The sequence below is a fragment of the Lepidochelys kempii genome, chromosome 6 (assembly GCF_965140265.1).
Source record: "Lepidochelys kempii isolate rLepKem1 chromosome 6, rLepKem1.hap2, whole genome shotgun sequence".
Classification (NCBI taxonomy): domain Eukaryota; kingdom Metazoa; phylum Chordata; order Testudines; family Cheloniidae; genus Lepidochelys; species Lepidochelys kempii.
Genome location: NC_133261.1, coordinates 110,392,773 through 110,969,488, shown reverse-complemented (window position 1 = coordinate 110,969,488; position 576,716 = coordinate 110,392,773). Strand labels below are relative to the sequence as shown.

Here is a 576,716-nt window from a genome sequence, read left to right as displayed (position 1 = left end):
AACATCAATCATCCCTGCAGCAACTAATCATCACTAAAGGTGGATTGACTTCAGCTGAGGAATATGCAATGAGAACAGATCAACTTTAAGTAAAAAATCTCCTGCTACCTCGCAACTGTCCCTAGTCATAAAGAACAGGGGAAGGAAATAGAGAAAATATGGTACATAAGCAGTATTATTTTGAATCAGAAAGATTTTCATAAGAAAGAAAGATTTTCCATGAGATGTTAGCAGGTGTTTAATGTGTGCTGCTCTCCTGTACAATGCTTTGAACATCTCTTTGAAATAATTTTAGCACATACACAATGACTCCATTGTAGTTATTGGTAAGAATAGATCAGCTTCCATAAAAAGAGTCGAGAAGATTAGCAAATTAAAAATTCACCTACTACTATGGATTCTTTGTAGACTTCTAAATTTCAACTCTAATTTATTTTAGTCTAGATTGTGACTTTAGGTGTGTTAACTGTAGCACCCCAAGAAGCCTTGTGACTCAGAGGCACCCCTGGATGCACAATTACTACCCTGCTTTCCCTTGCTTCCAGGCAGATTTGTTTGCTGGTAGCCCGTATCAGTAACAAATAAGGTCACCTTGGGCGCTTTCTTCAGCATGCTGACCTGGTAGAAGGGGAGGGGAAAGAAGTATTAAAGTTTACTTCCATCATTACATAAGGCCTTAAATCTACCCATTCCCTGCCTATCTGTTCCAAGAAGACTAAACGGGCATGAAGCTCCCTTTTATTCCTTTGTGGCTGGACCGAAGTTGGAGACAGCCCATGGAGGCGCCTAAAGGGAGAATTCTTACTCCTTCGCATGGGTGCATCTGTCCAAGACGCAATCCAGTCTTTTGTTTATATTGACATCACCAGTTGTTGAGATACCTTAGTAGCTGACATTAATGAAACAGTTAATGACTCTCTAACAGAGCCACCACCCTGCAAAACTCAATAGAGCAAAAACTATCTTAGCCATGTTTTTGGTCTCTGAGCTTCAGTGGGATTCTGCAGTTTCCCTGCCTGAAACTAAGCCCTAAGTGAACAGTTAAGAAGCTCTCCGTGCTTTGCTTTTTGAGTTTAGAGAAAGTTATATTTTGGATTTGCTGATGGTTTCATCAAGTCATGACAGATAGTTCACTGCTGCTCTCCCCCTCCTTCTCTTCCTGCACTCTCTCGGGACCCATTAAGCCAGCTCTTTAGGGCAGGCACTGCCTGTACTTATTGTGCCTAGTGAAATAAGATCTCAGTCATGACTGGAGCCTCTGGGCACTACGGTAAGGCAAGTTATGAGCACCACCCATTGCCCTCTGCCTGAACTATCTGAGCACCCCTACAGTATCCAAATTCCAATTTCCCCACACCTTCCCGCAGTTTCAGAGGTGCTAACCCTAGCTCTCCTTCTATGACTGAACTTTCCTGTCAGCCAACTGAAATTCCAGTGAACACTGAAGAGAATATACCACTGGGACTCTGTGGGGGGAGAATAAGAGTAAGCTGAACAGCAACCACGCAGGAGCTGAGGGAGGCTTGGCCATCTCCACCACATGCCTAATTACAGTGACTTCACCCTTGAATTGCCACTGTGTTGAAGGCATGTTAGTACAAAGAAGAGTTAAATCCGTTAGAGCCCATCATTACACATATGAGTATGCCGCTTCTTATTGTGGAGTTAGCTGGGCATGCAGTACCGTCCATCACAGCATCTTATAGGCGAGCAGAAAATAATATCCGTGCAACTCTTTGCATCGCATAAGATTTAATCTGCTGCATAAACTAGTATCCCAGAAACACACCCAGCTTGGATGAGACATTTCTTGCAATCCATGCCTTTCTAATTACATCCATAAACTTAACCCCTGAACTGATGGCTTGAGCAAAAATACATTATTTTCACACTGGCACAGACTAGAAGCTGGATTTTCCACCTGATAATCTGAAAGATACATTTTCCTTGAGCAGAACCATACTCATAATACTGATGTCTGGGAATGGGCTGGCTACAGACCCTATCCTGGTTCTGATAGCTTTGTTGTCTACCCAGCCACCCATGGCTACAACAGAAGTGTTGGCTTATAAAATATTCCACAGTTCACTGTCAGTTTCCATTTCTACTGCCATGTGTTACGCCCTGCAGGTGCCACAATCATCGCTAGAGCATACCGCTGTAGAACAGAACCAGTAACACATACCCAAATCAAAACCTACATAGGCTGCCAGCTGACAGGACACAGCACTTCCGCTGGGAAGATTCCCCTGGTCCCATGCCCTAGAAGGGTTTTTCTGAGGGCACACGGCCTTTGAAAAACAACATCCTGCTTTCCAAAAGTATTTTCATTACGCATAAATTGTGTTCGCTTCTCTGAGTCCAGTTCTCATAGCGTGAACTTAGCATGTTTGGGGGTGTGAGAGTGCAAAAAGCCTTCTCCTGTCCCTGTGCTGAAGGAGCATGGAGGCCACCGCCTCAGAACTCCCTAAGGGTCCAACCCTGCCTCCACACCAGCCATGGAGTGGGCCCAGCAGATTAGACGTATTAACTAAGTCTTTCGGATTTTAGCCATGAACGCACAACATAAGGAAGTGCAGGGTGCAGGCTGTGCATAAGCAGGATTGGTCTCTGTCCAACTGCCCTTTGCAGTTTAGCTCAGTCAGTCAGAACCCTGCTGAGGGTCAACAAAAATCTAGGGGTGTGCACCAGTCCTACAGAGTGTCCCTAAATTAAGCCATCAGCTCAAGACAGAGCATGTTTTCTCTCTCCCCATCACACCCACACATTCAGAGAGAGGAAACCAATAAACATCACAGAGAAATTGTTCATGCAGATCTCTTTGCCGCTGAACAAACTGCTCCAGTTACATACGGACTCTTCTATACAGTATCATGGCAGTACAACACAATACCTCCTGCTAGTCTAGCTGGCATAGAAATGCTGGGGGTTAATGAAATATTGATAAGCTAATGTTTTATTTAATGAAATATTGAAGAGCTAGTGTTTTATTGAAAGAGCCACCACATTTGAATGCCTGGATTTGGAATTTGATTACAAATTCCTAGAAGATTGGGAAGAATAAATGTTTCATGTCCTGCAGCACATGACACTGGAAAGGGGTAGAATGCTCATTACTCCCTGGACACAACTTTTCACCTTCAGAAAAAACACTTGAGAAACATCAGAAACTTACTTCCCTGCTTAGAATTTGCTCCCACTATGTTGTCCAGCAGATTTAATCAGTTCTTCCTACATTATATTTTAAATGGAGCACTATTTGATCATTTATTCATTGTGCAGAGAAAGATAGTATTCCCACAGAACTTGATGATCATAGGTGAAGAGGCAGCCATGGATAGGGTAGGACTCCTGAACCTTTACTCAAACTTTCCCAGTGTTTTACAGCCCTTGAACTGCTCGTCACCATGCTTTCTGTAACAGCCACCTGATGGGTGGCACGCTTTAAACGTAGATGGCAGTGAATTCGTTCTCTCACCTTGCCGGATGCATTTATCTCAGTAGTACCACTCTTTCCTATTCCTTTCTCTGCGAACATGATTATTTGCCATGCTTAGAGAAACAACCATAAAAATACTGCACTTTCCATTTAGAGGGCAATGTTTTAGCTGCCACATAACAGAGCCCCAAAAGGGTTAAATTACATACTACAAAGGCAGTATGAGTGAGTACCTGTGTTATATCCCAAACCATGCATGCTCCTCACGCAATCAGTTCATACTGAGAGAAATAATCACCCTTTTGGGAGCTGTGTGTACAGACTATGGCTCAGTCCACACTCTTAGACCATGATCCATAAAGATGCTCCACAGTTCCTAGTGGCAGATGCCCATCAGAGCAACTTTTCCAAGGGGCCATAATTTAAGAGCCGCTAAATTCCCTGCCCCATGCAGCCACCCCTGACTTCCTGTGTTCTGAGCTGCACAATACCCACATGGGCAAGAATTCATAACCTTTCAGTAAATCATTTAAGACTTCATTCAAAAGCACACACACACGCAAAAGTGTAAGAAACATATTTGCCCTGAAGTTCTGCAGCATTCAATACAGAGCTTTCAAGAGGGGCAGTGTTGATATACATTGTTGATTGTGGCACACCTCATGGTATATTGCAGAAATTATGTAAATACACAGTCATGGTTAGTCTCAACAATGCTAACCCCTATTTTTCACCTATATTTGTAAATACCCCCTGCCTAGCACCACAGTAACTTAGATTACCTTGCAGCTTAAATAAGAAGCTAATTGCATTCTTAAAATTAAGGCATTGAATACATTCTTGGTATATATCCCATTGTATCAGGGATGATATTGGTACACTACGGGTAAAACCTTATATTAAATCAATGGAGCCATGGTTCTGTCACATAAAATGTAAGTGCATTTCTTACTAATCAACTACTATGACAAAGGCTAGGCAGGGGCAACTGGAGCATGCTAATTATTACACCAAGACATGCTTGTTTTACCATTGCTCCATCTTCACTCTCTCTCCACCTACTTTTCTGTTTCATCCACCTTGCGTGTCTTGTCATAAACCTTGTAAACTCTCTGGGTAAGGGCTGTGGGTGAAATCTTGGCCCCATTGACTTACGTGAGGCCATGATTTCAGCCTTTAAAAATACTAAACAAAACAAAACTCTATGTTTGCACAGAGCCATACAATGGGACTCTGATCCTTGATTGGGGGGTCCCTAGGGGGTCCCTCTATTATAAAGATTACTAATACTCACGGTTTTATTTTTGCATTGTTTTACTGCTGTTACTCTGAATTTAGTAATTTTTCAGAAAGCAGTCACATCTCAACACAGCACTTTGCCAATGGTGTCAGTTTACACTGGCGGAAAGTGTTGTCTGAGTGGAGCTATAGACAATGCACCCTGCCTTCCCACAGCCTTAGAAGTTGGCTGGGGTCTTTGTCTGGGCCAGCAGGGGAAAGAAAATCCTTGGCCCCTTTTCAAGGAGAACATCCCATGCTCCACTGCATGGGTGCATGCAGTCCCTTCATGGTCTTGAGGAGAGAAATGCTCTGTGCTAATTGGTAGGACACAAGGACACAACAAAAACCCGTTGGCTCCCATGCACTTAATGGGAGGAATGATAAAACATTCTCTCTGCTCTAGTAGGGTCATTCTATGCAGAAAGGAAAGTTCTCCTCCTCCTTCCTTTGGGATTAGAGTAGGATTGGATCTTTTGGGCTTTGCTCAGGCATCCCACTAGTCATGTTTTGGGGGCTGGGAAGGAATTTTTCTTTGTTGCAAGATTAACCTAGGTAGTTGAGAGGTTTTCCTTCCTTTCAGCAATCCAGGGACCCGAAGGGTAGGTTAAGTTGCAAAATTCAATTTTGTGGCAACTTGGCAGGTACCCAGTGCAGATAATTGTTCAATAAGGCTTCTAGTTCCCTGATAAACCAGAGCTGGAAGCTGATTGAGAGAAGGCATCTCCTAAAGGAGGTGGGAAATGGCATTGGAGTTCCTAACATCTGGTACAGCAAGGAGACAACCCCCTCAACCCTCAGATGAAGGAGAGCGGAGGGGGTCTCAGCAATGCTTCTTGGACCAGATTAACAGGCTGGGTGGCTGTTGGCAGCCCTCCAGCAGGTGGAATGGATTACACAGGAAGGGTGACCTGAACTGTATGAGGTATTACCAGACAGTTCCCAAGTGTGCTACTTAATAAAGTTGATGCCTAGTTAAACCACATTCCTGGTGCCTTGTCTTTCTTCCTGCAGCATCTAGGACAATATACAGCTGTTAGATGATTCTGCAAATGAAGTCCTCCTTCACTGATGTGTTCCCCTCCCTCCCTGTCCCCTGCCCTTTTGCAGTTCTAAGTGCCAAATTCTGACATGGAGTTTTGCACAAAATACCAGCAGAATTAAGTTGCAGCTCTCTGTGTGGAACCATGGCAGGTGTATTTAGCCCAAATGGTTAAACAGTGTATAAGGTACACTAACCAGGAGAAAATATATTCCATGATAATCTATTCAGTATAAATCCTTATACCAGGCTCATCAGCACAGCATCTATACATCCAACACACATTTATAAATAAGGGTAATAGAGTCAAATATCATTCTAGCCATGTCACACCTAAGTTCAATCATACATTTCTCTTCTTTATCCACTTTAAATTTAAATGTTGACGAAAGGGGCTGGACTGGTGACCTTGGAATCTAAAGATCAGAGCTGACAACAGTCCTGGTTTGGATGAGACAGTCCCAGGCAGTGTCACCCTGTCCCAGGATACTGCTGGCGGTTGGCAGCCCTGGATGTGGCTGAAATGATGCTGTTCTCTAAGTCCATCATCACCTCCCCTGCCTACCCGATGGCAGCTTCTCTCAGCTTCGGGCAGTCAGCTCCCATTGCCCTGGGCACTGAAGCAATTATGACACTCAGTTGAAACTGTGAATATTACAGTCAGGTGTCGATTCAAAATTCTCATTCAGTGAACATTCATTGCACTTTTTGTGAGGATTCCAGATAGAAAAGCTCATGATTTCAAACACAGGTGGAAAGCAATCACATAGATGTTGTCATGAATGCAGCTGAACCAATGTTTATCTTTGAATTAAAATGACTATTCATAGCAATTATCCCTCCATTGTTTTTAAGGAGATTCTGCAAAGCCGCCTTTTCCATAAAATCCTTTTCCATCATAACAAGGATGACATTCACAACGATAGCTTCATCTGCCCAAACAGCTACCCCCAAAAATTAATGAGACCCTGTATAAACATAAAAACCAAAACAGCCCCAGCAGAGTTTTCACCCCAAAAAGAGAGAACTAGAGACTCCATGCACTACTATGGAGTTTTCATGTAAGGAGCTCAGATGCTATGGTCACGGGCAGAAGCTAGCTCATTCTTTATTTAATGCCTCAAATGTTTTTAAGAGTAATTTAGAGAACCCTGTCAGTTTCATACCTATCAAAACAGATGTGACTTTTCAAGAAAGCTATTTCTTACTCAAATTTGCTAACGGTAATACAAACATGGTAGTGATTCCAGTTCAGGAATATTCCATGCCTTACACAGCAATATGGATGTGTTATCCACCCAGTGAGATAACTCTGCCCAGAACAGAGGACAAGGCAGTTAAATTGCTGACAACCATCAGCAGCCCGTCTACATCAACACTCCCACTATTGCTATAAGTGGTACCGCTGCAGCATGGTAATGCTTTGGTGGGAAATTTGAAGGAAAATGCTAGCATAGATGAGGTCTAAGAGACCTGGGATCATATGAATTTGCTATGCTTTGATCTTTGTCCACTGTATGGCTTGACCCATCAAGTGTTTAATATGAAGAATAGCTCAGTAGAGGTGGAAGGGATAGCTCAGTGGTTTGAGCATTAGCCTGCTAAACCCAGGGTTGTGAGTTCACCCCTTGAGGGGGCCATTTAGGGATCTGGGGCAAAAATTGGGGATTGGTCCTGCTTTGAGCAGGGGGTCGGACTAGATGACCTCCTGAGGTCCCTTCCAACCCTCATATTCTATTCTATGAACATTTGCACAGTTTCTCTGTTACCTCTTCCTTGTGTAACCCTTCTGCCCGTCAGAGTTGGCAGCAACAAGGGCCGGGTTCAATATCTAGGGGTTCCATTCCAATAACACAATGCAAACCAGCTCGAGCCCCCACCCAGTGACCTGGGACAAATATATACCACCCCCGCTGGGCGCCTCCAAGAGGCAATACTTCCCCTCTCGCAAGCACATAGTCTGAGTGTAGCAAAAGTCTTTTAATAACAGAGAGAAACAATGTGGCATTATGTGGGGAAACACCACCAACAGGATTCATAACACAACCCATGAGCAAAAACAACCCCACCCCAGGCAAACTGGGGCATGCCCTTTTCCCTTTGGTTCTTGAGTCCAGCAACCCCAAATCACCCAAAGTCCAATGCCCCAAAAGTCTCTGTCCCTGGTCAGGGCAGCCCCAGAGTTCGAAAGTTTATCGGCGGAGCTTTACCTCCCAACCTGGGTGGAAATGGGACGGGGTAAGAGGCACCTTACGTGATCTGAAGCTGACCGCCCCATAGCTCCATAGCGGCGCTCCGCTCCGCCAGCCGCCCCACAAAACTCCTTCGCTCAGCTGCACTCCGCTCCACCAGCCGCCCCACGAACTCCTTCGCTCAGCTGCGCTCCGCTCCACCAGCCACCCCACGAACTCCTTCGCTCAGCTGCGCTCCGCTCCACCAGCCGCCCCACGAACTCCTTCACTCAGCTCCATGGCCCACAAGCAGCTCCTGCCATCCACACACTGCTCCGCGTCGAACTGCTTCACCAGCCGTCCCGCAAACTGCTCCACAATATATCTTCAGGCTCCCCCACTACTTACCACAACACTCAGTGATTTCAGCTCTTAGGTGAATTCAGCTTATAGTAGGGGAGCCCCAGTGCTGGTGCACTGTCAGCCCAAAGTGAGCTCAGCAGCCTATAACTAGACTTCTAATGAAATCAAAATTAGCTCTGATATTCCACAGTGGAGAGAGGAGGAAGTGCAATTAGCATGTAAGGCCCTCACCAAGGGGCCCATGCCACCAAGTATTAATACTTGTCCCCAGCCTCTCTCCATTCACACAGTTTTGGAACCCATGACCCTTGCCTAGCGAGTGCTACTTAGTTGATGGTGAATCCCTCCATCATAACAAAAGGCCACGTACAGTTCCAAGCACAGTTCCCATAATCAGGGTAATAACAATTTATTCTTCCTGCCCCAATAACAGAGACACTGGGGATCCCATAGCAGCCAAAGTGACCATTTGGGCAGCTATGGTCTCATTCTAGGCGTGGTGGGTGTGCCTATGCAAATGAGATCAGCCCCTGAAGTTCTTTTCCACAACTTGCCACACCTCACCACCAGATGTCAGGGTGGAGCTCATCCTGACACTGCTTACACTTGTTTATAATGTTGTTGCCATAGACAAGTGTATATGCCTGTGGCAGGTTGCTCATTTCTCATGGTGAGTTCTCAACTTAAGCTTTGAGTTCATCCTCCTGAATAAATCTGTGGATGAACTTATCCCCCTGTTTCTATTGTTTGCTGCAGGCTTCTCTTCTAATGCAATGTGTCTGTGTATAGTGCTCTCTTTGCTAAATGGATTTGCACAAACAAGGAACCAATGAGTGTGTGTAAAAGCATCAGGAAATGCAGCCACAAGCTTCCAACTAGTCATCTGTTCCAAGACTGTGCACTTATGGACAGAGCCATCCCTTGGGTAGGGCAAATCCAGGCGACAACCCCAGGCCTCACACTGTGAGGGGCCCTGCGCTTTGATAAAATTGGGACTGTCCTGATATTTAGCCCTTTGTCCCACGTCCTGACCGATGTATGATCGGGGCACCATTTGTCCCAATATTCAGGTGAGGAGGCGGGCGGGGAGGTGAGACGGGAGGGCAAGCGGGGTGAGAGGCAAAAGGGGAGGGGAGTGGCAGGCAGAAGTGGGGTGGGGAGGCTGGCAAGGAGGAGAGTGGCAGTCGGGGGGGCATGCTGGATAGATGGCGAGGAGATTAGAGGGGAGGCTGATTTGACCCGGGCGCCGCACACCCCTAGGGATGGCCCTGCTTATGGGGAAAGGTAAATGCACTCATTAGTCTCATTCTGCTTTGTAGTATCTCTGACAACATACATGGGGCCTGATTTTCCTCTTGCTGACTCTGGTGTAAACAAACAGAAACTCTTTTGAGGTCAGTGGAGTTACAACAACAGAAAACTTTCTAAAGTGAAAAGAGAATAAGGTCCATTGCCTTCAAGGGCGGCACTCCTGATTTACCTCAGTTTGTCCCGTAAAAACCAGACCCTCAAAACTGAACGAAGCCCTCTCACAAAATTAAAAACAACCAGTTCTTTTTTTAATACTAGAAAAATAAAACCAGCAGGCATTCAACCTGGCTAGGCATTTTGAATCATTATCAGATACTCACCAAGTACTGGTCTCTGGAGGAATTGAACAGAGAGCTATAGGGAACATACATGACAGTCATCTTTGCAGTATGAAGCAAGTAGCTACCAACCACCTAAGAAGGGAAAAAGAAAAGGAGTACTAGTGGCACCTTAGAGACTAACCAATTTATTTGAGCATAAGCTTTCGTGAGCTACAGCTCACTTCATCGGATGCATTCAGTGGAAAATACAGTGAGGAGATTTATATGCACACAGAACATGAAAAAATGGGTGTTATCATACACACTATAAGAAGAGTGATCACTTAAGATGAGCTATTACCAGCAAGAGAGTGGGGGGGTAGAAAACCTTTTGTAGTGATAATCAAGGTGGGCCATTTCCAGCAGTTAACAGGAACGTCCGAGGAGCAGTGGGGGATGGGAGGGGGGAAATAAACAAGGGGAAATAGATTTACTTTATGTAATGACACATCCACTCCCAGTCTCTATTCAAGCCTAAGTTAATTGTATCCAGTTTGCAAATTAATTCCAATTCAGCAGTCTCTCATTGGAGTCTGTTTTTGAAGTCTTTTTGTTGTAATATTGCAAGGTCTAGTAAGATATAGTGATTAACATGAGGCCTGGCAAGGCCTGGCAAGTAGCATAATTATTTGATGTAGGGTTGCAAGGTTTATAGGAGCTTTAGCAATACATATGTTGTGATAAACACATGACCACAAAAGAACAGTTTGAGTTTAAACTAATGGATTTCTAGGGGTTTTTTGGTACATGTAACCATGGAGAAACCACATGTACATATAAGAAACTACTGGGAAATGAAGTGACACAAATAGCTGTTTACATGATTGGAACTATTGACTGGGTAAAACAGGCATGGGGGGCAACCTTGTTTTAGAGTTATTGTTAACCACAGGATCTTGAATGCATAGGGATTAATATGCTAAATAAGAAACTCCAGAAGGCATCTGTTACAGACCAGTAAATCAAACCAGACAACACAACGAGTTACTCCTTAAGCACCTATCTGTAATGTGTGAGAAGAAAGATTGTGTTATTGGGGCCTTCAATTTGGGAGACATATGCTGGTGGTCCTGTGCATCCAAGTAGTAAAATATATTTATAATTTTTAGAAACTCGAGAGGGTAATCTTCTAACACAAACAGTATCGTACCAACATGAGGTAATTATTTTGGACCTCATTGTGACAGATAAAGATGAAGTAATCACTGAACTGGAAGTTGGTGGTTGTCCTGGGATCATGACCTGATTACATTCAATAGTGCAAACACAGGTCATTCCCAAACAGTGCTTCCAAAGGGCTAATTGCCAAAACGGAGGAGAATTATGCACAATTGATTAGGAGGAGTTCAATCTGTTTAGGTTATCAAAAAGAGGATTGAGAGGTGGCTTCTTTACAGTGCATAAGAAACGTCACAAGGAGAAAATTCTGGGTACTAAAGGGCTCTTTAATCCAGAAGAGAAAGACAAGAACAAATGGCTGGAAGCTGAAGCGAGACAAATTAAAACTGGAAATAAGACACAATTTTTAACAGTAAGGGAGATTAACCACTGCAAGACTCTATCAGGGAAGTGGTGAATTTTCCATCTGTTGATGTCTTTGAACTAAGATGGAATGCCTTTGCCAAACACTGTCACTGGACTCAATGCCAGTTTAACTGGGTAAATGTAATAGTCTGTTATACAAGAGATCAGATTACACATCTAACGGTCCCTTCTGGCTGTAGCAATTTATGAACCTATGAAAAATTGCTTACTTTTTTCCAGTGTTCCCAACTATTGAATAATCTAATCCACAGAGGCAGATTTACTCCTACCATTGCCTCTGAGGTCAGAAAACACTTGGAATAAAATAACATCTTTTTTCAATCATCTTGGAGTGAATTCAAGGACTTGGTATATGTTTCTTTCAGGTAGAATGTAGTTTCCAGTGAGAATGCCACCTGAAACTCAATGAAATAATAGGAAATGCAAGTTTAATTAAACTCCGTTTGGCCTTATTGATTATCAGTCATGGTGGGTAATACAGATTCATACAAACTACTGAAAAAACTAAACAAAGAAGAATGAGGCTGAAAGTAGCACCACTGGTCACAGGGAAATATAATTAATCAGAATAGAACACAATTCTCTCTGTTTCACATCGCCATGCTTTAACAACTTCATTTTCTTTGGATCCAAGGCTAGGAAACACTTATAGGTGCCCCTCACATAATTATCTGCCAGGGGGTGGAGGGGCACCATTTTTCTTCATTTTTTAAAAAAACTTGATTTATTCCATATCTGAAGCCATTAGGTCACAGGTGGCATGTTTGGAATGCCTACTGCACAAGCATTAATATAATAAAAGAATATAAGAATGGCCATACTGGGTCAGAACAATGGTCCATTCAACCCAGCATCCTGTCCTCTGACAGTGGCCAGTGGCAGGTGCTTCAGAGGGAATGAACAGGACTAGACAAGTATTGAGTGATCTATCCTGTTGTGCAGTTCCAGCTTCTGGTCGTTGGAGATTTAGGGACACCCAACACATGGGGTTGTGTCCCTGCCCATCTTGCTAATAGTCCTTGATGGATCTATCCTCCATGAACTTATCTAGTTCTTTCCTGAATCCAGTTACACTGTTCGCCTTCATAACAAACCCTGAAAACGAGTTCCACACATAGACTGTGCGTTGTGTGAAGAAGTACTTCTTTATGTTGGTTTTAAGCCAAAGTTCTGATTTTCAAAGATGGTAGTAATCAGCTGTGCACCCCTAATTTGAGTGTACAAGCACCATGATTGTATGTATGAATCAGGCATTTTCAAATACAAAAGGCCAGTTAGACACAACTGCATGCACATGTCAAAATATCATTTTTGCTTTTTAGTTAATTTTACACTTGTGCAGGTGGTTGCAAATATTCCTCTGTTGACAAGGCCTAACAAAATATCCTACTTCAGGCACTGAATTCAGGTATCTACTATCTTTCTAACTCCTGAATGTCTTATTGCTTGTGTAGCCCCTAGCACTGGAATGGTCTGAGAACCTCTATTTATATCAGTCTAAAACTTGTGAGTTGCCTGCTTGAAATAAGAGAGACTGAATGGGTCTGAGCGTGCCACAGGGTGCTGTAATCACGCTCTCTGCCAGCTTTCACAGACACCAGAAAATTGCTTTCTTATGTGAGATGAGTAAATATGTTTGGATAAAATAAGTGTCAGCCCAAGCTATTACCTGACACATGAACCAAACTGAATTCAAATCTTTTAGTACCTGAAAAATGGTTACCTTTTGCTTTAAATTAGAATTCTAACATACTTGCGGTTCTTGGTTTGAGGCTGTACAGGAAGCAGAAATACTGTAGTGTTGAAAGAAGTGTTGTTCTTTTCATTTTTAAAAAAACACCCCAAATCAGAAAGTACGAACAAGTTGCATCCCCAGCCCGACAAATTCAGATAAGTTAAGAAAAGCTTCTGGAAAACATCTAGATTTAATCTGGATGATTCTACAAACCAGACCCAAATACTTTGGTATTCACCTCTTATTCCATATGACTCATGGTAATGATTTGCATCTGTATGAAATTTCATCCCAAAGGCTCCCAAAGTGTTTGTAAACCAAGGCAAAATGTTGCAAAATGCCCTCTTTATGAATCCTTCGCCAAATGATGGAATGCTGCCACCATGAAGGTGAAACAGAGCAGCTGTTTAAAAGCAACCTGCAACAAAAACACTATATGAGTACAATACAGGAAGTAAATCATATCCTGAAATTAATGTTTCAATAAGGAGTTCAGGACCAAGCCTCATGCAGCTGCATAGTGATAAAAATAACTGCCAGGTGCAAGACCTGGAGATGCATTGTGTTGGGGCCAGATTTACAAAGGTATTTAGGAACCGAAAGATGTAGGTTGGAGCCTATTGGGATTTACAAAAATGCCCAAGTCAGTTAAGCACCTAATTTGCTTAGATGGTTTTGTAAATCCTATTAGGCACCAACTTTCATCTTTAGGCACTTAATACCTTTGTAAATATGGCCCTTCGTTCTCCAAAAGGCCTTATGTATGCACAGCCTGGGACTAAAGTTTTCAGAAGCAGCTAAGGGTATGAATGTCTTCACTCTTGGGTGATCAGCACCTACGTCTGAGCAATGACAATGCAATCGGACCCGGAATTAGTTTGGCCCTCTTTCTCTAAACACTTCATCGACAGTTCTAGCTTTAATTAAGTCTTTTCCGTTATCATTTTGCCTCATGGCTATTTCACCTCTTTAAAACATCACTTCTCTGTTTATTCTTTGTTATAGATTGAGACAGCTTCCCAGTCATTATTATGCTTTAACATACAAGTCACAACCTGGAAGAATCAGTGAGTTGAATATTGGCCTTTTCAAGAGTTCCGACAACCACTGCTGTCAAACATGTAGAATTCTGTCTCACATTCTGCTCTTCTGTCCTTGTCATGCACTAGTTCCAATCCACTGACCTTTCCTGCACAGTAAAAGTCTGCCAACATATGGAAGACATTGTATAACTACATAGTGTCAAATATTATTCGAAGTGTCCATGGTCTGTTGAAAGACAAATTATTGCTTTCTCAAGTACATTTTTTAGATCCACATAGAAATAAAAACACTGCTAGGGATTATATTGACTGGTAGCTTAATTCAGCCAAACTTTAGGAATATATTTAAAGAGGGTATGACTTCTTCTAAAGGAAGTACAATATATTTAAAGTGGATCGCTGACCTTTAGTCTCTGACCTGATCTTGGAAGGTCCATATGTGAAAATAAATGTCAATCTATATGTTATAAATTAAACTGCTTAAGAAATGCTATAATATAAGCAGGGAAACAGAAATATAATAAGTAAATAAAATAGGTTTGCCATAAGCTTAATTAAGGTCTAGTAAGATATAATGATTAGCATGAGGCCTAGCAAGGCCTGGCAAGTAGCATAATTATTTGATGTAGGGTTGCAAGGTTTATAGAAGCTTTAGCAATACATACGTTGTGATAAACACATGACCACAAAAGAACAGTCTGAGTTTAAACTAATGGATTTCTAGGGGTTTTTTGGTACATGTAACCATGGAGAAACCACATGTACATATAGAAACTACTGGGAAATGAAGTGACACAAATAGCTGTATGCTAGCAAGCTGGAAACCTAAATATGGTTCCCCGGAATACCATACATGTGACCTAAATCAAATATGGTCCTGGACGTGTGTAGGGATGTAAGGGAAAAAAGTTATAGAAGATTGTCAGACCAACCCTTAGCTGGGACATGAGGGGTGACAGAAAACAGGAAGCCTCATTACCATCAAATGCACTTATTTCAGAGTGGCAGCCGTGTTAGTCTGTATCAGTCAAAAAGAACAAGGAGGACTTGTGGCACCTTAGAGACTAACATATTTATTTGGGCATAAGCTTTCGTGGGCTAAAACCCACTTTATCAGATGCATGCAGTGGAAAATACAGTAGGAAGATATACATACACAGAGAACATGAAAAATGGGTATTCCCATACCAACTCTAATGAGACCAATCAATTAAGGTGGGCTATTATCAGCAGGAGAAAGAAAAAAAACACGTTTGTAATGATAATCAGGATGGCCCATTTCCAATAGTTGACAAGAAGGTGTGAGTAACAGTAGGGGAAAAAATTAGCATGGGGAAATAGTTTTTATTTTATATAATGACCCATCCACTCCCAGTCTTTATTCAAGCCTAATTTAATGGTGTCCCGTTTTCAAATTAATTCCAATTCTGCAGTTTCTAACTGGAGTCTGTTTCTGAAGGTTTTTTTTGTTGTAGAATTGCGACTTTTAGATCTGAAATTGAGTGACCAGTGTTCTCCAACTGGTTTTTGACTGTTATAATTCTTGATATCTGATTTGTGTCCATTTATTCTTTTGCGTAGAGATTGTCCGGTTTGGCCAATGTACATGGCAGAAGGGCATTGTTGGCACTTATGCTGCTCTCAAATTATTCTTCTCTTCATCTTTATTTCTAATGGTCTACATAAGGTTGTATATCAGCCCTGGGGGGTGTTTTGTTATATGTATCTGTTTTTGTATTTTTAAACTTATGCCTGGATTTATGTGAATTTTAAGTAAAGTCTTCATGTTTCTATTTGTGTGATACACCAATCTTACTGAATAATAATCTTACATAGCCACCTCAGTTAAAAAAAAAGTTATTAGTAACTTGTGCAACCTAAACTTACCAAAAGCTACAGGGCACTTACATTACAGCTCATACGAGCATCACATTCACTTCAGAATTTTAAGTCTGAGATTTTCTAAAAGCAATCAAGGCAGTTAGCCATCCAACTTCCATTGACTTTTAATAGCAGTTGTGCACCTCTCTCTTTGGGAATCCCAGCCTTTAATGAGTCCTCAGAAGAAAGCACTGGAAGTTTTCTAATGTGAAGGTATGGTTTATTTTTTTCTTATGACATGACTGACTCGAAAGACATCTAGAAAAAAAAACAATGACACCCTCTTGTGCAGTCACATGCAATTTAGCAAAATTACCTAGATGGTTTCCATTTCCAAAAAAACTAAAAGATTAGTCAGTTTACAACTTCATTGTTCATGAACTCTTGCACTGGAAACGTGATCTCAAGTGTATTACTGGGTAGTGTTGTGATAGGATTGTTACAAGAGTGGAGGCAGAGTTAAACAAGCAATTAGTGTCCACTGTTGTACTCATACACTGAATATTCTGAGTGGAGCTGCATATTTTGCCATCAGTATGTTCTGAATTAATTAGGGTGACAGAACGTGTGAAAAAATACTTGGACGGTTTCATTGCAAACCGTTAATGAAAAGTCTACAAATACTGCCAGGTTTTTCAGGTGTCCTCTTGGGCTATAGACTGTCAAAGGTTTGATGAGCACATTCCAGGTTCTGAATGATGACAGGCCACCTACAGTTGATGCCATAAATCTAAAGTGAATTCTCTCTCTCTCTCTGACAATAGCTAGCAAACATATTGTGTGAAGCTAAGATTGTGACCAAAGAGCTTAATACAGAAATTCCAAATACTAGATCAAATCAATACAGTTATTAGCAGTATCAAACACCAACACTGGAAATATAAAAAATATGTCTAAGCTGTAAGGACCCAACACAAACAGTGATGAGAAATTCTGCTCTCAGTTACCCAGGTGTAAATTTGGAGTAACTCAACTGACTTCAGTGAAGATACTTTGGGTTCAATCAGTGTAACTAATAACAGAATTTTTCCTGATATATCCATAGTTACCACTCTAGACTAAAAACAAATGTACGTGTAGTCCTTGACAGTTTCAGAGAACACCTACCTGCTGTCAGAATGACATTTACAACAAACATTTCCTTTTTTTTATTAGTAAGCAGAGGCTGGAAGTCAGTAATCACATTAATTCCACAGAAGAACATTATTTGATGAGTATCTAACATACATATAATTCATACTGAAACATGGACAGTTTACCACAGAGACATTAAGCAACATGAAAAATCTCACATGTGCTGTCTCTGCTCTATGCTGAAGGTCCACGTGCAAGACAAAATCTCAAACGTTAACAACCTTGAAAGACCAAAACCAACTAGCATCAAGGCAATGATCATCAAAGCTTAGCTTAGCTGAACAGGTCATGTTATCAGAATGGGTGATAATAGACTCCTGAAAAAAAGGTTTCTATGACAAACTAGAACTCAGAAAGTGCAGGAGGAGCAGAAAACAAAATGCTTGACATCCTTAAGCAGAATTTCACCTCATGCTGCAATATCGATAACTTTGAACACAGACAGATCTGAATAGAAAGCAGCTATCAATAAAGATTATAAACACTTTAAGGAAGACAGCCATGAAAACTCGATCTAAAAAAGGGCCAAGCCTTATGCCAAAGTCTTTAGTGGCAGCCTGCATGTTCCTGTGTGATATCTGTAGTGGAATGTTAAATTGTATTATACTGCTCAGACACTAGGTGGCACTGTATGTAAAATACCTTATTTAAACTAACCTCAGCCATAGCTGGCAGAGCATGAAACTTATTAAAAGATCTTTTGATGAACGCCTCTGGTGTGTATAAGCAAGCTGTGACCAGTCCATATCGGGTATAGAAAGAACATGACATGGTGGCATCAGTGGGATTAAGAACAGAGACAGAAGAAAAGTACTGTAGCAACAAAGGCTGCAAACAGAAGGAACAAAGCAACAAAGATTACAGGATCTCATCAACATACTACTCTTCAATGACTTACAAAACTTCAGCTTTGACAAACATTCAGACTGGACAGACTAGAAGCAAGATTTTGCAATATTTTGCATTGCTACCAAGTTCCATAAGGAAACTGATGATATACAGGTATATTTTTTAATTTATGCCATAGGGAAGCAAGCAGAGCATGTTTTTTAATCCTTTTACTTTTACTGAAGACAGTCACAAAGATGATTCTGAAAGGCTTCAGACTATGTTTGATGCATACTTTATACCTCAGAGAAATGGGGTTTATAAAAGAGCATGTTTTCACAAGAGAATTCAAGTACCAGGAGAAAATGTTGAATGTTTTATGAAAGCTCTGTACACTTTGGATGAAAACTGTGATTCTGGGAATGCAAAACATAAAAATATCAGAGGCAGGTTGGCTATTGGGTTAACAGATAAAAACCTTTCACAGCAGCTACAATTGAAGAGAGATTGAACCCTATTCCAGCTATTCCCAAGCTGTGGTTTGCGATCCCAAGTGGGGTCACATCATCAGCAGATGGGGTTTTAGAGATCCATAGTATGCAGAAGATGCCATTTTGATCTGCAGAGTGTGACGTTGTGGCATTCTGTGCCTGATAGCAGCATCCTAGAACCCCCATTTTCACCACTGTCATATAATTATGATATGTTTTGTACAAAGTATGCCTTGTGAGGTATCATTTTAAAAATCTTGATCCATTGAATATTAATATCCTGTTGGATTGTATGTGCTATCATTTTATGGGAAGTTACGAAGTTTTGCTATGTGCGTGTTACTGAAATATGTTGTGAGGCTGGGAACACTCACAACCAGCCTTTCAGGTGCAACAATGGAGAAGCCAGAAAGTGCAGATGGTCCATTAAGGGGAATCCATACTACCAAGGACTGTCACATGATCTGTGTCCAATGAAGGCTTCTCAGGGGGAGCATGTAGACAATGGACACTGTTTGATTCATGTGATAGCGAAAGTTCTTTTCAGCAAGCTGGAGGAACCTATAAATAAGGGCAAGTGACATCATCATTTGGCTTCACTTCCCCTCACAACTCAACACCTGGAGACATGTCTGGAGAACAAAGACTGAGGTGGTCCCAGGCTGAAGGGAATTTCCACCTGTGTATAGAAAATCTGTGACCCGCTTGTATTGTCTATCAGGGTAAGACACTGCTTGATTCAAATCCTTTCTAGTTCTTAGAACTCAGATTGCAGTTTTACTTTTTATTTCTTGGGTAACCAACTTTGATCTGTACGCTTACTACTTAAAATCACTTACAATCTATCTTTCTGTAGTTAATAAATCTGTTTTATATTTTACCTAAAACAGTGTGTTTTGCTTGAAGTGCTTCAGGAATTTGCTCAGTGTACAAAAACTGGTACACGTCCACTTTCCTTTATAGAAGTGGTGGATTGGGTAATAAATTTACACTGCGCAGGCTTCTGATCAGGGCAGGATGGTACAGGCCTGGGGACCTAGGCTGGGGAGCTGGGGAACTGGCTGAAGCCTCTCTATTTTTGGTTCATGAGGGGCTAGGAGAAGCATTCATGTAATTCAGCTGGGTGTGTCCCTGACTGTGGATGTCTGTCTAAGTGCAGAACCTGGAGGGGTTTGCAACTTGCCACAACATCTCAGTGTGAGAGGGAGCCAAAGTTAATAAGACAGAGGGCTCAGCGGTACCTCAGTTTCACGTTGCACGCCAGGGAACCCGTCTCAGACATATGATGCATGCTAGGTCATGCTGTGTGGAGGACACTATTTTTCTCTTCAAAATGTCATCCTCCATGCTGTCTGGGTTCTCAGGGGGAAATAACTTGACAAACTTGAAAAATCTGAAACTATCTTAGAAACTGTAAATAGACACTTGAGTGTTAAAAGTGATCATGAAACCCCTGAGACAAGGAGATAGAACTCCCAGGCTAAGCGAGACAAATTTCAGCCTACATGACAAGGTGTGGAAAAAGTCATACCCCAAGAGCTGGTGCATGTCCAGCCAGAAGCACACAGTGTGACAACTGCAAAAAATATGGGCATTTTGCAGCTGTTTGTCACATCAAAATGATCAGGGAGTTGACTCATATTGCAGACAATCAAGAGCCATTGTTTCTGGGATTTATCACTTGTGATGATATAGAATCTGCCTGGAAAGTGAAACTGAGTATTTATGGCAAGACTCTTACCTTTAAAATTGACTCAGGATCTGACATCACAGTCATCTCAGAAGGGACTTGTAATCACCTTCAGCCCCTCCCAAACTTGACACAGCTCTGACCACCTTTGGAGGTCTTCTGAACTTCATGGGCCAATTCACTACAGAAACAACTTACAAAGATAAAAACTCTGCATTCAGAGAACCACAGGCCAACAACCTTTTCAGCTTCAGTTTAGCGGCCATGATGGGCCTAGAGAGAAAGGTGGAAGAACTCATAGGAAGATTTGGTGACACTGGACTTTTGAAAGGAGATCCAGTACAAATCAGTTTAAGAGACAATGCTGAACCATACAGTGTACAAACACCTCTACCACAAAGACCTTGGAAGAGACTAGCTGCAGATGTATGCATATTCAGATGACATCATTTCCTGGTCATTGAGGACTATTTTTTTCAGGTATAAAGAAGTAACATACTTGGAAGACATAACGTTTCAATGTTATCAAGAAATTAAAGTGCGTTCATGCTCAATCCAGTGTCCCAGACAGACAACAGACCTCAGTTCACTACAGCAGAATTTAAGTAATTCCAAACAAAATATTATTTTGATCATATTACTAGCAGCCCACAATACCCACAAGCAATGGAGAGGTAGAGAGAGCTGTACAGACAGCCAAGAAAATTCTATAGCAGGAAACCCCTTTCCTTACTCTTCTGATTTACAGATCAACACCAATAGCAGCTACTGGATATAGTCCTGCACAGCTCCTGATGGGAAGGCAACTCAGAACTGAAACTTTGGAAAAGAATCTACTCTAAAGTGGCCAGACATGATGAGAATTGCCGAATTGGATAAAAAAACAAAAAGAGCGGTTGTAAAAGTGTTCATAAAATGACACTCAGAGAACTATCAGGACTAGAACCAGGTGACCATGTTCATGTCAAATTGGATGGAGTAAAAGAATGAATAACTCTAACTGTCATAAAGAAAAGAACTCAGCGATGTGATCCTGAAGACTGACAGTGGAGAGTTCAATAGAAATTGTCCAACATCTACAGTTTGTTCCTCAGAAAGAACAATCAACACAGCAAACTCTACAGATGCCAGATGCAGAACAAGATGACAGACAAGAATTACAAACCAACCACAGCCAGTCGCTGCAACTGATGGACAGCCAGATGACCAAGCTGTTAAACGTTTGGGTCGTATAATTAGAAAACCAGTATGTTTCAAAGACACTTAGACTGATACATACTGAATTTCAAAAACAGGGTGATAGTGTAAATATTGTAAATGGTAGGAATGTAGAACTTAAAGGGGGAGTTTTAACAGAATGCTAACCTGTATTATACCATATTTCAATCCTCCTACCAGATTTATGCTGAGTTAAAAGAGGGTGGGTACAACACTGCACAGGCAGCTCAGAGACATTATATTTCCCTTCTGCAGTGACACCTCCAGAAGCATTAATGGGCTCTGGAAGGTGAGGTAGTCGCAGAGCTAGTTAGGATTTTTTTACCAAAATGTTTTTTTTTTTTCCCAAAAAATACATTTTTCATTTAAATCTAAATCTTTCAGAAGATGTGTGGATTTCAATTAAATTTTAGTTTAAAAAAAAAAGCATTTTGACTGTGTCAAAATTTTGATATTTTCAGAACATTTGATTTTTATTTCAAAATTAATTTTTGAAAGACATTCATTTTGAAAAAGTTTAAGAAGGTTGAAATAGAATGAAAAGTTTTGATTGGCTCCAAATGAATGTATTTATTAATTATTTTCATTTTGGTGGAAATTCCAAAATGTTTTGAATTTGTTGCATTTCAGAATGGAACAAGTTTCAAAATAGTGGATTTTCCTGCCTAATGGAAAATCCAGTTCTTGCCCAGATGTAGTAGCCAGCCCATTTCTGCAGGAGGAAGAATTACTGTGAGGAAGTTCTTTGAGGATGAGGGATAGAACTGACTTACTAATATTCCAGAAGAGTTTAATTTACAAAAGGTTTGTCATTTATGCAACTACAGATGCTCCATAGGTGGTCAAATAATTTAAATCAAAGAAATAACCTTCCAAGGAAATTATTAGGAATTTTCTGTCAGCTGGTAAATGATTTGTCAACAGTACTTTTGTCATTTGACCAGCTCTACTGAGGAGAAATGAAGATATACGGGATTCTGGGTATCACACCATTAACTCAGCACTCCTTGGTGTACTTGACTGAACATGAAATGTTTCAGAGTTTGGCGTTCTATCCTCCTGAGGGGTTCACACACCACTAAGCAAGCATAAAAACTGACTTTAGTGGGGCTGGAGGCAAATCTTTAGCTGTGGAATTCACAGGGTCCAGTATGCAACATGCAAAACTGGCTCCCAAAAAGCTTTTGGCTACAGCACATCTTACATTAAAGTTCATTCTATATTAGTGCTTTCAATTTACTTGTTCAAAAACCTTTATAGAAAAAAAAATCACAAATGAAACCCATTTTCAATGCCTATTCAGGGACTGAAAAAACTAGGCCTTTTAGTAAAGGTGGAGCAGGATCGCACGCAATACGATGGGGCTATATTGGGGAAGACTCAATGCATGTTACCACCTTAGATTTGTGCTCCCTTCTAAGAATGTATTTTTTTCATTCAAAATTTAGTTAAAGTGTGTTCTCCATTTATTGTATCACTTTATGGGTCTCGCAATGCTAACTGTGAGGTACAGGAAAGCAGTATCACATGGCTTTACAGTTGTTATCATTATCGTTTATTTCATATATTGAATGCAGACAGTGTAGTTGCTGCTGTAAAAAGCAACCAGTAACACAGTTCCTCCTTTCCTGAGTGGGAGACATTGAATCCCGCTACACTAGGGCAATTCTCCTGGGACCAGCCAACCTGACTTTAGGGCAACCCCAACACAAAAATGTGCTTAAAATAGCATAACTGGGCACCCAAGGCCAGACTTTTTAATGTATTTAGGTGCCTAGTGTGAGTTTAAAAAACACCTCGGTTTCTAACTCGATGATTACCAGGGGTGAAATTTTGGCCCCATTGAAGTATGTGACAAAATTCCTATTGATTGCAATAGGGTCTGAATTACACCCCTGAAGAGAAGTGAATTCTTGATCTGTAATAGTCAAGGCAGAATTACCCAAAGGTTGAGTTCTATAATTGCACTGCTGAGCATTTTCAGCATCTAATTCAGAATCAGGATGTAGATGAACCCCTGCAGCCAAAATGAACCATTCAATTTCTCATTAATAAGAAGGGTTATATAGCAGCAAACCTTTACGTCTTATTCTTTCTGCTGTTTCTAGTGATTCCTTTACCATCTTTTCAGGCTATGGCAAAAGGAGTTCTAAAACTCTTGGAAAAAAGAAAAGGAGTACTTGTGGCACCTTAGAGACTAACCAATCTCACGAAAGCTTATGCTCAAATAAATTGGTTAGTCTCTAAGGTGCCACAAGTACCCCTTTTCTTTTTGCGAATACAGACTAACATGGCTGTTACTCTGAAACCTAAAATTCTTGAGTTGGCCAGGAGTTCCCGAGGATAATAAAGCACTGTACAAAATCTACAAATAAGTGCCCTACGCAGTCTTCTTTCCTATTCATCAAATTTCACAATTCAGTCCTAACAAAGTTATACCTTATGTTAGAGGGAATCATAATTGCATGACTTCTCACTGTAGAAATTCCATACTTTAATTCTGACTGCATATTTTAATGAAATATTATTTTCTTATGTGTTGTACAATAATAAAGAGATAAAGAAAACCAAGCCAGGAATACACCCAATGGGTTATTCGTGCAGTTACATTTAATGACAGCATTTGTCCACAGTTGTTATAGTTACGTGTATCATGTTTATTAATTCAAAATTTTACAATTTTAGCCTGTTTTTATTTTTGCTCTAATTTTAGATCTGAATCAACACATTGAGCTATGAAAGATTATGTATCAAATAAATTGATTTTAGCTGTAAATCTTAATCATAATATTCACTGGAAGTACAGTAGGCAGTTTAAGTTAGAATGATACCAGTCTACTGAAAAAGCCTTGGAGACAAAAATAGAAGAAAAAGAAATCTTCTATAATTTCATCCTTGTGAACACTGTGGGTTTTGTGTTATTAAAATTCAAATTAATTTTATATTTTACAGGGAAAGATGCAAGTTTGTAACAATGTATGTTAGACATGTCTCTGCCAACTGGACCATGTTTAATAATGCAAATACACGCCCTATCCCAGCAATGAACTCCTTGCACCCTCACAGAGCCCCATTGAAGTCATTGGAATCCATGGAAGGACCTTAATTATAGGTGCATCTGGTAACAAACCTGTTTTTAGATTGCCTCACTCTTTCCATAACAAGAAGATTCTTGGGAGCTTTTTTCTGACATGCCTTCACACCTCCATTGTTTGCAGCAGGCCTCTGATATTCTGCATAGGGAATCCCCCTTTGACCCATGAAATGCCATTCAGCTTTAGCCAAGGTATAAAGTATTTCCCATCTCTCACTTGAGTTCCTGAGGAAAATGTTAGCAGCCTGTTGAAAATCACTGTATGTTCCAAGGCAATGCAATGCAAACCCAAACCAGCAGCATCATTACTACGTACTGCATTGGGAACACCAGGTTGCTGCTGGAGTAGAGGGAGCTAGTGTCCACACTCCTGTATCATACAGATTCAGGATAAGACTGTGTACACTTGGAGTTAGGGGTGTGACTCCCAGTTTGAGCAGATATACTTGTATTAGCTCTCATTCAGTCAGTGGTGCTGGAACGGGGAGGGGAGGCTGGGCTTCCCTCCTTTTGAAAGTGGACGGGCCTGGCCTGTCCACTTTTCGCCATGGCGGACCCGGCCCCCTTCCTCTCCTCTTCCCCCCGAGGCCTCACCCCTCAGCCAAGCCAGCAGCTAGTGGAACCTGGCCAGCGAGCCTGTGCGTTTGTGGGAGTTGCACAGACCCCCCCATGCCCGGAGTGGCAGGGGGCTGAAAGCAGCCCCCTGCCTGTGTCCCCAGCCCCCGGGCTGCCTGCCCACCCAGCCCAGCCCAGGGCAGGCGGAGGTGCAGGGTCCATGCCAGCTTCCCACAGCTGCCTCCGTGACTCTTACTCCAATCCGACCTGGCTCCAGCTGAGGCATGGAGTCTCGGAGCCACAGCCTAGCCATGCATGAGGGGGGTGTCTAATTTTTGTGAAAATTTTCAGGAACTCTCTGTTTTGACCTAAAGCAGAACTGGGTTGGTTTTTTTCCCTCTTTTTTTTCCCCTCTTTTTTTTTTTTTAAAGTCTTTAAAAATTTGGCAGGATGGGAAAACCATTTCCCATCCTGCTCTCAAGGCAAGTCCCACTATCCTCATTTTATAGCTGGGGAAATGGAGGCATAGAGAAGCGAAGTGACTTGCCTAAGGAGACACAGAAGGCTAGCAGCAGAAGTGAGAATAGAACCCAGGCCTTGTACATCCCAGCTCAGTGGATCACACACACTCTCAATTAACTTAAAATATAGACAAAGAACTATTCAATCATTTTGAACAATGAATACATTTGAAAAATGCTATCCATGGACATCGTCAAAATTCATTGACTAAACGGTCTGGATAACTTGTAGCAATCAGCTATGCTTACGTACCTGAATTCAATGAGAGCCACAGCGGCACAGGAGCAAGCAGACAGAGCTGTAAGCAGGGGAGTTTGAGTAGGAGTGTGACAGGGGAGTTTGTATTGCGGTGCTCGTTTGGGGTTTGTTTTTGCTGTGGGTGGTGGTGTTTTGGTGTGGCTTCTGTTTCCCAGATTAACAGGATTTAGGTGGGAAGGCTATGACAGATACAGAGGCAACAGTGATAGTGGAAGACACAGTGAAGATGACTGGATGTGGAAGCTGCAGTATGTACATGATCCTTGAGGGGGTACCTGGAAAGAGTTTCATCTGCATGAAGTGCCGCCTGATAGAGCTGATGGAAGAAAAGATCCGAGGATTGGAGATGCAGGTGGAAAGTCTGGTTGAGTTTAGAAGGGGGTTCGAGCAGATTATGGAGCAAAGACATGAGGCGGCTGAAGGGAAAAGCTCAGACTTGCAGATGGAAGCAGGACCGAAGAACTCTGAGGGGAGACTGCTGGGTGAAGAAAATGGACAGTGGAAACATGTGACTAAGAGAACCAGGCAGAGGAAAAGACAGGCTAGTGAAGGAGAAATAGAGCTCAAGAATAGGTTTTCAGAGTTGGAAAATGAAGAAGGGGCTCAGCAGGTGGTCACTGAAGGTGGAAGGGCAAGGAAGAAGAGAAGAGCAGCTAGTCCTAAAGGAAAAGGGGAAGTCAATGGAGACTACACCAAATATGAGCCCCAGGAGGATACAGAATAGCGTTGAAGAGGATTAAAAGGGAGAATAGGAATGGAAAGAACTTGCAGCCAGAGGGAACAGGGGATAGACCAGAGAATCACACTGTCACCAGGAAAAGGCAGGTCTATGTGATCGGGGACTCCTTACTGAGAAGAATAGACAGGCCTGTAACCAGAGCTGATCCAGAAAATAGAAGGGTGTGCTGTCTACCAGGTGCTAAGATATGGGATGTGGACCTGAGGTTGAAGAGGATCCTAAAGGGAGTGGGAAAGAATGCACTGATCGTCCTTCATGTGGGAACAAATGATACAGGTAGATTCTCACTGGAACGTATCAGGGGAGACTATGCCAGGCTGGGGAAGACACTTAGGGAAATCGAGGCTCAGGTGATCTTCAGTGGGATTCTGCCTGTTCCTAGAGAAGGGCAAAATTATGACTATCAACAGATGGCTCAGGCAGTGGTGCTATAAGGGAGGCTTTGAGATGTATGGCCACTGGGAGGACAGTTCTCTCAGGATGGACTTCATCTGAGTAGGGAAGGAAATAGACTTCTAGGATGGAGGATGGCACAACTGATTAAGAGAACTTTAAACTAGGAATCTGGGGGAGATGGTTGGGAGATGTCCAGGTAATCTCCACGCTGGATTTTAACATTGAGAGGGAAGAAAACAAAGTAAGAAAGGATACAGCCGTGGGTAGGAGAATGCACATAAGGAGGAAGGGCAGTGTGGATACCAGTCTAATAGGTCATACTGGCTGTAGAATGTCCATGCCTAATCGGGTACAGAATGTGACCGAGGCCAAACAGCAAAAATTAAGATGTTTGTACTCCAATGCGAGGAGTCTAGGTAACAAAATGGAGGAACTAGAGCTACTGGTGCAGGAAGTGAAACCAGATATTGTAGGGAGAACAGAGACCTGGTGGAATAGTCGTCATGACTGGAGTACAGGTATTGAGGGGTCTGTGCTGTTTAGGAAAGACAGAAATAAAGGTAAAGGTGGTGGAGTAGCGTTGTATATCAATGATGAGGTAGAATGTAAAGAAATAAGAAGCGATGGAATGGATAAGACAGAGTCCGTCTGGGCAAAAATCACATTGGGGAAGAAAACTACAAGAGCCTCCCCTGGGATAGTGCTTGGGGTGTGCTATAGACCGCCAGGATCTAATTTGGATATGGATAGAGCCCTCTTTAATGTTTTTAATGAAGTAAATACTAATGGAAACTGCGTCATCATGGGAGACTTTATCTTCCCAGATATAGACTGGAGGACAAATGCTAGTAATAATAATAGGGCTCAGATTTTCCTAGATGCGATAGCTGATGGATTCCTTCATCAAGTAGTTGCTGAACTGACAAGAGGGGATGCCATTTTAGATTTGGTTTTGGTGAGTAGTGAGGACCTCATAGAAGAAATGGTTGTAGGGGACAACCTTGGTTCAAGTGATCATGAGCTAATTCAGTTCAAACTGAACGGAAGGATAAACAAAAATAAATCTGCGACTAGGGTTTTTGATCTCAAAAGGGCTGACTTTCAAAAATTAAGGAAATTAGTTAGGGAAGTGGATTGGACTGAAGAACTTATGGATCTGAAGTTGGAGGAGGCCTGGAATTACTTCAAGTCAAAGCTGCAGAAGCTATCAGAAGCCTGCATCCCAAGAAAGGGGGAAAAATTCATAGGCAAGAGTTGTAGACCAAGCTGGATGAGCAAGCATCTCAGAAAGGTGATTAAGAAAAAGCAGAAAGCATACAGGGAGTGGAAGATGGGAGGGATCAGCAAGGAAAGCTACCTTATTGAGATCAGAACATGTAGGGATAAAGTGAGAAAGGCTAAAAGTTAAGCAGAGTTGGACCTTGCAAAGAGAATTAAAACCAATAGTAAAAGGTTCTATAGCCATATAAATAAGAAGAAAACAGAGAAAGAAGAAGTGGGACCGCTAAACACTGAGGATGGAGTGGAGGTTAAAAATAATCTAGGCATGGCCCAATATCTAAATAAATACTTTGCCTCAGTCTTTAATGAGACTAATGAGGATCTTAGGGATAATGGTAGAATGACAAATGGGAATGAGGATATGGAGGTAGATATTACCATATCTGAGGTAGAAGCAAAACTCGAACAGCTTAATGGGACTAAATCGGGGGGCCCAGACAATCTTCATCCAAGAATATTAAAGGAATTGGCACATGAAATTGCAAGCCTATTGGCAAGAATTTTTAATGAATCTGTAAACTCAGGGGTTATACTGTATGACTGGAGAATTGCTAACATAGTTCCTATTTTTAAGAAAGGAAAAAAAGGTGATCCGGGTAACTACAGGCCTGTTAGTTTGACATCTGTAGTATGCAAGGTCTTGGAAAAAAATTTGAAGGAGGAAGTAGTTAAGGACATTGAGGTCAATGGTAAATGGGACAAAATACAACATGGTTTTATAAAAGGTACATTGTGCCAAACCAACCTGATCTCCTTCTTTGAGAAAGTAACAGATTTTTTAGACACAGGAAATGCAGTGGATCTAATTTACCTAGATTTCAGTAAGGCATTTGATACTGGTGCCACATGGGGAATTATTAGGTGATACAGTGCCACATGGGAAAATTGAAAGGTGGATAAGGAATTGGTTAAGGGGAGACTACAGCGGGACATACTGAAAGGTGAACTGTCAGGCTGGAGGGAGGTTACCAGTGGAGTTCCTCAGGGATTGGTTTTGGGACCAATCTTATTTAATCTTTTTATTACTAACCTCGGCACAAAAAGTGGGAGTGTGCTAATAAAGTTTGCAGATGATACAAAGCTGGGAGGTATTGCCAATTCAGAGAAGGACAGGGATATCCTACAGGAGGATCTGGATGACCTTGTAAACTGGAGTAATAGTAATAGGATGAAATTTAATAGTGAGAAGTGTAAAGTCATGGATTAATAACAAGAATTTTAGTTATAAGCTGTGGACGCATCAATTAGAAGTAACGGAGGAGGAGAAGGACCTTGGAGTATTGGTTGATCATAGGATGACTATGAGCCGCCAATGTGATATGGCCATGAAAAAAGCTAATGCGGTCTTGGGATGCATCAGGCGAGGTATTTCCAGTAGAGATAAGGAGGTATTAGTACCGTTATACAAGGCACTGGTGAGACCTAATCTGGAATACTGTGTGCAGTTCTGGTCTCCCATGTTTAAGAAAGATGAATTCAAACTGGAACAGGTACAGAGAAGGGCTACTAGGATGATCCGAGGAATGGAAAACCTGTCTTATGAAAGGAGACTCAAGGAGCTTGGCTTGTTTAGCCTAACCAAAAGAAGGCTGAGGGGAGATATGATTGCTCTCTATAATTATATCAGAGGGATAAATACCAGAGAGGGAGAGGAATTATTTAAACTCAGTACCAACGTGGACACAAGAACAAATGGATATAAACTGGCCACCAGGAAGTTTAGATTTGAAATTAGACGAAGGTTTCTAACCATCAGAGGAGTGAAGTTCTGGAACCTTCCAAGGGAAGCAGTGGGGACAAAAGACCTATCTGGCTTCAAGATTAAACTCGATAAGTTTATGGAGGAGATGGTATGATGGGATAACATGATTTTGGCAATTAATTTATCTTTATCTATTCATGGTAAATAGGCTGTCAAGGTTCCTTCCCCATTCTGAACTCTAGGGTACAGATGTGGGGACCTGCATGAAAAATCCCCTAAGCTTATTTTTACCAGCTTAGGTTAAAACTTCCCCAAGGTACAAACTATTTTTCCTTTTGTCCCTGGACTTCATTGCTGCCACCATCAAGCATCTAGCAAATATAACAGGGAAAGAGCCCCACTTGGAGACATCTTCCCCCAAAATATCCCCCCAAGTCCTACACCCCCTTTCCTGGGGAAGGCTTGATAATAATCCTCGCCAATTGGTATAGGTGAACACAAACCCAAACCCTTGAATCTTAAGGACAATGAAAAAGCAATCAGGTTCTTAAAAGAAGAATTTTAATTGAAGTAAAAGAATCACCTCTGTAAAATCAGGATGGTAAATACCTTACAGGGTAATCAGATTCAAAACACAGAGAATCCCTCTACGCAAAACCTTAAGTTACAAAAAGACACAAAAACAGGAATATACATTCCATTCAGCACAACATATTTTATCAGCCTTTTAAACAAAACAGAATCTAATGCATATCTAACTAGATTGCTTACTAACTCTTTACAGGAGTTCTGACCTGAATTCCTGCTCTGGTCCCGGCAAAAACCAACACACACACAGACAGAGAACCCTTTGTTTCCCCCCCCACCTTCCAGCTTTGAAAGTATCTTGTGTCCTCATTGGTCATTTTGGTCAGGTGCCAGCGAGGTTGTCTTAGCTTCTTAATTCTTTACAGGTGAAAGGGTTTTTCCTCTGGTCAGGAGGGATTTAAAGGTGTTTACCCTTCCCTTTATATTTATGACATAGGCCCAATGTCCCATGATGGGATGTTAGATGGGGTGGGATCTGAGTTACTACAGAGAATTCTTTCCTGGGTATCTGGCTGGTGAATCTTGCCCACATGCTCAGGGGTCAGCTGATCACCATATTTGGGGTCGGGAAAGATTGGAAGAGGCCATGGGGGTTTTTCGCCTTCCTCTGCAGCATGGGGCAGGGGTCACTTGCTGGAGGATTCTCTGCACCTTGAAGTCTTTAAACCATGATTTGAGGACATAGGTGAGAGGTTTATTGCAGGAGTGGGTGGGTGAGATTCTGTGGCCTGAATTGTGCAGGAGGTCAGACTAGATGATCATAATGGTCCCTTCTGACCTAAATGTCTATGAGTACAAGGTACAAGATGAGCCCATTTTGGCATTCTGAACTGGGATTTTAATAGTGAACTAGCAATAGCTGTTTAGCACAGATGTTTCTTTAATTGTGATGCAGCACATTAACAAATTCCACAATCACCATCGGAACACAGTGAATTTCCCATATGTATCACAATTATAGAAACACCTGTGCTATAGAATGGCTAAAATTCTAATCAGAGGACTAGAAAAGAAACTGCAAACCCATATGTTTAGGTGACGTTTCCATGGATACTACTGTCTTCCATCTGCAGTTTGCACACTGAGTTTCAGCAAGTGGCAAAATAAATTCTATCTATCTAGGGTTTTGAATAGCAGGATGGAGACCTTAGATTGGACTTTGTATTCATTCAAGATGGGGCCAAAGGCAGAGGGTGGAGCAGCAGGGTTATATGCCCTGTGTTGCTAAGCAGATGAGTTGCTGCATTTTGTGTCAGGTGGAGCTTTTTTCAGGGTGTATAACTTCATTCACAGAAATAATAAGTTGCAGCAATGAAAACTGGAGATCATGAATGTGTGGGTCCCTATGACCTGGTCTGAGTACAAAATAATGGGACACAATCTTCTAGCCAGGCACCGATGGAAGTAGGAATGTTTTGCTGCTATGGTTACCTGAGCATCCAATAACATGGGGTCCGCTCATCATCCAGCTATTGATTTTGGCAAAGCATTGAGAAAGCCGGGGCATGGTGCAGTTTACATTTGATGTAAAAGAGATTCAGAGATGCACATCATCTGTACACTGTTTGCACCTCACCCCATGTTGTCTTCCACTTCAGCCAACAACCTCATATATATGTTGAATGATATGGAGGTGAAGACTGAGCCCGAGGAACTCTTCAGGGAAGGGCCCTAGAGGTGAAGGAACATCTACCACAATGGTACGGTGTATTCAGCAAAAGAAAAGACCCGACCCATTCCTGAATGTTTCCATTCAGGGCTCATGTTTCTTGGAGGTGGGAGAGGAGTATTTGGCAATCAGTGGCATCAGCTGCTACAATGAGGCTCAGCAAGATGAATATAAAGAAAAGGAGTACTTGTGGCACCTTAGAGACTAACCAATTTATTTGAGCATAAGCTTTCGTGAGCTACAGCTCACTTCATTGGATGCATACTGTGGAAAGTACAGAAGATCTTTTTATACACACAAACCATGAAAAAATGGGTGTTTACCACTACAAAAGGTTTTCTCTCCCCCCACCCCACTCTCCTGCTGGTAATAGCTTATCTAAAGTGATCACTCTCCTTACAATGTGTATGATAATCAAGTCGGGCCATTTCCAGCACAAATCCAGGTTTTCTCCCCCCGCCCCCAAACCCACTCTCCTATTGGTAATAGCTTATCTAAAGAGATCACTCTCCTTATAATGTGTATGATAATCAAGGTGGGCCATTTCCAGCACAAATCCAGGGTTTAACAAGAACGTCTGAGGAAGGGGGAGGGGGGGCGGGTTGGAAAACAAGGGTTGCCTTGCATAGGTTACCTTGCATAATGACTTAGCCACTCCCAGTCTCTATTGAAGCCTAAGTTAATTGTATCCAATTTGCAAATTAATTCCAATTCAACAGTTTCTCGCTGGAGTCTGGATTTGAAGTTTTTCTGTTGTAATATCGCAACTTTCATGTCTGTAATCGCGTGACCAGAGAGATTGAAGTGTTCTCTGACTGGTTTATGAATGTTATAATTCTTGACATCTGATTTGTGTCCATTTATTCTTTTACATAGAGACTGTCCAGTTTGACCAATGTACATGGCAGAGGGGCATTGCTGGCACATGATGGCATATATCACATTGGTGGATGTGCAGGTGAACGAGCCTCTGATAGTGTGGCTGATGTTATTAGGCCCTGTGATGGTGTCCCCGAATAGATATGTGGACACAGTTGGCAACGGGCTTTGTGGCAAGGATAGGTTCCTGGGTTAGTGGTTCTGTTGTGTGGTATGCGGTTGCTGGTGAGTATTCGCTTCAGATTGGGGGGCTGTCTGTAGGCAAGGACTGGCCTGTCTCCCAAGATTTGTGAGAGTGTTGGGTCATCCTTCAGGATAGGTTGTAGATCCTTGATAATGCGTTGGAGGGGTTTTAGTTGGGGGCTGAAGGTGACGGCTAGTGGCGTTCTGTTATTTTCTTTGTTAGGCCTGTCCTGTAGTAGGTGACTTCTGGGAACTCTTCTGGCTCTATCAATTTGTTTCTTCACTTCCGCAGGTGGGTATTGTAGTTGTAAGAATGCTTGATAGAGATCTTGTAGGTGTTTCTCTCTGTCTGAGGGGTTGGAGCAAATGCGGTTGTATCACAGAGCTTGGCTGTAGACAATGGATCATGTGGTGTGGTCAGGGGGAAAGCTGGAGAGATGTAGGTAGGAATAGTGGTCAGTAGGTTTCCGATATAGGGTGGTGTTTATGTGACCATTGTTTATTAGCACTGTGGTGTCCAGGAAGTGGATTTCTTGTGTGGACTGGACAAGGCTGAGGTTGATGGTGGGATGGAAATTGTTGAAATCATGGTGGAATTCCTCAAGGGCTTCTTTTCCATGGGTCCAGATGATGAAGATGTCATCAATATAGCGCAAGTAGAGTAGGGGCGTTAGGGGATGAGAGCTGAGGAAGCGTTGTTCTAAGTCAGCCATAAAAATGTTGGCATACTGTGGGGCCATGCGGGTACCCATAGCAGTGCCGCTGATTTGAAGGTATACATTGTCCCCAAATGTAAAATAGTTATGGGTAAGGACAAAGTCACAAAGTTCAGCCACCAGGTTAGCCGTGACATTATCGGGGACAGTGTTCTTGACGGCTTGTAGTCCATCTTTGTGTGGAATGTTGGTGTAGAGGGCTTCTACATCCATAGTGGCCAGGATGGTGTTATCAGGAAGATCACTGATGGATTGTAGTTTCCTCAGGAAGTCAGTGGTGTCTCAAAGATAGCTGGGAGTGCTGGTAGCGTAGGGCCTGAGGAGGGAGTCTACATAGCCAGACAATCTTGCTGTCAGGTGCCAATGCCTGAGATGATGGGGTGCCCAGGATTTCCAGGTTTATGGATCTTGGGTAGTAGATAGAATATCCCAGGTCGGGGTTCCAGGGGTGTGTCTGTGCGGATTTGATCTTGTGCTTTTTCAGGGAGTTTCTTGAGCAAATGCTATAGTTTCTTTCGGTAACTCTCAGTGAGAGCAGAGTGTAATGGCTTGTAGAAAGTGGTGTTGGAGAGCTGCCGAGCAGCCTCTTGTTCATATTCCGACCTATTCATGATGACAACAGCACCTCCTTTGTCAGCCTTTTTGATTATGTCAGAGTTGTTTCTGAGTAACAGCCGTGTTAGTCTGTATTCGCAAAAAGAAAAGGAGTACTTGTGGCACCTTAGAGACTAACCAATTTATGGATGGCATTGTGTTCTGCACGGCTGAGGTTGTGGGGCAAGTGAGATGGTTGTGTTTTCCTTGTCTATAGATAGGAAGAGGTTCTCCATCAGAGCAACAAGTATCTGTGCCATACCCAGCTCTGAAACCTGACTGAGGCAGTGACTATACTGGGGGTGGGTGGGGAGGAATGGTGTTCTTAGTTCAAATTAGATATCTTGAAGACAAGATAGTTTGCAGTTTCACACAAGTTAGTAGGTTGTTAGTGGGTAGTTACTTTGATCTGCTGACTCACATGAAACCTGCAGACTTCCTTGTCCTCACTGTGTTTGCAGTGAAGTTACCTAGTGTTACCTAATGTTAGTTAGTAAAGAACAAACCTTTTCTCCTTTCCCACTAGTGAAGACAAGGCCTGAAAGGGGCCCGGAAGACAGAATCAGGTGGCACTGGAGACTAGTTTCTGCTAGTGTATGTTTTAGGCTGGGGATTAGATTTCTCTCTAAAGAGGTGCTGAAAATCTCTTTATTGATAATCTCAGTGCTATTATCACTCTAACAGATGTTTAACTAAACAATTAAACAAACAGTGAAATTTGGGCCCAATGAAATGTATTTTGAAGCCAATAGGAGTTTTGCCTGGATAAGGACAGTAGGACTGTAGGACTCTTTATAGTCACACAATGAAAAACTGCTTTTCTTTGTCCTAGGCGAGTGAGAATTGAGAGGTTTCAGAGTAACAGCCGTGTTAGTCTGTATTCGCAAAAAGAAAAGGAGTACTTGTGGCACCTTAGAGACTAACCAATTTATTTGAGCATGAGCTTTCGTGAGCTACAGCTCACTTCATGCATCCGATGGATTGCATTTCTTTTTGAGAATTGAGACACACACAGACACACACACAAAATCAGGAGAGAAAGTTAGCCAAATAAAAGAGGTAGAACTGAGACAACTAATAAGTGGTTATCCTAGAAGTGAAAATTCTGTTAGTAGCAAGTATAATTTCTAACTTTAGTTTCATTTAAAAATTTCATACCAGCCTTATAGTTCTGATTTAAAACAATGGGGTCAATTTCATCACTGGTTTAACGCCACAGAAATCAGTGGAGTTGTATCTTTTTACACCAGGGATGAATTTGGCCCAGAAATTTTGTTTATAGAAAATAAAACTCATCATAGTACAGATGTATGGACCTTAAATTTTATATGTTGCACTGGTCATTACCCAGGCCCTCTGCATAGGCTTTAATTCCACTCGCTGACTCTAACTTTTTCGTTACATCTGTAATTCAGGCAGGTTGATACCTAAATCTGATCATCTGCAACCACACAGAAGCTCAGCTGAGATTCGTTTAAAAATAATTGGACTTTTAAGGGTCGATTTTCAAACAAAAGATGGGCCTGAACTTAAGCACCAGAGCCAAGTAACCCTCTGCCTCAAAACACTGGGGACATTTGGATTTCAATCCTATTCCAGATCCAAATTTTGTGATTTAGGCCCAACAAGCATTGTATCTACAGACTATTTGACAATCTATGTTAATATAGATAGATAGGAGAATGTTGCCTGATTTCAAGACATTCATATTATTGTTATATAATATGGGTTATAGGCTCACCAATTAATCTGATCAGAAGAGAGTAAAGGTTCTTTTCCCAGAATCAGGCTACATAGAGTTTTGCAAGGACCCTTGGGATGTATGATGAGGACATTCACACCGATGACAAAATACGGTCTTAAAAACTTTTATAGAGAAATGGAATAATAATCAAATGGAAAAATAATTAATAAGAATTACAAAGGAAATAGTATTGTTCTAGAAGTACATGTCACACCCTTCCTTGATAACCTGGTGGTAAGAGACAAAGGACCAGCCTGTCCTCTGGCATGCCAAAAGAGTCTGATGATCCAGGTTCCTCAATTCTCGAGTGGGAGGTGCAGAATTTAGGAGAAGCTAGAGAGCTAAAAGCTATAGAAAGATGATAAAGGCTAACTTAAAGCCTGACTAAAACTAACTAACATGGTGGGTTGCCGCTCTTATAGAGCCTGAGCTCTATGTGCCCACCTTCCTTGTCCAAACAATTTCCTCACCCACAAAATATCAGGGCATGCTTACTCTATAGGCTGGCATGTTCAGACGTATCAATGACCATTGGTTCAGTCTCACATCTGTCATTTCTGGCCTAACCAGCTTTTTCCATGTTCTTTGTTGTGTGCCTATTAAGTTTAAAGAAGGCATGAACTTAGGTAGCCATCTATCTATGCCAAAGGCCTAATTTGCTTTAACTCATCATCACTTATCTAGGGTAAAGGTTCAGAACATATGTGCTCTAACTTGTTTTAGCTCAACATACAGGATGTGGCCTATAGGTTCCTTGCATTATTGCCAATCTGTAAATCTATCATAATAAAACAAACAATCAAACCCATAAGAAAAGGTATATTACCAAGCACACAGGCTAGCCCTATGGGCTACACATTAGAGATCAGCCCTATATTAACAGTGGGAAACCAATGGGGAAAGGGGTCACGTAACACTTTGATAACTTGTCATAAAAGCACAAGGGAGGCAGATCCTCAACTGGGGTAAGTTGTAAATTTGCACCAGATGAAGGGATGCACCTAGATGGCGTCATAATTTCCTAGGCTCAAAGTGCCCAAAAATGCATGTGTGAGTGCATATGCAGCCATCAAGTTAGAACAGTGACACAAATTCTGGTCAATATCATAGAATATCAGGGTTGGAAGGGACCTCAGGAGGTCATCTAGTCTAATCCCCTGCTCAAAGCAGGACCAATCCCCAACTAAATCATCCCAGGCAGGACTTTGTCAAGACTGACCTTAAAAACCTCAAAGCAAGGAGATTCCACCACCTCCCTAGGTAACGCATTCCAGTGCTTCACCACCCTCCTAGTGAAAAAGCTTTTCCTAATATCCAACCTAAACCTCCGCACTGTAACTTGAGACCATTACTCCTCGTTCTGTCATCTGCTACCACTGAGAACAGTCTAGATCCATCCTCTTTGGAACCCCCTTTCAGGTAGTTGAAAGCAGCTATCAAATCCCCCCTCATTCTTCTCTTCTGCAGGCTAAACAATCCCAGCTCCCTCAGCCTCTCCTCATAAGTCATGTGTTCTAGACCCCTAATCATTTTTGTTGCCCTTCGCTGGACTCTCTCCAATTTATCCACATCCTTCTTGTAGTGTGGGGCCCAAAACTGGACACAGTACTCCAGATGTGGCCTCATCAATGTCGAATAGAGGGGAACGATCACGTCCCTCGATCTGCTGGCAATGCCCCTACTTATACAGCCCAAAATGCCAGTGGCCTTCTTGGCAACAAGGGCACACTGTTGACTCATATCCAGCTTCTCATCCACTGTAACCCCTAGGTCCTTTTCTGCAGAACTGCTGCCGAGCCATTCAGTCTGTAGCAGTGCATGGGATTCTTCCGTCCTAAGTGCAGGACTCTGCACTTGTCTTTGTTGAACCTCATCAGATTTCTTTTGGCCCAATCCTCTAATTTGTCTAGGTCCCTCTGTATCCTATCCCTACCATCCAGCATATCTACCACTCCTCCCAGTTTAGTGTCATCTGCAAACTTGCTGAGGGTGCAGTCCACGCCATCCTCAAGATCATTAATGAAGATACTGAACAAAACCAGCCCCAGGATGGACCCTTGGGACACTCTGCTTCATACCGGCTGCCAACTAGACATAGACCCATTGATCACTACCCGTTGAGCCCAATGATCTAGCCAGCTTTCTATCCACCTTACAGTCCATTCATCCAGCCCATACTTCTTTAACTTGCTGGCAAGAATACTGTGGGAAACCGTAACAAAAGCTTTGCTAAAGTCAAGGAATAACATGTCCACTGCTTTCCCCTCATCCACAGAACCAGCTATCTTGTCACAGAAGGCAATTAGATTAGTCAGGTATGACTTGCCTTTGGTGAATCCATTCTGACTGTTCCTGATCAGTTTCCTCTCCTCTTAGCACTTCAGAATTGATTCCTTGAGGACCTGCTCCATGATTTTTCCAGGGACTGAGGTGAGGCTGACTGGCCTGTAGTTCCCTGGATCCTCCTTCTTCCCTTTTTTAAAGATGAGTACTACATTGGCCTTTTTCCAGTCTTCCAGGACCTCCCCCAATCGCCATGAGTTTTCAAAGATAATGGCCAATGGCTCTGCAATCACATCCGCCAACTCTTTTAGCACTCTCGGATGCAGCTCATCTGGTGCTCGTCCAGCTTTTCTAAATAGTCCCGAACCACTTCTTTCTTCACAGAGGGCTGGTCGCCTCCTCCCTATGCAGTGCTGCCCAGTGCAGCAGTCTGGGAGCTGACCTTGTTCGTGAAGGCAATGGCAAAAAAAGCATTGAGTACATTAGCTTTTCCCACATCCTCTGTCACTAGGTTGCCTCCCTCATTCAGTAAGGGGCCCACACTTTCCTTGACTTTCCTATTATTGCGAACATGCCTGAAGAAACCCTTCTTGTTACTCTTAACATCACTTGCTAGCTGCTACTCCAAGTGTGATTTGGCCTTCCTGATTTCATTCCTGCATGCCTGAGCAATATTTTTATACTCTTCCCTGGTTATTTGTCCAATCTTCCACGTCTTGTAAGCTTCTTTTTTGTGTTCAAGATCAGCAAGGATTTCACTGTTAAGCCAAGCTGGTCACCTGCCATATTTACTATTCTTTCTACACATCGGGATGGTTTGTTCCTGTAACCTCAATAAGGATTCTTTAAAATACAACCAGCTCTCCTGGACTCATTCTTCTGTTGAAAGAAAGTCTCTTCACTCAAATGATTTTCTCCATACTTGTTTGTAAAAAGCATATCTGAACCAGTTTACAGTCTGTAGGACTGACCTCCAATGCTGACAATGTCATAAATTAGGTTTGCAAGCACCATAAGGATCAGAAATACTAAGGGGACATAAAAAATTAATTTTTAAATATACTTTGCAGTTCATGCACAATTAGGTGCAACTTATTTTTTAAATTCCCTTTTCTATTCAGGATTCATTTTACTTGACATAAAACTTTTTGTTTTATGCTTGTGGGAGTTGAGTCTTATAAATAATAGAATTTCACTTGTTTTGGCTTTCAGGAAAGGTGAGGATTGCAGTTTTATAAACTCCACTATGTATTCAGTTTTAAGTAAGATATACTTGGCCAAATTTGGCTCTGGTATAAACAGGTGTAGCGACACTGAATTCAGTAGGGTTGCACCTTTTGACACCTGGGCTGAATTTGGCCTACTTTGCTTAAATTCATATCAGTATCTCTGTATTAGCAGTCTAGGATTAAGATTTCTCAAGAAAGTACAATGGAACACTACAGCATGGTTCTTTGTTCTGAATTCTGTTTCTTCTCAGCTGCTGCTGGAACATTGGCAGAGTGATAACACTTATCCTTTATTTTAAATTCCTTGCAGACATAATGATCCTTCAACAAGTCTAGTGTGAAATCTGTGAACACAGAAAAAGTGAATGGAAAAGGAATTCAGAAGTTATTACATACAATGTTCATTTATTAACCTTGGGCCTGATCCCCAGTCAGTATAAATCAAGCCTAGTCCATTGAATCAATGGACAACAATATGAATGTATTATACAGACATTGCTTTGTGCCCATTGACAGACCACTGACAGATTGAGAACATTAAGATGGTCTCACTTGCTCTTGTCTGTCCTTAGCAGCTTCAGTATGGAAGCAAACTCCTTATTAGGACCCACTACTATGCCAACTGTATTTGTTCTGGAATCAATGGAGTGAGTCAAATTCAAGGGGCGATATCCACAACTGGTGTAAATAGACAAAAGGAACCAAGTTAGCTCTAAAACATACCCTAGATCTGAACACATGGGTTTGGAGAAAGTTTGTATTTTAATCTGCATCTGAACTTTAATGTTGGCTCATTGTCTAATTGGAAAATCAAAGGGCTCTCTTTGGGTCTGGTCAGTAGACACACAAGGTCACTGTTTTGTGCTGAATAAGTCTTCCATTTGGAAGACTTCCAAAATAGCCAAGAAAGGGCTAGAGAAAGGAAGCATTTGCCTAGAAGCATGAGAGGATACTGGAGTTTTTCCAGTGAATGACATATAGAGTTCATTGACATGAGAAGTAAAATGCTGTGAGTAAATGTTAGTCTTTTTTTAAAAAATAGAATGCAAGCGGCAGAGAGTAGAAAACTCAGTCATCTGTAGATTTGTTTTGGCCAGTTCTATGAATCTGCTAAGGCTCCCAGGTTGGAGGTCCAGGAGGGCAAGCCGATATCTAAAATCGGGCCATTCCCCAGTGGGGCACAATAACTTTTGAAACAAACAAGTTAAGATATTGTGCAGCACCAGCTAAAGCAAATATCTAAGTCTCTCCTAACAAAGTGATTTTAACCTAGGAGTAATCCAAAGCAGCAGACTTCCAAAGTATTAGCAGGGAGACAATTTGCATATTAATGATAGGGACCCTCTAAAAGGAGACCATCTCCAAACAGAGGCCTACATTTTCATAAATTACTGATGATTTGGGATGCCTGGGTTTTGGGGTTCCCTGACTGAGACAATTTAAAGTATCGATCTGATTTCCAAAAAGTGGTGAGCATCCCCTCTCCCCCGCCCCCGCACAAAAACCCTTTTGAGACATCTCAAGTTGGACACAAAAACTTGGGCGCTCCTGAAAATTTAGGCTTTAACGGGGTCAGGGTAGCATCTGGAAAATACATGTATAATGTTCTTGTTTAAAGTACACTTTAAAAGTCTTTCTATAGTCCTCCTGGAATGCATTTGATATTCTTGGAAATTCACTGTTCTTCTTCATTCCTCTGAGAAGCAGAAAGGGCAAATGACTGAAGGGGGAAAGCAACTCTCATTTTATCAAGGCATATTTTCATGAAAAGAATGCCGCGCTGAGGAGAATATTAGAACAAGGGAAATAACATGTATTGTTGTCATTGCTTGACCTGTTCTGGCACCTCCTGTGCATACAAACAGAAGTACTCCTCTGCCAAGAGGTCTGTGGTGGCAATTGTGGAGCAGTGCTGGTACAGAGGGATGGCTTGTCCTAGAAAATATGTCAGTTTCAAAGAAAAGTAGACCTCATTGGTTAGCCTCAAAAACATCTAGTCTTACGTCAGTAGGTATCATGCTTTGTACACTGTGGGCCTGAACGTAGGGAGGACAGAACAAACTGATCCTGAAATCACCTCAGGGAGATCTACTGTCCTTGGTATTGACATGACTCCCAGCTGTCCTCTCACGGGTTCTGTAGCAGTTTCTCTGTGCCAAGTGACCTTTAGAACCAAACAAACAAAAATGTTTTTATGGTCCCATTGGGATCATTCCCTACCCGCAGCCCTGGTGAGTCAGGTGGAGAACTGTGCTACTGTAGGGAAAGTCATAATGAAAACAAGGAAAATCCTTAACTGTCTAATCTAGTAATTGAGCTAAATACTGGGGTTTACATGGAAATATTCAAGCATGCCTGGCAATTTTAAAGAACAACTAAAAGGAGCATTATAGAAGGGAAAAATGGCAATGGAGCAGCTTCTCTAACATATGCATCGAGCATCTCTGCTTCAAATTAAAGACAAATTAACTCAATCATTTAACCCAAAAGTTAGATACATGCCTTGGTATTTAATTCATGCAAATCCCATATTCTTGACCACACCAGAAGGGCACAGAAGTCAAGTCCCTTTTCAGAATTACTGGTTTGGAAAATATTGTTGACGTTACTTTGATAGACTCAGGCTTTCAAGAGGATTGAAAACTGCTTTAGATTATACTGCTTTGCTTAGATTCTGCTGCAGTGCGTGCTACAGGAACAATGTATCTAACCAAATACCTGAGGAGGGGAGGCCCTGTCCATCTATGTACATGCACACATATACTTTACTTCTTGGCCTGTACTATTAAGGTCTTGATGGCATGTGAGGTTCCAGAATGCTAAGAATATGGTAGGAAACCCAGGGCATAACTGAGGGGCACAGTAATCTAATTTTTTTTTTTTTTTTTTTTTTTGCTGGGAATTTCAAAGAAGCCTAAAGGAGTTAGTTGCCCAAATCCCATTAAGATTCAGTAGGAGCTGGGCACTTGCTGACTCCTTTGAATATTCCTGCTTTAATCATTTAATTAAATAAAGGCACTTTAACTGATAGTAGGTGTGTCCCTTGAGCTCTGGCCCCAGAGCTCTGAGAAGTTGGGAAAGTTATTTTTGGTGTACTGACTTTTCTGGGCTTTGGTTAGTCATTTGCTGGCTGTAAATTTGCCAGTCCAGAAGTGCTGCTGGATTGAGAAATCTCAAAGAAATTAACTAAAGGCAATTAAATGCCCTGTGTGTGTGTTCTGGGCTTACAAATTTTCTGTTCATTCTCCCTCAGGGAGGCGATGTTAATCAGTCTCTGATAAATAAGACTAATAATACAGATTTCATTTTCCTTCCGCCCTACTTAATAAAAATAGAGCCTCCCCCGATGCCTAACAGCAAATACATGAATATCTGGTAATAACATTGTATAGCCCCAGGCAGAGTTTTCCACCCCAAGCCTGGAGGCCAGGCAGAGTGTGTTGCCCCCCAGCAAGCCTCGAGAGCCTAAAACACTGGCAAGAAGGACCCTGTAGCTCCCTTGATGCATCATTAAGTTGATGGGCTGAATCCAATCACACTGACAGATTCCATCTTCACCCTCAGGACAATAAACAATCTTTGTGATGATCCAAAATTCACACTCTGAGATCGAACTAGTCTGATTCTGATTATCAAAACCATTCAAGCTTCATATCACAATCTTACCACATTTGGGGAGGAGGGGAGGAATCTCTCTCTCTCACACACACACACAGTTTTATTTTTGACCCATTTTGCTGGTTTGTGCCTATTAGCTATTCTGGTTTGTGTATCAAATACAGATTCTTCACAAACTGATTAATAAAAAGTACCTTTTCTTCCTTACCCCCATCTAAGCCCACCCACACTTTCTTGTACAAAAAGCAGACAGAGATCTTGTTTCTTCACTCTGTGAGATTTTTTGCAGCCTATCTGCTGTCAGCACCCATCTGCCTCTTCCCCATGTTGATTCCAACATTTTTATAGCTATGAGCCAAAGAAATATTGCTTGGGAAACATCATCTGGCTTGGCAAAACTTAATTTATTTATTAAAGGTCTAATCCAGATTCAATTTAGCTAATTTTTAACAAAAAATGGAAGGTGAAACACCTGAAATAAAAAGTGCCCCGATATAATTTGGGGGTGGGAGTTGAACAAAATATTTTGTTTGACCAGAAACAAAAATTGGCGGGTGGGAGGGGGGTCATTTTGTTAAGGATTAAAACCAAAACAAACAAAAAATCTTTTTCAGTTGATACCAAACTGTTTTTTTTTTCCCAGATTGTTGGGTTCGGCCCCCTGAACCCAAGTTGCTCGTTTGCTCGGCTCTGATTTCAAGTTCTTTCTATGGCTGTAGTCTTACAGCATGCATTTGCCTTCCACTTGGCTATCCACTGGCTTTTTCAGTTCTCCTGAAATGAGATAAAGAACATCTGGTGGGTCATCATTTCTCTGATTTCCAGTGCAACCAGGAGATCCAAGTAGTATAGTTCATTGACATACTCAAATACATAGGGTTGGGAGCAGGGGTGCTGGAACAATTTATACAATGCGGGTACTGGGAGCCATTGAACCAAACTGTAAACTTTGTATATAATGGAAACCACTTCAAGCCAGAGGGTGTGGTAGCATCTCCCACACCCCTAGTTCCAGCCCCTACGGTTGGGAGGGTCTGGATTAAGGAACAGGCATCTAAGACTACAGTCCCAGCTCCAACGGTCACATGATGAGACCATAATCTTGGCTTTCATTTAAAAAAATACTTATGTTTCTAGTCCCCATAGTTGCAAAGAAAAAGTTGAAAGTGAGGCATGAGTTGAACCAATGCAACAGGGTCTGGCCAAATCTGCAGAGAACCTGCAAAAATAGCTCAGAGAGGTGAGCTGCCCCATGCATCTTACTGGGCCGTTATCTCTAAAACCCACCTCACCACCCAGCAAAGGGCTGCAGGTGTAGGTATGGGGTTGGGGCTCACTGCTGCCACTCCATCATAGATTTGCAGGATGGGCACACACGCACACAGTCCTGTGCTCAGCTGGGTGAGGGCTAAATTCTCTCTTCCAGAGCAGAGGATAGACTGCGTGAAGACAGAGAATGGTGGCCCTGGCCTGCCCAAGATAGGCAACAGCAGGTCTTAAACTAGCCCATCAGACAGCATAAGCAGTCCTTTCCGCTGCCACCCCAATGAAGGGCTGGCCATGGTGTGCAGATGAGGATATTAGGCTCCAGGTGCAGCTCATATTACCTTAATCCAATTACTGGGCTCTAGAAGCCTTCTCCCGTTCACACCCTGCACATGGCCTCAGGGCACATATGCCCTTGCAGGCACTCGCCACCCCACACGTGCTTGAGAGAAAGCAGCTTCCCAAGAGCTGATGGAGCTGGCCAGGTGCTCAGCAGAGCACCTCTGTTAGTGGAGTAGCAATGGATAGTGAGTGGTTGCCCTCTTTGCAGAGGCGCTCTGGAAGGGACTGTACCCACTGGAGGCATGACTTCTCTTTTGCTTCCACTGGGTCAGTGCAGCTCAGCATTGCCCCTCATTCAGGGCTGCCCTTAGCAGGAACAACTGTGCAGTTAATTATTACATATCGACAGTGCCCCTGGCTGCGCTCAAAGGACTGTTACCATAAATCAGGTGTAAAATATATTTTGTTAGTCAAATAGGTATACGCACATTCCCTGAAACAATACCAGTTAATTCTTTTTTACCATTGCTGTCAGCTTCTGCACTACACAGCCAGGGATCTGAAACAGTATATCTTTCTGATTACCCATGGCTCTCATGTCATTTATCATTATTTTAAAATTACTTGCATAACATGTAAGTTTTCATGGCACCCTCCAAATCGAAATCAGTGGATTTGCAGGGGCATTTCCTTCATACCTGCTGCACATGGTCACTAGACTGCACAATCTGGGCTGAATTCTGAGGTTTCATTGACTTCATGGAGTGCTTTCCTGCGTAAGTATAAGGCACAAATTATGTAAGGATCTCAGGATATTACCTGGTTTATGAGTGTCATGTTTTAAAGATAGAATGTAGGAAATAGATTGATAATAAACATCATTCTCCCTTCTAATTCTCCCTTTTCCAGCTGTGTCCCAGTGCCCATCAGGGCTTTCATCCTGAAGACCTACGAGTGGTGCCCAAATGCAGCATTCCATGTGAAACCTATGGTGTGCATCTTAATTTGATCTAATGAACCACTGTCTCAGTGGGGATTATATACTTGCTCTCTGTCTGAATGCTGACTTGGACTAGAATCTATTTATGTCCTTAATTCACACAAAAATGTCATTATTAAAAAAAAACAACACACACACACACACACTTTTCTCCGCAGGCTTCTTCCAAGCTGATTTTGGCTTCTTTGTAACGATTTTAATTGACTGCTTTAGAATAGGACCAGAATAGAATGATCAGTGACGGTGGTGATTACACACTCACTGATTGCATGTAGGAACAGTCTTGTATTTGCTCATTTAATAAGGAAGCAATATATCTATACCAAAATGGGGGGGACCCAATAACAAGTGTGATATGCAAAAATGGAAGTCACAATGAGCCACCTGGAAAAGGCTCTTTACCCACTTCGTAGTGGAGGTTTCTAGCCTCATTTTCCTGTGATTTAAAGATCCAGAATTTGCTTTGCTATGTCAGTTTTCAAACCAATAACTCCTTTTACTGGCAAGAGATGCAGGAAGATCTATTTTGGTAAAATATGGTATTGTTATTCGTTTTCACCTGAGCTGCTAGCCAAAAATTCATGGTCTAGTAGAGGTTTTTTCCCCAGTTAGAAGAAAGTGGTGAGTCTGTTTTTTTGAGGGGGGTGGGGTGGGGGGTTGTTAAATGCAGTTTTGTTTATTTACAAAGAATTTATGAAGTCCTATGCCTCCAAACACAGAAGGAATCAAATAGCAGAAAACAGGTCATTTGTTCACAGCCCCCAGAACACAATTTTCAGTCTGCACCCCAACCCAAAAAACCTCTCCTCAGGTTTCTTCATAGAATCATAGAATATCAGGGTTGGAAGGGACCTCAGGAGGTCAACTAGTCCAACCCCCTGCTCAAAGCAGGACCAATCCCCAGCTAAATCATCCCAGCCAGGGCTTTGTCAAGCCGACCTTAAAAACCTCAAAGCAAGGAGATTCCACCACCTCCCTAGGTAATGCATTCCAGTGTTTCACCACCCTCCTAGTGAAAAAGTTTTTCCTAATATCCAACCTAAACCTCCCCCACCGCAACTTGAGACCATTACTCCTTGTTCTGTCATCAGCTACCACTGAGAACAGTCTAGATCCATCCTCTTTGGAACCCCCTTTCAGGTAGTTGAAAACAGCTATCAAATCCCCCCTCATTCTTCTCTTCCGCAGATTAAACATCCCCAGTTCCCTCAGCCTCTCCTCATAAGTCATGTGTTCCAGTCCCCTAATCATTTTTGTTGCCCTCTGCTGGACTCTTTCCAATTTTTCCACATCCTTCCTGTAGTGTAGGGCCCAAAACTGAACACAGTACTCCAGATGAGGCCTCACCAATGTCGAACAGAGGGGAATGATCACGTCCCTCGATATGCTGGCAATGCCCCTACTTATACAGCCCAAAATGCCAGTGGCCTTCTTGACAACAAGGGCACACTGTTGACTCATATCCAGCTTCTCGCCCACTGTAACCCCTAGGTGCTTCTCTGCAGAACTGCTGCCGAGCCATTCGGTCCCTAGTCTGTAGTGATGCATGGGATTCTTCCATCCTAAGTGCAGGACTCTGCACTTGTCCTTGTTGAACCTCATCAGATTTCTTTTGGCCCAATCCTTTAATTTGTCTAGGTCCCTCTGTATCCCATCCCTACCCTCCAACGTATCTACCTCTCCTACCAGTTTAGTGTCATCTGCAAACTTGCTGAGGGTGCAATCCATGCCATCCTCCAGATCATTTATGAAAATATTGAACAAAACTGGCCCGAGGACCAACCCTTGGGACACTCCACTTGATACTGGCTGCCAACTAGACATGGAGCCATTGATCACTACCCGTTGAGCCCGACAATCTAGCTAACTTTCTATGCACCTTATAGTCTATTCATTCAGCCCATACTTCTTTAACTTGCTGGCAAGAATATTGTGGGAGACCGTGTCAAAAGCTTTACTAAAGTCAAGGAACAACACGTCCACCGCTTTCCCCTCATCCACAGAGCCAGTTATCTCGTCGTAGAAGGCAATTAGATTAGTCAGGCACGACTTGCCCTTGGTGTATCCATGCTGACTGTTCCTGATCAGTTTCCTCTCCTCTAAGCGCTTCAGAATTGATTCCTTGGGGACCTGCTCCATGATTTTTCCAGGGACTGAGGTGAGGATGACTGGCCTGTAGTTCCCCGGATCCTTCTTCTTCCCTTTTTAAAGATGGGCACTACATTAGCCTTTTTCCAGTCGTCCAGAACTTCCCCAGATCGCCATGAGTTTTCAAAGATAATGGCCTATGGCTCTGCAATCACATCCGCCAACTCTTTTAGCACTCTCGGATACAGCGCATCCGGCCCCATGGACTTGTGCTCGTCCAGCTTTTCTAAATAGTCCTGAACCACTTCTTTCTCCACAGAGGGCTGGTCACCTCCTCCCCATGCTGTGCTCTCCAGTGCAGTAGTCTGGGAGCTGACCTTCTTCATGAAGACAGAGGCAAAAAAAGCACTGAGTACATTAGCTTTTCCCACATCCTCTGTCACTAGGTTGCCTCCCTCATTCAGTAAGGGGCCCACACTTTCCTTGACTTTCTTCTTGTTGCTAACATACCTGAAGAAACCCTTCTTGTTACTCTTAACATCTCTTGCTAGCTGCAACTCCAGGTGTGATTTGGCCTTCCTGATTTCACTCCTGCATCCCTGAGCAATATTTTTATACTCTTCCGTGGTCATTTGTCCAATCTTCCACTTCTTGTAAGCTTTTTTTTTATGTTCGAGATCAGCAAGGATTTCACTGTTAAGCCAAGCTGGTCACCTGCCATATTTACTATTCTTTCTACACATGGGGATGGTTTGTCCTTGTAACCTCAATAAGGATTCTTTAAAAATACAGCCAGCTTTCCTGGACTCCTTTCCCCCTCATGTTATTCTCCCAGGGGATCCTGCCCATCAGTTCGCTGAGCGAGTCAAAGTCTGCTTTTCTGAAGTTCAGGGTCCGTATTCTGCTGCTCTCCTGTCTTCCCTGTGTCAGGATCCTGAACTCGACCATCTCATGGTCACCGCCTCCCAGGTTCCCATCCACTTTTGCTTCCCCTACTAATTCTTCCCGGTTTGTGAGCAGCAGGTTAAGAAGAGCTCTGCCCCTAGTTGGTTCCTCCAGCACTTGCACCAGGAAATTGTCCCCTATGCTTTCCAAAAACTTCCTGGATTGTCTGTGCACCGCTGTATTGCTCTCCCAACAGATATCAGGGTGACTGAAGTCTCCCATGAGAACCAGGGCCTGTGATCTAGTAACTTCTGTTAGTTGCCGGAAGAAAGCCTCGTCCACCTCATCCCCCTGGTCCGGTGGTCTATAGCAGACTCCCACCACGACATCACCCTTGTTGCTCACACTTCTAAACTTAATCCAGAGACACTCAGGTTTTTCTGCAGTTTCATACCGGAGCTCTGAGCAGTCATACTGCTCCCTTACATACAGTGTAACCCCCCCACCTTTTCTGCCCTGCCTGTCCTTCCTGAACAGTTTATATCCATCCATGACAGTACTCCAGTCATGTGAGTTATCCCACTGAGTCTCTGTTACTCCAATCACATCATAATTCCTTGACTGTGCCAGGACTTCAAGTTCTCCCTGCTTGTTTCCCAGGCTTCTTGCATTTGTGTATAGGCACTTGAGATAACTCGCTGATCATCCCTCTTTCTCAGTATGATGCAGGAGCCCTGCCCTCTCGTGTGCTCGTGCTTCCTCCCGGTATCCTACTTCCCCACTTACCTCAGGGCTTTGGTCTCCTTCCCCCGGTGAACCTAGTTCTTGCAGGGTCATACATCATGCTTTCAGTTTGCTGCTCCTTCAAGCTACCTGTGTCTCTTAGTTTCTCTCTATTCTGCCTTTCCTCACCTGCACACTAGCCAGGTCTACACTACAGACCTATATTTGTATATCAATGTCACTCAAGTGTGTGAAAATTCCACATCCCTAAGCAACATAATTATACCGACCTAGGCTTCCCTCCCCATGTAGACACTATGCATGTAGACACCATGTAGACACTAGGCTTCCCTCCCCATGTAGACATTAACTATGCCAATGGGAGAAGCTATCCTGGCGGTGTAGGGAGAGTCTTCACTGAAATGCTGCAACTGCGCTGATGCAGCCTTTTAAGTGTAAACCAGACAATACACAACAAAGCCCATCCACGCACTCATTCCAAAACTCCCGGGCGAGGCTATCCTCACGGCTATTTAATTGACGGGTGTGTTCACACTGATCAATCTCTACACAGTTTCAACTCATCACATATGATTTAACCAGCTTATAACAATATTGTTTAGAGTTAGATTTTCAAAAGAACTCAGCATGCTCTTTTGAGAACGTAGGCCACGAATGTCATAATGATTGCTGCTGGGTACTTTTGAAAATCTAGCCCCAGCTGCGAATGAAAACAAAAACAAAAGAAAACAGATCTTGAGCTCTTTTAGAAATCTTGGCTTTTCACCTACATTCATCTAGAGCCTTGGTCTGAAACAGCCTCAAATCAGAAGACCTTCAGGACATGCAAGGCTCATTCCCCCCACCCCCAGACATTTGAACATGGAGAATTATAACGTTAATTGTAAGGATGTGGAATTGTTTGAGCAGGTAGGTGGGGAATTTGTGATAGGTCAGCTCGGAATGCGGGGTTTAGTGTGCACTTTTAAGCTATGTTACATTAAGGACACCTACAGCACATGAATAGGCACCCTTTTAAGCCTGTTGATAATTTTAAATAAAATAAGTAGACTATACAGATAGGAACATTTTAAAAATACAGTTAAAATAAGTGGTTCACACTGAGTATTGAAACTAAATGTTCTCATACAGCACTTCAGTCATGGAGTTTTAAACAGGGGGTTTAGAGAAAAAAATCAGCAAGAGAAATGGATGGCAGGTCATATTACTGATGCTTTTCAAAGACCTACGAGCTACACTCATATATAAACCTATTTTTGAGTAACAAAAATGGGCAAAATGCAAGAATGTATTTCCAGTTGGCTTCAGAAGTAGTCTAATTTCAGAATTGCTCAAATTTTGGTATGCCACAGAACCCATCCAGAGTTCTTTTTTAAGATCATGATCTAAAGATTAAAAATACCCCTTAAGATATTGTAAAAGTCATGGCAAATATAGGGAGGGTGAACTGACCTCCAGTTTTGTGGACCCAGCTTTGCCCCTTACTAAACTGGACTTGCACCCATTTTGTAGACATATAATGCTATTTGTACACAGAAATGGACTAATCCTGCACAGAACTGAACAAACGCACCTCCCACGGAAGCCAACGCACCAATGTCTCTTTTACCAATTGAAGCCAATGGCCAAACTCCAGTTGCCCGGAATTGGGCCCTTTCCCAGTTTTCAGTGCTCAGCTGCTGCTCTGCACCTTTCAGGATAAGGCCAAAAATGAGCAGCTGGGCTTGACTGACGGCAGAAATGACTCTCTGCATCAGCAAAATGCAGGCAAATGCAAGAGCATCGAATTGGAGGTTGGGGCTGACCATTTGGCCTGGAAGATTTTAATATTCTTTACTGTCTGCAGAAGCAACACATGACTCTTGGTAGTGGGGGAGGGGCACCATTTAAAGGTTCGGGGGGGTGGGCATGTACCCCACGAATCACCTCTGGTCCCTTTCCCATTCCCCCCACACTTCCCAGACCTGCTCCAAGCCAGCACCATCTTGCCCCCACTCCTCTCACAGCTCCTTTCCCACTTCTCCCATCACCTCCCCACTGTGGGAGTGGCGCAGGCCAGAGCAGGTTCCAGCCACCTACTGCGGCTGCAAGCAAGGAAGGCACAGGATTCAGTGGGCTACCCTGTTTCCACTCTGGTGAAGCTGCGCTGCCAGCCCAGGCTCTCTTCCCTGCTCCGTGCGCCTCCTAGTGGTGCTCAGCGGGAGCACTAGGTGCTGGTGCCTTTCCTAGGCACATCCCCCTCAGCCACACTCAGCCTGACTCCCACCCTGATAAAAATCATGGGGGGCATGGGCCCCCATATGCCCCCCCACACAGGTATCACCTCTGATTGGCTGTAAAAAAAAATTGCCAAACTGTAGCTGAACAGACTGAGAAATGGTGACCCCAGTGCTAATTCTGGGATACCTGTTCCAAAGATACTTTAAAACAAGTATTGTTTGCCGTGTTTCTTGCCAATTCTGAGATGCATATTCTTCTAGCTTCACGCAAAATAAGTTCAGTTCATGTTACTAACCAGGGGAAAAAAACAAACGGGGAAAGAATGACTAACGAGGTAAGATGCTCATCCTGCTAATTTGATCTGTAAAAGAGCATGGAGAGAGCTAGGGCAATTTCACTCCTTTTATCTTATTTTTAGCAACAGGTCAAAGGACAAATGGGCCCCCACGTCTGTGGCAGTGGAGTTGGAGTCCCTATTCTCAAGTGGCTCCCCACATTGCAACTGCCTCTTTACAGATGCTTTGGTCTTCTTAATAAGCATGTGGGGGAGGAATAAAGGAGAGCACCATGGAGAAGATGCCAAACAAATCATCATCCCCATGTTTAGATTAAGTATTTCAATTGCAGCAGCATGCAACAATAGTGTGAGTCCATCAAGGTGTGCCACTACACGGATGGCAACACTACAAGCACCGAAAGCCGATGGACGTAGACTGACTATCCAGCCCAACCATCTTAAGGATTGACCTGAACCGTTGCAGGGGGCGTGCTTGACTCGCAAAGAAGCTATGTCTCTTTGGGATGTGCCATGATGATTACAAGCACCAGCTGAAGATGGTCCCTGCCCTGAATAGCACCCATCACATAATGCTTGCATAGATTTATCCAGCTACTTACACTGCAATCTTCAGAGCTGGTTTAGCTCACAAGGATACCTTTCCATGGGCCACTGCTATAACATCTTCACATTTCCACCATTCACCTCCCAACACTGTTTCTTGCCCTATTGATGAGAAATTATGGCCTGCTTGTCCATCCTGGCTTACAGACATGCTGCTAGAGCTGCTTAATTAGCATATTCAAAGCACTGTTTTTGACCTCATTCCCATACAAGCCACCCGTTTACCATTTCTGTTTCTATAGATCCCCACCTACCTCTTAAAAAGAAAACACCCCCCCAGCCCACCCCAAACGTAGGTTTGGTTCATTGCCAAATGTTTTCATGCAACATAAAAAGCATCTTTCAGCCTCCACCTCAGCGTTCTTCCATACCTCCGCCACCCCAAATATTACATCTGCTGCTATAAAAATCATTCTTTCTACATTTCTAAGCTAGTCCTCAGAATTGCTTCACCTCTTTGTGCCCACCCATCAATTAAGTTTTACATCACAAATAAAGCATCCATTGGCTCCAAGCAACTTTATTTCAATGCCTGACAGTCATGAGCCTCCTGCTGACTCAGGGGGGACACAGCTTCAAACATGCCCTGTGCCCCTAAGTATCTGATCCCCCCACCACCACACACACACACACACAAGCCCTCACTCAATCCTCATTCAGGCAAAGTTCCAACTGCCGTCTGTCCATTTGTCTCTCTCAGCAGGAGTCAATGTAAAGACAATCTCTCTAAGGCCTACTATTATGAATCCTTAGTACATTTCTATTTGACAGTATTTGGTATACGGGGACCTCAGTCTCAAAGCTGCTTAATCTGATTGCAACTGTGGTAGCATGGCATGTGGAAGAGATCAACAGAAGCTCTTGAACTGTATCCCTCTCATGATAAAAATGAAGGGGCTGCTGGCAGAGTGCTGTCTGTACAGGCCCCTTCCTTTGGAATGCTCTGCATCTCCAAGGGCTGAATTAACCCAAATTTGCTGACCTTCTGGGGCATACTGTAAAGCCAATCTGTTTGAATGGGCATTGGCAACATGGGATACATAAGAATGGCTATACTGGGTCAGACCAAAGGTCCATCAAGCCCAGTATCCTGTCCTCTGACAGTGGCCAATGGCAGGTGCCCCAAAGGGAATGAACAGACAGGTGTAGCATGGGTGTAATCAGAGCCAGATGTTGATTTATAACTTCTGGGCAAGATTCTCTCCCGTGCCTAAGCTCCACTCTCAGCAGGAGGTGGAGGTGAGAGGAAGCTGGTTATAGCTATTTGATTCTCAGTCCAGCTCCAACCTTGGTTCCACTTAGAGAAACCCTCAGGCTGATCTAAATTTTGCCTGTAGGCTTAGGCTTGGCACAGTGGAACTCTGGTCTGCCACATGACCCCCAGCCCACCCACAGAGCCTCTATACTGGGCTGTAAGTGAAGATACACAGGGCCCAGCTGCAGCCCGCTTGCCGAGCAGCATTTGTTTCGGTCACAGGAGAGCTTCCTGCTTGTTTATTTGCCAGCTGAGCAGCACAAATAGGCTGTAAAGCAGAGATTCTGCCCTTATGATTCTTTCTTAGGGCTTGATTGTGCCTATTAACCCAGACCCTGAGTAGGGGGCAGTGTCGAGCTACAATAGCCCAGGAGCAGCACCAGAAAGAGTATACCTCAGCTAGCTACAGTCTCTCCAGTGCTGCTCCTGGGTAATGGTGGTGGTGTGGGTGAGAATGGACACACTTGGGTCCAAGACACTCAGGTTATTAATTCAAACCTTTATTTTAACCAAAAGCATTCCTTTCCAATACAATTACTATGAAATAAGAACAACAGACATGCAGAAAACAGTAAGGAGAAGGAGCATAGGAGGGTCATGATGGATTTCTCCTATAAAACTCGGACTACCCTTTACACTCTACCATATTTTATTACACGTCCAAATTATATATTCATTAGTTCTCTTCCAATCACCATTCAGTATCATGAATATTAAGTATCTTATGTAACTCATAATATCTACATGTGAAATGTAATTGGCATAATCTTTGCTGTCCAAGCTATTTTTATGTCATTATTCCTCTTTTCTGATTGGTTTATTACCACTGATTATGCACTAATTGTGCACATCTGGCCAGGTCACTTTGACATGTTTCTCTGCACAGGGACTTTTTGCCTGTTTTTCTCTAATTGGCTCTTGGCAGCACATCTGGAGATCTTCAATTTAAAGACATCCTCTGTCTTATGCAGCTGTTACAAGCAAGTTTACTCGATAACAAGATCATTTAAGATAACATTTTGCTCATGTCAAGCAATCTGCAAATTAGGCCAAACATTGTCTCGGTGTGTCCAAACATATGCATGACCATTATAACAATTCTCACCAGGCTAATCAGTCCATTCCATCCATTAGAATGGAACTGATTGCTTCCCACTGCCACCAGCATACCACTCCTTCTCCACAGGCCAATTCAAGAAGGCCTTGATTCCCCTTCCCACTGATCCCGCATTTTTACCAGCTTGCTTCCTTCAGTGAGGGCAGGGACTTGTATAATAAAATGTCAATGTCCTGCTGAAAGTAAGGAAGAGGGGTAATGGGGCTTCTGACTCACAACTGTGTGGATGGGCCAGGGCATCTCACGGTCTATCCTTCTGCAAACCAACCTGCAAGCCCATAGCAGTCTGCAAAGATATCAAAATTTGGATGTCATTTTGCACTAGATATTGGAGTTAATTTTCCTATTCAGTGACTCTGTCATTTTGTAAAATGTGTACAATATGCAACCTCATTTATTATAAAAAAACAGAGTAGGCAGATTAAAAAGGGGGGGGGAGGCAGAGTCATGTCAGCATTTCATGGCAAAACAAAACCTTCAAGTGTTTATGAATCATTCCTTAGCTAATCATACTCTGCTAGATATCGTAAAGAAAACAATTTAGCTGTTTGTTCTTTGGATCATCATGAATATTAATGGCAGAACAATATAATTTGTCCATTATTGGAACTGAACAGCTCTTTCCCATTAAAAAGTTTGCATAAAGCCAAAATATTGCTTTCAGAGGATTCAAGATACTATACAAATCTGAGCCAGATATGGACATGAGCGGTGCATTAACCTCCCGGCCCTGCCCCTTCCGTCCGAGGCCTTGCTTCACCCCTTCTGCCCCCATTTCTCCCGCACCATGGCCAGAGAAGCCCCAGTCAAAATGCCCTGTGCCCCGGGCTGCCAGCCAGCCCCGAGCACTGGCCCAACCCCTAAGCCACTCCTGGCTTCCCCTGGGCTGCTGGTCGGCTTACGCCACCCCCAGGCCCAAGCCCGCCAATGGCCTGAGCCGTGAGCTCCAGTCCGCTGGCTCAAGCTGAGCCCTCACCGACTTCTGGGGAGAGGGAGCGTAAAGGCGGGGCCTCAGGGCAGAGTGTGTACGGGATCAGGCCTGGGTTAGGGGAGGCTTAGCCTCCCCTGGCTTATGATACCCACTGCCCATGGACATAGCTATAGAGAGAGACCATAACATTGGTTAACACTTAGGAGACCAAATTCAGTTTTAAAAATAAAACTTCAGGGTTCGCTTCTGAGGTCAGTGGACACTGACCAAGTCATTTAATAGGGGTAATTACATTTGGCACCCTGTCCCAGGCTATGAGAATGTAGCCAGGAAATAAAGTTTGGGTCCAAGATTTTCAAAAAATGGCTAATGATTTTGAATGCCCCAACCTGTGACACATTTAAAGGTGCCTGATTTTCAGATAGGTGAGAACAGAGAATATCGCAAAGTATGTGATAGATGAGATGGGGAAAAGGGGAGTATCTTTCATCATATGTCGCCTAGAAATAGAAATTAACCAGTCCTGTGTCTTAATCACAAATAGACTGCATCTTCATGGAGGGATCAGAACAGCCCTGGGTTTTTTTTACCAGTCAGATTTATCGCTTAGGTATGCTCCAAGTATTAATTTCTATCTCCGCCACTGACTCACATGTGACCTAGACAAAGTCACTTAGTCTCTCTGTGCTGTGGTTTGCTAACATAAGCAGTGGGTATAATAATATACTTGTCTGCATCACAGAGGTGTTATGAGACGAAGCTCATTAAATGTTGTCAAGCACTTGAGACCAGCAGATATGAAGATGCTACTGTATACCATCTTTATCATTGCTGAAGATAACCAAACTTAAACCAAAGAAATGAAAAGAAAAGTTTCCAGACATCATTAATTATCTATATATAAACATCATATAACAGAAGATAATTTTCAGAAAGCCATGGGAAAGTGTAGAAAAGAAATAGTTGAAGAATACTGACAGAAGTTACAGCAACATATAGATCCAAGCAAATAATAGGGTTGGAAGAGCTTCAGGATTAAAACAAGTGAATAATAGACTGACCTCAGTCCTACAGGTAACAGAGGAAACATTTAGGTCTTAATACTCTCAAAGTTTCAAATAAGAACAGAGAGCAGCTAAAAAATAAACCAAGCCAGCCAGGTTCCCTTACAAACATCACTGATGTATTGTGAAAAGAAAAGGAGTACTTGTGGCACCTTAGAGACTAACCAATTTATTTGAGCATGAGCTTTCGTGAGCTACAGCTCACTTCATCGGATGCATACCGTGGAAACTGCAGCAGACTTTATATATACACAGAGAATATGAAACAATACCTCCTCCCACCCCACTGTCCTGCTGGTAATAGCTTATCTAAAGTGATCATCAGGTTGGGCCATTTCCAGCACAAATCCAGGTTTTCTCACCCTCCACCCCACCCCCCACAAATTCACTCTCCTGCTGGTGATAGCCCATCCAAAGTGACAACTCTTTACACAATGTGCATGATAATCAAGTTGGGCTATTTCCTGCACAAATCCAGGTTTTCTCACATCCCCCCACCCCCATACACACACAAACTCACTCTCCTGCTGGTAATAGCTCATCCAAACTGACCACTCTCCAAGTTTAAATCCAAGTTAAACCAGACCATCTGGGGGGGGGGGAGGAAAAAACAAGAGGAAATAGGCTACCTTGCATAATGACTTAGCCACTCCCAGTCTCTATTTAAGCCTAAATTAATAGTATCCAATTTGCAAATGAATTCCAATTCAGCAGTTTCTCGCTGGAGTCTGGATTTGAAGTTTTTTTGTTTTAAGATAGCGACCTTCATGTCTGTGATTGCGTGACCAGAGAGATTGAAGTGTTCTCCGACTGGTTTATGAATGTTATAATTCTTGACATCTGATTTGTGTCCATTTATTCTTTTACGTAGAGACTGTCCAGTTTGACCAATGTACATGGCAGAGGGGCATTGCTGGCACATGATGGCATATATCACATTGGTGGATGTGCAGGTGAACGAGCCTCTGATAGTGTGGCTGATGTTATTAGGCCCTGTGATGATGTCCCCTGAATAGATATGTGGACACAGTTGGCAACAGGCTTTGTTGCAAGGATAGGTTCCTGGGTTAGTGGTTCTGTTGTGTGGTATGTGGTTGTTGGTGAGTATTTGCTTCAGGTTGCGGGGCTGTCTGTAGGCAAGGACTGGCCTGTCTCCCAAGATTTGTGAGAGTGTTGGGTCATCCTTTAGAATAGGTTGTAGATCCTTAATAATGCATTGGAGGGGTTTTAGTTGGGGGCTGAAGGTGACGGCTAGTGGCGTTCTGTTATTTTCTTTGTTAGGCCTGTCCTGTAGTAGGTAACTTCTGGGAACTCTGCTGGCTCTATCAATCTGTTTCTTTACTTCTGCAGGTGGGTATTGTAGTTGTAAGAAACCTTGACAGAGATCTTGTAGGTGTTTGTCTCTGTCTGAGGGGTTGGAGCAAATGCGGTTGTATCGCAGAGCTTGGCTGTAGACGATGGATCGTGTGGTGTGGTCAGGGTGAAAGCTGGAGGCATGCAGGTAGGAATAGCGGTCAGTAGGTTTCCGGTATAGGGTGGTGTTTATGTGACCATTGTTTATTAGCACTGTAGTGTCCAGGAAGTGGATCTCTTGTGTGGACTGGACCAGGCTGAGGTTGGTGGTGGGATGGAAATTGTTGAAATCATGGTGGAATTCCTCAACGGCTTCTTTTCCATGGGTCCAGATGATGAAGATGTCATCAATATAGCGCAAGTAGAGTAGGGGCTTTAGGGGATGAGAGCTGAGGAAGCGTTGTTCTAAATCAGCCATAAAAATGTTGGCATACTGTGGGGCCATGCGGGTACCCATAGCAGTGCCGCTGATCTGAAGGTATACATTGTCCCCAAATGTGAAATAGTTATGGGTAAGGACAAAGTCACAAAGTTCAGCCACCAGGTTAGCCGTGACATTATAGGGGATAGTGTTCTTGACGGCTTGTAGTCCATCTTTGTGTGGAATGTTGGTGTAGAGGGCTTCTACATCCATAGTGGCCAGGAAGGTGTTATCAGGAAGATCACCGATGGATTGAAGTTTCCTCAGGAAGTCAGTGGTGTCTCGAAGGTAGCTGGGAGTGCTGGTAGCGTAGGGCCTGAGGAGGGAGTCTACATAGCCAGACAATCCTGCTGTCAGGGTGCCAATGCCTGAGATGATGGGGCGCCCAGGATTTCCAGGTTTATGGATCTTGGGTAGTAGATAGAATATCCCAGGTCGGAGTTCCAGGGGTGTGTCTGTGCGGATTTGATCTTGTGCTTTTTCAGGAAGTTTCTTGAGCAAATGCTGTAGTTGCTTTTGGTAACTCTCAGTGGGATCATAGGGTAATGGCTTGTAGAAAGTGGTGTTGGAGAGCTGCCGAGCAGCCTCTTGTTCATATTCCGACCTATTCATGATGACAACAGCACCTCCTTTGTCAGCCTTTTTGATTATGATGTCAGAGTTGTTTCTGAGGCTGTGGATGGCATTGCGTTCCGCATGGCTGAGGTTATGGGGCAAGTGATGCTGCTTTTCCACAATGTCAGCCCGTGCACGTCGGCGGAAGCACTCTATGTAGAAGTCCAGTCTGCTGTTTCGACCTTCAGGAGGAGTCCACCTAGAATCCCAGTGGGGTGGGAGGAGGTATTGTTTCATATTCTCTGTGTATATATAAAGTCTGCTGCAGTTTCCACGGTATGCATCCGATGAAGTGAGCTGTAGCTCACGAAAGCTCATGCTCAAATAAATTGGTTAGTCTCTAAGGTGCCACAAGTACTCCTTTTCTTTTTGCGAATACAGACTAACACGGCTGTTACTCTGAAACCTGATGTATTGTGGTGATGGGAACCAGTATTATCAGAGCAGCATCCATGCATACACATAGGGACCATCATTTGAAGAACCCAATATTTACCTCTCCAGATGCCTGAAGTAATTATACTTAAGATATACCATGGTAGTGCAGTTCCCATGGAGTGGTAATTGCATATGGCCAGATCCTCAGCTGGTATAACCTAGCCAAGCTCCACTGGACTTCAGTGAAACTGTACTAGTTTATCCCAGTTGAGGAACTGGTACTCAGAGTGCTATAATTAAAGTGGCCTGTGCAACCTTAATTCATCCTCCGTGTGTGTATGCAGTACAATATAGTCTTTAATTGCATAATCACATAGTATTATTCCCCACAGAATCCTGCCTCATTCAGTGCACTGGCCTCTTTGGTCCCCCGCGCCAGGCAAATCCCCTGCAAAGGGAAGCAGTGCACAGGAACCAGGGTTATGTAGTAAAGGAGGCTGTTGTTTGTAGGACCCCTGCAGCATTTGTTGCAGGAGTTGGATGATGTATAGTGAATGAGGGCAGAGGATTGCAAGAAGGATGGCCTCAGATTTAAAGCAGATGAATGCTTCCCTGAACAACTGTCTTCTATTCCTGCCTCTGACAGAGAGTTGCAATGTGAGCCTGGATAAGTCACTTAAACCAAACTTTTCACAGGTGTTCCTCATTTTCCAAGTGCCCAACATGATACACTGGGGTCTGATTTGCAGAAGTGCTAAGTACTCCTAGCTGCAAATGAAGTCAATGGGAGCTGTGCCTGGACCACATAAAGTGCTATAAAACACTAAGTACTCTGAAAAATCAAGTCCTAAGCATCTCAAGTTGGGCACTCAAAATGAGTGAATACTTCTAGCCTCAGTCTCTCTGTGTCTCAGTTCCCATTTTACACATACCATAGTGATGAGCGCAATAGAAAAGCCTCTGATGAAATTAATTCAGTCTTCAGAGCAGGGTTTGAATAAGGCCTGGGACCATGCATTCAACAATGGGGATAAAACAAAATATTGAATAGCTGTTCATTAAGTGAGCACCATCCATCTTGTGCACTGAATGAGGCTGAGTTTCTGTGGAAAAACATGGTATGTGATCATGTAATTAAAGACCATATCATAATGCATACACATAAGGGGGCCAAATTAATTCTGGCATTTCCTAACTTTTGAGTCTTTGACTCAGCAACCTTAATGTTCTTTTAGACAGAGTATTAAACAAAAAAACAAGAACAACAAAAACCAGGAAGTTACACATAAACTGAAGACAAAAACAAAAACAGAAATTCCACCATGTGGCACATATTGACAACCACATGGTTCATCAGCAGTGTTGGAACCTTGAGATCCACCACACAGATCTGAGCCATTTAAGCAAATGGAGTAACTGATAGTAATAATAGGTTGTCATCTTCTTTGTGACCTGCACTAGAAGGTGATGGGATATTTTGCCAGTGAGTTTCACAGATCTTTGCTCACAGCAGAAGAATGGTGAGGTAGAACTCTTTCTATGGCTCCTGGTGGAGAAAGGGGTTGACTTCTTGATGCAGGATTTCCAGAGATTCTGAAAAGGAACCAGGAAGAGGTTTCTTGGTAGGGGTTGACAGAATGACGATAGTGAATAATTTTCAGCACCCATCTGTCTGTTGTTAAAGCACTTCAGTTGTGGGCAAATTGGGTATGGTGACCTCCAAAAAAACTGAGGAGCAGGATGATGTGGCATCAGTAAAGGGATACAGGTCTTGACAGTCCCATCAAAAGAAATTCTTGGCTGTGGGTTAGAGTGAGGCGTGGCAGTGGATGGCATAAGAGCTGTATACCTAGGCCTTTGTACCCTCTGTTTGTGTGGTAGTTCTTGGGAGTTTTGGCTGTAAAATGGTTGACGAGATGGTCTTGCTCTTTATACCCCTTCCCCTAAGAGGAATCATCACAAGCTGGGATAGATACCAAGAGAACAAAGCATTATCCTTGAGTCCTTGAGAAAGGGGAGAGATTCATCCAGTCATTTCATTGAACAGGTTAACTGAATCAAAGAGCAGGTCTTGAATGGTACTCTGCACCTCTCTAGGGAAACCTCAGGATTGTAACCAAAAATTTCTCCTCATGACAATGGCTATAGCCATCCCGCTGGATTCAGAGTCTGCAGCATCTACTGTAGCCCAGAGAAAGGAATAAAAACTCTGACCCCTTAGATGGAACAAAAGAGCACTTCTGAGCCCTCTTTGGGGTAGGAGTACAAAAAGGATGAGTATGCCACACATTTCTAGCTGGAACCAGATGACCTTGTTGGTTGGAAGTGCCACTTGACTAGGACCCAAGAGTTGCAAGATGTGCAGCAATCTATTTTGGGACTCCTGAACCTCTTCCAACTGAATCTGGATCTCAGACACCACTCCTGATAGTGACTGTAGTCATCAGGTAGAGCTAGTGAAGATGGGATTACTGCCTCATCCGGGAAAGTTGAAGAAATTGCTCCCCAAACTGTCAGATCTAGCTCAACTTTGGTTTCCACATACTCTAATGAAGCTGGTTGGTGTTTACCAGGAGATGGTAAGTAAGGGTCATGTACTGATCCTGGTAGAGATTCGAAGGGCCCCAATAACTCCAGTATGAGAGATCAACAGGCTGACTAGGACCTCATGGAATTGGATACCACCTGCCTCTTGAAAAGTCATATCTGGTAAGAGGACAAAACCCCAATCTCTTAGGGCTTCTGTCCAGACCCATTTCTGTACAATAGTGCAGGGACTCCTCTGGAATCTCTGACTCATTGGATGCGAAAGCTGAAACCCAAACTAATAGCAGAACTGATGGTACCAATGGTTGGGTACCCAGACTCACAGGTGAGAGAGGAGAGCAGCTCCGTGTCCTCTGAATAGCTTCCTCCTCCGGAGTAACTAAGTCTCAGAATAAAGACAGACCTAAGGCGAGTGAGAACAGGGGAGAGCAAAAATGTCCTCCAGAGAGACATAGGTTTTGGACTGCCCCAGGGTACTGGATGAGTCAGTTGGTGGAACTGTTGGATCCAGAAACTCCCTGGTCACAGTGGAAGTCTGATCCCTCTAGTGCTGTGACAATGTTGGCAGAAGGTGTGTTCTGGATGTCAAAGGGAGAGGAGGTGGATGTCTATCTTTCAGTTTGTTTATCAGAACCAACTGATCCATGCTCCTTTGTGCAACTTACAGAGGAGGCTTACTCAGGCCTAGTTCTTTAGGACTCATGCGTGAGGACTGTCCCAACTTGGTAGGAGTCACGGTGGGATCTGTTTTATTCAGGGCAGCTTTGGAAGAAGATGATTTGTCTCTATGCTTGTGAGTGTGCTCCTTACACTCATGAGAAGTCTTCCCCTTAGACTTGCCTCCTGATCGGAGGATCCTATCTGTTGATTGATGCTGATGTACAGGTGGTCTCCCCAACCCAGATTTGATCAGGGCCTCATGACCTTCTCCATTAGATGTTTTTTAAGTCTCAGCTCTTGACCCTCAAGTGCTCTGAGAGGGAAGGGGGGGCAAATGCTTCACTTGGCCAAGATGTGAGCCTCACCTAGGCAGTAAAGGCAGCACTGGGATTTGTCACTCACTGAAAAGGAGCAGGGGCAGGAAAAGCTATTCTTGAACCCCAGGATTCTGGGCACAATCCTACCTTCCTGGGAAGATTTCACCAGGGCAGGGGGAAAAAAACAACAACTAACTGACTAACTACACTAGCACTTAAGACTAGGAGAGTAAATATAAAGACTGTGTACAATAGATTTACAGATTGAATCAGCTGAAGGACAAAGTTGTGGATACAGAAGATTCCAACTCAGACCATGCAGTGGTAAAAAGGAAGTGGAGAGGCTCTGGTCTACACTGCCCATTATAACCTCAGTTCAGAGCATGAGCAGAACAACCGAGTATACTGCTTACTAAAAATCTCCAGACGCAGGGGCATGCATACCCACATGGGGACCATCACCCAAAGAAGAACATATTTCCCCTAGTTTTGTGCTCAGAACCATTTTAGATTACATTTTCTAAAAAAGTTCAACATGACACAGACACCTAAAGTGTGGCAGAGCTATAAGCAATTGAAACCAGAGTCTTCTATTGGGAAATGTCGATCAACCTTAATACTAAATCGGTGGTACTACCGGCTCTGCCTGTAGCACTCTATATTTGAGAACCAAGGAATTATTGTTGCTAAAGCAGAGATTACCTAGGCTACTGTATGTCAACTTAAATACAAAGCTTTAGGTGAGAATTCTATTTTTGCTGCTGATAATTAGAGGTAATACTGGGAATTGCAGTTTTTCTACCTTAAATATTATATATAAAGTAACAACAAAATGTTTCTTCAAACCAACTGCCTGAAAACAAATATATGCCTCCTTTTCTACATAATGCCATCACCACATAGCAATTACCATCAAGTTAATTCAGCTCTAAGAATCCAAGTGTTAGGATCGAGGAATGTATAGAGTCCAATTTCTTTTTCCAATGATATTGTGAAAGGGCCAACATATATCACTCTCTGCCAGTGTCCCAAAAAAAAAAAAAAAAAAAAAGACAGTCATAAATGAATAATGAAACCCAGGATCTCCAATTGGACACTAGAGTATTGAGCTTTTAATGACAGCTCATGTTACAGAGCCAATGAGGAAAAACTGGGACCTTTAAGTAGCTGCTCAGGACAATGTTTGCATACCAATGAAACGTAATGTAGTAGTTCAAGAGATGCTATAATGACAGCATCAGAATTCAGGCTCCAGGGAATCCTGTATTTTGCTACTATGTAAATAATACATCACACCTACATGTTCTATAATAGATTACAGAAAAAAATATAATTTCATATTTTCCAGATGTTTTCACCCTCTAAGGTTTCTTGTGGTCGTAGCACAAGCTTTCTCTGCCAACTCTGGGTTGAGGTGGAGCAGTCAGCCAAGCAAAACTAGTGCCATTTGGCCCTGCCAGCATGGTGAATACCAGCAACAAATGGCAAAAACATCATAGAACCATGGGTTAGCAGGGACTGCAAGGGTCATCTAGTCTAATTAATCCTGCCAAGATGCAGGATTTGTTGTGTCTAAGCCATCCAGGACAGATGGCTCTCCAGCCTCCTTTTGAAAACCTCCAATGAAGGAGCTTCCAAGACCTCCCAAGGCAATCTGTTTGTCCTAATCCCATCACTTTTCAGTACTACCAGCATCTCCCAGCCAACCTAGAAGGGGAGCTAACAGTACTCTTCTTCAAACATCCCACAATAAGAGTTTTACATGCAATAATCCTCCGCCATAACACCTAGCCCACTTTTCTTGTATGTACTAAGTCAAACTGAGGCCTGAGGTACACTGTAGCACAGGCCCCTCCTGCTGCAGCTCCACCCTGAACTTTTGAGTGATGGTGACTCAGGGGCCCTCTCACCCAGAGAAGCAGAATAAGTGGCATGAGCTTTCTTTTCCCTCCCAGGAGTAGCAGCAGGGCCCTTCTCCCCTTGAGGGAATCGGGACAGGTAATGTTAGTCAGCAGCATGGGTGAGAGGTCCCAGCACTCACCCAATAAGCCAGGATGTACCTGCTTGGGTGGGTGGGTGGATGGATGGATAGATGGATGGACCAGCCTACTGCTCTCTTCTCCTCTCATGGGGGGAGAGAGGGGAGCTGCCCTGAACAATGCAATCTAGAGTTAACATCCCATTGAGATGAATGAGAGTTTATATAAGAGGTGTCGTTTGAGGCTGTCCACAGACTCAGGCAGACATCACTGCATCACTTACATTAAAGTCATGTCACTGAGCTTTTCAACCCCAAGAAAGTCAGGGTGTTGATAACTCCACTTTCATGTAGCACTTTTCCAGTCCTGTAAATAGCTCATGTGTTTCAGTGTCATTGTAGGACTGTCAAGAATCAGAAGAATTAGTGTCCAGCTATGCATCTTGTATTGTATAAATAAAGTATGATCATTTGTAAATGCAAGCTGAGAGCATGTACAGACACTTTTGGTAAAGTTTACAGCAAGAATACCAAACATAATCCCCTCCTAAGTGTCCTAGGATAAAATTCTCCCCCTCCTGTTAGTTTTCAAACACTAGGGTTGCGAACTTCATAATCTATAAAAACCGGACACTTCAGCAGGAATGCCGGAACCTCTCCTGCCCTGCCCCGCCCCCTGTCCCACCTTGTTCCCCCTGAGACCCCACCGTCCCTCTCGGTCCTCTTTCCCTCTCCACCCATCGCTTGCTGCTCTTCCCCTCTCGCCCACTCCCTGTGTGGGTCGGGAGGGACTTGCCTGCACAGCCAGAGCTGGAGCCACCCCATGCAGGTAGGGGGCGGCCCTAGCTGAGTAGGGACTGGCACAGGTGATGACTCAGTGCCTCCCTACCTCCCGCACCTGCAGTAACCAGATTTTGGGTGTCCGGTCAGTAGATATGACCAGACACCATCAGGTCCTTTTTTCGACTGGACTTTCTGGTCGAAAACTGGACACCTGGACACCCTACCCAAGAAATCAAACATGCATTTTCAGTCTAGGTTACACGGATCTTTAAATTAAATTAAACAGAGCACAAATGTACAAAACCCTTCATTTTGAACTGAGTCATAGAACTGTCTCTGAGCTGGCAAGCAGGGAGACAAAGTTTGTAAGTGCAGCACACAGAAATTCAGTTATAATATCTTCCCCTACATTTGCAAAGCTCTGTCTAGCCACTTTCTTCTTTCTAGCCATAATGGGAAGCATTTCCTCAACCCAAAAAGAAAGTTTTAAAGTAATAGCTTAAAATAAAGCTAGATAACCATTTTTACTCTATAGTAGTATCATTGTTGCCTGGCCTATTGGTTGTCTTCTTCAAATCAAAGAAGGTGGAGTTTTAAGTGCTACTTTTGTTCCAAAGAATTCATGTTCAGAAGACTGAATTTCACCATATTGCAGCCCCTCATCATGAGCTGTCATTACCAAGCCATCATCACGATGTCGGATTTTCTGTCAGCATTTGTATCATCAACTGCACCTTCTGGATAAAAATTATCCGTATTTGAAGCTAAGTCTGTCAAATCATCTATTTTTTCAACGTACAGCCAGCCTTTTTCATCAGTGAGTAACTGCTTTCCCAGCTGCACTGAAAATGCATCCTGAATAAACATTGGAAGGAAGACAGCTTGGATACCTGACATTGATTTTAATCATGGCAGGTCCCTTTTTCCTCTTCCAAAGCCAGGGTGTAAGGAGACCTTCCCATACTGCTGGTATTTTATTGTCATGTAAAAAGCCTGCTGACCCTTTGTTCTGTGCTGGAGGACATGACAGAATCATGCTATAAAGGAGGATGCTAGAGTTTGTCCTCTTGCACTTGCTTGCTTGGGAATCAGACACTAAAAACAATGCACATTTATATGGCAAATCTGATCCATAGATCTCAAAGCACTTTGCAGAGGTGAGTAAGAGCCCTCATCTCCATTTTACAGATGGGATAACTCATTAGCCCTGGGTCACACAGCTAGTCAGTGACAGAGTCAGGAAAAGGACCAGGGTTCTTTGCCAATATTTATAATATAATTTGGTATGAATGAGAAGCCCAGACCCAAACACTCCCAAACTTTGTGGGGAGGGGGGAACTATATAGGATACAGATCCGGGCCAGAATTCCAGTCTGTGGAAGCAGTATCAGATCAAAAGCAAACTACACATCTACTTGGGACCCTGTCTTGATCTCATCGAAATTAATGGAAGCAGAATTGGGCCAAAGATTCAAAGATTCTGAACATCCCCAGCTCCCATTGACCTTAGTGGGAGTTAAGAATATTCAGCTCATTTTAGAATCCAGAGCTTTAACTTATTCCTGGGAGATGGATTTGGATACCCTAACTCATGTTTCACAGTACTGCCTTACTCCACCAATAGCCCCAGTCATGTGTGACTACATGTATTATGCAGGGATCGGCAACCTTTGGAACGCGGCCCGTCAGGGAAATCCGCTGGCGGGCCGGGACAGTTTGTTTACCTGCAGCAACCGCAGATTCGGCCGATCACAGCTCCCATTGGCTGTGGTTCCAGGCCAATGGGGGCTGCGGGAAGCAGCGGCCAGCACATCCCTCAGCCCACGCCGCTTCCTGCAGCCCCCATTGGCCTGGAGCGGCGAATCGCGGCCAGTGGGAGCTGCGATCGGCCAAACCTGCGGAAGCTGCAGGTAAACAAATCGTCCCAGCCTGCCAGGGGATTTCCCTGACAGGCCACGTGCCAAAGGTTGCTGATCCCTGGAATATAGTATCAGAATCTTACCGAGAATGAAATGAATGGTAATGAAATTGTTAAAATACTCCGACAACATTTGGGAAATGTGGCCTTTAGTGGAAATCACCACTGATTGATGGAGTGACTTTTGGGAGTGAGACCTGAGTGAGTTTTGACACTTATGTGGTGGTTTTGTCCATTCCAAATGGGCTGTGCATACACTCATCCTGGATCCAGGATGTTTTATTGGGTTGGATACAGTGCTGTAGAGATACAGGATTGTGTGGGCAGCCAAGTGTTCACAGTATTTCCAATCAGGGGTACATTTTTAAAATGTTGTGCAGTGTTTTTACCAACATGAATTCTATTAAAGTCAATGAGTGCCTACCAGCTAAAATCCCACACTGCTCTGAAAATTAACGACATACACTGATTTTATCTCAGATTTTCCCTTTTAAAATGTTAACATTATCTATATTTAGGCACGTAGTTACAACTGGTTGGCACACTAGAAATATACATGGACAATATGCAGACAGCATACATACTTGCTCATTAGGTTTCTTCCCTCTTACAATGAATAATAAATCAAGAGAACCTATAATAAAATAATCATAAATAATAATCCTCTGCTTCTTCCTACATCTCTAATCTCAGTCTACCGCACACTCTTCCATTCCATGCTTTATACTCCACTATATTTATCGATCCTAGGTAGTTACATGATGCCCATCACCATGGTATCAGAGCCTCACAATCTCTAATGTATTTATCCTCATCACTCCTCTGTGAGGTAGGGAAGTGCAGTTACCCCCAGATGGGGAATGGAGGCACAGAGAGGCTAAGGCCCAGGTTTTTAAAAGGTATTTAGGTGTTGCTGTGCTCATCATTGCAATGCATAATAGATTTAAGAGCCTAAATCGTTCTTAACTGCCTAAATCCCTTTTGAAAATGAGATTTTGGCTCCTAAATCAGTTAGGCATTGCAATGCAGAGTGCAGCAACACCCAGATACTTAAAAATCTATGCCTAAGTGACTTGCCTTAGGGTCACAAAGGAAGTCTGTGGCAGTCTCAAGTCCTAGGCTAATGGCAGCTTAACCAATAGACCACCCTTCATCTCCATTGCTAACTGCTTCCTTCACTTCTCTTGATCTCACCTTCTCTTCCTCCTTCATGCTCCCTGGAAGCTTGAAAGGGCTTATTACTTCCCCTGTCTCACATTATCTTTTTCCAAATCTCTCCAATGTCAATTTTCTTGCCAGAGCTGAGAAATTGGGTTTGGTTATGTTACTGACCTTAGCTTTTCCCCCTGAACCATTGAAGACTTTTTGCAAGTAATATAGTGGAATAAAGTAAGTAACCACAAAGAGAAAAAGTATTTTGAGAAGCCTCTTTGGTACTGGCTGTAAAACGAGAGCTCTTGATCAGTTATGATGCTTTTATTCACAGATCAGTCTGTCTTCCTGTCAGCAGTAATGGGCGTCATTTTATTCTGTACACTTCTAGTAAAAGCTTTATGGCATTGTATTATTTGTCATTTCCAGATGGTGCTCACAATCATCAGTTATAAATCAAGGCAGGACAGGGAGATGGTTTGACTGAAGGGAAAATATTTCCCTTGCAATAAGAGACCTTTCTGAAAAGTTCAGGAGCTACAGTGAGAAGCCATTCATTTTTGCATTTTATCAAATGACAAATAAGCACCTTTAACTTTGGCTGATCAATAACAACCCCATTCCTCCTTGGAGAAATATGTAACTATGAGGCACAAATTGCTGTACTAAACACAGTGCAACACATGCAATAAGTATATTAATTAGCAAGATGGGTCCAAATTAATTACTAGAGATGGACCCAAATCAAAACTTTGGACTCAGATACCCCCAAGCCTTCAGGATGTTCAGATCTGGATATGAACTTGATGGTCATTTTCTACTAAGCCAAACACTAAGTGACGGGAAGGTGGGCTAGGATAAAACTTCTCCTATTGGCACATTATTCCATACTCATCCATTATCAAGCTTCCTGCACCTTTCTCTGAAACTCCAGGTGTATTGGTTACTGTCAAATCAGGCTACTTGTCTCGGACCATTGTTTTGATTCATTATGGCAATTCCTATGTTCCTATTTCTATAGAAGGTGGATCCAAAACTTTGGATCCTAACGCCCTAAGCTGTGTAACTTTTTCTGCCTCATCTCCAAAGGGAGACAATGTGTATTCCTGCCTTTCCCTGCCCCAGCCATTCCCTGTCCCCTTCCCCCATATGGATATCTAATTCCTTGGAAGGGATTCCAGAGGGTCAACAGGAGGGGCATGGGGGAGATGCCACTGAGATATCTGAGTCACCTTCTCATGAAAGAAAAGGAGTACTTGTGGCACCTTAGAGACTAACCAATTTATTTGAGCATAAGCTTTCGTGAGCTACAGCTCACTTCATCGGATGCATACTGTGGAAACTGCAGAAGACATTATATACACAGAGACCATGAAACAATACCTCCTCCCACCCCACTCTCCTGCTGGTAATAGCTTATCTAAAGTGATCACTCTCCTTACAATGTGTATGATAATCAAGTTGGGCCATTTCCAGCACAAATCCAGATAGATTTCCACTCCATACGGCTAAATGCAGCGTCTTGCATAATGACAGGTTTCAGAGTAACAGCAGTTTCCACAGTATGCATCCGATGAAGTGAGCTGTAGCTCACGAAAGCTTATGCTCAAATAAATTGGTTAGTCTCTAAGGTGCCACAAGTCCTCCTTTTCTTTTTGCGAATACAGACTAACATGGCTGTTACTCTGAAACTTCTCATGAAAGAAGGGGGTAGATCCACATACATAATAGGCATGATACCTCTCCCTCTCCCCCTCCCCCACATCTTCCCTCTTTTAAAAAAAAAGGGGGGGAGTTAAATTTCCCATGACTATTCACGTTAGCATGCACTGAACTGAAGTTCCTTCCTCATGGGAGGAAAATGGAATTGGGTAAGGGTGTGTTTACACTTTTGCCATTGCTATTATGTAGCTGGAAATATTTTTCTACAAGTCTGGGTTAACAGGACATTAGGCAAACACTATCTTGGCAACCAAAAAAAGGAGAAACTTAATGATTAGTAAAAGAAAACATCAAATTTGCATAATAAAGAACGCAGCAGAGGTTGTGGAGAGACCCTGCATTCCTGGGATCCACAGATTTTTCTCCCCCACCTACAATTTTCTCTCCGCCTACAATTTTATCTTGTTCTTGATTTTTTGGAAGATTGTGCTGTGTGTAGCTCAGATCACAGACATGCTTTTTGTACCAATTTAGCTATTTTGGTTGGGGCATGAATTTTTACTAATATAGTTCAAACAGCACAATCCCCAGTTACACCAGTATACATAGCACTTTTATACTGGTAAAATTGTGTCCACACCAGGGGCATTGTACTGTTTCAACATCAGCGGTTTCAAAACCAGTTAAAGTTGCACAAAAACTGCATGTAGACAAACCCTGCTTCAAACAGACATTTAAAATCTCTTTACATCAGAGCTGTGTGGGAACAGGATTTGCCAGCCCACAAAAAAATTGGGCTTTTAGAAAAAAAAATTCCAAATTGGAACAGAAAAAAAAATGGTTTGTTTCCAATTTTCATAATCTTGATTGTTGTTAATTGGGGGGATGAGGAGACAGGAAGGAAAGGCGAGAAAAATTTCATTTGGCGAGGATCTAAATGGAGTATTTTGGCTCCATGACAGACCACCTGACAAGCAAGAGGGCTGCCCGGTTGTGGCACCCCCTGGTTGCCTACCAGACAAGTAGCCTGTGGAGGCTGAGAGTCGAAGTAGACCTTCAGGTGTGCTGCCAAAAATTCAGACTGCTGAGGAGTTGGGGCCTCCTGGGGAGATGGGTGGCCAAACTGGCATGAAACCAAGCAGGCTACCAGTCAGCCAGCATCTAACAGGATCAACATGTTCCTGAAGAATATTTAGACTGTTCAATCAAAATTTTCTGACAAAACAGTTTTCAGTCAGAAAATGCTGAACTGATTCTGCTAATAATCTTGGCTGGTACTCATTGGCCAGGTTGAAACACATTTTTAAATTGCTTTCCTTATTAATCAGTGCTACCAACTTTCACTGTTTTATGGAAAGCTTTGCAAACTCTGGTATTTTCTTAAAGCTCTGTCCTCACGAGTCTTGTGATTTTGTGAAAAACTCAGCTTTCATCTGAAAATGAAAAGTAAGTGTTTAGCCCAAAGGGTTGCAGAGGAAAGCTTGGAAATGTGAAGGCTAAAGGCTCAAAAACCAGAAGGCAACTAAGAACAGCCTAAAGTTGGAAAATCTCATGGTTATTAAGGCAATCTCGTGATTTTTCAGTGCTTAGGGATGGTAATATTGTATTATCTACTAATATTTTACAACCTTGCCCATGGATATAATCCAAAATGAGCACCATTTACAAACCAAGGCACCAGTCCTGTACCTGGGCTCCATGCAGCTGGACCCCTGTTCCCACAAAGCATGACTGAAATCAATTAATCAGCTCCATAGTCAGCTGATGGATCAGGGGCAGAGTTTCAAAAGTTCTGACACCGTTGAGTTACCTGTGTGAAATTACTGTAGGTGCGGCAGTATTTTTCCCTGTAGAAAAGATTATTTCCCATTTTATATAACTTTAAACTAGGCTAATGGCTAATCATCAAATTTCAGCCCCAAGGGAGAATTTTTCATATAGTTATGAGTGACTGAAAACAGGATTATATTTGAAACTGTTTTTGTAACCTGAACTACAAAGCTCTCTGTCATACACATGCTGTAACAGAAACAGATTTCCAGCTGAAACTGGTTCAGACTAGTATAATGGAGAGAGGAGTAAAAAAAGATGCCGACAACTTTCACTTTTCAGTGACCTCATCAACCTCTAGCAAATGTAAGCAGAGCCGCTCCTGTAGGCACCAGTCCTGCAAACATCTCCGCGATCACTTGCATGCTTAACATTAAGCAATGACACAAGTATTTGCAAAATAAAGGCAATGAACTTCAGTTTAGCCTACATGCATACATCCTAGAATTCATTCACCCTTAAATTGCAGTGAGAATATAACTTTTCTGGCTGAGAATGGAAGCAAGAACCCTGAACACTTCATAAGGAGGCCAGTAGTCTTGAGAGGTCCAGCCTATTTTTTCAGTCCCATGAGATTCATATCAACATCCAAACTGTAGAGTGATTTGTCAAGCTCCACTTATCACTGCTGTTGCATACTACTCTATGTCTCTAGGCATGGTTTATGCTACCTAGAAAGCCAAAATATTCAATCCATATTCCTAATCCATACGAAGGATCTTAAATAAAAGAGGTCTGATTTTAAATATAAGGCAAAATGAAAAACAGAACAGAACACAAAATGGGGGGGAGGAGATTAAATTATTCCTTCAAAAGCATTTAAGATATTTGAGGTAATGGTATTTACTGGGCGGGGGGGGGGGGTAATATTACATGCTAGGATAGGTCCATTCATGGAGGATAGGTCCATCAATGGCTATTAGCTAGGATGGGCAGGGATGGTGTCCCAAGCCTGTTTGCCAGAAGCTGGGAATGAGCAACAGGGGATGGATCACTTGATGATTACCTGTTCTGTTCATTCCCTCTGGGGCACCTGGCATTGGCCACTGTCGAAGACAGGATACTGGGCTAGATGGCCCTTTGGTCTGACCCAGTATGGCTGTTCTTATGAGCTCTAAAAGGCCACTCAGGGAAGAAATACTCAGATAATCTTTTTCCTTCTTGGAGCTCAGGAAAACAACACTCATAGGGGCCTAATTTGTTGGAGCATGGGATTGTATCTAAGCTAAATTAGGTCAGCAAAGAAGAGAAAAATGAAAAACGGCTTTTGATTCTGTACAAAAGCCTATTGATTATCCAAGACTCAAGAATAATGAAAACAGGTTGCAATGGGATGTTTACTGGGGAAAAAAAACAACATTTAATGATAACTACAAAGCTGTTACTCCAGTCAGGTTTTGATAGCTGTACTGCCTCAGAGAGGAGACTGAAATGTGACTGAGTAGGACTCCTGTGGCTTTTGGTATACATCAAGATGTAGTCATAACAAATGACCTTCTAAGAAGGTTTATCTGTCTTGCTTTGCTCATTACTTCAATGAAAGTAGGATCTGGACCTGTGTGTGTCTGAGACTTGGGGATGGTCTTGTGGAGCATGATATAAAACAGATTTGTGAAGGAGCCATTTTCTGTGATTGTATGTCAAGGGTTTACCTAGATGGGGTTGAGTAATGTGCCATAACTGCATCATTAAAAGAAGCCTGAATCAGGATTTCAGTGAAGTAGGTTTTTGAGAGGGATCCTGATTTCCTAGGAATTTTAATAACTCAAGGCTATGGAATATATATGTATATATATATATAGGTTAGATAGATTCCTCCATATGGTATAACATTTCAAGAGCTGCAAACACCCAGAAAAGGGAAGGCCATGTTTTGTAATAAACTTACTTACAGTAGCTTAATCAAGTGGCAGCTAGTTAATATAACAACAATTCATCCTTTGCTTTGATCTGACCTGTCTTGATCTTGTGCATAGGCTGAGGGGAAGAAGGAATTTGTTTGGGACACCATCGACAGGATTGCTGAAGTGTATCCATGCCAGGCAAGAAGAAGCTGTAAACAGAGACCATGTAGAGGAGCTCCAAACACCCAGAACCGTGACAGCAGAGCCCATTTCACAAAATATGATAAATAAAGATATGCAGGAGAGTGCAACATTAATTATTGGCCAAAGACTGTTCCCTGTAGGGAGACAGGGTGTGCTGCCAAATGATAATGGAGGCCAGAGATGGACTGGTGAAAGAACAGTAAAAGGTGTGGTTAGAGCCACTTATTAGCTCAAGACAGTAACAACAGCATCTTGCTTTTATATTAATGGCTTTCATTCCTTTGGAACAAAATGTATGTTTATATTGTGTTGAGCCAGTGATGGCACTCAATTAATAAGGATCCCAAGCCAGTTTATACACTAAAATACACCTTTTTTTAATATAGAGATCATTTCATCCATCACTTCAATGCAGGCACCTGGGAGATAGAATGCAGCAACTGTTAAACAGCACAGCACTATCCAAGCAATTCCTTATTAAACTGAAATTAGAAAGGAAAAGTTTTACACAGGCAAAATGAACTGACCCTCATTGGAATTTGATCATGACATCAGGATTAACCTAAATGATTCCTGGTGAGACTGCTTGATGAACCAGTCTTCTTGCAATCATATTCTTCATGTTCTGAATGTAGTATGTGGCTCCAATAATTAGTACTCTTGTTTTTCTGTCTCTCATGCTATGACTGAGGGCTTTTTCTCCTGCTGGTAAGTGCACACATGGAATAGTCTGCGTTCCGGAAAAACTCAGGCTCTTCCCTCCTTCCCCACCTCCCTACCCCTCACATTGTACTTACTTGGCACCCATTACAAACAGAACCATTACCAGAATTTTTCTAGCACAGCAGAATGTTATGTAATAGTCAACAGAATAATTCATATCTGGATTTATAAAAATCATAAGATTAGGTGCTGACCTGGTACAGCCTTATGTAACCCTTCGCCATAAATTAAAAACAGGCTCTGGTGTATAAGACAGACTTCATGGGCTCAGACAGACTAGAGAAACATATTGCTTGAGGGACTATATCCTCTTCCTCACTCTGAAGTATGCTCAGTAAGCATGGTGAGAGGGCTCACAATTCCAAACCAAGAGAGATGCAATCCTTCCTCCTCTTCCCAGGTTGTGGAATGGTGATGGAGTGACTCCATGACCAGCATCATCCTCAGTGGTGCAGTAGTCTCCATGGCTGTTATGCCTCTCTCCTATACACGCAGTGGTCTTTCACCAGTGGATGCAGAGAGTCACAGGGTGTGTCTGCACAGCAAAAGCAATGCATGGGCTAGCCTACCCATGCAGTGCACTGTACAGGTTAGATGACCTGAGCTAGCTAGAATCCAGCCAGTGTGGGGTAACAGTAGCAGTGAAGACAGTGCAACACTGGCTGAGTGGGCTAGCAAGCCATGTACATACCCAAGGCCCATTCCGGGCTTTACTACCTGCTCTGAAAAGCCCATGCTACACGGTCTTCACGGTTGTGGTTACCCACCCTAGCTAGATTCAAGCTATCTCATGTAAGCTGACCCACACCCAGCTTTTGCTGTGAATATACATCCATATGGAATGTCTTCACAGATTGTTAATCCAGTCTCTTACTTGGATGTTACCACTAACCCTCCTCCAATCCACTCACAAGACAGTCTCACCCGATTTTGGTGGTGCTTTCCATCTGGGCTAACTGACTTGTCTGGAGCCATAGGCTAATACCAAGGTGCTGTTTTCATTCAGGCTGGTAACCTGCCCACTTTGCAATGAAGATGCTGATAGTCCTCCAATGCCATCCCACAATGCCCTCCCATGTGCCCAAAAGGACAGACTGGTTCTCCCACAAGTCATTGGGAAAGGAGCAGAACCAACCAGCTTATTTCAGCACAAAGAACTGTGGAATATGCCTCCAGACATCACAGCGACAAACAGAGGGGAGTGCAGCACCAGTGAGGACATAGTAACTCAGGTATGACTTTGCAGTGTGGCTGCTCATACCCGAGCTAGGCCAACCTAGACCTGACTGCCAGTCACCCAGGTTAACTCTGCAACTAAGATATACCATAGTATAGTTCCATTGTTCTGCCCCTCAGCCTTTTACTACTTCTGCTGGAATTCTGCACCACTGTGCAATGCAGAATTTGCACAGAATTAATTTTCTCCACCGATTCCCCCCCCCCACAGAATTTGTGATTTCTGCATGAAAAAATAATGACAGCCCAGCCTGCTGGCAGCCTGCAGGCAGCCTGCTGGCAGCCTCAGGCAGGAGCCCCAGCCACCACGTGGCTGACGTGATTACGTTGTGTTATTTTGACAAAAAATATGCAGAATTTTAAAATATTGTTTACAACCTTTTTAATTTTTTGGCACAGAAGTATCTCAGGAGTATTCTATGCATGAACAAATGACACACATAGAATCATAGAATATCAGGGTTGGAAGGGACCTCAGGAGGTCATCTAGTCCAACCCGGCTCAAAGCAGGACCGATCCCCAATTAAATCATCCCAGCCAGGGCTTTGTCAAGCCTGACCTTAAAAACTTCTAAGGAAGGAGATTCCACCACCTCCCTAGGTAACGCATTCCAGTGTTTCTCACCACCCCCCTAATGAAAAAGTTTTTCCTAATATCCAACCTAAATCTCCCCCACTGCAACTTGAGACCATTACTCCTTGTTCTGTCATCTGCTACCACTGAGAACAGTCTAGAGCCATCCTCTTTGGAACCCCCTTTCAGGTAGTTGAAAGCAGCTATCAAATCCCCCCTCATTCTTCTCTTCCGCAGACTAAACATCCCCAGTTCCCTCAGCCTCTCCTCATAACTCATGTGTTCCAGTCCCCTAATCATTTTTGTTGCCCTCCGCTGGACTCTTTCCAATTTTTCCACATCCTTCTTGTAATGTGGGGCCCAAAACTGGACACAGTACTCCAGATGAGGCCTCACCAGTGTCGAATAGAGGGGAATGATCACATCCCTCGATCTGCTGGCAATGCCCCTACTTATACAGCCCAAAATGCCATTGGCCTTCTTGGCAACAAGGGCACACTGTTGACACAGAGACAAACAGTATTCAGGGAGTACAGACCTCTTCTGGAGGATCTACATATCCTATCCACCCACATAATGCAGCGGAATTATACTGGTTCCACTGCATTTGGGACCTTCCATGACCTTTACTTTGGCTATGAGAATTTGGCATAGTTGAGCACAAAGCTTAGAAAAAGAACATTATAAGCTTTGAAATGCAGATCTTTGCCAGTTTTAAAGGATTTGCCAATAGCTCACATGTCCAGTGGGGATCATTCTGGAATACTCTGTGGCATTTTCTGATTTTAGAAAAAGATAAAAATCAAAAATTCCTAAGAGTAGAGCTGGTCAAAATGTTTTTCAATGAAAAGCTTTATCTGTGAATAGACAGCTTATTGGAACAGTACAGAAGTTTTCACAATTGATTTCCATATTGTTCAAAAATTTCTCATTTCAATTTGGATCAAAATGGACATTGAATTATTATTAAAAAAAACAACAAATATTGAAAAGTTTTCATTTCAATACATTTCGGTGTATGGAAATTTTTTAAAAATACAATTTTCTCTTCATTTTCTTCAACATTTTAATGGAAAATACTCAGCATTTTCCAACCAGCCCTACACATAGGAAAATAAGTGAATGGTGCCTCTATCTAGAGAAAAAAGAACAGGAATACTTATGGCACCTAAGAGACTAACAAATTTATTTGAGCATAAGCTTTCATGGGCTACAGCCTACTTCATCGGATGCATGCAGTGAAAAATACAGTAGGACAATTTTATAGACACAGAGAACATGAAACAATGGGTGTTACTATGCACACTATAAGGAGAGTGTCAGTTAAGGTGAGCTATTACCAGCAGGAGAGAAAAAAAACCTTTTGTAGTGATAATCAAGGTGGGCCATTTCCAGCAGTTGACAAGAACGTGTGAGGAACAGTAGGAGGAAGAATAAACATGGGGAAATTAGTTTTACTTTGTTGTCATTACACAAAGTAAAACTATTTCCCCATGTTTATTCTTCCCTGAGACTCTCTTATGCAAAGGCTTCTCAGGGAGTCCTTAGAAAAGAGCCTGTGTCTGTCTACCTCCGTTCCTGCTCTGAGAGAATTCTCCCTGCTGTAAAGTGGCCAGAGCAGGGCTCAGAACCTCACCCATAGTGTATCTGAGTACAGCAATGTGACATGGCATAATTGGTAACAAAAGAGTTATTAATATCAATTCTTTTATCCCTTCTTTGGCAGGTTTTTTAAAAATAAATTCTGACCCAGACTTACTGGACACAGTTAACCCCGCATGGTCCCATGGGAGTATATTCTTATCTATATTATCTCTATGGACCCTTCAATGTACCATCAAGCACCTCATAATCTTGAATACATTTATCTACCTCAAAGGGGGTGTTGTGAGGGATAAGTTCTGTTATCCCCAATTTACAGATGAGGCACTGAGAGACTAAATGATTTGCCCAGAGTCACACAGAGCAAGAATTGAAAGGGAGTTTCCCAAGGCCCCTAACCCCTACACTGGATCATCCTTCCTCCAAAAGGAGTTTTTTACCCTCTGTACAAAATGGGACAGCTGCCCCAATATGGACATTTGCCTCTCCTCAAGGGCAAGTAGTACTCTCACCACTGACCTTCATATCTGTTCCTCCAGGGGAGTGGCAGCTTTAATCTGTGAAGCCAGGATGCCATGGGAATGTGCCAATCAGAACAGTTTTGGTGTAAATCTGGCATATAAGGCTTAGGGGGTCAGAAACTATGTTTTTTAGACTTCGAAGTATCAAATCACACACTCCAGCTTATTTAAATTGCCACTGGTAGTCTATAGGCTTATTATTGTTATTAACTCTGCAAACCACCTTATGCTAGGTTAATCAAAACATCACGAGATTTCAGAGCAGACAGTTAGAGTAGATGCGTGTGCAGAGCTCTACTTGCCTGAAGCATGAGGATTTGGTCTTTTTAACATTGACATTATTTCTGCACACAATGGTAACATATTGTGTAGTTTTTCTAAAAATATAACACTAAGCTTTTTGGGCTACCAGTCTGTAAATATGAAAGTGCAGGTTAATATTCTGATAGCTAATTTATCACTGTATAATATTCGGTTTGTGTACTGAGCAGAAATAATACAGTTGTGCCGAGCTGAATTTAATAGCCTCACGTTCAGTAGAGTTTAGTGAGCTCTTTCTGCATTACCAACACATTCAAAATAACAGTGAACTAGCATTTTTCTGGATTACATTTAAAGACATTGCCCTCTAGTGTGACAGATTAAAAACCCTTGATTTAGTTTAGGGCTGTCAAATTATTACAAAAATTAATCATGAGATTAAAAAAAGTTGCGACTAATCACAGTTTTAATCACACTGTTAAACAATAATAGAATACAATTTATTTAAATATTTGTGGATGTTAGGTAGGAAGTGTGTGAGAGTATGTTGGGGGAGTGTGTGCGAGAGAGAGAGAGAGACAGACAGACAGAGTGCGCATATGTGTGAGAGAGATAGAGTGTGTGTGTGTTGGGGGAGTGTGTGAGAGTGACCAGAGGCTCCTGGTCCTGAGCAGCTTGGCCAGGGACCCCACCATGGGCGGCGGGTATAATTGGACCTGGGCTGCGGTGGCCCCAGCCCTTCCCTGAGACCCCTACTGCCTCCTCCACTCCACCCCCAGGTCCCCACTGCTTGCTGCGTCCCTCCTTCTCGGGACAGGGGAGTGAGGAGGGACGCAGAGGGCCAGCAGCTGGTGGACTGAGGAGGCTCAGCCGGGTGCTGGGGCTGGTAGCTCGGCAGGGGAGATGGGGCATTCAGGGACGGGAGGAGCTTGCGCTGGGGGAGGCCGGCAGCTCGGCCAGGTGCTCAGGGCCGGCCCAATGCTGGCGAGGGGAGGAGGTGGTTGCGTTAGGGGTGGGAAGGGCGGCTGCTTGGCCTGGCGCTTGGGCAGGGCCGGCTCCAGGCGCCAGCTTTCCAAGCAGGTGCTTGGGGCAGCATTTAGAATGGGGCAGCAGCCCATGTCCCACGGCAGCAATTTGGCGGCAGCTCCGCTGCTCTTCCCGCCACGGCAGCTTTTGGGCGGCAGCTCCGCCCAAGCAATTCAGTGGCGACTGCTTGGGGTGGCAAAATTGGTAGAGCCACGCCTGCACTTGGGAAGGAGACCATCAGGAGTGGGGGGCCAGCGGGTTGGCCTGGCGCTTGGTGGGGAGGGGATCAGGGGGGCCAGCCGTGGTGGCTCAGCCCGATGTGGCTGGGGTGGGCGGGCCAGGGCTCCGCCAGTCGCAGGGCTCCTCAGAGTCAGGGCTTCTCCTTTTACAGGGTGAGAGGGGGCTTTCGGGGCTCCAGAGTGTGGGGGGCAGGACCTTGGGTGGAAGGGGTGTGGCTCAGCAAAGACCGGCTACATGGGTGGTGGAAGGGGTTCACCCCAATATCAGCCCTCCCTAGCCCCGCCTCCGCTCTGTGCAGCAGACAGGAGGCTCCCAGTCCAAAGCAGCTTGGCCAGGGGCTGCTCCATGGGTGGAGGCAGGAGCAGCAATGGAATCCCTGTCTTGGAGCCATGCAGTGGTGCCCCCCAAGTACAGCACACTCGTGTGCGATTAATGCTAATTAAAAAAGCATTAATTTGTTTTGCATTAATTGCAGGTGTTAACTGCAATTAATTGACAGCCCTAATTTAGTTACAAAATGCAGATTGACATCAGTTTATATCATAAAATGTAGGGTCCCAATTGTAGGATTTTCAGTAGGCCTGTATTGGCCTAACTCTGTGCCGGCTGGTCAACAGGACAGTCATTTTGTTCTGTATTTGTACAGCACCTAGCACAACGGGGACTTGGTCTATGACTGGGACTCCTGGGCATTACCACAAGAATATTAAATTCTCATTGGGCTTCAGTGGGAGCAGAGTTAAGCCAGTACTGAGCACACCTGAAAAATCACCATGTGATATTTTCATATAGCTGTACAAGACACTTTAAAACTTACTTTCATATCCTAGCAATAGATCTCATGCAAAAAATTTAAGAAATTCAAAAAAACCACATAAGTACATTAGATTTGACCAACATTTATGCATCATGTCATTCATTGGCTCCACAAATCAACTGTCCTTGGCCTTTGTTGTCTTTAAACACAAAATTACAACCCACCTATATTAATCCTTGTGCAGTTCCAATTTGCCTCCAGCTTTCTCACCCTTCCTTTTAACCATCTATTTCTTAAATTTATCTTTAACAGATACTAGGGAGAAAGAGAGAAAATGGTAACTGCTAACTACATCCTTTATGGAGTAACTGAAATAATTGATTTTTGAATGAGTAGTTTACTTTATTAGCATTCTGAGTGTTCATTCCCCACTCTCCCAAAATCCATATACAGTACATGCCTCTTTAATAGAGCTGCAAATTATGTAACCCAATACATAACAGTAATAATAATACCATCAACCAATATAGGAAATGTACAGTACTGTGCATAGGTTGTGTCTTGTCATAATTAAACATGTTTTTATAACAGTATATTACCGGGGGAAATAGAATTAAATCAAAACCAGAGACACTGTGTGAACGTGACAATGCCTCTGGCTGGGTCATTTGAAAGGACTGTAATAGTGAACTCTGGATTTAAATACCTATGTCTCCACTGCTTGAGCTAAATAGATAAATCGGCTTAGAGGCAGAAGCTGACTCAATACGTGGCCAAGCCACTAGTCGGGGACAAAAAACCCACACTGACTAGAGATAGGTTGCAGTAAGTTCTCCTCTCTTCTCATTACGTCATGACTTTGGCTCATTGGGTGATTTAAAGCAAATGGAATTTTGAAGACAGTTAATCTGAAATATATAGACTTGTCAATATATTTCTTATTCTGTTCTCTAGGTGCCTGTCACCATAGCAGCTACATGATCTGGTAAGTCTTGTCCTCTCATATAAAATGCTTAATGTTCCCTGCATGAGTTGAAAGGACTACTTTTAAGATCATGGTCACACCATCCCTAAGCTTGCTCGCTCCCTCCCTCTCTCTCTTTTAAATAGATATAGCATTGTGTACTGAAGAATCAAAGCGCCCACTGGGATTTTCTAACAAAATGTATTTAAAACATAGAAAGGATATTCTACTGTAGGAGAGATCAAAATATCTCCTGTATCCTGTCTTCAGTTCATTGCTGGGTAGATCTTTGTCTGCTCTCAGAAAAAAAAACAGATTAATATAATTAAACACAGGTCCTAGACAGAAAATTATTTGCAACTATTTACTGCTTGGTCTGTGTTCCGGCACCTTTACTCAATCAAGATAGAAGTAGGTGTTTTAATTATCACACTAGCAATGAATTCAGAGATCATTAACCCTTTCTAGAGCATTATATTAGCGCATAGATCTAAATGTCTGCTATGAATATAAGATCTCTTTTCTCTCTGAAGTTTTCTGATAGCCTCATGATTTGGATGAGCAGGCAGTATAAATGGGGAGTACTCACCAGGGCTGAGTGGAGTGGACAATTACCTCCCTTGTTTTACACACAACACTTCTGTTAATACACCCAGAATGACATTAGCCTTTTTTGCAACGGCATCACATTGTTAATTCATATTCAATTTGTGATTCACTAGAACCCCCGGATCCTGTTCAGCAATACCACCGTCTAGCCAGTTATTCACATTTTATAGTTGTGCATTTGACTTTTGCTTCCTAAGTGAAGTACTTTGCACTTGTCTTTACTGAATTTCATCTTGTTGAATTCAGACCAAGTCTCCAATTTATCAAGGTCATTTTGAATTCTAATCCTGTCCTCCAAAGTGCTTGCAACATCTCCCATTGGTGTCATCTGTAAATTTTATGAGCATACTCTCCACTCCATTATCCACTAATGACAATATTGAATGGTACCAGACCCAGAACTAATCCCTGCAGGACCCCACTAGACACACCCTTCCAGTTTGACAGCAAACCATTGATAACGAGTCTGAGTGCTGTCTTTCAATCAGATGTACACCCAACTTTACAGTGATTTATTCTACTAGGCCACATTTCTCCAGTTTGTTCATAAGAATGTCATGTAGGACTATATCAAAAGCCTTACTAAAATCACGATATAATCACATCTACTGCATCTCCCATATCCACTAGCTGAGTAACCCTGACAAAGAAGGAAATTATGTTGGTTTAGCATAATTTGTTTTTGACAAATCCATGCTGGTTGTTCCTTAAACCGTATTATGCTGTAGGTGCTTACAAACTGATTGAGAATTTGTTCCAGTATCATCCAGATATCAAAGTTAGGCTGACTTGTCTATAATTTTCCAATCCTCTTTGTTATTGCACAGTAAAGCTTAATTTTAAAAAGGCTAACAACTCACTACATAGAATGTGAATTTTTAAAGCTGCTTTTAAAAAAGTAGCAAAACAAATAAAAGCATTATTTGACCTGTCATTTACCACAAAATCATCATCATTCACCTAGTTATATTTCCTGTTGGCTTTTCATATGCTTCCAGTTCCCTACCTTTGTAGGACTCCTCGTTTGCTATTGTTAAATGAGCAGTAACAAAATGACCTCTCTGAAGGTGGTATTGTTCTAAACTGGAGAACTTTAGTAAAGCACCTCAACATATAAAGCACCTCAACAGCCATACCATATTTGTGTAGCATGAATAACTTTCATGGCATGGTCATGGCTGGACCAATAGAGCAGTAACTACTCATCTACCCTTCCTACTTCACCAACATCAACATATGCCCTTGCTTTTGCCACCCTGATTCTGAATTTCTGTTCTGCATCTTTTAGTGCAGTTAGCCGCATTATAATCCCCTTGACAATAGAGAATTAGGTGGTTTTATTAGCCTACAGAAAAAAATATTTATTCCTTAAGAAAAAATCTTCTCCAAATAATAGATTTCTAAAGGGAAATTCAGCTAGGATGAGAGAAGCAATACTCCGTCTCCAGTAGCTAAGATCTGAAAAATATAGCTGTGGAAATATACTGTGAAGTGCAGCTTTACTAAGACCCATATGGAAGTCTGAAATGGCAGCCTGTGTGGAGGAAGAGATTGCTGTAATATTCTAAAATGTCTTGAGAAAAATAGAATGTTCAAGTCGTATTGACGGGATATTTGACAATAAATCCAAGGTACAGACTAAGGATGGAATGCCCCCAAATATAAACACCCTCCAACATTGGGGAAGGTTCAAATCCAAATCTGATCATCACAGCCTGCCTTTACTGCCAAGGTTCAGATCTGGATCCAAACTTTGGGTGGGGATTTTCAGGACACCTTATTGCCTTAGGCCGCTTTGAAAATTCCAGTTTGTTTTGCTCAGGCCCATGTCCATTATGGATGACACAGAACTTATGCTTTGGAGGATTATTTGAATGACTTATTGCCACAGATCCAATCTTTTTTCCTTCAATAGAACTAGTTAATAACTAGATCAAATCATCACTAAGGTTGATTGGAAGCCGCCCTGATTAGCCGCTTCCAAAGGACCAGGTCTATATTTGGAGTCAGACCGTATTGTGTCTTGCTAAATTGCAGCCAATTTCTTTACTTGATGTCCCAGACGAGGTTAGGACTGTGACTTGGACATGGTGCCCCTTACAACTAGTGATACCAGTACTGTTATGAGTCAGGCCCCACAAAATCCCGAGGCTTTAAAATACATTTTGGATTTTTTTTTATTTGCCATCTATATTTTGAGTCTTTAGAGCGGGAGGGAGGAGGGCTTTAAGAAAAACGTGTACATTATTAAACATTTATAGTGTGGTAGCATTTATAGGCCACAGATTGGGCCCCATTGTGCTAGGCTTTATACGTATATATGATAAACAATTCCTAGCCCAAAGAGGAATTACCAGTATCGATCGACTCATGATTTTATCATGAAAATTGGCAACAGCGTATCAAAGGATGATGACTGTGTCCACTGCTGACAGAGATAATTTAACACTTCCTAAAGGAAAGCAGGATGCCAGTTTTCTTCAAATAAATAGCCCATTGACTCAGCTTTTCCACACACCAGAACCATCCTGCATCTCGCCTCTCATCTAGCCAGGATCTAGCAGACAACCCTTCCTACACAGTAATATGTTTGAGGCAGGGTGACCCTCTGACAAAAGTTTGTGCTCCCCTGAAGGTTGCAACCCACAGGTAAAGAACCCCTGAAACAGCATTTCAACCCATATTTTTGAAGCTGATGACTGTGCTTATGTTGCCCTGTTTCCAAGATAAAGTTACTGAGGAGGTGGTAGCAAGGCAAGCACCAGGTTTCTTTAGATTTCCTTAATCTTTGTCAAGCATGTTTGCATCCTGAAGGGTGTAGATACACATGCAGTGCTATTGCTGGATAATAAAGAGACTTCCTCCTATGGACGGACAAAGGAGATCATCCTGCCAATTCCTTTCCAGAAGATCCAAGTTCAATATTTTAGATCTGTCAGCAGACAGATACCACTGAGGTGGTGTGAAATGACTGTGGACCCTAAACATGATAAAGAGTATTGCATATGATTACCCTCAACAAGAAGAGAATCAATGTTGGATGTCAGCCAATTCACCTTGGAAGATCCACTCATCCTGGATTCTACTAAAAATGACTTAGTTGCCTTTTCTAGACAAAAGATGAAAATATAGACCCTACATCTGTTAGCAGAGGAGCCTCAGAACCAGTGTCAGCATCTGGAAGCAGAGTTTCTCAGTGCACCCAACCTCCTACCACAGCAAAAGCCATAACATTCCCTCCCTTGCCCCCAACCACCACCAGCAGCAGAATAGCCTCAGGACCACAGAACAAGAGATTGCAAGAGCTTTCATCATTTATGTCTGAGGTTGTTTTGCTTTTGTCCTATTCTCTCTGTGGAACCTCAGTTGCAATAGCATCAAATTAAGAGGGGCACCTAACATAGAATGCAGGACTTCACAGCCCAAATTCAACCTCAAATCCTGTGTGTTTAAAAAAGGATTTTTAATCACATCTGGTGATAATCAGAAATAATTATCAAGCAAAGTATGTACTTGGACTGATACCAACTTCCAAGATTGGTGAAATCTGGTTGGCAGCTCAAGAAAAAGATTCAGAAACAGTCCAAAGCTAGTGATGCAGTGCAGCTCACAGGAGCGTTCGCAGAAGAGAATGACCCAGTTGGTACATCAGTCACTGTGCATATTGTCCTAGAGGATGACTTTAACAATGTAAAGTCACCTTCATGCATAGGTCCTCCAGCCTTAAGAGCACTCAGGAAAGCCTCTAATGAGCTCAATCAAGACTTTAAACTAGTGGACTCTCTGACATTTAAAAGGATTACCAATAACTAGAGCTATCAAGCGCGCGATTAATCTTTTTAAGCTTTTAATCGAGCTGTTAAACAAAAATAGAATACCATTTCTTTAAATATTTTTGGATGTTTTCTACATTTTCAAATATATTGATTGCAATTACAACACAGAATACAAAGTCTACAGTGCTCACATTATTTTTATTTCATATATTTGCTTTGTAAAAAAACCAAAATAAATAGTATTTTTCAATTCCCCCATTACAAGTACTGTAGTGCAATCTCTATCACGAAAGTTGAACTTACAAATGTAGACTTATGTACCAAAAATAACCGCATTCAAAAATAAAACAATGTAAAACTGTAGAGCCTACAAGTCCACTCAGTCCTACTTTAGCCAATCTCTCAGACAAAACAAGTTTGGTTGCAATTTGCAGCAGATAATGCTGCCCCCTTCTTGTTTACAAAGTCACCTGAAAGTGAGAACAGGGTGTTCGCATGGCACTGTTGTAGCCAGCGTCACAAGAAATTTACGTGCCAGATGCACTAAAGATTCATATGCCCCTTCATGCTTCAATCACCATTCCAGAGGACATGCGTCTGTGCTGATGATGGGTTCTGCGGATACTGATCCAAAGCATGTTCATTTTCGTCATCTGCATCAGATGCCACCAGAAGAAGGCTGATTTTCTTTTTTGCTGGCTAGGGTTCTGTAGTTTCTGCCTTGGAGTGTTGCTCTTTTGTTGCTCCTCATCCCTCTCAGATTTTGGAGGGCACTTCAGATTCGTAAACCTTGGGTTGAGTGCTGTAGCTATTTTTAGAAATCTCACATTGGTACCTTCTTTGCGTTTTGTCAAATCTGCTGTGAAAGTGTTCTTAAAATGAACATTTGCTAGGTCATCATCTGAGCTTGCTATAACACGAAATTTATGACAGAATGCGGGTAAAACAGAGAAGGGGACATACAATTCTCTCCCAAGGATCCCAAGGACATACAATTCTCTCTCACAAATTTAATTAATTCATTATTTTTCTAATGAGTATTATTTGCATAGAGGCACGTCCTCTGGAATTGTGGCCGAAGCATGAAGGGGCATACAATGTTTAGCATATCTGGCATGTAAATACCTTACCAAGCCAGCCACAAAAGTGCCATGCAAACGCCTGTTCTCACTTTCTCACATTATAAATAAGAAGCAGGCAGCAGTATCTCCTGTAAATGTAAACAAACTTGTTTCTCTTAGTGACTGGCTGAATAAGAAGTAGGACCGAGTGGACTTGTAGTATCTAAAGTTTTACATTGTTTTGTTTTTGAGTGTAGTTATGTAACAAAAAAAAATAAAAAAAATCTACATTTGTAAGTTACACTTTCACAATAAACAGATTGTACTACAGTACTTGTATGAGGTGAATTGAAAAATACTATTTCTTTTATTATTTTTATAGTGCAAATATTTGTAATAAAAATAATCTAAAGTGAGCACTGTATACTTTGTATTCTGTGTTGTAATAGAAATCAGTGTACTTGAAAATGTAGAAAAACATCCAAAAATGTTTAATAATTTCAATTGGTAATCTATTAATTAATCGTGTGATTAATCATGATTAATTTTTTTTAATTGTGATTACTTTTTTTGAGTTGATTGCATGAGTTAACTGCAATTAATCGGCAGTCCTACCAATAACCTTTTTGTCCACCACCCCTATTCCCTTGTCATTCTTTTTAGTTAATATACTATATTTTTATGTCAAGGGCTTTAGTTCACCAAGTGGTTGATGTGCATAATGGGCAATTCAGACCAGGCTGCACTTTCAGTTACTTTATCTAAAATAAAAACTCAGGGGGAACAACCCATTCTGGAGGGAAAATTGAAGCTTTTCATTCCAAAGCTTATTTAGAAAAAGAAACAACAGTACAAAGTGCTTGCAGGGACAAACCCTGTTAGTGACAGCAACCTCCTCTATCTGGAAGACAAGATATTTCATAAAGGATCTATAATTTTGCATCCCTCTCCAAAACATGAACTAAACAAGAGTCTTTTAGAACTTGATAAAAAGAACTTGGCTCAATTTACACATCAAAGACAATCTAGATGCCACCAGGCTGAGATTTAATGCTCTGATTGACAGAGGGAGCTCCAAATAGATTAGTTCCAGCTAGACACAGATTTTATTCCAAGAAGGTAATACTCCAGGGAGATTGTTAGCAAAGTAGGCTCAGGGCTGTACTGCACCTACATTAATCCCTGCAGATAGCACAAAAGATCGGAGATCTAAAAATAATATTTAAAAACCAACAATGCTTCCTTTGGATCTTTATAAAAAAATCTGTTCAGCGCAGATCTTTCAAACTTCTATCCCAGTGAATGGATTTGTGAACTGTATCTGCATTCTGATCCTGGACTGGAGGGAAGAGATGAACAAGGTTGGGGTTTTCAAAGGTTTAGGGAGTTAACACTCCTAGTGGAAGCAGTTTGCTCTTCATATTCCATTCTAGGCACTGAAAGACATGAGGTTGCTCAAAAGATGTCTTTAAAATGCTAGTGTGATGCTAGTTTTTAATCTTCTCCTGAAACTTCCATCTCAAATTTAATTTTCTCAAAATCAACCAAACTGATCAACTTTCAGGTTTCAAAATTAGCTTGGATACCTAAGCATTAGCTGGCCAATCTCCTGGGATCCCCTGACCCAGTGAGTCATTTTCTTCTTCTCATGATTCTAGGGAGTTGTTCTACTATCTTTGGGTCTACAGCCCAAGTTAACATTCTGGTCTTCACACTATTACAAATTTTACTGTTTAAGAAAATCAAAGAGGGCCTCTTCAGGTGGTTCTTCCTTCTCTCTCTGAGTAGGATTAATGTAATTAGAATGGCAATAGTCCATGAAATACCATATTTACTGCATATGTTTCCTCCCGTTATAACCAAAATACACATGTACGGCTTGGACATCTTGTTCTCTCGCTTCATCTGACATGGTGCATACCCACACATGCACCTATCCAATCTCAAGATGGCTAGAAAAAGGGAGAGCTTGCTTTTCCTTGAGTCAAGCTTTTATAACATCATGTCAACTTGGCTTCGGAAGAGACTGGGTAGGTAGAAGCAGGAAGGCATACCCCTTTGTGAAAATAGAGTTGGCATTGGTAGAGTCAATTATTCAGTTGCTCTTCTTACCAAATACCAGCTAACATTCTGGGGAAGTAGTCTTAGACATGCCTAGCCTACTCAAGAATTTGAAGCTTTTTATACTGGGGTGTAAAATTAAAAGAGATACTGTTACATTTCTGGAGAAAGCGCCAGAAAAGCTCACAACATATTGAGTAGAGAGTTTGTTACAGATGGTGGAAGGAGTACAATCTGGTTGAATAGCCATAAAGTCTTAAAACAACAAATAAAAGACTGTATAAGATAAATAGTTCATAGATTATATAATCATACCAGTTTCCTTAACAGGTTTATTTCCAGCGTTAACCTACTCTATTTAAAATGCAAGGTGGAGATAAGTAAGAGGACACATGGCTGGCAGAACTGAACACAAGTCAAGTCCTTTTGGGTCCAAGTTTTTCCAAATCAATTGCTTTAGTGTGGTTTTTTCCATATCTCCCATTTTTCACAAGTTTCTGTAGATTTGGTTGGACACCAGTGAGCTCACTTTGTATTGCTTTTAATAAAATATGTATATCTTCAAAGCTGGAGGTGGTGGTGGCGGTGGCAACAGCAGCAAAACAACCCAGGTAATTAACCAATATATATCAAAAGCCAGGCCCTAAACTTCTGGGGTAAAGAATGATACTACCCCAAAAAACCAAAGGCCTCCTAACAACTGCTTTCATTAATAACTTGTTTCTTGTGTACTCTGTAATGTTCACAGAGTTGTTTAGATTCTGGTACATATGTGAAATGAATGAAAACTGTGGGAAGTTGTGTGTAGGTGTACAACAGCCAAGCTGCTAAAAGTTGAGTGTGACTGATGTGGAGATAGCAGGCTATGTGTGGAGAATGATAAATACAGGGGAGGAAAGGATTAGTCCACATGTGAATGGTAGCTTGTTATACATTGTCTGCAGTATGCCGTAACTACCACACCCAGGAACTTGATTGGCATGCCGGGCTGTCCCCTGCAAAGCCCCTTGGGGGGAGGAGGAGGTAGAGGATAGCTCTCCTCAGCAGAAAGAGAGGCAGCCATTTTGGGACTTTCCTGGTAAAAGGGCCTGAAACTGACCCAAGCCCATTGGTCCTAAGGTGGCGGGGAGGGTTCAGAGAGTCCCTGAGGAGGCAAGAACAAGACACTCTGCCACCTTGGATGGGGGTTACACAGGTGAATCCTTAGAAATTAAGTTTTCAGGTTTGGACAAAACCTACAGCTGAATGCTTCATAAAAAGGTCAGTGAATTTCATGCAGCTCTTGTGTTTATGTGATGCCAAGTGTCACACAGTGGAACCCATTCATTCCGCTGATGTCAAAAAGTGATTTTTAATGGATTTTTGTGATATAAAGGTAACATAAAACTAAGTGTAAAACAGCTGAGAACCAATGGGGAAAAAAAACGCTGCTTGCAGTATAGCTCTCCAAACACTGAGGGTTTTTTCAAGTTTCTCCTCAGAAAAATCTACAATTTCTGAAGGTGCTCCAGTGCCTCCCACCCCTATTTCCCTACTTTACTGCCGCCTTATTTAAGTCTTGCATAAACATGTTTAGCAATAGAAAACCCTTCCAGACCCACCGGTTGAGTCATCTTCCTCCTCCACACTCCCAGCTTCTGCCATCCCATGTGGAGAGAATAAGTGAAACCATGTGCAGAATTCAAATCTTAGTCTCCTGGATGAAACTCACCCAGTGCACACATCTAGCACAAGGCTCTAAGCCTCGCATTAAGGGCATGAGCAGTGCTTCAGTGTGCAGACGGCCTCATGCACTGAAGTGAGTTTCACCTTAAGATTTGGCGACTAGTCCTAAAGTTGGGAGTTGGGGGTTAAATATAAATAACCCCTCGTTTTCATTTAAAACATGCTTCACATGGCATAGGAATAAATGGCAAGAAAACTCAAGTGTACTAACCTGAGCTAACTGCTGCCTTGAAGACAAGCCCTGACACAATAGTCAGCAGTGACTGGAGATGGTCATGGTGACTTTGGTTTTAAAAAGGTGCCTAATCCCCTTGATGTCTAAGCACTGAATCTTCTCCCTATTTTCATGAATAGGGCTTGGTAAGGAACATTTCTGCAGTTGAGCTAGCTTCTTGAGTGAGAGCAGCTACGCAGGGAACCACCACTCAAGCTACCAAGTGATTTGCTCAGAAGCACAGAGCGATTGGATTTGCAATTAACATGTTGCAACTCAAGCTGCCGCATCCCCACTGCACTGCGAGCTCCATCAGTGCCAGCAGCACTTGAGCTTCAGCTTCCCATCCCAATGGGCCAGCTAGCTTGAGTTTAAAGCACCACCTAACTGAAGCTAGCAATTTGTGCGTGTGGACGGGAATCAGGTTGGGAGTAACAATCATAGGTGCTACTGCACCCCCTGGCTTGAAGTGGTTTCCATCATATACAGGGTTTACAGGTTGGTTCAATGGCTCTCAGCACCCCCACTATATAAATTGTTCCAGCACCCCTGGCAACAGTTAAGCAACATCTCAAGCTAACACTGCAGTGAAAACAAGCACCTAGTCTCAAAAGTAAGCACAGGTCAGAGGCAGGGGAGTTTTTCACTCCAGTTACATGCAGTATAAACGAAGGCAGTTCTGCAGACAAGCTAATAATTTTATGTCAGTTGTCAGAAGCCATCATGGGGATGGTCAGGGCTAGTGGTTGGAGCCATGGCAGTCAGGCCTAGTGGTTGGAGCCATGGGGTCAGAGCCAGAATCAGGAGTCCATAGAGGGATTGGAGCAAGGCAGGAACAAGAGCAAGGCTTGAGGAGTTTGCAACCACTGTCAGGCAGGAGAGAGGGTAAGCCCTGGAGTGTAACTGAGCAAACTGAGCTGCTGTTCCTCTCATGGGGCTTATATACCTGCCCTGCGTGTCACCAAACCAGTTCCTGGCTTGTGAATTGGTGGGAGCCTTGCACAGGAGCTACTCATCACTTCACAACAGTGTTTCTTAAAACTAATTAATAGATTTCCAAGACCAGATGGCACCATTATGATCACATAGTCTGATGTTCAGCGCAACACAACCTAGTACTTCCTGCACAAGGCCCAGTAATCTTGTGGCTGAACTAGATGATATTTTTTAGAAAAATATCCAGTCTTAACTTGAAGACTCCAGGTGATGGAGAATTTACCGCATCCTTTAGTCAATTCTTCCATGGTTAATCCATTTACTGTTAAAAAGTTGGAGCTCATGTGGAGTTGAATGTTTTCCTAACCTTAGCTTCTAGCCATTGGATCTTTATATGTCTACATTTGGGTTTGAAGCCAGTGTTACTATAGTACAGACTTCCAATACCAAACACCAAAGCAAACTCTATTAATAAATATTAAAGATTCCAAAACTTCTACTATTTTTCTAAACAGTATGACTCGCAGATTTAACAGGAGCATCACAAGACTCAACCAGTCACCAGTAATAAGTGATGTGCTCACTTCTTCACAAGGAATTGAACTAAGATCTCTAACTAATTTCCTGCTCACAGTCTTTAAATTATAACTTTTGTTTATTAGCAACAGCATGCTGAACTTCAGCACATGATCCAACGTTCATTCCTTCTCCCATTGGGGTCAGGAAACATCATATTGCAATACCCTTATTCACATTTGGTAGTAAATTACTCCACTAATCATCCTATTAACTTCAGAACTTCACAACTACTCAATGTGAATAAGAATATCAGTCTGGGCTTAAGGTTTTGCTATTGACCTCAGTGAGAGCAGGCTGGGGTCATTACAGATTAAATGCTCCATGCGATCAGTCCCCTGAATCATCCAGTCCCACCAACCTCCCTTTAAAGGGGACATTTTAACTCACACACTAAATTCTAATTTTTTTGAGTGGACAAGAGTTATGATTCTAGTTGCATTATTATTGAAAATAAAGAGTGGAGCTCACCTACATTTTCACTTCCTACTGCTACTTGGGACTATTGTTAGTGATTATTTGATTGAGAGAAGAGGAACATGTGGAGAGGGAAATGAGAAGCAATGAATGGTTAGACGGCTGTGCTCTGCAAGATATATTTAGAATCAATCATATTGCAGTTTGTTCAGCCAGGCTAGTGATCGTAAATTGTAAAGCTTTCCCCAGCTCACTGGCTGTGCAAACTATTCACTTTACACCCTTTGAATTGCTTCATGTTTCCTGCACAGGCATTTACAGTGGAATGAATGTGTGCAGGGAAAGGCACAAAGTGAAAGAATCCTTGTCTGGGTCCGAGCTGAAAAGCCTTGGCTCCCTGCAAATGGGAAAACAAGGTGAGAAGAGAAGGTGGAAGTATAAAAGCGGCAGAGGGAGGAGTTGTTTATTGTTGGTTAATTGCAGTGCTTTTGATTTGTTAGTCCCAGAGAAGTTATTTGTTTTGCTTCACTTCATTACATGTTAACAGAATTGTTCACTAAGAACCCAGAGTCTGGCTGCCCCCTGCGCAGGAGCACAAGGAAGGAAGAGTACGTGTACAGGGGACTGGCTACAGTTTCAGTCCATATTCCCCCTGAATTTGAGTATGGCTCCTGGCTAGAGCAAGAGCTCCAAAATGGCCCATGTTCACACTTCTTCCCCCATCAGCTGACTGGAGAGGGGAGCATGCACTCAAGACCCTTAAGAAGTGTAGCTGTGTCACCTCACACATTCATAGAAGATCTGGAAACCAGAATTGTATGGGAATGATCTGAGTTTTGTCATGACATATCTTTCACAGAACGTGTGGTAGCAGTGAGGTGGGAGCGAAGACATACCTGAGGTGGTCTGTCCAATGTAGCAAAAGAGCATCACCCATGGACCCCTGGCCTAGAGCTGCTCTGGAGCACTACATGGGAAATTTCTTGTGTGGGAAGTGAACAGGTCCCAGGATAGTGTTCCCCACTGGGTGAATATCTTGTTCAGAGCTGAATTGTGCGTCTTGCATTCGTGATCTGTGGAGAAGGGCCTGCTGAGATTGTCCACCAGAGAGTTCCGCACACCCGGTAGGTACGTCACCAAGAGTGTTACGTTGTTCCTGATGCACCAGCTCTATAAGCGGATTGTTTTCTGCCCAAATGGGATGGAGCAAAATACCTTCCTTTCTGTGTAAAGGCAGTCCTGTTGTCTGACATTATCTGGATATGGCAGGACCGAATGAGTGGGAGGAATGCACTGCAGGCTAGACAGACGGCTCTGAGTCCTAGTAGGCTAATGTGAATCCTGGTCTCTCAAAGAGTTCAAGTGCCCTGTGCAGTGTGACCGTCCCGGTGGGCTCCCCATCCTGTGAGGGACGTGTCCATGCTACTGGTCATGTCGGGCATGGATGTAAAAGGGACTCCCACATGCACTTGTTCCCGGTTCATCTGCCAAACAAAAGAAGCCATGACTCCGGTGAGAATTGTTACCAGACAGACAAGAAGAATACCAGGGTAAGCAAACAGGCCAGAGCTAGGCCTGTAGGCAATAGAGATGAAGCTTGTCAAATGGTGTTATGTGAGTACATGTAGCCCAATAGGGAAAGACAGATCTTGACTGTGCTCTGAGGATAACCTGTCTTATCAAGTTCATGGTTTGGAATCTTTCCCTAGGAATGCAGGTCATGCTGCAGTCGAGACTAGGGTCACTCCTATATGATCTCTGGGGAGTCAAAGTGGATTTTTCTTTGTTGACACAGATTCACAAGGAAGTTAGCAGACACAGCAGGAACAGGGTCACTGACAGGCAGAACCAGCAAGGAGATCCAATCTGGAGCCAGTGCTCCAGATACAGAAAGACAGTATAGCCACCCTCCTGCAGAAAGTGGATTGATGCCAATTTTTGAATAAAGACATTCAGTGGGCATAGATTGAAAATTGGCTTCCATCCTCCATTTTTCCTAGGACTAAGAAATATGGGAAGTAAAAGCCTTTCCCCTTTGTTGCTGAGGTAGCACTTGCTCTATAGCCCCTTGCTCAAAGAAAGAGTCTACCTCCTGACAGAGGTTGTCCTCATGAGAGTAGTCCCTGAAGAGGGGCAGAAAGAAGGTTTGTAATGTGGAGGTGAGAAAAACGTGACTGTGTAGAGTGAATGATCTCTAGCACCCTCTTGTCCATTGTTACTGCCCTCCAGTTGTGAGTGAAGTGGGTGAGGTGGCCACCAAAATGTGGGGGGAGTGTAGGATGACATCAATATAGGAACATGGTTCTCAAACATCCTCATCAGTAGTAGCCCCCAGGTGGTGGGTGGAGCTGAGCAGTGACAGTAGAGGTGGAGGAGGCCAAGTACCTGAGTCTTTTTACCCTCTGCAATTTGTACGGCAGTTCATAACAGCACTTGTGATACAATGGTTATGGGGACGGTCTTGACCACTACACTTGTTTGTGGTGTTTCCTCTATGGAGCAAGGGTAAAAATAACCAGGGAACAGGGGGGTTGTTCTGGTGTCTTTGACTGAGTAAAGGGATGCAACAGTTTTTCCACTGAATAATTTAGCCTCGTCTAAAGGTGCGGCCTCAATGGTATTTTGTACCTCCCTGGGGAACCCCAAGGACCAGAACCAGCACCTCCTTACAATTGCTATAGCTGTCCCTCTCAAGGCAGTATCAGCAACATCCACTACAGCTTGAAGAGATGTTTTATCTACCAGTCTTCACTCATCAATCAGAACTTGGAATTGGGCCCAGTCCTTCCGAGGGACTTTGTTCTTAGAGTCTAAGAATTTGGAGTAGTTGGTGAAACTGTACTTTGTTAACAGGGCCTGGTAGTTATCGATTCAAAACTGAAAGCTGGTGGAAGAAAATACCTTTCTCCCTAAGAGGTCAAGGCTTTTAGCACTGTCATCCATGGGTGTTAACTTGGCATGTTGTAGCTAGACCTCTCCGTGACTGCTTGGACCACCAGGAAGTTGGGTGATGGGTGTATAAACAGGAGCTCCATTCCCTTGGCTTGTACAAAATAACATCTCTAAGACCTTTCTGGGGGTGTGGATGCAGGAGTATGCTAAACTACCCTGGCTGGTTGCATAACGGCCTTGTTCACTGGAAGGACCACTCTTCTAGTACCAGAAGGTTGTAGAATATCCAGTAGTCGATGCTGAGTATCCAGGACCTCCTTAAGTTGGATCTGAAACTCAGTCTTCAGCCTCTGCAGGAGCTCTTGGTACTGTCTGTGGTCATCAGATGGGGATAGCAAAGATGGGCAATTGCCTCATCTAGCAAGGAGAAGGATACCCCTTTTGGAACTGTCAGTCTCAGTCAATGAATGATCCGGCAGGATGGGACAGGGGAACATTCCCGTCTCCTCAAGTTGGTTTCTTCTTCTGGTGTCGCAATGTCCCCAAGCAAGGTTGGACCCAAAAGAAAAGGAGATTGTGGGTAAGGTAGGGCAAAGAGTCTCCAGAGGTGTAGGTTTCAGTGCATCCAGGTAGTTTGGACCAACATATCTGATGCATCCCTGGTTATCATGGATGGTGAATCGTTGTGGGGGCAGACTGGTCCAGAGCAGAGTCTAGCCTGGAACTCTAGATGGTATCAGCAGGTGCCGATCCTTGGGCTTATGAGTTGGAACTGAATTCAGTACTGACAGATCCTTACTTAGTTGCATCATACCTTCATGTTCAGGAGGTTTGAGAGCACCTAAGCCCTTAGGGACAACACATGAGGACTCATCTGACTTGGGTGGAATCAGGGAGGGATCTTTTAATCTCTGAGCAGTTTAGAAGATCTGTCCTTGAGTTTGAGACAGTGGCCTTTACTCTCATCAGATGCCCTCAGAAACAAATTCTTTGTTCTGGCCTCAGCTCCTGAGTTTGTGCATGGAGAGGCACTGCCCACTGACTGAGGCCATTTTACAGGAGGGGTCTCCCCAGCCCAGGTCCAACTGAGGTCTACATGAGATGCTTCTTTAATCAGAGCTACTGTGGAATTAAATGGAAATTAAAAGGAACAGTCACACAAGTGAATGCCTGCAAGCTGCGTGGAAACAAGTTAAAACACCATAATAGAGTCTGAAACTAAATGTGTACTCCAAATGTGAAGGGGGGAGGGGAAGTGCTACCATGGCTAAACAGAGTAAAAGAGGTGTAAGAGGCACAAAGGCACTCTTTAAATATCGGAAGTCAAATCCTAGTGAGGAAACTAGAAAGAATAAAGTCTAGCAAGTCAAGTATGAAAGTATAATTAGGCAGGCCAAAAAGCAGCTAGCAAAACACACAAAACCTAATAGCAATTTTTAAAGTACATCAGAAGCAGGAAGCCTGGCAAACAAATCAGTGGGGTCAAGACGCTAAAAGACCACTCAAGGAAGACAAGACCATTGCAGAGAAGTTAAATGAATTCTTTGCATCGATCTTCACTCCAGCAGATATTGGAGATCCCCACACCTGATCAGTTTTTAAGGTGACAGGTCTGAGGAACTGTCCCTGATTGAGGTGTCAGTAGAGGTGGTTTTGGAACAAATTGATAAATTAAACAGTAATAAGTCACCAGGTACAGATGGTATTCACCCAAGTGTTCTGAAGGAACTCACGTAGGAAATTGCAGAGCTACTAACTGTGGTATGTAACCTATCACTTAAATCAGTTTCTGGACCAGACGACTGGAGGGTAGCTAATGTACACACCAATTTTTTTAAAAAGTCTCAAGGGGCAATCCTGGCAAATACAGGTTGGTAAGCCTAAGTTCAGTACCAGGTAAATTGATTGAAACTATAGTAAAGAACAGAATGACCAGACACATAGAGAACATAATATGTTGGGGAAGAATCAACACAGCATTTGTAAAGGGAAATCATGCCTCAGCGATCTACTAGAATTCTTTGGGGGGGTCAGCAGACATGTGGACCAGGGTGATCCAGTGGATATAGTGTATTTGTACTTTCAGAAAGCCTTTGATAAGGTCCCACACCAAAGGTTCTTAAGCAACATAAGCAATCGTGAGAAAGAGTGAAGGTCCTTTTATGGATCACTGACTGGTTAAAAGATAGAAAACAAAGGGTAGGAATAAATGGTCAGTTCTCACAATGGAGAGGGGTAAATAGCAGAGTCGCCCAAGGATCTGTATTGGGACCTGTGCTGTTCAACATGTTCATAAATGATGTAGAAAAAGGGATGAACAGTGAGTTAGCAAAGTTTGCAGATGATACAAAATTACTCAAGATAGTTAAGTCCAAAGCTGACTGTGAAGAGTTTCAAAGGGATCTCACTAAACTGGTGACTGGGCAAGAAAATGGCAGAAGAAATTCAGTTGTTGATAAGTTCAAAGTAATGCGCATTGTAAAATATACAAAATGATGGGGCCTAAATTAGCTGTTACCACTCAAGGAAGAGATCTTGGAGACGTGGATAGTTCTCTGAAAACACCTGCTAAATGTGCAGCACCAATCAACAAAAGCTAACAGAATGTTAGGAACTGTTAGAAAAGGGATAGCTAATCAGACAGAAAACATGATATAAATCTACTATATCATACTATATAAATCTACAGTATGCCCACACCTTGAGTACTGCTTGTTTCAGAAAAGATCTACTAGAATTGGAAAAGTTACAGAGAAGGACAACCAAATGATTAGGGGCATGGAACAACTTCCATATAAGGAGACATTTAAAAAAACAGGACTATTCGGATTAGAAAAGAGATGACTGAGTGGGGATATGATAGAAGTCTATAAAATCATGAATGGTGTAGAGAAGTGTTATTTAGCCCGTAACATAAGAATCATGGGTCACCCAATGAAATTAATAGGCAGAGGGTTTAAAACAAACATAAGGAAGTAATCCTTTACATATCACAGAGTCAACCTATGGAACTCGTTGTCAAGGGATGATGTGAAGGCCAAAATTATAACTGGGTTCAAAACAAACAAAAGAATTAGATAGGTTCATGGAGGATAGGTCCATCAATGGCTATTAGCCAAGATGGTCGGGGACACAACCCCATGCTCTAGGTGTCCCTAAACCTCTGACTGCTAGAAGCTGGAACTGGATGACAGGGGATGAATCACTCAATAAATCTGTTGTTCTTTCGCTCCCTCTGAAGCCCAAGTCACTGGAGTGTGATGTCCGTTTTTGTGTACTTATGTGTGGTTAACAAATTACACAGGCAAATGTTATGTTGTGGACACAATTAAAGCACAGTTGGGTTTGCATATGAACTGCAAAGTCGTGTGTACAAATGATTTATGCATGTACAACAGAGGCTGGACTGAGGCCATTGAAAAATTTCACCCCTGAAGATGGAAGATGCAGCAGGATGCTGTGTCTCTTAATTGTGTTCCACATGCGGTATACAGTAATATAATCTTGATAGGGCAGTTCCTGTATTGTTTGCTCAAGGTCTGATCTGGATAAGTATCCAAGTGCCCAGCCAGAACCACTTCCACTAAGAACCAAGATCTCAACACTTAGTCAATGGGTATTTTGACTATGTAAGGACTGAAAGATTAAACTTTATACAATTATCCAATTAAAGTCATATATGGCATTGACTCAGTGTCAGTCTCGCTTGTATGTGATTAACTAGTGATTTCTTTCATTGGTGGTATGCTGTGACCCTGCTTGATGCCATTAAAGTTTGTGACAACATAGGAAAGCCCCAACCAGCAAATTGGGAATGACTTAAGTGCTTTGGAGATTGCTGATTTGGCTCTGCAGCACTCACAGGAATTCATTTTCAGCTGGTTTCCTTAAAACAAAGTGATCCTGTCTTTCAGTTTAAGAAAAAAGCTGCAACTGTTGAAGCAGCATGCACTTAATAAGCTACTTCTAAATCTGGCTTCATCATTTCAGTCTGTGGACTAGCAGACCAGAAGCTGCAGAATCCTTCTCAAGTAAGTCTTTTCCTTTAATGTACAGCATGCCTATTTCTTCATTTAAAATGTATAACAGGCAGCCAAACTCTTCAGCACAAGACCCATCATGCTGCAATCTGATATCTGAATTTCCTGTTTTAATGTGATTTAATGTATCCTGTTGTTTAATTTGGCAGACATTACTGCCTTTAAAAAAGGAAACATTTAATATATTATGGGGCAAGATGGCAAATTACATGGGTGCAGCTGCCCAGAGCTGCAATGCTAGAAAGCTAATTGAATGATTTATACTTGACTGTCATAATAGGTTTTTTGGGGAAAAAAAGAATTCACCTTTCATTTGCATAATGCACATCATGGAACAAGCCTATTTGCTCTTATGATAAATGGAATGTGCATCAAGAATATGCTGCTGGCCATCAAGTATGAAATTAGGAAAGTGATTTTTTTATCTGCAAAAGGGAAAAAGGTCATTCTGGCATTCTACCCAAATAATACTAAAGCTGATGCATACATATTAAGCAATACTTAGTGATTTGTACTAAATATTGGAGGAGAATGTTTATAGTGGATGATTGTTGAATTATACAAGATATTAGTCAATTGTTGCTAAATCTTAACATTAGCTTTCATGTATCAAAGAACTTATTTGTATGTGAGACAGCATAAATCCTATTCCACTTGCCAAAACAAATGGCACGTATGGTAGCCTGCCTTTCTCAAGAGTATTTGTACAGTTCACCAGACATGTTCATCAGGACCTGAGGAAGTGAGCGGGGTCAGGAAAGATAAAGGGAAAAGGAGCAGTTTTTACTGTTTAAGTCACAACCGTTGTAGGGGGAAGTTAAGAAAGGAGGTCCTTGCAGCGGATAGCCCAAGGGTCTCTACATACGATTGCTGTAACATACACAAACTTCTTCACTTAGTAGCTGCTTTACAAGCTGCTTAGGTTCCATTAACATAGCACGTGATCCACCAACAGTGAATGAGCAATATGTGTAGTGTAGAAATTCACTGTAACTACATAAGCATACAACATGCTGCGTCTCTGCTAGTAATGTCCAATTACACTTTTAACACAACATTTTCTTCCACCATCCTTCAGCAACACAACATTTTATGTATGGGAAAATATATTACCTGTATAAGTCAACTATTCAAATAACTCGTTTGTCATAGGGAAAATATCCAAATACTTTCTTCTGATTCCAGCCAGCCCCCTAACCTACTGCAAGACCAATAGGAAAGAGGTACATGTATTTCTCTGGGTTATTTTCAGATTGTTCATAACAAAACCTTTTTAAGAGACACACAACATCAGGCCAACTCATTTATATGCAGACATGCTTTTGAGCACCTTTTTTCAGAATATGCTGAAGAATGGAACTAGAGCAGCCATTTCCTTATTTATTGTATAATAGAGATGGAAAATCTTTGGAGGATTATGCACAGAGAGATAATGAATACATGTGAAGAGGAGGAACAAAACCACCGGCATAGGACTTTGGTGAACAATACCTATTTCCTCTGGAAACAAGAACAAGCATCCTGGGATTAGAAAATTAGGGTCTGTAGTGAATTCTTGGGATAAGAGAAATTTTGACAGAGTTTGAGTTAACCCTATGATAGCACACAAATGGGCAGAACTCTGACAGCTGTGCCACAGGGGTTCTCTCAGCTGCTGATAGTTCAACATAAATTAGACTCAGGACATGCAATTTCAGTGTGATAAGACAGCCAAGAGAAGGTATTACAATCTCAGGTGGCATATAGGCATTGCATTTCTGTTATTCGTATTGCCATTCCTTTTCAGTCAGAAGAAACTGCCTTTCTACACCTGGGAGTCTTGTAGGCAAATAACATGGTATCACCAACCCAGGTTGGTCAAAAATGATCATTCTTCCAAAACATTGTGAGACTTTTAAAAATAAGAAAAACACTGGCATTTTTATTTGCCTCATGATTTCTGTGTCTTTCAGATACATGTAGGACACATTTCCATGCTTTTCTCTGCGATTAAGAGGGCTAGAAACTTTCATTTAAAAAAGTAGAAAGTAGAGATTCTCACATAGTCAGCATGACTGCAGGAGCTGGAGCTTAAAGGAAAGCATGAATTATCATGAGGTTTTACTTGGGAACACAGAGTTTTGCTTCAGAAGAACACCCAGCCTTCTGACCTCAGATGGGCTTGAGAATTGTGTGTTGTTGTTAATTAGGGCTCAAGATTTTGAAAAAACCTTTGGTAGAGCCTTGAGATGGGTGTCAGCCTTTCTAGCTATTTATTGTTTTATGAGAGATGTTAGCTGAGTGGTTTCACTGTAAGGTAACTGCATTGCATGGTGCCAGAAGACACATTCTATTTGTATTCATTATTAAAATTTATCCACAGTGCCAATTATAATATATTTTAATCTCCTCGCTGTAGGAGACAGGCTCAAGTGTGTTGCAGTTTCCATCCCCAGCTTGGAACTGTTGTTATTCCTTTTGTTGGCATAAAATTAATTCTGGGGTATTAGCAGTTATTGTACATAGCCTTCTGTCCTACCCTCCATTTTCTTCAGGACAGGTAAATTAGAAGTGACATACCAGCTCTCTCTCACACACACACACAAACCCCACTTCTGAACATGCTCAACTGCTGCTTGGCTCATCACATGCTCCCTGGAGACAAGGACTTATGAAAATTCTGGGTGGGATCAATGGGTCCAGGAAGCAATGGAAACTTGTGGCATGTTCCCCACTACACCCAAATAGATATACAAACAGGAATTAAATACATTTAAAGCAGCATGCCCCCCTCCATGGTCTTCTCCATGGCCTTTGCCATTTAGCCACAGGGGAAAGCACCACATGGTAGCTTGGCCTCTGAAGTAACTGCTAAATGGTTGGGGTAATTTTTTGAGGGGGAGGGGCATTTGAGAACAAGGTTGCTGGGGTGGAAGGACTCCCTCCACCCCAATGCGCCTGGAGGCTCCAGGATCAAGGGGTGGGGAGAAGAGTTCCCTGTATTTTAAGGCCCAAGCTTTCTGCTTCCTTTTCAGCCCCCAAAAGCCATCTCCTCTGATGGAAACAAGTAAATTAAACTCTACGAGCTTTGTCTTACAGAATTTTCTGTCCCCACCCTATAGGCTAGATTACAGTGAGGCCCCCCAGGTCAATTGTATTTTTTAGAGTTAACGGTTAAAGTCCCACAGTGACTTGATATGGCACAAATGGTTTTGAGTCGTTACACGACATTCATGGATGACTATGGATAACAGGCTTTAGAACACATGCTTGTATTAATTTGAATGGACTCAGTCAAAATAAGAGTATTGTAGTGACATCTTATTCTTTTGTGGCTTCTGCCTTTGACAGATATCCCTGTCCTGAAATATTTAATTGTTGGACTTACTGATTTTTGCAGTTGTAAAGAAGTACGGAAACATTAAAAAATAAAGAGGATATACTGAATGTCTATAATAGTTTCCAAAAGTCACTGGACTAGATCCAGGTCATGTTAATTTCATTGTTAAGACAGATTCACATAATAAAATAGGTTCCTTTTGCAGGTCTGTACATTAAGTGGTCTGTAGTGCTGATTCTGCAGGTCATCTAGACTGGACAGTTGTAGAGTTACCATGGGAGAACCTCAGCACAGGAAAAAAGTGGGTGTGGATAGGAAAGAAGGAGTATCCATGGTAATATGTAGAGCTCAAACAGTGGACAACTGTTACAAAGATTTAACACCCCACAGGCATTGGAGAAAATGATTTATGCAAAAATGTACACAAAAATCCATCAAGAAGTTTTGATTTCAAATTTTCATTTTTGAATAGTTGTTTCCTTTTAAGTGTTTTTTATCCCTCTCACCCACCCATCCATCCTCCTCCTTTTTTCCCTCCCAGCCCCTCAGCCAGCCACTTCCCTCCTCTTTTTTCCCCCTCATTTCATTAATGAAAATAAGTGTTGGGCAGTAGGGGGAAAACAAGAGAAGATGGAGACAAAGGTGTTGGAAAGATAAGAAAAAATGAATGATATACCAAATTTAAAAAATATATATATTATGTCAGGGTTCCCTCCCCACTCTGAACTCTAGAGAACAGATGTGGGGACCCACATGAAAGAAAGACCCCCTCAGCTTATCTCTACCAGCTTAGGTTAAAAACTTCCCCAAGGCACAAATTCTTCCTCGTCCTTGGAACCGTATCGCTGCCACCACCAAGTGAGTTAGACAAAGATTTAGGAAAAGGACCACTTGGAGTTCCTGTTTCCCCAAAATATCCCCCCACCAAGCCCCTTCACCCCCTTTCCTGGGGAGGCTTCAGAGTAAACAAGGTGAGCACAGACCAGGCCCTTGGACACTAAAAACCAATCAGGTTCTTAAAAGCAGAACTTTATAATAAAGAAAAAGTAAAAGAAGAACCTCTGTAAAATCAGGATGGAAGGTAATTTGACAGGGTAATCAGATTCAAAACACAGAGGATTCCTCTCTTAGCAAAACTTTAAAGTTAAAAAAAAAACAGGAATAAACCTCCCTCTTAGCCTAGGGAAAATTCACAAGCTAAAACAAAAGATACTCGAACGCATTTCCTTCCTATTACTTACAATTTGTAATCTTAGATGCTTCGTTTAGGTATGGCTTTAGTAGATGTATTTTCCCTGCTCTGGTTCCTCACTGTCCCAGAGAGAACACAAAGAAACACAAAACAAAACAAACATTTGAAAAGTATCTTCTCCCCTTATTGGTTCTTTTGGTCAGGTTCAAATCAGATTATCTGAGTTTCTTAACCCTTTACAGGTAAAGGAGGGATTTTATGCTACCCTTAGCTGTATGTTTATGACTATAATATATATACATACAATTTAAACAAAAAAAAGGAAAATTTTCAAACATTTTTTCATTCAACTTTTTTGACCAACTCTAAAGCCAAGCCCTGCAACAAACAAGTGGCTTTCAATAGGTTTCCACGTAATTCAGATGCAGCCCTGCTGCAGCTCTAATATTTGCCAGAAAGCAGCCATCACACCATCCCAGCCTGGCTTCTGGGAATGAGCATACCGCATGTGTTTAAGTATTGTGCAAAGATATAGATAATAAATGAAATGAGGGAGATGGTTTTGCTTGCGCACACAAGATGACACTGGATTTGGTCTCCATGGAGTTGTGGTGAGGCACAGAAATATTTGCCTGTGTGTTCTGTACCCTTGTGAACGGAGGGAAGCTAGGAAGGGCCAGCAGCAGCTACAGAAAGTAGTACTTGATTGACTGCGAAGTCTGTGCCAAGGAGTGGAGGCTGCAGCAGAAGGTGCATCTGGGGAGTAGATAGGCCTGTCCCCTGCACAGAGAAACTGGCTTCTTTGCTCCAGTATAATCTGCACAATGCAGAATCCCTGTAGCACAGGGAAAATCTTTATACTGCCTTTAAGGAGCCACTGTCCCCATGGCCGGCTCTACCAAAGACAGTATAACGTACAGTGGGCCTGATTCTATGCAGAACGTGAAGGTTGGGTTTTAGGGCAGAGCAAAGAGAATGTTAATTGTGCAGATTCCTAACTGTGAAGCAAACATTTCTAAAATTACTCTGCTCAGCTATGTAGTACCGCAACTTTTTTAGGCCCCTACCTCATTCCTCTGTAACATTTTCATTATTGTGGTTGGGAAGTGGGCTACACCTTTACCAAAGGCATTTAAGTTCAGAAGATACTGAAGCTAGTTTTAGTGTTCAGTACTAAAAATACTCAAAGTACATTCAGGAAGCAGACAAAAGAGTAACTCATCCCTGAAATTTTCTTTCTAAGCAAAATTATAATATACTTCAAACAACATAACTGGCTATCAATTTATACAGATACTGACTGGGGTAGTCATATGAAATGGACCATGACTTGCACATCAGTGTCTGCTTGAGACTGAGTGAACAGGCAAGTAGGTCAGGCCCCCTTCTTCAAGACCTGCAATTTGTTCCATCATTACTATAATTAAAGCAGTGTGGAAAAGTCAGACTTAGATTGCTTTCCCCTGCTATGATTTGTTTGTTTGAGTGGCGTGCTATTCGTGCACCAATGAACACGTTGAAAAGTTGGGGCTGTGAGAAGCCTTTTCATAATTGAATTGCAAGTTTGTCATTTATCTAGGATTGTACAGAATTTTATATAATGTGCGCCTCACAACACTGATGGTATTCTGTGCTTTCAGAGACCATGGCAGGTACATTTAGCCAGTTTAACCTCTGTCAGATTCAGAATGACTAATATGAATGGAGAAAAATAGCTAAATGGATCAATTATTGACCAAACAATTAAGATTCTACATTCTTAGGATGGATGGCTGTTGAAAGCCCGCACACCCAGTCCATTTTCATCTACTAGGATGTAAGCAGACTTGGCAGAATTTAATTTTCATTTTTTTTCCTAATTTTGATTTCGATTTTTATTTAAGAATTTTTTTATTTTTATCTTTTATGATTTTTACAGTTTCTGGAAATTAAGGATGAGGGGATAGGATTGGCATTTGGACAGCATGGACACTGGAGCTGCAGAGGGTCTCCTAGCACTGACAGTGGGGCCCTAAGACACCAGGGCACAAGGAGCAAGGGAGGCTGTGGTCCCGGCCCCATGGAGCAGAGATCCCCTACCAGGAATGCAAGGAGGAGGATGAGCCCCTGACAACAGGGTGCTGCTGAACAGTTCTTGCCCAGGCACGGTTCCCACATCCCTAGCTGGTGAATGAGGAAGCAGGGCTATGACAGCACAGCTGCAGAGGGCTCCCCGAGTGGCTGTAGAGCTGATGACCTGAGCCTTGCAGATGCAAGGTGCAGGGAAGACTGAAGTCCTGGTGGGGCAGTGCAGAAACCCCAGCCAGGGCTAAGACCTGAGCTGCTGCAGAGCCAGTAACACTCAGTCCCCACACTGGCAAGACAGGGGCAGAGAGGGGGGAAAGCTGCACTCCTGCCAGCTGTTACCAACATGTATCGATTTAAATTGAATCCTGCCAGGCCTCGATGCAAGTATGGAAGAAGTATATTACAACCCATGGTTGAGTGTCTTCTATATATGGAGTCATTTAATTTGCATATCAGTAATTTTCAGAATCCAGGATGGTTTCATTCATTATCAGTGACAATTTTCTATTTTTTCATTCTAGCAAATACTAACTATCAACAATTCATGTCCCTAAAGGAAATTCCAGTTTAACATGTTAACTGGTTCTATTTGGCAGCCCAGCTTTGGAAGAGATCAACAAGTCTACCATTATATTGGTTCAGAGGTCTACGGGACCCTGTAAAATAATGAGAAAGTGACCAAGGTGTATTGGAGTTTTCATTAGGGATTAAAGACTTTCAGTAAGAGGGTAGTGAATTATGATGCTTTTTGGTAGATGACCACAGCTGAAGTTCATTGCATATCCTGTCCATTATGAATACCTGCTCTATAAAAGATGGTTAGATTTTAGTGGTGTGGAATTTATGCCATGTAATATCTAGCCTGCCTAGAAACAGGAGTTGTCTCTCATTAACAAGCAAATGGGAATACTTTCCAAAAAGATGTTAAAAGGAAACCAGGCTGATGAGTTTTTATGCCAACCCGGCATAGTTTAAGAAATTAATACAAAGCTTTCTTGTCTAAATGCACATCAGTATTTTGGAAGCCATTAGAGCAAGAAACCATCCCCAAACCCAGGGCAATAGAAGAGGAACATCTGTATTACTTGGAGGGGCATGCTTAATTGTGCGATGGGAAGAACTGCATAGTTCTACTGACAGTTGCCTCAAAGAATGGTGCATTTAGGATCTGATCCAGAGCCCTGAAGTCTAAGGAATTTCAGGGGATCAGCCTTCAAGCAGCCTTAGTGGGGTGTAGTGTGCAGTAGAGTAAATATGAAGATATTTGTTCACTGTAACCTTCAGTTCATTACATTGAATGTAGCAGGTTGGAAGAGTAGACCGGGAAAAGAGGGGGGAAAGCATGCGTGAGCAGGAGATAAGGACAAGGATGCAGAAGGATAGGAATAGAAAGATGTACAGATCATAAGAGCAGAGATGGAGAGAAAAGGAAAACAGACAGACAATTGAAGGACAGTAAAGGGTAGTTGGTGGCACTGGAGAAAGAGCGGAGAGTTTGGTGAGAGGCAAGAAATATTGTGCTGATGCCTCAGATGAAATAAAAAAGGAGAAAAGTGATGCTGATGGCACTGGACATACTAAAATTCTGAAGGCTACAGGCTCAGGTTGCAGTAACAGGAAGGAACTCCTAGTAGTTTTATTTAAGTCCCTGTCCTTTTTCCCTGGATCCTATTAGCGGGGACGAGTACTCTACAGAGAGGAAATCACCAGCATATGGTATAGTGCATTGAGTTACTTTATTTGGAATGAAAAAAAATCAGTTATTGTTTATAACCTGTTTAAAAAACTTAATCACATGAATCAATGCAGTATTTCTTAGCAACTTGTTACCAGTGAAACTTTTAGATTTGTTTACACACAAAAAAATGTTGTCTGATAGAGAATATTTTTAATCAGGCACTAAAAATGCATAGTTTCAAGCATGCACAACCTTTGTGGTGCTAAAGATCAAATAAGAATCCCACAAGAGTTAATGGAAACAACATTTAACAGCTGAGACCCCAAAATGAAAACATTTTTCTGACCGCTACTCTGAGAAACTTCCAGTTGTCATAACAACCTGCTGCAGTTCTTTTAGTACTGCTACAAAGGAGAACTTCCATTGGCTTTTGATACCATTAGCAGGAAAATAAAGCCTCCCGAAGGTTAAAAAACCATTACTTTTGTTTAAATATATATATATATACACACACACACACACACGTAGAAAAAAATTCTCAAATAAAAATGAGATTTCCATTTCCAGCTCTTTGAACTGTGGTCTTTAGAGATTTACTCTGAATCAATTAATCTTTGAGATAGCTACTCTGTCCTGCTCTACCTTCATCCAAAACCTGCAGGTGTGCAAAGTGTCTGGGTAAAATGGCATTCACCACATAAATAAGCGTAAATTAACCTTTATCGTTAAGACAAACAATGGGTGGCAGGAGAAAGAGGTGAAGTGACATGGCCAAGGTCACACAGCAGATCAGTGGCAGAACTGGGAGTAGAAAACATGTCTTTTTATTCCCAGTGCATTCCTGTTCCACTTAGCCCACATGGCTTCCAACTTACGCAGTGATTCATAGAATCATAGAATATCAGGGTTGGAAGGGACCTCAGGAGGTCATCTAGTCCAACTCCCTGCTCAAAGCAGGACCAATCTCTAACTAAATCATCCCAGCCAACTGATGTCAACAGGGCTACACTAACATACAGCAACTGAGAATTTAGCTCCAGCATCTGAAAGTGTATTAAGAGTGATACCTTCAGTTCTCACTTAAAATATTGTCTGCACTTACTGAGATCTCTATACGAGCTATTCTAAAGCTATTAGAAACCAGGCAATCATCCCTCTAGCAAAGGAATATTGGAACAAGAAATAGTACAACATTTAAACTGTTAATAGAGCTCTCTGATGTTATTTCTTTTGAAAATATTGCCTGGATTGCTACAACAACACATTACTATTCACAGATGTATCCACTTGCACAGGAGAAAGAAATCCTCTTTATGAGCAAAGTCTTCAAAGGCATTCAAATGCTTATGAAGATTTAACTCTATATGGCATTAAGAGCAGAACGCTTTAGAGAAAAGATCATGTACCGTATGGAAATTAAGTAACTGAAGTTATTCCATTATGATAGTGTGAAACAGGATAAGGGTTCAATCCTGCAGGCACTTATGCACATGCTAATTTAATATTGGGCTTCTCTATGTGGAGTGTCACTGGTTGCAATTGTTTTTGTGATGCAGATACTTGCTCAGGAGGGACTTGACTGAGAAACTGATTTCACGTGGAAAGTCATTGTATGGTGTCACCTTTGGGTAAAAGCTGACTTAGCCAGAATTTTAGGCGGGTGGATGTGAAAAGATCTGTCTTATGAATTCCCAAGCCATTCCAGTGCCACTCAAGTAAAAGTCGTCTGTCATTTCAAAGGACCTCTGTCCTGGTATGAAATGCTAAAGACCCATTCAACCCAATGCAGATCAGGCCAAATTGTCAGAAGCAAAGTAGCAAACATTTTATTCTTTGTATTTGTCCCTTTTCCCTGTCTAGGGCTGTCCATCGATCAAGCATGAATATGTTATTTGTAATTGCAAAATACTACTAACAACATATTTGAATCTGTTGGATTTTAATGAACAGCTTGTAGCTAGTAGTCTACAGAATATTCAAAACTGAACATTTGTTCTGTGCAGCTGGCCACCAGGTCACATGATGTGGGGACTCTTTTCTGATTGGACAAGGTAACTTTTATCAAAGAAGCAGTGCCTGAAGAAGTCATTGGGATGTTGAATTTCTCAGAGACAAGATGGGGAGCAGTTTAGGGAAATAAGTCAGGTGATAAGCAGGACTACAAACCTTTAGGAACCCCAACATCTTTTCCTGCTCTCTTTTGCACACACAAAGAACATTATATCTGACTTCAGACATGGCCACAGATTGCAAAGCAAATGGGCTCCTTTGTGACTGAGGAAGGGAGAAAGATCACTTAAGTTTGTTGGTTGTTAACAGCTTTTTCCACATTCACACTATGGATAGTTGAATTAGTGCTTCTCATGCAGATCACTGTCATGCATGAGCAAGGGTCTCAATCCCACATGAATAACAGCTCCTCTCCAAACACACGTGAGCTGCTGTTAAAGAGTCCATCATGAGTGAGAGTTTTGCTCCATTTTTGGAACTAATAGGTAAATAAATGTTTTAAATTGCAGCAGACCAGAACTTCCATTTTGTCAGACACTAATGGAACCTGAGACTCAGAAGTGCTGGGATGCATTAGGCCAGACCTCTGAAGCTTTGGACGCTCCCACTTCCTCTAGTGGACCACAATAAATATGCAGAGATCTGTGTTAGTAGATAATTTAGGTTGCATATTGAGTTATCTCATCTCTAATAGGAAATGCTGCTGAAAGTGTCATGAAAATGATTGTACTACTGTCAACAGTAAGAAGTTCTCTAGCCTTTCCACCAAACCAGCACATTTCATCTTGAAATGGTAGGGAGAAGAAGTGCTTCTGAACTGACATACTTAGGGCAGATTATAAGGTTAGAACATAGCCCTTAACCTCCGTTTGCACATATGTAAAAATCAGCATCACGCTTCCCTTCTTCCCGGGGCTATTCAGACTTCCATAAATTGTGAACATCTGTAAAAGAACTTAGAGCCTCAAGTGAAACGTGCTCTAAAAGTGCCAATTCTTCTATTACCTCCTCTCCTGTTCACAATATGGAACCTTGCCTTTAATGTTTTTATTTAAAAATAAAGGGCCATTAAATTTTAATCTAGAGGGAAAGCAGGCAGAAAATTAAGAATACCTTTCTCTCTTTGCCGTTAGGGACCCTTACAGATCTGCGACTGGCTTTCTAATGGAACAGAGCACTTTAATAGTATTAGGACGGGGGAACTATACCATGACCTTCTGTTATCTGATTTTAAAAAGCCCTCCAACAGAATCACTCCAGATCTTACTTGATAAGAATTGATTTACATCATTGTAGATTGGTTCACAGTTCAACAAACAGGAATATATCATGTGCTACTCTGGATCAATGAGAGCCCATGCACTCAATACCCTTGAAAATTTATATGTGCTATAGATTTAGTTGATCAGCAGGACTAATTAAAACAATGCAAATGTGCTATTGATCCAGTTCTGAAGTATGTGTGATAAACTGTGGAGGCTGGATGGCTGTGTGGGTCACAGAGAGGCTTCTGTTTTGTGTGGCTAGGCAAGGATGTAGGGGACTGTCCCTTTACTGGTGACAGCTTACACACCAATGCATAAAGAGAAACGGAGGCATTGTCAAAGGGTTCAGAAAGCTTTGCGCATGGCAGACCCACTAAGCAGGAGGGGCCTGGAGCGATGGCCGAAGAAAGAGCATGCTGTGCCTCTGCCTTTGCACATGCACCTGGAGCAGGAAGCGACCCTGAGGGGAGATGCTCGGGAGTTTTAATGGACAGTTACGCTAAACCCCGCAGCTCCAGCGAGGAAAGCTTTGAGTTACAGAGCAGCACCAGGTCAGAAACTGAAAACTTTGTTAACAGCAAAAATAAGGCTGAAGGCTATCGATCCCATCGATTAAAGCACTGTCAGAAGGGGGGTGAAAAAAACCCTGGTTGGGAGCACTCTTCTCTATATCCAGTGGGAAACACCAGCCAAAAGTGCCATAGGCGGAGGAAGGTGCAAACCAAAAGCAGCTCATCTGCATCTGACTTGAGTGTTGTGAGTCAAGGATCATTGAGCTCTGTCTCTATCGTGGAAGAAAAAATTGAAGCGAAGCTCAAGTTCTCTCAGTTTCTTAATGAAGTTACTCTCAGAGTGCTCGATCCCATGAGCATGAGGGCGTTTAGAGCTGCTAAGCTGAAAAACACCTGTGTGGCCGGTGGGAGAAGCCTGGAAGACTTACGTATTAAGAAGTCTCCTGAAAGCTGGAAAGAGAACACATTAGTCAGGAAAGGCCTTCAGAAGACAGACCTAGAAAGCTTAAGAAGTGATGACGCTGTGGGTGGGGCACGAATACTCAAGTTAGAGAAGTCTTTGTCTCTGGATACAGGACCGTTTGGCAATGGTGTCTCATGTAGAAGTCCTGTCCTGCCTGCAGAAACCAGGATTTCTCAAATCAGTGAGATGGCGGCCGGAAAGTCTGCTTCTCTACCTCGAAGTACAAGCACGGTGAGCCTCTCTCAAACCAATTCTTTTGGCTATGTAGATTTAGCAGTACTGAATATTGATATGACTATGGTAATTGTCTCCCTTGGGTGGGCCCTAATTGTATACAGAACCTTATCACCCAAGTAGAGCAAGACATAGGGTATGTCTACACTGCAGCAGGGAGCAAACCTCAGCGGTGTGGATGTTGCAACTCGGGCTAGCCACTTCAGCACTGACCCAGGGATGCTTGCACAAGTCCGTCTACCCAGGACGGGAGGGTCACTTCCTGCTGCATTGGAGACATACCAATAGAGGTTTCTTTTTCAGAAGCTGAAGGCACTATCTACAAGAAATACGGGGTGGGGGTAGGGGGAAAGACAGTGAAGACACTATGCATCCTACCAACCCTTTCCTCAGCCACTCTCTGAAAGCAGGACTGGGTGATACAAAATTCAGTATGTTTATACCTTTGTGGCAGATCCTATCATCTGAAAACCTCCCTAGGGTTAAGTGTCTGGCATTAACAGGTCTAGCAGAAGAGATTCCTATCTGGCTATTTTTAAAAGCTAGATTAAGAACAGGGAGGGAAATTGCTCTGGGCTGAGGCTCTTGACACTCACTGGCAACAAATTAAATTTATGTAATGTCTAATTTTTAAATTTTGGTTGCAGTTGCTTTTTAATTATTATTATTGTCATTGCATAAAGTTGTCAGGCATCTTATGTTGCAGAACTCTGAACCGATCCATAAAATAGTTATGCTCCAGGATTATTAATTGTGGGCCTGCTAAAAACATTAGCCCAGAGACTGTACTTTTTAAACACACAGATCTCCAAGCTGTGACTTTACGTAAAGACAGCTATTAAAGCAATGTGCTCTCAAAAGATCACTTTCAGATCAAGTGTTGTTCACAAGAGGCTCGCATTTGACGAATACAGTAGGTCTGCTTATTCCATGCAGCGGACAACACCCCCCTGTGCTTCCCTATGCGCTCGTTCTAACTCTGGTCATTTAACGTAAGTATCAGCAACCCAGGCTAAGGATTTTATAGGGTGCCCTTGGATGTTATCTATCTACTGTCTATCAAAGAGGGCCTGAGGAGTGGGAGATAATGAAACAAAGAGAAGCTGCATGTTCCGTCGCAGGTCACAACCCCTACACAGAAAACGCAAGCACCTTCTCATGAATAGAGGTAACCTCACTGGGCCTCAGATCCGGTTCTATTGCAGGAATCATGTTTTCTTTGCGGGTTCAATTAGCCACTTGTCACATCATCTTTTCCACTGCACAAAACCACGCTCTGTACAGACCTGAGAGGCTAGGAACGTTCAGCCAACCGAGAGGTATGACTGACTAAATGTTCGTTGAGTGCTTTATAATTCCAATCAGTTAATGTAAGCATCAGCCTACTTTACATTTTAATTATTCAATTTAAGCATCAGCCTGTTCTAAATCTAGTCATTTAAAGTTTAACGTGCATCTTATAGCAGCAAGCCATGCTCCAGCCTGAAAAGATCCATATGTGAAAAGAAAGGAATGGTGGGGGAGGAAAAACCTTACATACAACCCCATTCACTGGACTGGGGCTTTCATGTGAGATAAAGTTACTGTATAACTATGGTGGGTTATTAGAATTTCCTAACTGAATATATTGCTGTAATTTAATATGGGGCTATTAGACAAACTTGCAGGAAAGCAACACAATAAGTAAACCTTGCGAGACAATAGTATACTTCCAAGGCTGAAGTGACGTAGCTGTTTTGCCAGGCTAGGAAACAACGGATCAGAGGGCTACAAACAATTAAAAAGCACTTCTCTGGACAGAAGTGGAGGGGGGGGGGAGGAGAAGGAGGTGCACAATTGTCAGGGGCATAGGTTGCATGCAGTGTTGTAGCCACATTGGTCCCAGGATATTAGAGTGACAAGGTGGGTGAGAAGAAAAGGAGTACTTGTGGCACCTTAGAGACTAACCAATTTATTTGAGCATAAGCTTTCGTGAGCTACAGCTCACTTCATCGGATGCATAAAAGTGGGAAATGCAGTGAGGATGTTTTTATACACACAGATCATGAAAAAATGGATGTTTATCACTTCAAAAGATTTTCTCTCCCCCCACCCCACTCTCCTGTAGTATCTTTTATTGGACCAACTTTTGTTGGAGCGAGACAAACTTTCAAGCTTAAATAGAGCTCTTCTTCAGGTCTGGGAAACTAACTCAGAATGTAAGAGGGGCATGGTAGACACAGAGAGAGGGCCTGAGGAGGAGTCTGAAAGAGTTGGATCCTTTCCCAGATTCAGGAAATGGTAAGACTTAGGGAGAGGCAGACAGGCAGACAGACTGATTTGTTGTTTTTTGTGATCTGTGTTCTCTGAAGTGCTTTTGTTTTAAATAAATACTTTGCTTTAAGAAGGCTGTTTGGTAACATGGTTACCACTATCACTGCTCTCAGGTGGATCAGAACTGCAGGAACTAACTACCTCAGCAGTTTGCAATCACAGGGGACTGAAGCCCAAGACCTGGTCTGAGAGTTGGAAGATAGAATGATTCCAGCCTGAGACAGGTGACAGCTAGAGGGCTGAGAGGGGATGCACATGAAGAAACCAGAAAGGGTAAGAGATGCAGTTCACCCAGTGACTGTGATATCTAGGTACAGTGTTAACATCCCATCTCTTGCAGAAAGTGTCATGGGATGTTTAATTCCCACACACACACACACACTTGTATATTTTATTTTAAAACACATTTGTGGTACCACTGCATCCTAAACACCAAGGTGGGGCAACAGTTTGGTACCAACTCAGTAGGTGACATTCTTCCCCCTGGAACAACTTGGGTTTTCCTTAGAGGTCCTCCCATCCATGCATTGAGCCAGCATAATCTTGTTTAGTTTGTAAGATCTGATAATGTCACAGCTGCAGGGGATATGGCAGAATTCCACAGGATGTAGCTGCAAGCAATAATATAATGATGAAGCCAATAATAAAGGAAAGTGATATTGAAACCAACTATCTTGGAATTGGAAAAGGTTCAGAAAAGGGCAAGAAAATGATTAGGGGTATGGAACAGCTGCCATATGAGGAGAGATTAATAAAGTCAGGGACTTTTCAGCTTGGAAAAGAGACGACTAAGGGGGGATATGATAGAGGTCTATGAAATCATGACTGGTGTGGAGAAAGTAAATAAGGAAGTGTTATTTACTCCTTCTCATATCTCAAGAACTAGGGCTCACCAAATGAAATTAATAGGCAGCAGGTTTAAAACAAAGAAAAGGAAGTATTTTTTCCACACAACACACAGTCAACCTGCGGAACTCCTTGCCAGAGGACATTGTGAAGGGCAAGACTATAACAGGGTTCAAAAAAGAACTAGATATGTTCATGGAGGATAGGTCCCTCAATGGCTATTAGCCAGGATAGACAGGGATGGTGTCCCTAGCCTCTGTTTGCCAGAAGCTGGGAATGGACAATGATTACCTCTTCTGTTCATTCCCTCTGGGACACATGGCATTGGCCACTATTGGAAGACAGGATACTGGGCAAGATGGCCCTTTGGTCTCACCCAGTATGGCTGTTCTTATGTTCTTAACTCCATCCCAGAAATCACAGCCATTGGCAGCATGTTTCTACTGCAGGGAAAGGAACAGTTCTCAGAAGGAAGAAGCAGGCGTGCTGCTCTCCACAAATGGGAAAGAGAGCTCCACAACATTCTGTGGTGGATTTCGAAAATGCACGTTGTGCATGCCACAATAGGAGCATGCCTACTTTTGTACACAGGAATAGTTGTGGTTACAAGTGCGAATGCATGAAAGTGGGGTCTGAGATGAAAAGTCTATCCCTATAAAATTGAAATATTGCATGGGTATAGACAAGGTTGGTTCAAAACACATCTTGGGCTCTTGCCAATCCATTCTGTTGAGTGCCTTCTCCTATGAAGAGCACTAAAACTCCCTCAATTCATGTTTATAGTAAGATTTTGAAAGGGTGTGCAGCTGCAAAAATGAAAATGACTGGAAGTTGGGGAAAGAAGAAAGGACCCAGAAATAGGGGCACAACCAACCAAACTGAAGTTCAGCAAGTGGTGGGGCGTAGGGCTTTGTGTGACATAGTGACACGGAATCTGGAGAGAGAAGAGCTTAGTGCCAGCTTTGTAGAGTGACATCTCCAAAAAATGCCTTGTCTTCCTCCTCAGTCTGTACTGTACAGTGATCACCTCCTCAGTCATGAAAGAGAAGGGAATTCAGCTTGGTGAGAAAACCAATTAGTTAGAAAGCACACACTTTGTAGGAAGAGCAGTGCATGTTTAAATACATTCTTGACCAAGACTTCAATTAGTGTGTACAATAGAACATTCCTTTTCTGTTGTGATAGGTGAAGAAGCAGTATCTGCAACTTTAAAAATAAATAAATAAATAAGCAAAGGGGGTACACCTTAGTGAAGTATGAATTAGACTATCGTGCCCCTTCCAATCCCCCTGAAAAAGATTAAAATGTTTTAACAGCTGAAAGAATTATAACCAATAAGAGATATTTACATGGACAACATTTAAATTCTATAGTTGTGTTTAGAAATTCATACGATTCTAAGGCCAGAAGGAACCATTGTGATCATCTAGTCTGACCTCCAGGAGAACACAGGCCACAGCACTTCTCCAAAACAAATTCCTAGAGCAGAATCTTTTAGAAAAAAAAAATCCAATCTTGATTTTAAAATTGTCAGTGACAGAGAATCCACCATGTGCCTTGGTGAATTGTACCAATGGTTAATTACCCTCACTGTTAAAAATTTGAGCCTTCTTTCCAGTCTGAATTGATTTAGCTTGAATTTCAAGCCAGTGGATCGTGTTTACACCTTTCTCTGGTAGACCAAAGAGCCCATTATCAAAAATATTTGTTCCCCAAGTAGATACTTATAGACTGTAATCAAGTCTGGCATGCCATCATCCAGACAAATTAAAAAAAAATCACAAGGCACCAGGCCCAGATGGCATCCCAGCTGAGGTTTCTAAAGCTGGTGGAACAATGCTCCAGCACAAACTTTACCAACTCCTTGACAAAATCTGGAGCTGCTTGACTTTCTTCCATCTGACTTTAAGAACACCAACACTTTTACAATATTCAAGGAAGGGGACAAGTCTTTGTGCGGGAACTACAGAGGTATTGCCCTCCTCTTCATCACACTGAAGATCCTTGCCCAGATCCTACTAAACCGCCTTCTCCCCCTTGTCAAGGAACTCCTCCTCGAATCAGTGTGGCTTCAGGCCATCCCGAGGCACAACTGACATGATCTTTGTGGCATGAGAGATTCAGAAGACGTGCAGAGAGCGACACCAGGAACTGTTCATGGCATTCATTGATCTAACCAAGGCCTTTGACTCTATCAATCGTGATGCCCTATGGAAGGTGCTATGTAGGTTTGGCAGTCCACAGAAATTCATTTCCATCATCAGACTAGTCCGTGATGGGATTACTGCCACCATTCTGTGCAACGGCACAGAGACTGAACCATTCATCATTCACACTGGTGTCAAGCAGGGTTGCATCACTGCTCCAACACTCTTCTCCCTTTACCTTGCCGTGATCCTGATTCTCATCCGTGTCTGTCTTCCTGATGGAATCAGGATTGAGTATCTGAGAAGTGGACCATCCATACACCTGTTACGAATTATACCCGACAGGTCAGGCACAAGAACTGCTGCGAATTATACCCGACAGGTCAGGCACAAGAACTGCTGCGAATTATACCCGACAGGTCAAGCACAGTTCGAGTCTAGACTGAGGCACACGAACAAAGTCCACAACTGCAGAGTTCCCAAAGATACTAAGTTTATTACGCTCGAGCGTGGTGCCCCCCTGCTAAACAGGAGGGGATCCCAAATGCAGGTTATACAGAGATTATATACCTTTTAGCAAAGCATGTTGCCCTAGTGCATCGGAAACCTTAGCCAATAGACAAACCCTTCCCTTATCTACCACCTATCCCTGCTAAGTGCATCCCCCGTGCTAAACCATTACTTCAACTACACAACATGGTCCTAAAGCAATGCACCAGTAGCCTTTCTCATCAGTATGGGAGGCTCACATCAAGGCCAGGAGGCAGGGAGTTAGGAACAGACAAAGAACAGAAACCGGGAGTCGAGACAGGCTGGAAAACAAGGGGTGGGGGGGAGGATTTCACAGGAATGCAGTATCTAAGGAACACTCCTCCTGGTGCATGATGTGTTTAATTTCAGACAATGGTGGGCCACAAACCAAAATGGAGTCACATATGCACATATGCTAACTTTTCCTTAACACACCTCCGATGTCTCCAAACAAAATCTAAGATCACGAGAATTGGCATCACTGACCTTCAGTATGCAGATGACTGTGTAATTCTCACACACACACACAGGCCAACTTGCACACCACCCTAAATCTTTTTGCAGCTCCCTATCATAGCCTGGGTCTCTCTCTCAACATTGGGAAAACCAAGATACTCTACCAGTCCTCACCTACACAAACTACTCTTCATACTCCACAAATCACCATCAGCGGAGAACCCCTAGAAAATGTGGACCATTTTCCTTATCTTGGTGGCCACCTCTCCCAAACAGCCAGCATTGACACAGAAATTGAATACAGAATCCACTGTGCTGGCACATCCTTTGGAAGACTACTCAAATGAGTCTTCAATTAAAGGGATCTGCAAATAGGCACCAAGATCTTGGTTTATAAGGCAGCTGTCATCCTTACCCTTCTCTCTGTGTGTTAGTAACCTATAGATGATACCTCAAGTGGCTGGAGTGGTTCCAACAGCATTGCCTCAGGAGGATTCTCAGGATCAACCGGGAAGACCGACGCACTAACATCAGGTTACAGAGTGGTAGCCATATTAGCACTAGTCATGAAACACCAACTCAGCTGGGCTGGGCACTGTGTACATATGCCAGACACTCGCCTCCTAAGGCAAGTGCTCTTCTCTCAGTTAAGTGAGGGAAGAGAGGCTTGCAGGGGGCTGTGGAAGCGCTTCAAAGACATACTGGAAGTACACCTTAAAAAGGGAGGCATCAACCCAACAAACTGGGAGGACTCAACGCGGAATAGAACACAGCGGCACAATATCATACACCAAGCCACAGCTCGCTTTGAGGAGAACAGACGTGCTCATGAGACAGAGAAGTGACAAAGGAGGAAAGAAAGGGCACAACAGTCCAGACAACAACTATGTCTCCTCCAAGATTACACCTGTCACTTCTGTGGGAAAATCTGCAGAGCACGAATTGGGCTCCTCAGCCACTTAAAAACCCACCAATGAACCCAATTGGCAGACATCATCCTCGCATCGAGGGATAGCCAAAGAATCAAGTCACCCCTTAACCATCACTTTGTTAAGCTAAATAGATTGAGCTCCTCAAGTCTGTCACATAAAATTTCTAATTCTTAATCATGTAAGCGGTGATAGGTAGTTACATGGCATTATCCTTGTCAAGGTTCCTCCCCCACTCTGAACTCTAGGGTACAGATGTGGGGACCTGCATGAAAAACCTCCTAAGCTTATCTTTACCAGCTTAGGTCAAAACTTCCCCAAGGTACAGAATATTCCACCCTTCTTCCTTGGATTGGCCGCTACCACCACCAAACTAATACTGGTTACTGGGGAAGAGCTGTTTGGACGCGTCTTTCCCCCCAAAATACTTCCCAAAACCTTGCACCCCACTTCCTGGACAAGGTTTGGTAAAAAGCCTCACCAATTTGCATAGGTGACTACAGACCTAGACCCTTGGATCTTAAGAACAATCCTCCCAACACTTGCACCCCCTCTTTCCTGGGAAATGTTGGATAAAAAGCCTCACCAATTTGCATAGGTGACCACAGACCCAAACCCTTGGATCTGAGAACAATGAAAAAGCATTCAGTTTTCTTACAAGAAGACTTTTAATAAAAATAGAAGTAAATAGAAATAAAGAAATCCCCCCTGTAAAATCAGGATGGTAGATACCTTACAGGGTAATTAGATTCAAAACATAGAGAACCCCTCTAGGCAAAATCTTAAGTTACAAAAAAGATACACAGACAGAAATAGTTATTCTATTCAGCACAGTTCTTTTCTCAGCCATTTAAAGAAATCATAATCTAACACGTACCTAGCTAGATTACTTACTAAAAGTTCTAAGACTCCATTCCTGGTCTATCCCCGACAAAGACAGAATATAGACAGACACACAGACCCTTTGTTTCTCTCCCTCCTCCCAGCTTTTGAAAGTATCTTGTCTCCTCATTGGTCATTTTGGTCAGGTGCCAGCGAGGTTACCTTTAGCTTCTTAACCCTTTACAGGTGAGAGGAGCTTTCCCCTGGCCAGGAGGGATTTCAAAGGGGTTTACTCTTCCCTTTATATTTATGACAATCCTCTCTCTCTCTCTCTCTAACATCCCGGCCTCTTTCCTATCATATTATTTTGGTGGTAAATTGCAGAGAGTTTTGCTCCCCTCTGCTTCATCTCTCAGAGGTGACCACAGGGCTCTTGGTAATTTCTAGCTTTGTCAAAACACAGATCAGTGAATGCAGGATTGTGGCTTCTTCCTTCTGTCAAATACTACAGTGTAAAAAGGAAATGGCTGATGCCCTTCACAATATAGGAATTGACACCACCTTTCCAATTTTGTCAAAATTGGCATCTTTGTTGTCCTCTTAAGACAATGAATTTGATGCACAATGCCTCAGCCTTTGATATGGTATTATAGTCACTTCATCTGCCTATCCATGCATACTGTACAATATTATCTTACATGGTCCTGTAATATCACACAAGAGCCATATGTCAAAATCATCAAATTTGGGTGCTTAAAGTTATGCATCTGAACTTATGGCCTGATCCCACTGACCTAACAATCTTCAGCATTGTAAGTAAGTGCAGAATCAGAAAATTTTGAACTGTTTTCTCTAATCAGTGTTTTCCCTACAGTGCTCCCTGTGAAACTGCCAGTATGGTATGGCTAATACCCAATGAAGCACTAATGAATAGTTTTCCACATATCTTATGCATTCACAATATAGTCTCTTGTGACCTCAGGTATATACAGGTTAACTTTATACACAAGGCCTTATGGTAGGAGGGCCTAGAGCACAATACCATGAGTTATAGGAACTTATGACCAAAAGTAGGGATTCCTGCTCTGTAACCTCTCAGTGACTCACTTGCTAGCTATGAAACCAAACCCGTGACTGATTGTTTTCTGTTCCTATTTAACTGAACAGGTAGTTGTTAAACTCCCGCCACCCTTGCACTTCTAAGCATGACTCAAATACGGAGCACTAGATCATCTCCTATTGCTTTGTCTGTGACAATGGTGACGTAAGTGCTGGCGCTGCCATGCAGCCTATGTGCAATTCCATCTTTTGAGGAATAGAGTTAAACCAATTCCTCTTGTCATGATAAAGCCAGAATCAGCTCCTTTGCCCGTTGTCAAGAAGAGTGCAACCATCATGCATTGCAGGAGATACCAATGTAAAGTTTTTAGAGCAGCAGATGTGGCCCAGTTTTACAAAGACACAAGATAAACAGATTGTGTTTTGAGAGTTCTCCTTGGCTGCTCTAAAACCTCTCTGTTGTTTACTAACGGAACTGTGCCTACCTGACTACAATGCAAAAAGCTGAGGGATTCACAATAAGATGTATGTGGTCAATTATAGTTTATCTGGCTGTCAGATAAAGACTAGATCAGCAGCTATTCTAAAATGCGTGGATTGCTATAAGCCAGTACACAGCATAGTGGGCAATTTCCTGATGCTGGCCAAGAAGTTCTCTGTCTAAGATGCTTGGCAATCAAAAATTGGAGTTTTGACTTAACTAAATTGGGGGGAGGGGGGAGAGAAAACAAACCATTTTCCTACTAGGTCTAATGTTTAGCTCCAGAGGGGCACTTAGTAAAGGGAAAATCTTGCACTAGATTGAGTGATACCAAGCCCTTACAATTCACATTGATTTCAGTATCTCTAAACATCTAGATCTCAGGAAAGCAATGTAATGAGAACCTACGTTTGGTGGGAGTCTACTGCTATTTTGTTAATGATATTTAGCCCACCTCTTACTGACAAGCATTTCCCAATTGTGTAGTTTGCCTTTGGCTGAGATGGTGCATATACTTTTGAGATGGTGCTGTACTTTTATAGCAAAATAAGCGCTACTGGCCTGTGTAGCTGACTGTTGCCAGACATGACTGCAAACTGAAGATATGCAGTGTTGGTGTAACCATGTACCCACCTGGTCTCTCTGCAAACTGAAGAGACAGCTAACCAAAGGAAGATAGGAAGGAGGGATGGGACAGCAAATATGATGAATCGTTGATTTTTGATACTGATCAGATACAGAAGGAATACTGATCAGTATTCTCCAGCTCAGATTTTCCTCTTTTGTGTAAAAACTTTCCTGTATAACTTACGAGAGAGAACAGTTTTTGAAGATGTCACTACCCACTTTCAGCGCATATTCAGTGTTAGGGGGCTTATTCCTTCACCCACTTACTTCCCTGGTCCTTCTCGCATGACCAGAGAGCAACAATACCCGAAGTCCAAAGGTGCAAACAATTCGATGTTTATTGGGGTGAACTTCCAGCAAGAATGATTCCAGTTTCCTTCCTTAGTATCTTCCTTCCCAGCTCTGACACCACAGAGCCTTACACCTGTGTCCCTGTTCCCATTCCTACCCTTAGCCAAACATGATTCCAACTTCCTTACTCCCATTCCCTGTTCCCATTTCCCTCTTTAGCAAAACATGATTCCAATTTTCTTACCCCTGTTCCCATCTCACACACCCACATGCCCACCCCCACCCACACCCACACCCAGTCACTTCCTCATTGACTACAGATTATATAGTAAAACTTGAGTTCTGCTTAGCTATACCTTAACCAATCATTTTCCTGAAATTTAACTAACCAATCTTAACATATTGTAACATGATTATGTAACCAATTATATCCCACCACCTCAATTAGTTTACACCCAGCAAAATTAATTATACAGCAGACAGGAACAATCACAGAACCAGACAGAGATTATGCAGACAAACAACAGCAAAGTGGGAACTATAATGACAAAACAATACAGAAGTGAGGATTTCACATCCCAGCTATTGATAAGTGAGTTCTTGCCAGACAGGATGCTATCAAACTAAGTTTCCTTTTACATTTTCTAGGCACTTCCCTTTCTCTGGAGGTGATAGGAATACAATCCTGTCCTGATAGTGCCTAACAGCCCAATAGCACCTTATTTCAATGTGACTAGTTTGGAATGTGAGGATGTGACCGTTCGCTTCCCAGCTTATGGCTGCCTCTGCTGCTTAGCCAAAGGCCTGAGCCTAAGCACAGGGCCACAAACTGTCACAGTAAGAGAAGGCCCTTACACTGGCAGACAGTGGTTTTGATTCTTTCTTTTATACCTCTATCACTAGCCAAGTGATAAGAATACACCTAAATTCTTAGAGTATAGGCCTTTACAGACAGGCCTGAATATCTATATCCTAACATTCAGTGACTGAGTTAACATCTTATCCTACTATGGTATGGCCATTTGGTACACACAAGCAGATGGATTGCAGCGTGTGATGAATCTGTTAGGACCAGAGGGAATCATTATCACAATAACTTACCCTGGCCTGCATAGCGAAAACCTCCGAGTGGTGCAGAGGTGGCACTCTTCTTGTTCAGAGTGCAAGGGAAATCCCCAGAGGGAAAGCTCACTCCGTTGTGCCGTTCATATGAGGTATTGACTTTTTTGTCCAACTCATTCTCTGGCTATTAGAATTTTAAGAATTCCAATCAGTGTCTTACTGAATGCAATTAACAGAAATATAGAAGTAACTTCTTACCATTCCTCCATGAGCAAAATAAAGGTTTACTTCCAAACCTGAATCCATCACAAAAGGTATTTGTGGAGAATCAGGGGGAGAGAGAGAGATCGATACTCCTGTACTTTCAGCAACAGTTGGATTTTAAGTAATCCATCTTCTCTGTAGTCTGACACATCAAGGCCTCAGTGCTGTGTATCTTTCAGAATTGTATAGGAAACCTTAGTCTTAAAACTCTAATGCTCAATGAAGCATTGACAGTTCAAGAGCAGAAGCCGTGAGGAGTTAGGCTAGAGACTGGAGTGATTATATAAAGTGTGGATAATTCTGACACCAACCATGCTCCCTACCTTCCCTCCTGCACTCCCCAACACCTTGTTGCATTATTATTACAGCATAGGAATCATGGGGATGTAGTCTTTGGATGGCTTGGTATGGGAGGAGGGAGCAGGAGAGAGACCATTTGGTATTTTAAAAGGATGCTTTTTATATTCAGTTCTATCAGAAGGGGATGGAATAGCCACAGCCAAGCTCAGGCATTTGTTTCAGCAAGCATCCCTTTGCTTAGGAGCTCTGAATTGACACCATCTCGATTCTAAAGGACCTTGCTTAAGACTTAGCATTCACAGATAAAAACAAAAAGAAAAGGAGTACTTGTGGCACCTTAGAGACTAACCAATTTATTTGAGCATGAGCTTTCACATCCGATGAAGTGAGCTGTAGCTCACGAAAGCTCATGCTCAAATAAATTGGTTAGTCTCTAAGGTGCCACAAGTACTCCTTTTCTTTTTGCGAATACAGACTAACACGGCTGTTACTCTGAAACAGATAAAAACCTGACAATACTGAGGTCAACAGGAGTTTTGCAGGGCTAGGATTACATTGCAGGTTTATAGGCCTGTAACAAAGCAAAGACTCACTGGCACGGCTGTCGTCGTGGGAATTAGCACTTTTCCAGCCTCGGAGCGCCCTCTGCTGGCCAGTGTCTCACCTCCCTCAGGCCCCCCCATGTCCCTCCCGGACCCCGGTGCCCTTTGCCTTGGGGTTCTGCTGCAGCAGTATCCCACTCTGGGTCTCCCCTCTCAGGGGAATCCCCTCCTCCTATGCCCACCTTGCCTCAAGTGGCTACTGCCAGTTGTCATCTAGCCCTGGGGCAAACTGCACTGGGCTAGATGTCATCTAGTTGTCATCTAGCCCTGGGGCAAACTGGGGCACTGGGGCAAACTGCAGTCTGTGATGGCCACTCATCATTGGCAAGGGGTAGGACCAGCTGCCTCTGCCTATTCCCAGGCTACACCTCTTTAGCCCCAGTACCTGCCTTGGGCCTTTAACAAGGCCGACAGCCTGGGAAGTTGCCAGGCTAGAGTTCCCCTTGCCTTTCCCCAGCCCTGCTCCGCTTCAGGTACCCTATTCCCAGGCAGCTAAGTCCTTCTCCCTCCAAGGCTGGAGAGAGACTGACCCAGTGCCTCCCTGAGCCCTTATAACGGGGCCAGGTGTGGCCTGATTGGGGCGTGGCCCAGCTGTGGCTGCTTCCCCAATCAGCCTAGCCTTTTTCCACCCGAGTGGGGTAACTGCCCCGCTACAGGGCCCCTGGCTGTGCTTGCATATGTTTTCAGCCAATTAACCCCTTTCATTTTTCCGTTCTTATTTTCTCGGGTTTCATCGGTCAAGCAAAAAAACCTCCATAACCTGTCTGGTTATTGTCTCTGTGGACAGCTGGTAATGGTGTCTCCACAAGAGCAGAAATCAGAAGTAAAGGAGGAAAGATGCACAAGCCTAAATTTTCCATTTCCTTTTTGTCTTGATGGGTAACTACAATACTATATTTTTATCACTTTGCAATGCTATGAAGAGCTACATTCCCTCTCCCCACACACACACGCAATTCCCAAAGAGTATCTCCCAGCAATAAGCAGGTACTGCTGGCCTCTCCTGTGCTTCTAGATCCAGAGGGGAGTTTGCCTCCAGTGTCAGAGGTCTCTCTACTGTAGCCAGCAGAAAAGTGGAAGAGACCAGCTCTTCTGCAACTGCTGCCCAGAACCACATATCAAAGAAACAAAACCCATTCATTATTTTGATTGGAAGGAAATTGTTTAACCTTCTCAAAACAAGGAAAGGAAACCTCCTGGAGCTTGTGGGGAGCGAGTGAATGCACAAGGTGAAGATGGACGCACAGCAGCTTATAATTTAGGGCTAGAGTCATAAGGAGGACTTAGGGTAATAGTGAACATTGCAACATCTAACCCTGACACCCACAGCCCCGAGTTAGGAATCCAGGCTCCCTATACAACGCATGGGGAGTCTCAGATGCCTAAAAGAGGGATTCACTGAAGCCAGCGCACTGAGTGGGAAGCTGTCTATGGTAACCAATAGACGATGCCAAGGAGAAGGGAGTGGCCTAAGCCCTGTCACTCAGATGTACTTAGCATTCATCTCCAGTGGTGCTGGAACTAGGAGTATGGGGGTGCTAGCTGGAAGTAGTAATAAAAACCAAATACATGGTTTCCATCATCAGCACTCCTGCTATAAAAATTGTTCCAGCACCCACGTTTGTCTCCCATTTGGAGAAATGTCTGCAAATCTTCTTGTGGATTTAGGGGTCTAAGCCAGGTCAGTCATTTTTCATGAAAAACAATTATAAGATTGTGGAGCACCCCCTTATCCTCAATAGTTCAGTGGTTAGGGCATTCACCTGGGAGATGGGAAACCTGGGGGTCATGTCTCTGTGAATCAGGTAAGATGGGGATTTGAACAGAGGTCTCCCACATCCTGGGTGACTGCTCTAATCTCTGGGATATTCAGTAAAATGGGGGGGTGCACCCCCACTACCACCTATTCCTCCTGGCAGTCTTTCAAGTGAGTTGGGTGTGCTCTGAGCATGCCTATGGGATCAGGCCCCACAGGTGAAATAGGTAGGGGAACTTTTAGCTGTGAGCTAGGTGCCTAGCAGCTTGGCACTGCCAGGAATTAGGTGGCTTTGCGCTTGCCCACTGGCAGAAATTTAGGTGCCTAAGTAGCAGATGTGTGGGAGCTCTGTGAATAGCAGTGCCACCTAGATGTTGAATTTATGCACCTCATTCCTCCTTATGCATCTAGCCTTCAGTCTAAATAATATAAAGGAGGTGTGATTTAGGAAACAGTCACAGAAGGGGAGTCTAGGAAAGCCATAAGGAAGAACTTTCTATGGTAATAAGCTGTGTTTAAGAACCAGTAAGTACAGGGTTACCTGCAGCCTGAATAAAAATAGGAAAAGAAAAAAGTTATTGTAGTATTATAACCAAGTCTTTGCTGTTCTCTACCACAAAGAGCATTTCAGAACTTGTTGGAATTTAAAGTGACAAAGCCTCAGATAAATAGTGTCTAACAGAGTTTAATTAGTCTTCACCAATAAGCTAGCTAACAAATTTCTGTTTGCAAGTATTTTGCAAATGGTTCTTGATTTCTGAGACTGCATTAGTTATTTGCAAGCGTTTGCTAAACAGATTATTTAAACAAATGTCAGCCTATGCAGTGTTCATGAACTGTGTGTTTTTTGATGTTCAACACTGGAGGTGTGAGATTAGTCCCTTAAGTCTCATGGTAGGCTCTCCCTGACTGGCTACCTGCAGCTTTTTAAATGAGAATACTGAACAAATAAATAAGAGTCTTGTTCCAACACACATACTCTTTTATTCCCCCTGAGAATAAAGACGCTCACCCCCAAAATAGCTATTCCTGATATTTGTACTCACAAAAACCGATAGTGTGAACATGATCCAACTGAATAGCCTTTCAGAATTCATACTAGTGCCTACAAACCTTTACTTTTGCAGAAGTCAACCAACTTTCTTTGCAGCAGAAACTCACACAGTGTACTAGACACAGCCTATTTCTGGAGATCCAAAGCTGAACCATAGTCAGGCAACAAGAAACTGGTGGGATGACTGAGCAGAAACAAAACATAGCAACTAGCAGCAAGACATGCTCAGCATTAGAGAATCTTTATCAATACAAATCAAAAACGAGGGATCATAAGCAAGCAGTCTGGATAAAGGCCCTTTCTTCCCCAGGTAATCATCTCTTTCTACCACTCTAGCAGCAAAATTCTTATAGTCCTCTCCCTAGACAACTAGGCCAGGAAATGTACTTGGAAGTGTGTTTTGTTTTTTTTTAAAGAGGAATTTGAGAATCATTATGCTACAAAAAAATGAAAAGCCTCAAAAAGTCCCTGCTCATTAGGGATTTACATGAAAGGGTGAGATAACAGAGACTGTACTGAAACTCCCCGCAAGTGTCTGTATTTAGCTGTGGAGCTCTAATGGGGATTAGACTCTTCAGTTGTATTGCATACACAACTCTTATTCACATTTTGTTATGTTGAGGTCTGATCTCTTTCACTGTCTTTTAGTGGCAAATGGAAAATGGACAGTAAGCCAATGCAGAGTAGAAGCAGAATCAGATGATGATGATGATATCAGCAAAAAAGCAAAGCTGTGGAAGGAAATAAAGCAAAATGTTATAATTGTACGCTCTCTAGCCAAAGAAATAAGATTAAGTGATGTTAACCCTGTGAAAGTAGCTGCCTGGATTGAAAAAAAGCATGGGGGTTAGTGTAAGAGCTGGGAGGCTGCAAGATGGTGATCTTTTAGTTCAGCAGTTCTCAAACTGTGGGTCGGGACCTCAATTTAATGGGGTCACCAGGGTTGGCTTAGACTTGCTGATGCCTGAGCCCCATCACACGGGGCTGAAGCCAAAGCCCGAGGGCTTCAGGGGTCAGGTTACAGTTCCCCTGCCTGGGGCTGAAGTCCTTGGGCTTTGCTTCCCCACCCACCCAGGGTAGTGGGGCTTAGGCTTTGGCTTTGGTCCCCACACTTGGGGCAATGAGGCTCAAGTGGGCTCAGGCTTTGGTCCCCCTCCTGGGGTCATGTAGTAATTTTTGTTGTCAGAAGGGGCTCGCGGTGCAATGAAGTTTGAGAACCCCTGTTTTAGTTGAATGTAAAAACGAAGAGCAAGCTGATAAACTGATAAAAAGTAAAATGCTATGGAAAGTTAAAATAAGTTGCCAGCTAACAAACTGCTTGACTGAACTATAGGGGGTAATATATAGAGTGCCATTAGAGCTCACCAATGATGAGAGCACTAAAAAGCACAGGTGAAGATGAAGTTTTAGTAGTAAGAGACTAATTAATAAAAGAAGAAGAGAAAGCAAGCCATCAGCTGCTGTACTGAGGTCATTTAAGGGAGGGACTGTACCCGAGAAAGTACCACTAGAGTTTCACATACTCAGAACCAAGCCATATATCCCCCTCTCCCTTAAGATGTTATAAGTGCCAACAGTATGGGCATGTAGCAGCTGTTTGTAAAGGGAAAACAAGATGTGGCAAATGTGGGGGAGAGCATTCCTATGAAAATTGTATAGAAGGGACAGAAGTCAAATGTAGAACTGCAGTTGTAACCACAATCGGGTATATAGAGGGTGTATTGTGGCAAAGCAAGCTAAAGAGATACAAAAGAAAAAAATTGTTAACAACATGACTTATGCAGAAGCTATAAAGCAACTCTCAAAGCATCAATTGGAGAAGGAGATACAATCAGCAAAGGAAAAGGGGAACGGCAGGCGTAGCCTCATTCTATAAAGAATATGAGTAACACTGCAGAAAGAATAGGTGATCTACCAGTCACAAAAAAGAAAGATTTATTGCATTTTTGATAGAAGTGTTAAATTGTACATTATAAACTGGGCAAAAAGCAAAAAAAATTGAAATTAAAACAAATGCAGCAGAAAATTACTTGTATATTAGCAGTTTGCCAATGGACCGTATTCAAGCAATTTTGAATGACGTTAATGGTGAAATACGACTGGTATGGGGATCTCAGTCTGGAGTTGGAATGCACACAGTCTGATAGCACGTGGTCAAAAACTAAAAGAAAATATCCTGGCAATGAAAACTAAACCAGATGTACATACATCCTGGAAATAAGGTTGGTTGAAAAGCTCACTTTTAAAATTCCAGGGCATATTCCCTTGAGGCAAGACTAAAAAACAGGATGAAGAGGCAGCATAAGGGAAAGATTAAACTACATAGCCGTAGAGCAGGGGTCTCAAAGTCCCGGCCCGCGGGCCATCTGCGACCCAGGAACCTCCCCACTCTGGCCCACAGAGGAGAGACGCATGCAGATACGCTGCCCACTGTTGGCTGCAGATACCACCCCCCGCAGCTCCCATTGGCTGGGGGAGAGGGACAGAGGTACCATCACTAGTCACTGGGCAGAGTCAGCCATGGAGGCAGCATTATTAGTTGCCAGGCAGAGTCAGCCATGGAGGCGTCATTGTGGAAAAAAGTGATGCCTATAAACAAGTGAAAATACCGAACACAACTATCTGATGCACACCTGGCTGCAATCCTGAAGGTTTCAACTGCTTAGTCCCTGCAGCCAAACATCAACAAACTGACGGAACTGAAGCGTTGCCAGGTGTCCGGCGAACACTAAAATCTCTCTGGCAGGCGAAGAATGGTATAAACTTGTACAACAGTTTTATTATTTCTAAGAAATTCGAAATAAAAAATACAATATAAACGTTTTCTTTTCTGAACACCATCTTCAGTGACATTATTGGCCCGCTGGGAGGATTTGAGGACTGGCACTGGCCCTAAGGTAAACTGAGTTTGAGCCCCTGCCGTAGAGAATGAAGAAGGACACCTAGAATATAATGCTGTTTAGAGCCCAATGCAGAAGAGTAATATTTCTTTAGGGATTTACAATATCTATAACCCACATGGGAATTCAGGAAGTTCAGAGCTACAAGAAATAGTGAAAAATGCTAAAAGACCATATATTATATGCAGCGACCTAAACAGTCATAATAAATTGTGCGGAAGACAGATAACTGATTAAAATGGTGCATGCTTAGAGAAGTTCATTGATGAAAACAATCTACTCATTTTAAATGATAGCACCACAGCTAGATTTAATGCAGCAGATGGTAGCTTTTTGTGCTTAGTCCTGGGAATTATAACAAGTAAATGAAACTGGGAAATATATAAGGAATATACATTACTTTTTAAGGGCAAGGTAAGATTGAAGGTAAGGGAAAATTACCCTCCTGGAATTTTAAGAAAGCTAACTGGGAGCTATTTACAAGTAAATGTACTGAATTAGTGAACAACCATTGTGTGAGTGATCACATAGAGAATTCCAATGACAATGCAACAAAGGGATTAATAGCAGCAGCTACTGTAGCTAGATACTGAAGTACCCCAAAACTAAAAATTCACTTCCATGTGTAATGAGGAGTGGGAAATGGCTGTTAAGGAATGGAACAAAGTCTATAAAAAAGTGAAAAGTACAATGAATTGTAAAGACCTAATGAAGTATAACCAAAATAAGGGAATAGCACAAAGAATTATAAAAGAAAAAAAAAGAAAAAAGCAAAGAAAGTGAGTAGGAGGAAGTACTGTGAGTGCATAAACAGAGACACCAAGACATCCGAAATATAAAGGCCAATTGGAAGAATGAACGGAATTCAGACTAAGAATAACCACATCCCGGGTCCTATTGGGATTGACAACATAGTGGGAACTTCTGATAACGTGAAAGCAGAAGTTTGACAAAACCTTTCCGAGGAACATGTAATGATGAAAACCAAAGTGAAGTTTTCCACTAAATTAAAAGACAATTCATTGAAGAGAATCATGATCTATTACGTAGCTTGGGTAAACATGAAGATACTACACTGAATTAATGGTTTTGTATGCAAGAACTTGAGAAAGCTATTGATATTAGCAAGAATACATCCCCACGTAAAGATAATATGTGTAACATAATGTTTAAATCTCTCTCTGACAGCAGTTTGAGGGTTATCGTGGAAATATTTAACACTATATGGGGGAAAAGGAGTGATACCAGTAGGGTGGAACCATGCAGTAGTAATTTCATTACAAAAGCCAGGCAAACTAGCCACAAAAATGGATGCCTATAGACCAATTGCCCTTATGTCCTGCTTGTGTAAAATTGTGGAGAGAATGGTGAATGAAAGATGTCTGCCTATTTGGAAAACAATGGTATTATAAATAAGGTGCAGAGTGGTTTTAGGAGAGGAAGACACATCATTGATCACATTGCTAAATTAGAAACTGAAATACAAAGACGTATGAGGCACGAGGGTTTCATGACAGCTGTCTTTCTAGATATTGAACAGGCATATGACATGCTATGGAGGGAAGGCTTATTGTACAATGTAGGTGCACAGGGGCTAAGGGGAAGAATGTCTGGAAGGAATACAGAATTTTTGAGTGAAAGGACCATGCAGGTTGGAAAAGTTATGTCTTTATATATATTTAAAATGGTACACCACAGGGAAGTATCAACTCAACCTTATTTAAAATTATAATAAATGATCTCCTAAATCAAATAAGTGCTGGGATAAGTGTCACACGATTGTGCTCTGTGGGTTAGGAGTAGGAATATTGAGGTGGCAGAAAAGAGAATCAACAAAGCATTACAAAAGACCCCTGACTGTGGAAATGCATGGGGAAATCCATTACTAAAAATCAAAGGACTGATCTTTACAAGAAAGAAAGCTACAAAGGAATGTAAACTGTATCTGTATGGAGAATAATAGATATAGTTTAAAAGGGTCAAATTCTTAGGGGTTATATTTGATACTGAATTACTTTGGAAAGATCATATAAACTATGTTAAAGATAAATGTACAGGAAGGATTAACCTGCTTAAAAGTCTTGGTGGGACTTGAGGACAAATAAGAAAACACTGCTGATGGTACACCCAGCTTTAATCAGACCAGTTATTAACTATGGCTGCCAAGCTTTTGGGTCAGCATCAAAATCAGAAATAAAAAAGTATGTTTAATACAAGCCCAGGCACTACAAATTGCGTGTGGTGCAATTGTTACAACACTTATAGGTGCACTACTGGTCGCTTCTAGTGAAATGCCAGTTACACTATGAAAAACTACTGAACCTAACTTTCCAGGCAAAAGTTAATAGGAATTACAATGCTGAAAGTATCAAACAAATTCATGAGGATTGTTGGGAATTTTATAGGTGAACTGTAGCACACAACATTAGAACTCCACATGCCATTCAAGTTAAAGTGGATGCAGGAGTTGAAAGATAAGGCAAAGCTGAATGAAGTCAAAACATTTCTAATCATGGGAAAACCAGTTATGGATGGGAAGTTGGATGTCTAAACGTGGATTTAGACTTCTTTTATAAACTTTGGGGTAAAAAAGAGACAGTAGGTATTAAAAATGAAGTGTACCATATATAGCTAAAAAGTTGAGCCAGTTTTGTCAAATATATACAGACGGGTCTAAAAAAGAAAAAACCAGGAAGAGCAGGGAAGACATACTGTATACCAAAATTGGGAATTAGTATATCTGAAAGAATATCTGATTAGCTAGCTGACATGGCAGCCGAACTAGTAGCAATAATGCTAGCATTAAATTGGATCTGGGATGTACGCCCAGCAGCAGCAGTTATTTTTTCTGATTCAATCTCAGGGTTTACGGTGATCAAAAAGGGTGTCTCAGTATGTAGAAGTGATTTAATCAGAGAAGTTAAATTTCTAATAACAGACTTAGTGCAGATGTGGATACATGTAGCATTAGCTTGGATCCCAGCGCATATTGGGAGAACAGGGAACAAAATGGCACACAAAGCAGCTAAAAGTGCTGTAAGAAATGCAAGGATTGACATAGACATGCCCTTGAGTCAACAGGAATTCAAAAGCCTAGTACAGAAAAATGTAAAAGAGGAATAACAAAAAAAAAATAGATTTATGCAAAAAAGATCTTTTTGCCCTAGAGTTGAGGATTACGACATACTTCAGGGACCGGATAACACGAATGAGGTGCTTTTGTTTGGTGTACTAACTGGCCACTGTGGCTTAAACAAAAATATTTTTCCAGTAAAAAGACACAAAAACAGACTATTTGCACTCTGTAAGGTGGAAGAAATAATTGACCACCTTTTATGGGTGTGCAAGAGCTTTGATAAAGAAAGGGGAAAGATTTCTGAGAAATTCAAATGTCAAGGCAAAAAAATTACATTATGTGATTTAGTAAAACCATTGGGGAAAATGGAGACTTATTAAAAGATGCTGTTACTTTACCTGAACAACACAGGCCAGAAGGAGAGGACCTAAACTTCTAAGTACTGAGGAATTATAGTTGGTGGAGGCTATAGACTATTGAGTCAAGTCTGCTTTGCCATAAAAAAAGAAAAGGAAATGTTACAGACAACTGGTGTGATGCTGGGAAGAAAGTTTTATTTCTCACTTTGCAAAACAGCTAATGTTCCTCTCCCATGAAAGGGAATCAAACAAAAAAAAACACCTATAGCTGAGTCATTATTTAATAACATAATAATTAATTAGACATCATGACAATTAGATAATAGGTATTTTCCACTCTAATTGGACTTCTAGTAGCAGAAGGAAAGCTATTGGTCACCTCTACTGGTGACTTGGCTATTTAAGTACAATAGATCAGCGCTTTGCTCTATGCATTTCTCAAAACTATGAATCCATTATAGTGGTAATAAATGTTACTGTGTGTCCTTTTAGCTGTAATGGAATTTTACAAAGGTATACGTGTGTTGCTTTAATGTGACAAGAAGACAGAGCTAGCAAGCAGTCAGCTTTTAAATCCTTTCTTTCTGTTGAGAAGCAATTGTTAGCTGCTTCACTGCTGATTATTCTTTTAATCTTGCTTTATGGGAAAGCTTTGTTGTCAAATGTAGCTCAGACTGGTTGTAGAAATATACAATTTTCCATTTCATATCAGACATCAGTCCATGAATTCTGGTATCCTACAGTGGAGAGCATATGAGGAAGCATCAGAGGAAGGCAAATCCTTCCCATAATCAGATGGTCTACGTTAGGGAACAGGACATCAGACTGGGTTTTATTCTCTGCTCCCTCCACCTATTTGCCATGTGACTTTGATTTCAACTGGAATTAGATTCAACTGGATTAAATTTAAAAATCTGGGCTCTAATCTCTCTGCCTCAGTTTCTCCATTTATAAAATAGGGATAAAAATTTTTGTAAAGTGCTTGGAGATCTTCACATAAAAAGTGCAATGTGAGTGCCTATTGTATAACATACCCAATAAATCTGCAATTCCTGACCCATGTGGGGATCAGCCTATTCCCTAAATCACAGTTTCATTACCTTATTTTATCACACAAAGTAATTTGTTATTGAATCCATTGTGGATGCCTTATTGAAAAGCAAACCAAAATATCTGGCTTTATTGTTTCCTAGGAGTATTCTGATTCTGACTTTCATACTAAATGGTTCTATCTTATTTGGGGTCTGTTCAAAACATTTGTGATATAGCCTGAAATTGTCAATACTGTACCTTTGTTTTTAACTGTATAGTAGAAAAGGAAGTTGTGGTGGATGTGGAGATGCAATGTAATTATTTAAGAACACTGAGATGTAATAATTTTATGAACGTTGTACGTGACCTGGTCAGTGAGATGAAGTTATTGTATATGGGGTTATAAGACTTTCCTATGTGACTGTATTGTTCTAGCTTAATAAGGGGCTACAGGAATAACAGCCAGAGAAGCAATGCAATAATGAGTGATAAGCAACCTATAAGCAACCTCAGCAAATATTGGGAAGGCAATTACAGGGCAATGGCATGCTTCCAGGCCCCAGGCTGAAATGACTTAGCTGTTTTGCTAATGCTGGGAATGAAGGGATCAAAAGAACACTGAACAGTTAAAAAACAACTTTTGAAGGAGGTGGTGGTCACTTGTCAGAAACTGCCTAGGGCAGTGGTTTTCAATCTTTTTTTCATTTGCAGTCCCCTAAAAAATTTCCAATTGAGGTATAGACCCCTTTGGAAATCTAAGACAGCGGGTTTCAAACTTTAGCAACCCGAGGACCCCCATTTTGATTTTAAAATTTCCACAGACCCTCAAGTGCCCTGTTCAGCCCCAGGCCCTGCCCCCACTCCACCCCCATTCCACCTCTTCCCACCCCTTCCCCCCTCTTCTCCTCCTCTTTCCGCCCCATCCCTACTGCTCCCCCTCCCTCCCAGCATCTCCTGCATGCCGCTGAACAGCTGTTCCCTGGCCTGCAGGAGGCACGGGGAGGGAAGAGGAGGAGTTGATCAGCAGGGCTGGTGACCCTGGACAGGATTCCGCCCCCTCCCTCAAGCGCACTCCATCCCCGTTCCTCCTCCCCGCTCCTTCCCAGTGCCTCCTGCATGCCACTGAACAGCTGTTCCCTGGTGAGCAGGAAGCGCTGGGAGGGAGGGAGAGAGAGGAGTTGATCAGTGGGGTCCATGGACCCCCTGGAGTACCCTTGTAGACCCCAGGGGTCCACAGACCCCAGATTGAGAAATGCTGATCTAAAACATAGTCTGTTGACCACCGGTGGTCTGCAGACTACAGGCTGAAAACCACTGGTGTAGGAAGACAGGATGACACGGAGGGAGTCTAAAGAAGTTGGGCCTTCCTAAATCCAGGGAGTGGTAAGCCTTAGGGAAAGGCTGGCATATGTATAGACTGGCTTATTGTTTTTAAGATATTTTCTCTTACATGCTTTTGTTCTAAATAAACAATACTTGGCTTTAAGAAATCTCTCTGGTGTCTAGATATCACTGTCATTGCTCCCACGGGGAACAGAACTGCAGGCTCTGCGCCTAAGACAAACCTGCTAAGAAAATTACAAGTAGTACCACAGTACTGCAGCCCCAGGCACTGTCTGAGAGAGAGAGAGAGAGAGAGAACTGGAGAGACAGGGTGTGTGCGGGGGTCAGATCAGAGGTGTAGTTATCCTGGTAACTGTGAAAGAAGTACACAGAAATATTGTATAGGGAAGTTTAGAACATTTAAAAAAATTTCAGCAGTATTCATTGGGGTAACTGGTTATTTGGGTGTGATGGAGCGAATAATGCCCCAGTAGACAGTGACACTGAGATGCTGTGCATTATCTTTAAGAGGCTTATGCAGTGCAAGGTACAGAACCCCTTCTGCCACCAAGGGACTCCAAGAAGGGCAGGAGCTGAAGGTGTTCTCCGGATAGACAGTCAGCACAGAGCAGAGATAATCGGCCTCATTGCAGCTAATTCTGATTAGCACCACAGAAACAGAACATAGGGATCCCTGCACATATTGTGTGCTGTGACTTCTGCCAGTCCTGGACTCCCAGCAGTACATGCATAATTAATTAAGGAGGCTGTAACTCAGACTTCATTGATTCTGTTGTGGAAGAGGATTTTAAGTGGCAATGAAGAGGGGCTCCAATCAAGTGAGTGTTTAAAGAACTGTTAAGCAGCTGGCCAACTTCATTCTTAATGTAACTCATCATTGTCGTTGTCTTCTTGCTACACTAATTTATTTCCTCTCTTAATGCTCCACACTAACTACAAAACAGAGTTACCAACACTTGCAATATTTAGATGTTTTTCTTAAAGCCTCAGCTGCTGGATCAAGAGAGTACATAAGAATCTTAGCTTTCATTAGAAAGAAGTATATTTCTAGCCATCATTATTGTGGAGAAAAGCTTGAAAACATTAAGTGAATGCCCCCAAAAGGCTCAGAAAGCAGAAGGCAAACATAATCTGAAATGTACTTTTTTTTAAAATCTCATGATTATTAAGACAATCTCATTATTTTGGGGAGCGGGGGGTTTTGAATGCATGCTGTTAGCAAAAATGTACAACTGAGGTAACCACTGAGTTTTAAGTTTAATGGGTCTGAATAAACAGCTACTTCCTCACTTTTGGAAGAAACACAGTTTGAAGATGATGATGGTTTCCATGAACAGGGATTAGACTGGAGATTCTTTTGCTGTTGTTGTCACTAAGGTAAAATACAATATTATGTGCACTTTGGAGCTGCTCTTTACGGAGAACCTGAAGTCAAGGTCAGAGTAGTGGGTCTTAGAATGTAATCCTGGAAACACTTACTCTGTTGCACAGTGCTTATTATTGTGAGTAGCCAAACTGAAAGTAACAAACATGTAGGAACAGTGTGCACTAGCAAATAGTTGCATATGCCATATTGGCATATGCCTATTGTGGATTCTTTTTGCACACATGTGGAATGTACACAGGAAACACAGAATTTACCCATCCACATTTTGTGGTACCAATTTTTGATGATTTGGCCCTTTATTTTCTTAACAGGAAATTATTTAGCTTCCCTATTTTGAAGCTTTGGGAAAAATCATAGCTTGATGACAACTTACATGGACAAAATATACTGCATTAATTTTTACCAAGAACTAGACTGCTACATTTCTGATAACGAAGAATGCCAACAATTGTCTTTAGTTATAAATAATTTGTTTCTGTGGCTGTCTGGTTTATTAATAGTTTGCCCAGGCCTGATTTTAAATATAGTTTGATAAATTTTCAAAACTTCAAAGCCTCACACATGATAATTTATTTAACTCAACTACTTAGTATACAGGTAGCAATTTCTTCAAAGCAACAGCTTGTTTAAAATTCCATCTGCATAAGTTATTAATTTGACCTGATTTGTAATATCTTTCTATAAAAGGATTTTTTTAACATTTCAAAGAACCATGCTTAATCACTTTGTTTTTTAACAAGCAGTCATGTTACCATTTTCTTTTCTATAGTCACATGAAAATGCCTCTTTCCTTTATGCACTTTTGCTTTTATGGGATCTCTATTTGCTATAATTTCAAGTAAGTTGTTTCCTCAAGAATTCTGAATGGAAGCTGTGCAGCAGTTTCTCCTTTAGAGGATTTTATCTTCAGGCTGTTGATCAAATGGAGCAACATTTTCTGCCCTCTTTTCCTTCTGACTTGGCTTCATGTTTAATTGGGTAGTTTTTAAATTATTTATTTATTGTTACATTGTGCCTTGATGTACATTGCCTACAGGTTGCAATTACTCATTCCCAATGGGAATCCCTTTGAATCGCTGTAAGGAGTGGGAGGTAGGGACAAATTATTGAAAAGCAAATGTCTGTTTTCACTATTGTATCAAAGCTCAGCAACTTTTATGTGAAATGTTCTGCTTTTCCCCATTCCCATTCAGGCCAAATTTTTCAAAAGGGATGAATGATTTTAGATATCCCAATATTTGAGCACCCATCTTCAGACACACTAAAGGGACCTGATTTTCAGAGGATAGATGTATGCTCAGCAATTTGTGAAAATAAGACCCCTTTAATGTGTCTGTTCTGGGCCAAGGTGTTCGAAGCACCACAGGCCGGCAGAGGCACTCTGAAAAACAAGACCCACACGCAGCTAAGCAGCGAGTTATTGGCTTTATTGAAGGTTAGTGACACACCCGCAACGGGGACTCCAAGCGTTGCTGTAACGGAGGCGGAGAACCCAGCACACTGGAGCTTTGCCTGGGATGGAGTCCAACGAAGGGGCGATCAGCGAGCCATAATAAGCAGTGCACAGAAACAGCTCATAAATATATAATTAGGTACTTTCCTAAGGGGGCTTTCCGCTACCTGGCAATGGGCCATGTAAGGCAGACAAAACCGCCTAAAACCGGTTTGAGTTGGTTCTCCAAGTCCTCCAGTGACCGGGCGGCCTCGAGAAAGCGGAAGTTCCCTAGCTAGGCTGTAACAAAGTCTTCCGCAGTACCTTACAGTGTCTCAAGTTGAGTACCCAAAAATTGAAGCAACCACAATCACTGGATACTTTTTTTAAATCTTGGCCTTATTAGTTTATGGGGGTTTGCCCATTTGGCATGAGTAGTGTTCCTGGAAAACATATTGCAGTGTTTATAATTGCAACAAACTTCAACTTTTTAACAATCCAATCAATAGCTGTTTTAGTTGTTCCTGTTCTTAATGTGTTTTTAGCAGGATTTATTCTAGTTGGCCAAAAAATAAGAAGAGAAGTTGATAAGAGAGTATTGATTTAACATTAGGTGTAATGGCCTATTGATTTAACCTTATTCTGCCCCACTGGAAATGCCATGGCTGTCTACTCTACGATTCCTCTCTATTGTCACAAATAATATTTAGTAGTGTAATCTTTCTCAATGGCTGTGAAATAGCCATCCCTTAGCCTTTCTGCCTTACCTATCTCTATTAGATTAAAACAACCTGCCATCCTTAGAATAACTTTCCACTCTGAACTCAAATATTTTGTTTCTTATTTAACTGAAGATGCCTCCTGGCCTGTTCAAATGCATATTGTTATTACAGGTATCCCACAGTATAAAAGTCACATGGTTACAAAAAACTGAGGGAAGTAGATGCTGTAACTGATACTGATCCTTGTGTTAAAAAGCAAACATGCTGTTGCCTATCAGTAGTTCTGACTAAATAAGTTTCTTGTATTCCATGCTGGCTGAGGGAGTTCAGTGCAGACAAGAACAATGAACTCTAAACAACTCATATATATTGATGATGTCTGAATAAGTGCCTTAAGGAAGCTGAAGGCTCCTCCCATTCTGAGAAGATGACTCTCCAAGAGATGGGGCTACAGTTGTTAGATGTAGACAAGCTGTGGTGACAGGTGATATGAACATCAGAAATTCTAATAGCTGGGCATATAACGTTCATGAGAACCTATTCAGTAGCTTGCCTATGAGGTGTAAACTGGTAGCGCTCACGAGACTTCCAGAGTGTGCTGTGGATGAAGCAGTGGCCATGGTGAATATACAGAAGAGAGGTCCTGGAAGCAGAGTTTCGATTACTAGAGCAAAGATGTCTTTTTAGGGCACCTGTGGTAGCTTTCTTTGAAATATCTCCAGTACCATGCATACGGCCAGCTAGACAAGGGAAACTCTGTGGTATCAATGTGTAGGTGAGAAGATTGGGCATAGAGAAGGGCTTCAAATGATGATGTGGAAAAATGGGGTAAAGAAAGAAGTACCAATATTTGAAGAAGGCACAAAGCTGTTTGGGTTAGACTAGAGAAGACCATGAGAAGCTTCAAAGGGAACTAACAAAGCTAGGTGAAAGGGTAGCAGAATGGCAGATGAAACTCACTGTTTACAAATGCAAAGTAACATGTTGGAAAGAATAATTTCAGCTGTGCTCTAAATTAACTGGAAAAAAAATGCAGGGAATAGACCAGAATATCTTTGTGGACAGCTCAATGGAAACCATGCCACTCAACATGGTGGGGTAGTCAGAAAAGTAGAGAACATGTTACTTACTACATATAAAGTTTAGGATGGAAAATATACTGACAATATTCTATAAATCAGTGGTTCACCCTCACCTAGAATATCTGGTGTAAGGGCCCCCAGGTTCCCAGGCAGCCATCACACCCTGGCCACCACTGGGCAACTCATCCAGAACTACTGGAAGTGATGAGCTAGCAGAAATCTGACCCCCCCCCCCCCCCAGAGGTATCGCCCATGATGATCCTGATTGGGATGATGACCAGCTCTACTGATTGGCCTAACCATATTATTTAAGCTAAAAGGAGGCACGGGAAGTTGTCTGAATGCCTGAGACACTTCCTGACTGGCAGCTGCACTGGACCTGAGTCTTGCTTGATTCTTGCTTCCTGACTCTGGCTCTGACCATCCCTGATCTCACCATTAGGTCAAATTGCCCACCTCCCAGTCTTGACACTGGGTATGTTTTGGTCACCTTATTTCAAAAATGGCAGTGCAGAAATAGATTTCAGATATGAGCAATGAAACCTAGTAAAAGTTTAGAAAGACTTCTGTTTGGGGAGAGACTGATGGGGTTGAGACTGTTTAATTTAGAGGAAATATCAGAGTGGGATAGAAAACAATGAATGGTTTAGAGCTGGTAAATAAGGTGCTCCACTTTAGACTCTTATAATACAAGCATAATGAAACCTTCAGTAAAACTGAAAGGCACTAAATTTAAAACTGCTAAAAGGAACCATTTTATTCAATGTATAACTTCCCCGTGGAACTCTCTGCCACAATATAATATGGAGACCAATGAGATTAGTAGGATATAGAACACAATTGGGCATTTATTTGGAGGATGAAAAAATCCACATTTATGGTAGATAGACTAAAATGTTTGTTTAGAAGGAATACATACCCTCAAACCATAAGCCAGCTGTGGACTGACAAGTTAAGAAGAAACATTCCTCATGGAAAAGGTCTTCCACACATTCACTACAGCATTTCTTGTACTTTCCTGACACATCTAGTATAGACCATTCTGGGAGACGGGTTTAGATGGTGTGATTCAGCGTGGCATGGATCTTAACCTGGTGGTTGTTCTATAACTTGCTTATAAATTGGTTGTTTAACTATAGGCACATAAAGCACTGAAGGCTGCAGAACCAGGGTTACCAAGTTGGTCACCAACAGATCACCCTGTATGCTGTTAATTGATTTGTATACTTCTATGGCATCCTTTCTTGTCTCCTCTAAACCATCTTCTCACAAGGCAGTCACGAGGAATTAAAAAGATATTCAACTGTACTAAAAAAGGGGGAAGTATAATATGAAAGACACCATGAGCCAGCTTTTGGTATCCTTATTTATGTTGCATAGTCTCTTACTCTGCAAGTTGTCTTGTTGATTTCAGTGGGACCTCTCATGAAGTAAGAAAGTCACTATCTGGTCTTATGTAACTCTATAAATTAATGGTATGTTCCAGACAAAGGTCCTACATAAGTCTAAGTATGCTACATCAACACTATTGCCTTTATCAACAAACTTGTAATCTCATCCAAAAAAAAAGATAAAGTTACTTTGACAGGATCAGTTTTTCATAAACCCATGTTGATTTGCATTAATTACAATATTCTCCTTTAATTTTTATTAATCAGGTCCTGTATCAGCAGCTCCACCATCTTGCCTAGGATCGATGTCAGGCTGACAGGCCTTTAATTACCTGACTAATCTCATTTACCCTTCTTAAAAAATTGGCACAACGTTAGCTTTCTTCCAGTCTTCTGGAACTTCCCCACCACACCAAGACTTACTGAAAAAAGATCAACGTTAATGGTCCAGCAAGCTCCTCAACCAGCTCTTTTAAAACCTTGGATGCAAGTGATCCGGACCTGCTGATTTTAAAATGTCTAACTTTAGTAGCTTCTGTTTAACATGCTCCAGCCATACTAATGGAACAGAAAGAGTTTTATCACCATATGATATATAGAACAGAAATATTTATTGAACAGGTTTGCCTTTTCTATATTGTTATTGCTAATTCTATAATTTCCATCTAGTAATGGACCAATACCATTGTCAGGATTCTTTTGTTCCCAATATATTTTTTAAAACTTTTTACTTATAGTCTTTAAGTCTGCTGGGCCTAGATTTCTCCTCATGTCCCTTTACTTCCTTTAGCAATTTTCTGCAATTCCTAACTTCTGATTTGTATTCATTACTATCAGATGTAACATTTTACAAATGTAACAAATGGAAGAAATCCCCTTTCTTCCATTTGTTACATTTGTAAAAAAAAAAAAAAAAAAATTTACAGCGGTCTTCACTTCCCCTTCAAACCAGATTGTTTTTTTAACCAGTACAGTTTTCTTCTGTTGTGGGACTGTGGCATCTAATAAAGTGTTCTTAAATGATTCCCAGTCATCATTCACATTTTTCTGGCTAAATTCTCCCTCCCAGCTGATTTGGCTCAATTGTTTTCAACGTGGTGAAATTGGCCCTATTAAAGTACCAAGTATGTACATTATTATTACATTTTACTTTATACTAATAGCAAGTGAGATGTTAGGAGCCAGCAGTACTCCTCCCTACCTCAGTTGTATAGGAGTATGTTTGTTTGAATGTGAGACTGCATAGGGATGGCTAAATCATGTCCATCCCTCCAGGAAGTGGCCTGGAAGGAGGAAGTTCCTATGTACTGGTGGTGAAGTCCAGCTCTACAGCAGTCAATGGTAAAACTCATATTGACAACTGGGGAGGGCCCTAAATTTGTAGGGTGAAATCCTGGCCCCACAGAGGTCAAAGAATCAGGATATGTTCCAGCCCTACATATATATATATGTATGTATAATCAGCACTGACTGCCATAAGTCTTTTTTCTGGCTTACTCATGGAAAATCTGCGTGTCTTTTTTTCTTTGACTATTTGAGTTCTCTTGTTTCCATTTGTTTCTCTCCCTTACTTTTAACCTTCACCTGAAACTTTGTGTCTTGCTGGATTCATTATCTTGTCATGTTGGTGACAACTCTGATCTCCCTGGTGCTGTGCTTCAGTGCCTCACACACCTATTGTTAAAATGAACAACAGATTTCACAGCTGAACTATATGACTAAATTCCATCTTGGGCTTCCGCTCTCTGTTCCTGGGTTTGGACACCAGCAAAAGAATTTAATGTAAATATAATCATGTATTACATGGTTGCGTATCTGTTTTACTTATTTATTGTCTGCAGCCTGCATTTCCTGCTTTAGAAGGCTGATTCATTTGTCAGTGAGTTTTTCAGCATTGAACTTCAGTTTGATCCTTTGTAGCTTTGATACAAATTGTTCAGCAAATTAATGCACTTTGTTTATTTTAGTGCAGGAGCAAACTAATTATATTTCACTGTTTGAGATTCAGGGCTTGATTCTTATTTACACTAAGGATCCTTACATGCCTCTGGTATTGTAAAGGGGCCTTCAATGTACTTTACACCCAAATTAAGGTCCCTTTACCATGCTGGAGTAGTGTAAAAGGAGGCTTAGTGAATCTATCTGAAATATTTATATGACATTCCTGTCTCACAATCTTTAAAAGTATTTATCCTCATTACTCCCCTGGAAGGTAGGTAAGTACTGTTATCCCCATTTTACAAATGGGGAACTGAGACAGAAAGACTTGATGACTTTCCCAAGGTTACATAGGAAATCTGTGGCAGAGCAGGAAATTGAAACCAGGTGGAGCAGGGATATGAACTACTGGACCATCATTCCTCTTGGAATCTGACCTCAAATTATTATTACAGTAGTTTAACTGAAGGTATGTCTACACTGCATACCACTGGTGGGTACATATAGCTACATGCCACAGTGAAAAGTAATCTGTGCAACACTATGGTCTGTAGCCAGATGCATCAGTGAAAAACTCTAGCAGTTGGGAGGCAGTGGGGAAAGGCTCTGGCAGCAGGGAGCTGACACTACACGGTGCAGACAGGGGAGGCACTGTTTGGGTGTGTGGAGAGCCATGTAGGGTATGTCCTCCACAGTGTTCAGGTGTATCTTTACTTGCCCAAGCACTGCCTCACGGCCTATGCTGCTGCTTATAACCATGCCAGGGGAGCATGCAGTGTATGTAATCTACACACTGCTCTAAGGAGTGAGATTGGGGCACCGTTGTGCAAGATGCTTTATAAGCCTATAGTAAGAGACTGCAAACTATTTGGGGCAGGTAAATATAAAAGAAAGGGCAGGAGAGAGGGAGTATCCCATCTTACAGATGGGGAACTGCGGTACAGAGTAAGGCCTCGACCAGCAAACACTTAACTTCAGTGAGACCTCTCATGTGAGTAAAGTTAAGCATATACATAAGTGTTGGCAGGATTGGGGTGCTAGAGATCACATAGGAGATCTGGGGAAGATCCAAGAACTGAACTCAGATTCTTGAGCCTCTGTGCTGCCTTAGCCATAGGACCATCCTCTGATTCTTCCTCCAATTTTGGTTCTCAAATGAGAAACTTTTGTTTTAAACATTCCTTGTTTTCACCTTTAATTGAAAGTGAGTGGCAACAAAAAATAAACAGTGTTTCTTAAATATTTATTAGCTTACTAGCTTCCCAGTCAAACATTGCCTATTCCCCAAACCTGTGCATTGTGCTGGGATCTTGGGAACGAGTTATTCCTGTTCTTCTGTGCGCACCTATTGTTTTGATGCCCAGAGCCAGTCTCGTGGTGATGCTGAATACAGTACAGTTCTAAAGATATTCACCACCCCTCCAAATGAAAGCAGCTGTGTTGTCCAAGCCAAGTGTCTGACCCTGCACCACTGAAGTCAATGGCACTAGGTCAGGGCCTGTTCTGAAAATATCCAGGTATTTTTCACATTAATGTCCTTAAATTTCTAGAGGTACAATATCATTGTGGAAAGGCCCTATGGAATTTAATAGGAAACAATAATCATTCTAATAGGTCTCTTTTAGAAGTATCCTACAGAATGTACGAGAGATTGCCATGTTGTCAGATTATACAGGATGGTCCAAAAAGCCATGAGCCCATCCTCTACTAAATTCAATAGTAATTGAGAGTAGTTTCTATGAAGATATTGAATTGCTATCCAACAATATTTAATAGAGAGAAAACCATTTTCTCAGATCTAACCTAATTTAATGTCTCTCCTCCATCAAATCTGCCTGTGGGAAACCTGGTTCAATTCTCAGTTCTGCCACAGACTTCCTGTGTGACCTTGGGCCAGTCACTTAGCCTTTCTGTGCCTCCGTTCCCCATCTGTAAAATAGGCACTGCAGATGTGAATGCCTGCACAGATCCTGATCAGGTGCTCAGAAGTGTGCAGACACCCATCCTCATCTCCTCTGTGACTCCATCCTACCAGCTGCTATATTGCACTTAGGGCCCCAGCCCATGCTGACACGAGAGGAAGTGACTCTATAATGTGTTGGCAGAGGGGACAGGTTCCTTCCTATTGGAGTAGCAACTGAGGAGATCATATGGGCCACATTGAAGCCATCACCCAGAGAGCAACCCCCTGCTGACAACTCCAATAAGAGAGCTCACAGGATTGAACCAAACCGGAGCCCATCCTCAATAAGCAGCAAGGAGCAGCTCGCTGTGGGAGAAAAACAATTCCAGTGACACCACGCCCTCTCCCCTCCTTACAAATAAACAACTTCAGGGAGTGCACTCCAGTCCCTCTCACTCACCACAAAAGGAGCGATAATGGGATTATGGCAGAACCTTCTGCAATTTCAGGAGGAGGGAAAGAGGGTTAGGATATAAAGGCCCGTTTGGGGGTTGGGGGCCATCGACTTCATGCAGAGCAACTCCCAGAATCCTTCCCTTCCAATGGTTTTGCAGCTCCTATCCCTGCAGCAAGTGCAGATCCTCTCACGCCACATTCCATGCCAAAGCTGGCACACATCAGAATCCATTAGCCCAACAAGGTGCTGGGAGATGCGTCACTAAGGGGCTAACGTAACACTAACACACACAGTTCACAAGCACAACAGAACGTTAGTTTCTGGTATAGGATGTCATCGTATGAAATTTCCCATTCTTCTCTCCATAGCCTCCTTATGGCCTCTACTTAAGTTTCAGCCTTCTGTTCCAGTTCTCTCTATTGCAGCCCTGTGAGATGTGAATGGAAGAACGATCTCTTGCACCTGCATCGATTCACATATGGTCTGTGGCTCAGATGTCACTCAAAGTCTAGGTAAGGCAGAGACCCAAAGGAGAGTGTGTGCATAGTGTCTGGCATGTGACTAACGATGTGGCTAAAGAAATCACACTGCTTCCATGATGCAGAAACAAATCTTACTTTTGAATCAAATAATGGTATAGGCATTAAAGGAGGGAAGAATCTCTGAATGGGGAAGAAAAGAACTTGCTCAAAGTCATGGAATTCCATCATTTTAGCTATTTTAGCAGTAGGATACAGAGTCAGGAACATTTTAGGCCTGTTTATGGTCTTGTTTTAATACCTACAAATCCAATTTGTAAGTAGCTTTCCTCTTACACTATTACAGTAATCGGTTGGCAGGCTGAGTCTATTGACAGCATACTCAAAAGAGCTGATGAAAGGAAAATTTACTTTCCCTTACAATTTTATTGTAACAGGATATTGAATGGCAAAATGCCCTGCCAGCACATGATCAGACATAGGTACTCTACTTCTTTACGGTGGTAAGGATCTGGCACGTCTACACTGTGAGAAAAAAAAAACCCAACAACCCACACACGGCAGTGGGTCTCAGAGCACGTGTCCACTGACTCAGACTCATGCTATGGGGCTAAGCATTGGAAACGTTCCAGCTTGGGCTGGAGCTTAGGCTCTGAAAACTGCCGGGAGGGGGCAGGTCTCAGAGCTCAAGCAGGAATATCTACACTGCTATTTTTGCCCCTTAGCACCTGCCCGAATCAATTGACCTGGTCTCAGACTTGCTGCTGTGATTTGTTTAGGGTTGGTGGTGGGTTTTTTTGGCAGTGTAGATGTGCTTGTGATCTTTCTAGGACCTACCTATAGCAGAACAATAATGACATACCTCTATTAGACATTTTATTGGACTTTGTTTGCTTGGATAATACCAGTCCATTTTACTTGTACCACACTTACTAATTATGTACATTGCAGTGTGTATAACTCAGTTCAGACTCTTTTCTATATACTGCACCTTTAAATACCTGCTGCTGAGGCAGCTGTCATTTTGTGGTCAGACGCAGCCCACTCTGGGGCAAACAAATTGTGCTCTCTCATGGAGACTTTACATTTGCTCTGTCTTTTCTGACCAAAAACGTATGGTTACTCTTTCTGTGTAAGAAAAACAACAGATCCATCTTCTTTGCAGGACAGCTCCTCACAGAAAAAAAAAGTCCTACAGAATTTAATAAGGATGAACCTTACGGGTCTCTGCAGATACTTAATGGGGTTCTGTAAAAATTACTCTAAAACCTATAGAATCTATCTTAGGTATTTAGATGCAGCAGTGGTCAAAAAAGCTAACAGAATATTAGGGACCATTAGGAAAGGAATAGATAAGACAGAAAATATCATAATGCTGCTATATGAATCCACACCTTGAGTACTGCATGCAGTTCTGGTCGACCCATCTCAAAAAAAAGATAATTAGAATTGGAAAAAGTATAGACAAGGGCAACAAAAATGACTAGGGGTATGAAACAGCTTCCACACAGGAGAAATTAAAAAGATGGGGACTGTTGAACTTAGAAAAGAGATGACCGAGGGGAAATATGAGAGAGGGCTATAAAATCATGAGTGGTGCGGAGAAAGTGAACAAGGAAGTGCTATTTAATCCTTCCTAGAACACACAAACCAGGGGTCACCCTGTGAAATTAATATGGAGCAGGTTTAAAATAAACAAAGTACTTCTTTACACAACACACAGTCAACATGTGGAGCTCATTGCCAGGGGATGTTGTGAAAGCCAAAAGTATAACTCGATTCAAAAACGAATTAGAGAAGTTCCTGGAGGATAGGTCTATCAATGGCTATTAGTCAAGATGGTCAGGGATGCAACTCCATGTTCTGGGTGTCCCTAAACCTCTGATTACTAGCAGGTGAGACTGAATGATAGGTGATGGATCACATGATAAATTGCCCAGTTCTGTTCATTCCCTCTCAAGCATCTGGCAGCAGCCACTGTCGGAAGACAGGGCTTGATGGACCATTAGTCTGTCATTGTATGGCCATTCTTATGTTCTTAATTATCCTTCCAACACCCCTGTGAGGTAGGGAAGTCCTATTATCCCCCATTTTACAGATGGGAAACTGAGGCACAGATAGATTAAGTGACTTACCCAAAGTTACCTAGAAAGTCTGTGATGGAGCAGGGACTTGAACATGAATCTCCTAGATCCTAGGCTATTCATAGACTCATAGATATTAAGGTGAGAAGGGACCATTGTGATCATCTAGTCTGACGACCTGCACAACGCAGGCCACAGAATCTCACCCACCCACTCCTGCGATAAACCTCTCACCTATGTCTGAGCTATTGAAGTCTTCAAATCATGGTTTAAAGACTTCAAGGAGCAGAGAATCCTCCAGCAAGTGACCCGTGCCCCATGCTATGGAGGAAGACACAAAACCTTCAGGGCCTCTTCCAATCTGCCCTGGAGGAAAATTCCTTCCCGACCCCAAATATGGCAATCAGCTATTGCCTAGACCTGGACCATCCTTCCTCTCTGTGGTACCTTTTGAATAATTTTTGGAAACCTCCTATACAATTCTATAGCAGATATTTTATTTTAAGTTCTGTAGCCCTTTTCCACAGGAATAATCAATTTTTCTAAAATCTACACTTATGAAAACCTTATTTTCTTTTGTTTCTTCCTTTCAGTACTTCCTTGTCTGGGCTCCTCAGTTAGAAATAGATGGTCAAAATACAGAAGAAAAATCTTTGCTGAAGTTTTCATGAAGAAAACTTCCCCTCTCCTTTCTCCCCCCTCACCCACTTTTTTTTTTGGGAGGGGTGTCAATCTTTGATTTCAAAACATTTTGACCAGTACTCTCTCGAGTCATGGGCCTTCTTGCTTCACCCTATTAAAAACAGTAATTCATCATGCTCTTTTGATCCTACCCTAAATGCAGAGTCCTGCATTCTGTGCTGGCTTACATCTGTGCACCCCTTTTGAAATCTACTGGCAAGCTACTATAGCTGCTCCTTGTATAGACTGACTTAGTTTGCAGATTTTTTTTTTCAGTTAACATGTCTGTTCCTTCTTTTCTGCACTCCTGATCTCATAGCTGCATTTTGAGTGATATACTGCACTTCATAGGGTTGAGGCACTCCTGTGAATTCCAGGGGAGAGCATTATATCAGTCAAAATTTCCCATGAGGATCTGAGCACAGAATTTTGCCATTAGGATTTAAATTCTTTGACTCCCTGTTCTCAGGTTGTCAAAAAAGGATTTCCTATTAAGAGAGGCGGGGTGGGGGGGAGGTTTAGAATGCATACAAGCCAACGTGCAGACATTAAGACCCTAATTCTCCAAACACTTAAACACATGAGTAGTCTTGCCAAGTTCAATGGGGCTCCTCATGTGTGTACTTAGGTGCCTGAAAGTGTTTGCAGTATTGGGACCCAGTAATGAGTAACTAAGCAAATTGCTGGCAACATAAACTACATGGAGGTATCTTAGTAACCATGTTGTAGTTCCAGCCCAATGCATTGTTATTCTGAACTGAAGATGTAAATCAAAATTCTTCATTTCATTAGTTATGGAACTCAACATTTCATTTTGTAATATCTAGTGCCATTAACATATATTTTAATGGTTATCAAAGAAGAGAGTCAGAGGACATGTTGTTGCTAGGAGACTGTTACTTCAATCCTGTAAATCTTCCAGGTTGCATATAATACCCTGGCAAAAAAAATTAGACTCAAGTCTGGCAGAACTAGAAGAGTAACTTTAACAAACAGGCATTCTACAAATGCCAGATTAGTTTAATTTCACCAAGTGCATATTTGTTTACATTCTTTAAATGGTCCATACTTGACTATTATTCGTTTCTTCACTGATACTTGATTTAGCGAGGCGGAGCAAGCTTTGTTTAAGCATATTGAGCTGGATTCTGCAGTACTCATGGAGACAGAGTCCCACTGAAGTCAGCTAGGAGCAACTGGCTTCAATGAGAGTTTCACCTGCATCAGAATTGCAATATCAAATCCCATGTTACATACCATGGCCCTGATCCTGCAGGGGGTTCACCCACACAGAGCTCATTGCAAGATTCAATGTGCCTCGCTAGTTATTACCACCAAGGCAGTAAATGCATTTCTTTCCATGCAGATACAGGTCCTAGCATATGCAGACTAATGCCACTGAAATGTTTTCAGTTGCCATTATGGAGCTCTGTGCTCTAACTGACCACGTTTCCTATTTTTTAGCTTCGCTGAAGTAGTGGAGTCAAATGCCTTCTAAATCAGAGCTTTCTATTACCTGGTTCCCTTAATCACAAAGATTTTTTTTTCCCCTCAGAATTCATGTTTAAGATTTGATGCTAGGTTTCTGATGATGATGTGTTCTTTGTGACTCTGACAAATTGTGCTAAACATGAGAACTCATTAACTTCAGTGGCACAACTCATGTGCTCAAAAGTTATGCATGTGCCTATGTGCTGTACTGTGACTTTAGGACTACTTTGGAGGCCTATATGTTAATGATGTAGATAATGCGTTCTTTATCTAATAAGGGACATAGAGCTTTTATTTCTCTAGGAGTCTGGAAAGATCCAGATAATATTTCAGTGGAGGTTCTTAAAGCAAACTTAAGTAGACATTTGATAGGTCTCTTACAAAAGATATGGGAAGAAGGAAAAGCATCATAGTGAAGCTGCCAAAGAAAGACGACCTTTGTCAGTGTAAAAACTGGAGGGGCATTCAATTGCTGTCTATCCCAAGTAACATATTTATACATATTATTCTAGACAAAAAGAAAGTGATAGATTCAAGGTTATGACAAGAACAGGCAGGGTTCAGACATGAGAAATCATGCATAGATCAAATACTAACCCTACGTATCATCACAGGACTGTCAAACCAATAGCTTTATATGAATTTTATATATTTCCAAAAAGCCTCTGATACAGGGGATAGAACAGTTTTATGGAAGTTGCTACACTGCATGAAATCACTCCTACATTTGTGAACATCATTCAGTGCTTCTATGAAAATATAAACATGCCAAGTAATACATAACAGTGAACTGACTAAGCCATTTGATGCTACTACAGTGTCAGACAACATCTTATGTCACCCATGATCTGTTTACTGGTAATAGATTGGATAATGAGAGAGTACAGAACAACCAAAGGGCATACAATGGCCTTCCACAGAGAAGTCTGAGGATCTTGACTTTGCAGATGACGTCATCATGCTATCCCATACCCAGAGAGACATCCAAGCTAAAACAAATGATCTCCAGGATGGAAAAAATCAACACCAAGAAAACTAAAACAGTGAGAATCAACACACCGACAAGACCCACCAAGAACACTATCTGGGTCTGGCATGAAAGAGGTCTGATAGTTCACTTATCTTGGCAGCATTGTAAGTACAACAGAGGGAACGGATGAAGATATTAAAGCCAGAATAGTGAAAGCCAGACATGCCTTCGCAACTCTAAAGCCAATCTGGAGAAACAGAAATCTTGCCCTCCAAACAAAGTTTTGAATATTTAACTCCATTGTAAAGTCGGTCTTACTATATGGCACTGAAACTTGGAGACTTATTAAGACGTTACTATCTAAACTCTATGTTCTCATAAACAGCTGCCTTAGACAAATCCTCAATATCAGATGTCCAGAAAAAAAATCACAAATGAAGAATTTTGGAGGAGGACAAAACAGAAACTGATAGGACAGAGAATTACAGAACGAAAATGGGGATGGCTTGGACATGTATGGAGGAAAGATCTGAACAACATAGTAAGACAATGATTAGACTGGAACCCTGAGGGCAAGAGGCAATAAGACCAAGAATGACATGGAAATGCACAATAAAAGCATATTTGAAAACTATCAAAATGACCCAGGAAGAAGCTAGGACTGCAGCAGGAGACCACCAAAGAAGGAAGGCAGTGGTGAAGGTTCTTTGTTCCACATGGACCAGAAAGGCATAAAAGAGCTTTTATTACTCTAGGAGTTAGACTTTTTGATTTCTCAACATAATCTCCTTCCTTAGAAGTTTTTAAGGTCAGGCTTGACAAAGCCCTGGCTGGGATGATTTAGTTGGGGATTGGTCCTGCTTTGAGCAGGGGGTTGGACTAGATGACCTCCTGAGGTCCCTTCCAACCCTGATATTCTATGATTTCACACCATCCAAAACCCAATGAGGTCAGTCTTTCCATTGACTTCCTATCTTTAGGCTTTGGATTGGGCCCTGGATACTGTGCTTATCTTAAGTTACTGTGCTTATTTTAAGTTACTCACGTAGTTTTATGCTTGTTAGATGCAAAAAACTCTGAAGCTGAATGAAAAATGTGATATGAGATAAAATCCTGACCCCATTGACGTCAATGGGAATTTTGTCACTGACTGCAAAGGAGGCAAGATTTTCCTCACAGTATTCAGAGAAACTCACTTGACAATGCCTCTCAAACAGTTAATGATCCTGGCTGGTTTATAATTATATTGGATATATATTTAGTTCTCAAATCCCATAGTACAATACAACTATTATACTACAGCTGTGTCCCTCATTCTGAATGTGCAATCTGTCCCGCACTGTGGGGACTGTGAATAGCATTAGTGACAACAAGCATGGCTGAATCATTGACAAATTCAACCTTAATCATCTTCTTTTTCTTGCCTTGAAAACTAGACTATTTAAATCTAACTGGATCAAAACTATCCAAAAATAGCGGTGCATAAGGAAAGACAGGCAAGTGAAACTGCTAGATAATACTGGCTAAATGTTCCTGAGAAACATGACATGTGTGAGAAACCAGATGTAATTTTAACAATACAGCTTCCTTTTTGACAAAGGAATCTCCAGAGTCTGATTTCATGTATCCACAATAAAACTTAACAACTCGAGTGTAAGAGTAAGAACAGACTCCTTTAAACTTACAGGAAAAAAGCACCACTGAAGAACATTGATGCAGAACATACTGAATATGAAGAGAAAAGACCTCTTATGACCTTGTAGTAATTAAGATACCATCTAAGTCCAGCACAGAGCTCACCTTACTCAAACATTTCACAAAGACACTACAGGACTCAATGACTAGCCTTGCAGTTTTGCAAAAGACCAAAAATCCTTGGTAATTAATGTGTGCGACTTTCAGACTTTTGTGCATTCTAAACAGATAGCACATTATTTACTAGAACATTAGGGCTAGATTGTGGCTGACCCTTGAGAGAGAGTGCATGGGGAAGAGGGCAGGAAGACCATCTCTCACTTGCACAGCCTACCTAAAGTGAGATGAAGAGAAAGGATGGTCCAGTGATCAAGACACTAGTTTAAGATTTGGGAGACCTAGCTTCATGTCCCTTCTCTGCTACAGGCTTCCTGTATGACCCTGGGAAAGTCACTTAGCCTCTCTGTGCCACAGCTCCCCATCTGTAAAATGGGAATAAGAGCACTTCCCTACCTCGCAGGAGTGTAGTGAGGAACAATACTGTAAAGATTGTGAGGTGCTCAGACTCTACAGCAATGGAGTCCTATAAGTAGCTATATGTTCCCTAGGCATCCAGACACCTTCAAGTGGGTAGGGAAAGACACTTTACAAACTTTAGTTAATCGGTCTTATGAGCATCAACGACCCACTGAGGTGGGTATTATTAAAACCTATTTTACAACTGAGTATACCAAGGCACAGAAGCCCACATACTTGCAGAACTAAGCACATGCTTAAGTCCCATTGATTTGAATAGGTTTAAAGTTTTTCTAAATAGGGGTGGTATGCTGAATTGGGCCCAGTGTGGTTACACACATTCAAATTGTTAGTCAGTGGCAGAGTCCAAAATAGAACCAGGCAGACCTAGTCTTGCTATAAAGCCTCCAAATGAGTTTTGAAGTTTCAAGTTTTAACACTGGATGTTACTCACATAGTTTTAAGACTACAAATATCATATTAACCATCTTAATGAACAACCAGCCTGTTCTCTCCTTTTTGCACACATCTACTCTCTTTAATGTTAATGGGGATTACATGTACAAAACAGAGGGACACAGGACTGGAAGGGACTTCTGGGTTATTGAGTCCAGTCCCCGGCTTCCGCAGGCAACCATATACATAAGAGAATTGACTTCTACAAGTGAAAACAGTGCTGGCATCAATTGACAGCACTTCTAGAAATTCGATCCTCTGTTTTTTACCTCATGCTACCGACACATTTGCCAGAGAGGTAATTTGAACCATTTCCCTTAATTAAGGTAACCTAGCACTTCTGCCTCCCAGTTAATTGCAGAATTGGAGAGGTTTTTTGTTTTAAATCTCTTCCATAATGTCTGGACAATAATGCTGTTCCCTTTGTAGATTCCAGGGCCAGAAGGGCCCATTATGATTGTCTAGTCTAATTTCCCATACAAACGCAGGCTATAGTACTTCCCCAAAATGATTCCTTTTGAACTAGAGCATATCTAAACAAACAAACAAAAAAACCAAACAAAACACACCACCACCAGCAGAGACTGATTGGACGAAGAAGATCAAAGATCTCCTTAATATTAAATCTCTGATCTCATTCTTTCATCTGTTAGGTAAGGTTTTTTCTTAAAAAATTGCAGGAACAAACCAAATGGTGTATCACAGGCCAATGGCTTTTTAATTAAATAGAGCACCCACTGCTCCAGAAATAAGCATAGCATCATTGGCGTGGCTTTGAAGTATGATAAATGTTGGTTGGGACTGGGATAAAGAGAATGTGAATCAAATGCATATTGTTACCCCTCTGCTGTGCGACAGCAGGTGTTGCGTCCTTGCACGTCAGATTCCTTTTAGAGGAGACATCAGTGACATAGCATCCAGATATATTATTAGTGCAAGTTGTTTATATTGCACTATAAACACTAGTCCTTGAACAGGTGTATCACAAATAGCCCACAGGCAATCCCCCTCTTCCAGGAATCTCAGCTAAAACACCGCTGCACAGTTCCCTGGAAGCTACTTTGCCTTGAGAACGGATTCTGATTAGGAATTTAAGTCAAAAAACAAATTCTCTTGCTGCTTGCCACAGCTTCCCCCCAAAACGAACATTACAAAACAATACTATTATTTCTTCAAAGACTGAACAGTGTTCATGTGCTAAGAAAAATAACTTTTTAGACTATGTTCAACAGCAGCACGTAGTGACTCATGCCATAACAATACTATGATGTGAGTACACTTATAGATAAATAAGAAAATGTACACTTCGTATTAGCCAAGAATTTAAGAATATAGGGTTCCGAATTTTTGTAGTGCTATCTACAAATAGGGAAAATAAGTTATTCCATTATATTCATCTCCAGTATGTAATCATATATATGTACATGTACATAAATGAGTTTATTTCAGCGATCTTAGGACTCATATGTTGCTATGCTTCACTCAGACTTTGCTCACAGAGGATATTATAATGGCCATCCATAAAGTCAATATCTGCCAAGAGTTACTGCACAGTGGTACTTGCAATGCCATAGTTACTTCCTAGTCACTTCTCAGACACCTCTTTGTACACCTTCTGACAAATGCAAACTTTTAAAATGTTTTAAACTGCTGTGCTGAAATACCTTGATGTAATTATAGACTTCACTTCTGGGTTAACAATGTATATATTATATACAACCACACAACTATATTAGCAATGTAGGTAAATAATGTCAAGTACTAGCTTAAGAGATAAGTACTTCAAGTGGTCTATTTGATTTCATTTCCTTCTTGCTCCTTGGCATCTACTCACAATATTTTCAGATGCATTGTACCTTGTGGGGTCAATCTGAAACCAAGCTTGCTGCAAATGCACTGTAGAATGGTGACTGGGATATGTAATGCTGTTACACCTTTTGGTTTTAGCCTTTTGTAGTCCTGGAGCATAGGAGGACACTGAATGACAATAAACAAACCAAATGCAAGCTCTGTTGTTGTATCCCAGCATGGTAAAGAAAGTGAAAACAGTGTAAGTGTACATCTGTTTGTGGTTACATTTTAGATTACAAGCTCTTCAGGGAAGGAAATACCTCTTACTCGATGTTTGTACACCTCCTAGCACAGTGGGGCACCAGTCTCAACCGGGCCCTCTTGGTGCTAGTGTAATCCAAATAATAAATGATTAACAAGCCAGAGGAGGCAAATACAGCACAGATGAAGTCTGAGTTTGGGAAGAGAGTGTACAGCATGTATAAAAGCTGATTAACTGAGATGGTCTGCTTATAAGGTGAAGCATAATTGTACTCAAAACCTTTGGGGCCCCTAAAGTGGCCTCCTAAGAGGGCACTATTTGCTGATTGTCTAATATGGGTTGCCTCTTGTGCAGGTTTCCCTGGATTGTTTGCTAAGTAAAACCAGAAACACAGGGGCAGATCCTCAGCTAGCATAAATTGGCATATAGTTTAACTGAAGTCAATGGAGCACAATTTACACCAGCTGAGGATCTGCTCGGTAATAACCCAGATTGAAAACAATGAGGAAAAGTGAGAGTACAGTGTAACAAGGGAATGAGTTGAACTCACTGAGTGAGTCACCACTGAGCAGACCCTCAGCTGGCATAGATCAGCAAAGCTCAACTTCACAGGAGCTATATTGATATATACCTGCTGATGATCTGGCCCTGAGACTTAAAGCCCTGGTCTACACTTGGGGGGGTGGAGGGGGAAGAGGGAAATTGATCTAAGTTACGTAACTTCAGCTACGTGAATAACGTAGCTGAAGTGGATGTACCTAGATCGACTTACCGTGGTGTCTTCACCGCGGTGAGTCGGCTGCTGCCACTCCCCAGTCGACTCCGCCTGCGCTTCTCGTAGGCAGTGGAGTTCAGGAGTCGACAGGAGAGTGCTCGGGGGTCAATTTATCCCGTCCAGATGATGTTCCATTAAGAAAGCAAGACAAAAATCCTGAGAACATTATGCGCTAAAACAACCTGAAAATGTTACAGTTTTTCTAGGTATTCGGGGGGAGAACCGTAGGTTACATTTGAAAAATATTGATGATCTCCCTTCGGATTTCTTTGACACTCATATAGATTTGAGGTACTTGGTTTGGAAGACAGAAAGGTTTATAAAGTGAGAATTATACTGGAAATTCATTTTTACCTTATGATGCTGTGGGAATTCCTAGACCTTCCCAAGTTTCAAGAGGAAAGCTTCAGATATCCTCGGTTTTCTCTTAGGAGAGGAATTCGATCCTTAAATTATTCAGTCATAACAGAAATAAACTTTTGGTGGCAAAGAATTCTTATACAATGTGATATCTCCTAGCTCACAAAGAGATGAAGAAATCAATTCTTGTTGGATGTGCCCAAAATATCACATTTAAAAGCTGAATTTTCTTAATATTTTCCCTTGAAAATCTCATGGGAATACTTTTTCTGTGGTACAGATTCATCCATTGCATTCAGTATGGTGAGACCAACCAAATGCAACTGTATACTTCATCTGGTTCTATTAAAATTAACATGGATTAAAGTTCAGTCTAGTCCTGAGGACATTTTGAATGGTACTTTGTAGTCTGAATAGATAATTCTCTGGAAATTGATATATACACAATACACAGACTGTCTATAATCAGATAGGGTTAAACCTTGTGACACTAATGCCCCATAGAAACAAAACTAAAAAAAAAGGCTACACTGGCTTCTCTAAATCTTTATTCCAACTATGAGCACAATGGAAATGCTGAAATTAAATTGATAGTCGCCCACAGGTTTAACATCCTAACAGATGATGTGCCAGGAAGGTCTGTCAGTGGCACCTTGTTTACTACTCTCACCATCACAGAAATAAAATCCAGTGTCCTCCTCAACAAACAACAACAACAAAAAGGAAAAAAACCATCAGACAAATACTGGCCCATTTAAGGGAGTTTCTCTCCCTCTTCCCCCCAGCGTTGTGCTCTTGTCACTCAGGCAGCAACTCAGACTATATCCGTGATCTTATGTCCCTTAAATTGGAAAGGGAGTTTTTCCCCCATGGACTTCAGTTATGCCCTATATTATCCCTCTCTCCCACCCAAAAGAGAATATCTCCTCCTCCCCACTTCTCCTCCTCTCCCAGTCCTACAGTGAGATGCCACATTCAGATGAAAAGGTGGCCCAAAATGGCCCTCTGCCTGAGGAGGGAATTGAATGTAGGCCTCACAGGAAGTGATCTAGCCATGAAGTAATAAGGTGGGCACCTCCTCCTACATTCAAAATCTGGCAGGGACCCTGCTAGGCAGCTTCTGAGCAACATGGGTGAGATAGGTTTCAGAGTAACAGCCGTGTTAGTCTGTCTTCGCAAAAAGAAAAGGAGTACTTGTGGCACCTTAGAGACTAACCAATTTATTTGAGCATGAGCTTTCGTGAGCTACAGCTCACTTCATCGGATACATAGCGTGGAAACTGGGTGAGATAGGCATTCGCCTACCTAGATCGCTCTGGAGCTTAGGCAGGAGATAAGGTGTCCAGATGCCTAGAATGAGGCTGCAGCGTGCATGCCCAGAGGCAGAAATTTAGGCATCTAGGGAACTTTGACAGTGAAAATGTAGGTGCCAAGTGAGTTTAGGCACCTACAGGGTTAGGCGGCAGCCCAGCAGTATTGTTGTAGATTGCAGTGGCACCAATGCGGAACGTACACACCTACATACACCCTAAGCTGCCTGACTACAATAGAGGGGTTCCCAGCTCTGGATTTACAAGCAGAGACAGACACCCAACTCTGTGAGGGGCTGGGGTTTAGCACCCAGCTGTGTGGTCCACATCGCCCATTGGCTAGTTGGGCAGTTTCCACACCGAGTGTGCTGCCTTTTGTGGATCTCCCATTCTTAGTCGCCATTTATTGTAGGAGTTTAGGCACCTAAATCAGGCTTTTTGTATCGCGATTTTATTCCTGTGATTTCCTAGGTGCCTAGAAGTTAGGCATTGCAATGCTGAGGACTCAGGCCTTCTAACTGAAAACCAACATCTTAAAACCTACCTCACAGGCACTCACAGGTAACCAGTGCAGGTCCTTAAACATAGGTGTTGTGTGTTCTCTATCAGGCTCCTTTGGGGGCAACCATATTCTGCATCAGTTCTAACTTGCCAATCAATTTAATGTTTAGCTCCATGCAGAGGACATTGCAATAGTCTAACCTAAACGTCATCTTTGTTATTGACCTTCTAATACAAACCTCCTTGCTAACATGGAAGGTCTGCAGCAACCCGCCCTAATTTCCATGCATAAAAGCTTTTCAACCATTTGGATTTAAATGATGACTACTATTCTCACCAGTAGTAATGTGGTAGCAACCACAGCTCCAGAAGTCAGTATCAGGGCCAGTTGTGGTTGACATTATACAAATACATGAGGGGACATGAATTCACAAAGTTTACTATGTAATTTGAAATCCATCGTAATAAATAAATACATACATACATACATACATACTTGGTGCTTTTTCTGTTCCCTTCCGTCTGAGCATCTCAAAACTGGCTCACAGAAGTATCAGATTAAGCCTTAGGGGATAGTAAGTAAGCTGTCACAGGAGAAAAGGTCCTCTCATGGATTGGTAACTGGTTAAAAGATAGGAAACAAAGGGTCGGAATAAATGGTCAGTTTTCAGAAAGCAGAGAGGTAAACACTAGTGTTCCCCCATGGGTCTGTACTGTGCCCAGCCCTATTCAACATATTCATAAATGATCTGGAAAAGGGGGGTAAATAGTGAGGTGGCAACAAAATGGCAGATGAAATTCAACGTTGATAAATGCAAAGCAATGCACAGAGGAAAACAATCTCAACTATATGTATAAAATGATGGGGGCTAAATTAGCAGTTACCATTCAAGAAAGAGATCTTGGAGTCATTGTGGATAGTTCTCTGACACATCCACTCAGTGTGCAGCGGCAGTCAAAAAAGCAAACAGAATGTTGGGAATCATTAAGAAAGGGATAGATAAAAAGACAGAAATATATAAATCCATGGTACGCCCACATCTTGAATACTGTGTGCAGATGTGGTTGCTTCATCTCAAAAAAGGTACATTGGAATTGGAAAAGGTTCAGAAAAGGGCAACAAAAACTATAAGGCGTATGGAACAACCTCCATATAAGGAGAGATTAATAAGACTGGGACTTTTCAGCTTGGAAAAGAGACGACTAAGAGGGGATATGATTGAAGTCTATAAAATCATGACGACTGGTGTGGAGAAAGTAAATAAGGAAGTATTATTTAGTCCTTCTCATAACACAAGAACTAGGGGTCACCAAATAAAGTTAATAGGCAGAAGGTTTAAAAAACAAAAGGAAGTATTTTTCCCACACAACGCAGTCAGTCTGTGGAACTCTTTGCCAGGATGTTGTGAAGACCAAGACTATAACAGGGTTCAAAAAAGAACTAAAGATCATGGAGGATAGGTCCATCAGCTATTAGCCAGGATGGGCAGGGATGTGTCCCTAGCCTCTGTTAGCCAGAAGCTGGGAATGGACGACAGGGGATGAATCACTTGATCATTACCTGTTTTGTTCATTCCCTCTGGGGCACCTGGCATTGGCCAGTCGGAAGACAGGATACTGGGCTAGATGGACCTTTGTGACCCAGTATGGATGCTCTTATGTTCTAAATGTAATGTAATTATTCCCACTTTACAGATAAGGGAAACTGGGACACAACAAAGTAAGTAAGTCTCTCACCTAAATTCACACATTAGCTCAGTAGCACAGCCAGAAAGAGAGCCCAGAACTCTTTATTTTCAGTCCTTCATTTTAAACTACACAAACCATCCCCCCAGCCTCTTGAATAAAACTAGAAAACAAAGTACCAGACAAGTGTCTGAAGGTCAGTCATTTTCCTCTGATGCCGGCAAAAACTAGAAGCATAATGGAAGCAATGAACTCAGCCCCTGGTGGCATGCAGTGACCCTTCCAGCTCACACTCACAGCAGCACTGAATAGCCCTGAAAGGAGCTGCGTCCAGTCTCCCTTGTCTGCAGGGTCTTCTTTTGAGGTAGTGGTGTGGGAAATCAAGTGATACCCCATATGACACCACCCCATACACCAGCATTCCACACCCAAAGAAAAACTCCAGAGGTTAATCTTTAAACCAGTGCCACTTAAACTACCCAGTTCTTGCAAACTGAAAAATCATAGGGCTATTAATAAGATATGATTACAAAAAAGCAATTCTGGACCCCAAGGTAATTTTTTAATCTCACAATCTGGGATTTACCACTGACTGTCCCAGGCTTCCAGGAAACATGCTGTGATTGCATTATGTGCATTACATCCATGAGAATTTAGCTAGAAAGGGCTTTTCCTGCAGCTGGCATCTTGTACACCAGGATATAGTCAAGAATGAATCATTGGATTCGCTATGATTCTTCATACATTTCATCAGAGATTATTATGTATCCATGGACATGACTAATGGCTTCATGTAATGGGCAAATCAAAAGTATATGAGCGGGGGGGGGAGTAACACAGAGTAACCAACAGTTTGCCACTTTGAATGTTTTCCTGGCTATTTGACAAGTAAATCCATTTAACCGTTACATTTGCATTTACCCATTTTATATTTAATACAACGGTTACTCAGTAATGTTTAAAGAACTCATGATTAATAGGTAATGCTTTCAGTGTGAAATTTTAGGATACTGAAATTTAAGTAAAATTAATCTCAGAACCTTAGGATTGCAGAACTGCTCTGAGTTTTCATTCCCTAGCTACAATAAACATGAGCCCAAAGGGTTAATGAGGTTCAGTGCTATTGGTATGGCAAGTAGGATTCAAAGCAGTTATTGAGGGTCTAATACTAGATAATGATGACTAGAAAACCAGAGGGTTAATGACATTCTATGCTATAGACAATAAAAGAAATCAGAGGTTAATGAGATTCTATGCTATGAATAAACAGGAGTCAAAGGGTTAACAATGTCCTAGAGCATATATATTGTAAACAGAAATCAAAAGGGTTAATGAAATTATAGGCTACTGATGTAGTAAGCATGAATCACATTTTTATATGGTTCAAGGCTACAGATATGGTAAGCAGGAATCAAAGGGTTAACAAACAGGTTATATGCTACAGCTATGGTACAGAGAAATCAAAGGGTTAATAGAATTCTGTGCTAGAAATATGGTAAATGGGAATCAAAGGCGTTATCAGCAGGTATGAAAGGGTTAATGTCCAAGATACATGTACGGAGCTGCTAATTGTAAAGACAGAATATTACTTGGAAAAACTAATTTGATTACCCAAAACTCCTGCTAAGGATGCTATGCTTGTGGCCATTCCATCTGGCAAGATATCTGTGAAACAGATTAATTGAACTCAAATTAGCGTAAGATTAAATCACTTGATTTCAACAGCCAGCAGAATCCTTCCATAGTGCTTACCATGCACAGACTAGCTCTGCATTTCAACTTTTTCCTATGAAATCCAATAGGCACAGTAACCTGTTACTTGCTTTTTCATTTTCTGCCTCAGCGCTACAACTGAGTCATTCTGTTGCCTATGGCTCCTGGGTATACAGTGTTTCTGCAGCGTGCTGCATTATATCTGAGTTAATCCGTCCACGTTATTTTCTGCTAATGCAGTTGCGGGGTTCGCTTTCTGATGCTTTGTAGACACTTGTCAAAAGCCATTTGGAAAGCCTAAACTATGCATAAATCTGCACAGTGAATGTTTTCCTTTATTCATTTGCTCCTATTATTTGATTTCTTGTAGGCCTCTGCGACAGAAATGGAGAAAATAAGGTAAGTCAGACAGTTTATGTACATCTCATTATAGTCAAGAAATATTCTATTGCACAGTAGGTGATATAGGGTCTTGAAAAAATATTTTGCTTAATATGATGGGTGTGAAATATTGGATTGCATGATAATGTGGCAGAGGAGAGCCGTGGTTTAGAGACAATAGGAAGTGAATGTGGTTTGGCTAGTAAATTTGTTTTGCAGACATGTTAATTCAGAAGGGGTATTCTACACACAAACATGTTTTCATTATCAAATGCAGAGTATATTTGATTATATAAATGTTGTAGTCACTTGTCCATTTACTGCAAAAGTATGCCATTCTGTTTTCATGAGAAAGGTGGATCAATAATTTATGAAAAATCTAAAGAAAACATAGGCTTGAATTCAAAGCATCTAATTACTGTGGTTTGTTTCTGTGTAATGCTGTAATAGTGGTGTTCATTTCATTTCTTGACTACCCAGATAAATCTGGTGTCTTCTGTGTTTCAAATGTTGCTATACTGTACAGTTTCTGAGCACAGCTCTCTGCTTTAAGCAAAGGGAGATGGCTTTTATAAATACATAAGTAGCCCCATCTCATGTCTGAGTGTAAGCCTGCTTGGGGGGGGATATTGCTTTTGTACATGTTGCAAAGAAAAAAGAGCATGAATTGTAGCCATTTTTAATCAAATACAGTCTGCTAAATACAATCCACAAACCATATCAACCGATATATGGAAATGCTTAACTATTGATTATCCTTAAAGTATTTTTATAAGGCTTATTTTCATGTCCAGTTATATCTACTAGACTCTCAATTTATTTTCAGTTAGCAAGCCCAAATTCCTTCTCAGGACCTACTGAGGCAGTTTGAACAGCAGGGCTAACTGATAAAGCACAAATCTTAGATTTATTAACTTTAAAAAGGCTACTAAGTTTGTTAAGCAAATGAAGGGAAGTTGCAGTACTCTGGGAACAGCTAGGGAAAGGCAGTAGTGCTCAGTTGTAAGAGAACCCAGAGGTTTGAAGTTAGCATTTGGAGACTTCTGGGCAGGAACCACAAACAAGTCCCTTGCTGGAGTTTAGTTGGAAAAGAGTGGGAAGGATTAACTCTTACAGTACACTTGATCAAGATGCACGTTTTGGAAGTTCCTGGTATAATTTATTAATTAAGTTAGTGCTGATTTTACATTTCTATGCAGTGTTGTCTCATGAGAATCAAAGTGGTATAATTTATCAGCTTGATAAGACACTTGTGATATAGTGGGGTTATTTGTATACAAAAGAATATAAATAAACGGCACAAATCCTCAAGTCAATGCGAGTTTGGCCTGAGTAAAGACTGAGTAAGAACCTTGGGATTTGGCCCAGTATTAAACAAAACTTTGACTATATTGAAACAAACATCTGTGACTATGCACACCCATATTTTCATGCACAACTTGGTTCACAGTGCAAGCAAATAATTGTTTATGTACTTGTGTGCACAGATATGGGAACCTCTACAAATATCCCCCCCCAGTGGTCTTGGTGTCTGCTTTTAACAAACACAGCTCTGGCTGTATTTGCAATAATAGGCTGTGGAGCCTAGGAGAAGAATGAATTCAGAAATATATGCAACAAGGGCAAAATTTTGCTTTGACAAGAGATACTTAGCAGCTGACTAGAAAATATTAACATAAGGATATAAACATTTGGGGAACGGATGTTGCAGCTGCTATCCACATAGACTCCACTGAAGTTAGTTACTCTGTGCATGGATCTGCTACAAAGTCAAACCGTAGCAGCCCAATGTCACCCCACTGAAGTAAATGGGTGTTTTACTATTGACTTCAGTGGGAACAGGGTCAGCCTGTATGCTAGCATCTTGATATTTATAGCTTGTTGTTTACACTTGCTGTATACAGTATTTTACAAAGCAGACATTTGTTCCCATTCCATATCTCATCATAAGCACTCTCTGCCCAAGAGGGGCTCAGGAGTAGAACAGTAGGCCAAGATAGGTGGTCATTGGCAGAGCTACTTGGGGGTAAGCTGCACTACTGCAACCTGAACATTGCTTGGCTCATGCCAATCATAGTTGTCTCACACCTGAACACAAACTAAATCCACCTTCAGCATTTTGAAAAATGAAACATTAAAATACTACAGTACCATCACTTTAAAGGTTTGGTGAACTCACAAGCCCTGTAAGATCTTGCCTTCAGGAGCTGTAAAAGTCTCTCTCACAGAGAGTGTGGAGTGTGCTCAACACCTTAAGGCCAGTGCCCTTGGTTTCCTCAGGACTACAAGGCAGTACTGCTTGTAGCTGGGAGGGTTTCTGATGGCTGGCATGTGGGGAAAAGTACAGTATCATGGTGGGAGCCATTCCTATCCTGTCTGGCTTGTGCACACACTGAACTCTCGATGTGCTCTGTCTCTTCTGCTACCAGCTCCTGCCACATCCACTGGGTGGTAAGCTGCAGAGGGAGGTGTCATACACATCAGCAGCTGGGAAGGGCTGGTGGCCATGTGAACAGCAGCTGAGATAAGGCAAGTGAAGAGAATAAGAGCCTCAGGCCACTTGCACTTTTTTGGAACTAGGGTGACTGAGACAGAGCTAAGACTTGAGAAAGCAGGAGGAAGGGGCTTACACCAGGACACAGAGAGAGAATCACATTCATCTGGATCTCATCTGTCTGAGCTTCCACAGGGTGAGAGCTAAAGGTTAAAAAAGGTTCTTGCATTCTGTTCTCCATTTAAAAAATGAGCCTTTTAAGTATCAAAAATAAGCACAGGGACTCCACATTTCATATGGCCCACTCAAACAGCAGCGCTTGGGACGCCACAGGGCCAAATATCTGAAGATTTTAAAACCTGTTCTTATAGAAGTCCTACTGTATTTGAGCAAACCCGATGCATCTGAAGTGGCCTTGAGGAATGGTGCAGTAGGTTCCATAAGACAGACAACTGCTGACCCAGGGATCTACCACACTTTGGAATTATTGCGGTGTTCTGTTGGCCCAGAGCACTTGACTAGCAGTGGTGTTCCAGAGTCCTTTTGCACAGGGGGAGGAGGAGGGGAGAGTGGGAGATTTTCAGAATTTATTCTGGCATGTGGAGAACTTCCTACAGAAATAGAAGCATGCTATTTTTCTGTAAAATTTCAGCTAGAAAAATAATTGCTAAATGAAATCTTCATGCTGTGACTAATTCTTAGCAGTATAGAGTAGTGTTTACAATAGCTAGAGGTACCAATATATTAGGCAGGAATTAAGGCTAACTACTAATCACAAACCTCTTGGGGATCAGCATTTATCTAGGTTGGGTGTGCATGTTTATCCAGACACTTTAAAACATTAATTACTACTGAATACAACCTTTTAAAGCACAGTTTTTGGATTCATTGCTCAAATGTGTCTACCAAGAAGGGATGAAAATTTCAGACCTATGGTATGTAACAAAGTAGAGTTTTGAAATGTACATTATGTTCTGTTCTATTTAGGTTACTGATATGGGAGCTGAGTGCCAGATTTTTCGGGTGATCTAGAAAATTTAGCATAAATTAAATACAATGTTATTTAGCATTACTTAGTTGGTTTTTTCATGCTTCCAGCCTTGCACATCCATGTTTTTTGATGCACCAAAATGTGGCCACTCTGAAGATTGTGCACGCAGATCCAGAGGTCAAAACTGATAGACAGTATGACCAGGACAGGGAGCCAGGACTTGGGGGTTCTACTGCCTAGTAAGCTACAGATTCATCCCCCTTCAAATTATAGGGTAATAATATTTTCCTACTTTGCAAGGAAATGGTTGTGAAGTTGAGTCTAAAAAGTCCTTTCAGATCCTTGGATAGAAGATGACCACCTCAGAATACAAAGTTATTTTATCTGTTTTCAACCCTAACTCAGTTTTTGATACTATCCCGTGTGGGAAAAGCTATTTTTCTCTCCAGGTAATCCTAGTGAGGTCAATAGGACTATTTGTTCAGTCGGGTTCTGTTCAACTGAGTAAAAATATCAAAGTATATCCCTAAATTTAAAATGGCAATCCAGACATACCAGGAATCAGTTCTAGACCCACACAATGCAGAAACAGGATTTATTGTATCTCCCTATATGGAAGTTTAAATAGATGACTCCCCCTGCTAATTCCTTTTTTGCATCTCCTATTCACATCAGTGGTATAGCAAGATCATGACAAGTAATTAGTTTAATCATAGTGCATGGAGCAGTGGTTGGTTCCCTATTGAGGTGTTTACATTCTCTTTAGTGTTAGTTGTAATAATTATAAAAGTAATAGGACTTCTGTGACAATTCATCAGAGGAACTCAAGTAAGTCATTTCTGTAAACTGCCAAAAGTCTTGACAACCCTGTGATGGGAGCAGGTCTGATCCTCATGTTAAAGATGACAAAAATGAGATGAACGGATTTGCCCAAAGTTCACACTTGGTGATAGAACCTCTCTCTTGAATTCTCATACTGTGCTTCGTAGCTGGATATTTGAGCTGATCTGGGATAACTGATGGGTCTGCTTATTGATTAGTGCAATTTTAAAAGATAGGCAAAGACACCCAGAGCACTGGAGGAACGCTGTTATTGTAGTTGAGTAAAAAAACTGAGCACACATGCATGTCCACTGCATTCCCAGCACTTGTTACAGCTCTCTTCACATGGTAATGCATACGCCTGCCTGCCACTAAGTTCCTTCCAGTCTGCCTTGACTCCTCTATGGTTTGCTCTTTCTCCCACCTCCCCCCCTCATTTTTTTAAAAACAATAAGAATTTTCCCATCGGGCAGCACCAGCAGCAATAGCGACAGTAAGAGACCTAGTGTAGACAAGCTTCTGAAGCCACTGGTGTTCCTAATGCTGTCATTTAATCCTGCTCACCGGAGTTCTGAACTACTCCATTCTCTCAGTCTCATCCCTGACACAACTATCCCCCTTATAACCAAATCCTCAAGGAGACATGACAGACATTAAACAGGCTGAGAGCTCGGGGAAAGCCTCACAGGGATGAAGGAACAGAATGTATTAAGCTGTTACACGGTCACTGCTGCAGATAGTTTTTCTTCCCATAGACTCCAAGGCCAGAAGGGATGATTTTGATCATCTAAGCCCAAGGTCCTGTAGAACACGGGCCATAGAGCTTCCCCCAAATGATTCCTAGAGCACAGCTTTTAGAAAAAAAACACCCAATCTGGATTTAAAAATCACCGAGGATCGTGGATTCTCCAGGACTGACAAATTTTTCAAATGGTTAGTTACCCTCTCTGCTGAGATAGCAGTTGCAGTTTGTTGCTCTATGGCTGGGAAAAATCCTATTGCCCGGAAACATGGAACAAGCAGAAGTGATGAAAGGGAATTAAAAGCGTCCAGCAGGAGAACAGGACAGGATGGGGCCTGGTTGAATGATACCAGGTAGAACAGGGGAGGGTGGCCACAGGAAATGACTAGGAGTAGAACAAAGAACTGAACTGATTCAGGGGTGAGCTTTGTACTGCTAATCTCCTATCAAGTGGAGCACTACAGTGAGTCACAGAGGAAAGGGGTGTGCCTCCTTGATACAGCCTTACAGGTAATGCCTGGGGATAGAGGAGTGGGAAGGTACATTATTCCACAACTGAACATTATTAAGGAAAAAATTGCAAACTCTGGCCCACAGTCAGTTCAAAGGCAGTAACAGTCCAGTTTGCTAACCAAGACAAAGTAGGCTGTTATACTATTAACGATGATGTAATTACTTGTTGCTGCTACAAAACAATTTGATTAGAAGAGGGAGAGGCTCTACTACTTTGTTACAGCCATCGACATTTGCAACTTTAAAAGCACCTCTATGCTACCCCACAGTTTGCTCTATGGGCATGTGAATAGCAGCACTCACCAGAGTATTGTGCTGTAAGTCCCGTGAGCAGATGCTGCCAGCACAAACTAAAAAGGTTCCTAGTTCGCATTAACGGAATCCTCTTCAAACCAGACTCCATTAATGTGAGCTAGGAAACTTTTCATTTGCACTCACAGTGTCCACACGAGGGAGTTACAATGCAGCACTTTGCTGCGCATTGCTGTTCACACTCCCAAAATCTGAACTGTGGAGGAGCAGTGTAGACATGGTTCTAGTTGTCACTGGCAAGGGTTAGGCAATTCAATTTGCAAATTGATCTGTGATTTACAGACCAACTATTCAAATACAGTTGAATATGTCCACTTGGACTGACTTTTTTTTTTTTTTTTTTTAGTCCAGAATACAGCAACCTGCCACCCACCCCCATTTTTTGGGGTGGGGGAGGGTTAAAATAAAATCCAAACAGGACTGAAATTATTTAAGGTTATAATGAAGGCTCAAGGCCAAATAAGGGTATAGTACACAGCACAGGAGAATATTCTAAGGAATCAGGTATAGACACACTTTCCAGAATTTATGTCTGAAAGATGAAATAGTGTGTGTAAAACTGAACAAAGCATGAAATGTTTTTTTCACTAAGGGCAGCACTCTTGTAAGTGGCTATAGGACCTTTAAAGTTGATTCCCTGCAAGTATGTGACCATTCTGCTGCTCAGGTGGTGTGTGTCACTTTGGCCAGACAAAGCTCTTGTTACTACATTACTCTAAAAATAAGGATACCAAAAGGTTTTTCCAACTTGTTTAACACCACTCATGATTTTAGTTCTACAGTCTTACTGCTAACCAGCTAAAAATGGCCTTCATCTCAGATCACTGTATACTAACTCATGGTGTGAAATTCTTTATAAAAGCATTTTCAAAGGTTCTTAGGTTTCTTACTGCACTTGCTGATGGATCCACTGACAGCTCTATAGCTGACCAAGAATCAGCTTACATCAGATTTGTGCAAAATGGGACTTGTACTCTGTTGCTATATACTTGGAATCGGGGGTGGCTAGTATACAAAAGACAGGAAACCACTTAGGAGTGCTGGTGATCTAGGGAGAAAAGCTCAAATAAAAACTGATTGATCTGAATTTAGCTGAAGAGCCCTTCTTGACTGCCACGTGAAGTGGCATAAAGGTCAAGTTTGAACAAGACACTCCACAAGTGGAATTTGTGAAGTTCATCAACTATAAGTTGGGCTTGCTATTCTGATCTCAAAAGACTATACCTTTAAAAGTTGGAATTTATTTTGAACCATTTAAATTTTACCATTTAAGTCCCAAAATACTATGCTATCTTCAAGCTTTTGCTGATAGCTCTGAAAATACATGCCTCAAAGGTATCTACCATGTATCAAAAATGATCATTTGGCAGTCCTCCATTTGGAACCACCATATTGCAGTAACTGAGTCAGGAAGTAGCTTAATTTAGGGGCATTCTTCGGAGATTCAAACAGGCAAATTGGTGAGCATGTTTTACTTCATGATGGAGTTTATCACCATTTTGACAGATGTCTCTATCTTAAGAAGATTATCTCTTCTTAGAGATGTTGTAAAAGCTAGAAGGTGCCATGCAGTACTGAATGGCAATCCTGGTCCTTTCTTCCTTCTCAAAAATTAGCTTTAGGTATGGGAAATTTGAAGGGCTAAACATTATTTATGGGGTTTTAGCGACAAATCTGCAGGAACCCCCCCCCCCCAACTTTATGCTTAATGTAGCATTTAACATGTAGATGCTAGATTTTCTAGGCTATAGCCAACATTAACCTGGCTTCCAAGCTTAGATTCCAGAGTGGCCTACAAGATAGAGAACATTGAGCAGTTACAGTAAAGTACACAGACAATTTGCTAGGCCACTTAACATAGATAATAAGTAAGGAGGAAGATGAGAAAGTGCTACATCAGTGGTAGCTTTTAAATACAACTTCAGAGGCACTCAGATGCACTAGAAAGGACATTACACATGTATCTTTAAACAGAATTTCTAACCACCAGGACACCTGCCCATCAGGATGCATTACTCATGGTATAAATATGGTTCTCATTCTGTAGCAATGAAGTTGTAGAACATGGGTTTTTCCACAATGAATTTAATAAAAAACAAGCGCATACACATACACACAAAGCATATTCCAAGATTTCATACAGATGTATGTGGACAACCCAAGTATAAATGCTTTACAACCCCACTGGATTATTCTCTAGTGACCAGAAGTGGGAGTAGTAAAAAAAAAAAAAAATTATTCATGAACCCAGGCACAGTGAGTACCCAATAGCAAGCAACAGTAGTGGAGGACTTAGGCAAGGACTGTTTTGCATGATCAGAGCTAGATTTCAAAGTGGATGGATATAAAACTTAAATGGAATGCATAAACTGGTTGAAAGACTATATCGTTGTAGTTATCAACAGTTGGCTGTCAAACTGGGAGGATGTATCTAATGGGGTCCGGCAGGAGTCTGTCCTTGGTATAGTACTATTTAATATATTCATTAATGACTTGGATAATGGAGGGAGTAGTATGCTAATAAAATGTGTGGGTGACACTAAGATTGGTAGGGTTGATAGCATGCTGAAGGACAAGATTAGAATGCAGAGCGAGCTTGACAAATTTGAGAATTGGTCTGAAATCAAGATGAAATTAAATAAGGTTCAAAGTTAAGGGGAAAAATAAAATGCACAACTACAAAATGGGGAATAACTGGCTAGGTGGTAGTGCAGCTGAAAGGGATCTGGGGATTATAGTGGATCACAAATTGAGTATGAGTCAGCAATGTGATGCAGTTGTTAAAAAGGCTAATATTCTGGGGTATATTAACAGAAATGTTGTATGTAAGACACAGTGAGTAATTGTATTTCTGTATTCAGTACTGGTGAGGCCTCAGCTGGAATACTGTGTCCAGTTCTAGGCACCACACTTTAGGAAAGATGTGGACAAACTGGAGAAAGTCCAGAAGAGAGCAACAAAAATAAAGGTTTAAAAAACCTGGCCTATGAGGAAAGGTTAAAAAACTGGGCACGTTTAGTCTTGAGAAAAGATTGAGGGGGGAAACCTGATTGTCACAGTTTCAGGGCAACTGCAGCTGTACTCCCCACCGAGGTCCACTAAGGGCATCCACTTTAGGTTTCCAGCTCCCAGCTGTCACCTCTCTTGGGTGGAGATCTGTGTGTCTCTCCTGCCTGACCAGAAATCTTATGGCTACACAGCTCTCTGCCTTACATTGTGATATCCTCAGCAAGCCAGGCTGCCTAAAATGGCTAATGCCTTCACTTTGCTTTCTCTCTGAGGGCCATGACCAATGTAGCTATAAGTCACCACACAGGTTCTTCTAAGCAAGCACATTTTCTCTTAAGGTAGAAGTATTACAAAGAAAACATTTAAATAATAAAAGAACCTACATGCAAGCTAGACAGTTTACCCAAGATCATTCCCAACTCCAGCCTAGGGCTTTGGTAGACTTTAGTCCTTCAAAACCCCCAACTCGGTTTCCTCCATGGTTACAAATTCTTCTGTCTTAGATCCAGAACCAGACCAGAGACTGGGCAGATCACCCATATCTTTATACTGCTCGGGCCTTGAATCTTGGCCTCCTGTAACAGGTAATCAGCAGACAATGGCCCTCTCCTCAAGGTAGAGCTTCAAAAGGCTGGGTTATTGCATAGTCAAAGTTGGAGAATTTGCATTAACTTCTCCATAGAGATTCCCCAGAAAGTCCACTTAACACTCACTGTCCCTTAACGCATACTGGTCTGGCACATTTTCCATATAGTCTTTTGAACTCAGATCTCACATCTATCACCTCTGCCCCCTAGAGAGGTTACTTACAATCCCAGCCCACAATCCAATAAGGCCTTGCAAAGGATATTACAGGAAGTTGCTGCATCTAATCACACTTAATAGTCTTCAAATATGTTAAGTACTGTTACAATGAGGATGATGATCAATTACCCTTCATGTCCACTGAAGGTGGAGGAGAAGTAATAGGCTTAATCTGCGGCAAGGGAGATTTAGGTTAGATATCAGGGGGTGGAAAGTTAACTATAAGGCTAGTTAAGTACTGGAAGAGGATTCAAGGGGAAGTTGTGTAATCCCCCATCATTGGAGGTTTTTAAGAACAGGTTGGACAAATAGCTGTCAGGGAAGGTCTAGGTACACTTAGGTCTAGTGCCTCAGTGCACTAGATGACCTCTTGAGGTCCCTTCCAGCCCTACATTTCTATGATGCTATAATCCAGAGTGTTATTAAAGTGGGGAGATTTTCATTGATTTTAAATAAGTTACATATTCTCAGTTTTGATTCACAGTCTCAGACTGCTATCAGTAATGGCACTTTATCGTTTTGATTTACATTGACATGAGGGCAAACCTAAATATGAAAGATCAAGTGAGAGCCAGACACACTGAAAGCAGGAGAATAAAAATGAGAAACACTGGTATAATAATCCAAGCCATGGAGGCAATCATCTCTCACATTGACTTACTCAGGGGAAATGAGACCACAGCTTAAAAGCTGGGACAACCACATTTTCCCCATGAGAACGCTACGTATGAAATCCAAGGCCCAGAACCTGCAATGTATGGGTGCACCTCTTTGCAGTCCTTTTGAAATCAGTGGGGCCTTTACACGGATGTAGGGATTCACTGACATGAGTTACATTGCTGGACCAAGCCCTTGTCCCACCCAGGGATAAGTGATGATAAAAATAATTTCTAGTCTACTTCCTTTCTATACAAGGTTTAGGCCAGAAGCTCTGTGCTGTACTTGGCCCCAATCTCACCATCCTGTAGTGTTCCCACTGTCTTCCATCCACACTCCTGTACAGAGCCACTGCAGAGTTTAGCTCCTCAGCACATAGATAGCACTGTTATGTTCACAGCACACACAAGTTAGATAAAAACAGAAATACTCTTCCTGGAAGGTTGCAATCTAACTCTACTTTATTTCTTAGAAATGAAAATGATAATGCAGGCTGCTCTCTAAGGCATAATTCACGCTACCTTTCTTTAAGATGACTCTTTGCAGACTGACTCTGCTAGCACACCTTGCTCCAGAGCCTCCTAACCTGCAAGCAAGACAAGGAAACCCTCCCACACAAAGTGATCGATTGGAATTCCAACACAGTCCTCAGCAGACCATAAGCCAAGGGTCTCAAACACGTGGGCCGCGGGCAGAGCTATTTGCTGTGGCCCGCCAAGCTCCCTGCACCCCCCCAGTTATTTCCTGCAGCCGCCAAGCTCCCTTCCCCCACTGCCCCCCCAGCATGCCTCATCCCTGCTCCTCTACCTACCTCCAGGCGCTTCCCGCTGCCAAACAGCTGTTTGGTGGCACTTAGCAGTTTCCAGGAGGGAGGAGCGGGGAGCCACGTGCTCAGGGGAGGAGGAGGAGAAGAGGTGGGGCAGGGGCGGGGATTTGGGGAAGGAGTTGGAATAGGGGCAGGGAGGGGGGGAGTTGGGGTGGGGACTTTGGGGAAGGGGTTGGAATGGGGGCAGGGCCTCATAGAAGGGATGGAGCGGGGGCGGGGCCAGGGGCAGCAGGGCAGTGTCAGTGGTGCGGCCCTTGGGCCAATATATTAGTCTTCATGCGGCCCTCCTGGTAATCTGAGTTTGAGATCCCTGCCATAAGCAGTGCATGAGCTCTCCTCTTCTCAGTCCTTCCTCCCGTACAGCAGTTCAACTGTATTCTGTGCTCCTGGTCCTCTGAAGGATTTTATCACCTGCAGGTTCTTCACTATGTTGACAGGCTCCCTTAACACACGTGCTTTCAACAGTGACAAGTTGAATACCATTGAGAGAGAAGGGTGGTTCTGTGGTTAAGGCGCTGGGTCTCAGGAGACCAGGGTTCTGTTCTTTCTTGTGTGACCTTCAGCAAAGTGCTGAGGAGCAGATTTTTCAAAGGCATTTTTAAAGATGCCAATAGGCTCATAGTCGGATTTCAAACTCCCAATGGGAGTGGACACCTAGGTGCCTAGTGGGATTTTCAAAAGCACCCATCTGCATCTTCAGAAGCCTAAATAGCTTTAAAAATCTGGTCCTTAATCTCTGTGTCTCTCCCTTTCCCATTTGTAAAATAGGAATCATACTACTTTGCTACCTCACACATGGGTGTTGAGGAAAAATGGATCAAAGTTTGTGAGGTGCTTATGGGCTATGGAAATGGGGGCCACAGGTACTTAGACTAATGGTTTTCAACCTTTTTTCATTTGAGCACCCCTAAAAATTTTCAAATGCAAGTGGACACAGGCTGAAAACCACTGACCTAGACAGACATTCCCACCTTCTTGTCAATTCTCTTGCAGCACACCCCTGTGCTGTCCCAGCCCCATCGTAGCTTTTCTCTTCTCAAGTTGCAGAGCAACTGTGAGCTATTTGTTGTTCCCCTTCCTGTTGACCCATTCACCTTGGAATCTTTTTAATCTTCCTACCAGACAAACCTATAGCAGGGAAGTATCAGAATCAGTCCTGATGTGAGAGATCTAGTGTTCCTGTCATGTACTGGATATGGACTGATTACAGAGCTCCTGCCCCAGAGACATGCATGAAGGTGTATTCTCTTTAAGACAATGTACTCATCACTCCAGCTATTACCAGATCAGGTAAAGCATGTTGCACACTGTTCCACCTAATGGTGGAACAGTACAAAACAGTTTAGCATTACATCTCGCCCTTTAAATTTTATAAATAGTAGGAATGTAAAACTTAACTATCCCACTATCTTTGAAGTTCAGTATGATTCAGTCTGTTATGCATCTCTGAAACATATTGGTTTTCTAATTATATAACCCAAACGCCTAACAACTTGGTCATTTGGCTGCCCATTCATTACAACTGGCTGTGGCTGGCTTGAAATCTTTGAGTCATCTTTTTTTTCCTGCATCAGCCACTTGTAAAGTTCTCTGTTGACTGTTTTTTCTGAAGAACAAACTGTCGATGTCGACTGTTTCTGTTGAACTTTCCACTGTCTGTCTCAAAGGTCATATGATCTGTACGACTAATTATTTTTCTTTAAAACAGCTGGAGTTCTCTATCCTTTTTCCTCCATCCAGTGTGACACAAAGCAGTCACCAGATTCTAGAGCCAGAAGTTCTCCAAGTGATGTCTGTTGAAAAAGTGTTTGTAAGCTTGGGTAGGGGGCTTTTTATCCAGTTTGGCTACTCACTTTATGCCTGACCACTTTAGAGAGGAGTACTATTGTTCCAACATTAGAAAAAAATCTGAGTCGTCTTCCCTTCAGGAGTTTTGCTGAACTCTGAATGCAAAGATTTGTCTTTAAGTTGTTTCTGTGGTGAACTGGCTCATGCAGTTCAGAATACCTCAAGGGCTAGTCAGGGCTGTCAGGTGACTTCAGCTCAGAGGGGTTGATGGTGATTGTAAGTCCCTTGTGAGAGGACTGTCAGTGTTCCTGAGTAAATTTTCCGATGAAGCGAGCTGTAGCTCACGAAAGCTTATGCTCAAATAAATTGGTTAGTCTCTAAGGTGCCACAAGTACTCCTTTTCTTTTTGTGAATACAGACTAACATGGCTGCTACTCTGAAACCTGCCAGTATAATATTGTTGAGCATTTTATCACAGCTCCCATGCGATGGGGAGGGAACAGCCAAACTCAAATGTCATGGCTCGTCTGTGAGGGAGGAGATGAATTAATTTGATGTTTTGGACCAGATTCTCGTTTTTGATCACACTCCTTTGCACAGCTTAGGTGGTGTAGAGGAGCCAGATCTGGAACTTCCCAGTAAGCACAGCTGTCATTTGGTGCGGAGGTGGTGGAGCTGGCTCCTACACCGCGCTTAAGGAGTGTGTTGGGGAAGACAGCAGGCAGGGCAGGGCTCCTTGATTCTCAGTTGGTGTATGGCCATTTAGGGACTATATGCAGTTGGAGTAACTTAGAAAAACCCCTAACTCCAAGCCAGGGCCAGTACAGACTAGCCTAGGGTATTAGAGTTACAGCTGGCTCATAAACCCCTACTCCCTCCATGCTTTCCTGCACTGAGCCCACAAGAGAAACTGTAGCTCAATATCCTTTCCAGGGAAAGCAAATACATATGAGGCTACAGCACTTAAGAGGGATACTGCTAATAAGTGCCATCCATCTAGATCAGCCCCAGCTAAGAAGTAGTGGGTCTTGCATATTCTATATATTACAAGCAATTCTGGGTAATAGGTACATCCTGTTAATAGGAATGTATCCTTTTACAGTTTGATGTTCCTGTTTCTGTAACCATAGACTCATTTGCTAGCCTTTTACCGTAGCCTACTTGTAAACTTGGCAAAGTCTCAAGACATTTAGTTAGGAAAACACAGATTGTTTTTACATGCCAGGAGTTTCTAAAGGTTTTCCTTCATAGACTATAAAGCTGCATGTTATCTGTCTAAATATAAAAATGAAAGCATTCCTCAGGACAGATGTCTCCTTAACTCTGGCATATCTTCTGTGGTGGTGTTGGAGCTTTCATCACAAAAAGGTGCCTATCCCTTTTTAGCGGAACTGTATGTATATTGCTGTGGATTTCCACTCTGGAAGCATTTTCCTTCGGAAACTGAAATCTGTTGTACAGGTGTTTAAAACAGTGAAGAAAAAGGTTAGCTAAAAAAAATCATTATAATCCAGAAACACGTGGCAGACAACAGTTAATTGTCACTGGTTGGTGCGACTAGAAGGAAACCCTCAAGTAAGATTGTAGATATTGTGACTGTAAATCGACTTTGGCAATAGTTTTGTAGTTAAAATTCCATTGAATGCACTTCTGGAAATGCTGGGTGGACCTGACCTACCTTATTGAGTCTTTGCATTCCCATCTCCATCCCATGAAATAATCCCTAAATCTCGCTACAATATAAAAATGAGATTTGCCAATGTTTTTCTGTTTGTAGTTCCTACAGCTGTGAGCTAATAATGATGACAGGCAGAGCTAGCATTTCTGACTCAGATGCCAATGTGGATTGAAAGTGTCCCTGCTCCTTATTTATCTTTTATTATATATTGGTATCCTGACCGTGCTGTATTCAAAATAGTAGAATCATGATTCATCATTCCCACATCCTCAGATGCCTTCCGCATTATTTCCTAGAATGACAGCTACTTGTCGTGGGATATTTAGCTCATTATGTACAAATTAGCTAAAAAACAAACAAACAAAGTATTGACTTGTGCAGACCACACAAAATTAATTTGAGATCAGCAACTACAGTTGTGCAGAACATAAGGTGAAAAGGACTCCAGAAACCAAGTTATTTCCTAATCTAAAAGAAAAGTTACTACAAATCTGAGGATTCAGTGTGATATCACTGTCTAAAAATACAAAAATAAAGAGTATTCGTTTCTATATAGTAATTCTGTCGTCTGTATCTATAACGGCTGTTCAGTTTGAAGTCTTGCCTGTTAAGTGTATGTATGAATTGGAACTCACACTAAAGTATGCCCAAACCAATCTGAGTTTTGTATGGCAAGTCTTTGCTAAATAATTTATGCACTCTCAAGACCATAGTTAACTAATTTCTTTGTTATTGGTCACCAGATTTATCTAGAGGTTAGTTAAATTAAAGTGAACTAAGACAGAAGACCTTATAGCCAGCAGGCAGAATCAGCAAACAGAGGAGATGCCATCCATTTACTTGGGGAAGCTCTTTTACATAAAGCAATTGGTTGCACTTTCCATTCTTACTCTGCCAGTTTTCTTCAGCACTGGCACATTAGGGCATTGGCTTGCGGTCGTGCTTTAATTACTGAAATTAAGACCAATCATGTAATAGCAAAAAAGTGTAAAGGATGCTAGTATAAGCAAAATGTCCACTGAGTTTGCCCACTTTAATCACTTAGGGCCTGATTTTCATAGGTGCTGAGGATCCACAGGACCCATTGACTTCAGCTGGACACTGGAAAACGTGAACCAATGTTTTATACTGTAAAGACTACGATGGTTTTGTGGTTAAAGCAAAATACTAGCAGTCAGGTGATTGGGATTCACTCCCAAGTTCTGGCAAAAAAAATTTGTGCAACCTCAGGCAAGTCACAAAAATTCTGTATGTTTCTCCAGGTGAAAACATTTACCAACTTCACTGGGGCACTGAAGAGCCTTAAATCCATCAATGCTTTTAAAGCACTTGCAGATCTTTGAATGGAAAGCTCTGTCAAAGTGCAAATATTATCTATAATTGTGTTTTTTCTGAATTGTTAATTCTGCATCTGACATTTTAACATATTGCCATGGTAACCAGCAAAAGTCCTTGCCATGAGCATGTCTTCAAAACTTGTATTTACAACCTGGAAGTACAATGGGATTTGGATCTGCTAACTAAAGGTAGCAAAGCTCCTACTTGTAGTTTAAATCATGTAAATGGACGTAAAACTTGTTTGTAGTCAAAAAAGAAGAAGAACCAACCTTGACTGGTAGAACTATAGTGCATACAGGAATTGTTTGAAAGGAAAAGTGGAGCCATTATGCACAGCCTAGCACTCTGAAAGCTCAAAACTGCAAGATATTTCTAATTGTGAATAAAAGCGGGAATTATATTTTTGAACAATGGGTCTGGATTCGCTGCTTTATTACTTCTGTTCTGTGCCACTGTAATGCCATTGAAACAAACTAGAGTAGAAATTTGCAAGCCTAGCACTGGTAGTTCATGGAACTCTAACTAGGGTTCATTGTAATCAAACTTCAAAGGCGAACGTTCACTACCCTCATCACCTCCCATTACTCAGCACTGTTCCTAATCTTCTTACCTTATACACCTTTACAAGCATTCTGAGGCTTGTTGGAAAGGGAGAAAGGAATCCAGCTCTGAGGAAGTGGTTCATTAGTTTCCTATTTGTACAACTCAGACCATGTCTCACCCTGCCTGATTTTGCATGGCTACCCAGAGAGATATTAGGAAGCAATGGGAACTATTATTGCTAAGAGGATTCCAGCCACCTACTACTGAGGGCTATAAAAGAGTTGAGAGAATCTCCTTGCGTTCCCACCCCCATCACCACCTGATCCCATTCATTCAGGGGTTTCTGGGGGGGAAAATTAACAGGAAAAAAAAATCTGTTTCTGGGAAATGTTGGACAGACCTTTTTGTGAAGGTTCATTCCATGACTAGTCGAAGAGTGTCTAACAGAGTTTTATTTTTAATAGTCCAAAGACAAATTAGTGAGATCATTATATTCGTTCTGGAGCACAAAATAGCTCAAATATGGGAGCTGTTGAGAACATTTACCACAGTGAATTACTGAAATACTTCTTGTAGTTTATTCTGTTGAAATGGAGCACTAACAGAACAGTGCTACATTTTTTCCTTATTGACTTTTCAACATATCAGATTCAGGTGTATGAACAAAAGACAGCAAGGTCAAGTTATTAAGGGTTCTAAAGCCCAGTCAGCTGTTGTGTTCAGTTTATCCACCCCTACTGTGTAGATAAAACTTACATACAATACAAGGGTGATGGGAAGCTTACCTAATCAATGCTGGTAAAGTGCTTTGACAGTCATCAGATGAAAGATGCTAGATCAGCATGCAGAATCGTAGCAGAATAAGTACGAAGTATGATATTTAAGTGTAGATGTTACATGAAGTATTGCCGTTGCAATTTTAAATAAATATGCAGCATGGTTTGGGTTGTTTGGTAGACACAATAATGTTTAGCACTTATTTAGAAACTTTCATGACACTTTAAAAACCGTCAGCCACCCCTCAAGACTCCTCTCTGACTCATGCACTTATTTTCCTCCATTTTAAAGATAGGGAAACTGAGGCAGAGAAGATTTAAGTGACTTGCCCAAGATCATACAGGGAGTTTGGGTCAGACCCAAGATTAGAATTCAGGAGTTTCTGGTTCTAACTTCACTACCACTGTATCTGAAGGAGAGAAATAAAAATCCAACCTTACTAATGAGAGTAATCCTTACTGAAATGAGCAGTGCCACATTACGCTGGTAAATAGAGCTCAGACCCACACCAAACAAAGCTTCCCCTAAGAGTAAATAATAATGCTCTTGGCATTCCTGGCTCCTTTCCCCAGTCCTCATGACAGACTCCAACACTTTCTTATGGCAATAGGCTCCTCCCCATTGATCTTTGTTTCCAAATGTTGTGGGTTACTGGCACTCCTTCAGCCAAGGCCCAGGTGCACACACCCTTCCTTAATCCATCCCTGAGGGTGAGTAGTCCCTGGGAACCCTTGTAAGAGTAAGGGCTACTCACAGCTGTAAGGAATACAGGACTAGGCTCAACTGTTTAATGGGAAAGCTCATAACTATTCTGTAGTTTTTCAAAGGGCCAAGTTGCTGATGTCAATGGGCACTATGCTACTAATGCCAATAAAGTTACTCCTGTTTATTTCAGTGGTGAATTAGGCACCCTCTCGCTCTCTAACACAGCTGAAGCCCTAAGGATTTATTCCTGCCTCTTCCTGTGTACTAAATTTATAGTCAACCAATCAGGGAATAGAAGAAATAGCATGTGATGAAGGTGATGTAATGTTATGAGTGTAGTTACATACACTTTCCTTTCATATCACTTCAAAAAATTAGAATTGCCCTGCTCAAGCTATCCCTTTTCCATACTCCTCTCTCCCTGATGTATTTATACCTCTCTAATTGCTGGTGTGTCTGGCAGCACACGGCTTGTCTCTACCATGATCCTGACCCCACATTCAAGCAGCAGCAACAGCTGCGTGAACTGTCTCTAGATTTTTGTGTGTTTAGGGCTTAAGATATTTCAACATGTTAGAGCCGCACACCATCCAAAGGTTTAATTTGCAAGTGCATATTAAACAAAACCTTAACTTCTCAGCCACTGGGGTGCTGAACGGCCAGGGTTATTGGTTAAAAATTTGGACAAAAGACAAATTTTGAAGCTTATCTAGTCTATTGATCCATTCCTAGGAAAGTGGATAATTGTTAGTGACAGGAGCTAGATGACATGGGCTGCTCCAAGAGGAGCCAATGACAAAGGACTGCTGGGCGGACTAAGATATTAATAAAATGCAACTTTCATCATCATGCCTTCTTCAATAGAGGGTGACAGGTAGGATGTAGATTTAGATTGTGTAACAAGGTAGGGCAGGGCTCTCCTACAGTAACAGGAGACTGCAGCTGCACTGGGGTTGCACCGTTGGAGCATGCTACCCTTTAAAAAGGCATTGAAATCTTGCAGAAAATGCTGACTCACTGTGACACATATGGCTCATTAACTCCACGCTGCATATAAGACAGGAGGGAGGAGCTGTTTGGTCAATGGGAATGAGGGCTTGGTACAGATGTCTTCAGGGAAACCTCTAGAAACAGCCAAGCTAGGGACGAAAGGTTAGGCTGAGGTTTTTATTTCATTTCTCAACAAAGCCAAACCCCAGGAAGGGGGTGCGGGACTAATACTATGTGTGTTGATTCTCTTTGGGGCAAAAGAGGAACACCAACAACTTACAATAGTGGTTAACCTGTGCATTATATCATGTACATGGCAGATATGACATCATATCAGGCAGAGCTCCCCATGGAGATGCTGGCAATGTGGAGAGCCCCACTGGTCAGTTACTCCCTGCCCTGAGGAATTCCTCACTGGGAACCATTGTCTCAGCTTACAGGAGGAAGATCTACCCAGCAGCCTTCCACCCTCTCAAGAACATTAGATGGGCTAAACATCTAAAAACATCCTATCCCAGCAGGAAGTTTGGATGGAGCCCATTTGAAAAAAATAGTCACATGTCAAATTGTTAACAATTCTTCCGATCTACTTTTGATTCCCCTGACTTAAATGGATGTGGACAATGGGGACCTTCAACAAATGGTTTTGATCTGACTTGTGTGACTCCATGTCCCCTCATATATTCTACCTGAGGGCACTCTCTTAGCTGCAGCACCACAGCTATGGGACACGTATCATTCACAGCTGTGGTGCAGAATTTGAATTCAGTCCTAGGGGCCTAAGCAATTCCGCTGAAGTCTGATGCTAGCCAGCTAAGAAGAGAAGACAGTTATGGTGGTCAATGGGTGGCAGAGAGGAAGGATGACCCAGTATTTAGGGTGTTAATCTGGGCAGTGGGAGACATGGGTTCAATTCCTGACTCTACCCCCTTCTTCCTGTGTGACCTTAGACAAGTCATTTGGGGAATTGAGGCACAGAGACTATCTATAAAATGAAGATAATAGCACTTCCCTTCCTCATAGGGGTGTTGTGAGAAGAAATACATTAAAGTTTGGGAGTCACTCTCATGCTACAGTCATAGCGGTCATATAAATATCTTAGATACATGGGTGTGGCATAAGAATCTAAATAGTCATGGTACAATGACCTAACATTTAGGCTATTACATTGCATCATTAAGTGAGGATGGCACATTATACTGATGTAACATATATAATGATGTTATATCTGTGAGAAATATCACAATGCTCTCTGCACTCCATACACCGACAAAGTAGGTTTGAGCTATGAGTTCTCTTCTTACACATACTTAGTTGAGAAACTATAAGCTTTACTCTGATTGTTGCATACAATAGAGAACTTCTTAAAAATTCCAAGAAATGTTCAAGAACAGGAGTGAGATATACAGAAAGATCAAAAGCCATTATTGATATGGTACTCCAATATATAGGCGTTCTGATGGTTCAAGGGACTCTTCAGCCAGACAGCAATACTGTTTGAGTGCTAATTCTAAAATAAAAGGATATCAGTTGCCATTTTAGGAAATTAGTCTTGGTAAGTTTGCCTGGAACAGATTCAAAATGGAGCATTTTAGGCATGGAATTTAAAACAAAAATAGCATTGCACATTTATATGAATTAGAGCAGTATCTGCAGTTGCACTGGCCTGGATTAACCTAAAAACTAGATTGACTGTACAGTATATATATGGTAGTTCCACGCAAGGTGCTGTCACTGCTGGTAGACAGAACCCTGCATCCATAGGGGACCAGCCTGTAAGAACACGGTTGCTGCTCTAAGGACCCACTGAAGAGTGACACTGCAACCTCCCTTCCCATGTGTGTACATACCCAGCCCCTCCCAACCTTCAGCTGTTTTCCGTAAAGACACCTACTTGTATCCTAAAATTTTTGACTTCAAGGTAGACATTCCTGGATTCTCATTGGATACCAAGATGAGGTCACAAGTAGAGATGTATCATACACACATCCCTCCATTTCTAACTGCCTCCAGGCTCCTTTAAAAATACATTTTTGAAAGAGATCCCCCAAGCCCACTTCAAAGCCAGAGTGCAGAGCAACAGCCGGCATTCCGGTGTCTAGTTCTGCAGCACTAGCAGGGAGCCCTGCCCCACCACCTCTTAAATGGTGGGATGGGAGAAGTGTCTTTCTGGGGCAGTCCAATATGGAATGATTGGTGTGAGTGCAGTTCAGCTCTGCTAGCATCAACCCTTGTTTTTTAATAGGCTGGCTCCTTGTGTGCATGTAGTGTTTTGCTCTAGCGGGAGACACATCAGCAACAAGTGCACGTGATCAACACTGCAGCCAGTTAAGAAGTTGAAAGAGATGGAACCAAGAAGGAGAATGAATAAATCCTGCAGCCACACTGAGTGAGGAACTAAACAAACAGCTCAAGATTGGAGGATAGTAGTAAACGTGTTCTCCTTGACTGGTCCAAAAGTTGCACTTAGACGGCTACTATAAGAGTTATTATGACACACGATCATCAGCTGGGCTCAGAAATGCACCCCCATGATATAGTTTTGCACATTTATTCTGGATGCATCACTGAAGTTTTACCTCATCTTCTAAAGGGTCTAATGAGAGTAGGTCAACAATTTCCATATTTTGAGTTTGAATTTTTTTTCCTTGGAAGTTCAATTTTCAACTGAAAAACCTTAGAGTAAGAAAAAAATTTAAAACATTTGCAGGTGTTTTTGACTAGGTATAGAACTAATCAGAAATTTGACATGAGAAAGTTTGTAGCCTCTGTAAAAATTCCTGCAAAAAATAATTATATAATTTATTTGACCAGCTCTAATTCTGTTCTTGGCCACAGTCAGAATCTAGATACTGAACTAGAGACCCAATCCCATGAGCCTTTTATGGACTGGAGCTCCGAATGACTTCAGCGGGTGTCCTGAGGTTACAGGATAGAGCCTTGGATGAACCAAAGATTTGATCCAATTTATGTTATAGAATTCTATTTAGGACACAGATATTTATGATTTTTTGTGCCAAAAGTTTCCATCCAGAGTAATTTCTGACAAACATCCAGTTCAATAAGTGTTACCAAAAAACTATAATCATATTTCATTTTATTAAAACTGGTCTTGAGAAAGAAATAAAGTGTTTCCATCTAGAAAACTGTGATGGGCTTTTCTAGTTTCATTTAGAACCTTTTGAGACATTATGGGCAGGACTGTCAGGGATGGGCAGATACAAGTGTACTGCTAAATTTGAACACACAAATACAAATGCATGCACAAATATTTGCTTGTGCACATGGCCAGTTGTGTGTCTCATTACCCATTTGGTGCACAGTAACAGGCAGATTTCTGTGCCCAATCATGCTGGTACATTCACTCATTTTAAATAAAGGTTAATCTTTATGATAAGGATTTCGTTCTTGAGATGTGTATTAAATAAAATTCCAGTTTCATCGTATAAATATGAAGAACCAAATTCTGGTTTTGAGGACATCCATAACCACACCAAAGTCAATCAAGTTGTATGGGTGCAACTAAGACCAGAATATGGCCCCAATAACTAAACACAAAAGCAATTAGTTAAATCTGTCTAACTGTTCTCTCAAGAAATCAAAGAGTGGGTTGCTTAGCAGAGGTGATCCTATAAAGGGACAATACAGTTGAACTCAGTACATTTAGGCATACTCTGGGAGCTTTCTTACAACCATAGGTTGATTCCTTAATTACAATGCCACTTGTGTAAGAGGACAGTGGGGCCAGTCTGCTCCAGGGTAGGCACATGCCTCTCTGGCTAGTTGGTTTCTCCTCTACTATGCAGCACTCTAGATACATACCCTCTTCTTCTCCACCATTGCAGGGCATCTGCTCTGCTTCCTGCATCTTAGGCAGAAAGTCCTCTTGGGGCCTGCGAGCTTCCCCTTCCTATACCCAGTGCCAACAGGGGAAGATCCTCTTCAGGGATACAAAGGCAAGAAGGAGCTGAACAAGACAAAAATGTATGCTGCAACACAAGCCTTTTTGCCGGGATGTTTCCTCTTAAATCGAAATACAGCTTTCAATCTTATCTCCATGTTATTCTGAATAGAGCGGTGAAGTTCAGTCATATGAGAATTAAGCAGAGTGTCATTTCTCCCCAAAATAGGTATTTTGGGAGCCTCTCTGACTTCACTGGATTTTGGATCAAACCCAGGATGATCAGCTGCTTGGATGTGGGGTGGAGGAGTAAAAGGAGTTGAGAGCTTCTAGAAGCCACTGGTTAAGGTTCTTAGACAAAAATACAGAGGGCTGGTGCAATTTCCCAGCTCAGATGGAGTCATCCCGTCTCTGGATACTGTAAGTTATTCCTGCCAGAGATGGCTTATTGTTGAGTCATAAAAACGTTACTGAAGAGCAACTAGATTCCCAACTCCCACCTCTCCTCTGCACCTGCATAAGCACCTTACCATAATCTATGGTTAGCATTTTTGTGGGAGCCTCTTGTATTAAAAAAAAAGTGGCAGCATATCATGGTGTGCCCTTGAATTCATTGTATTCTACTAAATATTGTCTAAATTGTATGAAATCACCTTTATTGAATATAATTACTCAACAGGAACCCCAGTGCATCATTGTTGAAATGTCACTTCAAACTTTTTTATTCCAGCACTTTGTGCTACTCTTCTACTAATTTATTTTTACCCTCTTTGGTTTATAGTTGTTGAGCTTTTTGTATTTTCATTCAATTAGCTAAACAAACAGACCTTTCTCAGTTCGTACCAATTTGAAAATCGGAAGTGTTTAAATTGCAGGAAACATAATATGACCTCGTCATTCTGTTATGCAGTATTAGTGTTTAAACACTTACAGCAATAGTTGCATTACAACTGGCATATGTTAGATAAATAGGTTAGACAGAACTGAGAGCGAGATAGAAATTTAATTGCTATGACATGCAGTTGCATGGAATAGTTTATTGTTTGGAACTCAGTGACATTATCCTCTCTTGTTCTCCTACATATGAGATGTTCCTCCTTTTCTTCTGTCACTTCTGCTAACACTAACATTCTGCCACCATTACCAAGGGAAGGGATATTCATCACCGTACCATTATAGAACAGGGAGGATCTTCAAGGAGTTTATACTGTAAAATACATCTCCCACACCAAGCAGTGTATAAAGTCCATGTAAAATCATTAACAGCAGCATGCAATGTTACTTCAAGTAATTGTTACCCAGATGTACAGGCAAGAACCTGCCAAGTCAGGGTTACAAGACAGCCTGCACAAAGTGCGAAAAGATTTAACACTGAACTAAATACATTATTTAGGCAATAAGCCTTGCAACACAAATGTCGACTTCCATAGCTGTGTCTTCTTACCCTCCTCCTATTTTGTCTCTTGTATTTTTTAAGATGCACTTCAGTTTATGAAGAGTGCCCAATCTGGAAGTCTAGGCATCTAATATGCTTTAGAAAATACACACAAATGTGACACTAAGTCAATGTATGAGAGGATGAGAAAAAAAATCCCCCAACTATTCATTTCAACTCCCTCCATGACACCAATCAATGCTCCCCTTCAAGGAAAGCCTAGGATGGTAGAATCTTTTCCTTTGATCAAGTCTTAATTTGGATTTAGTTTACTGTGGATCCAATCTGCTCTTATGCCTTAATAGAAAACTGCCTTCTTCCAAGAATGAGAAAAGTTTTATTTCCATAATCCAGAAAATCCTGATTCTAAATTCACCTTACAGTAGGTGAAGTGGAGACATAAGTGCTTTACCCTGTAATAACATTACTACAAGCTTCTGCGCACATGCATTATGAAATGTACTGTCAAAACAAGCCCACTGAGATTCAAAGATCAGTCTAAAAATAACAGGCATTGACTGGAGAGAACATCTTGTCAATAAACCCTAGCAATCAGTGAAACTGCTGGGAACAAATAACTACACTCCATGACTGCCAGAGCACACCCCACAGACCCCCAGGCATTCCCAGTGACCAAGGAAACTCTGGCCATGCCAGTGTTGTGCTAGAGAGGTTCCATGAAATCTCCTTTGTTAGAATTGCAACAGCAAACGTAAAGAAGGATCGGGATGATTTCTCTGTGTTTGAATCCGCCTGTCTTGATTCTGCTACAGCATTATCATCAGAGATTAATCAATCTCTGGGGCTCCCAAAAATACTTCAGGAGATCAGAGTTTTACCTTGGATTGGACTGGTTTATAATCAAGTGGGAATTACTTTCAGAAGCTTTTTTGCAGGGGCCATGCCCGAGGCCCCTCTTCTGAGGTCCTCACCCAACCCACCTACCTTCAAGTTATACAAGTTGAACCCTGTGCTGTAAATGTATTGTGTATTTATCAAGAGTAAAGCATAAAACCTCATAGGAGATGCAATATGAGTTTGTTCTGTGCTGCTACCTCCTTCATTAAACTAAAACTTTAAATAACTGTAACTAAACACACACACACAACCTAAAAAGTGAATACATTTCCCCATCTGTCCTTTGTGTGAGCACTTGGGCTTGTGGTACAGAGGATGTGTTACAGGCTAAGGGGAATAATTTCTATGAGATGCCTTTTTAAAACAGACAGAACTTCACTGTGGCTGGCCTCCAGGCCTACTTGCAAAGCATGACAAAGAAGAATGGCTAGGAAAAGGAGTGTCCCAGGGCTGAATACAGGACTGGGGGGCAGGAAGTTTTAGGTCCAGATCCTCAAAGGTACTAGGCACCCAACGCCATTTGAAATTAATGAGAGTTAGGCACCTAGATACCTCTGAGGATCTGGGCTTTCATTCTTATCCTGGGTCTGACAGCGGCCTTGCCAAGTCAGGGAATATTTCTGCCTTGGTTCCCTCATCTGTATATGGAGAAGATTTTTTTTTAAAACTTACATCATATTGGTATTGGGAGAATGAATGAGTTAATTTCTCTAGTGTGTTCTGAAGATGAAAAATGTTGTACGAAAACCTTGAGTAAAAGCTACCAAAACTGCTGATTTTCCAGCAAAGAGATATATGTATATCCTACATATTCTACTTCCAGTGAGCAGCTAATTCCTGGATCCCAAATAGAAAAGGTCAGTATTCTCAGTAGAGAACTCCTTCGCTCTGATTATGCCTCACACATCCCTTCTAGAATCCTTCTGTTGGCTTCTTGCCTCTCCTCTCTTCACATTCAAGCTCTCACACACACACCCACCAGCAAAGCCCTTCATGAACTGACCCCCCACCAAATCACTGTTCTTGCTCCCTTCACTCCTTCAATCGCTCCTGTTTTCCCGGCTTTGTGCTTTCCCTATGCTTGAGGCAGGCTTTCGCTTCATGGGCCTGAATTACCTCATCTACTGCTGTAACCCCAATTACAAAGAATGTATTCCTCGCTTACACTGGTGTAAATAAGAGGTGAGGGGGGAAGTCAAATTTCAGGTTTTCCAAGCACCCTCTTTTTTCAAATTTCTCCTTAAAACCCACTTCCTCCCACGAATTCTTCCTGCCTTGCCCTCCTCCCCAAGAACTTCTATACAACCTCACATAGCTGAATTGTTTCCCCATGCTTTGTGTTGATTTCTTCTGCACAAAATCAGTGGCAGAGGTGGGGCTACCTGGCCCCTTCATATTTCTAAATGGTGCACAATACCATGGACTCCAATGGAGCCATTTACACCAGCTGAGGATATGGCTCATAGCATCTCATGCTGAGAGGAATTGAACAATGCTAGTTCTGACACCCTACAGTTGCAGGGGCCTTCCTTTGGTAGGATCCCTTGCAGGGAGGTAGAGAGAATGAGAGCTCTGTGCACCTGCTGCTCACTCTCCACATCACACGTGGAGTCATCTGGAGTTCGCTGGCTGTCTAGAGTGCCCTGTGCTGTGAATACCCCACCATAGCATATGAGGAGCATAAGTACCTAGTGAAATGTTGATGGGTTGGGTATCTGAGCTCTCCTTTCCTTTTCAGGTCATGGCTCCCCTCCCTTAATGTTTGTGTGTCCCATAGGGATCTTCTCACTCACCAACTGCCTACCCTCTCTCTCACCAACTGCGCACACACAAGGCACTCATCTAGGATGCTGAGGCTACTATCACCCCTTTCAGCTGCCTTCTCTGAGCCCTCCCCTCTTCCCAGCAGCAGCTCAGCTCTCCAGGCCCTTCCTATTTCCCCTGGCTTTCATAGCCTTTGCCAGGGGCTTCTTCCAGGCTACTTTTCCCCTCCAGCAGCTGCTGATACTGTATCCATTACAGGCTTCCTCCAGCTCCCTCTCCCCATACATGCTCTCTTTGAGCACTGTCTCCCTGACCCCCACAGCCTGCCTGTCCCTGTATCCAGCTTTGAGCCTTCCCAAACCGAACAGTTATAATAAGCCCCACTCCCGTCACCAGAGGATGACAACGGTAGGACTGTGCATGCACAACAGAGTTCCCCAGGAGGTGCCCACACATAATTAAGCAGAGGCCAAGGGCTGCAGAACATGTGTGGTGACCTATCTTCCCATTCCTAAAAACAGTCACCTCTCCAGGTAAGGATAGAGCTTTGAAAAGCTTTGCACTGCTGTTCTCTGAACTAAGAGGACTGTCAATTTCAGCTGATATCTAAATTCACTTGAAAGAGTGAGCTCTTCAATGTACATGATCATCTGCATTGCAACAGGCAAACTAGTTTTAGGATACACTGTTCCCATACACAGTGAAGAAAGGTCTTGCTCTTTTATTCATTTATATGGACCTTGGGAGATGTATCATGGCACGCCTGAACAGAATGGACTTTAAACAAACAAACAAACATCATTCCAGCCCTATCAACTGTGCTCAATAAGGCTGGGTGATTACAAATGTTCTTGTATATTTCCTGTTTGATTTTTAATCCTTGTTTACCTTGCCAGGTCAAAATGACCAGAAAAGTGGTGGAACACTTGGTAAAATTGCCACCGAGCTTCCCAGAATGAACCTTGTATTTACAGGATCTTAGTGAGACCTCAGCTTGTTTTAAACCTGTGTATTCACTTGTGCTGTCTCCATTCATGCCCCAGAGAAAGACATATGGTTAATTGTAACCTGACTGACATCAGCTTGGTAAGAACTCCTGCAGCAAATTACTGTCTTCTTTTAAAAAAGTACTGAAAAGAACCTGAAGTTGAACATTGGAGGCAAAAATGAAGAATTATATCAGTGCTTTCACCCTAGCCATCGAAATTGACAAGACAGACCACTCTGAAATAAAAAGCCTTCTAGTATAAGGAGGATAAACTTTCTCAACATTTCATTTCTATTTGTATGTACATAAAATTTAATGAAATATTTAGTGATGCTTGAAATGACAGCACAGCATTTTAGAAGATTTACAGAATACAGGCTTGTGTATTCTGAGCTATTCCTGCTCCCTACTACAACACAAGGCATTGATCTTCAACTTTGAAACTCACTTTAAACTAGAACTGTGTGAAGCTAATGATTGGCTGAACACTTCATTAAATGTTATTTAGTTTTCCTCTCCCATCAATTAGTCCCCCTCCCTCCATCTCCTTGACTTTTATCTCTAATCCTTCTTAGCCTGATTCTAAGACAAGAGCTTGGGCTGAAAACCTTTCGATTTTGTTTTCCCCGTCTAAAAATATCAACGTTCCGCATGACATCAACCTCAGTGACAATTCAGATGTTTCTTTTAGCAATATGGGGCCTGGTTGATGTTGTGTTCTTAGCATACAAACAGAAGTTAGATAAAAATGTAGAATATTCCATCTGAAAGGCTGGATGTAACTACTTTATTTCTTAGAATTCAGACCACCACACAAGAACTTCAAAGCAGGCTACTCTTTGAAACAGAAAGCTACAACTCCACTCCACCTTACTCTATGCTGGCTCTCTGTAGACTGACTTTGATCATATATTTCCCTGCAGAGCCCTTGCTGTAAGCAGGACCAGGAACCCCCTTACTCTTAAAGTGATAGCTGTAATATTAAACAGTTTTCAATACATCACAAAGGAAGGAGGTGAGAGTGCTGGGAACCTCCAGGATTGGCCTCACGGATGCTGGCTGGGTTGGTGGAGCAAGAAATGGGGGGAAAAGAAAAAGCAGTTTCTAATTGGGAATAAGAGTTGAAAGAAGTGATCCTTGTAGGTTGAGAGGACAGTTTATCAAATTATCAAATTATAATTTGACCAATTATCAAAAATATAAGCGAGGAAACCTTGTGAGAGTGATTATAGCTCTGTTTCAAAGTCACACAGGGACTGAAAGAAATAAAAGTCAAGGGTGAAATCCTGACAGATTGAAGTCAATGGGAGTTTTGTCACTGACCTCCCTAGAGCCAGGATTTTACCCTATCGCTTCAATTACACCTTTAAGGCACAGGCCAACGTAATGCCAGTTATAGATCCTAAATGCAGAATTCTTTCCAGAGTTCCCCAGAATGGTGGCCAGTGTTGTATAGTAGAGGGAGGGCTCTCACCCTGTATTCTCCCTGACTGCACGGAGCATTTTGCACACCAGGGTGTACATGGAGGGAGCAGTCTCTATGTTCAAGGGAGTTCAGGAATTAGTTGTAGCTGGCTGCTGTATGGGAGCTTAATGGGAAAAGGAAGGTAGAGAACAGAGGGGGTTTCTTGCACCCTCCCCCAAATTGCTCACCCATGAAGCAGAAGGGCACAATTAGACAAAGCCAAGACACGTATGCACTGGATTCAGAGCTACGCTCTGCCTTGCTGCCAATTTGATTCTGACAGTTAAAATGGATCACATAGGAACAGGACAAGTGGACTGTCATAAATATAAAGGGAAGGGTAAACCCCTTTGAAATCCCTCCTGGCCAGGGGAAAGCTCCTCTCACCTGTAAAGGGTTAAGAAGCTAAAGGTAACCTCGCTGGCACCTGACCAAAATGACCAATGAGGAGACAAGATACTTTCAAAAGCTGGGAGGAGGGAGAGAAACAAAGGGTCTGTGTCGGTCTGTATGCTGGTTTCTGCCAGGGATAGACCAAGAATGGAGCCTTAGAACTTTTAGTAAGTAATCTAGCTAGGTATGTGTTAGATTATGATTTCTTTAAATGGCTGAGAAAAGAATTGTGCTGAATAGAATAACTATTTCTGTCTGTGTATCTTTTTTGTAACTTAAGGTTTTGCCTAGAGGGGTTCTCTATGTTTTTGAATCTAATTACCCTGTAAGATATCTACCATCCTGATTTTACAGGGGGGATTTTTTTATTTCTATTTACTTCTATTTTTTATTAAAAGTCTTCTTGTAAAACACTGAATGCTTTTTCATTGTTCTCAGATCCAAGGGTTTGGGTCTGTGGTCACCTATGCAAATTGGTGAGGCTTTTTATCCAACATTTCCCAGGAAAGGGGGGTGCAAGTGTTGGGAGGATTGTTCATTGTTCTTAAGATCCAAGAGTCTGGGTCTGTAGTCACCTAGGCAAATTGGTGAGGCTTTTTACCAAACCTTGTCCAGGAAGTGGGGTGCAAGGTTTTGGGAAGTATTTTGGGGGGGAAGGACGCGTCCAAACAGCTCTTCCCCAGTAACCAGTATTAGTTTGGTGGTGGTAGCGGCCAGTCCAAGGATAACGGGGGTAATATTTTGTACCTTGGGGAAGTTTTGACCTAAGCTGGTAAAGATAAGCTTAGGAGGTTTTTCATGCAGGTCCCCACATCTGTACCCTAGAGTTCAGAGTGGGGGAGGAACCTTGACATGGTGGCACAGTGGTGGGATTAACCTGAAATCATTTTGAGATCCAGTTGAGATTTTTTGAACTAGAAATACAGATTTTAAAAAGGAATTTTTAGGAAGTCCAGAAAGCAGCTTTGAAACTGAAAGCAGCTTGGTTTCTCTCTGCTTTGTGGCCAAGCAGAGACAAAAGGGGATTATCTTGTGAATTGCAGGTTTTCTTGCCTGGAGGCAGGGTACTTAACTCCTGCAGGGAAATTCACAGTTTTTCAACCCAGAGTTTTTTTTTTTCTTTTCTTCCTAAAAGTAAATAGGGGGGGTGTGCTCTACCCATTTGCCTGGAGACAAAAGTGGCAGGGTTTTTTTTTTAGGATTTTCATTTTTTTTTGTTTTACAAGGAGCACAGGTTTGAAAAGGAATTTTTTTTTCTTTGGGCTGGGTAAGCAGGTTTCCAAGTAGTTGGAGGTTTTTTACTTTAATTTGGGCCCAGAGCAGAGACAAGGGAATTGTCTTTTTCTGTAGGCTGACAATCACTATCAGAGAATAGGTATTCTATTCCAGCACAGCAAAATTTTACAGCCAAGTTTTGTTGTTTTATTTCTAAACCTCGGGTGTAAAGTTAGTAAAAACAGAGAGGTTAGAATGGCAAAATCCGCGGCTCGACTACAGCTCGAATTAGCCAAATTTCAGGCTGAGGAAAGACAAAGGGAACATGAAAGACAGATAGAACTCATGCAGCTGAAGAAGGAACAAGAAAGGGAGGCAGAACAACACCAAGCGGCTGCTCACAGGAGAGCTATGGAAGTGAGGGACAAAGAACTGGAGGAGAAGGAAAAAGAGAGGAAGCATGTGGAGGAGGTGGAGAGGATAAAGGCCCAGCAGAATATACCAACAAACCCTAGCGATCCTTCTCCAGGTACCACTTCCCATCCCAGAAAGTTCCCCACCTACAAGGCAGGTGATGATACTGAGGCCCTCTTAGAAAACTTCGAAAGGGCCTGCCTTGGGTACAACATCTCTACTGACCAATACATGGTAGAGCTGAGGCCGCAGCTCAGTGGACCCTTAGCTGAGGTGGCAGCTGAAATGCCTAAAGAACACATGAACAAGTATGAACTGTTTAAATCCAAGGCGAGAGTCAGAATGGGGATAACACCCGAGCAGTCTCGTCGGAGGTTCAGAGCCCTAAGGTGGAAACCAGACATGTCATTTACCCGACATGCCTACCACATTGTGAAACATTGGGATGCCTGGATATCAGGAGCAAGTGTTGAATCTCCAGTAAATTTGCCCTTCCTAATGCAAATGGAACAATTCTTAGAGGGTGTTCCTGAGGAAATAGAAAGATACATCCTAGATGGGAAACCCAAAACTGTAATCGAGGCAGGAGAGATTGGAGCCAGATGGGTGGAGGTGGCAGAGAAGAAGAAAACTGGTCGCAGTTGGAGCGGAGACCAGAAGGGACCACCCCAGACCACACCCTATTACCGAGGGCCGCCCAAAGCCCCACCTACCTCCCAAAGAACCCTCCAGACCCCTTATCGTCCCACCACCCCGTTCTCCAGCAACCCTCCTCGCCCCAGTGACCCGTCAGCTGGACGATGTTTTAAGTGTAACGAGCTGGGGCATGTAAAGGCCAACTGCCCCAAGAACCCCAACAGATTACAGTTCATTGCACCGGAATCACACCAGAGGTCCACAGGCCCAGATACCTCCCAGATACCCTTGGAGCGGAGGGAAACTGTGAGTGTGGGCGGGAAGAAGGTCACCACGTGGAGGGACACCGGAGCACAAGTGTCAGCTATCCATGCTTCCTTAGTGGACCCCAATTTAATCAACCTAGAGATCCAAGTGACGATTCAACCCTTCAAGTCCAACTCTTTCAATTTGCCTACAGCCAAGTTGCCTGTCCAGTACAAGTATGGTCAGGAATGTGGACTTTTGCAGTCTATGATGATTATCCTATCCCCATGCTGTTGGGGGAAGACTTGGCCAATCATGTGAAGCAGGCCAAGAGGGTGGGAACGGTCACCCGCAGCCAGGCTAAACAAGCCATGAGGCCTAGCTCTGTTCCGGAAACTTCTATCAGGACCCAGTCAGAGGTGATGGACCCGGACCCCAGGCCAATGTCTGCAACAGCAGTAGTGGATCCAGTTCCAGAGACCCAGAACCGGAACCAGCCGAACAACCAACACCAGACCCAGTGTCAGCACTGAATCCAATACTTGCAACCTCAACACCAGAGGGCCCCACTGAACCTGAACTGGCAGCAGCCGATAACCCTACACAAGAGGCTCAGCCGGAGCCTGAATCCCAACATAGTGCACCAGCGGAGAGCGGTTCACAGTCAATAGAAACAGCTCCATCCCCTATATCGCTTCCAGAGGGACCAAGCCTAGGTCCACAATCCCATGAGGAACTGATGTCTCCAGCATCAAGGGAACAGTTCCAGACCGAACAGGAAGCAGATGAAAGCCTCCAGAGAGCTTGGACGGCGGCACGGAGCAACCCACCGCCTCTCAGCTCTTCTAATCGATCCAGGTTTGTTGTAGAAAGAGGACTTTTATACAAGGAAACTCTTTCTGGTGGACACCAGGAAGACTGGCATCCTCAGAGACAGTTGGTAGTTCCAACTAAATACCGGGCCAAGCTCTTGAGCTTAGCCCATGATCACCCTAGTGGCCATGCTGGGGTGAACAGGACCAAAGACCGTTTGGGGGGATCATTCCACTGGGAGGGAATGGGCAAGGATGTTTCTACCTATGTCCAGTCTTGTGAGGTGTGCCAAAGAGTGGGAAAACCCCAAGACCAGGTCAAAGCCCCTCTCCAGCCACTCCCCATCATTGAAGTTCCATTTCAGCGAGTAGCTGTGGATATTCTGGGTCCTTTTCCGAAAAAGACACCCAGAGGAAAGCAGTACATACTGACTTTCATGGATTTTGCCACCCGATGGCCGGAAGCAGTAGCTCTAAGCAACACCAGGGCTAAAAGTGTGTGCCAGGCACTAGCAGACATTTTTGCCAGGGTAGGTTGGCCCTCCGACATCCTCACAGATGCAGGGACTAATTTCCTGGCAGGAACTATGAAAAACCTTTGGGAAGCTCATGGGGTCAATCACTTGGTTGCCACTCCTTACCACCATCAAACAAATGGCATGGTGGAGAAGTTTAATGGAACTTTGGGGGCCATGATATGTAAATTCGTAAATGAGCACTCCAATGATTGGGACCTAGTGTTGCAGCAGTTGCTCTTTGCCTACAGAGCTGTACCACATCCCAGTTTAGGGTTTTCCCCATTTGAACTTGTATATGGCCGTGAGGTTAAGGGGCCATTGCAGTTGGTGAAGCAGCAATGGGAGGGATTTACACCTTCTCCAGGAACTAACATTCTGGACTTTGTAACCAACCTACAAAACACCCTCCGAACCTCTTTAGCCCTTGCTAGAGAAAACTTACAGGATGCTCAAAAAGAGCAAAAAGCCTGGTATGATAAACATGCCAGAGAGCGTTCCTTCAAAGTAGGAGACCAGGTCATGGTCTTAAAGGCGCTGCAGGCCCATAAAATGGAAGCATCGTGGGAAGGGCCATTCATGGTCCAGGAGCGCCTGGGAGCTGTTAATTATCTCATAGCATTCCCCACCTCCAACCGAAAGCCTAAGGTGTACCATATTAATTCTCTAAAGCCCTTTTATTCCAGAGAATTAAAGGTTTGTCAGTTTACAGCCCAGGGAGGAGACGACGCTGAGTGGCCTGAAGGTGTCTACTACGAAGGGAAATGTGCTGGTGGTGTGGAAGAGGTGAACCTCTCCATGACCCTTGGGCGTATGCAGCGACAGCAGATCCAGGAGTTGTGCACTAGCTACGCGCCAACGTTCTCAGCCACCCCAGGACTGACTGAACGGGCATACCACTCCATTGACACAGGTAATGCTCACCCAATTAGGGTCCACCCTTACCGGGTGTCTCCTCAAGCTAAAACTGCTATAGAACGGGAGATCCAGGATATGTTACAGATGGGTGTAATCCGCCCCTCTGAAAGTGCATGGGCATCTCCAGTGGTTCTAGTTCCCAAACCAGATGGGGAAATATGTTTTTTCATGGACTACCGTAAGCTAAATGCTGTAACTCGCCCAGACAACTATCCAATGCCACGCACAGATGAACTATTAGAGAAACTGGGACGGGCCCAGTTCATCTCTACCTTGGACTTAACCAAGGGGTACTGGCAGATACCGCTAGATGAATCTGCCAAGGAAAGGTCAGCCTTCATCACACATCTCGGGCTGTATGAATTTAATGTACTCCCTTTCGGGCTGCAAAATGCACCCGCCACTTTCCAAAGACTTGTAGATGGTCTCCTAGCGGGATCAGGAAAATATGCAGTCGCCTACCTTGACGATGTGGCCATATTTTCGGATTCCTGGGCAGACCACCTGGAACATCTACAAAAAGTCCTTGAGCGCATAAGGGAGGCAGGACTAACTGTTAAGGCTAAGAAGTGTCAAATAGGCCTAAACAGAGTGACTTACCTTGGACACCAGGTGGGTCAAGGAACTATCAGCCCCCTACAGGCCAAAGTGGATGCTATCCAAAAGTGGCCTGTCCCAAAGTCAAAGAAACAGGTTCAATCCTTCTTAGGCTTGGCCGGTTATTACAGACGATTTGTACCGCACTACAGCCAAATCGCTGCCCCATTGACAGACCTAACCAAAAAGAAACAGCCAAATGCTGTTCAGTGGACCGGAAAGTGTCAGAAGGCCTTTAACAAGCTTAAAGCGACACTCATGTCTGACCCTGTACTAAGGGCCCCAGACTTTGACAAACCGTTCCTAGTAACCACAGATGCATCCGAGCGTGGTGTGGGAGCAGTTTTAATGCAGAAAGGACCTGATCAAGAATTCCACCCTGTAGTGTTTCTCAGCAAAAAACTGTCTGAGAGGGAAAGCAACTGGTCAGTCACTGAAAAAGAATGTTATGCCATTGTCTACGCTCTGGAAAAGCTACGCCCATATGTTTGGGGACGGCGTTTCCACCTGCAAACCGACCATGCTGCACTGAAGTGGCTTCACACCGTCAAGGAAACTAACAAAAAACTTCTTCGGTGGAGTTTAGCTCTCCAAGATTTTGATTTCGACATCCAACACATCTCAGGAGCTTCTAACAAAGTGGCTGATGCACTCTCCCGTGAAAGTTTCCCAGAATCAACTGGTTAAAATCGTCCTTGAGATGTGGAAAATATTGTTAGTCTTTATGTACTTGGTAGTATATTTAGAGATGCATGTGTCTTATTAACTCCGTTTTTCCTAGAGCTCCAGGAAGAAATCCCAGCCAGTGTTTCACCCTAGCTGAGATTTGGGGGGCGTGTCATAAATATAAAGGGAAGGGTAAACCCCTTTGAAATCCCTCCTGGCCAGGGGAAAGCTCCTCTCACCTGTAAAGGGTTAAGAAGCTAAAGGTAACCTCGCTGGCACCTGACCAAAATGACCAATGAGGAGACAAGATACTTTCAAAAGCTGGGAGGAGGGAGAGAAACAAAGGGTCTGTGTCGGTCTGTATGCTGGTTTCTGCCAGGGATAGACCAGGAATGGAGCCTTAGAACTTTTAGTAAGTAATCTAGCTAGGTATGTGTTAGATTATGATTTCTTTAAATGGCTGAGAAAAGAATTGTGCTGAATAGAATAACTATTTCTGTCTGTGTATCTTTTTTGTAACTTAAGGTTTTGCCTAGAGGGGTTCTCTATGTTTTTGAATCTAATTACCCTGTAAGATATCTACCATCCTGATTTTACAGGGGGGATTTTTTTATTTCTATTTACTTCTATTTTTTATTAAAAGTCTTCTTGTAAAACACTGAATGCTTTTTCATTGTTCTCAGATCCAAGGGTTTGGGTCTGTGATCACCTATGCAAATTGGTGAGGCTTTTTATCCAACATTTCCCAGGAAAGGGGGGGTGCAAGTTTTGTTGGGAGGATTGTTCATTGTTCTTAAGATCCAAGGGTCTGGGTCTGTAGTCACCTAGGCAAATTGGTGAGGCTTTTTACCAAACCTTGTCCAGGAAGTGGGGTGCAAGGTTTTGGGAAGTATTTTGGGGGGGAAGGACGCGTCCAAACAGCTTTTCCCCAGTAACCAGTATTAGTTTGGTGGTGGTAGCGGCCAGTCCAAGGATAACGGGGGTAATATTTTGTACCTTGGGGAAGTTTTGACCTAAGCTGGTAAAGATAAGCTTAGGAGGTTTTTCATGCAGGTCCCCACATCTGTACCCTAGAGTTCAGAGTGGGGGAGGAACCTTGACATGGACACTGAGCCCTGTACCACACATGGATGTCACTTCTCAGCAAGATTGCAGTTATCAGCAAGAGACTCAGAAATGCTGGTTTTAATTCACCTTCATTTCAATCACATTTCGCAGTGGTTTGCCTTCTGACAAAGGAACTTTCCCAGCCTGAGCTATCAATACCCTAATGTGATGTGAGTAAATCAAAAGGATATTTCACTTGGGGCTTGATCCCACAAGGTGCTTAGCACCTTCATCTCCCACTGACTTCAGTGGCAAGAGAGGGTGCTTGTGTAAGGGGACTGTTCAGTGGGGGTGTTTTGATTGGCTGGCTCCCAGTACTAAAAAGGGGGAAGGGTCAACGGGAATCAGGACCCTGAGACTGACAGACCCCAGGAACAATGGGGAGAGGCCAATGCTCTAGGTCAGCCTGAATGACAGGGCGGGCAGGCTAATCAGGGAGTCAGGAGGCCAGGGAGGTCCCATCCTCTGCGTGAGCTGGAATTGCCTGGGTCACACAGAGTGGGGCCGAGCTAAGGAGAAACCAGGGGCTCAAGCTGAGCTGGGGAGCAGAGCTGTGCTGGATCCAGAGGGACCAGAAAAACAGCCCAGAGAGAGCAGACCCTGTGCTGGGAGCAGAGCTGCAGCCCCAAAGCCAGAGGCACAGCCCAGAGAGAGCAGACTTGCCCTGGGAGCAGAGCTGCAGCAACCAGAGCCAGAGGGGCCAGAAAAGCAGCCCAGGAAGCAGGTCAGTGCTGGGAGCAGAGTCACAGAAGCAGCCTGCAGAGCGGACCTGTCCTGGGAGCAGAGCTGTAGCAACCAGAGGCAGAGGGACCAAAGAAGCAGCCCAGGGAGCTGGAGGCAGAGCAGCAGCAGCAGCAGAGACAGAGTGGTGGAGCTAGGGCGGGAGCAGTCTGGAGCTGGGTGTGGTGAGCAGCTGGGGAGAGCGAGGGGGACCCTGGGCAGCAGGCCCAGCACAGGGAGACGCCTCAGCCAAGAGGCTCTGCAGGCCAGGCTTGGATCGTAACCCCGACAGGGCGGGGGCGACACTGGGAAGAAGGGTCCTACCACTTAGAGCCTGAGAGCATGTGGCCACCACCAGAGCAAGTGTCCAACCCACAGCGTCCCTGCAGCAAAGCCAGGGCCTGAGAAGGTGGCCTGGGACTTACCAGGAACAGACTGTGAACTGCCCTGACATTCCAGAGACACTGTTTGTGATGCTCCCTGCCACAGAGCGGGGTGATGTGTTTCCTTTAACCTTTCCCATTTTTTCTTATTCTTTTTAAATTTAATTGTTGATTAAATAACTTGCATTTGCTTTAACTTGTATGTAACGGTCAGTGGATCAGAGAAGTGCCCAGTGCAGAGAGAGTACCCCGGAGTGGGGACACCCTAGCCCCTGTCCTAGGTGACCACAGCAGGGTTGGGGGTCGAGGCCCCCAGGAATCCTGGGTCCAGCCTTGTTGGAGTTACGAGGACTCTGCCAGACAGGAGAGTGGAAGGGGAGTCCTCAAGGGCAGGGAGGCCACTGAGTAAAGGAAGTGGGAGCGAGGACTCAGATCCTTTCGCTAGCCCACTTCACCAGGATAGTGCAGAAGCCAGGAAAGTTCCGCCCAAGAGCAGGACTATTCCCCTGCTTTACACTTGGCTTCTCACAGAGAAGTCCCCTTGACAGCAGCATCTGTCATAACAATAAGAAAAGGAGTACTTGTGGCACCTTAGAGACTAACCAATTTATTTGAGCATAAGCTTTCGTGAGCTACAGCTCACTTCATCGGATGCATGCGGATGTAACTCACGAAAGCTTATGCTCAAATAAATTGGTTAGTCTCTAAGGTGCCACAAGTACTCCTTTTCTTCTTGCGAATACAGACTAACACGGCTGTTACTCTGAAACCTGTCATAACAATGAGGTTCCTAAAATGGCTATTGTAACATTTTACACTGTGCCAGAATTCATTGCCTGAACAGCAACAGACTTACAACGGTGTGGAAAACTCTGATCCTTCCTATATAGTTTAGGCATAACGTGAGAGGACAGATGAAAGTTAGGTCACTCAGTCTTATAGGAGCATTTTTAAACAAAACGTAAGAGGTCACAGGATATTGTAAGCCAAAAATAGGAATTATTTGTATCCATCATATATAGCACACTACCAAAGTCTGAGAAACTGGGGAAGAGGGGTAACCCACCGCCTCCAGATACTCTTTCCAGAACAGAAATGCAATCTACTGGATTATTGGAAAACTAACGTTTAATGCATGGCAAAAACTACTCTATAACAACTACATAACTGAAGACTTACGCTTTCTACATTTGCGTACTTGAGTCAGCATTCTCAGAGGGCCCTGAACTCTCTTCTCACTTCCTCCTTTGGTCTGACGCACCCCAGAGTTGAGCACCTTTGGAAAGCCTAGCAAATGTGATGTTTCTTCCTAAGGAGGCTGGATAGTAGGGAGGGGTCTTTTCATGTCTACCACCACCCTATCTTCACTGCAACTCAGGACTGCAATGTGGGAGTCATTGCTGATTACTCCTTCTCCCATGCAGTCTGGCTGGGACTAAGAACTCACATAGGGAAAGTGGGGGTGAGAGGTTGCAGAGTCTGAACAGTGAAAAAACATTTCCAAATTAAATTTTTCCCACGGGGAAAAAATGATAATTTTCAAGTTGTGTTTCAAATTTGAAATTTATTTTGGTTTTTGAAAAGCTTTTGTTTGTTGCTACTGAATGCGCTATAGATTGCATGTCTAATGCCTTCCCCCAGACACTGTTTTCTCTCATTTTTCCTCTTTTCACTTTGTACATTTTTAAAATTCTCCGTCTTTGAAAAAAGTGACAGACTGGAGGAATGAAACACCAACTTTCCCATTCTACCTTTCCCAAACGTGGAGATGATTGGAAACAGAGTTGCAGAAAGGAAGGGGACAGGGAGGTGTAAAAATACATACAGTCAGGACCCCACCTATCTTATTGCATTTACTAGCAAAACAGGAGGAAATGACAACACTTCAAAATTTTAGATTGTCTCAACTATTTCATGTAAAGTTCCCCAAGAATAAGTGAAAAAAGTGTTTCATTTTAAAATCTATGAAATGGAAATAGTATCAAAATTGTTTTTGCCATTTGTTAACTCTAATACTAACTTTAAGAACTACACCATATAGCAGACTATATTTTTAAGATGTGAGCTTAAACATACAGTAATAAACCTGCTGGTTTGTTAGTGCATACCTTCTCTTAATCACAGCTGAGTTGAAAGAAAAGGATCTAGGCCCAGATCCTCAAAAATATTTAAACTCCCGACTTCAGTGGGAGTTAAGCACCTAGATACCATTAAAAATCTGACCGTTAGTGCTTGTGCAGCCTCTCCCCATGGTGTGGCTCAAGTCTCCTTCCCAGTGCATGTTATTTGGAGTGGCTTCTCCCCTTTGCTGGGTCCTGGGTTCTTGTGCAGCATCAGGTGCCTCCACCCAAGGTGATGCCTCTCTGTGTCCAAGACACAAGGGATACTGTCCCTTGGGAAGTGAGTAATACTACCACTCCTGACAAGGAGTATAAAATCCAGTACATACAAAACAGGGTACATCAACAAAAGTCCCAGCGAAGAAATTATTACCAAAATTCTATCTTCCTGCTCCCACTAAGGACAGAGTTAGTGTTAACTAATAAGTACTAAAACCTGAACAAAATTCTCACTGCTCACAACTCTTCCCAGCCACCAGCTCCCTGTCTGGCATCTTCCCAGGCACATGGTAGGCTCAGGATGAGTTCAGAGATGAGTGTTGCAGCACTGTGAACATCAGCCAGCTTAAACAAAAAAAAGGGGTCCTCTTACAGAATCTTTGGCCCTGGCTGAAGCAGCGTCCTCTCCTGTCTCCCTGGTTTGGAGATCTGTGGCTCTCGGTAGCCCAACTGCCTGGCCCAAGCACTAGATCCCACAGCAGTTCCCAGACTCACTTTGTGGGGAGTCAGACAGACTCCCTGAGCTGTTCAGCTTCCTCTCCACTCCAAACTCAGACACAGACAAGGTTTAATTTGAGTCAGGCTGTCCCCTACCACTGAGGGGCTGAGCAGCCCTGGCTCATCATTGGCCCAGTAAACTGCTTGTCCATATCATACAATGCAGAAGCCTCCCTACTGGACTCTGCACGTGTTTCTGGTCCATTCTGTCCTCACTCCTGACTCCAAGCATGCTGGGAAATGGTGTCAGATGGTTCTGTTAGTTGGTACTGTTGTAATCCATAAGACCCCCCGAGAGGCTCAGTCCAGAGTTCCAGAAGTGGAGGTTACACTTGGAACATCTACAGCACTTGCCTCTGAGCATGCTACCAGACACCTACTGGGGGCTGATGTACTACAACCCACTCTGCAGGGCGTCAGTTATAACCCTGATCTCAGAGATTAGTACCTTTTAAAAACACTAAACAAATTTTCTTCTGACGTTAAACTTTTCTCTTTTCTGAAAGAGGGTAAAAGAGCAAGCCCGTTTTGATGTTTCCAACTACAGCCATTCTTTTGAGTTATTGGACTGCAAAAATGTCATTTGGAGCAGTGTATTATCTTCATGTGTGAATACATTAGCAGCTGAACCCAGTTTTTTTTCAAAATCTTCGGACTGAGGCAAAACCTGAAGAATTTCAGAGCAAACTGAGTGTGTTGGAGAAAGCCAGGGAACTAAAAAGCATGAAGGGGCAGCAGTATGGAATTTAAGGATGGGGTCTTCAGTAGTGTTCAGTGTTGGCCTAAATATGCTCCCAGTGAAGTCAACAGTAAGAAGTGCCATTGGCTTCAATGGAAGCAAGAGTTAGACCAATGCTCAGCATCCTGAAAACTCAATCTGAGTTTAGGGCCTGAGCATATAAATGGCTGAGCTTCTCCTGAGTGGTGCTCAGCACTTTGCAGGATCCAAACTCCCATGGCATATGCTACCCTGAAGTGTAGTTAGTAGCGTGCTCCGGAAATCCTTCACATTTAAAGATTCTCTCTAAAATGTAAGATTTGTTAATAATAGCGTGTTGTACCTAAAATAGCACCTAACATTTAATCTTTGGCAGCTGCTGTTGGAAAGGTGTGTTTAAATATTTTAACAGTTTACATCTTAATGTAGTTTTAGTTAGACATTGTCCAAACAGAATAAACTGCCTGCCATCCATGAGCTCCACAATTTATATCAAGATAAAGATTGAAACTCTTTTCTACTGCAAATATAGTTCTGTTGTTCAAGATAGCTTACAAATCAGCATGACAGGAGTTAACCAAGCAGTAGTAAGTCCCACTTGACCAAAGATTTTTTGTAATTGCTAAATAAGAGGTGTTCCACAACAGCTGGTTTGTTTGGATTTTTTTTTTAAAAAAGGCAGATAATTCGGGCAGTTCATAATAGATTTAATTGTGCACTGATTGCTCACATGTGGTAGTTTTTTGTGAAAGTTTTTGCTGAAGTTCTTTCAGAGAGTATTGGCCTTTATCCAGATACAGTAAGTGGTTCAGCCCCTGATATAAGTGGCCTACAGGCTTGTTATTCATCTGAATACATCCACCACCAACCACTTCATCTAGTTTAGGAAAGTATCCAGAATCATTTCAAATTCCTCCACTACCCAGTCTTCATGCTCCTTGGGGATCAATTTGACCCATGATGCTTCCAAAACTTTTCCCCCTAGACATCTCCAGGACCACCCTCTCTCAGATGTTCTCCAATCTAGCTTTGCTCACTGCTTCCTCAGAAGAATCTGTCTCCCACACATCACAGTGACTCTTCTAGAACTTTTTCCTGTGTAATTATTTCTTTATATCATAGTAGCCAGAGTCTCCAACTGAGACTGTGCAGTATGAAAAACCATATGTCACAACACCTGGTGAGACAGGGTCCTTGCCCTGATGAATTTACAATCTAAATAGTCAAGACAAACAAAAGGTGGGAGAGGATACAGAGGTGAAATGTCTTGCCCAAGGCTACACGGCAGGTCAAGTGTATTAAGAGTGGATTGCAGATGGTTATAGTTGGACTTATAAAAAACAAACTTACTGTTACTACCCAGAAAACAGATATCAATCATTCTATACTCTATGCAATCAAGGGACAATAAACTGATTTTCAAATTAAAAACCTTCCACAGGAAACAGACCCTGCTAACTTAAAGCTATCTCCATTTGTTTGGGTGGCATATGATTCCAGCCTCAAATATTAGCTAAATTTTAAAACTAGTGTTTTAAAAACAGATCTTTAGCAGTTATTTGTGTTATGCATTGCAGTAGCACCTATGAGTGCCCAATCTTGAGCAAGAGTCCCATTGTGCTAGGGGACAAACAAACCAAAAAGAGGCCCTGTCCAGAAGAGCTTACAAACTACCCACATACCCACTTATATATATAGAAAGTGTGAAAGATTTTGAGGAGGTATCAAACACCTAAGTGCAATTCCAGTAGAACTTGTCCACAGATCACACACACACACCCCTACAGTATTTTAACTACAGCACCAACAATATGCTACTCACAAGAAATTACTGAGAATATTAAAACAGCACAAATAATATGTGAACAGGCTGTAACCAGCAAATAGATTAAATCCCAAAATGATTATTCAGTTGAGATTTTGCTGAAGTAAAAGTAAAATCTGAGTAATAAAAAAATAGCTCAGTATTATATAATTAACATTGTTATTTCTTTGTCACAATAGAGTATTTCTTAAGTGTTACTGTAGGGTTCTAGATAACCATTAAGATATATTATTTAGTATTGAGTCTAAGAATTAACTGCTTACGTCAGTGGTGGGCAACCTGCCACCCATCAGGGTAATCTGCTCGTGGGCCACGAGACAGTTTGTTTACATTGACCGTCCGCAGGCATGGCCGCCTGCAGCTCCCAGTGGCTGGCTGTGCCTGCCAATGGTCAATGTAAACAAACTGTCTCATGGCCCAGCCAGCGAATTACCCTGACGGGCCGTAGGTTGCCCACCACTGGCTTAAGTGAACTGTCAAGAGTACAGTGTCTTGTTGAAAAGATAGCTCTGAAATGATCTATGATTACTTAAGAGACTGGAGATCCTTACTCCACAGTGCCAGCAAGTATAAAATAAAGGCTTCTTTGCTGTAAGCAAAGTGAACCAGCTATTGCTTTTCATAGTATGCAAAAGATCAGCTTTACAAGTACAATACTCAAAAGAGAATATTAATAGTATCTGCCTAGAAATAATCAGATACAGGGTATGACTAGGGTTTTCACCACATTTTTCTGTAGCTGCATGGTTTTCTGAACTTGTTTCTTTTCCTCCAAATTTAATCAAATTGTACTCAGCTAGCTGTTAAATTCCACTTCTCTTCAGGTCTGCTAGTAAATCTGGTGCACCTAAAGGTTCCAGATGGACAACCTGGAACCTATTTAGCCATAGAAAAAGGTTCAGGGTGTGTCCCTAAGCGCTCCACATCTCCCTCCAGTGTGCCCCAGTCCTGATGCATAGTGATAACTAGGGTTGCCAACTTTCTACTCACACAAAACCGAACGCCCTTGCCCTGCCCCACCCACCTTACTCCATCTCCCCTCCCTCTGTCACTTGCTCTCCCCACGCTCACTCACTTTCACCAGGCTGGCTCAGGGGGCTGGGGTGTGGGAGGGGGTGATGGTTCCAGCTTGGGGGTGTGGGCTCTGGGGTGAGAGGTTTGAGGTGCAGGAGGGGGCTCTGGGCTGGGGCAGGGGATTGGAGTGTGAGGGCTCTGACTGGGGATGCAGACTCTGGGGTGGGGCTGGGGATAAGGGGTTTGGGATACAGGAGGGTGCTCTGGGCTGGGACTGAGGGGTACGGAGGGGGATCAGGGCTGAGGCAGGCTGTTGGAGTGCAGGGGGGAGTGATAGGGGGTTTGGGGTGCAGGAGGGTACTCTGGGCTGGGACCGAGGGGTTTGGAGGGGGGGGGGGAATCAGGGCTGTGGCAGAGGGTTGGGGCCCAGGAGGGGGTCAGGGGTGCAGGCTCCAGGCGACGCTTACCTTAAGTAGCTCCCAGAAGCAGTGGCATGTGCCCCCTCTGGCTCCTACATGGAGGCACAGACAGGCAGCTCCACGCCCTGCCCCATCCGCAGGCGCCGCCCCCACAGCTCCCATTGGCCACAGTTCCTGGCCAATGGGGGCTGCGGAGGTGGCGCTTGGGGCAGGGGCAGGGTGCAGAGCTCCCTGGTTACCCCACGCATAGGAGCGGGAGCTGGAGGGGGGGGGAACACAACATGCCAGCTGCATCCTAGGAGCTGTGCCATGGCACCAAGGCTAGCAGGGAGTCTGCCAGCCCTGCTGCACCAACCGGACAGTCAACAGTCCAGTCAGCAGTGCTGACCGAAGCCACCAGGATCCATTTTCGACCAGGTGTTCCTGTCAAAAACTGGACACCTGGTTACCCTAATGATAACCTCTAGCAAGTTTCAAAGCAGGGCTATTACGGTATTCAAATTTTTTTTATCAGTGACCTGGGACAAAAATTCATTACTGAGAAACTTTATAGACAACACAAAGATGGGGAGAGTAATAAATGAAGATGACAGAGGTCACTGATACAGAGAAATCTGGATCATTTGGCACGCTGGGTACAATCAAACAATATGCATTTTGCTCAAGCTAAATCTAAGGAGTGTAGGCTATACTTACAGGATAGGAGATTATCCTGGAAAGCAGTGATTCTCAAGGAGATTTGGGGCTCATGTTGATTAATCAGCTGAACATGAGTTTTCACTGTGACACTGTGCCCGAAAGGGTTAATATAATCCTTAGATGCGTGAACAGAGAAATCTTGAGTAGGAGAGAGGTTACATTCTCTCTGTATCTGGCGCTAGTGCAGACACTACAGGAATACTGTGTCCAATTCCTGTGTCCACAATTCAAGGATATTGAAAAATTGGAGAGAGTTCAGAGAAGAGCCAAAAGTAATATTAAAGGATTGCAAAACATGCTATAGAATGGTGGACTCTCTACTGGTGCACCCCTCAGACCAGTCATAGCATAGCAGCTCTTTCCTGTCCAGCACCTCATGTCAAGGTCACTCTGGTCCGTGGTGGTCTGCCTGTTCTCATGATTCAGCCCTCCAGGTCAGGTCACTTTAAAATCTCTCTACTTCTAGGGGGACAGAATTATTTGTTGGACTTTCTCAGGCCTTGCATCAGGTCTCCAGCCCCCAAAGTCCTTACACCCTTCTCTCTGGGCTCTGAATTTCCCTTATCCCCTCTTATTAGGGGACTTCCCATTAGCTGGTAGGGGAACCCAGGCCCACCTTTGACAATATGTTCCTCTCCAGTGACTCTCGAAGCAGCAGGTAAGGTCTGCTTATCACATGCCTTGCCACTAGCCCACCTGGACTCTTGCCTACCATTAGTCTTTCTTCAGGCCTTTTCCCCCAGTCCCTTCCTGGGCTCTTTGTAACAAGTAGCACCTCCCAGGGCTTCTGCCCAGAGGTCTGCTTCCTATTCTTGTGTCAGGAGCTTTCTCCAGTCCTGCACCTTCCAGGTATCTCTGCTTTCTAGGGCCAAGAGAGGGACAGCAGAGTTCTTCCCTCTCTTATGAGTTGGGTTAAACCTTGTTATAGGATTAAGACTGATAATTGAAGAGTGAGTTCATACCTAACATAACTGTAAGCATGAACCGCCTCTAAGACAAAAGGGCTGTGTGATCCCACCCAGGAGTTTTTGCTGAGTATTGTTTTGGATAGGAGCGTTTGTGCAGGCATAACAAAGAAACTGAGAAGAGACAGGAGAGAGGGCGTGCACACATACACGTGCCAAAAGGAGTAGCTAAAAGCACAGGACCCTGGAAGAAACCTAGGGGGAAGGTTTTGTGTCAGGGATGCAGGCTAAAGAGTGTGCTCTTGATGTTGGGAGCAAAATAAGTTGTCTCCTGCTATTTGAGTTCTTCTGCATTCAGAGAAAAGATCTGGTACATTTTTTGAAATTAAGCAAAGCTACATAAAAAAAATGCTTAATTACCACTAATTTCTACTCCCAACTGGAACATACACAGGGCACCAGACATTGACTAGGTACACATCTCTCCCTGCAGTCCCTAAAACTCTAGCCCAAAGACTCCTTGGACTTTACTGTCACTCACTGTTGAGCATCACCACTTCCAGCTTCCTACTACCTCACACCAACCTTCCTCCACCCACAGGCTTCACTGTTCTGAGGTGGCCTCCTGGCGCAAAACCCTCCAGTTCTAATACCAGGCCTCCCAGGCATCGCTCTACCTTTAGCTTAAGGACCAAAACCTGCTTTCTAGGATCACCTTCCTGGCCTTCTTTTTCCCATTACCCTCTGCTCCTTCCTTTAAGAAGTCCCAACTCCTCTCCAGCTGTGTTTCATCACTAATTATGCCTACCACCCCTTCCCTGTGCCTCCCAGTGGCCTAATTGTACTCAGGCACTTGTTAGACCCTGATTAACGAGTGTGGGGTTTACACACCCTACCACACATACCTTATCATGAAAGACTCAAGGAGCTCAGCGTGGGATATACAAAGGTCACAGGAACAACTCTGCACCACAAAACTTGAATTAGGCTGTTAGGATCCCTATACAATGAATGGGGAGAAGTAGATGCCTTAGACTGTAATCTACAAGGCCAGCACCCTAGGTGGGGACCTGCCTAAACTAGGCAATGGGAGATGCTAACCAGAGGAGTTTCCTAAGCCTCCCCCTCTTTTGGAGATAGGCACCTAAGTCCAGGCTGCAGGGAGGCACCTAGCTTTGCTAGCTATCCATGAACTGCAGGAAAGCAGGTGCTCAGCCACCTATGTTTCATGTGAGGCACAAAACAAAAGGGGCAGGAAGGAGCAATTCCCTTATGACCTTTAGCCCAGTGGTTGTGGTACTCACTTAGAGTGTGGGAGGCCCCCAGGTTAAGTCCCCCTGCTGTCTCAGGGAGAGAATGGGTATGAACAGGCAACATGCTACCTCTTCGGTAAGTGCCCTAACCACTAAGCTATAGAGTCCTTCTAACTCTTTCACTGGCTCAATTAATATGTAATTATCTAATTAAAGTGAAAGAATTTCAGTAGGAGAGAATGACAGAGCCTCACATCAGACTATTCCATCATTTACTGGTTAGGGCACTTACCTATAAAGTGACTGATACCTGTTCAACTCCCTTCTCCATCTCAGGAGAAGACTTGAACTGTGGTTTCCCACATCCTGGGTGAATACCCTAACCCAGTAGGTGAAAGGTTGGGGGGGTCCTCCTTCTCTTTTCTCTCTCCCCTCATTGGTTGTTTCATGTAGGCTCACCTGAGGTGCCTGATCCCATAGGCATTCTCAGAGGTCACACTGCGGATCAGGCCCCTGTACACAACTGAGGCGGATGAATGCCTGTCTTTCCCGGTTTGCGAATTGCTCTGGGCTTTAGGCGGCAGATAGGCATCTGGATGCCTATCACGAGGCAGCACTGCACATACTCAGGCTGGAGATAGGTGGCTGGGTGCCTAGAGAAAGGCTGGAATGCAAATGCCCAGAGGAAAAAAAGCAGTGCTTAATTAATTTAGGCACCTACATGGTGAGGAGGCAGCCAGCCAGGAGTTTTGTGGATCACAATGGTGCCTAAAAACATGACTTAGGTGCCTAAGTACCTTGGTGGATCACACCCTCAATCTACCAAAGAGAAAGTTAGGGGTGACTTGATCACAGTCTATAAGTACCTACATGCGGAACAGAAATTAGATAATTTGCTCTTCAGTCTAGCAGACAAATGTATAACATATCCAAGTACTAGAATTTGAAGCAAGACAATTCAGACTGAAAATAAGGTGCAAATTGTTAAAAGTGAAGGTAATTAACTATTGGAACAACTATCCAAGAGTTGTGGTGGATTCTCCACTAGTGGAAATTTTAAAATCGAGATTGGATGTTTGGTCAGAAGGTCCAATGACCAACTGGCCTAGTTGTCAGGTCGTGGATTTACAGTTTCTACCAAGCTAGACATCTCAGAGAGGGCCCCTGAATCAACCCCATGTGCTCTGATTGCTCCTCCAGAGGTTTGGTCACTACCAGGTGGAGGTGGGGCAGCGTGACCCAAGCCCATCCATTCCGCCCATCCAACTCAGTTATTGAACTACTCCAAATTATGTTTTTCCCTGGGACACTTCCTACCAGTCTGGAATGCCTCAGTTTGGGGTGTGGTCATTGGCTTAGTAAATTCTCCTGGGTCTCTTATGGTATGTCTACATAGGGATAAAAAGATCCACGTATGGCCTGGGCCTGCTGACTTGGGCTCATGAGGCTCAGGGTTTGGAGCTGATAAATCACTTTGTAGATGTTCAGGCTTGGGCTGGAGCTCAAGGTCTGTGACCCTGCGCTGGTGAAGGGTCCCAGAGCTCAGGCTCCAGCCCAAGTCCGAACATCAATACAGCAGTTTTTTAGCCCCACAAACCCAAGTCATCTCACCCGGGCCAGCTGCGGCTGTGTCACAGGTCTTTTATCCCCGTGTAGATGTATGTGTTTGGTGGGGAAGGAAACATACTTTTAGTGTCCTGTTCAATCAATCTCATTTAGGGTTTCCAGCTAGCAAAGCTATCAAGTCTCTCCTGCTAGAGCAGCCTTTACAAAGCTGTTGCCGCTCCTGGCACAGCTCTCAGCATCAACCTTGCTTCCCAGTGCCATATGCAGCTCATTCCTGCCCCCCCTTTTCCTGGCCTCCCAGTGTTCTTTTAAACTGTTCCTCCACTAGGAGCATGCCCTGCACCTGTTGAAAGGTGGGGCCTTCTTAGCCCAGCCCTGGTTCAGTGCAGGGCCTCTAGACCCCATCTCACACCCTCCCACTCAGTTTCCGAGTCACCAGGTCTACTTGGGTTGACAGTCCCCCCCGGTCTCGTGAAAAGAAGTCCACATTTGTATGGTCTTTATTGGCTTGATGCAGTACTTCAAAGTGGTATGGCTGCAGGGACCAATACCACCAGATGACTCAGGGGTTATGGTCCTTCATGGACTGTAGCCATTGTGGGGGCATGTGATCTGTCACTAGCTGGAATGGTTGGCCCCACAGGGAATAATGTAAGGTCTCCACAGCCCACTTTACCACAAGAGCCTTATTCTCTGACACCGAATAGGCATCTTCAGGGACAACAGCTTCTTGCTGAGATATAGGATGGGATGTTCCTCTCCCCCTATTTCTTGCAATAGTATGGCTCCAAGGCCGACATCCAATGTGTCCATTGTAAAGTGAAAAGTTCTGAAAAGTCGGGGTGAAATAAAACGGGTTCCTTCATCAGCTGTGTTTTTTTAATCCCTGGAAGGTCTTGGCACAGGCCCTGGTCCACCAGATCTGTCCAAGTGAAACATATTTTACTAGATCATCAAGGGTGTGGCTATGGTGGCAAAATTGGATATGAACCACCTATAATGCCCCACTAGCCCCAGAAGCATCATACTTGTTTCTTTACAGAGGGGATCGGGTATTTTGACAAGGCCTTTTACCTTCTCTACTAATAGGTGTCGCCCTGCCCCACCCATGGTGTATCCCAGGTAGTTCACTTCCCAGTTGGCTAATTGACATTTATCTGGGTTAGCCATCAGCCCAGCCTCGTAGAATGCTTGTAGAACTGCTGTGAGGTGTTTTATGTGGTTGACCCATGTCCCACTGTAGATGATGGTATCATCAACACAAGCAGCTGCATGCTAGGTTGGCACAATACCTTATCCATTAACCTCTGAAATGTAGCCGCGACCCATGCAGACTGCAGGGCGTGATTCTAAACTTGAATAAGCCCCAGGGCTAGAGAAGGTCATCTTTTCCCTGGATTCAGGAGCAAGGGGGCTCTGCCAGTTCCCCTCAGGTTAGGTCAAGGGTGGATATGTGCCTGGGTAGCCTCCAGACTCTCCAGCAATTCATCGACCTGTGGCACAGCATAGGGGTTGAATTTGGATATTGTATTCATTTTTCAAAAGTCAATGCAGACCCACATTGAGCCATCCTGTTTGGGCACGAGCACTATCAGACTTTGCCACTCACTGTGTGACTCCTCGATGATCCCCGTGACGAACATGTTCCGTAGCTCTTGTCACACAGTCTCCCACCGTTTTTCTGGTTAATGGTTGCATGCTTTCTTGCACTTTCTGGCCGCGTTCAGTCTCTATACAGTGGGACACTGGGTACATGTGGCCTGGTAGTTGCCAAAAACGCAGAGATGAACGTGCTGATGAGTTTGTGTATCTTCTCTTCCTGCTAAGGTCATAAGCCTTACCCAGTTGATTTGGTCCCCCAACTGAGAAACCATCATGGCACAGGGGCCACATTCAGGCTCAGGAGGGAACGGAATGATGAAGAGTCCCTCCCATTCTTTCCATACCTTCAGTAAGCTGACATGATATATTTGGGTTGCTTTCCTCTTCCGAGGCTGGCAAAGTTTATAACTTCACTATTTCAAAGTGGGCCAACAGCTTGGATTCAGCGGTAGGTAGCAGAAATAGCTCTTGGTCCCCCAGTTGGAATTCTCAGATAAGGCGCCTTTGTTGTAATTCTTCTTCTTGTTGGGTTGCTCCTTCAGCAAGTTCTCCTTTGCAAACTCGCCCAGGGATTTTAGCTTCTCTCTGAATCGTAATACATACTGTATTGAGTTGGTGGACTTTGACTCCTGCCCCTCCCACATTTAACAAATCAGATCTAATATTTCCCAGGGTTGTCTCCCATACAAAAACTCGAACGGGGAAAATCCTGTAGAAGCATGGCAATCTTCCTGTATGGAGAACAGAAAGGAGGTTAGGAGCTGATCCCAAAAACAAGGATGGAAGGTCATGAACTTATTTAGCATCACTTTTAAGTTTTATTAAAAGTGCTCCACCAGCTTGGCAATCTGTGGGTGATAAACAGATGTTCTTAGGGGTTTCACCTTCAGCAAGTTGCATCGCTTCTTCAGTAATAGTGAGATAAAATTGATTCCCTGGTATGTGATTATTCCTTTAGCAAACTCTATCCTAGTGAATACTTTCATCAACTCGGTGGTGATGACTGCCACCTTCGTGGAGTGGAGAGGTATCACCTAAGGGTAGTGTGTAGTATAGTGCATTATCACTAAGATATTTGGTATCCTGCTATGCTTTTTTTTCAAAGGGCCTATTAAATCCATTCCTACTCTTTTGAATGGGGACCTACCATAGGGAAGAAGTACTAGAGGGGCCTAAGAGACCTTCCTCCGGCTTTTCCACTGACATTTGGGGCCTGAAGCGCACTAGTCCCACGCTTCCTGGTGGACATCATACCAATAGAATCTTAGGGTCACCCTTTCCAATGATTTTCCCCACCCAAGATGTCCTCCACAGAGTATCACATGGGCCAGCTTTAACACCTCCCTTCAAAACTTTTGGGGAATAAGGAGTTACATCCAAACTTGCCCTGTCTGTGGGTCTTTCATCACCTGGTAGATTTTTTTACTTTGTAATTTAAAGTGTGGCCATTGTTTCAATAATCATGGGTCTTGTACTTCATCACTGACCTGGGTGAGCTGTTCGTAGGCCTGACTCAATGTCAAATCACTTTGTTACTCGGCGATGAAGTCAGGTTGGCTCAAAAAGCAGGTCTGTGTCAGGGGTGGAGTATGCTGGTCCTTAGCTCAAGCCACTGCAGGACGTGAGCAGGGTCATTGACTGGTGACGTGGGACCATTACCTGAGGACGTTGATATTCCTTCCCCGGGGTCATTGTGTCCACCAAAGCTGAGGGCATCCTCTCATTGTGTCATCTGCTTCTCCCTCTTCATAGAATCATAGAATATCAGGGTTGGAAGGGAACACAGGAGGTCATCTAGTCCAACCCCCTGCTCAAAGCAGGACCAATCCCCGGTTTTTGCCCCAGATCCCTAAATGGCCCCCTCAAGGATTGAACTCACAACCCTGTGTTTAGCAGGCCAATGCTCAAACCCCTGAGCTATCCCTCCCCCCTCTTTCCCCTCTGGGACCTCTCCTCTCATCCTAATCCCATCAGTTCCCAGAAGAACTGCCAGTCTCGCCCAGTTATCACCGGGTAGACTAAATTCAGGGCCACCTGTATGTGAGTGGTAGCTGTATGGTTCTGTATCATTACCTGGACTTACCTTGTGCGTATGGATGTACATCCCCATGGATGTACTGAAGGAGTATAGTGCCCAAAGGTTCTTTCTCACCCCAGCTCTCTCTGACCATTGTCTGACTACAGCCCACGTCTATTAAGTTTTGGACACTGACCCCATTAACCTATACCAGAACCACCAGTTTCTCCGATCCCCTCTTGCAGGCTCTGGATTTGGCTACCCAAATCTGTCCATAACTACAATCTATATTCAAACAATCTTGTTGGAACTGGACTGGTTGACTTCACACGAAGCAGTTGTCTGACTGGGGCTTGGAGACACACTCCAATCGAGCTCCAGGCAGAAGGGAACTTGCTGCCCAGGAATTCTTGCTGATCGGCCATAGACACAGTGACACTTGGAAGGCATGTAGCGAATGAGGCAAGACGCTACAGGAAGAGAAAGGATAGTTAAGGCAGTTGACTGCCGTGCTGGAGAATTGGATTCTATCCCTGCCACAGAGTTCCTATAAGATTCTGAACATAACCACTTAAGCTGAGCCTTTAAACCAAAATCTTCCACAGCAGGTCACTAAACTGAATGGTCTTTGTTTTCTGGGTGCACAATGTGAGACACCTGGGACCAGATCGGCAGAAGTGCTGAGCGCTCACAACTGCAACTGAAGTTAGTTGGTGCTGTGCTATGAACAATATACAGTACTAGAAAAATGCTAAGTACCATTTCTCGCAACTTCCCTGGAATCCTCTGTACCTCACAACTCAGAACCCTCCTCGCAGGAGGAAACAAGCATATTCAGCATTAGCAAATTTACCACATTGCCTGCTGGTGACTCATTACAGCTCAGCAAATTCATCACAATAGCTTTCCCCATAACACCTCAGAAGACCTTTGATCTTAAACTAAACTATTCTACTTTCATAGCTTTTAGAAAGCTCCAGAAAACAGAACAAACATTAACACTTGAAACTAGGGCCCAGATCCAGAAAGGTAGTTGGTCTCCTAATTTCCATTGAAACCTTTGTGAATCTGGGCCTAGGTGTCCACAACTTGGCATATCTACTATTTAAGTCATTTTAAGATTCAAGTTTGTATTAAAATTTGGAAACAGATCTAACATGCTTTATCAAATTGAATAAATGCACTTAAAGTAGCAGACCAGTGTTAGTTAAAGCAAAAATGGCAGAAATTATGCTTTAACTTGTCTTACAGGACATAAATAGTGCTGTATAAAAAGTATATAAATAACAATGTCAGAGCTTGGATAATCCTAGTAGCAGATGTTTCCCGATAATGTATGTGTCCATTCAGAGCCCCTTCATTTCAAGACACTCTTCAAAAAGCTAGTCAGTTTAACCCTGCCCTAATATACGGCCTGATTTTGACATCTTTACTCCTGGTGACTAGTACCTTACTTCCCTATTCCTTTCAAGAGCAAGAGCAAGGGTGGCAAAATCAGGCCAAGTATTATTCATTTTGGGTATGTCTGCTCAAACAGTTATTCACCTAAGCCTTGGAAAGTCTGAGAAAGCAACAGCTGTGAAATGTCCAACCCTCAGGAGGCAGGAGAAACGCTATCTATCATCTTCACTCTGGCTTGTAAAAATCTTCACATCTCTTCTTGTATACCAGGAATAGTGTTTTTGGAAGAAGAGTGTATGAGCCAAATTTATGCTTAGCAGAAGCCTCCGCTTTTGCTTCAGCTTTTACCCATCTGCAAAAACTGGGGATTTCTTTTTCTTTTCCACTGTGTTTTCCTCTCCCAAAACATTATTACTTAAATATGCTAGTTGCAAAGCAGCTCTTCTGCATCTGTCCCAGTCATAAAAGGATCTGTCATCTGCCACCCTCAATAAACGGAAAAGCAGCTATTTGTTCTTGCAGGACAGTGAATTGATGTATTGTGCATAGTTAACGAGCAAATATCTTGGACTTGTTTGCAAAGTGACTATTGGTCTCAAAGTAAGTGTGGTTCCTGACAGCTTGGTTGGAGACTAAATTCAAAGTAATATATTGAATATACCAGGCCAATAGTTTGCCTTGTAGAATAAGTGAAAAAAGGTTATTACAGTAGTATGCATGGAGTAAGACCTCACTTGACATCAGAATTTGTTTCCGTTCCATCACCCACAGAGCAGGATGCTAAGGAAACTGTTGTGTGGAAGAGCCTGAAAACATTAAGAATCAATAAAGATATGAAAAAAGAGAAAGCTCAGAAAGATGAATGATATTGTCAGCATACAGTATAATAATACAGTATTCCAAAACAGCAATCAGGAGGTTTTATCGGCATTTAATCAGGCTATTTATAGAGGAGGACATTTTTCATGCAGGAAATAACACTGGCTGTATATTATAACTATAAAAATATTACTTTTAAGCAGGCCATGCTGGTTATATTGTTTTAGCAGCTAGTCCTTTATGGAGAAAAAAATGGTCACTGAACTGATAACATTTTCCATTCCCCCCCACATTATAATTTCTAATGCATGACAGATAACATATGTATGTGTTATCACTGGCAGACTAGAAGAGCACACAATTTCCCACGTAAGTCAGGAATGCTGCTAAATTCATTTTCATATTTATATGCCAGGCAAATAAATAAATTGTATAATCACTCATTATCTCTCAACCTTGCACTTGCGAATTGGATTAGAGTGACTACAACTGACACTGATTATCTGAGACAGGATGTTATTAAATCCCTTTTGGGGAGTTTTGTAAGCTGAGATCTGTCATATTTGGAGCAGAGAGCATTTCTCTATATTAACTTGTGTATGAGGACTTACTAGCAAAGCAAGAAACAACAGGCACTGAGAAGCAATAGAGAGAGAGTAAAATTAATATTTCTCCATTGTGTACCAGAATATTAATTTGCTTATTTCCTTAATATGCTTTGGCAAGCATATCTGCATGAAAACTGCTAGCTGTATGCAGTACAGAATGCATGGACGTAGCATTCCTAGGGTAGGATATCTTCCCACATGGATGCTAATGCTACATCACTTTCATTTTACACCAGGTTTGACAAAACTTACCAGTGCATTTTAGCTATATAGATAGATTTCTGGCAGTCAGATTTTTCCGAGTTTTGGGTTCATATGAATTGCAAAACTCAAAGGCCCCATGTAAAGAGTGTCCCTCTGGAGCGCCTCCCTAGCTGGGCTGGGGCCCCTCGCTATGCCCAGTTTCCACCATAGGGTTGGCCTAGTACAAGCCACAGCCTCCTACCTGTGGTAGTGGCCTCGCCTTTGTGGGTCTCCTTACTTTGCTTCTGAGTGGGGGAAAAGAAAAAGTATAGGTCAACATAAACCAAGCCCCTCCTGGGGTCAACAACTGCAAGGCACCACCTTACTTCAGGGATGCCTGGGTAGCAGCTTTGCTGGAGTCCTTATGGCTGGATAGCCAAGTCAGTCCCTCTGTATGTGGCTTGCCCCTTGGGTTCGCTGGACTCCTCACAAAACGGGGGTGGTTTCTGGCATAAGGATTCCTCCTGCTGTTTCAGGAGCCACTCTAGTCACTCCCTTCTCAGGGCTTCTCCGCCTTGCATACTGCAGCTTCCTCCTTTTAAAGCCTTCCTTCTTACCATGCATGATTTGCAGGGCTACCTCAGCCCACAGAATCTCCCAAGCTCCTTCCCAGTCAGTGCTGGGTTTAAATACCTCATCACATACCCTGCCCCTCAAAAATGACCCCAGAGAGTTGTGTTCTGTGGTGGGCATGCTGTCCTTGGCAGCTGTAGTGTCTGCCCTCTGAGAAAAGAAACAGGCGTTTTTGTGGGTCTTGCTGACTCTGTGGGACACCTAGAACCTGTATGGTTGTAGAGGTAGGTACCAGTGCATGATCCTCGCATCCACTTCCTTTTCTATTACTGAGTATGCCTTTTCACACAGCAATCATTTTCAACACAGATACAAGATGTGGTGTTCCTCTCCTTTGAAGGTCTGTGAGTACAGCCCCAAGCCCCACATCTGATGTGCCTGTCTGGAGTACGGACTTCTTTGAAAAGTGGGGGTTGCAGAGCACTGGTTCACAACATAAGCTCTCTTTTAATGTTCACAAGGCCTTATTACAAGCATCAGACCACTGTACCTTGCATTGTCTTCCATCCTTCATGTGGTCAGTAAGAGGGGCTGCAATAGTTGCGAAGTTTGGCATTAAGCACTGTGTTACCTAGCCAAACCCAGGAACTGTCTATCTTGCTTCTTGCTCATGGGCATCAAGTAATTGGCCAAAGCCTGCACCTTGTCTGCCCACCTCTCACCATGTATCCCAAGTATGTAGCTTCATGGTTTCCGGTCCTGCACTAAACTGGGTTGGTAGTTAGGCTGGTGCTGGCGATGAACTGTACTACTGTGGTAATGTGGCTGGGATGACTATCCCAATCTTGGTTTTATATATAACTATGTCACCTAAATAGGCAGCAGAGTATCGCCCATGCAGAAGGAGAACCCGGTCTATTAGTCTTTGAAAGATCACTGCCACACGATGCAGCCTGAACACATCATTCAAAAGTAATACAGCTTGAATGGTGTGGTGAATGCAGTCTTCTCTCTGGAGTCCGGAATGAAAGGAATCTACCAGTACCCTTTTGCAAAATCAAATGTAGATATGTACCTTGCTGCCCCGAGACATTCCAGTAGCTTATCTATCGTAGGCATGGAATATACATCAAACTTGGAAATTGCATTGACTTTATGGAAATCCATGCAAAATCTCATTATGCCATCAGGTTTTGGGATGAGAACTGTGGGGCTTCAACACTCACTGAGTGACTCCTCCACCACACCCAGGACCAGCATCGTTCAGAGTTCAGTCTTGACAGTGTCCCACATCCTCCCGTAAGGGTCAAGCAGTCTCTCTTACTGTTTGTCCAGGTTGTATCTCAGTATAATGATATGTCAAGTGACTGTATCACAGTAGACTTGAGAACACTGCTTCTGTCAGCTGGTCCAGCTGAGTGTCTTGAGTTGGCTTGTCCCTAGTCCCCAATCTCAACAGAGCTGGTCTTTACCATTGTTGGGATCTCAGGGCATAACTCAGGGTCTGTGGCAAGGGGAGTGATAAAAAGGGCCTCCCTATCACGCCAGACCTTGAGTAAGTTGACATGATAGATTTGGATTTCTCTCCTTTTCCCTGGGTGCCATACCTCATAATCTACGGGGCCTATCTGACACAGTACCTAAAAAACCCCTTGCCATTGGGCCAATAACTTGGACTGGGAGCTCACCAACATTGGCTAAATCCCAAGAACACCAGTCCCATCACCTCCTTTCCATCTACCCACATTGGGACCACTACTTTAGTGGGGCTTTTCTTGCATGCCCTAGCCTCTGCAGTCCATGCTTCCCCCAGTCACACTACATGCTGGGGCAGTCTCTGCAGCAATGACCTGCCTATCCACAGGACAAACACTTCCCACCTGACAGTGCAGACGTTGGAGGCGGGCACTGCGGGAGGCTCTTCTGTCAGCCTGACTTCGCTTGCGTCTCAACATGATCCCTACTGGGCAGAGACTATAGGGCCGAGGGAGGGGGATTCCTTCTCAGATTGTCTCCCTTCCTTGCTGTCCTGCTGTGGGGACCCAGCCTCCTTTCCGGGAATCTGGATCCTAGTGGGGGTGAGTCGGGTCTTATGCAACACATCACTGTCTCACAGTGAGTTCCTTTGTCTGCCAACGTTCAGCCTCTGGGTGTCTCAGTAGGGTTATCAGCAACTAGATAATTCTCCATAAGACCCACTGCCTCCTTCAAGGTCTCAGGCCTATGCCTTAACACCCAACCTGAAGCAGGCAAGGTCTTGCTCAGTGAGAATGAATTCCACCACCTATTCTCCCATCCGGAACTCCAGCCTCAGCTATTGCCAGCAGTGGTCCTTTAACTTCTGGGCTATCGCCCGAGGGCATATGCCCAGTGAGTACCTCTCCTCCTGGGAATGCCTATGGTGAGTCTCCTGGGATATATCTAAGTATCTGAGTATGGCTCTTTGACCCTCATATAATCCTGCACCCCTGCTGAGTCAAGTTCACAGTATGCAGCTTGAATGGATCCCAACAGCTGGGTTGCGAATAGTGTGGCCCAGTGCTCCTGCAGAGGAAGACTTCTGCTCAAAAGCAGTGAGAAGTGCCTTAGATTCAATCAGGGTGCCCATCTTAGCCAGCTTCAGAGCTATGGGCATGCGGGGTGGGGGGGCAGAGTTCACGGCCTCTGAACCCTAAGTGTCCCTTGGGGCTGAAGCACTGTTGCATCTGTTGCACCAGGTTCTGTTGTTATGCCTGTTGGTGCACGGCTAATTCCGTCATCATCAGTTGCTGCTGCTGTACCAGCTGTGGCTGGGTGGCCTGCTGCTGCTAGTTTTCTCTGAGCCATTGAAATAGTTGTTCCAGATCCATTCTAAGGTTGTTTTGGTCAGGCACCTCTCAACTTTGAACCTCTTTCCCCTCCCCCTTTTCCCCTTCAGCAGGGCCAACCAACTGCCTGCACTCTCCATCACTTTGTGAAAAGAGTCCTTCTGGGGCACCTCCCTAGCTGGGCTGGGACTCCTCCCTGCACCCACTTTCCACCACAGGGTTGGCCTAGTACAGGCCACAACCTCTTAGTCATAATAGTGGCCTCGCCTTTGTGGGGCTGCTTACTTTACTTCTGGGTTAGGGGAAAGCAAACGTTCAGATCAACGCAAACCAAGCCCCTCCTGGGGTCAATAGAAAGGCAAAAAAAGTCCAAGACACTGCCTTACTTCAAGGGTGCCTCAGCAGCAGCTTTGTTGGCATCCTTATGGCTGGTTAACCAAGTCAGCCCCATCCCATTGGGCTTGCCCCTGCAGTTGCTGGACTCCTCGCAGAGCTGGGGTGGTTCCTGGCATGAGGGTTCCTCCTGCTGTGTCAGGAGCCATTCTAATTTCTCCCTGCTCAGGGTTTCCATATTTTGTGCACTGCAGCTTCCTCTTTCTAAAGCCCTCCTCCCTACCAAGCACAACTGGCAGGACTGGAGGGGTGGGGTGACCTCAGCACATAGCGCCTCCCTAGCCTCTTCCCTGTCAATGTGGGGTTTGAACACCGTGTCATACCCCAGTTCTCCACTGCATTCAAGCACAGGAGGATGCAGCAAGCCAGTTATAGCCGTCTGATCATCGGTTACCCAGCCACAGCGGAAGTTAGTCTAACTTTCCCTGCAGGCATAAACTCCAAGGGCAGGCACAGGGTCACCTGGGGAGCAGGCATAGTAGAGCTCTGTTTCACCACGCCTCTGTCCCAATCCCACCCCAGCATCCCAGCATGACTGTTCCATACACTGGCATAGCAGCTTTCATGCAGACACATGGATGAATTTTAAGCGGCAGGCTGCAACTTTTATTAAATTTAAATACAGGAGAGGGGCACTACCTGTCCATCACCTCTAATCTCCTATACCAAGCGTTTAGGTGGTTCCAGTACAAGGGTTACAGGGCTCCTACCATATAACCTGTAACTAGATTAGGAGTTACAGGGACCTACCATATAACCCGTAACTATGTTGGGAGTTACAGGGTCCTACCATATAACCCATAACTAGTTTGGGGGTTACAGGGTTCCTATCATATAACCTGTAACTCATGCAAGGGAGACAGGGCGCCTACCATATAACCCATAACTCAGGGTAGGCTCTCCTCAGCCTACACCCCAGAACCCACCTTGTTCTGAGTCCTGCCACCCTCCCCGCAGCCAGAAAGATGGTGACCTCAGCCCATGAGGGCTCCAAGGTCTCACCCAAGCCCGCAAGGGCCATGAGGTCTCACCCAATCTCATGAGCCTAAGGCCCCTCAGCAAAATCCCAGTTCTTTTATTTCTGGGAACCATTTATTTTATCCTTTTAACCACATTGTGAACTGGCCAAAAGGGGGCACCAGCATCTAGCTTGGTCACACACACCCCTAACCAGCCACCTGGTATCACAATTCCTGCCCATTCCTTTCCCACACATTCCATCCCCATATGACAGCACCTCCATTTGACAAATGCACGCCAGGCAAATCAGACTCGGAGGGCCTACTACAAGGGGCTACCAAGCCCACAGTTAGTCCTTCAGCTGTCACAAGCCAGGGTTACAGACTTGTTGGGGCCATCACAAGCAGATCCCTATTGACAACTGGGTGAGCCCCCAGAATCTGTCAATCTGAAATCAAGACGAAGCATCGGCAGACACCATTATCCACTCCTGGGACGGGCAATTGCAAGAAAAAGGATGTTAAAACAGAGTCAGTGTAAAATGGAGGCCTCCTTACCCAAGTTAGCCAACTGTCTATTTAGAATATGGACCATGGATCCATGCATGGTTGAGAGCTGTTCCACAGGGAGGCAGCCCAGACATATTTCTTCTTTTGTGCCAAAGAATGGCTGCTTGTAGTATCCTAGGGTGAACAGGGCTCAATTCATCATGGAGGCAGCTAACCCCCTGGGGCCACGGGGATACCACAAACACACTCCCTAGAAACTGGGAGGGAGATGGGAGTGGGAGAACCAAGTCTCAAGTTTACACCCAAATATTTTGGGTTGTAATGAGGTAGCTGCGGGGGAGGAAGGGGGCATGTAAAAGCTCAGTTCTTTTGTATCAGACTTTGTATGGATTTTTGAAGGATGTGTACTGGATTGCTAGCAGAATGTTTACCCAGTGCATAGTTGACATATAAATTTATGAAAGGTAATGGCAGAAGGGCTATCCAGAGAATAAACCTGTCTAGGCAATAAGTCAGTGTGTTTCCCTAGGATGCCGATCAGCACCCTAGTTACACCCACTGCTGTAGGGGAGGTGATGCATCAGTCTGACAGTGATCCTGCTATATCCAAGCCAGCCTTATGGACTTGCCTAATGTAAGTGTGAGGAACCCCAAATGACTCTTTGGAACAATATGTGTGAAGTGGATTTCCCACAAAGTACCGAGGGAAAAGCGTCTGCTTCAAGCAAGTCTGTTTCAGCAGCCTGTCTCTGCCAGAAGTAACACAGTGAAGGCAGGGAACTGATCAGCCAGACTATATCCCAGTCCAAATGGAGTGAGACACTCCACCCAAGAGAGGCAATGACTGTGGAACCAGAAACCTAGGTGTGGGTCCCCTTGCTGAACTCCTAAAGGGAAATATAGGTGCAGTTGCCCTAAATTGCGACATATAACCAGAAGCCACTACCCAGAACACAAAGCTCAGGTGGTCTCATGACCACCTGAAGTTCCGTCAGTGTAATTTCTTTTGCCTCTTTAAGAGCCTCTATCAGTGCCCTGACCGATTCCAGCTTCTCTGCAGGGAACCTAGAAACACAACAAACTATGTCCAGTTCAATGCCCAGGTATGTTACAACTTCTGTTTTTTCAGTGGTGAGGGGGGAACCCTGAGGCACTCAGCTAGGTTCAGAAATGCCTGAAGCATGCACTCACCATTGTCTGTCCCAAGTTTTCCTGCAAATAATAAGTAATTGAGATAGTGCACTACGTGATTCAGGCCAATCTTGTATACAATTGCCCACTCCAACATGGAGATGTCTCTTTTGTAAGCAGCGCGTGACACTGTGCACCTCATGGGCATGGCTTTATCAAAATAGTAATCACCTTCAACCTGAAACCCAAGCAAATTACAGTCTCTGAGATGCACTGGAAGCAACCTGAATGGAGACTTGATGTCGCATTTAGCTAACGTCACCCCAGCGCCACATACCTTGACTGTGGCTACCGCTGTATAAGATGAGAAGTAGCTCATCCAACACAGTTGGGAGTCTATATAGTGATTTACCAATAAGCCTCAAGGGTAAGACAAGTAGTGAATAAACCTGTATTCCCCCTTCACCTTCTTCAGTACCATACCTCAGGGAGATATGCACAATTCCAGCCTGGGAAGGGGCCTGTCACTCTTCCTGCTGCCACTTCTGTGGTTCTCTCTGCCCTTATGATATGCTCAAAGCCTTTAATGGACTTCAAGTTCTCTGCCCTGCAATGGCACCTCATTCCCACATAAGATTTGAAAACCAGACAAAAAATCCATTTTATAAATAAGTTGCATCTTTTTTGTTGGGGTGGTTCAGTAACAAATTCCATAACCCGTCTCTTAATTGGAGAAGGAGCCTTTCCCATGGTTACTGACAGCCAGAAGAAGTTCCACGTGGCACCTGGGAGCTAGGTAATGCTAGGAGTTAAGTAATACTAGCCATTCCACACTCCTCCCCTGCCCTATGCTGTCTGATGTCCCACAGCAAGTGTCTTCTTCCCTCACTGCTGAGGCTGTCCCCCTTTCACCGCCAGCCTCACTGAGTTCCGCCACCCATTGAGGCAGGCGAGGGGATTCCCTACTCAGGGAGAATTCTCCAGTCTGAATCTCTGGCTAGTTTAAGTTCACTTTGTGAACTGGAGAATCCAGCCCATTGCTTTTGTGTGATCCCTTGTGAAGCTTGCAAGACTTGCTCTTTCATTAGAAAAACGTTTGTGGGGTTTTTTGCTTGGTTTTGTTGGGTTGTTGTTTTTTTATTAAACTCATTGGTTTTAACAAGTTTCACTAGTTTTGGAAAAATCTTTGACTGAATTCTCTTTGTTGCCTTTGGAAGACATTAAGGAGCTAGTTATTTAGATGCAGTCTCCAGTTATGTACCTATAGATCTGCAGATACAAAATGGAGGTTGCACTGAGACCTCTTTGAAATTCAGGAAGTTAATTTGTACTTCTACAGGTTTTTTTTTTCCAGTCACCACTTGATAAGAAGGTGAGCACAGAAAGAAGAACCATAAGTGTTGGTGTATATAAAGTAATTAATTACACATATGTTAAGAGGCACAGAATGGGCTGGATAATCACAGCAGGAAGGCAAGGACAGAAACTATCAAACATAAGATTGACAGCTCACTAAAAAGCACTCAGCACAAATGTACAGTAGAAATTAGACATTTTTCCTTGCCTCCTTTTTTAATTTTCAGGTTTATCTAACCCGTAAGTTAGTGTGATGGAGAAAAATCCACTGAATCTCAGCCTATCCCTTATTTTTACATCCTCATGGATATCTGCCCACACATGATCCATGTCAGATGCCAAACTGAGAGAAAACAAGCTTCTCAGAGGCGGTGAGCTTTGCTCTTTTTATAAACCCTGTTACTGTCAAGTAAGTAGTAGACTGTGCCCGTCTCCTACTCAATTGAGCAGGGAAACAAGGTATATATGCCCCCTCTCCAGCATACATACAATCCTGCTCAGCCAAGACAGACATACCCTGATCTTGGGTCTGGTGCAGAACCAGTGCATAAGTCTTGAATACTTCCTTTTTTGAGCAAAGAGGTGGAGAGGGGACATTCCTGTGGCTCCACCCTCTTGCAGGCCAGAGTAGATGTCCAGCCATGTGCAGAGAGGAGAGGGAAGGAATGTAAATTACACCCTTTCAAAGGCTGCTGTAATTTACCCCATTTCCGCTCTTTCTCCTCAGTCCCCTCCCCTTTCAGAACAAGAGGGGGGCAGGGTTCAATTGTGCCTCAGAGGGATGTCTCTGAGGTACAAGACCTCCAGTGCTAGTCAATCCTGGGGTAGAGCAGCTTATGTATCACCATCTGCTCAGGGCTGTGCCTAAAGCATCATCTATCCCTAACTAATCACAACAAGATTTCAGAGAAATAGGAAAGTTTGCCTGAAATGCGTTACTGGTGGCTAAGCCATAGCACCCCAACACTTATCTCAAACAAGAAACCTCAGCTGATCTTCTAAAATGATAAACTTCTCAATGATTAATCAACAGCTGAAGCATGATGATATCTAGAAACTAATAAGCTCTTCTCTTATTTACACTAGGGTATTTAATTTTTAACACTCCAGCAAGGCATCATTTGAGTTATTATTCATTAAGATGCTAGAGTATTGGAAGCAGACCAGACCTCATCACAAGATTGAAGAAACCGCTTGTAGTTTTGCTATCAGTTGTTAATTGTGAGGTGCATATAAACCTGTCCTGTGGTGCATAGGTTACATTAGAACATCAGTAAGATTATTCCCTCATCTATGGATCATATAGATTTTTCAGGGTTCTTTTAAAGCACTCTCCGATCGGATTCTTGTAAATGGTGATGCATAGTTGGCATTTTTGTATAGGGGTTAACAGATGTTTTGCATAATTCTTCAATTTCAAAAGGGGAATTTTCATTTAAATTCTAAGTTAAATGGCAGGCTGTGGCCCTTATTTTCCCAAGTAAAGGCATCATTCTGCTACCCAAACACTCAAACAATGGGTATTAATTATTATTATTATCATAGGGTATTAGTCAATGTGGGTAAATCTTATAGTAGTATCTTTAATGGGTATTATAATCCAGAGGGATTATTTTCTTTAATTATATTATTTGCTTTGGCAACATCCCGTTGGGCCAAATTCTGTTCTCAGATATATCTACGTTAATCTGGAATGATTTCACTGACTTGACTGAGCAAAATTTTGCTGTGGTCCTCATTGGGAGTTATCTGAGGAAGGGTTTAGATCCTCAGGATTTGGCACAAAGCTACTACTACAATAATAAAGTGCACTTACACAATGCTGTTCCTCAGGGTATTCAAAGTGCATCATCTAGGTATCCCTTGCTTTTGAGATGTAGCTGTTGCCAACTTCACTTTACCGTAACTGCAGCAATCAGTAAGGTTGTCCTTTACATCATTGTTCCAGTTCTGTTCAGATATTCTCAGTGCAGGGTTATGCAGGTGCAGCAATTACACCCTGTTCTGAATATGCATCCCACTATGTCTAGAGAAGCCTGTACAAACACATGCTGATGGGTTGTTCCTTATAAGACTAAGTACTCATTAATTATGAACACTGGAAAGTAGGATATCCTGTACACGTTGTCATTAGCCATCAGATACATTACAAGCTATATAAACATTCTTGGTTGTTAAATATGAATAGTAATTAGGTGAACAAAATTACGGTATTTGTTTCCATGCCAAGAAGTATTAGGCTGCATTTTTAAGGCACGCGGGAAAACAATCTGGATTCAGCTTGTAGGGCCAGAGCCAATAGTTCTTACTCAGATGTTACTCAGGAAAACCTGTCATTGACTTGAGTAGGAATTTGCCTAAACAAGGACTGAATAGAATTCTGGGAAATATCCAGTCTTCCCAGTACTGCTTGATGTTAATGTTGGGCAGTGATTAAATATTGTACAGGAGTTCCTGTTGATGATATGCCTATCTGTTATCCTTTTGTTGGCTCTGAGTCCACTTCTGCTGAGTGTTAATTATGGTTTATGTTGCTTGTTCGGGTTTATTTGCTTTTGTGTTTTTCATTTTCAGCAAACATTTTACAGCTATTTTTCTGCTGCTGTTGGATGTGCACAGTACATGGAATGCAGAACTTGAATCTCAGCCCAGATTTAATTAAACGTACTACTGCCACAGTGCACAAAAGTTACTTTGTTGGCCCAATTGATACTAAATATAAATCTGTTTAACTTGATGTGGTACAGTGCAACTATAAAGACCTAATTACTGAGCGGGTGCTGCTCTAGTGAAGTCAATGAGGATGCACCCATTTAGACCCAGGGTGAGTTTGGTCCTACAAATCTTTTTTGTGACCTACAACAGGTCTCATGTAAGATAACCAACAAAGATGTGGGTTGAAACAACATCTTGTGTGTAGATTTAGTATTGCTTTAAAGTAATATAGTGTGAATTTCAATACATTACTTGAATATCTAAATTATGTCGTAACCTGCTAGTAAGCCAGGTTGTCTAGCTAGGTTTCCACTCAGATGTCTTATGAGCCATACCTAGCCATGGTTTATCCTCTATTCATGCTGCAGGGTACGAAATTCCTGGGTGCCAACCTGCCTATGGCAACCTAGAATTCTCCAGGGCAGGCTCGCAAAATCTTCACCTACCCTCTGGGACAGGTAATTAAAAACTGATGTTTTGTTAAGTTATGCTTTCTTTCTAACTTTCTCATGTCAATCATTTGTTTCTATTCTTCACATCAGTCTTTAGTTACTCACATCTATACAATGCTATACAATATTTCTGAATCAGGGAAGTAGCAGCAAATCTATTTGATAGTATTCTAGATGATTGTCTTGTGGCAGCTTGTAGTAATTATTACCAGTATGTATAAAAGCTGCAGTATTTTCAGATTCCTATTAGTTGTTAGCTTTTCAGTCAGTGTGGTTATGAAAATACATACACATTTCACCCATTATTGATGTAACAGTAATTTGACCAGGTTACATTTCTTAATTGCCAATGTTTATATATTTCTAGATCTCTTTTGGTCTTTTTTTCCTTGGGCTCCATGAATCAGGTTCTCTCAAAGTAATAGGTGCATAGATGATGAAAGGATATGCTGGAGACAGGCTTACATGGAACAGTCATGATTAATTTTAGCTTGATGTTCCTATGTAGAACGTAGTACAAAGTAAACTAAACTAATGACTTTTTCCATTTTTTCCCCATACTTGTCTTTCATTTTCTCCTACTATCTCCACGGATTTCTCCTTTGTTCCTTTTGCTGGTATCCACCCAACATCATTAAAAGTTGCAGGTACCTAGAAGTGATACTGTTCACTCATCCAATAAAATTTTCACTGGGACAAATATTCAAAGTGGAAAATTCATAAGACAACAAAATAACGGTAGGCTTGCCCTTAGGGTGTCTTGTTGCAATATGCAGATTTTCCTCCGAGAAGTGTTGTGGTTTCCCACCCTTACAGAGATCTTAGTACAAGGAAGAATATATATATATAGGATTCTTCAGATACTTCTTGGCACACTGTATATTACAGAGTGTGCTGAAGAGGGGGACGAGCCATTCGACATTTGGAGAGAAGTAGACTTCCATGAGCAGCGGACATGTCATGTACTGGGAAAGTGGTTTAAATTACAGTACATATTTTCTAATCCTTAAATTAACTGCAAATGACTTCTATTTTTACCATGGTCCAGATATGAGAATATCTTTGCTTCATGGCATCTCTGCTTCCTGTCCTGGCTGAAACCAGGAAGTGACCAATGGAACCAAGATAAAGCAATATATTTCCACCCTTACAAAAAGAGTTTGCGTTTCAATTTGGCTTGATGTTTGGGAATTCATTTTAATCAGAACTAGTTTGCCCTCCCATAGTGTAACCATTCAGTGTGATCTTACCTGTGTTTCTTTTTAAATGGATTACTATCATGGAGTTTGGAGGGCTTGACTATGGTATAAGGTACAATATATAGTAGTCTTGGTTTATGACCAGCTAAATGGTCATGGGGAATATATGGCCAGCCCTCTGTGGAGAAAAAGGTGGTTAGGGACTATTTAGAAAAGCTGGACGTACACAAGTCCATGGGGCCAGACGAGTTGCATCCAAGAGTGCTAAAGGAATTGGCGGCTGTGATTGCAGAGCCATTGGCCATTATCTTTGAAAACTCGTGGCGAATGGGGGAAGTCCCAGATGACAGGAAAAAGGCTAATGTAGTGCCAATCTTTAAAAAAGGGAAGAAGGAGGATCCTGGGAACTACAGGCCAGTCAGCCTCACCTCAGTCCCCGGAAAAATCATGGAGCAGGTCCTCAAAGATTCAATCCTGAAGCACTTACATGAGAGAAAAGTGATCAGGAACAATCAGCATGGATTCACCAAGGGAAGGTCATGCCTGACTAATCTAATCGCCTTCTAGGATGAGATTACTGGTTCTGTGGATGAAGGGAAAGCAGTGGATGTATTGTGTCTTGACTTTAGCAAAGCTTTTGACACGTCTCCCACAGTATTCTTGTCAGCAAGTTAAAGTAGTATGGGCTGGATGAATACACTATAAGGTGGGTAGAAAGTTGGCTAGATTGTCGGGCTCAACGGGTAGTGATCAATGGCTCCATGTCTAGTTGGCAGCCGGTGTCAAGTGGAGTGCCCCAGGGGTCGGTCCGGGGGCCGGTTTTGTTCAGTATCTTCATAAATGATCTGGAGGATGGTGTGGATTGCACTCTCAGCAAATTTGCGGATGATACTAAACTGGGAGGAGTGGTAGATACGCTGGAGGGCAGGGATAGGATACAGAGGGACCTAGACAAATTGGAGGATTGGGCCAAAAGAAATCTGATGAGGTTCAATAAGGATAAGTGCAGGGTCCTACACTTAGGACGGAAGAACCCAATGCACAGCTACAGACTAGGGACCGAATGGCTAGGCAGCAGTTCTGTGGAAAAGGACCTAGGGGTGACAGTGGACGAGAAGCTGGATATGAGTCAGCAGTGTGCCCTTGTTGCCAAGAAGGCCAATGGCATTTTGGGATGTATAAGTAGGGGCATAGCGAGCAGATCAAGGGATGTGATCGTCCCCCTCTATTCAACATTGGTGAGGCCTCATCTGGAGTACTGTGTCCAGTTTTGGGCCCCACACTACAAGAATGATGTGGATAAATTGGAGGGAGTCCAGCGAAGGGCAACAAAAATGATTAGGGGTCTGGAACACATGACTTATGAGGAGAGGCTGAGGGAACTGGGATTGTTTAGTCTGCAGAAGAGAAGAATGAGGGGGGATTTGATAGCTGCTTTCAACTACCTGAGAGGTGGTTCCAGAGAGGATGGATCTAGACTATTCTCAGTGGTAGAAGAGGACAGGACAAGGAGTAATGGTCTCAAGTTGCAGTGGGGGAGGTTTAGGTTGAATATTAGGAAAAACTTTTTCACTAGGAGGGTGGTGAAACACAGGAATGCGTTACTTAGGGAGGTGGTAGAATCTCCTTCCTTAGAAGTTTTTAAGGTCAGGCTTGACAAAGCCGTGGCTGGGATGATTTAATTGGGGATTGGTCCTGCTTTGAGCAGGGGGTTGGACTAGATGACCTCCTGAGGTCCCTTCCAACCCTGATATTCTATGATTCTAAATGGTTTTATTCTTGTAATGCCTGCTAAGCACACCTGAAATTCATTCACTGTCCATTTGTAGTCCTTAGTTCCTAATAAAAATGAGCTTGCATTTAGGGAAAAAATATCGGCTGGATTTCAAACACTCCAAAGTTTTAGGGTATTCAGATCCTGAATTTTGGATCAGGCATTACTAGTTCCTGCAAAAATGTTTACCAACTTTTAAATGGAGCAGAGTAAGCTTAAAAGATTATGCTAATATTATTGCATGAGCAGCTGAAAAAGAACTGCAAAATGAACCAACCATGCAAAAATAATTTTGTGACGATAAAACCTAAAAATAATTATGAGTTCCAAGGTAAATACACCCAAACCATATGCAAACTGTTCAAAATTCTTAGTTCTTCAAAACATATCTGGAAATCTCACCAGAATTGGCTTTCTGGTTGTATTTTAGGAGTTCTGCTTCTGGGTGGGACCAGGAAGTGCACAGGTGTGTGAAAATGAAAGATACTGCCTATAAAAGTTTTCAGAAAATATAAAATGTGGGCAGATTGAATTTTATCCAACCTGGTTCCTCCATGATTTAAAAAAAAAAAAAAAAAACCCACTCCAGTCACTTCATAAAGAAAAATCTCTTTCTCACTTCAGAGACCATAAAAGTGGCCCCTGTACTGGGTTCAGTACTGTAGGCTGCACTTAAGTAGTAAGTATCTCTTTGCAAAAGGCAAATTCAGGCCATTTCAGTCAGTCTCTAATAAAAACCTGTTAAAAAAATTAAAGCCACTTTAATCCGTAAATGAGTTCTTGAAGCCGCTGGCTGTGCAGGGCTGATGCAGACAGAATCCCTGCGCAGGAGCTTGTTGTACTGTGCTTTTCACAGCTGCTGCTGAACAGTGCTGCAGGTGCTCACCTGAGCATCTGCTGCCAGATGTTAGCCCTTCTGATGCTGTACAACAATCCCCTGCTCCTAGCCTGGCTCTCTGCACTGCTAAGGGAGAGCTATTGACGAGTCCCTGTGTAGGAGTTTTGGGGGCAGGAGAGGAGGTTTCCTGCTCCTCCTTCTCCCTAGTGTACCCACAAAGGAGAAGACAGAATTTAGCCCTATGCTGAAAAGCCAGCTGAGCGTGTAGAATAAAACCACCCTCTGCTCAGCTAATAAGTCATGACACTGGAACTGGGAGAACAGTTGTTTGAACTGATTTCACAACATGCTGAGCAATGGCAGACTTGCTAGAGGTGTACTCATTTAGATTCTTGCGGAATAGGAAACTTCTCAGTTTGCAAGTCCTAAAATAGTGCCGCGCAGCATCTAAAACAAAGAGGTGAGGATCAAAATAAAGAGCTAATGACGACAGCACATATCTGATTTGCCATAATAGCAAGTTAATCACCCAGCTGAAAATCATTTGCAAATGTCAGAAAACTGAAGATATTTTTAAATACTCAGCTACACAAATTTCATTCAGGTAACATTAGGGGCCATTTCTGCCCTCAGGTAAAGCTCTCAGTACTCCCATTCCACTCAATAAGTATCGTGCACATGTAACTGAGAGCAGCATTAGTTCCCAAGGAATCTGAATTACATTTACAGGACATAGATTGTTCAGGCTAAATGATGTTCTTTAACTCACCCCATCAAGCGTTGGTGTTCCTGGCATCTACACACTGGAGATATATTGTGTTGCCAAAAACCTTGCACAAAAATCCCTATTATTATTCATCCTCTTTCTCACAGCATGCTGCTCTGACTATAGAACACAGCCATTGTGTGATAGACAGTATAGAATGTCAAAGAACAGTCCTATAGCAGCTGCCAGTAGAATTTCAGCAGTTACCACCGAAGGTATCTGAAATGCCACTGCTATTTCCCATTATAGGTAACAGCTGTATTGTCTCTGATCCCATTACTGTTGGCAGATGTTTACTTTCTAAAGGTTGGCCCCTGTATATTCCCATTTTGGGTACAACACAAATTGCTTGTGTGACTTTTGCCATGAAAGATGACCAGAGTGCAAGTGTGCATAAAAAAAGGACAATCAGTTAATGAAACTTGTTAATATATAGATATACACTACATACAGAGTATAGGGAGGGGGAAACATTGCTCTTTCTAACTCCTCCTTCCAGAACCAACCTAAGATGTCTTCTCCCAGAGCCAGAAGAATATATACATAGTTGTTCCATTCAGTTAACACAAACCCTCTGTAAATGCCTGGCATGAAACAAAATTTGATATCTTCCATTGTTGTATGCAGTGTCATTGTAGCTGTGTTGGTACCAGGCTATTAGAGAGACAAGGTGGGTCAGGTAATATCTTATTGGACCAACTTCTGTTGGTGACAGAGACAAGCTTTTGAGCTTACACAGAGCTCTTCTTCGAGTCTGGACAGTGAGAACGTTTCCCAGACCTGAAGAAGAGCTCTGTGTAAGCTCCACAGCTTGTCTCTTACCAACAGAAGCTGGTCCAATAAAAGATATGACCTCACCCATTTTGTCATGAAACCAACAGCTCCTAGAGAAACAGCCCAATGCAGGTGAGCTTTAAACCAAAAGAAAGAAAGCAGGAACAAGAAGGAGAAAAAAACAGAGGGGAAAGAAGTTGCCAAATGTGAAGAGAGAGATTGTACCCCTCCATCTAGCAGGTTCTTTGAATCTGACTGCTTTATCTGAAGTAGGACAGGAACTGATTCTCTTTCCTTATGCCACATCATCTTTCCATAGGTCTTCCTTGTCCTTTTAAAGGAAGTGATAAAAAAAGATTCAATGTGCCTCTGTACATGGCACTTCACTGATCCTTACTATGTGCTGTATTCTGACAGCCACGCACCTTTCTGATACTGAAAATGAACATTTAAGACAGGTACAAAACAAAATGAGGCAGTGTGTGGGTGATCAAATGAGCTTCCTCTTAGCAAAGCCATAATAGTGTTTGAATGTGGCTGTCAAGCTATTCTAGATGGATCAAGAATAAACAAAAAAGAAAAGAAAGTAGATGAAGAAGCAGGAACCATTAACATTATTAGAATATAGTGTTATATGTATGAAGAAAAGGAGTACTTGTGGCACCTTAGAGACTAACCAATTTACTTGAGCATAAGCTAGTCTCTAAGGTGCCACAAGTCCTCCTTTTCTTTTTGCAAATACAGACTAACGGCTGCTACTCTGAAACCTGTTATATGTATGAGAGCTGATGTGGCAGGTCTTCCTTAGTAATAGCCTGAGGGAGTGGAGGAAGTACTTATTCTTAACTGCAAGCCAAAGCAATCATTGACACCCCCTCTCCCCCCCTCCCAGAAGTTGTGTTAAGGTGATCTGGTGTGATTTAGGGATGCTTTATGAACTGCCTAGCGAGCTTCCACTTTGCTTCCAAACTATAGTGGTAAAATAGAGGTCTACCTCTAATTTTGCTATCCCCATTTCTTATTCCCTTGATATTTTTTTATTATTATTCATGACTTACTAGCCTGGATTCCCTAGAAAAATAGAGGGCAGATCATTGGGTCTTTTTCTGACATTGCAGGATATAAAAAGTAGTCAATGTTCTTGCCACAACTTAAACTGACTTGCTACACTGACAGGCAACTTCTCAACAGTCTTTGTTAGGCAAGTTGAACTATTTGTTACAAATAAATGATCTGACCTTTTTCTGAATCATGCTTATGACTGCAAATGTATTTTTGTTTTTCACACGCTTTTACTAAATAGTTTATGCAAACATATATCAGCCTTTGGTATATTAGCAAATAACTGAAGTGAACAGTTGTGATGCTCAGTGTGTGATTGGTCATCTAAGTCACATGGATATTTTTTTCTCCCTGATTGGATGACTGGAACTTTTAAGACAGGAGAATAGAGAAGAGTAAACAACAAGAAGAGAATACCTTTGTACAAAACCCAATATCACGCATGAACAAAGTGTAGTCGTTCTCCAGTTACACAAATATTTGCAAATGGGCAAAACAAACAACCACTCACAATCTGAATGCATGTTCAGAGAGTGTTAGTAAGAGATAGGAAGCAGGCTCACCTCTTTGCTCTGCATTTTGTTCTTCTCTTGCATCTTTTCTAGCTGTTCACCCTTATGTTTTCCCCAAACACACAGACAAATTCAAAAGTGATATAAATTAAACGCCTTTACTCAAACTCTATTAGACCTATGTGTAACTAGGAAACAATTCCATTTCATGAGAAATATCTAGGTTTTGCAATACAGTTTTATTCCAATGTGGAACAAAAACAAGAGCTTTTGACATTTTTCATGAAAAAGCAAGAGAGAGATCTCAGAATAGCAAATAGCCTGGTGGTTAAGGTTCTCACTTGCAATGTGGGAAATCAAATTAAAGGCCCTGCTCCTAATCAGGGAGGACAGGGACTTGAACATGGGTCTTCCAGTTCTCAGCCAGGTACACTAGGCTATTGGCTACTCTGCAGTAGAATAGTCTCTTCACACCTTCCCTAAAGAAATTCCATCCTGGAGCTCAGCAATGTCTCCACTGAAATCTAAATGTTTCCACAAAACATTTCAGTTTTGACAGAATAGCATTTTTGGTGGAAAAAAGTTTCCATCAAGTTTCACATTTGATAGAAAGTTTGACCCGCTCTACTTACAACCCTTTGCTAATGTCTATTTAAATATGTCAGTTGCTCTAAAAATTGCTGCATCTAGATAAGTAAGTCAGTCTAGACTCGAAAGAGAATCTAATTAGGATAGCTTGGCGGGGGGGGGGGAGGGAGGGCAAAAGAAAGTATAGATTATGATAGTTTAGACTTCCTCTATACTGACTAAGACTTCCTTATTGTTTGCAGTGTTGTTGTAGCTGTGTTGATCCCAGGAGATTAGCGACAAAGTGAGTGAGGTAATATATTTTATTGGATCAACTTCTGTTGGGGTGCAATGGCTGGCACTTGGCAGGAGTGGCAGCTAGTGGTTAGAGAGTGGTATGGGAGCTTAGGCTCTCCTACTCCATCAGGATTTGGCCCAGAGCCCTGTGGGGGTAGCCAAGGTCAGGCACCCTTGAGCACCTTAAGACAGTCCTCCCTGGACCACTTCTTACCCCTCCACTCTATAATTCAAGCTTTTTCAGTCTGTAACCAAAATAATGTAGAACAAACATAGTGCCTTAAGTCAGTCTGGCTTCTAGCGGAGCAGTTCCTCTCTTCTTGGGTATGTCTTCACTACCCACCAAATCGGCGGGCAGCGATCAATCCAGCGGGGATCGATTTATTGCGTCTAGTCTAGATGCGATAAATCGACCCCCCACAAGTGCTCTCCTGTACTCCAGCGCCATGAGAGGTGCAGGCAGAGTCAGAATATGGAAGCAGCAGCAGTCGACTCACCGTGGTAAAGACACCACGGTAAGTCGATCTAATTACGTCGACTTCAGCTATGTTATTCACGTAGCTGAAGTTGCATAACTTAGATCGATCCCCCCAGTGTAGACCAGGGCTTAGAGGAGCAGCTTCTGTGTCCTTCCTCAGAAGCTCCCAGGGAGGGTCCTTCTCCCTGCCTTCTGAGCTGTCTGGGTGCCTTTTAAGCCCCACCTCCACCTGGAGCATGCTCAGCAGGGACGGTGGGGTGGGGTTGTTTAGGCCTAGAGTTGATCCTTGACCCTTTTACTCCTACTGTGGTGTTTGTATACCCTGTCACACAGGGAAAAGAGAGCAGCTTTGCTACACAGAGCTCTTCTTCAAAAGAAAGCTTGAAAGCTTGTCTCTTTCCCAACAGAAGCTGGTCCAATAAAAATATTACCTCACCCACTTTGTCTCTCTAATTAGATGTCTTTAGTCACTTTTGGCTTAAGCCACTAGCCTTCTGATTTTTGTGTGTGGCACATTTATTTTTCTCTCTCATATGTATAGCCTCATCGAGCTGTAGCTCACGAAAGCTTATGCTCAAATAAATTGGTTAGTCTCTAAGGTGCCACAAGTCCTCCTTTTCTTTTTACCCCTCAAAAGTGTCTCTTCAGCAAAATTGGCTATCTTGTTAATAAGAGCTGCAAATGCATTTTGAAGACTCCGGATACAAATCAAGTTAACAGAAATATTAAATCACTCTTCAGAGATCTGACTGAGATTTTCTATGCAGGAGAATTATATAAACTGCAGAGGTTGGCATAGCTAGCGGTGCTGCTTATGTTACAGTATGGGTATCCTGATTTATAGCAATAAGTTATTTCCTTCCCATCAACTATGCTGCATCCTGGATTCCTCGTGTTCGGCAGAATAGAATATTCCCCAAAATAGAGGTTTGGATTCCCCACTGTTCACAGTTATTTGGGTAAGTCATGTCTCTGCAGTTTTCAGCACCTCAGGGAAACCTGACTGCCTGGTGAAGAGACTTCATTTAATAACTCGGGAGTTTTAATCTATTCCTGAAAGCTGTAATTTTATTCATTATGTTTCAATTTGACCCAAAAAGAGCCTTTGGTTACTGATAGTACATTCAGAATAGAGCAGTGATTCCCAACCAGTGTGCCTTGACACATTGGTGTGCTGTCCGGCCTGAACAGGTGTGCCATGGAATTTTTTGAAAAGTACATTTGAGAACAAGGGGAGGAAAGCTGCTTTCTGATTGGCCATCTGCCGTACTGCCCCGCCTTCTCCAGAGGCAGAGCGACCGGTCAGAGCTCAATCGCCCTTTCTTCTCCCCCGCCCCTCCTGTGTGAGCCAGGGGGTCAGCTCCTCTGCCCCTCCCCTTCCCTCTTGCAGCCACTAGCGGGGGGCAGGGGGAAAGAGCCTCTGGAATGGAGGTGCGCCGCGGCAGAGAAAAGGTTGGATACCACTGGAAGAGAGGAGATGTTGTATAGCCATAGTATGAACATATGCCAAGAAACACACCATTTTCTACTGAGAATAATGGCATTCACTGCACATAACAGCTGGCAGCTGATCCTCTAAGGACTTTTTGCACATCTAAGGTTAGCTATTCATCTTCATATCATCTTTTCATATGATATTTGTATTGAATTCAATGTGTTGGGAAGTTCTAGGCTTTCAGAATTTGTGTTCTCTCCACTAACCTGCATATTGCGGCCCTCACACACTTGCCACAGCAGAGATGACCCATACCTGCTGATAGTTCAGGGGGCACAATTTAAAGGTTCAGCCACCCCAGAACAGCTTCAGTCATGCCCCCCCCACGACAGCCCCTCCACTTACCCTCAGTTTCCCCTCCTGGAATGCACGGCGCCTCCCTGCAGCTCCCAGCTGTTGCTCCTGCCTCTCCCCATTGGGCGCAGCTCGTAGCTTGTTGACTCCAGCAGCTACCATGCAGGGAGGGGGCCTGGCTGCACCAAGTATTTGAATATGGCCAGCAAACCCTGGCAGAAATCTGGGAGGAGGATGTGACCCCACAAGCCACCTCCACCCTTCCACACCTTCCCTCCCTCCCCCGCATTGCCTCTGTATCCTGGAATAGGAATAATTCCCATTCAATCCAGAGACTGTTAGGCTGATGCAGTCAAAACGTGACTTCAAGCTATTTTAAGTTAGGGGATGCAACGGTTCTGCCCTCGTATGAGCTAGTCCATGATTTCAGCCCGGTTCAGACAGGTATATTTAGCAGAATTAACACAATTATAACCCAGAAAGAGAAATTCTGCATTAGTTGTCTGTACCCTGGGGGACAAAGAACAAAAGTAAAGTAATCACCCCAATGCTGCAGTAGTCCTATTGTAAGATATTGGTCCAGATCTTCAACTCACATAAGTGGGACCATTTACATCTGGCTCATAGTGTTTAGGACCATAAATACTATAGTACTTATAGATATAAATAAATAAAAAGATCTCTTGCTCTCCTTTCTGTCTCCCCTTTCATGTGACCCCTTAGTGTTTGATGGCTGTTGGTACGCTAGCTTGAGCTCTTTAGGTATAGTTGGAACTACAATCAGGGACCCCTTCCATTTGTGTGTGTGTATGTATGGGGACTGGGAGCTATAAAAGCAACTTGACATCCAAATCTAGCTCATTCAAGCATTTATTCTAAAGCACATACATTTCCTCCCACCCACACAAACACTCACTTGTCAGCAGCTTTCCATACATGAATGGAAAAATCAGCACGTAATTCATCAAATGCACAATACACTCTCTGATGCTCAAACCCTTTGAAAAACATAGGCCTATCAGACTGGACAAAGAAGGGCCTATGACAATTAGGGTCCAGACACCCTAGGAAAAGAACAGGGAGTCTGAACCCGAAGAGTAAGCAATTGAATCAACTGGATGTATACAAAAAAGAAAAGGAGTACTTGTGGCACCTTAGAGACTAACCAATTTATTTGAAAATGAGCTTTCGTGAGCTACAGCTCACTTCATCGGATGCATGCCGTGGAAACTGCAGCAGACTTTATTTATACACAGAGAATATGAAAAAATACCTCCTCCCACCCCACTGTCCTGCTGGTAATAGCTTATCTAAAGTGATCATCAGGTGGGCCATTTCCAGCACAAATCCAGGTTTTCTCACCCTTCACCCCCCCACACAAATTCACTCTCCTGCTGGTGATAGCCCATCCAAAGTGACAACTCTTTACACAATGTGCATGATAATTAAGTTGGGCCATTTCCACCATGATTTCAACAATTTCCATCCCACCACCAACCTCAGCCTGGTCCAGTCCACACAAGAGATCCACTTCCTGGACACTACAGTGCTAATAAACAATGGTCACATAAACACCACCCTATACCGGAAACCTACTGACCGCTATTCCTACCTGCATGCCTCCAGCTTTCACCCTGACCACACCACACGATCCATCGTCTACAGCCAAGCTCTGCGATACAACCGCATTTGCTCCAACCCCTCAGACAGAGACAAACACCTACAAGATCTCTGTCAAGCTTTCTTACAACTACAATACCCACCTGCTGAAGTAAAGAAACAGATTGATAGAGCCAGAAGAGTTCCCAGAAGTTACCTACTACAGGACAGGCCTAACAAAGAAAATAACAGAACGCCACTAGCCGTCACCTTCAGCCCCCAACTAAAACCCCTCCAACGCATTATTAAGGATCTACAACCTATCCTAAAGGATGACCCAACACTCTCACAAATCTTGGGAGACAGGCCAGTCCTTGCCTACAGACAGTCCCGCAACCTGAAGCAAATACTCACCAACAACCACATACCACACAACAGAACCACTAACCCAGGAACTTATCCTTGCAACAAAGCCCGTTGCCAATTGTGCCCACATATCTATTCAGGGGACACCATCACAGGGCCTAATAACATCAGCCACACTATCAGAGGCTCGTATACCTGCACATCCACCAATGTGATATATGCCATCATGTGCCAGCAATGCCCCTCTGCCATGTACATTGGTCAAACTGGACAGTCTCTACGTAAAAGAATAAATGGACACAAATCAGATGTCAAGAATTATAACATTCATAAACCAGTCGGAGAACACTTCAATCTCTCTGGTCACGCAATCACAGACATGAAGGTCGCTATCTTAAAACAAAAAAACTTCAAATCCAGACTCCAGCGAGAAACTGCTGAATTGGAATTCATTTGCAAATTAGATACTATTAATTTAGGCTTAAATAGAGACTGGGAGTGGCTAAGTCATTATGCAAGGTAGCCTATTTCCTCTTGTTTTTTCCTACCCCCCTCCCCCCCAGATGTTCTGGTTTAACTTGGATTTAAACTTGGAGAGTGGTCAGTTTGGATGAGCTATTACCAGCAGGAGAGTGAATTTGTGTGTGTATGGGGGTGGGGGGGATGTGAGAAAACCTGGATTTGTGCTGGAAATGGCCCACCTTAGTTATGCACATTGTAGGGAGAATGGTCACTTTGGATGAGCTATTTCCAGCAGGATAGTGAGTTTGTGTGTGTGGTTTTTGGGAGGGAGGTGAGGGGGTGAGAGAACCTGGATTTGTGCAGGAAATGGCCCAACTTAATTATCATGCACATTGTGTAAAGAGTTGTCACTTTGGATGGGCTATCACCAGCAGGAGAGTGAATTTGTGTGGGGGGGTGGAGGGTGAGAAAACCTGGATTTGTGCTGGAAATGGCCCACCTGATGATCACTTTAGATAAGCTATTACCAGCAGGACAGTGGGGTGGGAGGAGGTATTGTTTCATATTCTCTGTGTATAAATAAAGTCTGCTGCAGTTTCCATGGCATGCATCCGATGAAGTGAGCTGTAGCTCACGAAAGCTTATGCTCAAATAAATTGGTTAGTCTCTAAGGTGCCACAAGTACTCCTTTTCTTTTTTGCGAATACAGACTAACACGGCTGTTACTCTGAAACCTGGATGTATACAGTGTTATTGTGTGTAAAATATGTCAAATAAGGTCAGTTTCAAGTCTCCCTCTTATGAGCTTTTTTCCCTTTTATTTTATTTTTGCCTGGTATGGCAACTCATCATTATTTAGGGTAGGAAAATTCTAGCCAGGATGTCTTAATGTTTTCCCATTACCACCAACAGCTCGTGGTTTGTCTCTTCCTGGGTATGTACAATGCTAGGGGCTTGGAGCTGGTTGGGGAGGCAACCCCTCCCTGCCTCTCTGACCAGCTCGCTGTTGTGAGGTGGAGCTGACTGTTGCAGCACAAATTATGAGCACAGTTTTATATCTACATAAATACTGTCTGTATACATCTCATAATGACCATCAAGTTCAGCGCATGACAAGCTTTCATAAAAGACTTACTTGACCTATTTTTATATACACAAACATCGAATCAATTGGTTGTATAAAATTGCTTACTCTTTGAAGTTCAGACCCCCCTGTTCTCCACTCAGGGTGTCTGGAGCCTGATTGTCACAAGGTCATATGTAGGAAAAGGCCCTCCATCATCAAGGACTGAATTTGTGAGGAGCTCAAGTCTGTGCACACCAACATTCAGGTCTGAGGCGGTAGGGGGCATACTGGATATTTACCTGTTCAAATACCAATTTGAGCATGCAGTTAATTATACTTGGGTCCAAACAACCTAATCTGAACACCTCAAATCTTTGGGGATGTATGGATTGGGTTCCAGATCTAAACTACAGTAGTCCTCTGTTTCTAGAATGGGCTGAAACGAATCCCATACCTAAATCCTCCTGAATGAGGCAAAGTTCAGATGTGGATCCAAACTTTGCAGTTTGGGTCCATCTCTCCACTTAACATGTGCACAAATCAGTTTGTTCACAAAAGTGCAGACGTCGCAGCTTGGTTTTTGCATTCCCCTTTTGCAAGTTTTCCCCTTACTATCCAAAATAACATCTTGATCATTTGATACTTGGTGAGATAGGATATTCTATTCCCAAAAAAACCTGCCCAACACAGTAATACAATTGCTGTTTCATTTGGGACCTTTTTAATAACCTGAAGAACGTTTGGAAAAATCTTGAGCGTTTTCTTTCAGAGTAAAGTTCTCAACAATGTTGTGTTGCTGACACAGCCAGAATGCCCCTGTTCCCAATACAACCAGAATGCACTGGCACATCTCTGATCCCAGTCAGAGGTTTTCTCTTCACCACCTCAGGCTTGAATGGCTACACTGCCCCCATTTGGGCTGTTTAATATTTGTATTAGGATAGGCACTGTAGGCATTTGCTTTTCCCTCTCATTAGTCAGGCTTTCCTCTACCTCAGTTTCCCCTTGCTGGTCTGCAGTCTTCCTGTGCTGGTTGGTAGTTTGTGTCTCACTATCCAGTTCCCCTGTGACTGGTTCGCATTTTAGCTCACAGATGCATGAAACAATAGGGAAACAGAAGCAGGCCCCACAGTCACACAGCACTCCTCCCCACCCTGTTGAGTCTTTTCCTCCTCAACTGATGGATAGTCATCTCAGCCAGCACTAGCAGGAAGTTCACAAAGGGGGGTTGCAATGTTGTGGGGCCACAGGTAGGCTGTGCGTAAATACAGAGATGTGGGGGAAAGTGCAGCCAGAATATGAGATTCTGGAGGCACAGGAAAAGGGGCTTCAACTCTTGGCAGATGTGCACCATGGCTTTCCCATGCCACAGAAGAGGCAAATGTTGGGACTCCATGAACCATGCCAACACCATGCATGTGTTCATGTCCCTATGAAGGAGCTACCAGTTTATGTCCCCGAGTGGGCTTAACCCAGATTGGCATTAGCTTTGCAAGCAGAACATTTAAAAATGTAACCACCAGACAAGTAGAGACCATACAGCAGCTCCTGCATTCCCTCAGAGCTTTCTGCCATGGTCTGTACAACCCTCGTCTTTCTCCTCTAGAGTAAGACAGCCTTCTACGCAGTCAGTTCCCAGTCGTTATTGCGTCCTTGAGTTGCCTCAGGATCTTGGCTAGGAATTAACCTGTGAAACCCCAGGCAATAGTATGACTTGGCAGATATTGGAGAGGAGAATGGCAGAGCTCAGTGGTTTGAGCATTGGCCTGCTAAACCCAGGGTTGTGAGTTCAATCCTTGAGGGGGCCATTTAGGGATCTGGGGCAAAAATTGGGGATTGGTCCTGCTTTGAGCAGGGTGTTGGACTAGATGACCTCCTGAGGTCCCTTCCAACCCAGATATTCTATGATTCATTGTCTCCTCTAGGGTACCCAAAAGGCCTGGTCCAATACTGGCCAAGTATGGGTAGTCACACTGTTTATGGACACACATGACAGTGCTAAAGTAGTTTTTCATGTCTGCTTTACAGTCATATAAGCAAACCAATAAAATATGTATTAAATTTTGGAACAGATCAATTTGCAGAGAACAACATGATAAAAGGTCTGCAAACACATTTTTAATGAGGCAAAGTGAAAACATCCCGCAGTGAGAGGTTCCCTGAAGATAGGATAAATATTTAGAATCTTATTGACTGTTCATATTTTTAGAGAGAGATTTTAGTTAATCAAAATGAATAATAGCTTAAAAACCATTAGTTATCACAGCATAAGTGCTTTAGAGATCATTAGAAGAAATGAAGAACCACTGATGCAAAAGTTATTTCTTTGTTGGATTTTGGGTCCTATCCTGCCATTCCTTGCTCCTTTGAAACTTATTACTGAAGAAGATGCGAGTTTTGAGAAGTGAGGAAATGCAGGATTAGACCCTTTCTGAGCTGTACTGCACAAGGGGCTACATATTTCCACTTAGGCCTGGTCTGCACTACATGGTTAGCTCAATGCAAGGCAGCTTACATCAACCTAGCTCTGGAAGTGTCTTCACATAAATTTGGCTCCCGCCAACGTAAATGCCCTGCTATGCCAACTTAATACCATCATCTCCTCGAGTGGCAGAGAGTCAGAGTCAATGTAATTAGATTGCCACAGTGCCAGTGTAGACACTGCATTACTTACATCGACTGTTACTGGCCTCCAGGAGCTGTCCCACAATGTCCCATACTGACCGCTTCGGTCACCATTATGTACTTCACTGGCCAGGTAGACAGGAAGCTCCCCTCCCCTTTAAAGCCCTGCAAATTTTTGAAATTCCTTTTCCTGGTTGCCTGGCTTGGCAAGCACACCTAACAGTTCTCCACTGTTGAGTGGAACTGCCCACCTGACCATGCCTGCTACATGCTCCAGAGGCGCTCCTGCCTGGAGTACACAGGAGGCGTTGGATCTCCTGGACCTGTAGGGAGAAGAGGCTTTGCAGACAGAGCTCGCACCAGCCATAGAAACGCTGACATCTATGAGCGGATTGCTCAGGGGATGCAGGAAAAAGGGCTACAACAGGGACCAGCATCAGCGCTGAGTGAAAGCCAAGGTGCTGTGGCCGGAATACCAGAAGGCCAACAATCGATCTGGTACAGAACCGCAGACCTGCCACTTTTACAAAAACCTACGTGCCATCCTTGGCAGAGACACTACCACTACCTCCAAGAGCACCATAGATTCTTCTGAGGAGCCTGAGTCCCAGGCCCCTGCCATGAACAGCAAGGAGGAGGGGGTGGAGGAGGAGTATGGAGGACAGGTGACTGGAAAATCCAGCTGTGCAGCAAACCAGGACCTGTTCTTGACACCACCACAATCCAGCCTGTCCTGACAGTCGAGCATTGGTGAGTCTGATGCCAGGGAAGGAACCTCTGGTAAGTGTGCTGTTTATTTTGAAATTACAGGGATGGCACCCCCAAAGTAGCAGGACACATCTTTTGATTTGCCCATTTTAACCTGTGCTAGAAGAGGTAGTGAAACAACCGAGAGATAGAGTTGCTATTTGCTTTTCATTCCCCTCTAGAGTAAGGCAGTGGGAGCTACATGGAGCAGTTTGTTTATATGCAGTGGAATGCCCCGTGAATCCTCCGTAGAGATCTCGAAGAAACTTCCATGGAAGGACTCTGCAATCCTCTGCCGAAGGTTTCTGGGGAGGGTTGCCTTATATCTTCCTCCACTGTAGGACACCTTCCCAAGCCACTCAGCAATAACTTCAGCAGGCACCATTGCCATACACAGGCTAGCAGCATATGAGCACAGGCGGCATTGGGACACCAGCAGCAGCTGTGCTCTCTCTGCCTCTGTTACCCTCAGGAGCGAGATACCAGCTAAAATCACCACCACCGGTGGAAAATGGTGCCAGTATTCAGTGCCATTGCCCTATACAACTATAATCATGCTAGCAAGCTATTCACCCTGCATTTCCCTCACACCCTGATAGGCCATACTTACCATGGCTGGTGCTGTGACTGACACTATGCTCTATCAGTCCCAAGCAGAAGTGAAAATGTAGTGTTTACATTTTGAGGAACAAGGGGAGTGAGATCAGCATCTTAAATTTTGATTTCCAGTGTGAATACACTGACAATGGTACATCAGTGTGTTGTATCTGCAGCTGCTGCCATTGCGGTAGTCAGGATCTCCCTCTCTACACCTGCAGAACACTTGAGCCAGATAAGGAGGAGAAAGAAAAGGACTCAGGATGACATGTTCCAGGAGATCCTGAAAACCAGTGCTGCATCAGAGAACAAGCACAGGGCCTGGAGGATCATCCTTGCAGAAAAGCCTGAACAAAGAGGGTGGAGAGGAGAAAGGTTCAGGAAAAGGAGAGAGACACTCAGCAGGAGATGCTTGCGCTTCTCAGACAGAAAAGAGAGATGCTTCAGACTCTGTTAGACCTGCAGGTTCAAAAATGCCACGGTCACCTTCCTCTGCAGCCCATATAAAACTCTGCATTGGGACCTCCCTATACACCCCCTCAACATTCCATGTGGCATAAGGGGTTTGTGCAATTTATGTGAAGACACTTCCACAGCTAGGTTGACGTAAGCTGGCTTGCCTCCACCCAGGGGGACACTAAAGAAAATAACAGCTTTACAGACATTACTGTGAAAGACACAGCTTGTTTTTTGTACCTGAAATGAAAAAGACTGTTCTTTCCCCTTCGTAAGTTCTGTTTACTTAATTTATTAAGTGCTAAGTGTCTTTTTTATTTGCCTGGTTCATGTTACACAATAAAAGTCTATTTTTTTGGAACACAATTCATCTTCATTAGTTCACAACATATGCTGGCTGGTGAGGAGCAGGTCTGACAGTGATCAATTTCCTGTTACTGCACGGTGTCACAGAACTCATAACATCATTCACAAACAATATTAATAGGTGTATTGACAATGTTAGATTCCTACATACATAACAATCCCTACACAATTTATTCTGGGCCACAAAAGAGCAAGGCCAGGTAGAGCACACTACAGCAACACACAATCCTCTGGCTCACTATAAAAATGGTCTTTCAAAGCTTCCCTGAGCCATATAGCTCCATGTTGAGCTCTTCGCATAGCCCTTGTATCTGGCTGTTCAAATTCAGCAGACAGCCGCTCCACCTCTGCCCTGCACCCCAGCAGAAACTTTTCCCCTTTTGCTTCACATATATTATGCAGGACACAGCAGGCAACTATAACCGTTGAAATATTTTTCTCACTGAGGTCCAACCTTTTAAGTAAACAATGCCAATGACCCTTCAAATGACCAAAGGCATATTCAACTGTCATTCTGCACCTGCTGAGCCTGCAGTTGAAGCGCTCCTTGGTGCTGTCGAGATGGCTGGTGTATGGCTTCATAAACCAGGGGAACAAGGGTTAGGCTGGGTCCCCCAAGGTCACTACTGGCATTTCAACGTTCCCCATGGTAATCTGCCAGTTGGGAAAGAAAGTTCCTGCTTGCAGCTTTCTGAACAGTCCTGTGTTTGTAAAGACACGTGTCATGCACCTTTGCTGACCAGCCCACAATGATGTTGGTAAAAGCATCCCCAGTGATCCACCAGCATGTGCATAACCATAGAAAAGAAGCCTGTTAATGTACTCTGTGGCAAGGTGGTCTGGTGCTAAAATAGGAATATGTGTGCCATCTATCACTCCTCCCCACCCTAGTTCAGGAACCTCATTACTTCAGAACCATCCACTATGTCCTGCACATAGCCCAGAGTCAGAGTCCTGTGTAGCAGGAGGTGATTAATGGCCCTGCACACGTGAATGACAACAGCCCATGGGGTGGATTTCCAACTCCAAATTGATTCCCGACTCTGGCATTGCAAGTTTCCACAGTGCAATCAGCACTCGCTTCTCAGCGGTCAGTGCAGCTCTCATTTTGGTGTCCCTGCACTGGAGGACTGGGGCAAGTTTGACAAACGGACCCAGGAATATGGCCTGTGCGCCCAAAAGTCCTGCAGCCACTGCTTGTCATCCCAAACCTGCATGACAATGCAATCCCACCAGTCGGGGCTTGTTTCTTGAGCCCAGAACCAGTGCTCCACCATCTCCAGCTGCTTCATGAATGCCACCAACAGCCTTGTATTGTTTTTTCCTATGTCCCACAGCAATCTAGCCTCCAAGGAGTCATTATGTTTCCCGCAGTTCCTCTTACAGCTCTGCAAATACTGCAGGATCAGGTGCCCTGTGCTTGCAACACTTATGACAATAGTACTCCTGTCAGAGATGGTGGACAGCAAAGACAGATGTGCGGGTTTGTGGGACTTTGAAAAGAAAGCATGAAATATTATGGGTGGCAGATGAAATTATGGGATGGAGAACAGTGTATTATGGGAAATTGACCCCATGCTCCCAGTCACCCCTGTGCAACTCATTTTGGCCCCATCAGGCATTGCAAGAACTTCCCAAAAGTTGCTCTGGAATATGGCAAATTGCACAGTGGGATACCTACCCACACTGCACTGCATTCTGCATTGATGCAAGTGTTCCTGGTAAGGAAGCATGCTGCCAACTCAAGGAGCCAAGTTCGCACACACACACAAGTGATTTAATAAGTGTAGCAGCTGTATGCTGAGGTAACTTAGGTCAACATAATTTTGTAGTGTAAACATGGTCATGGTCTTTGAAGTTGTTAGCAAATGTGCCTTTCCTGCCTTTTCTTTTTTTAAATCTTTGTCCTGATGCTTTAATGTAAGTGGGGGGGGGGAGAGAAAGAGATAAGTCCATTCAATTATTTTCCCCACTAAATCATTTTTCTGTGTTTTTAATTATAATATAGAATATATGCCATGTGATGAAGAACTGTGAATGCATGTTGGCAATAGTAAATCCTGAATTAAAATGTAGTGATTCTCTAGAGTTAAAAGGGTATGGTCATCATGCCTCTGCAGAATTGGTGTATGACAACTGGAAAAGAAAGGCAGTTTTGTATTAAATGGAACGAGCTTTTGGAAGGTCATTGTTTAGGAGGAAAGAAAAAATGCAACGTAATTGACATGACTGCTTGAAAATCCACCTTTGATCAATCTCTCTCTCATACCTTCTTGACAGTGCTATATCAAAACAGAGTGAACCCTTTCCAACATTGTATGGGTTACCATTCAAAAAAAATCAGAGCGATACACCATGGAAACTATCCAAAAAGATACATTTATTTTTATAGACACCAGATTTGTAGAGCAAAAACATTATATCACCAAGCAGAAGGGAAAAGAATTATAGCAGTAAACTGTGTAGGATTATAAGTGCTCAGTAGTGAGGGGAAATGGTTTCAGAGCTGCACCCCATATGTAGAATGCAGGAAAGCATGTCAAGTATTCTTAAAATTGTGAAAAAGAAAATTTGTGCCAAATTCATCCCTGAACTCCACTGACTCTCTTGGAGTTATGTGAGTTCTGAACTTGACCTATTACATTTTCTTTCTGAAAGAAAATATTCTTCCCTTATCTAGCGTTGTTTCTGTCTCTTGTTGTTTTACCGTTGCTTCCTGTGTTTTTCCATGGACAACCGGAAGCAAAGTAAAGCCTGCATGTAATCAGCCAAAAAAAAAAAAAAAGCAATGGCCTTTACTTGAAACTGGTAAGGTGTGTGTATGGTGATTCATTCATGCACAAATATACAGCCAGAGATAATCCTTCTCCATGCTACCACACGTTAGGATCCATCACTGCTTTCATTATTAATCCCAATACTGGAGATTTATTAGACCCCGATTCAGGAAAAAATCCCTATTCAAGAGAATTAAGAAAGTGTTTAAATCCCATTGAAATCAATAGGACTTAAGCACACACTTAAAGTTATGTACATTGTGTTGTCCTGAATCAGGATAGACTTAATCACATGCTCAAGTGCTTTCCTGAATTGGGGCTTTATTGGTGTATTTGTTTGTGAACATTTGGCAGAGTTTCCTGGTTTTCAGCATTCCCACTCTTTCTCTCTCTTCCCTTCCCTCTCTTCCTGCCCACCCACCCCCAAATCTTATTTCTATATTTCTCAGCTTTCAAACTTTTTGTAAGTTTTTATTAATAGATTTTATTTTAAATTATATATATATTTTACACACACACCTTTGACCCTATCATCAATTTTTTAACCTGAATGTAATATATTATATACTGCATGTTACTAAAGTAAACTCTCTTGTATACTTTTTAACTCTTAAAAAGAAACTTAAAAAACAATCCAGTTTATCTATCAGAATGAGTTAAAATGGATGTTAAATAGGAGTTGTTAATTTTTAATTCATTTTTAAATGTTGATACTAGAAGGTAAATGTTGGACAATTTTGTCTTTCTAGTCAAAAAGGTGGTCACTGGGTTACGTCTCTAGAAATGGTCCTCTCCTTTTCTCAGTATATGGACAGCCCCACGTTTCAGAATCACTGCTTACTGAAACAGAGTAACCCTGGTCTTGAAAGTAGCTTAAATATGTTCTATCAACACTTTCTATTCAATTTTACATAGTTATAGTTGTTGCCTATGGTGCTAAGTCAGCCAAGCATTCAAGCATGTACTTAACTTTAAGCAGGTGAATAACCCACCCTATTTGGCAAAGCACGTAAGTACTTATACCCTTCAAAGCTGACTTCTTGGGGACTAAAGCATCTGCCAAAAAATTAAGCACATGTTTGAATGCTTTGCTGAACTGAGGCCATAAGCAACAAATGGGTCTCCATTTAACACAGTATTCCTGCTTCTTCTCCTTTCGCCTTCCTAACATGCTCATAGAGTAATGTATCATAGTAATAATTATAAGGCCGACTATAACTGTATGCATATTTCTAAAGATACTTTCCTATAAGCAACCACTATGGACCTGTTCCAAAATGCACTGGAGTCCATGGATAGATTCACTATGCACTTTGGATCCAGCCCTATCTTTGGCTTATAGTTCCTTCAAGGTACTGATCCTTTAGTAAGAAGTGGAAAAATAGAAATCCAGACCACTGTGTTAAGCCGAGAAGCATTTGTTCTCTGAATTAAGATATATTATTTTTAAAATAAAGTAACTACTAGAGGTAAGCCAAGTACAACTGTAATCGTGCAAAAAAAAAGTAATAAAAACAGAAACAGTGTTGGCAAAACATTAGGCTATTTCCAAGGTCTAGGTTACTCTGTTACAGTAAGCAGGAATTTTAAAGCTTTTTCCTTTAATATACGTAGGTTCTTTTTGTAACAAAAAGAAGAGATACTAATGAGAGCCAGTGTATTAAAGACAAGTCAAATAAGTATCATATTGCCAACTCTCAAAATTTTATCTGGACTCTAGCAATTCTGGAATAGATTTTACCTGTCTCATGAAAATATGATGAAAGGCACCAACTCATGAATTTTCCTTGATTTAGTTTGGCCACCATCTCCTATTACTGCCAACAGGGCTGAAGATGGCCATTGTTCCCTACTGTCTACCTGTTTGTGGAAGTGAGGCTGCCACCCCCCTCTATTTTCAATGAGATTGAAGACACACCCACAGGCAAAATGGCTGCCTCTTGGTTCAGGGGGCTTGACGGGACATAGACTGTGAGGAGCAGTATGGATACTATGAAAGGTGGATGGGACAAGTGAGAGAGGGTTGGCATGGGGGAACAGGAGGCAATTTAGGAGTTACAGGGGAATGGGTTGCAGGGGATGTCAGGGGCAGTAGGGAGGGGTGGAGATTAGGGGTGGGTGGGAGGCAGAGAGAACTGCCCAGTCTTGGGCAGAGAAGTAGTAGCGGGGAGATTCAGGGAATTGTTGCTTCTTGCAAAAGCTGACCCAATCCCATAACAAAGCCATAGTGTGCTTGAACACAATATCACCTGTGGGTGAACACTATTCACAAATTTCAGAGTAGCAGCCATGTTAGTCTGTATTCGCAAAAAGAAAAGGAGTACTTGTGGCACCTTAGAGACTAACAAATTTATTTGAGCTCAAATAAATTTGTTAGTTAGTCTCTAAGGTGCCACAAGTACTCCTTTACTATTCACAAAGCAATCATTCCATATCTGACCTATCAGTCCCCATCCTCAAGGAAACCTGCACAACACTTTCAAAAGACAAGCCTGGGATCTTAAATTCATAACTTTACTAGACACTAAAAATCATGGACAGAACAGAGACTGGATTTATCACCTATTACAACACTCTATAACCCAGTAACAACCCTCCAAGTCCTCCCACAGCTGCCTTTCCAACGCCTCCTTTCCTTCCCCACCCATGACTGTAAGGAAGTTAATGGGCCACTTCATCTTGAATGGTCCCATGAAATATGAGTGAACTACTTGTGCTAAACAAGCTGTAGCTCACGAAAGCTTATGCTCATATGAATTTGTTAGTCTCTAAGGTGCCACAAGTACTCCTTTTCTTTTAACCTGACTTGAAGAAGAGCTCTGTGTAAGCTCAAAAGCTTGTCTCTCTCACCAACAGGAGTTGGTCCAGTAAAATTACCTCACTCATCTTGTCTCTCTATTGAGACATTATCACTTATGAGTGATTGATATAAATTAAAAAGTTCTTTAATCTGTGTATATGTAACTCATCAACCCTACACATTAACAAATTCTCTGTGTGAGTGTGACTCATATTAGGTCAGTTTGTCTCAAGCCAGCCCATTTTTTCCCCAAAGAAATAAGCTTGGAGTGGGATTGATAGCAGATGGTGGGTCCCCAACCTCAGGGGTGAGGAGAGGGTAAGTGGAGTCTCCATCTGACCGACCAACCAGGAGACACATTTTTGTACACCGTTAAGGTTGACTTTTCAACCTAAATCATCTTAGACACATTAGCAGAGGACTGGAGGGGAGTTTAAAAAAAAAAGTCAAAAGACAGCCTAAAAAACATGATTTGATAGCTTTTAAAATCAAAATTTTGGGCCCCACTCTCGTGATTTTGGGTGATTCTGTTCTCTTGAGACTGGTAATTCTATATGTGGCCTTTAACCAATGGTATGTAGCCCCTTGACATTCTTTCAGGCCCCAGCACACTAAGTTTAGGTACAGGCATAAGCTGTGTTTACATTCAAAACCTTGCTCCTTTGACATCCATGGTAGTTTTGCCATTGACGTCAAAGGAATCAGGATTTGGCCCTTATTTTATCAAATGTTATATTTAGCATATATCAAAAGTAAGCAAGGTGACTGTACAGGGCTCACTTTTCTGCCCACCCTCTGTGCTCAGCTTTTGTCCTGCGTGGGCAGCTTACCCTCTCTGCCCTCAGGCCCCCTGGGCTCCTTTAGGTTACTCCCTGCTCTTTCTTGAGGACCCATTCCTAGGCTTCCTTACCTGGAGTCCTCCACAGGCCTCTGCCTGCCTTCTGCACTCTTCTCCAGTTTGTTTCCCACTGCTGGGCTTCCTTCCTCTTACCTCCAACACCTAGTGCAGGTGTAGCAGAGCAGGGCTGATTGAACAGGGCTGACTGGCCCAAGGGCTCTGGGCTCTTAAAGGGGCAAGATGCCTTATTACGGTGACAATGTGATTCATTTGGTAACATTCATGCCACTATGTCATAGTGTATTCAAGTACCATATCAGGACCTGAGCTCATGCTCAAAGCCAACATAGCAATGAAGTACTAGCAGAGTCTGTATTATTATTACATTACAGTTGCAGCTAGGCATAACAACTTTTTATCGGGACCTCATTTTGCTGTACGCCGTACAGACAAAGTAAGAGACAATCCCTGACATGAAGAGTTTGTAATCTAAATAGACAAAGCCAGATTATTATTATTATTATTGTTTTACAGATGGGGAATTGAAGCTGTTTGTACATAGCATTACGTAAAGTAGTTTTAAATCATTTCAGAATGAAAGACATCACATAAAACCAAAATTTGGTTTTTAATGTATCCTAAAATGTATTATATTTTTATTGAGGATACTTCCACAAAATGTCCAGTGATGGCATTTGGCTACCAATGATGTCCGGTGATGGCATTTGGCTAGAAAGGATGGATGGAGAGAGATTTCAGGGGGTTGGACTAGATGACCTTCAGGGGTCCCTTCCAACCCTGATATTCTATGATTCTATGTCAACATGATTATTTTAAATAAAATTATAACAAAAATTAGTTAACAAATGAATAAATACTGTTCTCTTTCTTGCTACAAAAGCCATAATTTTTTTGGAAATATGGATAATGAGGCCACTTGAAAATAGTGGATCATTAAAGAGTCTTCCAGAACTTCTAAATGCTATAACTGCCGTGTTTGTTCTTCCAGTACTTTGCAAGAACAGAAGGGGGAATTACGGAAGCGCCTATCCTACACTACCCACAAACTGGAAATGCTTGAGACAGAATTTGATTCTACACGCCAATATCTTGAAATTGAACTGAGACGTGCTCAGGAAGAACTTGAAAAAGTAACCGAAAAATTGAGAAGGTATTTTTTTTTAATAAATAAACTGTATTGGGAATATACAAACTATTGTACTTAACAATGTATAGATATGCACTCCATTCATTATATAAACATGTTTATAGTACACATTGCACACACACATATTTGTTACATACCACATACATATATAGATATATGTCTGTGTGTGTATATTTGTGTGTGCATAGTGTGTATTGTATGTTATATAATCTTTATATAATTAATGACATACATTGTGTGTGTGTGTGTGTATTATTATATACACACACACCTATCATAAACACAAAGGATATTTATATTCTCTTTAGTAAATACAGTGTAACTGCATTGACATTAGTTGAGTTATGCTGCATTTACGTTGGTGAGAGCAGAATTAGGCCCTGTTTTTCAAAGGTGAGAAAAATTTATGTTCAATGTATGAAATGTTATGTAGTTTCATATCATGGCATGGTAAAACATGTTACATTTACTTCCAAAAAGTATGACGTGAAACAAAAAGCCTTCTATTTAAAAATAATACAAACTGTGCAGAAAATAAGGCACAGGCCTGTTCTAAATTTAGGGCCCAATCAGTATAAATAATCGTAATAATCTAGTCCCCATTGACTTAAAAGGGAGCAGGCTCTAGCCTTAAGTGTGTACATGACTCTTAAAATCATTACTTTTGAAAAACTCTGAACCAAAAGATTCATTTATTTATGAAAAAATGCAGTTGAACTTTTCCTGAAGGCATCATCATGTAGGAAAATGGACAGTGAATCACACCTAATGCAGGTACAAAAGTACCTTTCCAAGTAGAAACAGAAATCGTGCATAACGTTTCTTAATTGGACTGTAGCATTAATAAAAGTGATAACAGGTAATTGCTATAAATAAAGAATTTTTAACAGGTTGAATTTTAAGACACCAGTACAGGAAATCAGGTTAGCACATGCTTAAAATTAAGAAAAATGGTTTCCTGAATCAAGGCCTAAATCAAGAGATACAGCATAGACTGCTTTACATGATTTTGCCATCTACTGGCTTCTACATAGAGCAGGCAGTCAGCTTTCCACACTACTTCTGTCTACAGCACATTTTTCCCCCTCTCTCCTATCGCTTCATTTACATCGGAGCTGTTCAAAGTAACTCCATTCTCAGTACAGTTTTCTCCAAACCCTTTCACACTGTTTTCCAATAAATTGCCATGTTAACCATCCTTCTGACTGTACATTAAATTACTTTTCCTGAAGAAGTACATTTTGCAGGGCAAGTGAAAGGCGCAGGTATAGAACAGGGAATATTTGGGACTTTCTGGATTTGAAATAATATTTTACTTCAGGCACATCCTGCTTAAAGTGTAAGTCAGATATTTCAGTCATGTTATAAAAAACTCCCACAAAATGTGTATTCAGACTTGAAATTAATCAGAGATCCTCCCTTTTGATGCAACTTTTAAAAGCGCATCCAGGTAACTCGTTCACTATGCTTGGAATACTTATAAGAACATGCCTCTGTATTTAAGCATAGTAACCATCTTCTGCCATAAAACCCGCTTCAACTTTGCCTTTTAGAAAATGTGCAATAAACCTTCCATCAGGACTATATAATTTCTTCCCTACCATCTCTGCTTGTTTATAATATACATTTGGATCTCAGAAGGAGCCATGAACATTATAAAAAGACTAATCATGCAGTCAGTGGGAGTTTTGCTAGAGTAAAAACTGCAATATTAGGTCTGTAGACAGGTTGTTTATATAGGTAGGGTCTGATTTTCAGAAGTTCTGAGTGTGATGGGTTGGACCCCCCTTCTAGGCCACCAGCTGATGTACTGGGGGCTCACTGAGCCTGCCTGTCCCACCAGCCTGGGTGCTCCTTACTCTGTGCTGCTGTAACAGGCTCTCAAGCCTCCTTCCAGCACACACACAGGTAGGGAGACACCCAGCTGTAGAATCACACAGTCTGCAATCAGCTCTGTGTGGGAGGACTCAGCTTGCCCCACACTCCTGTGCGCATACCCTCTGGAGCAGTGGTGGGCCACATGCGACCCATCAGGGTAATTCATTGGCGGGTCGCCAGACAGACTGTTTATATTTGCACGGCCACCCGCAGTTCCCAGTGGCTGTGGTTCACCATTCCTGGCCAATAGGAGCTGCGGGAAGTGGCGGCCAACCCATCCCTGTGGCCCACACCACTTCCCACAGCTCCCATGGGCTGGGAATGGCAAACTGGGAGCTGCGGTCAGCCATTCAAATTTAAACAAACTGTCTGGGGGCCTGCCAGTGGATTACCCTGATGGATTGTATGCGGCCCATGGATAGCAGGTTGCCCACTACTGTTCTGGAGTGTGTACCCAAAATTATAGTGTCTTGCATTGTATAGAGATCTATACATTGTAAGCTCATGAAATTCGCCCCTTCCCTCAATGTGGAGGAAGATATGCACAGTTTTTTGCCCCTCCAATTATGAATTGCACAAAGTGGGTTTTAGAACAAACAAAAAACAAGTTTATTAACTACAAAAGGTAAATTTTAAGTGATAAGGTATAGCAAAGAGAACGCACATTACTGAGCAAATAGAACAAAACACGCAAACTAGACTGAATCCATTAAAGAAATTGGCTACAAATAGTAATTTCTCACCCTAAATGTTGTTTTAGGCAGGTTGCAGAGTTTCTTGAAGGTAAACTGCACCGCTTGCAGTTTAAATCTCCAGGTATACCCTTCACAGGCTGACCTTTCTTCCTTGTGCTCAGCGCCTGACTCCCCCAGCTTAATTCCTTTGTTGCTTCAGGTGTTTTCAGCAGTCTTCCTTCTTGGGTGAGGAGGCAGTGGAGAAGAGTCTAGATTAACTCACTCCTGAGACTTAAATAGGATTTGTATATGGCAGGAATCCTTTGTTTCCCAGTTTGACTCCCACCCCCTTCCCATGAAAAAGTACCAGCATGTCAGAATGGTATCCTGTACCAGGTGACATGATCACATGACCCTGCAGTGTCAAAGCAGCATCCCAGGAAACTTCTCAGGAAGGAGGGAGATTAGTATCTTCAAAGTCCTATTATCCTTTCTAATGGCCCATCCAGGCTGTTTGCATATTTCTGGTGGGCATTCCCCAGGTGAAAACACAGTTGTAATTATTAAAGTCAATATTTCTAACTTCAGATACGTAAATGATACATGCATACAAATTGGATAATCACATTCAGTAAATCATAACCTTTCCAATGATACCTTGCATGACTCATCTTGCATAGAACATCTTAGTTATGCCATATTCATATCATAACAATATTTCTATGAAGGATATGGGGTGTAAGGTCACACTGAGCACCTAGTACTTCAGTTCAGGTCAATGAGCCAGATCCAGTGCCTGTTGAAATCAATAGAAAGACTGCTGTTGACATCAGTGCACAATGGATCAGGTTCAGTGGATGCTGTGGATGTTCAGAACCTCTGAAAATCAGGCCCATAAAGTGTTTCCATTGATAATGTTCTTTGCAATAAATGAAAGTATTAAAATCAAATGACTAAGAGCTTTTCTAATACTCTACTTGGTAGTTGGTTTTTTATTACGAAGAAAATTTATGCAAAAAAAATTATGTTCCAGGCAGGTGCTTTCTCCTCCGAAGACTTATCATGTGGGAAGCCCAAAATACTTTACAAGGTGAGCTTTAAAAATCGTTTCTATTGAGAATAGCAAAAACATAAAAAAAATGAGGCAAGATAAACACCTAGAAATCCCCAAACTGGAAACAAACATTTTAATCAAAAGTATGATCCAAAAGAGTGTCAGCAACATGTAAAAATAACTGTATGAAGATCAGTGTGTAAAGAACAGTAAGAGCAATATACCACCACCAAGAATTTATCTCCCACGTTGTTCATTTCTAAAGGAAGAGAAAGGTAAATGCGAACAACTGTTCTAGATAAGCACAGAGTAACATGGTCCCACTTGTACACTAAAAAACATTTCAGTCATTAAACTCGTACTGCTGCTCTGAGCAGCATTCTCCTTGAAGGCTGGAAGCTCCATTAGCCATTGCTTCAAAAGCCTCCCACACCCTTCATTTAATCTATAGTAATGCCAAAACAAACTGTCTTTTTTGTTTGTTTTAAACACAACAATCTCCTGTTTAGGGAGGGTACATTTAGATGATTTGGTTACCTATCATTCTCTAAAGGAGTAGGATTTTCTAAGCACACCATGTTGACCTAAACTGCTCCCACTGAATTCAATGGTAAAACTTCCATTGACATCAGAGGGAGCGGGGTTTAGCCAGTGCTGAGCAATTTTGAAATTCCCACCCTTAAACTATAGTTCTGCTTTGAAAAGTGGCTGAAATGGCATTGCGGGGTTCCGTGTGCCTCGCAATGATTTCCATATCAGAATCATAGAAATGTAGGGCTGGAAGGGACCTCGAGAAGTCATCAAGTCCAGCCCCTTGTGCCATGGCAGGACCAAGTAAACCTTGACCATCCCTGAGAGGTGTTTGTCCAACTTGTTTCTAAAAGCTTCCAATGATGGGAACTCCATTACCTCCCTTGAAAGCCTATTCCAGAGCTTAACTACCCTTATAGTTAGAAAGGTTTTCCCAGTATCTAATCTGTGTTGTGTTTAAGAGCGTGCTCAGTTTAAGAGTAAAAAACAAACAAAAAAAAAAACAAAACACCATGCATTTCGACTACCAGTCCTGAAAACTCAAACTGAGCTCAAGGAGCCCTGCTGGAATCATTCCTTCTTTTGTACTCCAAACAGTAATAAAGGTTCTGCTGGTCAAATTAGGCCCACGCCCACACCTGTACAACTCTCAGATTATGTCTTCAGTAACAACTGTGCAAAACCCATCATCTCCAGTTGGAATTTAGAATAGAATTCTGTTGCTGCACAAGGAGTAAAATCCACTTAAACATGTGTGTTTAAGTGCTTCACTATAGGGGGATGGACTTCCACCTGTATTTAAGTGGGTTCCTGAACAGGGGCCTCACAGCTGTGTTGGCTCCTCTGCAGGGCTAGTAGGAGAAAAAGCATCTTATATTTGTAAGAAAGTAGATAAAACTTTAGAGAACAGACAAGGAACAAACCTGTTGAATAAGAAGGTGCCATTTGTACAGTCACTCTTCAAAGCAGCATTGCTATCTAGGTGAAATTTCCTCCTGCGCAGAGGAACAAGGCCTATGCTCCATTTAACCAACATTTTGAGGTCTCAGTGCACATGCTTTGTATGAGCTCTCTGCACAGGGGTAAATTTTATCTTGCAAGGGGAAGGTATTTTCTGCTACATTAGACCACATAGATATTTAATGGTAGTGATGATCAGAATTCTTTTTGTTAGACCCTCAGAAACATGAGCAGTTGCACTGCATGGGTGCACATACCCACACATACAGAGCACAACGGGGCCGTACAATTTGAATTTACTACAGGACACAGAGAAGGCACCAAAAACATAATAAATGAACAGGGTCACATCAAATAATTCATTCTTTGTAAAAGGCAATTCACAGCTCAGTCAACCCAATTACCACTGAAATTTACAAAGCTGCCAGATTTACAATTTGAAAGTCTTAGGCACTGCAAAATTCAGACAGACAATCTGGGTGAATGCTTTTTCTACAAGTGGGGTTATGTTACCATTTGTTCATTGCAGCTCAGATTAATTTTCCCCACTCCTGCTTTATTTTTAAATGTATTGCCAAAAGATTTTATTTAATATTTTATTCTTTTCCTTTCATACCTTTAATGCTTTTTTCCATATATATTTCTGGGTCCATTTCCCCTTCCCCATTCACAGTACTGACACTTCTTTTGGCCCCGTGGGTCTTTTATTTTTCCAGTTTGGGTTTTGTGCGTGCGTGTGTTTATCTACTTTATTTTGACTACCTTTGCATACAGTTCTCAATAGAAACACTTTCTGAAGCTCAGCTCCTTCTATATTGTGGGGGTTTTCATAAAAATGTAAGGCTGGAAGAGACCTTGAGAGGTCATCTAGTCCAGCCCTCTTCACTGAGGCAGGACCTACACTACCCTGACAGGTATTTTTCTGACCTCTTCTTAAAAACCTCCAGTGATGGGGATTCCACAACCTCCCTTAGAAGCTTATTCCAGTATTTAACTATCCTTATAGATAGAAAGTTTTATCTTAGATATTAGGGAAATCTCCTTTGATTAAGATTATTCCAAATCACTTCTTATCCTACCTTCTGTGGACATAGGGAACATATGTGAAGACTGTTATTAGGTTCCTCCTCTCCCCCAGTCCATCTTCTTTTCTCAAGACTAAACATGTCCAGTGTTTTTATCATTTCTTTATCGGTCAGACTTTCTAAACCTTTTATCATTTTTGTATCTCTTCCTCTGAACTCTCCAATTTGTCTACATCTTTTCTAAAGTGTGGTTCCCAGAACTGGACACAGTATTCCAGCTGAGACTTCACCAGTGTCAAATAGAGCAAGATAATTACCTCCCATGTCTTACATACAACACTCTGTTAATACACCCCAGAATTATATTAGCCTTTTTTCAGAATTGCATCACAATATTCACTCATATGCAATTTGTGATCCCAGATACTTTTTAGCACTACTGCCTAGCCAATTATTCCCCTTTTTGTAGTTGTGTGTTTGATTTTTCCTTCCAAAGTACAGTATTCTGCACCTTATTCAATTTCATAATGTTGATTTCAGACTAGTTCTCTAAGTTCTCATTGGTTGTTTTGAATTCTAATCCTGTCCTCCAAAGTGCTTGCAACCCTTTCCAGCTTGATGTCTTCCATAGATTTCATAAGCATAATCTCTACTCCATTATTCAAGTCATGAGTAGAAGCACTGAATTGTACCAGACCAAGGACAGACCTCGGCAAGCCCCCTTCCCAACCCCGGACACATTCCCACAGTTTGCTGGTGAACTCTTGATAATTACTCTGGTCTTTCAACCAGTTATGCACCTTCCTTATAGTAATTTTATCTAAACCACATTTCCCTAATTTGCTTATGAGAAGTTCATGTGTCCCCTGTCAAAAGCTTTACTAAAATAAAAATGTATCACATCTCTTGCTTTCCCCCATCCACTCGCTAGTAATCCTGCAAAAGAAGGAAATTAAAGTGGTTTGGTATGATTTCTTCTTGACAAATCCATGTTGGCTTTTATTTATAGTCCTATGATCCTCTAGGACTTGACAAAATGATTGTTTAATAATTTGTTCCAGTATCTTTCCAGGCATCGAAGTTAGGCTTACTGGTCTATACTTCTCCAGATGCTCTTGGTTCCCCTTTTTAAGTACCTTTCTCCAGTCCTCAGGGACTTCACGCATCCTCCATGAGCTTTCATAGATCGTCACTAATGATTCTAAAATTGTTTCAGTTAGTTCCTTCAAATACCTTTGGGTGAATTTCATCAGGCCTTGTTGACTCGAATACATCTCACTTATCTAAGTATCCTTAAGCCAAGACAGGAAAGGAACAGGTTAGTGTTCCTTCCCCCTTGTCATTAACATTAATTGTGTTAATTATCTAGTCACAGTTTATCTTTTTAGTGAAGACTGAACAAAATTGGCATTAAACACCTCAGCTGTCACTGTTTTGTTGAGGTTTGGCTCTTGTTTAGTGAGCTTTGTTAATTTTCTAAAAATTTGATTTGAAAAGGAGTACTTCAGAGAGCTAGGGTTTATATGCTACAGCCCACAAACTCATGTGGATAGAGCAAAACTGGATGGAAATGAAATAGGGAGTTAAGAGTAGGAGAAGCAGGGAGCAGTGGCCCATGGCACATGCCTACTGAACCCCATGGAGTGGGGGCACTGTCAGAGTGAAGAGTTTAATATTAGAAGGGCCCACCAGATCACCTAGGGCTTGTCTACACAGAAATCGCTACTGCAGCACCGTGGTGCGACCACAGCAGTGCCTCTATAGCGCTCCAGTGAAGACTCTACACCAACAGGAGAAACCCTCCCGTCAGCGTAGGCAATCCACCTCCCCGAGAGACAGTAGCTCGGTCGATGGGAGAATTCTCCTGTCGGCCTAACACTGCCTACCCTGGAGGGTTAGGTTGGTTTAAGTGCATTGCTCAGAAGTGTCAATTCCTAGTGTAGACCAGGCCCTATGCTGACCTCCTGTATATCACAGACCACCAACACCACCCAGCATCCACACTAAGCTTAACAACTAAAATTAGACCAAAATATTACAGCCCACAGGAGGCTATTATGTGTCACAGGAAGAGTTGTGTTAATGTGCTCCTGTGCTCTTTGAAGTCAATAGCAAAACAGTGCAGAATCAGGCCTGTGCTCGATTAGGAGCAAAGCCCCAGGGATCAGCTACTCTCCATCGTATGCCTCCATCTGAACAGCATAGATAACTAACAAGCTAGAGAAGCATTAGGTCATGTTCTATGCCTGCAACTTTCTTAAGGGTGTAGACAGGCAGCCTCATAGGGTATGTCTACACAGTAAAGAAAAACCCATGTCAGCTGACTCAAGCTCGGGTTGCTGGGCTGTTTCATTGCTATGTAGACTTCTGGGCTCGGGATGGAGCCCGGGCTCTAGGACCCTGCAGGATGGGAGGGTCCTAGGGCTTCGGCTCCAGCCTGAACCTGGAAGTCTACACAGCAATGAAACAGCTCCGCAGTCCAAACCCAAGTCGGCTGGCACAGGCCAACCACAGATTTCTCTTTGCTATGTAGACATACCTGTAGCATTTGTTCTCTCTCTCTTCTATTGCTTTTGCTGGAGGAAGGTGGGTAGGGTGTAATACAGCCTCAGACTTTTCTTTGTCATGCTGAATCTGGCTAGCAGTGACAGCATATATAGTGGCTGCAGAAGCAGACATCTATATGGAGGCTTAATATGAATTGCTGCATGTGATAGGAATAGAGAAGATACAGAGATCTGTGAACTCCAGCCAAGCCATTTAATCACCTAGAAATTTGTAACAATGACATCAAGAGATGTAATCAGTTCAGCTGGTGATTTCATGAACTGACCTCTAGTCCTGTACAAGGGCTCGTTGTACACGCTCTCTCACCAATTTGGTCATCCACTTGGCAGACAGCATTACCACAGAGCCCTTTTCTAGGGTGAAGTTCACCTCTGTGTAGTTGTCCAGCAAAAGTTCAGTACAGCATCTTAGCCCTCTTTAGGCTCTCAAAATAGGGCTCAAGGGCCTTGAGTTGACCCCTCCTCCCCGGTGGGAGTTTCCCCCAAAGGGAAGTCCTCCTTTTTCCACAGCTTTACTAGGGGCAAAATTTTTCCTCACAGATCTTAACACCTAGATTCCATTCTCCCTACCCTGCAACCCCAGAATAATTCTGCGCAGATAGGGAAAGCGAAATCCCAGAATTATGATCTGCTGGTGCAGTCTCTAAATGGGGAATTTTGCCATATAATTGGAAGGAAAATCTTTACAGCATAAAGCAGTGGAAATAGGTCTGAGATGCCATTCTATTTCATTCTAAATCAGAGATGGGCCTGATCATCCCCTCACCCAACTCTAGGGCAGTTTGAATCCATAGTTCAGTCCTCATTTCAAAGCTTTTCCCTATCTCTAGAATCGGTCAAACCAAAACCATTGGTTCTAGGCCCACTGTACTTTGGGGAAGCTGAATTCAGATTCAAACTTCTCAGCCTAGGCCCAGTTGTTCATTACATCCAAGTTCACTATTAGCAGGGTCCATTGCCTAGGACATCATAGTGAAGAAGGCCTTAGGTCTGTTCCCATAAGATGTCCAATGCAGAGATTTGAGAAGCATTTAGATTAACTTTTCAAACCTGAACATTAAGTTGCCAGTGGCCCCTTCTGTATGCAGGTAGGGGCCATTGGGAACTTAATGTTCAGGTTTGAAAAGTTTGTGAATCCATGCAGTTGATAATCTGCAGACCATGCCTCTCCCCCAGCTCCACCACCAAAATTCCTTAGCATGGTGCACAGGATACAGTCCCTCTGTTCAGGTTCTCACATTCTGGTGCTCTATGCATACTTATGCCTGGGAATGGCACTGGCTCTTGTGCTTTCGGGGCTTCTGGCACAATTTGCCTCTAAATATAGTAAGAAAATATGACAAAGTGGTTGTCTCAAGAAGTGGATGGTAAATATATTGCTAAAGCCTTGGGCTTTAACATAAGAATGGCCATACTGGATCAGACCAAAGGTCCATCCTGTCTGCTGACAGCGGCCAATGCCAGATGCCCCAGAGGGAGTGAACCCAACAGATAACGATCGAGTGATCTCTCTCCTGCCATCCAGCTCCACCCTCTGACAAACAGGGGCTAGGGACACCATTCCTTACCCATCCTGGCTAATAGCCATTAATGGACTTAATCTCCATGAATTTATCTAGTCTCTTTTAAACCCTGTCATAGTCCTAGCCTTCACAACCTCCTCAGGCAAGGAGTTCCACAGGTTGACTGTGCTCTGTGTGAAGAAGAACTTCCTTTTATTTGTTTTAAACCTGCTGCCCATTAATTTCATTTGGTGGCCCCTAGTTCTTATATTATGGGAACAAGTAAATAACTTTTCTTTATTCACTTTCTCCACACCACTCATGATTTTATATACCTCTGTCATATCCCCCTTAGTCTCCTCTTTTCCAAGATGAAAAGTCCTAGCCTCTTTAATCTCTCCTCATATGGGACCATTCCAAACCCATAATCATTTTAGTTGCCCTTCTCTGAACCTATTCTAATGCCAGTATATCTTTTTTGAGATGAGGAGACCACATCTGTACACAGTACTCAAGATGTGGGCATACCATGGATTTATATAAGGGCAATAAGATATTCTCCATCTTATTCTCTATACCTTTTTTAATGATTCCTAACATCCTGTTTGTTTTTTTGACTGCTGCTGCACACTGTGTGGACGTCTTCAGAGAACTATCCACGATGACTCCAAGATCTCTTTCCTGATTAGTTGTAACTAAACTAGCTCCTATCATATTGTATGTATAGTTGAGGTTATTTTTTCCAGTGTGCATTACTTTACATTTATCCACATTAAATTTCTTTTGCCATTTTGTTGCCCAATCACTTAGTTTTGTGAGATCTTTTTGAAGATCTTCACAGTCTGCTTTGGTCTTAACTATCTTGAGCAGTTTAGTATCATCTGCAAACTTTGCCACCTCACTGTTTACCCCTTTCTCCAGATCAATTATGAATAAGTTGAATAGGATTGGTCCTAGGACTGACCCTTGGGGAACGCCACTGGTTACCCCTCTCCATTCTGAAAATTTACCATTTATTCCTACCCTTTGTTCGCTGTCTTTTAACCAGTTCTCAATCCATGAAAGGATCTTCCCTCTTATCCCATGACAACTTCATTTACATAAGAGCCTTTGGTGGGGGACCTTGTCAAAGGCTTTCTGGAAATCTAAGTACACTATGTCCACTGGATCCCCCTTGTCCACCCGTTTGTTGACCCCTTCAAAGAACTCTAATAGATTAGTAAGACATGATTTCCCTTTACACAAACCATTTTGACTTTTGCCCAACAATTTATGTTCTTCTATGTGTCTGACAATTTTATTCTTTACTATTGTTTCAACTAAATTTTCCCAGTACTGACATTAGACTTACTGGTCTGTAATTGCTGGGGATCATCTCTAGAGCCCTTTGGGGTTACATTAGCTATCTTCCAGTCATTAAACTCCTAACTATTGATAGGCAGCAGAAGTAAATATACTTTAATATTAAATGGGAGCCCAAGTTTATGCTGAGGTGCAAAAATACAGGTAAAAAGAAATATGCAAACCTTCTAATTATATCATCTCATCTTTGTTTTAGGATACAAAACAATTACCTAGCCTTACAAAGAATTAATCAGGACTTGGAAGATAAACTTTACAGGATGGTAAGTTTTTTTTAAAAAATTAAATATATTTTTATGGTTCTTAAGTTACAGGACAAATGGCTGCATAACTGGTATGATTAAGCTTGTGCTGTACACAAGGGGATACTAAACCAGGGAGCATGACTTAATCTAATGAGCCAGCCCTGTAGCTGGCGTATATCTGCATAGTTCTATTAACTTCAACAAAGATGTGTCAATTTATATCAGTTGATGATCTGGCTGGACAAGTTTGGCTTTAAAAGAATTCTGGTTAATTTGGTTAATATCTTCTTTTTCCTTAGGTTTGTAATATTAAGGTTTTAATTAAGAAAAAAAGATTTAAATGAGGCAATCCAAATGACCAAACTGAAAATTTTTTCATGGCTCTTTGGTACATTCATTCAGCTTTATCAAGTGATTTAATTGAGCTTGGAGAGTTTTCATATTCTGTCATAACTATCAGTCAGTCTCAGTATATTCATTTCTGTGTCAACATTGGTCCTACTGCCATAGGCCAGTTAGTAACTAAGAGGGGAGAAATTATTGCACCAGGTATGGGCCTCTAGGTTTATAAGCATTATGAATAAATCACATGAACATACAGTCACACTCTGCTTGGAGCTGTAAAAATACCCTGGAATTTCATCAGTGGGGATGCTTATTTGTTAATGCACTTTTAACATAATATTCATTTCTAGGAAGATTTTAAAGAGAAATGTGGGTGTGATGTTGAGGAGGGATATGCACGGAACAACAATTGTAAACATTGTGTTGTGAGGAATTCTCTTGCAGTGCCTGGATCTCAGAAGGTCTTCAGGTCTTTACCCTTCCTGGACCCTTCACATCAACCCTGTAACCATCCATTCCCAACTCACCTTCCTTTCTGGTCCTTTAACAATCCCTCATGCATGCACATACATACTTAACGCTGACACAGCCCTTTAAGGATGCTAGTGCAACACCTGGGGCATATTGCACAGAATAGCATATAACAGTTGAATGGAGAGGCAGACTGGAGCTATGCAAAACAAACTGGGCTTGACAATGTGCCTGATGAAGATGGGGGAATTTCAGATTTAGAAAAAGAGGATGACAGGAAATGGATTGTTAGACATTGGAGGGTGAAATAGGGAGGGAATCCAGGAATGCACAATTTAAAGCCCTCCCCCCCCAGCCCTAAACCGAAAATTGGAAACAGAACCTTAAATCTGAAGATTTCTCCTCCAGGCTCCAAATATCCTTGGACCCATTCATATCCCAGGAATTTTGTGCAAATAAAGGATGCAAGATGTGATCCATAGTTAATAAAACATCAAGACATTAGTAACTCGAAAACAATTGATAAAGTGAGGGGCAATGATGGAGACAGTGAGCAGATTTGTTTTTAAGTTATATATATTTGATTATATCCTTGTCCCCCACCCATGATATGCTCATTTCTTCTTTTATTGTAAGATCCTTGGAACAGGGATTGTGTCTCCAGCTGTGTTCGGACAGCATCTAGCATGCTGTCATTGCGACCACAGTGCAACTAAATAATGACACTTCAAAATTCCAATTGGTAAACAAAAAGAAAGAAAGAGGTAACTCCAGGCACTCATAGAAAGTCTGTTTTCTAGGTCATACCAGATACTTCGAAATAAACATGAGCTCTCAGACCCACAAGAGAATCTGTGCTTTAAAGCATGAGAAGAGAATCTCGCAATGAGTGGAACAGGACATGGTCCCAGTGGAGACCCTCACCTTTCTTTATTCCTTCCAGCATGAGAGGAAGTGAAGACTGATTCACAGGAACTGAAGAGGATCTCCAAGGCTTTATGGAGCACTTAATCTCAGAGTTGCTTTGTCTTCTGAACATTGAGACAGGAGAACCTGTTGGCAAAACCAGACAAAATCAAATGGAAACTAATAAAAACAAGGAGGATTATAGCAGATAGGGTGCCATGCTTGATTCAAATGGCCCAAATCATTTGATTTTCAGCGCACATTGCAAAGCCCAAGCTTTTCAGAAGAGTGGGGTGAATTAAAAGCTGAGCTGGCTATTATTGTAGGCTAGGATCACAGAGGTCTTTCTCCCCCCACTTTCTGTGTTGGGGAAGCAGCGGGACGGATTTTTGTTGTCTAGGTCAGTTTGTGTTTCACTGTATTTCAGAAGCATTTAAAGCCTCTGGATGGATGGTGCTGTTTTATAGAAATCCCAATAAACTTTAAAAATAGGCAAAAAACAAACTCATGCAAGCCTTGCTTTACCTTTGCCTATATATTTTGGTTCATATTTGGGTACTGAACAGTTAACATATCCAAATGGAATGAACAGGGAGGAGGTTGGGGAACAAAGGCAATACTTTTACAGTTCTAGTCCTACAACAGCGTGTCTGCAGGCGGAGTCCCATTGAAGTTAAAGGAATGCTGCTCAGACAAAGGGCTCTGAATGCTTCTCTGCTGGTGCAGGATTGGGGCCTAAATTTGCTTTGTTTTTGCATCTATCCTCCCCCCCCAAAAAAAAAACAGAAAAGAAAAATATTAGGTGGACAAGGCAAAAAAACCCAAATCTAGTAACTGCCCTATTTTGGAGGAATCTGGAATTTTAAATTCACTTGTGCCTACTGTTAAAAGTGGCGTAAAAATTAGTTCCATTAAATAGAAAAAAAAACTGAGATTTTTCTTTGTGTATCGGTTGTTTTTCTCCTAACCTGTGCCTGCTTTTAAATACTGACCTATAAAACATTTTTTTAAAAAAAACTTTAACAACCTTGTGACTCTAGCCAAGTATTGTTGCCCAACTGAAAGTCCAAAAACAAAATGTAATCCATACTATCCCTGCTGAACATGGCTAAAGGTTGAAACATGCGGTCCTTATTCAGATAAAAAAAATCAATGTTAGTATGGTCTAAATAAGCACTACCATACTAAATTCATGTTACACCAGAAGCTAACAGATTAAGAACTTCAGCTTCTGCTGCTACAAACATCTGTTCATAGCATAGTCAAGATCTGGATTTGGAGAAGATTTGCATGCTCCTCTCATCATCAACTTGTAGAGAAGTAAAATACAAACAATATCACAAGGTTCAAATCATTGGGATTTTCAGTCTTTATTGTCCAATTTTTAAGTTCTTCACCATTTTGACTTCAGAAATTACACCCAGGTGGTCTACAGCTATAGCAAGGCATGTATCTATCTATGCCATACATTGGGATATCAGAGGAAACTCAACCAACCAACACCCTTAATCTACAGCAAATTTGCATGCAACAATTTCACTGGTTGTATGAAGGAGATAGCACAGGTGGATTACTTGGTCCACCTGCACAAATCAACACAAATCTCCCAGCACACACACACCCTCCACACAAATACCCACACAGAATATGCAATAATCCGAAACACCACCCTGAAACCTAGAATATCTGTTGAATTGGTGTGAAGCACTGAGGACAGCTACAAGCATAACTGAGAGCTCTTTTTGTTTAGAAGAGTGTTTCCCAAACTTGGGACGCCACTTGTTCAGGGAAAGCCCCAGATGGGCCGGGCCGATTTGTTTACTTGGTACGTCCGCAGGTTCGGCCGATCGCGGCTCCTACTGGCTGCAGTTCGCAGTGCCCGGCCAATGGGGGTTGTGGGAAGTGGCGGCCAGTACGTCCCTCGGCCTGCGCCACTTCCCGCAGCCCCCATTGGCCGGGCACAGCGGGAAGTGGCACAGGCCGAGGGACGTACTGGCCGCCACTTCCCGCAACCCCCATTGGCCGGGCACTGCGAACTGCGGCCAGTGGGAGCCGCGATCGGCCAAACCTGCAGACGCACCACGTAAACAAACTGGCCCGGCCCGCTAGGGGCTTTCCCTGAACATGTGGCGTCCCAAGTTTGGGAAACACTGGTTCAGAATATCACCAGATTCAATCATCAGTGGGAACTGCAGTCTGCTTCTGTCCAATTTTTAAGTTCTCAGCCATTTTCAGGGAACGGGGTTAGGGTTTCAGGTACTAGTATGCCATGAGGACCTGATTCTCATTTATATTATGACCACTGTTGCAATGTAAAATAGAGAGAAGTTACATTTATACCCATTGTAAAGAGAGATCAGTATAAATGAGTGTCAGGCCACAAAATGTGTTAAGACACTTGAGCACTCCACTGGTGGTTATTCAGATTCCTGTCTATGAGTGAGGAGCAGAGCTCTGGGGTTCCAGACACTACTTTATTCAAATCTCGCATGTTTTGGGGCTTATCTAGTCTCATGTCCATAATTCATTCTCCAACATCTCCAACAGGGGAACCTTCAGAGGAATGAAATAGGACTACAGTTTAGCAATGTCCAGAGCTCAAGGATAGGTGAGTCTGTCATGGAGATATCACTTAAAAGAAACAGATCTCGTTGGGCAAAAATTTTTGGAAGAAGTTTCATGTCAAAAAAGTAGATTCTGTGATACTGCAACATTTTGCAAATTAGTGTCAGTTTCATACAGGGCCATAATTAGGGCAAGGTGAGTGGGGCAGCTGACCAGGGCGCTGAGCTGCCAGGGGCACGAAATGGGGCAGCCCACAGGATCAGGCCCAGCAGCATCAGGGCCCCCCATAGGATTGGGCCCAGCAGCGTCTGGCTGGAGCCAAGGATGCTCAGGGCCTCCTCTGCCCGCAAGGTTGCGGGCCCAGTGATCCCGGCTGGATCAGGCTCCCAGGCACTAGGACCCTGGGCAGGGTGGCAGGCAGGCAGTGCGCTGAGTGCTGCTTGGCTCCTATGGAGCATGCTCATTGCACAGTAACGTCTGCTGAAGCCGCTGCCCTCACTGGGGATTTAAAAAGTTAAAGGGGGGCAAAGGGAGCAAATGCGGGGGTAGGTAGAGTCTGAGCAGGGGGTGGAAACTGACTGCATGGGGGTGGGGGGGCAAACAGCTGGAAGTAGAGGCAGGGGAGGGGCAAAGGAGCAAAATAACAGGGGTTAGGAGCCAGAGTTCATCCGGGGTGAGGCACTGCCACATGGTGGCAGAGGACGAAGCCCCAGCACAGGATGGGGCAGAGCGGGTATCAGTTACCCCAGTGGGATGAGCCACCTTCCCTGCTTGGCAAAAAAGGGGAGGGAGGAGAGAGGGGACCTTCCATGCTTAGGAGAAAATGTTCAGACAAGAAAAACGAAGACCTCCTGGGCCACTTGTGATTTGCAGTTAGGGGAAGCAACAGTAGAAACAAAGAAAGTAAACACTGCACAAGTAAAACATGCCCTGCTCCCTCCTTGAGCTGTGTTTTCCTGTTACTGTGACCTACCCTTACCTGTTGCTGCCCCAGCCTGATTCAATTGTTATTACAGAGAACAGAATAAGAAGCCTCCCTCTGACCCATTGTTATAATGCTCCATCCCCTGGCCAGCAAGGTGCACTCAACACATCAGGGAATTGACACCTTCAGGGCAAACTGGCCAAGGATGCTGAACACACCTTGGCTTTTCTTTTAGAAGGTCTCTACTTTTGGGCTATGGACAATTTTCAGTTGTGCCCGGACAGATAAAAATGCAGGCCATTCACTGCACAGGTGAAGAGACCAACAGGGAAATCTGCACTAGGTGCAAATCTGAATTGGGGCTGCTGGTGAGATATGCACTAGCAAAGGAACAGGTCCACTGTGACCGGTCCTTGGAGCATTCTAGGCTGTGATCCAGCCAGTCTGTTCCTGACACCCTTCTCTATTAGACCAGGGCCATCACCTTGGTGATATGTCCATCTACTCACTATAACCATGTGTGGCAAGATATGACTCACCAGCACAGTGCCTCCCGCTGGTCATCCTGGGAATTAGCTCTCCAGCCTCCAGAGTGCCCTCTGCAGGCTGGTGTCCCACTTGCTTCAGGCCCCAGTGTCCCTCCCAGACCCCGGTGCCCCTTCCCTCAGTGTTCTGCCCTCTGCAGTCTCCTGGCAGTCTCTGGGTCTCCCCGCCCCAGGGAATCCCCACCTTGCCTCAGCGGCTACTGCCAGTTCTCATCTAGCCCCCACACACTGCAGTCTGTACCACTCATCATCAGCAAGGAGGGTTTGGACCTGCTGCCTTTGCCTACCCTCAGGCTGCCCCTCTGCAACCCCAATACCTGCTTTAAGCCTTCAGCAAGGCCTGCAGGCTGGGGGTTTTCCAGCCTGGAGCTCCCCAGGCCTTTCCCCAGCCCTGCTTCACTCTAGGTACCCTGGTGAGCTCCCAAGCAGCCAGTCCCACCTCTCTCCACAGTTAGAAAGAGACTGCCTGAGTGCCTGGCTCTCAGCCTTTTATAGGGCCAGCTGTGGCCTCATTGGGGCGTGGCCCCAGCTGTGGCTGCCTTCCCCATCAGCCTAGTCTTTGGCTCACAGCCCCAGCCCTCTCCCAGGGCTGGCTGTAATCCTTTCAGGCCCGGAGCAGGTGACCACCCCGCTATACCATGGCATTGGCATGGTCTCACACTGAAGCACCGTATAATCTAATTTCACAATCACCACAGCCATATACTCTCTTCTGTCCCCACACTTAGGTGTGAGGGGCCTTGCCTGGCCAGAATTTAAATGCCATAGAACCATAGGGTTAGAAGGGACCCTAAACGGTCATCTAATCTAACCTCTTGCCAAGATGCAGGATGTATGATGCCTCTTATCAGCTATCACAACTTAGCTTCCGCAACTAAATGCTACTTCCCACACTGGCCTTATACAAACAAGCCATGCTGCTATAATCCTTTACCTTTAAAGGGACAATCACAATTTGCTTGGCAGGATTCAGCAGGAGAAATGATCAGGTATAAACCAACCATAATATTGTACTAGGAAGCAAACAATAATCAATACTCTTCTTTAAAAATAAAATCACAATGCAAAAAGTAAAAAGCAAATCTTATAACCTCCCCCACCCTAAAATGGCTGACTCCATCATATAAAAGGCCAGAGAAAGGATGGCTTCTGCTTATACAGAGTCAGATGCTATGGTGGGAATTCAATTGCTAGATAATCCTCCTCCATGGTAGATTCATTCTTTGTTTACTCTTGAGCCCCTTTTATTCTCCACTGTGTCACTGAGAGAAGTGGCTGTTTATTCTAGCCACAGTCTCACTGCGGGGTGATGGAAAACCACCAGTATCGCTTCTTTTATAAACAGAAAAGCAACTTTTTGTCTTTCTGAATATGTTTTATGCTATTAAGTCATTGCAGAATCCATATTTATGTTATGATTATTTTCAGTCCATGTTGTTTTTCAGTGCCTAACAATGAGTTTACTTACAGGATATATAGGATGCTATAAGGATGTTAAAGGATGTGAAAATGAATGTGGCACCTAAAAGAATCATACAGTAGCTTTTATTGTCTACCTACTGTACCAATACGCAAAAATAAATGCGTTATTACTCTATAATATCCTAACTCAAAAAAAACAGTAGTGGGTGCAAATATGCTTGTTCACCCAGAACACCAAAATGCCTAGTTACAGCTCTGGTTTCACAGAATCGTTTCAGCTGGGAGAAAAAATGAAAAAAAGTTAGAAGAAGTTGACTTTTTTTAAATAAAGCATTTCAATTTTCAGTTCAAAACAATTCATTTCAACATTTCCTTTTAGTTTTTAAAAACTAAATTAAATGCTTTTAAATAGTCAAAAATAAAGCATTCAACATTTCATTTGACCTGAAATGATTTCCTCGCCCCCCCCGCCCCCAGTTTTTGAGAATTGCCAGAGAATCCCCAAAACAGCTCAACTTGTGAGAGGCCAGGGCAATGGAACTGAAGAGTTGGGGGAAGGGTTGGTGAATCTGGTTGGAAACCTCAGTTTTTCATAAACGTTTAACAAACGGATTCAACCAAGGCAATAAACCAGTAAAAAAGTATTATTACTTCACCTACCTTGTCTCTCTGCGTGAGCCAAGGCATGGACTTTAGAATAAAAATCTGTACCTGGTTTTCCCATGACAGCTACCAATCAGCCATTAGTATTTAGATAAAAAACGTGGAAGATGGATACAACTAGGAAATGTCAGGCTATTTCTGACTTATACCTAAGGACTCCGAAAACCCAGCATGTGATTTTGCTCCTGCATAAAGAATGAAGACTTTGAAGGTGACTTTGAGCAGTTGGAGTGATTTAGAGCACCTCTTTTTTCTGCACTAAGAAGCACTTGCATTTTTTCTTTTTGCTGAATGCCTGATGAAAGTGAAATGGAGGTGACCTAAATATACTTTAAGGGATTTGCATCCCAAAGACAAGAAAATTTAGAGTCAGCGCTACCTGACAGGCTCATTTTCTCACATTCAGTGAGGACAGTTGTGAATTTTTCAGAGACATTTAGAGGGATAGTCAGTCAGGGCAGAATCCAGAGAAAGTGTGTTTCTGAGAGCCAAGAAAAATTCCTAAAAATCTTCTTTTTGGGACAAAATTACTCGAAATGCCAAGTAATTTATAAAAATAGCTATTGAAAAATCTAATTTCCTAGATGTTTTAAGACCTTTTCTTTTTATCTTAGAGCCACTTTTCTTTACTCCCAAAACCCATGTCTAGCTATTGCTCTCACACACCTTCTTCCCTCCACAAATTCACTCTACATTCAGTTTTTTTCTGTCCAAATCCTTTTCAGTAACCTCACCAGCATGACAAAGTATTCAGCTGTTGCCAACAGGACTGGCTCAAGCTTTTTTGCCACCCCAAGCCAAAAAAAAAAAAAAAGGTGGCCGGTGAGCTGCCGAAGTGCCACCCCTTCACAGGGGCCACCCCAGGCATGTGCTTCCTTAGCTGGTGCCTGGAACCGGCCCTGGTTGCCAAAGATGAATACACACAAGACCAAAATTTTAAAAGCCCAGGCCCGAAATTGCATTTTTGCACACATGAATTACCTAGGCCCAAGCTGCATGCACTTGTCAGCATTGTGGAGATGTAAATGCATATCCATGCACAAATCTGAGACTTGCGTACACATCAGCTGTTCTGTGCACATGATTTGAACAGGCACAGATTCATTTTTCATTGTGTGTGTTTGTGTACAGGAGTTAGTTTTCCACTAGTAATGGCATAGATGAATCATAGAATATCAGGGTTGGAAGGGACCTCAGGAGGTCATCTAGTCCAACCCCCTGCTCAAAGCAGGGCCAATCCCCAACTAAAATCGGGCTTTGTCAAGCCTGACCTTAAAAACATCTAAGGAAGGAGATTCCACCACCTCCCTAGGTAACGCATTCCAGTGCTTCACCACCCTCCTAGTGAAAATGTTTTTTCCTAATATCCAACCTAAACCTCCCCCACTGCAACTTGAGACCATTACTCTTTGTTTTGTCATCTGTTACCACTGAAAACAGTCTAGATCCATCCTCTTTGGAACCCCCTTTCAGGTAGTTGAAAGCAGCTATCAAATCCCCCCTCATTCTTTTCTTCCGCAGACTAAACAATCCCAGTTCCCTCAGCCTCTCCTCATAAGTCATGTGTTCCAGTCCCCTAATCATTTTTGTTGCACTCTGCTGGACGTTTTCCAATTTTTCCACATCCTTCTTGTAGTGTGGGGCCCAAAACTGGACACAGTAGATGGATTGATCCCACATGTCCATTTCATATTGCAGCACTTGCTAGTTCTGACTCAGTGGCTGAAAATAACAAAATGGGAGGCTGTTTCTAAAGTCTCCTTCCTTTCTGCCAAAGTCAGAACTTTTCTTCCTCTCCCCATCCCCAGTAGGAAATCTTTCACTAATTCTGACAGCCTGAGGACGTACAGAACCTCTCTCATCACCCTGTTTTGTATGGCGACAGAAGACATCTCACTTTCAATTTTCTTTTTGTAACAGAGTAGGTCCTCCTTGCTTTCCAACATGCTGCATGTCTCCTGGTTTCTATTTCCAGTTTGTGATTGCTCTATATTTACTAAGCATCTGCCTGGGTTTTGGACTCTCTCTGCTTCCAGGTAAAATGACCAGACGGTTCCAATTTTCAGGGAATATTCTAGTAACAGTTGTTTTTAAGTATCCTGGGATATGTTCCTGTTTACTGAGTTTTTCAAGCCATCCATTTCATCCTGGTACCTGAATTTCCATGTCCATGTCTGTCTGTGTCAGAATACAGGGCCTGTCTCCTGGCCAGCAGGTGGAAGGTAATTTCAGCTGGAATTTCCAAAAGAAGCATGAGAGAGTTATGTGTTCAAATCCCATGAAATAGGGGTTAGGCACCTAACACGCTTAGGCTCCTTTAAAAACACCAACCTGGGTCCATTGTCATTATTTGTGAATGCATTATTAGTGAGGAGTCCAGGAAGACCTCTAGGCTGCATAACATTTTGATAAAGGAAAGGGGGCAAATACTCTTTAGTGAAAGTGATATTAGGTTTCCTCTTCCTGCTAGGATCACCTGTGTCTTACCTAGCTTTACCTTCAGCCAGTACTCATCATCCAGGTTCTGTTTTCATTCATGGACCTGGTGCTTGCATTTAAAGTGATGGCTGCCACATGAATATAGCTGATGTTAAAGGCTTTGATGTCTTACAGTCACCATGTCCAGTAGTTTGATGTACACATTGAATTATATGAGGGAGCGAATGGAGTCTTGTGGGATTCCAGGAGTGAGAGTTCTGGAGGCAAAGATGTGTTTGCCCATTGTGATCATCCAGGGTCAGCCTCTGCTGAAGGATCATAACCAACTGAATGGGTAACTGCTGACCCCCTCTAGAGCTCAGAAAAATCCCAGAGTATGGATGTTTGCCCATTGTTCTTGACTAGGAGGAGATTGGCTGCCAGCAAATGTTTGTGCACCTCATCCCAGAATAAAACCTAAGAATAATACCTAGTTCTAATGTAGCACTTGTCATCTCAAATGCTTCACAAAGGAAGACAAGAATCAGCAACCCAGTTTTTACAGATGTGGAAACTAAGATTCAGGAAGGTGAAGTGAATTGACCAAGGTCACCCAGCAGTCCAGTGACAGAACTGGGAATATAAATCATGTCTCCTGAGTCCCAGTCCAGTGTCCTATCTACTGGACCACATAGGATATTGATAGATGACAGGCACAGTTGGAGATGAGACAGCTTTCCACCAGTTTTTATCCCTACTTTTTTAAAAATACAGATGAAAAATAGACAGGCAGTGTTTGTCATAGCCTAAGAACATACCTGAATGGAATCCATTTAGTCTGGTTCCCTGTCTCTAGAAGTGGTTTCTACCAATTGTTTCCAAAAAATCTATTTTTCAATGAAAGAAGAAACACCTCACAGAAACAGACAGCCTAGCAGCTACAGAGTTCAAAACAATGTAATTTTGACTGCGCAGGAGGGAGTATGAAATTAATCGAGATAGGAAGAATATAATGACTTGGGGAGGCACATATAAAAAAAGAGGGAGAAAGGTTAGCTTGAATATTGGACCTCTAATAATTGAATCCTGTACACTCAGAATCGTATATAGAATCATTATTGTTATGACATTTGTCAGTTTTATTATTACAGTGACTGTCTCCAGCAGCATCCTCTCTGTTCACTATAGACTTAGTTACTTGCCTCTTTTACAGGAAACAAATATTTCTTCTTTCAAGCTAGTGTCATTGCAACATTCTCGGAAGATGTTATTAAATTGACACAAGGGGATTATCATGGATCAGCACCATCTCTCGTCCCTCCAGCTAAAATGTATTTAGTACATTACCACCCAACACTGCTCTACCCTCGGAATCCAGGCTGTTCATTTAAATTCACTGATATGCAGGGAGATTTAAATGAAATTAACAAAATTTGCTTGTAATTAGAAGCAGTGGCCGCATAGACCAGGAGGTAGACCAGCTGGTTCAAGAAAAGACTCTTACTAATAAGATGAAAATTAGAGTATGTCTTTCTTCAAGCAGAGTAACAATGGTGGGAAAGTGGTGTCAGATGAAGACTATATGATGGTTTTATCTGGATGGTGTGGCTAAAGGCAAGGTTAGGCAATTTGACCTTTCTTTCTGTACTATAAGCACATGGCAGTAGGTATAGTTTGCATGCAAAAGAAAAAAAAATCAAAATAAGACACATGCTTCTCTTTCTGGAGAGAGGAGGAGACAAGAAAGGTATTTGCAGTACTTTGTCACTGGGTTGGTCTCAGGATATGAGTCAAGATGAGTGAGGTAATATCTTTTATTAGACCAGCTTCTGCTGGTGAGAGAGGCAATCTTGTCTTTCCCCAAACAGAAGTTGGTCCAATAAAAGATAGGAGAAAGACATTCCAGATGTGTTGTCAGGTTGCTTAATGCAGTATTGGAAGGCACCCAGATACCACAGTGATACGTGTGGTATAAAAAATTATGTAGGATAGAAAATAGAATTACATCCAGTTATAAACATAACTAAAGCTGGAAACAGCTAGTTCTGCAGAGAAATAGCCCTGTGAGAACAGGCCAAAACAGTTATAAACAGGAAAGGAACTTTTAACAGAATGCTACAGTCTTAATCTAGGACTGGGGAAAAACAGAAGAGTGTAGAAAAAAGAAACAAAAAAACCAACCTCCAGTGGACTTTCAGTGGGTGCACACGTTTCCTTATTTTGCACCATTTAATTGCTGCTTGTTCTACATCACCTTTCCACATATCCTTCTCCAGGAGGTGGAGACAACTGGCCCACAGGAAGTAGAGAAAACAGGGTACAGGGCCTACTTTGTCTTGCACACCCAAACTCTGGATGGCCTGAGAAGAGATGACAAAAGAAAATGTTTCAATTCAAGCAGACCTGACCTAACATGAAATATTTCTATTTTCCTGATGAGATCAGTGTAACATTAAATTAGGATTATTTCTCTGTAACTGAACTAAACTATGAGGACCAGATCCTACTCCTGAATGACAAAGCTCCTATTGGACTTCAGTACAAGCAGGCTTGCACCCTATGGGAAAAATACCGAACACTTAACACCACTACTTTTCTACAGAACAAGGGCAAACAAAGAGTGACTCAATATTATTCAAGATCCTTGCTTAACAAGCTGCATCTTAGCACTTCCATAACACCATTTCTTTCTGTGATATGTTATTAATTATACACAATTTTTTTAACCATACACCATGCAAATTAACCTTTGAATCTGTGACATTTGGTAGTCAAGGAAACAAACCTTTGAGGCCTTTTCTAGTATGTAGTTAAATATGAAGTGAAGAGCAAGTAATTCTTCCACTAAAAAGTGTCAGAGCATGAGAGCCAAAGCCTTAGATAAATCACTAAGACCCTTCCAAGATACCTTTAAATAATGCTGTACTGTTTAGCTATAGAGAACATAAATCCGACTGTGCCCAAGGTCATTTTTAAAGAAATGACATACTGGTTATTATTAAGAAGATTAAATTCTATAATTTAACTCTGATGGACACAATTAGATTGGTGTATGCAGTGTTGTTGTAGCTGTGTCGGTCCCAGGATATTAGAATCAAGGTAGGTGAGGTAATCACTTTAATTGAACCAATGTCTGTTGGTGAGAGAGACCAGATTTTGAGCTTGCAGCTTCTCTCTCTCACGAACAGATGCTGGTCCAATAAGAGATTACCTCACTCACCCTGTCCCACAATTAGATTGGGTCAGTAACTCAGATTTGAGGCATTATTTCCCTCTTTGTTTACATGTCCCTATGTTGCAAAATAGTATGTGTTAGGGATATAGAAAGTGAACTTGCATCAAATCTACTCCATCCAGGTCCTCCTATTGTTAATAAAGATTTTCAAGTATGGTACACCTGAACATGCCCATACTCCATGGGGTTTTGACTCTAGATCAGAATTCCAACTTTGTAGCTTGAATCTCTAAGGAACGCAGATTTGGACAAGTAGTTCAATAACTCCATGCTGCTGTATAACATTAAGGAAAACAGATTTTAAAGCTATCAGATGAGCTGTGCAAATTGTATGGACAACTACGTATTTGCACTTGCATTTACCTGATTTACTTGCTTAAATACAGATTTATTCCTATGCAATGGGAAGTGCACTGACCCCTTGTGCAAGGGTTTAAAAAAAGTGGCCTTCAGAGAGCAATTCTGTTGAAATTGCTAGCATTCTCTTTTGAATAAGAAGTTACCAGTGTTTACATGTGAGATCATCCAAGTAACATTTTCAAGCTACAGTATGGTTCCCTAATACAATGGTTATTGAAAGCCCATGCACACAGCCATTTGTTTCTCTTTGTTAAGGATATAGACCAGGGGTGGGCAAACTACAGCCTGTGGGCCACATGCGGCCCATCAGACCTTTTAATATGGCCCTCGAGCTTCAACCAGGGAATGGGGTCAGGGGCTTGCCCCACTCCGCACGTGCTGTGGCTCTGCATGGCTCCTGGAAGCAGTGGCATGTCCCCCCTCTAGCTCCTATGCGTAGGGGCAGCCAGGGGGCTCTACACGCTGCCCCCGCCCCAAGCACTGCCCCCACACCTCCCATTGACCTGGAAACACAGCCAATGGGAGCTGCAGGGGTGGCACCTGTGGACAGGGCAGCATGCAGAGCCACCTGGCCATACCTTCATACAGGAGCCAGAGGGGGGACATGCTGCTGCTTCCGGGAGCTGCTTGAGGTAAACGCCAACCAGAGCCTGCACCCCTGGCCTTCTCCCATGCCCCAACCCCTTGCCCCAGCCCTGATCCCCCTCCCGCCCTTCAGACTGCTTGGTTCCAGCCCAGAGCCCCCTCCGTCACACCCCAACACCCTGCCCCAGCCCAGAGCCCTCTCCTGCACCCTGAACTCCTAATTTCTGGCCCCACCCCAGAGCCCACACCCCCAGGCCGGAGCCCTCACCCTCACCCACACCCCAACCCCCATTTCATGATCATTCTTGGCCCACTATACAATTTCCCTACCCAGATGTGGCCCTCGGGCCAAGGAGTTTGCCCACCCCTGACCAAGACACTGTACAACTCAAAACTACAATGGTTAAATCCCCCTAACATATCTCCATACTATCCCCACTCATCTCAACAACTCCTAGAATTACTTCCCTTTCTGAATCACCTCTAAAGTAACTTGCCTAATTATTTTGTGGTCATGGAGTATATTGATTTCACAAGCAGCTGTGTATTGGCAGTCTCAAAATCTTTGCCTTCCTATTTGCAGCAATGCTGCACTTCCTAATCATTGCAGGGCATACTCAAGTGAAAATATTCTCTTTATTTTGATAAATAAGTAAATATATCCCAAAAGTTGAACAGTCGTTTTCAGAATGAAAACCCATGTTCAAAGAAATGTATGGTAGTGATTCCAAATTCATCCTAAAAGAACTCACAATATAATGGAGGACTTAAAAATTAATTAACTTGAACCAGTTTACTGGGGGGTTATATTTTTTGACTCTACCTTTGTAAATATAGCACAGCACCATCTGGCAGGATGGGGATCAGAAAAGACATGATTTAATTATATGTTCTGTCTGACTAAATAAAATTCAATTAAGGATGATGTGATTATTAAATCAAAAACACATTAGTGGGTGTCAGTCAAGTATGTAAGCATCAAATACATACATAACCTTAAAGAAGCTATCCAAGTACTGGCCAAAAAAAATCAATTAAAATACCTAACAAATTTAGCTCAGGTCTCTCAATAGAAGATGTAAACTGAAATTTATTTACAGAATGAATCTTATGCACTAGCGGGTTGTATAACTCTTACTCTAATATTAGGTGATCTAACTAGCAGTCATTGGTTGTTTTTCCACAAAAGTTAATGTTACATTTTGCAGAACAAACTGAACTTAATATGGCACAATGTAACTGACACTTGTTCTGTCCTTATATTTAAACACTACTTTTTAAAAAGTTTGCATAATTTTCTATTTAATTCTAATGATTTTCTTTCAATTTCACAGAGCAAGTATACAGAAACATGAGTGCATGCAAAAATAAGAGACATCAAATGAAGTAAAAATATCATTCCTACACAAGATGTAAGGAAAGCAGATCAAATGCTATCAAAGATGTTCAAGTTATCAAATGAATTTACTATTAAATTCCTTTAAATAAGGTGGAATCAATCCCCTAATCAGATCACTAATGAGCAGACAGAAGGATGATTTCAGTTTTATTAGATCTCCAAAAATAAAGAGATGGGGCTAAATGAACTCTGCTCCAGCAGTGCAAAGTAGTCTAAAAACCAGTTTAGACAGTTCCATTGAAATTCCCATGACACAGGAACTCTCTTGGGGATGTAGAGCCACACCCTACCTTTCCCCATAGTCCCTGGCTTGTGGTACATTCTGTGGTCTGGCTGAAGCTGCTAGGAATCCCCAGAGCCTGCAGCCTCCTGTGAGTCTCAGGGTGCTCTGAATTATGCTGGGGAGCTCTCTGCTCCTGGCAACCCAGCGATTGAAAGAGGAGGAAGATAGCGTAAAATCAACTGTGTGTTCCTTCCAGCCTCCCATCAACACACCAGGGTTCTACGCCAACCACACTTCAGATGGACTCAATGATCAGGGCCACAAATTCTTGAGACATTTAAATAAAATTAAATTAAATTAAAAAAGAAAAAAAAAAGACTATGATCAAGGTTTGCTGGGTCTATCTATCGGGCCTATCTATTTTTAAAGGTAATTAGAGGAAGAGATGATTTCATATTTTGTGGGAGCGAAGGGGAAGCAAGTGTCTAAGTCTTCAAAAGTTGCCACTGACGTTGGTTGCTCCAGATTTGGGATGCTTCAGCTATCTCAGGCTTGAAGAACTCCAGCTGGAATTATGCTGATTAACATTGTTGAAGACTCGATATATCAAACTGGGCATCCAAAAAAAAAATCAAGGTAGTCAGCATTAAACATTTTTGAAAATGCAGGCCTAAACTTCTAGGTACCAATAGCCCTAATTACCCACTTTAGGGTTTTGCCCTCAAACCCTCATCCTGGTCCCAACATGCCCCAAACACTTCTGCAGGAAATACACTCGTGGGATTAGGCAAACTAAGGTTTTCTTCTAGTTTGAGTCTCTCCCACTGCAGGAGGCAACACACTACAGCAATCCATCATGGGGACATTGAAGTCTCACACCAGCTAACATTTAGAGGATCTTCAGCTCTACCAATCTCCTGACTAGCACCACCCTTGGCTCAATTCATATAAGAAATGTTACAGGGGGAATCAGGCCCTTGAGCCACCTCCCCTAAACAAGTCCCATTAAGTATCCCAGTCAGACTGGGATGTGGCAGTGCTCAGTCCCCATCCTCTGATATTCCAGAAACTGCTCAGACCCACTTTCTTGTAGGGTTCAGTCTGCATTTTATGCCAAACCCTTCCACCAGTGCCTCACAGTTTTAAATCCCTACATCACTCAGTCGTTCTTTACTAGTGCCCTAGCCTAAAGATCTTTCTAGCCTGGGCTCTTTTGGTAGACTCAGCTAGCCTTGTGCTCCCCGCTTATCATGCTTCCTTCCTGGCTTTTATCAGGTTAGCCAGCAGAGGGCTAATTAGTTCCTTACCTCCCCAGCCTCTCCTACTGATTAGCTCATTGCTCAGTTGGCAGTCACTGGAGACGCTAATTGAGGCTTCAGTAATCAGCATGCCAACCCACCTGTCAGACCGCAGCACTCTATCACTTTGCTAGACACTAAAAATTATGGACTGAACAGAGAAACTGGATTTATGGCTTATTACAAAAATCTGTAGCCACTTACAAACCCCCCCCCAGTTTCCTCCCCCTGACTGGAGGGGTGCTAACAGGCCACTTTACCTAGAATGGTCCCTTGAATTATGTTAACTACTTATGCTAAACAAGGTGTTCTACTTTGTATTTAGCTGTGTCACTCTGATTTAATTTCCCAGATCTGAAGAAGAGCTCTGTGACTCTCGAAAGCTTGTCTCTCTCACCAACAGAAGCTGGTCCAGTAAAAGATATTACTTCACCCACCTTGGGTGTCTAATATCCTGGGAACACCACTGGATACACAGACCAACTGGCAGTACTGAAACGCACCATTTGTATGTTTCGCAGATTTTTTCCCCCCAGAAAATTAAGTGAGAAGGAAAGAACTGGTTGAATTTCAGAAATGTTTATAGGGCAGCCTAGACATCTGAGTCTGTTGAACAGTAAGAAGCTGAGGGGACACCATTGCATATATACTAATCTCCTGGGATCAGAGAGTCACACTGTCAAGGTTCCTTCCCCACTCTGAACTCTAGGGTACAGATGTGGGGACCTGCATGAAAACCCCCTAAGCTTATTTTTACCAGCTTAGGTTAAAACTTCCCCAAGGTACAAACTATTTTACCTTTTGCCCTTGAACTTTATTGCTGCCACCACCAAGCATCTAACAAATATATAACAGGGAAAGAGCCCACTTGGAAATGTCTTCCCCCCAAAAATCCCCCCAAACCCTACACCCCCTTTCCTGGAGAAGGCTTGATAAAAATCCTCACCAATTTGCATAGGTGAACACAGACCCAAACCCTTGGCTCTTAAGAACAATGAAAAAGCAATCAGGTTCTTAAAAGAAGAATTTTAATTGAAGAAAAAATAAAAGAATCACCTCTATAAAATCAGGATGGTAAATACCTTACAGGGTAATCAGATTCAAAACATAGAGAATCCCTCTAGGCAAAACCTTAAGTTACAAAAACAGGAATATACATTCCATTCAGCACAACTTATTTTATCAGCCATTTAAACAAAACAGAATCTAATGCATATCTAGCTAGATTACTTACTAAGTTCTAAGACTCCATTCCTTTTCTGCTCCCGGCAAAAGCATCATACAGACAGAGAGAACCTTTGTTTCTCCCCCCTCCAGCTTTGAAAGTATCTTGTCTCCTCATTGGTCATTTTGGTCAGGTGCCAGCAAGGTTATCCTAGCTTCTTAACCCTTTACAGGTGAAAGGGTTTTTCCTCTGGCCAGGAGGGATTTTAAAGGTGTTTACCCTTCCCTTTATTTTTATGACACACACATTGTCACGGGAAGAGGGGATTTCTGCTTTATCCACAATACAGGCAACAATCTCTTTAGAACAATGACATAGGAAAGGATTGCCATGGTGAATGTTTTATGGTAACATTTGTTTCCTCCACATAAAGCTCAAGTAATCTAGCTTTATGCAGATGAAGTGCAAGAGAGGTAAAAACCATCTACTCCAACTAGGACCAGATGCAGGCATTACTCCAGTCTATGGCTGGAATATTGGCTGCAGCCTCCTTCTGGCACCACTGGTGCAAGGTGTGAGGGCCACATCAATGCCACTCCCATGGCTCCACAGTGAGAGTGGAGCAGGGGAGGAGCTTTTGATCCTTAGCCAGGCTAAGGATAAAAGCACATGCCCTGCTCCACTCTTAGACCGAGTGTCTCAGCTCATCCACTCGTCTCCTATTGCCTACATATGTCCTCTTTGGACATGCGTGAGAGGAGTGGGCATGGGGAATATCCTGCTGCTGGTGCCTGCAATGGTAAGAGCCAAATGAAAGGCACCAACAGACCTAGCTCAAAGGCACTTAGGCCAAGGATAAACGCTGCCCCCTTGCTCATTCACAATTGGAGAAGTGTCCCCTGTCAAAGGCCTCCCCACTGGGGCCTGTTTTGTTTTACTACGAGTTCTCACCGTCATTTTAGCAGTGGAAAGTACCATTTTTTAAAAGGAACATTATGAGACAGGATATTCCTCTGAATGAGGCTTGTTTTACCTGCTGATGAAAAAAGCAATTGGTTTTCTCTCTTCAAATAAGGTTTTGATGAAACCCTTACTTCAGGCTTCCTCTTTCTCAGCTTCTACAAATTCACCCCTCTGAATAAATAGCCAAAGATGAAAAAACAAGAGCTAGAAAATGCTCCATGTGGAAAAGAAAAAAGGAGCCAGGAGCCCTCGAGAAAAGACTTGTTGGTAAATTCTGTAGTCAGATGCTTGACCACAGTGTAGTACAGGAAAAATCAATTTCCAGGAAGCAGTCTTATGTAGCATTGTTAAATTCACCTTATGCAGGAGTTGTGCTTCCAGACATACACCCATAAATCTAGCCTTTTTACACCCAACCTGTTTATAAGTAACAAAGTACTGAATGCATCATCTGGGGCTAGATTTAACCAATTATCTTTCTGCCTTCTTTCTATTGGACCCCGGTTTATACCTTATCTCTTTGATTTGAACACATGCATTCCAGCTGCAGGTCTTTGAAGGTACCTCCCCATCTTGTACTGGGGCAGAACATTAAATGTATTTTGACTTTGACAAGTTTCTTATTTTCTAATACCAAAGTTGACTTCAGCTTTGCAATGTGTTATGGGATGCTTAGCATAAGTGAACAGGATTATAGAAAGACATAGGCCAATTCAGGCCATGTAACTGCTAGAAATATATATATATATATATACACACACACCACATTTATATTGATATTATGTGCTTAATGCATATTACTATATGAGGTGTGAATAATACATATTGATAATGTGACAGATAGATATTAGCTCAGCATATATTGGTCAGACTGCAAGAGGGATGTAGATTTGCTAGCTATTTCCACTAGTGACAGTTCATGTACATATTGAGTTTCTAAATTTACTCTCCTTTGAGTTGATTTAGTGCAATTATAAGGATGAAGAGAATAGAAATAAGGAGGATTTGATACATTACCTACCTCTTCATTGGATTGTCTGAAAACAGATTAGTATCCTGCTTTCTTGCAGGACTCTGACTGCACTAAAACCAGTCAGTGCTCCTCTGCTGCACAAGGTTGGGAGACAGGATTAGATTTTTCCATTAAGAGGGTCTGTGTTAGGGCTAGTCTACACTAGAAGTGCAGCCAGTCTGGTGAAGATGCTCTGCCAACAGGAGAGAGCTCTCCTGTCCACGAGAGGTGGTAGCCACATCAGTGGGAAAAACTCTCCCGCAGACATAGTGCTGTCCATACCGGTGCTTAGGTTGGTGTAATTTACATCGCTCAGGGGGTGTGGCCTATTCGCACCTCTGTGTGATATAAGTTATACCGACACGAATGGTAGCGTGTACAAGGTGTCACATGTGCAGCAAGGAGCTCAGCTCCACTAAGGCTTCCTGTTCATAGCCACAGCGCGGAATTAGGGGAGTGTCTGACCTCAGGAATTTGCTGGTCATTCTCCACCATGTAAGGTACACTGGTAATGCAAGTATCACTGCAGCCTAGAAATTTAGTTAAAATCCCAAAATAGTTCTGACTGGACCTGGGAGGAGAGTGGTTTATCTCTCAAATCTCATTAGGGTTGCCAGTCCTCTGGGATTGATCTGGAGTGTCCAGGAATTAAAGATTAGTCTTTAATTAAAGCTTATGTCATGTGATGAAATCTCCAGGAATACATCCAAAAAAATTGGCAACCCTAAGCCTCATCGGTCTTCCTCATATTAAACCTAGCTACCCACGCTTAGTGCCAGGGAGGGATTTGCCCCATTGTAATGAACACCCAACGCTACACAAGTTACAAAATGCTATAGCATTATGAACATCCTCTTTAAAAAAAATCACTCATATTTTGAAGCACTGAAGTATATTGCAGGAAGCAAAATCTTAATGTGCTAAGGAAATGAAGAATGAGCTTACACTTTTGGAGGAGGAAAGCTTGGAAGCTTTGACTCTAACAAATGAATTGGATCCGTTTCCTTGCACACTGCCAACTCAAAAGGGTAAAAACCCAAAGACTTCCAGCATTTGAAAAATTCTAAACACAAGAGCTAATTGGACCAAAAGACAGGCGAGGACAAAGAGCAAGCCACAGAGAGTGGCTTTATATGTGTGCAGATGCATTTTTAACTCCATAGCCAAGGGGTTGAATAGAAGAGTAAGGCTTTTTTTTTTTTTGGCATGATCTAGCTGATGAATTTTTAATACATATTCTCTTCCTAACTCAAAGCAGTGTGTTCTGTCAAACAGGAGTCTAACATGATGTGCAAAGCAAGAGAAATGAGGTTCAAGCATCAGATAGTTAATATGTGTTCTGTACAGCAGACACTGCACAGGGAAGAGAATCTCAGCTGCCCCATGTTCTCCCGGCCCCACTGTTCCTCACACGTTCTTGTCAACTGCTGGAAATGGCCCACCTTGATCATCACTACAAAAGGCTTTTTTTCTTTCACTGATCACTCTCCTTACAGTGTGTATGGTAACACCCATTGTTTCATGTTCTTTGTGTATATAAAATCCCCCTACTGTATTTTCCACTGCATGCATCCGACGAAGTGAGCTGTAGCTCACGAAAACTTATGCTCAAATAAATTTGTTAGTCTCTAAGGTGCCACAAGTCCTCCTTTTCTCATAGCTTCACTGACTTCCTGATTTACACCAGCTGAGATTCCAGCCCAGTTATAACTTATGTAAACCCTTAATGAGATGGCTACCAAGAGGACTAGACTAGACACCAAGGGCTTTTTCTCAAAAGGAGGTCTGAAATACACACTTTGTTTTAGGCACACAATCGTGTGCCTCTATGTTTTTAAGAAAATGGTCTTTGGTTATCTGCGGAAGTTTTGGCCTAGTGGAAAGCACATTGGACTAAGATTCAGGAGAACTACATTCTATTCCTGGCTCTGCCCCTGGCCTTCTGGGTGACCATGGGCAATTCACATTACTGCCCCTGCCTCAGTTTCCCCATCTGTAATATAGAGATAATGATACTAACCTATTTTGAAAAGCACTTTGAGAGCTACTGATGAAAAGTGCTATATAAGAGCCAGGTATTATTATGAAGAGCTGGATTGGGATTATCAAAAGGGCTCAATGTTGACCTCATATCACTGGGAGTTTTACCATTGACTGAGGTCTTTGGAAATATTCCACCCCACATGTCTACTCTGAAGCTTCTGGATATTAAGATGATTCAAACAAACTACTCAGCTAAATATCTAGTGGTATCCAAGACGTGTTCAAAATATAGTTATTGGTTGATAGTTTGAGAAGAAAAGACTGATTGTAACTTTAGTCCTAACCAATGTAATTAAATTGGGAAATATTTTAGAGTAATTATTAAAAACAATCTAAGAATCATTATCAAAACGTGCAGGCAGAGGATGCCAACTTTCGTCAAAGGACAGAACTGTCTCTCCTTTTCCTACAATATGTTTTTTGTATTTACTGGACAGTCAAGCACTATTAAATCAGAAGCTGTATGAAGATAACGAGCTGTTCTTTCTGTGAGCCAATATTGCTCATGGTGAGAGGGGAGTAGTTTTTTCTTTATACAGTTTGTCTAAATATTTGTGCTTGTACAATGGGCAATATCCATCTCTGGAGGTATGAGTAGCTCCTACTGACCTCAATAAGAGTCGCTACAGGGTAGTACCCTGTGGTAAGAGCAGGGGTGAAAGTAAGTTAAAGGACTTACCAGTACACGGGAGTCCTGAGCAGGGGGCATGGCCTCAACCAGAAGAGGCATGGCCTGAACCGGAAGAGGCAGGGCCTTAAATCCCTGGGCCTTTTAAATCTTGATTTAAAGGGCCCGGGGCTCCAGCTGCAGTAGTGGCGGCTGGGAGCCCCGGGCCCTTTAAATCACCCCCGAGCTACCAGCTGCAGAGGCGGCTGGGAGCCCCAAGGCTTGGAGGTGATTTAAAGGGCCCAGGGCTCCAGCTGCTGCTCCCACAGTGGAGCCCTGGGCCCTTTAAATCACTGAGGAGCCCTGGGGGCTCCTGGCTGCCACGGCTACCCCAGGGCTCTGGCAGAGCTTTAAAAGGCCTGAGGCTCCACTGCGGTAGTGTCTGCTGGATCCCCGAGCCCTTTAAATCCCCGCCTGAGCCCTGCTGCCCGAGCCCTGGGGTAGCGGCGCCCGGGGTCTGTCAGGAATTTAAAGGGCCCCAGGGCTCCAGCCGCTGCCAGCCCTTTAAATCCCCTCTGGAGCCCCACCGCCGCTACCCCAGGGCTTTGGCAGCAGGGCTCCAGAGGGGATTTAAAGGGTCAGGGCAGTAGCAGCAGCTGGAGCTCCCGGGCCCTTTAAATCCCCCCCAGAGCGCCGCCGCTGCTACCCCAGGGCTTTAAATCGCCCTCTGGGAAAGGCGGTCCCAGTAGGGTGCACTGGCTCTTGCCGGTATGCCGTACCGGGGCTTACTTCCACCTCTGGGTAAGAGTATAGGGCCACAGAACTGTGAGTACACGAGTATCATTACTAAAAGTCACTTTCAACTTAGCAGGGTGCAAAATCCCATGCTTTGCCTCCTGTATGTAATTCCAGCAGGGCTTTTAAAGTAAAAAAAGCTACTGTAGCTAGATCTGGGAGTATAAAAATCTTTGTTCCATTATTAAAGGAGAGATCAGACTTAACTCTAATTGTACAAAGGCTCTGCAGAACTTGGAAGGTGACTCAGTGGCATGAAACTGAAAGTAGTCAGGCCCTGTGGTTTGTAAAGGAAAATCTGATGAGCTCTGATTTGCAAGTGGTCTAGGGCCTGGATCATCCTCTCCCATGGGTAAACCTTCAGGAGGGAGCTCAGAAGGAGACAATCCCTGAAAAGATCTCCTTAGAGAGTTTCTGTGCCTCTGAACTACTCAAAAGCTTGTCTCACAAACAGAAATTTGTCCTTGTTTCTCTAATATCCTGGGACCAACATGGATACAACAACACTGCATACAACTATATTCAGGTTGCTCCCAGCCCCAAAGGACGAGTCACTTACCCCAGGTCAATTTGTACCTAGACAGCTTAAAGACAAGGATAGTAGCCAATCCTGTAACAAGCTAACAAAGCTTTATTAACTAGGAAATGAGTTATTTACAAGATTAAAGCAGGCAACACACACACAAATGAGTTACAGTCTTACATTCCAAATAATAATAGAAATTTTTATAATAAGCAAACTCTATCTGTTTTTTAGGGCTGACCCAAGCTAAACAGTTGGGGACTCCCTGCTTATGCTTAGAAATCCTAGCCCCTCAGGGTTCAACAGCATAGGAATGATACATTCTCCTTAACAGGCATTTTTATTCTCTTCCCGCAGCATTCAAGCTGTGATGGGAAGAGGGCGTGAGTACATAACCTCTGCAGGGTTCTGGTCAAAGCAATCAACAAAGTGTTGGTTCCACAAAGGCCCATTTGGATTCAGTAATCCTTCCTGATGGGCAGGAGATCACACTTTCTGTAGGAATCCAGTATGTTGCATTAGGTGAAGTTTGGTTTTTTTTCCTGTTTGGTGAGTTACTTAGTTTCAGAACAAACATTTTACAGTTATAGAACAAACATTTAATTATTACTTTATAGCATGGGATAGAGAGGTTTTAAGTGACATTCATGCATGCAGCAATTTACAAGCATTTCATAAAGTCTAAATGTAATGCCAACAGACCCTGGTCATCAGTGGGCAGGATCGAACCGGGGACCTCTGGAGCTTAGTGCATGAGCCTCTACCGCATGAGCTCAAAGCCAACTGGCTGTTAGCTAAGGTTGTAGAGCAGATTTTTTTTCTTCTCTCTCTTCCCTCCGCCTCTCTCTCCCTCCCCCCACCACTAGATGGGACAGAACACCACACCCAGGAGGTGTGTGGGTTACATAAACACATTGATATAAGTCCAGTACCTATGTTAATAATACTAGCACACAGGTCAGACAGGCTGGTTTCCAGCTATGCATTTGTTCAGTTGAGACCTAAAGCGTTCAGTTGAGACCTAAAGTCCTTGACATGAGTTGGCCCCTGGTTTGCCAGCGTCACACATATTACCCTCCAACATGGAGGAATGATGGCCACAAAGGAAATAGGCAATAGTTTTGCCATGAAAAGATGTCCACACTAAGTTTGTTAGCAGGAAGGCTGGTCTCAAGTGGGGGAAAAGCACAACAGATTGGGAATTTGAAGGAAAGTTGGAAAGGCAGGGAATTGCCAGTAGGAATGAGGCAGGAACAGAATGATGTTATAAACTGCTGTATATGCTCTACAGTTTTATGATGGTGAAATTGAAGAATGTGGTCAGGGTCTGTTGGCATGGGTTTGCTAAAATTCCTGATATGGGCATCAGCCATAATCTGAACCCCATCCTATCCCAAAGAAAGGTGCCAAGGGGAAGAGAACATGCTAATTTTTGTTATCTTGTAGTTCTAATGTGTTTAATTACTGTCAATTTTTGACATGATTTTGTTGAAGAAACCAGGACAATTTAATATGATCATAACAGGTTCTCTTAGAATTTTATATAAAACATTTGTGTATGGCAATTTTATAGAAGCCAAATGAATCATTCAGATTACCGCTCTACAATGTCTTTCAGGCAAGATACTGTACAAAGAATTAAAATTCAACAGCACAAATATTTACATAAGAGTCAAATTGAACAGAGGATTTAAATCATAAGCTTCTCAGGAGGATTGTGCTACACAAGAAGGAATTTTGAGTCTTGGGATAAAAGCTCTTGACCAAAAAGACTTAATCACTAGTGTTAAGGATCACCAAAGGCCAATATAATTAGACATTAAAGCAGGACTCATTAGAGTACATAAGAAATTCTGAATGATAGTGAATTTGGGGGTGCTGAGATTTTTAAATACATATACGGTTATTATAGGGATTGGCAGAGTCAATGCAAGAACTGCAGGACTAGAGAAATATCTTGGAAATGCTAATAATCAGTAGGAAACATTCAAGGCAACATTGTATACAGGATGCAGTCTGGACTGACCTCTTTTCGGAAGCCTGTAAAATTAGTAATGATGATAATGAAGCCCTGAAGTGATCAAAGTGAAGTGAAGAAAGTCTAGGACAGGGGTGGCCAACCTGAGCCTGAGAAGGAGCCAGAATTTACCAATGTACATTGCCAAAGAGCCACAGTAATATGTGAGCAGCCCTCCAGCAGCTCCCACCACCCTCTCCCAGTGTCTCCCACCCACCAGCCGCGCCAATCAGTGCCTCCCCCTTCCTCCCCACACCTCCTGATCAGCTGTTTCATGGCATGCAGGAGGCTCTGGGGGGAAGGGGGGAAAAGTGAGGGTATGGCAGGCTCAGGGGAGGGGGCAGGAAGAGGTGGAGTGGGGGCAGGGCCTGGGGCAGAGCCAGGGGCTGAGCAGTGAGCACCCTCCAGCACATTGGAAAGTTGGCACCTGTAGCTCCAGCCCCAGAGTCGCAAGGATATACAAGGAGCCGCATATTAACTTCTGAAGAGCCGTATGTGGCTCCGGGGCCAGAGGTTGGCCACCCCTGGTCTAGGAACATATCTACAGAGACAAGGTTGGTGAGGCAATATCTTTTATAGGACCAACTTCTGTTGGTGAGAGATACAAGCTTTTGAGCTTTCACAGAGCTCTTCTGTGGTATCTGAACCCTGTTGAATTCAGTGGTGTCAACAAATGTATAGTTTACTCTGTATTCCCCTGTGCAGAAAGCCTATAGCATACATGCAGCCTCGACTGTATCCCTCCCATAAACAGCAGAACTAGTGCATTGACAGAACAATGTCAGGAATCAGGGTCTGCAGCAAAACCAGTCTCTAGGCAACCTAATGAGCACAGCTAACCTGTAGGCTGCCTGATTTGCTACTAATCAGGTAGTGCAGCCAGAGTCAGCAAACCAGCTCTTAAGCCCAGCAGTAAAGCATGTACAGCGTTAGAGAGATCAGTCATAGATTATGGGTCTCAAGCCTTTAGTTCTGAATCCAGACTGGAGCTTAATCAATTCATGCTCAAGTGCTACAGATGGCATGTGGTGCATTTCTTATGACACCATTGAGTGTAATGCAGGTAGCTTCCAGAGAAACGCCTATCAATTTAAGAGCATAAACGTTAGATCTGACATTCTGGGCTAAAGTCAAAGGAAATAGTGGAGAATATTGGAGAATATTGGACAGGTATATGAGGAATGTTGGGAATTAAGCAAGCAAAACATAGCCAGGCACAATAAAGTCCCTCATGCTCTTAGGGTTAAAATGTGGGTGGGTTTTAACAAAAAGTCTTAACTGAAGAGGAAGAACTAGAAGAGACTAAAATTTATGGTTATGGGACAGTAAATTATACCTGGAAAATAGTCTCTCTGGACGTGGATTTAGAATTGTATAATAAAATGAAGGGAAAGAAAGTCATCCTATATGACAGATAAGGTTTATATATGATAAATAGAGTCACCATTGCCAAATATATACTGACAGATCTAAAGATGAAAAAACAGGTAGAGTGGGAGCAGGCTTTTGCATCCCTGAGATGGGAGTTAGAAGAATATCTAATTGCGTAGCCATTATGACAGCTGAATTGGTGGAAATAATGTTAGAACTGAACTAGAGGAGGGATATACAGCCTACCACAGCGAATATCTTTTTGGATTCATTATCAGTTCTACTGACAATTACAAGGGGTGCCTCAGAAAGCAGGAGTGCTCTAATCAATGAAATACGGTTTTTGACAACAGAGTTAGTATGCTCGGCTGTGATCATAGTACTAGCCTGGATTCCAGCATATACTGGGATACTTGGCAATGAAATGGTCGATAAGGAAGCGAAAAATGCTTTTTAAAAAAATGAAGTTGATATAAAGATTCCTTTGAGTACACAGGAACTTAGAAGTTTAGTTTTAAAAGGATTTTAAAAGGAATGGCAAGAATTGTGGACTAAGGAGAAAAGAGGAAGAAGATTCTACAAAATATGCCCCAAAATAGAGGAAGATGCACTACTCCAAAGCTATAAAAGGATCAGAGAAGTGCTCATATTTAGACTTAACTGGTCATTGTGTTTGCATAATAATTTATATTGATTGAATAGGCACAAAGATGCGTTATGAATAGGGCTATGATTTTGTCACAGAGGTCACAGAATCCATGACTTCCAGAGACCTCCATGACCTGAGCCTGCAGCGGCTGGGAGCTGCAGGGTTCCCCCATTGCCCATAGTGGCCGGGAATTGTGGGACCCTGAGCTCATAGCTGCCGCAGTCTGGGGAGAGAGTGCCCTAGGAGTGCTCTGCAGTTCCCAGCCGGTGCCCCCTGGCCGCAGCAGTCAGCGGGGGTGTCCTGCAACTCGGAGCCATGAGTGGTGGGGATGCCCCGCAGCTCAGAGCCAGGCCCCCAGGGATAGTCATGCATATTTTTAGTAAAAGTCATGGATCGGTCACAGGGCTTCTGTGAATTTTTCTTTACTGCCTGTGATCTGTCTGTGATTTTTACTAAAAATATGCATGACAAAATCTTAGCCTTAGTTATGAGACATATATAAGGTTAAAAAAAAATGTTGATCACCTGATATGAGAATGCAGGGAGTATTCCCAGGAAAGATATCCTTGTTATGCAATTTAGATACTTTAAGGTGACAGAATATACTATAAGAAGTTTAGTGAGAGTATCTGGAAAGTGTGGTAAAATTTAAAAAAAGGTCTATTGTATTTTTAAGGGCCTAGAGCAGGGTGAGAGTGTAGTGAGATGAATGTTCGAAGAATATAGTCGGAGGCAGTTATCGATGCAGTAGATCATAGAATCATAGAATATCATGGTTGGAAGGGACCACAGGAGGTCATCTAGTCCAACCCCCTGCTCAAACCTGGACCAATCCCCAATTTTTACCCTGATCCCTAAATGGCCCCCTCAAGGATTGAACTCACAACCCTGGGTTTAGTGGGCCAATGCTCAAACCACTGAGCTATCCCTCCCCATGATGAGTCTGCTTTGCCATAAAATATAAAAAGCAGCAGGAGTTGTTCACCAGCTGCAATATCTCCTGTGTCTGCTTGTTCCAGCCCTTCTCCTGCCTTGCCTCACTCCAGTAATGTGGCTCTGACCCTCAGCTCTGATTCCTGACCCCTGCCACTAACCTCCCACATATCAATCTCAGAAAGAGAACATTAGTTGAAGAGTGGCACCATATAAAGGAATTTAAAAATATAGCTAACTGGAATTCACACACTGTAGAGGTGCATAATTTATTTTTTCCTCCATGAAAAGATATTGAGGGGGTAGGTGAAAGAGAGAGGACAGACATAATTGGAAACGCAACTCCAGGAATGCAAGTGAATATAAGCTTTAAGTCTTGCTAAAACTGAAGCTTCCAAAAGGACTATCCATGGTCCAGGGAAATAGGTGCACATTCAATTGCAAACAAAATTGTGTATGGAGGAGGTAAGTGACTGAACCTAAATCAGCAATATTGTTATTCTCATAGGGCCCGGTCCTGCTCTGTTGAAGTAAATAGGATTGTCACCATTGACTTCAACGGGAACAAGCTCAGGGACATATTGCCTGGAACATACTTTGGGACACCAAGAGCCACTCTAACATCTTGACAGAGGCATAACACATTTTGCATATAGTTTAGATATGCTTGAGTCAGACACAAGTTATTGGGCTCAATACAGGGTTGAAATTTTATAGCCTATCTTTTACAGGAAATCAGACTATAGACTTTAAGGCCAAAAGACCTCATTATATTTAATTTTATATTTTTTAAAATAAAAAATAAATGCACACAACCCAAATATTTGCTTATATTTCAGTCTTCCTTTACAGATGACAAATTGCTCTGTGGATGGAGTTCTCCAGAAATTACAACCTTCAGTTGAATAACCTTGTGCTGATGAAGTGAGCTGTAGCTCACGAAAGCTCATGCTCAAATAAATTGGTTAGTCTCTAAGGTGCCACAAGTACTCCTTTCCTTGTGCTTAGTCTTGCTCATAAAGAAAGAGGTTGGTTGCACAGAATATGATGACAGGTTTCAGAGTAGCAGCTGTGTTAGTCTGTATCCACAAAAAGAAAAGGACGACTTGTGGCACCTTAGAGACCAACAAATTTATTTGAGCATTTGTTTCTTGACTTTAGCAAAGCTTTTGACACGGTCTCCCACAGTATTCTTGTCAGCAAGTTAAGGAAGTATGGGCTGGATGAATGCACTATAAGGTGGGTAGAAAGCTGGCTAGATTGTCGGGCTCAACGGGTAGTGATCAATGGCTCCATGTCTAGTTGGCAGCCGGTATCAAGTGGAGTGCCCCAAGGGTCGGTCCTGGGGCCAGTTTTATTCAATATCTTCATAAATGATCTGGAGGATGGTGTGGATTGCACTCTCAGCAAATTTGCGGATGATACTAAACTGGGAGGAGTGGTAGATACGCTGGAGGGGAGGGATAGGATACAGAAGGACCTAGACAAATTGGAGGATTGGGCCAAAAGAAATCTGATGAGGTTCAATAAGGATAAGTGCAGGGTCCTGCACTTAGGACGGAAGAACCCAATGCACAGCTACAGACTAGGGACCGAATGGCTAGGCAGCAGTTCTGCGGAAAAGGACCTAGGGGTGACAGTGGACGAGAAGCTGGATATGAGTCAGCAGTGTGCCCTTGTTGCCAAGAAGGCCAATGGCATTTTGGGATGTATAAGTAGGGGCATAGCGAGCAGATCGAGGGACGTGATCGTTCCCCTCTATTCGACATTGGTGAGGCCTCGTCTGGAGTACTGTGTCCAGTTTTGGGCCCCACACTTCAAGAAGGATGTGGATAAATTGGAGAGAGTCCAGCGAAGGGCAACAAAAATGATTAGGGGACTGGAACACATGAGTTATGAGGAGAGGCTGAGGGAGCTGGGATTGTTTAGCCTGCAGAAGAGAAGAATGAGGGGGGATTTGATAGCTGCTTTCAACTACCTGAAAGGGGGTTCCAAAGAGGATGGCTCTAGACTGTTCTCAATGGTAGCAGATGACAGAACGAGGAGTAATGGTCTCAAGTTGCAGTGGGGGAGGTTTAGATTGGATATTAGGAAAAACTTTTTCACTAAGAGGGTGGTGAAACACTGGAATGCGTTACCTAGGGAGGTGGTAGAATCTCCTTCCTTAGAGGTTTTTAAGGTCAGGCTTGACAAAGCCCTGGCTGGGATGATTTAACTGGGAATTGGTCCTGCTTCGAGCAGGGGGTTGGACTAGATGACCTTCTGGGGTCCCTTCCAACCCTGATATTCTATGATTCTATGATTCTATAAGCTTTTGTGAGCTACAGCTCACTTCATTGGATGCATTCAGTGGAAAATACAGTGGTGAGATTTATATACACAGAGAACATGAAACAATGGATGTTACCATACACACTGTAAGGAGAGTGATCAGGTAAGGTGAGCTATTACCAGCAGGAGAGCAGGGGGGAAAAAACCTTTTGCAGTGATAATCAAGGTGGGCCATTCCCAGCACTTGACAAGAACGTCTGAGGAACAGCGGGGGGAGGGGGGATAAACATGGGGAAACAGTTTTACTTTGTGTAATGACCCATCCACTCCCAGTCTTTATTCAAGCCTAAGTTAATTGTATCCAGTTTGCAAATTAATTCCAATTCAGCAGTGTCTCGTTGGAGTCTGTTTTTGAAGTTTTTTTTGTTGAAGAATTGCCACTTTTAGGTCTGTAATCGAGTGATCAAAGAGATTGAAGTGTTCTCCGACTGGTTTTTGAATGTTATAATTCTTGATGTCTGATTTGTGTCATTTATTCTTTTACGTAGAGATTGTCCAGTTTGGCCAATGTACATGGCAGAGGGGCATTGCTGGCACATATCACATTGGTAGATGTGCAGGTGAACAAGCCTCTGATAGTGTGGCTGATGTGATTAGGCCCTATGATGGTGTCTCCTGAATAGATATGTGGACACAGTTGGCAAGGGGCTTTGTTGCAAGGATAGGTTCCTGGGTTAGTGTTTTTGTTGTGTGGTATATGGTTGCTGGTGAGTTTTTGCTTCAGTAAGCAAGGACTGGCCTGTCTCCCAAGATCTGTGAGAGTGATGGGTCATCCTTCAGGATAGGGTGTAGATCCTTGATGATGCGTTGGAGAGGTTTTAGTTGGGGGCTGAAGGTGTTGGCTAGTGGCATTCTGTTGTTTTCTTTCTGGGCCTATCCTGTAGTTGGTAACACCGTAGTGTCCAGAAAGTGGATCTCTTGTGTGGACTGGTCCAGGCTGAGGTTGATGGTGGGATGGAAATTGTTGAAATCATGGTGGAATTCCTCAAGAGCTTCTTTTCCATGGGTCTAGATGATGAAGATGTCATCAATATAGTGCAAGTAGAGTAGGGGCATTAGGGGATGTGAGCTAAAGAAGCATTGTTCTAAATCAGCCATAAAAATGTTGGCATACTGTGGGGCTATGTGGGTACCCATAGCAGTGCCGCTGATCTGAAGGTATACATTGTCCCCAAATGTGAAGTAGTTATGGGTGAGGACAAAGTCACAAAGTTCAGCCACCAGGTTTGCCGTGATATTATCGGGATACTGTTCCTGATGGCTTGTAGTCCATCTTTGTGTGGAATGTTGGTGTAGAGGGCTTCTACATTCATAGTGGCTAGGATGGTGTTTTCAGATCACCGATGGATTGTAGTTTCCTCAGGAAGTCAGTGGTGTCTCGAAGGTAGCTGGGAGTGCTGGTAGCGTAGGGCCTGAGGAGGAAGTCTACATAGCCAGACAATCCTGCTGTCAGGGTGCCAATTCTGCTCCCCGCTGCTGTTCCTCAGACGTTCTTGTCAACTGCTGGAAATGGCCCACCTTGATTATCACTACAAAAGGTTCCCCCCCCCCGCCCTGCTCTCCTGCTGGTAATAGCTCACCTTACCTGATCACTCTCCTTACAGTGTGTATGGTAACACCCATTATTTCATGTTCTCTGTGTATATAAAATACCCCTACTGTATTTTCCACTGAATGCATCCGATGAAGTGAGCTGTAGCTCACGAAAGCTTATGCTCAAATAAATTTGTTAGTCTCCAAGGTGCCACAAGTCCTCCTTTTCTTTTTATAGAATATTATAGGACTCATTGTCTGAAACCCCTTCAAGCCACCGCTAATACAAACCTAAACGGAGAATTAGTTTCGTTTGTGCACTGACTTTTTAGCACACACAGTGAGAAAGACAAACAAGTGATTATGGTGAATTTTAGTAACACATGCAAAAATTTTCTGTGAAACTTTACAAAACCCTCAAGTGACTGAGTGTGAAGTAGCTTTTGTAGTAGAAGTACGGGCTAATGGAAGAAGCTTCCATTACTTAAGATATTAAAATACTAAGAGGAAAGTCCCAGTAGTATATTGATTCCCATGGGGTTTTTCACTGTGCAGCTAATTTTTAAAAGCCTTTGATTCTCCATCATCTCTCAGCTACCGTGCTTACCCAATGTTTAAGAAAAAAATTAAAGGAGAAAGTTTTTTTTTTAACGGAATTATTGCACAGTCTTATAAACCTCTGAACTTCAGTACTCCACAGCTAATCCATTCCTTGTTGCTAAAAAGTTTCATATAATCAGGAACCGAGATGATGCCATCAGCTATTCTGGTACAGGAAATGTCTGTTATATGATTCAAGAGCTCTGTAGTGCAATGCAAGCACTCACACGCTTAATGGGGATAATTCAGCACTATATAGAGAGAGTCCAAACAAAGCCCTGTGCACCATTAATAACCCTGTAAGTCATTAATTCAGGAGCTTAAGTGCTAAGTAGAACCTTGTGCATGCTCTTTGCCCTGGGGTGAATATCATCCTAATTGCTTAGGCTTCATTATTTTTTCCTCTCACAGGAAGATTTCTAACCTAAAAAGAAGCTTCCACTGAAAATCAGCTTGGCTAGATTAGCCTGCACTATCAACCATGGGAAGTGAGCCTATGAATGTATACACCGGTCCCTAAAGGGCAAGATGTGTTATAAGTTTCTTATTGCCATTTGTTCATTTTCCCAATATTAAGTGAAAATGAAAATTAAAACCATCAAAAAAGGAATGGAAGTTAGGTGTACACATCTCTTCTTTGCAGTCTTCAATGAAGCTCATGACTCTGGGACCAACCCCCTCTCGCCCCCAGGACCTGCACTGGCAGCCAGCTGGCTTCCAGGTGGAGTTTAAACAAGTTGGTCTTGACCTATGAAGCCAGAGGTAGCCTCACACCTTTCCTACAAAATGAAATTAGTAATTTTTCAACTAATGGGAAAACATTTAAAAATAACATCCTGGGGCTTAATCGTCACTAACTTTAAGTGGTTTCTAGACTAATTTTCTCAGTCTAAGGTGTATTTTTTCTAACTGCCAGCCCTGCAAACCCAACCTGTGATCTGAAGGCCAAGGTGTGTCCTTTCTGGCTCCGTCCCATCATCACCCATAATAGAGATTCTCCAGTTAGGTATTATTATACATTTGCTGAACTCTAATAATTTGTCCAATGCTATAGGGAACTTAAAGTTTTGGGGTTAAATGTACAGTGTGGTATAAATGATGATACATGTTGTATCAGTAAATTGGTGCCACTGAGCCAAATCCTGTTCCCATTTAAGCCAATGCCAAAACTCCCCAACTTCAATGGACAAAGGTTTAGCCCAGTAAGCACAAGCTGGATAACTTGCATGCCAAAGGGGATTAATCAGGAAAACTAAGCAACAGGAGCTGTAGAAGAGACTCTTTGCTCCCTTGGTTGCTTTTCCTCGCACAACCTTAGTCTCTTGAGACTTCAGATGATACAAAATTATTCAAGATAGTTAAGTCCAAAGCAGACTATAAACAATCACAAAGGGATCTTCCTAAACTGGGTGACTGGGCAACAAAATGACAGATGAAAATCAATGTTGATAAATACAAAGTAATGCATACCAGAAAAAACAATCCCAGCTATACATACAAAACAATGGGGTCTAAGTTAGCTGTTACCACTCAAGAAAGATCTTGGAGTCATCATGGATAGTTCTCTGAAAACATCCACTCAGCAGCAGTCAAAAAAGCTAACAGAATCTTAGGAACCATTAGGAAAAGGACAGATAATGAAATATCATCATGCCAGTAAGTAAATCCATGGTATGCCTACACCTTGAATACTGCATGCAGTTCTCATTGCCCCATTTCAAAAAGAGGTATTAGAACTGGAAAAGATACAGACAAAGGCAATGAAAGTGATTATGGGTATGGAACAGCTTCCATACAAGGAGAGACTAAGGCCTGATCTTCCATACAAGGAGAGACTAAAACATGCCCTAAGACGACTAGGATTGTTCTACTTAGAAAAGAGATGACTAAGGAGCGATATGATAGAGGTCTATAAAAATCTGATCTGGAAAAAAGGAACAGGGAAGTGTTACCTACCCCTTCACATAACACAAAAACTGGGGTTCACCAAATGAAATTAATAGGCAGAAGGTTTAAAATTAACATAAGGAAATACTTCACACAACACAAAATCAATCTGTGCAACTTGATTCCAAGGGATGCTGTGAAGGCCGAAAGTATAACTGAGTTCAAAAAAGAATTAGGGCACGCTACACTAGAGAGTTGCCACTGCAAGCTCTCTAATGTAGCTGCTCTATGCCAACAGGAGACAGCTCTCCCACTGCCATAGCACTGTCCACACCAGCACTTATGTCAGTGTAACTTACGTTGCTCAGGGGGATGGTTGATTCACACTCCGGAGTGAAATAAGTTATGCCGATTGAAGCTGTAGCGTAGCCAATGCCTTAGATAAAATCATGGAGGATAGGTCCATCGGTGGCTATTAGGCAACAGGATCAGGGATGCAACCCGATGCTCTTGGTGTCCCTAAACCTCCAACTGCCTGAAGGTGCGACTGGATGACATGGGGTGGATCACTCGAAATTGCCCCATTCTGTTAATTTCCTCTGAAGCATCTGGCACTGGCCTCTGTTGAAAAATGGGATACGAGGCTAGATGGGCTATTGGTCTGACCCAGTATGGCCATTCTTATGGGAAAATAAGAACAGGAAATTTAAACCTGTACGAGAGAGCACCATGCATGTCTCTCCTCTAATGTGCTCCACCAACTCTGCCTTACATCATGATAAATTTCCATGCAGACACTCCTTAGAAATGCAAGGAACCAGTACAGAGAAAATGAAGTCATACCTATAGCTACATCCACCACAATCACCCCTTCATTTGGCACCTTACATTCAAAAAAAAGACTTTGCTATAAGAAAATATACCAGGGGAATTTCACAAATTCTGTTGATGCACAAGCCTGAAAAAGATCCACAAGCTAAGAAGGGCTGAGATGGGAGTCTCCACCCCTACATGGGGAGGAGTGGGGATGGGGAGGAAGAGAGGCTGGACCTGCTGGCAAGGACAGCAGAGGCCATGCTAGTCCCTACTACGGACCATGGTAGCCCTCACAATGGAATTTGGAACCACACTAGCTCCTTCAGAGATAGAGAAAAGGTGCATGTACCAGTAAGGTTTGCAGAGGGTCAGGAGAGGCTATGCCAGGAAGCAACCCAGGGAACTGCCTTTCCCCATCCCCCGCCACTCCCTAGCAACTGCCTCTGTGCTTCCCCCTACTAAACACTGCGGAAGGGCAGGAGAGGCCATGAGACCTTTAGTAGGGCTGGTGAAAAAAATTCTGTCTAAAGTGTTTTTCCTTTTGTCAAAAATTTCCTATTTGAAAATGTTTGCAAAAGGTATCCACTTTCCAGGAAACTTTCAACTTTTTAAGAAAAAAAAAAATCAAACACCCCAAAGCCAACAAGATTTTTATTTTCAGCTGAAAACCAAAAAAACTTTTGAATCAAAAAATCCCACCACTGTGCCTCAGTGGAATTCTTTGGGTGTGTCACGCCCCCCATTCTCCTCAATTGGCTGGGTTCCCCAGCTGAACTACATCTCCCATGATGCACCATGACCAAGGTGTCCCATGATGCACTGCAGTAGCTCGGCAAAGGATATCATAGTGCACCATGGGAGATGTACTCCAGCCCTGGAGCCCAATTCATGGAAGAGAATGGCAGCTTGTGGCATTTGAACTGCAGTTCCCAGAAGGCACCACACCGGCATGTCTGAAGTGAAAGTTTTAAATTTAAAGTTTTCAGCCCAAAGTTCTTGGTTTTCTTTTTTTTTTCTCCACCCCCACAACATTGACCCTGAATCTATTTGTGTATGGAGGGCAAGTTAAAAACCAGGGCAGCATTTTTGCTGAGGCACATAGGCAGAGGGATTGGGGAAGGAATGTAAGTAACAAGATATTTCACTGATATTTTGTTTATATGTTGTTCACTATTGTTTGTCTGCATTATCCATTTAGTTGATAAGCTTTTCACAGTAGTGCTCATATCTTAGTTTGTACAAAACCAGGTACAATGAAACCCTTATCCTAAGTGGGACCTTTGGCTCAAAAGACATACAGGAGCCAGACTTGCTGTGCAAGAAGGTGCCGTTTATGCACAGTCCCTTTTCTATCAGCACATTTTAAATATTAAAATTCCTGTTTCCAAACATTGCCCTTACCCTTTGCTCTCTCAGTTAGTATTTAGATGGTACCAAGAAGGTAGTAAATAGAATACAGGACACTGAAGTTTTCCATGCAATCCGCAGTAGATAGAGGAAGCAGCTGAAGCATCCATCTTTAACAATGGCATAAGTTCTCTGCTGAGCAATAAAAGCTGCAGTTTTCTTTATGAGGCAAGATAAGTGCTATTAAACTGATGAACGAACTAGTTCCATTTTATTTGTTCAGTCTTTCCCACCACTATTCCCACAACCCTACTTAAACTACCAGATTGTACTGTACATAAGTTCCTATGAGCTTGAAGCCCACAGAGGCTGTAAAAGAACTGTAAAGGCCCTCCAAATGAGGGAAGTGCCTAATTTTAAAGTGTGTTATTATGTGGCCCCTTAATTGAACAGAAAGTTATTATCTAGTCTGGTGAGCAAAGGGTTAAAGAATTCAAGTGGGCTTGAAATATGCGGTCCAAATTAATCCTCAGATTGTGAAGCATCTCTTTAGGGAATTTTCCAGGTAGTTTAAGAGATCATCCTTCATTACAAGCCTCAAAGCTAGTGCTGCTAGTTATCCGTAGAAGGTTTAATCTCATCTTGATGAATCCCTATAGACTGTACTGTGGAACAGAATGCTTTTGATCTAAACCTTTAGAAGCCTAATTAAGAGATGCAGGGAATCAGTTAGTAACTGAATCTCCCTCCTCCCCCCACAATCAGGATAAAAGAAAATTTTGTCAAAGAAACAAAGTTAAGGATAAATATTTGCTTTCAGTGGCATGTTTATGAAACACTGCCTGTTAATTAGTTCCTATAAAGCTAGTTGGAGTCCCAGTACTGTTTTAATATGGTACAACCAGCTAAAAATTACCTTCAGCAAACCAGCTCAGAATATGGTGAGAGGGAAAAAAGGTCTCATTCAGGTTTAGCTAATCCTACACTATGAAGGAGAAGCCTCCAAGGTGCTGCTTTACCATCTGTGGTAAGAAAGAAGGAATGGTGAGCTTGTCAGTAGTTAAAACTTCTTAACTGTAATAAGTGGGACAATGGAACAGACTGCCTAGGGAGGTTGTGAAAGCTCACTTTCACTGAAGGTTTTCGAAAGGAGGCTGGATAGCCATCTGTCTTCTGTGGTTTAGACACAACAACCCTGCATCTTGGCAGGGGAATAGACTAGAAACTAGATGACTCTTGCAGTCCCTTCTAACCCTATGATTCTACAGTCAACAAAGTACTCCGGCTCATGCCTCGTTTTAAGCATCTAAATCAGGGATGGGCAAACTTTTTGGCCCAAGGGCCTCATTGGGGTTGCAAAACTGTATGGAGGGCTGGGTAGGGACGGATGTGCCTCCCCAAACAGCTGGCCCCCGCCCCCTCCTACTTCCCATCTCCTGACTGCCCCCTTCAGAACTGCCAACTCATCCAACCCCGCCCCCCGCTCCTTGTCCCCTGACCACCCCCATCCAGGATCCCTGCCCCTAACCGTCCCCAGCACCTCACCCTCTATCCAACCCCCCCTGCTCCCTGTACCCTGACTGCCCTGACCCCTATCCTCACCCCCACCCCCTGACAGCCCCCCACCCCGGGATTCCCACACCTATCCAACGCCCCCTGTTCCCCGTACCCTGACTCCCCCCCAACCTCCACCCCATCCAACTGCCCCCTGCTCCCTGTCCGCTGACTGCCCCCTAGCACCCCCTGCCCCTTATCCAACTCCCCCTCTCCCCACTCTCTTACCATGCCACTCAGAGCAGCAGGAGCGGCGGGCCAGAGCACTGGCAGCGTGGTGCGCTGAGGCTGCAGGGAAGGGGGGACAGCGGGGGAGGGACCGGGGGTAGCCTCCCCAGCCAGGAGCTCAGGGGCCAGGCAGGACGGTCCCGCGGGCCATAGTTTGCCCACCTCTGATCTAAATAATCCCAACTGACTATATGTAACAATCACTGGTCAGTGTGTGTCCTTGGAGGAGGTATAACCCTAACTACAGGGCCTGCTTCTCCATCTCAGGCTCTCAGCTCCAGAGATCCCCAGTTTATTGTCTGGTGCAGGGATCTCAAACTCAAATCACCATGAGGGCCACATGAGGACTAGTACATTGGCCCGAGGGCCACATCATTGACACACACCCCCCACGCTGACCCTGGCCCCGCCCCCCCCACCCCTTCGCTGCCCCCATTCCAACCTCTTCCCCAAAGTCCCCACCCCAACTCTGCCCCCTCCCTGCCCTCTATTACCAGTGTGCTAAGCTCTTTGGAAAATATGGCTCTACATTTTGGGGTCTATATGCGGGCTGATCTTTTTTGAAAATCTAGCCCTGATTGTGTGTGCTGAAAATCAGGCCCAGAGCATCAGTAAAAAAGATACAGTCCCTGCCCCAAAGAGCTTACAATCTAAACAGCATGCTGCGGAAACATGGGGGTAGGGATGCAATGAAAAGCAAAGCAATTGAGTGGTCAGATTTAGCACGTCTCATAAAAAGTTACATGGCTTTTATTCATATGTTGTTTTAATTTTTGAGTTCTGTGTGATGTTTTGTTAACGCTTACACTTTTTTATGGAAAGGACAAGAGCTTACTGTTTTTTGGGCAGAAGTGCGTTTTAAGGAGGAATTTGAAGGGGAAGAAGATAGACCGGTGTTAGAAAAGCTGTTCTAGGTGTAGGGAGTGCCACATAGATTCAGTAAACAAAAACAGCAAAAGAGGATTTGAAAGGTTTTTAATTTTAGCAAAAGAGTAATTTACATGTAACCCTCCCTCCAACATACATATTATGAGTGATTTAGAGCCAGATCCAAAACCAATGGCAAGCTCTTTAGGGCAGAGACCATCTCTTTTGCTGTGTTTTTACAGATCCTAGGACAATGGGTCCTAGACCATCACTGAGGCTTCTAGGTACTACTGCAATACAAATAAACAATAAAAGAATAAGTCAGTGGGAGTTTTCCTATTAAGTTCAGTGAGTTTTGGATCAGACCCATACTGCACCTGCAGGGCTGCAACACTCTATTGTATCTGTATTTTTTCTGAGTTTGCATTTTTGATCATTACTGGCATTATTTTAAGCTTTCCAAAAGGCAGAGTGAGAATTTTAATTGTCTTGATTTCATATAAGCACCAGTTTTCGGAAAAGAGGTTTAAGAAGCACTAACCTTTTCCATCACAGCAATCCAAGACTATGTCACTCAAGTTCCCATACGTTCAAGCAGAAGCTTGTATAACAGTCTAAAGGAAATACCTATTCAACTATTCTTTTGAAAAATGGGGCAGCGAGTATTTGTTTGAGGGATGTCATAAAAAGTGACCTTTTTCCAAAAAAACTTTAGAAAAAGAATCTTGACATTATTAAAGGGTTCAGCTTCTGGGGAATTTTTCTGCTTCGTTTTTTATCAAAAATTTTACCCTTATTTTAATTGAAATTTTTTATTTACTAAAACCAGTGTTTTCTCACTGGAAGACAGTTTGGGAAACAAAGTTTAAGTGATTTCAATAGAAGTATTGGTTAACTTTACAGTTAAAAGGTCATGGAAATTGTCAAAATGGGAAATGGGTCTAGTTTAAACCTTGTGAAATGGAAACAATTTGTAAACCTTTGGCAAAATTGCTTATCAACCTCCTCTAGATATAAGCAGTTATCTGGACAATGACCTGAGAAATGCCACCCATCCATGAGTGATACTGATGGAAATTTAGTTCAGATCTGGGTGCCATGTAGAATAGAATCTTGAATCCTATTTTTGTCCTTGCTGTCGCCTTCCTACTCATTCACATACATTGTGTTTTTCTATTTGAGGTCTAAGTGCAAGAGCACTTCATAAACGCCTTTTTATTTAGAACAGTGTTTCATCTCCACAGGTTATTGTATTTTATTGCCTGTGCCATACTACTGCAGACTGTCTCCCACTGTTCGGGACAGTGGTAACTTTGTTGATGAGGAAACGGGTTCCCACGGTTGTGTGACCATGCTCTTCAGGGTCCAGACAAACTAAGAGGAGACTTGAGTAGAGTACAGGAGTCCACAGAGTTTACTGTGGGAGTGCCCCACACCTACCCTGGGCAGGGGTTCCTTGTAACGGGCTGATTAGGCTCCTCAGGGCTCTCCCAGGAAGCCCTATAGTCTTTTTATAATAAAATACAGAAAAAGTCCCATGCAGAAAACAAACTCAACCATCTAGTGCCAGGCCTACCTTTCTCCAGAGGGGCTCAGGCAGCAAGCAGTCTCTGCAGATCTTCTAAGCTGATCCTTTCCCCCAGGAAAGGAGGAATAAAAGGTTTGTTCTCCTTTCTACTCAACCATCTACCAACTAGAGAGCTGCTCTCTTCCCTTTTTTAACTGCCCCTTCATCACCTGACAGCAAGTCCCGGTGTAGCAGGGCACAGCTGAGTAGACCTACAGCAGCTTGTTAACCCTTGCTGGCTCAGTTTGGGGTTGGTATCCCCCATTGCAGCTCTCACATGCTCCCTGGTTTTCAAAGGACACGGGTGGTTTTTGTAATTTCATGGAAGTCTTTGGTCCACAAAGAGGCTTTGTTGCTGGCAACTATTCCTGCGTAAAACTCAAATATTGTCCCTGATACACAGCTACAGTTGGAGCCTTCCTTGCTTAAGTGATGTCAAAAGAACAGAAGATAAAGGGAGAAAGCAACATCCCATACTGAACTACATCATTTCATATTTCAGGTCCTATTGGGTTCCAAGGAGGTGGGCGGCCACAAGCTAAAGGACCCTCCCCCAGCCTATGGGGATAATCCACAGAGCCTGAAAATTCAAGAAATTATGGGGACAATGAAAAAAACCCAACAAGGATGGGTGTGAAGGTCAAAAGGTCAAAAATAGGGAACCTGAAGGGGGCACCAAGCAGAGAACCCCGGACAGTGCCACTGCTCCTCAAAAGTGTCAAGGGAGCCAGTGGACGCCGCCCAGAGGAACTCTGCCTGGATGCGTGAATGGAGGGAGGATCAGAAATAGACTCCAAAGTTGCAGAGAACCCCCTCAGCCAATCTCCTCTCCCTGGTGTTATAGATGCCTACCTTGGCCATCGCTAGGAGGAAGTTGACGAGGAGGTCCCACAACTTTGTGGGGCCATGGATAGGGTGTGCGTATATAAGGAGGTGGAGGGAGAAGTGCAGCAAAAAACATGAAAGGAGGTCGAGGAAGAGCTGGAAAAGGGGCTGCAACCTGGCGCACTCAAGGTAAACGTGCACCAGAGTCTCCCTCATGCTGCAGAAGGGGCAGGTTTCAGGGACAGGAGTGAACTGCACAAAATACATCCCCATGTTCACGGCTCCATTGAGGAGCCACCAGCTGATAGCCCTGGTGGACCAAGGGACTTGAGTGGCCCACTGGTGTTCCTCACCCTCAACAGATGACATTAGTTCCCGCCATTTAGTATCGGTTCATATTACAGGTCTTAGGCAGGTATCTGAACATTGGTATTTTCGTGAGCAGGTTTGTGTGCTCCACTGTGACACACATGTTCATGTAAGGGGCGGGCAATGGATCTTCCCCTGATGCTATGGCTTGTTCTAGAACCATGGGGTTCCTGGCCCTCCATGAGAGCTACAACTGAGAGAGGATTCATATATATCAATGTGGTACAGAGGCGAGCTAGATCAGTTTGGATTTCCGTCTCTGCTGTGAGCAGGCTTACCTGCTTTTTGGTTAAGAGTTGCCTATTTTTCCATTTGGGATCTGCGTAGATGAAAGATGCGAAGGGCCAAAGTGAAATTTTAAAATGTCAGTCAAGAGCTTCTCTTCCCATTACTATGCCGCTGCACTATCGCCATTCATACTTTTCTGCCTCTCTGCTCTCATTACCTCCAATGCTAAAAAATATCTGTAGGACTAATGCTAGCATCACAGGGCTATATTCACACTACCCCCAATTTAGCAGTCCCTTGCTATCCAGCAACACACTTAAGCACATGCTTAACTTTAGGCATATGCTTACATCTGACTGGGTCTCAATCCTGTGCTTAAGTGCTTTGCTCAATAAAGATAGACTTAAGTACATGCTTGAGTGCTTTCCTGAATCATGGCCACTGGGAGAACAAGTGTGAATGCAGCACATCAGTGTGTGGGGATTGAACACAATGTCACATGCATATATTCTGTATATAGGCGTGTGTGTGTTTATATATCATCTTGTATAAGTTTTATTTCTACTGCATGTTTATTTGAAAAATCCTGTTCATTTTCAAAAGAACAGGCTTGATAAGTTAGTTTACTCACTATCTGTGCAGTGACATTTTAGTACTTACAGTGGAGGGTTTTTTTAAGTAATTCTCTTTCAAAGAAGTGCTGTGCAACTAGTTTGTATAGCAGGCACTTACTAGTCCCCTCTAAAGTTAAGTTTGCAAAACTGATCCTACCATTGTCCCCTGTTTTGCCTGCTCGTAACTTTTTGAAACATTCATCCTTGGACCTGCAGTTTTTCATGTTTCAGTTTTTCATGTTTTCATGTTGGACCTGCAGTATTTCATGTTTCTCTACCTGAAAGGAAGCTTTTAGAAGTTTGAGCAAAATCTCTTCAGCTGTTTTTGCATTATGGACAAGTAGAGTGCAAAGAGGGTAGGAGCCTTCTCACTGTTAAACGTTCTGACCACATTTTTTTAAACCTGGCTAGCTACAGGAAAAAGAAGCACAAAACTTCCATAGCTTGAAAAAAGCCCTCAGTGTTGCAGAAGGCACAGTAGCTATATGGTGGTGTTGTGAAAACAGTCTGCTGCGTGGCCACAACTCAACCACATTTCTTGTATCTGGGTTACATGGGTGCCACAAGCTGGTTACAAAATCACAGTTCTATTTAAATGTTGACAGGGATGAAGCCTGGTCTCTTTTAGCAGCTGATCAAGGTCTTTGTATTGTGCTGGTCTGATCTATCCTTTCCTACTCACAGAACACTTGAACAGCTTCTTAACCTGCAGGTCTGACTCTGCTCCAGCTCTTTGAGACAATTCCGTAAAGTAGAGCTCAGATGCTCTTGAAATGTCATTACTTAAATTAGTCATGCAAATACGATTCTAATGTTCATTATCCAAAATTAAAAATCAGCTGCCATCTTTTCTGATGTACATTTAATGGGCTGCTGACGGGGGCCACAAGCTTAGATGTAGATGAGCATCGCTGCTAAAGTGCCTTAGGAATGGCTGTTCCCAGAGGTTACCAATTCTAATTAGGGATTTGTAAAAACTCAAATTAAATAGGTCAGTATAGATTATGATTGTATACTAGCAGGCTGATATCATAGGTCCCTTTATGTAATGAATAGCAAAAGAGAGTCAATTGTGGAAGGAACCATTTAGACTGCGGCACTATTCAACTGCTTTTGTTCCTACAGAGAAGGCTTTCAGGCTCTCAATTCTGAATCTGTAGCAAGTCTGTGATCACTCAGTGGTGATGAATAGTGAAAATTAACATGTATTTAGACACCTTTCTACATAACTATCATGTCTCAGCTCCATTTCCCCTCTTCTCCCTCCCCTCCACTCCCATTCCCCACTCCATTGTTGACCTCATTTAGGGCCCTGCTTCATGATAACCTGTCTGTCTTCTGGCACCTCTGAAAGCTTTTCCAAAGGATGATCAGAGGGGGGTCCCTCAAGCAACCAAAGAGTTCTATTCTACAGAGAGGCTACGTGCCCCACTTTCACAGCATACCCAGCCCAAGGAGCACAAGGTGTTCAGATTACCATCTTCAGCTACTCACACAGAGAAACACAGCTTATTGCATCTGCACCCTGAATATGCAGATATAGGATCAGCCTTCGGGGTGGTAACAACCCCCTGATGAAATGTCAGATCAGTTTCTAACTTACAAGGATCCTCAGCATTGTCAGGGAAGAACGAATGCCTCCACTACAGGAGTACCTGGGTAACATTCCATGGCCTGTGTTATGCAGAAGCTCAGACTGGACGATTACAACAGTCCCTTCTGCCCTTAAAAACAAAAATTGTGAAAAACAAGCCCAACGTCTTCTTGTTACTAGATCTCTAAAAAGTGAGAGGTTTCATTCCAAAATATCCCTGAAAGGTGGATTTCTGTGCCAGAGGGGTCAAGAGGTCCTAAATCTAACCCAGACTTCCGTGATTTGTTCACAAGTTGCATTCCTTTTGTGTTTCCTACGACAATTAGGCCATTATTTCAAAATCATCCTGGTGTTTTCAACCAACTGGAAAGTATGGGTTTTGAAATCAATGCCCACATTGAAAGATACCAGACAAAAGAAGAAAATGTTTCTGGAAGAAAATGCCCATGGCATCTCACTGCATTGCCTAGCCTCACTGCAGCAAGCAGCTCAAACTAGACCCCTGAAGGCATATGGATACCGTAAGCTATGGATTACACCTAGGGTGACACTCCCTCCCAGCCCACAATGAACAAAAAAAAATCTATATTAGCTTATTTTTACCTAAAGCAATAGCAGGTGAGGTAAGAAGGAAAGAGGAACATATTGTCGTTGATTGCCCCAAACCACTTTATGTGACATAATGCAACAGAATTTGCATCATGTAACTCAGGGCAGCCAGACACTGCAGGACTTCAAGTGTTTGAGTGACATTTAAACTTGTTTTGATCCAGACCACACTTGACAACCCAATAGCCCTGATAGTGAGACCTATGGCTGCTCCTGAACCTTGGCACCTGTGCAGCAACGTGCATTGTTGCTCCTACGCTGTTAGGTCATCTGGAGGTTAGCCTCTCATTCACCTGATAAATATATCCACACATGTAGAATGTATTCACTCTCTTATTTAGAGTGACAGACTAGAATAGGACATAAGGTAGGATTCTCAGATGTAGCTGACAGAAGAATAAAATAATAGATTTGACAATCGATGACTGCCTAAACCCTTGTCACACAAATTACTTATGACAAGTCACAATCATTACAGTGCTTAAACACCCCTCCACACTAGCACATTTACTTCCATACAGAGATTTGAAAGGCTGAAAAGCAAATGGTGTCTCAGCACTTTAGACAGGAAATTAAATTACAAGAAGCCAGAAAAAGGACCCATAAACTGGATACAACCTCTGGGTACGAAAATAGAATGCAGCATTCCAGGCTGCACAAGCTGGCACATCCCACCCCAAGACTGACCATTTTGAAAGTACAAAGAGGCAGAGGAAAAGAAGCCATAGCAGGCAGACAGATGCCAAGGTGATGGGAGAAGCCAGATTGATTAGATTAGATTAGATTAGATAATAAGGTTTACCTGAGCTCAATGTCTCTGTGTTTCCAAAGAGATGCATATACCCAGCCCACAATACAGAGGGATAAAGGAAGGATAACGGATACTGCAGTCTACCTATGACATACTGCTAATGGGTGAGGTATATGAAGCCAGACAGATTGGATTAGATACCAGGGTATGGCTGAGGTTAAGACTAAGGCTCTAGGTTTCTCAAGAGCTGCACATAGCCAACCCATACCGTGGAAGGGAATCGGGAGATATTGCTAACAAAAAGCACATATAGGAGCTCCAAAGCTCTGCTATGACCCTCCTCCTTCAGCTCTTGGCACCCCGAGGTGGGATCTCAAAAAGGGATAATAAGTTAAGAGCCTGTAGCTGGCATCTAACATGAACACAAACACACAGCACTTCACTTATTAATAATAACTTGACACTAGAATAATGTCTTTTGTCCACAAAGTTGATTTCAAGCAACATACAGGGATCACTCCACACCTCAGTGAAGTGCAGACACTCATAGGGTGACAGGTGGACTTCAAACAGTAAGCAAGAGCACTACCCCTAAAGGCTTCCTTTCCTGTGAAAAACTGTGCAGGATTTGCTATATCTGGGCAGCCCCTTTTATGAGAAATGTAGGGTTTTCATTTGCAGGGCCAGACCCCAGTTGTTATATATCAGGGTAGCTCATTGACTCCAACGAATCTGTGGCAATTTACACTGACTAGCTCAAAAACTTGCCTTTTTTATATTCAATCATTTTCCCCAAAACATCATCATTAGAATAGCTCACACTAAGCAGAGTTTATGTGCACTTTTGTACTGAGAGTAAAACCATAGACAGCTACCAAAGCATTTCTTAACTGCAAGATTTTCTGTCAAGCCAATTCAACAAAGCTTTCCTACCTTTTCCATGATTGATAGCTCTTACAGTACTTACATATTTCAGTAAGCAATTTTCTAAACAGGTTTTATTTTCAACAGCCTGGACTTTTCTCTGGGGTGATTATTGTATCTAAACTGCATTTTCCAGAAGCCAGAGGATATACTACAGCCTACATGCAGCCTCGCCTTACCTCTGTAGGAAGAGAGAGAATCTGTTAAATGATTTGAGCATTTGTAACTGAAGTGCATGTACTGTACAGAAAGGAAACAACAGATTACACTGAGAACAAATGAACAACAATTCAATTAACACAATGTATATACCTGGGAAGTTACATTCCCTCCCACCTCCCCCGAAGAGCTGTCTGGAAATAAATGAATCAGCTGAAAGCAGTAATTAACCCTCAGAGTGATGTCACTAAACACACACTGTGGTTAAAGAAGAATTCATGAATATAAAAATGATAGTGAAAAGCTTATTATAAATATGGTTTCCATGATCTCTTCTATGCTTCGCAGAGACATATATTGAAAGTACATTATACACTTCACAGTGGAGACTTACAAGATCCTTGTAGTATTGGGGTCCCTGGCTGGCTATGGGCAACAACAACAACAGTGTGGTGGTTTTGCTAAGCAGGGGACTACAGGTCCCAACAGCACCACCCCACTGCACTTCCCCTTTCTCTGGCCAGGCAAGGGAAAGGTCCTGAACCAGGAAGAGGCTGAGCTCTGTTGGAAAGCAGCAACCAGATAGTAAGGCAGAAACTACACAGAGGATCTCCCAGAAACTGTATGCAGAGCTGCCTGTGGAACTGGTTGTGGTTGCTGGACATAACAGCTGGGTGCAGGTCTGCCTGAGGCGTTGGGGGTGCAGCAGTGGAGAGACGGTGCAGAAAGCCCCAGTGAGAGACACTAACTGAGCCTGACTCAGAAACCTTGAAGCTCCATTTTGCCACAATAGAGATAGGACTGAAGAGGGCACCCGAGGCACTGTGCCTGAAGACCCCTGACTTTTGAGTAGAGTCCAAACAAGAATTAATTCATAGATTCCAAAGCCAGAAGGGACCCTTGTGATCATTTAGTCTGACCTCCTGCATAACACAAGCCATAGAACTTCCCCAAAAGAATTCCTAGAGCAGATTTTAAAAAAACATCCAGTCTTGATTTTAAAAATGGTCAGTGATGGAGAATTCACCATGACCCTTGGTAAATTGTTCCAGTGGTTAATTACTCTCACCATTAAAAGTTTACGCCTTATTTTCAGTCTGAATTTGTCTGTCTTCAACTTCCAGTCACTGGATCATGTTATACCTTTTTCTGCTAGATTGAGGAGGCCATTATTAAATATTTGTTCCCCATGTAGATTCTTATAGACTGTAATCTCACAATTAAGCTAAACAGACTAACCTCTTTGAGTCTATCACCATAAGGCTTGTTTTCTTATCAGTCTCATGGCTCTTCTCTGAATCCTCGCCAATTTATGAACATCCTTCTTGAATTGTGGGCACAAGAACTAGACTAATAGTGCTCCGTGCCAAATATAAAGGTAAATTAACCTCTCGATTCCTACTTGAGACTCCCCTGTTTATGCATCCTAGGATCACATTAGCCATTTTGGCCACAGGGTCACACCAGGAGATCATGTTCAGCTGATTATCCACCACAACCTCCAAATCTTTTTCAAATTACTGCTTCCCAAGATAGTGTCCCCCCGCCCATCCTATTAGTAGGCCTACATTCTTTGTTGTACGTTTATATTTAGCCATATTAAAACACATATTGTTAGCTTGTGCCCAGTTTACCAAGAGATCCAGATAACTCTGAATCAGTGATCAGGCCTCTTCCTTATTTACCCCTCCCCCAATTTTTATATCATATTCAAACTTTCAGTGATGATTTTATGTTTTCTTGCAGGTCATTGATAAAAATGTTAAATAGCATAGGACCAAGAACTGACCCCTGCAGGACTCCACTGGAATTACATCCACCCAGTGACGATTCCCTTTTCACAATTAATTTTGAGACCTATCAGTTAGATGGTTTTTAATCCATTTAACAGGTGCCATGTTAATTTTATATCATTCTAGTTTTTTTAATCAAGGTGCTGTGAGGTACAAAAATCAAATGTCCTATAGAAGTCTAACAGCTACGGCTCACTTTGAACTATAACTTTTTAAGCCTTTGTATCCAAGGGTATTTGCAACCTATCCTTTTCCTGCCAACCTTAGTAAAATACCCTCTCTCTTAGCCATGCATTTGAGTGGTTACTGGAACCCACCAGGGCTAGTGCATGCAAGGCCTAGCTGCTGAATCACCTATCGCATTTGCCTCTGCATCACAGTACACCTAGCACACTACTGCTACAGCACTGAGAAGCCCCAATAATTTCACCTGAAATTTCTGCAGCTCTATGTGCTGTGGCCCTGCCAACTCCCACTCAGACGTACCCCCTGCCTGACTGACTTCAGAGACTGCTTGCCACTAACTTGCTCAGTTCCTATGCTAGGGATATTCTCTGTCAGACAGATCTGGGGCTTTTTGATCTCCCCTACAACACTCCATCCCCTTTACCTGGTGTACATCGGCTGGAGTGTGGGTGAGAATCTCACTCTCCACATATGTCAGGCAGATATAGTCTACTCATTGCAATGAAAAGGTAGAGTTCTTGGGACACTCCCTTCTGGAGACCGATTTCTCTTTTGCTGTCAGTTGTGGTCCAACACAGGAAGGTGTATGGATCCATCAGGCTCCCACTGTTCAATAAAAGGGCAGGCGAGAGAGATTTATCAGACCAGGTTGTCTCAGAATAACCCTTGTGAGAGATAAAAGAGTCTCAGCCTCAAGAAACATCAGGGCTACTGCCAATCAATCCATTTAAGGCTCACTACATTGTCTCAGATAGACCTTCTTAGATACACATTGGTTAACCTATTCCAAGGTCCACCCACATAGCTCATCCTTGGGTCTCAGGTATGGCCTATAGGGCATCATTGTACTGACTCCACGGAGCACCTCGAATCTTCTAGCTGCAAACCTCATAGATAAGACTTGACATTTTGCAGTGTTGCCTTTGTGTGCTCCAAAAATGAGCACACTCCCAAAGGGATGGGTTCATAAACCTCCACTTCTTACCATACTACTGGTCATCCTTAAAAAGTTCATTCTATAGGCTCAAGGTCTAGAAGCCATCCAGAAATTAGAGGGTTATTCCTACACATTATGCAAAATGCACAGTTAATTGGCAGCAGCTCTTCACTAGGGGCATTTACTGTCTCTCTCTTTGTTCCCCTTTTAGTTTCTTTGAACTCGTTTTTTTTAACTGGCTAACAAGCACAAAGAAACAATGATGTGACCAGTGCAAGTTGCATAAATTTATTAGTGAGGCAGGGACGTGACTAACACACTTAGTGAACCATGAAATGAAGATAAAAATCAAAAGGTCTACATCAGATGTCACAAACAGGATGCTTTTATTCTAACCCAAACCACTATGAATACTGGTGCTGCAACTGTTTTTGTGCTGGTTAAATATATTTCCAACCAGAATGAGAGGGGCCAAGTTAAAAATGTAGATAAGGCGAACATTGTTTTATATCCTGGAGCGTTCTAAAACCCTTGGCCCAGGATCTGAAGTAATTTCAGGACACTTTGGGAGATGTGTGAAAGGGGATGGGATATCCCCCCACTGCAGGCTCACTTCCACTGATGTCAGCAGGAGTCATCGGACACAGGGGGAGAGTTGGAACATGGAAACCTTCCTATCCAGTGTCCTGGAGGAAAATTTTAAGGCTTTCCCCTCTTGTTTGAATGGAAGCTGAGATGGAGAAAGAGGAACCTGAGGCCTATGAACTTTCCTCAACTAATAAAATATGTCACTAAAGCATTTATACTGACCAAGACAGAAAACATCAAGACCTGAAGCCAGCTGGGCTGTGGGATTGACATATGGGTATTGTGATAAACTCAGGACAGACAGCTGCAAGGGAGGGGCAGGTAGAAAACAGTCCCAGAAGGTTAAAAGGCCCTCCTCCCCATCAACTGAGGAGGGATAACTACAGGTCAATCAGGTACAGCTGAGAGGGGGTTACCAGAAAATCAATTAGAATCAGCTGCGAGGGAGTTACCTGAGGTCAGTTAGGATCAGCTGATTCGAACTAAGGGCTGTCTGAGACCTTTTTAAACCCTCCCCTTTTGGAAGAAGAGGGGAGGATGAGAGAGAGAAGGAGTCAAGCTGCCAGTAGGCTAGGAGCAGCAAGACAGCAAACCTCACCAAGAGGGGTGGCTGCATTCCCTCCCATAAGGGAAGAAAAACAAGCCCAAAAGACTGGCTGAGAGAAGGAACGGACTGCCCCTGTGCATCTTAGAAGGACTGTTTTACCCAAGCCCATCTCACCAGGGTAAAAACAGCTGAGACTGGTGAGACTGAGAAGGTACCTTGCCACATGTGGTGTCCTGGCTGGGATATGTGAGCAAGACTTCGTGGCAAACCATATCAGGGCAGGGTAAATCACCCACAAGAAGAAGAAGAAAAAATGGAGGAGGTAATGAAGGCGTTGGTGCAGGCCACTGCAGCCCAACAAGAGGCTACCAGGGTTCAGATGGCTACCCAGCAGGAGTCAGTGCAAATATAGCAGGAGACAAATCAATTACTGTTGAGCCAGGCGGCCCAGGATCGAGCCACCCGGCATGAGGTTGTGAAGCAGCTAAAGGCCCTGACCACTTTGATAGACAGCCTCCCTGGGACCCGGCCCCTGCGGGCAAGCAACTACTTACAGAAGATGACAATGGACGATGACGTAGAGGCATATCTCCTCGTGTTTGAGAGAACGGCCCTACGGGAGGCCTGGCCCCCAGACCAGTGGGCAAGTATCCTTGCTCCTTTTCTTTGTGGGGAGGCCCAGAAAGAGTATTTTGACATTACCCCCCGCTGAAGGCGGAGATCCTGGCAAGGTCTGACGTGATGGCAGCCATAAGGGCCCAGCAGTTCCAAGAGTGGAAATACTAGGACAGCAAAGCACCGAGGTCCCAGCTGTTTGACCTGATCCACCTAGCCCGGAAGCGGCTGTGCCCTGAGACCCACTGCCCGGAGAAAATTATAGAAATCATAGTTTTGGACAGGTACATGAGAGGGCTATCACCAGACATACAAGGATGGGTCAGTCAAAATGATCCCTCCCCTCCTATGATGAGCTAGTTGCCGTCGTAGAGAGACACCTAGCAGCCCAAGAACTTTCTCGGACCCCTGGGGAAGGAAGGCGCCAGAATAGGATGCAAGCCTTTGCACTGAGGGCCCGGGTTGCCATCGCCCCGGGCAGAACTATGGAGGGGAGGAAGGAGGCTGAAGAGCAGCCAGAGATCATGGAGAGACTTGGGGACCAGGAGAGAAAGACTCAGGGGGTAAGGCCCAACAGCCCAAAAAATAGGGGGCTGCCCCAAGCAGGGTACAGATGTTATGCATGTGAGGAAATAGGGCATATAGCTGCCCAATGCCCGAACCTAGAAGAGACCATGCAATGCGACCTAGGAGATATAGGAGGACCATGCGACCTAATAAATCTAGTAAGGGTTGCGATGGTCCCTCATAGATATACTGGACCAGTTAAAATGAATGGCATAGAGACCACCATGTTAGTGGACTCAGGAAGTGTGGTCACTCTGGTCTCGGGAAAGCTGATCGGGCAAGACAAACTATCTTGGGCCAAGCACACAGGAATATCCTATGTACATGGGGTGTCAATTACTACCCGACTATCCCAGTAAAAATAGAAGTCCTGGGAAACCCCACTAAGGTGACGGTGGGAGTAGCCTCGAAACTCCCCTATCCAGTCCTCATAGGACGAGACTTTCCAGGGTTTGGCAGCCTACTCCCCGGAGAGGAGTCAGAACAAGGTGATAACCCCAAGAGCAATGGGATGACCCCGATAGTTAGCATGCCCCCGGTCTTCCATGAATTTGCCCAGGCTTTGTTCTCTCCTCCTGGGAAGCCCAGGAGGACTCGGCAAGAAAGGAGGCCAGATAAGAGGAGGGGAACGAGAATCTTGGCCCAGAACCAGAAGCCTACACTTGTAGCAGAAAGAGTTGGCCCAACTGACAAGGGGACTATGCAGGCGGTCAATGAACCCACAGCCGGACCCAGTTCCCCCGGGAATCCCCCCGAGAGAGAGATAGAAACAGATCCCTCTGAGTTTGGGCAAATTGGACCTTCACTGGAGAATTTTGGGCAGGATCAGGCCAATGATCCGATATATAACAATATTTGCAAAGAAGTAGTTGAGGTGAATGGGGTCCCTGTGGAAGGGAGAGTCAAGAGCCCAGGGCCATACTATATGATAAAGAGGGATCTGCTATGCAGAGTAGTCCGGGTCCAAGAGCAAGTTGTGCAACAGCTCTTAGTACCGCAGAAGCATCAGAGGGGCATGATGGATCTAGCCCACAGCCATCTGTTCGGGGGGCATTTAGGGGGAGATAAAACCCTCAATCGAATTCTGCAGAGGTTTTTCTGGCCCGGAATTTATGCGGCAGTCCGACGATATTGTGCCTCCTATCCTGAATGCCAATTACATGGCCTCCAGCCACACTTAAGGGCCTCTTTGGTACCTCTGCCGATTATTGAAATCCCATTCGAGCAAATAGCTATGGACCTAGTAGGGCCACTGGAGAAATCAGCCCTGGGCCATCAGCACATACTGGTTGTGCTAGATTATGCCACCCGATACCCCAAGGCCGTACCCCTACGGAAAACTATGTCCAAGACCATAGCTAAGGAGTTAATTCAAATTTTTTCTAGAGTGGGGATACCCAAAGAGATCCTGACAGATCAAGGAACCCCCTTTGTGTCTAAATTAATGAAGGATTTATGTGCAATGCTCCACATACGGACCATAAGGACGTCAGTCTATCAGCTGCAGACCGATGGCCTTGTCGAACGCTTTAATAGAACATTAAAGAACGTGACACGAAAGGTGGTGAGCCAGGATGGAAAGAACTGGGATGCCCTGTTGCCATACCTAATGTTTGCTATAAGGGAGGTTCCTCAGACTTCAAATGGGTTTTCCCCATTCAACCTGTTATATGGTCGCCACCCCCATGGCATACTGGACACTGCCAAAGAGCATTGGGAAGAACAGCCGAACCCAGGGAGAAACATCATCGAGCACGTGTTGCAGATGAAAGACAGGATAGCCCAAGTCCCCTCCATAGTGCAGGAACACGTGGCAAGGGCACAAGGGGCCCAACAGACATGCTACAATCGCCAAGCAACAATCTTAAAATTCCAGGTGGGAGACCAGGTAATGGTGCTCTTACCCACAGTGGAGAGCAAGCTCCTGGCCAGTGTCAGGGGCCACATGAAATAATAGAAGCCATTGGAGAAGTCGACTACAAGGTCCAACAGCTTGGTCACCGGAAGCTGGAACAGATCTATCATATAATCCTGTTGAAACCTTGGCAAGACAGAGAAGCTCATGTGGTCTTCCTAGGGTTGCCAACTCCCAAAAGCAACCGGCCCGGCCAAGTGGGAATATCCCCAGAATTGACCCCCTGAACAACGAACTGCAGTGATCAACATGATCAAACGCAACTAGGATGTATTCTCAGAAAAGCCAGGCAGGACTACTGAGGTTCACCATCACATCCTCACAGAGCCTGGAGTGAAGGTGAATGTCAAGCCATACCGGATCCTGGAGGCAAAAAGAGAAGAGATCAAGATAGAAGTCAGGAAAATGCTGAAGTTAGGAGTCATTGAAGAATCTCATAGCCAATGGTCAAGTCCAATTGTCCTAGTACCTAAGCCTGATGGCAGTATGAGGTTCTGCAGTGACTTCCGGAAGCTGAATGAAGTGTCCCAATTTGATGCGTACCCTATACCCCGGATAGATGAGCTAATTGAGCGATCGGGAAAAGCATGATTTTTGTTCACCCTTGACCTGACCAAGGGTTATTGGCCAACAAAGAGAAGACAGCCTTTTCAGCACGAGAGGGACTGTATCAGTACACTGTCCTCCCTTTTGGTTTACATGGGGCTCCCGTATCTCTCCAATGACTCATGGACAAACTGTTGCGTCCACATGGCAAGTATGCGGCTGCCTATCTCAACAACGTCTTTATACATAGCCCAGACTGGGGGAGACATTTGGAGAAGGTGGAAGCAGTCCTGGACACCCTGAGGAATGCGGGGCTGACTGCAAATCCCTCCAAATGTACGATTGGGCTAGCAGAAGCCAAGTACCTTGGGTACATAGTGGGGAGGGGCGTGGTGAAGCCCCACCTCAACATGTTAGAGGCAATACAGAATTGGCCCCGACCAGTCCGGAAGAAACAGGTCAGAGCATTCCTGGCACTAGTTGGATACTATAGGCGGTTCATCCCCCACTTTGCCACCAGGGCATGCCAGTTAACAGACCTAATAAAAGCCCGTGGCCCAGACATAGTAAGATGGACCAGAGTGGCCGAGGAGGCTTTTGCAGATCTGCAGACCACCCTCTGCACCGACCCAGTGCCGATAGCTTCAGACTGGGAGAAAATTTATCTTGCAAACCGATGCCTCTGAGGTTGGGTTGGGAGTGGTTCTTTCACAAATGGTCAGAGAAGACCACCACCGAGTCCTATTCCTCAGTAGGAAACTCCTGCCCAGGTAATGTAAATATGCCATAGTAGAGAAGGAATGCCTGGCAGTAAAGTGGGCTGTAGAAAGCCTTCGCTACTACCTACGCGGATGGAGGTTTACCCTCGTCACAGTCCATGCCCCTCTGAAGTGGATGCACGAGAACAAAGAAAGAAACGCAAAAGTAACAAGGTGGTTCTTGTCGCTACAACACTTCCACTTCAGAGTACAACATAGGTCCGGAATCAAGCATGGAAACGCAGATGGCCTGTCGAGGGTGCACTGTTTGCTGACCCAAGTAGCCCAACTCTGGGGGCAGGGATATGTGATAAACTCAGGACAGACAGCTGCAAGGGAGGGGCAGGTAGAAAACAGTCCCAGAAGGTTAAAAGGCCCTCCTCCCTATCAACTGAGGAGGAGTGACTACAGGTCAATCAGGTACAGCTGAGAAGGGGTTACCAGAGAATCAATTAAAATCAGCTGAGAGTGAGTTACCTAAGGTCAATTACGATCAGCTGATTCCAACTAAGGGCTGCCTGAGACTTTTTTAAACCCTCCCCTGTTGGGAGAAGAGGGGAGGATGAGAGAGAGAGATGGAGTCAAGCTGCCAGCAGGCTAGGAGCAGCAAGACATCAAGCCTCACCAGGAGGGGAGGCTGCATTCCCTCCCATAAGGGAAGAAAAACAAGCCCAAAAGACTGGCTGAGAGAAGGAACGGACTGCCCCTGTGCCTCTTAGGAGGACTGTTTTACCCAAGCCCATCTCACCAGGGTAAAAACAGTTGAGGCTGATGAGGCCGAGAAGGTACCTTGCCACAGTATTTTTTGGGCAGCTTGTGACAGATACTAATGCACACACTTTGTTGAGCATCAAATAGGGAAGATGGACCAGGATCCCTGTTCTCTCTTTGACCTCTCCAGTTACCTGCATCCTCATATGCTTGTTTTGGGGAAGGCGTGTGTGCTGCTCAAAGGAGGAAGCCCACATCTCTACTGACCGAATCCTGAACCTTTTCTAGAACAGGGGTTCTCAACTTTTCTCTCTGAGGCCCCCCTTGACATGATATAAAAACTCCAGGGCCCGGCAGGGGCCTTAGGCATAGGTGTGGTTTGACTTCTATTGGGCGGGGGCCAGCAGGACTTGAGCCACCTCCACATGGTGGGGTCCAGGGCGGGAGTACCAGCTCCACACCCTGACTCACCTCAGCAGGCCACCTGCCTGTCTGGTTTGGGGGGCGGGGCCACAACTAAAAATTATAACTCAGGTGAGGAACTTAGCTCAAAAAGTTTGAAAACAGCTTAGGGTGCATGGAGGGGGTAGCTGGGGCTCTGTGCACATACAGGGGTGGCTGTGGGTGCAAGGAGGGGGTGGGCTAGAAGCTGTGTGCAGGCATGGGGGTAGCTCAGGATACGGGGGGGTAGCGGGGGCTGTGTGTGGGCTGGGGGGTAGCTCAGGGTGCAGGGAGGAAAGTGGCTAGGGGCTGTGTGGAGGCAGGGGGTAGCTCAGCATGTAGGGAGAGGGGTATTAGGGGCTGTGTGCAGGCAGGGGAGTACCTCAGGGAGGGGGAGCACCAGGGCTTGGGGCTCCAGGTTTTAGCCCCGTGCTTCCCAGCTTCAGTCACACAGGGGGACGCCAGGGATCGGGGCTTCAGCCCCGCAGGGCCCTGCAGCTGCCTTGAAAGGGCTCATGGAGCCACAGGGGGCTGCAGATCCCCGGTTGAGAACCGCTATTCTAGAAGATACACTGCTGAATTGCCCACTCTGCTTTCTTTGCTTCCCCTGCTGATAGCCGCCCAACAATGGTTCCAAGGTGAACACACCCATACCAGTGCATTGGAACCCCTTAGTTTTCTGTAAAAAGGATGTTTTTCAAATCCCATTCAATAATACTGGCTCAGGCACATGCTCTATTCATATCACTGCAATGAGGAGAATAGAACGGTAATGACCAGCTCTAGATTTAAAACAGATAAATGGCTTTTTTACTGAGAGAAAATGGCAGGGTAAAGCATATAGAAAAAGGTTAAAGGCTACCTTCCCCACACATGCCTCAGCCGAGGATTTAAAGATGGGGCAGGTCCTTGTTCCATGGAGGAGAGAGGCAAGGGGAATAGCCTCTGTGCAAGGGAATCTCTTTGGTTTTGTGCAACTTATAAGTTAAACAATAAATTGAGCCCTGCTGTAAGGCCCTGAAATGGATGCAGGAATAGTACTGGTACTTTCCTAGGTTTGCGATATAGCCCACCAGCTTACAAAGACACTGTCAGATCTGCCAACTAAATAATAGATCTAGGAGATTTTATTCCCTTCATGCTGGATTTAAACTGTCAATAATACTATTGTTTGATTCTAAAACAGCTCCCTTTCAAGTACAGCTATTAATCAAATCAAACTCAGATGGCAGACAGCAAAAAGTGACAATTTTTTAAAGTGCTTATTTTCATGAAACCCTTCTGCCCGTTGGAATTGGCAGGACCCCGCATGCAAGGCCAGTAGCAGAGCCCAAGCTGCAGGGCCAGTGGCTGGGCCCCTGGGAGCAGGACCCAAGATCTGGTCTGGGAAGTGGAGGCCTGGGAGTGCTGCAGCACCTCCCTGCACACCTAGTTCCTGCACCTATGCTGCCGGTATCAGTGATTTCAGCTCTGCGGTGGGTAACAAGACTCTCAATTGAGTCTAAATTAGCTCTGTTATTATACAGTGATGAGGGGATGGGCCAAATGGTGTCTGGAACCCTTAGGCAAGGCCCATCCTCTCTCAGCTCACTGGGGTTTGGAACCCATGTCCCCTACCTAGCGAGTGTCATTTAGTTGAGGATGAGTCCCTTAATCAGGATGTGCCAAGTACAATCCTACTGCCCTTGAGCCACACAACAAGGATAACAATACTTTATTACTTCTGCCTCAGTAACAAAGGAGACTGGGGATCCAACACCAGTGATTATTTGGGCAAGCAATCCCATCATACTGAGCATCTAGACAGGGTGGGTGTGCCCATGCAAATGAGATCAGCTCCTGAAGTCTTCTTCCACAGGTCATCACTACATGTCAGGGGAGAGCTCATTCGGACTCTGCTTATATACAAATGCTAGAAGCCTAAATAGTAAGATGTGTGAACTTGAGTGCCTCATATTAAATGAGAATATTGACATAATAGGTGTCACAGAAACTTGGTGGAATGAGGATAATCACTGGGACACAGTAATACCAGGGTACAAAATATACTGGAAGGACAGAACAGGTCATGCTGATGGGGGAGTGGCACTATACGTGAAAGAAAGCATAGAGTCAAATGAAGTAAAAATCTTAAATGAACCAAACTGTACTAAAGAATCTCCATGGATAGTATTTCTGTGCTTTAATAATAAAAATATAACAGTAAGGATATATTACCAACCACCTGACCAGGATAGTGATACTGAGTGTGAAATGCTCAGGGAGATTAGAGAGGCTACTAAAATAAAAAACTCAAAAATAATGGGGGATTTGAACTATACCCATATTGACTGCATACATGTCACCTCAGGACAGGTGTAACAGGGTTCACTCACCACTGTGGCACCTCCTGCTGGCTGTCTTGCGAATTAGCTCTACGTTTTAGTGCACCCTCTTTGGGTAGTGCCTCGCTGCCATCACTCCTGCTCTAGGACCCAGGTCTCTCCAAGGACCGTGGTGTCCTTTTCAGCAACACAGCACTCCGGCCATGCCACACAATGTGCTCCCCCCTTCCCGGGGACCTGCAGTCCATTGTTCAATCATTTCCCTTAGTGGCTACTGCAGCAAGTTGTCTGGCCACTTCCTCGTGGCCCCAGCATCCTCTTTGCCCTTCCTCAGGGCCTCTGCCTGCAAACCCCAACAGCCAGCCAGGAGCTGTCTCTCACTCCCCCGGTCCCTGCTAGCAGCACTGCTCTATCCAGGGTGCTGGCAGTTCTCTCAACCCTCCAGAGACACAGTCCTTCCTCCCTGGGCTCCCAGCAGAGAATTGAACTCCTCTGCCTTGCATCTCCCTTTTTATATGGGCCTGCTTGGTCCTGATTGGCTGCCCCTTGCACAGCCTCCCTAGAGCTGCTTTTAATCCCTTTTCTGCCAGTGAGGGGCAACTACCCCGTCACAACAAGATACAGAAATAAAGTTTCTGGACACCTCAAATGACTGCTTTTTGGGGCAGCTATTTATGGAACTCACAAGAGGAGAGACAATTCTACATTTAGTCCTAAATGGAGCACAGGTTCTGGTCCAAGAGGTGAATATAGCTGAACCACTTGGTAATAGTGGTCATAACATTATTAAATCTAACATCCCATGGGGTGTGGGGGGGGAATAAATGGTCAGTTTTCAGAATGGAGAGCATTTAATAGTGGTGTCCCACAGGGGTCTCTACTGGGACTAGTACTGTTCAACATATTGATAAATGATCTGGGAAAAGGAGTAAACAGTGAGGTAGGAAAATTTTCAGATGATACAAAATTACTCAAGATAGTTAAGTCCAAAGCAGACTGCAAAGAGTTACAAAGGGATCTTACAAAACTGGATGACTGGGCAACAAAATGGCAGATGAAATTCAGTGTTGATAAATGCAAAGTAATGCACATTGGAAAACATAATCCCAACTATACATATAAAATGATGGGGTCTAAATTAGCCGTTACCACTCAAGAAAGAGATCTTGGAGTCATTTTGGATAGTTCTCTGAAAACATCTACTCAATGTGTAGAGGCAGTCAAAAAAGCTAACAGAAAGCTGGGAATCATTAGGAAACGGATAGATAATAGGACAGAAAATATCATATTGCCTCTATATAAATCCATGGTATGCCCACATCTTGACTACTGCATGCAGATGTGGTCGCCCCATCTCAAAAAAGATATACTGGAATTGGAAAAGGTACAGAAAAGGGCACCAAAAATTATTAGGGGTATGAAACAGCTTCCATATGAGGAGAGATTAATAAGACTTTTCACCTTGGAAAAGAGACAACTAAGGGGGGATATGATAGAGGTCTATAAAATCATGACTGGTGTGGAGAAAGTAAATAAGGAAGTATTATTTACTCCTTCTCATAACACAAGAACTCGGGATCTCCAAATGAAATTAATAGGCAGCAGGAAGTATTTCTTCACACAACATACAGTCCACCTGTGGAACTCTTTGCCAGAGGATGTTGTGAAGGCCAAGACTGTAACAGGGTTCAAAAAAGAACTAGATAAATTCATAGAGGATAGGTCCATCAATGGCTATTAGCCAGGATGATCAGGGATGGTGTCCCTAGCCTCTTTGCCAGAAGCTGGGAATGAGCGACAGGGAATGGATCACTTGATGATTACCTGTTCTGTTCATTCCCTCTGGAAGCACCTGGCATTGGCCACTGTCAGAAGACAGGATACTGGGCTAGATGGATCTTTGGTCTGACCCAGTATGGCTGTTCTTGTGTTCTTATGGTCAGATGCACAAATAAATGCAGCTAAATCTTCATTCCACCCCATTTCAACACAGTTACAAGTCATTGTGGCAAAGGAAAGGGGGAAAAACACAGAGAGGAAGGTATTCCTAAGTCACAGCTCTGTCAAAGTAAAAAGCTTTTATAAGAAATTCAGACAACTGCCCAAAGAGTAGACAGAACTAGGTGTTGGTCTGTATAACTTTAGGAGCAGATATGAAAATTGGCTTCCACATGCAATGCAAACCTATGCATAAATGGGTCCAGCATTTTGTTTTCTCTGGACTTGGGTTCCAGTATTCAGGCCAGAAATCATGTTCTGTTTTCTTTGTAGCAAGACTTAACCTACCGAGTGTCCAATTCTGCAACTTTCCTTTAGGATAAGAAGAACACATTTATACAAGAATAGCATTCAGCAAAAGCAGTGACCCTGAAATGTGGCTGCAATGTTACTGTATTGCTATATCCAGCAAAGCCCCATGTGACTGATAACCTAATCTATATCATCAGTCTTCTGTGAGATTGGTTTAATCAGTCCATCCACCCAGCAGCAGCTAAGTGCCAGCATTAAAGCCATGGAAAAATATTACAGACAGCTAAATCTGAAACAGCTCTGGGGAAAGCTGAATTAGGAAGAAAATGAGACATGGGTAATGTATAAACAGACTTCAGAGCAAAATTCTCTCTACACTCAAGCAATTTACATAATGAGGCTTTTTCCTTTTTTACACTGTTACATTCCACATTAGTTATTTAACATTATTACACTTGGCAATAGGAGGTTTGAATGGGAGCACTGCTAAAAAAAAGCTACTATGTTTAGAAGGGTCTGGCGGAGCCTGGAGGTTTCAATGGAGCAGTTTACCTTAATGAACTTTCCTTGCTCTCCACTGAAAAACAACTGGTTATGGGGATTTCTTCTATGTATTCTAAGGAGCTTAAGTTGATGGGGGGGGGGGGGATCTTAAACAGTACTATCTGAAGTGAGGCTGTTCAAAATAGATAACTGAGATTGGAAAAAACAAAAATAAAACTTGAGGGGCTAATTCACACAGAAAAGACTCATAAATGCATCTAGCATGTTCCCTGTACTAAGCAGCCTGGAGATTCTACATCCATTCACACTGCTAATATGTAAACTAGATTTGAAATCTTTCCACTGGATATTCAAATTTATATTAAATACATGGGTGATATTGGCACATGCAAAGGTTTATACATATGCATATGAGCCTGTTTCAAGAAAGGATGGTTTCTGAAGGTGTATTTATGTGTCGTCTAAAGGCAGAAATAAACAACTTGATAATAATATTGCAACAGCACCTAGCAGTTTCATGCTAGCATGCTGTACACATATACATAGTAACAGCTAGTCCCTGCCTTGAAGAGGTTACAATGTAGATGGTGGAAGAAAGGAAGCACTATTATTCTCATCTTATATGCAAGGAACTGAGGCAGAGAGTGATTAACTTGCCCAAGATCACACAGGAAGTCTGTGGCAGAATCAAGAATATGAACTTAGATCTCCCAGGTACCATGCAATGCCTTATCCACAAGATCATCCTTCTTCTTCTAACAGTGGCCCTTTGAGTTTGGATGTAGAGAGAGTCCATAGATGGGGAGGAAATTTCAGCGTGGGATCTACTGCAGATTGGCATCAGTCATAGCACAAGAGAAAAGTGCTTGCTGAACAATAAATATCTCTGCTCATCAAAGAGAGCGTTCAGCTAAACAGTCTATTTTGAGGCAGCAGTTAGAGGAAAAATCAGGGGAGAGCTTTATTTGCCCGCTGCCCACCTGCTTAGTAAAAATATATGTCAAAAAGGGGCTGGGAAATGAGTATCCAAACAACCGCACAGCAGAACAAAGTGTGGTAAATATTCTGGGTTTGGTTTTGTTTAGTTAGAATGGGAGGTTGACCCTTGTTGTTGTAGCTGAATCTAATTAAAATGCATTTGCATATTAACAAGATCTGTGATAAATATTAATGAATTGCAAGTTCCAAAGTTCAGTATTTCACAGTTCCTTCCGAATTCATTCACTTCTTTATTCAGAGAAACGGCCAAATGTCTCTCCACATCCCCACATAAGCAAAGTCTCAAGCCAAAACCTCAGCTGCAAGGACTCCCAAACTTGTCAGATGTAACTCTGTAGCTGAACCCCACATTTTTGGTAATTCAGCCATTATATAAAATTAAAGCTGCAAATGTGGATGTGCAGACCCTGCAGTAGCCCGGTGTAGTACTCACTCTCTCCTTTTTTTCTGTTCATTGCCATGACAACATATTTTATAATAAGAAAGAGGACGTGTACTACACAAGGAACTGTGAGTTGCAGGGCTCAGTTAAATGGGCTGTATTCAAACAAGACTCCAGTTAGCTGGCTGGTAGATGGAATGAAAATTGGGCATGAATCCGTCTTTCATCTTCAGAAGCTCCCAGCCCCAGCAGACAACTATTAGTGGTTGTCAGGCCACCAGACCTTCCCCCTGAAGATAATACTAAGGGCAGATACCCAAGATGCCTGGCAGGGTGCATAGTAGAAATGGTTGGGAATTTTCTAACAAAACAAGGGAGGGGGAGAAGCCACACCCCAGAATACCTGATAGTTCAATGGTAAGGGTATTCACCTAGGATGTGGGAGACCAGGTTCAAGTCCTTGATTCAGCATGTTATCAAAATTTTTAAAGGTTCTGATGTGGAATGGGAAAATCTTTGAAATCTCAAAAACTTTTGCAGAATGGGAAAATTGTTTCCTGCCCAGCTATAGTGGACTTGGAGACCTATTTTCTTGGCGTTTTGGAAGAACCAACTTCAGCCCTAGCTCCCGGAATCTTCCAGCCATGCCATCCATCAAAGTGAAGCTAAACTGTGCACAGGTTTTTGACTTTATTAAACATAAAGTAGGAAAAAAGCATAATAGTTATAACTTACTTTGGTCTGTTCAAAGAGCCACACACAGAGAACTATATTCATTTGACTATAGCCATGTAAGTATATTTAGCTATTGAACATTGGATGGGTACACTGTTGAAAATCCAAAGAAAAACAAACAGCAAGCACATCTCATCTCAGCCCATCCAGTTCAGATATGGCTGCCATCTCTCCCTTCACCTGTTTGCCCTGGCATCTCCCTATCACAACAAAGACTGGTTTCAGAGTAACAGCCGTGTTAGTCTGTATTCGCAAAAAGAAAAGGAGTACTTGTGGCACCTTAGAGACTAACCAATTTATTTGAGCATAAGCTTTCGTGAGCTACAGCTCACTTCATCGGATGCATACTGTGGAAAGTGTAGAAGATCTTTTTCTATACACACAAAGCATGAAAAACATCATCTTCCTTTCCAAATGCAAACAGATGAACATCGTACCAAAAGGACTGAAGGTAAAAAATCCATTACAATCTACATACCACACAGACTATGCTGACAGCTTGTGCCACACGCTCTCAAAGAAACTGCGGAATCACCTGATCAACATCCTCTACAGCAAACAGGGAAAGATTAAGAATGAGCTCTCAAAAATGGATACTCTCATAAAAAACCAACCTTCCACACAAACTTCCTCGTGGCTGGAATTTACTAAAACTAGACAAGCCATTTACAACACACACTTTGCTTCTCTACAAAAGAAAAAGGACACTAAACTTTCTAAACTACTACATGCCACAAGGGGCCACAGCAATGGTTCCCTCAACCCACCCAGCAATATTGTTAACCTATCCAACTATACTCTCAGCCCAGCAGAAGCAGCTGTCCTATCTCGGGGCCTCTCCTTCTGCCCCTCCATCCCCATGAACATGATACAGTTCTGTGGTAACCTAGAATCCTATTTTCGATGTCTCTGACTCAAGGAATATTTCCAACATACCTCTGAACAACATACTAATCCACAGAGACCTCCCTACCAATACTACAAAAAAGAAGGATTCTAGGTGGACTCCTCCTGAAGGTCGAAACAGCAGACTGGACTTCTACATAGAGTGCTTCCGCCAACGTGCACGGGCTGAAATTGTGGAAAAGCAGCATCACTTGCCCCACAACCTCAACCGTGTGGAACACAATGCCATCCACAGCCTCAGAAACAATTCTGACATCATAATCAAAAAGGCTGACAAAGGAGGTGCTGTTGTCATCATGAATAAGTCGGAATATGAACAAGAGGCTGCTCGGCAGCTCTCCAACACCACTTTCTACAAGCCATTACCCTCTGATCCCACTGAGAGTTACCAAAAGAAACTACAGCATTTGCTCAAGAAACTCCCTGAAAAAGCACAAGATCAAATCCGCACAGACACACCCCTGGAACCCCGACCTGGGATATTCTATCTACTACCCAAGATCCATAAACCTGGAAATCCTGCGTGCCCCATCATCTCAGGCATTGGCACCCTGACAGCAGGATTGTCTGGCTATGTAGACTCCCTCCTCAGGCCCTACGCTACCAGCACTCCCAGCTATCTTCGAGACACCACTGACTTCCTGAGGAAATTACAATCCATCAGTGATCTTCCTGATAACACCATCCTGGCCACTATGGATGTAGAAGCCCTCTACACCAACATTCCACACAAAGATGGACTACAAGCCGTCAAGAACACTATCCCCGATAATGTCACAGCTAACCTGGTGGCTGAACTTTGTGACTTTGTCCTTACCCATAACTATTTTACATTTGGGGACAATGTATACCTTCAGATCAGCGGCACTGCTATGGGTACCCGCATGGCCCCACAGTATGCCAACATTTTTATGACTGACTTAGAACAACGCTTCCTCAGCTCTCGTTCTCTAACGCCCCTACTCTACTTGCACTTTATTGATGACATCTTCATCATCTGGACCCATGGAAAAGAAGCCCTTGAGGAATTCCACCATGATTTCAACAATTTCCATCCCACCATCAACCTCAGCCTGGTCCAGTCCACACAAGAGATCCACTTCCTGGACACCACAGTGCTAATAAACGATGGTCACAAACACCACCCTATACTGGAAACCTACTGACCGCTATTCCTACCTACAAGCCTCCAGCTTTCACCCTGACCACACCACACGATCCATCGTCTACAGCCAAGCTCTGCGATACAACCGCATTTCCTCCAACCCCTCAGACAGAGACAAACACCTACAAGATCTCTATCAAGCATTCTTACAACTACAATACCCACCTGCGGAAGTGAAGAAACAGATTGATAGAGCCAGAAGAGTTCCCAGAAGTCTCCTACTACAGGACAGGCCTAACAAAGAAAATAACAGAACGCCACTAGCCGTCACCTTCAGCCCCCAACTAAAACCCCTCCAACGCATTATTAAGATTTTCTACAACCTATCCTGAAGGATGACCCAACACTCTCACAAATCTTGGGAAACAGGCCAGTCCTTGCCTACAGACAGCCCCCCCAATCTGAAGCAAATACTCACCAGCAACCATATACCACACAACAGAACCACTAACCCAGGAACCTATCCTTGCAACAAAGCCCGTTGCCAACTGTGCCCACATACCTATTCAGGGGACACCATCACAGGGCCTAATAACATCAGCCACACTATCAGAGGCTCGTTCACCTGCACATCCACCAATGTGATATATGCCATCATGTGCCAGCAATGCCCCTCTGCCATGTACATTGGTCAAACTAGACAGTTTCTACATAAAAGAATAAATGGACACAAATCAGATGTCAAGAATTATAACATTCATAAACCAGTCGGAGAACACTTCAATCTCTCTGGTCACGCAACTACAGACATGAAAGTTGTGATATTACAACAAAAAAACTTCAAATCCAGACTCCAGCGAGAAACTGTTGAATTGGAATTCATTTGAAAATTTGATACAATTAACTTAGGCTTGAATAGAGACTGGGAGTGGCTAAGTCATTATGCAAGGTAACCTATTTCCCCTTGTTTTTTCCTACCCCCTCCCCCCACACACACGTTCTTGTTAAACTCTGGATTTGTGCTGGAAATGGCCCACCTTGATTATCATACACATTGTAAGGAGAGTGGTCACTTTAGATAAGCTATTACCAGCAGGAGAGTGGGTTTGTGTGTGTGGTGGGGGAGGGGGGGTGAGAAAACCTGGATTTGTGCTGGAAATGGCCCAACTTGATTATCATACACATTGCAAGGAGAGTGATCACTTTAGATAAGCTATTACCAGCAGGAGGGTGGGGTGGGAGGAGGTATTTTTTCATGCTTTGTGTGTATAGAAAAAGATCTTCTACACTTTCCACAGTATGCATCCGATGAAGTGAGCTGTAGCTCACGAAAGCTTACAACAAAGACTGTTTATCTTGAAACACAGTTCTTGCCCCTGTCGTCTTTAAGTGGAAAAACTCAGTTTCTGCAATAGGTAGGGCCCTCTGGCACAAGACAGATTAACAATTTATTTTCTCTGACCCTCCCAGAAAGTGAATATTTTAACATCTTTAATGGTGTAAATTTGTCTCCACAGAATACAGCCTTGCCTGTGGCTTTGGCAGTCTGAAAATAGTAAACCACTTCAAACAAATATCTGATATGCCGCAGAACAAATATAATGAATTACTAATCACTCTTTGCCGTAATTGTAATGGTATTTCTGAAAGCCAGGCTTTATTAGCATTATGAAGAGGTGTTGAAATAAGGATCAATGTCCTGGGAATTATTGCAGGGGGAAACCAAGATGACACAGTGATACATCAAAAAGCGCAATCATGAGGCTGTCACGTTCTGTGTACCGGTCTCTACAAGTTCTCGCTTTGCTGTTTGTAACTTGACAAATACCCAGTAAATGAATAGACCAATTTGACTATGTTTTTTCAATTGCCAGTGAAGATGTGTATTCTTTAACTAGACCCCTGCTGGTTGAATGCACTTGTAAATACACAGATTTTCTGGGTACCAATTTTGCTGAAACCCCATAGAAAAATATTAGACAAAGAAGTAAAAAAATGCTTTTTGAATGTCAGTGTATAAATGACCAATACTGAATCTCACATTCCAAGAGCCAGATCGCTAGCTGGTATAAATTGACATAACTCCGATGTTCATTAAAAATACTTGTGTCATTATTTGTTGGTTTCAGTCTCTCAGGTCACCATATTTTTATTACAATTTCTGGGTGTATAGGGTGGGGGGATATTCAGCGCTAGATCCTCAACTGGTATAAACTGACTTACTGCAGCAAATACCCAGTAAAACTGAATTACTGCAGTGAATACTCAGTAAAATATACAAATCTAAACAATATTTTGATTATGCGTAAAATAGTAACACATACACTAGGTGTGTGGCCTTTAGGGAAGCATCGTGAATAGAATCTCTGTTAACTTAAAGAGTTACAATAAAAAGAGGTTTTATTTCCACCACTAGATTTTGTTCTTGTTCTGTTTAGATTGCAAGATATGCCCCTGGCCTGCCTGTTTCTTTTCTATTTTTTTTCCCCTTCTCTGTTTGTTTTTAAGTCTTTGCCAGTTAGCTAGGCTGTCCCTTGATTCAAGCAGAGCATTTCAAAGTTGTGCTGTGCTCAGACTGAGATTATGGTGCACCTGGATGGGAATTAGAGGGTGCACAAGTTTGAACTGAACTACTTTATTGCCCCCCCCACACACACTTTTGGAATGTATACAAATCTGGTGGGTGGAGCTTGTGAGAGAGCACACATATACTCTACCAATGGACAATTCACTGAGTGATTACTGGTTTCCTTTAGATTTCACCTTGATAAGAGAGAGCTGTATTAACAGCATCTATAAAAAAAAAGAAAATTAAATCTCCACAGAACACTGAAAATGTATCACTGAATAGTCAACACAGAACAGATGAGGATGCACACTGGCTAGGAGACCCATCCTTTCTTTCCTTCTAGGTATTGCACTTATCTCTGGCTTTTGTGATTACAGTGAACACTGTGTGTAGTCTTGGAGCCAAATTCATAGTTAACAGTAATTAGGTGCAATTCCACTGACCCAGAGGAGCTACACTCCCTTGCACTCATTAGCTGTTTGAAGTCCAGGGCATTACATCAGGAATAAATTCATCTCGTGTTTATTCCATATATACCACACATTTATTCTCTGTGCAAAAATAAATCCACCTCATTTGGATTGTAAGGTTTATTTCTTACACATTGAGTACTTATTTTGCAAATTATAGCTGCATCTAGTTCTCCTACAGGTAAATTGTTCTGTCTTTGTGTCAAAAGTCCCTATCGTGTTACAGGGCTAGCAGCCGCACTGATTCCTCTAGAGTCTCTCTCAGCACATCCCCTCAGGCCCATGTCTGTACCTTTCTCAGGCTGGAATTCCACAATTCTCCCACTCTTAGACCCGGCTCTGGGCTACTGTACCCTTTGGATCAACTGTGTTTGCACCTGCAGTTCTTCCCTTCGGAAGCTTCTAAGCAACAGCCCCTTAGCCCAAAGTATTGTTTAATCTTAGTAGCAGGAACAAAGTATAGCATAAGAGAAAAAAGATTTTAACAATAAATAATCAATATGCAAGTCTTACTTACCTGAGGCTTACCATCCCCCAGTGCTGGAAGCTTAGGAAAGCCTACCGGCTCCAGATTCTCTAGCATGGTCTTTGTGCCTCATGTTTCCCATGAATGTCTCCCAAAAAACTGCTTGACCTCTGGTCAGAGGGAGTCTTTAACTCTTTATTGTCCTTATCTTTTGGTTCCCAGTCTCAGCAAAATAAGCTCTGTAAGGTGGCTGGAGCCAAAGAAGTAGAGTCTTCACAGTTAATAGCTCAGGCTTTTCTCTCTTAACCCTTGAAGTGGTTACTGGGAGGTATTTTATCTGTAGCCATTAGTTGCCAACTGCCTGCATTAAACTAAACCAAAAAATGCATACAGTAAACATCCCAATGACCCCATATAGCCATACAGTTACTATCCCAATAGTAAAGTCATATATCATGTTCATAAAACATTACAGAGCAGCTCTCTCTAGGTCCTTCACAGTCTCCATGATTTTAATGGGAAACATGCTAAAAATGTACACACAGTTTTTAAAATGTTGCCTTTAGGGAACAGTTCTTCTGTCAGAGCTTCGTTCTTTCTTAATAGTGAAGGCCAAAAAAAGAATCCCACTTACATTCCCCATCAAGTAAGTGATACTAGTTCTGCCAGCATGTGCAGGTTGCAGGGTACATATTACATGAAGGCGACATGGACTATACTTTTTGTCAAAGCTTGTGTATCTCTCTCCCCTGGAAAGAACTACATCTGCTTAGTGCTTTTTGTGGCTATTAGCAGGAATGCTGTTGATTTGCCTCAGTGGTCATTATGTGTATTATGTAGCATGCAGAGGCATCAACAACCACAAGGAAAATGAGTAAAGACACACTTGTATTGCTACAAGTTATATTGAGTTTAAGCAAGGGAGGATCCCCATAGAAGGGCTAACCTTAAAATCATTGAGTGACTCTCCCATTGTCCTAATGAATTAGGTTAGTGAGTCAGTACAGTGATTTTTAGTTCTTCCTTCTCGGTAGCTACAGAAAATTGTACTTATTCAGGATATGTAAACTGAACAAAGAAACTTCAAAACAGTGTTTAAAATTCCCTGAAAATGTTTCAAAAGCTCTATTAATATGAGTTGGGCAGCTGTGTAATCCCCATGGCTGCCATTTTTATGATAATAGCAACAGGAAGTACACTTTGATGGTGTATATCAGAGCAGGAAGATCAGAGCTAAAATCAGACACATGGAGATTAGCAGGATTTTTCTACAGCTCTTTTGGTTACCCTTGAACATCTGGTTTTCACAAGATGAACATACATACTAAAATGATATCTTTTTAAACCACAGAAAAAAATACAGAGCTTATCTAAAAAGAGCTGCTGAAAACTCCTTCTGTTCCCTTTGTCTCCCGTGTCTGATGTCCAGACTTGATAGATGTCATCAAGCTGTTTCCAGCTTTATTTCATATTCATACTTTAAATATGGGGGCCCAATTCTCAGCTGCTGTAAACTGGTGTATTTCCATTAACTTTAATTGAGCTATGTCAAATTATACGAGCGAAGGATCTTGCCAAGAATGTTTTTAAATCTATATTAGTAGGAATTATATTAGGTCCAGTTTTATATTAGATAAGGTGATCAGAAACTTTTTCATCCCAGTGCACTTTAACAATTGTTACCACCTGACAGTCTTTTCTGCACCTATAGTCTCAAAGAAAGAGGCCCAATAAGATACCAGGCCCAGAGAGTTTGGCATTTGATTAGGGGGATTTTGGATTGATTTATGTTTCCAAGTAGAAATTACATGAAACTCAATGTTTTTTTCTGGTTTCCACACCAGACAGAATACTGGCTATTTGTTTTCTTTTGAAAGTCTGAATGAAGCAGGATTTTATATGAATCTAGGGACTTGTCTACACTGGAAAATTTGCATCATGTTAGAACACAAACCTGAGAATTATGGTATGTAGCACAATATTAAACGTGATTCAGTCCCTGTCAACACTGAGTGTTCTCATGCTTAACATTGTCCTCTTAAGAATTCAGGTTAATCATGGCCATCTGAGTCCTTGTTTACACTGAATATTTGACACAGGGTTAGCTACCATGACTGCTTAAGGCTGTGGTCTAACACAATGTGATTTCCCAGTGTAGTCAATCCCTTAAAGTCTAAGCATAACTCAACGATTGCAAAACCATGCAAACAAAAAAGGAAAAAAGAGTTCACACAAATTCCTATGACCTGACTTTGCACAGACCCATAGTGAAATCTCTGCCTATTAAAATCAGTGGTAAAATATCCATTGACTTCTGTCAGGCCAGGATTTCACGCAGTGCATCTGCAATATATTTTGTCTGATGTAATGTTGCTTTTATAATGTTCCTATGACTAATATATGTACTCCCAACTCTCTACTAATCCATCCCCCCGTTCAGTGAGATGTTGATAAATGCTTCCAGGAGGTTGGCATATTTATTACAACAAATTCACAGATTTCCTTGCTCAGTCTGTATTTCAGGAAATGAAGCTATTGCTCTGTCACCTTATATCCCACTTAAAGGGCTCCTTAAATAGAATTTAAATACGAAAATAGTAACTATTCAAAGAGGAGGCTATTTTAGTTGCTACAATCACTGCACTAAAATATAATACAGAGCAGAGTGAGAAGGAGAGCCCATATTTTTCCATAAAAACAGATGGCTGGATTGAGGATGATTTCAACAAAAGGGCTGATGAGTGAACTGTGGAAATACTATAAAGATCCTTTGAATATCACATATGAAGTCCCACAGATCTCCCAAATTGATATCCCAGATTTCTCCTTCCACAGAAATTATATTGTGACATGCCCTGTGGGAGTGGCAAAAAGTTTGAATGGCCCAGGTAGTGACTGACTATGGGTGACCCTGTGCAATCCAATCCGCAATGAATGGCTGGTTCAGATGACACCAGATTAGGGCTCCTTGAAAATTGATCATAATTTCCACAAAAATATGGACATTTTGTTGTTGTTCCTTTTGAATGGTCCACTTGGAAGGGCAAGGGAATGGGAGTTAAGTGTCCCAGCTCTGCCACTGACTCGCTGTGTGGTCTGAGGGAATTCACTGAACCTCTCTGCATCACAGTTTCTGCTTCAGTAAAATGGGGATAATGGTACTTCCTCACTTTTGTCTGAGGTCTTAGGATGAAAGCACTCAGTTCTAAGTAACATTGTTATATTTATGGCTTAGTCCTACTTCCATGAAGTCAATAAGAGTTTTGCAAACAACTTCAATGAGACTAGGATCAGACCCATAGTGCATATAAAAGGGAGGGGTTATTAATGCCAGCTGACAAACAATTTCCCTTTGTTAACCAAGGGCTTGATTCTACAGACATTTGCTACCAGGCATAGTTCTTAATACTATAAATAGTCCCATTGACTGGTGGTAAATAAATTCAAGATCTGGACTTAAGGTCAAATCCAGGTCTCTAGAGGTGAAAGAACAGTAGGTTAATTTAATATACTTCATATGCTTCTGCGGACTATTTGACACCTGAAACTAGGGAGTAACTGCTGAAATTTGAAAATATTTAGGAGTGGAGGGTGGGAATGGGGCATTTAGTTATCGCCTACAAATGTACAACTACACTAAAATATTAGTGATTCATAGCCACGGAGGCAAAGTAAAACAATTCTATTGTTGTTTAACTGTGCTTCCTAAAAATTACTTCATGTTAAAAAACATAACTGGAAATTTGTTGATCCATTTTTATTATTTAATTAAAGTAATGCTGCCATTTGTAAGTCAGTGCATCTAAATATCATGCAGTAAATAGAAGCATTGCTCAGAAAGGGCCCAATACTTATGTCACACTGGTATGGCTTACCCAAGAGTGCCAATCTCAGGTCAGACTGTCAGAAAACAGGGCAGACACTCCAAACTGCTGGTATATTCTATAATTAGATTTCACCAAGCCAGTAACAAATGTGTGCTCCTGGATTACTTTATTAGTCTTACCATGGAGACACAGACAATCCCCTTAAGCTCTTCAACCCCTCTTTACTACCTGGACGAACTAGGCTTTGTGATGAAAGCTTATTAAAACCAAAAATCACCTCACATTAGGTTACTTCCAACCCCAAAGGGTCAGTCATTTTCCCCAGGTCAATAGATACTCTGGATCTGACATCAAAGAAAACGCTGACAGTCAATTTCTCTAGTAAACTAACTAAAGGTTTATTAACTAAGAAAAAGAAATGAAAGTTATTGAGAGGCTACCGCAGATAAAATACCTTAACAGGTGAGTCAAAGTTTATAAATCCACTATGATAGCAGAAATGTAGTGATCTGCTAGTTTTCCATAAGTCTCTCAGGGCTACCCAAAATAACCTTGGGGATCTCTGTCCACTTGCTCAGTATTCCACCCTGTCAGAATCCATCAGTCCAGAGATGCAGGATAATTCCCTTAAACCAGTATTTATAGTTCCTGCTCCATAATCTAGAATCTGAACAGTGTCTTTAGCCACATGGGTTTTGATGAATAGCAATTGCAGATTGAGTCTGTGAATTTCACACAACGACCCTTGCTTTGAAGTTAGTGTTCTTTTCTCTGGCGTTCACAAGTAATTTATTTACAGTGATATACATAATGCAATTGCCTGCCAATACATTATAAGAGGGATAGATAAGTGAAGCAATTCGACTGTCATTCATTAGTATTCATGAAGTTCTAACACCTGAATATACTCACATTTGGATCTAGGGTTATTTAAGTCCAGGGACATACATAATGTAATGTCTGAATGCATCGTGAGCTGTAGCTCATGAAAGCTTATGCTCAAATAAATCTGTTAGTCTCTAAGGTGCCACAAGTACTCCTTTTCTTTATACATAATGTAATGTGATGGCAATCAACAGATTTATAGATAAGTGAAGACAATGCCATTAACATTCCCTTTGAACTGATCTAACACAGGCAACCTGCTAGACATCATCACAACTTAGACCCTCACTCATATTCAGCCACAAACTTATTCCATGTATTCATCAGTCAAATTTTTCAAAAAAGGAGCCTTGTACTTAGGCTCTGAAGTCCATGCTTGTACTTAGGCTCTGAAGGCACCAAAGTGTGGGATTTTCAGAAGTGCCTAAGTGTCTTAAGAGTGCAAGACCCATTAACTTCAAAGTATAAGTAAATGTATTAGAAACTGGCCCTAAGTGAATTGATTGGTACTTACTTGCTAGAGACTGTTTTTTCACTTTCTAAACATTACTGCAAATTATTTGCACGAACAAAGTGTTTTACCCCTATTAATAATTATGCTGGAGATTTTCAAGACAAAAGGCAGTTAGGTATTTAATTCCCCTTGAAAGTCAATTAGAGTTAAGATGCTTATCTGTCATCTGCCTCTGCAAATTTCCTCCTACAAAGACTCATTCTGTGTAGTAGTTACCCAATACCATCTCTATGTGCAATATAAAAGTAATTGAGTATTAATAACACACAACAAGATTTATCAGGGTTCAACCTGTCACCCTCTGGAAAAGCCAATCATAGATTGTTATGTAGTGATGGCCAGCTCATTCTAACGTCTTACAGTCCAAACCCCAAGCTGTTTTTAAGAAAATGTTCAAATGCTTCAGAAGAAATCCACAACGATTGACCCAGTTTACCTAAGCACTAGGCTAAAGAGCAGGCTGTTGACCAGCTGCCTTTCTTCATCTCATTTTATGCCGTTAAAGTTTTAGCAAGCTTTGGACATCATCAATCACTGCTCAGTTTTGAGAGATGATAGAATGCCTGCACAAATGAGGTTTGCAACATGATCCCCTTAAGGGAACATCAAGAACAGGATTTTCATACCTGCCAAACTGAATGTGACATTTCCACAAGCAAGCCCTTTCATTTGCATCAATGAGACTGATTTCAAAGGGTCTGTGCACACCTCAAAGCTCTCCATGGATGGCAAGGAAGTCAGCAAGTGATCTTGACTCTGAGGATGACAGAACTTTATTGGAGGAATTCCTCCAACAGCTGAAATCATTGTCCTTCAAAGCACTGAAGTGAGTCTAAAAGTTAGTATCAAAGAGATAACTTTTTGGCTGACTTTGAAGGACAATAGTATGAGCCTTCACAGATCCACTGACAAGCAATTAGAGTATTAAGTAGGTCATTTTGTTCAGCTTTTGATACTCATTTATATTCTTAATCCCTTGAATTCTTTATGCCCGTTCACAGTTATGCACATGAAAAGCCAGAAGCAGATAGTCTAAATATGGTGGTCCTTATTCTAACCCACCAAACATAAATGGTTCATTAATCTGAAGACAAACCCAAACACTGTTTTGGGTTTTTTTATTTGCCATAATCATTTATGCACTGCACAGTGATGCTAGAAGCCAGATTTAATGTTCACTGGTAGTTGTGAGGTTGCCTTGCACATACTGTGAGCTGGGCTTTGACCTGAAGGTTCCTGCTTATTTATAACCTGAAGTGGTTCCAGTCCCTTTGTAGTCTAAGGTCTCTGCTGCACAATGACTGACAGTTATATGTCTATTAAGGTTTGCTTTCCATTTACATAATTAATTGGCCACTTCATATCCTATGAATAATATGGATAAGATTTTCAAAAACTCTCAAAACTGATCTATCTTTGCTCCCACTGCATAATGAGGCTAATGGTGAGTGTTTTTGAAATTCCCACCATATACTATAACAATCTATCAAACTATAACAAGGATGTGGTATGTTGTACTTCTGCCTCACAAAGTGTATTTTCATACCTATTAAGGCTCAGGGTCCAGAAATCTGGAGATTATATGCAAATGACTCAATGCCTTAATTTGAAAATTTGCATGTTTTATTATTATGCACTGCCTCATTTATGTAAGTGACAGCAAATGTCCTAGATAGCAGAATTTAAGTCTGACATGGCTGCGCCATGAAACAAGCTTTAGAGACACAGGAAATGTGGTGTTCCTGGTTGACTCTGCAATCTCTTTGGGTTGGTGCCCTGATAACTCAGGCTGCTCTTTGAGACTCTGCCCTTGATTGTTCCTTGTCCTGCACTGGGTGGAGGACTGCAGTCAGATTGCTAGCCCTTGTACTGCCTGCTGCTTGCTCTGGGTTGGAAGGGGGATCTGGCTGCATCCTGTCATCTGCCGAGGATGCTCTGGCTGGGCTGCCAGATTCTAAGAGGGTCAAGTTCTGGCTGCTTCTTGCCCCTTGATTTCTGGTGATGAGGGCTCTGGCTCCCCTGCCTGCTATCCCTTGGGTGGGGTGAGTCTCTGGTTGCTGACTCATCGTTACTGGTCATAGGTTCCCCATGGCCAGAACACTGTCCGATGCTGCTCCAGGCATAGCTCTGAGTCTATGGCCATGGGTGATTTGGGAGACTATGATTTAGAACCCTCTCGGTTGGGGTCTCAGGCTGTAACCATAGAAATCCTGCCTAGAGCAACCCCTTACCTAGGGCATCTCCTCAGCTCTCCAAATCAGAAGACTGAAGCTGCTGGTCAGGAGCAGAAGAATTAAGAGCTGAGAACGGGAACCTCCAGGCCATGACAGTAGACTGACCAGCTCCATACTTGGAAGAATGATTTTTATTTATTTGGATTTTAAACTATTTTTTATTAAAAAATAAGATGCCTATCCTCGGCTCTAGGCACTTTAGCACCTTTGCTAATTATACAATGTGATGAACTCAGCCAGTCAGACACCTACAGAAACTCATTTCCACCCCTTTATTGTTAGGGAAAGCCCTTTCAAAAACCCTATGGAACAGGTGTCTTTTGCAGCATGCCAACAGGGGTACCAAATTCTCTCTATTTTGGACCAAGAAGAAGCAAGTTCCAGAGTCTCGGCACCCTCACCAAGAATGATTTGCCAGCTACCCCTTCCCTTTTTTTAATAAAAGGGATGCAATTTGAACACCCCTGCTGATGGCAGCAGTGGCATTATGGCACAGGGAGGCCATCCCTAGGCCATTTTAGGACTTTATAGGTCATAACCAACACCATAACTTCTACCCAGACACCAATAGGCAGCCAGTGCAGGTCCCAGAGCACTGGTGTCATGTTCCCAGTGAAGTGTCCCACTCAAGAAACAACCCACTGAGTTCTGCATCAGCCTGAACCTCCAAATGATTTAAAGGAATGGACCCATGAAAGTGCAGTGCAGTAGGATACTCTTGATATAACTGTGATGTGACTGGAATAACAGAGACTTGGTGGGATAACTCACATGACTGGAGCACTGTCATGGATGGGTATAAACTGTTCAGGAAGGACAGGCAGAGGAGAAAAGATGGAGGATCTGCACTGTATGTAAGAGAGCAGTATGATTGCTCAGAGCTCCAGTATGAAACTGGAGAAAAGCCTGTTGAGAGTCTTTGGGTTAGAGTAAATAACCCAAAGTTTAGAGGCGAGAGCAACAAGAGTGGTGTCGTGGTGGGCATCTTCTATAGACCACCAGGTGAGGAGGATGAGGTAAGAGAGGCTTTCTTTGGACAACTAACAGAAGTTTCCAGATCACAGGCCCTGGTTCTCATGGGGGACTTCAATCACCCTGACATCTGCTGGGAGAGCAATACAGCAATGCACAGACAATCCAGGAAGTTTCTGGAGAGTGTTTGGGACAACTTCCTGGTACAAGTGCTGGAGGAACCAACTAGGGGCCATGCTCCTCTTGACCTGCTGCTCACAAACAGGGAAGAATTGGTAGGAGAAGTAGAAGTGGGTGGCAACCTGGGTAGCAGTGACCACGAGATGGTCAAGTTCAGGATCCTGACAAAAGGAAGAAAGGAGAGCAGCAGAATACGGACCCTGGACTTCAGAAAAGCAGACTTTGGCTCCCTCAGGGAACTGATGGGCAGAGTCCCGGGAGGCTATTATGAGGGGGAAGGAGTCCAGGAGAGCTGACTGTATTTTAAAGAAGCCTTATTGAGGGCGCAGGAACAAACCATCCCGATGTGCAGAAAGAATAGCAAATATGGCAGGAGACCAGCCTGGCTTAACAGAGAAATCTTCAGTGAGCTTAAACACAAAAAGGAAGCTTACAAGAAGTGGAAATTTGGATAGATGTCTAGGGAGGAATATAAAAATATTGCTCAAACATGCAGGGATGGGGAAGGCCAAAGCACAATTGGAGTTGCAGCTAGCATGGCACGTGAACGGTAACAAGAAGGGTTTCTACAGGTATGTTAGCAACAAGAAAAAGGTCAGGGGAAGTGTGGGACCCTTAATGAATGGGGGATGCAACCTAGTGACAGATGATGTGGAAAAAGCTGAAGTACTCAATGCTTTTTTTGCCTTGGTCTTCACAGACAAGATCAGCTCCCAGACTGCTGCACTGGGCAGCACAGTATGGGGAGGTGGTGAGCAGCCCTCAGTGGTGAAAGAACAGGTTAAGGACTATTTAGAAAAGCTGAACATGCACAAGTCCATGGGGCCGGATGCAAAGCATTTGAGGGCGCTGATGGAGTTGGATAATGTGATTGCAGAGCCATTGGCCATTATCTCTGAATACTCGTGACAATCGGGGGAGGTTCCAGATGATTGGGAAAAGGCAAATATAGTGCCCATCTTTAAAAAAGGGAACTACAGACCAGTCAGCCTCACCTCTGTCCCTGGAAAAATCATGGTGCAGGTCCTCAAGGAATCCATTTTGAAGCACTGGAAGGTGATAAGGAACAGTCAACATGGATTCATCATGGGCAAGTCATGCCTGACCAACCTGATTGCCTTCTATGATGAGATAACTGGCTCTGTGGATATGGGGAAAGCAGTGGACGTGATATACCTTGACTTTAGCAAAGATTTTGATATGGTCTCCTATAGTATTCTTGCCAGCAAGTTGAAAAAGTATGGATTGGATGACTGGACTATAAGGTGGATAGATAGCTGGCTAGATCGTCGGGCTCAACGGGTAATGATCAATGGCTCAATGTCAAGTTGGCAGCCGGTATCAAGCGGAGTGCCCCAGAGGTCAGTCCTGGGGCCGGTTTTGATCAACATCTTCATTAATGATCTGGATAATGAGATGGATTGCACCCTCAGCAAGTTTGCAGATGACACTAAACTGGGGGAAGAGGTAGATACCCTGGAGGGTAGGGATTAGGGTCCAGAGTAACCTAGACAAATTGGAGGATTGGGCCAAAAGAAATCTGATGAGCTTCAACAAGGACAAGTGCAGAGTTCTGCACTTAGGATGGAAGAATCCCATGCACTGCTACAGGCTGGGGATCAACTGGCTAAGCAGCAGTTCTGCAGAAAAGGACCTGAGGGTACAGTGGACAAGAAGCTGGATATGAGTCAGCAGTGCGCCCTTGTTACCAAGAAGGCTAATGGCATATTGAGCTGCATTAGTAGGAGCATTGCCAGCAGATCGATGGAAGTGATTATTTGCCTCTATTTGGCACTGGTGTGGCCACATCTGGAGTATTACATCCAGTTTTGGGCTCCCACTACAGAAAGGATGTGGACAAATTGGAAATTCCAGCGGAGGGCAAAGAAAATGATTAGGGGGCTGGGGCACATGACTTATGAGGATAGGCTGAGGGAACTGGACTTATTTAGTCTGCAGAAGAGAAGAGTGAGGGGGAATTTGATAGCAGCCTTCAACTACCTGAAGGGGGGTTCCAGAGAGGATGGAGCTCAGCTGTTCTCAGTGGTGGCAGATGTCAGAACAAGGAGTAATGGTCTCAAGTTGCAGTGGGGGAGATTTAGGTTGGATATTAGGAAAAACTATTTCACTAGGAAGGTGGTGAGGCACTGGAATGGGTTACCTATGGAGGTGGTGGAATCTTTAGAGGTTTGTAACACTCAGCTTGACAACGCCCTGGCTTGGATGAGTTAGTTGGGGTGGGTCCTGCTTTGAGCATGGGGTTGGACTAGATGACCTCCTGAGGTCTCTTCCAACTCTAATCTTCTATGATTCTATGAAGGGCCTGGATACCAGTGGCAAGGTCCATGTCTGAAAGGAAAAGTCACAATCTCTTAACTAGATTCAGTGGTAAAAAGCTGATTGCGTTACTGGGGGTCTGAAATCACCACTAAGTTGCAACTTGCCGTAACAAATAGTGGACATACTCTCTCAGTCAAAGGCTTTGATAATACCTCCACCATCTCTTCCAGTGGTACCAGCATCACTTCAGTCTTGTCGGGATTGAGCTTCAATCAGCTTGTTTTTATTCATGCCCCAATCACAGCTGGATGCTGGCTGAGGCACTGAACTGCATTGTCCAAGTCAGACATGCAGGATTTGGTGTCATCAGCATACTTAAAACACCGCACCTCACACCTCTTTGCTAACCTTGACACTGTGTTGTGTTGATATTATGGACCAAATCCCCTTTTAGTGTAAACACCATTGACTTCAATAGAGCTGTGCCAACTGACACCAGCAGAGAATTTGTCCCTATCTCTCTGCCTCAGGACTGCTGACATTAATTATGTCATTTCTAATTATGAGAATCTATGAAACTTTTTTAATAAATCAGTCGCATTTGGGCAGACACCAAGGCTGGAAAATGTCAGAGTGACAAGCTATCAGTAACTAAATTAAAATGGAAACCGTTATTCAACCGTATTCAGTATTATTCAATGTAGTGGAAGGTATTGCTGCCAGAGCACTTTAATCTGCCAGTCCTTTTCATATGCAGCCATCGATACAGGATATAAATCCTAGTTTGTCCACAACCTTCCAACATTGGAAAATATAATGGGGCCCAATTCAGTTCTGTTGCACAGAAGTAACAACTACTGAATTCAGGGAGACTGAGAGCAAATGGAAACGCAGCTGGTTGAGAATTCATCAGCTGCAAGCGGTATTCAGTGCAATGTGTCTATAGTATACTGGGATATCTTAAAAATTAAATCTGCATACAATAGACCTTGGGTAAAATTTTCAAAAGCACCTAAGTGACTTAGGAGCCGAAGGCCAGATTTTCAAAGGTATTTAGATGCCTAAAAATGCAGATAGGCACCTACTGTGATTTTAAAAAATGCCAAAGCAGGTTAGGCACTTCACTCCCATTGATTTTCTGGTCAGATTTGCAAGTTCCACCAGATGCCTAATGCATCTTTAGACACCTAAATGTCTTTGAAAATCTAATCCTAAAGTGACTAAGAACCAGATCTGTAAAGGTACTTAGTGGGATTTACAAAAGCACCTAGGCACCATGCTTCCGTTGAGCTAGGCACCTAAATAGCTTTTAAAATCTGTCCCTTAGGAGCCTACGACTAATGGAAAGGCAGTGGGACTCAGGCTCCTACCGGCCTTAGTCTCTTTTGAAAAATAAGATGTAGGAGCTTTTTATCCTTTGGCTTTTCCACGGCATATGTACAAGCCATCACCAACACTGGCACTAGTTGCCGGTCTAACTGGCGGTCTGCTCGGCGAGGCCAAGGCCAGAATGGTCCTGGAGACTGAACTACCCTTTTTTACCCATAAATGACCATTCCAGGTCAGGGGGATGGGACAGTCATAGAATCATAGAATCATAGAATATCAGGGTTGGAAGGGACCCCAGAAGGTCATCTAGTCCAACCCCCTGCTCGAAGCAGGACCAGTTCCCAGTTAAATCATCCCAGCCAGGGCTTTGTCAAGCCTGACCTTAAAAACCTCTAAGGAAGGAGATTCTACCACCTCCCTAGGTAACGCATTCCAGTGTTTCACCACCCTCTTAGTGAAAAAGTTTTTCCTAATATCCAATCTAAACCTCCCCCACTGCAACTTGAAACCATTACTCCTCGTTCTGTCATCTGCTACCATTGAGAACAGTCTAGAGCCATCCTCTTTGGAACCCCCTTTCAGGTAGTTGAAAGCAGCTATCAAATCCCCCCTCATTCTTCTCTTCTGCAGGCTAAACAATCCCAGCTCCCTCAGCCTCTCCTCATAACTCATGTGTTCCAGTCCCCTAATCATTTTTGTTGCCCTTCGCTGGACTCTCTCCAATTTATCCACATCCTTCTTGAAGTGTGGGCCCAAAACTGGACACAGTACTCCAGATGAGGCCTCACCAATGTCGAATAGAGGGGAACGATCACGTCCCTCGATCTGCTCGCTATGCCCCTACTTATACATCCCAAAATGCCATTGGTCTTCTTGGCAACAAGGGCACACTGCTGACTCATATCCAGCTTCTCGTCCACTGTCACCCCTAGGTCCTTTTCCGCAGAACTGCTGCCTAGCCATTCGGTCCCTAGTCTGTAGCTGTGCATTGGGTTCTTCCGAAGAAGAAGTCTGAAGAAGCCGACACAATCTGGAGACTCTTGGACTCTCATTGCCTGTCCTGTCCCTGTTTGTTGATAAGAAGGGAGCTTCAGTCAGCCTGACATTTTTAAAAACAAGAACCAAGTTCCCTTTGATGATTTTAGAATGTGCTTTTCTTTGAAGCGCTGCTTAGTATGTAAAGTTCGCCACTCTCTGCTTTTATAAGCTCTTTTTATGGTAGCCACCTGCTCCACAACCAGATAATTAACCTTGCTATTTGTTCGGTGCCCTCAGGACACCTAACTCCCACTGCTGTCAATTATCAGACAACGCGGAGCCTGTAGTGATGGAAGCCTTTTCCTTGGCTCTGTTTCAGAGTAACAGCCGTGTTAGTCTGTATTTGCAAAAAGAAAAGGAGTACTTGTGGCACCTTAGAGACTAACCAATTTATTTGAGCATAAGCTTTCGTGAGCTACAGCTCACTTCATCGGATGCATACTGTGGAAAGTGTAGAAGATCTTTTTATATACACACAAAGCATGAAAAAATACCTCCTCCCACCCCACTCTCCTGCTGGTAATAGCTTAGCTAAAGTGATCACTCTCCTTACAATGTGTATGATAATCAAGTTGGGCCATTTCCAGCACAAATCCAGGTTTTCTCACTCCCCCCCCCCTCCCCACCACACACACACACAAACCCACTGTCCTGCTAGTAATAGCTTATCTAAAGTGACCATTCTCCTTACAATGTGTATGATAATCAAGGTGGGCCATTTCCAGCACAAATCCAGGGTTTAACAAGAACGTCTGAGGGGGTAAGGGGGTAGGAAAAAACAAGGGGAAATAGGTTACCTTGCATAATGACTTAGCCATTCCCAGTCTCTATTCAAGCCTAAGTTAATTATATCCAATTTGCAAATGAATTCCAATTCAACAGTTTCTTGCTGGAGTCTGGATTTGAAGTTTTTTTGTTGTAATATAGCAACTTTCATGTCTGAAATCGTGTGACCAGAGAGATTGAAGTGTTCTCCGACTGGTTTATGAATGTTATAATTCTTGACATCTGATTTGTGTCCATTTATTCTTTTACGTAGAGACTGTCCAGTTTGACCAATGTACATGGCAGAGGGGCATTGCTGGCACATGATGGCATATATCACATTGGTGGATGTGCAGGTGAACGAGCCTCTGATAGTGTGGCTGATGTTATTAGGCCCTGTGATGGTGTCCCTGAATAGATATGTGGGTACAGTTGGCAACGGGCTTTGTTGCAAGGATAGGTTCCTGGGTTAGTGGTTCTGTTGTGTGGTATGTGGTTGCTGGTGAGTATTTGCTTCAGATTGGGGGGGCTGTCTGTAGGCAAGGACTGGCCTGTCTCCCAAGATTTGTGAGAGTGTTGGGTCATCCTTCAGGATAGGTTGTAGAAAATCTTAATAATGCGTTGGAGGGGTTTTAGTTGGGGGCTGAAGGTGACGGCTAGTGGCGTTCTGTTATTTTCTTTGTTAGGCCTGTCCTGTAGTAGGAGACTTCTGGGAACTCTTCTGGCTCTATCAATCTGTTTCTTCACTTCCGCAGGTGGGTATTGTAGTTGTAAGAATGCTTGATAGAGATCTTGTAGGTGTTTCTCTCTGTCTGAGGGGTTGGAGGAAATGCGGTTGTATCGCAGAGCTTGGCTGTAGACGATGAACCGTGTGGTGTGGTCAGGGTGAAAGCTGGAGGCATGTAGGTAGGAATAGCGGTCAGTAGGTTTCCGGTATAGAGTGGTGTTTGTGACCATCGTTTATTAGCACTGTAGTGTCCAGCAAGTGGATCTCTTGTGTGGACTGGACCAGGCTGAGGTTGATGGTGGGATGGAAATTGTTGAAATCATGGTGGAATTCCTCAAGGGCTTCTTTTCCATGGGTCCAGATGATGAAGATGTCATCAATGAAGTGCAAGTAGAGTAGGGGCGTTAGGGGACGAGAGCTGAGGAAGCGTTGTTCTAAGTCAGCCATAAAAATGTTGGCATACTGTGGAGCCATGCGGGTACCCATAACAGTGCCGCTGATCTGAAGGTATACATTGTTCCCAAATGTAAAATAGTTATGGGTAAGGACAAAGTCACAAAGTTCAGCCACCAGGTTAGCCGTGACATTATCGGGGATAGTGTTCTTGACGGCTTGTAGTCCATCTTTGTGTGGAATGTTGGTGTAGAGGGCTTCTACATCCATAGTGGCCAGGATGGTGTTATCAGGAAGATCACTGATGGATTGTAATTTCCTCAGGAAGTCAGTGGTGTCTCGAAGATAGCTGGGAGTGCTGGTAGCGTAGGGCCTGAGGAGGGAGTCTACATAGCCAGACAATCCTGCTGTCAGGGTGCCAATGCCTGAGATGATGGGGCACGCAGGATTTCCAGGTTTATGGATCTTGGGTAGTAGATAGAATATCCCAGGTCGGGGTTCCAGGGGTGTGTCTGTGTGGATTTGATTTGTGTGTGGGGGGGAGAGGGGGTAAGAAAACCTAGATTTGTGCTGGAAATGGCCCAACTTGATTATCATACACATTGTAAGGAGAGTGATCACTTTAGATAAGCTATTACCAGCAGGAGAGTGGGGTGGGAGGAGGTATTTTTTCATGCTGTGTGTGTATATAAAAAGATCTTGTACACTTTCCACAGTATGCATCCAATGAAGTGAGCTGTAGCTCACGAAAGCTTATGCTCAAATAAATTGGTTAGTCTCTAAGGTGCCACAAGTACTCCTTTTCTTTTTTCCTTGACTCTGTCACACTGACACACACGGCACTTGGGAAATTTAACTATCTAATACAGTTTGCCTGTTGGAGAAAATCCTTCACAACTTTTTAAAAGAAATCTAGAGTGAAAAGTCAGGTCCTGGACCCATGGCTAGAGTGAGGAGTCAAAGCAGAAAAGAAGTAGGTCAATGGTTAACTTGCTTGGTATTCTGATTTGCTGTGTGGCTTTTTAAAAAAGATCTTACTAGATAATTGCTGTGAGCAGTATTTTGGTGAAGGAGCAGTTTCCCCAACCCAACATCTCAGGTTTGTCTTGCATGTTTCTCCCAGGCAGCTATGCTGAAGGGATCACAACAAAAGAGCTAACTTCCTGTGATTGGAATCTCTCACCCCACCACTTCAAGAGCCTAACCTAGCAGTCCTTACACAGGCGAAGCTCACTTTGAAGTCAGTTTTGTCTGAGTTAGAGTCTGATCCATAGTCTATTGAAGTCAAGGGAAAGTCTCCCAGCCCAGCTCCACAGACTTGTGCTAACAGGACTCAGTCCAGTGAGCTAAAAATAGGTGTGTAGCTGTTGTGGCTCAGGCTGGAGTTTGGGCTCTGAAGTCTGGAGGCGGGGAGGGAGAGGGAGGATGTGCTTCAGAGCCCAAGCTGCAATGTCAAAGCACCGTCTGTACAGCTATTTTTGCACACTAGTGCAAGCCCCGTTAGCACAAGTCTGTGGGCCCGGACTGGAAGGCTCACTCCTGATGCAGTGAAGACATACCTATATTGCCTTGAGTGGGCTTTGACTCAGAGCCTTAGTGAGGAAGGACGAAAGGCCCACTGGACTGGGACTCAGAAATCTGAGTTCACAGTTACCATCTCTGCCACAGAATCTATGTGGCTTTGGGCAAGTCACTTAATCTGTGTGCCCCATCTATAGAATTAAGATAGTATTTTTATTCTACATAGTAGAAGAAATGCTGAAGTATTAAGAGGTGACACAATAGGTTACGGGCCAGTTACACCTCATCTTTTGTGCTGATTTGTTTTCAATCACAAAATGTTGCTTTAAACATCATGGGTATCCTTGCAATGTGATCAGCCCAGTGAGCAGAAAAGAAAGTGGGGAGAAAAAAGTTCCCATCATTTCAAATTTTTTTCTCTTACTCCAGATGTTCCACTCTCCGCTCATGAGGTAAACCACTCACCTTGGAAATGAACTTTAGAAACAAACAACCTGATCTGTCTATCTCTGGGACCTCCCAGAAAAGTAAATGGTCCTGTTATTTTCTGTGACTATTTGCTCCTCCTGCTTGGTGAAGATGGAAGAAAATGGTGTGATTGGAACATTTTTTTTGGAGAATTTGTTAGCGTGAAAGCCAGGGTTGATCCACCTCTCCAGGTTGGAAACCCAAGTGCAACCTATGGATAGTAGAGGATGATCAATCCAGATAGTCTTTCATTTGCAATTTATTTCCCATTGTCTAAATTTTTTTTTCTGAATACATTTGGCCTTCATATTTACACAGCAGATCACCTAGTGTGCTGAGTGAAAGTAGCAGCTTATCTGGCAGCCAGTAGGGAACATACTTGGTTTATGCTGTGCATCCCTCTGGCTTTGAAAATGGCGTCATGCTATGAGTATTTTTCAGGAATTATATCACAGGGGGAAAAAATACTGACCAATCCATTTTTTATACACAGGGTCAACATTACGAAGAGGAAAAAAGGGCTTTAAGCCATGAAATAATAGCGCTCAATAATCATTTAATAGAAGCCAAGGTGACAATAGATAAGTTATCAGAAGATAATGTAAGTATTTAATTATGGATACGTCTCAAGATTATGTGTGAAAGTGAATTAGGCAATACATTTTATATGTAATTATAGAATCATTACCTATTATTTACAGTAAATGTGACTTGTCAATTCTAGGATCAGAAACATTACTATGTTTGGAATTTCTTTCACTGTATAATTTTAGCTTTTCTTACAATTCAGTTACTGTGTTGGTGTGACTGTTCCTTCAGGTTTTTCCTCTATGCAAAAAATTATAAGGATTTAGGGACACTAAATTTAAACAAAGCTATAATGCAGCTTTCTAAATACTTTTAAAAGGTGTTATTCTGCTATTGGGTTTTATGTAAGATTCAGCGGAGGTCACTGGGCAGACTGATGGAAGCATATGTCCCTTGGTACTGTATGGTGAAGGTCCTGCATTGCACATGAGCATCAAAGAGAATTCTACAGATGATTATGGTCTCGATATATGGCCCTAAATGTTGCTACCTTTCATTTGATCTTTTCATCTCACAAAAGGGATCAGATCAGCCAATCCTTACTCATTGGAATGGGACTCCTAGCATTAGTAAGCGCTGTTCGCACAAGGAATGGTTGCAGGACTGACCCACCTTAGACCCAGAATTTAGGTTTTCCCCTGCTAGCTCATGGTGTAGTGTTGTACCTATCTCTGTATGAAATGAAACATGAAATGTCCTTTGCAACTGTCATGCATCTCATTAAATATTGCTGAAAATTATCATGCATTTTGAAACTGGCAAACAAGCTCATGAAATTGTTCTCCTGTACAAACTTCAAAGTATCTGGCAGAGACAGACAGATTGCATGTGTTTAGTTCATTATAATCCCACTCCCCAGATGGAGATATTAAAAAAAATACTTATACTAGAGAAGGCATTCTAGTCTTTTTAGGACATTCTTGTATGGTCCCATATGTGTACTTATGAACCCTTAGTCATATTTGAGAGTATCTTATTCCACAAATAGCCCCATTAAGTTTAATAGGAGCACTCATACAAGTAACATCTTACTAATGGGAGCAAGGAGTTCAAAATGTGGCCCTTAATTTGTACCGCAATAAGGGTGTCAGAAAAATGGAATACATTTGTTATTCCCACTATTCTAATACCTGTAACTAAAAGAACCCTGTAAGTGCAATAGGCTTAATTCTGGTTACAAGTATAGTGATGTAAATATGGTGTAATTCCATTGAAGTCAATGGAATTTTTCCAGATTTACACTGGTATAAATGAAATTGGGTAAACATCTGCCCACAGTTATACCCCTGCAACTCCACTGACATCCATGGGATTGCATGAGAGCAGGATTTGATCCCACATGTGAACCAATTGCAGTTTTCAATTGTGGTGATTTAAAAATAGTCATATTGGATTGAACTAGAATATGGAGCATCCTCCAAGAAGCTGTTGTTGTTGTTATCACTATTATTATTCAGTATTTGTATTATATCAGAGCCTATAGGCCCCAGACAAGACTGAGGCCTGTACTCATCTCCTCATACCTGAGGAGTCACGTTGGGCAAAATCCTGCCCTCTGATAATGGAGCTGCATTGGTGAACCTCAGGGATGAATTTGGTCCAGTGTACTGTGCTCAAGAACTACCACATAGATCTTCCATATTATACATAATTGTTAACTAGAGAAGCTGTTGAGCACCTTATGAGACAAAGAGCATATCCTTGCCCTGCTGACATTTCTTAAATGGATGATATTTCCCCCCACACTATGGGGATCACTAGTGAACAATACCTTAAATTCAGAAAATATGTGATGGAATATGAGACACCCTCCGATGCCACTTATTGATTATTGCTCTACTTGCTGCACTCTTGGCTTGTTCGCATCCAGATTAATATTGTGTTCAAAGAGATGATTGATCCCAGTCAGATAGTGTATCCCATCATGCTGGGGATAAGGTACATCCACTACATTCAACTAATGCAATTTTCTACATACATTCTTCATACATTTTTTTGAAGATGTTTAATATAAAAAAAAGTCTCAAAAATGTGTTCTACACTTTCTATGGCCATGTCTTCATAGACAGTAAAGCAGCCAGTCTTGAAATAAGGGATGAGACATAGGAACGATTTCATTCTTGAGTGCCAAATTGTGCCATTAGGAATCTAAAGTAGCTGTCTTTGGTTTTATATTGTGCAGCAATATGCTGGAAGTATGATACGTACGTAAAATTTGCCAGAACCATATGCACATGCAACAGAGATTTTGTTTTTAAATTAAATGTTTGGATTCCTACTGTTTGCATCTGTTTTCCAGAGTCAGGGTCTGAGTCACTAACATCCAATTAAAAACAGAATTACCTGGTAACTGTTGTTTACATATATATATATATATATATATATATATATATATATATATATATATATATTTGAGGTAGAAAGTGAGAGGTATATAGAAAGCCAAATAAAATAAAATAAAATAAAGCATCATAGTTTGCAAATATTGTTTAAGGGCATTTGAGTCTGCCAATGTAGATCCAACAGGACCAAAGAAAATCTACTTTGGCTTTTCCCACATTCATAGCAAGGTGATCCCAGGAGCTTCTTGTGGAACTGATTCTGCATATTAGCTATATTTTCTCAAAAGAGGTATTCAGAAAAGAGACTTTTCCCCCTTGTTCTTTTATAGAAAATTGACGTTTTTTTAAGAGAATAAATAAAAAGGAGAAGTCTGCGTGCAATGAAATTACAGAATTAGCACCCAGAAAAACAAATGAAGCTGTTTTAGTCACAAATATGTTTTCTCTCTAAACATTATAAAATGTTTACAAGTTTTACATGGCCTGGCGTCTGTAGGGTTCTTAATCCTTTCTGTGACACATCTTTGCACAACTATAAGGCTTACTTCTGAAAATAAGCTTCATCAGTAATCACACCTTAACAGAGTGGAACATTGCATAGGTTGTATATCAGTGGCCCTATAGATGCTGCATCAGAGGATAGTCGTGTGCTAAAATAGTACAAAGCAAGACTGAATATGGAGTTAAGCACAGATTTCTGTTCTGGATTCCCCCACTAAACAGGCTGAACGAGCCAATCAGCACAGAAAGAACATAACTAACCCATTTATTTCTCCTCAGTGTGAAATCCTCTTGCTACTTCCTGGTTCATTAAATGTAGTGCAGAATGCAACGAAATTGCAAATATCTTAAGTCTCATTGCAAGCCATAGTATTTGATGTCACCAAATGAGGCATTTTGGGATATCTTTAGTGAACCAGGAAGAACCAAGGGGAATTCACACAAGGAAGAAAGAGACAACAAAAATTTTTAAAAAACGTTAAAACAATATCTATGATGAATTCCCCCCTACAACCTGATGAGACTATTCTAAGTATCTCTAAAATGGTATGTAAGTGATTTGGAGGGATATTCAGTACAGAATATTTATGCTTAAGTCAAATTTCCTTTTCATTGTAGAGTTCACCTTTATTATAGAACTCAGTCTCTCAGGCATGCTTACTATGTAATGCTGAGTTCCCCATGGTAAGTATTCACCCAATATGCTAAGTTGCAGACTAGTGTTTTTTAAGTAATACAGTTTAAAATTTCTCTTTCTGGTCCATTTTTCCCTCCAACATTTCCTTTGACAACCAGTAAAGCAACATTTCAGGAGCATGTAAGAAAAACAGAAACCTAATGAATTAGAAAAATAAAATGTGCTCTGCATTTTCCCAGGGTAAAACATACAAAGTTTGTCCAGAAATGGGAACAAGAATCAAAGCCTTAGGTTAGTTGCAAGCCATAAAAATCAGGCTTTTTTTGTTTTTTAGGAGCTCTATAGAAAGGACTGCAATTTAGCTGCTCAGCTGCTCCAGGGCAGCAAGAATTACGACAGGGCACATAAGCTTTCTGAGGTAATGTGATCAAACTTAATGAATATGCAAAGAAATAATGTTTCTTGGAAAACAGAATATTCATGCGTGATCAATCCCCAAACCTGTTTGCCTTTATAGCTCTGATTTTTTTCTCCTTTAAGAAACAGAAAGGGATGTATATATCTGTCGGTTTTCTGTACAGCTGAGCAGAGGTGCTGGAACTAATGGTGCTGAAGGCACGGCAGCACCCCCTGGCTTGAAGTGGTTTCCATCATATACAGGATTTACAGTTTTGTTCAATGGCTCTCAGCACCCCCACTATACAAATTGTTCCAACACCACTTCAGCTGAGGGAATTGTTAACAAAATCCCAGCTTCAGATGAAATGGATGATATATTCTTTTCCGAAAGCGCTGGTATGGATTGGAATGGGCCTGCATTGATCTTGTGCAAAAAGAAAAATGTTAGCATAATCAAAGCGCTAAGAATGTTCAGGCCACTATAATGTAAAATGATAAAAGAAACAATGAGATCCTGCTGGCATCAAGGTGTCTTTCCATCAAGGTGTCTTTCCAGGATCAGTTTTCCCCATTAAGCTATTTCCCAGCACCTGCAACTATATTCCAAAAATCAATTTTAAAACAAGCTAATGGGAAAGGATATCTTTTTCTAAGGCAAACAGAAAACCCTCTTTGATTTCCAGAGTGTAAACTTTGGTTAAATTAGACTTATCCCTAAACTTTCCAAGCAGCAGAAGTTAGAGAAACTGACCCTTTCAAGTTGAGGCAAATGGTTTAAAAAATCATGATTAGGGCTGTATTTGTGTCATGGCATGGAACAAATCATAGCAAAACATAAGGAAAAAAATATGAACATTTAGCCACATGCCCACAACCTAAGGTGAAATCCTGGCCCCAATCACTAAAGTCAATGAGATTGTCATTGACTTCAGTGGTGACAGGATTTCACCCCAGGGTTTTAAATCATCTCATGACCTCTGAGACACTGTCGGCCTGATCCTACTCTCACTGAGATCAATGGGATTTAACAGGCACTGGATCAGGCACTCACCGGTCTATTCTTCATTCTTATGGATGGGTATCTCAATGCAGGAGATTGGTCTTTTTCTAGACCAACTTTTGGAACGGTCTTACACTGGGCAGCACCGCCAAGATGTATGTTTGTATGGCAGACGTTATTGCTACTAACACACCAACTTCTTCTAGCAGTTTCATTAGCACAGTGCTCTCAAATTGCCTCATTTATGCAGTTCTTTGATAGACTAGCGCAAAACTAAATACTAAATGTACTCACTATTTCAATATCAGTATAATGCTGACAGATATTAAATACATCTGGTAACTGAGGCTGCCTGGTCAATAAGGACAATGATTTATTGGAACAGAGGCAGAGCTTCCAAATTCTCCAATGTCCTGATCCTGCAAATGATTGCAGCTGAGAACAATGTGGTAAGCACTGTATATGGTCCCAAGCATTTCCAGGTCTGGGCCCCACATATACCCAACACTTACTGAAAAGTATCCAGGGTGGTGTGTTGTGGTGGAGGCTTTGTTGGTTGGTTAGTTGGGTTTTTGTTTGTTTTTCCCCTCCTAGTTTCCAAAAGCTCTGTCATCTATTCAGCTGAAGAGGCAAATATTCCATTTATCACTGCAAGCATTTATTACTCAGCAACTCTGAGTATATTGTGAGGAACAATTATTTCTTTAAAAAGATGAAATAAGTGGATTCATTGCAAAACATTGAATACCTTGACAAATCCATGAACAAGCAATTTTAGATGACACAAGAATGTGAGCTGTGGTATGGCGTACCACTAACATGATATCAATACCGTTTTAGTAATTCCAGCCTCAGTGAATGATAGCCAAAAAGGGGTCAATAGTTCTTTTTTTCCTTAAAATACTTCAGGATATAAATATATAAATAATGCATAAAATAGATCAAACAGTAGTGTAATTATTGCAGTATGCTCTCACAAAAATGGCACCTATCCAGCATAGTAGTTTCACGCTAAATGATCCATTTATTTTGCAATAGTAACCACACCTTTATGGTGATTTACATGATCTTATTTTACAACTTGTTCGTTCAATCTTTGTTGCATCTGTAATTATTATTACTAATATTTCTATCTGCCAGAGTAACAGCAATATTACAGACCTTATTTCAAATGGAGGATACATGCATTAAATTAACAACATGTGAATTAACTTAAAATATCATGGAAGGTGTATAGATTAAAAAGGACGGTCATCTTACGCCAAACTAACAGGCTTGCCATTTCACATCACATCATATTTTGAATGCTTTAAGGTCTCTGGGTTAAACCAAGTATAAAAGCTCACAAGTGAAGCTGGAAAATGAGGAACCATATATTATACAATGTGGAATCATTATCCACAGTGCTCACTCTTAAAAGCTTTTTGCCATAGAGTAATAGGGATGCTTACTTCAATATTTGCAGTACTCTTTATGCTACTGTAGGAAATACAGCTATTTATTTAGTAATGATCTTATGTAATGATATAATGCAACTGGTAAGCTTTTAAGAGTGACCACTGTATAACTGATATAAAGGAGCAGAAGAATTTTATTTCTGGTATTTGGTCGTGGTTGTAAAAAAGTATGGGTGAATAGTGATGGATGAATCTCAAAAGGTTCAGTGTTTGGGGGTCAAGTACGAATCCAAGGGCTAGATTCTTAGTTGGTATAAACTGGCACAGCTCATTGACATCAATGGAGCTACAATGATTTACACCTTGTACACACTGAAATAAATAATACTGTCTAGTCCACTCATTCACCTGTGTTCCATAAGCGCAGCTAGACACCATTAATGACTTTCTTCCTATTTTCCTTCCCCCTACCACTTCTCTATGTTACAGCTGCCATCTGACTTTCAGGAGAGAGTCAGCCTCCATCTGGAAAAGCACGGATGCAGCCTTTCTGTACCCTTGTGTCACACATCATTTGCTGACAACATACCAACTTGCGTCATCGCTAAGGTACTGGAGAAACCAGACCCAAACAGCTTGTCTTCACATTTGTCAAGTACATCTGCAAGGGATCACTCTTTTCAAGATTCTGTTGGGAAGCTTGGCCAAAGGCCCCAATATAAGTCTGACATCTACTGCAGTGACACTGCCCTTTATTGCCCTGAGGAGAGGAGGAGGGAGAGGAGACAAAGTGTTGATATGCAAGTAAAAGATGTGGGGTTTTTGAGGTCCCAGAACTCTACTGACAGCACTGTAGAAGAAGATGGCTTCCATTCTAGCTTCTCTCATGAAGCCTTCCCGGAATATGTTACCTCTTTACCAACCTCAAGCTCCTACTCCAGTTTCAGCGTTACCTCTGAGGAAAAAGAGAATGCCCAGGCCAGCACTCTGACTGCCTCCCAGCAAGCAATCTACCTGGGCAGCAGAGATGAAATGTTTGAAAGAAAGTCATGTTCTAGTTATGAACATCAGGGAAGTCCTAGGTTTGCCAAGTCGAAGTCCGTACAGCAAATGGAACTTGCTGATAACAATGAGAACTCTCCCACTTTTACTAGGACTCTGCCACCTTATGCTAATGAGCCTTTTCATTTCTCAGCCATAACGACGCAACAGGCATTGGCAACTCAGAAAATGCGTAACGACTGCATGAGCACCCATCTTTCAGAAGAAGACTTACCCGGGCGGTGGAGGCAGCTGAGCGTAGAGGACATTGGTGCATATTCTTATAGGAACGCTGGCAGACTATCACCCTGTAGCTTTTCGGAGCAGTACTACAGCAGCCCTGTAAAAAAAACAGAGAGCCGAACAAGCCCCATCTATGCTGGTTACAAAGGAGATAGCTTCTCAGAGGGAGAAGATATCTGTCCAAATAGACTTGTGGATTCTTGCTTCCTCAGAACAGACAGTGGCCTGAACATTGACATCTGCACTAGCTGTAAACAGGACAAGTTGCCCACTTACAAAACAAAAGAACCAAGAGACCCAAAAAATGACAGGATCACAATGCAGTTGTGCAGTAGCAAAAATATCGAGAGTAGCCCCGTGTTGAAAAGAGAATACGTTGATGTAAGCCCAAACAGCTCAGCAGAATCCCTCAATCAGAGTTCAATGGAGGCTTCAGAGATCCATCAGTCTTCCAAGGAGCAAGGAAGCCATTCAGGTCTTCACAGCAAACAGCAGCAGTTTCAACGGACTGGGAGTACGGGTTTGAGTCGGAAGGACAGTCTTACAAAAGCACAGTTATATGGAACCCTTCTAAATTAAATAGCTTCCAAAACCGCAATAAGAAAAAAACAAACAACGTTTGACATTTCTTTTGAATGACAGGGTTCTAAGAAACAGGATTATTATAAAGTATATATTCAAAATGGTACTGTATGTTTAAAACAACAATCTGTACAAAACCATTGCACAGCATTTTTCACACAACATCCTTTCCCCCTGGAAGATCATCCTTTCCCCCCTTTTATAAACCTGAAATATTTTTATAATCAAAATGGTATTTATTAGATTATCCTTAATCTAAGCTATTTGAGCAGCAACCTTTTTCCTTCAAGCAGGTTTCTTATTTATTTTTGTGCATGAGGCCATCAGTGCCTGTACTCTTGGAGGAAGAGGGTAAAATCATCCTTGTGATGACAAAAGTCAAACCCACTCGATAAGATACCATCAACTCTGTGTCAAGTGAAGCTGAAGTGTATGAAAATGGTGAATTTAAAGAAGTATATTTTTAAATGAGAACAGAAATGAACCCTAAGTTCTTTCATACAAATGTATTTGAGTGAAAAATGTACACACAAAATAATACAGTTATTTTCTTCTTTTATTCCATTGTGTTTCTGCTTTCCTACTTTCCCTTGTATACTACCTCAAAGTAATTGAGGGTTTCTTGGTCACATATTTTCTGTAGGCTTGCATTTATATTGTCTAAAATGCATGAAGTGTCATAATTAGTACTGTATTTTGCATTACTTAATAAAAGACACCAGTGGAAATATTTTGATTTTGTCCTCTTTAAAATATATCCTGGGGGATGCAATTATTCACAGTTGTTCTCTGTGGGATCAATCCTGAAAGGGGTTCCCCACTAAATTCAGTGGGAGTTGAGGGCACCCAGCACCCTGCTGGGGTTACTCAACACCTTAAAGTATCAGAGAATCAGGCCCTATTTAACCCTAAAGAAGGAAAATCTCCAGATAATATAAAATCCAATAAATGTATGCCTCACCAGTTGCTTTTGTGGCACTCTCTCTTTGTTTTCCTTTTTTAATTATAAGAATGAAAATCTCAGGCACAGATGAGTTATTCCACAAAATAGGGATGACTGCAGCAAGGGTGATTTCATTATAAGCAGCAGAAAACGGCCTGAAAGAGGACAAGACAAAACAGCTGTGGGAGAGGATGTACACGCTGAGGAGGAGAATTTGGTCCTTAATATTCATTTGAATTGTACAAATAGGATTTGATGGATAGTGCAGTGTGCACTGATAATGAGTTAGTGGTGAAAACCAACCCCGCCCCCCCCTTCAAACACCTACTTCAGTAATTACGACTTTCTCAAACCAATTCCTTTGGGGATGGCATGTTCCATGACTGGATGCAACCCAAAGGTAATATTTTTTTCTTGTGTGGTTCAGTATTTTTCAAAGATAGAAACATTTAAAGACATACAGTAAAATCCTGGCTCATTGAAGTCAATGGGAGTTTTGCCATTGACTTCAATGGAGCCAGGATTTCACTCGTAATTTTTGCATTTGTCCCTAAGAATTTTCTTTTTGTTGCAATCCCTCCACTTAACAATGTACTGTTCATAGAGTAGCAGAAGGGAGATAGAAGAAACAAGAAGAGGAAAAGGATTCATGAAAGTGGGTCCCATGGACTTCACCTTCATCTTTAATGGAAGTACTCATGGAATAAGATATGACTCGATGCTGTAGTAAGGGTGGCAGAATATGGCTCTATGTCCTTATGTCAACCAGTCATATCCACGGACTTCATCTCATATGGTTTATAACCCCACACACTTTTATGGTGCCCCTGAATAGAGGACCCTTATTTAGTGTAATATAGGCCCAATACCCAATGTGCTAAGAGTGGAAAGCTAAAATACTTCTCGGGTAACTTAACTAATGATGGGTTTCAGAGTAACAGCCGTGTTAGTCTGTATTCGCAAAAAGAAAAGGAGTACTTGTGGCACCTTAGAGACTAACCAATTTATTTGAGCATGAGCTTTTGTGAGCTACAGCTCACTTCATCGGATGTAATTCATATTACATACTAGAAGAAAATATTGTCTCGGCTGGCTGAAAACTGATGAGTCACTCAAGGCCAGGTTTTCAAGCAGGCAGCACCAACAGACCTCATTGTTCTCAGCTCTATAAAACTGCCCCTTATTTATGTGCCTAAGTATTTGCTGAGCTCTTTAGAAAATCTGGCACTAAGTTCCCATTGTTCTTTGAAGGTCAAGAATATTGCTGTTGGGGGCTGTCATATCTTGCCACCTTTACTCATATTGAGTAGCACCTTATTCTGAGAATAGACCTATTGAAGTCCACCGAATTGCTCATGGCATAATGTACCCTGTGACCAGTATGAATAAGTGTGACAAACTTAGGCCCAAGGTGAATAATAAGTTTTCTAACCCTCTAACCTTAAAAGGCTAATGGAAACTGAAAAAAATTCTTACTGCGAGCTCATTCAGAGATATAGGATTGCAGCCAGTCTTTAAAAATGGTGATAACATATTTGAATGAGACAATATATTGATTTCTTGGTTCAGTGAATATGAAGATTTAGTGCAAGAGGTAAAAATTGACCTCTACATTGTGTCAAGTCAATATTTAATTCTCAGGCCAATAAATCTTCATGTTCACTGAATCAGAAGCCAGGAGTTTATTAATTCCTCATTACTATCATTCCTCATTTGATACTTATGTAACTACTACCCTTAGCAATTTATGGACAATTAGGTTTATGCTATGCAAGCTTTTATGTGCCTGCTTGTTTAAAAGATTTTACTATGCTTTCACTCTAATACGGTGTCAATGCTTGCTTACATACCTCATTCAAATGTGTTATAGGAGCCTCCAACATATTTGGTCACGGTTTATACATGCTAGTATGCAAGACTGTAGACTAGTTTTGGACTACGTATTTTGAACAAAATATTTTTTTCATTATAAAATAACCTTTTTTCTTAAAACAAATGTTTTCATGCAAAATTGTCAGTACTATCAACATTTTTCTTATTTTTGCAAAAACAAAATTCTGGTATTTTCAGCTGAATTTATCAAACATATATCAAAAATGTTGCCAAAAAGTTTCCTGCCATTTTTCATTTCTTGAAAACCAGATTTTTAGTAAATAGAAAATGTTGATAACCATTTTGATCAAATTTTAAATAAAAAAATTGAGAACAAAATTAAAAATTCAGTAACTTTTTTAATATAAAATGGGTTGATTTCAAACTCGTCAAAAATTGCATTTTTTTCATGAAACTATTTTTTCATTTTTCTACCAACTCTAGTTTTGACTAAGAGGTTCCCTTCTCTAGCAATTGATCCATGACAGGTCAAAGATGTAAGAAGGTTGGGATGCCAGTAAATGCCTGCTTGGTGGTTTTTCTTTATGTTCATTTGTTTGTTTTGTTTTTTGCATATTTTCACTTCTTATTTATTTTAGCTTGGAATCAAATCACCTGAGAACCCCTTATCAATGAACAGATCGTTGGTGTATGCAGTTAGAGGTCACTAAAGGTAACTGAACAACTTTCTTTATGCTGCTTTCAAAACTCTTTCTTCTTAGGTTTTGCTACAGATTAATTACTCAGTTCATCAGATGCTCTATGATATTAGCAATGCTGTGCTTTCTCATCACACAAAGAACATGACTTAAGTGTAGACCTAAGAGCTGCTAAGGGTTTAGAAGGCTAAGTATTTTTAACACTAGCTAAAATAGAGTAAGCTATGAGAGGTGCATGCTTAGTACTTTGTGAGGTCATGGTGTATCTCCTCATATTGAATTTAAATGGATATTCAACTAGTTTGCTATAAACAGGGTCCACAATACATGTAATGCTCGCTCTCTCAAGGACACTTACAAGTCAGGATGGTCTCTAAAAAAAGAATAACTCCTGAAGCATCTTATTTTCATCCTTTTATTATTGCAAATCTGATTTTGACTGGTATTTTTGTTGGGCATGGTGTTCCTGCTACAACTGCAAGATCATGTGAATCCAGAGACACAAAGGGGCAGCTCCTCAGCTGGTGTACATTGTGTACATACATAGCTCTGTTGAAGTCCAGTAGCAGAGGATTTGCTCCAAAGTGGCTCCTTCCAAGCTAGGAATGAACCTAATTTTCTACCACAGGAAATAGAATTGCTAATGTGGGAAGCCATCAAACAGCACAGACTCTTTTATGGCAAAGGTTCAGGGAATTCAAGCTTGCATGAAAGACTTGTATGTACATAGATCAGGCTTTTCACTTTGATTAATACTTTCAAATCACCACAGGCGATAATGGAGGAGAAACAAATTGGAGCGTTCAACAGTGTAGTAGAGCAGGACATGCAAAAAAGCCATCATGGCAAATGGAAATTGAAGCCAGAGCAGTTAATGGGGCAGGACACTAATAAGTACAAGACTCACAGAGGACTGGAATGAACCAAAAGTGAGTTACAAGAAAACGTGTGCTCAAAGTAGTTAAGAAAACAGAAATCCACCTGAGAAATAAGAAACACCCCAGTAAGACAAATAGATTTATACTGGCATCCAAAAGGTTAACTACAAATATGAAGGCAGAGATGTCAAATGAATTATAGGGAAAATAAAAATCTGTGCAGCGAAATGAGATTGTCAAAAAGAACAAATGCTCTTAAAGGATTTAAGCACAGTATGCTAAATGTGTCAAATGATAGTGAGAAGATTTCAGTCAACTAACGTATGGTAGATGGAAATTCAGACAGTACAGTGGCTGCCTAGCTCATCCATTTACCTGTTAAAATTAACCAGTGGTTGGGAGGAGCAGGGTGTGGGTAGACCGTCTTTACCATACAGGAACCTTACTGAGACATCACCAGTTCTAAATTTAGAGGGAAACTGTGACAATTTCAGATTACACTGTGTGGTAAGTAACTCTTGGGAAATGTTGACTTTTTAATGGCAACCACTGCATCTTGTATGTTAATGACTTTAAAAATGTGTATCCTGAAAATCTTCCATCAATATAGTTGCAGAGAGGTCTCCCTCTTTTTCTTTATATTTTTACAGCTATCATTGGGTTGGATAGTGGTCCATCCTGTCCACTGGCAAAAGGAAGTAGAAAGGGTGAAAGGTGCCTCATTACTGTCTAGCACCAGTGCACCACACCACCTCTTCCTGTGCATGGAGGAAGCAGGTTCTGCAGAGCTGGTGGGAAGGGAAAAGAGGAGGCAGGGAGTGGGTGGCGCCTTGACTCCACCTTCCATATTGCACCCAGCAGCATTGCTACACCAAGACATCAGGTGGCATACACTACAATAGACCCCTCACAGTTGATTCCCTCCCTGGAGCAGCAGGAAGACCAGAAGGGAGCCTATGATTCCCCAAGTGACAGTCCTCCTCCCAGGCTGCTCCCAAGGCAGTGCAACAATGTACTGCCCCTTACTATGAGCTAAATTGCAAACTAATAATGGAACCCATTGTTGGAGTGCCTCAAGCACTGAGCCACACCAGTCCTGTTGTCATTCAGCCAGCAGAGCAGAACTAGTCTGGTTGTGAGCCTTCTTATCCAGTTCCATTGTTTCAGGCCATTCAAGTCCTCTGCAGTAGCTTCCAAAGGCCCAATCCCAAAGCCCACTGAAGTCAATGAAAAGATTCATATTGATTTCATTGGGCTTTGGATCAGGCCTCAAGAGGCTAAATTCCTGTTTCACCCTCTGTATGTATATATGCTGGGGCATATATCTGAGACTGCTGTGCATTATTTGATGTCATGAAAATTTATGCAGGATGAGAAAATCATTTCCCACCAAGCTCTAATTGTCTCCCCAGCAGAGTCTCAAATTGTCACTTATTTACTCATCCGGTCCATCTCCTGAGGATCGTTGCGGGATTGTTCCCTACAATATGTTGCCCACTACTTTGCCATGTGCAGATTTAAATTACTCAAATTTCTTTGCACCAATTACCTCATTATTGTCATTAACAAACATTTATATTATAGCAGGGCCTGAAGTCCACAAACAGGATCCAGGCCTCAGTGTGCTGGATGAAGTAAAAGCATAGCTATAGGAACAGTCTCTTCCCTTTATGCTGGAAGACTATAAGAGCTTGATGGGAAATGATTTTCTCATCCAGCCAAAATTTTCATGACATCAAAAAAAAAAAAACATTCCATCCCTGTGACGTTCCCCTTTTATGTTATCTGGACCAGTGATCTGCTAGGCCACTCTAATCCTTGACTCTGGGAGCCAGCCTTACCCTGCTCTGCTGTGAGAACCCCCACTCCTGGGCTGTTCATGCACAGCCTCTGGCATGTAAGCTGCTCCCAGCTACTTGGAAGCGAATGATACTAGTCAATATCTCCAGTCCCAGACACAGCCTTAGGAACCTCCATCTTGCAGTGTCCAGTTATGCCCACTGGACACTGCAAGCTTATATGAGTTCATCAGTTTAGCAAAGAAATTGATATGTACCAGGCTTGTTATCCCAAGGGGAGCCTCTGACATGCTTCAAACCAAACACGCTGCTTTCGGTAGAATAGACAAACAGATTTATTAACTACAAAGATAGATTTTAAGAGATTACAAGTCAAAGCACAACAAGTTGGATTTGGTCAAATGAAATAAAAAGAAAAATGCATTCTAAGCTCGTCTTAACACTTTCAGTGCCCTTACAAGCTTATATGCTTCTCACCACAGGCTGGCTGATTGCCCTTCAGCCAGGCTGTCCCCTTTGATCACCGCTTCAGTCACTTGCTGGCGATCTCTGTAGATGGAGGTGGAAGAGAGAGGAAGAGCAGAATAAACAGTCTCCCTTTTATCATGTTCCTTCCTCCCTCTTGGCTTTGTTCACGGTCAGGTGAGCATTACATCATTGTAGTCCCTACTGACCAAAGAAAGGGGGGTGACTCACTCGAGTGTCCAACAGATCCTTTGTTGCTACCTAGGCCAGTGTCCTTTGTTCCTGTGAGGCTAGGCTGGATTTGTCACACACATGCTCTGATGAGGTGTGAACTGCCCCTCTGCTCTGGGCCTGTTTTAAGCCATGTGGACACATTTTCAGCCTCATAACTATATACATGACATTACAACCTATAACATTACTGTAACAACAATTACTATAACATCACTATAATAACAATGCTCAGTGCATCATAAGCCTTCTGAAGACACCCAACATGACAAACTTTGCATTGGATACCACCCAATCATTTTACAAGGATGAACATGGGGGTGTAGGGTGTTCCCACGAGGTACAGAACATCATACGTCTCTTGTTTGAGGTTAGTTTGTTCATTACCCATGGTTTCCTTTGACTCTCTCCCATGTAATCAATCACTGGCTTTTCTTTCCCTCCAGTGTTCCCCTCTCTGTGGGCTCTTAATTTAATCATATTTCTGGAACTTTGGTGCCTCAGGGTCCAGCAAGATAGGTCTTCAGGGGGATCCTGCACATTGCCTTCCCCTTTGCAGGGTAATCTCCAACCCCAGGACTGTACATATGCAGAAAATCCAGCTCCCCTTTTGGGGTTACCCTGTGTTTCCCCCTCCCCCATCCCAGCACAGAGCCCTTTCCTGCCCCCTAGAGGGCTGTGATCTGTGCTTTCTGGGCGAGGTGTCTTTACCCTTTGATCAGATGCATCTTTTCCCAGCAGCTTTTCCATAACTGCTCCCTGTCTCTCACCAGCCTGGGGGAGAACACCCCCTTCTCTGTCATAGAATCATAGAATATCAGGGTTGGAAGGGACCTCAGGAGGTCATCTAGTCCAACCCCCTGCTCAAAGCAGGACCAATCCCCAACTAAATCATCCCAGCCAGGGCTTTGTCAAGCCTGACCTTAAAAACTTCTAAGGAAGGAGATTCCATCACCACCCTAGGTAACGCATTCCAGTGTTTCACCACCCTCCTAGTGAAAAAGTTTTTCCTAATATCCAACCTAAACCTCCCCCACTACAACTTGAGAACATTACTCCTTGTTCTGTCATCTGCTACCACTGAGAATAGTCTAGATCCATCCTCTTTGGAACCCCCTTTCAGGTAGTTGAAAGCAGCTATCAACTCCCCCCTCATTATTCTCTTCCGCAGACTAAACAATCCCAGTTCCCTCAGCCTCTCCTCATAAGTCATGTGTTCCAGTCCCCTAATCATTTTTGTTGCCCTCTGCTGGACTCTTTCCAATTTTTCCACATCCTTCTTGTAGTGTGGGGCCCAAAACTGGACACAGTACTCCAGATGAGGCCTCACCAATGTCAAATAGAGGGGGACGATCACATCCCTCGATCTGCTGGTAATGCCCCTACTTATACAGCCCAAAATGTCATTGGCCTTCTTGGCAACAAGGGCACACTGTTGACTCATATCCAGCTTCTCGTCCACTGTAACCCCTAGATCCTTTTCTGCAGAACTGCTGCCGAGCCATTCGGTCCCTAGTCTGGAGCGGTGCATGTGATTCTTCTGTCCTAGGTGCAGGACTCTTGTTAAACCTCAGATTTCTTTTGGCCCAATCCTCTAATTTGTCTAGGGCCCTCTGTATCCTATCCCTACCCTCCAGCGTATCTACCTCTCCTCCCAGTTTAGTGTCATCTGCAAACTTGCTGAGGGTGCAATCCACACCATCCTCCAGATCATTTATGAAGATATTTTAAGGTCTTGAGCCAAAACAGCTGCATCTAATAATTTCCCATCTGATAGTGCCTTCCTGAGCTACTGGCTCTAAATTAATCCCTGCAACCTAAGACAGTTGTCTGGCTGAGCCACACCTTCTCCACAACTGGGACAGCTTGCAGCAGGGCTGTGGAGTCCATGCCACAGCATGCAAGGGTAGCAGACAGTGAGCTCACAAGCTACAGTCATACAGATAATGTCCCCAATTCTCCTTCCTTTGTTCCTGTACTCACCAAACTATCTTTGCAACTGCCAAACTGTATCATTGAAAGGGCCTGCCTGGTCCCCAGCATGAGTTAGAGCACCCCTGGGGGTATACTACTTCATGTTGTGCCTATAAAGGTCCTCTATGCCAGCTGAGAATAGACAAAGTGCAAAGACTCACCCCTTCTCTCATCACGTCCCTGCCACTTATGCTGGATCTGGCAGTGCAGCCAGTGTAGAGCCATTCTGGTAGCTTTACAGTGGCTGGAGAACTACCTTACACAGAGGAGTATTTTCCTGAGACCAGATCCACTCCCTCTCTTGCTCTCTACATGGTAGAGAGGGTCCAGCGTGCAGAAGAGAATTAGGCCCACTGGGAGTCAATGCTCCAGCTTGTGCAGTGGAGTGTTGTCACTATTGATGCCAGCTGTTGATATGAGTGAATAATCTGGGTACAGCATTTCAGTAAACTCTATTCCAGCAGAATCTGTGATTAAATTACTTAGCTTCAGCCTCAAAACCTAGATTGCAAAGTTATCTTTACCACTGACTGGAAGAGTAGATTGCATTATTTTTAAGATGCAGCAGATAAACGGCGTCAAAAGAGATTGTAATAAAAGGCTGTCTTATCATGATTTCCACTTGCATTTCACTGTCCTAATGGACCTGAGGTGAGAGCAGAGTATTACAGCTCTTTTATTTTGGCTTGCCCTCTCATTTGGTTTAGAATGCCTTTAGGGTTCTTCCATTTCCTTTTATCTGCTACTCGAAATGCATTTCAGCAGATAACAGCTTCAGATTTGCTAGCAACACTGATTAACAAAAAGAAACTGTTCCTCTCTACAAAATAAAGACAGTATTAAACATTTAAGCATCAGTACAGAACTCGGGATGCCTTCTTGACTCTGACACTGGTTACAAAGCTCACCGTTGCAGAGTTTTAAATTCTTGATAACAAAGGCTTGGACAGAGATCAGTTACCAATTTCTTCAAAGGGATATTTTACTGTTGTCTTTCTTCCTGTCACCTGCTTGAGGAGACATTACATACCTGACAGTAACTTGACTTTAAGACGTTTTGTCCCTGTGGGTGCTGCATGGTAGCAGGTGCACAGGTGCGTGCGCTCTCAACCACAGCATGCAAAGCAGTGTCCGTTGGCCTGGGCCTGCACGTGCTTCTAATCAAGGGCCTATAGGGAGGCCCAGGCCTGCTGCCACTAAGTTTTCTCTTGGTCACAAAACAGAGCCACCACAGCCAAGGGGAAGGAGGATGGAAGGTGAAGCACCCAGAGGGACAAAACAGCTTGTAGAATGCAAGTTACTGTAAGTAAATAACCTCTCCTTCTCGAGTATATGCCCCTATGGGTGCTCCACTGTAAGAGACTCCCTAGCAGTAACTCCATGAGGAGGTGGGTGCTGAGGAGGCAAGACCAGGGCAGTATGATCTCTGCAAGCAGGTAAGATGGTGTATTGCTTGGCAAAGGTATACATGGAAGATCAAGTTCAGTCCTACAAATTTCTGTTATGACTGTCCTTCAGCAGAGCCATGGATGTGGACTGACCTCTTGTGGAATGTTGTGTAAAATCTGAGAGGGTGCTGCATCCCAGTGGATACATAGCTGGCTATGATGCCACCTGGAGCCCACTTTGACAGTCTAAGTGGAAATAGGCTGACCCTTTGTTCTCTCTGCAAATGACATAAATAGCCTTGGAGAGGCCTGCAAGGTCTTAGTCCTCTCATGGTGGAAGGTGAGGGCCTTTCTGACAACTAGTGTACGGAGGCTGGTTTCCTCTCTGGAAGCATGAGGTTTTGGGTAGAACACGGGCAGGCGAATCACTTGATTAATGTGATATTCCAAAGAGACCTACAGGAGGAAGCAAGGATGGGAATTTTGTCTTTACAAAAGATGGTATACGGTAGGTCAGCCATAATAGCACCGAGCTCTTCCATTCATCTAACTGAAGTGATGGCTATCAGGAATGAAGTCCTGAGGGAGAGGTGCAGGAGAGAGCAGGTAGCCATCAGTTCCTCAGAGCATCGAGAATCAAACTGAGGTCCCACTGAAGGGCCAGGTTCTGTACAGGTGGAAACTAACTATGTAAGCTCTTGAGAAATCTAGCTGTAGTAAGGTGGGCAAAGACTGAGAAGCTTTCAGTAGGTGAGTGGAACGCTGCAATGGTGGCCAAATGTCTGGCTTGAGCTTATATACAGAGCTTGTGTTTTTAAATCCAACAGGTAGTCCAGGATTTTTGAAAGATAAACCTCCGAGGCATGGGAAGAGTGAAGAGAAAACCAGGAGTGGAAGCATTTCCACTTCTGAAGGTAAGTTTTGCGAATACTATGTTTCTTGCTAGATAGGAGAACTGATTGGACCTGAGCCAAACAGGTTAGCTCCATGATTAAGAACCATCTAGGAACCATGCTCTGAGGTTCAAGGAGGAGAGGTTGGGATGGATCAAAGTCCCCGAGTTTTGTGACAGGAGATGCCTCTTGAGAGGAAGTTGGAGAGGTGCTGTCATGGAGAAGTGCTGTCACAGAGAGGTGAATAATGTTCAAGTACCACACTTGTCTGGGCCAGGGCAGCACTATGAGGATAACCCTTGCTCGTTCCTGATGTAGTTTGAGTAAGATCTTGAGGATCAGAAGTAGAGGTGGGTGAGCATACAGCAGGGTATGGCGCCACAGCATTATCAGGGCATCTCCCAATGAGTTACAGCCATGTCCTCCCTTGGAGCAGAAAGGACGGCGTTTCACATTGTTTAGGATGGCAAAGAGGTCTGTTTCTGGGAAACCTCAGGTCAGGCAGATGCTGTGGAAGACAGAATAACTGAGCTCCCTTTCATGGTCCTGAAGGAAGTGTCTGCTCAGGGAATCTGCGATTGTATTCTGGAGGCCTAGAAGATACACAGTTGAGATGTACATCTGATGGGAAATGCACCAGTTCCACAGCTTTAGCTACTCTACTCATAAGGACTGGGATCTTGCTCCATCCTATCAGTTGATGTAATACATTGCAGCCCTACTGTCCAGCATCACCCTGATGGAGTGGCTCTGTATGCTGTGAAGGAAGTGTTGGCAAGCATAACAAACTGCTCTCAGATCCAGAATACTGATGTGGAGCGTGATCTCTTGTACAGACCACTTGCCCAGGGCTGTTTGCCCCTTGGAGGTGAGCCGCCTCACATCCAAAAAAGAAGCATCTGTTGTGAGGGTCTGAGAGGGTGGGGGATGTGAGAACGGGGTTCCCACACAGACGTTCAGCGGGTCCTTTCACCACTTCAGAGAGTCCAGAACCTTCTGAGGTACCGTGACTTGTTGAAAAGACTGTCTGTTTGGGGTGTACACAGACCTTAGCCATGTCTGTAGACACCTTAGGTGCAGTCCCATGTGAAGTGTGACAATTATGGAGGCCAACACATGGCCCATGAGCTGTAGGCAAGTCCTTGCAATTGTTTGCAGGTAGTGTTGTATTGTCGAGATTAGACTGGACAGAGTGGAGAAGCTCTCCTTGGGGAGATAGGATCTGGTGATTAGGGAGTCTAGAGTGGTTCTGATGAAGCCTATCTTTGGATTGGGGTCAATGTAGATTTGGTTGGTGCATTGATCCAGAGACTGAAATAGGACTAGAGCCCTAGAGACTGCTGACTGGATCTCTAGAGTTGATCAACCCTGAGGAGTCAATCATCCAGAGCAGGTAATACTGCTATTCCCCTTTGACATAAATGGGACACCACTGCTGAGAGAAGCTTTGTAAAGACCTTTGGAGCCCTGGAGACTCCAAAGGGAAGGACTGGTGGTGTTCAGTGCCTAGTTGCGTAAGAAGCGTTTGCAGGGTGGGTGGATAGGGAAAGGGTCCCCATAGATAGTGATAGACCCTAACTGTAGGACATCTGGTGGGGTCTGGAAGAGCTTCTTCAGAGTACTGGCTCAGTGGAGTGCAGTGGTGAGGTGCTAAAAAGGAGCCCTGTACCAAGACCTCAGTCTGAAGAAGAATCTTCCCCTGGGTAGAAGAGGGGAAACTTCAGAGATAGGCACTAGTACTGAAGACTGGAGGTCCAAATGGGGCTCAATCCATTTAGGCCATACCAGGGAATGGGCCCTCATAGAAGGCAGTTGAAGGATAGACTCTGGTGCCTCCATGTAGCAGGGTGGTTACCCGCTCCTGCCCTGTGGAGCTTAAAAGCCATCCCTGGGAGACAGCCAGGGCTAAGGGTAAGAAAAGCTAGGCTGACTGGGGAGATGGCCGCAGCTGGGCCTATGAAGGGGCTGCTAGGCTGAAGCTTAGCCAGTCTCTCTCTCTGCGTTCAGAGAGGGAAAGGCCTGGTGCAGGGACCTAAGAGAATACCTAGATTGGAGCCGGGCTGAGGGGGAAAGGCCAGGGGAGCTGGAAACCCCCAGGCTGCGAGGCCTAGATTAGGGCCTATTAGGTACTGGTGTTGCAAGGGGGCAGCCCATGGGTAGACAGAGGCAGCAGGTCCAAACCCCCTTGCCTGTGATGAGTGGCTGATACACTGCAGTCTGCCCCAGGGAGCAGGGCTAAGCGATGACTGGCAGTAGCCAAGCCTAAGGCAAGGTGGGGGTAGTGGGTGGGGGTTCCCCGGGGAGGGCAGACCCTCAGGGATTGTTGGGGTTTACTGCCAGGGGACAACACCCCAGTGGGAGGAGGCATCGGGTCCTGGGAGGGACTGGGGCCGGCGGTAAGGCGGATCACCAGACAGCGCTCCAGAGGCTGACGAGCTAATTCCCAAGGACAACGAGCAGGAGGCGCCGCCAGGTGAGTCCAGCTCTATTATGCTCCAATATAAGGAGGTCCTCCACGAAAACAAATCTGGAGGGCTATGGTATCCAGAAGACTGAGTCAGGACCGAGGCTTGGCAGTACCAAGATGGTGAATATGGTACCAGCGAGGCTTGTAGAGCTTCTCTAACCTTGAATCCCTGTTGAAAGGTAGATGACGGTACTGGGGCTTGCAAAGGAGGTCTGTGCATCTCTCAGTGCCTGGAATTGTCAGTTGGTGCCGAGGCAGGCTCCTCCCTGTGCTGTCAGCTAGAAGACTTGTCTACACAGTGCTTCGTGTGCAGTAGTGCTGGCTCAGTACCATGCACAGATGGAGCCTCAAATGTTTCCCTTGTTGGACAGGAGGTCTCCTTAAAGTGGGATTTGTGGGATGACCGCCCCCTCTTCTTAGGCTCTCCAAAAGGAGAGAGAGGCTTCTTCTTTTTAGAAGTCCTAGGTACCAGAGGTTCTGCCATGGGGGGCAGCCTGGGATGTTGAGGCCGATGTATGAGGGTGGGTGGGGAGAGGGAAGCGGACACCACTGGGGCTAATGAACACTCCTTTAGAAGGTGCTTCAGTCTAGCCTTTCTGAGACCTGCCTTTAAACGCTGTACTCACCTTACAGTTAGACAAGACATGGGTGTCTCTGAGGCAGTGAAGGCCGCTCTAATGCCTGTCACTACAGGGAATAGACCTGTAGCAGGTCTGGCAGAGCTTAAACCCTGGGGTCTTCAGCATAATCCAGGGTGGTAATGCCCCCAAAATAGGGGTTTTATGGGGGGTGGGGTTTAACACCCCTTCCAAACAAACACAACTGAGACTAAAGAACAAATAAAATAACAAAAGGAAAGAAAAACTAAGAAAAAAATTGCTGTGTAAGAGGCAGAAAGCTGAGAATCCCTGGACATACCATCGCACTGTCTCAAACAGCAGGTGGCTGAGTAGAAGCAGGTGGGAGGGTTAATAGGATAATGGATACCTCCTTAAAAATTACTTCCCAGAACTGTGTTTTGGAATATATCCCATCAGCTTGGAAACTCTCTACCTCATGGAAAGCTTGGTTTTTTAAAGCAGCACTTGTAGACAAACGACTCATATTGCAGATGGAAGAGCAGACTCCTTTCCGGGACGCAAGCTTGGCACAGCAATTTGGCTGACCTGGCAGCTGAAGAGCGAGTAATGTTTTAGAGAAGCGGGACTTCAGACAAATTTGAACAGATTTGGACTGACTTTTTAGAAATCTTATAGCCTTCCAAGGGAAGCAGTGGGGGCAAAAGACCTATCTGGCTTCAAGATTAAACTCGCTAAGTTTATGGAAGAGATGGCACGATGGGATAACATGATTTTGGCAATTAATTGATCTTTAACTATTCATGGTAAATAGGCCCCATGGCCTGTGATGGGACGTTAGATGGGGTGGGATCTGAGTTACTACAGAGAATTCTTTTCTTTCCTGGGTATCTGGCTGGTGAATCCTACCCACATGCTCAGGGTTCAGCTGATTGCCATATTTGGGGTCGGGAAGGAATTTTCCTCCAGGGCAGATTGGAAGAGGCCCTGGGGGTTTTTTTCCTTCCTCTGTAGCATGGGGCACGGGTCACTTGCTGGAGGATTCTCTGCTCCTTGAAGTCCTTAAACCATGATTTGAGGACTTCAATAGCTCAGACATAGGTGAGAGGTTTATCGCAGGAGTGGGTGGGTAAGATTCTGTGGCCTGTGTTGTACAGGAGGTCAGACTAGATGATCATAATGGTCCCTTCTGACCTTAATATCTATGAATCTATGAAACTCTTAGCGGATGGTAACTGAGATATCACTCTCCTTTCAGCACCCTGCCCCACCTTCTTTTCTCTCCCTTCATTTTTCTGTGCTTTTTGTCTTTGGGGGGTTTTGTTCTCCCCCTTTTTTTGGAAAAACCCAGTTATATCTAAAAGAATTAAGGTTGCTTGTGCAAGCTTAACTTGGCTCCTTTGTGAGTAGCCTTATGATACAGTCTTTAATTACACGACCACATATTATTTTCCACAGGACCCCTGCCTCATTCAGTGCACAGGATGGACAGTGCTCAATAAATGAGCAGCTATTCAATATTTTGTTTTATCCTCATTGTTCAGTGTGTGGCTTTAGGTGCCTAATTAGCTATAGTTAATACCGTACTATACTCATCATCATACATATGGTTCTTCTGGTTTAAAAAAAACAACTTAACATTAATGAATTTATAGCTAATCTCATCCATTCAACTAGCTTTTTTCCTTGTAATTTACACATCTGAGCAGATGCATCCGAACTACTGAGCTGCAATGATATTTCTCCCAACAGCTAAACCCAGCTTAACAATGACAGTTCTAGGATTTAAAAATAGAAACAGCAGCAGGTCCTAGACTAATTATTCTCCTCACCAATGGCTGTCATCAGCCCCTACCATCCCCCAGCTACCTGTTATGCCACACCAACACACCCTTGTGGCATGTTTTGTATGTCTACAATACAGTGGGAGGCTGTGACATTCTATACCTTGAGGGAGCGTGCTGTAACCCCCATATTCCTCATTTTCATATAATCGTGATCTTACGTGTAAGCCATCAAGGGAAAGGTTATGATCTTCTGAAAGTCATTTCTCTCTCCATATATGTGTATCATTAATGCATAGGAAGTTATGAGAGTTGTGTAGTATGGTGGTCACAAAAACACACTGTAAGTTGCAGGAATCAACCAGATATTAGTTCCCCAGAAGCAACAGCAAGGAAAGCACTAAGAGAGCAGTATGGCTGCTCAGAGCTCCGGTATGAAACTGCAGAAAAACCTGAGAGTCTCTGGATTAAGTTTAGAAGTGTGAGCAACAAGGGTGATGTCGTGGTGGGAGTCTGCTATAGACCACCGGACCAGGGGGATGAGGTGGACGAGGCATTCTTCCGGCAACTAACAGAAGTTACTACATCGCAGGCCCTGGTTCTCATGGGAGACTTCAATCACCCTGATATCTGCTGGGAGAGCAATACAGCGGTGCACAGACAATCCAGGAAGTTTTTGAAAAGTGTAGGGGACAATTTCCTGGTGCAAGTGCTTGAGAAACCAAGTAGGGGAAGAGCTCTTCTTGACCTGCTGCTCACAAACTGGGAAGAATTAATAGGGGAAGCAAAAGTGGATGGGAACCTGGGAGGCAGTGACCATGAGATGGTCGAGTTCAGGATCCTGACACAAGGAAGGAAGGAGAGCAGCAGAATACGGACCCTGAACTTCAGAAAAGCAGACTTTGACTTCCTCAGGGAACTGATGGGCAGGATCCCCTGGGAGAATAACATGAGGGGGAAAGGAGTCCAGGAGAGATGGCTGTATTTTAAAGAATCCTTATTGAGGTTACAGGGACAAACCATCCCAATATGTAGAAAGAATAGTAAATATGGCAGGCAACCAGCTTGGCTTAACAGTGAAATCCTTGCTGATCTTAAACACAAAAAGGAAGCTTACAAGAAGTGGAAGATTGGACAAATGACCAGGGAAGAGTATAAAAATATTGCTCAGGCATGCAGGAGTGAAATCAGGAAGGCCATATCACACCTGGAGTTGCAGCTAGCAAGAGATGTTAAGAGTAACAAGAAGGGTTTCTTCAGGTATGTTAGCAACAAGAGGAAAGTCAAAAAAAGTGTGGGACCCTTACTGAATGAGGGAGGCAACCTAGTGACAGAGGATGGGGAAAAAGCTAATGTACTCAATGCTTTTTTTGCCTCTGCCTTCATGAACAAGGTCAGCTCCCAGACTACTGCATTGGGCAGCACAGCATGGGGAGGAGGTGACCAGCCCTCTGTGGAGAAAGAAGTGGCTCGGGACTATTTAGAAAAGCTGGACGTGTACAAGTCCATGGGGCCGGATGCGCTGCATTCAAGAGTGCTAAAGGAGTTGGCGGATGTGATTGCAGAGCCATTGGCCATTATCTTTGAAAACTCATAGCGACTGGGGGAGGTCCCGGATGACTGGAAAAAGGCTAATGTAGTGCCCATCTTTAAAAAAGGGAAGGAGGAGGATCCAAGTATAGGCCAGTCAGCCTCACTTCAGTCCCTGGAAAAATCATGGAGCAGGTCCTCAAGGAATCAATTCTCAAACACTTAGAGGAGAGGAAAGTGATCAGGAACAGTCAGCATGGATTCACCAAGGGCAAGTCATACCTGACTAATCTAATTGCCTTCTATGACGAGATAACTGGCTCTGTGGATGAGGGGAAAGCAGTGGACGTGTTATTCCTTGACTTTAACAAAGCTTTTGACACAGTCTCCAACAGTATTCTTGCCAGCAAGTTAAAGAAGTATGGGCTGGACGAATGGACTATAAGGTGGATAGAAAGCTGGCTAGATTGTCGGGCTCAATGGGTAGTGATCAATGGTTCCATGTCTAGTTGGCAGCCAGTATCAAGTGGAGTGCCCCAAGGGTCTGTCCTGGGGCTGGTTTTGTTCAATATCTTCATTAATGATCTGGAGGGTGGCGTGGATTGCACCCTCAGCAAGTTTGCAGATGACACTAAACTGGGAGGAGAGGTAGAGGACTGGGCCAAAAGAAATCTGATGAGGTTCAAAAAGGACAAGTGCAGAGTCCTGCACTTAGGACGGAAGAATCCCATGCACCGCTACAGACTAGGGACCGAATAGGTAGCAGTTCTGCAGAAAAGGACCTTGGAGTTACAGTGGACGAGAAGCTGGATATAAGTCAACAGTGTGCCCTTGTTGCCAAGAAGGCCAATGGCATTTTGGGATGTATAAGTAGGGACATTGCCAGCAGATTGAGGGACGTGATTGTTCCCCTCTATTCGATGTTGGTAAGGCCTCATCTGGAGTACTGTGTCCAGTTTTGGGCCTCACACTACAAGAAGTAAGTGGAAAAATTGGAAAACTTCCAGTGGAGGGCAACAAAAATGATTAGGGGACTGGAACACATAACTTATGAGGAAAGGCTGAGGGAACTGGGATTTAGTCTGTGGAAGAGAAGAATGAGGTGGGATTTGGTAGCTGCTTTCAATTACCTGAAAGGGGGTTCCAAAGAGGATGGATCTAGACTGTTCTCAGTGGTAGCAGATGACAGAACGAGGAGTAATGGTCTCAAGTTGCAGTGGGGGAGGTTTAGGTTGGATATTAGGAAAAACTTTTTCCACTAGGAAGGTGGTGAAGCACTGGAATGCATTACCTAGGGAGGTGGAATCTCCTTCCTTTGAGGTTTTTAAGGTCAGGCTTGACTGGGATGATTTAGTTGGGGATTGGTCCTGCTTTGAGCAAGGGGTTGGACTAGACGACCTCCTGAGGTCCCTTCCAACCCTGATATTCTATGATTCTATGAAAGTAACCAACGCCCAGGCAGGGTGTCAAACAACCCATCAACAGCCATTGTCCAGCAAGGGAGCGACAATGCAGTGACTCACCTACATGAGGCCACACCAGGGGATTTGCTCAATCTTGCTTGTAGAGACTCAGTAATGCTCACCTGACTCTGAAGCAGGGGGGGCAAAGCCAAGAGGGAGGAAAGGACATAATAGAAGGAAGAGACGTTTGCCATGCTCTTCCTCTCTCTTCCACCTACATCTACAGAACCCACCACGCGACTGAAGCACTGATCAAAGGGGAGAGCCTGGCTGAAGGGCAACCAGCCAGCCTGTGGTGAGAAGCATCTAAGTTTGTAAGGACACTGAAAGTGTTAAGATCATCTTAGAATGTGTTTTGCTTTTATTTCATTTGACCAAATCTGACTTGTTGTGCTTTGACTTATAATTACTTAATCTATCTTTATAGTTAATAAATTTATTTGTTTGTTCTATCTGAAGCAGTGTGTTTGGTTTGAAGTATGTCAGAGGTTTCTCTTGGGATAGCAAGCCTGGTACATATCAATTTCTTTGTTAAATTGGCGAACTCATATAAGCTTGCAGGGTCCAGCAGGCAGAACTGGACACTGCAAGATGGAGGTTCCTAGGGTTGTGTCTGGGACCGGAGATATTGGCTAGTATCATTCGCTTCCAAGTAGCTGGGAGCAGCTTACATGCCAGAGGCTGTGCATGAACAGCCCAGGAGTGGGGGTTCTCACAGCAGAGCAGGGTAAGGCTGGCTCCCAGAGTCAAGGATTGGAGTGGCCTAGCAGATCACTGATCCAGATAACACCAGAGGGGAATGTCACAAAGGCCAGGGTTCGAACTATGCACAAATTGAACTAATCTAGGGCTCAGACCATGGTCCCAGAACCCCCTGGGGGTGGAGGGTCTGAGCCTGAGTAAAGTCAGGACCCAGGGTTCAAGCCCTATTGCTTTGTAATGTGGACACAGCCCCGGTGGACTTGTGCTCTGAGAATCTGCCAAAAGAATCCCATGGGGTCAACTTTTCGTTGTCCTCTGGATAATCAAATTTTCTCACACTGCACCATGAACAAAGGACTCGAGTGGCCATGTTTTGGGAAGACACTAGGAAGTCTGGGATATAGGTGGTTGGACTCAAGCCCACATAATCAGTTTAAATGCTGGACCCAGGGTTACCAATGAATGTAGACTCTCAAACCTAGGTTAACAAACCCAGAGTCTGCTAACTTGACTCTAGGCTTACATTGCAGTGTAAACATACTCAAAGAGCCCTCTGGATCAGGCACTGGGCTAAATTCAGAGGCAATGTGTAAGAGAGCCTCACAGAATGCACACCAACTGGCTGGAATGTTGCGCAAGAAGATTTAAATTGGCTGGTGGCTGTGGCAGGGAGGCTGGTATGGTGCTACTTTAGCTCATATTATTCAGTAAATAAGCTTTCTGCCATAGGTTGAGATGGGGACACCATCTGTAAAGGTTCCAGTCACCATCTAGATCTCATATCTGGAGGAGACTCCCTGACCTGATGGTGAATGAGATAGGGGCATTCTTGACAGAGGACTAGCGATATACCCACTAATGCAGAAGCAATCTTTAATGGATGGGAGCCAAATCAGGGTACATGACTCACTGGACTGTGCTTTGGTTGTTCTACCTAAATATAGCCCTCACCATCACAGTATCTGAGCACCTCACAATCTCTAATGTATTTATCTTCTCACCAACACTGTGAAATAGGGCAGTGCTGCTATGCCTATTTTACAGATGGGGAACAGAGCAAGTGACTTACCCAAGGTCAAACAGGAAGCATTTGGAGAAGCAGGGAATCAAACCCAGGTCCTCCAGGCTAGTACCATAAATTCTGGACCATCCTTCCTCCTACACTGCCATACAGAAGTCCCTCTTTCTTAGACAGCCTTTATGATAATATACTATATGTATTACTAACCATCATGGGGTGAAGTTCTGGAACAGCCTTCTGACAGGTTGTTTGCCCCCACTACACCTAACTGGTTTTAAGATGGACTTGATAAGTTCATGAATAGGATAATACGATGAGGTTCTTTCAGTAGCAGAGAATTGGACCTGATGACCCAGGAGGCTCCTTCCAGTCCTACATCCCCATGGACATCTGAGATTAAGGAAGACTAGATTGGGAACTAGAAGAACAAGAATTCACAAAAATGCATCAACACATAAAAGCATCTGAATCACTAACATTTCTACAAAGTTTGTGCTCATAATAAAAAACAGCTGGTTTTATTTCAAAGTTTGCTTTGAGAACAAAAATAATTGCTCCCCAGCTGAGACCTTGTGGATTATTATTTTGAGCCAGTCTGATTTTTCCTGACAAGTTATAGTAGTTGACAATGGCACAGAAGCAGACCCAGGACTATAGTTGCACCCAGGACTATAGTTGCAACATCACTATAATATAGTCAACAATATTTATTGTGTCACCCTGCTCTTTAAACCACATCAGAGAAACGCTTCTGGAAAAGAGCATTTAGCAACACAAATACCTGTGTTCCTTTGTTTGCCTTCTCTTAAAAATACAATTCTGTATTGGGAAGAAAAAATAATGTAACAAAAGCAACAACGCTGTGGCTTTTGCTAAGGTTAGAGTGTGTCAGTCTCTCCTGCAATGACCTGACATTTGTCACGGGAGGGGAAAAAAATCCCAAAGACTGAATCATTATAGCAGGAGAGAAGAGCCGTTATTAATCATGGAGGAACAGCCTAATTGAAAGAATCTATCTGTAGATAGCTCATTACTGTGATCTCAGTGTCCATAAAGCCATCGCCTGTGGTGCGGAAACACAATAACGTACATGAAATCACACTTCAGAAAGACCCTGAACTACTTTGGCTCCCTAACTCAGTGGCTGCTGCGGATGAAATACATTTGTTAGCATTGCAGATAGTGCCAAATAAACTTGATTTCTTGTTTGTGCTCTTGGTAAGCTCATCTATCTGCTTTACTGCTGTTTGCTTATTAAAGGTGACCTCAAAAACACACTCACCTGCCAAGACCTTGAGTTTTGGGGTCTGTATTATTGTTGTGCCAGTTGATAGCTTTGTTAACACTCCCTGGGCCAGTAAACAGACAGCAGGAAGCTGTATTGTTTCTTTTACTTTAGCTATTACTAATACAGGCAGCTATTGCCAGGGACACCAGAACCTTGAACCTGACAAATACATGTTTCAGAATATATTTACTTAAAATGTCTAAGAGCACTCTCCACTGAGCTTTGAATTTCTCCTATTCTACAAAGAAGAAGGATGATCTTGTGATTAAGAAATGAGATTTGAGACCCAGAAGATGTGGGTTTAATTCCCACTGCCTGCTGCAGACTTCCTCTGTGACCTCGGACAAGTCACATCTCTCTGCATCTCAGTTCCCTCTCTGTAAAAGGGGGATAATTCTTGCATCTTTAGTTTATTTACTGTTGTAAGCTCATCAAGGAAGGGATTGTCCCATACAAAACAATTATACAGTGCTTGGCACAGTAGGGTCCTGATCTTGAATGGGTTTGTCATGGTTATCCTCTTCCTGATCAATCTGATCTCTTGGGTGGAATTCCATGAGTCTTCCACTCTTAGACCAGTATTTTTCAAACTGTGGGTCACGACCCACTACTAGGTCATGGCATGTAAGGCGTTGGGTCACATTGCTCTGGTCAGCACCACCAACTGGGATGTTAAAAGTCCCATCGGCGGTGCTGCCCAGCTAAGGCAGGCTAGTGCCCACCTTTTCCACGCTACACTATAGAAGTGGTCATCAGCGGGTCCGACTCTGAGGTGGGGGGGGCCACGGGGCTCCGCGCGCTGCCCCCGCCGGGGGCGGTGCCTGCAGGCGAGAGTTGTGCAGAGCCGCTTACGTGCCTCCACCTAGGAGCCAGACCTGCTGTTGGCCGCTTCTGGGGTGCAGTGTGGTCCGCAGTGCAAGACAGGCAGGAAGCTTGCCTCTAAACCCCTGACTGGGAGTGGCAGGAGATAAGTCCGTGCCCCAACCCCATGCCCCCCAAAACCTGGAATCCCTTCCTGGACCCCAAACCCCTCATCCCCAGCGCCACCTCAGAGCCTGCATCCCCAGCCTAGAGCCCTGACCCCTTCCCACACCCCAACCCCCTTCCCCAGCCCTGAGGCCCCCCAAACCCAGAACCCCTTCCTGCACCCCAAGCCCCTCATCCCTGGCCCCACCCCAGAGCCTGCACCCCAGCCTAGAGCCCTGACCCCCTCCTGCACCCCAACCCCCTGCCCAGCCCAGAGGCCCCTTCCACACCCTGAACCCCTCATTCCCAGTCCCACCCCACAGCCCTAACCCCCGCACCCCAATCCTCTGCCCCAGCCCTGAGCTCCTCCCATATCCCAAACCCCTCAGCCCCAGCTCTGTTGGGTCGCAGGCATCAACAATTTCTTCAACTGCATCCCCGGAAAAAAAGTTTGAAAACCACTGTCTTAGACCAGATCCTGGGCTAAAGCACCCTGTGTACCAACCATGCTTTCCAGCTGGCAGGTCTGACTGAGTTGGAGACCTGGGATTCTCGCCTTTGGGAGTTTGCGACCACTGGTAACTAGTGACCAGACAGCCTTCTGAAACCAAAAGTACCATTTATTTTAGCACAAAGAATAATGCATTTAGAGAAAAAGGATTTTAAAACAAACAGTCTACACACATGTCCATCTTACCTAACGGCTTACCATGCCCTGAGGCAGCCTAGGCAGGCCTACCTTCTTCAGACACCCAGCAGACACCTGTGTCTCGGCCCCTGAACAGCTACCCACTTTCTTGAGGAGAGAGATTTTTTAAACTGTCACAGCTTTTTGTTCTTCTGTGCTCACAGCCTTTGGCCCTCTGGTTCAAGCCAGTCCTGTAGGCTCAGAAAGCCATTGGGTCCAAAGTCCTCAGAGCCAATGGGTCTGGCACTGATCCTTAAGAACCCTCAACTGTTTGCTGAGCTGTATCTTATCTTGAGCTTTTATTTTCTTCCTACTTGTTTTTCCTTACAGCTCCTTATTAAACTAAATTAATATATATTATATATCTATATATCTATAGATATAGATATATAATATTATATATTAATTTCGTTTAATAGGGAGCTGTAAGGAAAAACAAGCAGGAAGAAAATAAAGAGTCCATATATATATATATAGTGCCAATCTATAAAAAGGGAAATAAGGACAACCCAGGGAATTACAGACCAGTCAGCTTAACTTCTGCACCCGGAAAGATTATGGAGCAATTAAGCAATCAATTTGCAAACATTTAGAACATAATAAGATGATAAGTAACAGTCAGCATAGATTTGTCAAAAACAAATCATGTCAAACCAACCTGAGAGCTTTCTTTGACAGGGTAACAGGACTTGTAGATGGGGGGAAGCAGTAAACATGGTATATCTTGACTTTAGTAAAGCTTTTGATTCTGTCTCGCATGACCTCATAAATAAATTAGGAAAATGCAACCTAAATGGAGCTACTATAAGGTGAGTGCAAAACTGGCTGGAAAACCGTTCCCAGAGAGTAGTTATCAGTGGTTCACAGTCACGTTGGAAGGGCATAACGAATGGGCTCCTGCAGGGATCGGTTCTGGGTCTAGTTCTGTTCAATATCTTCATCACTGATTTAGATAATGGCATACAGAGTACACTTATAAAGTTTGCGGACAATACCAAGCTGGGAGGGGTTGCAAGTGCATTGGAGGATAGGATTAAAATTTAAAATGATCTGGACAAACTGGAGAAATGGTCTGAAGTAAATAGTAAGAAATTTAATAAGGACAAATGCAAAGTACTCCACTTCGGAAGGAACAATCAGTTCCACACATACAAAATGGGAAATGGCTACCAAGAAAGGAGTACTGCGGAAAGGGATCTGGGGATCATAGTGAATCACAAGCTAAATATGAGTCAACAGGGTAACGCTGTTGCAAATAAAGCAAACATCATTCTGGGATGTATTAGCAGGAGTGTCATAAGCAAGTCACGAGAAGTAATGCTTCCGCTCTACTCTGCGCTGATTAGGCCTCAACTGGTGTATTGTGTCCAGTTCTGGGCACCACATTTCAGGAAGGATGTGGGCAAATTGAAGAAAGTCCAGAGAAGAGCAACAAAAATGATTAAAACATGACCTATGAGGGAAGATTGAAAAAACTGGGTTTGTTTAGTCTGGAAAAAGAGAAGACTCAGAGGGGACATGATAACAGTTTTCAAGTACGTAAAAGGTTGTTACAAGAAGGAGGGAGAAAAATTGGGGAGGGAGGATAGGACAAGAAGCAATGGGCTTAAATTGCAGTAAGGGAGGTTTAGGTTGGACATTAGGAAAATCTTCCTAATTGTCAAGGTGGTTAAGCACTGGAATAAATTGCCTAGCGAGGTGGTGGAATCTCCATCATTGGAGATTTTTAAGAGCAGGTTAGACAAACACCTGTCAGGAATTGTCTAGATAATACTTAGTCCTGCCACGAGGCAGGGGACTGGACTAGATGACCTCTCAAGGTCCCTTACAGTCCTATGATAACCAGATCAGCAAATTCATAAATTACATTGAGCAGCTCCACTCTCTATGCAAGGTTCTCTGTGCACTACTATAAAAATGTTTAATCTTTTAAGCATGATGTGGTGCTGGCAGAGCAGGTGCCAGCTCTTTAGGCCTCAGCCAAGCACCAACAAATTCATTGCTAGAAACCAGTCTGTTTCACCTGTGTCTTAGTATGGTTAAGATGGGTATTGAACTTATAACAATGTGTTTAGACTCTATGAAATCATAGAATATCCGGGTTGGAAGGGACCTCAGGAGGTCATTTAGTCCCACCCCCAGCTCAAAGCAGGACCAATCCCCAATTTTTGCCCCAGATCCCTAAATGGCCCCTCCAGGATTGAACTCACAACCCTGGGTTTAAGCAGGCCAATGCTCAAACCACTGAGCTATGGCCATTCTTATGGTTGAATTTTGGGGTTTTGATTAAACAAAACTTTTTGTGGGAAGTTTCTGTTTACCTTGAAAATTTTTGATTTTTGATTGGAAAACCAAAATCTGCCAAACCAAACATTTTTCAGTTTATGGTTGAATTTTTTCAATATTTGTTTTTTGACAAAATATTTTGCAGGGGGGAAAATTCCAACGAGTTCCGGATTTGATATTGGTCCCCACTAAGAGAGTTTAGAAAACAAAAAGAGAAGAATTTGCAGAAGGAGGTCGTGATCAACCATATTAGAGGTGGCAGATAGAGCAAGATGCTTTGTGATTTGACTATCTCGGTAATGACAGTTTCAATAGAATGAAAGTGGCAAAAACCAGACTGAAGGGAATCAAGGAGAGAGTTACTGGAGAGAGAATGAATACAGTGTGAGTAGTCATGTCATTTGAGTACAAAGCTACTGAGAAGGAGGGATGCGAGGCAAGTATAATCTAGTGAAGATGATGTAGAAGACTATGATGTGTTTTAATGCAGAGAGGAAGGTAATGAAAGAGGATAATGAAGAAGACACTGAGGATGAAACAAGAGTGATGCGCAGGAGGGATTAGCCCAGGAAACCAGGACAGATACTTCAAACTGAAGGCCTAGCTGAATGAAACTGTAAATGTCTCATTAAAACATTCCAAAATTCTCATAAAACAAATCCTGTCTTATCATCAGGATAAGAGAAAACTACAGATTCCATGATTTTGGCATGTGCTGGTTTTGCTTTGTTCTGCAATAGTCTTCACATTTTAAACAATCTTTGTTTTCTGCTGTGAAACACAGTCATTGCAATGTGAATACGTGCATTATTATTCCAATCCAGGCTGCAGAGTTGAGGCAGAACACCTCCATAGTCAATATTGCACCTGAAGGGCTGGAGTGGGCTACCGAATCCTAGTGACCATCTCCCAGTCTTCAAAGACAGAGGGAGAAGAATAAGAGGATCTGAATGGTGTAGCTCCTTTGTCACCCTTGTGTTAAATGATGCCTTTGTTAACAGAGAATGCAATCATCATTTGTTCTTTTAAAAAAACATGGAAATAAAGCAATAAAAATATGAAGAGGTGGGCTTGTTTTATCCACACAGTGTTGGTCACTTCAAACTTTTGCTAATTTAATCACAGTGTACAGCTACTTTCCTTTTAGATACAATAGATCATCTGGTTTGGCAGTAATGCATAATACTCTGTAGATCTTCCTAGTAAACCGGAATCTCTCCCACAGCCACCTTTAAGACCTGTATTGATTACTGCAGTGTGTCCCAAACTTGGAATGCCACTTGTTCAGGGAAAGCCACTGGCGGGCCGGGCTGGTTTGTTTACCTGCTGTGTCCGCAAGTTCGGCCGATTGCGGCTCCATTTGCCGCTGCAGGCCAATGGGGGCTGTGGGAAGCGGCAGCCAGTACGTCCCTCGGACCGTGCCACTTCCCACAGCCCCCATTGGCCTTCAGCGGTGAACCACAGCCAGTGGGAGCCGTGATTGGCCGAACCTGCGGACGCAGCAGATAAACAAACCAGTCCAGCCCGCCAGGGGCTTTCCCTGAACAAGTGGTGTCCCAAATTTGGGAAACACTGGATTACTGTATTATGAATAAAATAAATTCACTAACAATTCACTGTGTTTCAAAAGCTTCAGCTGATCACATCAATCCTTGTTTGCAGCCCAGATAGTACTTTTTACCCGAGAGATGGATCGATCGGAATGTGAGTTGATTAGAGAACTTGTCTTTGGTTCATATTGACAACTTAATTGACGTCACAGTGCTAAGATATATTCAATCATCAAATTTCAGTTCCAAATTAGTAAAGATGTTCACAAGATAATGTTGTGAACATAACCAGTCAAAAGATCAGATAATGTAACACAGTTCTTACAAGAATCAAAAACTCCAGCCATTCTTGGAGACCTGATGCCAATGTAATCTACATTTTGATATTTCATTTCTTAAAAGAACATAGATTAAGCTACAGTAGATAAATCGGATGCTGCCTTTGAAAAGATTTAAACCATTTTCCATACATTGTCAAAATGGGGTATACACTTACTAGCTAGCTCCCCAGTCCATTTCAGGCCCTTGCTTCAGGGCCTTATGGATTATGCAGAAACTTAGACAAAATAAATTAGTTCCTCTGCCCAACATGGGCTACCATTCCCAGGGGCTTTTCCACATCTTCTCTCTGCTCCTCCAGTCCTTATTCTGGTCCAAGGTCAACACACTGGAATCTCCCTGCAGTTCTCACTCTCCACTGTACCTTGTAGCAGGGTTCTTTCCCCTGCTCCACAGCCTACTACAGGAGCCTACCTGCTCCCTGCAGCTCTTCAGCTCAACTAAACTCTTGATGGCTATCACCTGACATCCTAACCCCACACCTCAGCTGGGAAGCAGTGAATTAGTCAGAGCTGGGGCTGGACCAATCTTCCCTGTGATATGGTGGCACATTGATAAAATTTCTAAAGAAATTAAAAATCCATGCCACTGTGAAATGGCTTGCACTAAAAAGCAGCACGAAATTGAGAAAACTCTGAACAATTGCTTGTTACTATATGTTGCCTGGTCTGCTCAAATTCAAGCCCCTTGGTTCAATTTGCAAACCATTTGTTGGTACTGCTGGCAAGCAAATTAAAGCTATAGAAGATCTTAGTCCACAAAATTTGGATCCAGATTTCAAATAGTCTAAAAATTCTGGAGTGTTTTGACCTCAAGTATGGTTCTGAATTGCAAATAAAAATAATTGACTTTGCTTGCTAAAATACCATCTTCTGTTTTTTGTGATTTTCTTGATTCAAATCTGCCATTCACTGGAATGTTACAATGGACAGATGCTTCTCATACAGCCTTTTAAGAATGGTAATGAACTGTTATATTTGTGTCAAGGAGGATTGAATCAGCAGAATAAAACACGGCTACATGTGAAAAACAATTACTGTTATACATGCATTATGGATTTGGCATCAGTATTTTTGAGAGAGACAATTTACTGTGCAAAATGATCACGCATTATTTGAAATACTTTCCTAATCTGACAGATGCAAACCAAATTCACAATCCTTATTCAAAGGCAAAAAATTATGCTAACATGGAGCTAGGGTCCCAAAACCAAGTAACACAAACACAGGAAATTCAGCGTTAAGATTACACTTCAAAGAAATGGTATGGAAATGCACATTTAAGGCACCCAAACAATCTTAGCTGCACTGCATAAAAACTAAGGCATTTTAGTGTTTCTGGTCCAGATTAGATTAAACTGATTTTAATGACATTTCCCTATATTTTTTCTTTTCATGGTGTGCCTACAGGATAGATTTAAAGTTGCCTGGGTACCTTTCTTGTGTATTCCGTACCTCAAATATTTGAATATTTTTTGTGTCACTTTAACTTTGAACTTCCTGAGTTTATAATGCCTAGGTTTGATATAATTATAACATATCTGTAATTATTTGTATTCTTAAATTACTAACATGTATTCTCAACCTTAATTTGATATTAATGCAGTTTGTTGTGTGAAAATTTCCTTGGTTTTCAAAAATTATTAAAAATGTCATACATAGACGCAAACAAGAGACCCAAAACGAATGTTATTGTGCAATGTTTCTACTGATTTTGGGTATTTTGTATCAACCTTAAGTAATTAATATATTTATTGAACTTTAGAGGGCAGATTCACCAGTACACCAGAGCAACACAAAGCAACTTTAGTGTACTGATGAATTGGGTCGTTAATTTGCCATCAATGTATTGGTTTAGAGAGCTGTTACTGAGAGCTATGTGAAGTGGTGAGGGGAACCCATTCCTTGGGTCCCAATGACTCTGGCCATCCATGCACTCTTCTCAGTTTCCCAGCAGGGCTGCCTTAGTGCACAGAGGAGCTGAGGCAGCAGTGCATCTGCCAATTAGAATTCTTGACACATCTCCAGTGTTCCTCATACCACTTACTCATTACAACTAATATAGCTATTGCATGCAAATTAGTTACAGAGGAAGAGTGATGACTGGTTGAATTACCTCTGATTTTACAATACCCCTACCTGAATTGTTGAACCCTATTTTAGCCTATTTGAGTTAACCATTAGCTACAACTATTATTAATAACTTAGCTTCATTACAGCCTATTTTCAAATACAGCATATGCACAAGATTTTGAAAGTCTGAGTCTGTTGTTCCATTATTAAGATCATTCAGGTCAAAAAAGACTGACAGGCTAAATTTCTCAAAGGAATTATTTTAAAACTAACAAACTCAAAGTAATGGATTTATTTGTAAATTCTCAGAATATTCATTCTTTACTCAAATAGTAAATGCTATAAGTTTGGAGAGGATACACAATATTTTAGATGAACAACAAGAGGATAAATCTCTTCTTTAAGTGCAAAATGGAACTCAGCCTTAACTATAGAGTCATGAAGAATAAAGAAGATATGCAACATTCTAAGCAAATAGGAAGAATGATGGAAATATCATGTCCAAAATAAGACGCCCAAAGATAACTCTATGGATTAATTTGTTTTCTTTTTATTCAAATTACCAACACAAAGAAGAGTGTTAAATTGCTCTGGGAACCTTAACACTCTATTTGTAAATATACAACACAAACATGAATAAACAGACTCTCAAGACCAACAGCCGAAACAAACCTTAAAGATGGTACTGAACTGCTCTATAAAACTGAATACTATCAACTGTTTTGGACATAAAATCCTGTTGACTTCTGTGTGCAGGTTAAGGCCCTACAGTCCTGATCTTGCAAAGCACATGTGGAGTCCTTCTGAAATTAGTGGGACTCTGCACAGGCCTGGATCATTTTGGAGCACTATGGCTCAAGAAAATACAGGCACAAGATTACTATTATAAATTAATGCGTTTTAAAAGTAAACCACGGCCTTGACTGCAAAAGTTGGTGCTAGCCTTAACTCCATCAGCTCTGGTGACGGGCATATTACAAACGTCTCAGGTAAAGACATATGAATAAAGCTGTGCACACTATAGGTGATAGTGATGACATCAACTCTTGCATTTGAAACACAGAACCCTGCACTCAATCCAAGGTGGAAAAATTAAAGGATACATTATTTTTAAATAATTATATTTTATAATAGAAGCATTTATTTGTAATTCTTAATTCTAACCATATATTATCTGATGGCTAAATCTTACTTGTCTGACTCAAGTGAGTCATCCCATTGACTCCCAAAGCACTACCTGCGTGACTAAAGATAAGGAGGACTTGGTGCTTAATGAATCAGATTTTATATGTATTTAAAAAGCATTTCAGCTCACCTTGATTCCAATAGAGCTCAACAAGAGGGTGGTGGTTTTTAATGGTTTAAGAATTTAATATTTCATCAGTAGAGCCCTGCAAACCTGCAGATATCTGCTTTATATCTGCAGATATCCTTGGACCATGTTTGCGGATTGCAGATGGATGTTTATCCAAATTTTATATCTGTGCAGCTCTCTATTTACCAGTTCAGAGGCTGTGGTTGGGTTTTCATTTTATTTAGCTTCTCTCTGTAAGTAGATGATTTGCTATTTGAATGAATACATATCATACACGAAGTCTTATTTTGTGTCAGGGCATTTAAATACATAAATATATATACACTATTTATATATTTACTTTTTTTAGACCCAGGTAGGTTACAAACATATATCATATGTACATACATTAAAAGATATATATCTCCAGTTTTGGCCACCATCACAGGCACCGACTTTTCAAAGTGCCGGGGGGGTGCTTGACCCCCGGCTCCAACCCAGACCCTGCCCCCACTTAGGGTGACCAGATGTCCCGATTTTATCGGGACAGTCCCAATATTTGGGGCTTTTTCTTATGTAGGCGCCAATTAACCCCCACCCCCGTCCCGATTTTTCACATTTGCTGGTCAGCCTACCCCCACTCCACCCCTTCCCCCAATGTCCCACCTCTTCCCACCCCACCCTTGACCCGCCTCCTCCCACCCCCGCTTCACCTCGACCCACCTCTTCCCACCAGTTCCAGCCCCTCCCCCGAATGCGTTGCGTCCTCACTCCTCCCTCCCAGCCTCCTGAATGCTGCGAAACAGCTGGTTGCGGTGGGTGGGAGGTGCAGGGAGAGAGGGGGAGATGCTGATCCATGGGGTCCAGGGGGCTGAAGGTGCTGGGGGATGGGGTGGGAGACAGCTGATGGGGGGCTGCCAGTGTGTGCTCAGCACCCACCATTTTTTCCCCGTGGGTGCTCCAGCCCTGAAGCACCCATGGAGTCAGCGCCTATGTCCAACACACTTTAAAACAAAAGATGTGGACAAATTGGAGAGAGTCCAGAGGACAGCAACAAAAACGATAAAAGGTTTAGACACCCCGAACTATGACGAAAGGTTAAAAAAAACTGGACATGTTTAGTCTTGAGAAAAGAGGACTGAGGGGGGACCTGATAACTGTCTTCAAAAACGTTAAGGGTTGTTATAAGGGGGATTGATCAGTTGCTCTCCACATCCACTGAAGAAAAGAGAAATAATGGGCTTAAGCTGCAGTAAGGGAGATTTAGCTTAGATATTAGAAAAAGCTTTCTAACTATCAGGGTAGTTAAGCACTAGAATAGGCTTCCAGGGAAGTTGTGGAATACCTGTCATTGGAGGTTTTTAAAACCATCTTAGACAAACACCTGTCAGGAATAGTTGAGGTTTTCTTGGTCCTGCCTCAGCACAAAGGGGGCTGGACAAGGTGACCTCTCAAGGTCCGTTCCAGCCCTACATTTCTATGATTCTATGATATAGCAATATACATGGGTTAATATGGAGCTACAATATTACCAGTATCTGAATAAAGTTCTTTTTCATAGACTGAAATACTATAATGGAATTAATAGGGAGAGAACTAGCTTTGATATGCCAATGATGGCAGCAAACAAATTAGAGGCAAAAAGTGATGGGATGCTCCCCTTCCCATCTCTTTTTACTTTCTTTTTTCTAGTTAGTCCATAGCAAAATGTGGATATGTGGCTTAACTATCCTACAGTTCTGACCACCACATGTTTGAAATTCAGGTCTTTGTCTCATTAGAACAAGGATTCCCCCCTTTCATTTCTGTGGCACATGCTCTCTTCTATTCTAGTTGATAGTCTCAAACAAAATGCTTCCTTAATTTAGAGTTAGATCACAGAATAATGCATCTGCAAACAACAGCTTTGTCATAAAAAATACTAGTTAAAAAAATCTGGAAATATTCAGTTAAAATGGACATAAATATTCGGTAACACCTGTAGTTCATTAAAATCAATTAACCAGAATACGGATATGTGAAAATTCATCTCACACATTCTGGCAGCAGTCTTTACTCTGACACACGAGACATATTTATCTTTTCAACATAATCATCACAATATAAAGACAACTTCTAAATAATCTATGTATATGTTTAAAGAGTTAGTATATCTTGTGAGTCAAAGTTGACACTAAAAGGCACAAGATGAATTTTCTTTCTCTCTCTCGTACACACAATTGACTATGTAAAAATATTTTGGAGAGATCTTTAGCTGGTCTAAATTACTATAGCTCTATTGACTTCAATGGTGCTATGACAATTTATACCAGTTAAAGAAGAAGAACCATATAATTGGTCATATGGATCTTAAATAATTAACAGAGGTCTGTAGAAAACGAGATCCTTTTCCTTTGCACTTTAGGAGAAGATTTCTTCTGCATGGTGATCCTGAACTGCATGGAAGTAGAGATCTTTTGGGTTGAAAAATGATGTTATAAATGTAAAATATTATTATATTAACCTGAACACTGACCCTAATGTTAAGATAACTAAGAGCAGCAAGCTGCAGTCTTTTTTTAATTTTTGGTATAATTTAATATTTACCACTAAGCCTCCTTTTTACCCCCATTAGGCATCAACTGATAAAAAACAAATTTAGGCTTAAAGCTTAGATGATATTTTCAAAAACACGCAGTGTTAGCCTAACTCTTATTGACTTCCAGACTTAAACCAGCTCGAAGGACTTTTGAAAATCCTACTTTTAGAAGGCTTGGATGGAAGATACAAAATGACAACAGATTCCCTCATATTCATAAGAAAAATTCAAATTGCATACACTGGTTTATTTATGATGAAACACCAGCATCCGTGTCTTTAATGTGGACTAACTGGATTCACTCTGAAAGGGAACCCTGTTTTATTATTGCCAGATCTTGATATCTCCAGCCCAGTCACATGTTGCAAGAACTGACGGAAGGACTGGATGAAAGGTTGCACTCACACAAGCCTGGTTATGTGCAGACAAAGTGTGAATAATTCTAGCAGTGTGATAGTTATAGAAAAATATTTTGCCCTCTGAACTTCCTGTCACTAGAAGTGTTCCATCTGGAGAAAATTCACAGCCCACTGCAAATCCTTCCACCTGTAAAGAGTCAAGAATAAGAGTAAATCAATATGCTAATTAGGGAAATTTAATGTAACCTCCTGAAAATGCATTAATGTACTAAAAATATCTCTTTTACACAATATGCTCTAATTATTTCCCCAAGTGTTTATTAAGACAGACTTATTACGACTTTAAATTGTTAGCACAAGTCAATCAATAATTGGTGAAGCTATTAACAATTCACAAAGTCTTCCATTATTTTAATCTCCATTGTCTTCATAATGTGTATCGTTCTAAATTAACTACATTACAGGAAACCAGACAGGAAAAGAAGTAAGTCAATTAATATCTACCCTGGTTTATAAATCAAAAGTATCAGCAGACACATTAACAGAAGAGAAATTGGTTATATTACTTATAGTCTTGAATACTTTAAGTTTCCGGTGAAGAATAATACCTTATGCCCTTCATATCTTTTCTTTTTGTTGATTCTGTATGGTCGTTGGATAGAAAACAATGCCATGTAGTTTCCATTTGTTTGAGCAACAAATGCAGGTTCTCTCGGGTGCAGAGTCAGACTCGGACAGGTATAACGCTCCTAAAAAATAGTTGAGAAGATTGACATTCCTATATTTTTGTTGCCTGAAATACAGTCTTGTTCAAATTAATCAGGCAATCTTTTGTAGATCTAACATATCTGAATGATTAGAAGATGGGTGAGAACTGACGTATTTTAGATATGTAACCATGAAGAAACTTAAAAGGAATCCATGTCCACTTTGCTCAACACATTCTCCTGAAAGTTCACATGGTGCAAATATTAAATCTGGTATCTACCCTAATTAGCTGGGCTGAGCAGGAGCTGGGCAAATGCATAGGGAAGGAATATTCCCTTTCTCCCCTTTAAAAAGGCAGTTTCAGCCCAAAAGCACTCAAACAGCTTCTGGGGCCTGAGGAAGACTAAAGGTTCCATGTAGCAGTGGGTCGTCTAGTCCTACTCCCACGCCCCTTCCATAGTCCAAGTTTAACTCCCTAAACCCTCCCAGTTCTGCTGCCAGAGAATCTACTCTGGTTACAGAGGCAGGGGCAAGATTTACCCCCTAGTACGAAATACCTCTTTGTTGCTACTTGTATCATGAAGAAAACAGTTTGTTAATTACAACTGATCTTTCTAAGCCTACTGACGTCAGAAGTCACAAATGATGTCACTTTTCAACACGACTATTTTCAGTTCAAAATGTTCAGCTGTAGGAAGAGATGGAGACTAAGGAGGTGACTTTTGGATCCACATTAGCCTTAGGCCAGTATTTAGAATTGTGAATGATGGTAACTTTATGAGCCAAATCCAAACCAAAGTGAGAAAAAGGGCCTCCTCTGATTTCATAATCGAGCCAAAGTCACAGGGGCAGGTTGAGATCCAGGGATACAAATACAAACTTCCCACCCCTGAAATTCTAAGGAGGAGGGCGATTGGAATAGAGGTTCTGATTTTAGCTCATCTCTAGCTCTAATGTACAACTTTATGTTTCAATATAAATCACAGTTTATGCACAGTGAAAACATCTGAGATTATTGTGTTGGGCAAAAGGAATGCTATGTTCTTTCAAATGTTGGACAGCAAAAAGATAAATAAAAGCTTAAAGGTAAATTTACAAATGAGAAATGGTGAAGTATTACTAGGAAGTAGAAGATGGGACAAGAGGAAAAAAGTCTTAGGGGATTGAGGGCTTGTCTACATGGAGATTTAGTGCATGGCAAGCCAGGGTGTCAATCTGCAATGCACCAGCTTGCTGTGCACCAACTGGCCATGTGGACCCTCCTACCAAGCACTAAAAGTTCCACAGTTCTGCACTATGGGACTTTCAGTGCACAGTAGCAGGATCTACACAACCAGTTAGTGTACAGCAACCAGGCGCGCTATAGATTTAAACCAGGCTTACCACACACTAAATCTCCACATAGACAAACCCTCGGTTAAGTAAAGAGTATTAGAGAGAGGAAACACAAAAGAAAGGCACAGGGAGAAAAACTTAAGCAATCTTGGGAAATGATAGTAAAACAGGATAGAATGGGCAGAAAAGATGTAGGAGTGAAAAATGAGAACCCCGTTTCCAGTCAAATTTTGGGGGAAAGTTTGATCAAAAAGGGTTCAGCTATTTTGCAGAACAAAGTACATTAAAAATAGATAGTTTGGCCTATTTAATGTGTATTCATGAGTAGTGAGATGATGTGTTTTTCATCCACATTCTAGCATAGTAGTAAAGTCCAGACACTCCCATCTTGAAGGTTAGAAATTGAATATTACAAAACTAAGAGTACTTATTTCCCATATTAAAGAGTGAAGTAACTGCCGCATTCAGTGATGCTCTATTTCCAAAAGAATTGTCTTGTTAAAACTTCTCAGTACACTGAACATGCCTGCTTTGCAGTTTGTTTATTCACTGAAGCGTTTTCTTTCCAGAGCAAAAGACTAGCATGCTGTCAAACTGCATACCCAGGATGTGTGCTGCTCCAAAACTGAACAAAGACATCATTGTGGAAATTAGAGATACAAGTGTCTTACTAGATCATCCACTCCATCTTGTTGCCAGTACAGTTCTTTCCAGTAAAAACGTAGAACTACCTGAACCCAGTTCACTCATGCATTCTTTAACTTACATAAGCGATTAGGCTGGGATTTTCAAAGGAGCCTAAGGGAACAAGGACTAACTCACTAACTGTCCTGTGAAGCTGCCAGCCTTTCCTGATAATTCAGCATGTAAATGAATTACTTGGTTGGACTGCTACATATTGTAAGGAATGTTACACCTGTGTTTGCTAAAGTAATTTTTTTGCCAGCACCATTTTGCCTCTGCTATTTCCTTTGCTGTGTATTTACATGAATATACCATGCTATTGCTCAAATCCTTCACCTGTGATCACCCCAAATACATCACTTCTGCTGTCCTGGGAAAGGTACTGGAGCGGGAAACGTGATACTGTAACAAATACTTTGGAAAACAGTTGGCAGGACACACTGACATTTCTACCTGTGTACCTGCCTAAACCTAGCTCATATGTCAGTGAATAGGCAGTGAAACGGAAATACTTTTCCAAGGAGGGCACTCACAATTCTCTAGGCCACTTCACACTTATAGTTACAGAGAATAAGTAAGGGTTGCTAAAATAGAAAAACAGTTCTTGCTTTTTAGTAAGTAGCATTTTACAAATCACAGTAACATTATAAAAAGAAAAGGAGTACTTGTGGCACCTTAGAGACTAACCAATTTATTTGAGCATGAGCTTTCGTGAGCTACAGCTCACTTCATCAGATGCATGCCGTGGAAACTGCAGCAGACTTTATATATACACAGAGAATATGAAAAAATACCTCCTCTGTGTATATATAAAGTCTGCTGCAGTTTCCACGGCATGCATCTGATGAAGTGAGCTGTAGCTCACGAAAGCTCATGCTCAAATAAATTGGTTAGTTTCTAAGGTGCCACAAGTACTCCTTTTCTTTTTGCGAATACAGACTAACACGGCTGTTACTCTGTAACATTATAATGGCTTATTTCAAATCATACAGAAGTACTGTAATTTAATATAAGCTGCATGCATCCCTACTTGCAGCAAAACTGATCAATAACTCACAGCGGTTTAGGAAAAATCAAAAGCTTTTTACTCTGCTCACAATGTAATATACTAAATCAGCATTCTAATAATAGTAAGTGTTAACCTTACATGAAAAATCTGATTGGAAATTTTTGCAGCGCTGTGGAAATCCCATGCAATGATTGTACGGTCAGCTGAGTCCCGGCTTACTGCATCCGTGCTTGTAAGAAATTCTTTTCCTTCAGGAAGGAAGAGGACATCCAAGGTCTGTTGTACTGCTGCTTTATAGACTTTTATCACCTATGAAACAAGAACACCCATTATGTTGGGACAGATTATATTTCACAATGTAAATGAGGTCATTTGAAGTTGTGACAACTGTATTATCATAACAAACTCATGTATTTCATTAAAACAGTGGTCCCCAAACTGTAGGGCACGCCCCCCACGTGGGGGACGGACTGAGGAATGTTTGGGGGGGTGCACGGTGGGGCCTGGGCCAGCTCCCCATGAGGGGCAGGGGGGGAGCACCACCCAGCCCCAACTCCACTCTGTCCCCTGCTCCACCGCCAGCCCAGCTCTGCCCTCATTCCCTCTCCGCCCCCAGACCAGCTCCACCTGGTAGCCTCAGCTCCACCCCATCCCAATTCTGCCTCCCAGCTCTGCCTTCAGCCCAAGCACCTCTGCTGAGGAAGCCTTGGCTGTGCAATAATGGAGGGGAAGCATGGACAGGTTCCATTACTGGTAGTGGGGGGGCAGGACAGGAAAAGTTTGGGCACTGCTGCATTAAAGCCACATAAAGCATATTTTTAAATATAGATAAATGATTAATAGAGAGCACACTAGTATTTTTAAATGGTGCAGTATTACATCTATTTTACCAAAGAAGCACTGTTATAACATCACATGATATTTATTTAATGACACACCGTGGGAAATTAAACAATATATAAAAGGAAGTATTATTTCACTATTTTCTTCTTATAAACTTCTATCCAACACCTTAAGAAATTAGCCTCTTTGTCATGGCAACGAGGATACAGGGACACTTGTTAGCACCAGTTTATGCACTACTTTATTTTATAAATTAATGTTAAATTCCATATCATTAGCTACTGCATCAAAGAGTATTCAAGAGCTGGAGCTGTGGAATCCAACACTAGTCCAGAGGGCCAAGAACCTCTCAAGCTGGCCCAACCACGCCCTCTTCCAAGAAGCAGTGTCTGTGACTCCACCTACCAACTACCATATATGGTAGCCAGGGAGTTCACAGCTGGCATCGAAAGAAACAGCGCCTTCCAAGGAACAGGTTGAACTGCTCCCCAAATAAGTGATTTCTGTGGAGACTGATGAGTCCTGTGGAGACAGTGAGGCTGACAGCTGTCAGTTAAGACAAGGAAATAACCCACTGGGGTAAAAATACTCCGGGTCCCCTCCTTCCACCCTTCTCCCTTTTGATTCCCTGGGACCAACTGTTGTGAAGGTTAGTCAGTCCAGTGCAGAACCAGTATACATGGAAGTGAACAGCTCCTATGACCTTTAGTGCATCTTGACATAGGCCCACAATTTGATCCACAGTATTAAAACAAAAAAAATGAGGAGTACTTGTGGCACCTTAGAGACTAACAAATTTATTTGGGCATAAGCTTTTGTGGGCTAAAACCTACAAGTGAAACCCTCGTATTTTCTGCTGATACAGACTAACACAGCTACCACTCTGAAATCTGTCACCATGCAAAGTATTAAAACAGGAATTATTCTCAATCCATTGGTGGGACATAGACTGGTGTCTACCTCACACCAATAATACTGTGTATATATGTAGCTAAACTGTTTTAAATGTGTTACATATGCCCAAAGGCTGCTGCTGCTATGAGAGTGTAATGAATTTCTACACAAGCAAACATCATGGATTGTGTGATCAGAGCACTATTTTGTACTGAAACCCACAGAAAAAATTATTTAAAAAATCCAATACGACAGTACTATTTCCAGAGTTCTTGGATATGATGCATGAGAGACCTAATTTAAATGAAAATGGATTTATGAGAAACAAAGGGATACCTTTTTAATTGCTCTTGGGAACTTTATGCGCAACTCTGAGGGCAGTGCACAGAAGAGTTATCCTAAGCCTTTAACCTCCACTGGTCTCATGCTACTGTTCCTTGCTCGTTTCTGAAAGGTATGTGGTAGACTCTAGATGAATAGTCCCATTGCTCTGGAGTAAGACTTTCATTCAAAGGTCCTCAATCCAACAGCACAGCAGCTTGAAGACTACTTACTTCATAGTAAGAAAGGAAATACCTGTATCTTTCAGAACTGCGGCAACTGAACTGAAAAGTAAAATATACCTTGAAAAAATAATTACAACACTGATTATGTTCTGTGAGGAAAGAAATATATCAGGAGCCATGCTATGCATCTGTGGGATATGGAATTGATTTTCCATTTACAGAAAGATTGTTTTTTCTCACTTCCAAGACAAAATCTATATCAAAGAAGTCCAATAGTTAGTTATTGCATAATTTTGTTAATCTTCAAATTTTTCAGCTTATCTTAGCTATCTAGAAACAATTTCTGACCGTAATGACAGTCAGTGGGATAGTTTGCCTATGAGGTAGTTAAGGCAAACTCATTAGAGGTGCTCCAGCAGAAATGAGAAGCACAGTAAAGGTATCTAAAAACCTGTCTCCAGCTGCAGGGAAGTTTTGTAGAGTCAGAAACCTACAAAAAATACTCCATTACAATGCATTACTCCTATATGCCACCTCTCTCTTGCTTTTTCATACCATTATAATGCATTGGTATGAAAAGCAAGAGAGGTGATATATGGAATTAGCCATCAAGTGTGAAACAGTTGGACTCTATGGTACCACAGGTTTGAATCCAGGCAAGGTCTCCTCAACTCCTTCTCCTTCTGTGGCTAAGTTGAACACTGTGGGTGGCTCTTTCATTGAGGTCTAGGTCTGCTCTTTGTTGACCTTAAAGATATGTGGTACTGTTCACAAGGGTTTGCTGCTGTGTCTTTGCCCAAATTTTCCCTCCTTCACTCTTGAACTGGTTGGCTGATTGAAATGAACAATATAAATGTAAATGTATAATTTAAAAACTGAAAAACATAATGTAGAATCCTTTGTGCTAATACAAGGAGTTGGACTAGATGGCCCAGGGAGGCGCCTTCCAATCCTATCAGCTGTGAAAATCTGCTATGACCCATTAACCATATTTATGGCTTATTAAAAACAATTTCAAAAACTACTATAGAATAATATTAGGGGGCTGACTCATAAAACCAAGGAAATTCAGAATGAAGGATGGAATGGGTCTCAAAACAAAGGAAAGCAGTTTCCACGGTATGCATCCGATGAAGTGAGCTGTAGCTCACGAAAGCTCATGCTCAAATAAATTGGTTAGTCTCTAAGGTGCCACAAGTACTCCTTTTCTTTTTGCGAATACAGACTAACACGGCTGTTACTCTAAAACAAAGGAAGTATCTTATTTCATTCTTAACTAATCCCACTAAACCTCTGAGTCAAGAATACAGTTAGACATAAAGCAACTAAAGCAGATTTTGAGTAAGATCCTTACTGTCATCTTAACTTTGAATATTTTTGTAATAATAGACAGCGAAACTACTGCCCTGACTGCTCAGAGAATGATGCCCCAACTGAAAATTTAGAATGACAGCAGTGACTCAACTGATTAGCCCCTGTATTGCTCCCAGATGGTGTAGGTCAACCAACACACATGCTCTGTTTCCTTTGATATTGAACATCTAAAAACAAGGATTTTAAAATGTTCGAAAATAATGTGATGAGTATTAATCAAGTCCTCCAGCTAAACCATCTCTGACCACATTTTAAACAAAATGGTGAAAATCAAGTATACCCAGAATAAAACTGCCTCCACCCGAAAAACTATGAGACTGCCTGGATACTTGTCATCTCATTACATACAGATATGTGAGCAGTTACTCCAATTGTTCACATGCTTTGCCTGTCTCATCAGTTTGGAAATGTAATGCTTGCAATCAGTTGTAGACCCTTGGTCATGCAGGTAGTGCCCACACATTGTAATAAAATCAACAAGATATAAGCCTGAAGTCTGCGAAATTTACATAATTTTCAGCAATCCGCTTGCCTTTTTAGATGGCAAAAAAGTAAGAGTGTTCCCTTCAAACTTAAATTTCTAGGAATCTTGCACAATAGAAAAAACAATTAGACTTTTTAAAGCCCGAAGTGATAATTGTATATATAGCCTTTGCTTTATAATTCTGTGAAAACTATACCTGCATAACTCTGTACAGTGTTACAAAGGAAGGTAAACTGTTAGGAGTAAAAAAAGAAACAAACCATTTTTCAGAACTCCTATATACTATAGCTGTCTTTTGAATGAGAAATGATAAATATAAGGAATCTCAAGGGCTTGCAGCAAAACTTGGAATAATTTAAACTAAGGGAAAATCATGTAACAGAAAAATCAAGATGCTATTAATGCAAAAGGGGCGCTCTAACATCCAGATAGAACAGGAAATGGATGAGATGGTTACCTAGCAACAGGAATCATTAAAGAGGAGTCAAATTCTAACCATGACAGTTGGAAAGATCAGAGGATGGAGATGCACAAAACAGAGACATGGAAGGAGAGAGGCTGCATGGAAGGGCAAAGGCTAATGCAGTGTAGAAGGGGACAATGAATGAAAATCTTAAATAGTAATCCAAAGAGGCAGTTTTCTATATTTTTTTAAAGTGTTTTAGGCTTAAATTCAAATACATTTCGGTCCTCAGCAACGCAATGTTTGTTTGAAGCCTTTGTAATGTACATATATACATATTTACACAGAACATAAGTACAGCATACTCCAGAGGAGCCACATGGAATTTTCTTTACATACTTTTTGGGACTCATACAGTAAGATAGCATCACTTTAATGATGAGAACGGTCAAAAAGTGGGCAAATAATTAAAATGCACATATTTGTAAATCTAGGCAAAAATTAGTTTACACTCCTATTAATTAATTGTTAATCAGTTTTTACATGTTCATTGGTGAATGTTAAAAATAGATGCATCTGTATGTTGCTTAATGACAAATGCTATTTGATATCTCCTGTTTTACATGGCTCTTCAAACTGGATTTGCAAAAGCAAAATCTCTTGCTACAGAGCTAACTTCTTCTCCAGCGTTGTAATCTTAGGTATCTGCTTCAGAAAGAAACAGAGCAATTGCCATATTGCTTTTGTCTGTCAATTTATTTTGAAGTGGACACATATTTTCTATTTGACCCTTTTATCTTTTAACTTCTATTCTATATAGAATAATCCACAAAAGCACTACATTGTGTATCAGCTATGATTGATCTATACATAACATACATAATGGAAAGCTACAAAAGGAAAGAGATGAAAAATTAAGGTATCTAACAATACATACCTTCTCTCTTCCCAGAGGGACACACCTCACCATTAAAACAATCACCATAAACCATATACCACCACCTTAAGTGTGCCCTGCTAAAATTGTCTGTGTTTCAGCTCCCTTTCCCAACTCATCATGCTACTGCTGCAAACAGACCAGATTTTCCCCTCCTCTCCACACTGTTCTGGGAAATCACATTCATTCATCTTTGAGGACAAATGCCATGCCAAAATTCATTCCCCAGGAACTCTCTCCCACTCCTGTAATCTCCCCCAACATGCCCTATATCCGAGGCAGGGGGTAGTTGGCATAAGAGCAGGCTACACTGCTTTACATCAGCTGGGAGCTTTCCTATGGCAGGGGAATTCTCGGTTGACCAGTCAGGGCCAGTTTCAACTATTTTAAATGGCTTGAACAATAAATTGTGGTCAGAAAAGGGGGAGGCAATCTGGATTTACATCTCACTGAGCAACAGGTTAGTGCCTCACATCAAAATGATTTCACTTACTAACACAGAGAAAGGACATTACCCTCTTCACCCAGATTAAAAAATATCAAACCAAAAAGTGAAATTATGAAATATAGGATATAGTAATATACAAAATATGCATGTAATTTTTTATAAGACAGACTACAAAGACAAATGTAATAAAAAGCTGCTTTTTTACTTTAAGAAGTGTTGTTCAATCACTAGAACCAATGAAGTAATATTTTGGTTTGTAATTGGGATCAAGGTATATATACATTTCAATTTCATTTTGCAAACATCTTTTGCAAAAATAAATAACTGTAATATCATTGCTATGATGAGCACTCATAATTAAACTTGTTTTGTTCTAATTTAGACCATTAATTTATGACATGCTCAAGGATGCCAGTTTAGGCAAAATAACGAGGAGTCCGGTGGCACCTTAAAGACTAACAGATTTATTTGGGCATAAGCTTTTGTGGCTGAGAAGTGGGCTTTTTACCCACAAAAGCTTATGCCCAAATAATGTTAGTCTTTAAGGTGCCAACGGACACCCCATTGTTTAGGCAAAATGTCAGTTAGCCTACCCTACTATGTGTCATTTGTTAATTAAAGCTTTTGCTGCTTTTCCATGTGCAGGTTTATTATACACAAGCCTTTGAAAACGTACAGTCCACTAGCACAGTCTCAACATTTCCGGATAAAAGAGAGCTGCATTCAAAGGCAGTCATAATGGCTTCTGATGTCAACAAAATCTAGCATAATGAAAATCCTTTACAAAGGCAGAGTTCAGGCATTCCTCAAGAAAAGTAATTTAAGCAAATGAAAGCAGTTTCCAATAGATTCTAATGGTCTTGGTAATATGAATAGCATTTAGTAAAGCTAAATTTAAGAGTCTTATTTTTGTACTGATGGTCCATAGCATTTCTTTGCATGAAGTACAGGCAGTGTATGACATATAATGATATTTGATTTTTTAAAAGCCCAAGCCTCAAGTAAAGTGAACTGCATGTCATGCCCCACACCTTGGCCCCAGAGTGACCACCACAGCGTACGTGCATTTCACATTCATAAAGTCTTATTACTCAGGATTTATGTAAGCGATGAGGAAGAAGAATGGTTCTGTGGTTAAGTCATTGTTCTTAGGAGAGATCTGGGTTCAAATCCTAGCACTACCACAGCCTCCTTGGGTGAGTCACTTAAGGATTAATCTCTCTGTTCCTCAATTCACCACTTGTAAAAAAGGGAAATTAGTTTTTTCAACTCTTTGTTTTGTCCATTTAGACTGTAAGCAGTTTGGGGAAATGACTGTTTTTAATTAGTGTTTGTATATTGCCCAGCACAATGTGGCCCTAATCTCAGTTGAGACTTCTAGATGCTGCACTCATACAAACAAGAAACTGCATTTCAGCATAAAAGAAAGTTAAATTGCACAGTATAGGCGCGTTTGTGTCAAATGATTAAGTATAAATGAAATGCTACCTCAGTACATTTTAAATGATATATTCTCATAATGTGAAATGTTTCATTTCAATCATATGCTAGACCAACATTAAATTTTCCTATGTTTTGTTGTGACTGCAAAACCCTATTTGCCTTATTAACCTTTCATCACATTTAAGACCAGAATGGAGCACTTTATAAGAGCAAATGAACAAATGACAAATCCATTTATTTTTCTGTTCTCAATCGAACGCATTTTAATGGCGATTTTAATTACTGAAACAGATGGTAATGTCACGGACAGAAAGGTCAGAAACTCCATAGCTTTATCTTCCACAAAAATATGTTCCTTTGGGTTAGAGTACGACACCATGAACCCAGGGTGGGTTTTCCTGTATGCCACTGAAGATACATTATTTTCTCTTTTCTGTTCTGATCACTCTTTGCTGCTGTTCTTAATTCTCTTCTGTTTTGAAAGACAAAATCTTGACTACTGAGGCATTTTAAAAAATATGCAGATGTTGATAAAATGTTGAATGCTTAATCTGGCATTCACCATGAAATGTTTCAAGGTTACAGAGACAAAGAAAAAATGGATAAACTTCAAGTTGGTTGAGACACTATAAAGATCCTGAAATGGCATGTTTTAAGCACTGTCTTTGGAAAGGCTAATGAAACTGGGGGAGAAAGAAAATTTTTATTTCCCTGTTAATGATGCATTACAGAATGCTGTAACCTTCGGAGGACCCATTGAGCAACATTTCATTATGCATTTTTACAAGTTATATCTTAAGACGTTAATAACTAAGGGCTTGTTTACACAAGGAGTTATTCAGGAACAGCTACTGAATAACTCCATATGTAGACAAGCCCTAAGATTCTGATCCGGCAAGCTACTCCACCATATTTGCCCTCCCTTTTCCTAGTAAACAGTTCAGTGCTGTGCAGGCACCTTTTGTACCCAATACAAACATGTATTTTCATATGCAGAAAGGATCACTGGGTACATTAAGACACTTATACACAAATACTACTATGGATTAGCAAATGCCCCTGCTTCATCTTCCTTTGAAGATCTTACCCACAGAATCAGTAAGGATTTATGTCACTGAAAGAGGAATAATCTTTGGATTTCCCCCCCCAAAGTATCACATAAATAAAAGTAAGTACAAACATCTCTACCAGTTTATACAGGCTCCTAACTACACACTTCTTAAAATGAATATGGTTCATCATAAAGCAATTGTACAAGAATGTTTCCAAGGAAACTGCACTGCATTTGCACATTATAAATTTATTACCTTTTAACAGTCCTTTAATGAGATTCAAACACTGAGAACTGTAATAACAATATGCTATGAATAATCTCTCTCTCTTGCACATATAGCTATAGATTATTTGACTTAAGCTTCAAAAGTGTAACTATGTATCATTTTATAGAAGCAAAGACTAAAGAAATAGAAAAGAAAAGCTCTATTGTTATTTCGTCCATACCTGTGCTAATGGGGAATTGTTCCCATTGTTCCATAGATTTTCTAGTATTGTGTTCAGTCTAGTTTTAAAAGTCCCAAACATTACTGATTCCACCATCTCTCTATAGAGACTATTCTACAGCCTAGAACATTTTACCATCAGAAAGAGTTTTTGAATTATATATTTCAACCTAAATATTCCCTCTGAATTTCATCCCTTTAACTCTAGTTACGCTCCTATATACTGTAAGAACATGAGGATATATACATTATACAAAATGCAGGGCTAGATTATGACTAGTGCTTATGTGGCCATGCAGGGAAGTGGGACTGATGAAGGATTCCACCTCATCATTGCAAGGCTGGATAAAGCTTGGCTGGTGTTGTGGGAGCATGAAGGCTCTATACCAGATACCACGCAGTTGCTCCCAGAGGAATGTAAGTAGACAAAGCCAAGGCACTAACCCACATTCACAGACTATGTGTACACTTAAGGCAGCGTATAGAGTACAGACACTACACGCCACCTGGCATGGGTATAAAGAGCAGTACAGATGGTGAAGAATGGCTTAGGCAAGCAGAATAAAGGGATGCCATAACCTTTAAGGTATGTACTGTACATGGCTCTCTACATGCCCCAGGCAGTGCCTTCCACATTTACACTGCTATTTTTAGCAGTGTAGTGTCCCCAATGCTTCCCTGCTGCTGAAGCCTTTCCTCTCTACCCCCCACTGCCAGAGCCTTTCACTGCAATGCATAGCTACACACCACAGTGTGAACTCAGGCTGCTTTTCATTGCAGTGTGTTGCTGCATGTACCCTACATGCCACCACAAGTGTGGGCGATAGAGTTGCCAACTCTGACTGAAGCTATTCCAGGAGGTTTTTTTTTCCCAACATGGCAATGTCATTTTCTTAAAAAATCCTATTAAAATCTCATGGATTGCTTTCAATAGTCACCAGGAGATGGATGCCGACTCTGGGAGACTCCAGGCCAATCCTGGAGGGTTGGCAACCCTAGTGGACAAGGCCACACACTAGTCAGCAGAGTTGGTTGGCAACATTAGGGGGAAATATGCTACACCTTTTAAATGAATGTAACAAATTATTCCACTTCCTATGGAGCCAGGGAGCCCTGAAAGAACTCTGACTTTCTGACCCCGCGATGGTGCACTGATACACCATCATAGTTAGGGACTCAATGCAAGCTATCCCACAATTGTTAAGTAATTCAATTGACCTATTAACTATATGAGGCTTCTCACAAATTCACTGAATTTCAGTTTACTTAAGAGAACTTCAGAATTCTTATAAATGTGCCACTGTGGCACTTCCCAGAGTACCCAGGGTTGTGAGGTAATTTCGCTATCACTTCCCTTTAGCATAAGGAAGCCTTGTCTGTGTCCGCCATGGGTCAACTCCACAACTCCTCCAGCCGTGGGCAACAGAAGCCTACGCGGGCCTTGCTCTCTCTCTCTACAGGTTAGTGATAGGCACACTCCAGCCCCTGAGCCCTCCGACCGTCTCTCTGGAGTGTCCAGCCACGATCCACTGGACATTCACAGTATTCACAGAGTCACTGCTTCAAAAGAGGCAATACACCCCAGCTGAGCAGTTTCACCTCAGATCACCATTCTGCTTGACACACAGCACTTAGATATGTTTATAGTGCAAAAAACTAAACATTTATTTAACAAACTATAGAGATTCAAGTTGTAAGTAGAAGAATTATTGGAAACAAATGGTTACATATACAATAAAATCATAACACTCAATCTAGAAACTCAACTTACTTAACTTGATACTTTCATGTCTTATAGAGCAACGCTCACCTAAAGTCCTTCCAGTGTTTTACAGCCAAGCTTAGCTGGGATGTTCTGTTCATGAGACAAGTCACACTGTCAGCTTGCCTCCTCAGTGAAATATCCTGGATGTCTGTTGGCAACCCCAGATATATCAGAACAATCTATTGTTCTTATGAATAAACAGGGCGCCTCCCTGCCAGTTGTTCTTTTCCTGTGTACGCCTTTGTAGATTTTGCAATCTCTTAATCAGCATCTGGCTCAGTATGCAAATAGGCATACATTGTGAGGCACACAATTCACAATGGCCATACAGAAAGATAAACATTTCTTAGAATTTAAAGATAAGGGAGAAATTACAGAAAACAAAATAGAGACAGCAGGTAAATGCAAAATATCTTTTATTGGACCAACTTCTGTTGGTAAGCGAAACAAGTCTCTCTCACTAACAGAAATTGATCAAATAAAAGATATTATCTCACCCACCTTGTCTCTCTAATATCCTCGGACCGATACAGCTACAACTACACTGCAGAAAACAAAATACAGTTATTTGATAATTCTTACAAAGTTTAAACAAATACACTTGCACTTACTTGGGCCCAGGGAAGTTCTTGGAGCATTGTTTAGGAATTACTTCTTGGGATTAAGAAGTGACTTCCTGACTCTACAACAAGTGTGTAGCTTTTGCTTAGAGGTGGGTGGGGATTCTCCTACCTGACAACGTATAAAGTTGTTGTTACTTATCAAGTGAAACCAATGTGTGTAAATAAATTCCTCAGCTCAGTCTGACCGTTCACAATGGCTGGTCTCTCGAGATAGGTGGAAACTTCAGCTCAGTTGAAAGTAGTGTTAGTTGAAAGTGGTATTACAGCTCTAGTGTTGTTCTGATATTATCACTGTGTTCCCTCAGGAACCTAAAAGAAAAAGATTTAACCCAGCTGTGAGAAGTCTGCTGTTGAGAATAAAAGGGGCCCTTGGAGCCGAGCCAAAGTACCCAGGTCTCACTCCCTTATTCTATCCAGGCGTTTCCTGCCTGTGAGATGGATCAGTGATGATATCAAGTTTTAGTCAGAGTAAATAGGTGGACCACTGAACATCGAGTATGCTTCCTATAAGGAGATGAGGCAATCCAACTGGCATGTGAGCTGGGCTTCTTGAATCGCCTTTTCATAGCCAAGTAAAGAAACAGGAAGCCTAATGGTTTTATATTTTAAATTCTCTTTGGATTACTGTATGTTTGTGGGGGAGAGGGGGTTTCTGGACCTTCTGTTCTGGCAGCTTCAGCTCTGAGGTCTTTGCAAAGCTCCTGTGTTGCCTGTGACATGATGTTCATCCCACGCTAGCCCAAAAAGGGTTAGTCTGGCTTAGAAGGGGTTACGTAACCTCTAGGTCACACCTGAAGGAGTATTAGGCTTGATAAGCAATCCCTGACTGAGGATGGAAGCAAGCTGAGCAGGAGCAGCCAGGGCTGGTACAAGGCCAAGCAGTGAGGGCAGAAGAAGGTTGCAGTATAGAAGCCTGTAGTCACTCTCTGGGCTTAGAGAGGGAAAAAGAGAAAACCCATGGGGACAGTAGAAGCTCTGGGATCCTGGCCCTGAGGGAAGGTCATACTCAGAGAAGTGGTGGAGAAGCAAGCTTGAGAGAGGTGGGGTAGGAAAAGGCTCAGAGAAACAGCAGCAAGGTTTGAGACAGTGCAGACCTTGGCTGCTGATTTGAGGGTCCTGAGCTGGAACCGGGAATAATGGGCAGGCCTGGGTTCCCCTACTTGCCATTGGGGAAGTGGTGCAATCTAGGCAGTGAACTGGAAGACTTCCTGAGACAGTTTGAACAGAGAGACTCTGATACCCCGGGAAGGGAAAAACTATAGTGACCTGGCTGGAGGGCCAAGCAATAAAGAGGGAGTGATTCATTCCTGAGTCAGGAAGAGAAGGCACTGCCACTCCTGGAGCGTGAGATGAGTCTCACTGTGAGAGAGAGACAGAAAGGGGTGTCAGACCAGGCAGAGCTATTCCCCAGACAGAGCCACAAGGAGGCATCCCAGAAGTGAACAGAAAACTCCATGACGGGCCATTTCGTTCAGTGTGGTGTAGTCTTCTTGGCTGACAAAACACAGCTCTGTGTTCCTTCTGACATGGCAGCTCATTTTAAAAAATTAATCTTGAAATGTTCTAGTCTCCGTGTGAAGTCTTTATAAGTTCTCCGACGGTTTCATAGCCTTATTTAATCAGCCCATTATACAATTTATACAGTAATTTGAAAAATCGGTTCTTCATAGACAAAGCTTGGTTCAACACCAGCAGAATGAAATAGCTGTATACTAACTCTCTAACTTCTGCATCAGTACCTCTTTGTTCTTTCTTCACTATATGAGCTTGGATAACTAGCCTGTGCACTTCTGAGGTGTGTGTGTGTGTATACTTTACCATTAATGAAGCAGTAAACAAGCTGCTGCCTGCAGTCATGCAGTTCTCTATGAAACAGTGGTTGGCTCTACTTTGAAGATTTTCACTTTATGTTGCCTTTAAAACATATTAACTAAAGGCCAGATTTTGCCAGCCTTACTCATGTTGAGTAGTACCTTACCCTACACTCAAAATCAATAAGATGCCTTGTGGAGAAAGGTACTACTCAACATACACAAGAGCAGCAAAATCTGTCCTTCAGTGTTTCATATTTTTTTTGATATAGCGTAGATTTGACATTTTTGTTTCTAGTTAGCCAGCTTGATATCTATTGCTCCAGGTTTCAGTGTGTGAAAGACTGCAACAAACCTGTCATTATATATTACTACTTCTAAAACTTAATATATACCAAAAGACGAATTTTAATTCTTGGACAATTAATTAATAATAAATCATATTTAAAGCTATTCTCACAAAGGACAATCCCTTTGTCATATGTATTATACACCTATTTAGCTAATATTTTCCTCATAAATTGCTCTTCTCTGTACACCCTCCACTGTGTCAGTATTCTTCCTGTAATATGTTCCCAGAGCTCAACACAAAATTCCAGGTGCAGGAGTCAGATAAATTTCAGGTTGTGTTAAGAACATTCAAAATATGATGGCTATTTGGCCCAGGAAATGTAAGTTTAAGATGTGCAAATAAATGGAAAAGCCAGCACATTAAACACAAACAGTACGCTCTGAAGAATGACCACTAAAACTGAGCTTCCAATGTATAATATGGGTATTCTAGACTACAAATACTACAGTGGCACAGCTGTAGTTACATTGCTGTATCGCTGTAGTGTAGACACTTACAACAACAGAAGAGGTTTTTCTGTCACTGTAGTAAAACTACCTTTCTGAGAGGCAGTGGCTAGGTTGACAAAAGATTTCTTCTTGGAAAGGCTATCAGGGATGTAATGAAGGAAACGTTAAAAAAAAAAAAAATCATTTCTTCATCCACACAGCCATCAGCTGCTCCTTGAAGCTGAATGACAATTTGAAATACCTGAAGATACAATTTGAGGCAAAATAGGACCAAAGCTGCAGCAAATTTGTAAGACCAAGAATACCATGGAAAGATCTTATAATGAATGAAAATGAAAACTCTGTACAGATTTGCAGGACCTTTGCATCACAATTGTAACTAGGTGGGAAGAGGTTCCAGCCACCTATTTTAATTAAGACAAAATGGAACATATTATAATAGAACAAAAAGTGAAATACTGGGCAGGACACTTTATCCAATCTTGAATAAGATCATAAGAGTACAAGACAGAAAAGAAAATGAGAGTATGCTTACTGTCTCACATGAATAATAAAGAAGCTAATATATGTGAAAAGGAATCTGTATTGAAATATCAAATGTTATGGGGCAGGATTTATTAAATATTAATAATTCATGTTTAATCAACAGACTGTTTTATGGCAAACTGGCACTTTGAAAAGTAACTGGAGGCTTTGCAACAATGATGCTTATATTTGTATTTATTAGACATTAGATATTATGCTACAAGTGGAAGCTCATAGTTAAGGCTACGATTTAGTCATGGGTTCTTTAGTACATGACTTGTACTAAATACCCCTGACTAAATCTTAGCTGGGGGCTGGGAGGGTGTGCTGCTCCGGGGGAGCACTGCTGTGGGGGGGGGCAACCAAGCAGTGGCTACTCCAGCCACCCCCAGGGCCACCCATCCACCATTGCTCCCACCCATTCATCATTGCTCAGGCAGTCCCTGGAGCCAGCCGCACCAGTCACTGCTCAGGCGGTCCCCAGGGCCAGCTGCCCGAAGCCCTCAAGCACTGGCCGGTGCAGCTGGCCCTGGGGCCACTTCAGCAGCACTGGTGTGGCTGGCTGTGGAGCCGCCCAAGCAGCTGGCTGCAGAGACGCTCCAGCAGCGGCCAGTGTGGCTGTCCCTGGGGCCAGCTGCTTGGGCGGCCCTGGGGTCAGCCACACTGGCCACTGCAGAAGTTACGGAGGTTGTGGAAAGTCACGGAATCCATGACTTCCGTGACCTCCGTGACCGACATGGAGCCCTACTCATTGTCAATCAAAAACACAGAGCTCGTCCCTGATTTTTCCTCTCTCAGACTGCTCATGGCACCATTCAGTTGTGATTAATCAAGACATCACCCAGTACATACATTCTTCCCTAATTCAAAGCACTACATTTAAAAATCAATAGGAAAGAGAAGAAACTATGACGGTCCACTCTGGGACCGTTGCACGAATAGGACTGTAAACTACAGATTGCTGTTTTTTAATCAATGACAATAAACATAAAGCTTAGGTTTTAAAACAAACATTCCAACAGGAAGCTCAATATCCATTTCTGACCCATGCCACTCCTTACACTTTCAACACTGATTATCTGCTGCATGTTCCAAGTTAAAATGAGATATTTTTAACAAATTGCTTATTCAGGTGCCTTCCAGACTGAAGAACTTCCACACATATCTAATGAAGTCTCAGAGAACAAAGCAGATAAACATATCTGAAAACAGTGCTTGTTAGGAGCAGGTGTAGACAAGTTCCTTTGTCCTGGTGTGCCTCTGAGCCTAAAACCTGAATGCCAATTTTTAAAATGCTTTACAACAGTTAATTTCCCTTTTTACAATAAACTAATGATTTCTGGGAACTGGATTACTGCCTGTTAACATGGTGGGAGAGTAATATTATCTCTTAATTACAGCCAGACTACTAAAAAAAAGGTGTGCACAAAATCTCTCACAATTATTATGGTTTGCCTCGGGATCAGTCTATGAAGAGTACTAATTCTTAGCTCTTCATTGTTCAACACGTTACTTAAAATAGCTTCTAAACATGAAACTCCAGTACTGGTGAAAAAAAAATATGGTCAGCTATTGACACAGAAATACATCATTCAGCTATTGTGAACTTCATGGTATCCAGTATTGTGGGCTGTAAAATGTGCTGCCTGTTAGGAAATCAGACATTAAGTGAGACCAAAGGACTTCAGAACTTGTACTTAGAAACATCACAGTGGGAATATTCTCAGCCTCCAAGGAAAAGCTCATACTGCAAGGCTCTTGAGCACTCTTGGGTTGTAAGGTGGAATTCAAATGAGAACAAGCATTGGTCCAGGTGCACATGAACACCTCCTGACCCACTTGATGATGTCTCACAGTTTGAGTCAGTGTATGGAAGAGTTAAAAGAGCCCCATTGGTTACGTAGGCAGTGAAAACATAAATATTGCCTGAATCCCACAACAGAGACATCAGAATATAAATTTCAAATGACAGAAAAACTCAACTATTGATCTGTTAGTAATTTACAGTGGTTAATTAAAATAAATGTTTTGACTTATGTGACCTCCGTGACAGACATTATATTTTTATTTATACATATAAAACGATTTCCATTGGTTCAAAAATTACTACCACCTTACCTTCAAACAAGCTGGTGACCCTGCTTAATTCAGTTGTACACTATCTACAGTGGTAGAAGTAAGAAATATCAGGTTAACTGTATACATAGTTTCCCTAACAGTGTTGCAAAGAGAGTAAAAAGGGTATCATTTAACTTCCAAATGGAGAGTCACTAGAGATGGGCACAAGGGACTATATCCCTTTCATGCTGCACAGAAATGTCAACTTCGGGTACATCCTAAATCCTAGGTGACTTGAATGACAATATGACACAGAAAATAGAGTTACGAACTTCATCAAAGATACTGACAGGAATATAGATTTTTGTAAATGATCTCACAACTCAAGAGAAAACAAAACAACTAAAAAAACTTAATAGGTATTACAGGCTATGATGGCAGCCTTTCCCTATGGTTACTAGTGAAAATGCATTACTCATTAATTTCTGACAGTTCAGCCTTCACATAGCCACTGTACTGTACAGTTCTCAGAACAAGAAAAGACTCTTTTAAAGAAATGCTTTTTAAACATATGATTTTGCTCAAGACGGAGCACGAACACTGACTTATTGTTCCCTTTTAACATACAGCAAGAATGAGTGACAAAAACATGCTCTTATTTTCCAATAATCCCATACCCCTCCAAAACAAAGTTTGATTAGCTACCCAACTCGCTACCCTGCAGAATGCATCTATATTAGACAAGTTAAAATAATCTGACGAACAAGGAATGAATCAGACATCTGTTACCTTACAATTCCTTATATCCCAGGCTTTAACTTCTGGGCTGAATCCTCCACAAATAAAAATATTAGGCTCAGAAAGGTGAAACTTCAGTGTGCTGATCCTAAATTCATTGTTGCTGCTAAATACCTGTGTCCCTAAAATACAAAGAAAACAACAGGGTTAAAATTTGAACATGAATAATACTTTCATTAAATAGAATATTGCATTTTTATATAGCAAATAAATATTAAAATAAAATGTAGGTTGCCAAAAGTCAATATGTAAATGGTAGCATAAACATGTGGGATTGTTTTGCCTTACTGAAAAAATCTGGAATTGAATTAACTTTATTCCATTTAGGTGAAATTCATCCTATTCCTGGCCTGCTACGCCATTTGCTGGGCAGTGCCCTTGCACAGACAAGAACAGGGCAGAGTGGATATGCAGAGAGACTTCTGAGTTACTTGCACACTGTGAATGGGGGTTCGACAAAGGTCCCAGTTAGGATAGCATGCAGGAGTTACATATGCAGATCCCACGGATGGGTACTCCTGTGCAGAGGAGCTGTGCTAGTTATTCCAGCAGCTAGAGAAGGGGCTGAATTGAAACCCAGTGGCCTGCATGCATGTTGCAGGGAGTGGAATTCCATCTGACCAGCCACATACATTTTCGCTTGGATTTTGCTTGCTTGGATTTTGTGGAGGAGCGGTGAATTTTGCCCTTACAACAGAAAATAATTTGCATATTCTCATTCTAAGGCAATATCTGTTCCCATGGATACGCTGTTCTCTAAATTTAATTGTGTATGATAATCTTCAAAGGATCCTGTGGCTTAATAGTAATTGGCTTGCAAACAACACTTCCAAATTATATGATTCATAAATTAATACCACAGGAAATTCAGCTACATGAATTTGTAGGTTTTATCTTCAGTTCATTGCTGTTATACTTATCAAATTTATAATGTACATTCACTACAATACTATTCTGAAATAGCAACATATTCTAAGCTAAATGCATTTAAGTTTTCACAATTTCACATTTTATATTCTATTGTATTACACATGGTATCTGCATTCAAGAATATATAACAACCACATACATTGAGAATATATTATATGGTGTGCACTAACATAAGAACAGCCATACTGAGTCAGAACCCATACAGGGTCCATTCAGCCCAGCATCCTGTCCTCTGACAGTGCCTGGTGTTAGATACTTCAGAAGGAATGAACACAACCGGGCAATTATCAAGTGATCCATCTACTGCTGTCCAGTCCCAGCTACTGGCAATCAGAGGTTTAGGGACACCCAGAGCATGGGGTTGTGTCCCTGACCATCTTGGCTAATAGCCAAGCTATCCTCCATGAACCTATCTAATTCTTTTTTGAACCCAGGTATACTTTTGGCCTTCACAACATCTCCTGGCAATGAGTTCCACAGGTTGACTGTACATTATATCAAGACGTTTCATTGGGTGACGCCTGGAACTTGTGTTACATGAAGGAATAAATAACACTTCCTTATTCACTTTCTCCACACCAGTCATGATTTTATAGCTCTCTATCATACCCCCCTTAGTCGTCTCTCTTTCTAAGCTGAACAGTCCCAGTCTTTTTACTCTCGCCTCATACAGAAGCTGTTCCATACCCCTCATCATTTTTGTTGCCCTTCTCTGTACTTTTTCCTATTCTAATGTATCTTTTTTGAGATGGGGTGACCAGAACTTCACCCAGTATTCAAGGTGGGGGCATACCATGGATTTATATACTGACATTATGGTATTTTCCATCCTCTTATCTATCCCTTTTCTAATGATTCCTAACATTCTGGTAGCTTTTTTGACTGCACTGCACATTGACCAGATGTTTCCATGATAACTACAATATCTCTTTCTTGAGCAGTAACAGCTAATTTAGACCCCGTCATTGTGTATGTACAGTTGGGTTTATGTTTTCCAGTGTGCATTACTTTGCACTTATCAACATTGAATTTTATCTGCCATTTTGTTGCCCAGTCACCCAGGTTTGAGAGATCCCTTTGTAACTCTTCACAGTCAACTTTGGCTTTAACTATGAGTAGTTTTGTATTGTCTGTAAACTTTGCCACTTCACTGTTTTCACACTTTACCAGATCACTGAGTAAGTCAAGGGCCCCTGTGCACCTTAAAATATGATGAGGACACCTTAAAAATGTGCATCTCACCAGTTGTACAGCAAATCGGACTTTCAGACAAATTATCTTTAATAATGAACAATTTTTTGTTCTATAAAAATTCATGATGTGAACACTTTTTTGCTATTAGGTTGAAAGTAAAAATGTAATAAATTTTCACACTACTTTCTTCACTCTGGAGCTGATCTGGTTGGTTTTGACATAGGAATTGATCCTGACCCCCTCATTGGATTAGCCAATTTTACATGATAATTAGGTTTTACAAGAAGCCATTCTGAGTCACTTTCTGAAAAAGAGTGAGATTTCATTACACATGCTCACTCAGAGCCAGAGCAGAAAAGCAGAAAAAAACAAAACAGTGCAAAACAAAATGTGCTGCTCCCTGCTGCAGCTGCGGGGGTTGGATGGCTGCATATTGTTGCCTGACAGATTGTCAATTCAAAATTTGTAAGGGCTCCTGCAAACACTGACAGGGAGAGCATCCATCCTACAAAAGTTTTTTTAAAATAAAATAAAATAAAATAAAATAAAGAATGGGTGGTTAGCAGGCCAGCAGTCCTTCCTTCCAAAGTTACATGCCACCTCTAGTGGCTTTTTCTCCTGGGAACCTGCAATAGTCCCATGGACAGGAGAAGGAAAAGAAGAGATACTCATAAGTAAGGAGGACAGTAGCAGTACCAACAGGAGATTACTCTCATCTAGGCCATCATCTTGATCTAATAGCTGCTACGTCCCTCAGCTTGACCTTCTGCCTCGGAAGGATCTTGATTAGTGTGGAATCTTGAGTTCAGAACCTTCCAACACATGGGAAGAAAAATAGCTAGCTAACAACTCCGGTTAAATGTGCTGAATAAGAGTGGATCATTGTTGCTATAAAACAAATACACAATGATTTAATAATCAGATATCTAAAATGTTGTCAGATATAAAACACAAAGCAAATTATTAGACAACAAAAAAAGGAAAATAAGAAATTTATCTCAAAGTGGTTAAAAAGTGGGAAAAGTTGAATATGAACTTTTTTGTTAAACAAGAAGAGGAAACCTGCAAAATATTCACTTTATTAAGATATGTTTAAAACAAGAAACTAAATAAACAAAAAGAGTTGGGAATTTTTATTTAATTCTGTTCCATTTTACATGCAATTTTGTGTACTTTTTGCATAAATACAATAGGCAACTTAACTTTTGTTTTTGGAACATTTCACTCTAATTTTAAGAATAGGTTTTCGATTTGTGGTCAGTTATTTTGTGACTTCTAGCAACATCTTGTTAATTATATTTTAGAAGACTATGAAAATATAAAAATAAAATATACAATATTACAATGAAGGTTTCATATCTCATACCCAAAATGAGCAACTTCAGGGGGAAAAAGATATATAGTTCATTTCCATTCTTCCCAAGTCCAACTTTTACTAAATAATACACTACCTATATGGAGAAAAGTTGTCTTTTGTTAAACCAAATGCAGAAGGGTTTTTTTAATCTCCTTTGTTGATCCCTAACAAAGATATGTTGTCATTTGTTTCTTAGCTGAACTGGGACACAATTTCTGGTAATGTTCCACAGAGAAAACCTACATTCTTCTTTGAGATAAGGGCAAGCTTTATTGAGACTATTTCATCTACCTATACTAAACAGTTCACAAGTACAATTATTACAGTATTTTTATGACAAAGCAAATGCAGAGTTTGGAAGTCTCCTGCCTTTTTTAAAATAAAAGAAATATAAGCTGTTATTAAGATGAAGTTTCTTAGATTTAATAAGCAGCAAAATGGCTGTTTGTAAAATTCAAAAGGATTCTGCTTTTGAATAAATGAAATGTAAAGCATTTTTGTTCAAATATACTTTGAAGTGCAACAGTGGAGGAGATGGGGGAATATTCTGGAATATAGAAGTATTTCTTCCCAACTTTTCTTGTTCAAAATTGAGAGCATTAAAAATGAACTACCAATTTTCCTGCAAGAAATGAAATGTCTACACAGTAAGTAAAAGTAGGCTTTTGCAATAAGAAAATTGTTTTCTCATGTTATATATTGTCACATTGAGACCATGCAATGAATGTGTGTATAAAACTGCCTAGTGAAAGCTTAAAATATCTGTAGTACGTATTTCTGATTCTCCTAATTGCTTATACTCATTGGTGACTGGAAGGCTCAGGGCACTGGTAAAATGATACAAATGCTTCTAGGTCTCTAATTCATATCCAAAAAAGAATAGCAGTGACTGAAAGTGAAAGGAGCCTGATGGTTCTTTGACAAGCTATGTGAAATATGTTCATAGAAAGGCAGTGGCGTAGTCCTAAACTGCACTGTCCTCCTGCCAGCCTGACCCTCTAGCCCTGCCTCCACGCTGTTCTAACTCTACACTGCTTCGTATTCACATTAAAAAACAAACACTCCATCACAACTGGCACCCTTCTGGTAGTCTCAGTGGAGGCGCCAACAATGGAATAAACCAAGGAAACTGAACTGGCTTCTCTTCCCATGGGGATCTTCCATATCCAGGCTGAAGCACATTAGAAGAATAGTAAGGGGAAAGCTTGCACCACTAATATTTGCAGAAAAAGGATTTTAGTCTCCAAAACTGTTAAATATTTAACTATTGCTAAAACCAAAAAGTTTTAAAAAGTACTTCTGGGAAAAATATTGGTTGATTCGAAGAGAATGCAATAATGAGAATCTGAATTATAATAAACAATAATGTCCAAAATTTTCAATGAACTCAGCTCCCATTTTGACAACAAAATAAATGGTCTCTCATCTAATCTTATGCTTCACTACAAGCTGAGGTAGATAGGCTTTCCTCTTAAATTACTGGAATGGAACTGACCCAATTCACATCCTCTTAGACTGCCAAGATCCTCCCTCATGTCTGTAGATCTCTCAGTCTCGACTGCCATCTGACTTTTTTTTTCCTGTGTCAGGACAGTACCCTCCTCCCTTCCCTGTAGGAAACGAAATCCAATTATTATATTGCTCAATAGTTTATGGGCCCAGGTTTACAGATTCATAGATTATAAGGCCAGAAAGGATCCCTGTGATCACCTAGTCTGACCTGCTGTATAGCACAAACTATAGGACTTCCCTGAATTGATTTAGGGATCCTGGATGAAGGGAAAGCAGTGGATGTATTGTTTCTTGACTTTAGCAAAGCTAATTATTCCCAACATTCTGTTAGCTTTTTGGACTGCCGCTGCACATTGAGTGGATGTTTTCAGAGAACTCTCTTACATTCATGCTCCCACTGAGATCAATGGTAAAAGTCTCATTGCCTTTAGTGGGAGCAGAATTAGCCCGAGGCTCAGCATATTTGAAAAACCCACTTCTGGAGAGTTATTTCAAATGGCCATACTACATTGCTGAAGAATAGTTTAACATTTTTGGAAATACTTCCTAGGTAATGTGTCTTAGATTCTGTACATCTTTAAAATCCTGCCAAATGTGGACAAAGGCTTATCGTCCAGCTATCCATTTGGATTTAAATTATTAAAACTTTTTAACCTTTAAAATGAACCTAAAATTTTGAATATTGGATATGTTTTATAGTTTTTCCAGCTGAGGAGCTGGACACCCTTCAGAATAACTCCATGGTTTTCATCCTTTTTTTTCCACAAAGCACTTTACACACTTTGTATACAAAACTAATGAAAGGCAGTCACATCTCAAGTGGAGGGTGACAGATAAACAGTACTCAACAATGGCTGGGAGGAAAAAAAATTGTCAAGGACTCCTAGACAAAACCCTACTACTAAAAATCTTGTGGCTTCATTCTCAAAGGCGCAGAGTACCTTTTCAAAAATCACACTGCTGTTTCTTGAGGTATCATCTGAAAGATTCCTACACAGTAAACTGCACACTATTCTGTCTTCATAAGAAGATGGAGAGCTATATCAAGCCTGCTGGGATCATCACCTGTGACTTCTAAAACTGACACGCTTACGAATAAAAAATAAATAATAATAAACTATGTCAGCAGGACCACCAAGACAAGAAATCAATACTAGGTCCCCCACTTGGCAGTGCAAAGTATTACTACTGAGGGACTCTACATGGCTTTATAAAATAAAACAAGCAAAAAAAATCCATCAAATTTAAAGAACTACTTTAAGTCATCTATATTTTCCTTTAAAGCTAGATGTAATCTTAGTAGCACAAACCAGGGTATTAAGTGACCCAATGTATTTATGAGGGAGGTGCATATTAAATTAATGAGCTGTAATGTAATAGCTATGTTAGGCAATTTGAAGTGCACTTAGTAAATTCTCCCGAAGATCCTGGAGCAATGTCTCTGCCATAATATGAAGGACTGAATGGTATCCATGGCATGTAAATAATGTTATCTTTGCTAGAATTCTACATATGTGATTGCAGTATTCCTTTCATGACTTGTACTAATATATAAATATTCATTTATATATATATATATATATATATATGTGCATAAACACACAGATATAGAAATGTAAAGAAAAACAGACATGACTAAAGTTTACTGAGCATATGAATTACATTAAAAATAATGGCCAGTAGTTTTAAAAGTGTATGAGGAGTAAATAATAAGTGATATATAGGAGCAGGCATATACTTCCTGCAAAGTTGTTTTAAAACTTTACTGCTTACTTTCTGGAAACATAACCTTTGATGCAGTCATAGAATATGTGGCTATATTTATGTAAATTATGAATGAACTCAACTGTTAAGGGGAGGAAAGAAAAGTAGATAGCAGCAAGGAATGATTGAATAACCAGAACATTTTCTCTAACTGATTCATAGAATATGTAAAGGTTTCACAAATGTGATATTATTAGTATAGCAAACAGAAGAGCTGCATTTTTATAATGAAAAATTATATCTAAAATAGGGCAGTGAAAAACAGCAATAAAGAACCTTTGAGATTTTGTAGATTTTGTATCTATTTTTCGTTCCTCCCCTTAACAATTGAGTTCATCCATAATTTACATAGATATAGCCACATATTCTATGACTGCATCAAAGGTTATGTTTCCAGAAAGTTAGCAGTAAAGTTTTAAAACAACTTTGCAGGAAGTATATGGCTGTCCCAGAAGTGCCTTTTTTTGTATATAACCATTTTTGTAGGTTTTGTATATCATTGAAAAATCTGGAAAGGTGACAAAAGTGCATTTAAGAAACACTGACAAAGAGTAATAGAGCAGCTCAGCTGTATTTTTGATCTAATATTAAAGATCTAAAATTTACAGCACAGTATTAATCTCGCATCCTGCAATAGCTTAAGTACACAGATAATTTTACTCACACAAATATACCCATAGAAGTCAATGGGACTACTCAAATAAATTGCTATTTAAGGGCTTGTGGGACCAAGCCCTTACTTTACAGCATATGAATGACAATTTTAAAGAAAGCCATACTAAAAGTCTGAGACTATCATTTTGACATCAGACTAATGGACAACTTTTAGACAGACTGAGTTAAAAAAAAAATTGAAGCAAATGCTCTATTTTGAAACTCACTAAAGCAGGACTGATCTCTGCACTGACTTTCCTTGCATCTCATCAATTGAACCTCCCTCTCCATCCCATGGTCTCTATCCTATAACCATTACACATGCAAAACTTCCATTGAATGTAGAGAGAGTTTTGCTTGCATTAAGACTGCAAGATTGGGCTATATATTATCTCATGTCTGTCATTTCCATTTCCTGAAGCAAGTACAGAGGATTTCTATGTCAACAAATGCAAAGCTTTCTACCCCCTTCAAGTGTACTATGTATAATACTTTGCACTTACTGTATACTGTACAGTGACTTTCCTCTCAAGAACTCAAATTACTTTTAATAACATTAAAATGCATCAGTTAGTGTACTATTTTCTCGCCTTTTCCTTCTCTTCTCCACTCTCCCTTTAGGCTTCCACAAACAGACTCCTCAAATCCACTCTTAATCAATACTATGAATTTAGTATAGAAGTACATGGTGATAGGCACCTAAGAAAAACCTAAAGTAGGTTATTAAATATAATGCATCTTGTAGATGCACAAAGCCAAATTTCCAAGCAATGTCAATACATTCTCTCCACAACTGTTTGCAATTTTCCACATCAATGTTTTGGCATGTAAAGTCACTTTGATTTGTGTGAGTACACTAAATTTGCATGCACAAATGCAGTTTGAACACACACAACTGAGTTTTTAGCATGTGCAAAACCTCAGATTTGAAAAGTAGCAGATAATTTTAGAAACAAATTTTAAAACTGTGACATACAGAATCTCCATAACTAATAAACCCTCGTGCTTTGGGGCATAAGCCAATCAATAACACTTAGAGGGATTAGGAAGAAACTTCCCTTATGGACAAAGTGACACTCCCCAGGGGTATTGAGGGTTGTGAGGCACCTCTCCCACCATCTGCTCTTAGCGTGACGAGACTTGTCTGCCTGCTGTGGGTCAGCTCCCTGAAACCATCAGCCTTTGGCAACATAAGCACTATCCTCACTCTCGCCATATTGGTACGCAATAGGCACATATCAACTCCCAAGTGTTCCGAGCATTCCCTGTAGAGTCTAGCCCCTCATCCACTGGCCACTCATAGACTTACCAGGCCTGCTGTTCCCAAAGGAACAGTAAACACCAGCTTATTAGTTATAAGTTAGAACAAAGTTCTACTAAACACACAGATATAGCAAAAACAAGAATAAGTTTATTATCAAAGACCAGAGATTCAAGTGACAGTGAGTAAGAATACTGGAAATCAATGGTTATATATAAATCAAAATCATAACATGATTTCCAGAGACTTAACTAACATGTTATCCTCCTGTCTAAAGAAGCATATCTCACCCAAAGTTGTCTCCAGCATTTTCAACCAAGCCTGGCTGAGACCACTCTTTCATGAAGCACCTTGCTGTCCATTTACTTCCTACTGAACGATGACAAGGTGTCTTCCTTGTCCCCCAAATATACCAGAACAAACTTTTGATGTGCACCTCAAGATAGGGTTCCACCCTCCTCCACTGTTTACCTCTTCCTGTTAGTTTCCTTCTTAAGTTCCTGCCAGCTCTTCATTAGCATTTGGTTGCCCACTGTGAACCAGACAATACTCAATTTACACATAAATATACATACATATGGATAAACATTTTGAGTCTTGAAAAAACATCCTTTTCACCTTTCCAGCTGCACACCTTAAGAGCATAATTTTCAGTGTATATATACATAACTCTTTACATAGTATCTACACATACATTTCACAATGATACTGATATCCAGAGTGACATTGACGTTTATTAGAGACCTCACATGACATTCTTTGGAGAACCCGAATATAAATACCAGACCCAGGGATTCCGCTAACCTTTAAGAACACTGCCTGTTGACATTAAGAGGTCCCACAGTCACAGACAGGTTATTCTAGTACTGTTTATTCCAGGTATTCTAACACTTTCCTTTGAAATATTTGATACCACCCATTTTCGAAGACTGGACAATCAGCTAGCACAAAATCAGGGAGCACAATTTTGATTCAGTGTCGTAATTTCTAGATTACTAACAGAAAGAAAGAAAAAACATAGAAAGGAGAGGAAAGAGAGACAGTTCTGCAACTTTGCAAGTGTTACATCATTTTTATAGCCATCCCCAAACTGAGTAGCAGCAGAGGTCCATGAACAAAACAACACACACGCACAAGGTAATTACTTTGCTTCTGTGTACTTGGAGATCAAATAAACCAAGGCACACACGACTAGTTAGATGTTTATGTTGCTTTCTGCATGCATTTAACCAATTTTTCCACCCATTTGCAGAAAATGCACATGCAACTGCAACTGCATGTGTGCATATATTTTTGCATCCAGTAGAGGGCATCAGCTTTTTAAAATCTGACCCTAAATTTGCCCATAGTAACATAATACTCCAGTACTGAATTGGGAAATTACCATAAAAGTTTACTTTAGCAACTTTTAGAGATAAAGGTACTGTATGTGATAAAGATATTTGTCTTGGAGGGACGTTACAGGATTGTCAACATACTTGTTGCTCCATAATCAATAATCATTTGCCCCATCTCAAAATATTTTTAAACATAAAATTTGTGTTTCAATAAACTAAAGAATATAATTATTTTTTTTCATTATAGACTAATTTAGATATCCTTCTAAAGAAGAATTTTGTACTAAATATGAATTCACAGAATTTTAGTCTTAATACTTTTTTTTAGGTGAAAGAAAAAAGAAATATATAAAATATATAAAAAAAATTTCCAAAGAATCAATACAATTTTAATGTGCTGGATTTTTTTTTAAAGCTAGTTCTCTTCTACAGTTTTAAAGGGATTCTACATGATATAAGTAATTTGGGACTATTATACTCCCATTCTCTAAATAAACCTAGCAATTTACACACAAAAACTGTAATGAAAATGAGGACAGACGAGATTAGATTTCAATAAACATAGCTGGGAAAAAGTGCACAGGGAACAGAGTTGAGGGCTAAGCTACTAATTGCAGATGGCATTATTATTTATATGGCACCCCGGGTGTGCATTAACTATATTTAAATGTAGTGACAGTGAGTTCGGCCTAGCAAGGAAAGATAATTAAGAACAAAAGCCCAAAAAAGAATGAGTCACTTTTATGAAGATATAGTTGTAACATCTATCTGAAGTTAATCAAAGATGAAATCATCTCAGAAGTAATGAAGAGTAGGGTGGGGTGAATGGTTCAGTGAACTAATGCAGATTCTAGTAACTGGCTTTGTATTTTCAAATGGAAATGAGGCTTTTTATATCAACCTGATTTGGATTCCATCTGCAAACTACTTGCCCTGTTTCTCTGAAAGAGTTACTGAAAATATAGGAGAGAAAGAGGGTACCTTTACAAGTTGCAGGAAAATGAGAAGTTTGGGCTGGATGTGCATGGAAGGGGTCATATTACCTGTATTGTTTTGGAGGTTTATTACCTTGGGCCTGGTATTTTCAGAAGTTCTGAGTACCAACACTACAGATCAACAGGAGCTATCCTCCTCTTAAAATGAGGCCCTTAAAAGATACCAGAGATGCATAAATCTTAACAGATTAGACATATACTATTTCCACTTAGCATACTGAGGTCTAAATCAGCTCATTTGCCACTCATGCTGCCACAGTCCAAAATGCTGGCAATATTTTATTATTAAAATTACCCTTAGAGGCAAAGGAAATACTAAAAATAATTAATCCAAGAAAGAATTATATTTAAATGTTGATTCATGATAGTTCTGTAAGTCAAGCAGCCAGAAGACATAAAATATTACTATATAATCTTAGAATTATATCTCTTAGGAATTTGTATTGACATTTTATAACGCAGCGATTACATCCATATTGATTTAGAACACTGGAATAAATGTACTTTATGTCAAATTCCCATTAGCAATAGCAGTCATTGTGTGCATAACTTCCTGAGCATTGCACCGGAATTTAAGCTCATTAGGTTTAATCAGAGTTAGTTTCAAATTAGAATGAAAATGAAAACTAAAATAACACTGAAATGAGACTGTGGGGAAAAAAAGACGACATAATAAAGTCTATTTGAAATGAAAAAGTTGGTATATTAACTCCACAGAATGCCATCCAGGAAAATTCATTTATACTAGTGTGAATCTTGAATACTCCAGAAACATCAATATTCCAGTTCTAGATATGTGTTTTACAGTCTCGGCATACAGCAACCCACTTATAGCCATGACTGAATTTAAAATCACATGGCATGACAGATCTTGGGAAATCGATTCCTATGATAAGGAATGGAACTTTCTCTTTAATCATTTGTATGATCAGTTTTCTCAGTCTTTTGGGCAGCTTCCTAATTCATTAGAAGAGGACCATTTCATGCTTAATCTGCAGCCACTCTGCTCTCCAAAAGACATCAGACCTCACTTTACAAGATGATTTTTAATTTTACATCAGGAAACAAACCTACTAGATAAATGCTACTTTATAAATATAACCTTTTTAGATATAAAATTATATGCTCATAAAATAAATTACTTTGTAAAACAGTTAAATATATTTCAATGTAGATTAAATGGCCAAGATTTATTAAAATGTATCTCTTCAGCTGGCAAGGTGCTATCTTAGGCCCAAAACCTGCAAAATTTCATTGGCACAGTTGGATGCCTGTACTCATGCAGAGCCCACTGAAGCCAATGGGCCTCCATTAAAGTGCAAGGATTCAGCTGCATAGATGCCATTGCAGGACTCATGAAATAATTACTAAACAAAGAATGTGGGGAGATCTGGAAGATGCACAAAATATGCCCTTCCAATTCTTGAAGCAGCCTGGGAAAAAATGGCATTTTAGCAACCAGAGCAATGAGGTAACAAAAGTGAAGTCCAACCTCAAGTTCATGATTCTACAAATCACTTTTTAATAAGTCAAAATTTTCAAACTTTCAGTCCTAAAGTTAGGAATCTATATCCAATATTTAGGAACCTCTTGAGCAAGGCACATTATCTACTTAATAAACTGTAAGCACCTGCTTAAGTCTATCCCTACTTAGCAAACCACTTAAACATATGCTTAATCACATGTGTAAATCTCACTGATGTCAACCTTAAAGTTAAGCATATGCTTAATGCTCTGCTGAATAAGCATGGACTTATATACGTTATTTCAGTGCTTTGTTGAAATGGAGCCCTAACTACATGAAATAATATGCTCTAGGTGTTCAATACCTCTGAAGTGAGCTGTAGCTCACGAAAGCTTATGCTCAAATAAATTGGTTAGTCTCTAAGGTGCCACAAGTACTCCTTTTCTTTTTGTGAATACAGACTAACACGGCTGTTACTCTGAAATCTGAAAATTAGCACACTCATTTAAGTGTCCTAAATCTGCTATAGACCACTGGACCAGGGGGATGAGGTGTATGAGGCTTTCTTCCGGCAACTCGCATAAGCTACTAGATCGCACGCCCTGGTTCTCATGGGTGACTTTAATTTTCCTGATATCTGCTGGGAGAGCAATACAGCGGTGCATAGACAATCCAGGAAGTTTTTGGAAAGTGTAGGGGACAATTTCATGGTGCAAGTGCTAGAGGAGCCAACTAGGGGGGAGCTTTTCTTGACCTGCTGCTCACAAACCGGGAAGAATAAGTGGGGGAAGCAAAAGTGGATGTGATTCTGGGAGGCAGTGACCATGAGTTGGTTGAGTTCAGGATCCTGACACAGGGAAGAAAGGTAAGCAGCAGGATACGGACCCTGGACTTCAGGAAAGCACACTTCGACTCCCTCAGGGAACGGATGGGTAGGATCCCCTGGGGGACTAACATGAAGGGGAAAGGAGTCCAGGAGAGCTGGCTCTATTTCAAGGAATCCCTGTTGAGGTTACAGGGACAAACCATCCCGATGAGTCAAAAGAATAGTAAATATGGCAGGCGACCAGCTTGGCTTAACGGTGAAATCCTAGCGGATCTTAAACATAAAAAAGAAGCTTACAAGAAGTGAAAGGTTGGACAAATGACCAGGGAAGAGTATAAAAATATTGCTCGGGCATGTAGGAATAAAATCAGGAGGGCCAAATCGCACCTGGAGCTGCAGCTAGCAAGAGATGTCAAGAGTAACAAGAAGGGTTTCTTCAAGTACATTGCCAACAAGAAGAAAGCCAAGGAAAGTGTGGGCCCCTTAATGAATGAGGGAGGCAACATAGTGACAGAGGATGTGGAAAAAGCTAATGTACTCAATGCTTTTTTTGCCTCTGTCTTCACTAACAAGGTCAGCTCCCAGACTGCTACGCTGGGCATCACAACATGGGGAATAGATGGCCAGCCCTCTGTGGAGAAAGAGGTGGTTAGGGACTATTTAGAAAAGCTGGACATGCACAAGTCCATGGGGCCGGACGAGTTGCATCCGAGAGTGCTAAAGGAATTGGCGGCTGTGATTGCAGAGCAATTGGCCATTATCTTTGAAAACTCGTGGTGAACGGGGGAAGTCCCAGATGACTGGAAAAAGGCTAATGTAGTGCCAATCTTTAAAAAAGGGAAGAAGGAGGATCCTGGGAACTACAGGCCAGTCAGCCTCACCTCAGTCCCCGGAAACATCATGGAGCAGGTCCTCAAAGAATCAATCCTGAAGCACTTACATGAGAGGAAAGTGATCAGGAACAGTCAGCATGGATTCACCAAGGGAAGGTCATGCCTGACTAATTTAATCGCCTTCTAAGATGAGATTACTGGTTCTGTGGATGAAGAGAAAGCAGTAGATGTATTGTTTCTTGACTTTAGCAAAGCTTTTGACACGGTCTCCCACACTATTCTTGTCAGCAAGTTAAAGAAGTATGGGCTGGATGAATGCACTATAAGGTGGGTAGAAAGTTGGCTAGATTGTCGGGCTCAACGGGTAGTGATCAGTGGCTCCATGTCTAGTTGGCAGCCGGTGTCAAGTGGAGTGCCCCAGGGGTCGGTCCTGGGGCCGGTTTTGTTCAATATCTTCATAAATGATCTGGAGGATGGTGTGGATTGCACTCTCAGCAAATTTGCGGATGATACTAAACTAGGAGGAGTGGTAGATACGCTGGAGGGCAGGGATAGGATACAGAGGGACCTAGACAAATTGGAGGATTGGGCCAAAAGAAATCTGATGAGGTTCAATAAGGATAAGTGCAGGGTCCTGCACTTAGGACGGAAGAACCCAATGCACAGCTACAGACTAGGGACCGAACAGCTAGGCAGCAGTTCTGCGGAAAAGGACCTAGGGGTGACAGTGGACGAGAAGCTGGATATGAGTCAGCAGTGTGCCCTTGTTGCCAAGAAGGCCAATGGCATTTTGGGATGTATAAGTAGGGGCATAGCGAGCAGATCGAGGGACGTGATCGTTCTCCTCTATTCGACATTGGTGAGGCCTCATCTGGAGTACTGCGTCCAGTTTTGGGCCCCAGACTACAAGAAGGATGTGGATAAATTGGAGAGAGCCCAGCGAAGGGCAACAAAAATGATTAGGGGTCTGCAACACATGACTTATGAGGAGAGGCTGAGGGAACTGGGATTGTTTAGTCTGCAGAAGAGAAGAATGAGGGGGGATTTGATAGTTGCTTTCAGCTACCTGAAAGGGGGTTCCAGAGAGGATGGTTCCAGACTATTCTCAGTGGTAGAAGAGGACAGGACAAGGAGTAATGGTCTCAAGTTGCAGTGAGGGAGGTTTAGGTTGGATATTAGGAAAAACTTTTCCACTAGGAGGGTGGTGAAACACTGGAATGCGTTACCTAGGGAGGTGGTAGAATCTCCTTCCTTAGAAGTTTTTAAGGTCAGGCTTGACAAAGCCCTGGCTGGGATGATTTAATTGGGGATTGGTCCTGCTTTGAGCAGGGGGTTGGACTAGATGACCTCCTGAGGTCCCTTCCAACCCTGATATTCTATGATTCTATGTGGATATAATTGACTACATTTAAGTATGAATTTTGGCCTTGATATTTTGAGATTTAACCACTTTTATGGGAGAATTGGGCTAATAGTCTCATGCCACACTATCCGGGCTGGAGCTGGAAAATAGTGTTAAAAATGTAACTTTAAATTACATTTACCTGTTTCAACATCTGTTAAATGAAGCATAGAATCAAAGCCTCCACTGAGAATTCTTCTTCCGCACAAAGACCACTCAGCAGTTCGAACAGCACAACTGTGACAGGAGTATGTTTTTAAACAACAGCCTGTATCTACAGCATTCCATATCTTAAAAAGAAACATAATGACAGTTATAAATATAAATTTAAAAATACCAGTAAATAAATTATTCAACCTGCTGATAAAGAGCAAATCAATTAGCCCATTCGAGAAAGCTTCATATATTTTAACAGATTTGATTTTGCAGTGAGGATGGGATTAAAGTAATACTGCACTCCCTTAAATTATGAAAATATTTTTACAGAATCATAGAAATGTAGGGTTGGAAGAGATCTTGAAATCAGCTAGTCCAGTCCACTGCACTGAGGAGCACCAAGTAAACCAATCCCTGACATGTTTGTCCAACCTGTTTTTAAAAACCTCCAATTATGGACATTCCCCAAACTCCCAAAGCCTATTTCAGAACTTAACTACACTGATAGTTAGAAAATTTTTCCTAATATCCAACCTAAATCTCTCTTGCTGCAGATTAGGCCCATTACTTCTTGTGCTGGACATGGAGAACAATTGATCCGCATCCTCTTTATAACAACCCTTAACAGATTTGAAGATGAACATGCCCAGTTTTTATAACCTCTCCTCAGAGGTCAGGTTCCCTAAACCTTTTATCATGTTTGTTGCTCACCTCTGGACTCTTTCCAATTTGTCCACATTTTTCTTAAAGTGTGGCACCCAGACACAGTACTCTCGCTGAGGCCTCATCAATATCGAGTACAGTGGGACAATTACCTCCTGTGTCTTACATACAACATTTCTGTTAATAAATCCTAGAATTATATTAGCATCACATTGTTTACTCATATTCAATTTGTGATCCACTAGAACCCCCAGATTTCTTTCACTAATACTACTACCTAGCCAGTTATTTCCCATTTTGTAGTTGTGCATTTGATTTTTCCTCTTAAGTCTAGTATTTTACACTTATCTTCACTGAATTTCATCTTGTTGAATTCAGACAAATTTTCCAATTTGTCGAGGTCATTTTGAATTCTAATCCTGTCCTCCAAAGTGCTTGCAATCCATCCCAACTTGGTGTCATCTGCAAATTTTATAAACAGATTCTCAACTCATTATCCAAGTCAATAATGAAAATATTGACTAGTACTGGACCCAGGACTGACCCCTGTGGGACCCCACTAAATACACCCTCCCAGTTTGATAGCAAGCCATTGATAACTACTCTTTGAATATGGTGTTTCAACCAGTTGTGCACCCCCTTTTCAGTAATTTCACCTCGACCGCATGTCCCTAGTTTGCTTATAAGAATGTCACGAGGGACTGTGTCAAAAGCCTTATTAGCAAGAGAATAAAGACAATAAGCATTCTTGCGGCAGGCATAATTTCCTGAGAATTCACAAACTGTTCTCAGTGGCAGCTCATGTCAGATCTTCCCACTGCCATTCCCTCGTCTCCTTCCATGGTGAGAAACAACCCCAACAACTCCTGTTTGTTCCCTCTTGTTTCTCTCCCACATACTTCACCTGTAATCAACCCAATTTGGTAGTGAACAAGAACCCTGGCAGATTACAGACATGAGATCTGCCTATATGTTGGCTAGGACTGATTCTTCAGTCTTGCAGATACTAATTTCATGCAGCATTGTGCCACTCTCAAACTTTGCTTAAGAGCTAGATATGAATATTGTCATGGAGACTTGGGTAGGGTTCTCTAAAGTGCTCAGCACTGGCCTAACTCTGTACATTCTTTAGCTTCAACTGGAGCAAAGTTAGGCCAATCTGAGCATTTCTGAAAATCCCACCTCTACTGATTACCTTAAATCTTTTAATCATTAGGAAAAACAAGCGTATTCAATCTTTAACTTTTCTGGAATGTCTTAATCTAGTTCATATTCTAAAAACAAAAACAATTATTTGATAAAGGAAGAAGTAATGATTTTCTGAAACAAAGTAGTTGTCACAAGGTATTTATAGCAACTATTAACTATTTTTAATTATGATTTGGGTGATCAAATATGCAGTACACCTCATTAATCAAAAGCACACATTCTATATGCAGAGTTTATCATATATTATGACAATCAAAATTTATTAAATTATATGTGAAAAATAATGTCTAGGAAGTTCAGATTTGAGATTAGGTTAACTATTGATATTATTGTTTATTATTAATATCCTGCTGCAATTAACACAGGCTTATACAATCTGACTATATCATTTATTGCTATATCTATTATTTGTCTCAGGCAAAACTATTTTTTCTAGTTATCTGGCTTTTAGTCAAATACTACAATTAGCTGCTAGTGAACCCCAATGTGTTTTCACTGCCAGTATTAGTAGTGCAAGAAGATCAACGTTTTAATGGTGCTAGATAACAATTTTATTGCATTTGTGGTTGAAAATTGAAAGACAGATGGTATATGGCTTAAAGTTATACCAGAAATAATAAGACTCTTTGTGGTTTGTCAATATATTACCATCATACTAAGGCCTCGTCTACACTAAACAGTCAGCTTTTGTCGATAAAACAGGGGAGGTGTACACACTGAAATGCTCTTCCTGGCAATGTAATATATGCTATGCCAACATAATAAAATCACCTCAACAAGAGGCATAGGGCTTATTTCAGTGTAGTTAGGGTGGCACGTCTGTGTAGACACTGGGGTCCTTACATTGGCTGTTGGCTGTTATCCACTGGAGCCATGAAATTGACAAGAAAACTGGCTCTCAGCTCCTGAGGCAGGTTGCTTTGGGGTCTCCACTCCAAGCCAGGCTGCCACCCAGGCTCCTGGCTTTGGCTGCTGCCTGGGCTCCCTACTCCCCGCTGAGAGCCCTACTGTCTCCTGGGGTGCTGGCTCCCTGCCAGGAGCATGGCAGCCATCTGGACTCCAGGTGTGGATCTCCCCGCCGAAGGCGAGAAGCCCTGGATGGCTCCTCCCTACCACTCCCAGCTCTCCCACACAGCCCCTCTTCAGTAAGTGGAAGAACTCCTAGTGAGGACACACACCACCAACAGAAGGAGGGTAGTGTGGACATCAGCCACAGCAGTAACTAATGCGGTGGCTGGAACTCGACCTAAAATAGGTTGATTTAAGATTGTCGTGTAGACATAGCCTAAATCTTGCTGCATATTTCAAACAAAAGTTGCCTGTGAGCTCACCAAAGACCGTCTTTATTTTTCCTATCCTAATTAACTACTTATTTTCTAAATCTTGATCTGTATTATTATTTATATAATGGTTGAAAGTGCTAAGCAATTTACATAACATAGAAAAGAGACAGTGCCTCAAAGAGCTTATCTAAGAAACATGAGGGCCAGATTCTGCCCTTATTTACAGCCAAGCAACTCCACTGAATTAAATTATTAATTAGTAAGATACAGTTGATTATGGTTCTATATTTAAAACAATTAAATGTGTATTAAAGGCAAAATGAATGCTGCAAATGTCAACACATGACTGGTTGTCTTTTTCATTGTAATTACAGCGTAGACCAGGATCACTGAGCTGTAAGAAGAAAACAGCAAAAGAAAAATGTTTTGGTATTTATTTTTATGTCCTTCACCATTTTTTTCTTTTTACTGGACTAGAAGGGGTTACTATCTGGGAAGGATTTGTTGACAACATTACCTGTATAACAGACCACTCTTCACAGGCAACATTCTGTCTCATGACACTGCTTCAAAGTATCCCCATATCATGTACTGAATATAATTTTACTCTGATAAGCAACCAATTATTGTTAGTTCCTCCATTGGTCATTTAAGCAGGCTTCACAAAAGTTGTATCCTAACTTTTCTACCCTAACTATGAGCAGGGAAATCAAGAAAAAAATATTAAAATACTTTTTGGAAATTAGTTTCTATCATCCTTTAATAACTTTTAACAATCATTACTATACAAAAAAGGGAGTTAATTATGTCCAAGAGCTATTTTAGCATGAAGAAGCTACTGAATGAATCAAGATGAAAGGAAAAACAGGTGGTAAATGCTTAAAAAAAAGTCCCGATCATGTTTTAATGATTAAATATGAAAAATCAATTTCCTCAAGAAAGAAAAAGTAAAACAAGCTTCAACAGCATTGCATGGTTTAGGTTTAAGAATAGAAAATCTGTATAATACACATTTTTCTCTAACACAGATTGTGCTTTATGTTCTCCTCCATTTTATGGAAAGGAGCAAACATTTTACACCTGTGGATGTAAACCATTAGAGACTGCGTGAAAGAGAAAAATCACTAAATGGCATCCTTTCCATTTCCACCCCATAAGCTTCTGTCAGTTGCTTTAGAATCATAGAATATCAGGGTTTGAAGGGACCTCAGGAGGTCATCTAGTGCAACCCCCTGCTCAAAGCAGGACCAATCCCCAACTAAATCATCCCAGTCAAGCCTGACCTTAAAAACCTCAAAGGAAGGAGATTCCACCACCTCCTGAGGTAACACATTCCAGTGCTTCACCACCTTCCTAGTGAAAAAGTTTTTCCTAATATCCAACCTAAACCTCCCCCACTGCAACTTGAGACCATCACTCCTTGTTCTGTCATCTGCTACCACTGAGAACCGTCTAGATCCATCCTCTTTGGAACCCCCTTTCAGGTAGCTGAAAGCAGCTATCAAATCCCCCCTCATTCTTCTCTTCTGCAGACTAAACAATCGCAGTTCCCTTAGCCTCTCCTCATAAGTCATGTGTTCCAGTCCCCTAACCATTTTTGTTGCCCTCCGCTGGACGTTTTCCAATTTTTTCACATCCTTCTTGTAGTCTGGGGCCCAAAACTGGACACAGTACTCCAGATGAGGCCTCACCAATGTCGAATAGAGGGGAACAATCACATCCCTCGATTTGCTGGCAATGCCCCTACTTATACATCCCAAAATGTCACTGGCCTTCTTGGCAACAAGGGCACGCGGTTGACTCATATCCAGCTTCTTGTCCACTGTAACCCCTAGATCCTTTTCTGCAGAACTGCTGCCGAGCCATTCGGTCCCTAGTCTGGAGTGGTGCATAGGATTCTTCCATCCTAAGTGTAGGACCCTGCACTTGTCCTTATTGAACCTCATCAGATTTCTTTTGGCCCAATCCTCTAATTTGTCTTGGGCCCTCTGTATCCTATCCTTACCCTCCAGCGTATCTACCTCTCCTCCCAGTTTAGTGTCATCTGCGAACTTGCTGAGGGTGCAATCCACGCCATCCTCCAGACCCTTAATGAAGATATTGAACAAAACCGGCCTCAGGACCAACCCTTGGGACACTCCACTTCATACCGGCTGCCAACTAGACATAGACCCATTGATCACTACCCGTTGAGCCCAACAATCTAGCCAGCTTTCTATCCACCTTACAGTCCATTCATCCTGCCCGTACTACTTTAACTTGCTGGCAAGAATACTGTGGAAGACCATATCAAAAGCTTTGCTAAAGTCAAGGAATAACATGTCCTTTGCTTTCCTCTCATCCACAGAGCCAGTTATCTCGTCATAGAAGGCAATTAGATTAGTCAGGCATGACTTGCCCTTGGTGAATCCATGCTGACTGTTCCTGATCACTTTCCTCTCCTCTAAGTGCTTCAGAATTGATTCCTTGGGGACCTGCTCCATGATTTTTCCAGGGACTGAGGTGAGGCTGACTGGCCTGTAGTTCCCCGGATCCTCCTCCTTCCCTTTTTTAAAGATGGGCACTACATTAGCCTTTTTCCAGTCGTCCGGGACCTCCCCCGATGTCCATGAGTTTTCAAAGATAATGGCCAATGGCTCTGCAATCACATCCGCCAACTCCTTTAGCACTTTCAGATGCAGCACATCAAACTTAAATAATGTTTGATTTGGAACATATGTCTTTTAGGGGTTAGGTGGCCAGTTACGAGAGGTGGAGTTAGAATGCAGTTGCTTTTGGAGGCATGACCCTATGCAAATTAACCCGATCTTGCAGGAGATGTTGCTGTTAGTTAATGCTGATAGGTTCAACATCTACTGTGCCTTCACACCCAACTTTAAGAGATGCTCAAAAAATGTAGAGATCGCATAATAAAAGCAAGGCAATAGATCAGGTAGTGTTGTCAATGTTATGTGTAGGGCAATGATAGGAAAGGCTCAGAAAGGGATGTTCCATGTCAAACAAAATTCCTTACGGTTTGTTCCAGAATTGCCTACAAATCGCTTCCCTACATGGTTTTGGCTAGACACAGCTCTCTGCCCTGCTGTGGGAAGGATAGCATGCTGCATTTTTTTCCAAAAGAACTCACCAGTTTTAATGTAAGCATGCCTTTGCCTGTGGAAGAAGAAAAATATGGCCTATTGTTTACAAGAATCTGAGGCTACCAAAGAGACCAGTGATATCATGGGGAACCCCTAAAACACCAATTATAATGATGTAGTCATACATATGAAAAACAATACTAAGGTAAGCCACTGACAGAGAAGGGCATCAAGGAACAAGCCTGGAGTTCACGAGTCAAGGCAAGGCTGCCCAAGGAAACTAGTTGTGCACTTTCCATGTGAATAGTAAACTATTCAGAGGTTGAAAGTCATGCGTGACTAGGGTGACCAGATGAAATAGACAAAATATCAGGACACATGGGGGAAGCAACAACAACAAAAAACCGCCAGAGCAGAGTTGCCAAAGCAAAAATAAATAAATAAATAAAATGGCCGGAGCGGTCAAAGCTGCAATATCAGAACAAATGGCGTCCCGACCGTGCATCAGTCGGGACGCAGGACAACGAACTAAATATCAGGACAGTCCCGATTTTATCGGGATGTCCGATCACCCTATGCATGACCAACTGTGACAGAATGAGATATATCTGAGTTAAATTATTAACTCTATCTTGTTTGCTGTGTGAAGTATTGGATACTGTGACTGCATAAGTCTGGACATGCCCAAATACAACTTATTGAACTGCATTCTGGATAGCTGTCCTACCTGAGAAAGGTGCTTGACATCACGTTGAAGGACTATCACCAAGAAACCATCAAGACGGCAATCATCAACTTTGATTGGGAGGGGCTGGTTATTGTGAGATAATGAGACAATGGACTTTCTACTAAGCAGCCTTTATGGGGGGCTAGGGTAAGCATGCCTTGAGGGGGGTTGGAGCTTCCCCGTGGAGGACATGGCAGAGAAAGAGAGACTTAACTAAAGAGTAGGATTCTGCTTTGTACAGGGGGATCAACCCTCGCCACATGAAAGACTTGCAGGAGGGTGAGAGAGCAGGAGGTACTCTGACTATTCCTGAAAGCTGACAAACATTAGACTCCCAAGAGGGGGTGAGATCAGACCAGGGGAAAGTGTGTCTCATGACTTTTGTTTTCTTTTCAATGATCTGGAACTCTCGAGTGTTTTAGGGATAAAGTTTCTGTGGTTATGAAATTCCTTTGCTAAGCCTGTGTTCCTTCCTTTCCCACCATGTTTTCTTCAAAGGAGCTTAACTAGAAGTTTGGAGTGCCCACAGCTTAGCTGGAGCTCTGGGGGAGTGTGTGCTAGGGACCGGTAGGACTCAGGAGGTCTCAGACACGGATTCTGGAGTCTAGAATGGCAGTGACACACAAGGAAGGGTTTCATAGCCAGGTCTGAGCCTGGGAGTCTGTCCTAGAGTCCCAGAGCTAGAAACAGTGACTAGACTCTACCTAGATTCAGTCGGCTTGGAAGCATGTAGGGCCTGACTGGGTACAGGGCAAGGATGTAACACAAACCACTGATTTTCAATGCCAGGAGACAGGACATTCTTGGGGGCAGGTCTAAAACTGTGGAATGAGCTCCCCCACAATGAAGGGCTATCACAAACCACAGCACTTACTGCTCCAGTGCAAGATGCATTTCACTAACATCAATACATAGTATTTTTTTTAAAAAACCTATCAAAACAAGAGACTCCAATGAATGCATGGGGAGAGGATTAGAGAACAAACATCACAGATGTTAGTCATGTTGTTTAATACACTGCTTTTTTTATATATATACTTATTTACAAATGTTTATTCCGATTAATTTTTGCTACGAAACAATGAATTGTTGGGATTTTTCTTTTGCCATACTATAAAAATACAATGTATTATGCATATGATATGTGATTTATAAGTTATATATTAATTTTTACATAGCATACTACCTATAATAAAATATTATCTTGCGCGCTCCAAACCCGTCAAGCAGAATATCCAGTGTTTTTTCTAGGAAGACATCTCATTAAAATACTACAGTGATGAGTGCAGTATAATATACAGAACAAAAATTGAGGCAACGGAGTAGAACAAAGCAGAATCCGTAAATATCCAAAAGTCAAGCTCTTTGGAGATAGTTTTCAACACAAATTCACGTAATGTTTCAGTCAATCTGAATCTGCATTTTTCAGGCAAAGTTTTGGGAGAAAAGTTTTTTCTGCCTGTATATGGAGCATGATTTTACATATTAAAATCTATAAAAAGAACAAAAATCGGGGGGAATATAAGGACTCAATTAAAAATAGAGACTGAGATATGCATACTCCTTGATACATATATATTAATACCTATTTAATCTTATGGGATTCCATGCAATCATGCAAATCTAAGCTATAAAGTTGGAAAGAATTTATCTTTGATTCCTTTTACCTATTTTGACACAGAAAGCTATTTTTAAAGCAGGTGTCACACGCCACATTCTTTCAAAACTCTAAATCTTTTAAGATGCTCAGCATTATCACTGGGTGGAACACAGAAACATCTTTGTTTTTTTTTTTTGTTTTGTTTTTTTTAAACTAAGTTCGCTCTTTTATCCCATGACAGTGGACTGGATTTTCAATTTCTTAGCTAACAACTTAAACTCACACACTTCAAGGTGCTACTTTGAAAATATTACTTTACAGTGTGACAGTACATGATTTCAATTATGAACAATAATCTTTTTATCTATTCATAAAGTTTGTTTATTCGGTTTTTTTTTCTCAAGAAAGAAAATGGCTCTCTTTTTATTACTTTGGCATTATTCCTACTTCTGTAGTTATAATGGAAATGTTGACACAACAGTAAAAAACACCTCTTCTCAGGCTTTTAAAGAAATATACTGTTTGTGTTCTTTCAGTCAGGAAACCAAACTTGTCTATAGATTAGTCTCTAATAACTTAATATTTTGAGGCAACACAATGCCAAGATTCAGATGAAATTTAAAGAATGTTTTTACTTGAATGAACTGAACTTTAAGGTTTTGGACTTTTTCCAGTCCAGTAAGCTTATACCATATTTCTGCCATTGCCAATCAGTTTTATGGTTAATATGCATCCCTCAATTTTAAAACTATGATTTTTGGTCCAGTATGGTGCCACTAGAATTTCTTTAGTTTTACATTGCCTGATCCTCTGTTGTTCTCTATTAGCATAGGTGCTGGAACTAGGGATACTAGGGGTTGATGCATCACACCCTGGCTTGAAATTGTTTCCATTATATACAGGGTTTACAGTTTGGTTCAATGGCTCTCAGCACCCCCACTATACAAATTGTTCCAACACCCTGGTCTATTAGACTTTGTCTACACTATGCACCTTTTAGTGACACTGCTGTGCTGCTATACCCATGCCACAAAAAGGCACACAGTGTAGCTGCTGTTTGTTGGCAGGAGAGAGTTCTCCCGCCAAAAACAAACTTCCACCCCCCCAACGAGCTTTGGTAGCTTTGTCAGCGGCTGGGGGGGGGGTGTTGGTTTCACCCCTCTGAACGACAAAAAATTTGTCATTCAGTTGCCAGTGTAGACACTATTATCCTCTTCAAATACAATAAAAGAGAGAATCTGACAGATATAACTAAAAGAACCTTACTGGTACCATAATGGCCCCAAGTCATGGTTTTTCCATCTAGAGCAGTGGTTCTCAAACTAGGGCTGCCGCTTGTTCAGGGAAAGCCCCTGGTGGGCCGGGACGGTTTGTTTACCTGCCGCATCCGCAGGTTCCGCCGATCGCAGCTCCCACTGGTTCCAGGCCAATGGGGGCTGCAGGAAGAGCAGACAGCACATCCCTCGGATCTAGAGGTTTTGGCCAGAATACAGTTCTGGATCTGGATCCAGGTTTCATTTCATAATATGGAAAATTATTTCATACCATCAACAACTCAAAACATCGGACTGTGTGGCACACCAGCTATTACATATGCTGCTGAAGGATCAGTCCAGCCCATTGAGAATTGAAGGTAGAGTTTAAGTAAGAGGTAGGCTTTTTTTTTATTATTTGTTAGGCACAGGAATTGTATACAAACAATGGAATAAATTGTACCCAGACCCATAGGTTTGTCTATTTAGAATGAAGCTGTGCCTTTAAGAAACATTTTGTGTTGAGGTCATATAGAGCTGCACTAGCTCAGCAAGCACTTGGATAAATATTGTGCCTTGGGGAGATGCATCCATCTTCAGATGGTACAATCTGCTCCCTCCAAGGCATGTTTAGGCTGCCCTGCAGACCAGTGCAAGAAGGAATGCTCATGACCCTCTCCTCGTCATTCCCTAGGGGCAACTCAGACGGAGGGAAGACCATGTATTCTTATTATAGTAACTTTTAGTCTTGTTGTCAGCTTTATCACCAGCACATTGAAATAAAGGCAGCATTAGTATCTATCTTAAGTATTTTTACCATATATTAGCAATCACTGTAGTATCTAGCACTGAATTACAAAAATGGCTTATGATAGTTTTATAAATAGTGCATAATTGCTTCAAATAAATGTAGTGATAGGTTTAAAGACAGTCATAAGTTATAGTGATAGGCTTAAATACAGTTTAAAGCCTCTAACACTGTCATACTGTATTAGCATAGGTTGCGCAATAAGTTATTATTTTATGGTAATACTGGACGCCTTGCAGCAATGTCATGATAAAAAGGAATTCTGATCTTCCTAACTGGAAAGAAAATCAACTTAATGCACATGGATTTTGGTGATCTACTGATGTTGACAATATCCTTATAAATGTAAATTAGTATCTTATAAATACTGAGTATCTTACTAATACTGAGACAGCTGAAATGTTTGTTTGAAAAACAGATGCTATGTATATCAAGCAGTTTTTCCCAACACTGCTCTCTTTCTATTCCCAAGAATGGGAATTTAGACTTAGAAATCATTGGTACATTAATTAAATCAATACAAAATTTATGGAGACTTGTAAATGATGCCATTACAAGCCACTGTGAAGTAACCATTTCAATGTAAATCCTGGGGGATGCCATTAAGATGCCATTAAAGGACCATTATGATGTGTAATTTCAACAGTAAACTATTTTCATTATAAATCATATTATCATTTTAAAAACAAACAAAATGGAATACAACAGCTAAACAATGCATTTGAAGTAGTGGGGTTTTTACCCACAAAAGCTTATGCTCAAATAAATCTGTTAGTCTTTAAGGTGCCACCGGACTCCTTCTTATTAAAAAACAATGACTTAATCATAAATTATCACAAAAGCAAGGATATTCTACATTAAGACGACCACAGCACCTCATCTTTACCCTTTCACTGACACCTTTAATTTGGTTACACCAGGTTAATCACCTAGAGTTCCTATTTAGGCATCTAAATTTAAGTGGCCTGATTTTCAGAAGTTCTGTGCACCTACCAGTGTCATTAATGCCAAGGGGTGTTCTGAGTGTCCCATACCTCTGAAAATTAGAGTTTTTATGTTAGGTGACCAAATAGAAACTTAGGTGACTAATTCTAGGCATCCAAGTTTGAAAATGTTGGCTTTTATGTCTAGATAATGCAGTATAAATGGCCCACTATAACATTTCCTTCTACAGCTGGCCAAATATTCCTTACACTAATCAGCTTTGCTTGAGTGAATATGTGCTAAATATTATTACTTGCAAAGAACAACCAGGTACGTGTAATATTTACCATTGCTGAGATCACTGCCTATAATTCTGACCAGTACTGTCCCATTGTTTCCTTGTTATTCCCGTTTGTGTAACTCATGTCTTTTGTCTTATAGATTTTAATCTCTTTGGGGAAAGAAATTGTCTTTTTGTTCTGCGTTTGTACAGTACCTAACATAATGGGGTTCTGGTCCATGAATGGGGCTTCTAGGCACTACAAAAATACAAATAAAGAATAATTAAGACTAATAATTTGTACTTATTTAGCACATTTCATCTAAAAAGCTCAAAGTGACTTACAAGTATTATCTCCAGTTCACTGATGGAGAACTTTAAGCACCGAGATGTTAAATGATTTCTCCATGGCCACACAGTGGAGAAGTCAGTAATACAAGGTAGAGTCTCAGCCCCATATGCTAACCAGTAGAACACAGTGGCTTCCCAAAAATAACATTCATGAGCCCATGCAACTATAATGCATGGGAAGCATGGCAAACCTTTGTTTGAAAGCTCCAGTGTGAGCCACTATGTTGGTCACTGGTGCAGTAGCAATGCAACATAGGGTCAAGCTGGTAGCAGCTGAGAGCACAGAGGAAGCAATGAGTTTAGTTTTCAAAAGGCCTCTCTAGCAACCCCTCTTCCAAATCAAAGGAGAAATACCTATGGGCTCTGAAGGGAGCTGGTTCCAACTTCCCTTCACTGGAGCCTTTCCGACCAACTGCAGATTGAATAGGGGAGAATTGTACAGAACCCCCTTCCGAAAACACTGACTCCACAATATATTTTAATTCTATATAAATCATCCTTAAAATGAAATACAGTAAAACAATTTACAGCAAAAAAAGAGTTGATAGTAGACTGAAGAGTAAAAGAAAGTTTTAAGATGTGATTCAAAGTGAGGAAGTGATTCAATGGTCTGGATGGAAAATATCCAGACAAACGGTGCAGCAGAAGTGAAAGTGTGACTCCATGGTGGAAAGGAATAGAGTCAGCCAACATTTATAAGGGACAAAGGAAGCAAACAAATAGATGGAATATAAGAAAAGGAAGGACATGTGTCAATATATCCCTTTCTTGCTTATTACACATTCATTGATACTTCATCCGAGTAAGTCACGTTCTTCCCTTTAACCTAGGACAGGGATCAGCAACCTTTGGCACACGGCCCACCAGGGTAAGCCCTCTGGCAGGCCGGGCCAGTTTGTTTACCTGCCGCATCTGCAGGTTTGGCCGATAGCAGCTCCCACTGTCTGCAGTTCGCCATCCCAGGCCAATGGAGGCTGTGGGAAGCGACGGCCAGCACATCCCTCAGCCCGCACCCCTTCCCACAGCTCCCATTGGCCTGGGACAGCGAACCGCGGCCAGTGGGAGCTGCTATCAGCCGAACCTGCGGATGCAGCAGGTAAACAAACCAGCCCGGCCCACCAGGGGCTTACCCTGGAAGGCCACGTGCCAAAGGTTGCCGATCCCTGATCTAGGATATACATATCCTCAAGAAAAAGCAGTGCAGTGGGGTATATTCTCCCCTCATTATATGTTTACAACTCTTATCAATGTAAATGGAAGCGGGAAATGAGCAGCTGAAATGAAAGATTCCTAACTCTGATTATATTTAAACCATTTCAACCATTGTCTGGGGTACAGGGTATGCAATATTCAGGCTTGGACCAGCAACAGTTTTAAAGGCTGATATCTCTCAATCCTGAAGCTTTAGAAATGAAAGCCTATTATATACAGAAAAAGTTCCCAATAGTGAAATAACATTTAGTCTGAAATTTCTGACCTGGATCACAGAACATAAAAGCATTATTTGACTTTGGGAAGCTGACCACTCACATCAGCTCATTTTACAGAAAAGGGTCAGCGTGCTGACAGCATTAGCTTTTAGCACATAGGACAAATATAACTTAAATAACCCCCGAACAATATTATTAAAAAATAATTGAAAAACAAGACCTTCTGAAAGTCCACGGTGCAAGGCCGACGGATGTCACAGAAACACCAGCAGGTTTCAGTGAAGTTACTGATTATTCAGTTTCTCTCCAAACAATACAAAGGTCATAACTATTTAATGTAGCATCTTTTTCTATACATTTGTGCTAATTCATTTGCATGTAATGTATGTAACCTTGCACCTGTTTTCATATTCTCTGCATTGTCTGAAAATACTCTTCCATGAATTGACATGTTTTAATGACAGGTTTCAGAGTATCAGCTGTGTTAGTCTGTATTCGCAAAAAGAAAAGGAGTACTTGTGGCACCTTAGAGACTAACCAATTTATTTGAGCATGAGCTTTCGTGAGCTACAGCTCACTTCATCGGATGCAACCGAAAGCTCATGCTCAAATAAATTGGTTAGTCTCTAAGGTGCCACAAGTACTCCTTTTCTTTTTGCATGTTTTAATGCACACTTCCTACAATAGATTGATACTCAACTTTCTACCTGGGCATATTTCTCTTTCCAGGGGTTGTCCACTTATTAAATCTTTCTTCAGAAGGCAAGTATTACTTCAACATGGAAGTGTAAACTGGTTTGAATTTTAACAAAAATGTATGAATAAATGTTTTTGTCACGCTGTCTGGAGTGGTTCACAACTGTGACTGCCTAACTCAGGGTAGACTGTCAGAAAACATGACAGACACCCCAAACTGGTGGTATGTTCTGTAATTATATTTCACCAGGCCAGTAAGAAATGTGAACTCCTGGATCCCCATAACGATCTTACCATGGAGTCACAGACAGTCCCCTTATACTCTCTAGTCTATCTTGCCACCCAGACAACCTGAACTTTGTGATAAAAGGTCACTTAAACCAAAAATCACACCACACCAGGTTGCTTTCAGTCCCAAGAGATCAGTCACTTACCCCAGATCAGCTGCTACTCCAGATCCTACACCAAAGACAACGATACCAGACAATTCTATAGTAAACTAACTAAAGGTATATTAGCTAAGAAAACTAAATGAGAGTTATTAAGAGGTTAAAGCAGGTAAAATATATGTACAGATGAGCCACAGTTTGTAATTGCAAATGGTGGTGGTGATGTAGTAAACTGCCAGTTTTCCAAAAGTCTTTTCAGGGTTCCCAGATTATCTCTGGAGATTTCCGCTTCACATCTGGTCACTTCCCTGTAAGAGTCCAACCTGTCTAGAGATCCAGGATCTTTCCTTGAATCCATGATTACAGCTTCTTCTCCAGAAAACAAGCTGACACTGTCACTACCCATGTGGGCTTTTCCTTTGATTATGGTAAGTGACGAATGCACTTTGAGTCTTTGAGCACTTTTCTGCTAAAGTTCTTCATTTGCATTCCACAAGGCTTCTTTCGTTTGATCGGTTATTTAGTTATAGGTTTATACACAACGTAAATGTTCGCTGTTACATTATAACAGGATACAGATACGTGAAAACAATTCAAAGAACATCCCATTAGTTTTCATGAAGTTTAAACTAGTTTATCACAGTTACTGCATGCGATTAACGCAAAACAAATTAACTAGATTAAAAAATTGTCACAATTAATTACAATTTTAATCGCACTGTTAAACAATAGTAGCATACCAATTTAAATGTATTATAAATATTTTTGGATGTTTTTTTACATTTTCAAATATATTGATTTCAATTACAATACAGAATACAAAGTGTATAGTGTTCACTTTATAGTATAATTTTTATTACAGATATTTGCACTGTAAAAAGATAAACAAAAGAAAAAGTATTTTTCAATTCACGTCATACAAGTCCACTCAGTCCTACTTCTAGTTCAGCCAATCGCTAAGAAAAACAAGTTTGTTTACATTTATGGGAGATAATGCTGCCCATTTCTTATTTACAAAGTCACTTGAAAGTTAGAGCAGGAGTTCGCATGGCACTGTTGTAGTCAGCGTTGCAAGGTATTTATGTGTCAGATATGTTAAACATTTGTATGCCCCTTCAGATTCGACTTGTAGGCGCTAAAGTTTTACATTGTTTTGTTTTTGAGTGCAGTTATGTAAAAAAAAAATTCTACAATTGTAAGTTGCACTTTCGTGATAAACAGATTGCACTAAAGTATGCGGTGAACTGAAAAACACTATTTCTTTTGTTTAACTTTTTTACAATGCAAACATTTGTAATCAAAAATAAAGTGAGCACTGTATGCTTTGTATTCTGTGTTGTAATTGAAAGTAGTATATTTGAAAAGGAAAAAAAAAATCCAAAATATTTATAATAAATTTAAATTGGTATTCTATTATTAACAGTGCAATTAAAACTGCAATTAATAGTGACTATTTTTTTATCTCATGATTACTTGTGATTAAATTTTTAATCATTTGACAGCCCTAGGTTAAACGCCAAATACACTCTTATACATTTAACAATCGCTTTGCTCTATACTACCATACACGTGAATTGGGCTGGGGCTCTTGCATAAGCTGATATCTGGTCTGCCAACATCACAGTTTTTGCAAACACGATCAGGAGATATGTGAGGTGAGAGAGACTGGTACAATATCATCCATTAGTGTACTACAGCACACTCTTTAGAAAAATATTTGGACACCAGCCAAGATTACTTATTTTGCAAGATTACTTCTGAAAACGTGTTCTGGCAGACACATTAGCCTAAATGAGAAACTACAGTATATGTGGTTTGCTCTCCTTTTTCTTATACAATCAGCAAATCTCACAATACATTGAAGAACAAAACATATATAATAGGGGATGACAGACCAACAGCATAAAGCATTCACTGCAAAAAGGGAACATATACCTAGGATCATTAAACTAAAGTTCTTTTCCTGCTTTGTACACAAAGGACTGAAGTTCTACATAAAATTAAAATCCTGCATTTCGTTAGAACCTAAAAACACAAGAATGGCCATACTGGATCCGACCAATGGTCAAATTAGCCCAGTATCCTGACTTCCAATAACAGCCAGGGCCAGATACTTCGGAGGGAATGAACAGAACAGGGCAATTATCGAGTAATCCAACCCATCGTCCAGTTCCAGCCTCAAGAAGTCAGAAGTTTAGGGATACCTAGAGCATGGGGTTGCGTCCCTGACCATCTTGGATAATAGCCATTGATAGACCTATCCTCTGTGAACTTATCTAATTCTTTTTTTAACTCAGTTATACTTTTAGCCTTCACAACATCCCCTGGTAAGGAGTTCCACAGGTTGACTCTACTTTTTGTGAAAAAGTACTTCCTTATGTTTGTTTTAAACCTGCTCATTATTCATTTCATTGGGTGATTGCTAGGTCATGTGTTATGTGAAGGGGCAAATAGCACTTCCTTATTCACTTTCCACACACCATTCATTTTTATAGATCTCTATCACATCCCCCCAAAATCATCTCTTTTCTAAAATGAACAGTCTCAGAGTTTTAAATCTCTCCTTATATGGAAGCTGTTCCATACCCGCTAATCACTGGACTTTTCCAATTCTAATATATCTTAAGATGGGAGCAATCAAAACTGCACGTGGTATTCAAGGTGTGGGCACACTATGGATTTATAAAGTGGCATTATGATATTTTTCTATCTTATTATCTATCCCAGGGGTAGGCAACCTGCGGCACGTGAGCTGATTTTCAGGGGCACTTACACTGGCCAGGTCCTGGCCACCAGTCCAGGGGGCTCTGCATTTTAATTTAATTATAAATGAAGCTTCTTAAACATTTTGAAAACCTTATTTACTTTACATACAACAATAGTTTAGTTATATATTAAAGACTTATAAAAAGAGACCTTCTAAAAACCTTAAAATGTATTACTGGCACATGAAACCTTAAATTAGAGTGAATAAATGAAGACTCGGCACACCACTTCTGAAAGGTTGCCAACCCCTGATCTATCTTCTTGCTCATGATTCCTAACATTCTGGTAGTTTTTTTTGATTGCCACTGCACATTGAGCTGATGTTTTCAGAGAACAATCCAAGAAAACTTCAAGATCTCTTTCTTGAGTGTAACAGCTAATTTAGACTCCATCATGTTGTATGTATAATTAGTATTATGTTTTCCAATGTGCATTACTTTGCATTTATCAACACTGAATTTCATCTGCCATTTTCTAGCCCAGTCACCCAGTTTAGTGAGATCCCTTTGTAACTTTTTGCAGTGTGCTTTGGACTTAACTATCTTGAGTAATTTTATATCATCTGCAAACTTTGCCGCCTCATTGTTTACCATTTTTCCAGATCATTTATATGTTGAACAGCACAGGTCGCAGTAGAAATCCTTGGAGGACTCCACTATTTACCTCTCTCCACTGTGAAAACTGACCATTTATTCCTAACTATTGTTTCCTATCTTTCCATTAGTTACTAATCCATGGGAAGACCTTCTCTCTTCATCCCATGACTGCCTACTTTACTTAGGAGTCTTTGGTGAGGGGCCTTGTCAAAGGCTTTTTGAAAGTCTGAGTACGCTATATGTACTGGATCATGCTGGACCAAATGTCTGTTGACTGCCCTCAAAGAATTCTAATAGGTTGGTGAGGCACGATTTCTCTTTACAAAAGCCTTGTTGACTCTTCCCCAAAATACTATGTTCATCTATGCGTCTGATCATTCTGTTCTTCACTATACTTTCGACCAATTTGCCCAATACTGATACACTTACTAGCCTGTAATTGCCAGAATCACTTCTGGAGCCTTTTTAAAAAATCAGTGTTACATTATTATCCACCAGTCATCTGATACAGAGGCTGATTTACCACAGATAGGTTTCAGAGTGGCAGCCATTTAGTCTGTATCCGCAAAAGAAAAGGAGTACTTGTGGTATCTTAGAGACTAACAAATTTATTTGAGCATAAGCTTTCGTGAGCTACAGCTCACTTCATCGGATGCATGGAGTGGAAAATACAATGGGGAGATTTTATATACACAGAGAACATGAAACAATGGGTGTTACCATACACACTGTAACAAGAGTAATCAGGTAAGGTGAACTATTACCAGCAGGAGAGGGGAAAAAAAACAAACCTCCCCCCCAAAAAAAACCTTTTGTAGTGATAATCAAGGTGGACCATTTCCAGCAGTTGACAAGAACGTGTGAGGAACAGTAGGCGGGGAAAATAAACCTGGGGAAATAGTTTTACATTGTGTAATGACACATCCACTCCCAGTCTTTATTCAAGCCGAATGTAATGGTGTCCAGTTGGCAAATTAATTCCAATTCAGCAGTCTCTCGTTGGAGTCTGTTTTTGAAGTTTTTTTGTTGAAGAATTGCAATTTTTAGGTCTGTAATCGAGTGACCAGAGAGACTGAAGTGTTCTCCAACTGGTTTTTGTATGTTATAATTCTTGACGTCTGATTTGTGTCCATTTATTCTTTTACGTAGAGACTGTCCGGTTTGGCCAATGTACACGGCAGAGGGGCATTGCTGGGACATGATAGCATATATCACATTGGTAGATCTGCAGGTGAACGAGCCTCTGATAGTGTGGCTGATGTGATTAGGCCCTATTATGATGTCCCCTGAATAGATATGTGGACACAGTTGGCAATGGGCTTTGTTGCAAGGATAGGTTCCTAACCCGCACCACACGATCCATTGTCTACAGCCAAACTTTACGATACAATCGCATTTGCTCCAACCCCTCAGACAGAGACAAACACCTACGAGATCTCTATCAAGCGTTCTTACAACTACAATACCCACCTCCTGAAGTGAAGAAACAAACTGACAGAGCCAGAAGAGAATCCAGAAGTTACCAACTACAGGACAGGCCCAACAAAGAAAATAACAGAACGTCACTAGCCATCACTTTCAGCCCCCAATTAAAACCTCTCCAGCGCATCATCAAGGATCTACAACCTATCCCGAAGGACGACCCATCACTCTCACAGATCTTGGGAGACAGGCCAGTCCTTGCTTACAGACAGCCCCACAACCTGAAGCAAATACTCACTAGCAACCACACACCACACAACAGAACCACTAACCCAGGAACCTATCCTTGCAACAAAGCCCGTTGCCAACTATGTCCACATATCTATTCAGGGGACACCATCATAGGGCCTAATCACATCAGCCACACTATCAGAGACTCATTCACCTGCACATCTACCAATGTGATATATGCCATCATGTGCCAGCAATGCCCCTCTGCCATGTACATTGGTCAAACTGGACAGTCTCTATGTAAAGGAATAAATGGACACATAGCAGATGCAAGAATTATAACATTCAAAAACCAGTCGGAGAACACTTCAATCTCTCTGGTCACTCGATTACAGACCTAAAAGTTACAATTCTTCAACAAAAAAACTTCAGAAACAGACTCCAACGAGAGACTGCTGAATTGGAATTAATTTGCAAACTGGACACTATTAAATTAGGCTTGAATAAAGACTGGGAGTGGATGTGTCATTACACAAAGTAAAACTATTTCCCCATGTTTATTTTCCCCCCTACTGTTCCTCACATGTTCTTGTCAACAGCTGGAAATGGTCCACCTTGATTATCACTACAAAAGGCTTTTGTTTGTTTGTTTTTCCTCTCCTGCTGGTAATAGCTCACCATAGCTGACCACTCTTGTTACATTGTGTATGGTAACACCCATTGTTTTATGTTCTCTGTGTATATAAAATCTCCCCACTGTATTTTCCACTGCATGCATCCGATGAAGTGAGCTGTAGCTCACAAAAGCTTATGCTCAAATAAATTTGTTAGTCTCCAAGGTGCCACAAGTACTCCTTTTCATACCACAGATAATAATGCTGCAAGTTTATATTTGAGTTCCTTCAGAAAACTTGGATGAATAGCATCTGGTCCTGGTAAAACCAACAAGATGCTTTAACAAAAAATCCCAGAGCTCCTTTTATTAAATATATATTACCTTAAATTTGATGTAAAGGGAAGCTAACTACAAAGCATTTTGTTTTAATTAGGGGCTAGAATGGAAGTATTCTGCAGATGGCAATGCAGCTGTATTTTTATCTAAAAATCTTTAGGAAAAAAATCTGTGGGCCATTTAGGAGTCCTTAAACAATTGACTTCTCATAAATGTTTGTGTTTCAATGTCCTGGGATTCTAATTCGCAAATCCACTTTTATCTCAACAACAACTAATAATGTGAGATGAATATTTTACAGGCCTGGACTGGGCTGACAGGCAGTGCGGCATTATCTTGTGGGCCAGTCCCTGGCATGAGCTGCAGAGCTTATCAGCCGGTTGTTCCTCCTGCAGCTCCAGCACAGCAAAGTGACCAGATAGCTGTTCTGCTCCCCCTGTCTATGCTACTGCTTACCTGTGTTAGGAGTGAGCTACATGCATGTTCACTCTGCATGGGCATCTGTACGTTGTGACACTGCCGCAGTAACTCACGATGTCGCACAAGTCAGCATCTATCATTACAAGGGGACTCAAATTGCAACATCACAACATAAATAATCTGTTGCACAAGACAAACGCATATAGACAGAAATCCTAATACTAAAAGTAAAAGGCTAAAACCTGAAAGAGGAAACTATTAATTACAAGAGGATTTGGGAGGGTCCATAACCACACAGTCTTTATTTTAAAAAATAAAACAACACAACTGAAGCACTGATCTTTATGGTTCCACTGTTTTTAAATAAAATGTTTATATTAATTCCCACCCTGCAACCATAAACTACTGACTTACGGTGTTCCAGTATAGAGCTTTTAACATAACTGAGAAGACCTCCAATTCCAAGCATTATTTGGGCCATTTTTTTTTTAAATCAAAGAAAATTATAGAAAATTATACTTAATAGCTGCCTTCAAAAATAACTCCTCATAAAATTTAAGTCTTCAAAGATCACTTTATTTTTTTCTTTTGAAATATGTTATTCCTCCACAAATTAAACAAAGGTTTCAGATTTGCAGCTGTGTTAGTCTATATTCGCAAAAAGAAAAGGAGTACTTGTGGCACCTTAGAGACTAACAAATTTATTTGAGCATAAGCTTTCGTGAGCTACAGCTCACTTCATCGGATGCATTCAGTGGAAAATACAGTGGGGAGATTTATATACATAGAGAACATGAAATAATGGCTGTTACCATACACACTGTAACAAGAGTGATCACTTAAGGTGAGCTATTACCAGCAGGAAAGCGGGAGGGAAAAAAGCCTTTTGTAGTGATAATCAAGGTGGGCCATTTCCAGCAGTTGACAAGAACCTCTGAGGAACAGTGTGGGGTGGGGGAGAATAAACAAGGGGAAATAGTTTTACTTTGTGTAATGACACATCCGCTCCCAGTCTCTATTCAAGCCTAAGTTAATTGCATCCAGTTTGCAAATTAATTCCAATTCAGCAGTCTCTCGCTGGAGTCTGTTTTTGAAGTTTTTTTGTTGAAGAATTGCAACTTTTAGGTCTGTAATCGAGTGACCAAAGAGATTGAAGTGTTCTCCCATCCTGGCGACTGTGGATGTAGAAGCCCTCTACACCAACACTCCACACAAAGATGGACTACAAGCCGTCAGGAACAGCATCCCGATAATGTCACGGCAAACCTGGTGGCTGAACTTTGTGACTTTGTCCTCACACATAACTACTTCACATTTGGGGACAATGTATACCTTCAAATCAGCAGCACTGCCATGGGTACCCACATGGCCCCACAGTATGCCAACATTTTTATGGCTGACTTAGAACAACGCTTCCTCAGCTCTCATCTCCTAATGCCCCTGGACTCTACTTGCGCTACATTGATGACATCTTCATCATCTGGACCCATGGAAAAGAAGCTCTTGAGGAATTCCAGCATGATTTCAACAATTTCCATCCAACCATAAACCTCAACCTGGACCAGCCCACACAAGAGATCCACTTCCTGGACACTATGGTGCTAATAAGCGATGGTCACATAAACACCACCCTATACCGGAAACCTACTGACCGCTATGCCTACCTACAGTCCTCCAGCTTTCATCTAGACCACACCACACGATCCATTGTCTACAGACAAGCTCTATGATACAACCGCATTTGCTCCAACCCCTCAGACAGAGACAAACACCTACAAGATCACTATCAAGCGTTCTTACTACTACAATACCCACCTCCTGAAGCGAAGAAACAGAAGAGTACCCAGAAGTTACCAACTACAGGACAGGCCCAACAAAGAAAACAACAGAACGTCACTAGCCATCACCTTCAGCCCCCAACTAAAACCTCTCCAGCGCATCATCAAGGATCTACAACCTATCCTGAAGCACAACCCATCACGCTCACAGATCTTGGGAGACAGGCCAGTCCTTGCTTACAGACAGCCCCCCAATCTGAAGCAAATACTCACGAGCAACCACACACCACACAACAGAACCACTAACCCAGGAACCTATCCTTGCAACAAAGCCCGTTGCCAACTATGTCCACATATCTATTCAGGGGACACCATCATAGGGCCTAATCACATCAGCCACACTATCAGAGACTCATTCACCTGCACATCTACCAATGTGATATATGCCATCATGTGCCAGCAATGTCCCTCTGCCATGTACATTGGTCAAACTGGTCAGTCTCTATGTAAAAGAATAAATGGACACAAATCAGACGTCAAGAATTATAACATTCAAAAACCAGTCGGAGAACACTTCAATCTCTTTGGTCACTCGATTACAGACCTAAAAGTTGCAATTCTTCAACAAAAAAACTTCAAAAACAGACTCCAATGAGAGACTGCTGAATTGGAATTAATTTGCAAACTGGATACAATTAACTTAGGCTTGAATAGAGACTGGGAGTGGATGGGTCATTACACAAAGTAAAATTATTTCCCCTTGTTTACCCCCCCCCCCACTCCCCACTGTTCCTCACAAGTTCTTGTCAACTGCTGGAAATGGCCCACCTTGATTATCACTACAAAAGGTTTTTTCCCCCCCGCTCTCCTGCTGGTAATAACTCACCTTAAGTGATCACTCTCGTTACAGTGTGTACGGTAACACCCATTGTTTCATGTTCTCTATGTATATAAATCTCCCCACTGTATTTTCCACTGAATGCATCCGATGAAGTGAGCTGTAGCTCACGAAAGCTTATGCTCAAATAAATTAAACAAAATGTATTATAGAACTGCTGTAAGACACCTTGACCTACATGATCATTACTTCACTAGTCTTCCCCTACATATAATTACAGATAAAGATACTCCAAGTAAATTCTCATGTCAAAAATCTTTTTCTACTAAAGAATCTTATCATCAGTTGGGAAAAAATATTAATTTTTCAAATATAGGAATTATAGAGAAATGCATCAGTCTGGATGAGTACAGAATATCCAAGAGGAAGGAGCTTTTTTTGTACATTTTCAGAAATCTGTATTAGTTTCTTCTGAGCCCTGCCTAAGTGAACTCACAACTGAGATTAACAGTCAGAGAAATGTAAAAAATAGTTTGACTCCATAACATATCAGTTTTCATGAAAATCTAGGCAGGAGAGTTTCTCAGGTCCAGGACAGAATTTCTGGAGGGGTGGGGAGAGGAGAGGGAGAGACCCAATCCCAGATTAGCCTATCCTCCTGCTCTACCTGATTCGGAACAGACTCTCCCACATCCCAAATGAGTGCCTTAATTACTGGGTGATCAGCTATTCTGGGGTGGGTGGTTCTTTGTCTCTCCAGTTTTTTCCACAAAAAATTTCCAAGGGTTTCATTTTTGTTCTGCATTGGACCAAAAACAAATTTTGAAATCTCAAAATTTTTCACGAAACAGAATTGTTTTCCAGCCAGTCCTTTATGTTTTCATTCCAAACTCACACTGATAAGGGCCCTGACACTACAAATACCCGGATCGGCGAGTAGTGATCGATCTATCGGGGATCGATTTCATCACATCTCGTTTAGATGCAATAAATCGATCCCTGAATCGACACCTGTACTCCACCTCGGCAGGAGGAGTAAGCAGAGTCGACGGGGGAGCCGCCGCTGTAGACTTGCCACCATGAGGATGGCCAGTTAAGTCAAACTAAGATGCTTCGCCTTCAGCTACGCAAATAGCATAGCTGAAGTTGCGTATCTTAGTTCAAAACCACCCCAAGTGTAGCCCAGGCCTAGACATGTGCCTCATTTTTAGCACACATGTAGATCCAGTGAAATTAGTGGAACTGCTTAAGTTAAGCATGTGCATAAGTGTTTGCAGGATTACAGACAATGTTTTTTACAAAATGAAAGTGCTTCACTACATCCTAAAATAACATATAAATACACATGAAGAAAGCTGAGTTTCTACACAAGTAAAAAGGGTTCCATATGAAACCAGACATGATTAATCATATTATAATTTACTCAAGGACAATAATTTGATTGCTTTTCATATACTTTTTTAAAATGTGAATTGTGTTTTTGAAGAATGTATGTTGACCTTCCACAACTGCTAATGTCCTATAGTTGAATTTTGGGGGGTTTTTTTATTTAAAATTTATAAGTTCAAATATTGCAGATATTAAACCTTGACAGTCTTCCTTTAAAACATTTTTGGAGAGACAAATGGTTGAAAGAAAATATGCTGACTCACCAGAATATTACTATGACTTTCACTGGAGGAATAAAACCAATTTACTGATTCACTATTCTTTACTGTAGCTTTTAAAAAACAAAAAATAAAAATAGACCTCCAAATCACCATGGATAGCAGGGACCCTGGAACTCCAAGCTAACAGCCCCAGACCGCTCAGTCACCCCGGGCAGCGGGGGTCGCACAGCTCTGAGCCACCGGCCCTGGAGCTGTCACCTGCCACAGACAGCAGGGACCATGGAGATCTCAGTCACCGGGGCTCCTGCAGGTCTGAGCTGCTGGCCCCAGAGCTCTGAGTCACTGCGGGCGTTGGGGACCCTGGAGCTCCAAGCCACCCTCTCCAGAGCTCTCAGCTGCCATGGGTAACAGGGGCCCAGAGCTCCGAACTGCGGTGGGTGGCAGGAGCCCCAGAGCTGTCAGCCACCACTGGAACCCGCCCCTCATGGCTCTAATCCCCCACCAAGGTCTTGGGCTTCAGTCGCCCCTCTGGTCAACTCACCTCCCCTCCCCTTTATTTTTAGTTAAAGTCATGGACAGGTGGCATCGTGGGATTCCGTGAATTTTTGTTTATTGCCCATGACCTGTCCATGACTTTTACTAAATATAAACCTGACAAAATCTTAACCTTAGCTGTTACATAGGAACTGAATTCTTCATGTCTTCAGGGCTAAAATCAAAACAGTACGCAATGATGCTGAAGATTTGGCATCAAATAAAAATTGCTTTATGAGATAAGATACTGATAAAGTCCTGAACCCCTAACAATTAAGGGTTACCAGCTGGTGGGCAATAACAGAACTGGAAATGCAATATCACCTGGCACATAATGGTATTACTGATGTGAGCAAAATTGTACATGTGTTTGTGTGTCTGCAGGATTAGGCACTACATTTTTACAAGGCTTGATGTGCATGCATACTTGGACACATCATCTGTTGAAGCCAACTGGCAAGTTCTTTGGGGCATGGACTGTCATTTACTATGTTTAAATAGTGGTTACCACAACAGGGCAACATCCTGCTTGACCTCTAGATGCTACTAAAATATAAATGTTTAAATAAAATAATTTTTGCACACATCTGGGGCAGAATTTGGTTCAATGTTTCTCACAGCACCATGACATTTATAGAGCAGATGTTCCTAGGATTTCAAAAGCACTACTTCATCCTAATTGAGTTCACCTTATTTTATGGCTTTGGTACAGCAGGATGAAATATCTAATTTTAAAAGTCAAACAATGTTGCAACTATTTTGAGCTAGTTTGTGTGTATCTGAAAAACACCAATCAAAGGATTTTGCAAAATAGTTAAACCTTCTGGACCAGAGTTTCAGCAGCGCCCACACCCACAATTCAAGGCAGATTTTCAGAAGATCTCAGCTTACTTTTATGCTCCTAAATGGAGTTGGTCACAGTTTCAAAAGTTGTCACTGAAAACAATGGAAGCTGCTGGCTACTAAGCATTTTGGTACATCTGGCTATGTATTCAGACACCTAAATGGGAGTTTTTGGTTGCTGAGGTACTTTTGAAAAAATCTAGTCCTTTTGGTGTAAAGAAGAAATTAACAAAGTTCTATTCAGTGTCAGTCCATTTATAGTTTCATAAAAAACAGAGTTTAGACATACAAAAGTCCTATTTGCCCTTCTACACCACTCTTTCTAATACAGAATTGTTTCCTACATTATAGACTCCTGTGCTTTTTCAAGCCCAAATTACTTGAAGGAAATAAGGCCTTCCATCACTCTCCTTGAAGACTAACAAAACTCACTGTTTGGAAGCTCTTTCCAATACAATACTTAGCACTTCCACTGTGCTTTTCATCTATTAAATTGAAGACTATTCCACAATCTGATTGATAGAATGATTCCAATTTCCTATTACTCATCTTAAATTTCATTCCTCATTTCCATAGTTATAACCTCTTGTACCATCCTAAACCTCTCCCTGTGTTATGCCTTCAAATACCTGTATATAGTTACTATTACCCCCATTAATTGCAATTGTATTAAGCATACATAAATAGTTCTATTAATCTTCAGTCTCGCCAATCATTTAATAGTTTTTCTTGCTCCCCTCTGAATTCATTTTTTTCCAATTCCCAAACATTATTAATTTAATCATGTATTTCATGTGCTGCAGATATAATCTGAGATAAAAAAATTACTGTAAATGTTAGTCAATTCATATATTTTAAAAGATAAGCAGATTATGAAAACAATTTGTACAGTGAACATGTTGTTGCTAAGACTTCAATGGAAATTACTTGTTCATGCAGGTAATTCAGAACCTCTCCTCCCCCCAGGGTGGAAAGAACAGCCAGCCTGTATATTTCAGTCCAATTAACAATTTCTTAGCTTAAGGCTATCTGTTAGTTATTTTAAACCTTTCCCAACCTCTTTTCTTTTTTTTTTTTTTGGGGGGGGGGTGAGGAGGGAGAAAAGGCAACAACTAAATCATATTGGCCTAGACTTTATCTATTATGGACTTTTTTGTGGCACTCAACACCATAGTTTTATCTGAGCATGCCACGTATATTAATTTACCCACAACACCCAAGAGCAACAAGGAAGTGTTATCCTTATTTTACAAAAGAGGAAACCTGAGGCATCAAAAGGTTAGTGACTTGCCCTGGGTGATGCAGGAAGTGTCTTGTAGAGTCAGGTAGAAAACCCTGACCTTCAACTCACAAGACAATGCCTTAACCAAAACACCACAATGGTCCTATATCAGTATACAGAGCACAGGAGGGAAAGAGTGTAAGAAACCTTTCCCATTGCCCTGTGCAAGAAGTGAGCCATAATCTTGACCTTTTGTTCCTTTAGCTCAGGGACACTGGATCTCTTGTGATGGCGACACCATTAAAACCCCCAAAAGAGAGAAGGTGTGATGGAACCATTGTCCTGTGTAGGTGAGCTGCCCTCTTGCAGCTGAGAAGCATCTCAGTGGCCACACTCCGCCAGAGTTCCAGTTGGGTAGCATGCCTCCACAACAGCACTGTGAGTTGTAGCCAGAATTTAGCTCAGATCTCCAGTCCTAGAGGTTGAGTATAAAATTCCTAGTGGCTTGACTCTGAATGAGTGAATGTCTCAAAGCAGCTGAAGTAGCTCTGCTACTTGAATTTTATAAGAGAAAATAGTTATAAACTATGGGATTTAGCCATTGAAACTGTTGGCTATCTGAAAGAGAGAAGGCAAAGTAAAATGTTACGATTTATTAACTATTGTGATTATCTTTGTAAGGAAACCAAAGATGAAATGCTCAGAGACTAAGCAATAGAAGTACTTTAAGAATGGGTTAAAAATTCTAGATTTTAAATGACTAAATTTGTACATACAAAAAATGTTTTGCACAGTAGGTAAGAAATTCCAGAAACATAACCACTGCCTTTAGTAATTATTGTTAATTAACTAGCAACGTGGCACTATTTCCAAATGTGACATTTAAAGCACATAATGTGACTGTGCATATTCACAAAGATAATTACATTCATCTGCTGCAAGGCCTTGATTCCAGCAGATCTGAAAACACCTCTTAAACTATCATTAGACCTGTAATCAAGTATTTTGTTGCTTTGTAAAATAAGATGGCTTTGCTTACCTGCTCTTATAGAGATATGTATACTAGCTTATGTGAGAGGTTTTCACAACGAAATTCCCCTTAATGCCAAAGGTAACTGTGTAGAGAGACTCCTACTCATTGAGTAGAGAAAATGGTCCTTAATTTTTCTGATTGCTCCTATTCAATTCCAACTCTGTGGTGTGAATTCCTCCACCAACAGGTGGATATAAAAATTAAACCAATTGCACTTAACCAGTTGCTCTCAAATTCAGGCGGCTGATGGCCATGATACTTTGTTAAAATCTTCCCCAGTAATGAAGTTGATAGTACTACAGTTTATGCACACAGGAAAGATCTGTATTAGTTTTTAGATTTATTTTTATTTGCATTTTTGAATGAATAAATCACATAAACACAAAGATGGAATTCTTCTCAATAATACCTCTTCCCAAATATAATGCTATAAACAATGTGGTAGGCATAAATCGGGGGCTGGGAAAACTGGTTATATGCTCATTATGAACATTGCTCTTGTTAGGGTTATCCTGTATATTCTGTTGAGCCTTTGCCTTCTCCATCTCCAGTGCATGCTTCCTCTCTTTTTCCTTTTCTTCCAGTTCTTTTTCCCTTGCCTCCATAGCTCTCCTGTGGGCAGCCTCGTGGGCTTTTTCTGCCTCTTTCACTGCCTCCAGTCTGGTTAACTCCAGTTTGTATTGTGCCTTGGTTTCTGTCATCCTAGCCTCTCTGTTTTTAACAAACTTTACACCTGAGAGTTAGAAAGAAAACCACAAAACAAAACCAAAAAACCTGGCTTGTAAAATTGTGCTGTAACATGATACCTATGTTCTCTGATAGCTATTCTCTGCCTACAGACAAATCCTTTGTTTTAAAAAAAAACCACACACCTCTATCTCCAGGCAAATAGACAGAAAAACCTCTAGCTGCTCTCAGCTTAAAAAAAAACCTCTTCAGGTCTGTGAAAAACTTGTGAATTTCCCTGCAGGAGGTTAACTACCCTGCCTTTAGGTAGAGAAAACTCCAGCTCAAAAAAGAAAAATCCCTTTGTATAAAAAAACACCTCTGTCTCCAGGCAAAGACACAGAATATACAGCTGCAATTCTCTTTTACAAAACCTTTTAAAATCCTGCTGTGCTTCTGGTTCAAAATGATCTCAAAATGATCCCACCGCTCTGCCACCATGTCAAGGTTCCTTCCCCACTCTGAACTCTAGGGTACAGATGTGGGGACCTGAATGAAAGACCCCCTAAGCTTATTTTTACCAGCTTAGGTTAAAAACTTCCCCAAGGTACAAACTTTGCCTTGTCCTTGAACCGTATGCTGCCACCACCAAGCGTGTTAAACAAAGCACAGGGAAAGAGCCCACTTGGAGACATCTTCCCCCAAAATATCCCCCCACGCCCTACACCCCCTTTCCTGGGGAAGGCTTGATAAAAATCCTCACTAATTGGTACAGGTGAACACAGACCCAAACCCTTGGATCTTAAGAACAATGAAAAATCAATCAGGTTCTTAAAAGAAGAATTTTAATTAAAGAAAAGGTAAAAGAAACACCTCTGTAAAATCAGGATGGTAAATAACTTACAGGGTAATAGGATTCAAAACATAGAGAATCCCTCTAGGCAAAACCTTACGTTACAAAAAGACAAAAAAGCAGGATATACATTCCATTCAGCACAGCTTATTTTACCAGCCATTAAACAAAAGGAATCTAACGCATTTCTAGCTAGATTACTTACTAACTAACAGAAGTTCTGAGACTGCATTCCTGATCTGTTCTGGCAAAAGCATCACACAGACAGACAGACCCTTTGTTTCCCCCCCTCCAGCTTTGAAAGTATCTTGTCTCCTCATTGGTCATTATGGTCAGGTGCCAGCGAGGTTATCTTAGCTTCTTAACCCTTTACAGGTGAAAGGGTTTTGCCTCTGGCCACGAGAGATTTTATAGCACTGTATAGAGAAAGGTGGTTACCCTTCCCTTTATTTTTATGACACCTGGAAATTAAGAAACTCATCACTGGAGCAACTTATGCACTGAATAGAAGGTGGCAGACTGATATGTTTAAGCTCTATTTGATAGGTCCTAAAGTGCATCTGCTGAACCAATTCTACTATATCGTACTCTGATCAGAAGAACATAAGAATGGCTAAACTGGTCAACTAGCCCAGTATCGTGTCTTCCAGCAGTGGCCAATGCCATATGATTCATAGGGAATGACAGAACAGGACAATTATTGAGTGATCCATCCCCTGGCCTTGAGTCCCAGTTTCTGGCAGTTAGAGGCTTAAGGACACCTGGACCATAGGTTGTGTCTCTCACCATCTTAGCTAATAGTCACTGATGGGCCTATCCTCCATGAATTTACCTAATTCTTTTTTGAACCCAGTTATACTTTTGGCCTTCACAACATCCCCAGGCAATGAGTTCCACAGGTTGACTGCTTTGTGCGAAAAAGTACTTCCTTATGTTTGTTTTAAACCTGCTGCCTATTAATTTCATTGGGTGACCACTGGTTCTTGTGGTATGTGAAGAGGTAAATAACACTTCCTTAGTCACTTTCTTCACACCGTTAATTATTTTATAGACCTCCATCATATCCCCCCTCAGGCATCTCTTTTCTAAGATGAACAGTCCCAGTCTTTTTAATCTCTCCTCATATGCCCCTAATTATTATTGTTCCCTTCTTTGTACTTTTTCCAATTCTAATATATCTTTTCTGAGATGGAGCAACCAGAACTGCATGTACTATTCATGCTATGGGCATACCATGGATATCGATGGGGCATTAAGATATTTTTCTGCCTTATTAGCTCTCCCTTTCCTAATGGTTTCTATCGTTCTGGCAGCTTTTTGACTGCCGCTGCACACTGAGCAAATGTTTTCAGAGAACATTCCAAGATCTCTTTCTTGAGTGGTAACAGCTAATTTAGACTCCATCATGTCATATGTATAGTTGGGATTATGTTCACCAATGTTCATTACTTTGCATTTATTAACACAATCGCATCTGCGATTTTCTTGTCCAATAATCCAGCTTTGTGAGATCTGTTTGTAATTCTTGACAGTCAGCTTTGGATTTAACAATCTTGAATAATTTTGTATCATCTACAAACTTTGTCACCTCGCTGTTTACCTCTTTTTCCAGATCATTTATGAATATGTTGAACAACACTGGTCCCCATACAGCTTCTTGAGACCTCATTATTTACTTCTCTCCACTGTGAAAACTGACCATTTATTCCTACTCTTTGTTCCCTATCTTTTTACCAGTCAGTGATCCATAAGATGACCTTGTCTCTTACCCCGTGGCTGCCTACTTTACTTAAGAGCCTTTGGCTTGGGATCCTGTCAAAGACTTCCTGACATTCCAAGTATGCTATATCAACTGGATCGCCCATGCTTGTTGACCCCATTCAAGAATTCTAATAGATTGGTGAGGCATGATTTCTCTTTACGAAAGCTGTTGACTCTTCCCCAACATATTGTTTTCATCTGTGTGTCTGATCATTCTGTTCTTTACTATAGTTTCAGCCAATTTGCGTGGTACTGAAGTTAGATCTACCAGACACTGGACCCGTTTTTTAAAAACCAGCATGATGTTAGCTATCCACCAGTCATCTGGTACAGAGGCTGATTTAAGTGATAGGCTACATACTACAGTTAGTAGTTCTTCAGTTTCATATTTGAGCTCCTTTAGCTCCTGGCATGTAGGGTTTTTGTAGCTCCAGACCAGTGATTCTCAATCTGTGGCCCACGGGCCACTTGCGGCCCAATCAGCACAGAGCTGCAGCCCCTCTGATATCCTCATGGCCATAGAGGTAGTATTGGATGCAGCCCATATAACATATTGTAAAAAGGTTGAGAACCACTGCTCCAGACAATAGGCATTTGGCTTTTTGGAGAATGGATGACCTGATGCCTCCTGGCCTGTTTACATAGATCATGGACATAGTGTTGTACCTCATAAATTTATACATGTTGTTCATTTAGGACATTTGCAACCTGAAGAACAAAGAAGCATAGGAAATATAATATTGGATCAAGCCAGTAGGCCACTGAGTCCAGTATCCTCTCTCTAACAGTGGCCAGAATATTTTTGGACAAGAAATAAAAAAGAGTCCTCCAAGGAAGTTTAATTAGCTCCCGTGACAAAGTCAGACTTGACAGTTCTGAAAAGGTTGTAGAATATCTTCTGTAGAATAATTAAAGCCCTTTTTCCTATAAACTGAAAGAGGTTACCTCAGGTTAATTATGGACAACTAAAGGCAGCCTGTGACCTTTAAAAAAGTCTTCCAAGAGACAGAGGAGGGATGGGAAGAAAGCTGTAGAAGGTCAGTGTACAGCAAAGGGAAAAGTCTTCTTCTCAGTAAAGAGCTGTTTTCTTTATAAGGGAAACCTTGTGTTTATTTCTATTTGGGAAGGGGGCCTTGGTTCCTATCATAGCCAGGCCCAGAGTGCCCTCAATCCTCACTGAGTAGTTGGTAATTTCATTGGATATGCACCTTGAAGGAAGTATTCACACCTTGCAGAATCTAGCCACTAAATACTACCAAAAGTGGTCTACTCAGTACTTTATGCAGAGCGTAGTTACAATCTTAGCATCTATGCTCTGCTTCCTAAAGAATATAGTCTTAGCCATTTTCAAGTGGGAGAATAACTATATATTACCTTAGTTTTCTCCTTTTGTTTTCATGGGATGGGGGAAAAGGTGCTATCTAATTATGCGTACTATGTATAGCAGCATTTTAGCTTTGGTGGCACACTGGATATCAAATCTGATTATGGTTAAATCACCTTATCTGGGGGAAGTGGGGATTCTTTGTCACCTCCAATGTTAGATCCTGGAGATGCCATTGGTTGACTCTTTAAAAAACATAACCAGTTTGTCCTAATGGCCCAAATTAATTTGAAATGTCACTTAAACATGGGAGACAGTGTAGTCTACTGATTAGAGCTGTGTTCTTGAGCTAGGAGTCCTCTGCTTTATTTACGATTCTGCTACTCACTCACTATGTGACCCTGGGCAAATAGCAGACCTGTGCATCAATATTCACCCTTTCATTAAACTGGGAATACTACTGTTTATTTGTCTCACAAGAGCGTTGACAGGTTTAATTGCTCATAAAGGCCTTAGGTGAAATGCACTATATAAACTATACCGTATATAGACCAAATCCAATTGAAATCAATGACGAAACACTCATGGACTTCAAACAGGAGCAGATCTCTAACGAACAATAGTAACTGGAAGCTTATGCAGCAGAATAACCTCAGTGCAAGGGTAACACATATGCTTACCAATATCTCAGAACTACCAAACAAGATCATTTCTTTTCTTTTTTTCCTTTTTTGTTTTTCAAGGCCTTAAAGAAGGACCAACCTTAGCATTTGGGGGGAGGGGGTCAAAACTCTGAAATACTTGGCCACTAACTCCACACACACATCCTGCCCCTTCAATATATATATATATATTTTTTACTTACTCCCCCACCTCGTATCAAAATCACAGATTGCCCATTAAGATGAATGAACAAGATCTCATTTTTACAAAATATAGGATTACAATATTTCCCTGTTTTCAGAGCCTGTCCCTGTTCCTATTAAAGGAAACTGTTTTGTCCTTTTTTCTGAAAATCTTGGCAGATTGGACTCCTCACGTAGCTCACAGCCCAGCCAGCTGAGCTGGTGAATCTGCCAGTAGACTGACTGAGCACAGCTGCATTTCAGGGACCAGGTCCAGGTTTGTCATAGATACTAGGTAGTATAGTAAGCAAGGAGACTACAAACAGCTCAACTGCACCACTTCCATATGCTGGCGGCGAATGAACCATGCTGGATGCTTCTGCTCATCTTCCTTGTGCCACAGGCAAGCACTGGACCAAAATAAGATTTTCCAATTATAATAGTCTGAATTACTGCGGCAAGACTTTGTACTGTAGCTTCCTTTTCCACTCCTACTCAAAGTCAGAATGAATAGGTATTTTCTCTATCGTAGCAGCAAGGAAACTGAATAATCTATGATCTTTAGAAAAAATGACGAACAAGATTTCAACTCTAATGATTGGTTTGTATTCTGAAGGCTAACTTCACAAGGGGCTAGACTTTTTTTTTAATGAATGTGGAAATTTTTCATTGCATTTCTTGTTCCCCTAAATTAGGGGGACCTGCAGACAACAGCTCCCCAAGACCTCAAAGGTTAGCTCTGCCTTAATGACATTTAAACATATTTTTGTGTGGTAATGCTGCTTACACTAAAGTTGATACAAAGAAACCAACGTTAACTAAACATCTTCAGTATATTCCCATAGACTATGACCTTCACTATGTAGTTATTTTATGTTACACTTGAAACAAAATCTGCTTCTAATAAAAAATAAGCAAGTACATGAACACATTAGAAAGAACAGAAACGTAATGCAAATTTGTTTCTGTTACTAACACTGGGATAGAAATAATCTCTCTTTTTATATGGAATCTAAAAAAGCAGAGCAAAGCTTCTCAAAGATTTGGGTTTCCTTGACAACATCACTGACAGAGAGGTAAAGAAACTCAAGTGTAAAATACATTGCACCTTTTTAGCAGATTTTATAAATGTGCATATATATACACTGTCAAGGTTCCTCCCCCACTCTGAACTCTAGGGTACAGATGTGGGGACCTGCATGAAAACCTCCTAAGCTTACTTTTACCAGCTTAGGTTAAAACTTCCCCAAGGTACAAATTAATTTTATCCTTTGTCCTTGGAATAACCACTGCCACCACCAAACTCTAACTGGGTTTACTGGGAAACGTAGTTTGGACACGTCTTTTCCCCCAAAATCCTCCCAACCCTTGCACCCCACTTCCTGGGAAAGGTTTGGGAAAAATCCTCACCAATTTGCATAGGTGACCATAGACCCAAACCCTTGGATCTGAGATCAATGAAAAAGCATTCAGTTTTCTTACAAGAAGACTTTTAATAGAAATAGAAGTAAATAGGAGTAAAGGAATCACCCCTGTAAAATCAGGATGGTAGGTACCTTACAGGGTAATTAGATTCAAAACATAGAGAATCCCTCTAGGCAAAACCTTAAGTTACAAAACAGACACACAGACAGAAATAGTCATTCTATTCAGCACAATTCTTTTCTCAGCCATTTAAAGAAATCATAATCTAACGCATACCTAGCTAGATTACTTACTAAAAGTTCTAAGACTCCATTCCTGGTCTATCCCTGGCAAAGCAGCATACCAACAGACACAGACCCTTTGTTTCTCTCCCTCCTCCCAGCTTTTGAAAGTATCTTGTCTCCTCATTGGTCATTTTGGTCAGGTGCCAGCGAGGTTACCTTTAGCTTCTTAACCCTTTACAGGTGAGAGGATTTTTCCTCTGGCCAGGAGGGATTTTAAAGGGGTTTACCCTTCCCTTTACATTTATGACATACACATACACGTGTGTGTGTATATATATATTTTAAAAGCCTTTGGAAATTTTGCAACTGCTGTAAAAGATTTTAAGTGAGGCACTCTTGAAATGTATTACTTTACATTAGGAACAGAAAAAAACAGTGACCTACTTCTCTGTAATTGTTGTTCTTCAAGATGTGCTGCTTATGCCCATTTTACATTAGGTGTGTGCTCACCCTCGTGATCAGTTATCAGAATTTATTTCCCCTCAGTGGCATCCGATGGGGTTGCTCGAGCTCCCTTTGCTGGCTAGGCCACTGGACGCTGGAAAAGAAGGGCAGAGCCAACCCCTCTCAGTTCCTTTGTATTGTACATGTACAGGGGTCGGCAACCTTTGAGAAGTGGCTTGCCAAGTCTTCATTAATTTAACGTTTTGCATGCCAGTAATAAATTTTTCATTTACACGGGCCCCGATGGAACCCCACACTGGGAGCGGGCTGAGCAGGCCAGCGGCCAGGACCCCGGCTGGCAGGGGGCTGGCGGCCGGAATCCCAGACCATCAGCAGGCTGAGCGGGGTGGCAGACAGAACCCCAGACCGGCAGCGGCTCACCTGCTGCCGGTCTGGGGTTCCGCCGGCTCCTGCCAGCCGGGGTCCTGGCCGCTGCTGGCCTGGGTGAATAGAACCAATGGGACCCTGGCTGGCAGCAGTGTGCCAGTAAAAATCGGCACGCGTGCCACAGTTTGCCGACCCCTGGTATAGATTCAGATAGAGAGGGGAAGTGGGTAGGTTATGGAATGGACATGTACATCACATCTCGAAGAGCAACCGTTACAGAAAGGTAGGTAACTTTTTTAATTCTTCGACTTTTAATTCTGACTCACAAGCAAAACATGCAAGGAGGTGGGTTTGGAGTCTACTTGAATAGTGATTATAAGACAACCTGTCTGAAGCTAGCATCATCTCTGGGAATGGCATAATGTGAAGCAAAAGTTTGTACTGATGAACGAGACAAATTTAAGGTGCTACACTTAGGAAGAAAAAACAAAGGCATAAATACAGAATAGAGGATAATTGGCTTGGCAGCAGCACTGCTCAGAAGGATCTGGGAGTCGTGGTGGATCACAACCTCAACATGTGTCAATAATGCAATGCTATTGCAGAAGAAGCAAATTCAATTTTGTATCGCATTTACAGAGACACAGCATGCAAGTCACAGAAGGTGAACAGTACCACTCTACTCAGAGCTGGTTAGGCCTCAGTTAGAGTACAGTGTCCAATTTTTGTCACCGCTGCATAGAAAGGATGTAGAGAAACTGGAAAATCCAGAGGTGAGTGACAAAGATGATCAAAAGGATGGAATGCAAGCCATATGAGCAAAGGCTGAAAGAACTGGGTATGTTTAGTTTGGAAAAGAGGAGATTAAGGGAGGGGGAGATGTGATAGTGGTCTTCAAATACTTGAAAGGTTGCCATAAAAAAGATGGAGAAACATTGCTCTCTCCTGCTACAGAGGGCGAGACTAGAGACTAGACTAGACAATGCGTTCAAACTACAGCATAGCAGATTTAGATTAAATCTGAGGGAAAAAACTTCTTAACTGTAAAAACAGAGGACAATTAAACAAATTGCCTAGGGAAGCTGTGGAAGCTCCTTCGCTGGAGGTTTCAAAAAGAGGCTGTACAGCCATCTGTCTTGGGTGGTTTAGACAAAACAAACCCTGCATCTTGGCAAGTGGTTAAACTAGATGACCCTTGTGGTTCCTTCTAACCCTATGGTTCTATGATTTTACATTGCTGCTTTGAAAATATCCAGGATAGACATGTATGCGAAGAAGGCCGCTGAGGTTGCATGCACTCTAGTAGAATGCACCAATGGTAGTGGAGTTACTTCAGTTAACTGACAGCATAAACGAATGCACCATGAGATCCAGGACAAGATTGGTTAGCCCTTAATCCCATCCATAACTGCAATGAACAACTGAGTTCAGGCTCTAAAGTGCTAAGTACAGTCCAGGTAGAAAGCTAAAGCCCTTCTCACATCCAGTGAATGAAGCCTCTCCTTGTATTCTATGTGCATGGGGCAAGTAGATTGCTTGATTGACATGGAAATTAGAGACTACCTTGGAGAGAAATTTTGAGTTAGGACAGAAACTTTACCCTGGTTGCAAACAGGTCCACTTGGGGAGTTTTCCAGCACAGGGAGAAGGATGCCTGATGTCCTTGTCTCTCCTGTTCATTAGGAGCCACCACCAACAAGGAATCTGGGGAAGGGTGGGAATACAAATATGCATATCCTCTAGAGGGGACATAATACCTCCTCTCCATTCACTTTGCTGTGGGAAGCAAGAAAAATGGTGTCTGCAATAATGCTTTGACTGGCTCCATGATGGCTTCATTGATCAGCAGATCCACCCAGGAAGGGGCTGCCAATACCAAAATGTCCACCAACTTGTGTGATCTTTCATTCAACTCCTCTGCTTGAATATCTAGAACAGAAGCCACCCTTCTCAATAGGTCTTGGTGAGCCCTGCGGTCTTCTGGCAGTGGTGAATCGCTTACTGTCCGCATTTCTTCATGTGGAGACAAGGAAGAGGATCACATAGGATTCTGGGCAGGTGGCTGCTCCATGATGTGTGACAGGGAAACTGTCTGAGATGCAGCTGGGTGTTTGGTACTCATGACGGTACCAGCTACTGCGGAATCATATTCTCTGTGCCAGTAACCTCATAGAGGTCTTGGTGAGATGGAACGAGGCAGCTTGCAAGGAAGACTGAGTGGGGGAAAGAATGCCCCACAGTGCCCAGAAAGGCTGCTGATAACCCAACCTTGACTGGACCATTGTCCTTTGAAGGTATGAGCAGGCCAGTGTTGAGACTGTTGCACTGCCCACAGCTCCCAAGTGTCAGTCAAAGGGTACGACTTCTATATTGGAGGGGACACAGACAAACATACCTCTAAGTCAGAGGATGAAGAGTAAGAACCATCAGACATCCAGGGGGTTAGGGGGTAGAGGGAAACAGTGCAAAAAGCCAGTCGGTATCAGGGACAAGTACTTCAAGCCCAGGAAAGGAGGTACTGGGGAAATCCTCATAGGCTTGCACTTAGACTGCATTGATCTTTGAATAGGCTTGGTAGGTAACAGTACAGTGATGTCCTGACATGGTGAGATAGGAGCTGCATGCAATGGTACTGAATGCAAACTTTCTTGCCCCAGCAGAGAGACTGGTACGGAGAGGGAAAGCAGGTCTCTCGGGGCTGTGTTCATCCCTCAGAGACTTTTCTGGGGATGCCTTCAATGGACCGGCACAGGTTCTGGAGGTAGCAAACTCCTCTTTTTAGCTGGAACTTGCTCCACTGAGAGACTTTCTCCAGCGTGTTTCTTGGAGTGTCTGGCTCTACCAGGCTTAGGTATCGACCTGGCCAAGCATGGTACCAAGCCTGAGAAAGCTCTAAGCCTTTTCTTAAGCACTGATGATTTGGACCAAGAAGGCACAGACATTTCTGGTGTGCTCTGCACCAAAGCCAAAATACTGAGGATGCTCTCCACATGAGAGGATTCTGGCAGAGGCCGAAGTGCTGCCTCCATGAATAAACACTTGAATCTTGCTACTCTATCCCTCTTTGAGTGGGACTTAAATACCTTGCAGATGTGGCATTTGTTATTAATATGGGATCCTCCCAAGCACTTTAAACAGGTCGGGGGTGAGTCACTGAGCACGGGTTTAGTGCAAATGTTGCAGGACTTAAATCTTGGTTAGCGTGGCATAGTTTCAGTACCGAGCCAAGTACCAAGGAACAAAATTTTAGTGCAAAGAACCTAGGATAACTATCCTATCTAGCTTAACTAACTAGAAACAACAAGAGATGGTACTATATACAAGGAATCAGGGAAACACAGTAACTACCGTAAGATTGCTCTTACAATTGTCACTGGCAGTATGAAGGAACTTGGGGGGGAGAGTTGGGGGCAGTCCCACTCTCTTATGCCAGCATGCAGTGGTTTGTGCCAGCAGAGGGAGCTCAATCTGCTCCGATGAGTACTGCTGAGGGAAGAAGCTCTCCGATAACGGTTCACAAGGGCAAGCACACACCAACAGTAAAACGGACATATGCCAGCACTTGAAGAACTATTCCTTCAGACTGTGTTATTTTTTCAAAGCTTAAAAGTCATGACACTTTCTAAGAAGCTCTTATTTAAGTCTCCAGAACAAGGAAAAAGAAAACAATATACTTTCTTCCCCTGGACTGTTCTACGTTACTTGATTTGAAGCGGACCTGTAAAGGAAAATATAATGAGATGTGTGCATCTCATTTTTTCATGATTACATGAAAGTCTGAAAGGATTTTGCAAAAAATAAAATTTTCCTCTCCTTTTTTTTCAGATCTTGTCAATTTTGATTTTCCTGAAAGAGTCTATGGATAACTGAAGAACAAGTAGGTTTATGACATCACAGATACCAGGGATGTGACATCTGATAAATTAAGAGGGGGAATTATTTTTATACAAACTGTTCAATAAGATTTTTCTTTGTTTGTTTCTGTTAACACCTATTTAACTGAGACATCTTGCACACAGCTAGAGGAAAAGCTCTTTCTTCTAGTAAAAACTTAATGCCATCATCCCCTCAAGCAAGTCTGAGATGCAAGAGGTGAGAGGGCTCCCATTGAGATCTCCAGTGATACTAGGAAGATCAAACTTTAAACCACATACACACCTATTTTCAGTCTTTTATTCTGTATATCATAAATAAAAAAAACATAATCCAGGTTTTTGGCCCTACCACTCATTTCAGGCCACCTTTAAAAGTATCTCACAGGTATCCCTTTGCATGGATGATGTAGTGGATGTTCTTTGGTATATGAAGTGAATGAAGTGAAGAATATATTTTTACTCTGTCACATTATTTTCTTGCAATTCTTCACTTCCTAGCTCTTTTATGCGGAGAAAGAGGAAGCACTCCATTATTGCCCTATAATCCTTTTGTGACAGCTATGCCATCAAAAATGGGCCATGAAGCAGCCATACAGCTTCTCACGGAATAGCCCATATATAGGCATGTTGCTCTACAAACCCCCAGGTGCCCCAACCCTGGAGGCATTACAGAGGTGTATCAAGACAGATGAGGTCTTCATCGCAACAGGCTTGTAAGATGTTAGCATATTCCTAAGCCAGAGAAGGTGCACTGCTTCCCACCCCCCACCTTGGTCTTTGTGCTGGGCTGCATACTGGAACGTACATGAATTTGGGCTCTAGAGGCTAAAGAGCATGTGTAATATTTGATCCTTTAAAAAAAGGAACAATTACCTACTATCAATGGAAAGGTCAGGCTCATGCTATTCATAATCAAGGAAACAAACTCATTTCAAAAAGGTCATTTAGAGGCAGAAGAACTTGCCTATTACTTAAATCAGGATAAATACTATGCAAGTCATCTCCAGTCAAGGAATGATAGACAGTGGAGCAAGGCATTACAAGAATTTTTGTTTCCTTGACAACAACATTGCCAGAAACAACTGAGAAAATAATTAAAAAGTAAATCTTTGTAAGAAAAATCTCAAATATATTTAAGCAGTAACATACTATAACAGGAAGCTGCAGACACCTGTACATTCCAAGCATTTCTGTGACAAGTGGGCCAAAGCCAAGCACCTTTACCACCCAAGAACTACACTTTGCTGACGTGTATATTGGCTTTTATAAAATTTCTTTTATAACAACTGACTATAAGTCTTGACCAATATTATTATCTGGATACCAGTAAAGTCAGAAGTTTTGGTTGTCAAATAAATTCCTTCCTACGCAATGCTCATTTTATATATGATAGAATGAGTATTCAAAAGAATATTTCCCATTTAACAGATTTTAAAATGGCAAAATTTCAAATATATGGACAAAATCATCATTTTCAGTGGTTGGCAAATATGTATTAATACACATTTCTACAAATAAACTTGAATATTATTGAGCCTATATATTAGTAATTACCAAGTTAAAAAAAACTAAATAAAAAATAGATCTATAGGATTCGAGACTCACTACTCTGAACTAGTAAAGTCGACTTCTCTTTAAAGTGCCCTGTCCTTGGCCCTTCTTGCATCTGTACATGCATGGGCATTCCATGAATGGTCTAGGTAAACTTAGTCCTGCTTCAGCATGGGAAGATAAACAAGATGACCTCGTGAGGTCCCTTTTAGCCCTACTTTTCTATGACAGAGTCTCTGACATGCTGCTTTATTTATCGAAGTGTAGTGTGCTAATCACTTTGACAGCCTGTGTGTCAACTCTGAGTGCCATGCAGCAAAGTATTTTTATTGCCCAAGTAATTACATTCACAAGACCCTTGTAATGCCAGCTCTCAGCATAGGCAGCATTCCCCTCCCCTAACAATAGGAATGTAGAGCACTGATGTCACAGAGTTGTTCCTACCCTTCTGTTAACAACGCACTACTGGAAGGAAAGAAATAAGGACAGTACTGAAATGCACTTTGATGGGTGCAGAGACGAGTGTGGTGGAGCTTGATTTAGAAAGGGGAGGAAATTTGTTCCCCTCCTTAAAAAAAAAATTATGTAGGGATACAGAAGACCATTGTTTGTTTGTTTTTTACTTTTAGGGATTTTTTTTAAAAAGAGCTTGACACTTGTGGAAAAGTATTATAGAATTTATGGAGATGAAGCCACTAGGGTTCTACAAAAAAACACACTAAAAACCTATAGAATTCAGTACAGAATTACATCTCTTCTTTAGGTTTCTTTAATTATCCATCAGAATTCTACAGCACAGCTATCAATCTTTTTTAAATTGATTATGGCTTCCCCATAAGGAGAGTTTTCCAAAGAAGAGATTTAAATCCCCGCCTTCATGTGTGTTTAAGTCTGCTACCCTTACATATGTTGAGCAGTTACTCAGGCAAGTAGTAGGCTCATTGATATTTAAATAGGATTATTTATTGAAGTTCTATTCAGCATTAGGAAGAGATGAAGCCTGCCTCTCTATCACTTGTAAAATCATTCTGAAAGTCTGCTTGCCCGCCACTAGCCTCCCATGCTACTCTGTAATGATGGTAAGGAGATGGTGCTATTTTCACAAGAGCAGTAAAGCAGCACTCCATCAGATGCACATCTAATAACAGGATCAGGAGTGGTTTTCCTCTGGCCCCCTGATGATCACAGAAAAGTAGCACTCGAAGGGACCTCTTTTCAGAGTAGCAGCCATGTTAGTCTGTATTTGCAAAAAGAAAAGGAGTACTTGTGGCACCTTAGAGACTAAATTTATTTGAGCATAAGCTTTCGTGAGCTACAGCTCACTTCATCGGATGCATGCCACAAGTACTCCTTTTCTTTTTGAAGGGACTTCAGTATGTCATCTAGTTCAGTCCCCCGCACTGAGGCAGGACAAAGTATTATCTCAACCATCTCTGTCAGGTTTTTGTCTAATCTGTTCTTAAAAACCTCCAGCGATGAAGATTCAAAAACTCTCTAGGTAATTTGTTCCAGTGCTTAACTACCCTGACAATTAGGAAGTTTTTTGTAATGTCTAACCTAAATCTCCCCTGCTGCAATTCAAGCCCATTGCTTCTTGTCCAATCCTCAGTGATTAAGGAAAACAATTAATTACCCTCCTCTTTATAACAATCTTTTACACAGTCTTCTCTTCTCCAGACTAAACAATCCCAATGTTTTCAATCTTTCTTCACAGGTCATGTTTTCTAGACCTTATATAATTTTTGTTGCTCTCCCAAAGTGTAGTGCTCAGAACTGCACACATTACCCCAGCTGAGGCCTTACCAGCGCTGAGTAAAGTGGGAGAATTACTTCTCACGTCTTGCTTACAACACTCCTTCAAATACATCCCAGGAGTGTTGTAAGCAAGACATGATGGATGCAACTTCTTGTTATTTTAGAAATGAAGTATTAAAAATTGACCTCCACAGACCACAAGGTTGGTTTTGTTTTTTTGTTTTTTTAGAGTTTTCACATTTAAAGTAATAGAAATTTTCTGAGAAAAAGCTCATCAAGCATCCATCTTAGAAATATTCTGGCAGCAGTTAAAGGAATACTGACAAGACTGTTGGACTTTAAAATGAATCTGCTCTAGGAGACTGAAAGTAGACAGCTCAGAGGACTGGCAATGTGATACAGAGGTTCTCACCACTATATCACCAGTTTGAATCTAGCCCAGATCACTAGTGACAAGGTCATACCAATTAACAGCTGTCCACGGACTTATGTGAAATGAGTTGGCAGTCTCAGTTCATTACCTAGTAAACATACATCCATGTCACAAACATATACTCAGAATTATCACTTATATTGGATATTTCATCAGAGACACCAAGCACCGAATTGGCGTCAAGACTGAAATAACTTTAGAAGCGATCCCTCCAGAACAGGGTAAAATCACAGCCTTGAGGAAATTCGCATTGGTACTGTCCATGCTACACTCGTTATATAGATGAACAGAAGACTTCCGTTTCCATTCCTTTCAGTCTGACACAAAAGGATTTAGGCAGGAAGCTTGTCCTACAGGAATAAACTTCTAGAGATATATGCCTTAGTCTGCTATTTTTGTTCTCCAGCATAGACAGATAGGGAAAACAAAGTTTTGTAAATCAGAATATAAACATGGCTTCATATAGTACTTAAATGTACTGCAGGCTGTGAAACCTGTACATTAAATCTGGATGGTATGAATAATATGATGTTTTTAATACAGAACTTCTGATCCAGTGATTTCCAGGTGCTTTGCAAGTATGAAACCTCACAGTACTTTAGGAGGTTAGCATTATTACACCAGTACTACAAATAGGTAAACATAGATATGAAGAGTTTAAGTGACTTGTCCAGAGTCACACAGCATCTCAGTAAAGTAAAGAAAAGAAAAGAATACACAAAACCCAACTCCAAGGTCACCAGTTCTAACACGATTATACTCCCTCCAGAATAAGGAAAGTCAATACATCTATGGAGCATATAAAATACGATCGATTTCTGTGAATTATGAAAAGTCATCAGAAATTAACAGAAATAAAGTCAGTTTATCATATATACTGTTATTGTTTCACCAGTTCATTTACTGTATATTTTGAATGGCTTATGTATTGGAGCGTACAGTTCTTGCACTCCTTAGGCTCAGTCCCATGTGCTCAGAAATGGGAGAAACCAAAAGGGAATAGTGTGTTTTGCAAGAACTGAAACACAGCTGCTGTCGCTGCCAACACTATGAAGAAGAACAGGCTAAATTGATGGAAATGAGGAATAAGGGCCAAAGACTTAAAAACAAGGATAGCAAAGACATTAACTTGATTTAATTTTGTTGACTGAAATATTTTGAAGGAAATACAGAATGTGGGAATGTTGGGTTTTTGTGTGGGTCTGTTTGTTTGTTCAACACTTGTTCCAGAAAAAATGGCAGCACAGCATCAGAAACTATCAGAAACTATCAAAAAGGTACCTACTCTTCAATGGTACTGTATGTTTATGACATTTTCCTGCTAACAGACACCGAAGCTTTGGAATTAGAAGTATTTTCAGTACACCTGTTAAAATGGCTATCTTTCACGGAACAATTTCCATCTATCCTGGCACCTAAAATAGAGACAATGCCCAAGATTTTCAAAAGTGACTAGTGATTTGGGGTTCTATGATTATTGGCTGCTCAACTTGAATCACCTCAATGGGGCCTAATTTTCAGAAAATGCTGAGCGTCCTCCACCCTTTGAAAATCAGGCCTCTTAAAAGGATCTCAAATTGGGCCCCAAAAATGGAGGCATCAAAAATTACTACTCAGTTTTGAAAATCTCAGCCACTTTTACTGGGCTTAGAAGATTAAGGCAAAAATACATGGCATTAATATTAAATATATCACACATTCCTAGAATTTACATAAAGCAGAAATTCAACATGAGGGATATATAAGAATGTTATTACCTAAAGAGTGGAAGAAAGGGAGATTTCATACTATAGCAGTTCAGGGAGACAATTGTGTGTCCACATCCCCACATCCCTCACACAAATACTCCCCAAATTGGGACTGTATATATTGCTTTACAAACTTAGCTGGTTTATTGGAGGTGAAAGTGTTCTGTACTGCCATGGGAAAAACTTCCAACTCTCCATCCCCCATCCTGAGTTAAACTTCCTGCCCCACTTCTAGCTCCATGAATTAGAAGTACAGTATTACAAAAACAGCAACTGAGCCTGCAGGAAGGATGTGACTCTGACAATCAGGACTGGCTCTTCTGGCCAATTAAGAGAAAACAGTTGTGGACTCTAAAGGAAGTCTTATCCACTCCTCAGCTGAAAGCCTGCAATAGAGAACCTAAAGGGTGAATGCTTAAAACAAGAGGAAATGGAGCACGGTTCCATTAACAATATGAAGAAACCTCCCACACAGGGTGGGGAATTGTATACTTATCATAGCAATGCAGTAACTCTACCTAAGGTTGAGATGGGACTTCAATACAACCTCCTTATTTTTTGGTCAGATAGAACTTTGACATTAAATTTTGGAATATTATCCTTCTGTTCTAAAATTTGGAATATTTGGACTCATACTAGGAACAAATTTTTCCCACCCAACTTTATACAGCATAAAACTAAAACAACAAGTTACAGGGGCTGGCATAAGTATTTTACACAATATCCTTAATCAAAAGCATGTTAGCTGCCATATGAAGGTAGTGTATCATGGCTTTGAGACTATCACAAATACCATGGTCACATTGAGAATGGTTTCCTAAAATACAAGTCATACACATCCCAGTAATCTGGTAGTTATGCAATGCATCTATGCTGATTAAATGGCCTTCCTGATTCATTTCAATTTATTTCTCTTTCCCTCATCACTTTAGTGTTACTAAATTATGGGCCATATATCCTTTTTTTAAAATTTGTCAGCATTCCCTGCCATTCTTAAAGCAGCATGGAATAGCCATTCTTAATTGGAATGCTCCACAGTGGGGAAATGACTATACTGATTAAGTTATTTGTAATATACACATTAAAATCACTTTCCTTTGTGAAGTTCTAACCTCCTTCCAGTTCTCTATGAAGGTTTATTAGACTATGTCTAAATTTATGGCAGCATGTAGAGTACAGGCGCTACATATATAGCTACACACTGCAGTGAAAGTCAGGCTGCATCCACACTTGCTCTACTGTGTGTAGCTATATGCTGCAGTGAAAGGTTTGGGCAGTCAGGTGGCAGCAGGAAAAGATTCCCCAACTCCCCACTGCCAGAGCCTTTCCGCACTGTCTCCCTCAATGGCAGAGGCTTTCCCACTGCTGAAGCTTTTCACTGTGGTGGGGAAAGGCTCCGGCAGTGCGGAGGCAGCAGAACACTACACAGCTAAAAATAGCAGATAGACTTGGGCACATAAAGAGCTTTGTAAGGTATATACCCTGGGGGTTGAGGCATGTAGGACGGGTCTCACCATCTATGCTGCTATTTATATCAGTGCTAGCTGAGCGTGCAGTATCCCTACATCTCTTCATCCGATGAAGTGAGCTGTAGCTCACGAAAGCTCATGCTCAAATAAATTGGTTAGTCTCCAAGGTGCCACAAGTACTCCCTTTCTTTTTGCGAATACAGACTAACACGGCTGCTATTCTGAAATCTACTTTACATGACACCATAAATATAGATGTAATCTTAGACATTTTATTTTTCCTGGAGCTCTTTCTCCCTCCAAATTGTTTCATACTCTATCTAGAAAAATGAACAAAAGATTTTTCATTTTGCCTTTTCACATATAAATTGGAGGCAACCTTCACATTTTCTCTTCTTTCACAGAATATTAATTCGTGTTTTACTCTCTAAGGTGCTGAATAGCCCCACCTATTGGTAGAAATGATTATAAAAAGGAACTATAACCATGAAGTTGTACTGTAATTATCAATGATTGCTTATTACTAAATAAAAGAAAGCAAACAAATGTTTATCTAGATGAACTACTTTTAATGAAAAACATCCCTTGTTAAATATTCAAAATGTTTATACGTTACCCAAAACAGTTCCTCTCTCTGATGCTTTGTTATTTTGTTGTGAAATGCCAGTTGAAAACTGTCCCCTGACCTTTACAAATTTTGTAGTAGATTCTAACACTGATTTGTAAGGGTGACGTGGATAAGGACACCATGCACGGTCCTTAAATTGGAACCGCATGACCTGTGGGCTGTGTTTGTTCCTGATTAAACACAGAATGCATATCACATTCCACACATTACTTCAAAAGTAGTAAGTTCCATGTGCATATTATAGGAATATATTCCTATGTGGAATATAATACACAGGACACTTTATTCAATTTTTCTTTTTTCCCATATAAAGCCTGATCTAAAATTTGGAAGTACTATACATTTATTTTTTCTTAATAAAATAGATCATTCCCCAAAGCAGCCAAGTAGAACATTCTTAGTTTGTGATGAAAAACAATTTAAGAAGGTCAGAGTATTCAAGCGTACATGAATCAAAAAAAAAAAAAAGATGTAAAATTGTTTAATTTAGGAAATAATGCAGCAAAGTTATGTGCCTGCAGATTCTCACAGGATACGAAGTTGAAATAATAGTAGTATTTTATGATCGTATGGTTATTTTCATTAAAAAAAAAAAAAGCCTTCTAAACGATGCAGTATCAGCCATGGCCAATCTGATCTGCACAGGCAGGACCCCGTGCTAACATGAAGCCTTACTGACTTCAGTGGGACAATGCAAACACCAGGATGCAGCTGCGTTGATCAGATTGCACGACTGAAGCCTATGGGTTTAATCCTACAAATATTTACTATTAGACAAATTGTCTATTTAGTACCATGAATACTCTCATTGAAGGAAAAAGGACTGAGTCAGCATTGCTAGGATTCAAACCTGGGGTTCCAAGAAGACTAAATGTTTCAAACTTGAAGCTCAGATTAATAAATCATCCATTCTGGATGTCTATTCTTCATGTTACATACTCACTGTATCTCCTTTAACAGAGATCTCAAATGTTTCTTCATATTCACATGCGACCTTTTCATAAGCACTTTACATACTTCTTGATACCTCATAGTTTCAAAGAAAAGTGGCACTGTGAGAAAAATCCACATTTTATAACACAAATCACTATTTTCAGTCACATACTTTTTCAAAAAACTTGTATGTGGAAAAAAAGAAATTCCTTAAGCTGTTCACCATTACCTGATTTCCAAAATTACAAAGTACTCTTTCCACAGTGATTGGAGATTCATGGGCCTGTGACAGTGAAACCTTAATAGAATTAGTCTCAGATCCCTATAATGCCCATATTTAATCTAACTGTGCCCCCTACTGGCTTGAAGGATGCATACAAGAAAGTATGTAAGTGCTAAAGATGTTACAGATAATAGGGTTGCCACCTATCTGGTTTTCAGCTGGCCTGGCCAGTGTTTTTACTGCTTTGTTGATTAAAACATTTAATATGCTGGGGAAATGGTAGGGCAGTTCCCACCTGGCACATGTTAGAGTGCTCTACAATTCACACCCTGGTAGTCTGGGACTGGCACCATGTTAGGGTAAGATAGGAAAAATGAGAAAAACAACATTAAAATACACATATGGCACATGTGTGTGTAAAATGGATTTCAAACATTTTAGTAATAGTTAGCTATAGCTGACACCAGGACACTTTTTGTTGGTAGGGGAATGGCCTGTTTCTGCTGGTGGGGTGGTGTCAGTGGCCAGGCTTTCAACATCTCAGAGGTGGCAACCCTAACATACTATTAAAAACCTGCATTTACTTTTGAGGAATAACTGTGAAATACTTTTTTCAGTTTTTTTAAAATATTTAATATCTAAAATATTTCAGAAGTCTTTCACAACTGGAGTTTTTCTTTTTTAATATTACATTTGAGAATTATTCTATAATGAACATTTTAATTTTCTTCTCCGGGGCAGGTTTATTTTAAATATTTATAACCTCTTCATAGTGTCAATTTTATTTTGCATTTGTTATTGCAGAGCTACTAAGAACACCATTTTTTGCATTATTGGTCATTAAATGGGTTGGGCACTGTGGCCCCAATTCAGGAAAGCACTTGAGTACATGATTAAGTCCATCCCTATTCAGGAAAGCACTTTTGCACATTTTTTAAAAACATTTTTAAAATTCTGTTCTGCATAGTAATTTCATTTCTGTCAAATTATTATTTTGATAATATTTAGCCTGGTATGTTTAAAGGTGCTTAAGGGAGTATGTGGCCTTTTTGTACTGAATTTCAATTGGATTTAGGCATCTAACTCCCTTAAACTCATTTGAAAATACCAGCTTAGTGTTTTAAGATTGCTCCAGGTGAAAGATGATTCTAGATTTTATGTTTTTTCCCTCCATATCCAGAACTTTAGCCTTTCTTTCTATTAAAAGGACAAGATGGATAACATGACAAGTTTTGTTAAGATCTTATATTAATAACAGTCTTACATGGCTATAACAACTTTCATCCCAAAGTGCTTTACCAAACTTAATATGTATATAATTCATTTCACCCATCATTGAAATGCAACTCTGGGGCAGTACTCAACCACTAAGTACACGGCACAACAGTTTAGGACAAGAGGTCAAATTTAGACCTCTTGAAGACACTAGAGCTGAAACTGGTTTTATTAGATCTGACTTTAAACTGAAGTGAAGAATACTATTTCCATTTGAAACTGATCAGCATCTCCAGCGTCACAATGCCAATGACTCATCCCCACTCATACTGGGGCAGATTTAGTGCTAACTTTACCAAAATAACCAGCAGCACTTCCTGAAGCACTCCGAGGTTTCCATTAGAAGTCTTGTCCTTCAAGTACTGACCAGGGCTGACCCTGTTTAGAGTGTTAAAGCTGCCTTGCAAAGGGGGGGGGGGGGTGTGTGATATTGGCTTGTGGTCTCCATTTCGTCTTATATAAAGAAGACCTTAAAGGATTTTGACAAAAAGACATTTTGAAATTAGGAATTCAAATTTTGTCTGCTTGGAAGACTATGGTGACTAGACAACTAGTGATATTATTACAGCATAAGATACTCAAAACTGAGCAACTGAGAGGGGAAGCAATTTTTAGGCAAACTGTTTAAAGCTCTCTTTATGTTTGTAAACACCAATGCCTAATGGGCATTTAGAAGAAAACATATTTTTCTCAAAGATTCAAGACTCCCACTGCTTCACTGAAGGTTTGAGAACTCACAATGCATATCTCATGACATGCCAAAGAGTCCTCCAGAAAAACTAGGTAAAACCAGACTGGTCATGATGCTTTTAAGACAAAAAACAAGGACAATTTAAAAACAAAAAGAAACCCAATGTTTTCAGACCTCCTTTTTGCTTAAGAAAGTAGCTAAAAAGGTCAAAATCCCAATTTTAATAAATCCTGTGTAAGTAACTTAACTCTAATGAAAGTACAATCTCAAATGAAATGAAAATGCAAACTCAGTTTTGGAGTTCCTTTCCCTGATTTAACTTGTTAGAAATATGCTGGGTACTAGAGTCTGCTCTTCCTATTTTACAGTATTCTTCTTTTCAAATGATCCATTACAAAATATTGGCCTTTCTTCTTCATTTTGTAAAGGTAACTTACCAAAAACAAAGGCTTGTATTTTAATAGGAGCAGTTTTAGAATAACAGTACATACTACATTACATTGTATGCTCTCTCTAGAAGTTTATTTCTCCCATCAAAAATACATTCCTGTGCAAATCCAATCCAGAAGAACATTATCTGAACCCAGAGCCCTGGAAAAATTACACTATTACAAGCTAAGAATCATACTAATGAGTGGAATTCCATGACTTCTATTCTTGCTGGTATCCCTTGTAAGAGTGTTTGAATGTAACAAGTATCCACTCAGGATTGCTGTTTAGCAGAACTCTATTTCAAGCTGGACCAAAGGGGGAGTTCTGCATACAAACCAATAATGTGACTGACCAGTGAAAGCATTTAGTGAAAAAAGCAGATCATAGGAACAGTGCTCAATGTAGCTGGTGTCTCAACACCTCTCACAGGGTCAGAGACAAAGAGCTGTGAAGCATCCCAGTCGGTGAAAGCTTGGGGTTGACTTGATAGGAGCAGCCATATTAAAACAGCTGCTCTTATAGTATGCTAATGTGATTTTCAAAAACAATAAAGAGCTTGGGAGATATGAGGAGGTGAAACAACAGATTGTGTTTAAGCCAGGCAGCAGTGAAAAAGAAGATAAATCACTTGATGGAGCATGGCCTGATCAACAATCAACATCATTTTGGACATCCCTAATTGTTATTGTGGAAAAGCTCAATGGAGACTTGAGGAGACACATTAGAATCATAGGACCATAGGGTTAGAAAGGACTGCAAGGGTTATCTAGTCTAAACCCCTGACAAAATGCAGAATTTTGTGTGTCTAAACCATCCAAGACAGATGGTTATCCAGCCTCTTTTTGAAAACCTCCAGGGAAGGAGCTTCCATGACTTCTGTAGGCAGTCTGTTCCATTGTCCTACTGTTCTTAAAATTAGGAAGTTTTTCCTAAGACTTACTCTACATCCGCTATGCTATAGTTTGAACCCACTGCCTCTTGTCCTACCCTCTGTGGCAAGAGAGAACAACATTTCTCCATCTTTTTATGGCAGCCTTTCAAGTATTTGAAGACTGCTATCATGTCCTCCCCTTAATCTCTTCTTTTCCAAATGAAACATACCCAGTTCCTTCAGCCTTTGCTCATATGGCCTGCATTCCATCCTTTGTTCATCTTTGTCACTCTCACTTGCCTCTGGATCTGTTCCAGTTTCTCTACATCCTTTCTATACATTGGTGACCAGAATTGGATACACCATGCCAGCTGAGGCCTAACCAGCACCGAGCACAGCAGTACTCTCACCTCCCGGGACTTGCATGCTGTGCCTCTGTTAATGCAACCCAAAACTGCATTTGTTTTTTTGCAACAGCATCACACTGTTGACTCATGTTGAGGTTGTGATCCACCACAACTCCCAGATCCTTCTCCACAGTGCTGCTGCCAAGCCAATTATCCCCCGTTCTGTATTTGTACATTTGTTTTTTCTTCCTTAGCACCTTACACTTGTCTTTGAATTTCTGTTTGTTGTCTATAGCCCAGTTCTCCAATTTATCAAGAGCTCTTTGAATTTTAACTCTATCCTCCAAAGTGGTTGCAACCCCCACCAGCTTTGTGTCATCTGCAAATTTGATCAATATGCTCTCTATTCTTACATAGAGGTCATTTATAAAGATGCTAAACAACACCGGGCCTGGAATAGTGGGATCCCACTTGAGACCTCCTTCCAATCTGACATCATTCCATTAATAGGTTTCAGAGTAGCAGCTGTGTTAGTCTGTATTTGCAAAAAGAAAAGGAGTACTTGTGGCGCCTTAGAGACTAACCAATTTATTTGAGCATGAGCTTTCGTGAGCTACAGCTCACTTCGTATCCGATGAAGTGAGCTGTAGCTCACGAAAGCTTATGCTTAAATAAATGTGTTAGTCCCACCTGACATTTTAATAAGTAGACTGGAGAAATGCAGGCTGTTACATAATTCATTAAACAACCGCAAGCAACGAGTAATTATTAATGGCCTAAAGAAAAGGAGTACTTGTGGCACCTTAGAGACTATGTCAAAAGCCTTGCTAAAAGTCCAGGTATATTATGTCCATCACATGCCTCCTATCCACCAAACCAGTTACCCTGCCAAAGAAGGAAATCAAGCAGGTTTGGCATGATTTGTTCTTAGTAAATCCATGCTGGCTGCTAGTGATTACCCCTTCATCCTCCAGGTATTTGCAAATTGAATGTTTCATACATTACTCTAGTAGCTTCCCAGGTATCAAGGTCAGTCTGACTGGTCTATAGTTCCCAGCTTCTCCTTTTCCCCGTTTGTAAAGACAGGTGCTATGTTATCCCTTCTCCAGTCTTCCAGGACCTCTCCTGTCATCCACAAGTTTGTAAATATTATTGCCAGTGGCTCCAAGATTTCTTCAGCTAATTCCTTCAATACCCTCAGGCAAATAACATCAGACCCTGCTGACTTGAATTCAGTCAAGTTAGTTCACTGACATGTTCTTTACTTAGCATGATCTGAATCCCTTTCCCTTTATTGTCTTTGGTAACTTCACTAGTTGTCTAGTCATGTTATTTTTTGTGAGTAGACTAAAGCAAAGAGGCATTGAGCAGCTCTGCCCTCCTATCATCTTCCATTACCAGCTCACCTTCTCCATTGAGCAGTGGACCCACACCATCCCTGATCTTTGTCTGACATATTTGTAGAATCATTTTCTTGTTGTTGCCAACATTTCAGCAATAACTCATTCTTTACCTTGGCTTTCCTGATTTTGTCCCTACATACTCACACTATTCTTATGTATACTTCCTTGGTGACATGCTCCTCCTTCCATTTCCTGTATGTATCTCTTTTGGTTTTTAGATAGCTAAAATGCATCTTATGCAACCACATTGGCCACTTGTGGCTCTTCTTATCTTTCCTCTGAATTGGAATAACTTGATATCGAGCCTCTACTATTACATCTTTTAGGAACTTCCATGCCCCTTCAACTCTTTTTCTTCCTAACTGGTCTTTCCATGAGACCTTGCCTACTATTTTCCTGAATTGGTCGAAATCTGCCTTTCAGAAGTCCAGTGTTCTTGTTTTGCTGTTCTCATTTCCTCCTTTCCTTATGATCTTGAATTCTATTGGATCATAGAATCATAGAACTGGAAGGGACCTCGAGAGGTCATCTAGTCCAGTCCCCTGCGCTCAAGGCAGGACTAAGTATTATCTATACCATCCCTGACAGGTGTTTGTCCAACCTTCTATTAATAATCCCCCTTGATGGAGATTCCACAACCTTCCTAGGCAATTTATTCCAGTGCTTAACCACTCTGACAGTTAGGGATTTTTTCCTAATGTCCAACCTAAACCACCCTTGCTGCACTTTAAGCCCATTGCTTCTTGCCTATCCTCAGAGGTTAAGAAGAACAATTTTTCTCCCTCGTCCTTGTAACAACCTTTTATGTACTTGAAAACTGTTTATGTCCCCACTCTGTCTTCTCTTCTCCAGACTAAACAAACCCAATTTTTTCAATCTTCCCTCATAGGTCATGTTTTCTAGACCTTTCATCATTTTTGTTGCTCTTCTCTGGACTTTCTCCCGTTTGTCCACATCTTTCCTGAAATGTGGCACTTATCATTATCATTTCCTCCCAAGTTCCCAACCACCTTCACAACTAATTCATCCCTGTTGGTCAAAAACAGATCCAAAAATAGATGACCTCCTAGCTGTTTCCTCAACTTTCTGAATCAGAAAGTTTTCCCCTACACATGCTAAGAACTTGCAGGACATACTATATTTTGCTGCAATAGTCTTCCAACGGATATCAGGGAAGTTAAAATCCCCCATTAATACTAGCCCATGTGTGTTAAAAAAATTAGCTACCTCCTTGTAAAATGTGTCTTCCACTGCCTTTTCTTGATTTGGTGGTCTATAATAGATCCCCCACCATAACATTGTTACCATTCTTTTCCTTTTTTGTCCTCACCCAGAGACTCTCAGTAGGTTTGTCGCTCACTTCCTCTTGGACCTCAGAGCAAGCATATACATTCTTGACATACAGTGCACCACCACCTCCTTTTTCCCCAGACCTGTCCTTCCAGAACAAGCGAAATCCCTCAAGCTGGTACTCCAATCATGGGAGTTGTCCCACTTAGTCTCTGTATTGCCAATTAAGTCAATTTTCTTCATATACCATAACATCCAGTTCATCCTGCTTGTTCCCCATACTCCTTGCATTGGTATACAGGCATCAAAGACACTTTGCAGACTGCCCTGTTTTTCTTCTTGCCTCTTTAATGTAATTGTGATTCCAGATTTTTTTGCTGGGCATGGCTGTACTAGGTACTTTCCTGACTTACCTGTAAAGCATCAGAAAGGAATGGCAGAACTCCTTTAGAGGAAATGCTCCATCCTAGTAAGCCCTGGGAGTTCACAGAGTTTGACCTGAAAGGCCCACAGGCAGAAACACCAGCTGGAGATTAGTATTTTATTTTTTGATAGCACATGACATCGCCTCAAAGTATGTGGTGGCACAGTCACTGAAAGATTTATTGGAACACTGAAAGTAACTCCAGCACACACAGGCAGGACTTAAACTCCTTCTAGATCATCTCCTCTCTCCTAAACAAAGACAACAACATAGTAATTTAAAATTGTCCTGTTTTGCTAAATTACAGATACAGCATCACCTATTGGTGAAGTGCCATTTGCACTGATCATTACAACGAGTTAAATAACTGGAAGGTTAATACAAGGTGGCAATTTCTAATGTGAATCATACGAAAGCGATCGTCCCTCTTGTGGGAAGATACGCAATTTCCTTAGGGAAAGTAAAAACAAGACATCACATTGACTAAACATGAAGTATTCAACTACTGATTTTGAAAAATTAGCAGAAGAAATGAGAAGCACGGCACTGTGGGGAGTCTTACACCAGAACCTTATCACTCTGGGCAAGGTCATTACAGTAAACATCTAAAGGGCTTTAATTATAAGGTTATCTTGTGAGCAATAGTTTATAATCAATACAGCGAGACAGGCTTTTTACAAAAGGAAAAGAAATCACTGTTATAACAGGCCACAATAACTGGGGACCAAATTGATAGTTTCATATCGGTGTTTTTTTTAAAAAAATAGAATTAAAAACAACAAAAAATAAAAAAAATCAGAAATTGAAAGATCAATTGTAAAACTATTTTGAAATGAAGTGTTTTTGTTTCATTGCCCTTAGCATTGAACCTTTTGAGTTATTCACCAATTGTTTTCTCTTTATGAAAACAGAACAGTCAAAGCGTTGTGAAACATTTACATTTATTTCAGATTTATTTAGTAATCCAAAATTTCTCCAAAGATATTGTTAGAAATATTACATCTGTACGGTTCTAGTATATGTTTCAGTGGTAGAAAATTATTAACAAACACTTAACATAGCTGGATACTGTACAAATCTTCAACTGGACAAGGGACTCTCAACCATAAGTTGTGCTCTTTGTATAGAATCATACAAATTAGCCATGGAAAATTCCTTCTATAATCATGCATTCCATCTCACCGTCCATGCAGGATTGTTCCCTGAAGTATATTTTATATTGTTCTGCACACTCTATTAATGGTCTCAATAGATGGCACTTCTACTACTTTCCTGGAAGACCATTCAACATCTCACTGTCTGGAAGTCATTGGGTTATCCTCAGTTTGATTGCTGTTCATAGACTTTAAGGCCAAAGGGACTAGATCATCTAGACTGATCTCCTGTGCATCATCCATTTTCACCCATTAACCACTGAATGGACCCCAAGAACTTGTGTTGAACTAAAGCATAACTTCCAGAAAGTCATCCAGTCTTGATCTGAAGACATCAAGAGATGGAGAATCCACCAGTACCCTTGGTAGAGTCACCGTCGGAACAATCACCCTCAGTTTAAAAAACACCCAAAAAACTGTGCCTAATTTCTGACAAATTTATCTGACTTCAGCTTCCTGCTGCTGGTTTTTGTTATACCTGTCTCCACTAAATTGAAAAGCCCTTCAGTACACAAGATTTTCTCTCCATGAAAGTTCCCAACAAAATATCCTTCATGTGGCAGAGGTGTAGGTTTTTGGTTTTGGTTTTTAAACTAAAAATAGGTGTGTGAAAGGCAGGTATCTGGCACCTTTTAAAAATAACCAGACAGCTCAGGGCAAGTGGGGCTCTTCAGTCCAGGAAGCCAGCCTACCCAGGAAAAGGAAAACTCTGATTTCAAACTTCCATCCCTGGGTCAAATGAAGCCTAATATCGGGCAGCATCAATACCAGTACCACCTGTTGACGGTCCGTCAAATCTACCACGACAATGTGGAAGACAGCAGGCATATACTTAGTTCAACTGGAGAAAGGCCCTCTCACTGTGGTGTATGTCAGGAATACCAAGCGATACACTATACTTTTTTTGGCGCAAGGTGACTATGTTGGTGCAAGCAATTTTGTATTTTTGGAGCATTGCCAAAGAGCAGTAGTAAATACTGGTAGTAAGAAGGGTGAGGGTAAGAGTGGAATGGATGCTTCTCAATCGCTGTACTTTTCAGGGACCACTGCTAATGAAGGGAGGGCATCTCAGCACCATGCTAGAAGTTTGCACACCTCAAGCCGGTGGCCAATAGGATTTCTGGTGGCCAGAATCTGAGCTATCCTCTACAGGATCAGGGGGACTAGTGGTCAGAGCAAAAAGCCAGGTGAAAAGCAGTGACCTGAACAGCCAGAAAAACCCCATATTATAAATTTAACAACACCGAATGTATCCAGTTTGACTTGTAAAGGAAGTAGCGGATATGATAGTAAGGAGAGGTACGGATGTTCTGTGCCTATAGGAAACATGATGGCCAAGGAATGCAGCAAAAGAGTTGAATTTAGGTTGTAAACTCTTCTATGTAGGTGACAAAATGGGGATAATAGAGCTGGGGTGGAAGTGAGAGGAGAACTGAGGAAGGTGGTGATTGATGTTTTTAGAGAAGTGACAGGCTGTATGAACCCAACAGAATGCTCTGTTTGTGTATGCATCTCAATAAGGACATGACAAACGAGAGACAGAGAGTTTACACCAACAGCAATTTGAAGACAGCTGTTGTTGGTGCTGGCAATATGAATGCACACACAGGCAAAATCCCGAGGGATATGAAATGTGCTTAGGAAATTTCAGCCCCAGCCCCATAAATGAGGAAGAGAAAGCATTACTAGACATGTATTGCAAACCAATGGATGGTAGCCAATACATGCTTTCAAAAGAGGATAAGTCATTGGATCACATACATCACTGGTTGAAACAAAAGCCAGATTGACACGATGTTGGTGAAGAAATCTCAGTGGACTCAATTTATGGACTGCAAAGTGATAACTAAGGAGATGGTAGAACTGCAGCAAAAGTCTGTTGTGGCAAAGATTATGGTAGAACATTGGACAAGGAGGGAATTAAGCTCAAAAGAAACAAGATTAAAAGTATGTGAAGTCAAGGAGAAGTGCCACAAAGAAGTTTGTGCAAGCAGTAGAGGATAAGTACCTGAAAACAGATTTGGCATTGACTGAAGAGGAGTGGAACTATCTGAAAATAACGTGGATTGCGGCTGCAGAAAAGGTTTATGGACAATGCAGATGGGGAAAACCAAAAGGAGAGAGGTTAGTGATGGAGGACGGATGAAGTGCAGGTAGCAATCCAAAACAAGAAATGGCACCTAAAGAAAAATAAATTAATCCAAGTACAAATGAAAGAATGCAAAGCAAGCTGCAAGGAAGGAAGGCAAAAGAGAATGCCCTAGATGACCTGTACACTGAGTTTCTGAATCACCTACAGCTGGCTGGCAAAAAAATCTACAGCACTGCAAAAAAATGAGATGCATAGGGAAGGAGATTGGTATTGCAACATCATTTGTAAATGGTAACATGGGGAGCCTATCAACACCTGAACAAGTGAAGGAGAGGAGGAAACAATACTTTCAGAGTCTCTTAAATGTGGCAAAATCCCAGTGGGCAGAGTTGCCAACATGTGATCCTAATGTGGTGCTTGAATCTGACAAAACAGAGAAGGAGGTGAGAAACAGTACCAAAAAATGAAAAGTAGTAAAGCACCAAGTCCTGATGAAATGACAGCTGATCTGGTGGAAGTCTTAAGCAAGAGAGGTATAAAATTGAGAGGCAGAATAGTTAAAACTTTATGGCAAGACAAAAGAATCCCCGAATATTGGTGCAAGTCTATCTTGGTCCCAATATATAAGGAGGGAAGCATCCATGTATGTGGAAACTATCCAGTGATAAAGTTACTATTCCATGGATGAAGATACAGAAATGCATCATGGATGCTCAGATTAGGAGAATGGTTGAACCGCTCCTCGAACAAGAATACTTTGACATTAGGAAAGGATGAAGAACCAAAGATGCCACATTTGTAATTCGGCAAGTGATACAGAAGCAGCTAGAGTACCAACAGGATATGTGGGGGTCTTTATAGACCTAGAAAAGGTATAAAATAAAGAGGATAGAAGAATGCTCACATCAGTGCTGAGGAAACATGGAGTTTCTGAGCATTTAATAACTCTGGTGAATGTACTATACAGATTGCCTGAAACAGTGTTCCGAACATGTTTTGGAAAGACAAGCCCTCTGAAGTGAAAGTTGGACTGTGTCAGGGGTTGGCCATCAGTCCGTTGCAGTTTAGCATACTGATGGACTACATCACCAGGAAGATACCAATGTGAAAAGGTGGGGAGCTACTTTATGCAGACGACATAGCAAAAAGGTTGTCCTCAAAAGGAGGCCTATGGGAAATAGTAAACCCGTGGTAAGACCAGCTCAGCAGGTATGGGATGAAAATGAGCATGACTAAAATTGAGATCATGAGGGTCAGTAGAGGTGCCACAGGGAAACTGGATACCAGTTTAAATACCTTGGCAGCGGGGTTACAGAAGACAGTGACCTTAAATGTGAGATGCATTCCAGACTGGGGAGCACTGGAAGAATGTGGAATATCATCTCAGGTGTCATGCATGATAAGTGTAAGTCACTGAGACTGAAATCCCATCTGTATAGCACAACGGTGCGTGCCACAATGCTGTATGGTGCAGAAGCATAGGTTGTAAAGAGACGGCAGGTTCAACACCTATGGGTATTCAAGATGGAATGTCTTTGCACTATAAAAGGAGTACACAAAGAGAAAGATTTCTAAATTAAAGCATTAGGATGGAAGACAAAGTCCATGATGTGGCTGACAAAATCCAGGAAGTGTGACTTCGCTGGTTTGGGCACATACAGAGGATGAATGAAGAGAAAGCTGGTGAGGCTAGCATGGCAAGAGAGGTTAGTAAGAAAGAGACTCTGAGGAAAGCCAAGGAAGCTATGGATGGATTGCATCAAAGAAAATAATAAGTAGGTGGACTTTAGTGCTACCTTAGACAGATGAAGATGGTAGATGCTCATACAACAGCCCAACCCCAGACAATAGGATAAGGGGGAGAAGGTGGTTTATATACACTGTAATCAAGCCACCTCTCACATCTTCTTTTGATCAACTAAACAGATTGAGCTCTTAAAGTCTCTCAGCATTAGGCATTTTCTCCAGCTCTCAAATCATTTTTGGGGCTCTGTGACAGAGGGCTGGGCAACAGCAGCTGAGCCAGGACTCTGCTCATTGCAACTCTAATTAATTACTTCAGAACAGACCTCATTAAAAAGAGCTGGGCCTAACTGATGCGCTGAGGAGAACTAAGCTGCTAATTAGGCCACCGGGCAGATTATGCAAAATGCACAGGTAGGAAGTGGGAAGAGGAAGAAGCAGAAAGAGAGAGACTGCTCTTCTATGCTTGCATCAGAAGCAGAAGGCTCCCTAGGACAGTAGGGGTGAGGCTATACAGGGTCTAAGGGTAGGGTATTCACCAAGGGAAGGTCATGCCTGACTAATCTAATCGCCTTCTATGATGAGATTACTGGTTCTGTGGATGAAGGGAAAGCAGTCGATGTATTGTTTCTTGACTTTAGCAAAGTTTTTGACACGGTCTCCCGCAGTATTCTTGTCAGCAAGTTAAAGAAGTATGGGCTGGATGAATGCACTATAAGGTGGGTAGAAAGTTGGCTAGATTGTCGGGCTCAACGGGTAGTGATCAATGGTTCCATGTCTAGTTGGCAGCCGGTGTCAGGTGGAGTGCCCCAAGGGTCGGTCCTAGGGCCGGTTTTGTTCAATATCTTCATAAATGATCTGGAGGATGGTATGGATTGCACTCTCAGCAAATTTGCGGATGATACTAAACTAGGAGGAGTGGTAGATACGCTGGAGGGCAGGGATAGGATACAGAGGGACCTAGACAAATTGGAGGATTGGGCCAAAAGAAATCTGATGAGGTTCAATAAGGATAAGTGCAGGGTCCTGCACTTAGGACGGAAGAACCCAATGCACAGCTACAGACTAGGGACCGAATGGCTAGGCAGCAGTCCTGCGGAAAAGGACCTAGGGGTGACAGTGGACGAGAAGCTGGATATGAGTCAGCAGTGTGCCCTTGTTGCCAAGAAGGCCAATGGCATTTTGGGATGTATAAGTAGGGGCATAGCGAGCAGATCGAGGGACGTGATCGTTCCCCTCTATTCGACATTGGTGAGGCCTCATCTGGAGTACTACATCCAGTTTTGGGCCCCACACTACAAGAAGGATGTGGATAAATTGGAGAGAGTCCAGCGAAGGGCAACAAAAATGATTAGGGGACTGGAACACATGACTTATGAGGAGAGGCTGAGGGAACTGGGATTGTTTAGTCTGCAGAAGAGAAGAATGAGGGGGGATTTGATAGCTGCTTTCAATTACCTGAGAGGTGGTTCCGGAGAGGATGGTTCTAGACTATTCTCAGTGGTAGAAGAGGACAGGACAAGGAGTAATGGTCTCAAGTTGCAGTGGGGGAGGTTTAGGTTGGATATTAGGAAAAACTTTTTCACTAGGAGGGTGGTGAAACACTGGAATGCGTTACCTAGGGAGGTGGTAGAATCTCCTTCCTTAGAAGTTTTTAAGGTCAGGCTTGACAAAGCCCTGGCTGGGATGATTTAATTGGGGATTGGTCCTGCTTTGAGCAGGGGGTTGGACTGGATGACCTCCTGAGGTCCCTTCCAACCCTGATATTCTATGATTCTATGGTAGTGGAAACCCATATTGTAAATAAACTGCAATGGGTGTTTTACCAGCTATTTGTGGACCATTCAACATCTCACTGTCTAGAAGTCATTGGGTTATCCTCAGTTTGATTTCTGTTCATAGACTTTAAGGCCCAAAGGGCAGGAGCAAGCAGGCCCTGCCACAGGCTATTTTCTGAATACTCTCCAATTTTTCAACATCCTTTTAAAATGTGGACACCAGAACTAGACCCCTACTCTCCTGTTTATACAGCCAAGGATCACATTAGCCCTTTTACCCACAGCATGACACTGGGAACTCACAATGAGTTACTTGTCCTCTAGAACAATAAAACCTTTTCAGAGTTTCTACTTTCCACGATATAGTCTCCCATTCCATAGGTATGGACTGCATTCCTTGTTCCATGATGTATGACTTTGCATTTGGGTGTACTTAAACACATTTTGTTTGAATGCGCCGAAGCTTACCAAGCCATCCAAATCGCTCTCTGTGATTGCCCTGTCCACACCATCAACCACTCCACCAATCTTTGTGTCATCCAAAAATTTTATCAGCAGTTATTTTATACTTACTTTCAGAAAATTAATGAAAAACATTGAACAGCACTGAGCCCACTGCCAGTCTCTTCGGACCCCCACTATTCAGTGATGATACTCCATTGACAATTACTTTTTGAGATCTATCAGTTAGTCAGTTCTTAATCAGCTTAATGTGTGCTCAATTGATCTTGTATAATGCTAATTTTTTAATCACAATGTAGTGCGGTACTAAATAAAATGCCTTACAAAAGTCTAAGGCCTGGTCTACACTACGGAGTTAAGTTGCATTTAGCCGCGTTAGGTCGATTTAAAAATGACTGCGTCCACACAACCAACCCCGTTCCATCCACCTAAAGGGCTCTTAAAAATTACTTCTGTACTCCTCCCTGACGAGGGGAGTAGTGCTAAAATTGACCTTGCTGGGTCGAATTTGGGGTACTACAGACACAAATCGATGGTATTGGCCTCCGGGCGCTATCATAGAATATCAGGGTTGGAAGGGACCTCAGGAGGTCATCTAGTCCAACCCCCTGCTCAAAGCAGGACCAATCCCCAATTTTTGCCCCAGATCCCTAAATGGCCCCCTCAAGGATTGAACTCACAACCCTGAGTTTAGCAGGCCAATGCTCAAACCACTGAGCTATCCCTCCCCCCAAGAGTGCTCCATTGTGACCGCTCTGGACAGCACTTTGAACTCCGATGCACTAGCCAGGTACACAGGAAAAGCCCCGGGAACTTTTGAATTTCATTTCCTGTTTGGTCAGCGGGGCGAACTCAGCAGCACAGGTGACCATGCAGTCCCTCCAGAATCGCAAATGAGCTCCAGCATGGACCGAAAGGGAGACATTGGATCTGATTGCTGTATGGGGAGAAGCATCTGTGCAGGCTGAACTCTGATCAAAAAGAAGAAATGCAAATATATTTGCCAAAATCTCACAGGGCACATTGGACAGAGGCTACAACAGGGACACACAGCAGTGCAGCATGAAAGTTAAGGAGCTCAGGCAAGCCTACCAAAAGACAAAGGAGGCAAACCGTCGCTCCGGGTCAGAGCCCCCTACATGCCACTTCTATGATCAGCTGCATGGCATTCTAGGGGGGGACCCTACCACTATCCCACCACTGTCCATGGACACCTGCAAGGGGGGAGTCTCACGCAACAGGGAGGAGGATTTTGTGGAGGAGGAGAGAATGCGCAGCAGGCAAGCGATGAATCTGTTCTCCCCGGCAGCCAGGACCTTTTCATCACCTGGAGCCATACCGTCCCAAGGCGGGATCCCCGACCCTGAAGCCGGAGAAGACATCTCTGGTGAGTGCACATTTGTAACTACAGTACAGGTTTAAAAGCAATAGTGTTTAATGTTTGATTTACTCTGAAGAATTGGGATGCATTCGTGGCCAGTACAGCTACTGGAAAAGTCTGTTCACATGTCTGGGGATGGAGTGGGAATCCTCCAGGGACATTTCCATGAAGCTCTCCTGAAAGGTACTCTGAAAGCCTTTGCAGAAGATTTCTGGGGAGGGCTGTCTTATTTTGTCCTCCACGGTAGGACACTTTACCGCGCCAAGCCAGTAGCAAGTAGTCTGGAATCACTGCAGCACAAAACATGACAGCGAATGGTCCTGGGTTTTGGTCACATTCAAGCAACATTTGGTCTATATCTTTCTGTGTTAGCCTCAGTAGAGTGATATCATTCATGGTCACCTGGTTGAAATAGGGGAATTTTTGTAAGGGAACAGTAAAAGGACCCCGTTCATGCTGGGCTGTTTGCGCTTGGCTAAAAAGAATCATCCCAGAGAATAGCCATGCGGTGGGGGTGGGGGGTAGATATGTGCTGCAGATCCTTTTAAATGTGAAACCCAACCCATTGCTTGCTCTGGGAAAGGAGGGAGCTGCAGTTTGAAAACATTCCCACATGTTATGAAGATGTAAGAAGCCAACCCTGGGTACCAAAAGGCTTACCATGGCTACCTGGAAACTGAATTCTGTTGCCCAGCCGCGTGTGATGTGTCACCATAATGGCAGGTGCCCAATATAAAAGGCAAAATGTGACCTTGTACCTAAAGCACATGTGCTCTCTGCTGTGAATTGCTTGATTCACTGTGAAAGAGTCTCCCTTTTGTTCTCAGAAATGTATCATCTTAAATTTTACTCTCCCTTTTTATCTCCCCCCAGATGCAAATGTTTCTACGCTCCCCCATCGTCTCCGTCCCTGAGATTATCGTAGATTAGAAGGTGAAAAAAACGCACTCATGATGACATCTTTTCTGAGATCATGCAGTCCTCCTGCACTGATACGGCACAGCTTCATGCATGGAGGCATTCAGTGGCAGAAGCCAGGAAAGAATTAAGTGAGCATGAAGATCGGAGGCAGGACACAATGCTGAGGCTAATGGGGGAGCAAACGCACATGATGAAGCGTCCATTGGAGCTGCAGGAAAGCCAACAAGAGCACAGATCCCCGCTGCATCCACTGTATAACTGCATGCCCTCCTCCCCAAGTTCCATATCCGCCTCACCCAGACACCCAAGAACACGGGGTGGAGGCTCTGGGCACCCAGCCAGTCCACTCCAAAGGATCGCCCAAGCAACAGAGGGCTGTCATTCAAACAGTTTGATTTTTAGTGTGGCTACAATAAACAACGTGGCCTTGTCCGTCCTCCCCTCCTCCCCCCACCCCACCCGGGCTACCTTGTCCATTATCTCATTTTTTAAAACAATTAAGAAAGAATACATGGTTTCAAAACAATAGTTACTTTATTTCAAAGGGGAGAGGGTGGTTGGCTTACAGGGAATTAAAATCAACAAAGGGGGTGGGTTTGCATCAAGGACAAACACACACAACTGTCACACCGAAGCCTTGCCAGTCGTTAAACTGGTTTTCAAAGCCTCTCTGATGTGCAGCATGCCTTGCTGGGCTCTTCTAATCACCCTGGTGTCTGGCTGCTCAAAATTGGATGCTAGGCGATTTGCCTCAACCTCCCACCCCACCATAAACGTCTCCCCCTTACTCTCACAGACATTATGGAGCACACAGCAAGCAGCAATAACAATGGGAATGTTGGTTGCGCTGACCTAGTCAGCAAACAGCGCCAACGAACGTTTAAATGTCCAAGGCACATTCTACCACCATTCTGCACTTGCTCAGCCTATAGTTGAACTGCTCCTTGCTTCTGTTCAGGCTGCCTGTGTAAGGCTTCATGAGCCATGGGAGCAAGGGGTAGGCTGGGTCCATAAGGATAACTATTAGCATTTCAACATCCCCAATGGTAATTTTCTGGTCTGGGAAGTGTTTTTGCTCCATCAGGCACTGGGAACTTAACCCAGAATTCCAATGGGCAGCGAAGACTACGGGAACTGTGAGATAGCTACCCACAGTGCACCGCTCTGTAAGTTGATGCTCGCCACGGTAGTGAGGACGCACTCCTCCAACTTAATGCAGTTAGTGGGGACATACGCAATCAACTGTATAAAATCAATTTCTAAAAATCAACTTCTATAAAATTGACCTAATTTCATAGTGTAGACATACCCTAAGTGTAGACTTTGCAGCTACAAAATTAGATTAATAAAGGTACTCTCAAAGAATTTAATCATGTTTGTTTGATAAGACCTATTTTCCATAAAATCAAGTTGACTGGCATCAATTATATTCCTATCCAGGGCCATCCCTAGGGAGTTGCAGGGCCCAGGACAAATCAGCCCCCGCTGGCTTGCGGGTCCCCCACTCTGTATTGGCGGCTGGGCTGGTGGGACGGATCTGGCATGGTGCTGGGCAGCCTGCTGCTGCTGGCAGTTGCTGGCATCTACCGCAGGGCTATTGTTAGCAACAGTGCCACAGCACCTCAGAGTTCCAACCGGGGCGGGGGACTCACTACATCAAAACGTGGGCAGCTGAGCCAGGCACTGTCTCCGCTAACAGCCAACAAGATGGCGGGCCCTGCGGAAGTGATGGATTCGTCTTCTGGCAGTGGTGCTGGAACATTTTTAATAGCGGGGGTGCTGAAAGCCCCAGCCTCCTTACCCCTGTCTCCCCCTCGCCCCCTAGAGCCAATACCCCGGGCAGGCAGAGCTGGCAGCCAGGAGCCCGGGGGTTTCGCAGCACCCCCCATGCCCCTAGTTCCCGTGCCTATGTCTTCCAGGACTGACCATGCCAGCCAATCGCACTGGCCCGTGGGATTTGGAGCAGTCGCCCCAATTTTCCCTACCCAAGGGACAGCTCTGTTCCTATCATTTAATTCTTTATCAACTGAATTCCATCTCAGCTCTTCCATTATTTTGCCCAGGAATGCTGTCAGGTTAATAGGACTATAGTTACCTGGGTCATCTAGCTTGCCCTTTTTTTAATATTGGCACAACATTAGTACTCCTCCAGTCTTCTGGAATTTCCCCAGTATTGCAAGATCTATTAAAAATGAACATTACAGGGCCATAAATCTCAGCAAATTCTTTCTGGACTCTTGAGTGCAAGTTATCTGAGCGTGCTGATTGAAAAATGTTTATCTCTAGCACGAGGGTGGCCAACCTGAGCCTGAGAAGGTGCCAGAATTTAACAATGTACATTGCCAAAGAGCCACAGTAATACGTCAGCAACCCCCCCATCAGCTCCCCCGCCCTGCTCCCAGCACCTCCCACCCATCGGCAGCCCAGCAGATCAGCACCTCCCCTTACCTCCCCATACCTCCCAATCAGTTGTTTCATGGCATGCAGGAGGCTCTGGGAGAGAGGGGAAGGAGCAAGGGCATGGCAGGCTCAGGGGAGGGGGCGGGAAGGGGTGGAGTGGGGGCAGGGCCTGCGGCATAGCCAGGGATCAAGCAGTGAGCACACCCCGGCACATTGGAAAGTTGGTGCCTGTAGCTCCAGCCCCAGAGTCGGTGCCTCTACAAGGAGCCGCATATTAACTTCTGAAGAGCCGCATGTGGCTCCAGAGCCACAGGTTGGCCACCCCTGCTCCAGCCATTGTTGTCTTACATCTCCTCAGCTACTAATGTCACATCCTCATATGATACAAGTACATCATTCTGCTCCTTTCCAAATACAAAACAGAAATATTTATTGAACATCTCAGCCTTTTACGCATCATTATTAATAATTTTACCTCCAACTACTAATGAGCTGATACAATTGCTAGGATTTCTTTTGTTCCTAATATACTTAACCTCCTTATTGTCCTAAGCCCTTGCCTGCCACGAACGTTTTGCTTTTTAACTTCAATTATCAATTTTCTGCCTTCATAACTTCTAATTTCTATTGATTGCTATTTCCCCCTTTTTCCTTTAGTTATCTATTGCTTTTTCATTTCTAATTATTTTTGCTGCACCACTGAACCAGATGGTATGTTAACTAAAAAGCTGTCCTCTTTCTTGATTATAGTCTGAAAGTCAACCGAAAATATTTCCTTCTTTATTTTATCTAATTTTTCTCACTTATGCCCCACCGTGCCATACTAAATACTTCCTCTCCATCCTATGTGTTTGTATTATCTGTAAACAGTCATGTTCCCCATTAACAGTCATATAGCCAATCTAAGGGTCTGTCCATGCACATCCAACTGCAGGAGTGGAACCTTGAACCATGATCTCGCAAATAGTTCTGCAAGGGTAGACTCCTAACACCATGTGTAGCCCAACTAAAATCAGTGTGACTCTGTTCGGGTACAGGGGTTCAACCACACAGAGCAGTTTGGAGGATCAAAGCCTTATGCTGAATGCTCTTCAGAGCAAAGATAGTCTTTTCCTATGTGTTTGTACAGTGCTAGTATGATGGGAGTCCCATCCAGACTAGGGTCTTTGGGTGATAGCTAAATGCAAACAAAAAAATAATACAAATAATTAACTGCTGAAAATATAGTGATCTAGTTGAAAATCCCCCCCACAGTAATAATATGTACTTCAGTATCATATTTTATGTGAGGGTTTTCAAAGAGCTTTACAAGCCTCAGAACCTCACAACACCCTCACGAGATGGGAAGAATTTTTATACTCATTTTAGAGACTAGTAAACTCAGACTTACAACATTTAAGTGACTTTCATATGACACTGTGAATCAATATCAGAGTTGAAAATAAAAGCCAGGGTTGCCTATTGTTTTCCCTCCCAACTAGTAGGAACAAGCAACTTCCATTTAAGGAATTCCAACTCCAAATCCTTTCTAATCATTAAACATTTCCTTCCCTAAACATGTAAGATTTTTTTTTAAAAAAACAACCAATATCCACCCCAGTATTTTTTTTTTTAAATCTCTTTGGGATATTCTCTGGAATACACAGTCATAAGAACAGCAATACTGGGTCAGACCAAAGGTCGATCTAGCCCAATATCTTATCTTCCAACAGTGGCCAGTGCCAAGTGCTTCAGAGGGAATGAACAGAACAGGTAAATATCAAGTGATCTATCCCCTGTCATCCAATCCCAGCTTCTGGCAACAGTCCTTCATTAATATACATGAGGATTTAGATGTATTCTTCTACCACAAATATATATATATATATATATATATATATATATATATTGAAAATTACAGTAAAATTTTTTTTAAAAGATCAAATATAAGAGCAATAGAATTTATACAAAATCTGTTCCTTATTTCATACCAAGAGCTATAGGCAGACTACTGTGTATTTGGCTTCTTCAATTAAAAACAAAAATTATTGTGTGTCTAATATAGAAGCACTGTTCTGTAAATTCTAACAACATTAGTAGAAGTCCTACAAGCACCATTATCATAGTCTATAGACTTTTAAAACAGCTTACATTCAATAGCTTAATTGATTTAGAAATATGAATTCTAAATCATCTCCGCAAGCTTTTATTTTGGTATATAATATGCAAAGGGACGAAACATAGACTCATAGGACTGGAAGACACCTGGAGAGGTCGTCTAGTCCAATCCCCTGCACTCAAGGTAGGACTAAGTATCATCTAGACCATCGCTGACAGGTGATTGTCTAACCTACTCTTAAAAACCTCCAGTGACGGAGATTCCACAACCTCCCTGCAATCCTTAATTATCCACTGGAAAAATGGAGAAGGCTTGCAGTATTGGGGCCTACAATAGGCTCTGGTCTGGCAAAGGATCTCATCAAGGTCTTAGTAGGTACTACACACATGGGATCAATTATCAAATATAGGCAGACTAAAAACCCATTCCCATCTGTTTTACTATTTAAAGTGAGTGCTACATAACACAAAACATTCCACTATATAAGTACATTACCTTGAAAGTTTTATCCATGGAAGTGGAAAGAAGCATATGGCTCCATCCTTGTACAGGACACCACTGGACTTTATTAACTGGACCACTGTGTTTGGACATCTGAAACACCAAGTTCCTTGGGATTTCAGTTGATTTGTACTTAGACGCTAAATATGGCTTAATAAATTCAGAAACCTCTGTGGAAATTTGCTCTCCTGGTATTGCACAACTCTCTCTCTGTTTTTCAGATTCTTTTTTTTCATACACTTTAGAAGTTTTTTCTTGTCGAAGTCTTTTAGGGATATATGGTCTAATTCCCTTTATGGTAACAATCTTGTCCTGATGTACTCTCTTCTGAGAGAAGCTTCCATTTCCAGAAAGCGTTTCAGCCTGGTTAGAATATTCTTTCCAAGGATAAACAGCTGCCAAATCCCTGTTATTAGCCTGTACCTTATATGCAGGAGCACCTTCACAAATAATGCTTGTCCCAGTGCTGGCAGTATTCTCAACAGTCTGCATTTTGTATGTAGATTTTGTGCCTAATCCACTGGGTGCAAAATACTGAATAGGATTCATAGCAGAACTTGCAAGTCTGGTTTCTCTGCCAGGAAGACTGAGATTTTCAGTCTTTCCAGTCTCAGTGTCAGAATCTGAATCATCATAAGCAACCAATGATGAATTCATCCTGGTCAGATATGGCAAAATCCAATAATCTCTGTGCTGAAATCCTCCAAAATGATGAATATCTGCAATTAAAGGAATCAATAATTCAGAAGATGTTTCACTTTAAAATATTTAAGGTTCTAATCACTTAAAAACATAGTTTTTGCAAATATAAGTATGCTCTTGTATGAATATTTACCCACACAATTTAATCTTTAATTCAACACACCTATACTTGCACTTCTAGAGCATCTTTCATCTCGGGATCTCTCAGCACTTTATAAACATTAGTTACATTTTGCATAGATAACAAGCTGCATTCCACAAAACTGATGCAAAGGATTACAACAAAGAAAGCACAGACTTATGCATGCAGTTATGATAGCACACTTTTAACCTGACCTGCCACCAGGTCTATCCTGACAGAATAATAAGAATTATGCTGTAGCTTGGGGATGTGTAACTTTATGCAGAGGAACAACTACAAATGGAGCCAATATGACAGAGTCTTTCTTCCACCACATTGGTACTGTAAAAGAGCATGAATGTGGCCCAAGTGACAGAAGAAAAAAGACACAACCACAGAATTACTAAGTGGATCACAGAATGTGTTAAAAGTACAAGCTGTAAATCTAACCACACCCACATAGTAAATTCAGCATCATCTTCAGTTTTACATCAAAGGCTTATTTAAGCCATAATAATCACTGACCATGTTAATATCTCTAGAAAATAAAAGCATACATGCTTTTACTTATTTCATACAAAAATATGATTTGATTAACTTTAGCCATTTATGTAGTCAATGACAAAAGCTGAGATTGGTCTAGCACAGGGGAGGACAAACTTTTTGGCCCGAGGGCCACATCTGGGTATGGAAATTGTATGGCGGGCCATGAATGCTCATGAAATTGGGGGTTGATAATAATCCATCTGTGTATTGACACCAGGGATATGCATAGCACTTCACATATATTTGAAGATATGGTCTGTGTCCCTTACAACCTTAGGCCCTTATCCTCCCAACACTTACACAGATGCTTAACTTTATTACTCTGCGAAGTCACATTGAAAAAAAAGTGGAAATTGAACTACTCACAGTAGTAGAGTTAAGGACATACCCAAGTATTTGCAGAATCAGCAGCTTATATCCCAGTCCTACTAACTCTTATGCATGTGAGCAGTCCATTAGAATTCAATGGGACTACTTAGATGCACAAAGTTACTCACAGGACTCACTGTTTGCAGGATTCAGACCTTAGTATAAATCAGCGGTTTTCAAACTTTTTGAGCTGAGTTCCCTCCCCGCCCCAAGTTACAATTTTTGGTTGGCCCCCCCCACCCCCAATCCAGATAAAAATAGACATAATACTGCCCCCCCCTCGGGTTTTCTGAGTGGGGGAAGGAACGTGCAACCATCTCTGAGAGTGGAGCCAGCGCTGGGTGCAGAGGGTGCTGGGAGCGGAAATCGGCGCAGCTGCCGTGGCTGTTGAGACTGACCCACAGACTAGGTGGCCTACTGAGGTGAGAGGGGAAGCCCCACCTGGTGTCACTGCCGAACATTCCTCTGTTCCCCTCTAGGGGAACACACCTCACAATTTGAAAACCTCCGGTATAAATAGAACAAGTCTCAAATATGCACATTTTATTCCAAGCAACAAGAACTTTACATTGTAGGTTGTGCTTCTATTTTACAATAGGATCCTCAAGCACAAACCCTTACTCCTGAGCAGGGTCCCACTGAAGCAAACAAGACTCTATCCAGAACTACAGGTTGATACTTTCAAATCCCTTTGCAGGAGAGTGACCTAAATATTTAGCAGAAGTTTAAAAAAGCAGCATAGAGCTAAGTATAAAAACATTAAATCCTCCCTCTAGAGGGCAACCCATGTCTTTATCTGAAGTTTATCATAGTATAAAACAGTGGGACTATTTCATAAACAACAACAAAACCAGATAAGAAGGGGCCAAACTCATTTCTGCTACATCATGAAACACTGTTGATTTAAATGGGATTCCACCTGTGCAAAGGAGAGAAGAAAAATTGGAAAAGCGTTTAAAAGGTAGCATGACTATCAAATCCTGTTCAAAACAAAATGGGTCATAAAAATTCATCCAGGTCACTTTTTACTTGTAATATCGCTTATAAAAGTCAATTTATCAGAGTTAATAACTGAATTTCTTTAAAGACAAAGTCCCTGAGTGGATAATGTAGCTCTTTCCTGACACAAACATTTGGGTTCTAAAAATCCATGCATGAAAATGCTGCTTATGAGCCATTGCTAAAAGTAACAACAACAATGTGCATATAATGTCTTCTGCAGTTTCCACGGTATGCATCTGATGAAGTGAGCTGTAGCTCACGAAAGTTCATGCTCAAATAAATTGGTTAGTCTCTAAGGTGCCACAAGTACTCCTTTTCTTTTTGCGAATACAGACTAACACAGCTGTTACTCTGAAACTACAATGAACAGATATTAAATTATTTGTTTTACAGTAGTGGCCCCAGCCAAGACTGGTGCTCCATTGCGCTAAGCACTGAACTAATGTGTAGTAAGCCACAGACTCTGCCCTAAAAAGCTTACAGTATAAACAGAGAGGACAGACAAGGGGGGAGGGGGGAAAGAGAGAGGAAAGAGAAGTAATTTTGTTAGACTTTAAAAGACTGATTTAGTGCTCTAAGATAAAAATTGGCTTTATATGATTACTTGAAATAGGATGTCCAAACTACTGATGGGAATTTTCTTTTTAAGTTAGAGAAAAACACTTTTCTTGAAGGGATAGCAGTTGTAATAGGCCTGAAAACAAAACAAAACCACCAAAAAAACCAGATTTTATTTTTGTTTTATAATATAACTCTGTTTTATAACTAACAACAACAAAGGCTGTGGAAGACAGATGCTTTCACAACTGAGTGCGTGAAACGGACCTGCCTCAATTCACATCCACTGGGAGAAAAACCTCACTTTTTAAGGACTGAAAGGACACTGTCAATTTAAATTTGGCTAAGTTTAGGCCCCAGTCCTGAAACTGACAGTGTGTGCATGCCTACTCTTGCACACAGCCAATTGCAAGATTGAGGCCTTACATTTTGTGAAAATAATAGAAATGTTTCCAAAATTTTGTTTAGAGGTTGCAGTGAAAGCATCTGTTTTTAAGCAAATAAATATTCCCCAAAATTCTCTCTCTTTATTTTTCATTGTTAAAACTGAAGAGAAGTGCAAAAAAGTAGACAAAACAGTTATAAATCCACCGGATTTCAAATTCTCACTTTTACTGATCTAAAATGCTCTTATACAGGCGCTGAAACAGGGCCTGGGCCAATCCACCCGGTGGCCGGCACAGCTGGGACTGGGGCTGGGGCCAGGGCTGCCCAGGGGTTAAGGCGGGTTAACTGGTAAAACTAATGCTTACCAGTTAACATTTTACATCCCTACTGTTCTCTTTATAACAAGCCTTTACAATATTTAAACACTGTTATCTGATCCCCCTTCAGTCTTCTTTTCTCAAGACTAAACATGCCCACTTCTTTTCAGCAGAACTATTGCTTAGTCAATTATTCCCTATTTGTAGGTGCACATGATTTTTAGTACTACTTTCTAATGTAGTACTTTGCACTTGTCTTTATTGAATTTCATCTTGTTGATTTCAGCCCAAGTCTTTAATTTGTCAAGGTCACCCTGAATTGTAATCCTATCCTCCAGAGTACTTGCAAGCCCCCTCAGCTTGGTTCATCCACAATTTTATAAGCATACTCTCCACTCCATTATCCAATTCATAAACATATAATAGTATCAGACCCAAGACAGACATCTGAAGGGCCCGAGCAGATACATCCTCCCAATTTGACAGTGAACCATTGATGATTACTCTAGGAGAATGGTTTTTCAACCATTATGCATTTGTAGCATGGGTTGACAACATACAATTTTTAAGTTGACAGTGCAGCTTAAGTATTTCTCCAGTCTCTTTTTCATGAGGAAAGTTTACTTGCATGTTTTTTTAATGAGAACTAGACACTGAGCATCTAAACTCAGTATATGTATTGCACGTACCTAATGAATAAGCATTAATTACTCTGGAGAGATAGGAAGCAGCATACAAATTGTGTTATGGGGCACACACAAAAGGCCAATAAGACACATAGTGGGCCACCTGCACAAACACTTAGTGTGTTTGCACATTCTCAGCTTTGATAATCAGGCCCTTCAAAATCTCAGTGCACATTTTAACTCGATAAAATCTCCCCTTGTTCAACTCACCCCAGCCCATAAAAGAGAAAGGCACCTCAGATTCAGAATGACAGTGTTAGACAACAGGCAGATTAAAACCATCCAGCACACTCTTCTTCTGAAGGTGCTTAGAGTGGTAGGAGGTAGAATTTTTTTTTTTATTTTAATGTTTCAGTTAAAGACAACAAGTAAAATCCTTCATATCCCCCAACCCCTCTTCCCCCCAGCTCCCACTAAGATAACATAAATAGTTTCTTAAATGTGAACTACCCAGAATGCTTGTGAACGGGGAAACCTCCACTTCACTGCAACCTGGGGTCACCCTCCCAGTGCCTGAGGCCGTGGGCAATTCAGTCCATGGGCAGCCTCCCCTCACTCCACTCTAGCGACACGGGACGGCTCGTTCCCGGGGGCGGCCTCCCCTCAGCCTCCCCAGGGACACGGGGCGGCTCGTTCCCGGGGGCGGCCTCCCCTCAGCCCCCCTCCCCCCCAGGGACACGGGGCGGCTCGTTCCCGGGGGCGGCCTCCCCTCAGCCCCCCTCCCCCCCAGGGACACGGGGCGGTTCGTTCTCGGGGGCGGCCTCCCCCCCCAGGGACACGGGGCGGCTCGTTCCCGGGGGCGGCCTCCCCTCCCAGGGACACGGGGCGGCTCGTTCCCGGGGGCGGCCTCCCCTCCCAGGGACACGGGGCGGCTCGTTCCCGGGGGCGGCCTCCCCTCCCAGGGACACGGGGCGGCTCGTTCCCGGGGGCGGCCTCCCCTCCCAGGGACACGGGGCGGCTCGTTCCCGGGGGCGGCCTCCCCTCCCAGGGACACGGGGCGGCTCGTTCCCGGGGGCGGCCTCCCCTCCCAGGGACACGGGGCGGCTCGTTCCCGGGGGCGGCCTCCCCTCAGCCCCCCCAGGGACACGGGGCGGCTCGTTCCCGGGGGCGGCCTCCCCTCAGCCCCCCCCAGGGACACGGGGCGGCTCGTTCCCGGGGGCGGCCTCCCCCCCCAGGGACACGGGGCGGCTCGTTCCCGGGGGCAGCCTGACCCTGCAGCTCCTCCTATGGAGAAGACCCCTCCTGAGGCTGGCGAGGCTGGGCCCCACGTGCCCTACCTATGCGGGGAACCCACGTCAGTTAGCTGAAGGGAAGAAACTCCCCAGGCCCTTTCCCAGAAACACTCCAAGGCAGCCGGCGGCGGGCCCGCCCGCAAAGCGAGCCGGCTGGAAACAGGGGCTGCTCTGCTAACAGCCCCAGCGCGCGGCCGGCCGCGTGTAAATCCCCCACAGGCCACCCCAGCGCTGTGGTCAAGCGTCCGCCACGACAGGCGACTCCACGTCTGGTCTGGGGAAGCGCGCCCGGCCGCCCTGCTTGCCCAGATAGCGAATGGTTCCGGCCCGGGTGCGCGTTTCCGACCGGGCAGGGTTGAGCAACGCGCCGAGCCGGCGCTGGTCTGGGTGCCCGGTGCTGACGGTGGCGGAGGCGCTGAGAAGGGGAGCCGGCCTCGCTCGGGTAAGGGGACAGGGGGCCTAGCCGCGCTCGGGCGGCGGCGGCGGCGGCGGCTCCGGGGTGGCGGTGGCGGTGGCGGTGGGGATGGCCATGGCCTTTGGGCGGGAGGGCTCTCGTGTGGGTTCACCCCCTGTGGGCGCTCGGGATGTTCATTCATCTCCATCGCCCTTTTGGGGCCTGGGAGAGTCACGCCTCGGAGCGGAGGCCCGACACTTCCTTTGGTGCGGTCCCCGGCCGGGGAGACATCAGCCTCCCTGGCCGCTGCAGCCACGGGGCGGGGGGTGAGTGGCTGCGCAGGGCGCTGCCATCAGCCGTCGGAGCTGGCCAGCGTTGGCACAGGCTGTCTGGACACGCTGTGGAGCAGTGGTTCTCAGCCTTTCCAGGCTGTTGTACCCCTCTGCGGAGTTGGATTTGGCTTGCGTACCCCCAAGTTTCATCTCCTTTAAAAACGTACCAAATCAGACCCAAACATACAAAATGTCATAGCACTCTATTGCTGAAAAATCGCTTCCTGTCTCATTTTGTCCATAGGAAAGTTTAGTTTGTACTGACTTCAGTAGTGCTTTTTTATGTAGCCTGTTGTAAAACTAGGCAAATATCTAGATGAGCTGATGTACCCCCTGGAAGACCTCTATCTATCCCCTGTTGAGAAGGAGGGCTCATAAGCTGTCACCAGCTTTGTAGAGACAGGGTGCATGTGTGGAGGGTGAGCTGATAGCTTGTGTTGGCCAAATTTTTGATGGTGAGACCAGCTTTCGAGATTACTCAGAGCTCTTCTTCAGGTATCTGTGTAAGCTGGAAAGGTTGTCTCTCTCACCAACAGGAGTTGGTCCAATAAAAGAGATTACCTTATCTCTCTGATATCCTGCGGCTAACACAGCTGCAACAGCTCTGCATACGCAGCTGTACAATGCAGGCATATTCTGAAAATATCTGCTCAATGTGCAGTGGCAGTCAAAAACACTAACATTAGGAAAGGGATAGTTAATACAAAATCTGATAATGTGTCTATATAAATCCATTGTACATCCAAAAAAGATATACTAGCATTGGAAAAGGTGCAACAAATATTACTGGGGGTATGAAACAGCTTCTATGAGAATAGAGATTAAAAAGACTTGCAATGTTCAGCTTAGAAAAGAATTGATTAAGGGAGGACATAATAGAGGTTTATAAAATCACGAATGGTGTGGAGAAAGTGAATAGGGAAGTGTCATTTAACTTTCAGCATAACACAAGAACTAGGGCTCACCCAATGAAATTAATAGGGAGCACGTTTAAAACAAACAAAAGGAAGTACTTCTTCACATCATTCAGAGTCAATCTGTGAAACTCGTAACTCATTGCCAGGGATGAAGGCCAAAAATGTAACTGGGTTCAAAAAAGAATTAGATAAGTTCATGGAGGATAGGACCATCAATGACTATTAACAAAGATGGTCAGGGGAGAAACCCCATGCTCCAGGTATCCATAAATTTCCAACTGCCAGAAGCTGGAACTGGATGACAGGGGATGGCTCACTTGAAATTGCCCTGTTTTGCTAATTCTCTCTGAGCCATCTGGCACTGGTCACTGTCACAGACAGGATACTGAGCTAAATGGACCATTAATCTGACCCCTTATGGCTGTTCTTGTGTTCTGTTCATCAGAGTACAGATAGCAACTGAAGAGGATCTGTCAAACAAAAGAGTCACATTCAGTTACATCACATGAAGACACACAACTAAATATTGACAAATTTTATAAGTATTTGTATACAAATGCAAGAAGTTTGAATACTAAGATGGGTGAACTAGAGTGTCTGGTATTAAATAAGGATGTTGATATAATAGGCATCACAGAAACTTGGTGGAACAATGATAATCAATGGGACGCTTAATATCAGGGTACAAAATATATAGGAATGACAGAGTCAGTTGCGCTGGTGGAGAAGTGGCACTATATGTGAAAAAAAAAGCATAGAGTCCAATATAATAAAAACTTAAATGAATCAAACAATACCATAGCATCTCTATGGCTAGAAATTCCATGCTTTTGAATAATAAGAGTACAGCAGCAGGAATATACTACCAACAACCTGACCAGGATGGTGATGATGATTGAGAGAGATTAGAGGGGCTACAAAAACAGAAAACCCAATAATAATGAGGGACTTCAACTATCCCCATATTGAGTTGATATAGTCACTTCAAGATGGGTTGCAGAGAGAAAATTTCTGGACACTATTCATGACTGCTTCCTGGAGCAGCTAGTCCTGGAACCCACAAGGGGTGAGGTAATTCTTGACTTAGTCCTAAGTAGTGCACAGATTCTGATCCAAGAGGTGAATATAGCTGACCCACTCAGCAATAGTGACCATAAAGTAATTGAATTTTACATCCTTGTAGGGGGGGATATTCCAAAGAAACCAACCACAGTAGCATTTAACATCAAAAAGGAGAACTACACAAAATGGGGAAGCTAGTTAAATGGAAATTAAAAGGAACAGTCACAAGAGTGAAATCCCTGCAAGCTGCATGGACACTTTTTAAAAACATGATAGTAGAAGCTGCAAATGATATGTAAATTCCAAATTAAAAAAACAATAAGAGGACCGAAAAAACTCCACATTAGCTAAACAGAGTTTTGAAAAAAGGTGGTTAAAGAGAAAAAGGCATATTTTAAAAATTGGAAGTCAAATCCTACTAAGGAAAATAGAAAGGAACATAAAGTCAAGTCAAATGTAAAAGTATAATTAGGAAGGCCAAAAAAGAATTAGAAGAGCAACTAGTAAAAGACTCAAAAACTAAAAGCAAGCATTTTTTTCAAGGATATCAGAAGCAGGAAGCCTGCCAAAGAATAAGTGGGGAAACTGGATGATTGAGGTGCTAAAGGAGCACTCCAGGAAGACAAGGCCATTGCAGAGTAGTTAAATGAATTATTTTCTTTGGTCTTCAATGTATATGAGATGAGAGAGATTCCCACACCTGAGCTGTTCATCTTAGGTGACAAATCTGAGAAACTGTCCCAGATTTGAGGTGTCAGTAAAAGAGGTTTTGGAACAGATTGGTCCTGCTGACTTATTACTGTTTAATTTATCAGATGTTCTGAAGGAAATCAAACATGAAATCACAGAACTCCTAACTGTGGTATATAACCTGTCACTTAAGTCAGCCTAAAGAAAAGTTTCAGAGTAACAGCCGTGTTAGTCTGTATTCGCAAAAAGAAAAGGAGTACTTGTGGCACCTTAGAGACTAACCAATTTATTTGAGCATAAGTTTTCGTGAGCTACAGCTCACTTCATCGGATGCATACTGAGGGGAAAAAAAAAAGGAGTACTTGTGGCATCTTAGAGACTTACAAATTTTTTTGAGCATAAGCTTTTGTGAGCTACAGCTCACTTAATCGGATGCATACAGTGGAAAATACAGTAGGGGGATTTTATGTACACTGAAAACATGAAACAATGGGTGTTGCCATACACACTGTAAGGAGAGTGATCAGATAAGGTGAGCTATTACCAGCAGGAGAAAAAAAAAAAAACCTTTTGTAGTGATAATCAAGGTGAGCCATTTCCAGCAGTTGACAAGAACGTGTGAGGAACAGTGTGGGGGAATAAACATAGGGAAATAGTTTTACTTTGTGTAAGCCTCTGTACCAGATGACTGGTGGAGAGCTAATGTGGACAAGGGTGATCTAGTAGATATAGAAAAGGAGTACTTGTGGCACCTTAGAGACTAACCAATTTATTTGAGCATAAGCTTTCGTGAGCTACAGCTTATGCTCAAATAAATTTTATGCTCAAATAAATTGGTTAGTCTCTAAGGTGCCACAAGTACTCCTTTTCTTTTTGCTAGTAGATATAGTGTACTTGGACTTTCAGAAAGCCTTTCACAAGGTCCCCCACCAAAGGCTCTTAAGCAAAGTAGGCAGTCATAGGGTAAGAGGGAAGGTCCTCTCATGGATCAGTAACTGGTTAAAAGATGGGAAACAAAGGGTAGGTATAAATGATCAGTTTTCACAGTGGAGAGAGGTGAATAGTTGAGTCCCCCAAGGATATGTACTGCGACCAGTGCTGTTGGACCGTGACTGTAAAAATAGTTATAGCACCCGTTACTCTCTGGCTGCATCTGAGATCAAAAGTTACACTTGAAAAAGGTTCTAATTTATTACTACCATATTCTATTTTCTCTTTTCATTTCATCTTGGAAGCTTTGTCATTGCTCAACGTTTCATAGAAAAAGTTAATACAAATGAGCTTATGGAAAATTAAGACAATTGCATTTTGCAATTATGATTCAAAGGAAAATGAGCCTCATCTTCTAAAGTGTTGGCTTATCAGCTTGCTAAAGCCTTTGTATAATAATGGTTATTGTTTTTCTCTGACTCATCAGGCATTGTCCACTGTCAGAAGCAAAGGCTAAATGTCTTGGGTAGTCTGTTTTCAAACTCCAATGCATATTATTTTCCTGAAAACATTCCTGGTTATGGGTATCAGGATGTTTTGAATGTTCTTAGTCACAAAACAAATTCCTATCCTACACTCTGTTTTGCGACTATTTATATTCTTAACCCTGAAAAGGATTCAAAAGAATGTGTCAGGTCAAAATATGAGATAAATCCTGTTCTTTCTTATGAATAATTCAACATAATAGTTCTCCTCAACTTCAGAGCTCAGTGAAGAATGCTGTCCATCTTTGTGGTGGTGGTGTCCTGAATCTCCATTTCATCAACACAGCTGGATGCCACACTCCACTTCATCCTGAGCTCAGGCAACTAGATTTTAGCTTTGGAGAGTTACTTTTTGCAACCTGCAGTTCTCACTGCCTGCGTCTTTCACTGCACTGACTGCATTACCTTTGCTTCCTCCAAAAATTCAACCTTCTTTATGCAATTCTGCTCAGCTGAATAGCATAACACTACTTTAGTCCTCTTTCAAGAGTCATCCGATTTTACTTTTCTCAGACAGGGAGTGGTCTTCTCTAGTGTACTACTGAAGCCCATTAGCTTCAGGCTGTATCATTTCAACCTTTCAGGATGGAGATGTGCTGCAAATAGGGAGGCAAATAGAATAATTAAATTAGCTCAAACTCCGCATCCATGTTAACGGTTCATACAAAAAGCTGGTGTTTAACTTCATACATTGTAAAATTTGAAGCCAGATAATATAACCATGGTATCCCCACATAAGGATGCTGTATAAAAAAAACTATATAAAAACCTTTTTGGATTTGTGGTTTAATAATGTCATTTCCTTATCCAGCCAAACATTTTTTACCTACAAAGAAACAAGGAAAATACTAGACTCCAAAATAGAATATGAAAATAAGTTATGTAGGAGTTTGTAAAAGAATTTCCCTTTATGGAAGAAACACTGTTAAATGTTAAATAAGTCGTAACATAATTGAATGAAATAAGGCTAAATGGCCTGTTATTTAAATAACATCTTATTACAGGGTTACTGAACTAATCAATCAAAACTAGTGACCATTCAAACTGCATGTACCCTTAATCAGGACAGTTTTATTTAAAATAAGAATTTGATATAGTAGTGCGCTGATAAGATGATAACATTAGCTGTAGTTGGTGCTCAGCTGTTCCATAACCTGGAAACATTGCAGTTGGTTAAGGAACAGAACCTTGATGGTTAGCTACATTTTAGTTAACCATGGCAATCCCTCTTTATGTTTCCCAAGCAGGCAAAAGGCTCATAGTATGGTGACAGTCTAAATGTATATTTTGTAACCAAGTTGTGATCAGACTGCTTTGCAGGAAGAAGACTATATAGTGTTGAACAGCTAGTGTGAGTACTGAGGCTTTGTTTTTGGAACTCTGGAACAGTGAAATCAAGTGGGTGATTTTTTGTAACTTTCTTTTAGGATTAATTAAAGTTAGGTCTTGTAAATCCATTTCTAATTATGCATCCTATACAGAATTCCGTCAATAAGCTTTTTAGGAATCTGTTTTTTAAGATAGGTTTCAGAGTAGCAGCCGTGTTAGTCTGTATTTGCAAAAAGAAAAGGAGTACTAGTGGCACCTTAGAGACTAACCAATTTATTTGAGCATAAGCTTTCGTGAGCTACAGCTCACTTCATCGGATGCATTCAGTGGAAAATACTAACCAATTTATTTGAGCATAAGCTTTCGTGAGCTACAGCTCACTTCATCGGATGCATTCAGTGGAATGCATCCGATGAAGTGAGCTGTAGCTCACGAAAGCTTATGCTCAAATAAATTGGTTATTCTCTAAGGTGCCACTAGTACTCCTTTTCTTTTTGTTTTTTTAAGAGTTCTTGAATAGTTGGATGCATGTTAAGATCAATCTTCAAAGCAGATTTGCCCCTCAGTAGCATTAGGGATAATCTTCTAGTCCCTGATCCTGCAAATTGTTCTATGCAGATAGACCTCTATGTCCACGCGTCCCTTTGAAGTGAGTGAGGTGCCAAATGGGCTTCTGGGTCTTAGTCTGGTAAGGGATACTTAAGGTGTGAGGTGCATCTTTCAAACTGACCACTGATGGTAGCTATACTGTTACAAGGCTAATTTAGTCTTCCATTTGTTGTGTATCCATCACATATGAATGAAGTGCATTTCAAAACGAGCACTCTCTGCTAGAAATCCCTCTCTGTGTCTTGCGCTCATGCTGTGTTCATCACAGATGTATGATAGGTCTTCTTTGGGACAATCACAGCTCACCCAATAAGGTTGCTTTCTCTGAATTATGACATCCCCTCTTTTTCCAATGCACTAATCTTTTTTCTTTGTCAATATTGAGAACTCACTGTAAATGTAAACATGGTTTTTTTAATCTTCTATTTTTCTCTATCAAGTTACAAGATTAAATAAATCCTTGATTGATGCCTGAACATTGATTATACTAGTGTGCTTGCATTTTTACACATAACCACCATTACTATTTTAAAAGCTATTTGCATTCTATTTGCTGGGAATGGGCAACAGGGGATGGATCACTTGATGATTACATGTTCTGTTCATTCCCTCTGGGGCACCTGGCATTGGCCACTGTCAGAAGACAGGATACTGGGCTAGACGGACCTTTAGCCTGACGCAGTACGGCCATTCTTATGACCTTAACCTATTTTTTGCTTGAGGATCTGCTTATTATATTCCTTCCTGAATATTAACAATTCTTTCAGGATCACATAGGAAAAGCTCTATCCCCACAACCCAACCATGTTTTCATTATAATTGGGCTAATGGATAACAGGTTGCCACATTTCTTAGTCATAAATGCAAACCCTTTATTAGAATAAACAATCCTGCAGCACCTGTAAAAAGGTTACTCTAATTAAATTGTCTTTAAAGACTAAAACCTAAAAGATGGAAGAAATTCCAGTAGTAGAAGGTGACATCAGAACGTGGGGACTGGAACATGGGTCTGCAGAGCCTGGGGTATTTGATATTCCCAGAGTGCCACATGAGAGGCACAGCCAGGGAGCACTGTGGAGAGCAGATACCACAGGAAGTACCGTTCAAGAGACCCAGAGTGACAGTACCCCATGGCCCTCTGATTGGCTGTGTGCCCCTACTTAACCTCAGGGATTAGCCCAGTAAGTTGTCTGGGCAACCACACAGACTTTGGCCTGCTGCAATACCAGACTTCACCTCGTCTCCTGATCTCCAGTCTCCGACTCCAGCCTGACTCTGACCCTGATTCCTGCCTCTCAATTCTAATCTGGTGCTACCTCTGAAGCTATTCTGGGAGATTTTTTTCGCCCAACATAACATAATGTCATTTTCTTAAAATATCCTATTAAAATCTCTTGGATTGCTTTCAATAGTCACCAGGAGATCAGTGCTGATTCTGGGAGACTCCAGGCCAATCCTAGAGGGTTGGCAACCATACCTGGTGGGCAGACCTCAGCCCAGCTGTGACCACAAGGCCAGACCACCTACAGCTCAGGTGGTCCTTTAGACAGAGAATATATAACCAAGTGGGAGTTAAGAATTTAATGTATAACCAGCACAATGTGAACGTCTGTTTTTGCAAATTGTTAAAGCACCTTCCTTGTACCTTTGTGGACTACGGCTAAATAAAGGGAAACATAAATATTAAAAGGGACAAAGAACAGATTTAGGAGAAAAAGAAAACTAAAACCTTACCTGATATATGATGAACTCATGATGTATTTTGTTGATTTTTTTTTAATTATTTTTGTTGTTGTTGCAAGATTGGGTGTGTTGATGGGAGAATTATAACGTACATTGAAACATAAAATGAGCCAGCATAGTTTAGTTAGTGCACATACATATATTTAGAGGAATAGTATTATGAATCAACCTTTGATTTTTTTTCCTTCAGAGCAGTGCCCATCTTCTAGTACAAACATCTAAACACCTGCTATGAAACTATTTCATTGTCTTTGGTTTCTGAAAAACAGTGCTGAAAAAACGGACTCTCCAAACTTATTACTTGCTATGGGTCAAACTAAATAATATTATTTCAGGTGGGTAGAATAAGAATTTGAACAGAAGTCTTTAAAATTGTTTTAATTACAATAAAATAAAACATGTGACCTGGTTATCTCTTTACAGTTCTCCTTCTCCAGTCTGTTGCTGCAGCTATTTTGAATCTGCTGGATAAAATACTCTATATTGTGAAATGGCAGACTTTCAGAACTGTGACTCTTGCTCTTCAAGTCCACTCGAGCTGTTTGAAAGAGTGACTGCACAAGGAGAAAAAGTCAGATCACTGAAAGCAGGGAAAGCATCAACGGTAATTTTATTTCATTTGTTGAACTCTTTCCATTTTGCAGCTTAGTTCTCTTTTAACACATTGAACAGTTTTGTGGCCTGAGATGCTGTTTTATATTCCAGTAGCAAAAGAATCTTTTCTTTTAAAAATGTTTTGTTGTCCAAAATACAAACTTTGGAATTATTAATATTACCTCACTCAAAATGACCAAAGTTGTTTTTCCTGGAGCAGGAACTGGGAGTCACTAAACTTAAGGTCTAATTCTGCCACTGACTTGCTACGTTGCTTTGCTTAAGTCAATTAGTCTTGTTGCATTTCGGTTTTCTTATCTTTAAAATGTAGATAGTAATACTGACCTTTCTAAACTATTTTGAGATCTTTGGATGCGAAGCACTATATAAAAGTATTATCATACCTGTTAGAAATGTGGTTTTCAGTGTATGTGCACTGAGGGCCAATTCCTAGTCTTGTGGAAGTCATTTGGCAATTTTCTGTTAACTTAAGTGGGATCAGCATTTGCCTCTAAATACCTGATCCTGTCATCAGTCTGTGTGCAAATAGAATTAATTTCAGTAGGTGAGCTACATGGGGACTGGCTACAGGTTTTGGCTCTTAAGATTTGTTTTTCAAGTGAAACTTCGATAAGAAATCTTATCACATGGGACTGTGTGCATGTATGAGCTGTTACAATAACATTAAATTATATAGAACATAAAATAACTATGTGAGGAGTAAAGAAGGTGTTACAGTTATCAAGTCTTACCTGCAAACTCAAAATGTTAAATATAACTACTACAGGAGTATTTCTAGAGTAACTAATAATTTTATAGCACCTTCTATCTAAGCATATTTACAAACTTTATACTTAAATGAATTAAGCCTCACCATTTCCTTGTGAGGCAGGTAAATATCTTTGTCCCTGTTTTACAAATGGAAAAGTGAGGCATAGGGCATGCCTTGAGTGATTTGCCCAAGTTTATACAGTAAATTCTTATGATTTGTGTACAGGGAGTGTTAAGAAACTGTCCCACCTGCCATTTCCTATTCTTTTATCTTGGACATTGATCCTGCTTAACTTGAAGCACATGAGTAGGCCCCTTGAAGTCAATGCATGTGTGTAAGTGGTTGGAGGAGGAAGGCTGTACTAACACACTTTGTCTGAAGCACATTCCATCTTCAAATTGTTTTCACTTTGCTCAGGATGAAATTGATGCAGCAGTGAAGCTGTTATTGTCATTAAAAGTGACCTATAAAACAGCAACAGGACAAGATTACAAGGCTGGTTCTCCTCCAGTAGATTTCTCACCAGTAAGCAATAATGGTCCAACTACTACACAGGATGAGGATTTTGTAGACCCTTGGACGGTGCAGACATCCAATGCGAAAGGCGTAGACTACGACAAACTTATAGGTATTCTACTCTCTCATTTTAAAAAGCACCGTTAGTAAAATGTAACATCTGTAAGATGAGTCTGACTATTCTAATGATTGTAAAAATAGCAAATGTTTTACTATATTTTCTCATTTTGAAATAGAGCCTATGTTGCCAGGATGTTTCACTTGTGTCACTTTGATATTAATGTCACTTACAAGAACCTATTAATGTAAAATATAACAGGGAGAGGTGGTAGGGACCAGTTTCCATTATATTGTGTCTTTACACGCTAGTGTCTTTCTGAAGCATTCGTCTTTTGGCCTGAAAACATTCAAGGGTTGGTCTCCACTTTATGAATTTCTTTTTTTAAAATTTGAGCAAAAGTCCTTCCATTCTCCCCCCCCCCTTTAAACTTATCTTTCCCATTCATATATTTAATTTCTTTAACACAAGTGCTGTGGTACATGTTATTTTCCTATGAGAACTATGTAATTAGAAAGTGTTTTGAAGAGGTTGCACTGTTTTGTAATAACTTTCAGAACATATGGAGTGTGCTGTGGCCATGCCTGAGTGTCTTCCCTGCCCTCAGTTGACCCCCAACTTGATTCCTGGGACTTGGACAGAGAGGGGCCCATGTAACACTGTTACAGTGGCTCTGAAACGAGGTCATCATGCTGTTGCACTGTCAGAGAGTATATGAGCCATGGCCAGGTTAAGTACTGTTGGAATTGAAGGAATGCAGCCCGTATAAAGAATGTGCATCTAATTGAAAGCATTTTACTTTTTATTTTTATAATTTGTAAGATAAGAGTAATTGAAAGAGGCTAGAGAAAAAATATTTCTTTACTTTGTGTGTAGTCAATTTAGTTTCCCTGTTTATGTGGGTCTGTCACATAGAAACATGAGAGAGAAAAACATTTTAAATAGGAAAATGGGGTTGTGGAAAAACAAAATCATCTGGGGGCACCCACGGGTACATGCAATACCTGAAAAGGCTTTTAACTTGCTTTTTGAAACTGGTGTGATGGTGTCCATTTAACATTTTGCATCTCCTTACTTTTTTAACTGTGCAACCTTAACATTGCATTAACCCAGCATTTGTGTGTTGCTTTACAAGTCTGCCCATCCTCCTATGTATTGATTTTTACTAGCTGCAACCTACAGAGGAAATAAACTCTAAGGATGGGAAGATGCAGAGGAGAGAGAATATATTTCTAAATTGGGAGGGGAGAGGTATAAAGAGAGAGATGTGAGGTGGAAAAGAGAAAAAGGAAAGGAATAATAGAATCTAGAGATTGAAAGACCTTTTATATCATCTGGTCTGTCTCTAGGTGGTGGTTTTATATTATTTAGCACTTTGCCTGGTCAAGGAGAGGAAATAGAGAAGTGGGGAGGGTAAGAGATCTCTACTGTCATAATCCCTTGATTTATGAGTATCAGTTGCCTGATATAACAATGACTGGCATTGAATATATTGTAAATGAGGAGTGATATTAAAGAATAATGGGGCTTAGTATTAGAACAATGTAATTAGCTTGTGTTGCTTCAGCTGCTTATTGTGTACATGCACACTCATTGATTTTTGGCCTGTCGTACTGTAATTGTAGATTGGGAGGGAGCAGTTTCCTTTAAGTTTCTTGGAAACAGTGTGGGCTTTTCTTCATGAGAATACTGAGCGCTCCATGAAAAGGTGGTAGTTTGTATTAACATATTAATACATATTAACTTTCTGCTACTCCTTTCTATACAAATCGTAATGTCCAGGATTCTAATAACAAGCAGTTTCCCTCTTCAGGGTAGAGTGAATTTCTGGTGCTATTTCAAAAGTCTATTGTGACGGGTTGTACCCCCCTTCCGGGGTGCCACCTGGTGTGCTAGAGTCCCACTGACCCCGCCTGGCCCACCAGCCTCGGTCCCCCCCACTCTGTGCTGCTTTGTCAGGCTCTCAAACCTCCTTCCAGCACACACACAGGTAGGGACACGCCCAGCTGTAGAATCATACAGTCTGCGATCAGGTCTCTGTGGGAGGACTCAACTAGGGGATTGCCCAGCACTCTTGTGCCCATACCCTCTGGAGTGAAAATTATATTGTCTTGCACTGTATAGAGATCTATATAGCATAAGCTCATGAAAATCGCCCCCTCCCTCAATGTGGAGGAAGATACACACAGCTCTTTGCCCCCGCCCCATTATGAATTGCACAAATGGGGTTTTAGAAAACAAAATAAGTTTATTAACTACAAAGGATTAATTTGAAGTGATTATAAGGGGTAGCAAACAGGACAAAAGCAGATTACTGAGCAAAATAAACAAACATGCAACCTAAGCTTAATTCACTAAAGAAACTGGTTACAAATAGTAATTTCTCACTCTAAATGTTCTTTTGGGTAGGTTGCAGAGTTTCTACAGCTTAGAGTTCCAGGTATTTCTCTTCACAGGCTAGACCTCTGTCTCAGACTGGTTCCAGTCCTTTCTCCCCAGATCAGTCTTTAGGTGTTTATAGCAGTTATCCTGGGTGGGGATTCAATGAAGAACCAGTGACCTTGATTAACTCACTCTCCAGCCTTAAATAGAATCTTTTGTTTCCCTTCTTGATCCCCATCCCCCTTCTTCAGTGGAAAAGTACCAGCAGTGTCCAAGATGGTATTTCATACCAGGTGACATCATCACATGACCTTGCTGTATTAAAGCAACCATGAGACAAGGTTTATTTGAAACATCCACAGGAAGGAACTCCAGGAAGATGGAAGATTAGCATCTTCAAAGACCTTTATGGCCCATTCAGGCTGATTACATACTGTCTGGTGGGCGTTCCCCAAGTACACACACAGTTGTAATTGTTACATAGTCAGGAACAGAAATGATACATGCATACAAATTGGATAATTACATTCAGTAAATTATAACCTTTCCAATGATAACTCACATGACCCATCTTGCATAAAACCTATCTTCGTTATGCCATATTCATATCATAACAATATTTCTAAGAAGAATATGGGGGCATACGGTCACATCTATATTCTTCAGCACTATCGGAGATAGCCACCAGTCCCATCATAGAAATGTAGGGCTGCAAGGGACCTGGAGTGGTAATCTTGTCCTTCCCCCGCACTCTGAAGCAGCATCAAGTAAAAACTTTAGAGTGACCATCCCTGACAGATGTTTGTCCAACATGTTGTTCAAAACCTCCACTGACAGGGATTCCACAACTTCTTTCCTTGAAGCCTATTCCAGTGCTTAACTATCCTTAAGAGTTAGACATTTTTTTCGATATCTAACCTAGATCTTCCTTGCTACAGATAAAGTCAAGTGTGGAGAACAATTGGGCTCTGTTCTCTTTATAATAGCCCTTAATATATGTGAAGACTTTTATCAGGTCGCCCTTTAGTTGTCTTTTCTCAGGAGTAAACGTATTTTTTTTTAATCTTTCCTCATAGGGCAGGTTTTCTATGTCTTTGATCATTTTTGTTGCTCTCCTCTGGACTCTCTCCAGTTTATCCACATGCTTGATAAATTGTGGTACCCAAAACTGGACATACTACTCATGTTTACTTTAGACAGAAGAAACAAAAGTGCCAGAAATAAGGTATAATTCAGTGGAATAACCTTTTTCTCACATAGTTGTCTTGAATATGCACAGACTTGCATAGCCAAACTGTAGAAACTACATGCAGTTTTCAAAGGCACTTACTAGGAAGGAATGAAGATTTTCTTCACTGAAGCACCTTGCAGGAAAGCTTCTGTAGGATTTGTAATTTAAGGAGGATGAGAAGATGCTATATATTAATCTATGAATACTGATATGTAATAATGTCATGAATGCTGTAAGTAATCTGGTTAGTGAGGTAAAGTTACTGTATAAACATGGCAGGTGTATGAATGCATTGATCTAACTTAATAAGGGCACTGTGGGAAGAGACAGGAAAGCCACACACTAGATCTTGATAAACAGCCTCAAGCACATACTTGCAAGAAAATGGGGCATGCTGTTAGCTTCAAGAAACCTGTATGCTGTCCCCAATAAATTGTTTTGGCTAAAACAAGGTGCCTGGAGATCAAAAGAACAATAAACAGCTAAAAGCCCTCTCAGGGAGCTAAAGGGCAGTCAGTTATCAGAAACTGTCTAGGGAGACAGGTTGGCACAGAGAGAGACTGCAGAGGGAGTCAGAAGAAGTTGGGCCTTTCTAGAGCCAGGGAATGGTAAACTTTAGGGAACACCTAATATGTTTACAGTCTTATCTGACTGTTTTTAAGATCTGTTTCCTTTGAAATGCTTTTGTTCTAAATAAATACCTGGCTTAAAGGAGGCTGCTTGGTCACTGTATTAACCGCTGTCATTGCTCCCAGAGGGAACAGAATTGTGGGCACTGAGGATAAGTCAGGCCTGCTGAGGTCATCATGGTTAGTACCAGGGACTGCAACCCAGGGCCTAGTCTGAAAGTAGGAGAATCACACAATTCCACTTGGAGCCAGGTGGTGGCTGGAGGTCTGAGACCTAGGAGAGGGTGCACTTGATGTGACCAGGAGAGGTGAGAGGTGCATTCGCCTGCTAACAGTGACAAGAACAAGCAAATGTTTGTATGCTTTACAAGCACATCAGTTAACCACTGTCCAGATTCTTTTTGATCGATGCTTCTGGTTTTATATTTCTTTGCCATTTTGTCTAAGCAATATGTTCTGTTTAAATCCATGAGTGGGTTTCAGCTAGCAGTGTGTATAATTTGTTGTGCATTTGTTCTTTCAGTTCGATTTGGAAGCAGTAAAATTGATAAAGAGCTAATCAATCGGATAGAGAGAGTTACTGGGAAAACACCTCACCACTTTCTGCGCAGAGGCATATTTTTTTCTCACAGGTGGGTGAGGTTTTCTTTTTGTTCCTCTGGTAATACTCAGAGACAAGTAAACACAGAAACATATGGATCAGGATCTATGCAGTTTCCATTAATCTCAGCTGGAGCATCCTGTGTCCAACAGAGACCCGTATTCTACTCTCATTTACACCAATAAATACCCAGAATAAAGTGCTTGAAATTAATGAAGTTATTCGTAGTTTACAATATCACCACTGGGAGCAAAACCTGGCCCAAAAAATGGTAGGGGAAGTTTGGGGGAAAAATGCATGGGGAACCGTTGCTGTTTTATCCTCTTACTCATTCAGCCTCGTATTATGAGAAAGGGCACTTTCTGTGTATGGACTTGTGATTGAATAAATGAATAACATGGAAGATATCAAGTGGAAATACAGTTAAGCGTATGAGTACTCTTTCGTCTCACTGATTTAACAAAGGACAGTTTCTTCTGAAATGTGAAGTCTAGGGAGAAATCCTAGAAGTTCTGAAGGGTCATACTTCCTCTTGAAGTTAGGTACTAAAAAGTTAAAAGCTTTCTAAAAAGTAAATTGCATTTTTATTTTAGCATGATTCATGGCCATGATAGGAGTTGATTTTTAAATTATCTACCTATACAAAAACTGTTTGCATCCATTTTAGTCATTAAGGAAAATGTGAGCCAGAATGTGCTTTTTTTTTTTTTTAAATTAGACCATGTTAAGTAATCAAGGAAGTGCGGGAGTTTCAAAAGCTTGCCAGTTCAAAAAGCTTGCCAGTATCAAAGGGTCTGATTCAGCGGTTCCCCATGCACTGACTTCTCTTTGACTTCACTGAGCATTCCACATATGTAGCAACAACAGAACTGGGTTCAGGAGGAGCATTATAAACTATCTGGAGAAATAAATCTGCTTGGGCTCCAACATAACTTTCTTTCAAAGCTTTGTATGGTTGTTAGAAATGAGAGGGGTGGGGAAGGGGCTGGGTTTTTGTTGTGTTGTGGTGTTTTTGTTTGTTGGTAGAAGGAAAGAGTTATCATTCCAAGAGTGAACATTTTCAAGTGTTGAACATAGTTTAATTTCCAAACCTGGCCGTATGCTTAGGCCCCAGTTCTGTATTGGGATCTGCTGGCATAGACCTCCATGCTCATGCAGAGTCCCTGTTGACTTCAATGAGACTCAACACAGACACATGAGTCTACATCATTTGATCCCAATAGACATGTGGGGCCTTAATTTATTATCATACAGTCCATATACAGGACCTACATTTTTCTATTAAATAATTCTGTTTTGCTTTTTTGTAAACTGAATCTTTTAAATGTGCTCAGCTAATAAACCTTCTCTTTTTAAAATAACTTCAGCTTCCACTTTTCTATTCAAAATTTTTGCTGTAGCTTGCCAGCTGTTCCTTTTTAGAGCTACTTTATTTACCTACATTGGTTGTCTTTGGTTAAATTCTATCAGTCATACCATGTTTCCTCTGTTTTATTTTCTAGAGATATGAACCAAATTCTCGATGCGTATGAAAATAAGAAGTCCTTTTACCTTTATACAGGTAGAGGCCCCTCCTCAGAGGCAATGCATGTTGGTCATCTTATCCCATTTATTTTCACAAAGTAAGTAGCTTCTGCCTCTAGGTTGCTAGTTTATTATTATTATTTTCATCTGAAATATTGAACAGTATTTAAAGCTATAAAAACTGTACATCATACCCACTATCTATGTTATATCAGCTGCATATAAAATTAAATGCAAAAATCTTCTTAATGAAACTCTTGCAGTGGCCTGGTTAAAGCAAGTCTATTGCTGTCCCTACACCACTGTTACCTCTCTCACATGGCGCACACACATTATTCTCCATTCTTCTTTTTCTTGTTAAATAGGTATCAAAGAGGCAAAAAGTACAGTATGGTCCCTAACATAGCAACAGAAACCTTGAGCCCGATTCTCCACTGCCCTGGGTAACCATCTACATCTGTGGCACATGCATGTAAAACACTAATCCTGAGGCGAGTGACTGGAGAACTCCGATTTGGTAGAATTTTCCATCCATTTTAGATAACCATATGTACAAAGCAGTGGAGAATCAAGCCCCTTAACTTTTATACTGCCTGAACTCATTTAAATATTTTGGCTGTGCAACCCATTTGCTTTAAGTTGTTCTACAAAATAAAATATTTTTATTTCTATTAGATGGCTGCAAGAAGTATTTAATGTTCCCTTGGTTATACAGTTGACTGATGATGAGAAATTCTTGTGGAAAGAGCTGACCGTTCAGAAAGCTTATGAATATGCTATAGAAAATGCAAAGGACATCATAGCCTGTGGTTTTGACATCAATAAAACCTTTATCTTTTCTGATCTTGACTACTTGGGGTAAGGTTATAAGAGTCTGTAAAACCTCATGATCAAAAGTTTTCAGATAATCTCTGTGATCTTGCAACAGCTAGCAATATAAACAAGTTGACTAATGTCTCTAGATCTGAAACCTTCCAGGCAATTTTTGCACTACTTCACACAGTACCGTATTGTCCATGTTTATATATCTTTGCAATGTATGAACATGTGGGTGGGTGGGTGTGTATTTATAACAATATAAAATATACATAATATTTTATATATTAAATATGAGTATGTAATAAAGAGAATATTATAAAAATAACTGAGTACATAGGTCTCCTGGTAACGTCAAGACTGAAGCTTCATTTCTTTAGGATGCTATCAAAACCTCAGATGTCTTTATAGTCTCATGTCCTAGTTTTTTTTGGGCTGTATTCTTTTTCTGTTAGGGATAAACAAGTTACTTTCATGTTGATCTATGACTATAATAGAACTTAAATGAGTAATTTTACAGCAGTGCAGCTGCATTGGCATGCCTGTGTCACTATAAGCTCGCTAGTGTAGACATGGCCTAACTCTCCCTCCCTGTGCTTGTGCAAAATATGGGCGCTCTTTCTAGAATTATTTGTAAATACAGCACAAACTTGAATTTCTTACACAAACTTATACACAATGAAGTGTGCAATTTTCAAGTGAAACCTGAGGTTTTATGTCTTAATGAGACCTGAAAATCAAGCCAACTTTGAATAAAATTAATTCAGATATATAGATCTTCTTCCACAAGAGAAGAAGAATCTACGCTTGGATGCTTAGGGAAGAAGTGTCAGTTAGGTGTTCAGGTACCATGGTGATGATGACTAACATTTAAAAACTATGATAGTCCAGGGAGGGCTTGGTGACTTTGAGGACCGTGTTGGAGGTTTTCACTAGCCTTACCTCCTACTGCTTCCCTGGAGGAAAAAGAGTTTCTTTTTTGTTGGTTTGGTTTTTTTTTCTTGTAGCAAAAAGAACTTCCAAGCCTGTCCTCCTGCAGAAGGGTCTCTCTGGGTATCTTGCTGCAGTGCTTCATGGGAGTTGTAGTTCAGGTGCCTCAAGCTCCTTTTCCCTATTGGCCAGCCTGACTTGGGGTCTCTCCCATGATACACCACAGTCTTCCTCTTGGAGAGGGAGGAGATGCATCATGGAAGTCCCTGGCCAAGGTGCATCATAGGAGCTTTAGTCTGCCAGGAATCCCAGCCCATGGAGGAGAACAGGTACAGGATGTGACTGAACCTCAATTCCCATGAGGCCCCTCACTAGTATTTCCAAATCAAAATATTTTGATTTTTCAGACATTTGGGTTTTGGTTTTGGTTTTTACAAAAAATTGAAATTTTCTATTTCAAACGCTTCGTTTTGTTAAAAACCCAATTTTCTATTGAAAACCAGTTTTGGCAGAACAGTTTTGACCAGCCCTACTGACCAAGTGTAAAAAAATATAAACTTCCAAAATTATTTAATCTTGTTTTTTAAAAAACTGTGTTCTAAATTTATTAATAAATACCAGGAAGCAGTGCTTTTAAGGTGGTATGACAATATACCCATGTTGTATAGATGTTATTACAGAAATGTAGTCTCCCCTCTTTAACACTAAATTCTCTCCCTTTTGACTCCCTCCCCCCTTTTTTACAGGAGAAGTTCAGGATTCTACAAGAATGTTGTAAAGATTCAGAAGCATGTTACATTTAACCAAGTGAAGGGAATCTTTGGCTTTACAGACAGTGATTGCATTGGTAAGAGCATGAATATGAGTTACTGGAAAGGACTGCTGTTTGCACTTTGTGTGATACCAAAGGCACCTTGACTGTGTAAACAGACTAGCACCTGCTGCTCATTGGAAAAACTGACAGGAGAAGCACAAATATTAATATTTTGAAACTGCTCACGTAGGACATAGTCCTGGAGTCTTTACACAGGCAGAACACCGTTAGCTACCACTGTAAGTTTTCCCAGTGTAAGAGCTGTTGTTTATGGCCATGATGGCAATGAATTATGAAATACAGGAGTTGTTGACCTGCATGCAATGTCCACAGTGTAAAGAGTAATTCTTTGTGTAATTTACTGCTACAACTAATACCTAATAATAACACTTCTATTGCACTTTCTACCTTAAATGCATTTTCCAAGTCTTACTTTTTTGGGTTTATTTGTTTTTTTAGGATAAATTATAGGTATACTATCTATATTTTTCAGATGGGAAAATAGAGTCCTAAAGGCCTAATTTTCAGAGGTGCTGAGCAGCCACAGCGTCTGTTGACACAGTTGTAGATGCTTAACTCCCCTCACAATAAGCTTCAAAATGGCTTGGGGCTCAAATATGAGATTAGAACTCAGGAGTTCCTGGCTCCCAGCCCTGTTCTTGAACTACTAGGTCAGGTCTCTCTTATAGCTTCTCAGAATATGTTGTTACATTCTGGGATATGATTCCCACATACTGGCTGGGCTCTGGATAGAAAAAAAACATGTTTGTTATAAACAGCCACTGTTGTTTATGCTCTGTGGGGACACTGAGCACTCTTAACCAGTTTGGGAAAATCCGCCATAGCCCTTCTTCAATTTGGAGAGGGAGTTGGGCCATGAATCTCTGTCATGGGGGACGGGCAAGGAGGTCATACACCCCATCTCCTGTGCCCCTTCTGTAGAGGGCAAAAGGAAGAGTCTGAAGCATGAGATTTGATGATAGTTACTGTCTTAATGTAGAATGAGCATATTGATGGCAGTACAGAGCTTTCTGTTCTCCCCATGGCCTGTGAAAGAAGGGAATGAACAGGGGGATTCACAGATTCCAAGGCCAGAAGGGTCCAGGCTAACGCCCCACCCTCACACAGGCTGCAGAATTGCTCACAGAAGGTGGTTTAAAACATATCTTTTAGAAAGACCGCTATTCTCATCTTGCTGAACTGAATAATGCACTTTTCTATGTGGTGATACACTAAATACATCTCTGTAATACAATTCTTAATTATCTTACTGTAGTGTTAAAGACGCATGTGTTGGATGTAATTGAACTGGCAAGGGGTAAATAAAAATGTTCTAAAATGTGTTCTTTCCTAGGAAAGATCAGTTTTCCTGCTATCCAAGCTGCTCCATCCTTTAGCTCATCATTTCCACAAATCTTCAAGGACAAGAAAGACATTCAGTGTCTTATCCCATGTGCCATTGATCAGGTTAGAAATTATTTTATTTTATTTTATTTTATTTTGGGATTTTTAAAATGCACCCATCAGACTTTCATGAGGTGACCAAAAAAATAGAAAACATCCTTCTCACAGGCCATCTCCTCAGGCAGAAGTCCTCTGAGGATACTGATAGGTCTTAAACTGTGTCCTGATAGGAATAATACAGGCTGTATCAGCCCAGTAGGCACTTTACTAATTTCATACTGATTCCCATTAAATCTTGACCCTGTCATGGTATCAGACTAGTCCCCAGTGTACATGAATGTATAATGGCTGCATGAAACATGTGGCTCTTACAGATCTCAAAGCACTACAAAGTCAGTATCATTATCCCTGTTTTACAGGTAGGAAAACTGAGCTACAGGAAAGGGAAGTGACTTCCCCAAGATCACCTAGCATGTCAGTGGCAGAGCCTGGAATAGAACTCATGTCTCCTGAGTTCTAGTCTGGTGGTCTTTCCACTAGACCACACTGCCACACTATATATTACTCATGGGTGGGAATTCCGCAGCACTGCACATGTGCAGTATTAATGTCCCCCTCCAGAAAAATGTCTTCTGATGGGGAAGCAAAGGGAAACTGCAAGAATGGTCATGCCCCTCTCCCCAGCAGGCATGTCAGTTCGGGTGCCCGGAGCACCCAGTGGAAATGTAAATAACCCCTGGGGCTGGGCTGGTATGCATGCATGGGGAGACGTCAGTCACATGCGGGAGGCGGGGAGAGCGTGTATGCAGGCGAGCAAGAGAGGCTCTGTCCCTCTTACTTGCTATTATAGCATGCCTGGCATGGGTGGCAAGGCTTCGGGGTGTTTCTGAGGAGGTAGGCATGGGACAGGCTCAGTCCCCCTCAGGCAGTGCAGAATGTAACAGACTGTCTGCTTAGTCAATTGTTCCCAGTGTTCTTAACAAATTCCCCCAGGAGTATAAAACAGGTGTAAAAGTTTTAGGCTCCTTTACATTGCCAGAGTGGTGTAAAGGACAGTATGGCCTTATAAATGCCTATAATCTAAAGTTAGAACTGGTCTAAATTTTTGGACTGAAAAATGTTCCAATCAAAATATGCTCTATGAATTGTTTACTCTTGACCTTTCTGGAGATGGTCAGTAGCCTATATAAATTGTGAGTTTGATACGCCAGCACTCAGGGGCAGGGGTTCCGGGGGCAGTCAGGGGACAGGGAGAAGGGGTGGTTGGATGTGGCAGGGGGGGCTGTCAGGAAGGAGAGAGGGAGTTGGATGGGGCGGTGGGGGACAGTTAGGGGTGGGGGTCCGGGGGCGGTCAGGGGAGAGAGTGCGGGGGGTGGATGGGGCAGAGGTCCCCAGGGGGCCGTCAGGGAACAGGGGGTTGGATGGGGCAGGAGTCCTGCGGGGGCTGTCAGGGGCTGAGAAGTGGGGGGGGGTCGAATAGGGTGCGGGAGCCTGGCCATGCCTGGCTGTTTGGGGAGGCACAACCTCCGCTAACCAGCCCTACATACAATTTCATTAACCCGATGCGGCCAGCAGGCCAAAAAGTTTGCCTGCCCCTGCCTTAAAGCAACCCAGCTTGGAACTCCACCCAGACAGCCAAGCCAGATATGAGGAGGATTACTGAAAATCTTGTGCATCATATACAAAGTTCTACTAATCCCAAAGGATCAGGCACATTACCCACCAGGTTAATGAATATTTCCGATCTTACCCAAATACACGCTTACAGCCAATTTTATTAACTAAACTAAGATTTATTAAGAAAGAAAAGAGAGTGAGTATTGGTTAAAAGAGCATTATATATACAGGTGTGAATAGACGTCTTAGGTCAGTTTCTAGTGGAGATTATGAGCTTTAGAGTTGCAATGAGTCCTTTCCAGAATCAGTTCATCAGGTTATAGTCCAATGTCCAATATCAGGGTGATCTAGAATGGAACTGGAGACTTCAGTCTTGCAACTCAAACTTCCCCTTATAAAGCTGAAGTAGATCTGAGATGAAAGGATCAGGGCCCAAGAGTTTTTATAGATCCCTTAACAGCAGGTGTTCGTTGGGTGAAGAATGGTGTCTTTGAAGTAACCTCCTATTTCCTAAGCACCACCTGTAATTAGCTACATAGACTAACATAAGGTAATTACCCATCATCAGCCATTTACAGGTAATTTACTACAAACTTCAAATAGAAATAAGGACGATAATATCACTACATTCACAGCTTATTTAAATGTGAACATCTACTTTTGCTCTCCGAATCAACAGAATACAGCAAAAGACAGGAACCGTTTGGTTACATTGTCAACCTCTAACAATATATATGTAAAGACACACAAAACACAAACATTATTTACTAATATGTCTTTAAAGGTTGAATCTAGGTCAATTAGCCTGCTAGTTATGCAAGCTTTTCTGGCCCTGTGTCACACATCAACATTGTAAAACCACTGCTGTTGGCTCCCTTGTTGAAAGTCTTGTTAGAGATCAAGAAACTAACAGGCATGAAAGCAGCACTACCTACTCTATCCTGGAGGAGGTTTCTCTAATTTACAAGCTGTGTATGTTTTCAGGGTACTTTTGATAAGAAGTTTACAGTGCTCTTGCCCAGAACTTAGTGTCCTGTTGATAAATAGCAGACTTCCATCTCCTGAGCAGTCAAACTTCATTTTCATAAGTGCCAAGTTCACACGGTTTCTTCTTAAATAAACTTCATGGTTTGTTATGAAAGGATGGGCTCTAAAAAGAAACCAGAGATATAAGAAGGGATTTTTCAAGGGAGATTGGAAATAGGTTATGAGACGTTTTGTCACTGGTTGGAATCTGAACCAGATGAGTTGTAATCAAACGGTTCTGAACTATGTATATTCACTTTTATTCAAGGCTTTTATTGGTGGTTGTTCTAGGATCCTTATTTTAGAATGACAAGGGATGTAGCACCAAGGATTGGATATCTTAAACCAGCCTTATTGCATTCGATCTTCTTCCCAGCGCTGCAAGGAGCACAGACAAAAATGAGTGCTAGTGACCCCAACTCCTCCATCTTCCTCACTGACACACCCAAGCAGATCAAGACAAAGGTAAGAACCGAGTGTTACAATAAGCCCTCTTTTTGTTTTGTTTTGTTTTTGTTGACCATTTTTTTAAACAAATCCACATCCTTTTTCCTTTTATAATTTATTCTAATGTACTTTCAGAGTTGGACTGAGTAAGACACATAACTAACCTAGTCTGATCCTGTGATGTAAATCAAAAGAAGAGCTCTTGTTCTTTATTGACTACTCCATGGCACCGAATACCACCGTGTTACACAGTGACAGTTGCTAGGCAGGCCAAGCTTTCACTGCGGCTCAGTGGATCTGCTACTGCCATGTACTTCTCCAGCTAATTAGTCTGTGAACAGAAATATTACATTAACCTTCTCTTTGGTTTTAAAAAGAGTATCTATCTCCTCTCCAGTGCATCCCCATAACTCCTCTTAATCCTAAAGAAAATCATGCATTTATAATGACAAGAGACTAAGTTAGACTAGGTTTGTTGCATGTGACATGTGCACTATGGAGTTTGCATAAAGAATGAATCATCTTTAGAATATACTGAAAACATTACGAAGTTAGACAAGAGGAAACCTGACTTCTAGGCATACGATACCCAACCCCTAAATCAAGGGTATCTACATGTAGGTAAACCTCCTTGTATTTAGAAAGTATGCAGCAAAGGAGCGTTCAGCCCATGTATTGATTGGTGGGGATCACTGTCAGTCAAAGCAGAGGAAAGATTTGTTGTGTCTTATAGCTGGTTAGGCAGCATTCCTAACATGTCTGACAAACTGTCATGGAATGTAGCAGCTAGGATCTCTGGTATGGTTTTTTTCTGTGAACAATTAGTGTCCTGCATGTGAACTGCTGGGTGTGTCTTGAGGAAGCAGTATTTGTTTAAGAATTATAATTACGACTTCAGCATTGCGTCCTCTTGCATTTGTGTGGGAAGAATTCCACAATTATGCAGAGTTTTGGTTTAAGTAGGTAGATTAACTCTTCTGTTTTATTGGGAGAGGGAAAAAAATTCTAATCCCTTGCTTTAAAATAGTGATATGCATTTAAATACAATATTGGTAGTTTACCTCCTGTCTCTTGGAGGGTATCAAATATACTCTAGGGGCAATCCAAGGTATTGTAAGCCAATAAATCCTATTTCTGCACCCAGTAAACTGGTTGAAACAATAATTAAAGGTAGAATTATAAACACCAGATCACAATATGATAGGCATTTCTTCTACAAAGGAAAATTATGGATCGGAATAGAATTTTTTAAACATGTCAGTAAAATCTTGTATAAAGGAAAACTAATTAATATTGATGTAAACTTTCAAAGGCCTTTGAAAAAGCCTATTCCAAGAGGCAATTAAGAAGTCATGAAGAGAAAGGCGAAGTACTGTCTGTTGATCAAAAAGTGGCTAGGAGACAAAACAGAGTAGGAATAAATGGCAAATTTCCAACATGGCAAAAGATTAACAGCAGGGTGCCACAAGATTCTTTACTAGAACTGATTTTTAATAATTTTATTAATAATTTTATTAATGATATGGAAAAGGGTATGAGCAGTGAGGTGGTAAAACTTGCAGATGGCACAGGCTAATTAGATTAGTCAAGATTGGAAGACTGAGGAGCTTGAGAGGGACCTAACCAAGCTGGGTGAATGGGCAACACTATGGTACATTAAATTAATTGCTGATACATGTATAGCATAATAATCTCAACTACTTATACATCGAACTGGATTTTAAATTAACTTAATCAGCTCAGGAAAAAGACCTTCTTCATTGTGGACAGCTCAATGAAACCCTCTGCTCAATGTGCAGAAGCAGTCAAAAAAAAAACAACACAATGTTTGCATGCTTAAGAAACGAGGGCAAGAATTATACAGAATATATCAGTATATGAAACAATGGTATGCCCTCAGCTGGAATTTTGCTTTCAGTTCTAGTCATCCCTTCTCAGCAAGTATATTGCACAATTAGATGAGATTCAGAGATTAAAAACATGAACAATTCAGAGTATGAGAAAATTCTTATTTGAAGAGTCAAAAGACTGGAATAGTTTGCCTTACTGTGCAGGTGCAGAGGAGTGGAGACGTGATAGAAGTATATAAAATAATGAGTGTTCTAGAAAAGGCAGATTGTGAGCGGCTGTTCAGCCTGTCTCCTAACACAAGAACAAGGGGACGTTCCATGAAATTGGAAGGTGACAAATTCAAAATTGATTTTAAAAAAAATGTTTTAAGTTTTCAGACAGTGAATAATTAACCCATGAAACTCATTGCCCCAAGATACCATTTAAGATCCAGATTTTAGCAAGATTCAAATGTAGACATTCTACATTCAAATGTAGATATTTTTATGACTAAGAATACCCAGTTAGAGCAAATACAGTAAATCCCAAACAGGATTTCATCTGTAAACAGAAGAAAATGAAAAAGGGCAAATAGCAAAAATGAAGGTGCTGGACACTGTCTCTTTCTAGCCTTGGCCATTGTTGTCTTCAGCTCCTCTCTTCTCCTTCTCTCGTCGCTCTTGGTAATTGCTAAATCCTACCAGTTTTATTCTCTCTCTGACCTCTCTAAAATCTGTCCGCTCCACTCCATTCTCCTTCAAAGTTAATTTCTCAGTGAGGTGAATATAGGATATACCTAACAATGTTGCTGTTGTTTGTATGAAGATAGTTTTGTGCAATAATAATAATACATAGCCTTCCTTACAAGTGGTGACAACTGCAGCAGAAAGGACTAGGTTTTCTTAATGAAAATCTGGGCAAATTCTTGATGCGACTTAATTAGACCTAAGGGACCTGTTTATGGGTTGATTGTGTGCGTCATCATCTTGTCCTGCTGCTCACAGCTTGTCACTCCCCTTGTCATGTCCCACCATTACCTTCTGCATAAGGCTCTGCACAAGTCTCCTCCTGCTTGCACCTCCGCTAGTCTTTAAGGCCGATTTTTTTTCGTAATATTTGTATGTAATATTGATATAAGTGCTTATGGCCCTTCCATATCAACTGTTTATAGTGTAATTCCCATTTGACAGATGTTATACCATCAAATAATTATGTTGTTCTAGATCAACAAGCATGCCTTCTCTGGAGGTAAAGATACTATTGAAGAACACCGGAAGTATGGGGGTAACTGTGAGGTTGATGTCTCTTACATGTATCTTACCTTCTTCCTTGAAGATGATGACAAACTTGAAAAAATGAAGCAGGTAAGGAGCCAACTTAAAGATCATTACTATTTATCTTTTCATGGGGAGGGACCCAGCTACAATCAAGGCCTCCTGTTTGAACCTCCTATGGAATATATCCATGATATAATGCTGTATCCTCCCTTTATAAGGGTTTCTCTATTCTAGTTCAACTCTGCAAATGATCAAGATTTGTGTGTGATGGTTGTGGCTTTCTCTCCTCACATGTACCACTTTCTTTTTCTTTTTAAAAAGTGGGGAAAGACAACCCCCTATATTTTCATGAGGTCTTGTGTAGGAGGATCTCTTCCCTCCCTCTACCCCTTTTTAAATTATGCTACTTTGTTTGGCTTTTCTTTATATGTGTTCATGAAGTTTTAAGTATATTGTGCATATTAACCCTACTTGTGTAGTGTGCAATGTCTCTAAACCCTTTGTAGCTTTTAAAGCTATTGTTGGGAACACTGGGGCATGGCCACTAGGTAACTCGAGGGGATGGAAGACCACGAGTGTCGATGAAGCCCCCTCGCACTAGGCCCCGGTGTCCTTGGCCCCCCCCCGCCTGGAGGCACTCGCAGCAGCTCTGCGTGCTAGGCCCAAGTGTCCTTGGCCCCCCCGCCTGGAGGCACACACAGCAGTTATGCTGAAAGTCTGCAACAGTATGTTGCAAAGTCAGACTGCCTAAAACTAAGCAAGGCCAAACAAAAAAAATATAAAAAAAAATGCTGAATAAAGCAGCTTTATGTATAGTTTAACAAATAATACAGAGAATCAGGGAACTAGCTGGGAACTAAATTGGCTGGCTATATAAATACTTAAAGCAGCTTGCTATTAAATAAATATGCTAAAAAAATATATATATAAAAGCCTGTGTAATTTCCTGCTTTGTTGTACAGAATTTAAAATTCAAATCTCCCTGTACCTTTTTGAAGCTTCAAATAAACTTTTCTGCTTCTCCACCCCGTTGTAATTATTGGGTGCAGCACACCGGGAACAAACCAACTCAAGCTGTTGTTCAGCCTCTCGGCACTGGGTGCCGGCAACACTAGTGAGAAGTTTATTTCATATGCTGATAGTCGTGATGGACTAACTCAACTTTTGACATGTTTATATTTATATACAATGAAGTCCACACAAAAGATCTCACTAATATAAGTAATTTCCCTCTAAAACCTATCTAGCAAGAACTCCTCATCCTGGGATTGGTGGCAGGGTAAGGGTCGTACGGGTCATTGATGGGTCTAAGCAGCACATGTGTTCTTTGGAAAGCAGTACTTTCACTCGCTACTGAAAGCAACTGGACCAAGACTAGTTTGTTGACTTTCCCCACTCAGAATAGCTGTTAGAAAGATCAGGAGCTGCCAATTCCTCTTTATCTCTCCCCACCCAACTTTCCCTGAACAGGGAAGGAAGCAGAGTTGAGGAAGTTGTTGATCCTTTTGGAATACTGCAGCCAAGTCCTTGTGTGTTCCAGGAGCACAGTGGGACACGCTGGCTGAGTGGTTTCCTGAAAATCTCCTAGCACTGCATCAGCAACAGCACAGCTCTCCTAGGGCCAGTGCACGCGTAGACCTTCTGCTAGGATTTTTGCCACCACGCTGTCTGAGAGCCAGGTTAGAAAACACGGTGGCAAAAATACTTCAGCCAGCCTAGCACGAATGGAACTGGGCCAGTTGTAGTGAGATAGTCGGAGGCTTTCAAAAAATGGTCATTGAGGAGATCTCCCCTCAAGCGGCGACCTGTCCCGGCTGCTCCTAGATGGAGGCACGGCAGGCAGCTCCGTGCACTTCCCCCGACCCTGCCCTGAGCACTAGCTCCGCAGCTCCCATTGGCTGGGAACTGTGACCAATTGGAGCTGTGGGGGCAGCGCGTGGGGGCAGAGGCAGCACGCAGAGCCGCCTGCCACACCTCTGCCTAGGAGCAGCCGGAACAGGTCGCTGCTTGTGTGGAGCCACCCGAGATGAGCGCCCCCCAGGATCCGGCACCCTGCACCCCCTCCCGTGCTCCTACCTGCTGCACCGAGCCCTCTCCTGCACCCAAACTCCCTCCCAGAGCCCGTGCCCCAACCCCTCACTGCCTCCTGCACCCAAACTCCCTCCCTTTTAGTTAACGAGCATTTTTCACTTACTGGCACCCCCGCCTCTCCCCTCCTCCCCCCACAATTTCCCCAACTTGCCAGATAAAACAGCTTTTACTGTAACTGGATTTTCAAGTTAAAACTCTGCTCACTTAGTTTAGTCACATAAGCATGTTCAATAAAAAAAACTTGCTGTACTGTGTTGATAAACCCTTTAAAAATCAGTGAGTGATGTTGCAGATTACACTACCAGTGTGATATCAGGTGGTCTTCTGGCATATATAATTTTAGTATACGTGCAAATCTTTATTTGCCAGGAGCTGTGCTCTTAAAGAGATTCTGCTCAACATTGAGGCTCTTTTCCATATTACTGGATTAGTTTTTAACAACTGACACTTTCTTGGCAGGCTTACGCAAGCGGAGCACTGCTCACAGGAGAGCTAAAGAAGGTGCTTATTGAAACACTGCAGCCCTTGATAGCAGCTCATCAGCAGAGACGCAAACAGATCACAGATGAAATGGTGAAACAATTTATGACTCCACGGAAACTGGCATTCGATTTTTAATAATGTAGATGTAATTTATCAATAGATAGGAAATAGACTGAATTGTTTTCTGTTGTATGTCATCACTCCTTAATTATGCAAAGGCTGCAATCAGTGCTTTATGAATGTTGCTTTTAACAAGTTATTTTCAGTGTACAATTAGTGACTATTTGGAAGAATTGTTAAGATATTATTCAGATCTGTATTTAAAAAACCAAAACTTGTTAGGCGAGGTATCAGTTTCATTGTAACAGAAATGTCAGAGCTGCCAGATTCTATGGCGAACCATGTTAACAGAGGACCCTATTACTGTATTTAAGTTGAAAATACTAAAATATAATAAAATTTCTATTGTAATGCCAAAGTCTAACTTATAAATTGTTCTAGATATGCTAGTAAGAGTCCATATCTCAAAAAGAAATGAAATTCTTAGTAGATCCAACTTTTTTTTATCTGTGGTGCTCAGCTTAATGGACTGGGTTATAATGGTGGCTGCTCAGGGACATATTGCACATACATAGTAGGTGAGTTTTAGAGGGTAAATTGTACAGGAATATGTTCCAGATGTTAAATGGATAAGGAGAATACACATCTCTGTTGCTAAAGCAGAGAACTGGGAGTCACGCTGACTCTGCCACAGCCTTTTGGCAAGTCATAGAACCTCCTCTCCCTTCATTTCCACATCTGTAACAATGGAGTGGTAATACTTACCTCCCCAAGGTAAGTGTTCACTAATGTTTGTAAAGTTGGGCCAAGTTCACTAATGTTTGTAAAGTTTTTATCCTCAAATGGAAGACACTATAGAAGTGCGAATTACTTTTCCGTTACCGGAATCTAAAATGCCTCAGATTATGCTAAGAAACCTCGTATGCTAAGGTATTTCTTTTTAAGTTGTGCATTTGTTACAAAATCTACTTCCTTGAAATACCCCATAAACTATTTCCATCTCCAATTTCTTTAAGCAACAGACGATTACAATCTGTAGTGCAACACATGCAGTAGCCATACAAACAAGCAACTGACATTTTTGATAGTGCTGAAAACGTTATTCGTTAGACTGGATCTAAAGTATAACAATGTATGTGTATTTATAACTCATACCTGTCTGGATGATAGAATTGGAAATACAGTTGAGCAGCTGAAGAAGTGTGTTTTACCCATGAAAGCTTATGTCCCAATAAATCTGTTAGTCTTTAAGGTGCCACTAGACTCCCTGTTGTTTTTGTGGATACAGACTATCATGGCTACCCCTCTGATACTTGATAGAAAATAGTGTTATGTTGTAATATTTGACATTCATTTAAAGTGAAATGAAAGTAGCTAGGACTGTTTGTAAGATTCCATCCATTAGAGGTTGATTCAATAAACTGTGTATGTGGTAAGAAAGGTGATAGGCAGTTTGAACCCCTGAAAAATCAATTTGCCAGGCCTTCTATACGATAGAACCAGGGTACATGCAAACCAAAGTCTGTGGTGTTTGTACAGTGAACAGTGCCCTAGTAGTCCTTTCCCTATGTAAAGGTACACTCCCAACTTTTTTCATACCTTACTAGACAGAGGAGTACAAAATCTATCTTTTGTAGTCAATACATTTCTTTTACTGTTTATCTTTACCAGTGAGTTTGTATGAAGTGTCCGGTGAATCTGCTCAGGTTTGCAAAGGCTGGTGTATATCCACTTTCCATTGATGAAGTGGTGAACCAATTAATAAATTTGCACTGCTAGTCTTGAGCAGTGCAAGACGCTATTTTCCTGAGATACAGTACTGGGAGCTGGGGGGGATTCAGCCCTGGTGCCTTTCTCTGTGTGATTCATGAGTGGCTCTGGGAGCATTCGTGCAATCTAGCTGGCTGTGGGGTTGCCACATGCGGTTGTGCTGAGTGAAAACAGCACCTGGAGGGGTTTGCTGTTGGTCACTAGCCAAGCATTGTGAGAGACAGCCCAGGCTGGAGAGAGTTCAGGGAGCACAGCGGTCCCACAGCCTCAGGCTGCGCCCCGTGGATCCTGTCACAGTGGGTTATTGTGGGAAGGGAGGGAGATGTTTAATGGCTGAACTTAATATCTGATCCAAACCCCATTGCAGTCAAAGAGAGCTTTTCCATTAACTTTAAATGGGTCTTGAATCAGGCCCTTAATGCATAAGAACATGAAGGACTAATTCAATAATCCTGCTTAGAGCTAGCAGACACTGCACAATTTCTCCCTTCCCATCCTCCGAATTCTGCCAATGCACTCGGGTCCTTCAGTCTCACAATTTGGCACAACTGGCGGCAGCTGCTGCTGAGGAGTATGTTGAATGGTTTTTTAGTATGACACGGACACGTCCACCTGGGACCAGGGGTTAATTAGGAAACTTGTTAAAGTTGGGATCTTGCTACCACTTGTTTAAACTTCATTATTTATGTGCTGAAAACTATTGACCTCTCACCCCTGACCTGATTTTGGGAGGTTTATGCCTAAAATCAAACTAAGAAGCTTAAAAATGTTGATAATAAAAATAAATAAAGCTGTAATGCAAGTAGGGGAAATAAAGTGTATAAGTATTTGTAAAAGTATGAGGTGTAATCCATTAGCATCAAGCCTAAATAGTTAACGTAAGTGCTTTTGACCTAGGGTTATAAGAGTTAGCAAAACAGGCTATAAAACAAAGTGCTTAGTTTTTTCTCCTAAAATATGGTGGCCTGATGTCACAGATAAAATCTCACTGGGTTTAGTACACTGAAGTCAACTTTACCAACAGCTACCCATTTATATAGTCCATCACATCACCATAGTATCCGAGCACCACCAAGTATTTAAAAATTAAATCTCTATCTATCTTCCTTCCCAGGCTGCAGGCAAACTAACTTGACTTCCATCCTCTCCTATTTAAAGACGTTAAAGTATTTCCCTGTACGAGAAAGGTGAAATACTATGCCTCTGTACGTGAGACGTTAACTGTTTGATTAATGTGGACTTTTTAATGGTGACCTTTCTAGCTTCCCACAATCCAACTTTAACCATGTTTGATCCACACTCTCAATATTGCAGGGTATTATGGGTTTATGGATATTTTTCTAATTTCTTTAAAGAACTTCCAATGCAAATTTCTTCTGTTTGTGCAGATTTCCCAGGCAGTGCAGCAATATGTCCTAATTTGTTTCAACAAACTTACATTACTGTAGGAGGAACAGGAACAGTGTGTGCAATTCTGTAACTTTTAACTCAGATGTACAGAATTATTTTGTATTTAAGTATCTAAAATCCAGCTGGAGATTACTAGAAAGGAATGTGAAAACAGAATGAATTAAACATGTTTGCTGATATAATGCTTTAATAAAGTACTGCAGTAATTTCTTACAAAAAAATGTTTCTGAAAACTGAAGTTTACATATAACAACAGCAAGATTAATATTTCCCGAACAAGACTGACAAACTCAAATTTCCACTGGAAAATGTCACTCAACAAATCCCAGAGGTCAGGGGAGAACAGAATCTTCAAAAGTTTCAGTAAAATCCTTGAGAGCTTTTGTCAGATAATGATCAACTGACAAACTTTACATTGACTTGCTGGTAGTTTGTTCGTCTCAGTATAATAAAAATGTGGATCAAGTTGACATAAGTCTGCGTTTAATTTCTTCTTTCAGCTCCCGGTACTTAACAAGGGCATCTACTTTCATATCACACTTCTTTTATCCCCTGTCCCTGTTCTTGCAAAGACTGGATCAGTCACTCATAGATACTGCTTGTCCAAACTCTGCAAGGCCTGAAGTTGCCCCCAAAAGTTTGGATCCTCTATAGTTCCTGTGAATTAAGGATTCCTCCAAGAGATTTTGCTCACTGCATACTGCCAGGTGGACCTGAGCTCAGAGTTAGTCTCCAGCACCCCATAACAGGGCAGTAAAGCTAGAGAGCTATCTACAGATGAACTATGTGGGGGCAGTTAAAGGTATGAAAGCTATCAAAGCTATTGCCACAGTGTCTCAGTAGGTTTGGTATAACAAGAGGAACTCAAAAATGGAAATATGGCTCTCCAGCAATGAAGGGTGGTTCAGAATGACAAATACTCCTTGTGACTAGCCTCGCTAAATTGCCTCACTTCTTAGTGTGATGCACCCTGGAAACCACATGGCAATAGCTGAGAACATTGCCTCAGAAACAGGAAGTAAAAGGCAAGACAAAAAATATATGCCACAGACTGGCCCCTCTATCACAACACTGCTTTAAGTGTAAAGCCATTCACTTCATGGTACAAAAGAGACTTGTTTACACAGAAAGCTGCAGTTTCTGGCAAAAAGTGTTTGGTAATCAGCATGGCAAATGTGTTGTCTTCCTTGTGCTGACTGGCCTTCAGCCTGGATAATTTATCAGAAGAAATAGTTCTCTGATAATTAAAGTTGCAATTAATAGCTCATGGTCAAGGCAACATTAAGCAAAGCAGAACAGTCAATTCCTGGATCCCAGCATTCACACATCAAAAACACTTTGCTTGGTGTATTTGCATTTTACCTGTGTCTGTGGTACATACATAGTGTACAGTGTTAGACTTACAGCAAAAGTGGGCTTGTTTGTTTGTTGTTTTATTAATCACGCATGTGAAGTGAAGACCAGTTTTTATTTTGCTAGGCAACAGAGAGGAGAGACACTGAGTGTCCAGGGCCCCTGTTGTCCCAGGGAGGACAGCAGGGTGCCTGCTGACAAGGAGGGGCAGTGTCAGAGAGCAAGGAGGGCGGCAGAGTCAAATGACTGGTAAGTGCAAGCCCAGGAAGAATAACTAGCTGCACCAATAGCAAGGGAGATGCCTGCCCCTGGGAGCCCTGAAAGGGGAGGGAGGAGCTATGTTGGAGCAGTCTGGAGCCAGCCACAAAAAGGGCAGAACTCGCAGTGTGGGGAGCTGGTGAATCCAGTCTCTAAGGACCTGGATGCAAAATCCCTCAGTTTAGCCCCTTCTTCGAGGCAACTCCCAGTTTAGAGGTCTTTGTTGGGAAAAATTCTGCCTATTAACCTGTGGAGGAGCTTAGTGCCTTATCCCAAGTGTGAGTCTGTTGGGCTGCACTAAGCCAAGTTGCTAATTGCTGCTACAGACAATATCGCGGTCAAGGACCCCTATAAAATGCGCGTACCAACCGGCCGCTAATTTTACATTTGCTGTATCAGGTCACATGACTGGGGACATTGACGGATATTATCAGTGTGGGCACCGGTGACCCTGAGAGTAGTGTTTTACCCTGTTATATTTACTTCCTGTTTAATCTAATTACTGTGTTGAATATATTGTGTGTGTTTGTGTTATTTCTTGGGAGTTGGCAAGTAAGTGGGGGTTACCCATGGTTAGAATTTTACTTCCAAGCTGCCCTGGTGACCCTGCCCTGCCAGGAAGAAGCAAGCGGGGTGGAGGCACCGCCAAATAAATTCATATGGGAATACAGAAGTTACATCCTACTGAGCTGAGGCAGGATCCAGAAAAACACAGGCCTGTCCATCAAAACCCATAAGGGTATTTCCACTAAAACAGGTAACCAGGTGAAGAGAGGTGCTACACAAGTTAGATCAAGTTTGTACAAAAGTAGGAGACAACTTGACAAGACAACTAAATGGACGAAATGTATTAGTAATCAGCTACTTCTCTCCAATTCTGTATATCACGCCCCCATAAGTCTACTGATTTCACCCAAGACCTCCATTGGTGGACTGTTGTTTGAGTGTTCTGTTATATGAAAAGTCTTCTCAAAGGAAGCAGCCACCTTAGAACCGAGTGATGTAATATGCTTTTACTTCATAAGATGGTCTGCAAGTCTCATTACACCTTCATATGTTACGAACACCACCATGTTCACTGGAAAAGCACGAATGCAGTTTAATCCAAGTCCTTTGAAAAGAACTCTTATTCCTTCTTCTTTCACACTTACTCGGATGCAGTGTATGAGTCCTCTGTATTTGCATTGTCCCAAGTTATCTACTTGCAGCCGTGATTTAATTACATCCATAGGAGTAGCTACGGCCCACCCAAACACTCCAGCAGAGCCACCAGAAATAAGCACAGTCAATATGTCTGCAAAAAGAGAACCAATAGTAGGAGTAATTAACCAGAGCATGGTAATGATATAGTAGTAAGCATTTCCAGAGAGACTTTTTCCAGCTACTCGTTCAAATCTAACACTGTGAACAGTTTTAGGAGAAGGGGAAAAACTGCAGAAAGAGACTGTTTTACTAAAAATTAGTTTTGTACAGCGTGACTGACCTCACAACAGTCCAAATCAGAAGTAACGCCACTGATGTCGTAGCATTACAACCGTATAAGTGAGCTCAGAGTCTCTTCATGCGGACTTTTCATTAACTTCAACTAGAGTTCTAGCAACCTCAGCCAGTCTACTGGATTTGTCATGCCATATCAGACCATTCTAGGGGGTTGTATTGTTCCCATCACTACAGTATGCAAGTCCATTTACACTGTATAACCATTCAAACAGCACTCTTGACACACCATCAAGTTTCAGATGCTGCCTCCAGGTGTGACCAGTGCTTGACCTTATGCTGAAATAAAGTGAAACAAATCTACAATGAACCTGACCATTTATGCAATTCAGGAAGGGGAAGAAGGAATTCCTTTCTGCCCAAAGACAAAGTTGTGTTCTTAACAAAACTGTGCCTTGTAACGTCTTTCTCTAGATCGCAATCCTGCTACCCTGTAATGCCTGTAGCAGTAAATTCTGCAGGATATCTAGCACCTGTATATTCTATATAGTTCCAATGTTTCCAATATTTTAAATGTGCTACCTTTTGATTTCACAGCATATTGATTTTTTCATATAGCAACAAGACAGGTGGCTCGGGCCACCTTACCTATTTTCATGTGGCGTTTGTTTTTGAGACACTATAGTTAAGGCTGAGCTGGAGCCTGCCACTATAGGGTGATGAATGCCCTCAACTGAAGGTGTTCAGCTCCTCTGCAGCTGGAGCCCACCACCTGTTTCCAATTGCTTATATAACTGTCTCACCAAAAATAATCTTTGCTGAAACTGCTCACAGAAGGGCTTAGCCCAAGTGGGAGGCATTTTGTAGCCATCTTGGGGTTACTGGCCTATTAGGAAACTTAAGACTTTTTTTGTTTCTGTGTCTGGGATAGTTCAAAGGCCTTTGTTTTCAAACTGCAGCCTGGGCACGTCGCACTTGCAGTGCTGCGGGCTGTGGAATGCTTGGTCTGTCTCACTTGCTGGAATTCTTCCCCATCGCTATCTGAAGAGGAGGTGCCTGGCTTGAGAACGAAGCATTCCAAGTGTACAGAAGAGATTGCTATGCATGGAATAATTACCGCCTAATGAAGTTGGTCTGATTTCACAATCCAAGCAGTGTTGAGGGCAACACCACCCAGATGGGAAATTGCTTAAGGAAGACTCATATCCTGCAAGAAGTGGTGGATATGATACACTAGCTGGCCCTCCTCTCTCTAAAACCCCAATTTTTCAAGGGACTGAGGGCCTGCCACTCTCTCTGATTGAATTAAATCCTTTGTTAAAGGGTTTATTCAAATGAGAGTTGAGGCCACTCAGCACCTCATACGATTAACCCCTTAGTACAGAACCAGTTCCCCATGTATTACTGCAGGACACTGTGCTACCATAAATTGAATGGTTCCAACCCCTGGCAGTCATTAAAAACTGCACGGCATATTATCTAAGAGTAGCGGTGTCATCCCCAACATGTTTAGTCAAATTTCAGTTCCATTCTTCTTATAGTAAGTAGCCTCTGCATCTTCAAATAAATATGACAATCTTTGCTTCTTATCCTAAACGACTTTAGTCAGATTGTTTTGCATTTTTAAAACTGTGTCCTGTTTCATCCCAGAGGTAGCTGCATTTCATAGAATATCAGGGTTGGAAGGGACCTCAGGAGGTCATCTAGTCCAACCCCCTGCTCAAAGCAGAACCAATCCCCAACTAAATCATCCCAGCCAGGGCTTTGTCAAGCCTGACCTTAAAAACTTCTAAGGAAGGAGATTCCACCACCTCCCTAGGTAACCCATTCCAGTGCTTCACCACCCTCCTAGTGAAAAAGTTTTTCCTAATATCCAACGTAGACCTCCCCCACTGCAACTTGAAGCAATTTATTCTTAAGCAATGTGATTCCTATTGACTGGGAAACCTGTTTTGGGTAACCACTACATGTCACTTATTCAAGGAATCCCACCCTACTTTGCTTAGCTTGCAGGGTCTAATTAAAGGGTGATCAAAACTATACTGAAAGACTTGTTGATACTTTAAAATAGTCACCTCGTACAGATTTCACTATGTATAGTTTGTGCATTCAGTAAGTAAATCATTTTGGGAGCCACTTGGATGAATGGTACTATGTAAATGCAATAATTGTAAGCTTTGTGGTTGAAAACCAATGCACAACAGCCTATAATAAGGACCTTTTATGAGTCAAAATTTCCAAGGAGATAGATAAAAGGAATGTATACTCAAAATATACCTTCCCTGTTAATGCAATATAAATGAAGCTATTTTTGTAGGCAATCCTGAACTGTTTTCTCCACATACCTGGTTTATTTTTTCCAGCTGGAGTAAACCAATCACACAGGATATTATAGGTTAGGAAATACGTTGCAAATGAGTGGCAGTCCCTGCACAGTAATGCAGAACAACCTTTGTACAGACCCCCAAAACCTTCCTCTTTTGCTATCATCCTCAGACAATGCACAGGTCCTTGATACTTCGGCTTGGGGAGATGAGGAGCCGTAACTGAGTAATGTGATTGCTTCTGAGTTTGCATTCGAACTTTAGCTATTTCGGTAGGCGATATTAGCACCACCTGGGAAATTAAAAGAAAATATAACTTTTAAACTTTCACAGTGTTTGGATTAACATCATTATCCTTCCTGAGCCAATGAATCAATCACACTTGACTTTTCCAGGTAACAGTAGCAGTTTTACAGCCTAAGGCTAGCCAGTCCCAGCCGCCTCCAATTCAACTGAGCATGCTCTAAATCATCACAGAGCAATTGCAAGACTAAAGTTTGGAGCTGCCTAATCGTGAGTTAGGAGCACACAGTGGAATGAGAGGCAGGCAAAAGCGGTGCACTGGGGCATAGGAGAATAGGAACAAGCAGTCAGGCCATTAGGGAAGAAAGGAGGGAATCCTAAGCTAACAATACATTATATCAGTCCTAGTACATGTGTCAGTGGGCTGGAACCACTGTCATAAACAATACTAGAAATTAAACTGAGATGAGAAATCTTTGCTATTTGATTTGCCTGAATTAATCTGGGCATTAAATTGCTCTATACAATGTGATCTGCTATGAAAAATTATCTACTGAATGGTCCACCAGATGGGGCAAGGAAACATATACATGTAACTCGTGATAAGTGTTTTTTGAATACTTTAAACTTCTTCTCTAAAATAAAAACAATGTCAGGTGCCCAGCGATACTGAGCCAAACCAAACCAGCATGTGGGCACAACAGAGGAAGAGTAGAACTACTTTTTTTTTTTTTTAATTCTGTTGCAAGATTCCAAAGGGTTATTATAAACAGTGGGTTCCAATGACCTTCCTATAAGGACTGAACAAAAGCTATTCACTCTCTTTCCAGCCTCACATATATGGAACTGGGACCTTTCTTTGTGGTCTTTTTTGTGATTTACCTACCCGAACAGCACCAGTAGCACATCCAGCAAGAGAAATATCCACCTTTGATGGCTTCACATCTGAAGTGCCATATCTTAATCTGCAGATGTTATAAAGGAAGTTTCTGTATGCTCCAAATGAAAAAGAAGAAACAAGCGACACTGTGGAGACTGACAGTGACATGCCTTTGTAAAATCCCCATGCCTAGTTTGAAAGAGAGAGAGAGAGAAAGAATGGATTAGAAAGGAAATAGCCTGTACTTATGCAAGTGCCCTATCCAGTCTGCTCTGAAATGCAATCCATTCACTGTAGAGTCACCCTCAGCCTGCAGTTAGCTTTCTTAACAATTTAACAATAAAATTAAGTTCAACCTAAGTCTTCTCCCCAGGGCTGGCTGTTTGTACAGTCCCCATTCAGGGTTGGCCAGTCCAGACCCTCGGTTTTCTTTGGTCACTTCTGAGATCTCTCCTCCCTTCTACCTAGAGTGGAATTGATGGGCTGCTTGCAATATGAATCAGCAAGACACACTTAGCAGTTCATCACCTGCTAACAAGTGGGTTCACAGGATCATTATTCCGGTTGTTACACTCGCTTTTATGATACATGTAATGTATTAAACTAGATGTGCTTACTTTCTCTGCTTTGTATGTTTCTCGAATGCAGTGCCAAATTCCATTATAGCTCCTCTCCGTCTGAATTCTCACCTTTCAACAAAGGACATCATATTCAGAAAATATTAATGAATACATTAATACCATACCATTTTATTTGCAGTAGAATCTTGTTCTCAAGCAGACAGCAGATACTATCAGATATTAATTATAGAATATATTTGCATAAAGAATGTGAAAGAAAAATTTAAAGCATTCAGTTATATCACTAAAAGAAAAGGAGTACTTGTGGCACCTTAGAGACTAACCAATTTATTTGAGCATAAGCTTTCGTGAGCTACAGCTCACTTCATCGGATGCATACTGTGGAAACTGCAGAAGACATTATATACACAGAGACCATGAAACAAATACCTCCTCCCACCCCACTCTCCTGCTGGTAATAGCTTATCAAAGTGATCACTCTCCTTACAATGTGTATGATAATCAAGTTGGGCTATTTCCAGCACAAATCCAGGTTTTCTCACCCCCCACCCCCATACACACACAAACTCACTCTCCCCCCAACCTGAAGCAAATACTCACCAACAACCACATACCACACAACAGAACCACTAACCCAGGAACCTATCCTTGCAACAAAGTCCGTTGCCAACTGTGCCCACATATCTATTCAGGGGACACCATAACAGGACCTAATAACATCAGCCACACTATCAGAGGCTCGTTCACCTGCACATCCACCAATGTGATATATGCCATCATGTGCCAGCAATGCCATGTACATTGGTCAAACTGGACAGTCTCTACATAAAAGAATAAATGGACACAAATCAGATGTCAAGAATTATAACATTCATAAAACAGTCGGAGAACACTTCAATCTCTCTGGTCACGCAATTACAGACATGAAGGTTGTTATCTTAAAACAAAAAAACTTCAAATCCAGACTCCAGCGAGAAACTGCTGAATTGGAATTCATTTGCAAATTGGATACTATTAATTTAGGCTTAAATAGAGACTGGGAGTGGCTAAGTCATTATGCAAGGTAGCCTATTTCCCCTTGTTTTTTCCTCCCCCCCCCCCCCCCAGATGTTCTGGTTAAACTTGGATTTATGCTGGAAATGGCCCACCTTGATTATCATGCACATTGTAAGGAGAGTGGTCAGTTTGGATGAGCTATTACCAGCAGGAGAGTGAGTTTGTGTGTGTATGGGGGTGGCAGGTGATAAAAACCTGGATTTGTGCTGGAAATGGCCCACCTTGATTATCATACACATTGTAAGGAGAGTGATCACTTTAGATAAGCTATTACCAGCAGGAGAGTGGGGTGGGAGGAGGTATTGTTTCATGGTCTCTGTGTATATGATGTCTTCTGCAGTTTCCACAGTATGCATCCGATGAAGTGACCTGTAGCTCACGAAAGCTTATGCTCAAATAAATTGGTTAGTCTCTAAGGTGCCACAAGTACTCCTTTTCTTTTTGCGAATACAGACTAACACGGCTGTTACTCTGAAACCAGTTATATCACTGATTTACCAAATGGGGAGAAATGTAGAGGAACAGGCAAGAGCAAAAAATTAAGTTTTAGAAGTAAAGTTAAAACAAATACCTTTACTGTATCCAGTGGGTAACCCACAACAGCACTTAAGCCACCTGAAACAGATATTTTATTAAACAAGGTTAAGAATGTACATAATTACAGGACCAATTTCCTTATGCAAAGGAAGTCATTAAATGAATTTCAGTGAAATTCAATTCCAGAAAGTCAAGTTGTTTTTGATACCATATTTCTAATTTGTAGGTAACCAGAAAGTCTAAGCCAAAGATCAAGTTGCAAAAAAGAGAGGCTGAGAGAAATCAAAAGAAAAACTTTGGAGTGGCAAAGGAAACATCCCAGAGGTAACAGAAGCATAATGCAAGCCAGGTTTATAAACGAAAAAGTAACAAGTGTTGCCATGCACAGTGCTAATGTCATGGGTTGTGGGCTGCCCTGTTGACATTGGACTTTAGTTGTGTCTGGAGTTTTAACAGCACATGTCAAGAAAATAGTTGATTGTTTCCTACTCCCCTGCTTTTTGCATGTCCTTTCTCATCTTAGACTGTAAGCTTTCTGGGGCAAGAATCAAGCCTTCATACATAGCACACTGTGGCTCCACTTCTGTCATAAATATAAAGGGAAGGGTAAAACCCTTTGAAATCCCTCCTGGCCAGGGGAAAGCTCCTCTCACCTGTAAAGGGTTAAGAAGCTAAAGGTAACCTCGCTGGCACCTGACCAAAATGACCAATGAGGAGACAAGATACTTTCAAAAGCTGGGAGGAGGGAGAGAAACAAAGGGTTTGTGTCTCTGTCTGTAGTCGTCTTGGCCGGGGACAGAACAGGAATGGAGTCTTAGAACTTTTAGTAAGTAATCTAGCTAGGTATGTGTTAGATTATGATTTCTTTAAATGGCTGAGAAAAGAATTGTGCTGAATAGAATAACTATTTCTGTCTGTGTATCTTTTTTGTAACTTAAGGTTTTGCCTAGAGGGGTTCTCTATGTTTTTGAATCTAATTACCCTGTAAGATATATACCATCCTGATTTTACAGGGGGGATTTCTTTATTTCTATTTACTTCTATTTTTTATTAAAAGTCTTCTTGTAAAACACTGAATGCTTTTTCATTGTTCTCAGATCCAAGGGTTTGGGTCTGTGGTCACCTATGCAAATTGGTGAGGCTTTTTATCCAACATTTCCCAGGAAAGGGGGAGTGCAAGTGTTGGGAGGATTGTTCATTGTTCTTAAGATCCAAGGGTCTGGGTCTGTAGTCACCTAGGCGAATTGGTGAGGCTTTTTACCAAACCTTGTCCAGGAAGTAGGGTGCAAGGTTTTGGGAAGTATTTTGGGGGGAAGGACGCGTCCAAACAGCTCTTCCCCAGTAACCAGTATTAGTTTGGTGGTGGTAGCGGCCATTCCAAGGATAACGGGGGTAATATTTTGTACCTTGGGGAAGTTTTGACCTAAGCTGGTAAAGATAAGCTTAGGAGGTTTTTCATGCAGGTCCCCACATCTGTACCCTAGAGTTCAGAGTGGGGGAGGAACCTTGACATGGTGGCACAGTGGTGGGATTAACCTGAAATCATTTTGAGATCCAGTTGAGATTTTTTGAACTAGAAATACAGATTTTAAAAAGGAATTTTTAGGAAGTCCAGAAGGCAGCTTTGAAACTGAAAGCAGCTTGGTTTCTCTCTGCTTTGTGGCCAAGCAGAGACAAAAGGGGATTATCTTGTGAATTGCAGATTTTCTTTGCCTGGAGGCAGGGTACTTAACTCCTGCAGGGAAATTCACAGTCTTCCAACCCAGAGGTTTTTTTTTTTTTTTTTTTCTTTTCTTCCTAAAAGTAAATAGGGGGTGTGTGCTCTACCCATTTGCCTGGAGACAAAAGTGGCAGGGTTTTTTTTTTAGGATTTTGATTTTTTTTTTTTTTTTGTTTTACAAGGAGCACAGGTTTGAAAAGAAATTTTTTTCTTCTTTGGGCTGGGTAAGCAGGTTTCCAAGTAGTTGGAGGTTTTTTGCTTTAATTTGGGCCCAGAGCAGAGACAAGGGAATTGTCTTTTTCTGTAGGCTGACAATCACTATCAGAGAATAGGTATTCTATTCCAGCACAGCAAAATTTTACAGCCAAGTTTTGTTTGTTTATTTCTAAACCTCGGGTGTAAAGTTAGTTAAAAACAGAGAGGTTAGAATGGCCAAATCCTCAGCTCGACTACAGCTGGAATTAGCCAAATTTCAGGCTGAGGAAAAACAAAGGGAACATGAAAGACAGATAGAACTCATGCAGCTGAAGAAGGAACAAGAAAGGGAGGCAGAACAACACCAAGAGGCTGCCCACAAGAGGGAAATGGAGGCAAGGAAGCATGTGGAGGAGGAGAGGGAAAAAGAGAGGAAGCATGTGGAGGAGGAGAAGGAAAAAGAGAGGAAGCATGTGGAGGAGGAGAGGGAAAAAGAGAGGAAGCATGTGGAGGAGATGGAGAGGATAAAGGCCCAGCAGAATATACCAACAAACCCTAGCAATCCTTCTCCAGGTACCACTTCCCATCCCAGAAAGTTCCCCACCTACAAGGCAGGTGATGATACTGAGGCCTTCTTAGAAAACTTCGAAAGGGCCTGCCTTGGGTACAACATCTCTACTGACCAATACATGGTAGAGCTGAGGCCGCAGCTCAGTGGACCCTTAGCTGAGGTGGCAGCTGAAATGCCTAAAGAACACATGAACAAGTATGAACTGTTTAAATCCAAGGCGAGAGTCAGAATGGGGATAACACCCGAGCAGTCTCGTCGGAGGTTCAGAGCCCTAAGGTGGAAACCAGACATGTCATTTACCCGACATGCCTACCACATTGTAAAACATTGGGATGCCTGGATATCAGGAGCAAGTGTTGAATCTCCAGTAAATTTGCCCTTCCTAATGCAAATGGAACAATTCTTAGAGGGTGTTCCTGAGGAAATAGAAAGATACATCCTAGATGGGAAACCCAAAACTGTAATTGAGGCAGGAGAGATTGGAGCCAGATGGGTGGAGGTGGCAGAGAAGAAGAAAACTGGTCGCAGTTGGAGCGGAGACCAGAAGGGACCACCCCAGACCACACCCTATTACCGGGGGCCGCCCAAAGCCCCACCTACCTCCCAAAGAACCCTCCAGACCCCTTATCGTCCCACCACCCCGTTCTCCAGCAACCCTCCTCGCCCCAGTGACCCGTCAGCTGGACGATGTTTTAAGTGTAACGAGCTGGGGCATGTAAAGGCCAACTGCCCCAAGAACCCCAACAGATTACAGTTCATTGCACCGGAATCACACCAGAGGTCCACAGGCCCAGATACCTCCCAGATACCCTTGGAGCGGAGGGAAACTGTGAGTGTGGGTGGGAAGAAGGTCACCGCGTGGAGGGACACCGGAGCACAAGTGTCAGCTATCCATGCTTCCTTAGTGGACCCCAATTTAATCAACCCAGAGATCCAAGTGACGATTCAACCCTTCAAGTCCAACTCTTTCAATTTGCCTACAGCCAAGTTGCCTGTCCAGTACAAGGGCTGGTCAGGAATGTGGACTTTTGCAGTCTATGATGATTATCCCATCCCCATGCTGTTGGGGGAAGACTTGGCCAATCATGTGAAGCAGGCCAAGAGGGTGGGAATGGTCACCCGCAACCAGGCTAAACAAGCCGTGAGGCCTAGCTCTGTTCCGGAAACTTCTATCAGGACCCAGTCAGAGGTGATGGACCTGGACCCCAGGCCAATGTCTGCAACAGCAGTAGTGGATCCAGTCCCAGAGACCCAGACGGAACCAGTCCCAGAACCGGAACCAGCCAAACAACCAACACCAGACCCCGTGTCAGCACTGAATCCAGTACTTGCAACCTCAACACCCGAGGGCCCCACCGAACCTGAACTGGCAGCAGCCGATAACCCTACACAAGAGGCTCAGCCGGAGCCTGAATCCCAACATAGTGCACCAGCGGAGAGCGGTTCACAGTCAACAGAAACAGCTCCATCCCCTATATCGCTTCCAGAGGGACCAAGCCTAGGTCCACAATCCCATGAGGAACTGATGTCTCCAGCATCAAGGGAACAGTTCCAGACCGAACAGGAAGCAGATGAAAGCCTCCAGAGAGCTTGGACGGCGGCACGGAGCAACCCACCGCCTCTCAGCTCTTCTAATAGATCCAGGTTTGTTGTAGAAAGAGGACTTTTATACAAGGAAACTCTTTCTGGGGGACACCAGGAAGACTGGCATCCTCAGAGACAGTTGGTAGTTCCAACTAAATACCGGGCCAAGCTCTTGAGCTTAGCCCATGATCACCCTAGTGGCCATGCTGGGGTGAACAGGACCAAAGACCGTTTGGGGGGGTCATTCCACTGGGAGGGAATGGGCAAGGATGTTTCTACCTATGTCCAGTCTTGTGAGGTGTGCCAAAGAGTGGGAAAACCCCAAGACCAGGTCAAAGCTCCTCTCCAGCCACTCCCCATCATTAAAGTTCCATTTCAGCGAGTAGCTGTGGATATTCTGGGTCCTTTTCCGAAAAAGACACCCAGAGGAAAGCAGTACATACTGACTTTCATGGATTTTGCCACCCGATGGCCGGAAGCAGTAGCTCTAAGCAACACCAGGGCTAAAAGTGTGTGTCAGGCACTAGCAGACATTTTTGCCAGGGTAGGTTGGCCCTCCGACATCCTCACAGATGCAGGGACTAATTTCCTGGCAGGAACTATGAAAAACCTTTGGGAAGCTCATGGGGTAAATCACTTGGTTGCCACTCCTTACCATCATCAAACAAATGGCATGGTGGAGAAGTTTAATGGAACTTTGGGGGCCATGATACGTAAATTCGTAAATGAGCACTCCAATGATTGGGACCTAGTATTGCAGCAGTTGCTCTTTGCCTACAGAGCTGTACCACATCCCAGTTTAGGGTTTTCCCCATTTGAACTTGTATATGGCCGTGAGGTTAAGGGGCCATTGCAGTTGGTGAAGCAGCAATGGGAGGGATTTACACCTTCTCCAGGAACTAACATTCTGGACTTTGTAACCAACCTACAAACCACCCTCCGAACCTCTTTAGCCCTTGCTAGAGAAAACTTACAGGATGCTCAAAAAGAGCAAAAAGCCTGGTATGATAAACATGCCAGAGAGCGTTCCTTCAAAGTAGGAGACCAGGTCATGGTCTTAAAGGCGCTCCAGGCCCATAAAATGGAAGCATCGTGGGAAGGGCCATTCGTGGTCCAGGAGCGCCTGGGAGCTGTTAATTATCTCATAGCATTCCCCACCTCCAACCGAAAGCCTAAGGTGTATCATATTAATTCTCTAAAGCCCTTTTATTCCAGAGAATTAAAGGTTTGTCAGTTTACAGCCCAGGGAGGAGACGACGCTGAGTGGCCTGAAGGTGTCTACTACGAAGGGAAATGTGCTGGTGGTGTGGAAGAGGTGAACCTCTCCATGACCCTTGGGCGTATGCAGCGACAGCAGATCCAGGAGCTGTGCACTAGCTACGCGCCAACGTTCTCAGCCACCCCAGGACTGACTGAACGGGCATACCACTCCATTGACACAGGTAATGCTCACCCAATTAGGGTCCAACCTTACCGGGTGTCTCCTCAAGCTAAAACTGCTATAGAACGGGAGATCCAGGATATGTTACAAATGGGTGTAATCCGCCCCTCTGAAAGTGCATGGGCATCTCCAGTGGTTCTAGTTCCCAAACCAGATGGGGAAATACGTTTTTGCGTGGACTACCGTAAGCTAAATGCTGTAACTCGCCCAGACAACTATCCAATGCCACGCACTGATGAACTATTAGAGAAACTGGGACGGACCCAGTTCATCTCTACCTTGGACTTAACCAAGGGGTACTGGCAGGTACCGCTAGATGAATCTGCCAAGGAAAGGTCAGCCTTCATCACACATCTCGGGCTGTATGAATTTAATGTACTCCCTTTCGGGCTGCGAAATGCACCCGCCACTTTCCAAAGACTTGTAGATGGTCTCCTAGCGGGATTAGGAGAATATGCAGTCGCCTACCTTGACGATGTGGCCATATTTTCGGATTCCTGGGCAGACCACCTGGAACATCTACAAAAAGTCCTTGAGCGCATAAGGGAGGCAGGACTAACTGTTAAGGCTAAGAAGTGTCAAATAGGCCTAAACAGAGTGACTTACCTTGGACACCAGGTGGGTCAAGGAACTATCAGCCCCCTACAGGCCAAAGTGGATGCTATCCAAAAGTGGCCTGTCCCAAAGTCAAAGAAACAGGTTCAATCCTTCTTAGGCTTGGCCGGTTATTACAGACGATTTGTACCGCACTACAGCCAAATCGCTGCCCCACTGACAGACCTAACCAAAAAGAAACAGCCAAATGCTGTTCAGTGGACCGGAAAGTGTCAGAAGGCCTTTAACAAGCTTAAAGCGACACTCATGTCTGACCCTGTACTAAGGGCCCCAGACTTTGACAAACCGTTCCTAGTAACCACAGATGCATCCGAGCGTGGTGTGGGAGCAGTTTTAATGCAGAAAGGACCTGATCAAGAATTCCACCCTGTAGTGTTTCTCAGCAAAAAACTGTCTGAGAGGGAAAGCAACTGGTCAGTCACTGAAAAAGAATGTTATGCCATTGTCTACGCTCTGGAAAAGCTACGCCCATATGTTTGGGGACGGCGTTTCCACCTGCAAACCGACCATGCTGCACTAAAGTGGCTTCACACCGTCAAAGAAACTAACAAAAAACTTCTTCGGTGGAGTTTAGCTCTCCAAGATTTTGATTTCGACATCCAACACATCTCAGGAGCTTCTAACAAAGTGGCTGATGCACTCTCCCGTGAAAGTTTCCCAGAATCAACTGGTTAAAATCGTCCTTGAGATGTGGAAAATATTGTTAGTCTTTATGTACTTGGTAGTATATTTAGAGATGCATGTGTCTTATTAACTCTGTTTTCCTAGAGCTCCAGGAAGAAATCCCAGCCAGTGTTTCACCCTAGCTGAGATTTGGGGGGCGTGTCATAAATATAAAGGGAAGGGTAAAACCCTTTGAAATCCCTCCTGGCCAGGGGAAAGCTCCTCTCACCTGTAAAGGGTTAAGAAGCTAAAGGTAACCTCGCTGGCACCTGACCAAAATGACCAATGAGGAGACAAGATACTTTCAAAAGCTGGGAGGAGGGAGAGAAACAAAGGGTTTGTGTCTCTGTCTGTAGTCGTCTTGGCCGGGGACAGAACAGGAATGGAGTCTTAGAACTTTTAGTAAGTAATCTAGCTAGGTATGTGTTAGATTATGATTTCTTTAAATGGCTGAGAAAAGAATTGTGCTGAATAGAATAACTATTTCTGTCTGTGTATCTTTTTTGTAACTTAAGGTTTTGCCTAGAGGGGTTCTCTATGTTTTTGAATCTAATTACCCTGTAAGATATATACCATCCTGATTTTACAGGGGGGATTTCTTTATTTCTATTTACTTCTATTTTTTATTAAAAGTCTTCTTGTAAAACACTGAATGCTTTTTCATTGTTCTCAGATCCAAGGGTTTGGGTCTGTGGTCACCTATGCAAATTGGTGAGGCTTTTTATCCAACATTTCCCAGGAAAGGGGGAGTGCAAGTGTTGGGAGGATTGTTCATTGTTCTTAAGATCCAAGGGTCTGGGTCTGTAGTCACCTAGGCGAATTGGTGAGGCTTTTTACCAAACCTTGTCCAGGAAGTAGGGTGCAAGGTTTTGGGAAGTATTTTGGGGGGAAGGACGCGTCCAAACAGCTCTTCCCCAGTAACCAGTATTAGTTTGGTGGTGGTAGCGGCCATTCCAAGGATAACGGGGGTAATATTTTGTACCTTGGGGAAGTTTTGACCTAAGCTGGTAAAGATAAGCTTAGGAGGTTTTTCATGCAGGTCCCCACATCTGTACCCTAGAGTTCAGAGTGGGGGAGGAACCTTGACAACTTCATTGGCAACATCTAGGCCTCTAGATGTTACTGAATAACCCCTACTGGAGCCTCTAGATTCTACTGTAGCAGAAGTAGTAAGTAATAACGAATGAAGCCATTCAGATATTAACCGAGGTTTGCAGGCTACAGGTTCCAGCCAGCAATACGCCATCTTGATCTAAGCAGAGGTAGCCAGTGATTTCATTCTATAACTTCATAGGGCAATGTTGGAGCACATTTTGGGCACTCTTCAAGAGCTACATATGAAGCCCTAGACTAGACTACTCAATGGGAGTTAAGGGCACCCAACACCTTCCAGGATTGAGCCCATAAAGCAATAGTCACATTTGTGTGTTTTACATGTGCAGTGAACAAATACACTACACTGCAAAGAAAGGTGAACAAAAACAAAGGATTAATGCTTAACCAGGAAACACCCCTTGAAAAGGAGCCAAGCTGATTTTAGAATCCCTGCACTGTGATGTGATGCAATGTCAGGGCAGTAATGCTGTGTACAACATAGAACACAAGCCAAATGGCTGCTTTGCAAATCAACATGGCAGAGCTGACCTTAGGCTAAACTGCCCTTGTTGTTTCACCTTTGGCAAGCTTAAAGTGTCACCCCACTGTGACAGTACTGAGGAGGACGAATGATGGGGTATGCCCAAAGTCGAATGATGGGGTATGCCCAAAGTCAGGCTGGTCAACAAAGCTCGTCTGGACACAAGCTGACCTTTATTACCATGGTGTGACAGCAAAGACTGCTTTTAACATTCAACAGGGATTTATCTGCCCCAAATATAGACACACGGGAACATTTCTAGATCTTAAAATAGTCACTAGAGATGGAAGCTCCATCATTCTAGGAGGCAAAGTTGCTGTCACAATTTGGGAGGGTGGGCAGTGACAAGACACACCGTTTTCATGTAGGTTTCTTTACTTAACAAAAACAAATAGATTTTCATTACTGTCATTATGGCCACCATATTTCTCAGCCAATGGTTCTAAATGTCTCACTCCTCTGTTAAATGACACTACATTAATGCAAAGTATTTTTTGATATTACAGCTGACCTAATGGCTAACTTCTGGTTAATACATGAACTGCAAGTGACCTCAAAGGAAATCTGGCTCAGTAACAATGGAGCCTTAACAAGGGGACATTTATAGCGGCCAGTCCTGTTGTTTTGAAAGCAGATTTAGTTGTCTTAATGTATTGTATAAGCCCTTTCAGGGAGCAGGGAAATTACACAGATCTGTTTCCTGGAGGTTTGTTGGATCATATTAAAGAAGTTCTGTATTAAAATCACAAATGAGTTTGATTCCCCAGAGTTTAAATTCCAGGGTATTACTAATTAAGAGGTCTCTTGGTTTTTGGTACTGTTTCTCTCCCTCTATGTGTGAAACTTGCAAGCTGCTAACTGTGTTAGTACATTCTAAGACAGAGTCTATTCTCAAAGCAATTCACAGAGAGAGAGACTCAAAGCAATACTCTAACAACAGAAACAGCACCCAGAGACTCCCCACCCTTTTGTTGTATTAACAATTGTGATTAAAATAGAGATAGAGGATGTATGTGGATGGATGCTTGGTGTGGATAATAACTGAATGATCAGGGAGGTGCCAGCCTAAGAATCCAGTGTCCATCGGCTGAAGAAGGAGTCAAGTGGAAATAACCAGAGGACCCCCGGAGGGCAGACTGGAATCCACCCAACAGCCTCAAGAATGGGAGAACCAAAGAACAAGATAACATCTTGGAGCCGTCAGGAATGTGCTATCTGCTGATTGATTCAGCAACAGCATGATGAAGCAATTCCCATAGACTGGCATAGAAAGAAATTCCTATAAAAATGGACTCTAGAAAGTGAGAACTTTGGGGTCTGATTCTGCAAACCAACTTCCAGGAGCATCAGATGAGCATCTGACAGGCCCTGCTCCCTCCTCATGTCCAGGCCACCTGGCCAGTGGCTTGGCATGAGCAACTCTAAGGCTGGTAACTATGATAACAACCTTGCAGAACCTGTGTGTGTGGGTGTGTATGTGTGTGTGTGTGTTTGTATGAATGAATGTGTGAATAAATAGGAGATTGAATGGAATGTTATAGCTATAACTAACTGCTTACTATGATTCTTTCTGTATTCACAATAAATGTGGTATTTTGCCTTTTTCCCTTTAATAAGATCCTGCTGGTTTTTATTTTATTGGTACAACAGGTTCACCAATTAAAAGGTGTTTGTAATTTAGCTCTTTCACAAAGTTAGTGTTGGGTGCTGTAGTGTTTGCACAAGACACTTTTCACCTGAAATAACAAGGTCGTCTTGGTAACTGACTAGCCCTACTACATGGTGAAGTAAACAGCATCTGTTTGACTGAGTCACCAAGGTTCCCAACAGCTAATCCTGTAGTGCAGCGAATCCTGTAGTGCATTGTAGACAATACTGGACAAGATTTACATGATCCTTGCTCACTTACCAAAAAAAACAAAAAAAAACTATTTTAATTGCTATGCACGGTCCATCCACACTCTCCATCAAATCTGTGCAGTGGGAAAGCTCAATAGGCGGTAACAAATAGGTCAGAAAACACCTTTTTGTATGTAAAAGCTACAGTAAAGTACATTGTGGGAAGGGGAAGGAATATCTAGAGCAGTAAAGAAAAATACACAGGCAAAAGATGGAGTTTAGGGGGAAAAAAGGAGCTTATTCAGTCTAGGTAGCAGAGTGTGCACAGAATGAAAACATGCCCCAGCCAGCCTGGCTTTCCTGCTCACTGACAGAGCCTCCAGCCTTGGCCTCTTGCAAATGTATCCATGGCAGATCACTAAACTGGGGAGAAGGGTTTCCTGGAAAGCAAGGGCATGGCAGTGAGTATGTTACTGTGCCCTTCTGCTGTGCAGACCTCACTCACACCCAGTGTTCCCTCCATGCAGGAGCATGTCCTCAATCAAGGGCAGGATTTGGCTTTATGTGAGTTGCAAGCTTCTCAGTGGTTTAAGGTGGCACTTGTGGCTACTGGAAGACCTTTTAAGAAAGGGATCTTTGTGTGTGGCAGAGCTAAAACGTAGTCTTCTGGCTGCTCCACTGCGTTCAAGAAGGAAGAACTCCCTGCTGCTTTGTGATACATTCTTGGCTCACAGGCAGAGACCAGTGAATTCCTGCCTTCCTTTTGGATTTGGGTTAATATTGGGTATATTTAGCATCTTGATAGGGATTAATCAGCCTTGTCACACATAAAAATATGCCGAATGAAAAAACAGACACATAGACCCTCTTACAGGGCTGTTACTACTACATGTCCCTCTGGATAAAACAGCTTGAGGGACTGACAGAGGAAGTGGCCTGCAAATGTTACGGAGCTAGGGATATACAAGAGACAGCTCTGCATAACACCACCTCCACCCCCCAACAGTCCCTCATGCTGTTCCAAGGCCATGGAACATTCATAAACTCTCTCCTGTTTCGCTCCTCTGAGTAACAGCAGCAATGGCAAATACATTGTAAATTAAGCTGAAGTTTAGGTACATATTGTGTTGGTCCTTGACTCCTTCTGCCCTGGGCTAGAATAAGACATAGACACTATTAGTCTGAGAGCTCTTGGCGTTCTGTAATTACATCATAATCTATGCTTTTGTTTTTTAAAAAAAGTATTTTCTAGCCGTCAGGGTTGGTAAGAAAAGCTTGAAAATATTCCCTGACATATAACCAATGCAGTCAGGGCCGGTGCAACCACTAGGCAAACTAGGTGGTTGCCTAGGGCACCAAGTGGTTGGGGGTGCCAAAAAGCGGTGCCCCGGCTCGGCAGGGAGGAGCTGCCTTCTGGAGGCACCGGAGAGCCAGAGTGTCCCGCTTGCGGCGGCGGCAAGCCCCAGCCATGGAGGAGCCAGCGCAGCGCAGGGCGCAGCAGCCCTGCAAAGGCGCCGCCCCTCCTGACCAGGCTGCGGCCTGGCATCCGTCCCTACCCCCCGGGGGCTCCTGCAGGCTGCAGCGGATGCGCCCCCAGGCTCCCCCCTCGCCTAGGGTTACCATATTTCAACAATCAAAAAAAGAGGATGGGGGGAGAGCCCCGCCCTAGACCTGCCCCCATTCACTCCCTCCCACTTCCCACCCCCTAACTGCCTCTCCCAGAACCCCCAACTTCCCCCCCCCCGCTCCTTGTCGCCTGACTTCCCACTCCTGGGACCCCTGCCCCTAACTGCCCCCCAGAACGCCACCTCCTACCTAAGCCTCCCTGTTCCTTGTCCCCTGACTGCCCCCTCCTGAGACTCCCCCCCACCCTAACTTCCCCCCTAGGATCCTACCCCCTACCTGTCCCCGGACCGCCCCAACCCTTACCCACACCCCCGCCCCCAGACAGACCCCCGGGACTCCCACGCCCCATCCAACCACTCCCCGCCACCTGACAGGACCCCCAGAACTCCCAACCCATCTCACCCCCCCCCGGCTCCCTGACTGCCCCCCGGCCGGGACCCCCCTTACCATGCCCATGCCGGTCAGATGCTGGCTCCACGTGGAGGCAAAACACGCTGCCCGGCTGCCGCACGCACAGCCCCTCCCGCGCAGGGTGCTGAGGCAGCGGGACGGGCAGCGGCAGCAGTGGCTCACACGCCCAGGAGCCGCAGAACCCGAGTGTGGTGAGGAGGGAGCCGGGGGACGGGCCTGCAAATCTGAGCAAGGCCGGGAGCTTTTCCTCAATGCCAGAGTGACTGCTGCCCTGGCCACAAGCCCCAAAGTCTACCAAATTCCAGGTGTGCTTTTTATTCTCCTGAGAAGGGATTATGCACCTAAGGCATGAAGCTTTTACCCATCGGAGGTGTCCAGTCAAGTTTATCAAAGGCTGTGGAAAGCTGCAATGCTGTGAACTACTGTCACTTTCTATAAATAGCCCTGGACAGCGATAGCAGGAGCTGGCTGTACTGTTTACACCCGGGGTCTCAAACACGCAGCCCTCGGGGTTATTTTCTGCCGCCTGCCAGCTCCCCGCGATCCCCCTGCCTCCCCAGTGTTTACCTAGAGCGGCTCCAACCCAGCTGCCTGCCTGCCCTGCCCCCGCGCCGCTCCAGGAAGCGGCTGGGACCTGGGGAAACGGGGGGCCCAGGGGTCTGCGTGTTGCCCTGGCTGCTCCTCCAGGTGCCTCCCCCGAAGCTCCCATTGGCCACGGTTCCCCGTTCCCGGGCCGGACCTGCCCCCCAAATCCCTCCTGCAGCTGAACCCCCTGCCCTGAGCCCCCTGCTACATCCTGCCCCCCTGCCCTAAGCCCCCTGCCGCACCCCTCCTGCGCCCCAACCCCCTGCCCTGAGCCCCCTGCCGCATCCCACACCCCTCCTGCACCCCGACCCCCTGCCCTGAGCCCCCTGCCACACCCTGCACCCCCCCGCACCCCCTGGGGGCATGGAGGGGGCGGAGTTGGGGTGTGGATTTCGGGGAAGGGGTTGGAATGGGGGCAGGGACAGGAAGAGGCAGGGCAGGGGCGGGGCCTCATGGAAGGGGTGGAGTGGGGGTGGAGCCAGAGCAGCAGTGGCGGGGAGGACATGGTCAGTGGTGCGGCCCTCAGGCCAATGTACTTGTCCTCATGTGACCCTCATGGTCATTTGAGTTTGAGACCCCTGGTTTACACAGCAGAACCAAACAAGAGCAGCTCTGTATAGAACACAGAAGGGAGGCAGAACCTATAAAAATATTCTGTTCAGTAAGGTGGTGCCTGGCTGCTGTAAATTGGATAGAAGATAAAGAGTGAAATCAAGTTAAGGACCCATCTGGGTTTTAATAATACCTAGCTCTTTTATAGAGCTTTTCATCAGTAGATCTCAAAGCGCATTACAAAGGAGACCAGTATCACTATGCTCATTTTACATATGGGGAAACTGAGTAACAGAGCAGTGAAGTGACTTGCCTAATATCACCCAGTGGCCAAGCCAGGAACAGAACGCAGGTCTTCTGAGTTCCTGTCTTTGTGCCCAATTTGGCTGGTTTTTTGGTTTTTTTGTTTGGGGTTTTTTTTGGATGTACACAGTTATCACAGCAGCTTGTGTTTCCCTGTGCCAGTAGTTCCTGATATGAAACATAGCTGGGGGTCCTGTGAGGATATGGATCGAGAAGAAGCAAACTGTGCAGGTAATCTTCAATGAAAAAATAACATAGTGGAAGACAAATTATAATTATAGTAACACAACTGACTGCAATAGCTATACGTGAAATCCTGGCCTTGCTAGCACGAGGCACATAGAGAAGCAACCACCCTGGCTCATGGGTGCTGGGGAAGGAAGATAAGCTCTGAAGAACTCCTTTTGGCTGCTCTGCAAAGGAGCAGTAGAGCATAGGAATTGCTATACCAGGTCAGACCCCTGGTTCAGCTGATCATCTTTATGGACAATTATAGAGTAACCTGCCCATAAGGGAAGTTTTTCTAACCCTGGGCAGCGTGTGGTTGGTTTATATAGCACCAGCTATTGATGGTAGCAGTTGGCAGGGGAGCCAGGACATGTCCACAGCTGACTGGTCACACTTCCCTGAAGGCTACAGAGCAATGTGGACACAGCTTGCCTTCTGCCTAAGAGAACAGTAGGTTTCTATACCTCAGGCAGAAAAGAGCCCTTTCCGTCATCTCCACCCTGGCCTGGGCACCTGCAATATGCAGGCCAGAAAGCAGAGGTGGACCCGTTATATATGAAGGGATAAGCTTTCTAGCACCTCCAGCCCATGTCCTGATTACTGAAGATCTTTCTGAGTAGTGGACATGTTTACGTTGGTTTCACGTTGCCAACGTGTGGTGTCACAAGTGCAGGTATTGTGCATCCTCTGATTTCTCTCAGGCATGTCTCACACTGCGTCACTGTGCACTCAAAGCTTCCCTTGATTCTGATACATTTAGAAGCAACAGCAGTGGGAGGAGCTGTGCAGTAGGTTGGGTGTGGGTGTGTGTGTGTGTGTGCATGTGCACATGTGAGGAGCTGCACAATAGTTCTGTGCATGTTTGTGCTTGTAGATAACTTATCACCTTGAATATTTTCAACATAGACATCAGCCAGGATTTTAAGGGGGCTGTGACTCTTTGCTATTCTCCAATAGGAGCCAGGCAGTGTTTTCTCCAAAAAGCGAAAACACATCAAGGTCTTAGGAGTGCAGTTAATTAAACAGAAACGCTGTGTCACCATTTAGTTGTTTTGATGCAAATTGTCTGGGTTTGCAACATATTTGGAAATGTGAAAATACACAAGACGAGACTGCTTCAACTCTTTAACATTTGTCAGAATCAAACACAAGCCATACACCAACTGCAAGGCTCAGAGAAAGTCAACCACAAATGTCTGTTCTCCAAGAAATCTCTAATCTGGAAAACACCCTTCAAAGAGATAATGGCATCATCCGCATCAGACTGGTAATGATGGGCATTGGGCCAATCCCTGACGTCCTTGCACAGACAAAATTCCCACTGACTTACATTCAAACTCTCTAGGGTACTGGACAAAATATCTCAGAGGAGCTTGCTTTCTATAGGCATTGCACATCATAGAAAAGCAGCGAGTTTGCCTTAGGTAGCAGCTAGGAGGATTCTGTATGAATAGCAATGTGGTGCATTTAAAATAACCAAAAGTATTTCTGATTACAACCCCAGAGGGATGGCCCACTCCTGCAATGCATCTGCGTAGGGCAGGATCCAACAAGTACTGAGTGCCTTCCATTCCCATTCCCACAGATACACTTACTGCACAGCTGCTGCCCAATGTGGCAGTCAGAACCAAAGCTTAAAGAATCTCTTTCACAGCCTTGCCCCAACTCGTCATTGTCAACCAATGCCCAGGCTCCCCAAACCATCACACAGTCTGAGGTGACTGAGTTCAGAGAAGGGAAGGGAACCACAATGAAGGGACTGAATCCATCTCTCCTGCTCCTGCAGTAATTCCGGATCCCACCCAGGGCTCACTGTACCTCCCAATTATCACATAGATTCATAGATTCATAGATATTTAGGTCAGAAGGGACCATTATGATCATCTAGTCTGACCTCCTGCACAATGCAGGCCACAGAATTTCACCCACCACTCCTAAAAAAGACCTCACACCTATATCTGTGCTATTGAAGTCCTCAAATTGTAGTTTGAAGACCTCAAGGAGCAGAGAATCCTCCAGCAAGTGACCCGTGCCCCATGCTACAGAGGAAGGCGAAAAACCTCCAGGGCCTTCCAATCTGCCCTGGAGGAAAATTCCTTCCCGACCCCAAATATGGCGATCAGCTAAACCCTGAGCATATGGGCAAGATTCATCAGCCAGATACTACAGAAAATTCTTTCCCGGGTAACTTGGATCTTACCCCATCTAAAAACCCATCACAGGCCATTGGGCCTATTTACCATGAATATTTAATTACCAAAACCATGTTATCCCATCATACCATCTCCTCCATAAACTTATCGAGTTTAATCTTAAAGCAAGATAGATCTTTTGCCCCCACTACTTCCCTCGGAAGGCTATTCCAAAACTTCACTCCTCTGATGGTTAGAAACCTTCGTCTAATTTCTAATCTAAATTTCCTAGTGGCCAGTTTATATCCATTTGTTCTTGTGTCCACATTGGTATTGAGTTTAAATAATTCCTCTCCCTCTCTGGTATTTATCCCTCTGATATATTTATAGAGAGCAATCATATCTCCCCTCAACCTTCTTTTAGTTAGGCTAAACAAGCCAAGCTCCCTGAGTCTCCTTTCATAAGACAAGTTTTCCATTCCTCGGATCATCCTAGTAGCCCTTCTCTGTACCTGTTCCAGTTTGAATTCATCCTTCTTAAACATGGGAGACCAGAACTGCACACAGTATTCCAGGTGAGGTCTCACCAGTGCCTTATATAACGGTACTAAAACCTCCTTATCCCTACTGGAAATACCTCTCCTGATGCATCCCAAGACGACATTAGCTTTTTTCACAGCCATATCACATTGGCAGCTCATAGTCAACCTATGATCAACCAATACTCCAAGGTCCTTTTCCTCCTCCGTTACTTCTAGTTGATGCGTCCCTAGCTTATAACTAAAATTCTTGTTATTAATCCCTAAATGCATGACCTTACACTTCTCACTATTAAATTTCATCCTATTCCTATTACTCCAGTTTACAAGGTCATCCAGATCCTCCTGTAGGGTATCCCTGTCCTTCTCTAAATTAGCAATACCTCCCAGCTTTGTATCATCTGCAAACTTTATTAGCACACTCCCACTTTTTGTGCCCAGGTCAGTAATAAAAAGATTAAATAAGATTGGTCCCAAAACTGATCCTTGAGGAACTCCACTGGTAACCTCCCTCCAACTTGACAGTTCACCTTTCAGTAGGACCCGTTGTAGTCTCCCCTTTAACCAATTCCCTATCCACCTTTCAATTTTCCTATTGATGCCCATCTTATCCAATTTAACTAATAATTCCCCATGTGGCACAGTATCAAACGCCTTACTAAAATCTAAATAAATTAGATCCACTGCGTTTCCTTTATCTAAAAAATCTGTTACTCTCTCAAAGAAGGAAATCAGGTTGGTTTGGCACGATCTACCTTTTGTAAAACCATGTTGTATTTTGTCCCATTTACCATTGACTTCAATGTCCTTAACTACCTTCTCCTTCAAAATTTTTTCCAAGACCTTGCATACTACAGATGTCAAACTAACAGGCCTATAATTACTTGGATCACTTTTTTTCCCTTTCTTAAAAATAGGAACTATGTTAGCAATTCTCCAATCATATGGTACAACCCCTGAATTTACAGATTCATTAAAAATTCTTGCTAATGGGCTTGCAATTTCTTGTGCCAATTCTTTTAATATTCTTGGATGAAGATTATCTGGGCCCCCCGATTTAGCCCCATTAAGCTGTTTGAGTTTCGCTTCTACCTCAGATATGGTGATGTCTACCTCCATATCCTCATTCCCATTTATCATGCTACCATTATCCCTAAGATCCTCTTTAGTCTTATTAAAGACTGAGGCAAAGTATTTGTTTAGATATTGGGCCATGCCTAGATTATCCTTGACCTCCACTCCATCCTCAGTTTTTAGCGGTCCCACTTCTTCTTTCTTTGTTTTTTTCCTATTTATATGACTATAGAACCTTTTACTATTGGTTTTAATTCCCTTTGCAAGGTCCAACTCTACTTGACTTTTAGCCTGTCTCACTTTATCCCTACATATTCTGACCTCAATAAGGTAGCTTTCCTTACTGATCCCTCCCTTCTTCCACTCCCTATATGCTTTCTGCTTTTTCTTAATTACCTCTCTAAGATGCTTGCTCATCCAGCTTGGTCTACAACTCCTGCCTATGAATTTTTTCCCCTTTCTTGGGATGCAGGCTTCCGATAGCTTCTGCAGCTTTAATTTAAAATAATCCCAGGCCTCCTCTACCTTTAAACCCATAAATTCTTCAGTCCAATCCACTTCCCTAACTAATTTCCTTAATTTTTGAAAGTCAGCCCTTTTGAAATCAAAAACCCTAGTTGCAGATTTATTTTTGTTAATCCTTCCATTCAATTTGAACTGAATTAGCTCATGATCACTTGAGCCAAGATTATCCCCTACAACCATTTCCTCTATGAGATCCTCATTACTCGCCAAGACCAGATCTAAAATGGCATCCCCTCTAGTCGGTTCAGCAACTACTTGTTGAAGGAATCCATCAGCTATCGCATCTAGGAAAATCTGAGCCCTATTATTATTACTAGCACTCATCCTCCAGTCTATATCTGGGAAGTTAAAGTCTCCCATGATCACACAGTTTCCATTAGTATTTACTTTATTAAAAACATTAAAAAGGGCTCTATCCATATCCAAATTAGATCCAGAGGCAGACCTTAAGTATGTTCTCCTACTTAAAACTCTACATGGGCAATGAGCCTCTCCTGAACTGACCAGCAAAGGGCTGCCAAAGTTCAGGGGATCTGGAAGCCTGGTTGGAATTGTTGGTAGCATATGTCTCAGCCATATGCCAAATTTGTCTGACCCTCGCTAGCAAAGATGACACTACATTTCTCCAGTTCTGATCAATCTTAGCCATTTAGCGCTTTTCTCTTTCAAAATCTCCCAGGTAATTAGACCATACTCTTTGCTGATCACTTGCTGAATTTCATTGTTTAAAACAAAGCAAGCTTTCATATGTACAAGCACTCTGAAAAAATCTAAAACTAAGTGGTGCCTTTTAAAAAAATTGGTAAACAATTTGCTCCCAGATCAACTTCTGCTATGCAACAAGTCTGCGTTGTAATAACCCCTGAAACTGCAAATAAAGATCAACTTAAAGTCATCCAAATGTCACTAATCCAAACCTCCTTGGATAATTGTTGTTAATTGAAACAGTCAGTTCTCCGCACTATTAATTATACTGAAAATGACCTCAGTTCTTCCTACTCTTACTGCCTAGCTGTACTCCTAGGATATCAGATAACTGAGGCTGTACCACACCAGCAGTGTCTGCCAGTATCTGCATTCAATTTGTTCCATCTTCTTGTCTCCTGCTTCCACGTCTGGGTTTTCATGTTGTTTTGCTTAATACTTTTGGAATTAGACTGGGCGTTGCAGAGCAATAACTTTAGCTAACCATATGTTTAACTATATTCATTTAACAGCTCTGTAAGTTTGCTGGTTCTTTAAATTAACAGAATAAGTTTTTAAAAAAAGAGATTTCTCAATAAATCACTGAAAGACCCTCAACTATAGCATTGCCATTTGTGGCATTAGGAGCTGCCTTTAAATTAACAGGAAAAACAGCTTTCATCATACACCATTTTATTTCTTTATTTACCTCCAATGGCTCCAGCAATGAAATCCATCTGCACAAAGTCTGCTGCTTTGACTGCCTGATCAAATGTCGGGATTGTAGAGGAGGCAAGGAGGAAAATTCAGCCTTTCCGTGCACAAGCCAGCTTCAGTCCTTTGGAAATTATATAGTTCGTAATATATTAAGGCTAACCCTGCTAACTCCACCTTCCTCCAGAGGTTATGTACTCTGGGGAAATTTGATGAACTATGCATGTGCAGGGAGAGACAAAGATTGAATTGGTTCCAAGAATATTGTGAATAAATAATCCCATGAAGAGGTGAACCAGAACATTGACCTGAAACCTCTATTCCAGTGCCTTTTACCCTGCAAATCTCTAGGTGACCGGCCTTATAAAACAATGAGGATGTTGAACATGGAGCTGCCACATCATCCCTGTTGTATGAATTAACCGCAGGAGATGGTCTCTTCCATAACTCGCCCAGGTACATCCACACACACACAGAGGAGTGGAGATTTTGGGAGAGTCCCCCACAAGCACTATTTCAAAGTAGACTCCCTTCCCAATCCAGGGCAAAGCATGTCACCCCCTCTTCCCTTGCCATTCATCCTGACCTTCCTCCTTACGACCCTGGGTCTTCAGCCTTGCACAGCGCTTAACTCATCCTTGCCAACTCTTAAAAACAGAGGTGGATACAGTTATGTATGAAGGGATTGGCCATGGCTGAGTGGTGCTCATAAACACAGGGAGCTCAGCTTCGGAAAGGGGGAGCACTCTGGAGCTACAGGAGGTGACCTCTCACTTGGGAGCTCTAGGGGAGAAGGAATGGGACGGAGGACTCTCCATGGAAGCAGTTCCTGAGCTCCACAGTTCCTGAGCTCCATGGAAGCAGTTCCTGAGCTGCCACCCTCCCACTCACAAACCTGCCCATCCTGTTGGGGAGCAGGGAACCAAATCTGCAGGACGACTTGTTGAATGTTGGTCATACACACGCGTGCACACACACAGCACTACATCACTGCATCCAGTTCTGGTGTCCACAATGCAAGAAGGCTGTTGATAAACTGGAGAGGGTTTAGAGAAGAACTAAGATAATTAAAGAATCGTAAAACCTGCCTTATAGTGATAGACTCAAGGAGCTCAATATATTTAGCTTAACAAAGCGAAATCTAAGGGGTGACTCGATCCCAGACCATAAGTACCTATAGTGGCCTCTTCAGTCTAGCAGACAAAGCAAGGCATAACAAGATCCAATGCCTGGAAGCTGAAGCTAAACGTAATTCAGACAGGAAATAAAGCACAATTTTTAACGGTGAGGCTAATTAACTATCGGAACAGTTTACCAAGGGGTGTGGTAGATTCTCCATCACTGGTAATTTTAAAATCAAGATTGGATGCTTTTCTAAAAATTATGCTCTAACTCAAACAGGGATTAATTCAGAGAAGTTCTATGGCCTGTATTATGCAGGTCAAACTAGATGATTACAGTGGTCTCTTCTGGATTTATAATCTATGAATCTGCAGATCACGGGATGGGGTTTAGAGGATCAGTGGATGCAGCTAGAACACTTGCAGATTCCAGACCACGTTGGGGAGAAACAGATTAAATTTGCATTGGTTTGGGTGGATCTGAGCTAAGGAACTTGGGTCAACCTCATCCCAAGCATAATTCATCAAAAGTCAGTTGAGTTACATTAG

At 42.3% G+C, this 576,716-nt stretch overlaps 4 protein-coding genes across 16 annotated transcripts; 2 read left to right on the top strand and 2 right to left on the bottom strand.

Moving 5' to 3' along the window:
- Positions 1–101,089: 101,089 nt before the first annotated feature.
- On the top strand, positions 101,090–367,215 carry BEGAIN (brain enriched guanylate kinase associated). 6 transcript variants are annotated; one of them, XM_073350723.1, is made up of 9 exons: positions 101,090–101,155; positions 165,608–165,636; positions 232,319–232,408; positions 258,167–258,328; positions 261,911–261,967; positions 270,075–270,141; positions 358,305–358,412; positions 362,214–362,297; positions 365,165–367,215. In XM_073350723.1, the coding sequence occupies exons 2-9, from the start codon at positions 165,623–165,625 to the stop codon at positions 366,536–366,538; spliced, it is 1,956 nt and encodes a 651-aa protein (XP_073206824.1). In that variant the 5' UTR covers positions 101,090–101,155; positions 165,608–165,622; the 3' UTR covers positions 366,539–367,215. The 6 variants fall into 6 exon arrangements, with proteins under 6 accessions (XP_073206824.1, XP_073206828.1, XP_073206825.1 ...); XM_073350727.1 differs by lacking the exon at positions 232,319–232,408; XM_073350724.1 differs by lacking the exons at positions 101,090–101,155; positions 261,911–261,967 and having other exon boundaries at positions 165,400–165,636.
- Positions 367,216–398,404: 31,189 nt separating this feature from the next.
- WDR25 (WD repeat domain 25) lies at positions 398,405–514,306 on the bottom strand. 5 transcript variants are annotated; one of them, XM_073349648.1, is made up of 8 exons: positions 513,953–514,306; positions 512,886–512,982; positions 507,982–508,706; positions 437,229–437,376; positions 421,548–421,678; positions 404,483–404,653; positions 401,217–401,357; positions 398,405–400,795 (listed from the first exon to the last, which is right to left on the bottom strand). In XM_073349648.1, the coding sequence occupies exons 2-8, from the start codon at positions 512,893–512,895 to the stop codon at positions 400,574–400,576; spliced, it is 1,548 nt and encodes a 515-aa protein (XP_073205749.1). In that variant the 5' UTR covers positions 512,896–512,982; positions 513,953–514,306; the 3' UTR covers positions 398,405–400,573. The 5 variants fall into 5 exon arrangements, with proteins under 5 accessions (XP_073205749.1, XP_073205750.1, XP_073205751.1 ...); XM_073349649.1 differs by lacking the exon at positions 512,886–512,982 and having other exon boundaries at positions 513,953–514,305; XM_073349650.1 differs by lacking the exon at positions 512,886–512,982 and having other exon boundaries at positions 513,970–514,305.
- Positions 513,801–544,818, top strand: WARS1 (tryptophanyl-tRNA synthetase 1). Of its 2 annotated transcripts, XM_073349656.1 has the most exons (12): positions 513,801–514,349; positions 522,649–522,793; positions 522,882–523,062; positions 524,242–524,452; positions 529,164–529,272; positions 530,744–530,863; positions 531,441–531,623; positions 533,258–533,358; positions 534,680–534,792; positions 537,664–537,837; positions 540,873–541,013; positions 543,477–544,818. In XM_073349656.1, exons 3-12 carry the CDS (start codon positions 522,949–522,951, stop codon positions 543,633–543,635), a joined length of 1,425 nt encoding a protein of 474 aa, XP_073205757.1. In that variant the 5' UTR covers positions 513,801–514,349; positions 522,649–522,793; positions 522,882–522,948; the 3' UTR covers positions 543,636–544,818. The 2 variants fall into 2 exon arrangements, with proteins under 2 accessions (XP_073205757.1, XP_073205756.1); XM_073349655.1 differs by lacking the exon at positions 522,649–522,793 and having other exon boundaries at positions 513,802–514,349.
- A 2,097-nt stretch (positions 544,819–546,915) lies between these two features.
- SLC25A47 (solute carrier family 25 member 47) lies at positions 546,916–575,308 on the bottom strand. Of its 3 annotated transcripts, none has more exons than XM_073349653.1 (6): positions 575,042–575,308; positions 555,444–555,487; positions 553,853–553,924; positions 553,242–553,424; positions 552,134–552,404; positions 546,916–549,645 (listed from the first exon to the last, which is right to left on the bottom strand). In XM_073349653.1, the coding sequence occupies exons 1-6, from the start codon at positions 575,067–575,069 to the stop codon at positions 549,365–549,367; spliced, it is 879 nt and encodes a 292-aa protein (XP_073205754.1). In that variant the 5' UTR covers positions 575,070–575,308; the 3' UTR covers positions 546,916–549,364. The 3 variants fall into 3 exon arrangements, with proteins under 3 accessions (XP_073205754.1, XP_073205753.1, XP_073205755.1); XM_073349652.1 differs by lacking the exon at positions 575,042–575,308 and adding an exon at positions 567,747–568,429; XM_073349654.1 differs by lacking the exon at positions 555,444–555,487 and having other exon boundaries at positions 575,042–575,304.
- Between the last annotated feature and the right edge of the window lie 1,408 nt (positions 575,309–576,716).

Coding starts and splice junctions, on each gene's coding strand:
- BEGAIN (XM_073350723.1), top strand. Junction 232,409..258,166: donor TCACCTACCCTCTGGGACAG/GTAATTAAAAAC, acceptor TTGTTCTTCCAG/TACTTTGCAAGAACAGAAGG. Junction 358,413..362,213: donor ATAAGTTATCAGAAGATAAT/GTAAGTATTTAA, acceptor TTTGTTTTTTAG/GAGCTCTATAGAAAGGACTG.
- WDR25 (XM_073349648.1), bottom strand. Junction 404,654..421,547: donor GGGATATAAGGAATTGTAAG/GTAACAGATGTC, acceptor CTTGTTTCATAG/GTGATAAAAGTCTATAAAGC. Junction 401,358..404,482: donor TTTCCAATCAGATTTTTCAT/GTAAGGTTAACA, acceptor ACTATTTTTTAG/GAGCGTTATACCTGTCCGAG.
- WARS1 (XM_073349656.1), top strand. CDS start 522,949: ATGGCAGACTTTCAGAACTGTGACTCTTGCTCTTCAAGTCCACTCGAG. Junction 523,063..524,241: donor AAGCAGGGAAAGCATCAACG/GTAATTTTATTT, acceptor CACTTTGCTCAG/GATGAAATTGATGCAGCAGT. Junction 524,453..529,163: donor AGACTACGACAAACTTATAG/GTATTCTACTCT, acceptor TTGTTCTTTCAG/TTCGATTTGGAAGCAGTAAA.
- SLC25A47 (XM_073349652.1), bottom strand. CDS start 568,419: ATGGGAGCTTCGGGGGAGGCACCTGGAGGAGCAGCCAGGGCAACACGC. Junction 555,488..567,746: donor ATCTGACCGGCATGGGCATG/GTAAGGGGGGTC, acceptor TATCTGTTTCAG/GTGGCTTAAGTGCTGTTGTG. Junction 549,646..552,133: donor AGCTGGAAAAAATAAACCAG/GTATGTGGAGAA, acceptor CTCTTTTTGCAG/ACATATTGACTGTGCTTATT.